The 564795-nt window shown below is 38.6% G+C and overlaps 7 protein-coding genes, 2 long non-coding RNA genes and 1 other non-coding gene across 19 annotated transcripts; 6 read left to right on the top strand and 4 right to left on the bottom strand.

The window, feature by feature from the left end:
* Positions 1 to 19652: 19652 nt before the first annotated feature.
* Positions 19653 to 50189, bottom strand: LOC118891258. Its single transcript, XR_005018923.1, has 3 exons — positions 48364 to 50189; positions 30892 to 30894; positions 19653 to 19681 (listed from the first exon to the last, which is right to left on the bottom strand). It is a non-coding gene; the product is annotated as an uncharacterized LOC118891258 (long non-coding RNA).
* On the top strand, positions 20241 to 77939 carry PYGL (glycogen phosphorylase L). The gene is made up of 21 exons (XM_036844998.1): positions 20241 to 20613; positions 25450 to 25551; positions 28420 to 28498; positions 33829 to 33932; positions 41900 to 42031; positions 45195 to 45306; positions 45640 to 45722; positions 50199 to 50342; positions 50847 to 50939; positions 51628 to 51774; positions 52112 to 52275; positions 52754 to 52868; positions 53444 to 53545; positions 53680 to 53827; positions 53930 to 53988; positions 54092 to 54233; positions 56117 to 56324; positions 58018 to 58152; positions 58574 to 58640; positions 61893 to 62065; positions 77052 to 77939. The coding sequence occupies exons 1-21, from the start codon at positions 20371 to 20373 to the stop codon at positions 77062 to 77064; spliced, it is 2565 nt and encodes an 854-aa protein (XP_036700893.1). The 5' UTR covers positions 20241 to 20370; the 3' UTR covers positions 77065 to 77939.
* LOC118891256 (bisphosphoglycerate mutase-like) lies at positions 31106 to 32837 on the bottom strand. The gene is given in 2 exon segments (XM_036844999.1): positions 31106 to 32018; positions 32021 to 32837. Coding segments are annotated over 2 exon segments (777 nt in total). The 5' UTR covers positions 32115 to 32837; the 3' UTR covers positions 31106 to 31335.
* Positions 54248 to 73189, bottom strand: ABHD12B (abhydrolase domain containing 12B). Of its 6 annotated transcripts, XR_005018921.1 has the most exons (7): positions 73150 to 73189; positions 71007 to 71086; positions 70556 to 70615; positions 64548 to 64643; positions 63361 to 63439; positions 62874 to 62992; positions 62072 to 62774 (listed from the first exon to the last, which is right to left on the bottom strand). XR_005018921.1 is itself a non-coding variant. In XM_036845000.1 (4 exons), the coding sequence occupies exons 1-4, from the start codon at positions 70645 to 70647 to the stop codon at positions 54466 to 54468; spliced, it is 348 nt and encodes a 115-aa protein (XP_036700895.1). In that variant the 5' UTR covers positions 70648 to 70987; the 3' UTR covers positions 54248 to 54465. The 6 variants fall into 6 exon arrangements, 3 of the variants coding, with proteins under 3 accessions (XP_036700895.1, XP_036700897.1, XP_036700896.1); XR_005018920.1 differs by having other exon boundaries at positions 63361 to 64643; XR_005018922.1 differs by lacking the exon at positions 64548 to 64643.
* An 11051-nt stretch (positions 77940 to 88990) lies between the features above and the next one.
* On the top strand, positions 88991 to 101360 carry LOC118891058. Its single transcript, XR_005018883.1, has 4 exons — positions 88991 to 89074; positions 90074 to 90182; positions 101057 to 101128; positions 101250 to 101360. It is a non-coding gene; the product is annotated as an uncharacterized LOC118891058 (long non-coding RNA).
* Positions 101361 to 131382: 30022 nt separating this feature from the next.
* On the top strand, positions 131383 to 237142 carry NIN (ninein). 4 transcript variants are annotated; one of them, XM_036842352.1, is made up of 35 exons: positions 131383 to 131527; positions 132050 to 132103; positions 140566 to 140769; positions 151125 to 151206; positions 160982 to 161071; positions 161657 to 161740; positions 163113 to 163282; positions 183249 to 183288; positions 184926 to 185116; positions 188943 to 189089; positions 189572 to 189739; positions 190235 to 190371; positions 190692 to 190832; positions 191084 to 191258; positions 193826 to 193936; positions 194312 to 194401; positions 197716 to 197854; positions 199721 to 199842; positions 200961 to 201466; positions 202388 to 204532; positions 205828 to 205953; positions 206062 to 206131; positions 208176 to 208391; positions 211165 to 211278; positions 214208 to 214330; positions 216714 to 216827; positions 217633 to 217779; positions 219044 to 219223; positions 220245 to 220394; positions 221354 to 221401; positions 222890 to 222991; positions 227344 to 227544; positions 231035 to 231148; positions 233242 to 233444; positions 234185 to 237142. In XM_036842352.1, the coding sequence occupies exons 3-35, from the start codon at positions 140587 to 140589 to the stop codon at positions 234210 to 234212; spliced, it is 6657 nt and encodes a 2218-aa protein (XP_036698247.1). In that variant the 5' UTR covers positions 131383 to 131527; positions 132050 to 132103; positions 140566 to 140586; the 3' UTR covers positions 234213 to 237142. The 4 variants fall into 4 exon arrangements, with proteins under 4 accessions (XP_036698247.1, XP_036698248.1, XP_036698250.1 ...); XM_036842353.1 differs by lacking the exons at positions 160982 to 161071; positions 161657 to 161740; positions 221354 to 221401; XM_036842355.1 differs by lacking the exons at positions 160982 to 161071; positions 161657 to 161740; positions 221354 to 221401 and having other exon boundaries at positions 233242 to 237142.
* Positions 237143 to 278029: 40887 nt separating this feature from the next.
* On the top strand, positions 278030 to 308139 carry SAV1 (salvador family WW domain containing protein 1). The gene is made up of 5 exons (XM_036841716.1): positions 278030 to 278904; positions 281688 to 282131; positions 297871 to 298141; positions 300820 to 300963; positions 306688 to 308139. Exons 1-5 carry the CDS (start codon positions 278811 to 278813, stop codon positions 306887 to 306889), a joined length of 1155 nt encoding a protein of 384 aa, XP_036697611.1. The 5' UTR covers positions 278030 to 278810; the 3' UTR covers positions 306890 to 308139.
* Positions 307413 to 395822, bottom strand: ATL1 (atlastin GTPase 1). Of its 2 annotated transcripts, XM_036841714.1 has the most exons (15): positions 395756 to 395822; positions 385470 to 385639; positions 346945 to 347192; positions 344803 to 344937; positions 344233 to 344337; positions 338850 to 338900; positions 336649 to 336705; positions 321910 to 322002; positions 320672 to 320810; positions 316890 to 317017; positions 315672 to 315728; positions 314793 to 314864; positions 312720 to 313151; positions 311477 to 311491; positions 308735 to 309590 (listed from the first exon to the last, which is right to left on the bottom strand). In XM_036841714.1, the coding sequence occupies exons 2-15, from the start codon at positions 385501 to 385503 to the stop codon at positions 309480 to 309482; spliced, it is 1677 nt and encodes a 558-aa protein (XP_036697609.1). In that variant the 5' UTR covers positions 385504 to 385639; positions 395756 to 395822; the 3' UTR covers positions 308735 to 309479. The 2 variants fall into 2 exon arrangements, with proteins under 2 accessions (XP_036697610.1, XP_036697609.1); XM_036841715.1 differs by lacking the exon at positions 311477 to 311491 and having other exon boundaries at positions 307413 to 309590.
* A 262-nt stretch (positions 395823 to 396084) lies between these two features.
* MAP4K5 (mitogen-activated protein kinase kinase kinase kinase 5) lies at positions 396085 to 540938 on the top strand. Its single transcript, XM_036841713.1, is given in 35 exon segments — positions 396085 to 396291; positions 396501 to 396717; positions 418987 to 419044; positions 455951 to 456041; positions 456529 to 456593; positions 459499 to 459554; positions 463453 to 463500; positions 463922 to 463964; positions 464741 to 464813; positions 468298 to 468429; positions 470354 to 470416; positions 472731 to 472812; positions 473973 to 474089; positions 486106 to 486184; positions 495367 to 495425; positions 496449 to 496516; positions 498765 to 498807; positions 499443 to 499596; positions 500526 to 500564; positions 500567 to 500622; positions 500791 to 500832; positions 501724 to 501777; positions 501779 to 501809; positions 509721 to 509800; positions 510101 to 510161; positions 513392 to 513394; positions 513478 to 513592; positions 513965 to 514023; positions 516424 to 516527; positions 518369 to 518546; positions 528651 to 528719; positions 531114 to 531206; positions 533755 to 533825; positions 536838 to 536893; positions 539302 to 540938. Coding segments are annotated over 34 exon segments (2538 nt in total). The 5' UTR covers positions 396085 to 396291; positions 396501 to 396609; the 3' UTR covers positions 539390 to 540938.
* On the top strand, positions 493436 to 493539 carry LOC118891390. Its single transcript, XR_005018973.1, has one exon. It is a non-coding gene; the product is annotated as a U6 spliceosomal RNA (small nuclear RNA).
* Positions 540939 to 564795: the final 23857 nt, after the last annotated feature.

The following is a 564795-nucleotide window of genomic DNA, read 5'->3' as shown; positions in this document are numbered from 1 at the left end:
CAACTAGAGAAAGCCCTCACACATAAACGAAGACCCAACACAGCCATAGAAAATAAATAAATAAAATAAAATAAAATAATTTAAAAAAAAAATGGTATTGTATTACTAAAATCAGCTATAAGATAACTCAGAAATAGATATTTCAATGAATGTTGAACACAGAATCACAAAGGAGGAAATGCAAATTATTCCAAAATGTTGAAAAGTATTATCTGAAATTTAGTTAACTATTTGGAAACTATATTTTTAATCATATCACATCTCAGATATTAAGATGTTAAACATGAAATATTTAAAACTTTAATAAACCAGAAGACAATGCAAATATTCATCTGATCTTTCTCAAGGAGGCTTAAGTCACTGTAGATTACTTTATGCAATAGGTTTATCAATTTTCTAAAACTCCTCTCCAACTTATATTTTACATTTTAAACCCTCCTTTGTTATTCCTGCCTATATACCATAGCCATCTGTTTTCTTCTTTAATTGACTGGGCCCATCTTTATCCTGTCTAAACCCACTTTCTAGTACTATAGATTTATTGAATGTATTGATTTATTGTTATGCTGCCATTTAGCAAACTACTTTTAAGGAAAGATTGAGTTATGAAATATGAACTACTCAACACTGTTTCTGGACTGTATTTTCAACCTAACAGTTAATGAGTTTCTAATGAGCAAGTCATATGAAGTAAATGAGGATCCTAATTGTTCCTTCTGTAAAGGCTGATTTCCACATGTGATCTGTGAGAAGACCACTCCACTCAATATATTTTCCTAATTGCCTGGTGATCAGTGTGGCTGTCAGGTGTGAAGAAATAAGTCTCCAGTCTTATCAGTTGGCAGGCTTAAAATGAAGAGCAGGTGAAGGTTAATTGCAGCTTCTCAAGAGGTTGGTTTCACGCTTAGCAATAAATGGGCTTTTTGCAGAATATGCAAACTTTATCTAGGTATAGTGATGCTCTCAGACCTGCTACGCCTGCAGAAAAAACAAATCACAAATCTCTATCAGAAAGAAATCAGTCAATCTTAGAAACTCCTGACGATCAGTCAAAACTCCATGCCACTATTAAATTCCCTGTCTTCAAGATTTCAACTAAGACCAAGAATTAAAACGTATTGTAGTTATGTATACTGTGTGTGTTAGTTGTCCATCATCCAAGTTGAGGGGACACTTTTCCTTGATGTTGAGAGAATCTGAGCATCTGCTCTCCATGGCTTGGGGAGAGAGAATCCCAGCAGATCAGGTGAAGCACTGAGAGCTAGTTCAAGGGCAATCAGGATGCCACATCAGGGACCCAAAGGGAACAAGAGAGAACAGGATACAGGGGCACATTCAGCAACATGGAGATTCAGATGCATTTCACACGTGCATTTTTTTTCCTAGAGGTCTCAAGTGTTAGGCTTCATCCTTAAGCCTCTTGTCGAGCCTTTGGCAATAACCATAGGAAACTCAATCACTGGGGCACATTCCTAGTAGAAACTTTCAAAGATACTATAAAGGACAACAAAGAAACATCGGTTCTTCCACCAAGTGGGTCTGACTCAATATGATATTTTTCATGGTCTGAATCATCGGGGATAGGCTAATAATAACATCATAATAATAATACCCTATTTTCTTATTTCTCGAATACAAGGGTTGTTTGTTGTCTTATTTTTGTTTTCCACACTTTAACATCTCTGCAATGAAGATACATCGCACACGTAGCAAAAGAAACTCACCACTGGTAAAGTGGTGATTCTCAACCTTCACCACGCATTGACATCATCTGAAGGACTTTAAAAATACTGATACCAGGCTACTAATTTAATTAGCTTGAGATGCAGCCTGGGAATGCGGGCTTTTTTAAGTTCCCCAGGTGATTCTAACATGCAGCCAGGGTTGAGAATGAAGGGGTAAGTGATGAGGGGGTGGCATGCACTCAGAGACAGTTTTTATTGCCTGTACATTTGGAAATTAATAAGATGTGGGGATGGGGAGAGCATCAGTTCATCAGTCTGTTACTTCTGTGGAGTATTGATAGCTGGTAAACTTAAATTCACATCATAATTTCCACTTAAAAGATCTTCTAAAAGATCCCACTACAAGGCATTCCCTGACGGTCCAGTGGTTAGGGCTCCACATTTCCGCTGCAGGGGGTCCGGATTTGATCCCCTGCTGGGAAACTAAGATCCCTCAAGTCACGTGGCACGGACAAAAAACAAAAAAACTCACTACAATGTAACATAGAAAAGAAAAAATATATTGTGTGTACACAAAATTAATCACATACTGGATAATGCAATTGAAGGCAATAAAAATAGCCAAAATTCTGAGACCAGATCACAGCTTTTCAATTGTTGGGACCAACAGATGTGTTAAAAACTATCATTCAGATGTCCAAATCTGTCAAAAGCTTCCAGCTACTTTCCAAAAAAGCTCTTTACTTTAGTTATGTGTAATTCAGTTAGCGATAATACAAACAAAATAGCCAAGAGGGAAATGCAAACAAGCAAACAAACAAAACCCCACAGAACGAACAGTATTCTTTGGTATGTGTTTAAATTATTCTGCAGCATCACAAAGATGCTAACAAGGTCCAGATCATCAGCAGGGGTAACCTGACCATTACATGTAGCTGCCAATGGCCATAATTGAGAGATAGGCATTTTAGACCCCAACTGTGATTGTCATTCTGAAGAGGAAAGTAGCATGTATTTGTGGGTATAAATATACACTGTGGTAAATTAGATTTTTTTTAAGGTTGTATACATTTTATGTTGTATTTGGTTTTGTCCAAAAGAATTATCAATAATATTGTCAGTGGTGCATCTTACAATCTATAACAAATTTTCTTACAACTGAGAAATACTCTAATAATATAGTAGCTATATATTGGATCTCATTGTTTTCCATGCAATGCCCAAAGGCTTTAAGTGAATCATCTTACTTAATCTTCATCTTACCTACATATTTTTTTTTTTTTTTTTTTTTTTTTAAATTTTATTTATTTACTTATTTATTTATGGCTGTGTTGGGTCTTCGTTTCTGTGTGAGGGCTTTCTCTAGTTGCGGCAAGTGGGGGCCACTCTTCATCGCGGTGCGCGGGCCTCTCACTATCGCGGCCTCTCTTGTTGCGGAGCAGAGGCTCCAGACGCGCAGGCTCAGTAGTTGTGGCTCACGGGCCTAGCTGCTCCGCGGCATGTGGGATCTTCCCAGACCAGGGCTCGAACCTGCGTCCCCTGCATTAGCAGGCAGACTCTCAACCACTGCGCCACCAGGGAAGCCCATTACCTACATATTTTTATTATAACCATTTTAGAAATGAGAAAATTGAAGCACAGAGGGGTTAAGTAACTTGCCCAAAGTCACACAGCAAGCGCGTGTCAGGATTTGAACCTAGATGGCCTAACTCCAGGGCTCGTGCTCTTAACCACTTGGTTATAGGGCACTGCGATTGCTGTACATAGGGTGTACCCCATACAATACCTTCAATAAGTAGTTAATGAGCACCTATTAAATGCTATAAACATTGTTATAACAACTAGAGATACTAGCGAATAAAATAGTCAAGGTCTCTACCTTAGAGCTGATAGTCTAACAGGGAAATGCAAATAAGTAAATAAAGCTCAAGGTAATTTTAGGTAGTAATAAATACTATATCAGAAACTGAACAGGCTGATGAGATAGAAGGTTTGGGGGTGGTCAGCAATGGCCTCCCTGAGGAGATGACATTTGGGCTGAAGAGGAGGGGGGGCAGGTTGGGGGGGGGCACTGGGAACAGCAGGGGTAAAGGTCTTGGGGCAAAAGTAAGCTTTGTGTGTCCAAGGAGCTAGAGTCAGTTCGGCTGACAGGCAGTGAGAGAAGGGAGGGGAGAGAGAGAGGAGAGCAGCGCCAGGTGTGTGTGTGCTTGAGGCCAGGTTGGGCCAGACCACTGAGGCTCTTGCAGGCCAGGTGCACCAGCTGGGAGTCTGGTTACAAAAAAACAAACTTGGCTCTGGCTGACCTAAAGACACAGAAAGAAGGTACTAGGATGGCAGGGAGCAGCTCAGAAAGATGGGATCCAGGGCAGCTCTAGGTATCAAGGGAGCAGGAACTGATGCGCAACGGCCTTCTCCAAGACCCACGAGACCGCATACTCCCGCAGTGCCTCATCTTTTAGTCTCTGCTCAAGATTTGATTCCAGAAAGACAGTGTCTGGTTTGGCTTTGGTCCAGTGTCTGCCTCTTAGCTGACGTCAGGACCTAGAACCCCAACGACTGCATCCGATCTATGTGCTGTTTCCAGAAATGTAGGGGACGCGTGCTGGCAGCCAAATGAACAAAGCAAAGGGACGGGTTCTATGTATGTCATGTTTTGAATGAATGAATGCTGCTTACGTCTGTGCCTTCAGTTTCTGGGATGCGGGGGGTGGTTTTGGGGTGTGTGTGTGTGTGTGTGTGTGTGTGTGTGTGTTTACAAAAGCAAATGTTTTAGAAACGGTAGGAAGAGAGGAGGCTCAATTTCAATCTCTGCAGAGAATGAACAGCGAAGGGGGGTGTTCTCTTCAGTATTGACTTTATATCTCAGGATACTAAACGCTCACAACTTACTGAGCTCAGAAAACAACAGATCTTCTATAATTCAGTCGAAACTGGGACCACAGCCAATTTTACCTAATAGAAATTTCCAAGCAATGAACACAGAAATCTCTGCCTCCAAGCTACTCAAAACTGAGCTGGGAATTTTTTCTCATGGCATAAAGAGACACACACAGTCGATTTTTAAAACTATTCTTTGGGTCCTGCTGATCTGAAAATCTGTCTCAACATGAGCTGTAAAGTCACAAAAACCAGTTTCCCAGCCCAGATCAACCACTTATTAGATATCAGCTTAGACACGTTAATTAACCTCCGTCAGCTTGTGATAAACTCGAGATAATAATGCCTACACCATAGGGTGATTGTAAGGATTGAGTTGGAAAATATGTTGCGTGCCTAATACAGCGCCTCTTTGGGATTCCTCTTGATTAAGCTCTTGTCGATCCTTGCCATGAGAATGCTCTGCATACAATTAAAAATACATTGCTAGTATGTTTACATTAGTGTGGATGTGGAGGGGGAAGAAAGTTGACGCAAGGTTTTGGCCTTGAATAAATTTAAAAGATTTACATTTTTGGGGAATATAGTTCACGCCAATGTTTCTTAGGACAAGTAATAATAATCATCGTTACTATTACTTTAGTGCTCACAATGTCCCAGGCACTATTCTAAGCACTTCATATTTATTTACTTATTTAATCTATACAACAACCCCATGAGGTTAGCATTATTACTATCGCACATTTTAAAAATGAGAAAACTAGAACAAATAAAGTTTGTGTAATGTGCCCAAGGTCACGTAGTTGGTGGGTGACAGAGCTGGGAGTTGAACCCCTACGTGTTGGTTCTGGGGCCTTCACTCCTAACCATTCTGCTTTACTTTCCAAATAGCAAAGAAGCATTAATCTACACATTACCTCACCCACGGGCAACTCCCTCCTTTGTATGCAAGTTGTTCCATTTGGGATTTGAAGTAACAAATTAAGCCTCCAGTTATAAAGTTATGTGTGTTGCGTGGATCTTCAAAGAAATCAAAGAATGGAATGGTGGTTGCCAGAGGCTGGGGGAGGTGGGAATGAGGAATTGCTAATCAACAGACATAAAGTTTCAGTTAAGCAAGATGAATAAGTTCTAGAGATCTGTTGTGCAATACTGTACTTATAGTTAACAATACTGTATTGTGCACTTAAAAATTTGCCAAGAGAGACTTCCCTGGTGGCGCAGTGGTTAAGAATCTGCCTGCCAATGCAGGGGACACAGGTTCGAGCCCTGGTCCGGGAAGATCCCACATGCCGCGGAGCAACTAAGCCCACATGCCACAACTACTGAAGCCCACTCCTAGAGCAACAAGAGAAGCCACCGCAATGAGAAGCCCACGCACTGGAACGAAGAGTAGCCCCTGCTCGCCGCAACTAGAAAAAGCCCACGCACAGCAACAAAGACCCCACGCAGCCATAAATAAATAAATAAAATTTTTAAAAAATAAATAAAAATAATAATTTGCCAAGAGCATAAATCTCATGTTGTGTTCTCATCCCAATAAAATAAAACAAAATAAAATAAAGTCATAAAATAAAAGGTTTATGCCCAGGACCTGGAGGAATTCTGATGGAAACCTGGTCTCCCTGAAACCTGGCCCTTGGCCTTGGCCTCCTCGGAGGATCACTAAGCTATTCTAAAGAGGCTCTCTTCTCTAGGCTTTATTTCCCATTTAGTGTCCTGGAGGATAGAGGACAAAGCCAACTCCAGGCAAAATTCCGAAGTAAACAAGGTGTCTCTTTGACACATTCTCTTTCCTTTCTGTGTCCATCACTTCTCACCAGGAATACAGTGTTCGAAGTACTGAAAACTTCCAACAGTGACAACTTACCCCATGCCTCAGGAGCCATATTCAGCTCAATCTCTTTTCCATTTCCCTCATTTATCAAACCTCCCAGTCTTCAATTGCCAGGTCATTGCTGTATCAGGGTAATAAACTCCAATATAGTTTCTTGCAACTTCCTACTAAGATATCCATCTAACCTTCTGAACATATAAAAGTTTCAACAGCATTAAAAATCCTATCAACCATCTGACAGTGCCTAAAAAGAATTTACACCAATGTCAGCATAAAGGGGGCTGACAATTGTGGCCAAAATGCAAAAGGAACTTATTGAAATACACAGGCTTTACCCTTTGGGACAGAGCAGCATGGTCACCTGGGAAGGAGAGAAGAAGAGGCTTGAGTCACCCCACTATCAGCACCCAGCTCAGGAATGCAGGTCCTGCACAAAATAACACCCAGGGGCCTATGCCCTGCTGCAGCCAAGAGTGGAACTACCTCTTTTTGTATCCATTCACGACTATACCTCTCAGCGCACACATGACAGCTGTATGCACACAGGATGCTCTGCCATGGAGGTGATGCTGGCACCTGAGGGCAGGGGCAGAAGATCTTCAGAGGCAAGCCATGCTCAGGGTGTTTTGCTAATATTCTTGAGGACAAAAATTATCTTCCTTAGTGAGACAGAACTAAAGACCAGGAGTTAGGAGCAGGATGACTAGAGAGAAAAGAAGTTTTTAAACTGCAGCCATTGCTGGCATTGAGGACACTGTAAACAACTGCTTGGGGTGAAAACTGCTTTTTTTCTTCTTTTTTCCCCCTTTTTGGTTAAAATGCTTTAAAGGGACCTCTGATTATACAACAGGAAAGCCCCCGCCCATCCCAGTAGGGATGACTGAGAGAATGCAGAGCTAAATAGCTCTGTGCAGTAATGTGAGTGTTTCATCTTTGTGCAGGTAAGGTTTGGGGAGACGGGTTTGTTTGTTTCATTTTAAGGGACTTCTTTTTTTCTCCTGGCGGCCCAAAGATTACACTTGGTGGTCCCAAAAGAAAGAGGAGATGGAAAAAGCCACTCTAATCGAAAAGGGTGGTCTCTAGGAACATGGAAGCAGAATAGGACCCAAGGAAAGAAACAGTCAGTAAGGAATTCCCTCTTTCACCATTTGTCTAATGGTCTCTGGCCTCGATGCTGTCTAAAATCTGATTTCAAGATATCTCCTGTGTTGTGAGATAATTCTCTTCTATTATCACCCTCCCTGCCGAGTCTTTAGAGAAGCCTAACTTATATAACCCGGTGCCAGTTTTAAGTGAGAAGTGCCTCAGTGCTTGAGAGTGAGTGATCTGGGGATTAGAGGGTAAACTAAAATGCCCAGGAATGACTGAATAAGCCAGCACCCAAGTAACACGTATAGTGTTCCTTCCAACACGTACTCTAAGTGCACTCAGTAAGGAGGACTCTAGAAATAAAAATTTCTTAATTTTATTACATATTTGTACTTATTTTTAAGTTTCCTTCTGTTTCCTGTATTAACTCTTTTTTGATTGTGTGTCAGTTCTGTCTGTTGAATCCATGCCTGTCAATCTGTTGGCTTTCCTTAAATGTTTCGCTGTATTTATGTTGAGGGTATGTTGAACTATACTGGTAGCGGCCTGGTGTTTTTGCTTTCATACCAGTGAGACGGTTCCCCTGCAGTAGAATTGTTCAGGGCAGAGGAGGCCGTGTATGCAAGAGGTGGCTCTTCCTCAGGAAAAGCATTCCCAACCCTCCTGTGGCTGCAAGGTACCTGGGACATTAATCCATTTCTCTTGCCCAGATCTCCACTCTTGGAGCATCGCGTTTGAGGAGACTCACTCCAGGAGTTATATTCCCAGCTCTGCCCTAAAGGTCACCATAAAAGTATAGGTAATGACTCACCTGGTAATTTAATTTCCGGGGGGTGGGGAGCGGTCACTGTATCAGGTGTCCGCCAAGACCAACCTCAGGTTCAGTGATTTGCTAGAAGGACTCAGAGGGCTGAGAGGTAGTTATACTCACGGGTACAGTTTATTGAAATGAAAGGATACAAAACGAAACCAGCAAAGGGAACAGACGCATGGGACAAAGCCTGGAGGAGACCAGGCAGAAGCTTTCCAGAGTCCTCTCCCAGTGGAGTCGCACAGGGGGCACCTAATTCCTCCCACGGCACCGTGTGGCAATACTTGCAAAGTGTGTCTGCCAGGGAAGCTCACTGGCCTCATCGTCGAGCTTTTTATTGGAGGCTGGCCACGTAGAGACTCTCTGCCAAACACGTGTCAAAATTTCAGACTCCCAGAAGGAAGCAGGTGTTCAGCATGAACATATTGTTTGCACAGTCTAGACACAGTGAATTGTCCTTATCATTAGGGAATGGTGGGAAAACTCCTGAAATCCAAGTTCCCAGATGCTAGACAAGGGCCAACCTTGCAAGCAGGGCTTGCTAAGAACAGGTGTCTCAGGGCTGCTATGTCAACTCTTTTCTGCACAGTATCCCAGAGGCCCCTCTCCCCAACCCCCATCGCCTCTGGTCTTGGACTTGTTCCGGATTCTGATGAGTAAGCTCAAGTCTTGGAAACCCTGTAAGAGATCTCAGGATCTCTGGTTTTATTCAGTTTTGCCATTAGTACATAAGAAGCTCTCAAAAACCTGTGTTACATAAATGAGTCCTGTAAAAAGAAAAAAATTGGATAATTTAAAACCTGAAAGAAAATACTCTGAAATATATTAACAAAGGAAAATGCTATTATATGAGAGTTTTATTTGTTGTATTTTTATATGCCTTCCAAATTTTCTAGAATAAACACATACTATTTCTATAATTAAAAAACAAGTAGAAATAAATGTTATTTTCCAACAAATCTGAGTGTTGGTCCTGTAGATGAGATGCAGAATCTGCAGGGATGGGCCCAGATCCACTGGATAACTTTGACCTCAGGGATATTTTTGGCCACAGGCATTCTGGGTGAGGCCCACATCACAAAGCATTTGTCCTTTGGGACCCAAACTTAATGTTGTTCTCTTCCATTCAGTCTTCATAAATAAACTCAGAAAATACAATGGTCAACACTTAAAGCAAATTTGTCAACTGATAAACTAAAAATAAAAAATCTGAAGATCCACTGATGTTTCTCAGCTTCCAGTGGCAAATGCTACAAACTATAGTGATGCAATCAACTTTTAGCGATCTCCACTGATGGAATGGAAACAATTTTTTAAAATTTTTAATTACTTTCCAAGCATATCTTCCTAAGGTTAATATTAAAACTTAGCTTGTAGGAGGAGGAATCCTAAACACATTCTAGGTAGCAGTGGGAAACGATCCTAAATGTTTTTTCAGTTTGGCATCAGCAATACAGCAGTTTACACTGTTACCACTTACTGTAACTTATGATAACCAGCAAGGATTCAACATTAAGTACCCAATTTGTCAGTACCCGGCTACTCTGAGTAATGCCAACTCTTTATTTCCCCCCTCGTAGTTGAACTTAGTTTCTTCATCACTTCAATCCCTTTACTGCAAGAGAACTGTACATCTATAGCTAAACTACATTTTCCACAACGGGAAGAAAAAAATGTCATTAAAACTATAGATCAGATCTAGCAATTATATTCCCAGCAGAAATGGGGGGCATGTGTGCAGTAAAAACATGTACCAATATCTTTATGGCAGCTTTGTTCATAATTAGCAAAAACTGGATACAACCCAAATGTCCATCAACAGTGGATAAATAAAATATGGGTAACTAAAAAAATGGATAAAGTTGTGCTACATTCATATAACGGAACACTATACAACAATGAAAAGCTATGAAGTTTGGCAGGAACACAAAACATACAGACATAATGTTGAGTAAAAGAAGTCAGGCAAAATAGAGATGCACTGTATAATTAATTTCATTTATGCAAAGTTTAAAACAGGCAAAAGTAATTTGCAATATTGGAAGTCAGGGTAGTGATTACCTTTAGAGAGGGAGACAGGGAAGGGGAACAACAGAGGCTTCCGAGCTGCTCATAATATTCTGTAGCTCAGCCTTGGTGGAGTTTGCACAAGTTATTCATTTGTAAAAATTCACTGTGATAAAAACTTAAGATTTATACACCTGTCTGTATATTTTACTGCTATAAAAATATTACTCAAGGGGACTTCCCTGGTGGTCCAGTGGTTAAGGCTCTGCGCTTCCAATGCAGGGGGCACGGGTTTGATCCCTGGTCAGGGAACTAAGATCCCACATGCTGCGTGGCGTGGCCACAAATAAATAAATAAATAGAAAAAATTGTAAAAAATAAAATAAATATTAACCAAAAAGGAGGGTTTTACAAAGAGCTTATACATCAAAAACAGACATAGTTATTACGGTTCTTTTAGTAAATGTTCAATAACTCTAAGAACCTGACCAACGGTATATATGTAATGCCTGTTTCTCCAGATTTTATGCGTCTTTGAGTCAGAGGAATCTCGTTAACTCCAACACAGATGTCTGGGTCTTGCTCCCATTTTCCATACCAAACCTCCACCCCCTGTGTACCAAGTCTTGTATTTCTGGGAGTCTCCAGAAGGTGTCTCCATGTGCTCTCAGTCCTGCTGGCAATTCCTCTGCCCATTGAGCCCAGTACTTCCTCCAGACCCTCTAAGCTGTGCAGGAGTGAAGCACAAGAGATTGATTCACCTGCTCAGGTGGGATGTTAAAACAGTGTTTCTTGGATCTGAGTATTTTTTATAAAGCTCAGTGAGAAAACTCTTTGTTTTTACTGACGGCCTTCTACGTGCTCGTGGAAATCATGCATCTAGATACTTAGACCAGGGTATCAAGAAACTGCTACAGCGCCCCAATCAGACTTACTGCTCCCCTCTGACAACTAAGGTTTCTTGCTGGCTCAAGCTCACCAGCAGATGCCTTCTACCCTTAGGGTGAATTCTTGCCCAGGAAACTCCTCAGCCTCCACCAGCCTCCCACAGCTGGACATGCCCTCACCCCAGCAACGGGAAGGGCATGACTTCTTTCCCCATGATTCCAACCTCCCCTGGGTGTATTGATTTCACTCAGGCCTGTCCCACCGGTTCACAGATGTGCTCAGACAGGCCTGAAAACCTGTGATAGACCCCAGATAAACCAGTGTAGCAATCCCTCTACTCTGCTACTTTAATACCTGCAAACTCAGATGCTTGACTCATATGGGAGCCCAAGCCACCTGTACACCCAACTCTGAGTGTGTTCTAAATCTAGCATAAGAATGTTAAGATCCCATTCTTTTTTTTTTTTTTTTAATGCTATTCTTGTCTGCTTACATTCTTTTTATTTATGTATGTATGTATGGCTGTGTTGGGTCTTCGTTTCTGTGCGAGGGCTTTCTCTAGCTGCGGCAGGTGGGGGCCACTCTTCATCGTGGTGCGCAGGCCTCTCACTATCGCGGCCTCTCGTTGCCGAGCACAGGCTCCAGACGCGCAGGCTCAGTAATTGTGGCGCACGGGCCGAGTTGCTCCGCGGCATGTGGGATCTTCCCAGACCAGGGCTCGAACCCGTGTCCCCTGCATTGGCAGGCAGATTCTCAACCACTGCGCCACCAGGGGAGCCCTCCATTCTTTTTTAAAAAGATTTCTTCAATGTTCTGTGTGAGAATAAATTATTTCTTTAGATGTCAATACATCTACATCTAAGATTTTGAAAGGGAGAAAGTGCCATCTATTTTATGCTCTGGCTAGAGGGATGAAAATAATCAATTTTGGTTCATCTTCTTCAGAATACAGGTGATTTTTGTTTGTTTTTCATTTATTTTATTCAAGTATAGTTGATTTACAATGTTGTGTTAATTTCTGCTGTACAGCAAAGTGATTCAGTTACACACACACACACACACATACATATATATATATATATATACACATTCTTTTTCATCAGAAAAAAGTAATTTTTTCAGAGTGTTTTGGTGCATAAATATCTGGAACAAAGAAAGAGAAATAAAGCAATAATTAAAATTGCAATCACATCCTTTGCTGAACCACTCGATGGCCTGAGATGTTGAGTTCAAATAGCAAATTCCTCCACCTGCTGGTATAAGCTTGGCTCTGCAGTTCTCACACCTAAATCTCAAAAATATAAAATGATGATTTGTCATGAAAATTATGGGTGGAGTGAAACTTCATGTTTTCATCTGAAACTGGAAATGTACTGTGATCCCATGACTAATATGCTACGATTCAAGGGGGTGGAGGAAGAAATAGCACTTCCAAGAAGAAAGAAAAACAGCTGTTGTAATTTGGCTTCAAGACGAATACAAGATGCTCTTTCCTTCCTGTGAACTGAGCACTTAAGTTCTGGGCTAACTGTTTTTTCCTTCAGCATATTCTGCCTTGTATTTTCATGTGAGTGTGGTGCCTTAACCTAGTTTAAAAGTTCTTAGTAAGGCAGAGACCATGGCCTGTATTTTTTGTACCATTAACAGTGAGCACAGTTCCTTGCATACAATGGATGCTCATTCAATGATTGATTTGTTGACTTTCCAAGTTGGTCCATTCTTCCAGTTCCTTCTTTCACCAGGAACATGACCAAAGGGGAGTCCTCTATAGTCATTGTTGTAAAATGACCACTCCCACAATATACTTAAGTATAAAGGGGAGAGGGGAGGCAGATAAAGAGAGGGAGTGAGTTCCCAGGAAACCAGGGACTGGGGAAACAGTGTGTCTGGCTACTCTGTCGTCAGTTTGGTTCACTGATGTATCCCAAGTGCCCAGCAAAAGGCTGGACACACAGTAGTTTCTTAACAAATATTTTTTAAATAAATCAATAAATTTAAACATTGAATTTGAAAAATAGAGATAGGCTATGCTATGTGAAACTATGCTGAATGAACTCTAGTCCAAACAACAAGAAATGCAAAAAGAAAAGCCCGACATTTGTGCATGAGATCAGCTTTTAATACATCATCCAGACTCCCAGGCTCCATCCTTGAAAAAATTAAATGAAAAGGAAGCTATTTTTTCTCTGTAATATGTTTTAAGCTGATAAATGTTACCCCTCAAATCCAAGTATCCTATTGGTTAGAGCTTTAAAGATGGATGATTAACAGCTCAGAGAAGTTAAAGTGTTTGCATCTGAGAACGTGGTGATTGTGATTCCTTCAGTTTACTCCTTAAGAGAACAAAATTCTAAAGAACAGTAATATTTGTATGGCAGCTATATGTTTTATAGGCAATCCCTGTAGTAAATCTATTACGCACAAAGAACAAGTCAAAATGTGGACCAACTATGGTCAGCACGACAAAGGCCCTGAGCCAAGGTGGCAGGGGAGCATGTTGCATCCTGATTATCTGCTGAAACCCTAGGCTTAGCACACTTCTCGCTTCCCTTCCTCTGTCAGGATTTGTTCATATCTCTTTGCAAAACTTTCCCAGAATTTATCTCCTATAAATGTTATTCATTCCCATAACAAGGTGAAAACTTTTTCTGAAACATGAGTCTTGTTGCATTAGTAATAATACCAGAGGGTAAAGCAGATACAAACAGTACGAAAACTCAGGTGTGTACGAAATACAGCTTTCTATTTTATACATAATTTGAATTTCTTTTGGAACACTCATTCCTCCAGGAAAGGGAAAAATGTGATCTCACTTAATTGCTTAATTGGCCCATTCACTCCAAGCACCAGTGGCAGGGGATTGGGTGTGGGAAGCCCAGGCCTTGACAAGTCTCCCCCTGGGTATTTTCTGAGTCAGCCTTCGGCATCTGGTCTTCACCCAAGGGCTGCCCCACGCCTCCCTGGGGATGGGGAGTCTCTGTGACCGTGTCTAAGCCCTGACTACTGAGGGCCTCCTCCCTGAGCTCCTGTTACTTCCCCTGGATCTTCCAAACAAGCAGGGCCACGCCCCAGGCTGCTCCCTGGGGTTTCTGCTGCCTCCCCAGGGAGGCAGTCTCCCTCCAGGCTCCTTGCTCCCAGATCAGTGACATCTCTACTCCCCTCACACCCACTGTGATATCTTCTCACTCCTGTGAGTCTTCTCAGACCCTTGGCTCTCATTCAGTGTGTCTCCCAAATGTTAACCTAGGCCAGCTACAAACCAGGAAGGCTACGTCCTTCCTCAGCAAGTAGGAGCACAAGCTAGAGTGGCTCCTCAAGGGAGATGGGGAAAAGTAAACCACCAGGAGAATAAGGGAAATGCTGACTAATATTTCAAAAAATAATCCCAACCCAAAAGTTGACATCTTAATATTGCTTTTAACATTTTCTAGCACTTCTCCACTCAGAACTTTTTGGAGTTTAACCATCTTGGGAAGTGAATAGGACAGAGAGCATTACCCTCACTTTGCAGAAGTTGAAATTGAGGCCCTAAGTGATTTGCCAGCATATTTCATAACAGGTGTGAAACATAACAGGGGGAAGTCAGGTTGTTAAACATGGCCAGCTTTTCAGGAACTCCCACTGGACCACACCTAACAAACCAAACCACTGTATTAAAAAGCAAATCAGATACGACAGGACCTGAAAGTGCCAGGAACACTCACTTGATCAAGACAAGCCAAATATATTCAGGGAACAAGTGAATGGTCACAGTCACAGCCAGTTATAGAGATGGCAATGCGGTCAGCATGCCGTCTGCAGATCCTAAGGGCACTCAATAGTTTAATAAATCCAGGTTCTCAGTCATCTTACTAAATATTTAAAACAGCAGAGCCTAGGTAGTAACCTTGGTTGACACATTCATACATTAAATATACTCAGTGAAATGTACTTAAATTCACTCATTGGGCACAAAGCGCAGCTCACCTTCCATGCTGCCCATCCCTGGGGTGCCAATGCCCATTTGTGGGGCCGCTTTGGACCTCTGGTATTTCCCTGGATTTCAGAACTGATTAGAAGTACGTCAAAAGGCCAGAGAACAGTATAAAACAAACTAAGGGGACAGGGTAAGTAGGTCAGCTAAGGTGCAGTGAGAGATCATGCTTACTTAACAGATCCCAAACCGGAAAACAATATGCAAATATTTGAAAACCTCTTCAGCCTCTTACCTGTTAAATGATCTTGAGCAAACTACTTAACTTCTCCAAGCCTCGGTTTCTTCATCTACAAAATGGGAAGAAAAATAGAACTTGCCCTACAGAGCTGGTAAGAGGATTAAATGAGGGAACGCACATTAAGAGCCTAGCCAGAGCCCTTGGAAAATGCTAGCTGCAGATTTGATGAATCTGAAAGTGGTGTGCCAACACGGTAAGCCCTAGTTTGGAATATAGTGGCTGTTAACCTATGTTTGTGGTCTGATATCTTTCTGGTGGTTACCAGAATGGGCCTCATAGACCTCCAACTGCAGGCAGCATAACTGACCAAGGGCCACGGACGTCCTTGCTGGGCTTGTGAAGAGGCCACGCCTCCCCAGGTTGCTCCCAGCAATGGCTAAGAGAGCATGGTGACTTCTCTGACATTGGCTTTGGTGCCAGAACTGCCAGTGGCCTTGGCTCCTTCCCCATTTTCTTTCCCACAGGCATTTGCCCTAACAAAATCCTTGCATGCTGAATCCTGTCTTGGCATCTGCTTCTCTGAAGACCCAGGCTGACACACTTTCCCAAGTTCTTTTCTGACAGTGGGCAACTTACACTTGTCTTGTGAGGTCTGCACAGTTTGTTCAGCTATTCGCAAGCTATTCCATTTCATCAGAGCAGCCATGAGGAAGCCGCAGCTGAGAAACAGGAATAACAGGGGTCATCGTGGCCAAGGCTGGTGTAAACAGAGGTGAGCAACGTAAGTCTGACACTTTTTCAGGGAACCACAGTTTTGAGTGTTTCTCGTCAGGGAGAGGCTGAAGGAAAGGTTTTTAAAGATCGTAATCCTCTTGGTCAAGTAACTTAATCTCTCTGGGCCTCAGTGTCCTAGACCAGTACAGAATGAGCAGATGTTAGATTTCAAAGGGACCTGGGAGACCATAAGCTCTGTGTTTCCCAAACTTCAGTTACATTTCTACACTTTTAGGCCAACCCACGTGCCACCCAAATGCTAATTTTTCTTTAAGTAAATTCACTTTAACTTAAAATTTAAAAAGTGAAGTTTATGTCAGAGTGTTAACTGGAGAAGTATCACTTACCATAAATGGAAGACAACGTTATTAAATTCTTGTTAGATGCTAAAACCTGAAGAAGGTGTAGAGCCTGGACCTGCTTTCTGTTAAAAATATAGATTAACAAGTGTTAAAGACCTGCTAACACCAAATACTTTCTAGAAAGACTGGAAGAGAAGTGAAAAGACTACCTGACAATGTGATTCATTGTCATGCAAGACTAGATCTATGACACACTCCTAAACCACCTAAGTCACTCCTTTCACATGGGCTTGGATAATCCCTCCCCTCATGCTGTAGTTTGGACATTCTACCATTCACAGTTTTTCCACTTTGAGGGATGTGCAACTCAGGGGTGCAGGTTTACTAACTGGCTACAGAATCAAGCCAATAGTGTGTTTACTAGTTCATCATTATCCTGGGTTTCCAACAAGAACTTAGTCCATCTAAGTAGATAGGGGGGCTAGGATCCACCTAGTTGGAACTTTCTTAAACAAAACTAAGAAGCAGCAAGTTTGCCTTTGGTGTCTTCCATCTCTTCTTTTGCACCCCCTAATTCCTCACTCCCCATCCAAGTACCCAGACAATTCTTTTGCCTTTTGCTGCTCAGGTCTCCCTGGGAGTAAGATCTACTCAGACCTAGCTTCCCCTCATCTCACTGCCCCACCCTATTTTCCATCTAACTGTTGAACTATTTCACACCAACCTGTGAATGACCCAAAACTGGCTTAATGGTGTGACCATCCTAGAGGTATTCAAAACTGCTTTTAGAAACGTATTTTTTATCATCTAATTTGTCAAGAGACCTGCCCTTTCAGCCTCCCCTCAAACTTTACCATAGAGGCCTGGTTATTTTAAGATCAACTTTTTTTTTTTTTTGCATTTATTTAATTTATTTTTTATATAATTTATTTTTTATTGAAGTATGGTTGATTTACAATATTAGTTTCAGGTGTACAACATAGTGATTCAACATTTTTATAGATTACACTCCATTTAAAGTTATTACAAAAGAATGGCTATGGTCCCTCTGCTGTACAATATATCCTTGTTGCTTTTTTTTTTTAATTTATTTATTTATTTTTGGCTGCGTTGGGTCTTTGTTGCTGTGCGCGGGCTTTCTCTAGTTGAGGTGAGTGGGAGCTACTCTTCATTGTGGTGCGCAGGCTTCTCATTGCAGTGGCTTCTCTTGTTGAGGAGCACAGGCTCTAGGCACTTGTGCTTCAGTAGCGGTGGCACACGGGCTTAGTTGCTCCGCGGAATGTGGGATCTTCCCGGACCAGGGCTCAGACCGGTGTCCCTGCACTGGCAGGCGGATTATTAACCACTGTGCCACCAGGGAAGTCCCTCGTTGCTTATTTATTTTATACCTAGCAGCTTGTATATCTTAATGCCCTCCCCCCCTCCTTCTCTCCACTGGTAACCACTAGTTTGTTCTATCTGTAAGATCAACCATTTTGATGCTGCTCTACTCTCACTTTTAATTCAGGGTATTTCTGGCCTCATCCAGATGGCCAGACCCTCATCCTTGTGTCTCCTAAATGCTTTCCCATGCAGGTCATCAGTACTACAGGCACTGCATATTGTAACTCAGTCCTGGCTCTGCCCCAAAGGCCTAGAGTCTAAAGCCCTGACATTGGGAGGACAAGGGGTCTGGATATTTTGCCAGACCTATGAGATCTGAAGTTTTATTTTTATGGTGAGAGCTGCATTTAGCCTGAGTCAAATAATCCCCCACACACACCACATCAACTCAAAATAATCAGCTTTGGTTTATTATTAACAGTAAAGTCCATTAATAAGTTGCACTAAGATTTTTTGGGGGAAATTCAATTCTGGCAATGGACTGTTTTTAAAATAATAGATTAATACCACATCTTATTGAAAAAGAAAAAGCCTCTGACATCCTAAAATACCATGTGTTTGCCTTTGACAATGTTTAAACACACACACACAGACACACACAGGCACACACACACACAAATAAATACCACCAACACTGGAGGTGAATGGTGCAAAGATCAGCCTGTACTGCAGAGTAACACAGACTGCTTTGTTTCCTGTAAACAAGGCAACCAGCCCAGTGAGTTATCCCTTCATTTTACAGGACACACCTTTCTCTTTTCTCCTCCCTCCACCCCGCCTTCGGTTAAACAAGAGGCCAAAGGTAAAAGCCCCTGCCACCTAATCAGCCTGAAGGTCCAACTCAGGACTTCTGATTCTCACTAACTTGTCAGTACAGATGAGCAGGATGCTTTGACAGGGCAAGCATGAGTCTAGGAGTCAAGAAGCCCGAATTCCTGACTCCTCAAAAACTAAATGAAAGCAAAGGGGGTGCCCTGGGTTTCTTTTCTGATCCAAGATCGGGGGATGTCAAGGACTGACAGGGACGTGGGACAACCGAAGTAAAAGAGTGCTGACCCTCCAGGATCCCTTCCGAAGCTTGTGGTAGAACCCATTCCAGGTGAGAAATAATAGCATAGCAAATAAACCTCTGTAAAACAAAAGTTTGCCAGCAACCTGCTGTTACCTGAAAACTGGGTTCGCCTCTTGGTGGTGTCGAGCCAAAAGACACAACCAAGCCAAAGATCGGGAGAAGGAAGAATTTATTACTTGCAGCAAGTAAGGAGAACACACGGAAACCTTCCCAAAGCAGACTCTCCCTGAACAGCAAAACTGGGAAGTTTTAAGCTAAGGGTACATGCATATTCATGAAAGGGCTTGAGCAGAGGAGAACTCAGCAAAGAATTGGGGCAAAGGTAGACAGAGGCCAAGCTTTAGTTGACTTAAGTCATGAGGGTCAACATCATCATTCCACCCTCCGCCTGGGTGGGGGGCCTTAGTTCCTGCAGACCTCAAAGATGGGTATCAGATTGCTATGTATATCCCTTGGGGAGTAACTAGGGCTCTGTTTTATCACTGAACTATTATTTCTTTTTTTTTTTTTTAATTTATTTATTTATTTATTTTTATTTTTGGCTGTGTTGGGTCTTCGTTTCCGTGCAAAGGTTTTCTCTAGCTGCGGCGAGCGGGGACCACTCTTCATCGCGGTGCGCGGGCCTCTCAGTGTCGCGGCCTCTCTTGTTGCGGAGCACAGGCTCCAGATGCGCAGGCTCAGTAGTTGTGGCTCACGGGCCCAGTTGCTCCGCAGCATGTGGGATCTTCCCAGACCAGGGCTCGAACCCGTGTCCCCAGCATTGGCAGGCAGATTCTCAACCACTGCGCCACCAGGGAAGCCCCTGAACTATTATTTCTTGACTGCTTTTCCTTTGTTCCTGCATTCCCTTACTTCACTTAAGATCATTAATTACTGAGACCTCTTCAAGGACAAGCACTGTGGCCAGGCTTAGACCACAACATGGCTTAGGCCAAAAATGCCTTCTCTTAGGTCAAGAAAGCCATGCAGGTGGTTCTCCCCTCTCCAGGGACCTTCCCCCCACCCCCCCGCCCCCTATCTGCTTACAACGCTTTCACACCAGACATCCTCCTTCTACCCAAGACTCTAGAGTGGGGAGGCAGGACAAATTCCCTCCTCTACTCACCCCCCAGCCCCACTCCCCAGATCCGGAAGGAGGCGTCAGTGTCCACGTGAGTCACCAAAGGGCCCACCTTCAACTGCCAAGAGGATTCAGCCCAGGTCCCTGGCCGCCAGCCCCCCACCTCCACCCCAACCGGGCCTATCGGGTGCGCAGAGGTCGCGACAGGCGCGCTCCCACCGCCGTACGCGCCCTGCCCGGCCCAGAGCCCCAGGAAGGAGCCGGGCCTTCCCTCCGCCTCCCGAGAGGGCGGGCTGCAACCCCGGGCGGCGCCGCACCGAGGGGCGGACCCCAGACTTTCTTCCGACTCAAAAGCGGCGAGAGGCGCAGGCCGACTCCGCCCCTGTCCTGCCGCCGGGCGTTTGGAGCCGCACGTCCTGCTCGCCGCCGCCATGGCCAAGCCCCTGACCGACCAGGAGAAGCGGCGGCAGATCAGCATCCGCGGCATCGTGGGCGTGGAGAACGTGGCCGAGCTGAAGAAGGGCTTCAACCGGCATCTGCACTTCACGCTGGTCAAGGACCGCAATGTGGCCACCCCCCGCGACTACTTCTTCGCGCTGGCGCACACGGTGCGCGACCACCTGGTGGGGCGCTGGATCCGCACGCAGCAGCACTACTACGAGACGTGCCCCAAGGTACGCGCCCGGGCGCGGGGAGGCGGGAGGGGGGCTCCTCGCCGCCCCTCGCCGGGTCGTGCCCTTCCGGGGCCGCGCGAGTCCAGCAGCCTGGCGCCGGGGCGGTGTCCGCGGCGGGGTGGGCGGAGCCCCCGGAGTGACCTCTCCTCACGCCGTTCTTGCCCCCCGCGAAGTCCGGGGTAGAGCGTCTGGGCGGCGGGTGGGCAGCCCAAGGGACAGATCCGGCCCTCCGCCAACACCCCGTTCACATCTCGTGGGCCTCACCGCGCTTCCTGCCCCTGGGGACCGCCTGGAGCCGACGCCCAGGCCTCCCTCGCCTGTCCACTTGCTTCACAAACTTTTTTGGAGCATCTCCTCTCGGCGTTTACTCTGAGATATCGGCCGGCTCCTCTCTGTATGCCAGGCACAGTTCTCGGCCCCAGGCAGTCGACCCAGAACAAAACGGATGAGAACCCTGCCTCGGGGAAGCTGAATGTTTAGGGAGAGAGACAAATGGCAAAGGTCCTCAAACGGTAATAAGAATTAAGGGGGGGGGGGTAGGTAGGGAAGAGTGGGAAGAAGGTGCTTCACAGCCCACAGAACTTTTGGAGGACTAGATGGGGGTTTCGTGGGAGACCCGGGCTTGTCGTAGGTACTGCCCGAGTGTGGTGAAGGGGGAGGGGTAAAGGTCCCACCCCATGGTCAGAGCTCTGAGCGCCCCCCGCCCCTCGCCCAACACGCAGTTCCTCGGAGTGGGGTGTGGAGCTTCTGGACTTCCTTGATTGCTGCGGACTGGAGGCCGAGGGCCAGGCCACCCGGGAACTGCTGAGCGCTGCTGTTCACAGACCACCGCTACCCGGTGCGCGGGGGCCGGAGCGGACGCCGCTGGGCGCACGGAGGAACACTATTTCCACCTGGCCAATCTGGGAAGGCGGGGTGGGGAGGACTGAGTAGGACTTGGCAGCCAGACGGATTGTGTTGTGTAGAGTGCGGGTGAGCGAGCAGCTCTGGCAGCAGCAGTGAGGATGGTTGTGAGTCCTGAGAGAGGAAACTGGAAACGCTGGTTGGAGGCATATTGGAAAGGGTGAATGATGGGAATACCCTGGAGGTAGTGGGAAATACACATAAACATTTATTAGGAATTGTTTTAAAAAGAATAGCCCATATTCCAAGTGCTTAAAGAACCCCTAAGCAAAACAGTCCTCAGAGTAAGGAATTGCAGCTGTAACAAAGCTTTCAAATGGAAAGTAACTTCCCCACCCCTGAGGCTTAGGTCTCTGCCCAAAGCTAGCAACTGCTAAACTATATCCTTAGAAAACAGTTTATGTATACATATATTTACCGTAATTTTTATCTGCTTAGAGGGGACTGCACCTTACATTAAAAATTATTATTTAAGTTTTTAAGCTGGAGAGTGAGATGATGAGCCATATTTGACAACCTGCCCCCCTCCCCTCCCCACACACTTCCAAAGCATTTAGTGCCATAGAACACAGTCGCCTTGTACGTTTCTCCTCCAGTGACTTATCTGGTACTTTATGGTTTTCTTGTTCTCTTGTTAGTTTCTGCACTGGGCAAGCATTTCTTACTTACGCAGGTATAAGCCAGGTATTCTGATAGTGATACAAGTGAACAAGATCCATTCCACACATGTTCATAAAGTGTCTACTCTGTGACAGTCATTCATATAACAGAAGGTCCCTGCCCTCAGCATAGAGTGGAGCCAGTAGGTGTGTCCAATCTTCTCTCCCACCTCCCCTGCTTTCTAGTAACTGCAGATGAATCCCAAATCTGGATCTCTAGTCTCAATTCCTTTTCTGGCTCCATCCCTACATTTGTAAGTGCTTGGTAAACATACCTAGATCTCCCCTTATTCCCTTAAACTCAGCATGTTAAAAACTCAAATCATCATCCCTCCCAATCCTGCCCTCCCTTCTGTGTTTCTAATGTTAATGGCATTGTCATCCTGACAGTCACCCAGACACAAAACTTTAGTTTCGCCTTTGATTTCCTCCTGTATTCCCCATTCAACAAGTTGCCAAATTCTGTTGATTTCTGCAGTTTGCCTTGAAAATACCCACTCTGCTCCGTTCTCACTTCTCTGCCTAACTGAGGCCCTGGCCTCTGGTCTTCGATGAAGTAGATTTCTAAGTGTTTACCTTGCTTCCCAGAAATGGTTAAACTGGCAGCATGCAGCTGAATATGGCTAGCAGACTTATTTTATTTGGTCGGTTAGACATCTTTAAGCAGTTTTATTTTCCGTACCTTCAGGCAGGACACTCCAGTTCTTGGCCCAGTACTCCTCATTGTTTTTTGTGACTGCCTTTACACACTTATTTTCTCTGCCTGGCTCCTGAAGGCATTTGAGTTTGCAATCCCAGCTCATTCTATGCATTATAGTCTGATTAAACCACTTAAAGAGATCCATCTTGCCCTCTGCTCAGATCTATATCACTGGCAGTATTGCCTGCCACAGTCCTTAAGCACTGAAGGCCCTTCTCAGCCCAGGTGAGCCTGTCCCTCCCGTCTTATCTCCCATTACCCTCCCTCCCATTACCTTGCTCTCCCACCAAACCAATTTGCCGTCCCCATCCATGCCCTGTTCTCCCCACTTCCGGGCCTCTGCCCACACTGCACCCTTCACCCGGGATGCCCTCCCCACCACGTGGAACTCTGCTCGACTCTTGCCTGCCCTGCAAGTCTCAGTTGTGTTGCCACCTATTCTATACACCTAGTAATTAATACTAGGAACAAATTAAAAGTATTTTTTAAATATTGCTTATTGTTATGTCTTCTTTATTTTATCTATACAAGCCTTTTGAAAATTTCTAATTTTTGTAAAATATACATAAGATATTAGTAATAGTAGTGCATGCATGTAATCTATAAGCTATATTGGAGATGCTCAAATATTTTACTACCAGAAGTATGTTTTAAATGTTTAGGGACCACTAACTAAGAGGATGAGGGAGATCAATTTTTTAAGGTCTTTTATACCCCCAAATATAAGGTGCAAGCCCCCCAAAAAAATTTATTTATGGGAAAATAGGAAATCACCTTAAATTTATGTCCTTGGAAAATCTGTCATGTAACAAGATGCTATCAACTACTTTATTTTAAGCAGCAACATTTTTTTAGGAAGACCTTGAAATGTCTTAAAAACTCTTAAGTCCATGCTAATTTAGAATCCTTAAAAGGGAGACAAAGAAATTTAACACAGATGTTGTCATTATTCCTGGGACTATGACCTCACAATTGCAAGTGTTGGATATATATACTGTATTTATAACCAAGCTTTTTATAGATCACTAAAAAGTAAAAAGCGATAGGTAGTGGTTATATTATAGAGATCATGAAAATGCACACAGGGAAGAATGAAAAAAAACTGCCCTGATGTTATGTAAATGGATATTTGTGGCTTGAGATGCTCTTTTTTCTGATGCATTGGTACAAGGGCGCCAGCCTTGGGGGTGAGTGACGCCTTGCACCTCTTTGGCCTGAGTCTGCCCCAGGAAAGATACCTTTTCCCAGCTCACAGAAAGGTACCTAACAAACTAATGAGGGCCCTAATGACAGCATTATAGATATTCAAACAACTTGGATAAAAATAATGATGATGTGCTCTGGAAAATAGTGTTTGATAACATGTTGACTATCCATGGGAAGACTTGGAATTCAATTGTTTCATAAAATGAAAGTAGGGAAAAGTGAGATTTCTGAATTGACATTTTCATATAATATTTTAAGTATATATGTGTAACTAATGAGTTAAATATAACAGGCATTTCTTCTTTTTTTATTTTTATAATAGGCATTTCTTATATTGAACTATATTCATTTTTTTTTTTTTTTTTTAGTACTTCCTGGTTGACCAAATCCTTTTCTTTGGGGTTATTCCTATTGAGAAATGGGGAAGTCCCTAAAATTTGAGGTGACTTTATATTGATATTGATGCATTTACAGATTTTTATTGTTTTGTTTTGTGTTTGGTGAAAAAGAAAAGAGGAACTGATACAGAGAGTAAGATATTTTATAAGAGGATGATGAAGTTACTGACCCTTTTTGTTTTCTTGACTACTAAACTGTGCTTGTATTTTAAAGGGTTTTAGGTAAGTCTGAGCTTTGCACCTTTCACTTTCAACTCTGATAGTACTGATATTTACTTGGCTTCTACTATGTCAAAGGCAAACAGTTTCTAAGCTGATAGAGAAATGTCCTATTTCACCAAGAACAAACACCAATAAACCTGAGGCAGTCTTTTGTTATACAGAAGGAACTATTGCCAGTTCATAGACTTTCTAGGATAATTTTAATTCTAAAATATTTAATTATAATATTACTTGCAGTAACAGTTAAGGAGGAATACTTTGTAGTCATTGGGTGTATCTTGAAGGAGTTAATCTCTGTGTTTCTTGGATGACTTGAGATGCTCACAGCCAACCCCACCTGACCCTCATCCTATAAACATTTTACAGATGAATGATGAGCTATGTCAGTCTGACTTCCGTTTACCCCAAACATATGTTTTTTCATGAGGCTCATGAACAGGAAGAAAAAACCCACAAAACATTGAATCTAATGAGTTGGATGAGTTTGCTTTTTTTCCTCTCCCTGGGGGTAAAAGATACACATTTTTTTAAGTATTACCAAAACCAGGATATGAAATGGTTTTTCCAAAGCCAGTTAGTTATCAGTAGTGCTTTTCTTTAGCCCTTCATGCATCTATAGGAGTCTCATTTGAACCTGAGTTAAAGTAGCCCTGCCTGTTTGTTTCTTATTGGTGACCTTGTCTTTTTACGTTGACAAGTAAGATTGGCCTCATAGCCGTTAACAAGACCTCTCTCTTCTTTGTTTCAGAGGGTTTATTACCTCTCTTTGGAATTTTACATGGGCCGAACATTACAGAACACCATGATCAACCTTGGCCTGCAGAATGCCTGTGACGAGGCCATTTACCAGGTACATTGTCTCTGTATTTCTCTCATTCTCTCCCTTTAAATTTCAAGTTCAACTCAGGAACCTTGGGGATATAGCCACCCCACCCCCACCCCCAAAATGGTGAAAAATTGCTTCTATAGACATGGCTATTACAAACGATTAGAAATCTAAACTATAGTACTCCTGATCTCTGGGTTAAGAGGAACAAAGCTAGAGAACTAGTTTTGCCTCATGAGAATTTTGTTCTGCAATCAGTTTTTGACAGCATTACGCAACAAATTACATTTTAGAAATTAGTATCTGAACAAGCCTTTAAGAAGTACTTGAGTCCCTGCTCTCAGAATCACAAACTTTACTTTGGGCTCCTATATACTTTTTTAAAGGGATCAAAGTTTGACTGTTATTTGTATATCAAGGCAATATGTGAAAGTAATAAACTTTTAAAATTCTATTGTCATCCTTTCTCTGTTGCTTAATGAGATGTAAAATACACTTCCTCTTTAAATGAGGAGCCTGAGGTCTTGAACCTAATGCGCTAATTTGTTTGAATGAACTGTTTCTCCTTTGACCTTCAAGTATCTTCATACCAAAAATAGTCCTTAACCTTTCTGATGTGGTTAATAGGAGGAACGTGTATTTGCAAAGATGCACTCTAAATAAGAGACTGTTCAAGTTGCTTTTGTCCTGGCATAGGGTTGTTCTCCTCTCATGTGGCCAGCTGCTTGTCACTAGGGCTGGTTTCCTTTGTGTGGGTTTAGTAGAGCATTTCGTGTGAAAGAACCATTGCATCTCCTCTCTGCTTCCCTTTTCTTTGCCTCCCCTGATATCAGCTGAAAAAAATATACCTCCTTTGCACCATAATCTAACCAGGTGGGATGAAGTGACCCACGTCTCCTTGCTCAAGGTTTACAGCCTACTCTAGACTCACATGTTTAGAATGTTAAAAATCCTGAGCACTAGCATTAGCAGTTGATGTCACAAGGACCCCAGTACTCTAGGCACCAGGGAGCAAATTTGAAAGCCCTTTGAACAATGAACAGAAGCAAATCCATTTTTGAACTCTTAGAAGATTTAGTTATCAGGACTTGTGTCAGAAAGCAACTTTTGATATAAGGGTAGGGATCTAAGTAGGTAACCCCACGGCAACTGGGGCATCCACTTCAAGCATAGTTACATCTTGTGCATATGTTTTCAAATGTGTAGATTATGTTTCCATGTAAAATTTCATGGATTGCCTCACTTTCAGATAAGAATGCAGTCATTTCACAACGGACCATTATTAGCCAGGCATGGGCTAGATTATTATCTAGTCAGCAGAGGACAGGTCATTTAATTTATCTGGCCATCAATTTCCTCATTGTAAGATGAACAGTCCAAAGTGACCTCCAGAGCTGCAGAATTTTGGTACGAGTCCACACTGCTGCTACTGACCTCTGGCTGTGCGGGTCCCAACACTCTGTGGCAGGGAGCTGACTGGCAACCAATTCCATCATCCCCAAGGTCACAGTTGCTCCTTGGCCTCCCACAGTCTCCCTCTCTTTTTTTTTTAATTGAATATAGTTAATTTACAATGTTGTACTAGTTTCAAGTGTACAGCAAAGTGACTCAGCTATATATTCTTTTTTAGCTTCTTCTCCATTATAGGTTATTACAAGATACTGAGTATAGTTCCCTATGCTATGCAGTAGGTCCTTGTTTTTGTTTTTGGTTTTTTTTAATAAATTTATTTATTTTATTTATTTATTTTTGGCTGCATTGGGTCTTCGTTGCTGCGCACGGGCTTTCTCTAACTGCGGCAAGTGGGGGCTACTCTTCGTTGCGGTGCACAGGCTTCTCATTGCGGTGGCTTCTCCTGTTGCAGAGCACGGGCTCTAGGCGCGCGGGCTTCAGTAGTTGTGGCACGCGGGCTCAGTAGTTGTGGCTCACGGGCTTAGTTGCTGTGTGGCATGTGAGATCTTCCCAGACCAGGGATCAAACCCGTGTCCCCTGCATTGGCAAGCAGATTCTTAACCACTGCGCCACCAGGGAAGCCCAGTAGGTCCTTGTTGTTTACCTGTTTTATATACAGTAATGTGTATGTGTTAATCCCAACTCCTAAGTTATCTCCCCCTCCCACTATCCCCCCCCAAGTCTGTTATCTACCCCAGAGAGAAGTAGAGGATTTTAGGCCCATCCAGCAGGACCACAGGGCTGACGTTTCCCTGACTGCTGTCTGGCCCCCGGTGTCATGGGCAGTGACTCACTAACTGGTTTTGGGTTAACAACCTTTGACCTTACTGAGTAAATATGTTGTGGTCATGAAAAGATGAACTTTAGTCCATCCCAGAAAATCTGACCTCATACCTTTTGGTAATTTTCAAAATTTAGTCCAGTTAGTATCAACTTGGTACTGGGACTATTTCTGAGGTTTTACCCTGACAACAAAAAATAATTTTCAGAAATAGTAATAGCCAACATTTATCAAGAAATATCTACCCAGGAATCATTGAGTGCTTTGTTTGTATAATCTCATTTAATTCACAGCCCTAAATGAAATAGATACTGTTATCCTCATTTTTAAACGAGAAATGAAAGGCATAGTGAGATTTACTGCCTTGCTCAGGGTCATATAGCTAAGAAGTAACAGAGTCGGTAATGGACATTTAGAGCCCATACTCTTCTCCAAGCTGCTGCTGTGCCATCTCGGACAGTTTGCATCTTCAGTCACCAGCATCTGCAGCGGGTATCTGATGCCAGTTCAAGCAGTGAGGGACCTGGCAGGATTGAGTTCACAGATGAACCTGAAGACCCAACCCAGAGCTTTAGGAAATGACTGTTCTCTCTGAAGTGGCCTGTTTGTATATCTAAAGTTTGTATCCACGTCCTGTGTTGTTTTTCTTTCATCACCAGCTTGGATTGGATATGGAGGAGTTAGAAGAAGTTGAAGAAGATGCTGGGCTTGGCAATGGTGGTCTTGGGAGGCTTGCTGGTAAGTGTGCTATTGTCTGGCCCTTGACGCCGTCTCAGATGCCATGCACAACCATGCTTAAAGAACCAGAAGACTGTCTAGAAGTGTACAGTGTGAGCTGGTTGTAGATGTGTTTGTTTCTGAGTCTGCACGGTGGTTTGACCAGTGCTAGACAAACAGTAGAGAAAGGATCTTTAACAAAAGAGACATTGCTTAAAAAGTTTGGAGACATTGCTTCAAACCCCAAAGCTAACCAGATCCTTCCTGTGCGCTTAAGGGTTTCCAGAGTGGCCCCTTCACTTCACTTTTATTTGTTCACAGCTGCTCAATTCACATACTTGTGTGGTAGCACCTAAGTTGTTTAGCCATTGTGTTATCGTCTTGTGCACTTAACAGTTTGCTTTTTGATTGACTAGTAGGCAGTGATACACTTGTTATACTATTGGTATGATTTAATTAATGAGTATTTTTTTTATATGGATGAAGTTTGAGTTCTTTGCTTTATCTGGGAAATGATTTTTCCACAAATATAGAGGAAAACATTAAAAATATAATACCAGTGCCATTAAATTAAAAATATGCATCCTTACCACCAAGCAATTCTACCTCCTGATATCCACCCTAAAGAAATACTCCAACATGTACACAAGGAGGCATGCGAAAAAAATTGCTACAGTATTGTTTGTAAAAGCAAAATTTTAGAAATAACCTAATGTCCATTGATAGAACAGGTAAAAAAGTAGAGGAACCCCATGTTACAGAATAATATGTGTCAACCTAAAAGTGAACTATTTATACTTCCCTGCATAGACCTCCAAGAGGTGGGGGGCCGGGGGCAGAGGGAACAAGTTGCATTAAAAGCCACACAGTGTTGGGCTTCCCTCGTGGCGCAGTGGTTGAGAGTCTGCCTGCCAATGCAGGGGACACAGGTTCGAGCCCTGGTCTGGGAAGATCCCACATGCCGCAGAGCAACTGGGCCCGTGGGCCACAACTACTGAGCCTGCGAGTCTGGAGCCTGTGCTCCGCAACAAGAGAGGCCGCGATAGTGAGAGGCCCGCGCACCGCGATGAAGAGTGTCCCCCGCTTGCCACAACTAGAGAAAGCCCTCGCATAGAAACGAAGTACCAACACAGCCAAAATAAATAAATAAATAATTTAAAAAAAACAACAACTGGTACTGTATTTAAAAAAAAAAAAAGCCACACAGTGTGATAACATTTATGTTTTTTAAAAATTAATATTTTATGTGAGAATGTATATATGTAAATCCATAGAAAAAGTCTGGAATTTGAAATACTGAACTGCTCCCTGTGACCTTCTCTAGAGAGGAGCACAGAATTGGGGGCGGCAGTCAAAGGGGCTGCTAGCCCTGTCGGTAACATTTTAATTGTTTTTACAAAGAGGATGTTACTATATTATTTACTTGTGAAATTTAAATTTAATAATAGAATGTACGACCACACATGTATCAGATTGTACTCTATGAAAAATAAATATCTACGTCTTCTCTTTTAGAAATGATTCCAAAATCTCTTAATTTTACACACAGTTTCAAATGACTAGAACTCCATTTACATGTGTTTCATATTGTTTATTCCTTACTACATTAGTGGCCATGTGTTTTTTTTGTTTGTTTTTTTTTTATCTGTAACAGCTTTTATAGTTGTAAATTGTTTACATGACTTTATCACTGAAATATATGTCACTTGCTCTGAAATAAGGCAGTAGCTTAAAGAAATGATCACTTACCTATCTCCAGCATCTAAAAACATCGTATATCATTAAGATTGATAAGCAGTCAATTCTGTCTGTGGCCTACCCTGAATACTATAGACTACGTACCATAATGTTTTGCCCTCAGCAGATAAAGAACAAATGTATGTGACAAGTGCGAATATACCATTTCCCCTGTTCAAGTGAATAAAATTACACCCACTATATTCTACCTTCCCCTGACCCGACCTTCAATTTTTAGAGAATTAGGCATGTCTATGTGTTGAAATAAGTACAACTCTTTGTGTTATAGGAAGATAAGAGCAGAGAATAATTCAGCAGCCTATACTTAATATTTATGAATCATATGGAAATTCTTGGGATGGTACCATTTTCAGTCACAGAACTTATTTTTAAATTAATTTTAAAGACCCCAAAATTAAAGTTTAAAAAGCAAAAATAAAACAAAAAGAGAACACGAACAGCTATAGCTGTCTATATGCTGCTAATTCTAGCAGCCAGAGAGGAATTCCACCAAATGTCATGAGGCAAAGGGCCTTGGTGTTTGTTGTTGGCCGTCTTGGAGGAATCCATCCGTGACTCTCCCATTTAATGGGCCTCTAGTCTTAACCTATCAAAGCATCCCTTTCCCTAGAGGAAAAGACTAGTAATAAATACTTAAGTATAGTGTGTTATCTAACACCCTTTATTATCATCCTAGAAAGTCTCAGTAAATATAAATGTGAACTACTTATTGGAGTAAGTAGTGCCTGTCAGTGGTCACTCTATACTGATTTATTGAATAAGGAATACCTTGAACTTGACTTCCACTTGTTGCTCCCCCATCTCGGAAACTTATGACATTGATTAAGCCCCACTGGTGACTAACTTAGTGCCTAATTCAAATGAGGCCGGCAGGGGCTAACGCATAAGGCTTATGACATTAGCACTCAGGCATCCTAAAGCCTTTATCTGGGCCAACATAAGTTACCTAGTTACTTATACAAACTCTACCCCACAGCCTAGATCTGGGAAAATCAGGAAAAATCAGCGGGGGAGAAAAAAAAAAAAAAGAGATCAGCACCCACAACACACCGCATACCAATCCTTCTGCAGCTATCCCTAGCTAGCACGTGGGAAAGATTTTATTTGTCAGCGCGTTTCACTTTTCCTTGATCCTCTACTTTCTTAATGGCTGCTTGGATAGCCTCTTGGTTGCCCAGGAACTGGTGAGGTCCAACGGCATGCAGGTTCTCGTCCAGTTCCAGGAGAATGGGGACTCCAGTAGGAAGAGTAATGTTGATAATGTCTTCATCTGAGATACCTTCCAGATGTTTCAGGAGTGCCCGGCTGCTATTTCCATGAGCAGATATCAGAATGGTTTTACCACTTAATACTTCAGGAGCAATCCTTTCATTCCAATAAGGAAGGAGTCTCCCCAGAACATCCTTTAAGCTCTCGGATCGTGGCAGCTGATCCAAAGGAATGTCGCACACTTTGTATCTCCGGTCGTTGTAGATCTCGTGGTAGTAAGGATGGGACTCCTCTATGGGCGGTGGGGTCACACTGTAGCTCCTTCTCCACAGCCTCACTTGTTCCTCGCCGTGATTCAAAGCCATTTGCTCCCTGTTGAGACCGATCAAGGCTCCATAGTGACGCTCATTGAGACGCCAGGAGCTTTCCACGGGAACCCATTCCTGCCCCAGCTCTTCCAGGATCAGCCAGGCTGTGTGGATGGATCGGTTCAGGATGGATGTGAACACGAGATCAAACTCAAAGTTTAGCGCTTTGAGTTGCTTCCCACAGTTCCGAGCTTCTTGCATTCCTCACTGTTAAGTTTCTGATCCACCCAGCTACAAAAACGGTTCTCTTTATTCCAAGCACCCTCTCCATGTCTTAACATAATCAGTTTGTACTTGGACATACTGATGGCTGAGCTTCTCTAGTGCTTTCCAATGGGCCAGTGTTCAGTGACAGCAATACATCTGCAGAAAGACCACCAGCAGCAGCTGCTCGTCGGAACCACCGAGCAGCCAGTGCCTCCCAAGACTCATCAGTGGCCATGTGTTTTAACGGTGCAATTAGTCATAGAAAACGCTGCCTTTGGCATACTTGGCCACCTTGAGAAGTTAATCATCGGGTAATTAGTAGGCTTTCCATGGAGCTATAGGAAGACCAGCAGAGCCAACAGCATGCTCATCTAACACTGACAAGGTAGCCTGCCTTCGTTTTATGTAAAGTCACAGGCCTATTTTTTGGCAGGGTTAACCCCACTCTGGGCCTGACAGGGAAGGGGTGAATGAGGCTGAGTAATTCTCATTAGATGACCTCATCTCTTACCAGACTGAAAAAACTGGGACCCCATTCTGGTGAGGCTCTCAGGATAATTTGATCAGGACCCAGGAAAAGACAAATCACCACAGCTCCGAGAGAGCAGGAACTGGGACAGAGCCAGGCCCCATGAGCACAGGGACCGGAACACCGTTGTGATGTTACAGTAACTTGAAGGTCTTGGCCATTGGCCTTTGTGGATCTGTTTTAGGACTCCACCATGAACCTAGCTCAGTCTCTTCCTGTTTGATCAACAATTTTCAATGTTCTTTTCAGTTTTAGATCCTACTATATTTTCTCATTCTCTGTACATTTCTCAGTTCAGATTCCTGAGAGGGGCAATATGCTTAGCGTAACCCCTAAAATTGCTCCTGACCACAAGATAGATCCTACCCAGCCTGTTGATTGGCTGCTCTAGATCAGGTGCTCTGTCATTAAAGCCGTTGGCTACAAGGAACAGAAAACCTAGCAAAAGCTAGTTCCGCCAACAGGGACATGTATTATCACAGAACGAGAACTTCAGAGGTTGGCCATTCCAAGATTAATTTATTCAGCAGCACAATTCTGTCAGGACTCTGGGTCTCTATGGTTCTTTTGACTTTACCTTCATGGAAAAAAGACGGCGGCGGTAAGGAAAATCTTTCACTGTACCCAGCAGACTTTCTAGCACCTCTCATTGGATTGAATGTCATTGTATGCTTATGCCAAAACCCAAACTGGTGAAGGACATAAAATTACTATGATTAGCTTAGAAGTTTAGACCAGTCAAGATTCAGTTCCTGGTCCAGCCTCCCTGAAGCATAAGACCACCTGATATGTGAACCACACTGGAATTCCATTAGCCAGAAAGAGAGTCTGCCCCAGATGTCCAGCTAGTCAGGCAGATGGGTCACATGTAAATTATACATGTCTTTTCAAGCAGAGGGGGATGGAGACAGCTTCCCCTAGAAAGGGCAGTGTGAAGAACAGACATAATAAAGGACATTTCTAACGTAGACCAGCTTCCTTACCTGTTCTCAGATGAAATGCCAACACAGTGGTTATTTCTGGATGGTGAGGTAATAAATGTCTGTTTTCTTCTTTATACATGTTTGTATTTTCTACCTCTTCTATAGTTTATTTTATAATTAGAAAAAAAGTGTTATTTTAAAAACTTAATACCCACTGTGCAGCAGTCTCTGTGCTTTAAGATACAAATATGGTTTCTCATAGAGAAATGTTTTGTGGCTGCCATGTTTTTTAGAGAAAGACAAAATTTTGCCTAACCTTGATGACCCTGCCTTTTGCCTGTGCTCTGTTTAATTTAGCCTGCTTCTTGGATTCCATGGCAACTCTGGGACTTGCAGCCTATGGCTATGGCATCCGATATGAATATGGAATCTTCAATCAGAAGATTCGAGAAGGATGGCAGGTATGTGAGACATATTTTTTAATTTTGTCATTAAAGTACTTTGTCTTCATGGTGTTCTGGATGGTTTATAATTTATGGACATTTTACATAGAGCTTTACTGCTTTCTGTGGCATCTGGTTGACATGAGTGAATACTGTCGGTCTTCCCACTTTGAGGTGTAAGCTCCCTAAGAGAGGAGAGCCTGCCGGTATCACCAATATCATTCACCACCAGATCCGTAGCATCTTGTACGGTGCCAGACTCACAAGGGTGCTCTGAAAATATTTATCACTGATTGCCTGAACGTGGACTACCTATAATGTGCCATGTCCTATCTCTGCAGCATATAAAATGGAGGAGCATATCTTTTGGCTCATGATCTTCCCCAGTAACTCTTTTTTTTCTTTTTTTTTTTTAATAAATTTATTTATTTATGGCTGCATTGGGTCTTTTATTATTATTATTATTAATTTATTTATTTATTTTTGGCTGCATTGGGTTTTCTTTGCTGTGCGTGGGCTTTCTCTAGTTGCGGCAAGCGGGGGCTGCTCTTCGTTGCGGTGCGTGGGCTTCTCATCACAGTGGCTTCTCTTGTTGCGGAGCACGGGCTCTAGGTGTGCAGGCTTCAGTAGTTGTGGCTCGTGGGCTCTAGAGCGCAGGCTTAGTAGTTGTGGCGCACGGGCTTAGGTGCTCTGTGGTATGTGGGATCTTCCCCAACCAGGGCTCGAACCCGTATCCCCTGCATTGGCAGACGTATTCTTAACCACTGTGCCACCAGGGAAGTCCCCCAATAACTCTTGATAGTAGGAAGCATGTCACCATTTTTGTAGGTGAGAAAACTGAGGGTCTTAAGAGGTGAAGTCACCTCAGATCACACAGCTGGCAAATAAGGCTGTATATCCCCAGATTTCCAGGTCCACATTCAGTATTCTTTTCTACACTCAGAGTCTTGCCCTCCTTAACATGCCTATCTTACAAGATGTGTAAGCTCAGTGTTCTAATTTTTTTATAAGACGAAAGCAGGCAATCCTGTTAACTATTATATCAAAAAACTCTGGCACATATTTAATATGTATAATTATAGTGCTCTGTAGAAAATTGCACAAATAGTAATGAATCCATACAAATGACTCTCATTTTATTTTTATATAACCAAACTAGATTCTTAAGTATTTGTTTCTCTTTATCTGTGGTAACTCTTTGAACTACAGTCAGCCCTGGCATGGACAGTTTTCCCTGATGCTAAGTGTGATTTAGGTTTTTTTCTCTCCCTATCTTTGTCTCATACACGCACATCATTGACAAAAAGATACTGGATTTTCAAGAAGCCTGAGCTCTCTGAGCCCTCCCAAGAGTCAGTCCAAGGTCAGCGTGATCAGCCATTGGGTTGGGGGACCTAGGCTGGAGCTAATCCCAGGGGAGAGGAAGGATGAGAAGCCGAGTGTCACCGCCATCCACTCTCCCCTCCCTCCGTGTTTGGACACTCTGGGCCAAAGAAGGAGGGCACTAAAAGATTTGACATGATAAGAGAATGCACCAAGGGAAGTCCCAGGAGGAGAATATTGGGAACATATTGAAAGACAAACTTCCAGATTTTGTTAAGAACCAGTGTATCTTTAGCTACTCCTAAATCAATTAGGAGGCAGCATTGGGTAGAAAAAAAATTGGGCCCTAATATGAGATCTAATTTCTAATTTGAGGCCTAAGTGCAACTCATTACCCTTATGAAGTTTGTTGCCTTGATTAGGTTACCTAGCTTCTCTGAGCCTCACTTTTCTTGTCTGCAAAATGGAGATGCCAGCTTCACAGAACTATGAAAATATGTAAAATGTCTGTTGCACAAATAGGCACTCAATGAAATGTTAATTTGGCCTAATAAAAGGAGGATAATTTTTTAAATTGTGGTATTATATAGTAAAATATTAATGCAACCATTAATATCATGTTTTTAATTAATTATAATGAAATGGGAAATTGTTTATGATAGTTGAAAAAAGGAGGTATAGGATCATTTGGATAGTATGACCTATCCAAAGGAAACCAAAAAGATAAAGTGCTAGAAAAAAAAAGATGTCAAAGCTTCAACAGTAATTAATTATCTCTGGGAGATAAGATTATGGGTGACTTTGACTATCTTCTGTTTGTTCTCCTACATGACTCATATTTCATAAGAAATGTGTATTTTATAATCATAAAAAGATATAAAAACAAAATAATTGGTTCCCTTCCACAGTGAAGTAATCTAGGGCTACATGGTGAGAAGCCTAGCTTGGCTGGCATTTCCAGTAGGACCAAGATTTTAACACAACCTGACCAAGGGATACATGGTATCCATTCTCAGTCTTTGTATCCTGTATGGTACTCATTATACCCCAGAATGTTTAAGGATTTTATTTCTTACTTTTCTGTGAAAGATTTTTTTTAACTCAGCAGATCAATCTCAAAAAATTGTCTTTCAAGTGCATTTTCCCCAAAGTCTTATGAAAGGTCACTCTTTATTAATCCCACCTATGACCTTTGCTACTTTTAAATGGCCTTATTTCAGGAAACCATCCCTTCTCTCCTGTGAGACCCAAGAAGTATATATTCTAGTGTTCTTAAAGGAAAAAGAGAGCCCAAGTGGCTTTTGCTAGTCTCCAAAGCTAGCTTTACTACATCATCACTTCTTTCATTACAACTGAAATTGAGTCAGAAGGACACCTAATTTTATCTACCATAGCCATTGTTCACTGGGATGGGATTTTAAAAAGCAAACATAAAAAAGAAACTGTTTCCATGAAAAAACAAAAAATATCTTCCAGGAAAGCAGAATGCCTTTTGGGGGCATGGTCACTGCCCTACTCCCATCAGCTACATCGTTGCTCTTACAATGGAGAAGGCTGATGAAAACTGCACAAGCTAGGAAGATTTTTTTTTTTTTAATTTTTTTTTTTTAACTTTGGGTTTATTTATTTATTTATTTTTATGGCTGTGTTGGGTCTTCGTTTCTGCGCGAGGGCTTTCTCTAGTTGTGGCAAGTGGGGGCCACTCTTCATCGCGGTGCGCGGGCCTCTCACTATCGCGGCCTCTCTTGTTGCGGAGCACAGGCTCCAGACACGCAGGCTCAGTAATTGTGGCTCACGGGCCCAGTTGCTCCGCGGCACGTGGGATCTTCCCAGACCAGGGCTCGAACCCGTATTCTCCGCATTGGCAGGCAGATTCTCAACCACTGCGCCACCAGGGAAGCATAGGAAGATTTTTAAAGGTTGATGGACCTTCAGTTTTTGAAGGCTCTCTTCAAGGAAGATTTGCAGTAATAAAGTGTTCATTGTGAACTCCACCCCGCCCCCCAAGGAAAATAATTTTATTGCTAAAATGCTTGACTTACCTCGAACTCTAACGGGGATCATTGAAACCTTCTCAGAATAGTCCTCTGAAAATGACTGGCCACTGGGAGGAAGAGGGGGAAAGACAGTTGCGACAGCTTCACGTTAAAGTTTAACAGTCACGCGCTAAAGTTCTGAGTGGAAAGACGCTGACAGTAGAAACCTCAGGGTTGAATCAAGCAGTCTGCTGGAACATTCTTTCTCTTAGAACCCTGCTATACCTAGCCATGCACAGTTCACATTACCCAGCAAGCTTCTCCTGGCCATTGTTGAATTCTTGGTGCTCCCCAGAAACATTTACCAATGACTGGTACCATCAGAAAGCAAAGTTTGTTGACAACTCCTGATGTTTGCTCACTGGTTCTTCATGTCCTGTGTATCCCACAGTTGAGGGGGAAAGCGTTTCTTCGAATTCAGTCACTCACAGAGGCCCTGAGCTGACCTCTGCTTCCATGCTGGCTGGAATAGAGTCCACCGAGTATTCTCTCCAGGAAGACCCCAGATCCAGCTGCCATGCATCCCCCCCCCACACACACACCACCACTGCCACCACCACCCAGGCGGGCACGCTGCTCCTCTCGCCACAGTCTCCTGCTTGCTTTGTCTCAGCTCCTTTTCATCTGGGATGTTCAGATCCACACAGCCCACTTGCATATAAATGAAAGCTCTCCTCCCGTCTGGCCCCTGCCCTTCATATGGCTCAGCAAGTTAGTGCACTCAGGGATCACTGGTTACATGGAAATCTAAATTTACAGACCAGTTTGTTAATTTGTTGGAAGAAAGCAAGACAGAAAGGAGGTTTATCACCATCCCGCAGCCTCTGTGGATTGAGTTGGGGTGGCTGGAGGTGGTTCTCTCTTTCTCCTCTGATCTGCTCAGAACAGCTTGCTTTTATGAAATATCTGTTTTTCAATTTACCTTAAAAACAAGCTTTGCATAACTGAGGGAATTGTTGACTGATTCCTTGCCAAAATCAGGAAGAGACTCAATAAAGAACAGCAAACTAGGAGTCCTATTCTCCTACAGAACTTGTTAACCCAGTGAAATTAAAACCAGCCATTATTTGGCAGGGAAAAACCAGACCAACATTGAGAGTGACTGGCTGACTAGTCCCTTGTCACTTAACAGCGTGTCCTCAAAAGAGCAAATGCGGCCTCTGATTTGCAAAGGAGGCCAGGAGGGGCCCGTGGTGGGAAGCCCAGAGCTCAGCCTCTCTTCTACGGGCATTTCACGCTGCTTGAGGGGAGAAGAGTCTGCTTCTGCTGCATTCTTCCACAGAAAATATGTTGTCAGCTCACCTGTGCACGTGATTTTCGAGAGGAATGCTGTTTCTGCTTCATCGTCCTCCTGGTTCATGTAAAAACTTAAGGTGTATTTTGCAACAGTCCTGAGTGCTGAAATGAGGCAAATAGGCCGTAAGGTTCTTTCCTGTTACAGGAAGCAGTGTGTGTTCACACTGACCAGTATTTGAAACCCAGAACCTGCCCTTGCTTAAGTGCAGCGTGAAGTGTTTTGTAAGTCAGGATGTTTGATCTTTGTGCATAACCTCATTTATTTTTCATAGAGTTTCTAGTTATTAACATGAGCTAGAGGACTCTAACTTAACCAATTTCTTATCAACTGATAAAATTCAATCCTTTCCTTGTTAAATTTTAATTGTATTTTTTGTCCTCTTTATGAATGGGATAGCCGAAGTCTCAATTCTGAATTACAGTTCCTGACTTTGTATCGCCGTGTAGCTCCCGGCTGCACCATGTACCCGCTGGCTATATGTTCAGATGCAAATTTTTAAATGCAAAATTTGAGACCCCTCCCCAGACTGCCTGAGACTCTGCATTTTAACAAGGTGCACTGTACTGATTAGCTCACATCTAGGTCCAGCCTTCCCTAGGCTTCATCCTGCATCTGCTACATCCTCCTGAAGCTCTCTAATTCCAGACCTTCTATCTAAAGATGTTGTTTCTGTGTGTCCCCTTTTCATTCATCATGACACTGGTAGTTCTTGTTAATGGGCAGCTTACTGGCTTTCCCAATATGATCAATGTTTGAATAAATGGATGTGTGTTTGCTTGTCTGGCTGTTGACATTAATGTTTTGTCTAATATTTCAAAAGATAGCTGTGTTTGTTTGCCTCTCTCCACACTGTGCCTGGGGCAGACACTGAACTCATACGTAGGTGATCATGAAGCATCCAGCATTGTGTCATAATTCATCATTAATATCCTTTTAAACTAAAGCTGAGTTTTCTAAGAGGGAAGGATGAGGAATCAGGTAGGTAAAATAACCATATTGGGGGTAATCTCATTGACAAGGGAGCTTTGTACTAAAAACCTTACCCCTCCCTTCTTGCCAGAACACGATTGCATTTTTTAAAATATAAGGACTATTTTAAAGGTATCACTCATAATACCTTTACTTTAAAAAATGCAACCCCCGCCCCACCATGTGTTTTTTGTTCTTGTTTTGGCGTTTTTATTTGTTTTTTATAGAAAACAAAATGCATTTGATGTCTAGGATACCCTAAATACAAATTAGATTTTAAAATTTTTATGAGAACTATTTTGTCATAAATTGACATAAATACATGGGAAAATGTTGAAATTGTCAATAAAATAAATTCCTTACATTTTAGTATATGTCATTTTCAAAATGAATTAGAAATAATAGTTCATGGGACTTCCCTGGTGGCGCAGTGGTTAAGACTCCGCGCTCCCAATGCAGGGGGCCCGGGTTCCAGCCCTGGTCAGGGAACTAGATCCCACATGTGTGCTGCAACTAAAGGTTTGCATGCTGCAACTAAGGCCCCCCCCCCGGCCGCAACGAAGGAGCACACATGCAGCAACTAAGACCTGGCACAACCAAATAACTAAATAAAATATAATAAATAAATAAATAATAGTTCATTATCAGATCAAAATTACATAAGGATTAAATTAAACAAAGACTACAAAATGTGTTCTGTGGATGGGAATGTAAATTGGTGCAGCCACTATGGAAATAAGTATGGACATTCCTTAAAAAACTAAAAATAGAACTACCATATGGTCCAGCAATTCCATTCCTGGGTATATATCTGGAAAAAATGAAAACGCTAATTCAAAAAGATACATGCACCCCAGTGTTCATAGCAGCACTGTTTACAATTGTCAAGGCATGGAAGCAACCCAAGTGCTCATCAACAGATGAATGGATAAAGAAGATGTGGTGTATATATATGCAATGGAATATTACTCAGCAATAAAAAATGAATTAAATATTGCCACTTGCAGCAACATGGATGGACCTAGATAATATTATGCTTAGTGAAATAAGTCACACAGAGAAAGACAAATACTATATGTTATCACTTATATGTGGAATCTAAAAAATAATACAAATGAATGCATATGCAGAACAGAAACAGACTCACAGATATAGAAAACAAATTTGTGGTTACCAAAGGGGAGAAGGAAGGGGGGGAGGGACAAATTAGGGATATGGTATTAACAAACTACTATGTATAAAATAGATAAGCAATAAGGATATACTGTATAACACAGGAAATTATACCTATTATCTTATAATAACCTATAATGGAATATAATTTGCAAAAATACTGAAACACTATGCTGTATACCTGAAACTAACACAATATTGTAAATCAACTATACTTCAAATTAAAAAATGAAAAAAAAGTAATAGTGTTCCGTACCTATACTGAAATAAGCTTTATTAAGGGAGCTTTCTATGAATAGTTTTTCTCAACCGATTCTGTGCTTTCAAGGCACAAAGCTCTTGACAGAAACCATAATGTAGGACCCATCAGGTCCAGGTATCCAAAAATAAACATCCCTGGGAAGCCTCTCTCTTTCCCTCAAGCTAGACAATTGGATTCACAGATGTTAAGACACAGGCTTTAGAACCCACAGACCTACCATCAAATCTTACCTGTATCGTTTACTATCCGTGCAACTTTGAGCAAGTTACAATTTCCTTAACAAAGGGAGAAGCCATAGCTCCCTCCTATAGTGTTGCTATGAGGATTAAATGCAATAATATGTATAAAACATTTAGAGTAATACTAGCCAGTATTGTTGTTGATTTAGGCTGTACGACAATAACAAAGATGAATTGAGATTGACAGAACCAACATCTTTCTTGCCAAAACAGTATTCTTGAGTTGATTCAGTCAAAAATATATATATATTTTTTTATAAATTTATTTATTTATTTATTTGGCTGCGTTGGGTCTTTGTTGCTGCACGCGGGCTTCCTCTAGTTGTGGCGAGCGGGGGCTGCTCTTCGTTGTGGTGCGCGGGCTTCTCATCGCGGTGGCTTCTCTGGTTGCACAGCACGGGCTCTAGGCACGCGGGCTTCCGTGTTTGCGGCTCACGGGCTCTAGAGCGCAGGCTCAGTAGTTGTGGCACGTGGGCTCAGTAGTTGTGGCGCACGGGCTTAGTTGCTCCGAGGCATGTGGGATCTTCCTGGACCAGGGACCGAACCTGTGTCCCCTGAATTGGCAGGCTGATTCTTAACCACTGCGCCACCAGGGAAGTCCCCAAAAATATTTTTAATTTGATATAATTGAAGGGCTAGGTCCACCGCTCCTGAAAAACAAATTCTAAGCCATGTCCTTTCTGCAGATAGAAGAGGCAGATGACTGGCTCAGGCATGGAAACCCCTGGGAGAAGGCCCGCCCCGAGTTCATGCTGCCTGTTCACTTCTACGGGAAAGTAGAGCACACAGAGGCCGGAGCCAAGTGGATCAACACGCAGGTATTCTGAGAGTCCTCGCGCTGAGCATTGTATAGAGGATGGCACAGAGTACGACGTGTATATGGTGTTGAGTATAGTGTGCTGTATATTGAATAATAGAGTATATTTTTATAAATAAATCTGTTACTTCTCTTAGTGGAACCCACTCATTTTGGAGACCAGGCAGCTGAGGCCAAGAGAGAAGTGACTTCCCCAAGGTCAAGTGACTTCCCAGGGTCATTTTGTCATCCGGTTTATAAGAGATTAATCAATTCTATAATCCCAGCATGCTTAGCTCTCCAGTTTTATATAAAGCTGTTGAAACCAAGATTGAATAAAGTTAAATGTCATTCCTCACCCCACTGCCATATGTACATTGACTTGTAAATTCTAAGGGGTAAATATTTTTTAACTGAAGTATTTATTCAAAGGATTACCAAAGTTCTTCTTCATTACAAGTCAAGAAAAACAATGCAAAATATTGCAAAATGCACTCTGTTACTGTGTGCCAAATCACTTCTAGAGAAATAATGCTGGTGTCAATCCAAGTGTACTTAATTCATGGCCGTGTATTTATCCTGCCACCAGATTAGAGTGTTACCCTGTTACTGAACAATTTACTTTTCAGCTCCTCTAGTGGTGGTTTGTGCTTTGCTGTCTTCATACGTCCTGATAAATAACCCCTAAGAACTACTGGATTGCATTGTCCAGTCACTGGAGGCTCCACTTGAGATATTTGTTTAGTAAATATAGTCTTACGCCAGAAAAGATGTCTCACTGGCCATTTTAAAAGCTTAAAGAAAATGGTAAAGACCAAGGAAATGCTGTTCTTATATAGCAAAATCAAGAACAAAATTCAGTATTGTAATGCTAAATTCAGTTGGTTTGTGGACGCAAGACCCATGTTATAGTGGCCTTTTAAGCTGATGCTTTATTCTGCTAATCCATGCAAGGCTATTCACGGTTCACAAAAGAAAGACTTTTTTTGAAGTTTTTCCTATCTGAACATGATTTATTCAGCATATGAAATAATGGATTAGGAGCTAAAATAGGTCATTATATATAATGATATAAGGAATAAACTAATACTGTAATTTCAAGATGTTTCCCTCTGTCCACCCCTTCCCTTTTATTTTGGTTAAACAATAGACCACAACTAAGTTGCAGTTGATTACAAATATGGTCAGAAGAACTGCAACAAACCAATTGTTAATATGCCTAAAGAATTCTCACATGTTTTGGGCATTAATCTAGCAAGTATTTGGTGTCTAAAACTTCCAGTGGCTTCTGATCTGTTTAAACGTACGCAGGTTATACTCCCAATCCTGGAAGCATTCTGTTTACTTCGTAGGTCCCACTGATGACCTTATGATGACCTGATGATATATTTACAAAGCACCTCTAGACATTTTCATAATATATCCAGAAATTCAATTAGGGAGAGTGTGTTTTTCTGTGCCCACAAAGGCAAGTTTATGGGGCAGATGTAATAAAGGGTGAGCTGACCCAATCTGTGCAGAATTTTATGGACTGACGCCACTGCCTGATCAGCCCCAGATTTGTAGCTAGTGAGGTCAGAGAGCTTGAGGTCAGACCTCATGTGTGCCTGCTGTGAAGGCTTCCAGTAAACTGAGTGATTTGTTTCATTTCTTGTGTCAGTTCAGGTCCTCTGGGAAGCAGACAGAAGGGAGAATTAGAAGTACAAGTGATCTATTGCAGAAATGCCTGTGAAAGATAAAGGGAAAGGGAACAGGAGGAGGGGGGATGTCTTTCAGATTGCAACGCAGGTGTGACACCTGTGAAGAGAGAGAGGGAAAGAAGGATTCTCAGGAAGAGCCTCAAACTGCAGCGCATCTCTGAACAAGTGCCCAGGCCGATGGGACATTGCTCATGAGGGGTCCTGGCTCTCATGCTCCCACCACGATGGGAGCGTCCCAAAGAAAGCACAGCCTTGTGTGAGCTCTGAGGTGGCAACTTCCCCCTGAGGTTCTCTAAAGGGACCTCCAAGCCACGTGCATCCCCAGCTCCCTCAATTATGCTTCGAGGGTCAGAAGGATGAGTCATGTTTGAACCCAGACTCAGAGTCCCACTCTGTAAATGACTTCTCCTGATTGACCACAACTTGCTCTTAGAACTCCAGAGATCTTTATTTCCTAGTAAAAGATATTCAAATAAATGTGATTTATTACTCTGTGGTTATGATGTTCATGAAAGCATGACTGAATGTATGTGACTGATTGATGTAGGCTAGAGTGTTTCATTCCCTCATAATTCAGCAGACCAAATTAAAGAGATCTGTGGTTAGGTTTCAACACTACCACTGACTATGACCTTGGGTAAGTCACTTCTCTCTCAGCTTCATTCCCCTCATATCCGAAACGCGTTAAGTTGCACTAGATGATCTCTAGCATCCTCCAATTAAATCAGTCTGTCATTCCCCTTCCTTAGAGCTTGATTCTGATGAGGCAGGGAATAGAAAATTGTCTTCTCCCACATAAATTTTAAATTCATGTGAAACATGGTTCATCTTCCTGTTCTTCTCTATTTCCATGACTCTCACAAATATTGAACTAAATTTTCCAAAGCTCACCTCTTAGACACGTCTCAGCTAATTATCAGCTTATTTGTTAGATCACTAAAATAACTCTTCTTCATGCAGCTTTGAAAAATCTAGCATAGCATTTTAAACATCATATGTAATATTTATCTTCATAAATTTCCTATTCTGCTAATTTTTACCATATTTGAAATCAGATCATTGAATAACCTACATGAAACTTATCTTGATTCCTGTTTTTTAATGGGTACAGATTCACATTTACCACTTTGCACATCATATTTTGCTATTCTTAGAGCAATGGCTTGATCTTGAAACATGAAAGATCTGTGTCCAGATCAGGGTAAGGGACACAAAGGGAAGTCAACGTGGAAATGATGTGGAGGACCATCTGGGACCATCTGTCTGGGTCGTTCCAGCCATCCAGATTGTTCCAAGTGGGAGGAGGACCGACATGGTCCCTAATACCACCTCCAGCTTTGGGACCCTTAACTTGGTTTAGGGATCATACAGTTTGAGTTTGTGATGGAGCCAGGAACCAAATTCCAGCTGCTGTCTCCCAGCTCTGTTCAACCTCCTCCATCCACGTGGGAAACAGTGAGTAGCTGCTTTGGTTTCTCCCCCCAGGTGGTCCTTGCTCTTCCATATGACACCCCGGTGCCTGGATATCTGAACAACACGGTCAACACCATGCGCCTCTGGTCCGCTCGCGCACCCAATGACTTTAACCTCAGAGACTGTGAGTACAGCGTGGGCTCCCTTTCCTCATGTGTGTCTTTCATCTTTCTGTCCAATAATTAGAGCCAAGTTGCTCTGAGTTTCTGATCTGAACTCTTTAGTGACTAAGCATTATATGGAGCAGGTATGGAGGACATGGTTAAAGCGATCCTTCAGTCTAACCCTCTCAGACTGTCATGTGAATCACAGCATGAAGGTTTGCTGAAATCTTTTTGGATTTTTAGGAATTTTAGGAATCCCACATGGTACCCAACAAGCATCAGGTGAGATCAAGGGGCTTCTGAAAACAGTGGCTGGCTCGTCTGTTTATTCATTTTTCTAACATTTCCCTCAGTTAACGTTGGAGACTACATTCAGGCTGTGCTGGACCGGAATCTGGCCGAGAACATCTCCCGGGTCCTCTATCCCAATGATAATGTGAGTGATCAAGCTTGCTTTCTCAGTGGAAACAGAAGCAGCTTACTTCAGAAGCACCTATTCAGTAGCCATAAAGCACACACTTAATATTGGGGTTTTTCCTTCAGTGAGGAATAATCACTATATCTCTTCCTGAATTGTGTAGATTTCCCCTCCCACCCATGTAAGGAAAATGAATTTGTACAATTCATGAAATCAGAATCGGTGTTTTGCCCTTGATTAGTGACCCCATCACTAAATTGGGAGGCTCTGTACATGTATTTCAAAACAAAACCTGGCTATAAAAGATGAGGTGCAGTACAGGTGAAGCACTCCTTCCTTTCCAAACAGAAATTTCATCCACAGCATCAGAAGTCCCTGGAGGTGTCTTGCCTGTCCTCTTCCCCTCACTCATGGGTCTCCTCTGCCCCTCTGCCCCAAGGCAAGGTGGGGTCATGGACCTCAGAATAGACCCAGGAGCAGACACTTGTTTCTTATGCCACTTATTTATCTCATTAAACTTTTTCTTATAGGTGATCATTCCAAAGTTTACATGAAAAATAACTTAGTTTAAAAAAAAAAACACTTGGAACTGGATCTCAGATGACTATTATGGATTCTTAGTGGGTTTAAATATACTTAGCTCTAACTTCTCCATGAGTAAAATAATTTTCTGGATGCTATAATAATTTTTTAAAAAAAATAATAACCTCAGAAGCAACCAAACTAGTACTCTGCTCCACAAAGATGTCACAAAACAAGGATCTTGGGGACTAGGACATAAATGATCCTAAGACCAGATGTCCCCTTAGTGTTAAACCCATCTCCAGGGAGGATTAAGTGGATTTGCTGCAGCATTTTTAGGAACTTAATGGTATATGTTATTTTTCCTTTGGGAGAAAGAATGTGACTTCAGTACCTTAAAAGAAATCTGTAACCCAAAAGCAAAAGACTGTTCTATTTCAAGGTCAATTAAAGTAAGAATCCTTCCAAGACTGGGGCCACAGTGCCTAGCCAAACCCAAGCCTGCAGGATTGTTTAACTAGAAGGGGCTTGAAATTCATCCTCCTATCTTCAGTAAGGACCAAACCTAACTTTACTTGGAAATAAGCATCCACAACAATTGATAACACATACTAGGTTAGCATGGGGCGCAAAGTTGACTAAATTCATTGGGCAAAAAGGTAGCTCTCAGGGTTATGCTTGTTTTTTGTTTTTTTTTTTTAAATTCTCTTCTTATTTTTATTTATTTATTTATTTATTTATTTTTGGGTGCGTTGGGTCTTCGTTTCTGTGCAAGGGCTTTCTCTAGTTGCGGCAAGCGGGGGCCACTCTTCATCGCGGCGTGCGGGCCTCTCACTGTCGCAGCCTCTCTTGTTGCGGAGCACAGGCTCCAGACGCGCAGGCTCAGTAGTTGTGGCTCACGGGCCCAGTTGCTCCACAGCATGTGGAATCTTCCCAGACCAGGGCTCGAACCCGTGTCCCCTGCATTGGCAGGCAGATTCTCAACCACTGCGCCACCAGGGAAGCCCTATGCTTGTTTTTAAGTAGAAGTTGATAAATCTTTTTCGTACTGTAACCACAAGAAGACTCATTCCCTCTCCCCAGCTTGGCCACAGCCCTATTAGTCTGTCTTCCAAGAGTCTTGCCCCCTGTCCTCACTCCGCAACTAATGAGATTTTTTTTTTTCCTTGCTTAAAATTCTTTAAGGCTTTTGCTTACCCCTAAGAGAAGTACAGAATCTTAGGTGTATCTTCATCGATACGGTCATCAGTTCTCTGACACATCCTCCGTGATCTTGCCCTAGCAATAGGTTCCAGCTGTAGAGGATTATTTGCCCTGTTCTTTCTCACCTCCATGCTTTGCCCAGGTTTCCTCTGCCTACAGGGAATACTCTGGCCCTCTGTGCTCACCTCAGATTCCTACTTACCTTTCAGGGCTCAGATACATAAATCACCTGAGTATTCAGGTTCCCAAAGTACTGTGTATACACTTAAATACAATTCCAAATTCTACCACCTATAAATTCCCACTGGTAATATCAATCCAGACAGTTTCCTATTAATGACTTTAAATTTTTATTTTGGTTTTTAAACTCTTATCAAAGTTGTACCTGCACATAGTTTAAAGAGAAAAGCAGCTCTCTGAGGCTTACTATAAAATCAGTCTCCTGTTTCCCACTTCCCCAAAGCAACTACATCCCCTTGCTTTGAACTGATTTTCTGGATACTTACCTCCATATTTCTAACAACATGCTGTTACTGCTGCTTCGTGATTTCCTCTTTTTACAATATTGACTCCCCGCTGCTGAAGATGAGAATTTAGCGCCCTTCCTCCCATAGACTTCCACCCCCACCACAAAAACACGTGTTCTATGCCCAGTCTCTCAACAGAATTACATGGTGATTTGCACTAGCTCTTCAGCTAGTGTTTACATTATTATGACGCTGTCAGTGCTACAGACAGCTGATCTGTGCACATACACGTCATCATCTCATGATTATTTTTCCTTTCCTTAAAAAGTTCTCCTTTCCTGGAGTTAATCATTGTTTTGTTTGTTTGCTTGGTTTTCTGAGTACTTTTCCCTAATTTATCCTACACTCTACCCCAGTCGTAGAAATTTCCTCTCAATATATTCAAACACCTTAGGTATTCTGTTGACTCAGTCTTTTTGAAGTCTCTTCTGGATCTCTTCTGGTTGGCTCCTCCACTGTCATCCTGGGATCTACTTTTCCCATTGTTCTGAGGACGTCTGTGCTCATATACTCTCTGGCGTCATTTGTTTCCAGGATCCCACGTCTTGGTTTGCTCCCTTGTTTTGGTAGTACACACGCTTGGGGCTTCCTAGGAAAGGGTGCAAGTGAGGTCAATTCTTTTGAGACCTTGCATGTTGGAAAATGTCTTTATTTTGCCCTCACATTGGTAGTTTGCCTGGATACTGAAGACTCAAAGTTTTTTTTTTTTAAATCTCCTAGTTTTTGGTGTTGCTGAAAAGTACAGTGCAATCGGATTCTTGATCTTTTGTTTGAATTCTGCTTTCTTCCCCTTTGAAAGCTTCTAGTCTTCCTCTCCCTCTTCCCCTCCCTCTGTCCCTCTCCAAACCCCCTCTCTCTGAGTGTACTAAAATGTACTAAAAGTTTTGGGGGGTGTGCTTTGGTGTAAGTCTGCTTTCACTTATCACGCCTGGGTACCCTTTCAGTCTGGGGACACAGGACTACAGCTCTCTGAGAAATGGTCTGGAATTGTTAAACATCCTCATCTGGTTCTTTAGTTTTCTTACCTTTTTTCTTTTATTTATCATCTCTTTGTCTTCTTGCTCTCATTTTGGACAATCACAACTCTCTCTTCCAATCTTTCTATTGGGTTTTTCACTTTGGCTGTCATGTTTTAATTTCCAAGTAATCTTTTCTTGCTCTAGATATTTTCTTGAAGCATCTTATTTCTTGAATACAATGTCTAATCTACCTGAGGATACTGATAGTGTTCTTCTAATCATTCTTTTCTCTAATCTCTGTTACCTCTAAGTTGGCTTTTATTATTTTAACATCTTTGAGAAGTTTTTCTTAGATGTCTAATGGTCCTTAGCTGCCCACTGAAACTTAAGAGAAAGGTACCGACAAGTTTTGGGGAGCTCTGTACACTTGTTTGGGATTTATCTATTTGGTTTCCCTCTCCTGTGACCTGCTGGGGCCACTTCCTGGTGGAGCTCCTCATGTCCATGTCTTTAGGTCCTCCCTCCTGGGCTGGTCGAATTCCCTAGAGAAGACGCTTGCAGCTTCTTTCCTGGTGGAATTAACACTGGCTGCCTGTGTTCTCAAATTCAGTTGGGAGATGAAGACTGAAAGCGTCAGCATTCAGTACATAAACTTTCACTGGGCCTCTTTCCCCATTTTTAGTATGGGATGGTACCCCAACCTCCGACTTCACCTGCTGCCCTTCAGTCCAGAGACCCCTGTTATACCGTCTCCAGAGAACAGACCTCCAGCTTCTGCCTGAGTTGGCAAAGGAGATTGTCCAGTTGAGGGAATTGGAGAGGAGGTCTGAGGCCAACTGCTTCTTAGGCTGTGCACTAACCTTTTACCCCCTCTTCACCCCTACTTCTGAAGGCACCCAATGCTGACAATTCCTGGGCCTTTTGGGGGCTTCAGTGTATATACTGGGTTGTTCCTTTGGCTTTTCTCCACTAGCAGGTCAGGATGCAGCTTTCCTGGGTCTTCTGGTTCAATTACCATTTATCCATCTGTTTTTCAGCTTCTGAAAAGTTGCTGCTGTTGTCTTCTCTCCATTCCCTCCATCCTTTATCAGTATGCCTTTTTTCAATCCCTTTACCATCATTTTAGTGGAGTTTCAGGAGGCTGATGCTTGGCATTCAACCTGCCAGCTTCCACCAGACATCCCATGGGCTTTAGCCTTGAAGTCCCCTGGTAGGGGATGCCACCCACATTCTGGCCACTCCTAGCAATGTGAGCCCTGTCACTCAGTCTCTCTGGCTTGAAGTTTTTTGAAGGGAAGGAGCTGAGACTGAAGCAGGAGTACTTTGCAGTGGCTGCTACCTTGCAAGATGTCATCCGACGTTTCAAAGCCTCTAAGCTCGGGTCCAGCGGTAGTGCCGCAACTGCCTTTGACGCCTTCCCAGATCAGGCGAGTATTCAGCCTGAACGCAGGCGGGAACAGCTGAGGGTATCAGGACTTCCATCAGATTTACTCCTCTGTCTCCGTGCTAAAAAAAAATCTGAGTGTCTATATACCAAACAGAAACAGACTCACAGACATAGAAAACAAGCTTGTGGTTACCAAAGTGGGTGGAGGGAGGCGAACGAGGAGTATGGGATTAACAGATACACACTGCTACACATAAAATAGATAAGCAACAAGGATTTACTGCGTAGCACAGGAAATTTACTTACCTATAATGGAAAATAACCTGAAAATATTTATATATAACTGAATCACTATGCTGTACACCTGAAACTAACACAATATTTTAAATCAACTATACTTCAATTAAAAAAAAAATCGAGTAGTAGTATACTTAGAGCCTTCCATAGAGGGTAGACGTTTTTTTTGGTGCACGCATGAGGCATGGATGAGGACAAGGACCTGGGCCATCGGTTACCTTCACATCGCTCTCTTTTCCCCTTGTAGGTTGCCATCCAGCTGAATGACACTCACCCTGCACTCGCCATCCCTGAGCTGATGAGGATTTTTGTGGATATTGAAAAATTGCCCTGGTCCAAGGTCTGGATAGTTTAGCTTCTTTTTCCTTTGATTGACCAGAATATCTGTGGTTAAGAGATTCTGCCAAAAGCTCCTTTTACAGTTTTTCAAAATAAGTTACTGTTGCTAACTTCCAACAGTTAAAGCTAAACTTTGCCCTGGTGCTGACATGTCTCAGTTCTTACTTCTTTACAGGGAGTAAGACTAAGAAATAAATAAACACATTACTCATGGGACACAGCTCAGTAGCTGTATGAAGGCTTATATTGTGTTTGCCATTTTTATGTCTAAAAGGATTCGAAATTAAACTCTCTAGCCTGAGAATACAGCTAACTGAAGGTGTCCCCATCGATTTGAAACATACTTTGTACTTTCTCAGAACATTACTGAAGTTTTATTCCTCAAGTTTTGTTTATTTAATAAATGAAAGACAAGTTAGGATACTAGAGAAGATTTATCAGCATGCTGTCCTAAACTTTATCAGACAATTTACTGCTTTCTTTTCCTCTCCCCCCCCCAAAAAAAAACATGTTCCCATTACCTGGAGCATTCAGGAACCTAGCGGAATTGTGTCTAACTGTACACATGCAGATAGAATTGTCCTGTTGCTGACGGGCAGGAGTTGAGGAAGTGTTCGGCCTGCAGGATGGGGCACACCTGCAAGCCGCCTTCCCTGCAGAGGCAAGCACTGAGCCCCCTCTCCCCCCAGGCGTGGGACATCACCCAGAAGACCTTTGCCTACACCAACCACACGGTGCTCCCGGAAGCCCTGGAGCGCTGGCCCGTGGAGCTGGTGGAGAAGCTGCTTCCTCGACATTTGCAAATCATTTACGAGATGAATCAAAAGCATTTAGATGTAAGTCACTTTGACAGATTCATAACCCTTTTGAGGAGGAGGTCTAGAGATGTTAAGGGTGGCTGCAGTCTTCCCTCCTACCAAACCTGAGGCCCAAACATCTTTCAGTCATTGATACACCACAAGCATTCAAGTCTGGGTGGGGCTCTGTTAATGACATCCTTTTGAAAATACTAACCTGGAGGGATGGCATCTCCCTAGGCGTCTTCACTCCTCTCCGTGGGAGTCAAGTTTTACCTTTGCTCCAACGAAGGTTTTGGTTGGGAAGTGAATGACGTTATCCCAGGCTTGCTGGAAACCTGAGTGACCAGTAAGGCCTTTCTCTTCCTTTGCCTAGAAAATTGCCGCCTTGTGTCCTAAAGATGTCGACCGCCTGAGAAGGATGTCTCTGATAGAAGAGGAAGGAGGCAAAAGGATCAACATGGCCCATCTCTGCATTGTGGGCTCCCACGCTGTGAACGGCGTGGCTAAAATTCACTCAGACATCGTGAAGAACCAAGTGTGAGCCTCCATCCCTGTCGTAGTGGGTCTCACATTGCTCAGAAATAGAACGGTGCTAGTGAAGGCAGGGTTGCGGTCGGAGATGAGGAAAGGCCCCGTTAAATATTTAAAAGTAATGTCTTCTATACAAAGAACCCTTCTCTAAAAGGAAAAGAAAAGGCCTTCCTCTCTGAACCATCCTAATTCTAGACTTACAAGGAAAAAAAAACTATTCTGCTCAAAAGTCTGAGATCTATGTCAGTGCCAGGAAATCATACGGAGATGATTAGATTGGATTTTTTCTTGTAATTATTTTGAATTGCAAATGGATTTCTATTTAGAATGATACCCATAGCTGCTGTCAGCCCCTCCTCTCTCCACTTTTATTTAACCTTTCTAAGCCTACACTCTGCTTCTGAGATCTAACTCTGAACTTCATGCAGCATGCAGGAACCTGCCGTTCCAGCCAAGTTCAGTGATGTGTCTCTTCCATCTCCAGATTCAAGGACTTCAGTGAGCTAGAACCAGACAAGTTTCAGAATAAAACCAATGGGATCACTCCAAGGCGCTGGCTGTTACTCTGCAACCCGGGCCTGGCAGAGTTAATAGCAGAGGTAACCGGGAAGTGCTGAGGGAAAGGGGGTTTCTGATTAGGATTCAAGAGGCAGAGAGTGCGCTTATAGCTTGCAAATCCAGTCTGCAGCAGGGCCTGCGTCATCCCTGAGCCAGCGGCCCGTGTGCAACCCCACAGGGCTCCGCACTGGTTTCATTCTCCGCTGTAGCCAGCTTGAAATTCTTAATTTCAAAAAAAGAGACCCCACGCATTATGTAGCTGGCCCTGGTGAACAGTACTCATGTGACACACAGATGGTACCCCTGTTTAATAAAAGATGACAAAGGTCCTCTAACAGGACCTTTGTTTGTCCTCTAATAGTAACTAGTACAACCTGGGTTATGTGTCACCCTTTTTAGGTAGATTTCCTGTTTTTAACACTTAATACCACTGAAGGTATAGCAAGTGTTCTTCCCACACGGGATTTTTAGCATCTCCTGTGAATGAAGCCATCCTGGGTGCTGTGGGGTGTGAGTGTTAGGGGAATGTGGGCCCTTGCCACAGACTGACAGAAACTGCTCATGCGGGCTTGACTGCCTTCCCTGATTAAAGTCACCTCTTCCTTTAAACTGAAAGAAAATCGGGGAGGACTACGTGAAGGACTTGAGCCAGCTGACGAAGCTGAACGGCTTCCTGGGCGACGACATCTTCCTCCGGGAGATTTCCAACGTGAAGCAGGTGAGGCTTCCCGGCGTGGATGCTTTTCCCGGCGGCACTTGCTTGGAGGGTTTATGCCCCACTGTTTAAAAACAGACCACCCACCCAATGCTTCTGAGTCCAAAGGGCTCTGGCCCCATGCACTGTCTCAACAGGAGAACAAGATGAAGTTTTCTCAGTTCCTGGAGACGGAGTACAAAGTGAAGATCAACCCATCCTCCATGTTTGATGTGCAGGTGAAGAGGATCCATGAGTACAAGCGGCAGCTCCTGAACTGCCTGCATGTGGTCACCATGTACAACCGTGAGTCAGCCCTGCAGCCCCCGACCAGCCCCCAGAGGTGGAGCTCTCACCACCCCGGCCATCCACCGTCCTCCATTCCATCCCCTTCTCCATCTTTTGCAGGCATTAAGAAAGACCCGAAGAAGCTTTTCGTGCCCAGAACAGTTATAATCGGTGGCAAAGTAAGTTGCTTCTCTTCCCTGGGGACTTGGGGGCTCTTGTCTCTTGCTGTTTCTCCACTTCATCATGCCTGCGTTCTGTCATGTGTCCACACCCTTCCCCAAGGCTGCCCCAGGATATCACATGGCCAAATTGATCATAAAGCTGATCACTTCAGTGGCAGAGGTGGTGAACAATGACCCCATGGTTGGAAGCAAGTTGAAACTCATCTTCCTGGAGAACTACAGAGTGTCTCTTGCTGAAAAAGGTAGTGCTGTCCTCACAAACCATGCGGGGCCAGGGCACATGCTAGGGATGGATTTACACGTTATAGAAAAAAGGAGCAGCTGACCTCGGGAGCCAGTGACTTAGGATAGAAGGTGTCACTCTTAGGCAGAATAAGACCCTAGGCTAAAAATGTTTAAGGGGACCCAGCTGACACTGAGATGACTGTCCCCAGACTCCACATCAGAGGTTACATCTGCAAGCACAGTTTCCTCTCAGCTGCTCAGAGCTGGGTGTTGGAGCAGGTGGCCCTGAGAAAGTACAGACCGTGCTCTACAAAAGAAAAAAAAGATCTTCAGTTCCCAGCCCCAGTTTTGCAATAGAACACCAGTGCCCCAATCCCCGGATATTCCTCTGGTCACTCCATGGAAAGAAGGGCTGTCATTTGTTCATGCGGCAGCAGGGAATGAGGGCAGATGTCAGGCTGCCAAAGCCCTAGGCTTAGATGTGCCTCAGACAGGCACTCAGAGCAGGCGTGGAGTTCCCATGTGGGGACAGCCAGACTGGCAAGAAGCCAACATCCCTTTCTTTTGTTATTTGCATCACAAAGCAGCACCCACATGCAAATGCCAACTGTGGGTTCGCCCTTTTCCCAAATTGAAAAGGGACCCTTCTCCTTTTGAGGTGTTTTTGGGTCCTCTGATGTTACAATTTAAGAACTGTCTGCATAAAGAAAAAAGAGCCAGATTTTTATGGGTGCAAATGAAGATACGTCTAATGCACAAATAAGCTCTCAAAGTAAAGCAGAGAATTGGTCCTGTGCTTTGTAGTGGAGGCACAGGAGGGATGCTGCAGGCAGCAGGAACTTCTGTGTGAATCAGACTGAAAGGTCTGCCCTGGGCACACCTCAGCTGCCTGTGGCTTATTTCCCTGCAGTGAAAGTGGAAGGAAGGTGGTAAGGAGTGGAAGGAATGGCACAATCCAGTTTCCTCAGATTGCAAAAGAGGGGTCAGGAAAGATTCTGAATTTTAAGGATCAAGAAAGAGAAGTTTAGATATATTTTATAAAGTTATAAAATAGAAGAAATAAAAATAAAACCATAACAAAAACTGAAAGGAAGAAGGGGGAGAAGAGAAATGTAAGGTTGATAAAAAATTAATCAGCCCATCCATCCAAGAAAGAAATGGAAAATTTTATTTGAGCCAAATTGAGGATTATAACCCAGGAACAGCAGATCAGAAAGTTCCAAGAACTGTTCCACCCATTAGAAGTCAAAGCAGTTATATAAGTTTTTTGAGACAGAGGGCTCTACATTAAATGCCGTATTATTGACAGTTTACACAATCCAGATCTTCAAGTACAAAGTGGTGGGTCATTGTGACCCCTTACAAGATCAAGAAGGAATGTTATCTTTTAAGGAGTTGTCTTGTTGGTGCTAGGAGAACGTTGCTCTTTATGGCTGAGTAGATATTTCTGCCGATAGGGAGGTTTGGTCCATGCGTAATGCAGATACACAATGCACAGGAGAGGGGAGAGAGGAGGCCAGAGGGCAGAGAAAATTTTTCATGTTTACATTTTTCTTGTCTTGCCATAAAATATGAATTTTATTTCACAGTAGTGTCGACTTTTATAGCAGAGAGTCAATAGATACTCTTTAAAGTTTATAGACCAAGGAAGAGTCGTGTAAGCATAGAGTTATTTAGCATTGTGGCCATAACCACCAAGAAGCACATCAGAAATGGGCAAAAGTGGTTGCCAGAGCCAAGGGGAAAGTGAGATCCACCCTACACCATTTGAATGTTTATCTTGATGTACATGTACTACTTTAATGATTAAAACAGGCCAGCTAGGTGAATGCTTAGATACCATACAAGCAGATCCAGAGAGACAGAATCACTAATTCTATCACTGATGCCTTGCTTGCAGTCATTCCAGCCACAGATCTGTCGGAGCAGATTTCTACTGCAGGCACCGAAGCCTCAGGGACAGGCAATATGAAGTTCATGCTGAATGGGGCCCTGACTATCGGGACCATGGATGGGGCCAACGTGGAAATGGCCGAGGAAGCCGGGGAAGAGAACCTGTTCATCTTTGGCATGAGAGTAGAGGACGTGGCTGCTTTGGACAAGAAAGGGTGAGAGAGCACTCCTGCTTGTTGAGCAGGTATCCCCCCAGGAGGGTACCTGCCCACCCAGGTGTCCCATTGAGGCAGGTCACATGAGAGTGACAGCAGAACATCTCCCATGAGTCAGGGGACCCTCTTGACCACAGATTAGTCTTGTTACACGCAGCAAGTGAAAGTGAAAGGAGCTTGGGCACAGGTACATGGGCTCGTTGCTATTTGTTATCAGCCATGGCAGAGCTGGCCTCATGAGCTATTCACTTCTCCACATCTGTGATTTTCACTTTGATCAAAAAACTGAACCAGTTTGTAGTTGAAGTTTTTGCCTATTATTATTATTTTTTTTTTAATTTATTTATTTTTATTTATTTATTTTTGGCTGTGTTGGGTCTTCGTTGCTGTGTGCGGGCTTTCTCTAGTTGCGGCGAGCGGGGGCTACTCTTCATTGCGGTGCGCAGGCTTCTCATTGCGGTGGCTTCTCTTGCTGTGGAGCACGGGCTCTAGGCACATGGGCCTCAGTAGTTGTGGCACTTGGGCTCAGTAGTTGTGGCTCACGGGCTCCAGAGCGCAGGCTCAGCAGCTGTGGCGCACGAGCCCAGCCGCTCTGCGGCATGTGGGATCCTCCCGGACCAGGGCTCGAACCCGCGTCCCCTGCATTGGCAGGCGGATTCCCAACCACTGCGCCACCAGGGAAGCCCTTTTGCCTATTATTTAAACCATCTAGTGTTCCTTTAAGATCTCAAAGAGACGGACTAAAATGTGGTAGATGATAGGCCTGGTTGTATAGAAGCACCCAGAATGCTTGTTCCACTTAATATCTGGATAGGTTTATTAACCTGGATTCAAATAAGAAGTAAAGAAAGATGCTGCTCAAAGGAACCACAGCAATCACAAAATCTGGAGGGTGTCAAATATACTTCCCAACCCTTGGAAGTAAATTTTTGTTCAGTAGCAACAAATTTGGGAATCTGTGGGCCCAAAAAGCAACTGTCGGGGACTTCCCTGGTGGTCCAGTGGTAAAGGATCCGCCTTACAATGCAGGGGACGCGGGTTCGATCCCTGGTCAGGGGACTAAGATCCCACATGCCGCGGGGCAACTAAGCCCGCGTGCCACAACTGCTGAGCCCGTGTGCTGCAAACTACAGAGCCCACGAGCTCTGGAACCCGTGCGCCACAACTATAGCACCCACGCGCCCTGGAGCCTGCACACCACAGCTAGAGAAGAGAAAACCCGCCGCCACACTAGAGAGAAGCCCACGCGCCACAACGAAAGATCCCGCATGCCTCAATGAAGATCCCGCGTGCCGCAACTAAGAGCTGACGCAGCCAAAAATAAATTAAAGAAAGAAAGAAATAATAAATAAATCTTTAAAAAAAAAGCAACTGTACAACGCTTGTTTAGAGCCATAAAGCCTGCTTTGAAATGAATCTTACTGTATTTTACCGGATTAGACTATTGCTCTGTGACTAGGATTTTTATTATCTACTGTCCTTAGTGTCTTTGGTTACAAGGAACTAATCAAATTTAGTTGGGAAAAAAAATTTCAGGATCTAGATAAATATTATTTATACCCCTGTTGAACTCTATAATGACTTTATAAATGCCAGTATTTCTGAATGCATTTTTCACAGCTAATGTAGCGTCCAGTGTGTCGTTAACAAACATTAACAGAACCTTTTCTTATCCCCCGCCCCGACCCTACAGGTATAAGGCAAAAGAATATTACGAGGCACTTCCAGAGCTAAAGCTGGCCATTGATCAAATTGACAAGGGCTTCTTTTCTCCCAAGCAGCCTGACCTCTTCAAAGACTTAGTCAACATGCTATTTTATCATGACAGGTGAGTTCCCACAAGAAGATGGTGCTGTTTGGGCCGTGGAAAGGGGATGAGAATATCTTAAACCAACTACAGCACATGTAGATTAGCATAGATCTGTGATCTGATAAGCTAACCTAGACTTGGAAAGAAAAATTAGATATTCTCCACTAACAATGCAAGGAGAAGACTTAAGAATAAGACCCACAAATTTGGTATTCTTTTTCTCCTTACATGGGTGTACCCAACTTCCAGATGCATCCATGTGATAACATTCTCACGTGTGGGAAGAAAGGTTGAGGGCTGGTTGAAACCCTTGTGAATAGAAATGTCAGATTGGTAAGCCAGCCATGCCTGACATTAAGCAAAAGAGAATTTTAAATGGAATCTTAGCACACATCTATTAATGAAGCTTTTTGTTTTTTCCTTCTAATCACAAAAAAAGGTTTAAAGTTTTTGCAGACTATGAAGCCTATGTCAAGTGTCAAGAAAAAGTCAGTCAGCTGTACATGGTGAGTACACGGCCGAGACTTACAAAGGAAACCAGTTTACAGTTCATTAAAATTTTGGTTTCTTTTTATTAAATCTAAATAACAGGGCCCCACCAACCAATCAAAAATGGGAAGTGAGGCAACTCTTTAGGTTTTTCAGATCAAAACTTGACTGTTCCCGAATTCAGGCAAAGGTTGGCATTTGACATTTCAGTTTCAGTTGTAGGTTTTTTAATATCCAAGTAAAAAGTCACAAATAATTCAATATTTATTGAGCACCCACCATGTAGCAGGCATATCCTAGAGACTAAGAGTATAAAGCGAAATTAAATACGTACTTTACCCACTCATTTATTCAACAGAGAGGCAGTGGGGCCTCCTCCATGGCAGGCACCATGCTGGGCACTGAGGCCCCAGCATGGACAAAGCCCTTCAAGGAGCCTATTTAGTGCCGGGGCCCTTAACCAGAAGTGCATCAGAATCACCAAGCAATTTTTTCAAAGTACAGATGCCCACCGCCCTCTAAGAGATTCTGACCCAGTAGTGGGTGGGATCACCATCAGCATTTGAAAAATCTGCTAAATTGATTCTAAGGCTGAGCCTTTGTTTATTGGGAAAGGACTGACCCCCCTAGTATTTGAAAATTGTAAAGTAAGTACCTCTCCTGGATTACCCATGGAGTGGTGCTATATGAATAGAATATAAATGTATAGAAAGAGGGGAGGTTTCACATTTGAATTTAAAAAAAAGAAAAAGAAAAAGGAATGAAACAAGAAAGACAAAGAAAGAGGGAGGGAGGAAGGAAAGAAAGAAAGAAAGAAAAGAAAAGAAAAGAAAAGGAAGGAAAGGGAGAGAGAGAGAAAAAGAAAAGAAAAGGGCTAGAGCCACATGAGTAACTCTTCATGTGCAAAGTCATACATCTTTACCAAAGAGCCCAGCCCTCTAGGTACATTTAGTAAATATACGGAAAGGCGATCATCTCTGATAGGAAAGACTTTCAGGGAACTGCAGAAACCGCAGAAGAACAGATACAGGAGGAGGCTGGCCCTGTGCTAAGACTCCAGCTTGGGCTTCTTGAGGTAGCCGTCCTTGCCCACACAGTCTCCATTCTGGCTCTCCAACTAGAAAGCCATTACAGAGCAGACCAGTGGGAACGCATAAACTCTCCACCTCCTGCCCTCTGGACACATCAGTAACTACTTCCGACAGAAACATACTGCACTAACATTTCTTCCTATTCCTTTCCCAAAGCCAGGTGACAAGGTAGTTCCTACAGTCATCCCAGATATCCCACTGGGGTTTTAAAACAGGATCACTCAAGGCCTGTGCTGCTTTACAGCATATCCAGCCCCCCAAAAGTGTATATAAACCAGAGTTTTACATACTTCCCAAGGAGAGGCGGTGCTAGATTTAAGCAGAGTGGCTCACTTCCTGCTCCCTGAACACTGGCGAGAGCAGCTACATACAGCCTCCAAGAACTCAAAGACAGAGGAAAGAACATGGCCACCTCTAGCTCCTTCCTCTTGATCTCAACCCATGCTCGTTATGTAGAAAAGCTGTATAGGGAAAGAAACAGAAGTGAAACAGAGCAGGACAGGAAAATATGAGTGAGGGCATGCACAAATGTGAATGCTGGTTTTGCACAATGGTCCCTTCTGTTAAAATGATGGCCCTGATCCAAAGGATGCCCACCTAGAAGGCCAGCGTTCTGTTCCATCTTCCTTGTTCATTAGTGCAAACTGCAGCTTTTACTCTTAACAATAATCGTATTGTTGAAGCGTAGAAAACATGGCCCACGTGGTTGGAAGGTCTAGTCATTACCCCTTTAAATAAAGAACGCGAAGACAGGAAGCTTTTATTCTCTTATTTTAGTAAGTTTCCAAAGTCTGAATAAACTAATTTCAGACTGTGTTTTAGTTTTTCTTTTAAATGCTTATAATTCATTGCTGTTGTTTTCAAATAATATTCTGGTCATTTCCATAGAACTCCTTCTTAGAGTTCTTTACAAAATCACGAGGCTATAAAATAAGTAGCTTCTCAGCTGCATAGCACAGGGAGATCAGCTCGGTGCTTTGCGACCCACCTAGAGGGATGGGATAAGGAGGGTGGGAGGGAGACCCACCAAGAGGGAGGGGATATGGGGATATACGTATGCATATAGCTGATTCACTTTGTTATACAGCAGAAACTGACACAACACTGTAAAGCAATTATACTCCAATAAAGATGTTAATAAAAAAATAAATAGCTTCTTATACTTTTTACATAAAATTATGAGAGATATATATTTAGATATATAGATGTATATTTTTTATTTAGGATAAAACCTTAATTGGCCCTGTTTTCAAACCCCAGTGGAGTATTTGGGATTCAGTGTAAACCTATTGGAGTATCTACCTTCTGAAAAAACAGGAAAAGAGGAGTCGGTGAATAACGTCTCCTGTGGGATTGTTTGCCTGCCTGGTAGCTAATGTTCTAGAGTAGTGTTTTTCGAGCTTTGGCTGTGAGCCACAGGGTAAATTTCTTTTTTTTTTTTTTATAATTTTAATTTACTTATTTATTTATTTTTATTTTTGGCTGTGTTGGGTCTTCGTTTCTGTGCAAGGGCTTTCTCTAGTTGCGGCAAGCGGGGGACACTCTTCATCGCGGTGCGCGGGCCTCTCACTATCGCGGCCTCTCTTGTTGCGGAGCACAGGCTCCAGACGCGCAGGCTCAGTAGTTGTGGCTCATGGGCCTAGTTGCTCCACGGCATGTGGGGTCTTCCCAGACCAGGGCTCGAACCCATGTCCCCTGCATTGGCAGGTAGACTCTCAACCACTGCGCCACCAGGGAAGCCCCCACAGGGTAAATTTCTTACGTGGCATCTAGCAGACAATGAATGTTAGTCCCTTCCTTTCCCCTGTAGTTTAAAGGGAGATGAGGTATCTTCATTCAAAATGAAGCATGGGAAATAAGGCTTACATGCCAAAACATTGTAACTATGGCAGAAATTACCAATTAGGGTTTCTGTAAGAGTGAAAAATACTTTTTCATTTTAGAGAAATATGATCTAAAATAGGAGAAAAGCACAGTCTGCCCTGTCCAGCTCCCAACTGTGAAACAAATGTATTTCTGATTCATTACAATTTACTCCTGTCATTTTCCCCATAAATTGTACTTGGATGTGCTTGGCCTGATGTTTGTCATACAGCTTGATGGGCACTCAGGCCCTGAGCCTTAGACGCACGTTAATTTAATTTAATTCAGTTAAACAAGTGTAATTCTTGTTTACAGAATCCAAAGGCCTGGAACATCACGGTACTCAGAAACATAGCCGCCTCAGGGAAATTCTCCAGTGACCGAACAATTAAGGAGTATGCCCGGGACATCTGGAACATGGAGCCTTCTGACCTGAAGATTTCCCTGTCCAGTGAACCCAGCAGTGGGGTGAACAAAGCCAATGGAAAGTAAGTTGTAAAGTGTCCTGAGAAAAAATAGCTTCTTACTGGACTTCAACATTTTCACAACATTCTTTGATTTTGTTTTGTTTTATTAAATAATAATCTAGTTAAGTATCTCTGGGAATTGGGAGGGAAAGTGTATGACTATATTAGGGCTAAAAATAAAGCGTTAATTTCCAAAGGCTACATGAGTGCCAAATCTTACTATTTTATGGCAGATTGAGTAGCATGCTAGGACTTTCCCCAATGCTATTCAGAAAGCTAGAAAACAGCTTGGAACTTTTTAATGCCATTTAAATTAACTAAACTCAAATACAAATTATTTAACTACATTGGAGCATCTTTCTTATACTGCTTGCTGTCTAGGTGCAAATCAAAGACCACCTTATCCACAGGTATCCCCAGAATGTTTGGTAACTGTACATTTTTAGATGGGATCAAATTTTTACCAAATTCTGATTCTCCACAGTGAAGTTTCGGCATGTTCCACAAAGTAGACTATGACAAGCTAAACGAAAACATTCCATAATGCCCAGCATCCATGCTTTCCCTTACTAAAATGGCAAGTGACTTGTAGAAATGTCAGTAACTTCAGCTCACCCAAGCAGCCTAGTACAGTTTTACATAAGAAATATACACCACAAATGGTGTTTGGACCAAGTCTTCGCTCTCCGCTGTACTCAGACCTCACGCCCACTGCTGGCTCAGGAAATCTCTGCAGGAAAAGGACCTAGATGAGCTCACATGCTTTCCCCACCTCATGGTCTAAGTAAGCCAGAGCAGCGCTCATTCCATTTAGCAAAGCAAATCTTACCTCACGGTTTTTAACAGTGTGGCGCTTTTACACAGGACGTTGTGTTGGACGCCAGGAGGAAAGATCACCACCTTCACCCTCTCTTTGTTTCTATATGCATTGTGTGCAATTTCATAGAGCTGCAAGGGGCAGAAAGACAAGGGCACAAAGGCTGATCATTGAAGCAGTTGTTTTCCTAGTCTGATTTTCCTAAAAGGGTATGGAAACAGCCAACTTAAGGAGTTAGTCCCATTAAGTCAGAGATATGGGCACCCTGCATATATATCCCTGAGTGGTTGCCTCTACAACCAAGGAACTGAAAGCTGCACAGCTCATGGAACAGTGACAGCAGTGTATTGTATACACCAGGCGGCACAGCAATTCAGGGGTGCAGAGAATCCCTTATAATGTCAGAGACCCTTCTTTAGGCCCTAATCAAAGTTTGGCTGGCTGAGAAAATGGTGAAATTAGTATAGTATGTTTCTGTCAGCCACTGAACTTAGTTTACCTTTTTTCCAAATTCCAAAGGCACCGTTTTGTCATCCTCACCGTGTATGATAAGAAGGGGAGAAGACAGGAATTTAACACTAGGAACAAGTGGAAGAAAAGCATTCAGTTCAAGAGATATACATTGAGATTTCTCCTCTTCTAAGTTAAGGCTTTAGCAAAACATGAGGTTTGCCCAAAATAAAGGAATGCTCTTTCCATCCCTCCCAGGAATAACAACTTCATATATAATAAGCTTGATATAGTGACTTTTTTTTCCTCCAGGCAAGATTCTTCTGTTTACTCATACAATTTACTTAGGTTATTTGATTTAATTTATTCCTATGTGATTTTTGAAAATAAGGAACAAAAAACACTGAATTTGTACAGAATTAGCAGAACCTCACCTTTTCCTTATTCTGTCTTATTTCATAATATCTGGAATGTTTCAATTAAACGAAAACAAAGTAACTCAAAACCAAAAAATAACAAGAACTACCACAGGACCAAGGAGGACCCTTTGTAGCAATTTGTTTACATTTCCCCATAAATGTACAGGATGGACGTGAGATCAATAGGTTTGATTAGCCTCCTGGTCAACTTCCTATTTGGTAATTCGAAAAGGCTATGATATGAAGAATGACTAATAAATAGTACTTCCCTGTCCCCTTCCAAATTCTGATACCATCCACCCCTGCCACAGTGACTCGCTGTTACTCCTGAGGATGTTAGATCCCTCAAGTGTGCTGAAATAGAAAAAATACTGATAACGACTGCCTATTTGTAGGCACTCTAGATTCTCCAACTGTGAGAGGCTAACTTGCCAGATTCTAGCCACTGGACTTGCTGTTGGGTTATTCGGCTGGATGGTGTATGGATTTTGGTTACATGGGGAATAAGACCTAGAACTCAGAGATTCCTCCAAGGAACGCTAGGTTAGACCCTACAGGACCTTTAAAGCGTCCTGAAACACCCTAAACCTACAACTCCCTTTATAACTTCAGAGAAAGTACTGAATTGGTAAAGTCATTCAATTAGACATAAGGATAATACCAAATACTAAAAATTTGTAGATACTGTAGATACCTTACCCCAAATCCTAGTGCCCATCTAAGAATTCTCATCTACTCATTCAGACTGGTCATCTCCCCATTCAATAAGTCACATGATAATTACCCACCAGAATCCTATTGATATAGTAATAATTACATCATTAAGTTACTTTTCATCACTGGGGAAGACTAGTTCATCTTTCCTCAGGGCATCCATAACCATGCTTTAAAATCCTGGAAGTTTCCGGTAAATCTATTTTTTAAAAAGGAAAAAAAATTGAAACATGGCCTATAGCTATGTCATTTGTTATAGTTTCCCACTATGAACTGTAGTAATATAGAGAGTAGTGACTTTCTAAATATAATAAACTTTTTTTTGAAAATATAACTTTTATGGTTTTAAAAGTAATTCATGTTATTGTAGGGAATTTGGAAAATAGAAGAAGGAAGAAAGAAGAAACAAATCACACATAATCCCACCATCCATAGACAATCACATTAAACATTTTGTGGTTTTTACTTATCTTTTTTTTAAAGTACAAGTAGCACCACTAACTTATTTCTTCCTACTCATAAAGGAGCAGTGATATGCATAATCTAAAAATTGCTTCTACAGTGAACTGCAGAATAATTAAGTGGTTTAGTTGGGGAAAAGAATATTCTGATTAGTTAGAAATTCTGATAAAGTATACAATACATAGATAATTGGTTTTAAAAGATTTGAACATTTTTTTTTAAACATCTTTATTGGAGTATAATTGCTTTACAATGGTGTGTTAGTTTCTGCTTTATAACAAAGTGAATCAGTTATACATATACATATGTTCCCATATCTCTTCCCTCTTGCGTCTCCCTCCCTCCCGCCCTTCCTATCCCACCCCTCTAGGTGGTCACAAAGCACCGAGCTGATCTCCCTGTGCTATGCGGCTGCTTCCCACTAGCTATCTATTTTACATTTGGTAGTGTATATATGTCCATGCCACTCTCTCACCCTGTCACATCTTACCCCTCCCCCTCCCCATATCCTCAAGTCCATTCTCTAGTAGGTCTGTGTCTTTTTTCCCGTCTTGCCACTAGGTTCTTCATGACCTTTTTTTTCTTTTTTCTTTTTTTTCCTTAGATTCCATATATATGTGTTAGCATACTGTATTTGTTTTTCTCTTTCTGACTTACTTCACTCTGTATGACAGACTCTAACTCCATCCACCTCACTACAAATACCTCCATTTCATTTCTTTTTATGGCTGAGTAATATTCCATTGTATACATGTGCCACATCTTCTTTATCCATTCATCCGATGATGGACACTTAGGTTGCTTCCATGTCCTGGCTATTGTAAATAGAGCTGCAATGAACATTTTGGTACATGACTCTTTTTGAATTATGGTTTTCTCAGGGTACTGAACATTATAAACTCTATTGAATATGATTTAAGATTGCAATGTTTTAAAAAGGCATTTTAGGTTTTAATAATGACCATAGGACTCCAAATATAACAATTATCATTCTAAACATACTGAATTTCCTCATTAATGGCAAATTCCAGTAAAAAGCATGCTAGCTAAATCAGCTCTTGCCGTATTTTGATTAAGTTGAAAGGTAAATTAGTTTATATCCCCTAAAAACCTCCATTTCAACTGAAAATGAGCAAAGGACATAAACCCTGAGCAATACTGCACCTTCCTCAAACTTTTAACCCTGCCTCTAAACTACTCCCAAGTCCATTCAGTTCTCTCCATTTCCACTAATCATCCAGCCTAACCCAGCCTTCATCTCTTGCTTGGATTACACCAACAATCCCAGGTGGCTTCCTATTCCACCCTCGCCCTGCTGTAACCCAGTTCCCGCAGGGAAACCAGAGTGATCATTTTAACGTGCATCTCTCATCACATCCCTCTTTTGCTTCACATCCTTCAAAGGCACGTGGATTAAATCCAAGCATCACCTTGGCCTTGGAGGCCTTACAGAATCTGGCTACAGTCTCTATCGCCTATCACTAAGCCCACTCCTCTCCACCCCCAGGCCCTGCTGTCTTCTGCTCCTGGAACACGTCAGCCTTGATCCCACTGCAGGGCCCTTGCCTTTCTCTTCCCTCACCCAAGACCTCCAGATTCTCCCATGACAACTGGCTCCTTGTCATGCAAGTCTCAGTTTAGATGATATTTCTTCAAAGAGGTCCTCCCCTAACTAGCCGTCAAACCTTGTCCCCCACCACCTCCAGTCATTCCTTTCACATCATTTTATTACTTTTACAGCACTTCCCACTATTCAAAATCCTCTTATTGCATACTTGTCTTCTATGTGCCTCTCCAGCAACTATACAAACTTCATAGGAGGTTAGACCACAACTTTCTTATTCCCTGCGGTATCCCCAGAACCTAGAAAAGTTCCTGGTACCTAACAGGCACTTGATAAATATTTGCTAAAGAAGGAGCGAATCGACTGTGCAAATATCCCTGATGTACACTTCAAGCTATTACCTGTCATTTTCATCTCAGTGTGACTGAATTTCATTCAGAGTTTATTCCTTGGAACAGATTTGCAAAGAGAAAAGACCAACAAAGTATTATGTGTATTCCTCTGCGGTGCTGAGCAGGGAGGGGGGTGCAATGTAGTAAATGGGACGTTGCCAAGGGAAGGGAGTGGGTACAGAATAGGTAGGCTGGGGCCATAAATGCAAACGTCTGCTTCGCAGTTTAAAAAGAAAAGAATTATGTTCAGTGTAGAAGCAATTTTTAGATTTCTGCCTGTCACTGCTCCTTTATGAGTGTGGAGAAATAAGAGTTAGTGGTCATTGCCCCAGCACTATAATACGTCATTTGTTGTAGTCTCCCACTATGAACTGTAGTAATAGAGAGAATAGTAACTTTCTAAATATAAGGACCTTTAAAAAAAATTTTTTTTTCCTGATTATAAAAAAGAAATTAATTCATGCCTGGTAGGGAATTTGGTAGGGAAATGGGTACAGAATATGCAGGTCGAGGTCAGTAAAGACAAACTTCTGCTTCACAGTTTTGACATGGGCCTGCTGCTTGCAGAAACCTACGTGGTTTCCCAGGGTCTGTCTGGCCTGCATTTTTTGCGTGGTCTCACAGCAAATGACTTGCGTTCGGGTACAGTCTGGAAATCCCAATACTGCTTCTCTTTCCCTTCCTTCCTTTGCCTTCCTCTTGCCCGTGCTAAGGGCAAGATTTCTTGTTTTCTCTTTTCTTTGTCTTCTGGTTCTGCTACCCCTGGAATCAGGACTCCTCTGAGGAGAATTCAGTAAGAGAAGCCCTTCAGCAATTCATCTCCAATTCCGAAGGCGTAAGGAGAAAGCGGGCCCTAGTCAATCTACTCCCCTTATCCCTCACTCCTCTCCAGCCAGAGGTGCCCCTCGAGACTCACAGGTCAGACCACCCCTCCAGCCCAGACCACAGCGAGGGGCTCCTAATTGGTCTCCCTGGCTCCTCTCTGTTCTGGAATTCCACCAGATAAATATTCTTAAAATACCAGTTACCTGAAATCTGCTGTCACAAAGCTTTGGGAGTGGAACATTGTCTATTTAAACAAACAGAAAACTCCTATCTTGTCTGTAAGCCCATCCACATCTGGCCACAGTCTTTCATCCCAAAAGCTGCGCACCTCCATCTGACTGCCTGGAGTTAGAAAATGCAGGATTGAGTCCCGTTTCCTCTCTATAGGGTATGTGGCAATTGGGCAAGACTTTAAGCCTCCATTTCGCTCAGTGGAGGCAATGGTGCCAAACTCAGAGGTGCTGTGAGGATTTAAAAGGATGACGAGTGTGGAAGATCTTATATAGAGGCCCTGGGTGACTCTCAGGTATTTTATAACACATAATCACCCCATTCTGGCCCCGTGCCTTGGCTCACATTCTCCCCTCCTGTCTGTGTTTTCTAACTGCTCTCCCTCGCCTTCAAGAAATGAACTTAGATCCTATCTCCCTGTAAGTCTTCATTGGTCTGCACACAAGACCCTTCTCTTCCCTGAATTCTCCCTACTCTGATATTATTGTTCTGGGTCCTCCCCTAACACCTAACTTAGTCTACTGTATTATAGAAAGAGTGGAAAAAAGGAACAAGCATTTGTTGAGTGCCCATATTTTTGCATGATTGTTTTACTTAATTCAACCTTCACAACAACCCTATGCAGTACCAACCTCATTACAGAAATAGGAAAAATACAACAAAGGGAAATAATTTACCAAAGTCATAATTGGTTAGTGGCAGAGGCCAAATTTGAACCCAAATCCAAATCTGTCTAGCTTCACAGCCCATGGTCTTTTTCCACTATGCTGAGTAATGAAATTGACTCCAAAGTGATACACGGAAATCCACGTCATGACTTCATATCCCCCATTAATTTCCTATCTCCCCAACTAGACAAGAAACTTCTTGAGGGTAAGGACCTATGCCTTTCACTACATCCGTGTCTCACACCACCTACACTTTTTTATTCAACAGTAATGTTCAGAGTTACGGCACTCCACTGATAATAAAAATAGCTAACGGCCATTGAGTGCTTACTCTGTGTCAGGCACTATCATACATGCTTTTCATATGTGAATCTACCACAACAATCTTGAATAGACTGTGATTACACCCATTTATAGATGAAGCATTAAAAACAGTTAGTCCAAGATTACACAGCTGTTAAGTGACACCCCTGGGGAAAAAAACCCAGAAAGTCTGACACCAGAGCCATGGTTCTTAAAATATTTTAAAAACGTTTCTATGAAGGTGTCAGAGACCTACCAAAGCAATGAGGTCTTACGTGGCCTAGATCAGTAAATGGTAGCATATGTATACAATGAAATACTATATAGCAATGAAAATGATCAAACTACAGCTATACATCATGATAAAATCCCACAAATATATGTTGGTTGAAAAAAAATGGAATACATTCTATATAATCCTACTAATGTATAAAGTTCAAAACAAAATTATACTGCTTAGAGATGCACACATGGGTGGTAACACTATAAAGAAAAGCATGAATATAATTACCATAAAATTCAGACTAAGGCTTACATCTAAGGTGAGATTTACTGGATTGAGATGTGACATACAGGAGGCTTCTGGGATGCCAGTGATGCTAATTTCTTGACTAAATGTTGGTTACATGGAGGTTCAGTTTATAACTATTAAATCATAGATTTCCCTATTACGTTATATTTCAAAATTAACAAAATTTCAAAAAAAGAAATAAATGGAAAGATTGTACCTGAATTGTAACATGCCTTCAAGTTAATTAATTTATTAGTAATTACTTAAGAGTAATATAATAGATGTTCAATTGTTATTTTTAAATGAATATTTAATTGTCTAGAACCAATTTAAATGTTTTATTTATTAAATCTTAAATTACTCGGCATTCAGTATTTTGGACTGTAGAGAGGATTCCTGCATTGACTTGGAGCTTAGATAGTACAGGCATTTTCAAGATTATGTGATTCTGTGAACTAGCTGTCCCAGGAAGTAATGAGCTGAAATAGTTAAGCAAGTTCCAGAAAGTTCTATGATGGTTTATTGTACAAAAGATTCCAAAAGTAGACACTTGGATTAAAGTACCCTTAAGGGACTTCCCTGGTGGTGCAGTGGTTAAGAATCCACCTGCCAATGCAGGGGACACGGGTTCGAGCCCTGGTCCGGGAAGATCCCACATGCCACGGAGCAACTAAGCCCATGCACCACAACTGAGCCTGTGCTCTAGAGCCCGTGAGCCACAACTACTGAGCCCACATGCCACAACTACTGAAGCCCATGCGCCTAGAGCCCATGCTCCACAAGAGAAGCCACTGCAATGAGAAGCCCACGCACCGCAATGAAGAGTAGCCCCCGCTTGCCGCAACTAGAGAAAGCCTGCACGCAACAAAGACCTAACACAGCCAAAAATTTTTTAATTAATTTAAAAAAATAAAGTACCCTTAAGATGCCTTCCAAGATTAATCAACAATTTACAAACTTGGGCCATATGTCCCCTCTAAGAATCTCACCCCCGCCCTCTCATTTGCTAACATATCTATGGAGGTATGACTATAAGCAATTGAGCATCAGACATGGAATGAAATTATAAAATTAGGATAATATATACAACAGATTAAAAAAAAACACATCTTGTCAGTCAATTCTTTATCTTCTTGGAAAGATCATCTTCTCTACCTGGGATGCTGTGTAAAACCATTCAGCAACTTCCTTGAATTCTCTAGAGACTTTCTTCTCCTAAAATAATGAAAGATGTGGTTGACATTCATAGGGCTGAAAATGATGTATGAGATGTTTGTTTTCACTTTAAAAGGAATAATAAATAAACGAACAAACCTAAGTCAAGTCTATCTATGAAAAGAATTATAAAAGATACGAGGTACAGTTTAGTTAATGGGGAAAAAAAAGCTTTGGCTCAATAAGCCACTCAATCTATTAGAAGGAAATAAAAGGACTACAAAATCCAAAAGCCGTGTGCCCCCCTTTAATAGCAACTGGCTAATAACCTATCACAAGTTAGAATAACTTAGAAATATATAAAACTAGTTAAGAAAAGGAAAATTGTTAATAAACGTGTGTGGTAACAGCCTACACTTTGACATCTTGTAAAGATCTATCAGAGACTCACCTTTAACATGGGATAATTGATACTTGCAACCCATATGTTGGTAAATGGAGCCTCCAGGATAATAGCGTCAACTGGAAATCCTTGAAAAGAAGAAAAAAGAAATAACTCCCTTATCATATTTCAATACTATCTTTCCTAAATAAGGGATCTTCAAGGTCTTGTACATGAACTACCTGCATCAAAATCAGTTGTGAATCTTATTAATAATGCAAATTCATGAACCCACACCAGAGTCCAGTCAGAAGTCAGTATCTAGGGGGTGGGGAGTGTGAGAATGTGCATTTTTAACTAGCACCCTCGCTAAAGAGATTTCATTTCTAGGTACATGATAATTGAAAACCACTACCTTCTTCTAAAACACAAGCAGATTTTCATGACTTGGGTAATTTCAGAAAGCAAAGTACTACAGGAAGGGAGAGTGTTCGGCAGAGGCTGACTAGGTTGTTTTGGCTGACACTCCCTCTGAAAACAAAAGATCTAAACGTTGGAGTTACCGTATATGGACTTTAAAATAACTTATTGAAAATAACAAATGGTAAAATAGTAAAATATTTATTAAAATTTTAATTTTAAAGAAAATTTCGTATTATATAACAGTGTATAATGTGTAAAATATATATAAATATGTTTAAATTAGAGCACAAAGAGAAAAATGTCTGGAAAACTCAGAAAAGAACACTGGGAACATATAAGACATGGGAACAGATCTAAAAAAAAAAAAAAAAATATATATATATATATATATATATATATATATATATATATATATATATAAAATTATAGTCTCAGAGAAAGAGAAGACAAAGAATGGAGCAGGCATAATATGTGAAGATATAATGACCAACAATTTTCCAAAATGGATGAATATCAGGCCACAGTTAAGCAGGATAAGTACCAAGAACACCTAGGAAAATCAGAGTAAAAATGCTGAAAAACAAAGAAAAAAAGAAATCTCAAATATAACCAAAAGAAAAAGTAAACATTATCTTTAAAGGAGCAACAATAAGACTGGCAGCTGACTTTCTAATGAAACAGTAAAAGCGAGAACAAAGTGGATGACATCTTAGAAAGGTTGAAATAAATTACTGCCACTCTAGAACTCTGTGCCCAGTAAAAATAGCCTTCAAAAGTGAAGATGAAATAAAGACATTTTCAGACCAAAACTGAGAGAAATCTTCACCAACAGACAGGTGGAAGAAAAATCCCAGATGGAAGCACAGCGATGCTGGAAATAATAAAGAGCAAAGAAAAGGGTAAATCTAAATACTGACTTTATAGTATGAGAATAATAATTTTTATGGAGTATGTAATAAGAGAAAATTAAAATACATGGTAGCAAGAGTTCATAAGTTGGGGACTTAATGTAATTAAAATGTTCTAAGGTAATTGCATTATCCAGGAAGTGAAGTATTCATTTATGTGGGAATTTAATTCAGGTAATTCAGCATTGTCAACATTGAAGGAGCCATGAGAGTTTAGAGGAGCAATGAAATGACATTTCTTTTATTTCCATAAGTAATTAAGATTGTGTATAGCAGGTGACACACTTTAAAATGTTTACGTAACTCACCCTGACCTGTATTGCCAAGTAAAGTTTAAGATATACTGCAAGTGATTACAAGCTTTTAACACGTATCAAAATCACCTCATCTTAGTCACAGAGATTCCAGTTCATGAAGACAGCTAGGATCCACCTAGCTGTCGCTTGTGTTTCTAACAAACACCCCCTGCAGATTCTGATGAAGGCAGTTCTCAGAACACTTTGAGAAACACTGATATAAATATTATGTAAGGAGGGCTGCAGAAAGCAAGTCCTGCCTATTATTTCATAATGTATTATTTTCCTCCCCTGTAATCCAGATTACTCCATAACAACATTTATTATCACTTCACAGTGAGGGCTCTTTTAAGGTAATTTTAACTCTTTCCTTAGTATTTACTTTTAATTTCATAACTCTGAAAAGCAGGTATTGTATATATTAAATAGAAAAAAGAGAGTTTATTAGACTATCAGGAACTGTCTAAAGTTGGGGTGCTTTAGGTATCTCTGTGTTCAGATTGTGCACAACAGTCTCTTCACTGTTTTTATTTTCCCACATCAAGCCAAGAAATTATACCATGTAAAATGAGCATTTTATCATACCTTTCTCTTCTAGAACTTTTGCAGCATTTGTTGCAACTCTGTAAAGCAATGAAAATTAGTACATACGCGAAGCAGTGACTTAACAGTCAAGTAAACAGTACAAAATGCAACATCCAGAATGAGCATCTGATGAAAGCTCTTGACCCTCAAATGTGCATAGACACAAAATTTTGCACAGGATTTCAAGGGGTTCCACTGGCCCTAAACAAGAATGCTTTCATTTAAAACTCTCAAGGAGAGTTCTGGAATGGGCTTCAGTGTCATAGATGGCCAGAGAGCTATACCCTCCCTTGTATTACAGACAGGCACGCTGAGGTGTAAGGTCACTAGCCACACGTGGAACCTGAGAGAAACCATCTCCTAGCTCAAGGGTCCTCCTGCTGCTCACTGCTGCCTATAATATGACACTAGCGCCCCAAGGACCCACCTAAGCACCCCTCTTCAGACCCCACTCACCCTGTTCCCAGAGAGTGGCCCCAGAGACACACAGGGGTGGTACCATTTCTCGCCTCAGTCCACTCATAGACACAAACAGCATCCGCAGTCAACCCATCCTCCGTGGGTTTACCCGTCGTGTCCCCGAACCCTGGCAGCAAGGAAAGGCAAACACAATATCACTGCCTCCAAAATGAGGGCCATCAAAAGACCCCTTCTTACTGAAAAATCTTTGTACACTGTTGTTAACACATACCTCTGTAGTCAACAGACAAGACATGAAAACCACCGTCACTCAGCACCTAGATGACAAAGGAGCTGTTATCACTTTAATTAGGAGATGTAAACAGAAAAGGTGGTCTCACCTCCTCAACACTTCCATAATCCTGGTTATGATGGTTTAATAGGTAAGGAAAAATGCGTTTCTGGAGTCTGGTGTTTGACTTCAAACTTGAGAAGATCAGGCTCAATGGGAAAGAAGGAAAGCAGCATGGCAGAATAGGATCACACAGCCTGGGTCACACCCTGGCTCTGTCACTTACCAGCTGTCTGACCTTGGGCAAGCCACTTAACATCTAACTGTGTAAATATATTCTGAGAAGTGAAAAATAATACCTTCAGGATTGTTGGAAGATTGCATGAGATGATGTATTAAAGTACCTTGGTACATAGTAAATGCCTTTTTTAGGAATTCCCTGGAGGATAAGAACTCCACACAGAGTTGTAGTAGAAGCAAGCAAATAACGGGAAGATATTTATATTAAGTATGAACAGATGAAGAGTTAATATTGATCAAAAATAAAGACATCACTTGATTACATGAAACCACTGCCAGCCCCAAATAGATAAATGAGAAAAGAATATAAAAACATAATTTTAAATGAAAAAATAATACAATGATAGACGAAGAGAAGGGAGATAAAAGGGGACAAAAATTTACTGTGCAGGCACTTTTAAATCTTTACTTAATTCTCACAACAGTTCTACAAGGTATGTATTCTCCACATTTTACAGAGAAAGAAACCGAGCCTTGGAGAGCTTAAGTAACTTGTTCACAGACACCCAAATGGCCAGCCGCAGAACCAAGATTCACACCTGGGCCTGCCTGTGTCCAAACATTGTGCTTCCCCTACTACTGCATAGATGTGAGAGACTGAACTTTAAATACAAGCTGAACTAATGATGAGGAAGTAAATGAAACTTTTAAACATCTATTTAAACTACATTCCCTCCAAACAAGTTATCCAAGACACAGGGCAGTTCAGCATCCAGGGAAACGGGAACATCCATGTGTTTGTGGTGCCATAAATTGAAGAGCCACTTGACAATGCAACTCAAGCAACAGATCCTACTCCTAAGAATTAATCTCCAGGAAAAAAAATTCCAAAAGAAGAATAAACTAACTGCTTAAAGTTTTCTGTAGCAATACTATTTTAAAAGAATTTAGAAGGAGAAAAAAAAAAAAACTTGTATTAAATAGCAGTGAAATATTTAAGTAAATAAACAATTGTCTATAAATATAATGGAGAATGATCACCCTTTAAATTGGTAATTATGATGACTATGGAAAAACACTGAAGAATATTTTTTAAACGGTATTAAGTAAAAGAGCACAACATACAGTTATATAGAGATACAATCAGTAACATGAAAAACTTTATAGAGATAAAAACTAGGTGGGAATGCAAATCAATGAAAATAGCTCTGCTGGGTGATTGAAGTGATGAATGAATGAGAAAGGGGGAGAGAGGGAGGGAGGAAGGACAATTTAATAACAAAGTTTTAATTTTTAAAAGAAATCGCCTATCCAAAGGAGAAAATGAAGAGCTAGGTAAGTTTGGTCAGGCTGGGAAATGATGACTGTGGTGTGTGTGGAATCCAGAACCTGCCTGGAGGAGGAAGCCTTATCATACCATCCCCACACATCCCACACGCCGCAAGGCTGATCTGGCTACTTTTCACACCTACACCTACAACTCTTCTTTTTTTTTTTTTTTTTTTAAATGATGGTGACAATATTTGTTTTTTCTAAATTTTTAAAAAAATTTATTTATTATTTATTTATGTCTGTGTTGGTCTTCGTTTCTGTGCGAGGGCTTTCTCTAGTTGCGGCAAGTGGGGGCCACTCTTCATCACGGTGCGTGGGCCTCTCATTATCGCGGCCTCTCTTGTTGCGGAGCACAGGCTCCAGACGCGCAGGCTCAGTAGTTGTGGCTCACGGGCCCAGTTGCTCTGCGGTATGTGGGATCTTCCCAGACCAGGGCTCAAACCCGTGTCCCCTGCATTGGCAGGCAGATTCTCAACCACTGCGCCACCAGGGAAGCCCCTACAACTCTTCTTCCTGTGCACACAGGAGACATACAATTCACCTTGGCCAACAGCAGGAGGGGAAAAAAGTACACGTTCCCACAGACCTCAGCACCACACCATCCCACTTAGGGAAGTACAAAGAGTGGAGCTCAGGGTGGAAAGCAAACCTAAAAATTAATAGACGTCATCACCCCAGGCAAAACTGCATCCAGCCCACCACTCCTCGGAGTGATGAGAGAGGGGAGTAGACGGGAGAGGATGGCCATGTCTGAATAGGGGAGGGAGGATGAAGAAGGTGCTGGGGTGCTGGGCCTGGCAGGATTCCGGGCCCCACTAATGCTGTGAAATCAGGAAAGGGCTCTGGAGTGGGAGCTGGCTTGTGGGAGGAGAGACCAGGTCTTGGGATCAATAACTAGACAAGCAGCTGAATCACCTAAGGGAGAGATTACTAACTACCCGAGGGGAGTATGGGAGGGCATAAACAGGAGCCCACCAGCCAGCTCTCAGTCAGATATGGCGAGGTGGAGAGCCTGCCATCTTCCTCATGCTGGGAGATGCAGGGGCTGCCCCCAAAAACTGGAGTCTGTAGCAGGCTGGTGAGGACACCAAGGTGTGGCCACCTTCCCTCGGCCCAACCTTTTATGGGGCTGAAGAAGGGCCTGAATGACTTAAGAGAAGACATTCTACATCTTTATCCCATACCACCAAAAAGGCTGTTTCTGGTAGAAGGAGTGGTTTTTGCACTTAATATATTTAGCAAATAAATTCAACTCCATCTGGTGATGAAAGGAACAAATTCATTAAAGTGTTTGGGACTCAGAGATGTTCACGTCTGTTTTGATCCCCCAAGGTCAAAGCTGGAAGAGAAGTCTACTCATGGGACTTTAGGCCCAGACTCCACAAACCCGCCCTCACCTCCAGGAGCTCTCAGGAGATAACCATGCTGAGGGCGGAGGAAGACCTTAGGGCTGTAGCCCAGAAAAGAATAAATGGAGGCATAAAATCGGTGCCTTGAGGCCCCTCAGACATACCTTTACTAGCTCAAGTCTTTGTAGAGGTTTAAAAAAAAAGAGCAAGAATTAGGAATTACAATGACAAATTCAACAAAAATCACTATCATGCTGCTGGCATCTGATCTCACGCCTTTTCTTTTTCAGGTTAGACAAATAACCAGGAGAGAGGCCAATGCCTCTTGGTGTCATAGCCCACGCGCCTGTGTCAGGGTGAATGACCCACAGCGCCCCTCTGCTGCCGCCTTCCCCCAAGTGAGCACCAGCTGCCCGGACCGCTAGCGCTTCTCAACGTAAGCATTTGATTGAACTGCTGACAATCCATCTGCTTTCACTGCTGCACAGCAAAACCTATTTCTAAGAATACTTCTAGAAGCTAAAGGAAAATAAGTTCCAGAAAGTGGCTTTTCAGAAAAAGGGATGATATAATCAAGTTCACTAAAGGAAGCTCTGCTTGCATCCTGTCCACTCTGCCATGAGGTGCAAGATGAAGTGAAGGAGAGAGACTCACAGCCCTGGAGGTACACGAAATACTTTCTTCCAAAAGAACCACAGTCTACTCTCTATTAACCACATAAAAGGGAGATAAAGATGATTCAAAAGGCAGAGGATTCTTTAAAAAACCATTTGAATTTGTTTTAGAGCCAAGTTTCTTCTTAAACCTTAGTGGGTCATGGAGCCCTTTGAACATGTAATTAAAGCTATGGACCAGCTGCCCCGAAAAATGTATCCACTCTTCAAATTTTGTGTACAGTTTTGGGTTGGGAGTTCGTGAACCCTCTGGGGCTTCTATGGATCCCAAGTATAGAACCACTGTTTTCATCAAGGTTCCCTGTGATCTGTCATTTGGCCTCCTTCCAGCTCAGTACTGCTGAGAGCAAGCTGAGACTTCCGGGCAGGAGACAGAGGAAGGTGCAGCTGACCCCAAGCCAGGAAATCTGGGATAACTGAGGGCAAGAGCGGATTCACTCAGAGGGCAGACGTGACTATGTGATTCACATGACCCTTTAAATAAAAATGCATTGTAACACCGTGCCCAAGTTTACACAATCAGAACAATGTTAAGCAATGTTGAAAAATGTTGATTTCACAGGAAATCTCTGTAAATGTGACTCTAAAACATACACCTCAAGAAAGCCCCTTGAGCAAAGGCAAGTCTTGAGAAAGCCATCGTCTGACACAAAAAGACAGTGAGTAAAAGAGACAGAGGCAAGGGAGCCGAGGGGCAGATTCCAGACCTTGTCACTGAGTTTGAAGTGTCCCCCCAGAGACAGAGCGAGGTCTGCGGGTCTCTGAGGCACATCGCCCCTCCCCCATGCTGAGACCCGCCGTCACAGCCAATACTCATCACCCACCATAATGACACAGGCCCACAGAGGGCCTGGCAGCGCACCAAAGGAGAGCCAGCCTTCTGGGAGGTACTCTTGGTTACCAAGCAAGGTTGGGACCACAGAGAGCTGGCTGAGGCATCAGTATTCCAGACTAGGATTAGTCAGGGGGCCCCCAGTACCCGTGATCAGAATTCCAGGTGATCTCTCCTAGGGAATCCATACTTTTGATGAATAGGATTCATGCCAAATAAATGAATCTCCACGTGGTTCCGTGAGAAGACCACGGATGTGGAAATTGCTCTTCCTTTTCTCCATACCTCATGCCTATTCCCTCTCCAGTCGTCCATGGACTTGATCCATCGTTTCCGACACTCTTAGGGAGTAAAGGAACCACTGCCTTCTTTGAAATCAGTATCCACATTTTGGAAGTTAGTTTCCCTTTCAGTTAAGGATCCACATTATTCTACATATAGAATATATAGATTTTTTTTTTTTAAAAGAGAAGCCTATTGCCAGAACACCCTCAAATTTCAACAAAGGGAAAAAAATATGTGGAGGGATGCTTACAGACCTAAAAACTGAGCTCTGCCTTACATTCCCCCACAGGGCTGAAATACTCTTTCACTCTGTAAAAAAAAAAAAATCCAAGCAAAGGCACTGACTTGTGTTCTGCACTGCCACGAAGATAAACAATAATTGCGTTGCCATCATGGAGGGCTGCTTCATAGCGGCTACGGCCCTTCCCTTAGCATCCTCCCAACCGGCAGCTAGAAACTGTGTGCCTGAAAAGCAAGGAAAGGTTTCCGCCAACATGGACAGAGAGAAGACGTCTCTATCCTCGCCAAAGTCCGAAACCCTCCTTGTGTCAATCAGATACATATTTATATTTACATGTTTATATACTATTAGAATATATAATGAATTATTATATGTAAATATTCAATATATTTACATACAAATATTTATCTGCGTAATATATGCACATGGTAAAAATTAAAATATAATGCCACAAACGTCTTATAATGAAAACCACTACTGCCTTACCCCACCTCTCCCATGCCCAGAGATAACCCCTTTTACCCATTTACTGTTTTAGTTCTTCTGACTCTTATACCAATCATGCTTCCAAGACTGCAGTTCTTAGGTGTGGTTTATTGAAATGCAATCCACTGGGTGGAAACAAGTAAAAGATAATAGATATTTGCCACCTGCTATTGGTTTGGCTGAAGAAACAAACTGGAAACAAAGGGAAACCAGTTTAGGTAGGAGAAAAGAACTTGAACATGAAATTAAGCTGTTCTACTCAAGAAACCCAGTGACATTGTGATTTTAAACACCTGAGTAAGCTCCAGTTCCTCCACCTTGTTAAACCAATGAATGAACCCTGATAACACAAACACTACCATATGACATGTCACCAGGAGACTTAGAGAACTGGCCATGTGATGATAAATCTTCAGTCCCTCAATCTTTTTTTTTTTTTTTTTTTTTGCCACACCACGTGCAGCATGTGGGATCTTAGTTCCCCAACCAGGGATCAAACCCATGCCCCCTGCAGTGGAAGTGCAGAGTCCTAACCACCAGACCACGAGGGAAGTCCCAGTCTCTCAATCATTTAGAGGCAAAAAGTCTGACATCAAACCCCAAGGCCTCTGTACTGCAAAGACGGGCATTGCTGCCAGCTAGATGAGCCGGCCATGAGGACAGTTGACTCACCAAACAAGGACTGATGGGGCAAGAGTAAAGAATAAAGATGTTTTCAAATTCCAACACTATTAGTGGAACTGTACCCTGCAGATTAGGAAGAAGTTATGTGAACCCATCCATATTGGTTCCTAAACATTCTGTGATCACATGTTTAAACTCAGGGAGATGAAATATAAAACAGGGCACTGGAAAACTGGCAACCAAGAACAAGCAGGTGAACCAAACAGAAGAAAATACTGAGATCAGCATAGCAAAACAGACGGTAGGATGCTCATGGCCTTGATGGACAAGTATTTATGGAGTGCCCTCTGCCAAGTGCTGTGCTGAGCAATGGAAACCCACCAACAAAGTCCCCCACCTATGAAGTTTTTGTCTCATAAGGAAGTCAAACATTAATCAGATAATCACACAAGCACTTACTCAATTACAGTGGGGATAAATGCAGTAAAGGACAAACACAGATTGCACTAACATATGCCGAAAATGGGCGGGTGGGGAAAGGCTTTCCTGAAAATTACCGTTTAAAATGAGACCCAAGAGATGGGTAAGCAGTTAGTTAGGCAAAAGGAGGGAACGGAGGGAGCAGAGAGAGAGAAAGAAATGTTGCAGACAGAGCATGGCTTCTATACACGGAGGCCAGTGGGTCTGGAGCAGGGTGGGAAGGGGGTGAGGAGTAAGGCAGGGAAGAAGACAGAGCCAAGGCACCTGGAAGACTCCACACTCCAACATAAGATTCCGGAAAAGCAAATGCAAGCAAGTCAAGCTTCAATATAAAGGGAAGATGTGTGGAACAGCTCCTTCCAAGGAACACCGACCTCTCCCCAGGCAAGTAACATAGCACTGCTCACCTCTGCCCTTGTGACATGAAAGCCACACCCACCAAGCACGCCAGGGTCCAATCAGTGCACTCACCAGATTCCCAGAATCACCCTAGGTTCAACTTTGATGTAGAAGTTCACTGTGAGGAATCTTTAACTCCGGTTTCTTTAAATCCACAAGAAATGGTGCTTGGACTGGAAAGTAGAATTCATTATCAACTCCCAGAATCAAATTCCATGTCTTTTAATCACAATCAAAAAAAAGTAATTAGCCTCATGATTGACATGTTTCTAAGTTGCAAGCTACTACACTCAATTCCAAGCAAAGTATTTTATTTTATAAACTAGGACTAGCCCGCAAAAGAGTTGTCCCCCCCCCAAAAAAAAACTAAAGCTAGACTTAAAAATACCACCAGTGTTATAGCCTCTAATGGAGTTTATTCAATCTTCATCCCCGTTTCAAGCGAAAAGCAAAGGAGATCGTTCACCTAAAAGTAAGAGGGTCTAGAAGAAGGTAATGAGTACTTTGCTACTTAAGTCATGAGTTACTTTTTGCACTAAGTAAAACCGAGTCATTAGCCATAAGCCATGAAATGTCCAAGATCAACATACACCTGGAGACATGCAGGTGAGAGCATCACCTGTGCTCTAGAAGAACTGTGTGTTGCACTGACTAACGCAGCACTTGGTAGAAAAAACAGGGGAAAATAGATTTCTCACATCAACCTCTCTCTCTCTCTCTCAAGGGATACAGGCAAGAAGAGGAAGAGAAAAGGCACAGAATACAGGAAGCAGTAAGGTATACAGATTAATAGCCAATTTGAAGACTGAGCTCCTGAATTGAAACCCTACCCACAGGGCCATATTTTTCTATCTATCCCAACAGTTTGCAAGGATTCATCCTAGACCCCAAAGCCAATATTAAATAGGTTTCAGACCATTTAAGTCTAGCCACAATTTTATAACTGACATATCTTTTTCATTATGCCATAACTGTAAGGGCAGTAAGTTCTCTATTTGGGAAAAAAATATAAAGGGAAATTCACAAAAGGTACATACTCAGAAAAGTTGAAAAAAATCAACATGTGCATCAGAGGAGGGAAAATATATTCTTTTAATGATTTACTTGTAAAGCTGTCACACAGAGTGGCAATTTTTCTTCTGAGTGTTGAACAGGAGTATGGGAAAAATCTGTAAGATACTGTGAAACAAACAAGGTATTCAAAATCAGTCCAAGTGTTGTCTTGGTTTGTTTCTCCTTTTAACCTCCAAATCAGATTTCACAGACTGACAGTGGGAATTACAGGCAGGTTGGCATTTAAGCAAAATCCTTTACAGAACTGTATGTAATTAGGGCAGATCCAGACCAGGCACTAAGGGAGAACCAGGAGAGGAAAGCAATAAGTCAGGGCCCCTACCAGCTGCTCAGAAAGCCCAGGTATGACAGGACAGGACGGGAGGGGACATGGATGTACTCGAGTCAGACTTGTCTCCCCAGTGTACCCCACAGAAGGCCAAGGCTGGACCCCGAAGTCATCAGGAAACAGGATTCAGACTGTTTTAACAGTTGCCCCAGTTTTCAATCACATCACAGTTCAGTGCTGTATGTGCTGGCTATTATTAGTATTAGTCTAAAGCAGTGAATGAATAATCATCAGATTCCCACCCCCCCTTCTGGCTGGGTCTTGGGAAGCAATGAGGCAATGAGACAAAACCCTCACATCTGAGGTGACATCCCCGGTGAGCGGGGCCATGAGGAGCAGCGTGGGGTGCAGGGGAGGACCTGGAGGCTGGACGCAGCAGGGCCTGGTCAGGGAATGGGACACGGGGGGCCATGCACATCTTGTTCATTCTATCGCCCCCCTGTGACACGAACCATCCAAACTGGGGGCCACCAGCAGACAAGTTATGGTTTGTCCACAAGGGCTCACTCAGGCTACCTCTGTCTCTAGCCACATCTCCCGTGAGGACTGAGTGTCTCCTACCTTTGAGAAACGAGGGACACAGGAGGTCAGTGTCACCACCTCCTGCTCCCAGTTTTTGTCTACATCGTCCATGACAAGAGTCCCTTTCCCTACTGTGAACGGTCAGTGTGAAGACCATCAGTGTAATCAAGTCGTGAGGCTGTAGGGGATGGAAAGCATTTCTGATGCACTGTCTCCCCTGCCCTGATTCCTCTGCTAGACCAGAGGCATCTTAGAAGACAACTGTTATTACCTATACTTTGCAGATGAGGAGGCTGAAAAGTTAAGGACCCTTCCCAAGGTCACACAGCCAATGAACGGCAGAGCCACGTGAACCCAGGTCTGTACAACCCGAGTTCCATGGTGATCTCCAGTGAGCTGTCACAGTCCTGGTCAGTTCTACTTGTCATCCTTGAAGCAAAAATGAGCCCCAGGAACAAGGCTGGGCTCTGGTAAAATTCAGCTCTTAGAGTTGTTTCAGGATCCTTTTCTCCCCTTCTGCACCCTTGCTCCTCTCAGGGTCCCTCCTTCCTCCCACTTTCTTCCTTCCTGCTCCCGTATCCTCAGAAGATAACCAAAGTCATCAAAGAAAGACCTCTAAAAAAATTCTCCCTCAAGTGTTAATAACTTAAAAATCAGGGCACTTCTACATGTTTGGAAAAGGCATGGAGGCAGAAGATAACGAATCTCTGATGAATTCCCAGCAATTCTGCTGGGAGTGGAAAAGATAAGCAGGCTAAGGGTGACGGACAACTCTTCAAATACATCAGCCACGGGCAACTGCCTACACATAAAATCAGCAAGAAAGAAACGAAAATGATTGCTTCATACTTTAAAATAGCCTCCATGAAGGCGGTCGGAAGCAGAGGATATGGCTGTTCTGATTTTAGAGATAAGAAATCAAAACCCGGAGAAGCCACTTTGAGCCACAGATCAAGCCCAGACAGATGAGCAGAACTGAATTCTTATGCTCCCTTCCAGTTGACTGGCTCTGGCTTTCTTTTTCCTGACTCTCTGAACTCCCACTATCCTGCCTGTTAGTCTCCTGCTAAGTTACCTTTTGCAGGTAGCAGGGTGCTTGGGAAACAGGGGCAAGAGACGGAAATATGTTTCTGTTTTTAAAGAATAATTCATACAGGACCCTTCTCTCAAATAGCTTAAGGCACTTCTGTGAGAATCGCTGCGGGAAGAGAACAGTGACCACATCCCTCACAGCATCAATAATGCACAGCGGCTCCTTTTAACTAGGGGGCTGTCAGTTTGACTTCCCCTAGATCAATAGGGGATCAAAAGTCACCAGTGGCTAATAGACCTTATTTGAGCGGAGGATGCAGTTTCAGCCCAATCCTCGCTCACGGCCAGCACATCAAACAGCCACCTTGATGCTTTGGTGTTCTTCGCCTGCCCTTTGATTAGCTGTGGTTGTAACTGCACCGCATCCCACAGGGGCTACAGAACCTAAGTGGATGATTCTTACTGGCAAAACCTGGTGGAACCAGCTGCTACAGGGCAAATCATTTCTCCTTCATGCTCAGAGGTACCAGCTTTGGGAAGCCCAACTCTGACCACGTTTGGCAAGACAAGGATTCCAAATATTAAGACATGCTACACATCCACCCTGCGCCCATTCATCCCGCCAACATGTATTGATCACCAACTCACCAAGCACCAAGTTACGTCTGTGTTCTCCTCCCTTCTTTCCTTCCAACCAAATCCTCTCTTTCCTTCACATCCACTCAAGTGTCCCTCCTTTTTCAAAGCTTCTCTAGACAGATCTTCTCATGGTGACTTTTCCTCTTTTCACCCCTCCCACTAATTATAATCGGGGCCTCAGTTTGACCCTTAATTGTTTTCTGATTGTTTTCCCACTATCAGTCCTGTCTCCCCAGTGACAAGAACCACGTGACAGATAATACTGCTTTTACATTCCACTCTGCCTAGCACAGGGCCGAGCTCCATAAATATTCATTGAATGAAAGGTTGAGAACAGAAAGAAGAGTGTATTTCTTTCATAAGGGAGAAGGAAGCAAGGCTTATTGGTAGCTTTGGGGGACAGGGGAAGGGATTCCTTCTCTGTTTTGAATTATTGATACAACTGAAAATTAATCAATGAGAGCTCCCCAAGAGCAGAGGTTTTGCCTGTTTTATTTATGGCTGTGTGCCCAGGGCCTAGATGAGTGCCTGATAGGGAGAGGGATGTCCAGTACTCTGGGGAGGATGGATAAGTTTATCAGCCTTCTCATGGGGATTTTCTAAGCACTATCTAGAAAAGTAAAAACTTGGGATGAAATAGGGAGAAATGAAGGGGAAAACAGCCCTTCGGCTTCCCCCAACTTCTTTCTTGAACATGGTTTCCATTTTTCTGATTTGAAGAAAATCAGTTGCAAGTGGAGACTGACTTTCCTGGGCCCATCCATCTTCAGAAGCAACTACATCTGCTGAGACTTTTGTAAAATAAATAAATAGATCCCCAAGGCATTAAAAAATAATCCCTGAAAACATCATGGTTAAATGTTCTCCCTGAGTCTCACAACATATCACGATAGATCCACAGCTACAGACTGTTCCAGGTGCACAGCAAGCCCTCCATGAATGTTTGCTGAACTAACCAGGCTCCAAGAAACGAAAAGGACTCGGGGTGCTGGATATCAGTCTGTGCCTCAGCACGGCCTAAATTAGATCAGTAATTTTCTGCTCAGATGAAGAAATGCCCAAGGATTTTATTCTTTCACGAAGCATCTCGAGAATTATTTTTAGTAACTACCAAGGCAAGTAAGGGGCCCCAAATCCCCATCTCCACTCCACTATCAACAAAGTGGGCTGTTCTCTAAAAACGTGGACTGCAGCTTTGATTCTCTACCAAATATATGTTAAATAATCCAGCCATCCGCTAAAAGGTGGTAAATGCTAGCTTTCCCAGAACAACCGTATCTGGGAGGTAAGGCCCGTGATGGTGAAAAGTGCGGCCAGTCAGGACATTCTGACCGGTGTTCAGATCCAACACAGAAAGGGGGCTCCGGCCTGCACCGCTGGGCCAGGAGAGGGCCACTCCCTGCTTCCTGCCCTCAGCCACAGCAGGAAGAGAAGAAAGGACATTGGTGTCTGTCTTCACCACTCAGACATTCCAAAGTGAAGTCTCCTGTGCCTGGATGTGATTTTTGGATATCTTGTAATCAACAAAAATTTAACAAAGCAAAACAAAGGAATAGAAAGAAGAAAGGTAAACAAAACTGCCAAAACCTTCCCACACCAACAAAACAAAACAAGACATGGCAGTCTTTTGGGTCCAAGGTCTCCAACCAATACCTGGCTTCAATGCAAACAAGACTGTTAGTACATTGCTTGTCGATTGAGGCAGTCTAAGATGACTGCTCAAGCCAAGGATTCATGGAAGGAAGAAAATGAAAAACTGTGCTGACCTACACATTTCACATTTAAAGGATATAAGAACTCGGCACAGGCAATGATGCCAAGTTATGGTTTCAATGTACCATTCATCTCTAGCATTATGGAGAGGAGTTCTTTACACGCCAGACGCTTCACACTCAGGGAGGTGGCCTTCCGACCCTTCTCCATCTACACAGATAGGCCCTTGATCTAACAGAATGCCTTCCAAGACTACAACACCGATTATTATTGTCACTATTATTATTTTTTTAAATCCGTCCTGCTGTTAGTAAAATGTCAAGGCAGATAAGAGATTGGCACAGGAACCTGAACCAGCTTTCTGGAATCTCTAGTTCAGAAGCCCCAAAGGGATATAGGTTCCTGAAAAATCAAACGCGCGAGTCTCGCTGGCGCGGGTAGGGTTTGGCGCTGAGGATACAGCCGTCCAAGAGCTCTGGGGGCCTCCGAAGCCCCGGGAGTCAGCGCTCGGCCACCAGCCCTGCGTCACCGCCCGGCGGTACCTTCCCTGCCGCATTCCGGGCAGCCGGAGCCGGCGGGGCGCTGCCGGGGCGCACAGGGCGCGGCGCGCACTCACCTCAGGTTCCACGCGACCATGTGCCACCACGCGCGCACGCAGCCCTGCTCGTCTGTCTCCATCCCGCGTCGCGTCTGGATCCGCCGCCGCCGCCGCCGCCGCCGCCGCCGCGGGAGCTGCAGCCGGTAGCCCGGAGCCGCGCCCCGGTCGCTCTCCTCCCCCGCGGGGTTGGCGACGCGGGGACCCTGCGGCGGGTGGGGCGGGGCGTAGCCGGGGGCGGGCTGCCCTAGCGCCCCCGGCGCCACACGCAATGATGTGTGATGGAAATAAGTGCCCTACTCTTCTAGCTGGCTACGCGCAAACTTATTTTCTGTTTTATTCTATATATGTGTGTGTGTGTGTGTGTGTGTGTGTGTGTGTGTGCGTGCGTGCGCCCCCTGCGTGGAGTAAAATACATTTATTGCTATGGTAGTAATAAAACAAAAGTCTGAGAGTCCCAGCTTTAGAAGATCCTCCTGAAGGACATATGCTTTCCTCCACTTTAACCCTTCTTTTTTCTTTCTCCCTTTTGTTTTTCCCTTTTTCCCTGAACCTTCCCTTCCCAACCCCCATCTTCTCCCTCTCTCTCCCTCTCTCCTCTCTCTCTCCCTCCCTCTCTCTTTCTCTCTCTCTCTCTCTCACACATACACAAACCTGTCATCATTACTGTAGTAAGAATTTCTTTAGCTCCCTTCCATTGATTACTACTTTATCTGTCCACAGGGTTATGAACTACACAATTACTCCATGTGTCCAAATGCACCACCTTTTTGGTGTTTTGTTTACCTAGCAGCAGGTAGCAGAAACCTCCACCTCCACCCCCCTTGTATCAGGAGTTCAGGCTTTGAAAGGTTTGGCAGGGATGTGCTTACATCGTGCACTGTCTCCTGGAGCAGAAACCGTCCTTCACCGGAGCTGTTCCAGGGAAGCCACGGGGCAAAGTGTGAGGGCAAAGGGGGACAAAGGGAACGAGGTTCCATTTGGAACCAATTTGATGCCAGCACCAAGACTTCATCTGGGAGGCAAGGTACAACCTCCCCAGAGGGAAAAAGTGGTCTCTCATGTGCCTGAGCTGTTGGGCCTTTGCCAGCTGAGCAGAGGTCCTAGCAAGGACTGCCAACCCACAGAAAGTGCATAGGGACCCATCGGCTTGGGGCAACTGGCCAGTCTGGAGGAAAGCACCGACACCGTTCAAGAAAGGGCGGTTCCCTTCGAGAACTAGGCCATTTCAGATAACTGGTCAGACAAGGGGGAACTTTGTGCACCTCTTCTTGTCATTTCTCTAGGAATGTCAACTTTTGGAGGCACATCAAGACAGAAGAGGAATCAGATTAGGAAGGACCAGAGGAATCTGAGCCTGCCTGATGAACCAGCTGCAGCTGGGTCACACCCTGCATGATGAGAAACGTTAAAGCCAACGTCAGATTCCACCCCCGGAGTCATCCATGAAATGGGTCTGGAATCTCATAGAACTTATTCAGGGGAGCTCCGGAGGATACGCTGGGCCATGCCCCATGGAGGTGGAGGGGTCAGAGATGGCAAGAACAGGGGGAGGAGAGAGCAGCAGCTGCGTTTGGTCCCAGCTTCTATTTCCATCTGTTTATTCAGGTTGAGAGGTCAGAGGCCCACGTGCTGGTTGAGCAAACAAAGTTGTAAGTCCCAAGTCTAAGGAAATGGTTGAAATGCTCAGCAAAATCTCTGAAGTTAGAAATAACTGTGGCCCAGTTTTTTTTTTTAAAGACTGTATAAATTAAAACTCTAGGAGAAATCTTTCCCCAGCATTAATAGTCCCTTTTCAAACGTCACATCCTGGAAATCAGAGAGCAGAGTCTCTGAAATGATTTGGCAAAATCTGAAAAACAAGTGATTCATTTATTTTTTAAGCACCTATTTCCTGAGTACATTTTGGGTGCCAGGTACATTTGGCGCTATAGGGATACAAAGCAGGATCCTGCGTGGTAGAGAGACTTACCTAAAGATAAATGATAACACAAAATAGGGATGGAAGAGTGCCCTCAGGACAGAAATCAAGTAAGATGGGGGGGGGGGTGCTGCCAGGGCCTGGACGTGGAGAAAGGGGGTGACTACAAAGGGACATTTTAGGGTGATGGAAATAGTCTATATCTCAAGGGTGTCGGTGATTACATGACTGTACGCGTTCACCAAAATTCACTGAATTGGAAACTTTCCAAAGGTGAATTTGACTAAACATAAATTATACCTTAACAAAGCTGACTTTTAGAAAAGTGACCTGTGGGGGAGGGGCTGGGGTCAAGATGGCGGACTAGGAGGACGCAGAGTTCGCGTCTCCTCACAACTAGGGCACCTACCAGGCACCGGTGGGGGACCACGGACACCGAAGGGGTCGGGAGGAACCCTCTGCGACCGGGTAGGACCTGGGACATGGGGGGAGTGAAGGGGGAGGAGAAGAGGAGGCGGGATGTGACTGGCGCCCCTGAGGGGCGGCTGGGGGAGGGGAAGGGATCCCACGCCCGAAGAGGGAAAGTGGGGGACCACTGAGAGGGCAGAGGATCAAAAGGGAGCGTGGCCAGGTTTCCCCTGCCTACTTGGGCCCCTGGAAACCTGCTGAGATCCCGGACCTGATCCTCTGCCCACCGAGGACCCTTCCAGCCACGCGGGTCCTGAGGGAGTGGGAGGGAGGGAAGGGGAGCAAAAGTAAAGGCCAGACCAACGGGACCAGCACCCCTGAGGGGCGGCTGGGGGACGGGAGGAGTTCCTACACCCAGCGGAACCCACCCACGGTTAGGGGTCCAGCAGGACGGGGGAGGCCCTCGTCCTCGTGTTGCCGTATGCTAACACGTATGTATGGAATTTTAAAAACTGGTACTGATGAACCTAGGGGCAGGGCAGGAATAAAGACGCAGATGTAGCGAACAGACTTGAGGGCACGGGGGGCAAGGGGAAGCTGGGATGAAGTGAGAGAGTAGCATTGACATATATACACTACCAAATGTAAAATAGATAGCTAGTGGGAAGCTGCTGCATAGCACAGGGAGATCAGCTCGGTGCTCTGTGACCACCTAGAAGGGTGGGATAGGGAGGGTGGGAGGGAGATGCAAGAGGGAGAGGATATGGGGATATATGTATACATAGAGCTGATTCACTTTGTTGTACAGCAGAAACTAACACAACATTGTAAAGCATTTATACTCCAATAAAGATGTGAAGAAAAAAAATAGAAAAGTGACCTAAAAAATGTACAGATAAACTGCATAAACAAACATGTCCTTTCTGATGTCATAGAAATGGAAAGACAAAGCTGTGGGTACAAATCCGTCAGAAACCAGTAGTTGAATGTTATTTGTGCTTCTAGCAGAAAAAGATCTCATTAGAGATAGATTAATTTTACCACCTCAAATTATTCTAGAGAAAATGAATGCGGGATAAGAACGACTGTCTCTCAGCTGCCATACAGCTGTTGGAGGTAAACCACTGGTGATAGAGCATTTGAGGGACGAAGAACTAGCAAACAACAGGTAACTGATTTTCCATTATTTGGAGAATGTTTTTTCTTGAAAAGAGTATTTATCCACCTTGAATTTTCTTCTTTTTTTATTGAGATATAATTGATATATAATATTATATTAGTTTCAGATGTACAACATGATTCAATATTTTTGTATATTTTGAAATGATCACCATATTAAATCTCATTAATATCCATCACCACACATAGTTACAATTTTTTTTCCTGTGATAACTCTTAAGATCTACTCTCTTAGCAATTTTAAAATATAAAATACAGCGTAATTAACTATAGTCAAGCTGTACATTACATCCCCAGGATTTATTTTTTTATAACTGGAAGTTTGTTTTGTATCTTTTGACCCCTTCATGCATTCATCCATCCCCATCCCCACCTCTGGCAGAAACAACCAATCTGTTCTCTGTATCTATGAGTTTAGGTTTTGTTTGTTTGTTTGTTTTTAGATTCCACATATAAGTGAGATCTTTATCTTTTGTCTTTCTCTGACATTTCACTTAGCATAATGCTCTCAATGTCCATCCATGTTGTCACAAAAGGCAAGATTTCCTTCGTTTTATGGCTGAATAATATTCCACTGTGTACATATACATATATGTATATCACATTTTCTTTATCCATTCATCCATTGATGGTCACAGCTTGTTTCCATGTCTTGGCTACTGTAAAGCTACAATGAACATTGAGGTGCATATATCTTTTTGAGTTAACATTTTTGTTTCCCTCAGATAAATACACAGAAGTGGAATTGCTGGATCATATGGTAGTTCCATTTTTAATTTTTGAGGAACCTCCATACTGTTTCTCATAGTGGCTGAACCAATTTACATTCCTAACATCAGTGCACAAGGATTCCCTTTTTTCCACATTTTCAGTAACACTTTATTTCTTGCCTTTTTGATAACAGCCATTCTAACAGCTATGAGGTGATATCTCATTGTGGCTTTAATTTGCATTTTCCTGATGATTAGTGTTGTTGAGCACCTTTTCATGTACTGCTAGCCATCTGTGTGTCTTCTTTGGAAAAATGTCTGTTCAGATCCTCTGTCCATAGCTTTATTGAGATATAATTCACATATCATAAAATTCACCCTTTGAAAGTGTACAATTCAGTGGTTTTAGTATATTCACAGAGTTGTGCATTTATCACCACTATTTAATTTTAGAACACTCTAATTCACCCCAAAAGGAAACCCCATACCCCTTGCTGGGTCATATGGTAATTTTATGTTTAATTTTTTAAGGAACTGCTAAATTGTTTTCCAACGTGGCTACATTGTACAATCCCGCTAGCATGAGCCCTACATAAACTACTGCCTTGCGTTTTCCCATTCTTGTCCTTTCCACCCTTTCTCAACTTTCCATACACAGATGTAGGATATTGAAAACAAAACAAAACAAAAACACAAAAAAACAGATGCTGTTGAGATTGAAATGAAACATTAAAGGGAAGTTTGAGGGTAGTCCCAGAAGACAGGAAGAGTCAGATAACTAACTTATTCAGATCATTTATTTTTCTATGTTGTTTAGGTTTTGTATTGTCTTAGCCTATATCAGATCTAATTTATAGTTACATATATAACTATATATAGTTATATAGTTAGATTATATTTACAAGAGTGGATGTTGGGTTATTCTCATGGTCTTGGATTTGAGGATGTTGATACGGGCTTCCTTTTAGCAAAGGAGGTGATTACTTTGAGAAGAGAGAGTGATGAGAGTTGGACTAGAAGTGCCTGAGTGCCTTCTTTCTTCCAAAGAACCCTGCACTTGCCAAGACATAGCCCAGAGGCTCTCTTGCTCCTTGGCAAGAGATGGAAGTTGGTTTTCCCATGTATCTGTGGAAGGAGTGAGCCAGGATTAAAAGCCTGGGGTGAAAACTCCCTCCTACATCTCTGGATGCTCCTTTTCAAATTCCTCCGGCCAGTCCTTAAAAGTTAGTTGTTCTGCAGGCTTCCTTCATAGCCCTGCTTCTCTTGTGTTATATCAGTGTGTCCAAAATCATGTTCAGTTATTTGGGGAGCTCTAGGCTACACACAGTAAAATAAGTTCCTTTGTCCAGGATCTCATGTCTCAAAATCGTTACTTGGCTAATGTTCTTTGAGGATCTCGAAGAAGGAGGTATAGAATGCAGCTTGTCACTAAATTCAGCTCCTCCCCACTCTCCTTCCAAACCTATTCCTCTTGCAGGATTCTCTCTCTTGAAGAACAGCATCAACACACACCAAGTTTCCCAAACCACACACTTGGGACTCACCGTTGATTCTTCTGCTTCCCTTAGGCCCAGAATTCCCTATAGATGATTTCTTGATGCGATACCTATTTATTTAACACATATTTACAGAGCACATTTTATAAGGTATCTGGCTTGGGAAGCTTACACTCTAATTGTAAGGACAGGGCAGGATCTACACAGATGAAAAGCTAAATACCAACATGAGATGTGTCACCAGATAATAAATGAATGTGTATTACAGATAATGTAATGCTGCAGGCTCAGGGAGAAACCTCTTTTTAGGCTGAAGAGGTCAAACAACGAGTTCAGGGAAGTACTGTTCTGTTGCTTAGAAACAGCTTTGGAGATGGGAGATTATTTTATTATTTTTTTCGAATACTATTCATTTATTTTATTTTTTAAAGTATATATTTTATTTTATTTTATTTTATTTATTTATTTGGTTGTGGCAGGCTCCATGGTGGCAGCTCGCCGGCTCCTTGGTTGTAGCATGTGGACTCTTGGTTGCGGCATGCATGTGAGATCTAGTTCCCTGACCAGAGATAGAGCCCCGGGCCCCCTGCATTGCAAGCGTGGAGTCTTAACCACTGCACCACCGGTGAAGTCCCAGGAGATCATTTTAAATGGCTATCCAAAAGGACCCATAGAATGTTCAAACTGGAAGATATAAAGCAGCCATTTGCCAATACTCTCATTTTTACATAGAGGAAATGAGACTCAGTGACACCAAATGATAGATGTTAGGCTGCATTCATTCAGTATTTATTGAGCACCCACTGCATGCAAAGGCACAGAACGTACTACACTTACTCAAAAGAGCAGGCAAGGTGAGGCTAATTCTCCAAGGGCACCTGGATCTTGTAGGAAACTAAACCTGTGTCAAAGTGTCCCAAGGGGCAGGGCTGTGATGGCAAAGTGGTGGGACCAATTGATAGTTGTAAACTGGGTTATTGGTCCTTCCACTAACCCTTCAAAATAAAAGAATTAAAATAGTTCATCACAGGTTAGTTATTTCTGCTTTGTGAGCAATCAGGGTGAAGGAATTTACCACCACCTACAGTGTCCTGCTGTCTCATTAGATATCCAGGTAGGAGATTCTGAAGCAGTCTTTACCCTGTCCACTCGAGGGAAGGTGACAGCGGAATTCTTGTGAAGTGGAAACACTGTGGTTGATTTCAGGACGATACAGACTGGGAGGTGCGGAGAGTCTCATCACCAAGGATTTTTTTTTTCTTCTACTTGCGTTATTTTTTAAATGACCCTCTAACAAATTCAGAGTAAGGGCACTTCATGGTCCACGTTCCAGCCTTAGGGAAAACAGTGACATGGGGCTTTTACTCCAGAGGAATTCATACAGGAAAAGCTAAAAGCTCAGGGAAGAATATGTAAAAACATCTTCTTGAAAATGAAGGCACACGCATGGAGAAAAAGTGTTGAAGACCGGAAAAAAGTCACAGCTGTAGAGAAATAAACAGGAACTGACTTTCCAGTCCCAGAAGACTAAATGTTTCCAATTCTGGGCTTTCTGGATGCCAGACATTAGTTTGAAATTATCTATGGCTCAGTTTGTAGAATCTCCAAAGACAGAAAGTAAGCCTCACTTCCTTAGTTCCCCTGTTCATGCCCTGAGTGTATGTGTGCTTTCAGCACAGCTTGAAATTAGCGTATTTTTTTCATCTTTGCCTTTAGTTTTTTAACAAGCAGGGAGAGACCCAAGGGGACCCGGACTTGCGTGCACCTTGGACTGCAAATCCGTGTCGGGTAGCCTGAGGCGGGTCTTCCTTATCCTCACCCGGGCTGGGCATGCGTGGAACAACCCGCCCCTAGAAAGGAGTTTTAAAATCATATTATGTAGTGTGAAATGAGATCATAGATATGAAAGCTCTTCTTTGAAGTTAAAAAAATTTTCAGCCCACAAATATTATTTATTAATGAATGTATTTGATAGTCTCTTTGTCCGGTTCCTAGCCATATTCAAATGCATTCATTTAAAAAGACAATCATCAGCATTATGGCTTACAGACTAACATAGAAATTTAATTACTAATAAATACTAATATACACACAAATGTACGCCCTGAGGAGGCCACACAGCCACTCTCTTCTACTTCTTCCACTTCAAGGAATTCAAAATTGATGTCAGCAGGAGATTCCCTCCCTTCCTTATAGTGCGTGAGACAAAGGAATGTAAGAGGTTGCAGGTGGGGCGTGCCCCTCCGTCTCCTGCCTGCGAAGCGTCAAAGGGGATCGGAACTCCCAAAGGGGCCCACCCAACCCAGCAGTCACAAATGACTTAGCAAACACCAGCTCATTAATCCAGACGTGAGTGTGAGTAGTATTGCGAGGTGGCCTGAGAAACAGTTTTTAAGCAGAAAGGCTATAGTGTTTAACAGGCAACCCTACAGTCTTGCACTATAGGAATTAGGAATCCTTGTGTCTGACGTTACTTGTCCAGTTTGGAACAAAATATCATGCACGCAGGCTACCTGTATCCCCAGCACCTAGCATAACACCTGACACAAAGCAGGGGCTCATAAGTAAATGAAGGAGTAATTGAATAATTGCAAAACTTGAATCTATCTGTACAGCAGCCAGTCCAGTGCCACACAATTCCGATCTTCCCATCGCATGTATTCTCAATAGGCCCCTCTGGCATCCTCTGATTCAAATCTATAAAATTCTGAACTGCATGATGATAGGAAGGAAGAATCCAAGACTGGAAGGTCTACTGTGGAAGCCGTCGCAGGGTCCACTGCCTTGTTCTCACCTTCCCCACCCGGAGCCAACTTCCCAGCTCAGTGTAGCCATCATGCCCTGCACTACCTTTGACCCATCTGAGGATTCGACGGGTATTCCTTCTCTTGTGCGATCCCACTCAACGAGCATTCATCAAATGCCAACTGCACGTATTACACCCTGCTAGGTACTGTGGGGGAGAGCAGAAATATAAGATCAGGCCCCTGATCTCAAGAACTAACATTATAGTTAGGAAGACTCTTCATTATTCTTCATTGATTCTATAGACATTTTGAGCATATGTGCTTAGTACCATTCTAAGTGCCTGGGATTCAGTGTTGACAAGACAAATATCTTCCTTGTTCCCATGATACTGACATTCTAGAGGGGGAAGACAAAAAAAAACAATCATACAAACAAATAAATACATGACAAAAATTCAGATAAGTGCTACCAAAATGAAATCAGGTCATAGAGAAACTATTTTATCTGAGATCTTAGTGACAAGACTTGAGAGCAGACTTCCAACCAGAGGAAATAGTAAGTTCAAAGTCACCCAGATGAGAACACAAACTTGAGTGTTCAAGACCCAGCCAGAAGCCCAGGGACAATGGGAAGAGATAGGAGACAAAGCGGGGTAGGCAGGGGCCAGCTCACGGAGGTTGTATCCTTTGCTACTCAAAGTGTGGTCCACGGACCAACAGCATTAGCATCACCTGGGAGTTTGTTTAAAATGACCCCCAGGGCTTCCCTGGTGGCGCAGTGGTTGAGAATCTGCCTGCCAACGCAGGGGACACGGGTTCCAGCCCTGGTCTGGGAGGATCCCACATGCCGCGGAGCAACTGGGCCCGTGAGCCACAACTGCTGAGCCTGCGCGTCTGGAGCCTGTGCCCCGCAACAGGGGGAGCTGCGGCAGTGAGAGGTCTGCGCACCACGATGAAGAGTGGCTCCCACACCACGATGAAGAGCGGCCCCCGCTTGCCGCAACTAGAGAAAGCCCTCGCACGAAACGAAGACCCAACACAGCCAAAAAAAAAAAAAGAAAAAAAATCCTTCCCTCTACTTTAAATTAAAAAAAAAATTTATAAAATGACCCCAAATCTCAATTTCCTTTCTTTTACAGCCAAAGGACTATCAGCTTTTAGATGGCATGTATCTGCCTGCAATAAAGACCACTTCTCCAAACCTCCCTTGCAGATAGTTGTGGCTATGTGACATAAAGGGAGTGATAGATATGACTTCTGGAAATGTCCCTAAAGGGCATGTTTTCTTCTTTCCTGCTCTCTGGATACAAATTTAAAGGCTACTTCTCCAGCAGCTATCTTGGACCATGAAATGTCTTTGAGGATGGAAGCTACACAAGGCCAAACAGCAAGCAGAGAGCCCATGTCCCTGCCCTGAAAAGGCCTTACCAGCCCTGAACTGACTATCTGTCAAACTCCTGAATATAAGAAAATAAGAAACTTCCATTTTCCTTAAGCCACTGGTTTTTTGGATTTTTCTGTTACTTCCAGCTGAACTCAATCCTAACTAATTCACACTCTTTATCATTATTTCTCTTATAGAACTGTACATTTCCCCCAACCTTTAAGTAAAATCAATAATCCAAGAAGATATACTACATTTATCCTGTAGCTTCAAAAAACTCCCACTAAGCCCTGACCCACCCCCGCTCCTCTACGGTCACACATACAGCAATCGAAGCACCATGGTCCCAGCTGGACGGTGGCAGGGAGGGTAGACACAGCAGAGGTCACTGGCAAAGGCAAGGGCACAAGGCCAAAGGTCAGCTTGAGCTCCAGGTCATCTGCTGCTTCCCTCCTGAGGACACTGAGGGAAATGGACCCCTCCAGGCTGAGCTGCTAAGCCTCAAGTCTTCGTGGCATTGGCCCGCCTACTCTGAAACGTCTAAAATTGTTAAACAATCAACAGATCTCTTGCTCTGTTGAAGCGACTTCAACCTAGACTGATAAAACACTTCACACCAGGTCTCTATACAGAGAAAAAGCCTAATATTTGAAAAGCTGGAGGACTGACCAACTGATTCTCTTCAATGGCAGTTCAGTAGGCAGCTCCATCCACAGCCCCCAGAGCCACCTCTGTTAAAGACACAATTAAAACAGTGTGCTTAAGTGCAAATGCAATCTCAAGACATTCCCTCCGGCACTCACATTCAATCAAAGATAGTTAACCCAGAGCTTCTTCTATATAGAAATTCTGGAGCCTCTGCTGCCGGAGTTCCCTGCTGCCTTTGCAAGACATTGCCTGGCACATTGTCTCTTATAGTTAAATGTCTACAGATGCACCAAAACCGGATATCACTGGAGATACAGGATAGATTTTGGCCAGAGCAACTTAAATGGCCCAGAAACATTGGACTTGTATCTCAGTTTGTATCCCATAGTTTCTGCCTTCCCCTCCAGGGAGGTAAAGCTGATCTTGACCTTAGTTCACAGGATCGGTGAGTGAAGGAATTACAAAACGATGAACATTCCACCAAGGGCTCTTTTTTCAGTAATCCTGGCTGCCCATTCAGACCATGCCTTTCACAACTTTCCTTTGGGAGTAGACATGGGGTTGGGTTTAAGAGAATATGTGTGTCCCAGGTGGGCACTGAATTTGACCAAACTTGTTTGACTGTTTTGAAGGAGGTAAAATCTGAGCCCACTCCCTCAGAGCTATTCCTGGATTGAACAGTGAACGATCAGTAAGATTCATAGATATGCACTCAGGAACCACAGAAGGCTGCTTTAGCAGGTGACTTTAGGAAGTGACACCAAGGCTGCCATTGCAGTATAGGAAGATTCCGGGATGAGCATTGGGAGCAAGTGGCCATCTCCTCCATGCAGGTTGAGGAGGAGACTATTGCAACCTTTCTGCAAAAGGTAGCAGCCTCTTAATCTATTCAGGATGGAAGGCATTTTCCAAATTCCACCCACGGCAACATGATATTCTTTATGGCCCTAGTTTCTATGAGGCAAGAAGCAACTCAGATACACGACATAAATGAACCAGAAGCAGGAAGAACTGGTGCTTAATACAAACCCACAGAGACAGCCTAGTCCACATCAAAATGGGGATCCAGTCCCTCCACTGAAGACAAAGGTACCAGGTGAGCACAGGGAGGTTGCACTTTGATGTGTGTTTGTTGGAGCCCTGTATCAGAAATTATCTCACATCGGAGGCTCTTTATGCAAACTTTCAATCATCCTGAATATAGGATTTCTATTGAACGCTATAAAATAAATCTAATGCACATCAATAAATAAATCATGTGGTTTCTCTGGAAGGGGGTATCCTTAGTAGGACTTATATCGCTAATATAATCATAACCACTCCCTCTAAGGATTAAATTTATCCCTTCAGCAAAGGCACAATGAATTAAAAAACAGAGACAGAGAGAGAGACTATATAATGATGTCTTCCAAAATGAAAGACTTGTTGGAAACTCACCTGGGTTATACAGCTCTCACTAACAAGCTAGAACATTGCTTTAATTCTGTACCGTTAATTGCCATGGGATCAAACCGACTGGTGGAGGGTTTCCACCATCTACTTGCACAACAGAAAATTGTGTTGTGATGTTTAGATAAGACACGCGGGGGCAGCAGTGAGCTGATGAGGAGACATAGCAATGGTGACACTTTTGAACCACAAAATTTGACTCTAGACATTGAGATGCTGCCAAGCTCTATTTAAAATCATTTAAACCAAACAGAAACACTTTTTTTTTTAACTTTAAAATTAAATATTAGAAGAATTTACTCTCCTGGCATATGTTTTCAGCTTCCCACTAGTGCTTAATATTTGTCCTTACTTCCCAAACGTTTTTGCTTTTTCAATTGACAATGATCTCTTTCAATCCATTTAGGAGTTTGATCATTTTAAAGCTGAGAAACTCCCTCCTGACCAGTCCAAGTTGAAGCCCGGGGGGCGGAGCAAGATATCCCAACGTCGGGGGGAACAGAAAGCAAGCCCTGGGTGGTGCGGAAGGCCACAAGGCCCGCCTGCGTGGAGAGCCCACCGTAGCCCGGCACTGACGTCGCAGAGCAAGCCGGTGGCAAGGGCTCCTTTTTAAGTAGGGGGATGCGGCGGCACTTCCTCTTCTTCTCCAAGGACAGGTTCGTTTCATCCCCACCTATCTGAAACCAGAAGAACAAGGATCAGTACCGGGTTCGCTTTCACTGCTGGAAGGAGATTTTGTAAACAAAGGTACCCCAGCCAATCCACCATCATACCCCAAAACGGGGTGGCAGTGAGACAGGCCTGTAAGCAAAGCCGGAGATTGCAGGCGTGTTTACTGAGGGCGGGCTGGTCCTCCCGAAGGCGGCGTTGGGGAATGGTGGGGGGAGGGGGAAGGGGGGAGGAGGGTCTGGGCTCTTACCCACGTGGCCCCAGAACAGCCTGGCCAGGAACCGCCAGGACAGCCCCTCTCGCTATGCCCGACAGGAGGCCTTTGGCAGGCTGTCAGGCCGGGTTTTATTTTTAGGCTCAGCCGGGGCTGCCCTCCTGCTCTGGGGCTTCCCCCTCGCACAGCTGTTGCTTCTGCTTTCCAAAGCCCAAGCCTACAGGTGTTGTGCTTCCCCTTGCCTTTGGCCGTCACAGGTTGGAAGAGTGATGGTAGCTTTAAAGGGGAGGGGGGGAAAAGGTTGCAGGGGGCCAAGATTCCTGCTCCCCAGCCCGGCCTTGCAGCAGTCAGCCCTCCGTCTTCCCCTGAGGATCTCCAATCCAGGCATTTCTAAACCAAACCATGGGGACTTCCCTGGTGGTCCCGTGGTAAAGAATCCACCTTGCAATGCAGGGGATGCTGGTCCCATCCCTGGTCAGGGAACTAAGATCCCACATGCCTGCAGGGCAACTAAGATCGCCGGCCGCAACTACTGAGCCCACATGCACTGGAGCCTGCTCGCCACAACTAGAGAAGAGAAAACCCGCAAGCCACAACTAGAGAGAAGCCCGCGCCACAATGAAAGATTCCCACATACCGCAACTAAGACCCAACGCAGCCAAAACTAAATAAAATAATAATAATAAAATAAATAATAAATAAACCTTAAACAAAAATAAATAAATAAACCAAAAAATCTCAGGCCCAGGCAAGGCGGCCTCATTTTCTTGAGCATCCTGAGATGCCAGGCCCTTCTCACTACTCTGAGTCTGGGGCATTTCACCTGGTTCTCACCTGCTGAGAAGCCAACAGGAAGAGCAGAACCCGGATTCAGACCCCAAAGCCTGCTTCCCCTCTGCTCCCACACCACAAGCCTTCTCAGATAAAAAGGGTTCCTTGTACGTGTTCTATTTTCAATAGTTTCTTTCTTCCACTATTAGAAGGGGGGGAAAAAAGCATGTTTATTGCAGTATTCCCATCCAGTATCTCTCTGGGCAAATCTAGACCTATTTTACGATTCTGCTTTTTTGAGCATGGTTGCAGCCCTGGAGACACGTGACTGCCTGTGTCCCTGTGTGTATGTTAAAATCTGCACGGAAGCAGAGGTTACCTATGGGGAGTAGGACTGGGGGATGAGGCTATTTTGCGTTCTTATTTTCTACCCTTCTGTACTGTCTAATCTTTTCCCAAGAAGTGAATTATTTTGTAATGCTCAAAAAGAAAAGAATGAGGACAGCTCTAACTGCAGTCAGGGCCGTTGCCATGTTGGCCAATGCCCTCAGGCAGGACTCCACCCAGTAGGGTTTTCTCTTCTGTTCTTAAAAATACGCTTAAATTCTTGCTCCTCCTGTTGAAGTCCCCTTTGTTAAGAGTGTTAAACGGCTCTGGTGTCCCTAGACACCCATTTCCTGAGAGCAGGCTGAGGGCTTCCTTCCTCCCCGCCCCCCCCCCCAGCATTCCGCACACCCCTCCCACCCATACGCTACTTTTTCCCTTTCTTTTTCAGAGACTCGATGCTATCAGGCCCCAGAATTGGCCAGGAAAGGTCTCAACACAGACAGGATCACTCAGAAAAACAGTAAGATAAGTCTGTGTGTTGTACAATACTTTGAAAAGCAAATTGTCAGGAGAGAGGAAGAGAGCCGGCTCTTCTTTAACTCTTTGTCCTTTGATTTGTACTTGCTCTTTAATGCATTCAGCCTCCAAACGCTTGCTGAACAGCTGCTCTGTGCCTGGCTCTAGACAGTTCCTGGGTTAGAAGGGAAGGAGCCACGGTCCCTGCAGGGAGGACCACGCATTCTCGAGCAGAACAAAGGCAAGTGGTGAGTTTTGGTGAGACGAGCAGGTGGGGGGCGCCATAGGGCCCAGGGCCCAGCACCGCCCAGCCCTGGTCGTGAAAGTTTCCAGGACCGGGAAATGCCCGAGCTGAGTGTTAAAGGACCAGCTGGAGAAGCAGAGAACAGGAGGGAGGATGTTCCCCGTGAAGGAAAAGTGAAATAATAACAAGGTCCCTCTGCTATTGAGCTTTTAGGTACACCGTGGCCCTGCTCTGAACCTTTCACATGTATATCACTTAGGTCTCATAACCCTGCGGGACAAGTACTCCTGTGGCTCCATTTTAAAGCTGAGGTCCCTGAGACACAGAAGGGTGGAGGGATTTTTCAAAAGCCATGAAGTGTGGGGCGGTGGAGCCAGGATTTGAACTGAGGCTCCAGAGCCCTCATCTCTAAACCTCAGTAACCTTGGGTAACTCAAGAAGTGAGGCGGAGGTCCTGCCCCTGCCTAAGTTCCACAACTGACCCCCCACCCCCGCCTAAACTCCGCCCCCATAACCAACGCTTTTCTTTTCTTTTCTTTTCTTTTTTCCTCTTTTAGATTGGGGTTCTGTTTTACCTTGTTGATTCATTGTTGTTGATTCTTCTATATTTTTATTTTTCCTAATAAATCTTTTACTTTTCTAATTTCATTTTATTCTTTATACTTTGTTAGTGATCTCTCCATTGGCTTTTTTCCTTCCCCCCCACCGATATTTTTTTTTCTGTTGTGGTTTTATTTTACCTTGTTGCAGTCGTTTCAATTATAGTTTTATTTTTCCTAATATATATTTTCTCTTTCTAATTTTATTTTGGTTTTCTTCTTTGATATTGTACTGCTCCTTTTTTTCTTTTTCTTCCTTTTTTTTTTTTTTTAACCGCGCCGCAAAGCTTGTGGGATCTTGGTTCCCAGGCCGGAGGTTGGGCCCAAGCTCCTGTGGTGGGAGCTCTGAGTCCAAACTGCTGGACTAACAGAGACCCTCAGACCCCAGGGTATATCAGTCAGAGTGAGGCCTCCTGGAGGTCCTCATCTCAGCACCAAGACCCAGCTCTATCCAACTGCCTGCAAACTCCAGTGCTGGACATCTCAGTCCAAACAGCCAGTAAGACAGGAATACAGCACCACCCATCAAAAAAAAAAATTGAAACGACAAAAAAAATTGTTACAGATGAAGGAGCAAGGTAAAAACCTACAAGACCAAATAAATGAAGATGAAATAGGCAAACTACCTGAAAAAAAATTCAGAGTAATGATAGTAGAGATGATCCAAAATCTCAGAAACAGCATGGAGAAAATACAGGAAACATTTAACAAGGATCTAGAACTAAAGAGCAAACAAACAGTGATGAACAACACAATTACTGAAATTAAAAATACTCTAGAAGGAATCAATAACGGAATAACTGAGGCAGAAAAATGAGCTGGAAGATAAAATGGTGGAAATAACTTCCAGGGAGCAGAATAAAGAAGAAAGAATGAAAAGAATTGAGGACAGTCTCAGTGACCTCTGGGACAACACTAAATGCACCAACATTCGAATTATAGGGGTCCCAGAAAAAGAAGAAAAAAGAAAGGGTCTGAGAATATATTTGAAGAGATTATAGTCAAAAACTTCCCTAACATGGGAAAGGAAATAGTCAGTCAAGTCCAGGAAGCACAGAGAGTCCCATACAGGATAAACCCAAAGAGACACAAGCCGACACACATATTAATCAAATTATCAAAAATTAAATACAAAGAAAAAATACTAAAAGCAACAAGGGAAAAGCAACAAATAACACACAAGGGAATCCCCATAAGGTTAACAGCTAATCTTTCAGTAGAAACTCTGCAAGCCAGAAGGGAATGTCAGGACATATTTAAAGTGATGAAAGGGAAAAACCTACAACCAAGATTACTCTACCCAGCAATGATCTCATTCAAATTCAATGGAGAAATTAAAACCTTTACAGATAAACAAAAGTTAAGAGAATTCAGCAACACCAAACCAGCTTTACAACAAATGCTAAAGGAACTTCTCTAAGCAGGAAACACAAGAGAAGGAAAAGACCTACAATAACAAACCCAAAACAATTAAGAAAATGGTAATAGGAACATACATACTGCTAATTACCATAAATGTAAATGGATTAAATGCTCCAACCAAAAGACACAGACTGGCTGAATGGATATAAAAACATGAGCCGTATGTGTGCAGTCTACAAGAGACCCACTTCAGACCCAGAGACACATACACACTGAAAGTGACGGGATGGAAAAAGATATCCCATGCAAATGGGAATCAAAAGAAAGCTGGAGTAGCAATTCTCATATCAGACAAAATAGACTTTAAAATAAAGACTATTACAAGAGACAAAGAAGGACACTACATAATGATCAAGGGATCAATCCAAAAAGAATATATAGCAATTGTAAATATTTATGCACCCAACATAGGAGCACCACAATACACAAGGCAAATGCTAACAGCCATAAAAGGGGAAATCGACAGTAACACAATAATAGTAGAGGACTTTAACACCCCACTTTCACCAATGGACAGATCATCCAAAATGAAAATAAATAGGGAAACACAACTTTAAATGACACATTAGACAAGATGGACTTCATTGATATTTATAGGACGTTCCATCCAAAAACAACAGAATACACTTTCTTCTCAAGTGCTCATGGAACATTCTCTAGGATAGACCATATCTTTGGTCACAAATCAAGCCTTGGTAAATTTAAGAAAATTGAAATAGTATCAAGTATCTTTTCCAACCACAGCACTGTGAAACTGGATATCAATTACAAGAAAAAAGATGTAAAAAATGCAAGCACATGGAAGCTAAACAATACACTGCTAAATAACCAAGAGATCAATGAAGAAATCAAAGAGGAAATCAGAAAATACCTAGAAACAAATGACAATGAAAACACGATGACCCAAAACCTATGGGATGCAGCAAAAGCAGTTCTAAGAGGGAAGTTTATAGCAATACAGTCCTACCTCAAGAAACAAGAAACATCTCAAATAAACAACCTAACTTTACACCTAAAGCAATTAGAGAAAGAAGGAGAAAAAAACCCCAAAGTTAGCAGAAGGAAAGAAATCGTAAAGATCAGATCAGAAATAAATGAAAAAGAAATGAAAGAAACAATAGCAAAGATCAATAAAACTAAAGGCTGGTTCTTTGAGAAGATAAACAAAATTGATAAACCATTAGCCAGACTCATCAAGAAAAAAAGGGAGAAGACTCAGATCAACAGAATTAGAAATGAAAAAGGAGAAGTAACAACTGACACTGCAGAAATACAAAGGATCATGAGAGATTACTACAAGCAACTGTATGCCAATAAAATGGACAACCTGGAAGAAATGGACAAATTCTTAGAAAAGCACAACCTTCCAAGACTGAACCAGGAAGAAATAGAAAATATAAACAGACCAATCACAAGCACTGAAATTGAAACTGTGATTAAAAATCTTCCAACAAACAAAAACCCAGGACCAGAAGGCTTCACAGGCAAATTCTATCAAACATTTAGAGAAGAGCTAACACCTATCCTTCTCAAACTCTTCCAAAATATAGCAGAGGGAGGAACACTCCCAAACTCATTCTATGAGGCCACCATCACCCTGATACCAAAAACAGACACAGATGTCACAAAAAAAGAAAACTACAGACCAATATCTTTGATGAACATAGATGCAAAAATCCTCAACAAAATACTAACAAACAGAATCCAACAGCACATTAAAATGATCATACACCATGATCAAGTGGGGTTTATCCCAGGAATGCAAGGATTCTTCAATATATGCAAATCAATCAATGTGATACACCATATTAACAAACTGAAGGAGAAAAACCATATGATCATCTCAATAGATGCAGAAAAAGCTTTCGACAAAATTCAACACCCATTTATGATAAAAACTCTCCAGAAAGTAAGCATAGAGGGAAGCTACCTCAACATAATAAAGTCCATATATGACAAACCCACAGCCAACATTGTTCTCAATGGAGAAAACTGAAACCATTACCTCTAAGATCAGGAACAAGACAAGGTTGCCCACTCTCACAACTATTATTCAACATAGTTTTGGAAGTTTTGGCCACAGCAATCAGAGAAGAAAAAGAAATTAAAGGAATCTAAATCAGAAAAGAAGAAGTAAAACTGTCACTGTTTGCAGATGACATGATACTATACATAGAGAATCCTAAAGACTCTACCAGAAAACTACTAGAGCTAATCAAGGAATCTGGTAGAGTAGTAGGATACAAAAATTAATGCACAGAAATCTCTTTCATTCCTATACACTCATGATGAAAAATCTGAAAGAGAAATTAAGGAAACACTCCCATTTACCACTGCAACGAAAAGAATAAAATACCTAGGAATAAACCTACCTAAGGAGACAAAGGACCTGTATGCAGAAAACCATGACACTGATGAAAGATATTAAAGATGATACAGACGGATGTAGATATATACTATGTTCTTGGATTGGAAGAATCAACATTGTGAAAATGACTATACTATCCAAAGCAATCTACAGATTCAATGCGATCCCTATCAAACTACCAAAGGCATTTTTCACAGAACTAGAACAAAAATTTGCACAATTTATATGGAAACACAAAAGACCCCGAATAGCCAAAGCAATCTTGAGAAAGAAAAATGGAGCGGGAGGAATCAGGCTCCCAGACTTCAGACTATACTACAAAGTTACAGTAATCAAGACAGTATGGTACTGGCACAAAAACAGAAATATAGATCAATGGAACAGGATAGAAAGCCCAGAGGTAAACCCACACACATATGGTCACCTTATTTTTGATAAAGGAGGCAAGAATATACAATGGAGAAAAGACAGCCTCTTCAATAAGTGGTGCTGGGAAAACCAGACAGCTACATGTAAAAGAATGAAATTAGAACACTTCCTAACACCATACACAAAAAGGAACTCAAAATTGATTAAAGACCTAAATGTAAGGCCAGACACTATAAAACTCTTAGAGGAAAACATAGGCAGAACACTGTATGACATAAATCACAGCAAGATCCTTTTTGACCCACCTCCTAGAGAAATGGAAATAAAAACAAAAATAAACAAATGGGACCAAATGAAACTTCAAAGCTTTTACACAGCAAAGGAAACCATAAACAAGATGAAAAGACAACCTTCAGAATGGGAGAAAATATTTGCAAACAAAGAAACTGACAAAGGATTAATCTCCAAAATATACAAGCAGCTCGTGCGGCTTAATATCAAAAAAACAAACAACCCAGTCCAAAAACGGGCAGAAGGCCTTAATAGACATTTCTCCAAAGATATAGATTGCCAACAAACACATGAAAAGATGCTCAACATCACTAATCATTAGAGAAATGCAAATCAAAACTACAATGATGTATCACCTCACACCAGTCAGAATGGCCATCATCAAAAAATCTACAAACAGTAAATGCTGGAGAGGGTGTGGAGAAAAGGGAACCCTCTTGCACTGTTGGTGGAAATGGAGAACTATGGGGAACAGTATGGAGGTTCCTTAAAAAACTAAAAATAGAACTACCATATGACCCAGCATTCCCACTACTGGGCATATACCCTGAGAAAACCATAATTCAAAAAGATAACATGTACCACAATGTTCATTGCAGCACTATTTACAATAGCCAGGACATGGAAGCAACCTAAGTGTCCATTGACAGATGAATGGATAAAGAAGATGTGGCAGATATATACAATGGAATATCATTCAGCCATTAAAAGGAATGAAATTGAGTTATTTGTAGTGAGGTGGGTGTACCTAGAGTCTGTCATACAGAGTGAAGTAAATCAGAAAGAGAAAAACAAATACCGTATGCTAACACATATATATGGAATCTAAAAAAAAATGGTTCTGATGAACCTAGGGGAAGGACACGAATAAAGACACAGACATAGAGAATGGACTTGAAGACCCAGGGAGGGGGAAGGGTAAACTGGGACGAAGTAAGAGAGACATATATACACTACCAAATGTAAAATAGATAGCTAGTGGGAAGCAGCTGCATAGCACAGGGAGATCAGCTCGGTGCTTTGCGACCGCCTAGAGGGGTGGGATAATGAGTGTGGGAGGGAGATGCAAGAGGGAGGGAATATGGGCATATACAAATGCATATAGCTGATTCACTTTGGTATACAGCAGAAACTAACACAACACTGTGAAGCAATTATACTCCAATAAAGATGTTAAGAAGAAATTAAAAAAGTGAAGTGAGGTGGGGCTGGAAGACAGAGTTGCAGGAGCTGTGTTGGCAAGATGGGCAGAAGTTTCACAATGCTAAGGATCAGATCAGATTTGGGTTCTAGATAGATCTGTGCTCCTGGGAGAAAGATTGAGGAGGCCAGGCTCTGTTCGCAGTGAGGTGGCTGTTGTATTAATCTGAAGGAGAAAGGAGAATGTCGAGGCTGGTGGAGGGGGCGGCCAAGCTGAGCTCTACTGAGGAGATGATGCCAGGTCCACGATGGAGTGTGGAGGGGGGAACCGTGATGCTGGGCACCCAGCTTAGGTGACTGGGTGGAGGCGGGCTCTTCTTGAGTATGTGACGCACATGGCAGGAAGAACAGGCTTGGAAGGGGAGGAGTCAGGTCGGGTGCCTGTGGGGTTCCATGTGGACAGAGTTGGGTCAGTGGCAGGAGGAATGGAAAAGAGGAGGCTAGAGCCAGACATCATTTTAAAACAGGTGTTCATCAACCAGGGTGGAACTCAGGGGTCTGTAACCTTTTATGGGAAAAACATTACATCTTTATTTTCACTTTTCTCCTACTAAAATTTATCATATTCTTCAATTATTAATGTGAGAAAATTGCTCTGGTAACATTAGCATAATCTATGGCTTTGTCCCCAATAGAAATCACAGATTTTTGTATCACATTTCAGTTATTACAGATTTCTCCGAGTATCATTAAATCTATGACTACTTTAAAATGATGGTAATTAGACCTGACACTGGAATGAGTAGTTAATACTATATTAGTGATATTACATGTATTATTATATCAAAGCTTTTTATGATTTTGGAATCTGTATTTCGAAAAAATGATGTCCTTTGCATTAAAATATTTTTTTCAGTTTATTTTCCATTATAAGTTATTATAAGATATTGAATATAATTACCTGTGCTATACAGTAAATCCTTGTTGCTTATCTATTTCATGCATAGTAGTTTGTATCTGTTAATTCTATACTCCTAATTTATCCCTCCTCTCTCCCTTTCCCCTTTGGTAATGATAAGTTTGTTTTCGATGTCTGTGTGTCCGTTTCAGTTTTGTATATAGATTCATTTGTATTGTTTTTTAGATTCCACATTTAAGTGATATCATATAATATGTGTCTTTGTCTGACGTACTTCACTAAGTATAATATTCTCTAGGTCCATGCATGTTGCTGCAAATGGCAAAATTTCACCCTTCTAAGGGTGGAATAATATTCCACTGTGTATATATACCATATTTTCTTAAGTCAGTTGTCTATTGATGGGCACTTGAGTTGTTTCTATGTATTGGCTATTGTAAATAGTGCTGCTATGAACATCGGGATGCAGGTATCTTTTTGAATTAGAGTTTTCATCTTTTGTGGATATGTACCCAGGAGTGGGATTGCTGGATCATATTTTTAGCTTCTTAAGGAACCTCCATACTATTTTCCATAGTGGTTGCACCAGTTTACATTCCACCAACAGTGCAGGAGGGTTCCCTTTTCTCCACACCCTCTCCAGCATTTATTGTTTGTAGATTTTTTGATGATAGCCATTCTGACCAGTGTGAGGTGATGCCTCATTGTACTTTTGATTTGCATTTCTCTAATAATTAGTGATGTTGAGTATCTTTTCATGTGCCTCTTAGCCATCTGTGTGTCTTCTTTGGAAAAATGTCTATTTAGGTCTTCTGCCCATTTATTGATTGGGTTGTTTGTGTTTTCAATATTGAGTTGTATGAGCTGTTTGTATATTTTGGATATTAACCCCTTGTCAGTCACATCATTTGTAAGTATTTCTCATAGGTTGTCTTTTCATTTTGTTTCTGGTTTCCTTTGCTGTGCAAAAGCAGTTAAGTGGGAATAGGTCCCATTTGTCTATTTTTGCTTTTATTTCTTCTGATAAAAGAAAAGTAAGAGAGACTGATCTAAGAAAATATTGCTGTGATTATGTCAGGGAATGTTTTGCCCATGTTCTCTTCTAGGAGTTTTATGGTGTCATGTCTTATATTTAGGTCTTTAAACCATTTTGAGTTTATTTTTGTATATGGTGTGAGGGAGTGTTCTAATTCCATTGAGTTACATGTAGTTGTCTAGCTTCCCCAAAACCACTTACTGAAGAAACTATCTTTTCTCCATTGTATATTCTCGCCTCCTTTGCCATAGATTAATTGACGGTAGATATATGGGTTTATTTCTGGGTTCTCTATTCTGTTCCACTAATCTATGTGTCTGTTTTTGTGCCAATACCACACTGTTTTGATTACTGTAACTTTGTACTATAGTCTGAAGTTTGGAAGGGTTATGCCTCCAGCTTCGTTTTTTTCCTCACTTTGCATTTTGGTTATCCATTAAAAAACATTACTCTGAGGAGCAATCCAAAGTCTTTACCATATTGCCAAGAGGTTTAATGATGAAAAAATTTTAGGAACACCTGACTTAAAGCTAAAATAAATAATGCTTGTTAATGATCAGAGAGGAGGAGTGAGGGGGAAGGAGGAAAACAAGGAGACTCCAAGAATACCTGGCTGAGTGACTGGGTGATTGATGGTGACACCTCCCACCACAAAGAACAAGGAGGGAGGAGACGTTTGGAGAGGATGATGATGAAAGTTTTCATTTGTGAAGATGCTGGGTATGAGAAGCCCATAGTACAAGCAGTTGGAGCTGTCAGGTGGAGAGTGGGAAATATGGCTACAGAGTTCAGGAGTAACCATGGGAACAGAAATCTCATTTCAGAGTCAATGGCATAGACTCATTACAAAATAAGCAAGCATATCCCTCTCAACTACTATGATTGAATAGCCAAAAGAAGAGAAAGAACTCAACATGAAAAAAAAAAAAAGAATAAACAAGCATATCCAGGCAGAATATGTGTGAGACGGTATCTAAGGGAACTGAGGAGGGAGAGGGGGTGGCAAAAGAGAGCAAGATCAAGTGGTCAGAATGGAGGGAGGAGAACTGACTTGGGGAGCCAGGGCAGAAAGGATGCAGGAGAGAGTGGTGTCAACATTGTCAGACGCAGCAAGAGGCCAAATCGGACTCAGACTATTCAGAGGCCACAGAGTCAGGCAGTGGTGACTCTACGGGACAGTTCCCCAAAGCTGCAAGGAACCAGATCTCAGAGAACTGAGGAATGAGGATGTAGGAGCCATATATATGGGCTTCTCTTTCAAGACATTTAGTTGGAGGCGGGGGAATAGGGGGAGGAGTTGGGAAGCCTCTGAGAAAGAGGTAGGCAGGGAGTGGTGTGGCCAGAATCAAGGGATGACATTTTTGAGCATGTCTGTGGTCTGACAGGGAAGACCCAGTGGAGAGGAAGATCTTGGCCATCCAAGGGTGGGGAGGTCAGTGGAGAGACAGAATCCTGAGGGGGGTGGGTGGGGTGGGGGAGGAGACCAGGGGCCACGAGGGCACAGGTGGATGGAAGGAGTAGGGCCATCTGTTCCTCTTCCATGAGAGGAGATATTGACTATAACAGAACGTACAGCTGAGTCTGGATGAGATGAGAAGAAACAAAGGCATTCCCTCATTCCTGTTTCCTCCAGACAGAAGTGGATCCGCGGCTTGTGGACCTGAAATGTGTAGAGTTTGTGGGGAGGGCCTGTTTACGAAAAAGAACACAAAATTCACCAAATCAAAAGTAGGGACAAAGTAAACATTTATTTAGAATGAGAAAAGAAATCACACATATTATACATTTTTTAAAAACAAATACCACAAACCCTATAAAATTCAGAAAACAATATGGTTTATAGTTATCAACTGGCACACTTCTGCAATACTTTTTTCCCCTATATATTTGGCTATAAACTCTGATCATCTCTATGACAATACTTGTGTAATATTTCCTAAAGAGAGAGTAGAAGGATAATTCAATATTTCTTCTAATGTGGTTGGTTGAATTTGTTTTTTTAATATTGACTGGTGGTATACATAAAGCTTGCATCTTCACACACAGACTTACCTGCTGTTTGTAGTACTGCTATAGGATTCTGCTCTGCAAATTCAGGAATTATAATTCTATCTAACCGAATTCCCATTAAAAAAGAAAAAATAAATCACCTGCATAATGTATGTTTTAGCTGACTCAGGCTACTATAACAAAATACCATAGACCTAGTGGCTTAAAGAATAGACGTTTATTTCTCACAGTTCTGGAGGCTGGGAATTCTGAGATCAGGGTACTAGCATAGTTGAGTTCTGGTGAGAGGCCTCTCCCTGGTTTGCAGATGACTGCCTACTTGCTGTGTTCTCACATGGCTGAGAGAAAGAAAGCAAGCTCCCTGGTATCTTCTTATAAGGTCACTAATTCCATCATGAGGACCCCATCCTCATGACCTCATCTAGATCTAACGACCTCCCAGAGGCCCCATCTCCAAATACAATCACATTGTGGGTTAGGGCTTCAACATATGAATTGACGGGGGACAAGTATTCAGTTCATAACAGTGCATTACTAATTAATTAATGCTGCATTATCTAGTATGTTCCTGACAGGGAAAAACTTCTGTTTTGACTATGTCCTGAGAACCAAATCCTCTACTTATTTTATATATAAGAGGATTACAAGAACTTTCCACAGACTAACTTCTGGCTTTGTACATTTCAAACCCTGTTTCCCCCTCTATCCCCACACCCCTGCTGCCAGCCTCTAATGGGACACATTCCTATCACCATGTCCTGCTCTGCACGGATGGCACAGTAGGTGGTAGGAATCCTGGGAGCTTCTTCTACACCAGGATGACCAGCAATAACTGAGATCAATATGGAAGCGACCAAACCACATAGATGTTCCCCACTAAACCCAAACTAATGTCTTCAACTTCCTCTCCACTGGATCCCCAAATGCCAACAGCTGCTTCCAGGCTACCTGACACAAGGGGAACATACGGAAACAGACAGCATCTTAACCAATTGCTATTAAAATATCTTACTTTTGCATACTTGACAAAAGCACCACATGAACACAGTGCTAGGGCTTCTCTCAGGGCTCAGGAAGTGACGGGCTTTCCCTTCATGGTGAACCTATTTCTGCCTCTAGTGCACAGGCTGTGAATGGGAGGGTAGGGGCAGTGGTGAGACAACTATATACAATAAAATCATTGACAATTATGTAGTGCTTACCAGGGGAAATGCTATGTGTGTATTAAGTCCTTTAATCCTCATAACAACCCTATGATGTTTGCACTATGAAATTCTTCATTTTACGGGCTGGGAAACTGAGTCACAGAGAGGTTAGGTAACTTGCCCAGGGTCACACATGTAGTGAGTGCCAGACCTCGGATTTGAACCCAGGCAGTCTGGCTCATGCTTGCACCTCGTGCACAGAGCAGCCTCTCCGCAGAGCACCTCCCAGCTTGCACAACCACTCCAGGACTCTGCAGTCCCACCTGTCACTTTCTGACATAGTATAATTTTACTGATTTGCTTATTTTCTGTCCCTTGCTACTAAAGTATAGACTCTATGAGGACAGAGTTGTTTATTTTGTTCACTGCTGCATCCCCAGCACCTAAAACACTGTTTGGCACACAGTAGCTCTGTAGTAAATATTTTGTGATCATCTTAAACTCTTTAATACTCCTCTAAACTCTTCAATAACTCCAAGAGGTGACTTGTAAAATGCAAAAGAAAACAAAAATAAGAGGAAACACAAACAAATGGGGAAATTTTGGCTCACATGAAATCCATGGGGAGAAAATGAACTTCATATATTATGAATAAGAAGTTGGCACCGTTCTAAGTGTAATTCATGTTATCCAGTCCTACATGTCTCAGATCGGGTAGATTATACAGGGAACCACCTAGGAATGATCAAAGAACTCCAGATGGTCTTGTGCACTCAGTTGAGGTTTGAAATCAAAATTTGTGTTAGCACCTGACTGCATAATTATGCATTATGTGATCTTCTCTTGTAATGCTCAAGGGCCAAAGAAAACAGGCAGATGGGTGGATGCAAGATTGAGGATTTGTTGATTGGCTGTGCCAGCACGTCAAAGGAGTAGGGGGGTTGTGTCTGATGAGGCGAGTACCCTTAAAGTGTCCTTAAATCCAAGAGGGCTGGGGGCTGTTATACAGGCAGATTGAAGGCCGATGCCTTGGTAAGACTGAAGATGGGTGGGATGAAGATGGAGGGGAAGGAAGGGTATAGGGTTGAGGTCAGAGTGGAATTTCAAAGTTCAAGATTTCAGAGGTGAAGTAGTTCTAGGTGATGACAAGGTCTTGTAACAGGATAGGAGATATTGATGGCAACTGAGTAGAGCTCTCAGATGAGTCATAGGACATGAGAAAATTTGATATTATGTGGGTTAGGCACTGATGCATACATTTATCATCTTGGGTGATGATTTGGAAACTGCAAAGCCAGCTTTAAATATCACATGATGTTTAAGTATCACATTCTCCAATAGTCACCTTTTGCTTGAAAATACTTTACTTATAATAACTCTAAAATAACAATCCTCCCCAAGTGAACAAACCAGGATTTTAGCATCATTTCAATTCAGTAGGTTCATAATGTTGGGGGCTGTGAGTTTTGCTTGCTGAAGGTTTGATTCTTTTTTTTCCTTAATATATATATATATATTTATTTGGCTGCGCTGGGTCTTAGTTGCAGCACGCAGAATCTCCTTTGCGGCATGAGGGCTCTTTAGCTGCAGCGGGTGGGATCTAGTTCCTTGACCTGGGATGGAACCCGGGCCCCCTGCATTGGGAGGGCGGAGTCTTAACCACTGCGCAATCAGGGAAGTCCCTGAAGGTTTGATTCTGTTCAAAGAATAACTTGCAGATAAACACAGACCAAAGGAGTGCCACTTTCTAGCTCCAGATTAAAGTCCGTTTTGAGATGATACTGAAGAATCCATATTTTATTTGGTGCTACACACATCATAAAAGATCTTGAGTCTCCAGAAATCCACATTCTAAGGCTACAAGACACTCAGTAAACACATAAATGTCATGTTAAACAATGGTAGGATGGATAAAAGCACTTATCTCCCAGACACCCAATCCATGAAGTGTTCCAATTACAAATATAACAGGCTGACCTTCAGAGAAACAAAATCTTTACTAAGTATTCTCTAATAGCTTTTAAAAAAGATAATAGAAGCTTGAAATTGAATGTAATGTCCAGTGAAGAGTACGATTTCAGCTTCTTTCACTGTCAGGTGCAGCTTGGGATAGGCAAAGAAATGTTCTGTTTTGTTTTGTTTTGTTTTTCAAAGTTTTTCATCCAGTACTAAGCCTGAAACATTAAAGAAAGATATCAGAAATCACAGATCAACCGTAGCCAGCAAGTAAATTGATTATATTCTTTTTTAAGGATATTCATAATAAAAGAATCAATCCACATGTTTAATTGAATTCACCTAAAATGGTAAGAAATCTTACTGAAGTTGTATGAAGTAGAGATTGTGCAAAAGGCATTCAACCTTGCAAACTTTCTAACCAGGGAGTAACTAAACAATTTCTCCTTTCCCCGCTTGGGAAGGTTGAGTGCCAGGCACCCGGGTAGTATGGGAAAGTTCTAACTGAAGGAATCCATGCTCTAGATTTTACATGTGAAGTCATTTTTAGACATTTTGTAGAGCTACGGAAACAGTTTTGCCCTTTCCATTTTTCCCCTACCAAGTTTTCCATATCTTCAAGACAGATGGAGCACATGTAACAAAACCAACCCGATGCAGAGGATACAATCTGGGATATTAAAAATAAAATCTTTTCCAAATCTTCACAAGCTCCTTTAAAAACACTTCCAACCAAGTGTTAAAGCAGCTAACAGAGGTGTCTAAAAATGAAAAAAAGAAGAGGTGCTCCAAAGGGTTCTTTTTTCAGAACCAGTCAGCATTAATATTTACTTCTCGGAAAGAACTCTTTACACAATCAGCAGATATGACCAAATTTAGTCATATGTGAATTGAAAATGATTATATCCCAGAGGTCTCTACATTGACAATCTTTAAATATAAAAATGTTGAATCAAATCCAGAAATAAGACAAATAGTCAAATGCAATTAATACACAAGATAATGTTAATATTATATTTTACTTTATTTATTTTTGGCTGTGTTGGGTCTTCATTGCTATGCGCAGGCTTTCTCTATTTTCTGCGAGCAGGGGCTACTCTTCGTTGCGATGCGCGGGCTTCTCATTGCAGTGGCTTCTCTTGTTGCGGAGCACGGGCTCTAGGTACATGGGCTTCAGTAGTTGTGGCACGCAGCCTCAGTAGTTGTGGCTCATGGGCTCAGTAGTTGTGGCTCACGGCCTCTAGAGCGCAGGCTCAGTAGTTGTGGCACATGGGCTTAGTTGCTCTGCGGCATCTGGGGTCTTCCTGGACTAGGGATCGAACCCGTGTCCCCTGCGTTGGTAGGCGAATTCTTAACCACTGAGCCACCAGGGAAGTCCCAATATTATATATTAACAGACTCCAAATAAACATTCAGCACCATTGCATTATTCAAAGAAATCAGTAAAGAAAATATGGTTAGGTAGATTTTGACATTGTATTCTTACCATTACTAACTCTAAGCCCTTTATTATAGAAACATTGTAGCTTATATTTTACATTTTCGTAATATTTAAATTTTATATTTTCGTAATATTTAAAAATAGGAACCTATCAATTGTGGCTCCTGGATTTTTAATTTTCTATGTAAAACTAATTTATTCTGAGCCATATGTAATTTCAGATTTTCTAGCAAGAGATTATCCCCACAAAATTGTGTTGAAATGTTACTATCCCATTGCCATCATCCAAAGAATGCATCAATATTCAATTAAATGTAAATAAAATTAATCTTTCTTCTTTTTTCCACCGGGACATATAAGTAAATTGTTTGAAGTGTATTACTGATGGAAATTAAATGTAAATTACTTCTTAATTTATGGAGCCTCAGTGAACTGGGAACTGATCTAGGTGCTGGGGATACAGCCATGAACGAGGCAAACAAGGCCAATTCAGGCTAATAGGGGAGACTGGCAACAGCCCTATAAACAAGCAAAGGCACAAACAAGACCATTTTGGATAGTGATGAGTTTTGTGAAGGAGAGGGAATCTGCCAATGGCATGGAGGGTGGCTGAGAGAGCATGAGGGCCAAGGGACAGGGCAGTCGGGAAATCAGAGAAGGCGATGTTTCGATCAAGACCAGAGCAGCCGAAGGAGCCAGCTGTGCAAAGAACAGGGGGGAAAGCATTGCAGGCAAAGCGAACAGCTAATGCAGGAAGGAGCTTGGTGTGTTTGTATATCAGAAATGCGGCCAGTGGGGGTGGACTGGGGCGCCGGGGGTGGTGGTGAGAGATGAGGTCCAGGTGTTAGGCAGGGCCAGATTATGGAGTCAAGATTTGGGGTTTATTCTGAGAGTGAAAAGAAGCCACAGTAATTGATTGCATTTTTAAAAAGATCACCCTGTCTCCTGTGAGGCAAATGGAAGGGCAGGGACCAGAATGGAGGCAGGGAGACCAGGTAGACTGCCAGGAGTCTGGGGGAGGCACAACTAGATGGCCCTTAGCAGGGTGCTGGCAGTGGCCACAGTGGGGATGGTGAGAAGTGCTCGAATTTGCAATACACTTTAGAGATACAACCTAAGGGACTTTCTGGTAGTGAATTTGCAACTCCTCAAACTAAGTTCTCTCTCTTTTTTTTTTTTTTTTAATAAATTTATTTATTTATTTATTTATTTATGGCTGTGTTGGGTCTTCGTTTCTGTGCGAGGGCTTTCTCTAGTTGCGACGAGCGGGGGCCACTCTTCATCGCGGTGCGCGGGCCTCTCACTATTGCGGCCTCTCTTGTTGCGGAGCACAGGCTCCAGACGCGCAGGCTCAGTAGTTGTGGCTCACGGGCCCAGTTGCTCCGCGGCATGTGGGATCTTCCCAGACCAGGGCTCGAACCCGTGTCCCCCGCATTGGCAGGCAGACTCTCAACCACTGCGCCACCAGGGAAGCCCAGTTCTCTCTCTTGAGCTACATTTCCAAAGCTTTTCTGATACAATTTTAGATCCCAGCCCCTTATCCTCACCTCCCTACTCCTCTGCACATCTATGCGCCCCTTTCAGACCTCAGAAAAATACCCCCTCAAACGTCTTAAATCACAGTTGGCCCCAATGGCTTATCCAGACACCCATTCCAGTGCGATGGGTACACCTCAGCTGCTGTTGTGCCTGCAGATCCCAGAAATGACTCTCCAGACAGCCTTTCCCAGGTCCTGTCACCTTACAATCCATGCCTTCCAAAGGACTCCTAGAGAAATCCCCAAACAGTCATTTCACATTTTTACGTGACTCTCCACATACACAAGACTTCGGCACCCTCTGGGGATCTGTCCTAGAATGTTACAGCAGCCCCAATCACATTCAGCGGGTGGTTTTGCAGACAAGCTCAATGCTAGGGTCTTTGCATGCCTCAGTTACCTTGCAGGGGACAGAGCTACCAGCAGCGCCTTCTTACAGTTGAGGAAACCAGGATGTAGATGTGTTTTGCAAATTGCAAAACAACACCCAGCTAGGATTTAAGTCAGGTGAGGCTCAGCTAGGCTCTTTACCTCGTGCTTCTCTAAGAACTGCTTCTCCCAAAACAACACCCCTCCCCACCCACTCTTGGTGAAGCATCATGGTTAGAACACTTTTAGGAGTGTTAGGAGCCAGATTGCTGGGACTAGAACCCTAGTGTCGTTACTTTTTAGTTGCATGACCTTGGATAAGACACTTAACTTCTCTGTGCCTGTTTCCTCCTCTGTAAAGGAGAGAGAATGATAATACCTACCTCATAAGGTGAGGATTAAGTGAGTTACTATATATAAAGTGCTCAGAATGACATCTGGTTTAGAACAAGTGCTACAGAAATATGAATTATCATTGTCATCATTCTTCTGTCCCCCACTGACACGTCACCTTCACTTCATATTTGTGCCACAAAACTTCAGCTCCATGATTATCAAGCTATTACCAAAAGACTCCTAGGTAGGTGTCTAGGTAAGGGGGTTGTTAGGGGAGTGCATAGTGAGGTCATTATAAAAAGAAACTTGACGGGCAAAGTGATGAGGCAAGTGTCAGGGAGGCTAAAGAGACACTTAATAAGTTGTGATTAATTTACTCTGAATAATGCATTGAAGTGAAGACATTTTTAAAGCATTATTCGGATTAAATGACTTCCCATTCTGAGGCTCATCTCACTAACCAGGAAGTGTGTGGAGCGGGCAGAGGGGAGCCTGCTCTTTACAGTCTTGAATCACCTGGGGTTAAGGGCCTGCATCGCAAGCTCTTGCTTCCACTTCATTGTTTTTAGTCGCTACAATGTTTAGGTTGTTTACCAGTCTAAGTAGACTGGGTTTATCTGTGGGAACAACAATAACAACACACTTCATCAGCTCAGTGATAAGGTTTATTTCTTGTTCATGCCACAAGTCTGTCACAGAAGGCCTACTTATTGTAGTCATTGAGGAACTAGGCTGGCAGAGGCTCCATCTCAACGTGCTTCCCTGATCATGGGGGCAGGGGAGAGAGAGCATGGCAAGCCACACACATGGCTTTTGAAGCTTCTGCCCAGAAATGCCCCATCATGCTGCTCATATTAACTCCACAAGGAGTTAACTGAAAGTGAACAGAAAACCCATCTAAAAGTAGCTGGAACAATAAAAAGGGGGGGGGGAGGGTATTTTCTCACCCAACAAGAAGTCTGGAGGTAGATCAAGGCCCAAGTCTGTAAATTCAGCAATACAAGGAGGGCTTCAGGGGCCCACTTTATTTCCATCTTTCTACTTTGCCATCCTTAGGGTGTCAGCAATATCCCCCATCAAGGTCACAAAATGGCTGCAGCAATACCAGCCATCACATGCATACCAACAACGTCTGGAGAAGAATAGTGATGTTTCCTCCCATTAGCCTCATATTATTGAGAAAATGTTTCCCAGAACCCCCAGCTTACCTTGGGTCTCATTGGCCAGAATTAAATCATATGGCCGTGTCTTAGCCAGTCACTGGCAAAAAGAATTTTTTGCACTTCCTGGTGTGAGAAAAGGCCTATTTTCCCTTTGCCCAAACAACTCTGACTTCTATAAGAAATATGCCACTGAACATAAGAAATCAGGAAAATGTAACCTAGTTTCACCAACTAGGGTAAGCTCCTTTATTCAGAGTGTAAATAAAGAGGGACCACGATGACCCCTCATGAAAAGCCTTCATTTGTGCTTACGTAATTATCCACAGTGGAATAACTATGGGCAAATAAAGCAAGCAAAACAGGCATTTAATAGGGAGGGATCATTTACCTAAGGGTCAGGGAAATAAGAAACTACTTTGGGTTGATATTACATCCGTCTCAAAAGAGTTGACCAAAAGAATTCCCCACTCCTTCTTTGTGATCTCCCACCATAGCCTAAACATACCTTCTTCATCATTTCACTCCCCACACGTTATTGCCTTTATCTGTGTACCTGTCTGTCTCCACCTGCAAGACTGTAAGCTCTTTGAAAGATATGGTCTGTTTCATCTATTTTTTTCCTGTGTGTGCTAAAAATAACAATGGGTAACATCAGTGGATTGCTCCCTGTGTACCAGAGCCGATTCTAAGTTCTAAATGAATTAATTCTTGTAATGTTCACAACTGTCTTGTGAGGTCTGTGCTGTTATTATCTATATTTTATAGATGAAGAGACGGAGGTTAAAAAGGTTAAGTCACTTGACCAAATGTACACAACTATTAAGTGAGAGTTGAATTTCAGGTGGAGGCAGCCTAGCTGGGTCATGCCTCACAGATGTGCTCTGCAAATGGGTCAACCTAATGTGCTTGAATATGCAATGTGAAGGTGAGAGAGAACAGGAGTGAAGAACAAGTGAAGTTATCTTTTATTGACATGTGGAATCTGAAATCAAGTACCATAGACCTAAATTCCCTAAGAGTAGAGATCATGTATGTTTCCCCTGCTCAGTATGGTATCTCTGACTCCTAGTAGTCCCGGCACACAGTAGGTCCTCAAGTATTCCTGGAAATGGGGGAGGGAAGAAGGGAGGGACTGAGCCAGGGAGGAAGAGAGGGAGGGAGGAAGAGAGATTGAATGAATAAACACAACTAATGTCCTCCTTCCTCTACATTTTCTACCTTCTCTTCCTCTTACTTCCATGGGTAACTTGGCTTCTGTTACCCTAACATCCTACCTAGGAGAGGAGGAAGTGTTGTTTCTAAGTATTGTGTTCTCAAAGAGAAGAGTTTAAGTGTAACATTGTTACAGAGTACTGAGGCCTCTCTGCTGCCCTAAAATTCATTTGGGTTTTGAAACAATGTATCTTGTATAGAGTAGATTTTTCCTCAAACTGAAACATTTTTAAAGAATTTGGACTTGTGCTTTTTTTCTAATTGTGTGCTGCTTGAAATGTCAATGCAAGGCAGGGATGCCAGTTTCCACGTGGACACATTGATTTATTTTTAAAAAGTCAATGCAAGTCCATAAGCAAATGAACAGCAGTAATTAAGGGCCAGGAAATAGCCACTCTCCGTTGATGGAACTAGTACTCCAGCAGTCCCTCCACCAGCAATGTGTCACATTAGGTAATAGGCTGTGAATGCTAAAGGCAGTGTTTTTCTTCTTTCAGCACCATTGTCATAGGACTCTGTTTTCATGGTGCATAGAATTTCACAGTCCATAGAAACAACCATACAAATGTAACATATCAGATCTAATCTTTAAATCATATATACTCCCCACTCTAGTTTTAATCATCAAAGTAAAATCATACTGGAACTGAAGCATGGCACTTTTGTCGCAAGTGAATTTTAAGTGTTCTTATTCCTAAAGGGTGTCCAAGTTTCTGTTGTTGATTTTCTTGTTTTGATTCTTATCCAGAGAGCTAATTTTTAAAAGTGTCTCTTTTGGTCTAACCTTGAACTGGAATTTCATGAGTCTCTGAATATCCCAAAACTTGTTTGTTCTTTATTCTCAGGTTACTTTCCGATTTCATTCAAATGTCTTTGAGTTATTAGGGATTTTTTCTGGTGTCTCCTTCAATTTCAACACATCCAAAAATGAGCTCATTGATTTCTTCCCCATCTGGCTTTTTCCTCTGTGTTCTGTCTCTTGGCTGATGGCACCGTCCTTCACTGTCTGATCCAACCCAACACTTTGGCCACTTTTGATCACTCTGATTTTCCCACCTACAGCCAGTTAGTTGGCAAGTCCATTCGTCTAATCTCTAGATCCATCCTTTCCTTTTCATTCTCACACCCACTGCCCTAAGTCAGCCCCTCATCATTGTCACGTGGAATATTGACCTCCAAAGTGGTTTCCATTGTTTATCTCTTATCCCTCCAACCCATCCTTTATATTTCCATTCAGTTCTTTCCTGAAAGAGAAGTGTATCATTTCTCCCCTGCTTGGAAATCTAAAATGGCTCACCCTTACCAATTTTTAAAAAGCCCAAACTCTTTAATGACATTGAAGGCTGTTCTTCAGTTACTCCCAGACTGCTTTGTCAGCCTCATCACCTTTCACTCCCCACCATTACCTTCATTATCCCTGCATGTGTATGTATTTTCCCCAGATTTACCATGACACTCCTCAATTCCATCTGCCTGGCAAAATCCAAATAACCCTTCAAGGCCTAGTTCAAATACCCCTCCTTTTATGGAAAGGTCCTTAATCACCAGGCAGAATTAATCTCTCCTTCCTGCTCTCATAGCATTTTGTTTATATCATTATGCCCTTTGCCTGAGGTCAGGTTCCCAGAAGAAGATCCTGAGAGGAGCATTTGTAAGGAAGGGTTTTTACTAAGGCGATGTTCCCAGAAGAGACTGGCAAGTGAATGAGGGAAGTAGGACAGGGAAGGAAAAGAGACAGAGCAAATGTAAGACAAGGCAAAGTCCTAGGAGTAGCTCAGCCTGATCTGGTAGGGAAAGCCTGGACATTAACTTAAGTCCTGCTCTAAGGCAAAGGGAGCTGGGCTTTTTTTATTCCCACATTGAGCAGTCACTGCTAGGAATTAAGCTCCCCAGCACTTGCTGCTCTCTAAATTTGTACATAGTACCCTGGGGTAGCCACTGAAGAAGAGCCATTGGTGCAGCCCAGTGGAAGCAAAAGCACATCAGCTGATGGAGGGGCACAGAAATGGTAACAGGGATCCCTGAACATCCGGGAGGAGGCAGACAATGTCAGCTCTGCTCCTTAGTATAGGCTGACTTGGTTCCGTCTAAGCATCCCCAGCCCCTGGATCCCTAACCGCTTGGGAGCAGAGACCCCTTCTTAGTCATCCTTACGTCCCCACAGCGTGGAAGGTATCACTTTGCACCTCGAAAGTGCTTAAATAACATTTGTTGGTTCAAATTGTATACTCCTCTCCTAGGTCTTGTGCAACATTTTGCTGCTACTAATCATACTGCTGAGATGGTTTTTTTCCCCTAGCTGGTTTTAGCTCAATAATAGAAGATATGGCTTCTGGGGTTTCAAAACCTAAGGTTCAACTTTTCACATTGCGCTTTTCTTCCTGGGGCAACAACTTGCTGAGCACATCTCTTCCTAAATTCCAAGACAGGCTGCTTGCTCTGCTCAGTCCAGGCTGCCAACTCAAGAAACATTTTTGAAAGATCACAGTCAGCCTCACTGCCAAGAGAAGAAGTTCTTGGCACAAAAAGGACCTGGTTCAATATGAGATGCCAGATGGTGATTTCAACTTCAGCTAAATTCCTGCTGAAAAAAAGTGTTTGAGCTGCAGATGAGAAAAGCTTCTATGACAAATTTCCAAGTGTTAGAAGCTTCAGAGGGAAATGGCAAGTGTTGATATACTCCCCTCCCAACCACATGCACACACACCATAGAACTACTACCTGCATCTGGTAGCTAAGATTCCTACAAAGATGCCTTTGCTTTTTAAGAAGACTTTCAGCCCTGATATGATTTTTACTAATATTAAAGTATATTATCCGAATCCATTAAAATAAAATACTATTTGTTTTTGTGCAGTGTTTTTTCAAAGTATGTGTCCCTTTAGCATCTGCTGTATTTTTTGGTATCTGGAGGCAATTCTTTCCTCTCCACCGATAACTCCATTATTAAGCCAATTAATAAACAGTGTGTCTCCCCTCCCTAAATACTTTCATGTTACAAGGGATGTACATGAAATATACATTGATGGTGCTCTGCCTGGATGCCCTTGGGTCCCTGACTTACTGGTGCAGGAAATAGAAAGCCCAGCTCCTCTGACTCAAGTCAGGGCAAACTCTGAGGTGCAATTTATGCTCCAGAGCTCCACTCAAGATCAGGCTGAGGCTGGGACTTGGCCTGAAATTTTTGCCCTCTGCCGGCTTCTTCTCTTCTGCTCTCCTTGTCTTGCTCTTCGCCCTCCCCCTCCTCCACCACCCTCCCCTACGGGTTTCTGCCGGAGCATTTCTTTAATAAAACTCATGCACACAAATCCTCATCTCAGGGTCTAGTTTTGTGGAACCAACCTAAAATTATGTACAATAGAAAAACTAAAGGCATTTTGTGCTAACAGAGAGAAGACAGTTTTTTCTGGAGCAAGGAATGTATGCATACCTCCTTTATCAATCAAGGTCTCAGAAGGAAATAGTGGATAAGCTCAAATTAGGTATTTGGAGAATAGTTAATAAAGGGACTACTTACAAAAGGGTAGGTCGGGTACAAAGAAACAAGGATAGTGCCTGCCTGGGAGCTGATAACAGGGGGTGCCATTACCAAGCCCAGGCCTGACTGGCAGAACTGATGACTGAGAGTTGTGTAGCAAAGGCTGTGCCACAGAAGCTGTGATCTTAAGGGATGCAGCCGGCCTACAGAGACCCTATAGGGGGCAGCTGGCTGAATAAATACCCCAATCTCATGCTCTTTCCACCTTCCAGTCTTTTGCCAGTGAACCTGTCAGCCGAACCTAACGGGATGCCAGGTGCAAAGGAGTCCCTTAACGCAATACATTTTGGTGGCCTCTTAGGGAATTGAGCAGTAGAGAAGGGTAGAGGGGGCATCTGGAAGGACAAACAAGGCCACCTACCTATTTTCACACACACACACACACATTTGGCCTGTTCTTGACTTTGCTTTGTGACCAGATTCACATAAATAGGCACTCATTTTTCTCTCTGCTGATTTCCCCCCTTCCCCTTTTATCTTATTTGTACTTCAGGGGATCCAGAAATAGGCTGCATGATGTTGGGGAAGAGACCTCAATAATAAAAAATCAGACAAAATGCTTTTTTTGTTAAAGTCTGAGCATGGCATCTGGGCATCTCAGCATAGCCCCCAAACCTCATCTCCAAGATGGCTTTTTTTTTTTTTGCAGATTGAAATATGACTCACAGAGCTCACTGCCGTAAGATTTATCATCACTTTGACTTCAGTATTTTGGTGCAAAGAGGTCTAGATTATATCCTTAGAGAACCATGCCCATTCTGTCCAAATTGAAAACAAAATGCAAATCAAAGATTTATGTCGCTTTTGGTAATGAAGGATCTAATTGCTTTCTCATCATTCCAGATGCAAAGATGCCCTCATTATTCAGTTTACCCCCAAATGTCCTCATTATTGGAAACGATGCTCTCTTCTTGTTGGTTTCATTTTCTGTTTTGAAATGGTCATTTCCCCTGCATTCACCTTTGGCTTGGTTCCGAATATAAAGCACTGCAAAATGTGCAGAGTGGAAGACAAAACGTCACCCAGTTATTTCAAGGCCTCTGAAATTAATCATGGAAAACAACACAGCTCCTTAGGATGCCAGCAGGAGCTGATGTGGGCGGGACAGAGGATAGAGGTTGAGCAACACCCCTCCTGCTCATCCCTAGAGGACAGGCACACGCAGCAGTGACTGCCTTCTGGGCCTCCAGCCCTCTCTCTCTGGGTCCCCTGCAGGTGCAGATACAGCTGAGCAGAAAACACGTAGGCTGTGGGACATGTATTAACAAATGGCCTGCAGGGTTGTCATGTCTAAGTATTAAAATAGGGTACACTGGGCTATTTTCTTCTGAAATTTTATCTTTTTAAATACTTTTGGGGGGTCCAAAGGTTTTAGAGGGTGGTGGCTTTTAAGAATATTTTAAAACTCTGTGTTTCATTCCAAGAAGGCTGTTTGCATCACCCAGGAACCTGCATGGGAGGCGAGTGCGGGGGTAGATGAGCCCAGCCCAGGGGACTGATATGTGATCTTGAGCAAAGCACCAAACCCTCCTGAAACCAGGCTCGTTGTCACAACAAGGAATTGGGTGGGATGAAGTAACAACCCTCTTCTTGTTCTAACATTACACTCCCTGAAACACGAGCCAGCAGCCATAGGCAGCTAGTCTGAGGGGAGATGAGCTGCAAAATACACACCCGATTTCAGACTTAGTACAACCACTCATGTAAATCATATCATTAATAATTTTTATATTGATTACATGTTGAAATGATAATATTTGGGGTATATTGAGTTAAATAAAATGTAAACGTTTTACTTGTTTGCTTTTACTTTTACAAATGTGACTACTAGAAATTTTTGAATTGCACGTGTAGCTCACTTTATATTTCTTTCAGACAGAACTGTTTATTTATTTATAGGACTATTTAAAAATATGTTTCTGGGTTCCTATTTTGCGTGTGCATCAAATTCTAGAAAACTTAAAGTAGTCTTGCTTGGGGAAAAAATGTTATGTCATTTTCCATTCAAAATTCTTTCTTTTTTTTTTTTTTAAAGGTGAAGATTTCGTGTCATGTTGGCTAAGTGTTTAAGAGAGTGCGAGGTGAAGGAATACCAATGCTTCTTAAACTAGAACTTTATTTTCTTCTACTTTGAAGTAAGCTGTATGTGTCAGTCTTTAGGCACTTAAGTCTTTAGAACAGTAGAACATTTCCAGATTCCAGACACATGAAAAAAGATATTTCCGAAAGTGAAGACCAGCCTCCCTGTGTTGCCATGCACACACGTGCGACATCTCTTCTCCATGTAAGGGCCAAGTGTTTGGAAAGCACCTCGAAGCTCAATCCGTGAGCTCCAAAAGGCTCATGTTCAATAACCACTTCCTGCTGTGCAATAACTGCTGGGTCAAATAAAGAACAGTGGACAGAGACAGGGCATCGGATATACCTTCAGACTGATGATCTGGGCAGAGGGAAGCTGCAGAGGCAGTTATGAGCACAGTGGAAGGAGGGTAGGTTGTCTGCAGACAGTGAGGATACATATATCTGCATGGATCAAGTAGGGTCTTGAATGTCAGGAAGGAGATCTAGGACCTGATATGAAAGGCAATGGGCTGAATGACTTGATAAAAGCCATGTTTTCAGGAAATCACACCTCTCTTCTCTGTCATGCTATATATGTGTGTGGCTCCCAATTGGAGGACCCGACTGGAATCCAATGTCACTTCACAGTGTCCCCTCACTCTCTCATGTGTGCATATTTTTGCTTCCCCAAAGTTCAGTAACACATTCCTCAAGGGCAAGGACCCAGGTTGATGTTTCTTTTGAACATCTCATGACTCCCAGGATAGTAATGGGCACAGAGTAGGTGTTTAATGCTTATGTTAAAAAAAAAAAAAAAAGTGCTGAATCCCTGTTTCTTCTTCATTCATATATTTCACGAGGGAAGACAGAGAATCCTAATTCCTAATAGAGGTCCTCCAGGGCAAAAGTGTAAATCTGTTTGCTTTCTGTCTCTTTCCCATCCCTCTTCTGTGTTTTTCTCATTTCCTGCTGGCATCTTCTTGGGTTCTTACCATAAACATTTTGTCACTGAAACTCCTAGTCTTTGACTTGCATGTCTGGAACCCAGATTTCCCCCTTCCTCCTTTCACCATTTCCTTAGGGCCTTGGGGAGAGTATGATGTCCTTTTCACTCAGACAGTCCTTGGGTTGGATTATTCCTGATAATCTGCTTTATCTACTTGGTCGACCCTGATACAGCTCTACAGCTCACATGAACACCGTTTGATTAGTTCAACAACAAACACCATTTGATTAGTTCAAATCACCAGAGAAATAAGAAAGACACGTATTAAAGAAGTGTAGAAGGAGCTGGGAGTTACTACATAGTGATAGAAGAACTTTTTTGACTATTCTGTGATTCAGAAATAATGTATACCCAACTATGTCTTTGAGGGAGAGTACACTGAGTTTGGTTAGAGCTCTAGCCTTTCTTCAACCAGAAAAAGATAACTCTGCAGATCCCAGGAAATTCACGAAGCCTGAATTTCCCTCTCTCTCCTCGCCCCCCACCTTTTTTAAAAAAATAAGTTTATTTATTTATTTATTTATTTATTTTTGTCTGTGTTGGGTCTTCATTGCTGTGTGTGGACTTTCTCTAGTTGCGGTGAGCGGGGGCTACTCTTCGTTGTGGTGCGCGGGCATCTCATTGCGGTGGCTTCTCTTGTTGGGGAGCACGGGCTCTAGGCACATGGGCTTCAGTAGTCGTGGCTTGCGGGCTCAGTAGTTGTGGAACACAGGCTTAGTTGCTCTGCGGCATGTGGGATCTTCCCGGACCAGGGATCGAACCCGTGTTCCCTGCATTGGCAGGCGGATTCTTAACCACTGCGCTACCAGGGAAACAAAGAATAACTTTCTTTTCCCTGGATTATTATTATTATTATTTTGTTGTTATTGTTAACTTTTTACAGCTTTTTACCAATCTAAGAAAGCCAGCCCAGTACTGAAAAATGTAGCAGAAAGCCATTCAAAAATTTCGGCTATAAACACCTTAAGGATACTGGGTCCCTGAACAAGGATTTTTTTTAAGTGAGAGCTGATATCAGAGGCAGATAAACTGCAACAGATAAGAAATGTGGCTTGTAAAGGGTCTGGGTATTTACATTTCTTTTCATTTTTTTCTTATATTGCATATAATGTAGTATTGGAGCTTGGCTACTATTTCTGCTGTTATCTTTATTTTTTGTTTAACAGAGAAAAGCTCAATTGATAGCTTCTAAGGTAAATTCCTGCTTTCTTCCAGTGGCTCAGTCTGGACTAAGACAAACCTTTCACCCTGTGCAACCTAAATTGCAGGCACATTGTGTCAAATTATCTGAGTTGGCAGGACTGTTTTTGCAAAGCTACACTGTGAAGTAGCCATGCTGAACACTTTCCCCTCTTTTGTAGGGAAGCTGGGAGTTATGTGTAATTTCCAGCATTAACTCCACCCCATTCACTCCCCTCATGAAACAGTATCTTGTGTTTTTGAAATTACACAATCCCCACCAATTCTGATCTTTCTCTATAGGGAACATCTCCTGGCCCCCAAGAATCACTGCTTGAAACTAATGACAGTCTCCTCCTTAAGGATTCTTGCAGGTTAAAAAGGGATGCTTGGAGAGAGAACTTGTAGGATGAGGCTCCCATGGCAGAGACTAGCTGAAACAAGAAAAAAATCTATAACATATATAAATCTAAATATATATATTCTTTTTCATATTCTTTTCCATTATGGTTTATCGCAGGATATTGAATATAGTTCCCTGTGCTATACAGTAGGATCTTGTTATTTATCCATCCTATATACACTAGTTTGCATCCGCTAATCCCAAACTCCCAATCCTTCCCTTCCCTACCCCCCTCCCCCTTGGCAACCACACGTCTGTTCGCTATGTCTGTGAGCCTGTTTCCGTTTCATATATATGTTCGTTTGTGTCGTATTTTAGATTCTACATATAAGTGATATCATATGGTATTTGTCTTTCTCTTTCTGACTTCACTGAGTATGATAATCTCTAGGTCCATCCATGCTGCTGCAAATGGCATTATTTCATTCTGAAAAAAAAAAAAAAAACTCCTCATTCTTCCCTTCTAAGACTGTTGACTGTTTTAGTCCCCAATGAACATATTCTCTTATTTATAAGATGACACCTATGTAAGGATTCTGGTAACAGGTTAGCTATTCCCATAACAAAGAGTGTGTATGTGTGTTGTGTAATTATTACTAGACTGAACAACCACGCATGAAGTACATGAGTGTGTGTGTGCATGCTTGCCCAAGATTGTTAAAAAGCGGGAGAGAGGAGCCTGAATCTCTCCTTTTTCTTATTCTCCAGGTGCACTGTGTTGAAGGAATAGCATTTGGGTTCTAAAAGAAGACTGACCAGCTTGGTGCTTCCCTGGTGGCTCAGTGGTTGAGAATCCACCTGCCAATGCAGGGGACACGGGTTCGAGCCCTGGTCTGGGAAGATCCCACATGCCGCAGAGCAACTAAGCCTGTGCGCCACAACTACTGAGCCTGTGCTCTAGAGCCCGTGAACCACAACTACTGAGCCCGCGTGCTGCAACTACTGAAGCCCGCGTGCCTAGAGCCCGTGCTCCACAACAAGAGAAGCCACCACAATGAGAAGCCCGCTTATCACAACAAAGAGTAGCCCCCGCTTGCCGCAATTAGAGAAAGCCCATGCTTAGAGAAAGCCAGTGCGCAGCAACAACGAAGACCCGACACAGCCAAAATTAAATAAATGTATTTAAAAAATAAATTAAATAAGACTGATCTGCTTAAAAAAAAAAAAAGAGCAAACAAAACCCCCCAAAACTTGGAGTTAACTGTAGATTCACACTGTTATAAGAAATAATACAGAGAGATCCCTTACAGACCTTTTACCCAATTTTTCCCAATGATAACATTTTGCATAATTGTAGTACAATATCACAACCAGGAAACTGATGTCAATACAATCCTAGGGCTTTATTCAAATGACACCAGTTTTATGCTCACTCATTTTTGTGACTATATTTTGTTCTATGCAGTTTTGTCACAGATGTCATCTGCTTTTGAATCCCAGCTCTGCCAACTAGCTGTGTGGTCCTGAAGAAGCTCCTTAACTTCTCTAAGGCCCTCATTTGCAAAATGGATATAATAAAGTCTGCCTCCCAAAGGTGGTGTGAGGATTAGGTAAGATTATTCCTGTCAAGTTTCCAGCACACTGGATTCTCAATAAATGCTAGTTTCCTTCCTGTCTATCCCTTGTTCTTTCAGTAGCAAGGGAGCGTTTTCCAGTTTCCTGCTGAAATAACCAGACTTGTGTAGAAATGTAGAGATGGGGGAGTGAGAAGCGGAGACTCTGGGGGAGCCCTGGAGTAGGGGTTGGGGGGAGGAGGCGGTAAACTCCGAGCAATCATTGGCCTGAGCGGTACCGACTCCAAGGAGTATCCGTCCCGCGTGGCTAGTGACGGAGGGTTGGATGCACCCACAGAAGCCTGGATGGGGGTGGGAGCCTAAGAAGACGTGGTGGGCAGGTGCGGAAGCCAGTCTAGACCTGGTAGGAGGGACGCACTCGCTCCATAGGGTTCAGAGTCAAGTCTGGACCTCTTCAGCCTCCTGGACCCCCTCTTCTAATGATCGCCAATGGGCGCTCGAGGGCTGAGAAATCTAAGACCGCCTGGGGGAAAAAGAGGCACCTGGATCCCCACCTTCAGTCCCACGGGCTGGAGGCGGGGACTTTTCCCCGACCCGGTGACGTTGCCGGCCGGGTGTCCTAGGCACAGAGGGGTTTATGCAGGTGCCTCTGGAAGGAAGGAGAGGCTATCCGGCAGGGGGTCGACCTCTGCTGACCCCCTCCATCTGCGCCCCGGCAACCCCCGGAGCTTCCAAGTTCAAATCTCCGAGGCGACCGCCCCAGGGTCACAGCCAAGCCGTGACCGCACTCCTCCGTGCTCCGGCCACCAGAGGCGCAGTCCCCGTGGAAGGGGTGGAGTGGGGGGGGGACTGACCCCGCAAGGGCCCGGGCGGCGCCCAGCGCTCCTCCCTCAGCGGCCCCAGCTGCGCGGGCCGCGGAGGAGGAGCCGCGCCCGGGCCGGCGTCGCCCTGGCTCCTCCTCCCCGCGCGGGCCTGGCCCTTCCTCCCCTGCGTCCAAAGCTTCGGGTGGGCCGCGGCCGAGCCGGGAGCCGAGCGCGCTGGGCGCGGCCGTCCCGCTGCCCCTGCCGCCGCCGCCTCCGAGCCCCGAGTGCGCCCGCGGCCATGGCCCCCGCGGCAGCGCCAGGCGCCTGAGCCCCGGGACTCGGTAAGCGCGGAGCCCGCTCCCGCGGACCCCCGCCCCGCGGCCTGGGGGTGCGCGGAGGCCTCTCGCTGCCCCCGCGCTGTGGGCGAGGCCCTGCGCGTCCTGGCGGCCCAGGCACCGGAACAGGCTGGGGCTTCCCCTGCCGGGCTGGGGCCGGGCGGTGGTTGTCCCCGCGGGCCGGGAGCAGGGAGCGGCAGCGAGGAAGCGGGTGGCCCGGCGGCCAGCTTGGGCCGGGGCGCTCCAGGCTGACCAGGCGGGGAGGGGATGGTGTGCGAGGCGGAGGAGGGGTCGGTCCGGGAGAGCGGGCTGAGCGGGCGGGGGCGGGCCGGCGGGCGGGGAGGATGCGCGCCGCAGCCCCCAGGAGCCGCGCTTTTGTGAGCGCTGGCCCCTTACAAATGGAAATGACGCTCGCGCGGGTCCCCATTCCCGTCCGTTTGAAGGACGCCCGCCCTGAACCCCGGCGCCGACTGCGAAGTATTGTCCCGCTTCTGGAGCCCTAACAAAGCGTCCTCCCCCGCTTTGCAGAGCACTGGAGGCAGGCGGCCGGCTGTTCGGGCGCAACGGAGAGGCCGACAGAAGGTAAGCGAGGACGGCGGGGGCCGAGAGAGCTGCTGCCTGGGGACACAATGGGGTGTCTGGGGTTTCCGGGGGTGGCGATGGGCGGGCGGGTCGGGGGCGCATCTGCATCACGCGTTGCCAGGGACCTGGGCGGCGCGCCCGCGCTCCGGCCGCACCTCGCCTCCCGGCTTTGCAGCGCAGCCGGGTCTGGGCACCTCCGCCACCCGCGTTGTCCCCGCCCGCACTGCCAGCTGAAGGCGGCTACTGTGTGCTGGTCCAGGAGAGGACTTGAGTCCCGGGGCGGGGTGGGGGGGGCAGAAAGGGTGGTGGTGCTGTTGCCTTCTGCCACCCAGGCACCCCTGTGACTGGGAAACTGAAGAGAAACCTACCTGGGGAAACCCGAGGTGTTAGCCTAGGCTGTCTGAGTAGCGGAGAGCTGTTTGGACCCATTGTAGAAGGTGTCAGGGATCAAGGCACAGAGAAAGACTTTACCCAGTGCGACTACTAAGAAAGGAACAAAATGACGCTAGGCTATTGCCTGAAACCCTTGACCGCCAGACCCACGGGATGGAAGTGTGGAGTGTCGCAGCAGAAGCTTCCAGGGTTCCAGGGGCTGGGCTTCTGCAGCTACCAAACCGGTCTCTGACAAAAGGACAAAGCTGATGGAAACAGTTTACTGCTGAAAGCTCTTTCTGTGCAGCTGAAAGAGATAGAGATAGGAAGAGGCGATTTCCCAGCCTCAGCCCTGACAAACCGGGGCTAAGTTGGTGCAAGTAAAATGGGAGCTGGAAAGATTGTCCTACCGTGCACCTTGTTTCTAGACAACTTAGCTCTTATGAGATCTTCTGCTTTCTTTACTTGACTGGGGCAGATCCCCTCCTGGTGTTGAGGAATTTCTGAGATGAGCTTGCCATAGAACTTAACTCCTGAATTTGTGAAATCGAAACGGATCGCATGGTTGTCTTTTGTGACTGAGGTGGTAGCATTTTTTAGGGTTAGAATCCTAATAAAGTCAACTGAGGCACATGGGCTAAGCTTCTGAGACCATGGAAGGTTCTCGATCCGGCTCCCTTAAATACATTAACATAAATTTATATCTGTTTACTTGTTTCCTGAGGATTGACAGTCTGCAAGGATATGTATTTTTTTCTGTGTCAGCTTAATTCTGAGTCTTCCCTAGTGGCTAACGTATTGGTAGCTGACCTGAAATATTGGCAGGTCTTGCTGTGGAGTTGAAGAGGGATGTGGAAATTCCCAGACTGTGTGTAACAGTGACATGACAGGCTGGCTGATAAAACAGTTTGCTGTGGTCTCCTCAGCTTTTGTCAGTGTCCTTAGAGAGGTGAAGTGAACTGCTGGGGAGTTTCTTTGCAGATTTGTTTATTTTCACCTGGTCTCTGGTGATTCCTTAGAGGAAAGCATTCTGAACTGCAGTATAAAGTGTAGGGCTTACGGATGTTCCAAATGGGTTGGACATCAGCAAAGATATTGCCAAGGCAGGAAAAGACTTTACAGGAGGCAACGGAAAGGCAGCCATCACAGGCACGGTCTTTGCAGTAAAATGTCAAGGATCAGTCATCTTAACAGACACTTACTCAGAATGGCATGGGTGTCTTTTTTCTTGTTCTTTTTTCATTTTAGATGTGTGGTGACCCTTAATATCAAAAGATGTTAACTGTCCCAGAGGGGGAGAATAGGGCTCCAGTGAATTTTGAACAGCCAATCTTAATAGACAACGTTCTTATCATAAGTCAAATGTTGTTCAAATAAATTGTTTTAAGCGTCACTGTAAATGACTTTCCACACTAACATTTCACCAATCTTGGTGCTTCCATCTTATGTTGATAATGAAAATACATTTTATCAGTCTTACATTGATGAAGGGTTGGCACATTTAGCCAGATCATTTTAGAGGGATTCAAACAGCCTAAAGCTTTTTCAGGAGGTTTATTTTTATAGGTGCCAATTCATTTGTAAGCCAATAAATTATGTGGTTTGAATTCTGGCTATTGAACTTACATCTGTTGGGCAGGGTCTTGTGGAGAGATTTACTGAAGCTTGCAAAAAGATATTTTTATCCTATTCACAAATAAAATAGAATTTTTAAAAGATTATGGGAATATGCAAGTGAGCAACTTTATTTGAAATCAGGACACTTTATTGCAATTTATATCAGCAATTAACCATTTATTCAAGCTTTTAGATGCAAAAATGACAAACTATTTATGATCTAATCCTCCCTTAAAAAGCAAAGTTGGGAAAATACTGTTTATAGATATGAGAAGAGAAGTGCTTCCTTTTTATACCCCAGGGAATGGTAGTCAGAGCTGCAGGCATTCTAAATTAATTTGAGTAAATATGGCTCAAGAAGTGAAAGTTGTTACAAGCTGTCTCTTTTAAGAAAGTAGCAAAAATGCAGCTCTGTTTTCTGCTTCCCTAATTTTACTTAGTAGCTGATTACAGGTTACTGAATCTACCATGTGCTAGCCTAATGATTTTATTCCTCCAGCCATCCTGAGTTAATGACTTGATTGGGTAATCCACCTAGCTATTAGGTTTAACAAAAGCTTGGGTTTGCTACATCATTCAGGATAGTAAAATACTAAAGCTTATTTATGTTTTAGAATAAATGCTAGTGGGATACCCTTAGTTAAATTAATTTTTTTTGTAGTTAGCAAAGGTTGTTATTTTCTTTCAAATTTAATATGATTTTTTTCCTGTGTGGTGGCATTTAAGCTTTTGTGTTATATTTTTACACTCTGATTTTATTCTTGCTGATACTCTTGTGCTTTTAGTATCCAGCTAGAAGTGAGGTGCTATCTGAGCAGAGAGGAGGCTATCTGACAGTAATCAGTTTGATGAGCAGCAGTTTTTGGCAGAAATATTCTATTATCAACACATAAATGGGGACAATTGCTTTTTCTATTAAGCTTTTGCTAAACTTGAATTTATTCTCGTCACTATTTCACTCTGTGCTGAAGTAGTCCAAAATGGTAAGTCTGGAAATCTTTGCAGCAAATTAAGGTGTTTGCAAAAAAGAGAAGAAAAAGGAACATTTTATTTTGACCATTGGCATTATGAGGCTCTGACTTGCCAAACAGTGAAAGCTAAAGGCGTGAATGAAAAGCTTTGCCAAAGCAGAGTTTGTCCATGTTCATCTCTTTAGTTATAAAGTAAATTAGTCACTTGGTGGTCACTGCCTGGACTGTGGCCCCTCAACAGCTATGTCTGAACACAGATCCAAAAGCATCTATTATGATACCCGGGGAAAGCTGCTGAGCCAAGAGGGACATCCAGACATTCCTTGTAGCTGTTCAGCTGCTAGACCATCTGGAGGGGAAATAAAAGGCCTGGGCTAGGGCTCTGGCATTGTGCTCATTTATTATTTGGTTTTTCCTTGCCAGACTTTGTCCCCTTTTCACTCCCTTTGGCCCAGAGCAGACGTCCCCTTTGGCTGGTCTGCCATTCTTACAAGCTCCTTTCTATACCTTGGATGCTGGAAAGTTCACAAGTTCATGGATCCACTTCATGTGGGCCTTATGTTGGGGACTTCATTATCCCAGCAGCACCTCCACCTTGCTCTTTTCCGATCCCAGTTGGCACTGTGATTTCATCAGCCAGGGCTGCCAAAGGGAGCACAGTGACACCAGTCTCTGATGGACTTCCCTGTCAGGGTCTGCACATTCTGGCAGCCTTGTTTTGAGTTATTTGGAAAGAAAATACTCTGAATAGTTCTTATTATGGGCGGTTGTTGGGTGGTAATTGTTATGATTAATGGCTCTTTGCATCTGCCTCTTATTTAACCATCCCTTGTTAGAACTCCAAAATATTGCCCACACGGGCCCTTTTATTCCAAAGGAGTCGTGAAGGCTTCTGGCAATTTGATTGGGAAGGTAGATGGTGACGAGGGGCCCAGGTTTGTGGCAGGCTTTATAAAACTGGAATTGTCCTTGGCAATTTGAAGGACGATTTATCATTCAAAACCCAACTTCCTTCATCTCTAAGGAAGATTCCTGTCACTGGTGAGTGTCAGCTAGGCTCTGACTCTGGAAAGCATTGAATTGCACAGATTAGACATACTTAAGTATTTGTTGGGGAAAGTATTTTAACAATTACCAGTTTCTGGACTATGCCCATTATTGAAGACACAGGACTCTTCATGATCATATTTATATAAAAATGCATTTCTTCTTTGCCCTAAATCCCAAAGCTACTTTAGAAAAAAGAGAATGCTTATTCTGTGTATCCTTAGTGTCTCATAGGCTATAATTAGTCAATAAATGAATCAAGGGATGTAGGGAGGAAGGAACCCCACCCCTTCTCCTTCCATTTTGGAGGAGTTTATGGACACCAAGTGTTCCATGGTCATTTCTAGTTCTTGTTACCGTTCAGCTGGTTAACACATAAAAGTGGAGATAAGTGATTTGTCAATGATACCATTCCAGTGGTCCCATTCACGTGTTCTGCGTGCATGTGTAGGACTGAGAGATAGTATAGAGTCAGACCAGTGTTCAAATCGCAGGTCCATGACCATTATTAGCGTTGTATCATTGGACAAGTAGCTTAACTTTGCCAAGCCCCAGTTTCTACATATTAAATGGGAATATGAGATCTACTTTAAAGAATTAGGAGGATTAAATGAAATCATTTATGCTAAGTACTCAGCATAGGCCAGCTCAGAAGTTTAAAAAAAAAGTGTCTTCTGAACTTCCAACTATATTTCAGCCTTTCTGCTTTTGTTTGACATTATATTTATCAATAATCTGCCTTTGAAGATTGAGGAAGCACTGAACATTACCTACTACTGTTACCATTTAGTAATATGATATTGCTTATATTTATAATATGTCCCTCGCCCATTCTTGCTTTCTGGGATATGGCATTCCACAGCTCCTGTTTTGCTTCTTGGAAGGCAGATCTATGACCTGTTGCTGTGTGTAAATTACCCCTCTTCAGTTTACCCCTCCTTTGCAAATCGCAGGTATTTTCTTGGTTGTTTTCTCAATTCCCCTCTTGTATCAACTTTCTCTGGGATTAGCTGCTCTTGCTTGCCATATTTAACCCTCAGAACAACCTTCCAGATGGGTATTATTATTCTCATTCTATGAACAAGGGGACTTGGGAAAGTATTTTAATACAGGTTCTCCTCCAAAGTCATATCCCATAACAACAACAACAAAAATGCAGCTGAAAATTGAATCCACTGGCTTAATTACTAAATCATAGAATCAAACTTCAGATGGCTGTACGTGGTGCAGTTTGGCAGTGGGTGCTCGCTTTCTACTTATGCTTGGATATGTCTAAGACTGAAAATGCGTTTGAAAAGGGGTTGGATGGGGAAAGTAGAGCTATGCTTGTGCAAGAAGTAGGTGTTTCAAAGTCTTCATATGCTTATTTCTGTAGCGTTCATTCAGGGTAAGTTTCCTTGTAAGGAATCTCCATATCCTAAGTCAGTCCATGATGTTTACTGAGTCCCTGGAGTGAAGAACAGACTGTACTATGCATTTGGAGGAAGCTATAAAAGAAATTGAAATTGTGAACCTTGCCCTTAAAGAAATTTCTGCCAAGTGGGGAGAAAAATAATTCTTGCACATGAAATTACTGATGAACGTTTGGGGAATAATATCAGCCAGTAAAAATGCCTTCTGTGCTAGAAGAGTACTGACAACTTGTCACCATATGTAACATCTTTTGGATGTTTCCATATGATCATTTGTTCTCCAGGGGTGGGGCTGTTTTCCCTGTTAAGTCAAAAGAATGTTTTACTAAGCACAGTTCTTGAGAAGCAGGGAGATGAAATAAAGAGATAAAAAAGGAAAATTGCTGTGAAATGAAAGAGGTTTGATTTAGTGAAAATCCAATGACCTCCCAAAGAGCAGGGCATGATAGCGTATCAGATTCAAAGCTGTGGATAAGATTGGGACTTCTCGGTACATTGTGAGACTTTTTTTTTTTTTTTATATTGAAGTACAAATGAACTTATTTACAGAACAGAAATAGACTCACAGACATAGAAAACAAACTTATGGTTACAGTTACCAATGGGCAGATAAATTAGGATGATGGGATTAACAGATACACATTACCATTGTGAGTTTTATGGTTCTCTTTCATTGGTTTAGATGGACAAAGCCCCACCCCTTAAAAATAATTTTTAAAAGGGGAAGTGTTAGAATTGTTTCACTTCTGAGGTTTTTTTTTTCTTCTTTTTTTTAAAATGTAAAATCAAGCAGAAGCAGAATAGTCTTGCTTTTATGACATTGGTCAGATTCCAGCCCAGGGGACTGTAGAACTCAGAGAGTGAGTCTGAGAGCTGTGGCAGCCCTGAAAATCCCAGAGCATCTTGGGGATTCTCAGCAGATCTTAGCTGATGATGAACTGGGTGAATGCTAAGTGAATCTCATTAGCTAAGCCTTGGCCCTGTCTAAATTCCTAACTTCTGAGGCTTTGCTTAACACCTTGGCTTTTCATTTCTGATGCTTTGATGTTTATTTAGCACTCTCAGGTTATTTTGTAAACATTTACATGGTGATTAGTTAACCCAACAGACCAACCCTGGGAAGGCAGCCAGAGCTAGCAGCACCGTAGTAGAAAAACTGATAATTAGAAGAAGAGACCTTTGAGACCAGGAGCCTGGACCAGAACATTACCTCTTTGCTTTAATGAGTGGCCCAGCTGTTTGGATCCATCTTCTGCCTTCATCTCGTTCTGCTGAAACCCTTGGGATAGTCATTGGCTCTGTTTTAGCTTGTCATGTTTTGAACAGTTGTCTCTGAAAAGAAAGCAACCTAGCCTAGAGCAGCACTGATGTGTTACAGAAGGCTCGCTTATTTTCAGGTCTGGCCGCGTTCAGCATCTTAATGTGTGTGGTTCCCGTGTTGTAATGATCTGCCCTATAACATCACCTCTAAGAGTTTTCTGACCCAGGACTTGGTTTAGTTAAAGGTGTGCTTTTAAAAGTAGAATGTTGGTTGCCAGGGACTAGGGGAGGGGAAGTGGGAGTTGCTGGGCAGTGGGTATAGAGTTTCAGTCATGCAAGATGGAAAAGTTCTAGAGATCTGCTGTACAGCAGTGCATGTGTAGTGAACAAATATGGTACTGCATACTTAAACTGTTGTTAATAGGCTGGATTCCATGTTATGTGTTTTTTATCACAATAAAAAATTATATTGGCAAGATAAATACTTTTTTTAAAAGGTGCTGCCTTTTATAGTCAAGGGGCTGGTTCTGCGAGCCTTGTTTGAGATGGCTGAGGTCACCCTCTCAAGGGTATATGTTCTGTTTGGCTTCCATTGCATCATTGTGAAGGTACCTTCACATGTGAAGGTTTCAGGCTTCCGTTGGAAAACCCAATACATTAAAAGTGAATTATTGTGCAAGCAAAATACCAGATTTCATTCTTCAAGTATTGAGGGACCTAGAATTTTATGATATATATTTTTAGCAAAAAAGATTCTGAGAGATATTGATGACTCTGTGTTTTCACAAATCCCATGAAATGTGGGAAAATGGAAAGTCTGGGGTTAGAGTGGATCAGAGAGATGGAAGACCTATTAACCAGGAGTACAGAGGGGAGACTGTCTAGGTAGTAGAGGGTCCTGAGATTCTGTGTGATTCACATGTGGTCTGTGGCTCCTTTGAACCTCATTGTCTGAAAGGCTGGAGTTGTGTTTTCCCCTTTCTCTAGGCAACTAAGCATTACCTAAAACTCCCTGGGGCTGAAGTATTCAGGGAGTACTCTTCCTGTCACACCTCATGTAATTGCACCGGTGAAGTTAATTGAGTTGTTTTTTGAGGAACTCGTGTAAGAAGTGTTTGGTCTCGTGTAAACAGGGAGTGGTTTTGTATCAGACGTATTCATCCAGTGCCTCTTTGCTGCTGCCCTCCAGTCTGACTACGATGGGGGGCAGTAGGCTGAAGGAAGAGAAAGGAAACCGTCTTGGCAAGTTGCAACATCTGGCAGGTCCTCTGGAGCCCGCTGAGTTGCGTGGAAGCTCCGGCCCTGCAGTCTGTTGTGGTTAACAATCACTTCATTTGGAAGGACTGGATGTCAGAAGGGGCTTTTCACCTTCTCTAAGTCCTGAGAGGTCTCTTAAGACCACTTTCAGTCTTGAGTTTGACAGACTGGCTGCCTGCCTGAGCGCCGGGCAGGAGAGCAGGGCGCCTTTCTGCCCATGGGACTCCCTCGTTCTGGTAACATTACCCCACCAGGACCCGACCCCGTGGATGTGCGCCCGGTGTGAGTGCGTGTGGGAGCTCCCCTGGCCTGGACCAGGTTCTGGAGGGACCTGTGGTCTCGCTGGGAGGTGTACAGTGTTACCTCCCCTGCTGCCCCTCACAGGGTCCCGATGGACCAGCATGAGGGGACCAGGACACACAGAGTGTTCTTCCCAAGGGGCTGGCAAGGGTGGGGACGGCTAGTGGAGGGGCGGCGGCAGGACTCCAGCGCTGCCACCACCCAGCCTCCTCTCTGTCCCGCACAGGTGAGCGCTGTGGGCGATGGGATGGATGAGGCGGAGCAGGACCAGCATGAGGCCCGACTCAAGGAGCTGTTCGACAGTTTTGACACGACGGGCACCGGGTCCCTGGGACAGGAGGAACTCACCGACCTTTGCCACATGTTGAGCTTGGAAGAGGTGGCCCCGGTGCTGCAAGAGACGCTGCTTCAGGACAACCTCCTGGGCAGGGTAAGGCCTGGGAAGAGGCTGGGGTGGGGCGGGGTGGGGCGGGGTGGGGGGGTGGGGTGGGAAGTGGGTGTGGTTTCTGCCCGGGCGCTGGGGGTGGGGCAAACCGCACGTGTTGCAACTTGTTTCTAACATCCTGGAGGTGTGTGATCTTAGCTGTTAACCTGATAAACAGAGAAAAGAAAAAGGAAAAAAAAAAAAAAAAGTAATGGGTGTGACTTAGCGGCGCAGTTTGCTCCGGTGATGAGGGCGTGCTTTAATTTGTGCTCTGGAATGAAGGTGTACGCTGAGCCTCTTAGATGAAAAGAGAAAAAGGTAACAAGAGGATGTTTTCCAGTGCTTTCCTTGTTCTTTGTGGATCATTTCATGGACTCCACACTCATCAAGAGAGGGGGCTGAGATTTCCATGGAAGTGAAGGAAAGGACAGTAAGAAAACTGCCATTGCCAGGAAGAGCAGCTTGCTGTTATGACTTTTGCTCCCCATAAAGCTATTTATCGTGAGGATTGTTCCTAGGGTAAAGTATTAATTAAACCTTTCACCCAGGAAATAAGACAGGAGGGTAAGTGCCGTTTCACTGAAAACCCAGCACGACTTGCTTCCAACAGGGGTGTGCGTGTGTGCTGATACTAGCTTTTACATACGAAAACAAATAGTCATGTTCTCCCCGTAGATCAAGTCACAGATGAGTAAGAGGTGAGAAGGGGTCCTTTTTTCCCTCTTGCTGTTAGTGGGAAGGATGTCTTGACCTGATAGTGTCTTCAGTTCTCATAATTAAAATTGAGAGCATCATTTGTGTGGCTTTGAGTTGAATCTTGCTGCTGGTTTTTTGCATGATGAGAAGGAAAAATGGGCAGTACTTTTTGAGCTCTGTTGCTGCCATTGCTGACACTTTGTAGACGTTCGTTTTTATCACGTGGTATAAATTGAGGAAGCAGCTGTGAAACTCAACTTTATTCCAGTGACCAAACTTCCTTTTCTTCATTTCATTTTCACTGTCTCTTAGCTGAAGCTTTGGACAGGTGACCTCAGATACAGTGCAGTGTATTGGCTCTCTGTGACGCGAGATGGACGGGAGTGGCGGTCATCCTGAAGTTAATGTACAGAGGATGATACATTAATACATTGGGGGCCTGGCACCGTGGAGGTGGCATTTAACAGGGCTCACACTTAAAGAAAGTGTGAGTTTTTGTAAAATGAGAACCATTTTTGGTAACTTTGGGGGGATTAGCTGCTTGTGAATACATGTGATCCCTAAAAAAATGCTAAAAATCTTGCTTTGAAAAGCAATAGAAATGGGAGCTTTGAGAATTAAACTACTTGCTCCTCATCATGTAAGGCACTCAAATGTTTTCTAGTTCTGCCTCAATCTCAGAGACGTCGGGGAGCCAACAGAGTAGCGTTTCTCGCTGTCATCCTTGGGGATCTCAGTCCTTTGGGTATCTGAGGAATAGTATCAGAGAGGGGATCTGTTTTCACACCTATTAAAGCCGGAGAAGACATAATACAACTTCAGGTTTCCTTGAGAGCCAGTGTAAATATGGAACTCTCTGCTGTAAACAGATTGCTCCCTGGCAGCAGATTGACAGCTTGCTCTCCAGATGCTGCGCATCTTTGCCCTCGTTTGGTAGACTAAAACAGGGGACCAGTTATCGATTGATTCGTTAATGACTTGACACTACCAGCCCGCCTTTACGTTTGCTCTTCGCCTGCGAATAATGAATACCTAAGTGGTCTATAGCCTGATATTTACTTAGTGAGCCAGTGATAAAAGTTAAATAGATGTATGCATATTGATTTCATGGGGAAGGTCCCTGGTGGTTGTCTTGAGAGCAGGGTTGGCATGAATTAATGCACTACTGTTAGATTTGCATTTTCTATGAAACTGAATTATTCTTCTCAGATGATCACATAAACTGGGCCATATGCTGTTAAGATACTCTATATGGTCTACAATTTTAAATTATAAGGAAAAAAAATTCCTTAGACTTCGCTGGAGAATTCTAAGTTCTACCATCTTGATATATTGAATAGGAATCATGAGTTGTAAAATTATAAAATTGTAAGCTGTTTCTAATACCAGCCGTCTCTCTTCTCTTTAGATGGTATTTATAGAAAAATATGTAAGAGTTAGCAGTTTGGTTTAATAAAAAAGGAGAAAGAAATAACAGCATGACAAACCTAAATATATTCATCTATTCGTTAATTCAAAAAATATGTATTGTGTATGTCCGGTATGTCAACATTCTAATGGTCTTATGGTATGAGTGCAACTTATGTTTATTGTAAACTAAAGTTTTCCATTAAATTGGCTTTTGGAACACATTAGTACCCATCAACCTCCTGGATGCTTGTGGTTTTAATTTTGTCTTTTATATCATAACAAGTATAATTTTTAAATAAAAGAAAACATCTAAGTTTTACCTCCTTTGGTATTAAGCTGAATTAATCTTTTTTCTTGAAAAAGAAATAAGGTAAAAAGCATTTTCTCCCTCACTAAGAATATGAATATTATCTGTTTATTTTTTATCTTAAGATCCATCTTTCATAACTTCTTGTCCTTTTTTTTTTTTTTTAAGCCTAATGTTTCTTATGATGGTTGTCAAGGAAAGTAACTTAAATCGACTTGCCATTTTCATGCATTTTACTAATGGGCCATTTACCCTCAAATTAATCTGTCTGATCTTGCTTTATAACTTGAAACCATATTCCCCTGAGCATGGTGGTTACCCTATAAATGTTTGAAATGCCCAAAGTTGTGGATCACTGATTTAAAGGAAAGAGGACATTGCTGGTAGGTGTTTCCTACTAGGTTATCAAAAGAACTCCATTCATATCTTTGTCATCAGTTAAGCACCTGTCAGGTGGGTCAGACCCCCCAAGACAAGGGATTCCTTGAAACACTGAGGAATTTATAGTCTGGTCAGGTAACATTCCTGGCAGGTGAATAGTACTGGGAGTAAATACTACAAACATTTAAGAAAGGGAACCGTGTTAGCTCACTTATTGAACCAAGTTTCCATCCAAGCAATTGATTCCAATTGTAGGTGCTTCCTGTTTATTATGCCTTTTAAAGGAAGTGTTTCCACATGCCTCTCTATTTCCTTTATTAGAAATCAGAACCTAAAGATGATAATTTACCTTGGTTTTGTTGAAGCCTTTAGTTAGGTCCAGCTTTAGAAATACATTTTCCTTTCCTTATTGAATATACTAACTTTGAGACAAAGCTGCCCCCCTATCCCCTGAGCTTCCCTGCTCTACTCTTTAATATGAATCTAGATGCTGACATATCTCATGTTCTTGACACTCTTTAGAATCAGAACAAGCCGCGAGGTAGCAGAACTTACCATTGGCTTCCAAAGAGTCCCATAGGTGTGTGGACTTTGGTCATCAAAGGCACTTTGGAATTTTTTGTATTAAAATTTGATAACTGTACAAATATATAATTCCACTCAGCTTTTGCAGTTTTCATTTTCAAGTGCTTGTGTTCTTTTATAAACATCATGATTAATTGTATATGGCGATTTGCTGGTTTGTTTCCACTTCATTCAGCTTTTTAAGATTTCTTTCACTTACATACATTTTAACTGTTTGAAAAGTGAATCAGAAGTACAGCAGTACTTTCTGGTGGTGATTATTTGTACTTGTTCTCTATGTGCAAAATTACCCTTGATCATCAAACAGTGCCTATTTATAACCACCCCGTGTTCATGCTCTTGTTTCATATTATTGATCTGGGCTTTTTGAATGAGTTGGAGGGAAAGGTGGGAACATTTCTCATTACATCTCTTAAATGTCTGAATCTTTGCCATCTCTCTTACTGTTTAACCTGAAACAGTGAGGAATATTTTCTAATTCCATTTTGGTCTTGTGAGTCTGTGGGGTTGATTTGAACTCCTAAGGGGCTATAGTTCACATTTATAGACAAAAAGACCTTCTGATTAAGAGGCTGCAAGACTTGCTTCTTTTCTTTGTTAACACTTTCTTGTCAACCTCACTGCAAAATTGACTTTGGTGTTGTATACTGTGAACCTCGCAAGGTATTTAGTTTGACAAAAAGCAAGGGCAGAGGGGAGGGCTGGCCTTCCAGCAGCCTGTTGGGAAGGCCTTCTACTCTCAACAAGAGGTAAGAGCAAGTGGTAAATGGCTGTTCTTCTCTACCTACTTTATTTCAGTAATGACTGTCACTCTCACCAGAGAAAGTATGATCAGGAATGCTCATTAGATTTCTGCAGTATTCCATTTATACTTTTATGAGTAGCTTCTTGTTTGGATGGAGGGGACTTAAAGTGCTTCAGTGTCCAGCACAGATTTTAGACTTCAGTGTTCATCTGTATGACAGAGAAACCTAGAACCCAGAACTTGGAAAAAGTCTGGTGACTTGTCTGGGGTCAGGCAACTCCTTTGAAGCAGCGTCAGGATGGGAACCCAGATTTCCCAGTCCCTGAGTTTGAATGCATGTCTCCACAGCCTCCTAAGACTCCACATATGAAAATATGAATCTCATTCTCCATCCCCTGCAACCCACCCCCATCCTCAAACTCCCTCCCCCACTACATGGATGCCGTATGCTATTGGAGCAGTCTTTGAATCAGACCTGGATTCAAGTACTGACTCCTGTCACTTTTTAGCCATGTATGTACATTATCTAAAATACTCTGAGCCTCAGTTTCTTCATCTCTATAATGGGAAAAATAATACCCTCCCTATAAGATTGGGATGAGGTTGACTTAGAGCGTGTGTATCAAAGGCCCATCTAGGAGCCAGGAACACAGTTAACCACTGCGTCCTGTGTCTCCCTGTACACTGCCCCCCTCCATCTCTTACACACTGAGAGTGGTTTTTTGATAATTGGTGACTCCCCAGGAATGATTTTCTGAGAAAGCTCATTAGAGTAGGGAACGGATTTGCTAGCAAGTCTCTTGTGTGGCGGTGGTTTGCATCTGTTTCTATCTGTAGGCAGGGCTCTTTGGATCCATCTTGGAGTACAACTTCACACAGTCACTTTAGGTTTTACAAACCCACCTCTTAAAATGGCCTTTGCCTCTCTCCACGTTGTCTGCAGTAAATGACTACTAAGCTGCAATAACCCAAATGCTGTATTTAGAAGAAAACATTTGTAACTGTATCTTTCATTATGAAACCATGTCTCTTTGTTCTTCTGTGTCATTTCTCTTTGCATAATGCTGTCAATGTTATTTTCCTCTACATTGACCTTCTGGTGAGTCCATATTTCTATACCCATTTTAGCTAACACTTGATGTTTTGAATGTCCTTTCTTTGATTTCCCTGTGTATTAATAGCTGCAAACCTCCTAAGTGTGATGAGAGTTACGTGGGCCTTTGTCTGGTCTAATAAGCTCACTTTGTTGAACGCTGGCTTGAGCCCTCTCATCTCAGGTCTGTTTGAAGTGCTGCCTGCACACATGGGGAAACCGTATGCATCTGATCTCCATGATTGCACGAGATGATTTTATGCAACGTTAAGTTCCTCATTCTACTTCCTGTTACAGGGTTTTTTGTGTGTGGTTTGAAATAGAATTTGTTTCTTACGCTGAGCTTAAATTAGTTTTTCAGAAAGGCAAATTATGTTTCTCAAAAAGCTATGAAATTCCTATGAAATTTGGAGAGGAAAAGCGATGAGGTAAATTTCTATTAAGCGGTGGTGACACATGACAAAAAATATCAGACTTAACTAGTCTTCCTGTTAATTTAGTTTAAATGTCATGTGTGTTTTTAGTCAGTCATGTAATTTTCCCATTGCTGCAAACTGCCCTTTGAGGCATACAAGGTATAGGAATGCTTGTAAAATGAATGGCGGCAATTATTATTCAAATGAGGGGGTACCAACCAAGGTATGCATGGCTCTCGAAAGCTGGTTACCATGTGAGATTTAATCGCACTGTATACTTCTGAAGATTTCTAAATTTTAACAGACTACAATAGTGAAGCTCCCTTGGAGGAGAAAAAATGGTACTTAAAAATTACAGGGACTGAACTGAGTGAGCCCACTGATGTGCATTTCTTCACAATAGAGGGCGTTTATTCACGTTTTGGTTCTGGGTTGTGCCCTGAGGGGCTTTTCTGCCCCATCTGTATTCATGAGCATTGATGGAAAATAGTGGTCACCTGCCTCTGTTAGAGAACTCTCTTGAAATGTGGAATTTACTGCTATTTAAAGCAGAGGGTCCGGGGTCTCTGCCCTCACAAGAAGGAAAATAAAGGTCAGTTTAAGACTTGAAGCTGCTCCAATTGTTTTTTGATCAGCTTGCCAGGTTTTTTGTTTTGGATTTTTAGATTCTTTTTGTGGGGGAAGAAGGGTGTTACCCAGATAAACGTTGCTGGATTATGAAGAACCCCTGAGTTAGTAATCATGTTTAGTTTTTTGTAGATTTTTTTCCTTCTAAAATGTGGCTGATTTAATACATCCTAAGTCCATTTTGGAAACCTTTAAAGCTCTGCCTGTGAATATCTTGGAGAAGTCGAATGTCACAAAACTGTCCCTCTTTTCCTCCCTGCTGGCCTACTAGGACATGCTCATTTATCAGAGACCCCTACCAGCCTTTTTTGTCTCTCTCAAAGCATTTGCCAGGTTCTGCCTTGTATTATAGTTCCTGATCAGCTTTCTTCTCTTCTTCCCCATTCCACCCTCCCACACTCTAGAATCTGGATAAACCCCTTGAGGGCAGAGGTTATATATTCTCTTGCTCTTGTGTCCTCTGAGGCCCCAGTGTCCTACTTTGTACCTGGTGACATTGTGTAAAGTTGAGGATTTGACCTGGAGCAGCAGAGGGATTTCCCTGAGAGGTCAGACCAGGAGTGAAGAGGGCCTGGGGCAGGCAGGGTGGCTGGACTTCGATGAGTCCATTCGGAAGGCCTCAGTTCTCCCGGTAACTCTATCACTTCAAGACAGGCGGCCTTGGGCAAGGCACATGCCTTCTCTGAGCCTCTCTCCCCTCAGTTCAAAGGAGGGATGCCTGCCTTGACCGGCTCTCATGGATGTTGTGAGATTCAACTGGCCAAATGTCCAGGAAAGAATGAGCCTACAATAATGCTCCCAGAACTCGCATTAATATAATTTTCTAATAACTGGATCTCTTACCCCATTTAGTGGCAAACTTTAAAAAAATAAAAAAGGGGTTAACCATTGGGGATTGAGAAAATTTTATTAAAGTTTTACCCTAACAAATAGTATAATAAACATCATGAGGTTATTCTTGATCATTTAAAATCTTCTTGGTCTATCAGTTATTCTTCTGTATTATAAGAACAATACCCTCAGGATTTATTTAGCAGCACGTAGATCCTTGCCTTAATACTAAATAACCCCAGCCTATTAGGTTTTGAGTGCGTATGTGTTTTTAAAAATTTAAACTTTTTTTAAGTGTAAAAAATTATACTTTACTTTTGTTCGAGGGGGGATAGTTAATGTCTTCTCTCAATCCCAGTATGTCAGTAGCTACTTCTTGTACTTACCTTGAAGTGTCCCTGTCTTTTAGTTGCTGTTTCTAATCTGTAGGGGGGTTGGGAAGCAGGAAAATGAAGCTGATAATAAATCATGTAGAGTGAGAAGAAATAGCTTCTGAGTCAGTTCCAGGGCATATTCTACAAGAAGAGCGAGTGGGCTTTATGACACCTTCCTCAGCTTTGGACACCACTTGTTCGCTTCCCGATTGTCTGCCATGCTCTAGATGACTGAGGCTGAGAGAGAAGCAACCTCTATGTCAGTGAGGTACATACTGTCTCAGAAGTGGGTGTGTTTGTATGAGGCCTAAGTGTCCCTTGAATCTGGTATAATAAAGTCTTAGAAGTGGGTTAGAATTAACTTCCAGGTTATAGACGTCTTTGTCATGTTTGGAGGGTGCGGGAAGTAAACTTGAGATACAGAAACCCCTGAGTGACCTGCACGGCTAATCCTCAGCGAGTTGAGCTATGTTAGGACTAAATTCCGAAGGGCTCTTTCCAATGACCTCTATCAAAACTGACAGGTTGAGGAGACCCAGCAGAGACCCACAGAGTCAGATATAAAGGATGTGAAAGTCTCAAGGCAACCACATCCCTTTTGAAACAGGAGCCCTCCTTCTGTTCAACTCATTAACTGTGGCAGTGAGGGACTCTGGTTTCATTCGGGTCATGTCCACTGATACCCTAAGGGAGAGGAGAATCTCGGAGTTGGGGTCCCTAAACACAGCAGACCGGATCCATTTCTCTGATGCTGGCCAGCTGCACAGGTCCGGGGGGGAGGCAGGCTCCTGGGCCTCCTGCTGTCACCCCCGCCCTACCACTTGGCTGGTTGGGTCACTCTCATGGCCAGTTGCTTTGCTTGAGATATGGCCCCGTTTCTCTGTGAAAGTGGTGAGAACAGTCACCTCCATTACTAGTCCTATTAGTAGTGTTAACTACCACTTGCTGACCACCTAGCAAGTCCCAGGAAGTTCTAGACACTTTACATAACTCTCATTTTATCTCCCTAAAGCCACTATGAGGGAGGCGGTAGTATAAATAACATAAAATACATGCAGTGCCCTTAGCAGTACCTGCCCGATTCCCTGTGACAGTTCCTGAGACTATGCGCTCCATGGCGGCTCTATCACCGGGGCCTAGGATAGGGCCTGGCCCATAGCAGTGGCCCAATAAATATCTGTTGAATGAATCATAAAGATGAGTTGTTAGCTATCCCATTTTTCAATTGGAACAAACTAAGACTTGGAGAGGTTTGGTAATTGAGCCAATTCACAGTGGCTGAGCCAGAGTCAGGACCTAGACCCAGCTGCCCCAGCTTAGAGCTTTCACTCCTCACCCTTCTCCTGCCCACCCTAAGAGGAAAGCATGATTCCGGTAGGAAATAGTAGATGCCAGGGTGGGAGATGCCCCTGAGTGGGAGAGGCTTGGGTATGTGCTGTTTGTGGGCTGGCTGGTTGGGAAGATGGCCTTGCCCCCGGTAACTGAAGCTGGATGCCACGGTGCCTGAAGCCCACCTCTGACTCTGGCAGAACCTAGTTCTCCTTCCTCCCCCAGGCTTTGCTGTGATTCGTCAGCTATGAAACCTAATTAGCACAGTTTATAATTCTGTAATCTTCTAGTCCTTCATTGATTGTACCACCCTGGCTCTTTAGCAGATGCCCTCCCTTCCTGAACAGACTTCCGCTCTGGCTCCATAAATATGCTGATGTTTAGTCTGTGTGATCGAAAGGAATACGATTTTAGAGAGCAGTTTCAAGTAATCAAAATGAATGTGGTAGAGAAATCACATATTCTTTGGGAGAGAGTGGTAAATTGCAAGCATATGCTATTTTATGACATATGAATCTCAGTGGATTCCTCTCCTTTGCACTGATTTGCATGAATAAGACATATGATTGGTTTCCTTCGTTGTTTAGATAACTAACAAGGTTTGCTGCTTTTCCACATTTAATTCAGAAGTGGTTTTTAATCTGTCACTATATTTAATCTCCCAGGCAACGTTTTGTAATGATGTCTAAAGAGACCCATAGCAGCACAAGTTATAAATTTATCAACTTTGTAGTTACATACAGGGTTCTGTATAAATAGGCACCACGTTATTAAACTATAATTATGATGAGAAGAAATACCATCTCTCCCTTCTGTCGCATGGTGAGATCATGTAAATTTAAGTTATAGAAGAATGTACTTGACCATAAAGAAAACTATTTTATCCCTTTAACCAAAGTAATATCCCAATTCTGAGTATTCACTTAAGTGAAACTCAGGTTCTTTCCTACTTCAGTCAAGGTAATTGTATGTTTAAGAATTTGGCAGAATGCTTCCCAAGGTTCTTTTATTCTTTGTGTTTGCTATTGATTTCTATTTGTTTATAGAATTACAGGGGCCTTGGGAGATAAATATATAACATATTCCTGCCTCAGGCAAGACTGTATTTCAAGTCATCTTCGAAAGGTAGTTTACTCTCTTCTAGAATATCTTAAGAGATCAAAGCATCTTTGGGACATTGTTACAGAGGATCATTTACTTGGAAAGTTTTTTCTAGTACCTAACCTAACATCTTTCTCTTCTGGTCTTGTTTAGAAAAATTAAAGGAGCTAAGAATTCAAAACCTATCTTTTTCTGAGTTTATAAAGAGGGTTTTGCTGTGTAGTTTTCCCCCTCAGGGTTGACTAAATATTGATATTAGTGTTGGTGACACTGGCGTGTAAAATGATCAGCCCATTTTCCCTTTAGTGCTTTAAAGAAATGAAGAAAAAAGGGAACAAAAACAGGTTATATGACTCACTTCAAGGCTGTCAGATGCTAACAAATGGTTCTGGAACCTTGTAGATGGGTTTGCTTCCTTAAGGCTGTGGAAACTATTTTGAATTTCTTTTGAATTGTTTATTTTTAGGTGCATTTTGACCAATTTAAAGAAGCATTAATACTTATCTTGTCTAGAACTCTATCAAATGAAGAACACTTTCAAGAACCAGGTAAGGACACTAACTTTTCCTCTCTTCCTTCTGCTTTAAAATTTGTCCAGGGAAGAATTTGGGGACCTTGAAGCATGTCTGTGAAAGCTTTGGGGCATCCGCTTCCCACAGATTGAGTGGTTATTTTTGGTCTTTTGACATGGTCATAAAAGCCTTGCAGCTGTTGCACACTAAGATGAGCCTTCTCTACCACAGCAGCGAATTGTGGAAGAAATCACTGGATTGTTCCTAGGAGATGTATCAGATGGTGTGGCCAAAACTCATTCTAGGAATGAGCAGAGTGGGGCTGAATGGTACTTCCTCCCTCCTCATTTCCTGTGAACGAGGAACAGTATGAACTGGGGGGGGAGTTTTGTCTGAAAGAAGAAGGTTGGCCAATGAAGAGATAATTTTATTCAGTCCCACTGAGTGGATAGCCCTCTGTTACAGACCTTATCACATTATATTGTAATTGTTTTTCTATCTCCTCTCGAGTGATAGTTCCTTATGGTCCACGTTTGTTCATTGTTGTATTTTTAGTGCCTAATAGGATGATTAGCACATAGGAAGTATCCAATGGATGTTATGAAATGAAAAAACTTAATATTATACTTCACTGATTTTTTTAAAGGCACCATAGATTATGACACATCATTATTTTATATACCTCTAAAAAGAAAAATTATTCTCAATTATAATGGTAAAATGCCATTGATTGTAAGACACATAATAATTTCAGAATATTCTAATCTAGGGGTGTGTGGGGGGAGGTTATGTCTTAGAATCAATGAAATATGGTAAATATTTAAGGGGAAGTCTAAAACAGTGTTGAAATTTATATTATAATACAGTCTGGTTTTATAAAAAAAATCAGTGGTTATTAGGGGCTAGGATTAGAGGTTGACTATAAAGGGGCACAAGGGAATTTTGGGGGTGATGAAACTGTTTTATATCTTGATTGTGGTGGTGGCTACAGATTTTACCAGTGTTTTAACCCATAGAGTTGCTCACTAAAAAAGAGAACACTAAAAATATAGTCCAGTTTTGAGACTGAGGAGAAATCATTGACATTTTGTCCCTATAAGGAGTCATTCAGTGTGACCTATTTAGAAGAAGCACAGGTGGGAACTCATGTCTTATCCTCACTGGTGATCTAGTTCTTCATTGTACCTTCTGAAATGCTCCAGATTTGTGTCATATGTATGAACTCTGCATTTAGCGGTGTTTTGGATTCCAGATTGAGTCTCCCCCTTTTTGCTAAGGTTATTGCCAACTCGGAGGCTTTCCAGAGCTCTCTGCAAGCCCCCAGTGAGCCTAGGAGGGAGGTTATTGCATTCTAGAGATTTTCCAGACAAAAAGTAGAATTTCTGTAGGTGACCACTGCTGGAACATGGACTTTTGTTCTTATGGGGTCTCACATTTTATTGGCAGTTTTGCTTTTTTAAAGTTGTCATCTTGGGAATTCCCTGGCAGTCCAGTGATTAGGACTTGGCGCTTTCACTGCTGGGGCCCAGGTTCAATCCCTGGTCAGGGAACTAAGATCCCGCTGCCAAAAATAAATAAATAAATAAAAATTTAAAATCAAGGTTGTCATCTTTTTTTTTTTTAATTTATTTATTTTTGGCTGTGTTGGGTCTTCGTTGCTGTGCGTGGGCTTTCTCTAGTTGCAGCGAGCAGGGGCTACTCTTTGCTGCGGTGCACAGGCTTCTCATTGCGGTGGCTTCTCTTGTTGTGGAGCACGGGACTCTAGGCACACGGGCTTCAGTAGTTGTGGCACACGGGTTCAGTAGTTGTGGCTCACGGGCTCTAGAGCACAGGCTCAGTAGTTGGGGCGCATGGGCTTAGTTGCTCCGTGGCATGTGGGATCTTCCCGGACCAGGGCTCGAACCCATATGTCCCCTGCATTGGCAGGCAGATTCTTAACCACTGCGCCACCAGGGAAGCCCCAAGGTTGTCATCTTGATAACAGTAGTGCAAGATCTAGGGACCCTGACTAGAGCTATGGTGACATTACCACATCTGTTTTATTTCATATGAGCATAGGTAACATAAGCTTAAGTTCCGTGTTCTTCTGTTTTCCCATCATATGGGTTTGGGATGGGCAGTGCTGCCACTAGACCACGTGGTCCTTTTGCTGCTCTTTCTTCAAAACCTCTCCTGTCCCCTGCCAGAAAAGTGTCATAATAAATGTACAGATTGATGTGACCACAAATGTGAAGGGTGCCCCATAGAGGGCTCTGAATAATGGGGAGGTAGACAATGGCTGGCTGAGCTTGGTAACAGCTCGGAAGTAAGGTTTATGAATTCAGCTCCAGGCGGTAGTTTCAGAGTGATGTATATGCCTCAATGCTGTCCAGGCTGAGGCCATCATTTGGACAAATCTTCCAGGGGGACACGCAGAGGGATTTTTATAGTTCACCGTGTGCTCCATCCTTTGGGTGGGCTGCAGCAAACCTTTGTTACAGAGCTGCCCCAAATCAGTGTAATGAAGCAGCAAAGTACTTATAGCATTTCATCCAGCATGTATGCGACTTCCTACCGTTTGTCCTGGCAGCATAAAATCTAGGATTGAGCCTGTGCCTTAAGAGTGTTTTATCTCATATGAGGCTGGGAGTCATTCCTTCTTTGTTCCTGAGAATCTCTGCTTTTTCTGTCTTTTGCCCATCGCTCCCTGGCCCTTCCAGTTGTTTTTGGGGATCATGCATTGCTTTCCACTCAGATGTTCTCCCACCCACTCGAATATGTGACTCCACCCCCATAGGCTGCCTGGCTTGGCTGGCGAGAGACAGAGAAAGAAGGATAAGGACTCAAGTGCTGTGTATCAAGAGGCCACTTGAGTTCGCCCCCTCCTTCCCCTTTATGAAAATAACTATCCCTTAAATCATAGACCATATGATTGTAGGGCTGGAGCAAATGCTGCCATTTTATCCATGAGCAAATTGAGGCTCAAAGAGGGATGTGGCTTAATTGAAGTCTCACAGATTGTAGCAGGGAAGGATGCTGACGCTGTATCACCAAGGGATGGGACTCCAGGAGGCCTTGGCTTAAGGATGTTTACCCTCAGATGGATGAGCTGGGGGCAACAGTCCTCAGTCAGTGCCGCCTGGCCAGAAAGATTCTGACAAGCGGCCAGAGGCAGAAGGAAGGAGCAAATAAGAGCAAGTTTCACCTGATCATTAGTGACAGGGATGCCTGTGTCCTCAGCATTATTTGGCTGTTCAGTACTTAATTCATCTTCTACTGTAAGGGGCCAGGGCTGTTGTATTTTTGTCTTGCCTTTTCAAATCAGTGGACCTCCTGGACTTTGAGAGAAAAGGTTACCCTTAAACTATGGAAGGTGACCGCAAAAATAGGAGGGCCATCATGCACAGCCTTAGACGTTGAGTGGGTCATGAATTGATATTTTATAACATCCAAGATTTTTATAAGTTAAAAATATCAGATGTTGCACCTGACTATAATATAGAAAATCCAGCTTGATTAGATAGAAAGACCCTTGAACCAGGAGTTACAAAATACTGGCCCTGCTCCTCTAATTAGGTGGCCTTATACGTCACAACCTCTGTGGTCTTCAGTTGCCGCATATGTGAAAGTAGTTGAACTGGAAAATACTTAAAATCCATTCAGCTCCAAGATTCAGTTGTATTGTCTCCTAATATCTAAATGACATCTACATTTATGAGAAAGCTAGCTTTGTGTTTCTATAAAATTTCACCCAACATAAATTGACACTATAAGGGTCTGCTTCCTAAGGACAAATGCCCAGTATAGTTCATGCTTTCATATTCTTCTAATAAAAGACAGTTATATATAAATAATACAAAAACAAAGCTATAATAGGATGTCAGAGGAGATGGAATTAAGTCATTATTTACATAGTCTTGGGTTGTGCCATTTATAACATCTCTGCGGTACAGTGTCTTTATTTTTAAAATTAGAGGGTACGAACTAGATGATTTTCAGCATCTTTTTAACGCTGATGTGTATGATTCTAAGACTCTTAGGAGAGAGTTTTTTCCCTAAAACAACAATAGTAACAACAATAATACACAATGAAAAGTACTGAAATTCAGATAAGGTCAGAAGAATGGGTTGGGGATGTAGAGAGTCCTTTGTGAATTCCAAACTGATTAACATCACCGATGGCATAGCTCCCTCATGTCTATGTGTACAATTTAATTTTGAAATTATTTTCCTAGAATAAGAGAAGGACACCTTAATTATTAGTTACTTATTCAGTTTGCTATGGCTTTGGATGATAGGATTTTTATAATGGAAATGCTGGCACAGGCTCTAAGCTACATGGCACCAACATGCTGTCTGGATCTGTTCTCCAGAGATTTTGTCCTTGTTTGATGCATCTTACAGTAGATTTGTGTTCTGTAGTAGATGTTAGCATAATGCAGGAAGCTCTTTCTTTTCCTCGTGCGGTTAATGTAAAATACCTTTCCTTTGTTTATTTGGTGAGGGAAAACTCAGGTTTGGAAAAACCAAATCATTAGAAAAAAAGGCACGGCAGATGATTGTTTTTTTCTTTCTCTTTTTCTTTTTTTTTTTTTTTTTTTTTTTTTTTTTTTTGGTAATAAACATTACTAGTTCCAGAAACTGCCCTATTTCTAGTTATTTTCCTTATATTTGGGGAAGCTATAAATAAAATAAGCAAATATCTCTTCATTCACTCAGCAAGGCAGGTCTCATGGCCAGACAGTGGGCTAGATCCTGGTTTGCAGTGATTGAAGATTTGTGTTTGCAGCTGTATTCAGAGTTGAACTGAACTCTGGCTGAGGACCCTGTTTTTAGGAGATATACACAGATGGCCCAACAGGCATGTTCTCATGTCCTCTCTCTGGTTGAGTAAGGGCTTAGTCCTCGGTTCCTTTGGTATGTATGAGACGCTAACAGTGAGCACCAGAAAATTTCTTCAAAAATTAAAAGTAAGGTAAAATCACTACCACTAACCACCACCACTATCAAAAGAGGGTGTGAGGACCCATTTCCTAAGGTCAGAGGGAATTGGAAACACTCACGCCCACTGGTGGTCATGTAAAATGATAAAACCTTCCTAGACTTATGTAAAACAATAAGTACCATAAAAATGCCTTTGGCCAATCAATGCCACTCTCAGATTTTATGCTATGGAAATAATTATGGATGTGCATGAAGATGTGTGTGTAAGGATAGTCATTTAAAATAGTAAAAAAAAAAAAACAATAAAAAAACTATATATCTCAAGAATAAATATTTGACAGTGTATTTTGGTTAGGCAAATTATGATGTATCTGTGTAATCAAAGACTAAGCAACTATTCAGCTGTCCTATAGAAGAATACTTATTGTTATGATCTTACAAGGAGTAAAAAGGCACTCTTTTAAAAATATGTGTATGTGCAAAAAAGATACTCCTGTTATTTAAAATTAAATAAATAGGGCTGGTGAGAATTTTGATAATGAAACAGTTTGCTTGGGAGTTGTGCTGATGTAAGTTTATTTCAATTCCAGTGTATGAGAAGGTTTCCAAACTGGGGACATGAAAATGGTAGTTTTCTACAGGGAGTCTTAGAGAATTGGTGTCTCCTCTCGTGTCAGCCCATTGATGAAGGGAAAGGAGATGACAAGGAAGAGAAAATTAGGGCATGAATGAGATGGAGGCAGCTTCAGTTTCTGAGATGACAGACTGGATGTCGTCACTGTGTGTTCGCCAGTAATCTTACCCATGGCGACAAATGAGGTCAGGGAATCTACTGCAGGACTGGGGGCTGTGAGCCTCTCCCTGACTCTGCTCTGCTGGCTTTGAGCCACCGCTGACCCCCAGGAGTCTGGGTGGGAGGACACTATCCAGGGCAGGAGCTACCTGACAGAATAGTGACCTTGCCCCATGGAACTCCTGTTGTTTTCCCTTCCTCCAGATGAGGAGACCAAGCCTCAGGATGTTAGGTACTCCTCACCTTCATAAGGACAGAGGGTCCAGGTCTGTTTGAATTCAGAGCCCACAGGCTCTTTCCATGAAGCACTGCTGCCCTGGAAAGCATTCAGTCCAGCTGGGTAGGTGATTCTAACATGCAAAATGCTTTTAGAAAAATATGACCATGATCGTTATTAAATCGGGAGCTATCAACTGTGTGGGTTGCACTAAATTCATAGAAAAAAACGTTCCATGAAACTTGTGCCAAGCAGTTACTTGAAAGAGATGAGTTTTGAGTTGAGCCTTGAACGATGGGGAGGATTCAGTTAGGTGATAAGTGAATCTCTGCCTTTATCACCCAAATGGCTCAAGATGCAGGCAGGCTTCTCCTGGGAAGAAGGTTGGGGGACAATCACATCATCATTATCAACTCGAAGAGTTTTTCTTATTGACAGACCTTCACCTGCTCTAGGGCTTAGATAGACCATCTGATCAGACCAGTCAGCCCTGGGGCTTGCCAGACCCCACCCATCCACCATCCTCAGCACCCTGGCGGGGTGCTAACCTTCCCCTCGACGCCTCCCTTCCAGGCAAGGCTAATCAGAGCCACCTTATTACCTTTGTGCCCAGAAGCCCCTGTGTTCCTGCAGGAAACGTCACTCAGACTGGTAAGAATTGATGTGAAGACTGCTCCTAAAATTCTTTCATTGCATCCGGGGAGGACCTGAAAGCTCCAGTTGACATCTGCATCTCGTGTGAAGATTCTGGAAGAGAGGCGTGATTGGGGAGTGGGGTGCTAGTGGCTGGGAAGCAGCTGCCTTGGCAAGGGCTGTGTGCACACAAAGTGTCGGGGTGAGGAGCCTGCCTGCCGACGGTCCCTGCAGAGGCGGGGCACACTGGGAGGCAGAAGGAATGGCCGACAGTGTCCGAAGGCTTTCCGGGTGTCTTTTTTTATGTTGTTCATTCTCTCTTGGCTTCTCTTCTCCCCTCGTTTCCTTAGGACATCTCCCTCCCCATCCCTTCTTCTTTCCACTTCTCCAACTCACCTCCACCCTCCTCTCCTCTCCTTCTTGGCCCCTCACTCCATTCTCCTCCTGCCTGTTGGTCCCCAATCCATCAGTTTCTCCTGCTTCCCCTCCCCCCATCCCCACATAGGCCTCCAGCTCTCTGCCTGTCTTTTGACCCTCACCCCCTTCCCTTGTTGCTATTGGTCTCAATCTCTCTTTCTGTCTCCTTCTCTGTTGGTCTCCCCTTTGATTCGTTTCTTCCCTTTTCTCTTATTTAGTATCAGGTGTGGGTTTGCACTCTGTGTAAGCCCTGTGCAACGGTGCGTTCAGAGTAGGCGAGGAGGTGGGAGGTGCAGTGGGGCTGGTGGTGCTCATTTGCTGCGTGACTGCCTCTTCCAGGGAAGCTTCGTGGGGGGCTTGTCCTGAGGTTTACACCTGCTTCATTTTTGACTCCTTATTTTCAGAGGGGTTTCAGGAATCCCGTGAGTTCAGCAGAAATGTAGTATAGAGGGCCTCGGATGATCCCCCTGTGCCCAGGTCCTTTGGAAGGGGGTGGGGTCTCTGGGAATGATTTCCCAGGTTAACGAAATGGGGCAGGAAGGGAAGTAGAAAGCAAGGGGGTCTACATGAGCAATTCCAAAACAAGAAGATCAGCACCATAAAGGCAGGGCTTTCTTCTTCATCCTGGAGGTATCCTCAGTTCAGACAGGGAAGTTTGAATCAAAAAGTGATAAAACGGATTTCTCTGGTAGTCCAGTGGGTAAGACTCCGTGCTCCCAAAAAGTGATAAAATATCCATCTTATCCCTCAACAAGTACAACAGAATGCTTTGCCCATGGCAGGTGTCTGATAAATATAAGTTAAATGAATCCACCTAATACTGGAGTGCATTTCTGAAACTCTCCTTTAACTTCCCATGTATGTGCTGAGGATGGCACCTCATCCCATGTCCCTAAGCCTTGTGTTTTTCAAGAAAAGCATTGATGGAATAAATAGTGTTTAGGTTTTTGGGTAACGATTTCAGCTTCCTCTTGGGTCCTCATTGCTTTGCCTTTGGTCATTGGAAGAACTGAGTGTTCCAAGTGGCCATCCACGTCACACAGGTGGCTGGGGCAGTTCTGGGAGAGAGTACAGAGCGTGAACTGCCCTGCTCAGTTAGAGGGGGGAAGGGAGGGAGAGGCGGAGGCACAGGTGGGTGGCTGGTTGTTTTCCCTGCCTGCAGCTGGCCTGTTCCGAGTGGTCATTCTCATTAACATTGAATTTCAATTTTTCTTTTATTATAAGTGCAAGACCTTCTGGTCACAAGTCATGCATGTGCACTGTGGTTCATCCTGATTCTGGAAAGTGAACATTATCACACCTCTGGAGTTTCTCTTCTTGGTGCATCTCATTGTGAGCTCTCCAGGGGCTCCAGGAGTCTAAGACTCCTCTGGGCAGGCTGGGCTTGTCTGCTTTCCTTCAAAGCTCATTTGTATTTTTATGTAGTGATGCCAAATAGGGAAAATGGAAAACAGGAAAGAAGGGGAAATGGCTCAGAAGCTTGACAATCCAGGTAGAATCATAAATATACATTCAAGGAAATAAAATACTGAAAGTACAAGCAGTCCTTTTTATTTTGTTTTTTTTTTTTCCACTGGCATTTCATGTCCCTCCTTGGAGCTCATGATTGGTGCAGTTACTTACACTTATGTTAAAGGAAGCTGTATGTAAATAATTTCATTTCTTAATAAATTAAATAACCCTATATTATCTGGCATAGATAAAATTGTTCCAGGATAAACCCCTGAAATACATACATTACATCTGGATGTGCTCATAAAGTAAAGAAACTTTGCCCCAGGGCTGTGGTTTGGCAAGTCTTTGTTGGGCATGGTAAAGGAGGGGTAAGGCATTCTTTAATCTGGGGGAGCAAGAGTGTCTTGAAATCCCCACTAAGCCCTCCTGTTTGGTGAACTGCTGCTGTGCACTTGTAAAGCCCTGCTTGAGATTCATAAGGAGAACGCTGGAGTTTTCAAAGGCTTAGCACAACAATGGCTGTTGACCGTGAATGTTCTCTCTGGATCTCCTTACTTTTAATGTCTTTCTTCCCCTTCTTATCTTGTAAATACAATGAGGCTGATGCTCTAAATAAAAGAAGGCTGTATGAGTGTGTTCAAGTCTAAAATATAGCTATTTGTAATCGGTGTGATTAGTGTAATTCTTTATTGTATGGAAGTTTTGTGAAATTTCTTATGAGGAAACTTTAATGCCCCATTTTTTCCTTTGTGCTAATATCTTTATTCAAAAAGATTCTACATTTTAATAGATTTCTCTAGAAATTGACTTTGTGATGTATGTACATTCTGTGAAAGATATTAACTTCGAGTTTTAAGAATTAATTTAAAGTCCCTGGCAGTGCAAAAATAAGTAAGTGTATAAATAAACCAAAACTCCACAGGACCCCTAATGTTTCACAGTCTGTTATCTTTCATTGCTTAGAAAAAGAGCTATTTCAAATCTACCACTGCTCCCTACACAGCATGAAATATTTAGTAGTAAATAACTAGGGAACTATTTCATCCACAGGTGGATTTTGGATTAAATCACAGTGGGTTGTGTTTTTTTGTTTGTTTGTTTGTTTTAAGACTGTGGCTTTGCCCCACTGCTTTTTTTTCCTCTGAAAAAGTGCAGCATGCATTCAGAGTTCCTTTGCCACTTCCTTCCCCAGACCATGACTTATGTTCTCATACTGGGAAAATCCCACGTTCCATTTTCTGACGTTATACATTTTCCCTTTAATCTTTTCCAAACCCCCATCATCACTAATGGTGTATCTTGTTGTCTGCCACTAAAATTTAAGAATATGTAATAAATTAAGGATGGTTCTACATTGCCTTTTATCTGACTAGCATCTGTGGGTGTCAGCTGCCAACAAGTAGCTCGGGTGTCTGGGCCGCTCCTGAATGCTCACAAGCTGACACACTGTCTTCTGATAAAAGGTACCTTCAAATATGCATGCGACTTTCAATATAACTTTTGTATGCTTGAACACTTCCTGTAAGAGAATCGCTTGACCTAATAAAATGACTTGGCTGGGACTTTGAAAAAGCTGGATATAAATATTGCTAGAAATTATAGAGCAAGCATAAATACTTCACTCTGAGCTTTGCTGAGCATTTTCAGGATGTTTCTGACCACAATTGTGAAACCTAAGCTTATCCCAGAGGAAGGGCATGGGAGAGGGGAGGACAGAGTTAGTCACGCAGGATCACCAGTCCTCCCAGGGAGACTACAACGTAATAGCTACCCCCTAACATGGTTTCAGTGGTGATAAAGGAAGGGTTTTGTTCTTTTAGTTCTTATCTAATCAATTACCCTTGTTTTGATGATCTGTGTACAGCCCTCATCTAAAAATCTACATGTCTGAGTTCAGACATACCTTGTTAAGACTGTCATGTCCAAACAGAACACATATTATGTTCTCCAGAGAGATAGTATGTCCATGTGGGTGATAAGAACTGAAATCAAAGCATTGCCAGTCTTATATTTTAATGGAATATTTTGTTCTCCTAATTCTGTTCAAGGTGCTAAAAAAAAGTGTGTCTCTAAGCTGACATTTCTAATGAGTGAAGTATTTTATTGCTCTAAAGCTACCATTGTAGAGAAAGGTTAGTATGTGGTGGTGGTGGTGTTGGTGATGGTGGTGATGGTGGTGGTGGTGATGGTGGTGATGGTGGTGATGGTGGTGGTGATGTTGGTGGTGGTGATGGTGGCAGTGGTGGTGATGATGGTGGTGGTGGTGGTGGTGATGGTGGTGGTGCTGGTGGTGGTGGTGGTGGTGATGGTGGTGGTGGTGGTGGTGGTGGTGCTGGTGATGGTGGTGCTGGTGGTGGTGGTGGTGGTTATGGTGGTGATGGTGGTGGTGGTGGTGGTGGTGATGGTGGTGGTGGTGGTGGTGGTGATGATGGTGATGGTGGTGGTGGTGGTGATGGTGGTGGTGATGATGGTGGTGGTGATGGTGGTGGTGGTGATGGTGGTGGTGGTGGTGATGATGGTGTTGGTGGTGGTGATGGTGGTGATGGTGGTGGTGGTGGTGGTGGTGGTGATGGTGGTGATGGTGGTGGTGATGGTGGTGGTGGTGGTGGTGATGATGGTGATGGTGGTGGTGATGGTGGTGATGCTGGTGGTGGTGGTGGTGATGGTGGTGGTGGTGGTGTTGGTGGTGATGATGGTGGTGGTGGTGGTGGTGAAGGCTGAACCTGAGACATGTTCTGCTGAATGCTGAAGTCCTTCAGGGTCAAGAGATGACCTTCCCCTTATGCACATTCCTTTTATTTTGTACAACACGAAGCTCATGAAGAGAAAAGAACATAATATATTATTTTCTTAATGCAGTTTTGCATTTGCTATTCTATTCCACAGCTTTTAATTTTATAATGAGATCTTGATGACAAGTTTCATATGAGCAGTGAGCTCTCATTAATTGATTAGGATCCACTGTGTCAGTTTCTTTGTTCTGTCTTCCTGCTTGTCTGATGGATCAGAAAGTGGGATGGTTAACAAAGGACTCATTAAGGTACTAGAGGGGTGTGTTCCAGACTAATTGGTGTGAATGCTAACTTTACAGTACTGATAAGGTGTTCTTTTTATCACCATTTTCCAATGTGTCTCTGGTAGTATGATCCCTCCCTCTCCTGTTCCCTCTGTCTGCAAAACAGAGCTTAATAAACAGAAGAACAAATATGACCGCTTGCTTTGCCCTGATCTTAATTCCCTACTTTTATACAAATCCCTCACTGCTGGCTCCTCATCTCTCCCACCGTATGCTGAGATATACTCGGGGTGCTATAAATCATTCGGAATTAGAAGCTGTGCTCTGCATCTGACCTACTGGCTCATATACGCCCACGTCCACTGCAACTGGCAAACGGTGGTGGTTTATTTTGGGGCTGGTATAAGAGGCTGTGTCCGAAGGCTGTGTGTCAGATAGGGGCTGAGATTGTCATGTAATGTGGCCTCAACTCTTGTCTCCTTGCCCAGACTGCACTCTCGAAGCTCAGCCCAAATATGTTAGAGGTGGGAAGCGTTACGGACGAAGGTCCTTACCTGAGTTTCAAGGATCCGTGGAGGAATTTGCGGAGGTGACAGTAATTGAGCCACTCGATGAAGAAGCAAGGCCTTCACACATCCCAGCCAGCGACCGCAGTGAGGTAAGAAATTGGACAGGCGTATCCTTCTGGATCACAGGTGTGGATACCCGTGGATAGCCACATCACCGTGGTGCAGAGACAGGAGAACTGAGGGGTTTATGGCTTTTCTCAGCCATTTTTTCAACTACTTGCTAATCTTATTACTTGCCTTTTGGATATATGTGACTACTTTTTCTATTGTTTATATGTTTCATCTGTTTCAACTTTTGGAGAGCTGACCTTTCTGTGCATGCTTTATGTTTATACATTTTTGAATTCAGTTATTTTTATACTATCTGAGGTCTGCCCCTTGTAGCTCTTCTTGGGAATATCTCTCTCCTCCACAGCACTGTTATTTTTAGTTATGTAAAAAAGCTAACCAACTCCTTCCCCCCAAACTATAAGACAGCCGCCGTGACAGGTAAGAAATGAAAGCCGTGTGTTTAGGCATTTCAGGAGCCAGCATCTTATCTTTTGTGGTGGGGTAAAGCAGCTTTGCAACTTCATCCTTGTCCCAGGGCTCAGCAGTTACCAGGGTTCTTAGTGGTTCTGTCCCACCTGGCATGTCCCACCTGGCATGTCCCAGCAGTCAGAGATTACCCTGCCTCCCTCATCTCCCTTCTTTCCATTTGACACGGTGCTATAATCTACCAATAAAGGAGAAGCAGTGACATTTTCTTGTTTCTTTCTTTGCAGCTCATTTACCAGCATACCATTTATAGAACATGATTGAAAGTGCCATGCTGAGCAAGCTCTAAATATTTCTTGTAAATCCCAGCTCAGACTGGGGATGCAGATATTTCAGATGCTCATATAAGCTGGGAAAGAGACAAAGTGCCTCAAGTTTCTTAAAGTAGTCTGTAGATCGTAGGTTGATGGGGGAGGATGAGTGTTTGTTGCTGTCTCAAGTCCATGTTCAGCTTGCTGAAATCTACAAGAAGCTTGCTCCAATAATGTCCCCAGCAGTCAGACATCTGGCATCTTCACAAACCCAAAGGTACCCACAAACCCCACAAACTCAAAGGTAACTGGAAAGAGCTCAGGTATTGAGCAAAAATGAAAACAACCGCAAGTACTGCAATTTAGAAGACACGTGACTGGTCTGCTGATCAGATCACCTTTTTTTAAAATCAAGTGATACCTATGCTCACAATAGAAGTGAAGGAGCACTGGTAGAAATGTGAGCGAGAAGAGAGGAAGAAAAGCAGCTAGAGGAGATGAGGGAGATAGAAACCACAAAAATGGTGTGAGTAGTGCGGGTGAGAAGTGACAGCTGAAAACAGAAAGACCATGAGAAGCAAGAAGGAAAACATCGCCTAGAACATCACAGCACTGGGGACCAGTGGGTCTGGGGCAGAGGCTACTTCCCATCTTGGTTCAGTCGGTTTTAGACCCTCTCTTGGGTCCCTTTGAGAATTTAGATAGGGCCCTTTCCCCAGTAAAACACATAGACTCACATGCACAAAAGTGTTATATGTACTATTTCAGGGAGGCAAGTAATTTGCGTACTTCAGTTATTGCAGTGTTCATAATATCTTGCTATCAGGAAGGGTATCATTTTATAACATTAAATCTGTTTCATAACCCTAAATAGTGTGGAATGTATCTGAGACATTTCTCTATGAAAAAATGGTTAAAATAGGTCTCAACACTTTACGGGGGAAGCTTTTCTTATATAGAAAACACCTTTAAGTCTAGTATCTCCTTTCTCCAACTGTTTTCAATACCTGAGGCACTGTTACTTGGTGCTAACAAATTAAATGGTTGCTTGTTTTTTTGAGAAGATAGTTTCTAGTTACCACCTGGGGATACTCAGAAATGTTCTTGGGCAGAGCTGAGTTTGTTGCTGGCAGGATATTTCTTATATCCTTATTTAATCTTATTTACTGATTTCCAGGGAGATTTACTGTTTAAAAAGTGAGGCTTTGGTTTTATGAGTAAATAAAATGAAGGGTTGAGGCCTGAGTCTGGGCAAAATCTTGCTGCTTTTGTCTTAGTGAAAGGGTATGTTGGGAGAATCATTTCACCCCCAATGAACTTCAGCTTCCCTAACTCCTCCAGAAACCTCTTAGGTGTGACCTTTTGACGGTATACATAGAAGCTTTAGTGTAACGACCCACCATCAATAGAGAGCAAATAGAGTGCTGTAGAGAGTCATTTATCTCTGTGTATGCTCTCCTCAAGGACTCTACTGACTTGACTTTGAGAGTCTGTTATACCCCAACCAGAAAGCCTATAGTAGAATCAGATAACACGTTTTTACCTCCTCCCTTTTTTTTTTTTTTTTTTTATTGTATTTAATTTATTTATTTTTGGCTGCATTGGGTCTTCATTGCTGTGGGCTCTCTCTAGTTGTGGTGAGGGGGGGCTACTCTTCACTGCGGTGCGCGGGCTTCTCATTGCAGTGGCTTCTCTTGTTCTGGAGCACGGGCTCTAGGCGCGTGGGCTTCAGTAGGTGTGGCAGGCGGGCTCAGTAGTTGTGGCGCACGGGCTTAGTTGTTCCGCGGCATGTGGGATCTTCCCGGACCAGGGCTTGAACCCGTGTCCCTTGCATTGCCAGGCGGATTCTTAACCACTGTGCCACCAGGGAAGCCCCTCCCTTTTTTTTTAATTGCTGAAAGTGGACTCAAACCAAAGTTCATCCAGCTACTTTCTTGCCTAAAAATGAAGTGTTTTGCGAGCTGAATGGAGCCTGTTAGTTTTCAAGTTGATTCATCACTTTACAAAGTTAATAGAATCATGTGTGATGTTTTTGATGTCCCTCTGGGCAGTAAGAAGGGCCAGCCTCAGCTTCATGCAGTAACCATGGCCATGGGTCACATGCGCTGCCCTCATGGGCTGTGGCATAGTTTCTTCAGCGTCGGTCTTGTTGCATCCTGTTGTGTCAAGATAGCGCTCCTGTTTCCTGGCCAGTTTTTGCAGTAGCCTCAGCAGTTGAGGGCCACTCAGTTGGCCAACACAGTTCACGCTCTGGGCAGCATGGCCTTGCTCTAGAAACCCTCCTCCCTTCTACAGAAGCTGTCTAGGGCTCAGCAGAGTGCCAGGTCATCTTCCCTATTCTAGAGTGGCCCTCAGGTGGGGAAGATGAGGAGAGCAAGATTCTCAATGAACTGTGGGATTGATTTATTCTTAACTTACAAGGGGTTCAGAACCTGTCAGGAGTTCTTTATTGTACTTCTGGCTTTTTTTCTCCCTTTTGGTTGCTTCAGCCCCATTTGTCTCCTGCCCGTGAGTGTTAAAAATGTCTTCCTTGGGTGTGTTTGTTATCAGGGACTCGTACCTCATCTCAGTGCGGCTGGGCAGTATTGAAGGTGGGAGGGGGCTGGGTCTCCCTTGACATGAATATTTCATGAGGAGTAGTGAGATGGGGAGCTGGAGACGAGCCTTCTAGGTTTGATTGTGGGTTTCTTTCGACTCCTGGGTCCTGGCTCAGGGGTTCCTAGCTTGCCCTTAGATTGCAGTTTCTCCTGTCCTCAGACAGGCCTCATTTTTCCTGAAGACCAAAGGACCTGAATCTGTTGTCAGAAGTTCTATGGAGGAGAAGTCTGGCTGTTGCTACCCAACAGGAGACTAATTTCAGCCCTAAGATGAATCAAGTAATTATCTCATTTATCTGAGGACTTGGGAGGGGTGCAATGCAATGGAATGGTGTCACAAGCCACCTATAAAAGCTGTCCTCAGGGTGGCTCGCTTCCTTCTAGGAACTCATCCTGTAGGGATATGTGAGCAGACAGTCATCTGAAGGGATAAAAGAGTAATCCCTTCCCTGCTTCCCTCTGGGGTTGTTCAAGAGTTGGGGAATTGCTAAGAGTGGACATTTCATTCCTAGGCTCCTGGACTAGTGGTTCACAGTGTTCTTTATGCATCCTTGTTTGGAAGGCCTTCTCCCACATGTACAACAAATTTTTATTTATTTATTTATTTATTTATTTATTTTTTATTTTGGGCTGTGTTGGGCCTTTGTTGCTGTGCACGGGCTTTGTCTAGTTGCGGCGAGCAGGGGCTACTCTTCATTGTGGTGCGTGGGCTCTAGGCTCGCGGGCTTCAGTAGTTGTGGCACGCGGGCTCAGTAGTTGTGGCTTGCGAGCTCTAGAGCGCAGGCTCAGTAGTTGTGGCACACGGGCTTAGTTGCTTCGCAGCATGTGGGATCTTCCCAGACCAGGGCTCGAACCTGTGTCCCTGCATTGGCAGGCAGATTCTTAGCCACTGTGCCACCAGGGAAGCCCATGTACAACAAATTTAAAGGTAATTCTCAGTAGTCATGATTCTCTGTAGTCTACTTATAACTCCACCTTTTCCCTCTCATCCAAGAAAACAGAAATGCAGGCAAGTAAGAGTGATGCTATTGTAGAGATTGCTTTCAAGCACCTAAATTTTTTAACGTAAGTTCCATGTGAAGATCCAGGCTTCTTTAGTTACAGCAATTTGGAACTCCCCCCATGACCATTCATGGTGCACCATTGTGATGCCTTGGGTGAGAACCCATGTTGTGACTGCGGGATCACAAGTGCTTCACACTTTGGCCTTATCCCCTGAATAGAATATATAAGTATTAACCTTGTTATGAGGTTGTGTTCGACTTTTGTTTCAGTCCACGTGTTAAAGCCCTAACATAAATTGTAAACATTTTAATCATCTCCACCCTCCCCTCCCCCCAGCTTTATTCAGGCAATTTGATTCTTTCCTGATGAAACAGAAAATATCTAACCTAACTATTAAGTGTGTCTCCCCAACCAAGTTTACTTTACAAGGCCATAAAGCCTTTGCACAGGGAAAGACCACTGTAATCTTGCTAAGTTTTCAGCAGTAAAATGTGTGTTTCAGAATTTCATTTAGAAACCCTGAAGCAAAATGTGCTAGTTCATAAGTGACAGGTGGGTTCCACTGTCCAGCTGAAATGTGCATTCACCTTCCAGTTTAGTGTGTTTACCTGGCAAATGGATCCCTTGGGAGTCTGACCTCTCATCTGGGGTGGTATTGAAAGGAAAGTGGTGATTTTTCTGTTTGTGGGATCATTTTCACTCAAGGCAATTCAGTTGGACATTCTATTCTGAATTAATCCAGACTAACAAAGGGCACATTCTTGAGTTTTTAGATTCTGAAGAGTATATATTCCCGCCCCCCATATATGCATATATGCAGTGGCTACTGAACTGACCTTGAATTTTATAAGGGTTTCTTCTAAGGGTAGCTGGAAGTTGGAGAGAAAAACAAAACTAATTCTTGGTTTTATTCTGCATTACTCAGATGTGGTAGGAAAGGTTGACAATGAATACAATTGGGGCAGGGCCACTTTGCTTTCTGCCCTTGTTCAAAACAGGGGACACCTTGTTAACTGTTTTCCTCCACAGGGAATAAATTGGGCCTAGTAAGATTCTTATCAAGAGCCAGAGGCTTTATTTAAACAATGATTTCTTCAACTGTAGACAATAGTAGTGTAAGCCAAAACCGTGCAGTTTAAGTGAGGACCTGAGAGAAAAGTTAAAGCCAATTGCTTCATTCAGCGGAGAATGGACAAGCAGATCAAGCCCTTGTGTCGGACTGTGAGGGTAGGAGGATGAGTGGTCGTTATTTAAAAACAAAAACAGAAACACGAAGAACCCCCAAACTGATTTTACTACCCTCCATAAAATCAATCTTCTTCCAGAAGTGTGAAACTGACTTGTGTCCCCCTTATGTTCATTTTCATATATGCATAACTTTGCGGTTGAACTTCATAAATTATTCATTTACATTGTATAGAGTAAATATTTAATTCTGGAGCAAACTTCTTAATGACTGAGAGAAGTTTTTCTAAGAGCTTTTGTAGTTGAAATGCACCTATTTTCCAATTACTCGCCCGTTACATTTTTTGTTCTAGTCTTTGACAAAGTAAGCAGTTTCATTACTGATGCCATTCGTTTCCATCAAATAATATGACATCATCAGGATAGGTTTTTTATTAATGGAATTCCAGTGTTTCCCTTTATATTTCTTGAGTATTATTAGATCATCTTCGGCTATTCTCAGAGATGAAACACTCATTCAAGATGCAACTATAAATCACTTGAAAGTGATATAAAGAAGCCCCTTCAAAGCTAATGAGATGTTTTCATTCTAACACAGATTCAGCTTTCAGACTTTCAGGCTTTGCTGTTCTGGTAAGTCCTCCTGACTTGATCCCAGAGGAAATTCCCTTGGAGTCTAGCCCTCATTCTCACCTCCTTGCAGGTCAACAATTTCTAATATTTATTTTCTAACTAGAAAATAAAATAGACAACACATCAAAAATTAACAAGTTAATTTTAATGATAATAGTAACATTTTCCAACTATACCATTAAGTATTTTTCAAATAGGAGAGCGGTATTCACTATCTGTTGAGAGCAACTCTGATAAGCAGGATACCACAAGCAGATGTATGAAAGAATCCCTTTCCTTTAAGGACTTTAAAATCCAGTGAAACAAAACCAGTCCCCAACCTTGGTAGAAGAGGCTTAAGGCTCGGATTCCTTTAAATTCAGCATTTCTTCACACTGGCAGTACTGAAGGCTGTTTGGCACTGTAGCAGGACTCACCTAAATGTGTGTGCATTTAAAAATCATACATTAATTCTTGTTATCCTCAACACTTACTTGTAGCTTTTAACTGCTTTTAAAGATAAAGGAACTGATTTGCATTCTAGTCATGACAGCCCTGCAACGGAGCCCTGGGTTCAGAATAGAGAGATTGGGAGCGGGGCTGTCAGGCCCCCTTTCATCGCCCCTTTGCCTTCCTTCAGATGCGGGAGAGGTGGAGATGAAGTCCTAAGAAGCGTGTCCCTGCAGGAACAGTAGCCAGCCTTGCTGGGTGCACTTAGCTTCCAGTACCTGCCCAGAGCACGGGCTTTATCAGTATTTAGGATTGTTAGTTAAATATGCGATAGATGCTGTGTTTTCAGAAGTCCTAACTAAGGTTTCCATCATAAGTATCTCCCAAACTGATCCTGTTTTTCTGCAGAGACTTCCTGTGCTTACTTAAGTGTGCTGCTCTTGTAAAATAGACACTACGGCTCAGTGTGCTGGGGGAGCTTTTTTGCTTTAATAAATTTCTTTTCTCTTCTCTTTGGGCTTGCAAGACTTTCCCTTTTCCAAAAAAAAAAAAAAAAAATCTGCTTAAGGCTGCTGAGATCAGTTCAGCAACCTCTGCTGGGAAAGAATAGCCCCGTGTGTGCCCCCCCCCCCCGTAATCGCTTTAATTAGCCGAACATTCTGAGGGGCACAGAGGTCTGCGCCGGAGCAGATGGCTGGTGGGTCTGCGGCTGGGCCCTTGTGGGCAGGGGCTGCACCAGACCCGCAGGCTGCAGATGCTGGCCCGGCCTCGGGGCTGGAAGCCCCGGGATCCAAGAGGCTCGGGCCATCTGTTCCGCCGTCCAGCGAAGCAGGTGTCCCTCCAAAGAAAGCATTCCTGAAAGCAGTGCAGCCCACAGGTGCAGGGAACCTTCGTCCAGCTGTAGGGCAGCCCGAGAGCTGACCACAGTGGCCAGCGTGACTGAGACGCACAGCCCACGGCGGGGGGCGGGGGGGACTCCCTTTGTCTGCCTACCTGGCGGTGCAGGGCACTTCTTTCTGCAGCAGCCATTTTAGGACCGGGCAACCTCTGACCGTCTCCCCTCTGTCCGCTCTCACGGGGCCTGTTGGCCAGCTCACATGGCATGGTGGGCCCTGCCAGATGTGGCCACCCAGGGGACACTGTCCACAGCGCGGAGGGCCCCGGGGGAGGCCCTGCTCCTACACTGAATCAAAAGTTGATTGCTTAAAAAAAAAAAAAAAAAAAAAGTTGATTGCTTCATCACAACTAACACACTCAAAGCTGGAGTTTCTAGAGTTTCTTCTGGGTTTGTTCTTAAAGCTGACACTGGTCTGTCTGCTGTTTCTTTCCTCTGCCCTTGTCCTAGTGTTGAACACCCAGGTAGTAGGAATAGTAATTATAGAATTTATTTGCTTAACAGACAGCACTTAATTTGCAGCAGGCACTGTTTCAAGTGCTTTCCAAATACTAGCACACCCTCGTAGGTAGGTATTATTCACTTACCCCTGAGGAAACTGAGGCACACAGGGATTAAGTAACTTGCCCAAGCTTGCACAGCCAGTAAGTGAAGAGTCCGGCTCTGGAGTCTAAACCCTCAGCCACTTCATTGTTCTGGCTGAAACAATAACAAGAGCTAACGTTTCCTAAGAGCCAGGCATATGCCTCCGTGTCCCTATCAGGTGGGTCACTCCCACTTTGCAGATGAAGTAAGGTATCGAGGGGTCACACAAAGTGGCAGGGCCAGACTTAACCCCGGCAGTCTCCCCCGGCTACCATTTTGCCTCCGGAGTCAGGAATTGCTGAATGATTTTTTAAAATGTATTAATATCCATTCTTTCTCCAGTGAGAGGCTACATAAGATTTCAAAGGAAGAAGTTGAAAATCCTTTTTTATGAATAGTACGGAGAACACATCCCAGCAATTGCCACCCCCTTCCTCTCCCACTTTTCCAGAGATGTTCGTGATTACCTCCCTTCCAGTACTCATGGCTGATCTGTGTCTAGAGGCCACCTGCCAGGCTTTCACTGTGCTGGGTAAACCGTCAGCAATTAAAAGACCTTGTTCCAGAGTGATGCCTCCTTTTATTGGTGGTGTTCCAGTAGCCGAATGATCAAATCCCCCCCAACCTTCTAACCTGCCTTCCCTTCCCTCTCCCCCTGCTTTTTAATTGGAACTACTGGCCGCAGGCAGTGAGAATGAAAATAAAAGAGCTGTGAGTGAATTGAATCTGCTCCCACCCACCTCCCACCCCACCGAAAAAGCAATTTAATAACAAACATTCAGCCACCCATGTGCTTACCTCTTCTTAAAGGAATAGGCCCTTGAGGGAGACGGGGGAAGAAGCATAGCAAAACATCTGGGTGGCAAACTCAATCTCCAGTTAAAGTGGTCTTGGAATGAAAAATGTAGCCCTTAGCATAAGCTTGCTTCTCCTTCTAGCAGGGCTGGTCTTAGCTGGATCTAGGCTTCTTACACAGGGCCATGGAGAAATGCTTGGGAACTCGTTACCCTTGGAGATGTTAAAATAAGTTATCCCTTACCTTGCCACTACTTGCCCTAAGAGTTCGTGTGAAATCACTTAAGCTGCTGTACCTGATGCCATTGGGTTAGGCTGTCTGAAGAATGCCTCTTTGGATGGCTGTGGTCACAGCCCCCAAGGCAGGTCTCAGACGACTGTCCTTGATCTTCCCACACTCTGCTAAGTTTAGGAGGCATTGGCACAGAGCAGCTTTCACCCTCCCGAAAGTGCCTGGACCTCCCACCAAGCGTGGTCTCTCCATCACAGGTCACAGTACAGGAGGACATGGCTGACTAGCAGAGTGGTACATACCAAGGGGACAGAAGTTTCCCTTTCTCCCCACCCCCAGGTCACAGGGAATTCATTTAGTGAGAATTCAGGGGCAGGCTGGCAAAAGAAATAGTGAAATTGTACCTATTTATATGGTATAAACAACATTTATAACAGTAAAGGAAATAAAATGGTTTCCCATATTCCCTCAACCAAGTATATATATATATATATTTATTGTCTCCGTTTCCTTCCAGTCTTTGTGTAATTGTATGAATGTTTTTTTCCAATGGTAATCATAGTGTTGATGACATTTTTGTTGCGGTCTTTCATTTAACATTTCATGTTTTTCATGCTCCTACATTGTTTTATAATTACACTTTTATCGACTACATTATGATGTATCATTATACTTTATGCCCCATTGTTGAATATTTAAATTGTTTTCAGTACTTTTACAAAAAGTGCTAAATGTACATATTTACATATATACTTTTTTTCTTTCTTTGATTTTATTGCCATCAGAAATCATATGAAACTGGATCAAACAGCATGAACATTTTCATGACTTTTGATACATAAAGCCATTTTCTTTACTAAAAGGGTAATATCCATTTACATTGTTACCAGTAACAAAAACAGGCCTATTTTAACTCATAACCTTGTTGGTAATAGGAGTTATATTCTTAAATACTTTGCTAATTTAATGGGAACAAAAAGATTCCTTGGTTTTAATTTATACTTCTTTGATTGCTGTTGAAATGAACCTTTCCCCATATCTGTTTAATTGTGTTGCCTCTTATGTGAATTGTCTGTTTGTATTCTTTGCATATCTGCTGGAGACTTGGCACTTTTCTTACAAATTTATATAAATAACTGGTACTCCCCAGGGTCACTCAAATTAATGCTTTAAGTTTGAACATGGTAATGAAAAAAACCTGCAAATATAAACTTAATATATACTACACAAACATGTGTCCAAGAAAAATAATATCAAATTTTATAGTGCTTATTAGGTGCCAGGCACAATTCTAAGCATTTTGCCCAGCTCTGTGAAATATGTACTACTTTATTCCCATTTTATAGATGGAGAAACTGAGGCAAAAGAGGTTAAGAAATTTATCCAAGCTTAACCCAGTAAGTAAGCCAGGATTCAGAGCCAGGCAGTCTGGCTTCCACCCTCAATCTCTTACTAGTTAGAGGTGAGAATCAGGGTAAGAGGGCAGCCGGGAAGAGTGGATCCGATAAGGCACCCAGTTGCATAGACTCATGAGATGTTGGAAACAGTATATTGGAGCCTCTTGCTCCTTTGAACTAATTAATTGCTCACTAGTTTCAAATGAATCAAGAAGTAAGTGAGCAAATATAAGAAATAAACTTTTCTGTAGCAAGATACATACCTTGTTGCTTTCTTACCAAGGATTTTTTGAAGGTATGTGTTTGCATTTTTCCAGCTGTGTATCCCAGCAGGGGCTTGTCCAGTGATACATATTTTCCTGCCATTTCTCATGTCAGCTTGTGCTGTTAAAAATCATCCCCTACTAGTAATTTGGTAGGTTTTATTTTGATGGTTCTTAGATGATAGAAACCTATTTTTTTTGTTTTTTTTTTTATTTTATTATTATTTTTTAATTGAAGTTTAGTTGACTTACAATGCTGCGCCGATCTCTGCTGTACAGCAAAGTGACTTAGTTATACACATACATTCTTTTTTTTAATATTCTTTTCCATTATGGTTTATCACAGGATATTAAATATAGTTCCCTGTGTTATACAGTAGGACCTTGTGGTTTATCCATCCTATATATAATAGTTTACATCTGCTAATCCCAAACTCCCAGTCCTTCCCTCCCCCTTTTTTATGGCTGAGTAGTATTCCATTGTGTATATGTACCACATCTTCTTTATCCATTCATCTGTCAATAGACATTTTGGTTGTTTTCATGTTTTGGCTGTTGTGAATAGTGCTGCTATGAACATAAGGGTGCATGTACCTTTTTGAATTATAGTTTTGTCTGGGTATATGCCCAGGAGTGGGATTGCTGGATCATATAGTAATTCTATTTTTAGTTTTCTGAGGAACCTCCACACAGTTTTCCATAGTGGCTGCACCAGCTTACATTCCCACCAATAGTGTAGGAGCGTTCTCTTTTCTCCACACTCTCTCTAGCATTCGTTATGTGTAGACTTTTTAATGATGGCCATTCTGACTGGTGTGAGGTGGTCATTGTAGTTTTGATTTCCATTTCTCTAATAATTAGTGATGGTGTGCATCTTTTCATGTGCCTACTGGCCATCTGCAGGTCTTCTTTGGAGAAATGTCTATTAAGGTCTTCGGCCCATTTTTCAGTTGGGTTGCTTTTCTGTTGTTGAGTTGTATGAGCTGTTTGTATATCTTGGAGATTAAGCCCTTCTCTGTTGCATCATTTGCAAATATTTTCTCTCATTTCATAGGTTGTCTTTTCGTTTTTGTTTTTGTTGTTGTTGTTGTTTTTATGGTTTCCTTTGCTGTGCAAAAGCCTGTAAGTTTGATTAGGTCCCATTTGTTTATTTTTGTTTTCATTTCTATTGCTCTGGGAGACTGACCTAAGAAAACATTGGTACAATTTATGTCAGAGAATATTTTGCCTATGCTCTCTTCTAAGAGTTTTATGGTGTCATGTTTTATGTTTAACTCTTTAAGCCACTTTGAGTTTATTTTTGTGGATGGTTTGAGGGTGTGTTCTAACTTCATTGATTTACATGTAGCTGTCCAACTTTCCCAGCACCACTATTTTATTTGTGTTAGGTAGACTGAATGGATTTCATTTTAGGGTGTTTCCAACTTATATACTGAATACTGAATTTTCACCATTTTGGGTGCCAAAGTAGTACGAGCATTTCAATCATTTGCTCTGTTGGGTGAGGAAATAAATGTGGAGGGACAGACAGGCAGGATGTTTTTTATTAGTGGAGCTTTATTGACTTAAAACTTTAAGAATAAAAACAGGAGGGGACCTTCAAGATGGTGGAGGAGTAAGACATGGAGATCACCTTCCTTCCCACAGACACATCAAAAATACATCTACATGTGGAACAATTCCTACAGAACACCTACTGAATGCTGGCAGAAGACCTCAGACTTCCCCAAAGGCAGGAAACTCCCCACATACCTGGCCACATGGCTGACAGGGTCTTGGTGCTCCGGCTGGGTGTCAGGCCAGAGCCTTGGAGGTGGGAGAGCCGAGTTCAGGACATTGGTCCACCAGAGACCTCCCGGCCCCATGTAATATCAAACAGCAAAAGCTCTCACAGAGATCTCCATCTCAACGCTAAGACCCAGCTCCACACAACAACCAGCAAGCTACAGTGCTGGACACCCTATGCCAAACAATAGCAAGACAGGAACACAGCCCCACTCATTAGCAGAGAGGCTGCCTAAAATCATAATAAATTCACAGACACCCCAAAACACACCACTGGAGGCGGTCCTGCCCACCAGAAATACAAGATCCAGTCTCATCCACCAGAACACAGGCATCAGTCCCCTCCACAAGAAAGCCTACACAACCCACTGAACCAACCTTACCCACTGGGGGCAGACACCAAAAACAACAGGAACTATGAACCTGCAGCCTGCGAAAAGGAGACCCCAAACACAGTAAGTTAAGCAAAATGAGAAGACAGAGAAATACACACTAGATGAAGGAGCAGGGTAAGAACTCACCAGACCAAACAAATGAAGAGGAAATAGGCAGCCTACCTTAAAAAGAATTCAGAGTAATGATAGTAAAGATGATCCAAAATCTTGGAAATAGAATGGACAAAATACAAGAAACGTTTAACAAGGACCTAGAAGAACTAAAGAGCAAACAAACAATGATGAACAACACAATAAATGAAATTTAAAATTCTCTAGGAGGAATCAATAGCAGAATAACTGAGGCAGAAGAATGGATAAGTGACCTAGAAGATAAAATAGTGGAAATAACTACTGCAGAGCAGAATAAAGAAAAAAGAATGAAAAGAATTGAGGACAGTCTCAGAGACCTCTGGGACAACCTTAAACGCACCAACATTCGAATTATAGGGGTCCCAGAAGAAGAAGAGAAAAAAAAAGGGACTGAGAAAGTATTTGAAGAGATTATAGTTGAAAACTTCCGTAATATAGGAAAGGAAATAGCCAATCAAGTCCAGGAAGCACAGAGAGTCCCATACAGGATAAATCCAAGGATAAACACGCCAAGACACATATTAATCAAACTATCAAAAATTAAATACAAAGGAAAAATATTAAAAGCAGCAAGGGTAAAGCAACAAATAACATAAAAGGGAATCCCCATAAGGTTAACAGCTGATCTTTCACAGAAACTCTGCAAGGCAGAAAGGAGTGGCAGGACATATTTAAAGTGATGAAAGGGAAAAATCTGCAACCAAGATTATTCTACCCAGCAAGGATCTCATTCAGATTCAACAGAGAAATTAAAACCTTTACAGACAAGCAAAAGCTAAGAGAACTCAGCACCACGAAACCAGCTTTACAACAAATGCTAAAGGAACTTCTCTAGGCAGGAAACACAAGAGAAGGAAAAGACCTACAATAACAAACCCAAAACAATTAAGAAAATGGTAATAGGAACATACATATCAATAACTACCTTAAATGTAAATGGATTAAATGCTCCAACCAAAAGACATAGACTGGCTGAATGGATACATAGACAAGACCCGTATATATGCTGTCTACAAGAAACCCACTTCAGACCTAGGGACACATACAGACTGAAAGTGAGGGGATGGAAAAAGATATCCCATGCAAATGGAAATCAAGAGAAAGGTGGTGTAGCAATTCTCATATCACAGAAAATAGACTTTAAAATAAAGATTATTACAGGAGACAAAGAAGGACACTACATAATGACCAAGGGATCAATCCAAGAAGAAGATATAACAATTGTAAATATTTATGCACCCAACATAGGAGCACCACAATTTATAAGGCAAATGCCAACAGCCATAAAAGGGGAAATCAACAGTAACACAATCATAGTAGGGCACTTTAACACCCCACCTTCACCAATGGACAGATCATCCAAATTGAAAATAAATAAGGAAACACAAGCTTTAAATGACACATTAAACGAGATGGACTTAATTGATATTTATAGGACATTCCATCCAAAAACAACAGAATACACTTTCTTCTCAAGTGCTCATGGGACATTCTCCAGGATAGACCATATCTTGGGTCACAAATCAAGCCTTGGTAAATTTAAGAAAATTGAAATCGTATGAAGTATCTTTTCCAACCACAGCACTATGAGACTAGCTACCGATTATGGGGGGAAAACTGTAAAAAATACAAACACATGGAAGCTAAACAATACGCTACTAAATAACCAAGAGATCACTGAAGAAATCAAAGAAGAAATAAAAAAATACCTAGAAACAAATGACAATGAAAACACGATGACCCAAAACCTATGGGATGCAGCAAAAGCAGTTCTAAGAGGGAAGTTTATAGCAATACAATTCTACCACAAGAAACAAGAAATGTCTCAAATAAACAACCTAACTTTAAACCTAAAGCAATTAGAGAAAGAAGAACCAAAAAACCCCCAAAGTTAGCAGAAGGAAAGAAATCATAAAGATCAGATCAGAAATAAATGAAAAAGAAACAAAAAAAATAGCAAAGATCAATAAAACTAAAAGCTAGTTCTTTAAGAAGATAAACAAAATTGATAAACCATTAGTCAGACTCATCAAGAAAAAAAGGGAGAAGACTCAAACCAATACAATTAGAAATGAAAAAGGAGAAGTAACACCTGACACTGCAGAAATACAAAGGGTCATGAGCGATTACTACAAGCAACTATATGCCAATAAAATGGACAACCTGGAAGAAATGGACAAATTCTTAGAAAAGCACAACCTTCCGAGACTGAACCAGGAAGAAATAGAAAATATAAACAGACCAATCACAAGCACTGAAATTGAAACTGTGATTAAAAATCTTCCAACAAACAAAAACCCAGGACCAGATGGCTTCACAGGCAAATTCTATCAAACATTTAGAGAAGAGCTAACACCTATCCTTCTCAAACTCTTCCAAAATATAGCAGAGGGAGGAACACTCCCAAACTCATTCTACGAGGCCACCATCATCCTGATACCAAAACCAGACACAGATGTCACAAAGAAAGAAAACTACAGGCCAATATCACTGATGAACATAGATGCAAAAATCCTCAACAAAATACTAGCAAACAGAATCCAACAGCACATTAAAAGGATCATACACCATGATCAAGTGGGGTTTATCCCAGGAATGCAAGGATTCTTCAGTATACGCAAATCAATCACTGTGATACACCATATTAACAAATTGAAGGAGAAAAACCATATATTCATCACAATAGATGCAGATAAAGCTTTCGACAAAATTCAACACTCATTTATGATAAAAACCCTCCAGAAAGTAGGCATAGACGGAACTTAACCTCAACATAATAATAAAGGCCGTATATGACAAACCCACAGCCAACATTGTTCTCAGTGGTGAAAAACTGAAACCATTTCCTCTAAGATCAGGAACAAGACAAGGTTGCCCACTCTCACCATTATTATTCAACATAGTTTTGGAAGTTTTAGCCCCAGCAGTCAGAGAAGAAAAAGAAATAAAAGGAATCCAAATCGGAAAAGAAGAAGTAAAACTGTCACTGTTTGCAGATGACATGATAGTATACATAGAGAATCCTAAAGATGCTACCAGAAAACTACTAGAGCTAATCAATGAGTCTGGTAGAGTTGCAGGATACAAAATTAATGCACAGAAATCTCTTGCATTCCTATACACTAGTGATGAAAAATCTGAAAGAGAAATTAAGGAAACACTCCCATTTACCATTGCAACAAACAGAATAAAATACCTAGGAATAAACCTACCTAAGGAGACAAAAGACCTGTATGCGCAAAACTATAAGACACTGATAAAGAAATTAAAGATGATACAAACAGATGGAGAGATATACTGTGTTCTTGGATTGGAAGAATCAATATTGTGAAAATGACTCTACTACCCAAAGCAATCTACAGATTCATTGCAATCCCTATCAAACTACCAATGGCATCTTTCACAGAACTAGAACAAAAAATTTCACAATTTGTATGGAAACACAAAAGACCATGAATAGCCAAAGCAATCTTGAGAAAGAAAAACGGAGCTGGAGGAATCAGGGTCCCGGACTTCAGACTATACTACAAAGCTACAGCAATCAAGACAGTATGGTACTGGCAAAAAAACCAGAAATATAGATCAGTGGAACAGGATAGAAAGCCCAGAGTTAAACCCACACACGTATGCTCACCTTATCTTTGATAAAGGAGGCAAGAATATACAATGGAGAAAAGACAGCCTCTTCGATAAGTGGTGCTGGGAAAACTGGACAGCTACATGTAAAAGAAGGAAATTAGAACACTCCCTAACACCATACACAAAAAATAAACTCAAAATGGATTAAAGACCTAAATGTAAGGCCAGACACTATCAAACTCTTAGAGGAAAACATAGACAGAACACTCTGTGACATAAATCACAGCAAGATCCTTTTTGACCCACCTCCTAGAGAAATTGAAATAAAAACAGAAATAAACAAATAGGACCTAATGAAACTTAAAAGCTTTTGCACAGCAAAGGAAACCATAAACAAGACGAAAAGACAACCCTCAGAATGGGAGAAAATATTTGCAAATGAAGCAACTGACAAAGGATTAATCTCCAAAATATACAAGCAGCTCATGCAGCTCAATATCAAAAAAACACACAACCTAATCCGAAAATGGGCAGAAGACCTAAACAGACATTTCTCCAAAGAAGATATACAGATTGCCAACAAACACATGAAAGGATGCTCAACATCACTAATCATTAGAGAAATGCAAATCAAAACTACAATGAGATATCACCTCACACCGTTCAGAATGGCTATCATCAAAAAATCTACAAACAATAAATGCTGGAGAGGGTGTGGATAAAAGGGAACCCTCTTGCCCTGTTGGTGGGAATGTAAATTGGTACAGCCACTATGGAGAACAGTATGGAGGTTCCTTAAGAAACTAAAAATAGAACTACCATATGACCCAGCAATCCCACTACTGGGCATATACCCTGAGAAAACCATAATTCAAAAAAGTCATGTACCACAATGTTCATTGCAGCTCTATTTACAATAGCCAGGATATGGAAGCAACCTAAGTGTCCATCGACAGATGAATGGATAAAGAAGATGTGGCACATATATACAATGGAATATTACTCACCCATAAAAAGAAATGAAATGGAGTTATTTGTAGTGAGGTGGAAGGACCTAGAGTTTGTCATACAGAGTGAAGTGAGTCAGAGAAAAGCAAATACTGTATGCTAACATGTATATATGGAATCTAAAAAATAAATGGTTCTGAAGAACCTAGGGGCAGGACAGGAATACAGACGCAGATGTAGAGAATGGAGTTGAGGACATGGGGAGGGGGAAGGGTAAGCTGGGACGAAGTGAGAGAGTAGCATTGACATATATACACTTCCAAATGTAAAACAGATAGCTAGTGGGAAGCAGCCACATAGCACAGGGAGATCAGCTCGGTGCTTTGTGACCACCTAGAGGGGTGGGATAGGGAGGATGGGAGGGAGGCTCAAGAGGGAGGAGATATGGGGATATATGTATACGTATAGCTGATTGACTTTGTTATACAGCAGAAACTAACACACCATTGTAAAGCAATTATACTCCAATAAAGATGTTAAAAAATAAAAATAAAAAAAGTAAAAACTATTGAATTCTGGCCAGAAACGATAGTAAGAAAATCTAGAGTGCTATTTCCTCCATTGCTCCCTCCCCACCCTCACACCTCATCCATCCATCAGGGTTGAGATATGTCTTTATGTGGAAATGTAGCCTGATAAACTTGTAATCACAAACAAGTAAAAAATCACACTGTGCCCCACTTCACCTTCCATAGATATACCATGTATATTAGTGACTTTCAGTTGTAATCTGAATGAGTTGTAGTGAGCTTATATATTTTGAATTATAGCCTTTTTAATGTCTCTCTGTGGCAAGAATAATTTATCTCAGCGCTGTCAGTTTGGGGTTTCAGCTTAGTGTGGCAAATTTTGGTGAACTCTTTGAATTGGTGGTATCTTCAGTATCTGAGTGAAATATGGAACTGTGAAATCCTGGTAGATAGTTGTCCTTCAGTTAACAGGAGAGCAACAAAATAGATGTGCCTAGGTTGCCTGAAAGAACTTTAACTCATATCAACTTGAACAAGCTACTGAAATATTTAACCTAAGAATTTTAGGTTGCACACTGTCTGCCATGAGGAATCTAGGCTCTGGAGATGGGAGTTAATTAGGCTTATTTTCCTGTTGAGTTCATTACAGGATCTAAGAAATCAGTTCACCTTGTACAGTTCAGCCACCATGGAGAGTAGGCTGGTTATTTGTTATCAAAGGCAGCTTCATTCATAAAGTTGGATCTTTGCTGAGACAGCAGCAGGTTTTAAAAGGGGGATACACCTTTTCTCAACAGAGTTTCCTGCCTGAGATGGTTGTAGAACCTACCAACAGGAGTGATTAGGAAGCTTACTGATGAGGCCGGAGACCACTGTGGACCTACTCGTTGCCAATGGTTGGAAGCAGACCTGTGCATGCTTGCCTGTGGAGCATGGGCTAGATTTTGGTTCTGACCTGTGCCCTGGGCTGGGTGCTTTTGTGCAGTACACAAACTACAACTGTATGCTGTGACTTGGAAAAGACCCAGTAGTAACACAGCACGATAAGGGGACAAAATGATCTAGTTCAGATCAATTTCACTGCTTTTAATGTAGTAATTTACTGGTAACGTACATTTTATTTAACTTGAGCTTTCTAGCCTACCTGCTTTGGGTTGCACCTCTATCTCCTCACTGTGCCAGAAACACACCAGGCTCACTCATTCTGGTCTCCACACGTCGGCAAATAGTAACTGCTCCTTTCTTTCCACCTGGCTGTCTCCAGCTTATCCCTCAGGTCTCAGTTAGACCTTGCTTCTTGCAGGAAGTCTACCCTGAGCTCACAAGGCTGAAGGATACCCCAGTTAGGTACCCCTTCTTGAACTCCCCCATAATAGCACTTACTACACTACAATATTGTACTCTCTGTTTTCTTGTCTGCATGTCTTTGTCAGCATATAAACTTCTTGAGCAAGAAATATGCTTCTCCTGTTCATCGTTGTATTCCAAAGATGTAGCGTAATACCTCACACCCATTAAACATTTATTGAAGAACAAATTCATAAATGCATGCGTACAAACTCCTGTTAGTTGATGGATTCTGAATATTTGCTTCAGCCTGATTTAATTGGTTGTGATAGGTTTTGCTGTTGAGTAAGTGATGTCACCTCACAAGTGTGAAAGGCAAATCCTTGGTGTGATGCTGCAGAAGGCTGTGGCGTGTTTCTTAGGAGTCTCCTCTTAATTGGCTTGTTGACTGAGGAGAGCCAACCTGGATGAATGCACTGAAGGGTCCCCAATCATGTGACTCACTCAGATGATGATTTCAGAGCCAGAGAGTGACCGGGTCTTGGAAGAACAGAATTAGTTCTAAAACACACTAATCTTCTCTTGCCTCCTCTAGCACTGGAAGACGCAGCGCAGCGAGGAGTACGAAGCAGAAGGTAGGAATTGAGTGTGCGTGGGGCCTGCCTGGGAAGGAGGGGCTGCCATTCACAGGGCGCTCTCCACACCCCCTTCCTGCATCCCTTGCCTTCTTACTAACAACCTTGCCTGCTGGAGGCCAACTAAGAACCTGAAGAACAACAGCAACAAAAAACTCATTCCCAGTTGATAGCTCATAGTTTTAAATCCTTGCATTTAGCATCATGCAAGATGTGGCAACTAAGAGGTAGAATTTCACTTATGGGTTAATTACTCTCTTACATAGACTTTCACATTAATCTATGAACAATCCAAAACTAAATAGTTACCTATTAAAATGTATCCCTTGACAGGGCTTCCCTGGTGGCGCAGCGGTTAAGAATCCGCCTGCCAGTGCAGGGGACACGGGTTCGAGCCCTGGTCCGGGAAGATCCCACATGGCGCGGAGCAACTAAGCCCGTGTGCCACGACTACTGAGCCTGCGCTCTAGAGCCCGTGCTCCGCAACAAGAGAAGCCACTGCAATGAGAAGCCTGCGCACCACAACCAAGAGTAGACCCCGCTCGCCGCAGCTAGAGAAAGCCCGCGCACACCAATGAAGATTCAACGCAGCCAAAAATAAATAAATTTATATTTAAAAAAATGTATCCCTTGACAAGTTTCAGATGTATTTAAGACGGATCAAAACACGTTGATCTTCTGGCCAGCAGATGGCACTGTGGTTCAGCTGACGGAACCTCAGCTCACTTCACAGCCTACCCTGGATTAACTGTACTTAAGTGTAATTACACGTTCTCTAGGTCTCCAACCTGTAAAGACACAGCGGTGATGGGCTTAATGTCTTTGATAAATAGTAGGGGTAGCACTAAATGCTCTTCTCAACTCTCTAAGGTTCTTCCAGGCACACACAATCTTGCCAGTAATTAGCTCATGTTTAAGTAATGACTTTACAGAATCTCTAATATGGAAGTACATTTTAACTAGAAGTGAACTTTTAATAGAGGATAAATAAATTTTTATTTTTAAATAAGTAGTTTGATCCTTAAATCTTCAGATAGAACTTATCCTTAATATACCAATAATTAATAACTTGCCCTGGCAAACATTTATTCTTTCAAGTTGGATTGCTTATAGGTCAGAATATTCGTATGTGTAAAGATTTGGAAACAGGCTAATCTTGACTTTTATAATCATTTTATGATATTTATCATGAAATTATTTCCTTCTCAGTAAAAGCAGAGCTTAGACTAGAAAGAAAGTGGAGATAATAAAGTCTGGTAGCTATAGCTGAGGTAGGGCATATAAAGCTCCTTAGAATGGCTCTCAACCAGCCTTCTCTTCCGATCACACCAAAGCCTAAGCCTGTGCATATTTTCCTTTGGAATAAAATAAGCCTAGAACCTTGGCATTACTGCACAGGAGATGGTATTTCTTACATAGGTATGACTGCCAGTGAACAAAAAAGTGTCTGTTGGCCCTAGCTGCAGCCTAAGAACCAATGGTTCCACTTCAGTTGAACTTCAGGATCAAATCAACTCAACATCAAATCAACATCTGTAGTCTCTTTCTTATAGCATTTATTTTTAAAAAGCACATTTTTCTTTGAGAATAGGCTCTCAGTTCCTTTAGGGACAACACACTGTATGCTTTTATTTTAGGCCAGTTAAGATTTTGGAACCCAGATGATTTGAATGCCTCACAAAGTGGGCCTTCCCCTCCCCAAGACTGGATAGAAGAGAAACTGCAGGAGGTTTGTGAAGATTTGGGGATCACCCGTGATGGTCACCTAAACCGAAAGAAGCTGATCTCCATCTGTGAGCAGTATGGTTTGCAGAATGTCGATGGTGAGGTAAGCCTTGCATCATATTTTTATTCAGGAATAGTAATCATGATAAATGCTAAACTGGCCACAGGCTAGGAATAGCCATATTTTGGTTTCCTGCAGCATGTTACAGAGACTCCATTCTCTTTTTTTTCCTGGAAAGTCAGCCATGAAGATCCTGTCTCTGAGGACCTCATGTTGTATTGTGGAAAAGAAAAACTGACAATAGCTGACACTTACTGAACCCATACTGTGTGCCCCTCACTGTGCTAAGCACATTACCCCACATTACTATCAGACACCAGTTCAGTGTAGCATGATGTCAGTCTATTTGTAGATGTGGCATTCACAGAGCAAAATGTGGGAAAGGTGTAGAGGAAGGACGAAGAGGGGAGTTCAGGAGATTTGAGTTGGGGGAATATTTTGAAGGCCAGGCTGATAAGTTTAGTTTTTTGGAGAGAAGATCCCAATATCATCCCTGGGTTCTTAAGCAGATTAAGTAATAATACATAGGAAAAACTTACTTGCTGAGGGTGGTCTGAACTTCTTTTATGGGGTATAGTGGTGTAAAGAGAGCCTTAGATTAGGAGACCAGCCAGGAGCCATCACAATAATCTGGTCATGAGGAAAGGGAAAAGGGTAGGTTGGTGGTTTTGAAAATGTACAACAGAAGAGTCCTGAAGGAGCCCCCAAAAGACTCTTGCTCGGTAAAATTCTGAACTTCACGTTTTCTAAAAAATTAAGAGGGGTGGCAGGACTGGGTGCATGAACAGCCATGAAACATAAGAATGTAATTAATTCCAAGATATGTCTTTCAAAGAGCTGAAAATAAGGATTGGAGGGATTTAGAGGTTAGGGCTACAGTTGTAGCTTTGGGAAACTTTGATTATAATGATATTTGAAACCATGTTATCTGCTTGCTCAGAGGATAAGTGGTATTATTTTCCTAAACCAGAAAGAGGTTTATTATCAAAAACTTCCAAGTAGTGTAGCTTGCAGAAAAGTTCTTTCCCCCCTTCTCCCTTGTGTATGTGACCATTGCATACCCTCTGACTAGATTTTAATGGCTCAGTCGTCATTTATTTTTCAGTGATGGCTGTTGAGTCATAAAATTAAATTCATCCTCCTAAATTATAAACCAGCGCAGTATGCAGAACCTTGGGTTGTTCTGCCAAGAAATATTGCGCAAACTTGGATTATTTATCTAAGAACAAATCTTGGAATAAACTTAGCCATTTGTGGGGAGTTGCATTTTTTTCTGTGGTGGAGATTCCAGAACCCAGGAAAAGCAGCAGCACATTAATTTTCTTCTGATGTGAGGATGAGTAAAGGATTGCTAATTGAATGTAGCTTTTACTTAGTGTTTTTCCTCCCCACCAAAATCATGAAACACTATAGTACTTTGTATTACTAGCTCTAGACCACAGCGGAGCTGAAAGTTCAAGATGATCTCATCAGCATACAACTTGGAATCCTAGAATTTTACAACTGAAAGCAATTTTAGATTTAGTCACCCCTCATTTTATAGATAAAGAAAGAGATCACTGCTGCCTGTTGCCATCATCATGAAGGGAAACTAGATTCACTGTCTTAAGGCTAAAACTAGTGCCCTGCTTTCCAGAAGCAAGGACGACTGTAGGGCAGGGATGGCAAACTATCACCCTAGCTGCCAAATATGACCCAAGGGCTATGTCGCCTACCCAATGTTTAAAAATTGAACTTTTTGCTATACTTTTTTAAATCAGGAGATTTTTCTAAAAATCAGAAGATTTGGCTCCATTTTGCTGGCAGTGAGAAGCAGCTAGCCCCTTTGGACAGGGCATGCACTCGTGTTCCATTCACTGGTTTAAAAGGCACTACTTTCTAATGTCTCAAGACCATCCTGCCTCATTTATTTCCATCACCTTCCTGGTCCCTCAGGGTATTTGTGATCCCTATTCTAGTGCATTATTTCCCAACTTACACATTGGGAAATCAACCATCCAAAGACCTGGCTGGTGATGGGGAGTAAGAATGTCCTCAGGGTTCTAGATTCAGCTCCTGCACAGACTGCAGGGGGTGCCCTAGTTGCCCACTGACTTGTATTCTTGTCAGCCCAGCCCTGCCCATCCACCCTCTTCTGAATCCACATCCCTTTATTCACTACTCCCCCATGTACAATAACTGCCGGGATTCACTTACTCCACCACTTCACGTGGATCAGGTGATGGGTGTTTAGGCAGTCAGGAAGCTGTGCATTGATTTGGCCAAGGTCACAGGGCCAACCCACGTGGAGCTAAGGTTAGAGCCAAAATATGCTGATTCACTTCAGTCAGCACACTTGGATTTTACTGTGACTTCTGGTTTGACAGTCCTGAAAGCCTGGTCCTCTAAGAAAGTGTTCTTTTGGTTGATAAGAACGAGACGGAGAAGCTAAGGGAGCTTGGCAACCTCAGAATTTTGCCCCAAATACCTTTCCATCTGTTTCATCATATGCTTCTCTGTTAGGAACTGTTGCTTCTTCCAAAGATTTCCACTCTTTAGAATGATTTTCTTGTTTCAGAGTCCTCTCCAAAGGAAGTGGTATAAAAACAAGAATAGAGACAGATGTTTCCTATTGGGTATGAATTGGAAAAAAAAAGCATTGGATAAAAGAAATGCCTCAGGCACTTAGATGAAGGATAAAGTCAACAAGTATGAGATGACAGGAGTCCTAGCAATAGTCCAGACTTACGAAATGAATATGGAAAATTTGAGGATTTGTTACAAAGAGGCCTTTGTTAGAATGGACCCAGGTGTAGGCTCAAATGCAACAAGAGTAAGTTTGTTGCTTGTTCTATTCCTTGCTACTCAGCAAACTGGGCATCACCTTGTTAGAAATGCAGAATCTTAGGCCCCACCCCCAGATTTAACTATATCAGAGTCTGCATTTTAACAGGATCCTCTGGTAATTTCTGTTTTGTACACTGGGGGCATGTCCTATAGAAAAATTTTAGCCCCCCAAATAAAGAGGAAGCTGAGTGTGAGGATGGAGGTCTTTGCCTTCCCTCCCTGTTTTGCGGTATCCATGATTCATGCTGCTTTTTCCCTTTTCCATTCCTCTGTTGAGCTAGGGAACAAACCAGCTCCTAGGCAAGCCTCTAGAAGGGACTGTATGTGATGAGGACTACTTGATTACTGTCGCAGGGTGCAAAGCAGTCAGGCAAAATTCCCTTCTCTTTACATCTCTTGGAACCCTTCTATTGCATACACATGAAATCCTTCCTATCCAATCCTCATTTCTCCCGTGCTAAAGCATTAAAAGAAATAAAGACCCCAAACACGCAGTGCTGTTCCAAGTAATGTTCTAAATCCCAAGTCATGGGTTTCAGACCCAAACTATTAGATCATTGCCATCTGTCCCAGACCCAATTCTGCCGTGCTAACGTACCAATTTCCAAAATTCAATATAAGCAAAATATCATGTGGAGTCACCATAATATAACGGCTTAATGAATGTCTAACTATCTTCTTTTGTTACAACACTGGGAAGCTATATCTTTATATTTTTAAGTAAGTCTTTAATTCGCAAGAATAACGTGTAGTAACATTAAAGATTACCCGTTCTAACAGTATGAGCAAAAGAGAAAACAGTTAAATGCTAAATTGCATAAAATTATGAAGATGTTGAAAATGAATTTTATTTAGTTTATGTGAGGGGGAAGGACATTACTAGAAAGGAAGAAATTCAGTCAAGTGAGAATAAAGGGACATGTTATATTTCTGGAGTCCTGGGATCAAGAGTGGTGCCAATTTCTGTTGGCTGGAAGTATACTTTGGGCCTTGTGGGGTTTTTTGAGTGAAATAGTTAAAATATATGGTTACCCTTTTCTAGATGCTTGAAGAAGTCTTCCATAATCTTGATCCTGATGGTACGATGAGTGTAGAAGATTTTTTCTACGGCTTGTTCAAAAATGGAAAATCCCTTACCCCATCAGCATCTACCCCATATAGACAATTGAAAAGGCACCTCTCCATGCAGGTAAGAAACAAATAGGAAGTGGTTTCTTTGTGAGTAGAAGTTAAAATCCATTTGAATAATTTCTAATGTATTCAACTGCTGTCTGAAGAAAAATACTGAGGAGAAAGAGAGGCAAAAGAAGAGTAGTAAAGAAAGACTGAACCATTGGGGAAGGAAAAGTTGGGTTTGAGAAATGACCATAAATTACAGTAGGAAGACCACTAATTATGCCCCTTCGTGTTAGCTGTAGGTCAGAAGAAACCTGGTGTTAAGTAGAGACACATTTCATCTATATGAAGGAACTCTCGGCCAGGTCAACTGTTGATAAGCTTTGCATTCTAGGCTGACTTAGGAAAGGGAGATCAAAGGGGCTGCGTGACTCTTTATCCTATAAATTAGAGAAACATGCCTTCTGCTCCTCGTGGTCAGGACTGACCAGTTTTGGTCTTGACCAACACCATGTTGCAATGCCTGAGCTTGCTCAAGTCTCTTTCTTCTTCCAGTCTTTCGATGAGAGTGGACGACGGACCACAACCCCGTCTGCGATGACAAGTACCATTGGCTTTCGGGTCTTCTCCTGCCTGGATGATGGGATGGGCTATGCATCAGTGGAGAGAATACTTGACACCTGGCATGAAGAGGGCATTGAGAACAGCCAGGAGATCCTGAAGGTGTGGCAGCTAAAATGAGAGAAAAATGACGAATTGGGGCAGGGTTGAAAAATTCCATTTTTTTGAAACTGTGATTTGATTCGATTTCTCCTTAATGATTCTTCTATTCACAAGATCTCAGACGTAAGAGGTAACTTTTCCTACCCACTTTCACCAGGATTATTGATAACTTCTTTCCATGTTTTTAACCCCTAAATTATTGATAAGAAATTTCTTAGCTGATCTCTGGTTGGTAAAGATTAGAGTTTTACCGTCGTGTTTATTTACAGTGCCAGATAGCATTTTTTAAAAACATGCAAATAATCACGTTATGTTTTTCTTAGAGAGAGCTTAGTTACGCTGTGGATTGAATATTGTTCCTAAGCAATCACTAAAGAAATGTAAGCATCCAACCTGTAGACTGTAAATTCAGTTCTGTGAGTTTGTATAACCTTCACATTTTCTGCTTTCCCAGGATAGAACTTGTGATTGTCTTGAACTTGTTCTGATTTCTAGGCCTTGGATTTCAGCCTTGATGGAAATGTTAATTTGACAGAACTGACGCTGGCTCTTGAAAATGAACTTTTGGTTACCAAGAACAGCATTCACCAGGCGGCTCTGGCCAGCTTTAAGGCTGAGATCCGGCATTTGCTGTGAGTTAAGCAGAAGGTTCACCTGCTCTATTCCCTTTCCTACTTGTTGAGCAAGTCATTCAGATGCCTGTGGTGTACATTCTTCCATCCTGTACGCAGATGTGGCTAATCTCCTATCATCTCACTTCTGTGAAAATGAGGTAGAGCTTAGATTTGCATGTAGTCTTTTGAAGAGGGCTGTGGTATGTCTGTGTGTTTTTGAAGGGTTTTGGTTGTCTTGGTTTTGTTTTTGTATCGAAGCAAGCCAGATGAGAGCTTTTTGGGGTCTACTTGTTGCTTAGAAACAGTTTCCCTCATACTTGGTTTCTTTCTGATTCTAGGGAGCAAGTTGATCAAGTGGTCAGAGAAAAAGAGAAGCTACGGTCAGATCTGGAAAAAGCTGAGAAGCTCAAGTCTCTAATGGCCTCAGAGGTGGACGATCACCACGCAGCCATAGAGCGGCGGAATGAGTACAACCTCAGGTACGACTGGCTGGGCCAGGACCCTCCTTTCCCACCACCCTGGCCTAGGGCAGTGGGGCTCAGCCTGCCTGCCCGCTTGGCCACACCTGGCGGGAGTGACTTAGGTGTGGCCAAGCCTCAAGGAAAGCAGGATTCACTAGACACTTTCTCAAGGAGCTTCCCATCTCTGTGACTCTGTGTTTCCATTTTTGGTGGATCCACATAGGGACCTCTGAGGGATTTGATAGCTTGTCAGTCTTTCCTCCTCACAGGAAACTGGATGAAGAGTACAAGGAACGAATAGCGGCCTTAAAGAATGAGCTTCGAAAGGAGAGAGAACAGATCCTACAACAGGTGGGCAAGCAGCGTTTGGAACTTGAGCAGGAAATTGAAAAGGCAAAAACAGAAGAGAATTACACCCGGGACCGCCTTGCCCTCTCTTTAAAGGTAATTATCCTGTTGGTTGTACAGTCTGTGTCCCTGCTGGGAATACACATGGGAAACCACAGCTCTGTAAGAGGACAGACAGGTCTACACGGGGCTCATAAGTCTGCCCAGCTGGGTCATGACCGGACATGGTAGAGCCCCCACTGAGCTAGATTTCAGGGATGTCTAGGCTTCTGGTTTGCCAACAGCGTATCTTGTTCTTACCCCCTGAAGTTGCACTGGGTCCTCAGGGCTGTTTGGCTCCTGGTTGATGGTCTCTTCCTTCCTTGCACTCCCCCTTCCTCATTCTTAGCAGATGACTTTATTTCCTGCCACACAGAGGCCATCAGCTTTGTTTCTTTGCTTCCAAATGTACCTTTTCCCTTATACATCCTCCTCTCCTTCCCTGTGCCTCAGTAGAGGAAGTGATCCTTCTCTTTATTGGACTCTAACACCAGATAATATGGTACAGTGTTATCTAGAGATAAAGGGTGGGCGGGGTAGGGGGGTCTGGCCTCAAGACTGCCTGGTTCCAATCTGGATACCACTACTTACAGAAAACCTTGATCAAGTTACTCAAACCTGTTTCCTAATGCACAAAAGAGGCACCATCGTAATACCTACCCCATAGCATTGATATGGAGATTAAATGAGTTGCTACATATACAGTATCTAGAAGGCAATAAGTACCTATGGAATATTCACTACTGTTGAAGTTATAAAAGGTTCCTGAAACTCCACACATCAAAAACTGAGCTAATTCTCACTCCCTAACCATCAGACTGCTTCCTCTCTGGAATTTTCTCCCTAATCTACATCACCACCTGTGCTGAAAGTCATAGAAGCTAAAGTCCTCGGTCATCCTTGATTATCAGTTTCTGAGTCCCGTTGATGCTCTGAAATGCTTCTCAGATTTATCCCATCTCTCCATTTCCACAGCCTCTGAATAGGTTCACAATTCATCATGATTTCTCAGCTGACCTATGGGCATCCTTTTTTCCATCTATCCAACCTCCATATTGTCACCGGAGTTACCTTACTTAAGAACACTTAAAATCATGCTGTTCCCTCTGTAAAAGTGCAATATGGCAGCACTGAAGGGCCCTGAAAGGGGGCTTGTCCTCATGCCTTTCTAACTTCAGATCCTGCCAGCAACCCCCAGGGCCATGCCCTCAACCCTGCTGCACCTGCCATCAGCTGTCCCAGTTCCTCAGTAAGCTTTTAGGCTCCTTCACTGCTTTCTCCAACACTGCAGGCCAAACTACTTTTTCATTCCCATGACACTTTTTTTTTTCTTGCCAGAAGATAGCATAGTTTCTATCACATCATAGATAATTGTATCCATATCTGCCTCCCCTGCCACGGTCCCGATTGTGTGTTCCCTGTGGTCAGCAACAGAAGCTGATTTGTCAGTTTCCAGAGCACCAACACAGGCCCAATACACAGAAACTGCTCCTGATTGTTTTAACATCTAAATTTAGACACACTTTGGAAGATTAGAGTTGTAGAACTGGCATTTTGGGGAAAGGTAGTATCCTTTAAAAACACTTCAAGCACATTCTTTTTCACTCCATGTTACTGTGTGAGGGTGTGAATAAGAATGTATTTAAAATATATTGGCTCTATATTCTTTTGGCAAAATATACTTTGAAAATAATGTTCTTCCAATTATCCTTTAGCATTGGAATAGAAAATATGTCAAATGGCACATCCATGTGGTTTTATTTTTTTGACAAATGTGGGTGGAAATCTTACAAGTGTTTTATATACAGAAAAACCCCACCTTTTGTGGACTTTGGTTGATATGTTATTTTACTATAATAATTAAAAATACAAATTATGAAAAACCTGTATGTATAGCTTTTACATCTTTAAACCAAAATAAAATTGTAAATTAAATATAATATATCTATATCATCATTAAATGAAAATTGTTAGAGCTATCCTACTTTTTATAGGTTTTCTGAGTTCTCTTTTGTTGTCAGATGAACAAGGTATTCTGCAACCAGTCTTTCATCTGACAGTTTATTGAGAATGTTTTTCACGTCATTAAATTTTCTACTGCAATGCTGTCGAATAGAAATACAATGCAAGCCATATATGTAATTTCAGATTTTCAAACAGGCACATTAAAAGGTAAAAAGAAACAGGTGAATTTAATTTAAAATCATTTTTATTTAATCTAATATCTCCAAAACAGTATCTTTTTGACTTGTAATTCATCTACAAAAATTATTACTGAGTTTTTTGCATTTTTGTTCTAACTCTTCAAAATCTGGTGAATATTTTATATTCACAGCACATCTCAGTGTGTACTATATACATTTCAAGTGCTCAATAGTTACCTGTGACTGCTGGTGGCCACTGTTGGGCAGCATGCTTCTGTAGGATCAAGAAAAAGAGGAGGCATGCTTTGAGGTTATAAGATAGATATCAGTTTTTTAATATTTATTTTCTGCTCTAATGTACTGAAACTTTCAAGATGAACACATTTTCTCAATCTAGAGCATTGATTTATGCATGCTATAAAATGGTACAACAGTTTATTTCTTAATCTGTGCCCACTTAATTTCCCCAAATTTCTTCAGGAAAATGGTCGTCTAGAAAACGAGCTTCTGGAAAATGCAGAGAAGTTGGCAGAGTATGAGAATCTGACAAACAAACTTCAGCGAAATTTGGAAAATGTTTTGGCAGAAAAGGTAAGTGTGTTTAAATTTGATTTCCTGATATGTAGCCCCAAAGTGTAGTTCCCTCAAAAGAGCAGAAGCTATGCCACCAAGAAAATTTCTATTATGGAATTATTTATGTGACTAAAGGAAGCTGTCATTTTTGCAGGGATTTAATTTACACGAGGGAAACACGGCGTGGCACTGAGAAACAATCTCTGCTTTGACTGAACACATCACTCTAGAATCTTCTCCCCATCATCTAATTGATGGTGTTTCTGCTTAAATGTCACATTCCTTTCATACTCCAGACACTGGGTGAACACCAGAAACTTGGGCCTTTGGTACATTATAGGTCAAAGAAGGACACTTGGAAAAAATGACAACTTTGCCCTTTTCATTTTCTAGTTTGGTGACCTTGATCCCAGCAGTGCTGAATTCTTTTTGCAAGAAGAAAGGCTGACACAGATGAGAAATGAATACGAGCAGCAGTGCAGGGTGAGTGACTGAAGAGAACTTAGAGGAGGGGTACCTGGGTTCAAATATCGCTTCACCGTTTACTAGCTGTGTGACCATGAGCACATCACTTAATCCGCGGGTGTTTCAATTCCTCACCTACAAGACAGCAAAAATAAGAGTACCCACCAGATGAGGTTGTTGTGGAGAGTCAATGAGTAAATATACGTAAAGTGCTTAGAACAGAGCCTGAGACACAGAAAGCACTTAACCTAAGTGCTAGTTGTTAATGTTATTGTTTAGTATCCTGAAATACGAGAGAATCACGCAAACTGCATTTGTCTGCTTTATCTGGGTCGGAAATTGCTAGTAATTAGAGGAAAATAAAGTTTTATTCTAAGAGAAGGAAAATGTGATCATGTTGATGTGATTATTCCGAAACTAGTCTTTCCTGAGCGATCAACGCAGGCTGATATAATTTGCTTTTGTTCTGTGGGGTTTTTTCCTGAATACAGTCCTTACTTTATTTACAAAATGCAAATGGAGCAGAAACCACTCAAGTCTTTAAGTAGTAAGTCATTACAAACTCCTACCAGAGGACACAAAAACATCCTTATAAATAATAGGAATCTTTGATTTTTTTAAAAAAGTAACTCTCCTAAGCTCAGGAATTTGGGGTTGTTTTTTCCTTAAGCCACAGACACTTGTTTATTTTAACAAGGTAAGCATAACTGAGTTCTAACTGCTTTAGATGAACATTGTACTTGGGCAAAAATGAAGAAAACAATCACCTCCTTATGAGGTTGCTCATAGCCTGCCTTCTCAGGAAATATACATGCACACTTTGAGAAAAGAAATGAAACATTTATGGCACCCTTATAAATAAGTTATGGCTCTTGACTCTAATCAAGTAGAGGTGTTTTCTCCTACGCTTTTAGTTATTTCATCAGTAAAATCTGTCAGCTCTACCTCCAAAAATTCCCCAAATTTGTCCACTTATTTTTTTAAACAGCTTTTCATAACCATACAATTCACCCATTTAAGGTATATAATTCAGTCTCTTTTAGTATATTCACAGAATTGTGCAACCATTACCATAATAAATTTTAGAACATTTTCATCACCCAAAAGGAAACTACCACTCCACCTAACTGTAATCTCTCACATGACCCCCAGCCCTATACAACTAATAATCTACTTGCTGTCTCTTTGGTTTTGCCTGTTCTTTACATTTCCTTTAAATGGAATTATACAATATGTCATCCTTTGTGACTGGCTTCCTTCATTTGGCATAACGTTTTCAAGGTTCATCCATACTGTAGCATGTATCAGTACTTCATTTCTTTCCATTGCCGAATAATATTCCATTATATAGCTATACCACATTTTATTTATCCATTCATTAGTTGATGGACATTGGGTTATCTCGAATATTGTGAATAATGCTGCTGTGAACACTTGTGTGCAAGTTTTGTTTTGTTTTGTTTTGTTTTTTTTAAACAGAAACAGACTCACAGACTTAGAGAACAAACTTATGGTTACCAGCAGGGAAGGGTGGGAAGGAGGGATAGACTGGGAGTTTGGGATTGACACGTACACACTGGTTTATTTATTTATTTATTTATTTTGGCTGCTTTGTTGCTGTGCGCGGGCTTTCTCTAGTTGTGGTGAGTGGGGGCTACTCTTCATTGCGGTGCGTGGGCTTCTCATTGAGGTGGCTTTTCTTGTTGTGGAGCACGGGCTCCAGGCACACGGGCTTCACTAGCTGCAGCACACGGGCTCAGTAGTTGCGGCACACAGGCCCTAGAGCGTGCAGGCTTCAGTAGTTGAGGTGCATGGGCTCAGTATTTGCGGCGTGTGGGCTCAGTAGTTGCGGCGTGAGGGCTCTAGGGTGCGCGGGCTTCAGTAGTTGTGGCATGTGGGCTCAGTAGTTGTGGCTCATGGGCTCTAGAGCGCAGGCTCAGTAGTTGTGCACGGGCTTAGTTTCTCCGTGGCATGTGGGATCTTCCCAGACCAGGGGTCGAACCCGTGTCCCCTGCATTGGCAGGCGAATTCTTAACCACTGTGCCACCAGGGAAGTCCTGTGTGCAAGTTTTTGTGTGGACATATGCTTTCATTTCTCTTGGGTATGTACCTAGGAGTGGAATTGGTGGGTCATATGATCACTGTATGTTTAACCTTTTGAGGAAGTGCCAAATTTTTTCCAAGATGTTTGCACCATTTTACATTCCCATCAGTATGAGAGTTGCAACTTCTCCACATCCTTGCCAACAGTTGTTATTATATGTCTTTTTTTTTAATATCTTTATTGGAGTATAATTGCTTTATAGTGTTGTATTAGTTTCTGCTGTACCACAAACAAAGTGAATCAGCTATACGTATATATATGCAATCCCACCACTGGGCATATACCCTGAGAAAACCATAATTCAAAAAGAGTCATGTACCACAATGTTGATTGCAGCTCTATTTACAATAACCAGGACATGGAAGCAACCTAAATGTCCATTGACAGATGAATGGATAAAGAAGATGTGGCACATATATACAGTGGAATATTACTCAGCCATAAAAAGGAATGAAATTGAGTTATTTGTAGTGAGGTGGATGGACCTAGAGTCTGTCATACAGAGTCAAGTAAGTCAGACAGAGAAAAACAAATATTGTATGCTAATGCACATACATGGAATCTAAAAAAACGGTACTGATGAACCTAGTGGCAGGGCAGGAAAAAAGACACAGATGTAGAAAACGGACTTGAGGACACGTGGGGGAGGGTAAGCTGGGACGAAGTGCGAGAGTAGCATTGACATATATACACTACCAAATGTAAAAAGGTGGCTAGTGGGAAGCTGCTGCATAGCACAGGGAGATCAGCTCGATGCTTTGTGAGGACCTAGAGGGGTGGGATGGGGGGGAGGCTCACGAGGGAGGGGATATGGGGATATATGTATGTCTTTTTTATTTTAGCCATCCTAGTGGGTATTAAGTGGTATCTCATTGTGAGTTTGATTTGCATTTCCCTGATGGCTAATAACATTGAGTATCTTTTCATTTGCTTATCTTCTTTGGAGAAATGTCTCTTCAGATCCTTTGCTGAATATTTAAATGTGTTATTTGTCTTTTTATTATTAAGTTGTAATAGTTCTTTATATATTCTACAATCAAGTCCCTTATCAGATATATAATTTACAAAAACTTTTTTCCCATTCTGTGGGTTGTGTTTTTACTTTCTTGTTGGTATCCTTTGAAGCACAAGTTTTTAATTTTGATGATATACAGTTTATTTATTTTTCCTTTTGTTGCTTGTGTTTTCGACATCACGTCTAAGACTTGTATTGGTTTTTAAACTCCAGCTATTACAAGACCAAGTAGATGAACTCCAGTCTGAGCTGGAAGAATATCGTGCACAAGGCAAAGTGTTCAGACTTCCCTTGAAGAACTCACCGTCAGAAGAACTTGATATGAACAGTGGTTGTGTCGAGCCTGACCAGGGTAAGCCATTCAGACACCATCTTTTCAGAGTCTCTGCCTTTGACTTTTGTTTTTAAAACCATGGTTGAATGTAGAATTGCAAAATGTTGGCAATCCCACCCCCCACCCAAAAAAAGACTTTGGCAGTGCTATTTTCTTGAGCTGTTTCACTTGTGGTCTTTTTTTTTCATTTGTCCTTGAAGTCTTTATGAGAATATTTCCATGTGATTTTTATATGCATCAACAAAGAAATGGAAAAATAAAACCACAAGGATATTTGCTTCGTTTAAAAAAAAAAAAAACTGGCCACAAGTCTGAGAATCCAGGCCTTGGGAGTGTTAGAATTCAGTCACTGAGTTATTGCTGAATCCTCCCTTTCTAAAAGAGTGCCTAACTGGTATGACAGTGTTTTGGAGAGTGAGCTAGCCAGAAACCACAAAATTTGATTTCCTTATGCTGGCTATGCTAAATGTCTGCAAAACAACAAATAAGATAAATAAACCTTGGTTGCCTGTGCCTTTGAGGAGGATTTTGAGTAGCAAGGTTGGAAGGCAGAGTCATTTGGGAACCCTCCTACATTCATTATCAGCTCTTTTCCTCCCTCCTGGCATCCTGCCCCTTTCCTCCAGTGTGTTGAATTTCCATTTCAGAAAGGGTTTATAATAAATTCTTCATCATAAATAGTTTTCCCCACTGCTCCTTGGAACAGGAGTACAGGTTCTTACAAGGGTTGTTTATTCTTCTCCTTACCTATTTATTCTAGAATAAATAAGGGATTGGGGAGGGGACAGGGACAGGCTTGAACACCTTTCCTCTGATTCTAAGTCTGTACTCTGTAGCCTTACTGTGGTATAAGAATGGAGCCCAACTGATATGATGTATCTCAGAAGTTTTTCTGGGCTTTTCCATAGATGACCAAGGGCTGGGAGTTCTCCTCATGGGTACATGAGGCTGTGTCATCTTGGGGTGGTTTACACCCCAGGTATCACTTCTCAGTTGGGGATATGCCATGATAGATGAAGAGGAAGCCCAAAGCAAGACTGTCAATTCCAGATGCTAGACTTATGCTCTTTCTTGCATCTGCGTGTGTATCTCTACATGAAAAGCTCTTTTGAGTCCCCTGCCTTAAGAGATTTCTAACATAGTATTAGATGTAATCATTTTGTCTTTGTACTAGCTCAGCCCTCAGCTTATGCTTCACATTTCAGTGTCCTTCTCAGTCATCATCATGGGCAGTTGCAGAGGTGAACTCATATGAATGAGTTGAGAATTTTCTATCGAATCTGCCTATATCCAGGTTCCTAACCCATGCCCTATTCTTTAAAAAATTTTAGCTGATAATTTAAGGTAAGGCCCTATCTGCACTACAGGAAATTAATATTACAATACTGAATCTTCTGTAATGTTGAGGGGTGGGTTGGATATCTTGACCCATGAAGTTAACACCTCAAAGCATAGCAAGTATGCTGGCCGTTCATTCTCCTGCCACATTGCCCCTCTACTAATTTGTCACTCAGTATTCATTGGATGGAAAGAAGGCTGGTTGGTTTGACCGAACTACCTCACTCTTCAGGATTTTCATTAGGAGGAGGTCACCTTTAAGCAACAATTTCCACATCTACTCCCACCTGCTATTCTACTGGATTCTATTAAGGTTTGCTACATTGCCTGTAAATGAAAGAATCTGTTCACCTTCATTTTTTCTTGTTTTCCCTAATACTTAAAAACAAGAGACTTCTCTTGCCTTCTGTTGTTTCCTAGTAGATCTCATCTGTAGTAATTTAAGCTAAAAATTATTCCTCAATTAAACTGGATATCCTTCCTTAGATGCCAGTTGTGTTATTGAAAGAACCTGCTGCAGGGTCAACAGATCCCATGTGTTTTCAGGGCTTGGTTCTGAAGAATGCAATCCATTGAATATGAGCATCGAGGCGGAGCTGGTCATCGAACAGATGAAAGAACAACATCACAGGGACTTGTGTTGCCTGAGACTGGAGCTTGAAGATAAAGTAAGACCTTCTTATCAATCCTGTTCTCTGATTTCTTTGAGCTCTGACAAGCTTTTGCATGTAGGACATTCTCAATTCTTTTTTCTCAAAGAGCAGCACTTTCTATACCTTTCCTCTTGTGTCCTGTTGGCTACCAGGAACGCACTACCTCAGCATGGTTTCACAGGCCAAGGGTGAGGCCTTTTCCTCATAGGAGAGAGTTTCTTAAAAATGTAGTATCTTCAATCCTAGCAAGCATGGAACTCGCAGACCATTACATTATTTCCAACTCATTGAAAAACATCTTAATAAAACCAAAAAGCCCTTTGATATAGCATTACTTCCTAAATTAGGTACAAATTCTGAATCTTGGCCTTCAAAACCCTTTACCGTGTTGCATTAGGTTATATTTCCAGTCTTCTCTTTTACCATTCCTTTGAGTTACCTTATCCTCCAAACTAGGTAGTTTGCTGCTCTTCATCACACTGTCCTCTTTTGCTCATGCTATTACGTGCTGTGTTATTATTTCTTTCTACCTCTTGAAAGTCTACTTAACCTTCAGAGTTTATATCAAATGCTACCTCTTACATTTCTGAAGTCTCCCAACCAAATGTGATTTTTCCCTCCTTTGAATCCCAGGTTACATTGTAACTATTTTTCCTATACCTTTTATATGTTTTATTCTGACTTGTAGTATACTTTTTTGTATTTGTCATGAGCATGTCTAGAGTGGTTTTTCCTTAATGACAGGGGCTATGTCTTACCCAACTTTGTGTCCCCATGCGGCCTGCAGGGTACCTGACAGGTGTTAAACAAATACTTAAATTTAATTAACTATGTTAAGGCCCTAAGTTTGCAGTTGGAGAGGATGCCCGTGGAGACAAATGGTATCTCTGTGAAGGTCTAGTCAGTTTTAATAGAGTTGTTCAGAAACTAATAAAATTCAACCAAGTTAAAAAGGTAATCAAACCATGCCTGACTTAAAAATATCTTATTTAATGTGTTTTTGAATTGTTACTTTAAAACAAAAAATGGGAAAACTGAGGAATGTCTTGTAGGAGAAAAGTAATTACTGCCCCATCACCTTTCCATGGCCTTGAGTTGAATAACATTATGGTGGTTTTACTTTCTGGCTTTAGGTGCATCATTATGAAAAGCAGCTAGATGAAACCAAGGTTGCCTGTAAAAAGGAGCAGGAGAACGTGAAGCAAAAGTATGAAAATGAAGTGCACATCTTGGAAGAACAAATAAGTGACCTTAAAAATGAAATTGCAGAACTTCAGGGCCAGACAGTGGTACTCAAGGAGGTACAACACACGGCTATCTGCAGACATGAGGAGGAGAAAAAACAACTGGAAATGAAATGGGATGAGGAAAAGGCTCACCTGCAGGAGGAGCTGAGGCTGGAGCATGAGATGGAGCTAAAGGCTAGGCTGGAGCAGGCAGAGGAAAGCTTTAATGGAGAGAGGGAAAAACTCATTCAAAATGGTGCCTGGACAGAAGAGAAGGTGAGAAGCTTGACTCAGGAACTAGAACAAGTTCACCAGGAGCAACTGAAAAGCCTGGTGGAGAAGCACACTCTTGAGAAAGAGGAATTGCAAAAAGAGCTCTTGGAAAAACACCAAAGGGAACTACATGAGGGAAGGTAAGAAAATGGGGGAAATGGAGGAACCTGGGGCACCATTCCTCGGGGGCACCAGAAATCCCAGTCAATTAAGGAGACTTTGAAAAATCAGAAGACAAAATAGCCCACTGACTGACTAGATTCTTCTTTAGTTTTTCAACTTGTTTTGCCATTGTTTAGATATAAGCCTACCTTGGGGTATTGAAACTTTTTTTTAGAAAGAGGAAAGTATTTTTTGTATCAGGCATGTACTTTTTAAGGTTCCAGATGAGGATAAGATTATCACAAATGTGATTTCTTCCTAGTTCAGTCTTGCTGTTTTCTGAGAAAGGCCATTTATAAGCTAGATTCTGGGCAAAGTTACATTTCCTTCCAGAGTTATGAAACACCATTTTGTGCTTACTTTCCTCACGTGAAATCTCAGGTACTTTTCAGGGCTTTGGTGCTTCATACTTTAACCTGGTGCTACTTTATTAAATAAAAAGCAAAACATAATGAATTTGTTAATATGTGTGGTTTATATGACTATTATCCACCAATGTCTACTTAATTAAAATGGAAGAATTTTATGTATTTCCCAAATTAGGGTTTAGGCTAATATGCATTTGAACATTTAATGTGAAATATCAGCCTAAGTTTTTGGCTAAAAATCCATAAACAAATACATCTGGGAGTATACCAAAGAATTTGGTTTCTAAATTTTCTTCTAAATGCAGAGAGAGGTAAGTAAATCTTTTAAATTAATTATGGCTGCCAGCATTGGCTCTCAGAAATGAGATCCCTTCTCAGTATAAATGAATCACATAGGAATAAGTGAAGACCATTTTTAGAAAATATTTAAATTGTTTGCTTGGCTGCTTCTTCTATGCACGGGAAAATGTTTTTTGTTTGCTTCTGGAGTTGATGGCAGTTTCAGTAATGCTGTATGTTGACCACATTTAGGGAAAAAATGGAAACTGAGTGTAATAGAAGAACCTCTCAGATAGAAGCCCAGTTTCAGGCTGACTGTCAGAAAGTCGCTGAGAGATGTGAAAATGCTCTGCGAAGTCTGGAGGGGCACTACCGCCGAGAGATGAAGGAGGTCCTGGAACAACAGCGCGAGGAGAGATCCCAGTGGGAGTTTGAGAAGGACGAGCTCACCCAGGAGTGTGCAGAAGCCCAGGAGCAGCTTAAAGAGACTCTCCAGAGAGAGAAAGCGACTTCTCTGGTCCTGACCCAGGAGAGAGAGATGCTGGAGAAAACATACAAAGAACATTTGAACGGCATGGTTGTTGAGAGAGAGCAGCTACTCAAAGACCTGGAAGATCTAAGAACTGTGTCGGAAAGTCAGCAAAGTCTGCTGTCCAGCCAGATACTTGAGCTGAAGAGCAGTCATGAAAGAGAACTGAAGGACCGTGAGCAGGTCCTGTGCCAGGCAGGCGCCTCGGAGCAGCTGGCCAGCCAGAGGCTTGAAAGGCTAGAAAGGGAACATGACCAGGAGAGGCAGGAAATGATGTCCAAGCTTCTGGCCGTGGAGAATGTCTACAAAGCGACCTGTGAGAAAGCAGATCGAGAGAGGGCTGAGATGAGCACAGAAATCTCCAGGCTTCAGGATAAAATTAAGGAAATGGAGCAGGTGGCATCTCCTCCCTCCAGGCTTCAGAATGGCTGCCAGGCAATGGGAAGGGAGGAGGTGGAAGGAAGTGGAGCCATGTCCCTGCTCCAGCAAGGAGAGCAGCTGTTGGAAGAGAATGGAGATGTCCTCTTAAGCCTGCAAAGAGCTCATGAACGAGCAGTGAAGGAAAATGTGAAAATGGCAACTGAAATTTCTAGGTTGCAACAGAGGCTGCAAAAATTAGAGCCAGAGTCAGTAATGTCTTCTTGTTTAGATGAGCCAACTACTGGGTTTTTTGGAAATTCCGTGGAACAAACAGAGCCATTTTTACTGCCAAACCGAATGAAACAAGTAGAAGGTGGAACCATGCAGCACGTCCTAAGTGATCTGCAAGGAGATGAGGTCCGGGATCTGGAAAGTACGGGGACAAGCTCTGGTCAGAGACAGGAGGTCAGAATAGAGGAGTCTGAAGCATCAATAGAGAGTTTTTCTGAGCTTGAAAATAGTGAGGAGACCAGGACTGAAACCTGGGACCTAAAGAATCAGATTGGCCAGCTTCAGGAACAACTAATGATCTTACGTGCAGACTGTGATCGAGCTTCTGAAAAGAAACAGGACTTACTTTTTGATGTTTCTGTGCTAAAAAAGAAATTAAAGATGCTTGAAAGAATCCCCGAGGCTTCCACCAAGTATAAATTGTTATATGAAGATGCTAGTAGAGAAAATGAGTGTCTTCAGGAAGAGCTGAGAGTCATGGAGACGCGCTACGATGAAGCACTAGAAAATAACAAAGAACTCACTTCAGAAATGTTCCGATTACAGGATGAGCTAAAGAAAGTTGAAGAAGTGACTGAAACATTCCTTAGCCTGGAAAAGAGTTACGACGAGGTCAAAAGAGAAAATGAGGAACTGCATGTTCTTGTTTTGAGACTTCAAGGCAAGATCGAGAAGCTGCAAGAAAGAGCAGTGCTGCAGTATGACTGCTTCTCCTTATGGGAAGCCCATTTAGATAACCTGGAAGTCGGACCTGATGAAAAGGTCCTTGAACTAAATCAGACACTGGAAGAGTGTGTACCAAAGGTTATGAGTGTACACCATATTATAGAAGAACATTGTCAAGAAAACCAGTACCTAGAGCAGGAGAATACACAGCTCTTAGAAAAAGTAAGAGCACATGAAATTGCCTGGCTACGTGGAACACTCCAGACACATCAAGAAAAGCCTGGAGTACAGAACCAAGTAATACTGGAGGAAAACACTGCTCTCCTCAGCCTTCAGGACAGACATTTTCAGCGCCAGGCCACAATCACAGAGTTAGAACGGGAGAAAAAGAAGCTGCAGGAGCTGACTAGAAAGTTGAGGGAAAGAGTCACTGCTTTAGTTAAGCAAAAAGATGTACCTTCTCAAGGAGAAAAGGAGGAAGAGCTGAAGGCAATGATGCATGACTTGCAAATCACGTGCAGTGAGATGCAGCAAAAAGTTGAGCTTCTGAGGTAATGTATGCACCTTCTACACTTCACGGAATCCCACAGAGCACCTCACCAAATCTAACTTCACTGCTTGCTGTGCCTAGAGAAACTAACCTGTTAGTCTTCAAGAAGAGAGCAGTGCTTTAGACTTCCTTCTGCTTCTGTGTCATATTAACAAGTAGAATAACCCTGCCTAGGAGGCACTCCTTCCTCTATAGGAAATAAATGTCATTCATTTAGGGTGTGAAAGTTCATGATGGAGAGTGTTAGTTGTTTAACCATGTGCATCATCAATGTATGTCAAGTCTTTAACTCTTTTGTAGCACTTCATTTGGATGGATAGTTTTGGTGGATTTTTTTTGGCTAAATGTTGGTTATTTTCCTCATTTTGATGAAACAAGTTATATGAGAATGAATGCCTTTCGTGTATCGTTAACTCACTTGGTAGATAAGAACTCTCTTCTTATACTAATATAGGAAAAGTGTTGTGTCTCATGGCTTATAGTTTTTCACTTATATCACTTGAAGTGCAGGCTGATATTCCGTAAACATTGGAAATTTATCTTAGAACATAATTTTTTGAGGAGCTATCAGGTTCTAATAAACGTGCTCGAAGAACAAAGACAAAAATGATACTAATTTGAACCACTGCTCACTCAACTTTATAAAATATGATTGCAGTAGCCTTCTAACAAATTTGGTTCAAAAAAAAAACTTGTAAAATATTACATCATGTCTGAAATATCTTAATGATATGAAAAAACAAAATAATTCTGGGTGTAGTTTTTCCTCGTTTTACCTCAGACCATATTTAGTTCTAAAAATCATAATGAGATGAAAGAAATCACAAAGTAAACATTAGTGTACATATTTTGACATGGCCCTTTCATTTATGTAGTGAATTTTCTTTCTCTAGGTACCCTGGGGTTTAAAACTGAAGCTCATACAGCTTAGTAATATGGCTTTTGTCTTTTACGAGCAGGCAGGACTTCAGACTGAAATAAATAATTTGCTCAAAGCATATGCTTGCCACTGAGAAAGTCAGCAACCAGGATGGGCATTGAGTCTCCTTTCTGTCTCCATGCTCAAGTGTTTTAGTCACACTTCCCTAATGTCTTTTAGTGAAATTCTTGCTTCCCAAAAGAAATGAGTCAATATGTCGTAGCTTGATTTCCAAGCACCAAGAGACTACTAATTTAGGCTTTTCTTTTTAACTGGCATGGAACACGTGTTTAATTGGAAGTTACTATAAAGTATTTTCCAAAGATGCCAGATGACTGCCTTGTTACAACTATTTTTTTAAAATCTCTGTACTTCAGATATGAATCTGAGAAGCTTCAAGAGGAAAATTCTATTTTGAGAAATGAAATTACTACTTTAAATGAAGAAGACAGCATTTCTAACCTGAAATTAGGGAAATTAAATGGATCTCAGGAAGAAATGGGGTAAGACATATATTTAAATGTTCTTAAGGCATTTTTGTGAGGACTAAAACTATTTTACTTCAACTGTTAAAGCCTAACTCTTAAGTTATATTTTCATTGTCCCTTTAGGCAAAAAATAGAAACCGTAAAACAGGAAAAAGCTGCAGTTCAGAAGATGGTTGAAAATTTAAAGAAACAGGTAAGGAGAGAATATTTCCCAATGTTTCCTGATTCTAAAATTTTCTTTTTTTAAATCTGAAATTTACAGCACGTGCTACTGGAAACGTAGCTAATAATGGTAAGGTTGTAAATCCTGAGTTTCAAAATGGAAACTCACCTCATGCTAATTCTAAATTAGGTTTCTATTTTTTGTGAATATAATAACGTATATATTATTTCTAGACTCTGGTGCTGAATACTAGCTTTATAATCAGTGGGAGTGGGGAGGTGATAACCTCTAAACCTGAACCTGTGAAATACTAGCTCTATGCTGCCTGTGGTTTTGTTTTGTTTTTAATTAGATTCAGTTGTGCTCTTTGTAGCAGATGGCTTTTTAAAAAAATATTTATTTATTTATTTTGGCTGCGCCAGGTCTTAGTTGCAGCACACGGGATCTTTGTTGCAGCATGCGGACTCCTTAGTTGCAGCATGCATGCAGTATCTAGTTCCCCGACCAGGGATCGAACCAGGGCCCCCTGCATTGGGAGTGCACAGTCTTATCCCCTGGACCACCAGGGAGGTCCCCACATGTGGTTTCAATTCATGTTAGTTCCTTCCTCTTTCCTCACCACAATTAAAAGCAGAAAGTTAAGAACAGCATTTTACAGATATAGAATACTAGTTAATCCGTGTATATTTTCACAGAATTATGATTTATTTAGATAGCTTGTGCCGTTCAATGCCCAATTTGTATAATCTCAACAATATGCAATTGTGTGGGGAAAAGCCATTTGAGAATCTATCTGAAACAGTCAAAAGACAAGGACATCCTGGGAAAAGACTATTTTCAGCGCTTGAAATAGACAAGGTGTTAACGTCCAAAATATATTCTGTACTCTTACAAACAAATTGCAAAATGCAGTAGAAAAGTGAATAATTTATATGATTGGTCAAGTCAGAAAAAAAGAAGAGAACATATAAAAAGATGGTTAGCTTCATTAGTAATTAGGGAAGGGCAAATTAAATGAGTTTCTTTTTTTCACCTGTCAGATTAGCAAAAATTAAAGATTGATCTTGTCTAGTATTAAAAAGGGAATGAGGAAATGAATATACTCATACATTGTTGATAGGACTATAAGTTGGTAGTCTGTGAGGAAGACATTGTGGGGATATCGATCAAAACAGTAATGTATACGCACACCTTCTAACCCAGCAGCCCTACTTCCAAAAATAAGATCCTAAATACAAAATGCTACCATGTGTAAATGAATTTTCCAAAAGATTTTGTTTCTTCATAATTAAAAGAAAGAATGATTATAAACCTATATGTTCATCAGTGTGGGAATGGATAAATGCAGTATGGAATGTCTTGATACATGGAATACCCTATAGCAGGGGTTCCCAACCCCGGGGCCGCAGACCACTACTGGTCCGCAGCCTGTTAGGAACCGGGCCACACAGCAGGAGGTGAGCGGCGGTAGAGAGTGAAGCTTCATCTGCTGCCCCCCATCGCTCCCCATCACTCGCGTTACCACCTGAACCATCCCCCTCCCCCACCCCTCCCCAGCCCAGGTCCATGGAAAAATTGTCTTCCATGAAACCGATCCCTGGTGCCAAAAAGGTTGGCGACCGCTGCCCTATAGACACTAAAAATATGGCATGTGGTGGTTTCTGAATGCATCGATTTGGAAAGATAAGAGTCTGTAATATATTATAAGTGGAAAAAGCAGACTATCCGAACATCTGAAATAATGCAAATTTTTGTTCTAAAGAAGGAAAAAAACTACACGTATATAGGTCTGTATATGCATAGAAAACAATCTGTAGGGATACGTACCCAGCTGTGAACAGTGGCTACCCCTGTGGGGTACTCTGTGGACAGAGTGTCTATCACTTCTTCATACTCTTCTGAACTGATTGACTTTGTAATAATGAGTATGTATTTTTTCTGCTATTAAATGTGTGTGTGTGTGTGTGTGTGTATGTATAACTTTACATAGAGAGGGTAAAACAACTAGTCTCTAAATATATTTTTAGCAGAAGTAGGATAACTAGTTTTTAAGACTTATTTCAATTTTAATTAGATTTCAGAATTAAAAACCAAAAACCAACAGTTGGATTTGGAAAATATGGAGCTTAGCCAAAAGAATTCTCAAAATCAGAAAGAACTGCAAGAAGTTAATCAACGTCTGGCAGAGATGCTAAGTCAGAAGGATAAAGAGCCAGGACACAGTACATGTGAGGAATGGGAACAAGAGAAGTCTAATCTAAAAGAAGAACTGGAACACTGTAAAGTGCAGGTATGGTCTACAGCCACTCTACAGCCTTTCTGGAGGAAATCCCAGTAAATAAAAGAAATGCTTGTATTTAATTTCTTATACATAAAGTCCTAATTATTAAAACAGTGTGGTGTTCGCACATGAATAGACAGATAAGTGGAAGAGAAAGTTTAAAATTAGACCCAAATACATATGGAAAATTAGTATATAACAAAGGTAGGTTCTCAAATCACTGGGGTAAAGATGGACTTTTTAATAAGTGGTGCCTAGATAACTGGGTAGACAATTGAAAATAAAATTAGATCCATATCTTATACCATACATAAGGGTAAATTCCAATTGGATTAGGAGTCTAAATATAAAAGGTAAAACATACAAGTACTAGTAGAAACCGGGCAAATTCATCTTTAGGCTTGGTGTAGAGAAAGGCTATGTAACGATGACTCATAAACTAGAGGCAAAAAATGACCTGATTAAATTTTTAAAAATTTTTTCATGACCAAGAAAATACCATAAACAAAGTCAAAAGACAGCTCACAAACTGGGAGAAAATATTTGCATCATATACCACCAAGAGTGGAGCTAATATCCCTACTATGTAAAGAACTCTTAAAAGTCAAATGGCTTAGGAGCAAAATCTGATAGCCAAATGGGAAAAAATACATGAACAAAAATTCACACACAAAAAAAAGAGATAAAAATGGCCCTCAAACCCTGAAAAAATGTTCAAAATTACTCAGAATTAGAGAAATGCAAATAACACTGATATCTCATTTCTCACCTATGAGATTGGCAACAATTTAAAAATATAACAACATATTCTGTTGGCAAGGGTTTGGGAAAACAGGCACTTTCATACATTGCTGGTGGAATATAAACTGATATTGTATTTCTGGAAGGAAATTTGGCAAATCTAACAAAATTACATACATACTTACCTTTTGTCCTAGCAATCTGACTTCTAGGAATTTACCCTAAAGATATTCCTCTAAAAATATGAAAATTCACCGCAAAGGGTTGGTTATTCATTGCAGCATTGTTTGTAACTGCAAAATATTGGAAACAACCTATATGCCCATACATCGGAGAGTTGTTGGATAAATGTGATGGGTATAGCCACACCATGCAGTAGTATTCTACAGCTATAAAAAAAAGAAAGAATGGACAAATGAGAAAGATCTCTTGGTGTGAAATGATTTCCAGGACATACTGTTAGGTGAAAAAAGAAGAGCTCAAAAGAGTATCTAAGATAGTATGTCTCCATCCATGTAAGAAAGAAGGGGATATTAGACAATACACATGTATTTGTGTAAAAGAAATACAGAAATTTATGTAAAAGAAATATGGGAATGATAAACCAGATAACTAAAGAGATGGTTACCTATAGAGGGCGAGTGGGGAAGGGATGGAAGAGAGGAATGGGAATGTGACAGAAGGAATGAGGAAGGGAGTGACACTTACGAGAACATTTTCCCATAGCTCTGACACTTAGAACCATAGTAATGTTTTACATACTCTTCGCATACCCCCTCAAATAAACACACAATTAAAACCAATCCAAAAAACAAAGATGGGGGGGTACTAAAATGGAACACAAACACTAACAAATGAACCTAACTGTATTGTAAATGGATAACATAGCTACAATGTGGAAGAAAATAAGTAATTTAGAAATTAGTATCTTGACTGTATATGGTAGGGTTAAGACAAAAAGAAGTGTACATAAAGGCAATAACAATCTAGTCAGTAAATGTGTTTCTCATGGGGGTGTATGTTAGTAATTCTGGAACTACTCTGTGTATACTAGAATTGAACAAACAAGTAAACGTATTGTAGATAATAAGAACTGCATTTCTCATTTTTGGAAAAGGAAGTTGCAAGTGGGGAAACTGAGAAGGCTAAAATGAACCCTCTGATATTGGATTGGAATTTGAGGTATTAGTATAAACTCGTATTTCTTAATGTATAGACAGATAGATAGATACAGAGATGTAGATGTGTGTATATGGATCAAGTACCCAGATCTTGGTTTCTAAACACTATTCTCGTATAAGAGGAGCCTGGGCTACTTGGAAAAATGATTGCTCCCAAGGCTGGGGCAGGGTCAATTCAAGATGAGCCTGGAACATCTCATGGTGTCAGAAAGAAAAAGGTGCCCCCCAAAAGATGGGGCATGTCAAAAGGACAGGGCACAACCTGAAGAAGCTCCTAATGGCCAAAGCTGGAATAATTTGATCAACAAAATAAAGCATAGCATAAAATAAGTATAATTATAAAATGCAAAATAAAATAAATATCTATAGGTCCATACTGTTATAAAAAAAATTGAATACATAAATAACGGGGGGAGAAATAACAGCTCTTCCTTGCAAGAGAATTCCAATTAATAAATGTAGGAAGAAAGAAGGAAATAGAAAGTCTTCATTAGGCAAACACCAGAGTCGTAATTGTTGTAGATAAAATCCACTGATAGACACTAAAATCAATAAGCAAAAGCTTAAGGAAAAACACTATTTGCATGGTCTCAAAGCATCTCCCCCCAGAGAAAGGTAGTAACTTTACAGTGAAGAAATCTTCAAAAACGAACTTAGAAATCATGTTCATGCCATTTTAGTGGAAAGTCTATTAAAAGATAGTTTTGGTTAGTTCCACTGAGTGTAAGGACAAATGATCTTAAACAGTGTGTCACTGAATTTATACTAGTGTTTCCTTAATGCTGCCTTTTGTGAACTTACTAAGTTTCCCCAGGCTAAATGAATATGTGTATTATATGCCTTTTTAAATTTTTTCTTAGTCTTCCACTTTAGTGTCTTCTCTGGAGGCAGAACTTTCTGAAGTTAAACTACAAATTCATGTTGTGGAACAGGAAAACCTCCTTCTCAAAGATGAACTGGAGAAAATGAAACAAGTAAGATCGTGTGTTGCTTAGGTGGGGACAGGGGGTATGGGAGGGCTCATAGAATAACATGCACCTGATGGTCTGACTTTTCTAGCCACCAAATGTCCTTTTTACTGAGTCCTGTTAACAAGCTTATTACTTAGTAAAGTTGAGGGCTTGCAGTACAAGTCTATTTATAAGGGCTCCTATTGCTAATTCTCTAAATGTTGTTCTAGTTATGTAACTTACGTGTTGTAGACTGACATTCTGTTACTATAAATGAACCATAACCACTTCAGTTTAAGAAATTTGTTGCTCTACCTTCTCCCGGCCAGGTGTTAAATAATATAAATTTGTCTAAAAAGATGGTGACTTTCTTACTCATAACTTTAATATCTGTTCACCCAGATTTGTGAGACACAGGTGAAGCTGGTCCCTCATCATCGCTTTTTCTCATAGTGAGTTTGAGGCATCTATCTTGGGCAGAAGAGTAGATTCTAGAACATTATCAGGGATTCAGTCTCACCTATGAATCTGGCTTTAAGAAGCACATTTCAAAGTTTCAAACAAAGACCTAATTTTAAGTATAAAAGAGGGTTCACCTTAATATATTCTGAACGTTGTCCAATTTTATTCTTTATTCTGAATTTTTCATTGAGCACATGAATCCCTCAGTTTGAGCAATTCTGATTTATACTAGGAGAATTTAGTTTTTCCATTTTATTTATTTGCTTCACCAAAGGATTACTTTAATATTATGATATCCTTAGATTATAAAATTATCTTAACACCTATTCAGCCTATGAGCATGAAGGTGTCCTTCTCTGAATGCTGAGTCTGTACCACTGAGTGTGTTTATGTTCATGTTGATTCCTAATTGACACCTGTAAGTCTTGATTTCCTAATAGGATTATAAGACTCTCAGGGAATTTGTATCTCTTACACTGCCTAATACAGTACTGGTACCCGATAGGTGCTTTATAAGAACCTTTTCAAGTCAGATGCTGCTATGCAAAGTTTATCTGTTCTGCAATAGCAGAAGCTGTCTGTCCATATAAACATTCCAGAAGTTAAAAGGCTCTTCTGTGGTATATAAGTATTCCAGAGCTGTTATTACTAAATTCATCCTAATTAACTTGGGCATACTTTTCTCCTTTATCATTTTCTGTCTGTTGTTCAACCTTTCAGATGATAATGGTGGATTCCAAATCCATAGCATGGGAAATGTATGCTTTGTGATTTTGCCAAGCTAGGGATCGGAAGAAAAGGAGCTGAGTTGGGAGTAAAATAGTATGATGAGGACATCATTTGGCACATTTTTATTGCTTTTTTTTTGAAGCATTGATATAAATAGTGAGATGGAAAAACAGTGAGCCCTTTTGATTTTGGTGGGCAGTTGTTCAAGGCACCTGGACTCTTGGATCACAAGAGTTAAGACAGTGTCAGCCCATTGTTGCTTCCATACAGCTTGGACCTAGAAAGCCTGTGCTGCTCTGTATGACATAATAATTTCTTGTTCACAAAACATTTTTATTTGTATTATCTGTTGCACTGAAAGGAAACACGAATAGCATCAGCAGTAGTCACATACCAGTCTGTAGACACCCAAAATGATACCAGGCTTTGTGAGGGTCTGGGGATGGGGTAGTGAGCAAAGGAAAAAAGGCCTTTGTTAACCAATGCCCAGGTTCTTTACACTTTCCTTCATCCTTCTGACTTGTTTAGATTTGTAAATTATGCTGGATTTGTTGCCAGTTGAAAACAAGATTCAATCCTTAAAGTCTATTTTGTCATACTATTCCTAAAGCTAAATGTAATAGAACTTCAGGTAAAAAGTTGAAAGATGGCCATAAAATCATAATGACAATAAATAATTGAAAATTGAAAGCCAAGTGAAGTAGAGGGAAATTGAAAACATATGAACTATGGGAAGGGTTAAGAAGTGTAAGAAACAATCAGTCTCCTTAAAGCAGTGGTTGTGGGGAGGTGGAAATTGCTCCCCCACCCCAAGACATTTAGCAATGTCTGGGGACATTTTGGGTTTTCACACCCAGTGTATGGGGAGGCAGGCTGTGCTACTGGAATCTAACAGGTAACACCAGAGATGCTGCTAACCATCCTACAGTGCGTAGGACAGTCTCCCACAGCAAGGAATTACCTGCCCCCAAATGTCAGTAGTGCTAAGGCTGATGATGAAAAGGAACAAAGAGTTTTCGGTTTGCCTTGATGCCATAAAGTGGCAGAGGAAGAAGCCAGTGTGTCCATACCAGCAACCTTTTTCTTAGCAAGTCAATTTAGGCATCTTCCAAAGGGAAGGGTATGCAGAACGAGCTGAAAAACACTGCTTGATTTATCTTTAAACTTGCCCTTGGGACTTCCCTGGTGGTCCAGCGGTGAAAGACTTCGTGCTCCCAATGCAGGGGGCCCGGGTTCGATCCCTGGTCAGGGAACTAGATCCTACATGCCGCAGCTAAGACTCAGCACAGCCAAATAAATAAATAAATATTTTTTAAAAAAACAAACAAAAAACTTCCCCTTTTGTTGGTTGATACATTGTACTTGGTTGATGCCAATTCCATAGTCTTGATTGAAAAAGATTTTTTTCTAGTTAAAAAGACATGGGGAAAATGTTTTGTGCTATATGTACACAAGTTAAATTGATGACAGAATGGCAGTATGTTATTTATTTTATCCTGAAGGTAAAACAGAAAGCTAGGACCATTACTTAATGTCTGGTTGATTTTGTCTAAGCAGACATTTCGGCAGTCAGTTGGAGAATAGAGAGAAGCCAGCAGGGAACGTTTTGTTAAAGTTAATTATAGTCCCCTAGAGTTTATATGTCCTCGGAAATATCTACAGATAGGGAAACAGCAGCAGCCATGAAAATGTCCTGTTTATAAATACATCTTTTTAAATACAACCATGAGACGTGATGGGTGGGCTTGTTTATCTCTTACAGCTGCACAGATGTCCCAATCTCTCTGACTTCCAGCAAAAAATTTCTAGTATTCTAAACCACAATGAAAAACTGCTGAAAGAAAAGGAAGCTCTAAGTGAAGAATTAAATAGCTGTGTTGATAAGGTAGTAAAAATAAGACTTTTTTACCATCATTGGACATTGTGTACCATAATGAGCATTTCTCTAATGCCAGTGGCACGTGGGGGGCTACATGTTAGCCTAAAAGTCTCCTAGAACAGTATTTTGTGACCTTAGAGCTCCTAAAGCCATGATTTTTTTTTCTTTTATTGAAGTATAGTTGATTTACAATATTGTGTTAGTTTCAGGTGCATAGCAGAGTGATTCAGTTATATGTGTATGTGTGTGTGTGTACTTCTTTTTTTCCATTATTTTCCATTATAGATTATTACAAGATATGGAATATAATTCACTGTGCTATACAGTAAATCCTTGTTTATTTTAGATATGGTACTGTATATCTGTTAATCCCATACTCCTAATTTATCCCTCCCTCCTCCTCCTCTTTTGGTAACCGTAAGTGTGTTTTCTATGTCTGTGAGTCTGTTTCTGTTTTGTAAATAGTTCATTTGTACCATTTGTTAGATTCCAGATATAAGGGATATCATGTAATATTTGGCTTTCTCTAACTGACTTCACTTAGTATGATAATCTCTAGGTCCATATTGTTTCATTCTTTTTTATGGCTGAGTAATATTCCACTGTGTGTATGTATCTTCTTTATCCATTCATCTGTCAGTGAACACTTAGGTTCCTTCCATGTCTTGGCGGTTGTAAATAGTGCCGCTATTAACATTGGGGTGCATATATCTTTTTTAATTAGAGTTTTTGTCTTTTCTGGATATATGCCCAGAAGTGGGATTGCAGGATCATACGGTAACTCTATTTTTAGTTTTTTAAGAAACCTCCGTACTGTTCTCCATAGTGTCTGCACCAATTTACATTCTCACCACAATGAAGGAGGGTTCCCTTTTCTCCACCCCCTCTCCAGCATTTATTATTTGTAGACTTTTTGATGATGGCCATTCTGACTGGTATGAGGTGATACCTCACTGTAGTTTTGACTTGCATTTCTCTAATTATTAACAATATTGAGCATCTTTTCATGTGCCTGTTGGCCATCTGTATGTCTTCTTTGAAGAAATGTCTGTTTAGGTTTTCTGCCCATTTTTTGATTTGGTTGTTTGGTGTTTTTGTTTTTTTGTTCTGTTTTGATATTTAGTTGTATGAGTTGTTTATATATTTTGAAAATTAATCCCTTGTTGGTCACATCCTTTCTGCATGTTTTCTCCCAGTCTTCAAGTTGTCCTTTTGTTTTGTTGATGGTTCCCTTGCTGTGCAAAAGTTTTTAAGTTTAATTAGGTCCCATTTGTTTATTTTTGCTTTTATTTCTTTTGCCTTGGGAGACTGACCTAAGAAAATATTGCTGCAATTTATGTCAGAGAATGTTTTGCCTATGTTCTCTTCTAGGAGTTTTATGGTGTCATGTCTTATATATACGTCTTTAAGCCATTTTGAGTTTATTTTTGTGTATGGTGTGAGGGAGTATTCTAACTTCATTGTTTTACATGTAGCTGTCCAGCTTTCCCAATGCTGCTTATTGAAAGAGACTCTCTTTTCTCCATTATATATTCTTGCCTCCTTTGTCCAAGATTAAATGACTGTAGGTGTGTGGGTTTATTTCTGGACTCTATTCTGTTCCATTGATCCGTATGTCTGTTTTTGTGCCATTACCATACTGTTTTCATTACTATAGCTTTGTAGTATTGTCTGAAGTCTGGAAGGGTTATGTCTCTAGCTTTGTTCATTTTTCTCAAGGTTGCTTTGGCAATTTTGGGTCTTTTGTGGTTCTATATAAATTTTAGGATTATTTGTTTCAGTTCTGTGAAAAATGTCATTTGATAGGGATCACATTAAATCTGTAGATTGCTGAAGCCATGATTTTAACAGGAGTCTAGATTAGTTTAATATATTATTAAGTACGGTAATATAAAGTTTGTCTTATTTTAATAAGTAACTATGCTACTTAATATATATTATTTAAATATATCACTATTCTACTTATATATAATATAAATAATATAAATATTATGTATTTAATAATCTGAAATCCATTACATAGACACTTTTTTTTCTACTGTATTTTCCCTAGCAAATCCAAAAACACTGCCTTTGTGCCACCTGCCTTTAATAGGCATTCCATATTTTCCTATTATGGCACACTCTTGGGATTTCTAATTGCCTTCCAGCCCACCATGTCTCACCCGAAAACATTAGGCAATGAGAAGGAAATTGAAATCCCCAAAGAGAAGAGACTCCTCAAAATTAAAGGTACAAAGGGAGTCAAGGAAATGTCTCTCTTTTACCTTGTCTTGATCCCCTATGTAGAGAGATGGTACTTGATCTCTTCAGTATAAGTGAAGGCATGTGAAATGAGGCTAGACATGTTTGTAGAAATGCTGTTACCTCTTTTCTTTTCCTGAATCAGTTGGCAAAATCAAGTCTTTTAGAGCACAGAATCGCTACTATGAAGCAAGAACAGAAGTCATGGGAACACCAGAGCGAAAGCTTAAAATCACAGCTAGTGGCTTCACAGGAAAAGGTATGTGGACAATTCTTATTTCATCTGCACAGTTAATATTTTCCTGTATCTCCCAGCAGAACTCCAAGTGGAAAGAATGTTCCAGGTGGATGTGGTCTAAGAGGGCTCAGAATGATTCAATTTAACTAATATTTGACACGTTACAGTGTAGTAAAATAATTTGAACAATGTTTCTCCCAAAGTTCATTATTATGAAATAATCATAAGATTATCTCATCATTATGAGATTACTTATTTATGAAAGCTTGAGAATAGTGTGTAAAAATGACTGCTTATTTCTAATTTAGAATTAGCATTTCTAAGGCAGGTTCATGCCCTATTATAGTTAAAGCTCTCTATTAACATTCTGTTTACCAATTTAAATTTTTTAAAATTGAAATATATATGAGCTGTTAGCATGGAGTAGGGTTCTACAAAGATATGTTTTTATTTTCATCTAAGAGGTCCTTTACAAACCAACATCACAGTCTAAAACATAATTTCTACAAAGTTCAGTAAAATCATCTGTCGTGATGCCAGTTGGTATTCCTTGGTTCTGTAAGATATCACTTGGTAATATACCAGATGACTATACCAGCAATACCTTGCTCTAGGCATAGTTCATTATTGTCCTAAATATAACTTAACACCCTGTAAAGATACATAATATCCTAGATTTGCACTGAACAACTGAAAAGACCTGGATATAGTAAGTAGAAGCAGAAGGGACCTTGGAGTTCTCTTGTCTTAGCTCATTCATACATGGACATGCTATAGGTGAGACCATGAGGATTTGTCACAGTGTATGACTGTTCTCATGATGCAGGTTCAGAATTTAGAAGACACCCTGCAGAATGTAAACCTGCAAATGTCCCGAATTAAATCTGATCTACAAGTGACTCAGCACGAAAAGGAGGCTTTAAAACAAGAAGTGATGTCTCTACACAAGCAACTTCAGAATGCTGGTGACAAGGTAATTTCTTTTCTTCTTTATTGAGATATAACTTTATACAGTAAAGTGCATAAATTTTAAGTCTATAACTTGATTGTTTTTACACACATATATGTATGTATACGTAAATATACAGTTATAGGTAAAATGTATATGTATGTTTGTCTTTGTGTAACCACCAACTAGCTCAAAATAAAGAACATTTCCAGCACCCAGGAGGCTCTCTTGTGTCCCCTTCAGTTGATAACCCCAAGGGAACCACTTCTCTACCTTCTGCCACCATAGGTTAGGGATGCTTGTTTCTGAACCTCACGTAAATGGAACCATAGTGACAAGGTAATTGTGCAAGTCAGAAGACCATGGCTGAGTTGTTTTGTAGTATTAAAACAAAAACTTTTTGATGTTGTAGAAAGTAAGTCTCATTCTAATGTATCACAATGCTGTTTCATCTGTGTGCAAATAAGTTAAGAACAATGTATGTATGTCAGTCTTGGGTAGATGTTAAGACTTTGTCCTACCATAAAAGTAGGTACTAAATTCAGCTACTTTATCTCTTGGTGATACTTTTATTTAAACTGTGGTTTTTTTTTAAAAAACATAATAGTTGCTTCCATTTTTAAAAAATTACTTCTGGGCTGAAAATTTTTTCAAAATGAGATTGTACCTTTTTTTTTTTTTTCCTTTTCATGTTTTGGCTTAAAAGGCAAAACATGAAAAAGAAAAAACCCTAACCCTAACCCTTTTTTTAACCTTTAAAAAAAATTTTTTTAAAGCATTTTTCAGGATCCAAAAAAATCACCGTGGTAGCTTAAAGCATATTCCTGAGTTCAGGCCTCAATTATATGGATGATATGTGCTTTGGATTCTAAAAAAGGATATGATGCATATGTGAAAATGAAAGTAGAGTTTAGCATGTGAAATCTTTCAAGTTAGCAGTGCATTTCAGAGTTCTCTGTGTTCTCTGTTAACCAAAAGAATAGTTATTTGGGTTCAAAGCATAACTTCATAAGAATAAGGTAATTTTTAAGGTCCCCAATCTCTATGCGCTTGGGTCCTATATGGAACTGGGACTTGCCCTACAATCATCTTTGCTATTAGATTTGACGGGACTATTTTGCCAAAGGCCATTTTAAACAGAGAGTTTCCAAACCTTTTTTTTTTAAATCAAAACTCAGGAATATTGTTTTACTTATATCTAGGTATACATGTGCTCACTCTCATTAGAAGATGCTCAAAAAAGAAATCAGCTTGTTTTTAAGGCTTAACTCTACAATTCTCTCTTAAGAACTGGGCCCCAGATATAGGCACCCATCCATCAGGATTCCATAACCAACAGCAAAGGCTGTCCTGGGACAAGTTGGATCACCTGATGAATGAGGAACAACAGCTGCTTTGGCAAGAGAATGAGAGACTCCAAACCCTGGTACAGAACACCAAAGCGGAACTCATACACTCCCGGGAGAAGGTAACTTGAAAAGTTGTACATGGTGGCATATGCTTGTAAATGAATGTTTGATACGACTGCAGTGATTCTAGGGTATGGATTTGAGTATTCTGGTGTGGCAGACTTATTTTAAGAATGTATAATTTATCATTTACTTGCAATATAATTTTATCATGCTATGTTTATGTAATATTTTTCATTTTGTATAAGCAGTTCTATATTAAAATCTGTGATTTTATGAATGGAAATTATGTTAACCATATATTCCTCATTCAAATAGGCTAGCCGCCAAGACTGGGAGTACAAAAGTGGCAAAACTAAACTCAATTCTTGTTGGTCTAACGTCTTGTAAGAGAAAAGGTGCCCCTTTTTGAAGACTCAGCATTTCAAGGCTAGAAAGGTCTTTAAAGATCATCTTTTTCATCACTAAGCTGATGTTTAAATTCTTTACGTCTGCTAAGTAGTTGACCAACTATGTTTAACCTATGCTTAAATACCTCTTTTGAGGAGGAACTCTCTTAGGAGTCACAGATATTCATTTAGAACACCTACCCTGTGCCAGAAACTCTGCTATCACGGAAGTTGCAGTGTTGAACAGACTAAACATGGTCGCTCTCCTCGTGGAACTTAGCTGATGTAAATGCATTGTTTCAGGTGTGAACAGTCCAATACAAAGTCAATGGGACTGTCACCCCCTTCACTCCTACAAGTTATGCTCATGTCAGAGCAAAGGTGCCTACAGACTGTGTTTTTTTGGCAGCCACATCACACTCTTGACTCCCAGTTGTTTGGCTGAGCCAGAAGTCCCTTCGTCCTTCTCTGATCCTCAGTGTTGCATCAGACTAAAAATAGATTTACCTAGAAAGGATCTTTTGAAATCCAAAAAAGTAAGCTTCAAGAATTGGCAGACTTGACTGGAAAAAGTTTTCTTAATACAACAAAACCCAAGAACTGAATACAAACTTTCCTTATGTTCGCTTTTTGTTTTTCCTGGCTGGGTGGTTATATTAGCATTTCTTCCTCTTCTACTGGTGCTTGTTAGGTCCGTCAACTGGAATCCAACCTTCTTCCTCCCAAGCTCCAAAAACATCTAAACTCATCAGGTACTGTGAAGCCCACAGAGCAGGAAAAGTTGAGCTTAAAGAGAGAGTGTGAACAGTTTCAAAAGGAACGATCTCCTACTAATAGGAAGGTGAGTTTTTGAGAGTTAATACCAAGTGGCTATGTTCTGACTACGATGGATCCCTAAGTGTATGTTTCTTCCCCTGCATGCTTCCAGGAAATGATTACAATGGCATATTTTGGTTCTTCCTTGTATCTATGCTTTTGTAATCTTGTCAAAACAGTATCATAGTTCTTTTTGACTGAGTGATCGCTAAAAAGGAGCAATTAAAGTTTTTATAAAGATGGTTAATTATCTTCATTAGTATCATAAGCTTCTATAAGTTAGTAAAACATATATAGCCTGAATATTAGGAACATCTTAATATGGTCTGTATTAGTTAACTATTGCTGTGTAATACATTAAAACAACAAACATTTATTGTCTCAGTTTCTGTGGGTCAGGGACTTGGAAGCAACTTAACTGAGTGGTTTTGGCTTAGGGTCTTTCCTGAGACTGCAGTCCAGATGTCAGCTGAGGCTGCATTTATCTGAAGGCTTCACTGGTACTAGCGAATCCGTTCCAGATTTACTCATACGACTGTTAGGAGGAGGCTGCTGTTCTTTGCTGGCTGATTGCCAGAGGCTCAGCTCCTCACCACCTGGGCCTTTTCTCAGGATGTGGCAATGAGTGATACGAGAGAGAGAGAGGTCCCAAAAGACCACGATGGAAGCTGTAGTATGTTTTACTGGCTAATCCCAGAAGTCACACACCATCATTTCTGCTCTATTCTATTGGTCACCCAGACTAATCCTGGTATAGTGGGGAGGGGACAAGGCAAGGGTTTGAATACCAGAAGATAGGGATCACTGGGGACCCTCTTGGAGGCTGGCTACTACGTGGTTAAACCTCTGTAGCATGACTCAGTTTGTTTTCTATTCTTGGTTCCGTGAAGTTAGAGTTCTAGGCCAGTGTTACTGTGGGAGTTCTTGTTGTTACTTGTTTTCCTTTCTTTTTCTAAACTAAACAACTCAGAGTTTTCACTACAGGCACACCTTGGAGATATTCTGGGTTCAGTTCCAGACCACCACAATAAAGTGAGTCACACGAATTTTTTGGTTTCCCAGTGCCTATACAATTGTTTCCACTATACTGTAGTCTATTAAGTGTGCAATAGCATTATGTCTAAAAAAACAATGTACATATTTTAATTTAAAAATATTTATTGCTAAAAAAATGCTAATAACCATCATCTTCAGCAAATAGTAGTAACATTGAAGATCACTAATCACAGATCACCATAACAAATGTAATAATAAAAAAGTTTGAAATATTGTGAGAATTATGAAAATGTGACACAGAGACACAAAGTGAGCAAATGCTATTGGAAAAATGGCACCAATAGACTTGCTCGACACAGGGTTACCACAGAGCTTCAGTTTGTAAAAAACTCCGTATCTGAGAAGCGCAGTAAAAGCGAAGTGCAATAAAACAAGGTATGCCTGTATTACCTTCCTCTTCTGAAAATTATGGTTTGTTTAAAAATCTGGAAAGAATGATGAACAGTCATTTCCTTTTGTTATAAATATTTCAAAAAAATTTTTTTAAGTTTGTGAAAGTTATGACCATTGGCAGTAAAGAGACTGGTTGTGCTCTAAAGCTGAAATGTCATTTAAGTTTAGGTACATTCAAGTAAACTTTTCAGAAAGACATTGGGTTTCATCTAGCTGCTCACCAAAGGAAAAGTCTAATGATTGATAGGTTTTAAAATAACAGTGAATTTAAATGTACTTGGAAAGATTACACTTAATTCCATTTAACAATTCTTGCTACCCTCCTCAGTTCTTTTTGATAGAAACAAAAATCAGCACTCTAGAATAGTGTCATATGTTTTCTACTTAGCAGTATTCTGAATCCCAGTGTCCTCTAGCTCATTAGATTCTCATAAGATTCTGTAATAAAGAGAATTCCAAAAAAGGATACTCATAAAATCTTCAAATTTCTTCTTTAAAATTGAGAAAGGAGTTAAATCAGGTTTATGTATTCTGTTTTAAACCTTTAAACTTTGCCGTAAGACATGTTTTTCCCTACTGCAGATCCATAGTAGAGGATCATGAAATCAATCTAGTTAAATACCAGCATTTTAAATTATTAAACTATACTAGAAAATATCAGAGTGCATGGCTCATGGTAAAGATAATTTCATGAAAGTTTTCTCTTAGTGATATATACTTATAACTGATTACGCATATATATATTTATACACACACACACACACATGTGGGTATGGGTGTTTGTACTGGGCTGCAAGAGAAAATGTGCTTCTTACAGTGAGTGGCATTGAAGTTTGAAAGCTACCTGCCTTAGGAATCTGTTCTATGTGAGGAGTGGTGATTAAAACTAGACTACCTAAATATATCAGTGCACTGAATTATATTGTTTGTTGTTTTCCCTTGATGAATGAACTCAGTTTTCTTCCAAGAGTTGAGATTTGTGACTAGCATAAATTCATCAAAATAAAGTAGAGCAACTCAACTGTTTTGTTTTTGTTTTTGTTTTTAAGGGAGTTTTTTGTTTTTTAACAGGTTAGTCAGATGAATTCCCTTGAACGAGAATTAGAAACAATTCATTTGGAAAATGAAGGCCTGAAAAAGAAACAAGTAAAACTGGATGAGCAGCTAATGGAGGTAAGTTTTTAAGCAAATGACCTTAGCTATGAAGAATATTTTAATCCATGAAAGAGCCATTTGTTGAGAGAGGCTAGCATAGCATTAAATTCCTATTATGAAAACAGTGAAAATCTAAGTACATTGCCAAGCTGGATTCTTTGGTCTGTCTTACCAAGTTTGATAGATATTTTTGCTAATTACACAGCCATAGGAATATATACTGCTTCACAGAGGAAGGAATAATGTTGGCTATCCTAAAATGCAAGGACCTGTACCTCAACAAATTCAAGTGGCAGGGACTCTGTTCAGTACTGACCAAGAGGCTCAGAGCTCTCTCGCCATTGCTGTGGTTTTAACAGTTTCCTGATACCTCCCACAGTGTAGTGTTTTATAGATGTGATTGCTCTGTAACAACCTGTTCAGTTGGGAAATGCATGCAGGGAATTTAAGAGCATTAGCATTTAGAGGTTTAATTTTCAAGTGTTGCTGTTGTTCATTACTATATTTGTAACTCAGCACTGCCTTGGGAGAGGTACATCTGATAAATATAAAAGTGGATTTGTAAAACCTGTCAGCTTGGACATTGAGTTTCCAGTCTAATAGATTGCTTTCTGAATACCAAGTACAATCATAGGATGTAAAACAACTTATGTAAAATCCTCCTTAATAAGTAAAAACTTCATTGAGATACTTTGCTTTGGGTAATGAAAATATTAATTAATCCAACATTTAATGATCTGTAAAATTATATAAGGTATAGAGGCATGGGTAGAAAATATCTTTTTGTGCTCTTAAAAAGTACTATGTATACAAATATTTTTAAGACAGAATTATAGGAAGGAAGAGAGATATGTAAATATTTTCTTTCATGAAGCTGGGATATATGCAAAGGTAAGTTTCAGTAGATGCTCGGTTTTTAGATATGAAATATGGGCAAACATAGCACATTGACATTTAAATGACCGCTAAGGTTTCTGTCAATTTTATGTTCTCTGATTTATCCACTAATAGGGAGATTATTAAAACTATAAAGAGTGAAATCCAAACCATTTTTTATTTCTCCGACAGCGTATAATAAACATGTTTAAAACCTTGGGCTGCGGGCTGTGTTTAGATGTAGATATGCTTTTCTGATGAAATAATTATATACTCTAATGAATTAGATATCTGAAGCTAAGCGTGACATATCTGGTACCTGATTGAAAAGTAACAGGGTATACTTAATCACTGTCAGATTCTCTCCAAATTCTCTGCCAACAGGCCAGTTCTTCTCCCACCGTTCTCTCTGGCCTGAGAAGCCCCCTTCTCTCCCAATCCTACTTTACATGATTAATCATCATAAGCAATTTCCCCTCATTACTTTTCTCCCTGATCTAGTAGTAAATATTTGCTAATGGATGAGGGAAATTGAGTGTTCTTGGCACTGGAGCTGGAAAAAGAAAAAGCATGAATTTTTAATTGGAACACTGAAAAGAACATCTCATACACTATTCTAATTAAAGTTTCATTAGAAATAAGACTGAGCTATGAATTCTGTACAGACATAGAAATTCGATTCTTCAGCAGCTTTATTAAATGTAATTCACACACTATACAATTCATCCATTTAAAGTGTCTAATTCAGTGGTTTGGGTATATTACATTATTTTAAAAATTGTGCTAGGTATATATGTATAGATAGATATAAATGGCTAAAATGACAAATTTTGTTAAGTGGCATTCGGTGGCATTAATTACTTTCACAATGTTCTACAACCATCACCACTACTTCCAAAACTTTTTCATCACCCCAAACAGGAACTCTAACCATTCACCAGTAACGCTCCACTCCACCTTCCCACCAGCCCTGTAAATTGGATTTTTATTTATGTTATGGTATCTATAGATTAGGCCAAATTTGAGGATGAACAGTGGTTTTCACACCATTTTTTGTGCCCACCTGACCTGAGGGATAGGTGCATGCCTCTCACTCTGGCATGGATTCTCATCGGGTTTGGGGGAGAGGCAGTAAGCAGGCAGGGAGATGTTCCTATATCAGAATCTTTGGGATCAAGGAATTTAGGGAAAGCTTTCTAGGTGATTCAATCTGATGTATGCACCCCCTTGGGGGAAGGGGTTTCTCCTCATCCCTATATGCCAGTTTGAAAGTCACTGATGTAATATAATACATAGCCCTACCCCAGGGTAATTAAAGATCCCAAATCACTAGACAAGAAAATGGAAGAATCTGCCTCCCACTCCAGGGTTTTTTTCAACTATATGAGGCAGTGTTCTATAAGCAATTCATTTTGATCACTCAAAAGCAGGGTTATAGACTATTAGCAATTCTTTTTTTTTTTTTTAAACACTTTTATTATTTATTTATTTATTTATTTATTGGCTGTGTTGGGTCTTCATTTCTGTGTGAGGGCTTTCTCTAGTTGTGGCAAGCGGGGGCCACTCTTCATCGCGGTGCGCGGGCCTCTCACTATCGCGGCCTCTCTTGTTGCGGAGCACAGGCTCCAGACGCGCAGGCTCAGTAGTTGTGGCTCACGGGCCCAGTTGCTTCGCGGCATGTGAGATCTTCCCAGACCAGGGCTCGAACCCATGTCCCCTGCATTGGCAGGCAGATTCTCAACCACTGTGCCACCAGGGAAGCCCAGCAATTCTTAAAGTCTGTTGTGTACCTCTTAGCCAACAGTTCAGACACTTGAACAACAAAAATGTTTTATAGTTTATATTCTGCATCTCCACATGGCAAGGTATTTAACATCAGGTCCATTCCATAGTGGACTTGAAATCTTCTGAATTATTATATTGGGATGGGTGGAGGTAAAGGTAGCAAGCTCGTAAACCAACCAAATTGCAATAGATGAGGAAGTGGCTGCAGAATTAGAGCTGTGAGACATTTTAATATCTGTAAAATTTATATACAGAGAAATGTAAATGTTGGTTCTCTGTAAGTTCCTACTGACTAGAGCACATGTGGTCAGGTATATAATATACCCAATTTGTACTGTTCTTTCTCTTTATAACTCATATTTTCTTCCTCTTTTTATAACTCCTTAATTCTCTTTTGTTTTTGTTTTATCTGTGGCTAACCTGTACCTAGAACTCTGTGGTTGGAACTAGCAGAGAAGGGTGCAGTTCTCTGCCTGAGATAGTGTGTGAAGGTAGAACATTCTTTCAATGAATTTCATGGCATGGAGACATCTCATTAAACTCCTTGTTCATGTAATCATTTCTACTACTATGACAGTTAATAAATACTTAAGAGCCAATATTCATTTTCATTTTGCTTTAATTTTGGAATATATCTGTTTACATTTACATCAGGATTTTCCTTAGTATTTAAAGACGTGTGTGAAGAAAATCATCCCACTGATATAAAATCAGGGGATCATAATTCTCCATATTCTTTATTCTTAAAAATAAAGTGGTGGGTTTTCTAAATCTATAACTAGAAATATTTCAAAATGGGTAACACCCCACCTCAGAAATTTAGATTTAAGGAAATGAATAGTGGCTCTGAAGTTTCATGATAACATTTAATTATAGATGTGTCTTAGAGGGCCTTTTCCCCTTCTCACATGCCTGGGGGTGCTTCTTCTTGAGTTTAGTACTTGGTCATATTTGTTGCATGTCTTCCATTGAGCTCTGTGTCTGCTGAATGTGTTGACAGATGTGAAGTGGCATGCTTCACTAGCCAAATGCAGTGCCTTCTCCTTTCCCTCGCCCCAACTTTGATTGGCATGAGATACACATACCATTTCCTCATTGTCTTCAATAAATACTTTCATTCCATGTACTTCAATTCCCAGATGTTCTGGGGTATCACCTTATGCCCCAGAATTTCCTGTCTGATAAACTAAGATAGGTTAAAATAATTTGAGATACAAGATGAGAGTCTTCAAAACAAATTGCTAACTTGGAAAAAATGTAGTCATTGAACATTCGCTCTTAAGAATCTTTATGAATGGTAAATGGCAAAACTCTAAAGTATAACCTCTTTCTCCCCTTTGCCTATTCCAACCCTATTTGTTTTTTTTTTTAAAGAGGGATAATTAAATGTTCTAGTGTAAGAAGAAAAAAGGAGAATTCAGACATATGTACATCATGTACCTCATGTCTTATAGTCACTTAAGAATGAGGAAGTACAGTTTAAGTCTAAAACTTTTAAGGCCTGATTATTCATTAAATGTATTATCTCCTAAGCAAAATGATTCTTTATTCTTACTCAGGATAATGTGCTGCTTGTTTTCAAGTTACCAGTGAGTCTGAGAGGCCATTAATGAATTCATAGACTTCATTACTCTCTGCTTGCCACTTTCAAGGGCAACTCTCTGATTGAAGGCACTGCAGCTGACCAGGGCTTTGCCCTTATCCTCTAGATGCAGCACCTGAGGTCCACTGTGATGCTTAGCCCATCCCCTCATGCTTGGGATCTGCAGCTGCTCCAGCAGCAAGCCTGTCCAATGGTTCCCAGGGAGCAATTTCTGCAGCTTCAATACCAGCTGCTACAGCCAGAAAGGATAAACCAGTGCCTGCAGGAGGAACTTGAAAACAGGACTTCTGAAATCAACACACCACAGGTATGAGGATCTTTTTCTAATAGTAAATTCAGATCACCTAATTTAATTTTACCTGCTTATTTGAAAGTTATACCAGTTCACATGTGGGGATGAAGAACCTAAATCTTTTGTCAGACAGTTACACCTTACCTGAATTACAAATCCACAGAACTGCAGTGATGTTTGGGTTTTGGTTTTTGCAGTGCTGCTTCTGAGCTCTCAGCTTCTAAGCTAGGTAATTAAGTGTTCTGGGTCTCCTTTGCACATTTGTAATCGATGATGAAGTCTCAGGATCACTTGAGCATATTGCACAATTGACCTAACATTCTTGTCTAATGCCAAAGATATTACAGAATTCAAGTGCAACTCTAGGATATGTATTACTAACAAAGCATCCTGGGTTTTCTTGTACCAGAGGAGTATAGCCTGCTGAGTTCCATGGAATTCACAAATGGGGACTTTTCGCAACTAATAAAGTAGAATATGTCATCAGTGGCTTTTTTAGTTGACATAGTTCACTTATTTTTTTAATGATCTAGTTTGAAAAACTCTATTTTTAAGAAAATAAAGATCTTCTTCCCCTTCCCTTTGAATTAGCATTATCCCAGCTCACTACCAGACACAATCTTACATTACCTAGGTTTTCAAATAGTTATTTCTCTTTAGTGCTTCACTCATGATTCTCCTCTTTCAGAAGTCTCTTGACTCTTTGGTCTTGCCCATTTATTCATAATTAGGAATAAAATTAAAACTACTCCTTAGTTTGTAGAATTCTAAATTAGTTTGTTCTAGTTTGGATGCTCTTCTTCTGTTTTCAAATACCTTGCTTTTCAGTTGACGTTTGACAAGGAATTTCCCACCTCTCTTTCTGTAATCCCCTCACCGTGGCTTTGCAAAGTCACATTAGCACCATAATTATACATTGGAGCAACTTGGTTTTCTTCTCCTACTAGTATATATCTATGCTTTTGCATGATGTACTTCTGTCATCTATTCTTTCTAACAAAGGCTTAAAATCCATGTTTTTGGAAGCTTCCTACATTCAATTTCCAAATACTAAAATTTAATTCCAGAATTAAAATTGTGATGGTGGGTGTTGGACAAATGCTTCAACTCTTCATTATAGAAATGAATTATAAAACTTGACCTCAGTTTTTAATGGACATTTTAAACCAAATGATTAGACTAAGATCCTCCTCATTGCTCTCTCATATAAACTATTTTCAAAACATGCTCTTCCCAACCCACCCACCAATGTTTAATCCTTTTACTTCAATTATTTGAGGATTATATAGACAAAATTTGTTAAGACTTTTGCACTTAAAAAAAAAAAAAAGAATTCCTCCAGATGGCAGGGTGGACTGCTTATTGTTCTCACTAGAATGCCATTGCAGGCTCTCCTGTTTCTGGTAACTAAGCTGACACTAATTTTAAGAATACAGAATGCTATTAGAATCTGCACGTTGTCTCTGTGTGTGGAGTGATGTGATTTCTTCTGCCTTGTGTTGCTTCGCTTGCATATGTAGTATTGATGTTTGCTTTTAAAAATTGTTTGCATTATAAATGTGTGAATTTAGACTCCCCCTAAAAACATAATCTTGACATCAGGGTGAAGTGTACCACTTGCCTTCTTTCTCTAGGCCTTGCTACCGGAGCAGCGAGCAGTGCATGCAGATTCCTACAGAAGGATTGGGCACCTGTGAACACTGGGCTGTTATTGATGGCATTTCTTACCATGGCAGATACTCAAATGCACACACCCACACGCACCACACAAACAGAGACATAAGCTGAGAAATGTTTTGGAATCAAGTGCTCTTTTAAGTTTATTATTATTATTATTATTGTTGTTGTTAAGCCTTTGCAGTATTATGTTTCCTATTTATGTAGAAATGACAGATTTTGTGAATCAAATTCACAAATTTCAGCTTGTTATACATAATTATTTATACGATTTAAAGAGTGTGGACTTGAGATTCTTGAAAGGATGTATTCTATATATTTTCTCATTCCATATGTTGTAACTATTTTTAACAAAAGGTACTACTTTTATATGTGAAATTTGAAGAAAATCAGGGTTATTTATACTGCTTTATATAAGATGTATAATACTTTTTTGACAGGAAAAAGGAAATTTTTGATGAAATAAAATAAATTTTAAATATATGACTGCTTTTGTTTTTCCTGTTTCCCCACTCTTTTGCCATGCCCCATGTTCTTTGAATTAATTATCTGGGGTTTTTTTTGGTTTGTTTAGCTTTTTTTTTTCTTTTAAGGCAAGTGGAAATCTGGCATTTTCCATTTATGTTTGAACTTTAAAAAGCCATTATAACTTTTAAAATATAGGATTTTAGATGTTCTTAAGACCTGGTTTCTTGAAATTTCTGCATTAGTCTTTTGCCTACTACAATTTTTCTCTTCAAATTAGTCTCATGGCGTAGTTGTTTCTTTTATGCTTGAATAAATGCTATTATTTAATATCCAAACAAATGTTGGCTTTCAACTCACATTTGGTCATTCTTTTTGTGCTTTTTAAAGGACACCTTTTGGGGAATATTTTTAAGGACAGGTTATGCCATCAGCCACTAATACCTGAGTCTTGCTTAAACATTTGAAGAACCTTTTAAAATCTGAAATTCTTTATGTGAAAATTTTGGTGGACTGGGAAGAAAGGGCCGTCAGTTGCACTCTAAATCTTGTTCCAGGTCCCTCTGCACTCCAAAACCCACACCACTCCTTAATCCATCACTGTTGTATGAGGAGAGAAGGCTTCTCCTTCTCTCCTCATACAACAGTGATGGATTAAGGAGTGGTGTGGGTTTTGAAAAAGCAGTCCTTTTTCTGCCCTATTGTTTTGTCTAGGAGTTTTTTATGGGGAGATTTTCAGTTTTAAATCTGTTCTAATGATAAACCCATCCTCCAATTCAGATATGTGCTTCACATTGACAAGTCAAATTAGGAAACCAGTAACCAGAGTAACTAGCAGGAAGAGGCTATTAGAAACACTAACAAACACCCTCACAGTAATCAGCCATTTCAAAGGAAAAACAGACACATATTGCAAGCTAATTGGAAATGTTAGGTGATCCTGAATAAACTCAGTTTTTGATTATTTTGTTGTTGAGAGGCCCACAGTATTGCAAAGACCCAAATCACAGATGAAAGGTTGAGAACCATCTTTTAATTTACTTTGGATACCTATTTTACTATAATAAGTACACACAGATCTTAAATTATGGGTTTTAAGAATTTTGCTTTATCTCAGGGGAAGATGGTAACACAGGTAAGATTCTTTTTTTGTCTTTGATTCTTTCTCTAATAGGGTTACTTTTCTAACATGTGCAACCCATGCAGTGTTCAGAGCTCCCATTTCATCAGAAATCCACCCTTCCTGTTCAAAGGCAAACATTTGCTGTCCTTTCTCTAGGCATTTTATGGGGAAAATTAACTATTAGTGCTTTTGTGTGGCATGATTTTCAAATGATAATACAATTTTTTTTCTTTCCTTCAGGGAAACCAGGAACACCTGGTAACTGTCATGGAGGAGCGAATGATGGAAGTTGAACAAAAATTGAAACTGGTGAAAAGGCTTCTTCAGGAGAAAGTGAATCAGCTCAAAGAACAAGTGAGCCTCCCAGGTCATCTCTACCCACCCACCTCACATTCAACTTTAACTGCAGTTTTACATTCCTCTATTGCTATTAACTTGTTAACTTTTGTTGTCTAATAAAAGCAAATTCTATTATAAATGTTTAGAAGAATTTAGGAGTCACTCTTTCCCATACCACTTCAAAAATATGAATTCTGTATTCTACATTGTTTTTTTCCAAAGTTCTTTTGAGTCATATGTTTGTCTACAATTTAAAAAATGTATATTTGCTAGCAGTGACTCTCATGGACCTAAAGCATTTCTAATGAGGTTCAATTCAAATTGAATTTTTATAGATGTTTTTTTCCCCCAGAGAGGAAATATTCCTATTTAAATAAAAAGAAATTTTATATTGGTAAAAAATTGGGGGATAATAAGTGTAACTTTAGCTTTCCTGTTTGCAACAGCTATGACAGCTTCAAAAACAACCTTATGGCTATAACCAGACCCCAAAAGGTTGTGTTTTGAATTAGAATCTGGACTCTTGAATTCAGGACCACTAAGTAGCCTGATCCTTTTTTCCTGCTGGTGGCAGGTGTGGCCTCAGTGCTTAGAAATTATTTGTGCATCCACTGAAGAGACATACAAGAAGGACTACTTTCTAGGAAAGTTTTATAACTTCTCTGGAATCTGAGATTGAGACTAACTGTGGCGGGAGTGGGAAGGTGGAAATTGCCCAACCTGGTTTTTCAGATATATATAATCCAAGAAGAATAATTCCAAGGGAAAGTCTTAATGCAGAGGTAGACAGGAACTTTCCTTAGCCCTATATCTTAATACACAGAATGGAGAGAAAGAGAAAGTCCTGTATTTACATTTATTGATTCAATCCTTTAATCATTTATTCAACACATAGTTACTACATGCCAGGTTCTGTTCTAAGCACTAGAAATAGAGCAATGAACAAAACAAAATCCTGCCTATATGGAGTGTAGTTCACTTACTACAGCTACTAGTGTAGTTCACAGTACTAAGCATTTGGCCAGATAGCAGTTTCAAAAATAAAGAAAATGGGTAACATGGGGTGTGGTCATCTACAAACACTGGCATTAACCGTTCATCCTGTCCTGGGAGAAGAAAAAGAAATGAGAGATAGGGAAGAGCAGACAGTAGAGGGTCTTAGTGCTAAGCCACAGAGTTTGAATTTCATTCTATAGTAGATAAGAGTCATCAAGGTGTTTTTTAATGGCAGGAAAGGAGGAAAGGTTGTATAAAAACAGTTCGATAGAAAGTATGTTAGTATTATGTTAAACTTGCCAGTCACTTAGGTTCTGGGCTTCAGTGTGATAGTCTTTATCATTGCCCTTTGAAATGCTATTATTTAAATTAATTAGCCACTCCTTAGTTTTCTTTATTCCCTTAAACCTTGATACTTGTAGATGCCCTGCCTGAAACTGGGTGTAAAATGAGGAGTTAAAGGTATAATGAGGGAAAGGAGATTATAAGATATTAACTAACAGGAGCAATAATAAAATTATCCTAAGGCTGCTGACAAGTTTTCCCACCCTAACCAAGACTATATATTCTAACCATAAAGATTAGAATATCTCTTCTAGACAAGGTTTTATACAGAGGAAGAGTTAAGGAAAAGTAACTGCCAAATCTTACCTCTTTATTTTAAAATTTGGCTCATGTATTATAACAATCAGTAGGTTGTATGTGGTTATGAATGGGAAACTCAGGCACCTATTGTTAATAACAGTTAAACACAGTTCACACCCTCAGAAATTTAAGTTATAAAAGTATTTTTATATTTTTAGAGAATGAATAAAGAAATAATACCTAATTTATTAGGTTGAAAAATACCTTCATTTTTGAGCCCTCAAATATCAATTTGTTCTTTTTATTAGTGACTTCTACAAACATATTATGCAAAGAAACAGCCTGGAATAAGTGGATTTGCTCTACTTGTATCCCTGGTGCCAGGTCTGATGTTAAAGCTGTATTGTAAAATGAAATAATATAATTGATAGAAGCCATTTGCCTTTATAAACAACTGTCCTATGTCAGACCTTAAATTTAAAAGAATTACAGAAATGGAGTCAAGATGTTTCTGGTTCTGTTTCTAGCTCTGCAAGAATACTAAAGCAGATGAGATGGTGAAGGATTTGTATGTGGAAAATGCCCAGTTGTTGAAAGCTCTGGAAATAACTGAACAGCGACAAAAAACAGCAGAGAAGAAAAATTACCTCCTAGAGGAGAAGATTGCCAGCCTCAGTAATATAGTCAGGAATCTGACACCAGCACCATTGACTTCTACACCTCCCTTAAGGTCATAGCCAAGCCAAAGGATAAACACTCATAGTTGTGCACTTTACTGAAATGGATGGAGCATTTCAGTATGTTCTCTCAATCGTTGTTTTTTGTGGGTTTTTGTTGGTTTTTTTTTTTAAACTTTAATCGCTTAAAGTTAAGCCTAACGTAAAACTTCCAGCAACAGAATTAAAAACTCCATTCACTGTAATTAGTTTTTCTAAATAGACTGTAATGGAAGTTGCAAACAAATACATATTTCACTGTTTGAATTATTCCCAAGCTTCGAATTTTTAAAAATATTCTAATAGCCACCAAGAAAGTGATATGAAAACAACTCAAGAATCTTAAAACCCCAGTCTTGAATGAGTTTTTGAAAATTACTATTATGTATAAATTTATATGTAAATTGCAGATATTTAAAAGTTGAGAAATTATTAGCTGGCTGTTTTGATCTTTATTTTATAACCAAATGTATGTCTTCTCATACATTTACATATGAAAAAGTCATTCCGTTTCTAATAGTTCTGGTTTTTTTGAATTAATTGTTAGACTTTGTTTGGTAAGAGAAGCTGGTCTTAATAACCACTGAGGTCAGAAATGCCAGAGTCCATAGAACTCTACCTTCTAACACCTATGACAGTATTACCACTCTTTATGTATTACAGATATAAAACTCATTTACTCAACTGCACTGTTAACTAATGTTAAAACTTTACCTTCTTTAAACAGTCTTTTTCTTTTTTTTTTCCTTCTTAGAAGTTTCATTTGGGAGCTTGTCTTCTAAGAAATGGATAAAGCCACATTCTTAAAGCATTTGAACTATAGGGTAAGCACTGAACAAACTGCTTTGGAGTAAACAGCTACTCCTAGAAGAGAGAGAAGCAAACCATGTGGGTTTTTCTCTCTCTAAAGTCTTGGATTTCATGAACTTATATTTGGGGTTGCCTCAAGAACTCAGGGAACAATACTTTAAGATGTCTTCCTGAAATACTGTAGGGCCTCTTTAAGAATTTGAAATGTATAAGCCATGTGACCTTATTTATTTGTCATATATTTAGAGCCATAGTGGGATTTTTATTTCTACATTTTTAGTGAATTTCATTTTCTGGAAAAAGGCCTTGATTTTAGAGTTTAAAACCTCTTCTAACATATGGAAGAGTTATTGTTTGCTTGTTTGTATAATATAGGTCAAAATTTCCATGCTTCCTATTTCTCTGCACCTCAAATCTGATCATAAGAATTTCTTATTGTGATAAGCATTCGCATGCCATCTGAGGTAAAGGAGTGCCAAATAGGATTTTTCCATTCAGTCTCAAGACTAGAACATTATAGAACAGTAAACATTTTGAATAACTTTTTTCCCCAGGTAAAATTTCTGCTTCTAGCCTACTTCAGCCAGGAGTTGGTTGGTAAAGAACTTACTATGTGTGGGACACAAACAGAGCTCATCACAGCCACCTATTTGTTTTTGTGGAAGAGTAATTAGATCAGAAAAATTCACTTTGATATATTCCAGGAAAGCCAAGCCCATCAATTTATAAGAGGTATCACAGCAAAATCAAACACTGCCTTATGGGCAGGAACAAAAGATGAAGCAAACTGCTTAAGAAGCCACGTCAGAAACTCAATATCAACAAAATAATTTGCATTAAGGAACTTTAGAGTTCCTTGGGCCTAACCGTATACTATTAGTCCTACCTGCCAACACAGGAGTCCTTGCTACAAGAGCCCTGACAAGGCAAGGTCATTTGTGGGACTGGGAGTTCACGCTTCAGAAGCAGACCTTTTCACTCTTGAACAGCTCTATTATCAGAAATATCTGATTTTCCCTTGGAAAAGAATTAATTTTAATCCTTCCCTATAATTATACTTCAAAACATTTGATATCTGCTGTCATGCCTCCCCTAATCATTTTTCTCCAGTGCAAACATTACTAGTAAACTCAACTACTTGTATGGCATTGACTTTAACACTTAAAACTGTGGATAGGCCTAGGTTAAGGTCATAATAAACTAAGCACCTGTGGTGTATTTATGTGATATGCTTTAAGTTATTCAAGGTTTTTGCCATCAGAACTGAACACCAAGCATATTTCTCAAATAGATGGCTTACCATATGATCACATATGTTGTATTTTTTATCTTTATTTTTTACATTATGAAAAGTATAGGTTAATTTGTTTCTTATAAATCTGTATGTGTATATAAAGTGTTGTACAATGAATGTAAATATGACTTCTGGAAAATTTTAGACTACATTTAGAATCCCTTTATCTAAAATCAAAATGCTGCTCAAATGAAAGTTAATTTAACTAACACCTCGGTGCTTACTTCTTGCTTCACTGCACTCATAAAATTGGAAAAAAGATCAATACAAGAAATATATAGTTACCTTAAATTATATATTTGTGCAGCAGATTATTTTTGTAGACTAGAGTGGGAATTTAACTGGCAATTTATAATATAGCTTACAGCTTTTAAAAGGCCTTTTAAAGAGATTAAATGTAAACTATTAAATGTTTAGATTTTGCTTTCAGACTTTATAATAGAACCCTTTACAGTCACCTTATATATCTTATAGGCATTTAACTCCTCATTTATTAAAAGTACTGGTTGTTAAATTCTCTTGATTTCTTAAGAACAGTTATTTAAATTAGTCTTAGGAGATAGGATCTTCATTTCAAGGAAAGAGAATCAAGTTTGCCTTTGTGATAATGTTACCCTTAGAAAAGGAAAGTGTGGATAATAAAACCTACATTGTTCTATTTTGCTTTCTTCTGCTTTTTAGAAGCCTGAGCTATTAATTCAAATTTGTGAAGGGAGAGAAGTAGAAGAGAGGGGTAGAACCAATCACAGTATTTATTTTTCTAAAACTTAATAAACCCAGATTTTTAAAAACTATTTTAAATGTGAATTCTTCCCAGAAGCTTCAAATGCATTGTTTATATATTTAACCTTAAACATAAGTAGATCACAGTCATAGGCTTTCAAGGTTTATGAGGAGTTCTTACAGGTCTAGTATTTCGATAATGTACCAATACCCAGGGCAGGTATTATGATGAGGAACTTTTGTTTTTTTAAGAATGAATAAGACTTTATGGTGGACTTTAACATGTGAAAATGAATTTTTTATTTTTGTGATTTTTTTTTCTGAGTAAAGGAAAAGAGAAATTTGTTGCTATTGTCAGCATCTTAAAGGTAGTCTGACTCAAGGCAAGGCTAAGTGCTTCGTGATAGTATTAAGCAAGTCTTGTTTTGAACGGATTACCTAATGACTCACTAGAATGATATAAATTATACAAGTATTGCCAAAACTAAGTCAAAACCTAATAACCAAAGCATTCCTTATTTAAAACTTATTCACTATATCATGTTCGGACCTATTCGAACATCTCAGCCCTGTAAAACAGTTTTGGTTTTATGACATATGGATAGTGGTTTAATAATAAATCCAAGTTAGCTTTTTGTTTCTCAGCTTTTTTTGAATGATATACATTAAATCTATTCTTATTGGAAGACATTATCACAGCATGATTGAAGGGAACATTGGTTTTATAAAGGAAAACCCGAGTTCATCAATAGCCATCACTAGGATTCTTTTCATATAAAGATTAATGCTTATGTGTTTATATCGACTTTGTATATTTCATCTTAGCCATTCTATCCTATAAAGATTTTACCATGAGCTTAAAATGTAAATAAATAATTTTGCGAATATGGCTCTTTTTTTCTATACACCTTGAACTTTTATAAACAGTTTCAGTATGTTTATCATTGGTTTTTAGAGTGAAAGCATCAAAACATTGCACTAAACATATTTTATAAATGCAAAATCTCTGGAGCATTCACTCCAGACCTACTAAACTAGAGTCTACATTAAAAAAAAAAAAATCCCCAAATTATTTGTATGTGATTTAGAGCACTGGGACTCCATTTCTGTCACAGAATTGATGACTTTCACACCAGCCAGTTTGAGATCCCTGTACCCTGTGGTGGTTCATAATTTACTTCTAAAATCCTGACAAACTCAGGTGAGGCCCTGCTTGGGATTTTGGGTGCTTCAGAGGTGGCTTTATTTCACTTTGCCATATTTATGGGTGACTCAGACTTTTTTAGTTGAGCTACTTGTAAATGATGAGATATATGCAACTATTGGTATAAAAGTTAACCTAAAAGCACATTAAGTTAATATGCTGAGTACTAAAATTTAGAATGGAAATATTGGCCAAACTAGACCTATCTCACAAGGCTTGTTTTATTTGCAAAGCTTTTATACCAATCTCACACTGCCTTTATGAGGCAATAACTAATATTAACCCCATTTTACAGATGAGAAAACTGAAACTTAGCAAAGTTATGACTTACTCAAGGCCACACAGCCAGCTAAGTAGGGGACTCAGGACTCACTAAGCAGGTTTGTCTGTATTAATATGTTGCAACAGGTATCCATTTCTCTTTCCGGCAAACAACATTTAATTGGTGCGATTGAATACTTACCTTGTGCACTGCACTCTAAAGAAAAATATAAAAAATTCTTGGTTTTCTGTTTACAGACTTGGGTAGAGTAGTAAGATTTATGCACGAGAAAAAATTAGAAAAAATTACATCGATAACAGAAGACAATCAAGTTTTATTGATGGACTCAGTGCTATAGGCACTAAGATATGGAATATTAGTGCCCTCAGGTATTTTAATACAGGAAATGGGGAAAGTTCTTAACCTAGCATTAAGTATAATTCTGCACTTATTTGAGATTAGTGTAACCTGTTTGTTTTGTAGTCTCTTTTATTCATTTTGCATTGAAAAAGTCTTATTTTTCTAATATATACCTGATATACATTTTCCCATAATAATGGTCAAATTTTGTCCAAAAGATCAGAATTTTGACCTAATGCAAAATGTCTATAATCTGTAAAGTTAAATTTAATATAGTTAATATGTTATAAGTCACAAAATTGTTTATTCTTTGTTTGGTTTTGCCTCATTTGCAATCAGGAAAAATGGCTAACTTTGACAAATGGACATGTTAAAAAAATTAAAACTTCAAAAAAGGAACTATAAACTGAATCAGTGAAATGCTATAAATTAAAGAGTAGGTAACAATGTAAAAACAGAGCTGGAAACCCTTAGGTTAAAATAATATTTAATTCTGAGAAATGATTTCATGACATGTGCTTTACTAGTTAAGGCAAAGTAAACAACTCTGAACAGTCCGTATGGCCCAGATGAGCATTTACCAGTCATTTTTCTTTCCTGTTTGAGTATCTGTCTTTAAGATCTTAAGCAATAAATAAGCATTAGAATATGGATGGTAGATTAGAAAACAGTATTGTATCAATGTTGATTTACTTAAGTCTATAAGTACTGTGTTTATGTAAGAGTATATTCTAAGGAAATACACACTGAAGTATTTAGGGATATGTAACTAATGTATGCAAATTATTCTCAAATGATTCATAACAAAATTACAGAAAGGTACAAACAAATCAATGAAGCAAAATGTTTTAAAAAATAGGTAATGGGTATGCAAGCATTATTTGCATTATTCTTGCAATCTTAAGTTTGAAATTATTTCTAAATAAAGCATTTAAAATGTTATAGATAGAAATTTACTAAGTGTGGTACTAGGCACTTAACTTTACCTTCCTTACCCTCATAGCAATTCTGAAGAGTAGACGGTATTTCAATGGTACAGAAGAGGAAACTGACCAGAAACCATTTATGGCAGCCTATCCGCATGCCTGTGGTCTATTATGAAAAGTTCAGCATAATCAAACATTTTTCCTATTTCCCTGGCATGTAGAAAATGGGGAAACGGGAAACTGAGGCAGTTGGCAGAAGAGGTAAATGCCAAAAGGAAGCATTAAGGGGGCACATAAGGAACAGGACGGGCTGTTAAACAAATGAATCCCACACACACACGCAAATGACAGTCATGAAGCAACACCTAAAGGTCCAGTGGGGGCTCAGGATATCTCTAGTATACACTGCCCCCTCCTCTATCTCTACACCTGATAGCACACAAGTATTTTTCTTGAGGTAAAAGAGACACTTTATCCATGTCTTTTACTCTGTTGCTACCTTAGGAAGAATTTGACAGAGAAACAGAAACCTGTTCTGAGTAGTCTACGTAAAAGGGGATTAACTATAAGGAATTATATTTGGTTCATGGAACCAAAGGGCAGGAAATACAGACTTCATGAGGCATTAAAACAAAGACCTTTGGTGCTCTTCCCTACTCTCCCCCTCCTTCTCTATCTCTACTTCTCATCACTTGGTCTCATGTTTTTCATTCTCTGCACCTGTTTGTTGAGGCTGGCGGGGTGGGGGGGGGTGGAGTTGTTGTTTGTTTTTCCTGCTTTATCTCACTTTCTTGTTTAAGTGCCAAATGGAGTCCAACAATTACTTCCAAGTCACAATTCCAAATTCTCAAGGAATCTGATTGACCACGCATAGTCTTTCCATAATCCAATCAACTATGGCCAGCAAGGGTCATGGTCTTGGGGTACAAGCTGCAGAGGCCACCACATCACAGAGAATACTGTCACAGATAAGGGGTTGGAGCAGTTAGTGAGGGAAATTTGGACTCAAGATGTGTAGACAGTAGATAAAAATGGCTTTAAAAGGTAGGATCTCAAAGAAAGATTTTCCTCTTTACTCACATTTTTATGGAAGTGTACTGTCTATTCAAAGAGAAACACCATTTTAAAATGCTGCCTGGTGACAAATGTCACTATTACTCCTGTTATCCTATCTTTTGTCCTTGTCCCCTGCCCATGCTCCTTTGTCCTGATTCCTACATATTCTCTAGATATCACATATAGAGCTTCATCAAGGTGTCCATCCAAGTCACAGTGGGTATAATAAATGCCACCCATCATATCCTACTTAAGTGGCATAATCCTGCAGTAACTTATTTCAAATACTGCCAGAGAAGGCAAAAGTTAGAGGTCTTTTGAAAAATATAATTAAAGGAGATTTAAATTTTGTATTAAGACCATGAATAAAAGAAATTCTATTGAACTTTTTCAAGATACCTTCCCTTACTCTTGAAGAATGGGGTAGGAGCCCCTCCTATGTGCTCGCATGAGCACCCTGCACATTCCCAGGTAAAGCAGATGTCACTGTGTGTAACTGCCTACTGACTTGTCTGATCTCCATTAGACTCATCTTTTAAGACAATGATTGCTGTCTTACCACCATGCTATTCCCAGTTCCCAACTCAATGCCAAAAACAAAACTGGTGGTCAATATTCATTATACAGATGGAAGAGTATGTACATTTCTATTTTGAGTTTGTCATCCTGAAGAAATTTTTCCAAGTGATTTAAGGAAAAATCATCTTTCAGTGTGATAAAAGTTAAGTGCTATATTCCAGCAGATGAAAGAGTATCCCTTTTGGGCCCATAAATCACAATCTAATAACTCTGACAATAAGTAGTACAAGCTCATGATATTTACTCAGATTAGTGGTTTGTAACAACTGCAACAAAGTAAACATGACATTTTCTAAAGAAAGAGAACAAAATTCTTGTGGCTCTCTTTTTGGTAGCGGTGCTTGGCTTACGTTATCTCATATAATATTGTGATGTTTAGTTTTTGCTATTCAATACATTCCAACATTATCATTTTTTCTGATGGAAGCAAAAACTTGAAAGTTGGTTTATGTTCTGATTTCAGGAAGTGGGGTGAGCCTCTGCCTCTAAGTTTGTGCCTAGATGTGATTCAGATGTCTTCCTACAACAAATTTTCACCCACCTGCTTAAATCTAATAATCCCCTGGTACAAGAAGACTAAGTCACTTCCCATCTGCTCCTTATTTCTATTTTCCTGCTCATTATACATGTAGTTAAGTTGAAGATAAGGCAAGGACCAGAGCCACTTCAGAACAATCCATTAAAATTTTCTCCCAAAATGATAAGTAACTTTGCATCTTCCTAAATTCAAAGATGATACATATTTTGAAAGAATATTCAGGCATTTAAAAAGAGCACTATAAAAAAGGTAAAGATTACCCAAAATCCTACCACCCAGTGGTAGCCGCTATCAATATTTTGGTGAACTCTCTTCCAGACATAATTTTATGCTTACAGACACACATACACACATTCACACTTACACAATTTTATATAAATGACAGCATACACATATATGTGTATACATATTTACAGACATGTACATATGGTTTCTTCCACAATGGTTTTCCTCCCCCTCCCTCTATGTAAAGAATGCCACATTATTTCCTTTAACAAGTATAAATCTGGCTTCAAGCTCCTCATTCTGATATCAGTGATTGGTCATAATTGAATGGTTCTTCTCCTCTTTAAGTTTGTACAGCAGTCCCATCTCCTGACCTTTAGGCTACTGCCCTCCTTTACCCCCATTTATTGAAGAGTTTAGCACCTGGGTCACTGTCTTCTCAACAAATATTCCTATCATTATCCTTGGTGACTTCAATTTGCACATAAATGACAAGAGCAGAGGAAGTAAAGAGTTTAGGCAGCAAATAAGTTGGGCTGTGAAAGGGAGGAGGGACAGTAGGTGGTAGAGGGAGATATGGCCTAGAGAAAAGACTGTTGTTTTTCAGATAGGAGATGCTTGAGTTTAAATGCTGTGAGAAGATGCCAGTGGAAAAGGAGGGAATAACAGAAACAATGGTCATGATAAAGTGAAAATCGGGGATGTGTCCAGGGTAGAGGTTTAGTTAGCAGCATGGAATCTAAGCTAGGTAAAGAGGGCAGTGAGGACAGGAGTTGGATATGGGTAAGTGGTTGATATACAGAGGGCCAACTGTAAAGGAGGTGAGCATCTATAGACTTTGGTATCTGAGCAGGGGTGAGGGAGTGTCCTAGAACAAATATCCCATGGAAACTGAGAGATGACTGTATGCTGAGAAGTGATGGAGCCAGTGTTTTGGAGTAAAGACATTTTGAAGTGAGGGTGCTAAAGTAGATGAGTTTGAAAGGTAAAAAGTGATGTATAAAAGACTTCTGAGGTGGTCTACATAATGGTGGTAAAGGGGGTAGAGGAAAAGATCAGGAGAAATGAGATCAAGGATCTGAAAGGCCAAGATTTGGGACTGCTTTCTTGTCAGATGCCTGTCCACATTATTTCACCAAATCTGCTTGCCAATGTCACCATGAATGGTAAAGTTACCCTACTCCAACCTGTACTCCACACAGCCTCAAAAAGTAGTCCTAAAATAAAATTGCATGTCACACTAATGTTTAAAATCTTTCAGTGGCTCCCCATGTCCTCAAGTTCAATCTCTGTTCTTTAATATGACTTAGGGCAGATCATCCAGACAGAAAATCAATAAGAAAACACAGGTCTTAAATGACACATTAGACCAGATGGACTTAATTGATATTTATAGAGCATTCCATCCAAAAGCATCAGAATACTATTTTTTTCAAGTGCATATGGAACATTCTCCAGGACTGATCACACACTGGGCCAAAAAGTGAGCCTCGGTAAATTTAAGAAAATTGAAATCATATCAAGCATCCTTTCTGATCACGATGCTATGAGATTAGAAATCAAGTACAAAGAAAAAACTGTAAAAAAAAAAAAAAAAACACACACACACACACAGAGGCTAAGCAATATACTACTAAATAACCAATGGATCACTGAAGAAATCAAAGAGTAAATTAAAAAAATACCTAGAGACATATGAAAACGAAAGCAAAACAATCCAAAACCTATGGGATGCAGCAAAAGCAGTTCTAAGAGGGAAGTTTATATCAATACAAGCTTACCTTAGGAAACAAGAAAAATCTCAAACTACCTAACCTTACACCTAAAGCAACTAGAGAAAGAAGAACAAACAAAACCCAAAATTAGTAGAAGGAAAGAAATAATAAAGATCAGACCAGAAATAAATGAAATAGAGATAAAGAAAACAATAGAAAAGATCAGTGAAACTAAAGGCTGGTTCTTTGAAAAGATGAACAAAATTGATAAACCTTTAGCCAAACTCATCAAGAAAAAAAAGGGAGAGGGCTCAAATCAATAAAATTAGAAATGAAAAAGAAGTTACAATGGACACCAAAGAAATACAAAGGATCATAAGAGACTATTACAAGCAACTATATGCCCAAAACTTGGACAACCAGGAAGAAATGGACAAATTCTTAGAAAGGTACAATCTCCCAGGACTGAACCAGGAAGAAATAGAAAATATAAACAGACCAATCTCAAGTACTAAAAATGAAACTGTGATTTAAAAAACCCCAACAAACAAAAGTCCAGGACCAGATGGCTTCACAGGTGAATTCTAGCAAACATTTAAAGAAGACTTAACACCTATCCTTCTGAAACTATTTCAAAAAATTGCAGAGGAAGGAATACTCCCAAACTCATTCTGTGAGGCCACCATCACCTGGATACCAAAACCAGACAGATACCACAAAAAAAAGAAAATCACTGGCCAATATCCCTGGTGAACATAGACACAAAAATCCTCAACAAAATACTACCAAACCAAATCCAACAAAACAATAAATGATCATACACCATGATCAAGTGGGGTTTATCCCAGGGATGCAAGGATTTTTCAGTATCCACAAATCAATAAATGTGATACACCACATTAACAAATTGAAGAATAAAAACCATATGATCATCTCAATAGATGCAGAAAAAGCTTTTGACAAAATTCAACACCCTTTTATGATAAAAACTCTCCAGGAGGTGGGCACAGAGGGAACATACCTCAGCATAGTAAAGGCCAAATATGACAAACCTACAGCTAACATCATACTCAATGGTTAAAAGCTGAAAGCATTTCCTCCAAGATCAGGAACAAGACAAGGATGTCCACTCTCGCCACTTTTATTCAACATAGTTTTGGAAGTCCTAGCCACGGCAATCAGAGAAGAAAAAGAAATAAAAGGAATCCAAATTGGAAAAGAAGAAGTAAAACTGTCACTGTTTGCAGATGACATGATACTATACATAGAAAATCCTAAAGATGCTACCAGAAAAGTACTAGAGCCCATCAATGAATTGGGTAAAGTTGCAGGATACAAAATTAATACACAGAAGTCAGCTGCATTTCTATACACTAGCAATGAAAGATTAGAAACAGAAATTAAAGAAACAATTCCATTTACCATCGCATCAAAAAAAATAAAATACCTAGCAATAAACCTACCTAAGGAGGCAAAAGATCTGTACTATAACTATAGAAAACTATAAGAGGCTGATGAAAGAAATCAAAGATGACACAAACAGTTGGAAAGATATACCATGTTCTTGGATTGGAAGGATAAATATTGTCAAAATGACTATACCGCCCAAGGCAATCTACAAGTTTAATGCAATCCTTATCAAACTGCCAATGGCATTTTGCACAGAACTAGAACGAAAAATTTTTAAATTTGTATGGAAACACAAAAGACCCCGAATAGCCAAAGAACTCTTGAGAAAGAAAAACGGAGCTGGAGGAATCAGGCTCCCTGACTTCAGACTACACTAAAAAGTTACAGTAATCAAAACACTATGGTACTGGCACAAAAATCGAAATATAGATCAATGGAACAGGATAGAAAGCCCAGATATAAACCCATGCACCTATGGTCAATTAACCTATGACAAAGGAGGCAAGAATATACAATGGAGAAAAGACAGTCTCTTCAATAAATGATGCTGGAAAAACTGGAGAGCTACATGTAAAACAATGAAATTAGAACATTCTCTAATACCATACACAAAAATAAACTCAAAATGGATTAAAGACCTAAATGTACGACCGGATACTACAAAACTCTTAGAGGAAAACATAGGCAGAACATTCTTTGGCATAAATCGCAGCAATATCTTTTTTGACCTGTCTCCTAGAGTAATGGAAATAAAAACAAAAATAAACAAATAGGACCTAGTTAAACTCAAAAGCTTTTGCACAGCAAAGGAAACCATAAACAAAACGAAAAGACACACCACAGAACAGGAGAAAATATTTGCAAACTATGTGACCGATGAGGGATTAATCTCCAAAATTCACAAACACCTCATGCAGCTCAATATCAAAAAACAAACAAACAACCCCATCAAAAAATGGGCAGAAGACCCAAACAGACATTTCTCCAAAGAAGACATACAAATGGCCAAGAGGCACATGAAAAGATGCTCAACATCACTAATTATTAGAGAAATGCACATCAAAATTACAATGAGGTGGCTTCCCTGGTGGCGCAGTGGTTGGGAGTCTGCCTGCCAATGCAGGGGACTACGGGTTCGAGCCCTGGTCTGGGAAGATCCCACATGCCGCGGAGCAACTAGGCCCGTGAGCCACAATTGCTGAGCCTGCGCGTCTGGAGCCTGTGCTACGCAGCAAGAGAGGCTGTGACAGTGAGAGGCCCGTGCACCACGATGAAGAGTGGCCCCCACTTGCCACAACTAGAGAAAGCCCTTGCACAGAAACGAAGACCCAACACAGCCATAAAAAAAAAAAAAATTACAATGAGATATCACTTCACACCAATCAGAATGGCCATCATTAAAAAGTCTACAAACAAAAAATGCTGGAGAGGGTGTGGAGAAAAATGGAACCCTCCTACACTGTTGGTGGGAATGTAAATTGGTACAGCCACCAGGGAGAACAGTATGGAGTTTCCTTAAAGAACTAAAAATAGAGTTATCATATGATCCAGCAATCCCACTCCTGGGCAGAGCCAGGATGTGAATCGAAGCAGACTGATCCTGGAGCCCTGGAGACTTAACTGAAAATAGAGGCACAGTCAGGTGACCCGGCACATGCCTTCCCCTCTGGTCCTCAGTTTTCCCATCATCCTTTTTTTTTTGGCCACACCTTGCGGCATGTGGAACTTCATTGACCAGGGATTGAACCCACATCCCCTGCAGTGGAAGCTCAGATTCTTAACCACTGGAACACCAGGGAAGCCCTCCCCGCTTCTGGGCCTATATTCGGACAAAGCCATGGTTTGAAAGGATACATGAACCCCAGTGTTCACTGAAGCACTGCTTACAATATCCAAGACACAAAAGCAACCTAAATGTACATTGACAGAAGAATGGATAAAGAAGATATGGTACAGGAAATTCCCTGGCAGTCCAGTGGTTAGGACTCCATGCTCTCACTGCCAAGGGCCCAGGTTCAATCCCTTAGTTCAATCAGGAAACTAAGATCCCACAAGCCGTGATCTGTGGCCAAAAAGAAGATGATGAAGAAGAAGAAGGAGAAGGAGAAGAAGATGTGGTACATATATACAATGGAATATTACTCAGACATTAAAAAGAATGAGATAATGCCATTTGCAGCAACATGGATGGACCTAGAGATTGTCATACTGAGTGAAGTAAGTCAGACAAAGACAAATGTCATATGATATTGTTTATATGTGGAATCTTAAAAAAAAATGATAAGAATGAAATTATTTACAAGACAGAAACAGACTCACAGATTTAGAAAACAAACTTATGTTTGCCAAAGGTAGGGGGAAAGGGAAAGGTAGAGGGGAGGATACATTGGGAGCTTGGGACTGACATATACAAACTACTATATTTAAAATAGATAACCAACAAGAACCTACTGTATAGCACAGGGAACTCTGCCTAATATACTGTAATAACCTAAATGGGAAACGAATTTGAAAAAGAATAGATATATGTATATGTATAACTGAATCACTTTGCTGTACACCTGAAACTAACACAACATTGTAAATCAACTATACTCCAATATAAAATTTTAAAAATTTTAAAGATAAAAGAAAAGACAGAGTGGCAGATAGGACTGAAAAAACAAGAGCATACAATATGTTGCCTAAAGGAGACCCACTTTAGGTCAAAGGACACACATAGATTGAAAGTGAGGGAATGGAAAAAGATATTTCATGCAAACAGAAATGACAAGAAAGCAGGTGTTGCAATACTCATATCAGACAAAATAGACTTTAAAACAAAGGCCATAAAGAAAGATAAAGAAGGACACTCTATAATGATAAAAGGATCAATACAAGAAGAGGATTTTACACTCATCAACATATATGCACCTAATACAGAAGCACCCAAACACATAAAATACTAACAGACGTAAAGGGAGAAATTGACAGGAATACAATAATAGTAGGAGACTTTAACACCCCACTCACATCAATGGACAGATCATCTAGACAGAAAATTGATAAGGCAACAGAGATCCTAAATGATAAAATAGAACAGTTAGACTTAATTGATATTTTCAGGACATCACATCCAAGAAAAGCAGAATACACATTCCTTTCAAGTGCACATAGAACATTTTCTAGGACTGACCACATACTAGGACAAAAAAACAAGCGTCAAATAATTTAAGAGTATAGAAGTTATCTCAAGCACCTCTTATGACTACAACAGCATGAAACTAGAAACCAGCCACAGAAAAAGAAATGAGAAAAAAATGATTACATGGAGACTGAACAACATGCTACTAAAAAACCAATAAGCCAACAATGAAATCAAACAGGAAATTTAAAAATACCTTGAGACAAATGACAGTGAAAACACAACCATACAAATCAATGAGATGCAGCAAAAGCTGTTCTTAGATGGAAGTTCATAGCAATACAGGCCTTCCTAAAAAAAAATACAAACAAGAAAAATTGCAAAAAACAATCTAGCCTACCACTTAAAAGAATTAGAAAAAGAAGGACAAACAAAACCTAAAGTCAGCAGAAGGAAGGAAATAATAAAGATCAGAGAGGAAATAAATAGAGATTTTTTAAAATAGAAAAAAAAAATCAATAAAACCAAGAGCTGGTTCTCTGAAAGGGTAAACAAAATTGACAAACTTCTGGCCACATTCACCAAGAAGAAAAGAAAGAGAACCCAAATAAAATAAGAAGTGAAAAAGGAGACATAACAAGCAGTACCACAGAAATACAAAAAACCATAAGGGAATACTATGAACAATTATATGCCAACAAATTCAAAAATCTAGAAGAAATGGACAAGTTTCTAGAAACATACAGCCCACCAAAACTGAATCAAGAAGAAATAGATAATTTGAAAAGACTGATCACTAGAAATGAAATAGAATCTGTAATGTAAAAAAACTCCCTACAAACAAAAGTCCAGGACCAGATGTCCTCACAGGCGAATTCTACCAAACATATGAAGAAGAACTTATACTGAGTCTTCTCAGACTCTTCCAAAAGACTGAAGAGGAGGGAACACTCCCAAAGACCTTCTATGAAGCCATCATCACCCCAATACCAAAATCAGATAAAGACACCACCAAAAAAGAAAATTACAGGACAGTATCTTTGATGAATACAGATGCAAAAATTCTCAACAAAATATTAGCAAACTGAATCCAACAACACATAAAATAGATCATACACTACGACCAAGTGGGATTCATTCCAAGTTCACAAGGATGGTTCAACATATGCGAATCAATCAATGTGATACACCACATTAACAAAAGAAAACACAAAAACCACATGATCATCTCAGTAGATGCAGAAAAACATTTGACAAAGTTCAATATCCATTCATGATAAAAACTCTTACCAAAGTGGGTATAGAGGAAACATATCTCAACATAATAAAAGTTACTTATGAGAAACCCACAGCCAATATAATTCTCAGTGGTGAACAGCTGAAAGCCTTCCACTAAAATCTGGAACAAGACAAGGATGCCCACTCTCACCTCTTCTATTCAACATAATATTGGAAGTCCTAGCCACAGCAATCAGACAAGAAAAAGAAATAAAAGGTATCCAAATTGGAAGTGAACATGTAAAATTGTCATTACATGCAGATGACATGATACTATATATGTAGAAAACCCTAAAGACTCCACACAAAAACTAGTAGAACAGATAAACGAATTCAGCAAGGAAACAGGATACAAGATTAACATACAGATATCGGTTGCATTTCTTTACACTAACAATGAAATACCAGAAAGGGAATGTGCAAAAATCGTACCTTTAAAAATCACACCCCAAAGAATAAAATACTTAGGAATAAACCTGATGAAGGAGGTGAAAGACTTAAACTCTGAGAACTATAAAAAATTAATAAAGGAAATTGAACACAATTCAAAGAAATGGAAAGATAGCCCATGCTCTTAGATTGGAAGTATTAATACTGTTAAAATGGCCATACTACCCAAAGCAATCTACAGATCTAATGCAATCCCTATCAAATTATCCATGACATTTTTCACAGAACTAGCACAAATAATCCTAAAATTTATAGGGAACCATAAAAGACCCACAATTGACAAACAATCCTGAAGAGAAAAGAACAAAGCAGGAGGGCTTCCCTGGTGGTGCAGAGGATAAGAATCTGCCTGCCAATGCAGGGGACACAGGTTCATTCCCTGGTCCAGGAAGATCCCACATGCCACGGAGCAACTAAGCCTGTGTGCCACAACTACTGAGCCTGCGCTCTAGAGCCCGCGAGCCACAACTATTGAAGCCTGCGCACCTAGAGCCCGTGCTCCGAAACAAGAGAAGCCACCGCAATGAGAAGCCCATGCATCACAACGAGGAGTAGCCCCCACTCACTGCAACTAGAGAAAGCCTGCGCACAGCAACAAAGACCCAGCACAGCCAAAAATAAATAAATAAAAATGTTAAAAATAAAAATAAAAAAAGAACAAAGCAAGAGGCATAACCCTCCCAGACTTCAGACAATACTATAAAGCTACAGTAATCAAAAGAGCATGGTATTGGGAATTCCCTGGTGGTCCAGTGGTTAGGACTCTGTGCTTCCACTGCAGGGGGCACAGGTTCGATCCCTGGTTGGGGAAGTAAGATCCTGCAAGACATGTGGCCACTTGGCATGGCCAAAACAAACAAACAAACAAAAAACAAGAAACAGAAAACAGCACTGTATTGGCACAAAAACACACATACGGATCAATGGAACAGAATAGAGAACCCAGAAATAAATCCACACATATGGTCAATTAATCTTCAACAAAGAAGACAAGAATATACTATGGGAAAGAGATAGTCTCTTCAGCAAGTGGTGTTTGGAAAGTTGGACAGCCACATGTAAATCAATGAAGTTAGAACACACCCTCTCACCATACAGAAAAATAAACTCAAAATGATTTAAAGGCTTAAACATAACACATGACACCATAAAACTCCTAGAAGAGATCATAGGCAAAATATTCTCTGACATAAATTGTACCAATGTTTTCTTAGGTCAGACCTCCCAAGGCAATAGAAATAAAAACAAAAATAAACAAATGGGACCTAATCAAAGTTACAAGCTTTTGCACAGCAAAGGAAACCATACACAAAAGGAAAAGACAGTCGACAGAATGAGAGAAAATATTTGCAAATGATGAGACCGACAAGGGATTAATTTCCAAAATATACAAACAACTCATACAACTCAACAGCAAAAAAAAACAAACAACCCAGTCGAAAAATGGGCAGAGGACCTAAATAGACATTTCTCCAAAGAAGACATACAAATGGCCAATAGGCACATGAAAAGATGCTCAACGTCACTAATTATTAGAGAAATGCAAATCAAAACTACAATAAGGTACTACCTCACTCCAGTCAGGATGGCCAGCATTAAAAAGTCTACAAATAACAAATGCTAGAGAAGGTGTGGAGAAAAGGCAACACTCCTACAATATTGGTGGGAATGTAATTTGGTGAGGCCAGTATGGAGGCTCCTCAGAAAACCAAAAATAGAATTAACATATGATCCAACAATCCCACTCCTGAACATATATCAAGACAAAACTATAATTTAAAAAAATACATGCACCCCAGTGTTCATAGCAGCACTATTCACAATAGCCAAGACATGGAAGCAACCTAAATGTCCATCGATAGGTGAATGGATAAAGAAGATATGGTATGTGTGTGTGTGTGTATATATATATATGTATGTATATATATATATATATATACACATAAAAATTATATATATATAAAATAGAATATATATGAAATATATATATTATATATATAAATTTATATTTATAAAATATATAAAATGGAATACTACTTAGCCATAAAAAAGGACAAAATAATGCGATTTGCAGCATTACTGGATGCAACTAGAGATCAACATACTAAGTGAAGTCATTAAGAGAAAGACAAATACCATATGATATCATTTATATGTGTCATCTAAAATATGATACAAATGAACCTGTCTATAAAACAGAAGCAGACACATGGACATAGAGAACAGACTTGTGGTTGCCCAGGGGGAGGGGGTTGGGAGAGGGATGGAGTAGGAGGTTGGGGTTAGCAGATGTAAGCTATTATGCATAGAATGGATAAACAAGGTCCTACTATATAGCACAGACAACTATATTCAATATCATATAATAAACCATAATGGAACAGAATATTTTAAAAAAGAATCTATATATATGTGTATAACTAAATCACTTTGTACAACAGAAATTAACACAACATTGTAAATTATACTTCAATTAAAAAAAAATAACAGAAGTATAAAACCAACCAGAAAACAAGTAACAAAATGGCAGTAAGTACATACCTCTCAATAATGACTTTAAATGTCAATGGACTAAATGCTCCAATCAAAAGACATAGGGTGACTGATTGGATAAAAAAATAAGTCCCACCTATATGCTGCTTAGAAGAGACTCACATCAGAGCTTGATGACACACACAGATTGAAAGTGAAAGAATAGAAAAAGAAATTTCATGCAAATGGAAACGACAAGAAAGCTGGGTAGCAATACTCATATCAAAGTAGCCTTTAAAATAAAGTCTATAACAAAAGACAAAGAAGGACATTATGTCCTGAGAAAGGGATCAATACAAGAGGGTATAACATTCATTAACATATATGCACCTAAAACAGGAGCACATTAATATATAAAGCAAATATTAACAGACATGAAGAGATAAGTTGACAATAATAATGCAACAATAGTAGGAGACCTTAACACCCCACTTACATCAATGGACAGATCTTCTAGATGGAAAAATCAGTAAATACTGGCATTAAATGACACATTAGATCAAATGTACTTAATAAATATACACAGGACATTCCACCCCAAAACAACAGAATACATATTCTTTTCAGGTGAAAAGGAATGTTCTCCAGGTCAAATCACATGCTAGGCTACAAAACAAGTCTCAACAAATTTAAAAGGATAGAAATTATACCAAGCATTTTTTTCTGACCACAACAGTTATAAAACTAGAAATCAATTGCAGAAAGAAAAATGGGAAAAGAAACATGTGAATGCTAAACAACATGCTACTAAAAAAAAAAAAAAAAAAAAAAAGGTCAATGAAGAAATCAAAGGAGAAAACAGAAAATACCTTTAGACAAATGAAAAGCGAAACACATTCCAAAATCTATGGAATGTGGCAAAAGCAATTCTAAGAAGGATGTTTGTAACAATACAGGCCTTCCTCAAGAAACCAGAAGAATCTCAAATAAACAACCTCACCTCCCACCTAAAGGAATTAGAAAAATAACAAAGACCAAAGTCACCAGAAGGAAGAAATAATGAAGATCAGAGATGAAATACAATAAAGAACAAAAAACAATTTAAAAGATCAATGAAACCAAGGGCTGATTTTTGAAAAGATAAAAACAATTGATCAACCTTTCGGCTCACCAAGAAAAAAAGATAAAGAACCCTAATAAACAAAATAAGAAATGAAAGAGGAGAAACAACAAAAAATACCACAGAGATACAAAAAATCATAAGAGAATACCATGAAGAGTTATGTGCCAACAAATTCTAACAACCTAGAAGAAATGAACAATTTCTGGAAACATGTAACTTTCCAACAGAGAATCAAGAAGAAATAGACAATTTGAACAGACCGATCACTAGTAGTAAAACTGAATTTGTAATTAAAAAAATAAAAATAAAAACCTCCCAGAAAACAAAAGTCCAAGTCTGGAGAGCTTCACAGGGAAATTCTACCAAACATAAAGTAGAACAAATACCTAGCCTTCTCAAACTATTCCAAAAAAATTGAAGAGAACAAAACACTCCCAAATTCATTCTATGAGGCCACCAGTACCCTGATACCAAAACCAGACAAAGACACCACACACACACACACACACACACACACACACACACAAAGAAAAAAAAAGAAAGAAAGAAAGAAAAGAAAAGAGAAGAAAAGAAAATGACAGGCCAGTATCTTTGATGAATATAGATGCAAAAAGCCTCAACAAAAAATTAGCAAACTGGGGCTTCCCTGGTGGCGCAGTGGTTGGGAATCTGCCTGTCAATGCAGGGGACACGGGTTTGAGCCCTGGTCTGGGAGGATCCCACATGCCGTGGAGCAACTGGGCCCGTGAGCCACAATTACTGAACCTGTGCGTCTGGAGCCTGCGCTCCACAACAAGAGAGGCCACGATAGTGAGAGGCCCGCGCACCGCGATGAAGAGTGGCCCCCGCTTGCCACAACTAGAGAAAGCCCTCGCAGAGAAACAAAGACCCAACGCAGCCATAAATAAATAAAAATAAATAAATAAATTTTTTTAAAAAATTAGCAAACTGAATCTAACAATATATGAAAAGGATCATACACCATGATAAAATTAGATTTATTCCAGGAGCTCCAGGATGGTTCAATATTTGCAAATCAATCCAAGTGATACACTACAGTAACGAAAGTAAGGACTAAAAAACAATCACATGATTACCTCAATAGATGCAGACAAAGTACTTGACAATATTCAACATCGATTCATTATAAAAACTCTCACCAAAGTGGGTATAGAGGAAACATATCTCAACATAATAAAGGTCATTTATGATAAATCCACAGCTCACATCATACTCAACAGTGAAAAGCTGAAAGCATTTCCTCTAAATTCAGAAACCGGAAAAGGATGCCAACTCTCACCATTTCTATTTAACAAAGTATTGGAAGTCCTAGCCACAGCAATCAGATAAGAGAAAATAGAGAAATAAAAGGCATCTAAATTGGAAGGGAAGACGTAAAACTGTCACTATTTGCAGATGATATACTTCCCACAGAAAACCTTAAAATCGCCATCAAAAAACTATTCCAACTAATAACTGAATTCAGCAAAGTTGCAGGATACAAGATTAATCTAGATACCTGTTATTTTTCTATACACAAATAATGAACTATCAGAAAGAGAAAGTTTAAAAATATCCCATTTAAAATTGCATCAAAAGAATAAACTTAACCAAGGAGGTAAAAGACCTATACTCTGAAAATTATAAAACACTCACAAAGGAAATTGAAGATGATACAAAGAAATGGAAAGATACCCTGTGCTCTTAGATTGGAAGAATTAATGTTGTTAAAATTGCCATACTACCCCAAGTCATCTATAGATATAATGCAATCCTTATCAAAATATAACATTTTCACAGAACTAGAAAAGTTATTTCGAACAAATAATCCTAGATTTATACGGTAGAACAAGAGACCCAGAATTGCTAAAACAATCTTAAGAAAAAAGAACATAGCTGGAGATATCACTCTCCCAGACCTCAGACTATACTGCAAAGCTACAGTAATCAAAATAGCATGGAAATAAGGAAACACAAGCTTTAAATGACACATTAAACAAGATGAACATAACTGATATTTATAGGACATTCCATCGAAAAACAATACACTTTATTCTCAAGTGCTCATGAAACATTCTCCAGGATAGATCATATCCTGGGTCACAAATCAAGCCTTGGTAAATTTAAGAAAATTGAAATTGTATGAAGTATCTTTTCCGACCACAACGCTATGAGACTAGATATCAATTACAGGAAAAAATCAGTACAAAATACAAACACATGGAGGCAAAACAATACACTACTAAATAACCAAGGGATCACTGAAGAAATCGAAGAGGAAATCAAAAAATACCTAGAAACAAATGACAATGAAAACACGATGACCCAAAACCTATGGGATGCAGCAAAAGCAGTTCTAAGAGGGAAGTTTAAAGCAATACAATCCTACCTCAAGAAACAAGAAACATCTCAAATAAACAACCTAACCTTACACCTAAAGCAATTAGAGAAAGAAGAACAAAAAAACCCCAAAGTTAGCGAAGGAAAGAAATCATAAAGATCAGATCAGAAATAAATGACACACAAATGAAGGAAAAAAGCACAAGGATCTATAAAACTAAAAGCTGTTTCTTTGAGAAGATAAACAAAATTGATAAACCATTAGCCAGACTCATCAAGAAAAAAAGGGAGAACACTCAAATCAATAGAATTAGAAGTACAAAAGGAGAAGTAACAACTGACACTGCAGACATACAAAGAATCAAGAGGGATTACTACAAGCAACTATATGCCAATAAAATGGACAACCCGGAAGAAAGGGACAAATTCTTATAAAAGCACAACTTTCTGAGACTGAACCAGGAAGAAATAGAAAATATAAATAGACCAATCACAAGCACTGAATTTGACACTGTGATTAAAAATCTTCCAACAAACAAAAGCCCAGGACCAGATGGCTTTACAGGTGAATTCTATCAAACATTTAGAGAAGAGCTAACACCTATTCTTCTCACTCTTCCAAAATATAGCAGAGGGAGGAACACTCCCAAACTCATTCTATGAGGCCACCATCACCCTGATACCAAAACCAGACAAAGATGTCACAAAGAAAGAAAACTACAGGCCAATATCACTGATGAACATAGATGCAAAAATGCTCAACAAAATACTAGCAAACAGAATCCAACAGCACATTAAAAGGATCATACACCATGATCAAGTGGGGTTTATCCCAGGAATGAAAGGATTCTTCAATATATGCAAATCAACCAATGTGATACACCATATTAACAAATTGAAGGAGAAAAACCATATGATCATCTCAATAGATGCAGAAAAATCTTTTGACAACATTCAACACCAATTTATGATAAAAACCCTCCAGAAAGTAGGCATAGAGGGAATTTACCTCAATATAATAAAGGCCATAGATGACAAACCCACAGCCAACATCATTCTCAATGGTGAAAAACTGAAACCATTTCTACTAAGATCAGGAACAAGACAAGGTTGTCCACTCTCACCACTATTATTCAACATAGTTTTGGAAGTTTTAGCCACAGCGATCAGAGAAGAAAAAGAAATAAAAGGAATCCAAATCGGAAAAGAAGAAGTAAAGCTGTCACTGTTTGCAGATGACATGATACTATACATAGAGAATCCTAAAGATGCCACCAGAAAACTACTAAAGCTAATCAATGAATTTGTTAAAGTTGTAGGATACAAAATTAATGCACAGAAATCTCTTGCATTCCTACACGGTAATGATGAAAAATCTGAAAGAGAAATTAAGGAAACACTCCCATTTACCACTGCAACAAAAAGAATAAAATACCTAGGAATAAACCTACCTAAGGAGACAAAAGACCTGTATGCAGAAAACTATAAGACACTGATGAAAGAAATTAAAGATGATACAAATAGATGGAGAGATATACCATGTTCTTGGATTGGAAGCATCAACATTGTGAAAATGACTATACTACCCAAAGCAATCTACAGATTCAATGCAATCCCTATCAAACTACCACTGGCATTTTTCACAGAACTAGGACAAAAAATTGCACAATTTGTATGGAAACACAAAAGACTCTGAATAGCCAAAGCAATCTTGAGAAAGAAAAACGGAGCTGCAGAAATCAGGAGCCCGGACTTCAGATTATACTACAAAGCTACAGTAATCAAGACAGTATGGTACTGGCACAAAAACAGAAATATAGATCAATGGAACAGGATAGAAAGCCCAGAGATAAACCCATGCACATATGGTCACCTTATTTTTGATAAAGGGGGCAAGAATATACAACGGAGAAAAGACAGCCTCTTCAACAAGTGGTGCTGGGAAAACTGGACAGCTACACATAAAAGAATGAAATTAGAACACTCCCTAACACCATACACAAAAATAAACTCAGAATGGATTAAAGACCTAAATGTAAGGCCAGACACTATCAAACTCTTAGAGGGAAACATAGGCAGAACACTGTATGACATAAATCACAGCAAGATCCTTTTTGACCCACCTCCTAGAGAAATTGAAATAAAAATAGAAATAAACAAATAGGACCTAATGAAACTTAAAAGCTTTTGCACAGCAAAGGAAACCATAAACAAGACGAAAAGACAACCCTCAGAATGGGAGAAAATATTTGCAAATGAAGCAACTGACAAAGGATTAATCTCCAAAATATACAAGCAGCTCATGCAGCTCAATATCAAAAAAACAAACAACCTAATCTGAAAATGGGCAGAAGACCTAAACAGACATTTCTCCAAAGAAGATACACAGATTGCCAACAAACGCATGAAAGGATGCTCAACATCACTAATCATTAGAGAAATGCAAAATCAAAACTACAATGAGGTATCACCTCACACCGTTCAGAATGGCCATCATCAAAAAATCTACAAACAATAAATGCTGGAGAGGGCGTGGAGAAAAGAGAACCCTCTTGCACTGTTGGTGGGAATGTAAATTGATAGAGCCACTATGGAGAACAGTATGGAGGTTCCTTAAAAAACTAAAAATAGAACTACCATACGACCTAGCAATCCCACTACTGGGCATATACCCTGAGAAAACCATAATTCAAAAAGAGTCATGTACCACAATGTTAATTGTAGCTCTATTTACAATAGCCCGGACATGGAAGCAACTTAAGTGTCCACTGACAGATGAATGGATAAAGAAGATGTGGCACATATACGCAATGGAATATTACTCACCCACAAAAAGAAACGAAATTGGGTTATTTGTAGTGAGGTGGATGGACCTAGAGTCTGTCATACAGAGGGAAGTAAGTCAGAAAGAGAAAAACAAATACCATATGCTAACACATAAATATGGAATCTAAAAAAAAGGTTCTGAAGAACCTAGGGGCAGGACAGGAATAAAGACGCAGATGTAGAGAATGGACTTGAGGACACGGGGAGGGCGAAGTGTAAGCTATGATGAAGTGAGAGAGTGGCATGGACATATATACACTATCAAATGTAAAATAGATAGCTAGTGGGAAGCAACTGCATAACACAGGGAAATCAGCTCGGTGCTTTGTGACCACCTAGAGGGGTGGGATAGGGAGTGTGGGAGGGAGATGCAAGAGGGAGGAGATATGGGGATGAATGTATATGTATAGCTGATTCACTTTGTTATACAGCAGAAACTAGCACAACATTGTAAAGCAAGTATACTCCAATAAAGATGTTAAAAAAAAAAAGAAAAAAAAATCAGAAAAATAAACAGCCCAATCCAAAAATGGGCAGAAGACAAAATAGACACTTCTCCAAAGAAGACATACAGATTGCCAACAAACACATGAAAGGATACTCAACATCACTAATCATTACAGAAATGCAAATCAAAACTACAATGAGGTATCACCTCACACCAGTCAGAATGGCCAGCATCAAAAAGTCTACCAACAATAAATGCTGGAGAGGGTGTGGAGAAAAGGGAACCCTCTTGCACTGTTGGTGGGAATGTAAATTGATACAGCCACTATGGAGAACAGTATGGAGGTTCCTTAAAAAACTAAAAATAGAACTACCATATGACCCAGCAATCCCACTACTGAGCATATACCCTGAAAACCATAATTCAAAAAGAGTCATGTACCACAATGTTCATTGCAGCTCTATTTACAATAGCCAGGACATGGAAGCAAGCTAAGTGTCCATCGACAGATGAATGGATAAAGAAGATGTGGCACATATATACAATGGAATACTACTCGGGCATAAAAAGAAATGAAATTGAGTTATTTGTAGTGAGGTGGATGGACCTAGAGTCTGTCATACAGAGGGAAGTAAGTCAGAAAGAGAAAAACAAATAGCATATGGTAACACATAAATATGGAATCTAAAAAAAAAAAAAAAAGGTTCTGAAGAACCTAGGGGCAGGACAGGAATAAAGACGCAGATGTAGAGAATGGACTTGAGGACACAGGGAGGGGGAAGGGTAAGCTGGGACGAAGTGAGAGATTGGCATGGACATATATACACTACCAAATGTAAAATAGATAGCCAGTGGGAAGCAGCTGCATGCACAGGGAGATCATCTCGGTGCTTTGTGACCACTTAAAGGGGTGGGATAGGGAGTGTGGGAGGGAGATGCAAGAGGGAGGGGATATGGGGTTATATGTATACATATAGATGATTTACTTTGTTATACAGCAGAAACTAACACAATATTATAAAACAATTATACTCCAATAAAGGTGTTAAAAATATAAGTAAATAAATAAAAAATTTTTTAAAAAACAAAACAACAAATCAGACCTAATTAAACTTAAAAGCTTTTGCATAGCAAAGGAAACCAACAAAACAAAAAGACAACCCACAGAATGGTAGAAAAAATTTGCAAACAATGTGACCAACAAGGGCTTAATATCCAAAATATATAAACAGCTCATACAACTCAATATCAAAAAAACAAACAACCCAATAAAAAAATGCACAGAAGGGCTTCCCTGGTGGCACAGTGGTTAAGAATCTGCCTGCCAATGCAGGGGAGACAGGTTTGAGCCCTGGTCCAAGAAGATCCCACATGCCGCGGAGCAACTAAGCCCATGAGCCACAACTACTGAGCCTGCGTTCTAGAGCCCGCAAGCCACAACTACTGAGCCCGTGTGCCTAGAGCCCATGCTCTGCAACAAGAGAAGCCACCACAATGAGAAGCTCATGCACCTCAACGAAGAGTAGCCCCCACTCGCTGCAACTAGAGAAAGCCCGCATGCAGCAACAAAGACCCAATGCAGCCAAAAATAAATAAATAAAATAAATACATTTTTTAAAGAAATTATTTTTAAAAAATGGGCAGAAGAACCAAATAAACATTTCTCCAAAGGAGACACACAGATAGCTAACAGGCACATGAAAACATACTCAACATGGCTAATTACCAGAGAAATGCAAAACTACAATGAGGTATCACGTCATAGCTGTCAGAATGGATATGGTCAAAAAGACCACAAATAACTCCCAGGTATATTTCCAGAAAAAAGGAAAACGCTTATTTGAAAAGATACATGCATGCTAGTGTTCACAGCAACAGTATTTACAATAGCCAAGATACGGAAGTAACCCAAGTATCCATCAACAGATGAATGGATAAAGACTTGGTGTGTATGTGTATGTGAGGGATTAAGAGATACAAACTAATATGTATAAAATAGATAAGCAACAAGGGTACATTGTACAGCACAGCAAATTATAGCCATTATTTTGAAATAACTTATAATGGAGTATAATCTATGAAAATACTGAATCATTATGCTGCATACCTGAAACTAATATAATACTGTAAATCAGCTATACTTTCAAAACACACACACACACACACACACACACAAAATGAGGTATCACCTTAAACCTGTCAGTATGGCTATGGTGAAATCAGCTCGGTGCTTTGTGACCACCTAGAGGGGTGGGATGTGGGGTGGGACCACAAATAAGGATGAGGATGTGGAGAAAAGTGTACTCTTTTTGGGTTTTTGTTTTTTTGTTTGTTTTTTTATACTGCAGGTTCTTATTAGTCATCAACTTTATACACATCAGTGTATACATGTCAATCCCAATCACCCAATTCAGCACACCACCATCCCCACCCCACCGCGGTTTTCCCCCGTTGGTGTCCATACGTTTGTTCTCTACATCTGTGTCTCAACTTCTGCCCTGCAAACCGGTTCATCTGTACCATTTTTCTAGGTTCCACATACATTCGTTAATATACGATATTTGTTTTTCTCTTTCTGACTTACTTCACTCTGTATGACAGTCTCTAGATCCATCCACGTCTCAACAAATGACTCAATTTCGTTCCTTTTTATGGCTGAGTAATATTCCATTGTATATATGTACCACATCTTCTTTATCCATTCGTCTGTCGATGGGCATTTAGGTTGCTTCCATGACCTGGCTATTGTAAATAGTGCTGCAATGAACATTGGGGTGCATGTGTCTTTTTGAATTATGGTTTTCTCTGGGTATATGCCCAGTAGTGGGATTGCTGGATCATATGGTAATTCTATTTTTAGTTTTTTAAGAAACTTCCATACTGTTCTCCATAGTGGCTGTATCAATTTACATTCCCACCAACAGTGCAAGAGGGTTCCCTTTTCTCTACACCCTCTCCAGCATTTGTTGTTTGTAGATTTTCTGATGATGGCCATTCTAACTGGTGTGAGGTGATACCTCATTGTAGTTTTGATTGCATTTCTCCAATAATTAGTGATGTTGAGCAGCTTTTCTTGTGCTTCTTGGCCATCTGTATGTCTTCTTTGGAGAAATGTCTACTTAGGTCTTCTGCCCATTTTTGGATTGGGTTGTTTGTTTCTTTAATATGTAGCTGCATGAGAAAAGTGTACTCTTGTACACAGTTGGTGGGAATGTAAATTGGTGCAGTGACTATGGAAAACAGTATAGAGGTTTCTCAAAAAACTAAAACTACCATATGATCCAGCAATTCTATTTCTGGGTATATATCCAAAGAAAACAGAAACACTAACTGGAAAAGACACATGCACCCCAATGTTCACAGCAGCATTATTTATAATAGCCAAGCTACAGAAGCAACATAAGTGTCGATCAATGGGATAAAATGTCCATAAATGGATAAGGATGTGGGAGATACACACACACACAAACACACCTACAATGGAACACTAATCAGCCATAAAAAAGAATGAATGAAATTTTGTCATTTGCAACAACATGGATGGAACTTCAGGGTATTATTCTCAGTGAAATAAGTCAGATAGAGAAAGCCAAATACTGTAATGTTATCACCTGTATGTGGAATCTAAAAAATAAAACAAAGGAACGAGTTTAACAAATGAGAAACATACAGTGAACAAACTAGTAGTTACCAGTGGGGCGAGAGAAGGGAGGAGGGGGCAAGATAGGGCATTAAGATGTATGAACTCCTATGTATAAAAATAAATAAGCTACAGGTATATGTTGTACAGCACACGGAATATATCCAATATTTTATATTAACTTTAAATGATATATTAACTTTAAATGGATTATACTCTATAAAAAACATTGAGTCACTATGTTGTAAAACTGAAACTAACATTGTAAATCAAGTATACTTCAATAAAAATTTTTAAAAAGGAAATGTGGTATATATATACAATGGAATATTATTCAGCCATAAAAAAGAAGGAAACCCTGCCATTTTTGACAACATGAATGAGCCTTGTGGGCCTTATACCTTGTGAAATAAGTTCAGACAGAGAAAGACAAATACTGTATGATCTTACTTATATGTAGAAAACAACTGAACTCATGAAAACAGAGAATCGATTGGAGGTTGACAAAGGTTGGGTAGGGATGGGATGTGTGGAAGAAATTGGTGAAAGTGGTCAAAGAGTACAAACTTCCAGTTATGAGATAAATACCTTCTGGGTATGCAATGTACAGCATGGCGACTATAGTTAACAGTACTGTATTGTATATATGAAAGTTGCTAAGAGTAGGTCTTAAAAGTTCTCACCACACACATACAAAAATTGTACCTATGTGAGGTAATGGATGTGGTAACCTTATTGTGGTAATCATTTTGCAATATATACATGTAAACCTATCATCACATTGTACACCTTAACTTACAATGTTATATTATATATCATTTATATATCTTGTTTATATCTCAATAAAGCTGAAAAAAAGAATGATAGGAAAACTATAGTTATTCAGATCTGGTATCTGGACGTTTTCTTGAAAATGAATGAAGCGAACCTATAATTTCAAGAACTGACTATTATTTATTGTCAGTGACCAAATTTAAGCTTTCAAGAGAAAGTTAGAATTTTGAAAAACCTGTATCTGCTGTCTGACTTTGATAGCTTCCCAATATTTAAAGATATTTTAGGCTAAATCAGTGGTGATATCTATGAATGTGATTTTAAGATATTGTAATGATACACATCAGCAGGTAGAAGACCTGCATAACTCAGTATCAGTAGTTTCCAAATGACCAATGCATGGTGTTATAAAATCATTGGTAGATAAAAGATACAAATTCCAAGACAGACCAACGGGTATTAATGTAACAGAGTACAAAAAGTTCATTGGTATCATTTCAGATTCCACACTACAACCTTCCTTTGAGAAACTACAATTTGTTGTATTCGGTTTAGTATCAATAAATAATATCTGTAATTAACTGGAAAAGAGATAAAAATATTCCTTCCTTTTCTAACTACTTACCTATGTGAGACCAGGTTTTCCTAATATTCTTCGAACAAAACAATACAGACATACAACAGATTGAATGCAGAAGCAGATGGGATAATTCAGCTATTCTCTATTAAGCTAAAGAGATTTATTTATAGCTCTTCTCAACAGATAATTTTGTTTTGGAAAATATGGTCAATTCACAAAAATATGTTATTTGTACTAACATGTAATGGGCTTATTATTATTGTCTTAAATAATACTTTAAAACTTTTCTCAGTGTGAAATTCTAACATAGGTAATATTGATAGATATAAGCCATATAAGCAAAATTTCTTTGAGGTTCTCAATAATTCTTAAGAGGGCAAAGTGGTCCTGAGACCAAAAAGTTTGAGAACCATTATTACATGTTATATACAGTTAGCCTACAGACAAATCTAATTTTGTCAACCTGATGTTATTTTATCCACTTTTCATCAAAGAATACATTTTTATGGTACCATAAACCATGATTTATCAATCTATATTCCACTCATTTTTCTGCAGCAAGAGAAAAAGACATATTACATAGAGAGTAACAAAATCTAAAATGACAGTGGATTTTTCAAGAATGTAAGTAAGAATATACTGGAATAACATCTATAAAATATTGAAAGAAAATAAAACTGCTAGCCTAGAATTCTTTACCCAATGAAAAAAACAAAAACAAACAAAAAATTATTAAAATAACAAAAAGTGAAACAAGGACTTTTTCAGACATAAACAAGCTGAAATATTACATCACCAGTAGACCTGCACTACAAAAAAGTGTTAAAGGAAAGTTTTACATTGATAGAAAATGATACCAAATGGAAATCTGGATCTAAACAAAGAAAAACAAAATGAAGAGCACTGGAAATTCCAACTACATGGGCAAATATATTATTTTTCTCTTGCTGCTGTAGCAAATTAGCACAACTTCAGTGGCTTACACAATACATATTTATCTCACAGTTCTGTAAATCAGGAGTCCAACACAGGTCTCATTGGGCCAAAAATCAAGATGTCGGCAGGGCTGCATTCCTTTCTGGAGCCTCTAGGAACGAATCCATTTCTTGATCTTTTCCAGTTTCTAGAGGTCACCTACATTTTCTGGTCATGAATCTCTTTTTCCCTCTTTAAAGCAAGCAATGTTGAATTTCTCTGACCCTTTTTCCATAGTAAGTCTCCCTCTGATTGTAACAGGGAAGGACAAATCTGACTCCATATTGGATCTGTTTCTTTTACATTAACTTTTGTATTCTGTTGTTTTTGCTACAAGTTAATCACTAAAGGAATGTTGCCTATAGCTGAAAATATATTACCTAATGGCTCACCTCCAGGAACCCTGCCTCCTGTGCCTGAGCTTAAGCTAAAATACCTTTATTTAGCTCATAGGAAACATCCTGACCAGGCCCACCTGTGAATAGCTGCAGGAAAGAAGAAATTAACACATTCTCTCCAGAGTCTCTCCAGAACAAGGAAATATTTACAACAACTTACGGCCTTTTTCATGGTACCTTCTCACCTCCTCCTCTTTGCTCTATACAAGAAACTAGCATCCAAACCCAGGCAAGATGGTTCTTTGGAACACTAGCCCACCATCTTCTCAGTCTGCTGGCTTTCTGAGTAAAGTGTTATTCCTTGCCCTAACAGCTCGCCTCTCAATTTACTGGCCTGTTGTGCAGGAGCAGTATGAGCTTGGTCTTGGTAACATGATTACAGCTGGGAAAAGTTCTTTGCTGTTAAGGACCTGTGATTAAATTGGACCCACCTGAACAATCCAGGATAGTCTTCCCATCTCAGTACCCTTAACATGATCATGTCTGCAGAGTCCCCTTTGCCATGTAAAGAAACATATTCACAATTTTGAGGATTAGGACATGGATATCTTTGGGGACTGTAAGTGTGCTTACCACAGATGTAGAAGACTTGAACACTATCAACAAATTTAAACTGACATTTATGGAACATCTCACCCAACAACAGCAGAATACACATTCTTTTCAAGTGCATATGGAACATTTACCAAAATAGACCATGTTCTGAGCCATAAAACAAATCTCAATACATTTAAGAGGATTCAAGTCATACAAAGTAAATTTTCTTTTTAAAGATTTTTACTAAGTATGATGAACTCCCAAAACTCAACAATAAATAGACCCAATAAAAACTGACAAAGGGACTTCCCTGGTGGCGCAGTGGTTAGGAATCCACCTGCCAATGCAAGGGACATGGGTTTGATTCCTGCTCCGGGAAGATCCCACATGCCACAGAGCAACTAAGCCCGTGTGCTGCAACTACTGAGCCTGCACTCCAGAGCCTGTGAGCCACAACTACTGAGCCCACGAACCCTAGAGCCCACATGCTGCAACTACTGAAGTCCATGCACCTAGAGCCTGTGCTCTGCAACAAGAGAAGCCACTGCAATGAGAAGCCTGCACACCACAACCAAGAGTAGCCCCCACTCACCGCAACTAGAGAAAGTCCACGTGCAGCAATGAAGACCCAAGGCAGCCCTGCCCCCCCAAAAAACTGACAAAGACTTGAACAGGCACCAAATAATATATAAGAATGGCAAATAAGCAGATGAAAAAAATCTTAACATCATTAGTTATTAGAGAAAGGCTAACTAAAACCACAATAAGATATCACTACATACCTACTAAAATGGCTAATGAAAAATGACTGAACAAAACAAGTGTGGGTAAGGATGTAGAGTAACTGAAATTCTCACACACACTCACTGATGGTGAGACTGTAAAATGGTACTTTGGAAAACAGTTCGGCAGTTTCTTAAAAAGGTAAATATATGTATACCTTGTCATTACTTTCCTGATATTTTACCATGAGAAATGAAAGCACATGTTCACGATAAGGCACGTACATGAGTGTTCATAGTAGCTTTATGATGGCCAAAAACTAAGGACAGCCCAAATGTCCATCAACAGATGAATGTATAAACAAACTGGTATGTCCATAGAATGAACTACTATTCCAATAAAAAGCAATGAGTTATTGTACAAACAACATGGATGAATGTCAAAATAATTATTTTGAGTAAAAGAAACCAGAGAATAAGAGTACATATGTATAATTTCATTTATATAAACTTCAATTACCTGCAAACTAATCTGTAGTGACATAAAGCAGACAAGATGAAAGGTTGTGGGAAGGAGTGGAAAGGGAGAATACAAAAGAGGACAGGGAAACTTTTGGGAGTGATGGCTATGTTCATTATCTTTATCACGGTGATGGTCTCTCAGGTTTTATACACATGTTAAAACTTATAAAATTGTATATTTTAAACACATGCATTTTATTTTATGTAAATTATACCTCAATAAAGCCATTGAGAAAAAAAAAAAACATGAAGGGTAAACCTGATAGAAACTTGTGTTAGAACGCAGATGAGAAAAAAATATGGAAGAATGTGTTAATCACAATCTATGCTCAGGTGTATATAGACCTGTGTAGTATATTTATATTTATTTCCTATAATTGTTTTTCCAATTGCTTGTATCATTTTGGTAACAAAATAGCACAGTGGGTCTGCTAAGCTTGCCCTTTTACTACGAGATAAGGGATTTCTGATACTTTTATACCTACTACTTTATGCTTGTCTTTTCTTTTTCTTTTTAACTCTAAAACGCATGATATGATACCCAGCCTAACTCAGAAGACTCAAAGTGGAACTTATTTCTTCAAAAATAAAAAACAATTCAGGTCAAATTTTTCTTCCATGCCTTCTTACTCTACTGAAATGCATTAACATTGTTAATATATACTTTTGTGGATCTATTGGGTTCAGGATACTTGTGTGAGATAAAAAGAGAGATAGAGGACATAACCTACACCCTAGCAAAGTTTACAGACTACTGATATGAAAAGGGACATGAATAGAAAAAAGCAGAGATCAAAGAGAGACACTCTCATACATTGCTGATGGGAAATTTGGCAATTAAAACCTTGAAACTATTTGCAAACTCTCTGCATTAGTTTCTTATTGCTGCTGTAACAAATTACTACAAATTTAGTGCCATTAAAAAACACAAATTAATTACTTACAGTTTTGGAGGTTAGAAGTTCAAAACCAGTCTCACTGGGCTAAAGTCCAGGTGTCGGCAGGGCTGGTTCCTTCTGGAGGCCCGGAGGGGAGAATTAGTTTCCTTGGCTTTTTCAGCTTCTGGAGGCTACTTGTACTCCTTAGCTCATGGCTCCTTCCTCGAATCACTCCAACCTCGTTTCCATCATCGAATCACCTACTTCTAATCTTATACGTGTTGCCAGAGCCGCTCCAGGCCTTTGCTCAAAACCCGCCAACCCCCACCTTAGCAGGAGTTAACATAAATCTTTAAGTCAAATGTTCCAGAAATAAGAAAGAAGGCTACAAACAAACAAACAAAAAAAACCCAGATGGAACCGGCTGAGACCAAGATGGCGACGAATGTGACCTCCAACAGACCCTGAATCTCGCATTATACAATCATTTTGCTACATTAACATATTAAATGACACACCTACCGGTGGCCATGACCAGGCATTAAGGACCAAAACAAGGATTAAAGGGGGTGGCACCACACTCCCTCGAAAAAGCACTGCCCCCTTCCCTGGTAGACTAACGTGTATGCCTCCCCATCGTTAGCCTCACGATCCTCCTCCCGCTGTCTCTACTCTTTAAAATTAAAACTCTCTTGCCAGGTGGGCGAGAAGTTGATCTGTGAACTTAGTTCCCGCTTCTCCATTCTTTGGCCACGAAATAAAGCTTGTGCTGCCTCGATCTCAGCTTTGGTTTCGCTATTGGCTGCTCGAACCCAAAAGGAAAAAGAACCCTCCCCCGCTGAGGCGGAGAGCCTCAGGTGGGCTAGGGCCCCAGCAGAGTCTGTATGACTTAATTCGGTAACACAGAACGCTTATGATTAAATTGGGCCCACCTGGAAAATATAAGCTGCTCTCCCCATCTTGAGATTCTTAACTTATTCACATCTGTGAAGTCCCTTTTATTATGTTAATGTATTCACAGGGTCCAGGGATTAGAGTGTGGACATCTTTGGGGTGCCATTATATAGCCTACTACACTCTTTGACCCAGATATTCTGCCTCTAAGAGTTTAATCCAAAGGAAATGTGCACAGGAATTCAATTATAGGAGTATTCACATGAGGGACCAATCACTGATTTGATCCTAGAAGAAGGAATTTTCTCCATATAACAAAAGCTACAGTGCTTGTATTTATCTGAACTGTTCTGGCCATGGATCCTCATATTACACTCAGTAGTGTCAGTACTACAAATATTAGTTACTAACATTACTATTAATAATATTAGTTATTAATATTAATATTACAATAAAGTTTAGTATTTAGATGGAAGCAGTTTTGTAAGAAATGATGTGTGTGTTTATGGGGTGAAAGAAATGGAGACAGTAAAGAAAGTAGGCTGAAATTTCTTTTTTTCCCCTATATTCTCAGTCATTGTAATCCCAAATCAAAAATACCATCAAAGTTGTCATTGGAAAGATTGATGATACTATAATTAAGAAAACTGTTTTGCAAGGGCTTAATTTCCAAAAAATACAAAGAGCTCATACATCTCAAAAACAAAAAAACACAAACAACCCAATTGAAAAATGGGCAGAAGACCTAAATAGATATTTCTCCAAAGAAGACATACAGATGGCCAACAGGCACATGAAAAGATGTTCAACATTGCTAATTATTAGAGAAATGCAAATCAAAACTACAATGAGGTACCACCCCACACCAGTCAGAATGGCCAGCATTAAAAATTCTGCAAATACAGGGGTGGGGGGAGGGATAAATTGGGAGATTGGGATTGACATATATACACTACTATATATAAAACAGATAACTAATAAGGACCTACTGTATAGCACAGGGAACTCTATGCAATACTCTGTATTGACCTATATGGGAAAAGAATCTAAAAAAGAGTGGTGAGGGATTTCCCTGGTGGTCCAGTGGTTAAGACTCTGAGCTTCCAATGCAGGGGGTGTGGGTTTGATCCCTGGTTGGGCAACTAAGGTCCCCCATGCTGCACAGTGTGGCCAAAAATAAAAATAAAATAATAAAAAAGAGTAGATATATGTTTATGTATAGCTGATTCACTTTGCTGTACACCTGAAACTAACACAACATTGTAAATTAACTATACTCCAATAAAAGTTTTTTTTAAAAGTCTACAAATAACAAATGCTGGAGAGGGTGTGGAGAAAAGGCAACCCTCCTACACTGTTGGTGGGAATGTAAGCTGGTGCAGCCACTATGGAAAACAGTATGGAGGTTCCACAAAAAAATAATAATAGAGTTGCCATATGATCTAGCAATCCCACTCCTGGGCATATATCTAGAGAAAACTATAATTCAAAAAGATACATGCACCCCAATGTTCATCATAGCACTATTTACAATAGCCAAGACATGGAAACAACCTAAATGTCCGTCGACAGATAAATGGATAAAGATGTGGTAAATATATGCAAAGGAATATTATTACTCAGCCATAATAAAGAATGAAATAATGCCATTTGCAGCAACATGGATGGACCTAGGGATTATCATACTAAGTGAAGTCAGTCAGTCAAAGACAAATATTACATGATATCAGTTATATGTAGAATCTAAAAAATAGTACAAATGAACTTATTTACAAAACAGAAACAGACTCACAGACATTAGAGAACAGACTTGTGGTTGCCAAGGCAGAGGGGGAGTGGGGGAGGGATAGATTGGGAGTTTGGGATTAGTAGATGCAAACTATTATATATAGAATGGATAAACAAAAAGTCCTACTGTATAGCACAGGAAACTATATTCAATATCCTGTGATAAACCATAATGGAAAAGAATATGAAAAAGAATGTATATATATGTATAACTGAATCACTTTGTTGTACAGTAGAAATTAACACAACATTGTAAATCAACTATAATTCAATAAAATAAATTTAAAAAAATTAAAAGCTCAAGAAAAAGAAAAGAAAAGAAAAGAAAGTTGTCTTGGCTGACAGATATGATCATTCAGGTCTTCTAACTAATCATGTATGAGATAATCAGGCCCTTGAATGCAAGTCCATACATGCTCTAAATTTGGAGGACACTATTGTGGAAATCCCGAACATTAATTTGTTTAGAGGCCTAATAGCACTGTGAATTTAACAATGAAGCACATCAGTGAAATACAATGTTTTCATGGTACTATTAAACGATTTGGAATAGAAGTTCCAAAAAAACTTCTCAATAGAAGTTCTAGAATTTAGAGGCCTCTGAGTAATACATGAATCATAAGTAAGCAATCTGTTATTTTTATGCCTTTTATTTATATTATCCTGGGACATTCCCTTCATCCTTTTTCAGTGGCTCATAGTTTGTTTTTTACCATATTCCATGTCTCTGACATGCTGCCTTCACATTCCTTAACTTTCTCATTTCCATCACTTCCACCTCTACTACACGTACTGGCTAACATGGCCAAACTTGCTGTCATTTAAAACTCTTGAAATTCCCCTCTGACTGCAACCTCCTGTTCATGCCCTCCAATTTGCTCACTCCACTGAATCTACCCTTTGTCTACAATGTTATTGTTAGTTCCTCAGTCCTGATCAGCATGAGGTAAACAGATCACTAGCCAAAGGCAGAGGATCTTGATATTTAGTGTCTTGTTCAGACCTGTCTTGACTAAATGCATGATTTGGGTTAAGTTTTTAAAGATATTAAGCTCTTAAGGAAAGAATTTTAAAGACATATTGACATGGGAAAACCCAAGGCAAAGTCTGCTTTCTTTAAAAATCTTGATTCCCACAATTGTTTAGGCTTTTCTATATTAAAGTGTTTTTAATAGTTATCACCAATCCATTTTCAACTACTCCTCCAATCCCAAATTTTAAATTTTGACTAATCTTGGTTTGTTGGATTTCATCCTCAAGCAAGTCTTTTCAGAAGGGTCACAATGCTGTATTCCCTCAAGTTTTTCATGTTTCATTGCCTTAGTTCCTTGAATGGTCAGCCTTTATCATCTTCTTAATTTGTTCCAAATTGTACAGATTTCTTAAGTTCCATCTTTTCCTAGGTACTTCCTCCTAGAATCCTCGTAAATTCCAATCTGGATTAATTAAGTTCCAGCTGTGCAGCTGTGATACTGAGACAAGTTCATTTCTCTCCTGAGTTAGAGTCACTATTTCTTTAATCTCCATTTTCCTATCTTTGCTTTGTTTGTTCTTTGTGGTGTGAGAATTATAACATCATTTTGTTAGAACTTATCTTCTGGTAACTTACTAGGATAGGATATTTTCCGAGTCCCTTCATGCCCCAAAATGTCTTTATTCTCCCCTAGCTTTTGATTGCCCTTTTGGGTGGATATGGAATTGTAAACTAAAACTGATTTTCCCACATTTATTAGAAGGCATTGTTCCATTGTCTTTTCGCAGTCCCTGATGATTAAAACTATGATGCTAGTCTGATTCTCATTCCTTTATAATTGACCTTTACTTTCACTGGAAGCTTTTAGGATCTTCTCTTTATCCTTGGTCTGAAATTTTACAATGTCACATTAAGACATGGATCTTTTTTCATTATTTTGTAGGGCACTTGGGAAACCCTTTCAACTGGGAAATTCCTTTCCTTCATCTTTGAAAAAATATCTTGTATTCGTTTTTGATGATGCCCTCTCCATTTTCTCTATTATCTCTTTCTGGAACTCACATTTTCAGGATACTGGGCCTCTTATATAGAACCTATTTCTCTTATCTTTTCCCTCACATTTCACACCTCTTTTTATTCTGTGTTCTGGGAGATTTGCTCAACCTATTCTCCTAACTTTCTTTTGAATATTTTACTTGGCAACCCCTATCTTTAATTTCTAAGAGCTCTGTATTGCTGATTGTTCCTTTTTTATTTTAATTTAAAAAAATTTATTTATTTTAGGCTGCGTTGGGTCTTTGTTGCTGCATTCAGGCTTTCTCTAGTTGCGGCATGTGGGAACTAATTCCCCGACGAGGGATCGGACCCGGGTCCCCTGCATTGGGAGCACGGAGTCTTACCCACTGGGCCACCAGGAAGTCCCTCTTTCCTAACTTTCTTAACTGAACCAGTTAATTGTGCGTCCTAAGTCTCTTCTAGACCTTTGGCTGTATGTGCTTTCACAAGTATTTTAGGCTGTGGCTTCCTCTGTCCTCCTTCCTCTGCTCTCTTCAACCTCTTTTCTACCTTGCCTCAATCCCATCACTCTCTAGTTGAAATTCATTGATGTCATGTCTACCAGTGGCCCATCTTGTGTTCTCATAATGAGTTCATTCCCCTTTTATTTTTTCATTGTCATTTAAGTGGGGTTCCAGGAGGGAGAGAAGATATATTTATGTGGCCAGTCTCCATATGGAACAGGACAGTTCCATTTTGTTTCCCTTAGAGCTTTGCATTCTGGCTCTAACTGCAAGAATTCTACTTAAACTGCTTTCTTGAAAATATTTCAAACAAGTGTATTTTTCATTCCCCCCTTCCCCATAAATATGTTTACCTTGCACCCTAAGCCTAAGCTTATTGCCCCAGAGAAAAATATCAGTGGGTCCTTCAAGAAAGCAGGCCACAAGATAGGGAAGAGGTGATATAGAAGAAGTTCCCACAAGACATGAAATGAAAGTAAAGAAATTTTGGCAGGGAGAAGAAAGACTTTGAGCACAGAAAGTAGGTCCCAGGCTTGAGTAAGAGATGGTAGCATTAAGAGTCTAGTGAAATCCGTACAGCTATTGAAGACAGAGGAATGCTTTATCCTGATTTCCATTTGAGACTCCTGAAAATCATCTTTGCAGGGGGCCTCTGCATCAGCCTGGAATGGCCACAGCGAAAAAGAAATAGTGGTGTGGCTTGTTAGATGGTGTTTCTGATTATCCCTTGGCTCCCATGTGGTGTAGAAGGGATGCAGGTGTTTCCCCAGTAGATATACATCAGTAGACCCCTCAGAATGAGAACCCTGGGTGAATTTTTACTGAGTTCTCAAAAAAAAAAAAACTTACTAAAAGCCAAGTAAATATTCATCATTGCGAAGAATAGTTAAAAACAAAGTTGGAAGTGACTGAAGACACGGCCAATGTTGGAAGAAAGATAAAGGTTTCTAGGGTTAGAGAGGCAGAGAGACAGAAAGGCCTATAAAGACAGGCAACTGAAGTCAAAGGCTAGCGTTGCCAAGCATAAAAGATTCATTTTGGCTACCTATCACAGTTTTAGAGGACCTCTAAATCCAGGCAGTAATAGTATATAGGAACCAGACCTAAGGTTAGTAACACTGAATCTCCTAGCTTGATTCCTTTTGATCAGACTTGTGATACTAATTTTCTACATTATTTGGGGGTGGGGGATGATTCATCAGACACTAGAAGAGTTTGGGAACCCAACTTAGTTGTTAATACTAAGTATATATTTTCAGAGCTGTATAGACATCACAAATCCTTCTCCTTCATAGGAAACAATTAAAGCTTCTGCTTAAAAGGGTACTCAGGAATTTACCTTACCAGATTTTAAGAGTAAAACTTTGGAGGCTTGAAGAGCCAGCCCTATATTCTAGCATAATCATTACTTCTTCCTGAGACAGATTGTTTATCTTGTTATATGACCAGGAAGAGTGGGTTGGAGAGTAGAAGATCCTCTTTTTTTTTTTTTTCTTAAGAGGCTCCATATATAGGGCTTATTTCCACTTCCACTTGGTTCTTTCTTGGACAATCCTCCATTAGATAGTTCACCCTTTTAAATTTCACATGCTTCTAGCAAGAGAAAGTAAAAATAGGATAACAACTTTGGCTCTCTTTTTTTTTTTTTAATGTTTATTTATTTATTTATTTATTTTCTTATTAGTCATCCATTTTATACACATCAGTGTATACATGTCAATCCCAATCTCCCAATTCATCACACCACCACTCCCATCCCCCATTTGGCTCTCTTTGAAAGTAGCAACTTGGCATAAAATTTTATTTTTATGCTAATGATGACTTTATATGATGCTGATATTTTAACACTTGCTTTAACAGTTTTTTAAATTTAATTTACTTTTAATTAAAAATTAATTAATTAAAATATTTTCTTTATTGCTACGGTTTTATCTAAAAACTGTTATTTAATCTTTTAAATAACAGTTTTTAGATAAAACCGTAGCAATAATGATAAATATTTTTAAAGAAATCACATATATCCCTATCATACTACTAGGATAATTGTTTTTATTTTTGTATATTTCCTTCTGCCTATGTGGCACAAAACTGTAGGCCTGAAAGACACTTTGGAAAACAATTAGTTCAAATTCTTAATTTTCATGTGAGAAAACTAAGATTTTTCTCCACAGAGAATGCAACTGCAAGGGGAAAAAAATATCGCTATTATGTAATATAATATTAGCCTTCTCAAAAGCTATGTCTGGAGAATTATAGCTGCAAAATCTAGATTCCTTAATAAAAACTACCAGAAATCCAGGAATTTCTAGAAAGTAGATGTGAATTCAAAGTGTCTGGATTTAAGGATTTGAATTCAAAGTTCACATAATGCTACTGCTGATGCTGTCTGCAGACTGTTGATTTTGGAATGCACCCTCCTTGATAAAAAGGCAAATTACATCTCTTAAAAAGAGCACCTAGTTGAGGCTTTCTCTCAATTCAAAGAATTGAAATAACACTGAAAAGGGGAGTTCTTTGTTTGGAACATGAATGGCTTTCAAAATAACTGTTAGAAACTGGACTTGCATTAGCGGGACTCTTCATGTGCTGGAGCAGGAAAAGGTCCAAAATGGGAATAGAAAACTCCAGTTCTGAGATGTGTTTGCTACTGACAAGGAATAAAATCTGAAGCAAAACATTTAACTTTTCTAGCTTGATTTCCACATTAATAAAGTGAGGTTAGCCTAGCTGATCTAAGATTCTTTTCTAACTATAAAATCCTGTATTTTTCCTTACATAAATGTGCAAGGCATCCTGTATTTCAGTCTCTAGGAAAACCACAAGTGTGAAGAGTTGGCTATATTAACAAGGTCTTAATATGCTTTTGTTCTCTTATCCTTCTGAAGTAAGCCCTAGGCAGAAACCTGGCACTTCTTTGGCACCCCCTTCCCTCCCTTCATCTCTCGCCATCATACCCTATCTGTAACAAAACCCCATTGTCTCGCCATTTATGTTTCATCACTCCTCCCCATCCACACGACCAACACTTTAGTACTGGTCCTTATATCTGAACAACAGGAACAAGTAACTGCTTTTCTGATGTTCCTCTCAGAGTACAATCTGCTATTCTGGTGAGATTCTATTCTATTCGTTTTTTTTTAATTGAGATACAGTTGATATACAATATTATATGTTATAGGTGTACAACACAGTGATTCACAATTTTTAAAGGCTATACTCCATTAATAGTTATTATCAAATATTGGCTATATTCCTTGTGTTGTACAATATATCCTTGTAGCTTATTTATTTTATACATAATATTTCTGTTTTATTGTTAAGATTTACATACCCACAGGAGTGATCCTTGATTTCTCTCTCTCACATTCCGTATTCAATCTGTTAGCAAATCCTGTTGGCTCTGTCTTTAAAATATATCCAAAGTCTGACCACTTCTCATCATCTCCACTGCTGTTAGCCTGGTCCAAGCCAGCAATAGCTTTTGACTGATCTCCCTACTTTTACCCTTGCTCCCATTCAGTCTATTTTCAACACAGCATCCAAAGCCATTCTATTTAAAAACATTAAGTTAGATCATGTCACTCCTCTGCTCAAAGTGAAATTCCTTACCTACAAGGCCCTAGGTGCCATTGTTACCTCTCTAACTTCATTTCCCACTACTACTCTGCTCCAGCTACATAGACCTTCTTACATTACTTCAAACTGCCAGGAACATGGTAACTTGCAGTGACTTTGCACTTGCTGTTCTTTCTGCCTGGAATAATTTTCCTCCAGATAGCTGCATTGCCAATTTCCTTTGTCACTTAACTCCAGTGGCTCCTTCTCATGAGCTAGTCACACTAAAATCACAAACCCTCTTTTTCCTGTTTAATTTTCACCTCAGCACTTATCACTATGTAGCACAGTACATTTTATTTATTTTTCTTCTTTATTGTCTCTCTTCCCTATGAGAGTAGGGATTCTTTGCCTATTGCTATATCCCAAGCACCTAGAACAGTGCCTAGCAGAGTGGGTGATCAATAAATATTTGTTGGTTATTGAATGAATTGTGAGAGATTTGTACCAAGGGACCATAACAGTATGCAAAGATGGAGACAGGCACTAGACACAATGTCTTATTTGTTTGTTCATGGCAAAACAAAATTTGAACAGCTTCCTAACCTTGTATAAGTAGAAAATTCCTTGCCTTTTGTTAACTGTTTACATCTCTTGTAGGATGTTTCCTATCTCAGGGAAAGCACTTTCCATTGTCAAAGCCTCAATTTGGTCATTTGGGGTTGGATCCCATCTTATTTTCCAAATGTTATCCTGTACATTTTGCCCCTCTGCTAAGTTATATAGAAGAAAGTAGGGTCTATTTTTGATTCAAAAATCCCAGGTCTTAACCTTTAGTGCTCAAAATTCTCAAAAAATCTAATACTGGAATATTTAAGAAAGAAATGTTCACATATTGAGCTATAAGGAAGTCATTCTGGATTACACGAGTTAACTTTATGTTAGCTAAAATAGCCTGTGGCCTATCAAACACACATTGTACATGTGCTTTAATTATTAAAAAAAAGAGCTCACTTATCAAAACTAAAGAATGTCAGTGTTAAAAACAAAAATTAAATGCCTCCCTTACTGGGCCACCAATGCTGTTACTGCTTCAATGATAAGACGCCCTTCCCAGGTGCTAAGGCCATACTGACTCGCTGTATTCCAAACTGATACATTTTTTGGAAACCTTGAAGGAACGCATCCCTGACTTGTTGAATGTTCTTTGTTCCCACTAGACAGAAACCTACGCCGAAAACTATGCTTCCCCCAGCACTTCCTTAGAGTTATCTGAGAAGCTGTCTTCTGGGCTTATACTTCCCAGTTTGGCTCAAATAAAACTCTTTTCTATGCCTATTGTAGATTATTTATTGATTTTTTCCATTGAGAACTCCAAGAAGAAATATGTGGTTAGTTCGTATAATAATGATAGTGGTGATTAAATAAATTATGCTAATAATCAAATTTATCTTACATCAGAGATCGTAGAAACTCCATTTTGGCCTCTTCCTCCGTTTTTTCCTTTATCAGAAAGATGCACACTCCCCGGCACTTGGGAGACTACAGATTCATACTGTTTAATTAGTATTGGCCAGACTAATGTTTTCAACAAAAAGAGGGATCTAGATTTTTTTTTTGGTGCGGCACTAGCCTAAGCGTGGTGTTCCTTAAACTCTATTGGTGTTCTGTGCTATCACGGACTTGAATTTACCAGCCCAAAAAACTCCAAGAGGGACGTCCTCTTTCGTGGCCGGGGACGGGAACGCATCTTGGGGGCGTCACCGGCTCCCTCGAGGTCCTGAGAGAAAAATCTGCGGGTACAGGAAGCTCCTTTGCAGGAGCGTGCCACGGCCTCCCGCGCTCACTCTGGCGGGTTTCGTCCTTCGTGTCCGCGGGACCTGCTTCTCGCCGAGGGCTAGTGAGGGAAGCCGCAAACCCTCCTGTAGACACCGGGGCCAGCCCGTTAGCTAGGAGCTCAGCAGGCGTCCGGCAGCCCGAGCCGCGCCCCGGAGCTGGGGTGGGGGAGGGGCGCCGGCGCTCGTGCTGCGTCGAGTTTCCCAGAATTCCCAGCGGCCGCGGGGAAAGTTTACGGGACGTAGGCGGCGGCGGCGGCGGCGGCGGCAGCCGTAGCGGTTATTAGGCGGCCTGCAGCGGACCATGGCCCTGCGCGGGCGTCTCTGGCCTCTCTTCTCTGAGTTCTCGGGCAGCGTCGCGGAGCGGGCAGACTTCCGGGAAGGAGCTGACAAGAGATTGAGCGGTGGCCGGCGCGCTTAGCGCCCCGAACATGCGGCAGTCCCTGTGGGCGACCCCGGGCTGCGGAGAGGCGGCGGCGGCGGCGGCGGCGGCGGCGGCGGCGGCGGCGGCGGCTCGGGAGGGAAGGAGGCGGCGGCGCCGGCGGAGGTGGCGGCGGGGACGCCCGGCGCCCGGCGCGGAGCCCTAGGGCGGCTGCTTGGTGTGGCCTGGGGCCTCGTGGACAAGGATGCTGTCCCGAAAAAAAACCAAAAACGAAGTGTCCAAGCCGGCCGAGGTGCAGGGGAAGTACGTGAAGAAGGAGACGTCGCCTCTGCTGCGGAGTGAGTGTCGGGCGCCGCGCCCACACCTGGCTGGGGCAGCCACGGGCTGCCACGGGCTGCGGGGACCCGGGCGGGGTGCCGGACGCCGCTCCCCGCGGCTTCTCATTCCTTTTTGGTCTCTGTGGAATATTGGTTTTTGTTTTGTTTTTTGTTTTTGTTTTTTAATTTTATTATGCCTGGTGTTCGTTGTTTGAAAGCTGATAAAGAGTAAGAAACTTAGATTAGTCCACCTCCGCCCCTCTCCCCCCAAATAACCACAGACTTCCCGGTCCCCTTGTGGCAGTGTCGTTGGTTTTGATTACTGGAAGAAAGAGGTTCTTTAGGAAACACTTAAATTGCTGATCCCCTGATTTTATAGGAATTAAAGTGATTACACTGAGGCACACGTTTTTCTCTTCTCGTTACGTCGAGATTTGCCTTGTGTTTGTAAACATTGAGGGTGTCACTCGCCCGTGCTGGAAGCTGTGCGAACACTTGGGTAGAATTCCTTAGCCCGTCAGCTGTTGGGTGCAGACGTAAGGAGGTGAAAGCTGACCGTCGTTATTGTAGCCACTACCCAAAGCCTCATCCATAGTAGATCTCAGGGTGGAGGAGCCAAAATTATGTTTGGCTGTGTTCGTGAGAATTGCTTCAAATAAAGCACCCTAGAGACCAAAAAAGAAAGTACTCAAAATAAATTCTATCATATTTCAGGGTACATTACGAAAAAGTTTTTTTTGTTTTTTATTTGGTTTTAAAAAAAAATTTAATAGAATGCATTTTTCTCCGCCCCCGCCCCCCACACTGGCGCTTTTCTTATTTTCAATTTAAGTATTTGACTCTGATTTTCCGGCGGAATCTTTTGAATTTTTAATTCTTGCTTGTGTGTTCAGAACATCTGTGAGCTTAGGAGCTAATTTTTTGGTGCTCATACTGCTGGGCCCTTTGTGTAAGTTTACTTCTTGGAAGCTGGTGACTTTGTGACTTAAGCATTACCTCATATTGTAATTGGGAAAGCTTTTCATAGAGGTTCCTAGTAATATTTGCCCAAGATCACACAGAAAGGTGTGGAGAGCGTGTTTTTTCCCTTATAACCACATCATCAACTTTCCAGATTTATCCTTGTATTTGCAGTGCTTTCTTACAGGACAGAAGAGATCAGATGGGTACATCAGTAACCTGAAACTTGATTTTTAAGCCATTTTTAACATTTTGATTTTTGGTTACACATCCTCTTAGGATTTTGGCTAAAATAGCTTGCAGTTTGCTGCAAATAAAGTTTATTGAACATTACTTGAAATCATGAAATACATTTGCCACACCTTTAAGCAAATAACTTTTGATATAGTACTTTCTTAGTTTCATCAAATGTTGAGCCTTGTTTATTTGGATACTTATTTTTGTCTAGTTAGCTTTTGTTGCATATTAATATGAGTGCTCTCCGATACTGTTTACTTAATGAACTAATAAAACGGTCTCCAAATCCAGTTTTCTTCTTGCTATAAAGGTATTTGCTTTCTAACCAGGAATACCTAAGCTATTTAAGTTCTGTGTTAAGAAGTACTGTATCCTTAAAGCCATTGTTCTGTTATCTTCTGTTTTGAGTTATAATTGTTCTTAAAGGAGCCATAGTTTTAGACTTGGCGTTTTTTTTGAACTGATTCAACATTTGTGTGTCTCTTTGAAATGAGATTCTTTTTTTTTTTTTTTTAAAGATTTTTGGCCGCACCCTGCGGCATGTGGGACCTTAGTTCCCCGACCAGGGATGGAACCCACGCCCCCTGCATTGGACGGCGGAGTCTTAACCACTGGACCACCAGGGTAGTCCCAGAAATGAGATCTTTTCATTTTTTAATTTTCATAGCTAAATTTTTAGTTTTTCCATGTTTTGATTGCTGTACTACTGCTACATAATTTCAAGAGTAGGAAGGCCAGGTTAATAATATTAAAATCTTTTTAGAGGAGTTCACCTTTACATGTTTGGGAATAGCATTATGTTCTGTTTTATTTTTTAAATTGTGTTTGTTTGAAGAAGGGCTTGGGGAATTTTGAAAATGAAGTAAAATCAGCAAAACAAACTGTAATGTTAAGTTATGCTGGTAACTTTGTATCCATTTGTTAGATTGTTTACACGTTTATTCATGAGTGTTTCATTAATGTGTATTTCATAGTTAAGCTTATTGACATTTAATCATATTATGTATGGTAGTATGCACAATACGTCCGATTCTGGCAGAGCTTACATATAACATGTTTATACAAATTATAAATTCATTTGAGTGGGAAGACGTCAATCAGCCTCAATTTAAAAATACCCAGGGACCTCCCTGGTAGCGCAGTGGTTAAGAATCCACCTGCCAATGCAGGGGACACGGGTTCGAGCCCTGGTCCGGGAAGATCCCACGTGCCTCAGAGCAACTAAGCCTGTGCGTCACAACTACTGAGCCTGTGCTCTAGAGCCCGCGTGCCACAGCTACTGAAGCCCACGCGCCTAGAGCCCGTGTTCTGCAATGAGAAGCCACTGCAGTGAGAAGCCCGCACACCGCAACCAAGAGTAGCCCCCGCTTGCCGCAACTAGAGAAAGCCTGCACGCAGCAATGAAGACCCCAACGCAGCCATAAATAAATAAGCAAACAAACCCAAATACTTTCCTAGAATTTTAAATTGTGTTTTCTTAAGTCCAAATTTTAAATTGTGTTTTCTTAAGTCCATTGAAATTTTTCATTTTGGGGTGATAGATGTAAATGAACAACTTTTGGAAAGTGTATTACTTACTGGTCATTTTACTCTTTGTTCTATTATAGATCTCATGCCTTCATTTATCCGGCATGGTCCAACAATTCCAAGACGAACTGATATCTGTCTTCCAGATTCAAGCTCTAATGCCTTTGCAGCTTCTGGAGATGGAATAGTTTCAAGAAACCATAGTTTCCTTAGAACTCCAATTCAAAGAACACCTCATGAAATAATGAGAAGAGAAAGCAACAGATTATCTGCACCTTCTTACCTTGCCAGGAGTCTAGCAGATGTCCCTAGAGAATATGGCTCTTCTCAGTCATTTTTAACAGAAGTTAATTTTGCTGTTGAAAATGGAGACTCTGGTTCCCGATATTATTATTCAGATAATTATTTTGATGGTCAGAGGAGGCACCCACTTGGAGATCGAGCACACGAAGACTATAGATATTATGAATACAACCATGATATCTTCCAAAGAATGCCACAGAATCAGGGGAGGCATGCTTCAGGTAACTTAAAATTAGTTTGTATTTAGGTTTATTAACACTTCATTAAAAAGATGTTCTTTTTCTAGATTTTCTTGGGAAGCTAACAGATACTTCTAGAGAACTACTACTCCATTTTGCTAGTCTTGCTAAGCCTGCTTGCAAATAATTATTAACCTACATTGAGGGAAAGAATTTTGTGTCCATTAACTCACCTAATTAACTTGTTTTATAAAAACTTGATACGTATCTGAAGGCTATCTAGACTGTTAACAGTATGAACCTTGAAAACTTAGAGATTTTAATGTCTGTAGTTGGATTGAATCTATGTTTAGATTTGGTAGAATGGGACGGTTAGGGATTCAGAGAAACTGGACTTAAACCTGGGAAAGGAAAGGCAAATAAGAATTGGGCATGGTAGGTGATACCACGGGCAACTGCATCATTACTTAGCTAGCACTTGCACTGTTTCTTTTTTAACAGAACTGTTTTTGTAGTTAAAGAATTATTTCCCTAGGTTAAAAAGACTTATTGTCAAATGATTGTGTGTTAAGTGTGTCTTTTTGTTGTTGTGCTTTTTGCAATGGGCAAAAATATTTGCCATATAATTTTCAGAAGTCTGCTCTCTATATTTCCTGACTTTGGGATAATTTTCCTGACAGGGAGCAGAAGAGATAGGAGAAATGCACAGTTCTACTTTATTCCTAAAGTACTAGATTACACTAGGTAAACTGAAGCAAGCTGAAAATTAAACTTTTTAATCTGATTGGTTTTTTTCCTAGTAACTTGTAGGCTTTAAATTTTGGCAGGATAAAAATAAAAAATACATAAGACATTTACTTTTTTAGCCCATGAAACTTCAAATAAAGTGACTTAAAAACAGTTTGGTGTATGAGCGTTTTGAGTGTAGAAAACATTTCATTCACTTAGTATTAATCATTTATGATTTATGTGTCTATCATTTTCCCTTTTGGTATCTGACTTCTGGTACCTTATTTGGGAGAACAAAACCAATATATGAAAATGATGACAGAACAGTTAGTTGTTATACTATGTGGTACCGACTGAGTGCATTAGGGAGCCAGAAGAGAGAGAGATCAGGGTAGGCTAGAATACTTAGAGAATGGTTCATGGAAGAGGTGGGACCTGAACTATTTTTCTTTGTGCTTGGACTGTAGATTGACACGGGATATAGGAAGGACATTTTAGGTGAAATAATCAGTGAAAACAGCAGACATGTAAATCCAAGTAACTGTGTAATTCTGTCTAGTTTGAAGAAATAAGTTGTAAGATGGAGTGGAGATTAGTGATGCAACAACAGGCTGTAGGATTTAAACTTGAGTCAAGCAGAAGCCATTGCAGATTTCAAAAGGACAAGATTTTCATTTTATGAAAGCAGTGTTCAAAGATTAGTTTACTAGCTGTACTCAGGATAGATTGCTAGAGAAAAGAGAACCTCAGGTACCAGTGGTAATGCAAATCTATGATGCTTTTGGAGGAAAAATGAGACTTAATTATGGTTTTGGGAGAAGGTAAATCACTGAAGTTTTGAAAATTGAAGAATATTATGGAACAGTTGGCAAGAGCAGCTTATTTTGTGAAAGCTGACATTCAAGTCTCACTGGGATATTGAAGAGGAGAGGTTTTCTAGGCATATAGAAATACTGTAATGAAAATAGGTGAGTGCCGTTTTTGTTTTTAAAGAAATTCGAGGTTAAAGGATTAGACACTTGCATACTTCAGTGTTTATTTTGGCTATTTCTGATATCGTGTAGTTTTAAACCTCAGAAATGATTTGTTATCCAATCAAAATAGTAAGTTTTAAAAATAAATTCATTCTAATATATTTTTTAGAGTAATACCTGCTTATTATAGGAAATTTGCAAAATGCAGAAAAGTAAAGGTAAAGCACTCATTATGCCAGAGATTCTTTGTATTTAGTTATTTCCTTCATCTTTTTCCATGACATTTTTTTTTAACATTATCGTGATTACACTCTGTACAGTTTCATATCCTTGCTTTTTTACTTTAATGAGTTTCTTAATGTTAAACACTATTTATATGTAGTTTCAAAGCTCCATAGTTTTCCATTAGGTGTATGTCTTACGGTTAATATTTTAAATGTTAATGAGGATTTGACCTAGGCTGGGGACATTTGGAAAGGGGCGAAGTGAGACACATCTGCATTGATGGGCCTTGGCCACTAATGGTTATTGAGGGATAAGGGAAAGAGAAGAGTCAGATAGGATTAGCAAAGCACCTGACTGTATAAGAGGTGCTCTAAAAATGAATGGTTGAATAAGTGAATGGATCCACAGATTTCAAGTCTGGAGTCTTAAGACATTTTTGGTAGCCAAGGGGTAGCGGGAATAATAGCTTATAACAATCTGTTTTTCATTAATACAGATTGCTGTTCTTCGTACTTAACATTTCCCATGTATATTTATGTTGCAAACATCACTGATAGCTCATGACACTTTTATGCCTGAAGTATGAAGAATTAATGATACCAAGTTAAAAATCTTATTTTAAAATTCTGATTCACAAAATATCTTTGAGGAAATACTGTAAAAACTAAATTTCTACTGATCCTCTCTTAGGACCCTTTTTATGCAATTTGATATAGTTTTTGTAATTTTTATGACAGACTTTAAAACAGCTTTCCCCAATCATATTTTAGAAATAAAATACAAGTTAATTGGATACTTTTTCAAATTAAAGAATGTCATTTAAAAAAAGATCTGCACTTATTACGACAGTGATACATGCTTGAGAAATTTCACTTAACATTAATTTATATCAGGGCAATAAGATTAATGTTTTACCTTTCAGAAAAAAACGGAACTTCTTTGCAGGGGTCTCTTAAGTGGCAGGGAAGGATTAACAACCAATTATTAACCAAACAGAAAAGCCTAACAGCTGTCTCTTCCAGAAGAAAAAAAATCTGAATATGAGACAATAGCTGGAAGTTTCTTGAATTCATCTTGAAAAGACTTGTAACTTCTTATATTTTCCAGATTTATGCTGGAGAGAGTTCAGGGAATTTGAATGAATGGAAAGGAGAAAGTAAGTTTGTGGGAGAGTAAGGATGTGCTATAGACAGATTTATTTTCACAAGGTTTAAATTTTGATTGCTGTTACTAATGTAATAAGCATAAAAAAGGTGTGAAAGAAAATAGTTTTGTAGTGACTTGACAGTAGTAATTCCTGCCAATTAGTTATTACTTAGACTTTTAGGAAACGCCTTATCTCAGGGGTTAATTTCATCGTACTGTATTTAGCAGAAGTACAAAAAAACAAGTTGTATAATATCTTAAAGGGTTTTAGGGCCTAGCACAGTTCTACATTTAGCTGTGAAATTTGACCTTTAACATTTTGGCCTACAGGCAGTTACTGTATGTGCCAGAGGAAGGAATTCTGCTGTTAACAGGAAGTCTTTAGTTGGAATACTAAAGGCAGATTGAATTCCTTTGTTCTGCGCCTAAATAATTTAGTTCTATGCAATTTTAAGTAACAAACTTTTAACTTTTATTGTTAAAGACAGCTAAAGAAATCAAGTAATAAAGATCAAATTAAAAAGTTCCAGGCTTTACCAAAAAAAAAAATACTAGAGTTGTGTTTACTCCAGGAAATGCATAAGTATTAGTTAACCAGAATCTTCTTTTGAGGAAGTGTTAATAATCCTTAGGAGCACAACTTTATTTGTAGTTATTTTGGAGAGGAGGAAAAAAGGCAGTTGGCTTAGTTTAATCCTTATATCTTTTTATCAGCGTCTTGATTATAACATGGGCTGTAATGTTTAGTATTACCCTGGAGCTTGTAACCTTCATTAGAGTTCCATATTCTATTTTATTCTCTGTAGCCACTTCAACATTAGGAAACTAGAATTTTTGAGCTTGTCTCTAAGGGCAGATCTCGTAGAAATCTGCCAATTTTGTATGACAGTAAGTTCTTTGGAGGCATATCTAATGTGAAAGCTTGGTGGAGAGACAAAGTAATACTTTATCTGTGTCTTTGGGAAATCATGTATGTAGCTTATTAATGTTCTAGTTTATTTTATGTAAGTGAAAGGTGCTTGTGCTATTAATTCCTGCAAATGGAAGTTATTTTGAAGATTATGAATGCCACTCATTCTTTTCTGGGACTAATAATTGAAATTATGGAAAACTATTTTTTTCCTTGTAGCTCAGAAACAAGTTCAGAATTATAGATTGCATTTTCTTTTATTAGTGGCAGTCATATTTTCTTTGAAGAATTACAGTTGATCTTTTGGGGTAGGATTACGTGGTTGGTAATAAATTTGTCATTTGACCTTATATCATCTGTGTGGCCTTCGGTAAAATAACTTACTTGAACCTTTGTTTCCCCATCTGTAAATTGGTAATGATACCACTACCTCATAGCGCTGACTGAGTATGAAATAGTACACATGGAAAGGGCCAGGGACAGAGTAGACATTCATTTGTTAGTGCTCATGTTTTTTGTAAGGTATCATATGCTCTTGTATGCTTTTTCCAGATTTGGCATGTTTGGTTATTGAAGTTTCAGCTTTCTAACTGAACTTAAGAGTGGAGGTCTTGTGTGTTAGAGCTTGATATAGCTTTTTTTTTTTTTTAAGTCTGCTAGACTTATTTTATTACTGATAATATTTTATGTTTTAGATTGGTGGTTTCCAGTCTTTTTGTACAATACATTCATCTCTCAATAGTTTTATAGAATTATCCAAATAATAGTTTGAAAAGAATTTAGTGCACATGGCAACTTCAGAAAGTGGGGGGGTGGTTTGTCGTTGAAACTAAATAAACTGTTTATAGACAGCTCTAAAAAGGTTAGGAATCATGGTTTCACATGGCATTGGTAAAGCTGATGAACCTATTTGGGACTTTGTGGACTTCATGGCTCCCTTATCAATAACTTGTCAAGGTTTAGTTCCTGGACACAGAGGTTTTACAGAGAGGTCTTTGTGTTTCCTCTAAATGTGAATTTCAAGTTTATCATGGTTTAAAATCTGCTGTTTGGTACCTACTATTGTTTACATGTAACAGTACATGTGTTTCTAGATTTAGGCAAGTTCAGTATATGGAAATTTGGATTTTCTAAGCAGATGAATGAAATTGTCACAAACTCTCTAAGCCTGTACAGTTTTAAATTACTGTAATAGCTTTTTGTTTTTAATGCTGCATTTAGAAATCTGTGTGTTTCCAGGGGGACCTCTGTCGGGCCAAAATGTTATAGGTCTTATCAATAACTCAATTTGAATACATTGAATTGACTATAATTCTTTTTAAAAATTGCTATCCTTGCTTGTGGCTAGTACTACAACATTTTTAGTGATGGAAGTATGAGAAAGTATAAAGCCACTGCATGCTTGAACAGCATGATTTTAGTTATTTGCTATGTATGTCTTTAGTACATTGGCTTATTTCTTTTCTCTTTAAATATTTTCTCTTTAAGTACTGAAGTTGCTTAAGCTACACTTACTAAATAAACGTTCATTTGCAGGTGACAGAAGCCAAAGTCAGTTTCACCGAAAGGCTTGTTAGCTTTGTTTTGTTTTATAGTCACCATATGTTTTAGAAATGTATGCCTTTCTTCCCAAAGGGTACTGAGCAAGAGTGATTTTGTTTTCTTTCTTGCATTTTCCGTTCTGCCAGAGTGCTTCATAGGTGGCGTTGTGTACGTTCTATTGCATCAGTTCCAGACACACATAATGACTGATTTCTCTTTTTGGGATATTAAAATTGATCATGGGATCAGATGTCATACCAATTCATCATCATGATGTTGTCCATCAGCTTTTCACCTATTGATTTGGAAGCCATTAATCATTATTGGCTAGATCCAATATTTCGTTAGCTGTTGCAAATAGTGACAAGTATTCCTCAAAACTGTCGTTTCTTTATTAGTTGGAATTCTGTCATGAAGAGCTCTATAATGAAGAACTTTCCTTTATCAATTATTTGGTTTCGTTTATCAATATTTTGGCTATTCATATAAGACAGGATAAATGCTAGATCTTTTCCTTTACTTACTATTTTGCAGAATAATCAGTTGATACCCTAACCACCTCCAGAGGTAAACAATGAGGTTTATTTTTTTAGTGTCTTTATGAACTCAAGGATTTTTAAAAAATTAAATACCAAGCTTTATTTGGATTTCACCAGCTTTTTCCTTAATACTCATTTTCTGTTACAGGATCCAGTGCAGAGTACCACATTGCATTTAGTTGTCATATTTCCTTAGTGTTCTTTGGTGTATGACAATTTCTTAGTCTTTTCTTGTTCTTCATGACCTTGACAGTTTTGAGGAATACTTGTCAGATATTTTGTAGACTGTTCCTCAGTTTGGATTTTGTCTGATGTTTTTCTCATGATTAGACTGGGCTTATTGGTTTATGAAAAGAATACCACGGAGGTGAAGTGTCTTCATTATATATAAAGGAGATACATGATCTCTATATGACATTATTGGTGATGTTAACCTTTAGCACTTGGTTAAGATTTGCCAGGTTTCTCCACTGTAACAAACACTGCATGTTTGTTCTTCCAGTTTTTATCTTCATCTGTATTTCTTTCCTAAGCACACCTATTTTCTCTATTGTCTTTACGTCTGTTTTGGGGGTTCTTGCTTTGCTTCTTTGTGGTCTTCCTTCAGAGAGTTGATTGCTTCATTCTTTTTTCTCTTTTAATTTATGGCAGTGGCAGAATATTTAATTTCATTTTGCTCTCTGCTTTGGGACTTTTTTTTTTTAATAAATTTATTTATTTATTTATTTATTTTTGTCTGCATTGGGTCTTTGTTGCTGCGTGCGGGTTTTCTCTAGTTGCGGCGAGCGGGGGCTATTCTTTGTTGTGGTGTGCGGGCTTCTCATTGTGGTGGCTTCTCTTGTTGCAGAGCACGGGCTCTAGGCGCGCGGGATCCAGTAGTTGTGGCTCACGGGCTCTAGAGCGCAGGCTCAGTAGTTGTGGCGCACGGGCTTAGTTGCTCCGCGGCATGTGGGATCTTCCCAGACCAGGGCTCGAACCCGTGTCCCCTGCGTAGGCAGGTGGATTCTTAACCACTGCGCCACCAGGGAAGTCCATGGGACAAAATTTTTTTGAATGTTCTTTTTTAATCAACTTTGTACCTTTTTGCCTCTTTAATTTTTCTTATAGAATTGATGTTGGGCTGTCCTAATTATACATTATTGAATAATTAGGGATTTTCCTCTGCCAGTTATTTGAAATTGGCTCCTGTGGTTGCGAGGGGTGTAGGGGGTTGCGTAGGGAAAAGGAAAAATTACCAGGGTAGTGTGTTGAGCTACTTGGTTTTGCGCAGTGCTCTGTTCTTATTTCCACTTCTTTCTTTACTGTTCTTCTAGCCCAGCTGCTTTTGGCAGTTTTTGTATGTATATTAGATTTAGGGATTATACCTCTCTAATTTTTTTTTGAAGTCTAGTTGGTTTACAATATTGTGTTAGTTTCAGGTGTACAGCATAGTAATTCATTTTTTGCAGATTGTATTCCACTATAGGTTATTACAAGATATTGGGTATAATTCCCTGTGCTATACAGTAAATCCTTGTTGCTTATCTATTTTATATGTACTAATTTGTATCCGTTAATCCCGTACTCTTGATTTGTCCCTCCCTTCCCCTTTTGGTAACCATAAGTTTGTTTTCTATGTCTGTGAGTCTGTTTCTGTTTTGTGTATAGATTCATTTGTATTATTTTTTAGATTCTACAAATAAATGATATCATATAGTATTTGTCTTTGACTTATTTCACTAAGCATAATATTCTCTAGGGCCATCCATGTGTTGCTGCAAATGGCAATATTTCATTCTTTTTTAGAGCTGAGTAATATTCCATTGTGTGTGTATGTGTGTGTGTATATATGTGTGTGTATACATATATATATGTATGTATACACACACATATATACACCATATCTTCTTAAGCCAATCTGTTGATGGGCACTTAGGTTACTTCCATGTCAACTATTGTAAATAGTGCTGCTGTGAACATTGGGGTGCATGTATCTTTTCGAGTTAGAGTTTTCCTCTTTTCCAGATATATGCCCAGGAGTGGAATTGCTGGATCATATGCAACTCTATTTTTAGTTTTTTAAGGAATCTTCATACTGTTTTCCATAGTGGCTGCACCAATTTACATGCTCACCAACAGTGTAGGAGGGTTCCCTTTTCTCCACACCCTCTCTGGCATTTATTACTTGTGGACTCTTTGATGATGGCCATTCTGATCAGTGTGAGGTGATGCCTCATTGTAGTTTTGATTTGCATTTCTCTAATAATTAGCAGTATTGAGCATCTTTTCATGTGCCATCTGTATGTCTTCTTTGGAGAAATGTCTATTTAGGTCTTCTGCTCGCTTTTTGATTGGGTTATTTGTTTTTTTAACATTGAGTTATGTGAGCTGTTTGTATATTTTGGATAGTAACCCCTTGTTGGTTGCATTGTTTGCAAATATTTTCTCCCATTCCATCGGTTGTCTTTTCATTTTGTTTATGGTTTCCTTTGCTGTGCAAAAGCTTGTAAGTTTGATTCGGTCCCATTTATTTGTTTTTGCTTTTTTTTTTGCCTTGGGGACTGATCTAAGAAAATATTGCTACGATTTATGTCAAAGAATGTTTTGCCTATGTCATCTTCTAGGAGTTTTATGGTGTTATGTCTTAAATTTAGGTCTTTAAGCCATTTTGAGTTTATTTTTCTATATGGTATGAAGGAATGTTTTAATTTCATTGTTTTACATGTAGTTGTCCAGCTTTCCCAATGCTGCTTGTTGAAAGAGACTGTCTTTTCTCCATTGTATATTCTTGCCTCCTTTGTCATAGATTAATTGACTGTAGGCGAGTAAGTTTATTTCTGGGCTTTCTATTCCGTTCTGTTTATCTATGTGTCTCTTTTTGCATCAGTACCATGCTGGGTTTTTTTTGGTTTTTTTTTTTTATAAATTTATTTATTTTTGGGTGTGTTGGGTCTTCGTTTCTGTGCGAGGGCTTACTCTAGCTGCGGCAAGCGGGGGCCACTCCTTATCGCGGTGTGCGGGCCTCTCACTGTCACGGCCTCTCCTGCTGCGGAGTACAGGCTCCAGACGCGCAGGCTCAGTAGCCGTGGCTCACGGGCCCAGTTGCTCTGCAACATGTGGGATCCTCCCAGACCAGGGCTCGAACCTGTGTCCCCTGCATTGGCAGGCAGACTCTCAACCACTGAGCCACCAGGGAAGCCCACCATGCTGTTTTGATTACTGTAGCTTTGAAGTATAGTCTGAAGCCTGGGAGACTGATACCTCCAGCTTTGTGCTTTTTCTCAATATTGCTTTGGCAACTCTGGGTCTTTTGTGGTTCCATATAAATTGTAAAATTATTTGTTCTCATTCTGTGAAAAATGTCATGGGTGTTTTGATAGGGGTTGCATTAAATCTATAGACTGCTTAGGGTAGTATGGCCATTTTAACAATATTAATTCTTCCAGTTTAAGAGCATGGAATATCTTTCCATTTCTTTGAATCCTCTTCAGTTTCCTTTATCAGTGTTTTGTAGTTTTCAGCATATAGGTCTTTCATCTCCTTGGTTAAGTTTATTCCTAGGTTTTTTTGTTTCTGTGTTTGTTTTTTTTGGATGAGGTTTTAAATGGAATTGTTTTTATCTTTACTTTCTCTTTCTGATATTTCATTATTAATGTATAGAAACGCAACAGATTTCTGTATATTAATCTTGTATCCTGCTGCCTTGCTGAGATCATTTATTTGTTCTAATAATTTCTGTGCAGAGAATTTAGGGTTCTCAATATAGAATATTTTATCTGTGAATAGTGACAGTTTTACTTTTACCCTTCCAATTTGGATACCTTTTATTTCTTTTTCTTGTCTGATTGCTGTGGCTAGGACTTCCAATATTGTATTAAGTAGAAGCAGGGAGAGTGGGCATCCTTGTCTTGTTCCTGAATTTAGTGGAAAGGCTTTCAATTCTTCACTGTTGAGTATTATGTTGGCCATGGGTTTGTCATAAATGGCTTTTATTGTGTTGAGACATGTTCTCTGTATACCCACTTTGGTGAGTTTTTATCATAAATTGTTGTGGAATTTTGTCAATAGTTCTTTCTGCATCTATTGAGATGATGATATGGTTTTTATTCTTCAACTTGTTAACGTGGTGTGTCACATTGATTAATTTGCAGATATTGAACCATCCTTGCATCCCTGGGATAAATCTCACTTGGTCATGATGTATGATCCTTTTAATGTATTGTTGAATTTGATTTTTATATTTTGTTGAGGATTTTTGCATCTATGTTTATCAGTGATATTGGCTTGTAATTTTTTTGTGGTGTCTTTGGTTTTGGTATCAGGGTGATGCTGGTATTGTAGAATGATTTCATGATCATTCCTTCCTGTTCAGTTTTTGGAATAGTTTGAGAAGGATAGGTGTTAACTCTTCTGTAAATGTTTGGTAGAGTTCTCTTGTGCAACTGTCTGGTCCTGGTCTTTTGTTTTTTGGGAGTATTTTTTTATCAATGATTCAGTTTCATTACTAGTAATTGGTCGGTTTGTATCTTCTATTGAATATTTCTTCCTGGTTCCATCTTGGGAGATCGTGCATTTCTAGGAATTTGTACATTTCTTCTAGGCTGTCCATTTTATTGATGTGTAATTATCCATATTAATCTTTTACGATCCTTTGTATTTCTGTGATATTTGTTGTAACTTTTCCCTTTTTTTCCTGATTTTATTGATGTTAGCCCTCTCTTTTTTTCTTGATGAATCTGGCTAAAGATTTATCAATTTTTCTTATCTTTTCAAAGAACCAGCTCTTAGTTTCATTGATCTTTCCTATTGCTTTTTTAGTCTCTATTTCATTTATCTCTTCTCTGTCCTTTATGATTTCTTTCCTCTTAGTAACTTTGGGTTTTGTTCTTTTTTTCTAGTTCCTTTAGGCATAAGGTTAGATTGTTTATGTGAGATTTTTCTTGTTTCTTGAGGTAGTTTTGTATTGCTATAAACTTCCTTCCCTTCCTCTTTCGTTCTCTTCTCTTGTGATTTGATGACTAACTTTAGTGTTGTGTTTGGATTCCTTTTTCTTTTTTGTGTGTGTATTTATTGTAGATTTCCGGTTTGTGGTTACTGTGAGGTTTTGATATAGCAGTCTGTATATAAACAAGATTGTTTTAAGTTGCTGGTCTTTTAATTTCAAATGTATTTCCAATATCCTGCATTTGTGTTCTCCTTTTCTCACAATTGCTGGTTTTGATATATTTGTATGTGAATGATTTTCTAGCTTTACTGTATGTTTGCCTTTACCTGTGAGCTTTTCCATGTTTGCTTGTCTGTTCTTCAGTTTTTCTAGGTCTTTGTTAAACATTGTTCTTCTGCGGGTTTCATCTTGTTCCATCATCTGGGACCTAATCCTCTGCCGTCTCCTTTTGTCTAACTTTCTGTGATTGCTGTTTCCTTTCTGCAGGCTGCAGGATGGTAGTTCTTGCTTCTGCTGTCTGCCTTCTGATGGATGAGGCTGTCTAAGAGGCTTGTGCAGGCTTCCTGGTGGGCGGGGCTGGTTCCTGCCCAGTGGTGGGTGGAGCTGGGTCTTGTCCCTCTGGTGGGCAGGGCTGTGCTCCGGGAGACTTTTCAGCCACTTGTCTGCTGATGGGTGGGGCTGTGTTCCTGCCCTGTTGGTTGTTTGGCCTGAGGCAACCCCAGCACTGGAGCCTACAGGCTGTAGGGTAGGGCTAATGGCAACCTCCGGGAGGGCTCACACCAATGCATACTCCCCAGATCTGCTGCTGCCAGTGTCTTTGTCCCTGCCATGAACCACAGGCACCCCCCACCTCCGCGGGAGATCCTCCAGTACTAGGCAGGTAGGTCTGGCCCTGTCTCATATGGGGTCACTGCTTTTTTCCCCTGGGTCCTGGTGAGCACAAGACTTTTTGTTTGCTCTCCAAGAGTAGAGCTTCTGTTTCCCCCAGTCCTGTGGAAGTCCTGTGATCAAACCCCACTGGCCTTCAAAGCCAGATTCTCTGGGGACTCCTCTTCCTGTTGCCAGACCACCAGGCTGGGAAGGCTGACATGGGGCTCAGAACTTTCACTTCTGTGGGATAACTTCTGTGGTTTAATTGTTTTCCAGTTTTTGGGTTGCCCAGCCAGTGGGTATGGGATTTGATTTTATCGTGATTGCGCCCCTCATACTGTCTTGTTGTGGCTTTTTCTTTGTCTTTGGTTGTAGGGTATCTTTTTTGGTAGGTTCCAGCGTTTTTTTGTCAATGGTTGTTCAGCAGTTAATTGTTATTTTGGTGTTTTTGTAAGAAGGGGGTGAGCTCACATCCTTCTACTCTGCCATCTTGAGCTAATCTCTTCTGTTATAAACTTCCATCTCAGAACTGCTTTTGCTGCAGTGTGTAGATAGTGGATTCTTGTGTTTTCATTTTCATTTGTCTCCAGGTATTTTTAAAATTTCTTCTTTATTTCTTCAGGGATTCGTTGGGTTGTTTATTAGCATAGTTTAGCCTCCACTTGTTTGTGTTTTTTGCTATTTTTTCATTGTAGTTGATTTTTAGTCTCAAAGGGTTGTGGTTGGAAAAGATGCTTGACATGATTTCAGTTGGCTTAAAGTTACTGAGATTTGTTTTGTGGCCTAGCGTGTGCTCTATATCCTGGAGAATGTTCCCTGTGCAGTTGAAAAAAGAATGTGTATTCTCCTTTTGTGTGGAATGTCCTATATATATTAAGTCCATCTGGTCTAATGTGTTGTTTAAGACCAGTGTTTCCTTATTGATATTCTGTTTGGGTGATCTGTTCATTGATGTTAAGTGGGATGTTAAAGTCCCCTAGTATTGTTGTGTTTCTGTGAATTTCTCTCTTTACATCTTTTAATATTTGCTTTATGTATTTAGGTCCTCCTATGTTGGGTGTATACATATATATAGAATTGTTATGTCTTTTTCTTAGATTGCTCCCTTAATCATATGAATGTTCTTCATTGTCCCCTGTTACAATCTTTGTTTTAAAGTCTGTTTGGTATAAATATTGCTATCCCTGTTTTCTTTTCATTTCCATTTGCATGGAATACCTTCTTCCATCCTGTCATTATCAGTCTTTGTGTGTGTTTGGATCTGAAGTGAGTCTCTTGTAGGCAGCATATATATGGGTCTTTTTTTTTTTTTTTTGTATCCATTCAGCTACTCTATGTCTTTTGGTTGGAGTGTTTAGTCCATTTACATTTATAGATGTGTACTTACTGACATTTCTTAATTGTTTGGGGGGTTGTTTGTAGTTCCTTTTGTTCTCTTCTTATGTCATTTGATGACTATTTTTAGTGTTATATTTGGGTTCTTTTTCTTTTTTGTGTATTTATTATAGATTTTTGGTTTGTGGTTACCATGAGGTTTATATATAGCCATATATATGTGTGTGTATATATATGGTTAAGTTGGTGGTCTCTTAAGTTCAAATGCATTTTAACAACCCTGCATTTTTACCCCCCCCCCCACATTTACCGGTTTTGTCATGTTTTATTTCTTTTTGGTTTGTGTATCCCTTAACTTCTTATTGTGGATATAGATGATTTTATTACTTTTGTCTTTCAACCTTCCTAATAGCTTTATACTTGGTTTTCTGTTGGGCAGAGCCATGTCCCAGGGTCCCTGGCTATAGGGCCCTGTGGGATCCTGGAGCTGGTATTGGCCCTCAGATGGGTGGGGCTGGTTCCGGATACAGCTGTCGGCATGGTCCTGGCAGTCCCAGAGCTTGTGTTGGACCACTGGTTGGTGGGACTGGATCCCAGGTTGGCTGCCTAAATTGGCTTAAGGTGTCCCAGATCTGGTTTTGGCCTGCTGGTGGATGGTGCCAGGGCCCAGGGGGTCCTGGGGCTGGTGCCATCCTACTAGTGGGTGGGTTGGGTCCTGACAAGCCAGGCTGCAGGGCTGTGGTGGTCCTAGGGCTGATGTCTGCCCACTGGCAGGTGGGGCCGGGGCTCAGGGGATCCAGGGGCTGGTGCCTACTGACCAGTTGGTGAAACCAGGTTCTGGGGCTAGTGCCACCTCACTGGTGAGCGGAGCTAGGTCCTGGGGTCTCTGACTACAGGGCCCTGGGGGTCCTAGAGTTGTTTGTCAGCTTGCTGGTGGGTGGGTTCAGGTCCCAGGGGGTTCTGAAGCCAGTGCCTGCCCACTGGTGGGTGAGGCTGGTCCTGGGGCTAGTGCCAGCCCACTCGTGGTTGGAGCCAGGTTCTGAGGTATCTGGCTGCAGGGTCCTGGGGATTCCAGGACTAGTGCTGGTGCACTGGTGTGTGGGTCTTGGTCCTAGGCCCTCTGGTGAACAGGGGCATATCCTGGAGTGGCTGTGGTCACAGGGGGTTTTAAGGCAGATGGCCTGCTGGTGAGTGGGGCTTTGTCCCAGCTGGGTTAATTGCTTGGCTTGACCTGTTGTGTCCCAATACTGGTGCCCATAGGCTGGTGGGCAAGGCCAGGTTCTGGTGCTAATAAGTTAGAGGGAGAATTCCAAAATAGTGCTTGCCAGCACCAGTGTCTTTGTGGTAGAAGAAGCTCCCAAAATGTCTGCCACAAGTGTCTGTGTCCCCAGGGTCAGCTCCAGTTTCCTCCTGCCTCTCTGGGAGGCTCTCCAAGATTAGCAGGTGGGTCTGACCCAAGCTTCTTTAAAATTACTGCTTCTGCTCTGGGTCCCAGAGTGTGTGAGGTTTTGTGTGCACCCTTTAAGAGTGGAGTCTTTATTTCTCACAGCCGTCCAGCTCTCCTGAAAGTGAGCCCTGCTGGCCTACAAAGACAAAGGTTCTGGGGACTTGTCTTCCTGGACAAGGTCCTTCCTGGTGTAGGACCCCTGGGCTGGGGAGCCCAGTGTGGGGCTTGGGCCCCCTTGCTCCTTGGGGAGAATCTCTACAGTTGTAATTATCCTCCTGTTTGTGGGTCGCCCACGTGGGGGTAAGGTTCTTGACTATACTGCGTTTCCACCTTTCTTATGGTTCCTTCTTTGTATTTTTAGTTGTAGAAGATCTTTTCTGCTGGTTTCTAGTCTTTCTCATCAATAGTTGCTCTGTAAATAGTTGTAATTTTGGTGTGCCCAAGGGAAGAAGCAAGCTCAGGGTCTTCGTACTCCACCATCTTGACCACACCCATTTCATTTCTTTTGTCAGTGTTTTGTAATTGTCACCGTACAGATCTCACAATTTTTTTTGTTAAAGTGATATGTAAATATTTAATTTTTGGGAGCTAAGTGGTATAATTTATTTTTAATTGTTGTTAGTATAGAGCTACTTAATTGATTTTTGTATGTTGACCTTATACTGTGTTATCTTGGTAAACTTACTTAATAGTTCTATGGTACAGCCAGGTTACTTTTAAGAAATTACAAACTGGGAATAGTTTTACAAGTTCATTTTTGCTGTTTTAGATGAAATGTCAAATCTTAAATCTTGAATGAGGTGAATTTTTCTTTTCCTCACTTTTTCTTTAGCAGTATACATGTAATATTTACTTATTAGCTTTGTTAGTAGTTAAATATTTGTATGGCCTGGTGATGGAAGCATCAACCAAAAAAGCCTGATTTCAAAGAGGGAGGCTAGTTTCTCTCTTCTTTTGTAATTAAATAATAGTAACACTGGCTAGTTTTATGAAAAATTTTATTTGCAACAGTAAAATCGTGATTTTTTTTAACAGGAAGAATACGATTGGGATAGTTAATTTTTTAAGTGTTTTTCATATGGCATATTTTTTAGCTATGAATAATTGTTCTATTTCTTCTCTTTTTCTCTTTCTTCTCAGGTATTGGGAGAGTTGCTGCTACATCTTTAGGAAATTTAACTAACCATGGTTCTGAAGATTTACCCCTTCCTCCTGGCTGGTCTGTGGACTGGACAATGAGAGGGAGGAAATATTACATAGATCACAACACAAATACAACTCATTGGAGCCATCCTCTTGAGCGAGAAGGACTTCCTCCAGGATGGGAGCGAGTTGAGTCATCAGAATTTGGAACCTATTATGTAGATCACACAAATAAAAAGGCGCAATATAGGCATCCCTGTGCTCCGAGGTAGACTATCAACTTTATCTTAACTCTTGGTTTTGGGATTGTCTAATGTTAGATTTTGAACTCATATTTTCATCAAAGAGAAAGATGTCCTGAAGTTTGATTTAAAAACTTTATTTTTCACAGCTTATGAGATTTTTTCCTCTGGACTTATATTTAGTAATGAATGACTTTAATAATTAAAAAACAACTTTTTAAACAAACCTCAAAAACAGGATCAATATTCTTATGATCAGATTCTGCTTTAATATGCCAGAATGCTTTTGTTAAAGATACCCAGAAATTAAAGTAAATAAATAGAATATCTGCCTCTTTACATTTAAATTTCTATAAAAAATACACATCTACCTTCTAATGTGTCAGAATATATTTTGAATTATAATGTTTTGCTGATTTTATTCAATTTAGAGATATTTTATGTTTTTTAACTGTTGCCACACAAGAAAGTGAAAATTATCTATTTTATTTATTTTTGGCTGCATTGGGTCTTTGTTGCTGTGCGTGGGCTTCCTCTATTTGCAGTGAGTGGGGGCTACTCTTCATTGCACTGTGCAGGCTTCTCATTGTGGTGGCTTCTCTTGTTGTGGAGCACAGGCTTTAGGCGCGCGGGCTCAGTGGTTGTGGCGCACAGGTTTAGTTGCTCCATGGCATGTGGGATCTTCCCGGACCAGGGCTCGAACCTGTGTCCCCTGCATTGGCAGGCGGACTCTTAACCACTGCACCACCAGTGAAGTCCCTACATTTTAATATTATCACCCAGAAAACTAAGCTTTGTCACTATTGTGCTGTTTTAATCATTTTACATACTTGGATTTTTAATTCAAGTTTGAAAAACAGTTTTTTTCCAGTGATTCCATTTAGTGGCACTCAGTGTTTATTGAAAAAGTGAGGTTGTCATCCCTTCAAAAGAACCAAGTCAGCCTCTCTGCCTGTGTTGGGCTCTGGCCCCTTTGCCTGCTCTCCTTACCATCTCAGGCAAGCTGCTGCTCTCCCTGGCTTCAATTTGCAGGCCGGTGACATAGGGGTAATTTGTAGCCTCCCTCCCACCTGATCACAACCCTTACCCAAGGGCAGGGATGAGTTCCACGTATTCCTGCTGTGTCCCCGGCACCAAACACAGAGACACACACAGGTAGATGTTTTGTTGAATGAATAAATGATAGAAATGCAAAAAAAAAAACCCTAAAAACTCCCAACAAAACGTGGTTACAGTTTGCTGTCACTGGATCTCAGAGGCTTTCTGGTCCATAGAACCAGATTTGAGAGTATATTGAGCTTAGTTTTCTGTTTATCATCATTAATTTTATATTGAATATTATTATAGAATTTTATAGTTTACAAAGCATTTTCACAATTAGTTAATTTGCTTCTCTCAGCAACTCTGTAGACTTTAAGCAGGAGAGAATAAACACCTTCCTTAAGCTCAGATAGGTAGTATTAGCAGCTATTTGGTTGTCTGTATTATGCTAATCCTTATACAGAACTCTTGACATATATTAGGTCATTTAATCCTTAGAAGAGTCATTTTTGGTATGAATTTATTCTGGTTTTACAAATAAAAAGGCTAAGGTTCAGAGAAGTGAAGCAGTTTCGCTTACATTCGTGCAACTTGTAATTGGCCAAACTGAGGTTAACCCGCACTCCCCCCAGGGTGTATCTGACTTCGAAGCCTCAGTTCTTTCCCACCTCCCAATTGTGCTATCAAGGAATATTTGACTTTGCACCTACTTATGAAAGAAGAGTTGAAGATAAAATTCAGTGCCATTTGCACATTGATCTTTAAATTGTTAACTACAGTCTAATCCAACAGTTACTTTAGTCCTGGTTTAGTATTGGAATGATCTTTCCTGATACACACATAAACCTTTATGTTTGGAGGCAGGCTCTTCCAGTTTTATCTCCAAGTCTGGAATAGGCCATTATGGTCTCCCAGAATTCAGTCTTTAACCTTCAAGTGGGTCAGTGCTTTCCTTAGCATCTTCCCATTAAGAGCCCTTACCCCACCTTGCTGTTCTTTCCTTCCCCCCCAACTTATAGGCTGTTAGAACTAATTAAAAGCACGGTCTTTTTTTTTTTTTTTTTTTAAGTCTCTGACTTAAAACAGGTTCTAATCAACGCTAACTCCCATATGCTCTCTTAAGGTGGTAAAAGTGGAAAGGAAATAGTATAGTTATGTGGATATTTCAAGCACAGTACTCACTCCTACTGTAGTACCTGTTCCAAACCCCCTTTTCAGCCTAAAGGAGAAAGAAAATATCCATTCTTATTTTGAGAAAAATTATCAACTTTTCCAGTATAAATTTATAGCTAATTACTAGTTATTACTAAAATTTGATTCTAGTTTTAAGCCTCTGTATAAAGATTATAACAGCTCTGACTTTTTTAATAGCCTTCTTTAAAGTTGCCCTTGAAAAGAATAAATATCAGCCAGATGAAATCTCTTAAAAATATGTAAAGATTTAGCTTAGTTTTATATCCATCACTAATGACCTACAAGTTTCCAAGAGAAGGTGCATTTTACTTCCCCTATAGTATGGTTTAAAAAAAAGCCAGATCCTTATGTTTTTTAGGTGGTAGAAGTTTGGGCAAGAGGCATATTGAAAAACACTTAAATATTATTCTTATATTTCATGTTTTATTTAGGGCCTTTATCCTAATGAACATTGATTGTTTCTTCTTAGTGTACCTCGGTATGATCAACCTCCTCCTGTCACATACCAGCCACAGCAAACTGAAAGAAATCAGTCCCTTCTGGTACCTGCAAATCCTTATCATACTGCAGAAATTCCTGATTGGCTTCAGGTTTATGCTCGAGCCCCTGTGAAGTAAGTGAATTTACGGCACAGATTTTTGTTGAGTGGTGAGTAGAAGCCTGAATGGAGTCTCAGGGCTGCTTAAAACACACAGCACCATTTTTTTTTTAATATTATTTAAAAGCCCATTATTATTTAAAGAAGGGATATCACAGCTTATGAAGTTGAAAAGTCATTGATTAGAAATAGAAGTTTTACAAATATTTATTGAATCTTCATTTTCTATTGTGTGCAGACCTAGGCTATTACAGGGATGCAGTAAAAAGCTTACATTCTCATAGGGGTAGAATAACTTGTAAATAAGTGATGCAATACCTTGTGATAAAAGGAAGGAACCAGCTAAGTCCTAGGTACATAGGTGAATCAAAGCAGGACACAAGGGTGTTGAGGAAATAGTATGTGTGGTGGCTCAAGTTCTGGGAGGAGATGACCTGTGTTCACTGATACTTTAGCTTTGTTACCCTGGGGAGGGTGCTTAACTTAGTTTTGTTTTCTGTAAATTGGAGATAGTAATAGTACCTTCTCTTAAGGTTATTGAGTATTCAATAAAATAATGCATCTAAAATATGTATCACAGTGTCATGCACATTGAGAGAGCTTAGTAAATGGTTACTGTTATTATTGTGGGTAAAGGTACAGAATAGTGGTTAAGATCAGTCAGGAAGGAAACTGGAAGGAAAGCGTGATTTCTGTCTCCATCACCTACTTACCGAATGACCTTGGGCAAGTTATTGAACTTAGTTCTAAGTGTTTTTCCTCTACTGAAATACAGGGGATAATAATCTTATCTACTTTACTTGGTGTGGTGAGGCTTAAAAGTGATCATGCTTTTTTTTTTTTTTTAATATTTATTTATTTTTGGCTGCACCGGGTCTTAGTTGTGGCATGCAGACTCTTAGTTGCAGCATGCATGCGGGATCTAGTTCCCTGACCAGGGATTGAACCTGGGCCCCCTGCATTGGGAGCATGGAGTCCCAGCCACTGGACCACCAGGGAAGTCCCTGATCATGCATTTTAAATCAAATGGCACAGTGGCTGACTTGAGTAAGCCCTTAACAATGGTTTCTTATTATTATGAGTGAGCAGGGAAAGCTGCACCAAAAAGGAAAATACATGCACTAGTTTTTAAAGATGGCTATGAGTTTGCTGGCTCATTGAGGATATTTATTGGGTGCCATGGTAGGCACTGTTCTTGGAATATAATCATGAATAAATGAAATATTTGCCTCAAAGAGCTTCTCTCTTCTGGGAAAACAGAAGTAGGTATTCAGATCAATAATCCAGTGTGGTAAGGATCAGTGACAGTGGTATATACGAAGTGCTATGATTTCAGAAAAGGGGATGTCTGAAAGTAAATAGTTATTGATAATCCAGTGCTTCCTGTACCATACTGTGCTAAACTTTTACATATAATCTTCCCAAAACCTATTTTACAGCTGAAAAAAACTCTGTCTTTGCTAAGGTCACACAAATATTAAGTGGTAGATTTCAAACCTTTCTCTCTAACTTCAAAGTTCATACTCTTAACTTTCGTCATTACTACTTCTTATTTAATAATAATTATCATTTACTAAGTATCTGTTAAATTCCTGGTACTTTGCTAGGTATTTTACACATAATAATTGCATGTACAGTACTGTTAACAATTATATAAGGTGACATTTTGCAGCCTTACTCTTAATATTCCATTCGTATTTCAAAAACCAAAACTATCAGCATAAGATAGCCCAAAGAAGAGTTTTTAGAAAGCTTAAGATGATTGTACAATGAACTCAGAATAAAATAATTAAATCTCATAACGTTACTGGTCATTTACTATGAACTATTTGTTAATTCTTGGCCAACATAACATTCCCTTACATTCCCTCTGATCTTTTCAGACTGTAAATTCATGGCTGTTGATCTGTGTGGCCTGATGCAGAGAGACAAGATGATATTATAAGGGTTGTAGTCTAAAATCATCAGTTTTTTTTTTTTCTAAGTCAAATTTAAGCCTTGTCAGTGTAATTTTTAAAAAGGTTTTAATTATAGATATTATTCTACAGAGTATAAACAGTGCTTGTCAGAAGTTTGGTTTTAGTTTATTTGAAATTACGTACACATTCATCCATAAAATTAAGCATGGTTTGGTGTCTTAGCTAACCTACAGAAACCTCTTTATCTGATAATATCCATATACTGTAGGAATAGGATGAGGAATGATAGCAGATGGACTTTTCTTCCCTTTTTCCCTCTTCTTTCACTCTTGATACCACTTGATCTACTGCTGTCTGTGGCCTTTGTTCATATGCTGATCCTAAGTCATATGTAATATGTGCATGTATTTATATTTCCTTAAGTCTGGAAGAATATGTGCCTAACTGTTTAACCTTTGTTATTTCTGGGAGTTGATAAGATTGAGTAGGGTTATTCTTTCTTCTTTATATTATTTCTACTCTATAGCCGTTGTTAGAAAGAAATAACATAAAAAGCTTTCCTTCTTGGGGGAAAAAGATGGTACTTAAATGGAATTCTTTGCTTCTGATGAAAAGAAATGACTCCTAAAGATTACAGTCCCTTTCAACTCTGGCTCTGTGAGCTAACTATTAGAACTTTAGGAAACTAGCAACTTAAGTTTTTTTCAAATAGATCAGAACTCCTCCCAGAATGGGCCAGTGAGAAAAGAGAGCAAGTACTTCTTTACTGCTTAAAACAAGAGGTCTAGGTCTACCTTTTAGTTGATACTAAATTTTTGTCTCTAAAGAGGATTGGAAATGGTTAACATTGTTCTATCAACAGAAGGTGAGTTGTTATCCATGAATTAGGTAATGGAGAATCAATTACTTATCCAAAAAATTAGCTTATTTCTTCCTTTTGTTTAACAAACAATTGACATTATCTAGCTTTCTAAAATGCTTTATTTCTATCTCTAGCAGTAACTTACCAAAATAATTTTTGCATATACTTCCAGAACTGACTTAGAACAGATAATGTTCTAAATTTTTATTTATTAATTTTAGTAAAGGTATGTTTCTAAGTTTGCTCTCAAAAGTCTGTAATGTATCATGTACCTGTAAGCAAGCTGAACTATAGGATAAAATTAAAAGATTTAATCTTTAACGGGAAAAAGACCATCAGGAACATGTTTACTTTCCATTATTCCTCATGCCCGCCCCACCCCTCAACACCAGTCCCCAACAGCATTGTGGCACAGACTCTATTTTATCCCTGTGTCTGTGATCCTGCAGTATCACTGCTGACTCACTTCTGGGTGTAGGAGGAAAGGAAGAGTGGGCATACTGTTACATAAGACAGGCACAGGGAGCTTGGGCTACATTACAATACCCGGGGCTGGAATAGCAGTACTTTTGGCTCCTGAAGGCAGCATCCACTGGAGTGTGAACAAGGTTTTTTGGTAGCATTACAGCAATTGCTGTTTGCCTATATGGGTTATTTGTAAGTACTGTTTGAATAGAATACTGCTGTAGGAAAAATATAGCAAGAGAGATGCTATGAGAAAAGGATACTGGAGTAAACAGCCTATTTTCTGAACGATTTACCTGTATATTTAGAGTATAGTGGCTAAAAAGTTAAACTGAAGCAGATTATTTGGCTCCTTAAGAAGAAAAGAATGGGAATTACATACTTTTCTTAAGAAAAGTAAATGGCGGGCATAGGCAGAAGGGAAGTCACTATATAGAAACAGCAGGGGCAAGGATTTGGAATGGAAATTGACACATTGCATACTTTTCTCATCTGTGGTCTTCCTTAGAGTACTTTTTCTTCTTCCCAAAGTATTTTCACTAAATATTCTGATTTTCTTGCTTCTACACAAAATCCTATTCTTGATGCTAAATGCTGTGATTGGGAAGTCAGAAAATTGTCTGAAGCTTTTTTCTTTTTCCTTTTAAAAAAAAACTTAAATGCTTATACAGAATGATATTCATGTGTTACAAACAAGTTTGATATTTACCAATATTACCATATTCTTCTCCCTTCTTTTCCTTGCTAGAATGTACCCAGATGATACATGAGCTTTAGTGTTCTTATAGTTCACCTGGCATAAATTTAAGTATCTTGAATCAGTAGACATTGCTGAAATGCCCCTTAGCAATGGAATTCAGACTTGGGAAGATTAAGGTTTTTTGTTAGGAGTTATGAATTTGTTTCAAATAAGTAAAATCTTAAGGTACATGAATGGCAGAGGTTCTAGGAAACACCTTGCAATTGTTTCTTCATGGAGGCTCATTGAGTATTTCTTGTAGTATTTCTCCAATATATGTTGGCAAATAGTTGGAGTTTCCCACTAAAGAGAATATAAAGCTTTCTGCCAAGTATATCTTTTAGTAAATTTGCAGTGCTCAGTAAGTAAATTAGTAAATTTGGGATCCAACAAAATACGTTTACCTTGTGATTTTTGTGTACTGTGCTGTGCTTTTGGTATTCCTGGTACACATAACCAGGTTGTACAGAAATGTATGTCAACATACCAAGCACAGTATGTAGCTCATACTGGCTGCTCTGTATTTGTTTACTGTTTCCCTTTTTTAAAAAATATTACGTGATCCCCTTGGAATAAGATGGTAAATGAATTACCAAACAAAGGAAATGGGTAGGAAATGTTATAAATGATTATTAAGAATAAATTTACTAGAATTTACAATTAAAGTTCTTCCTATTATGTCTGTTGTGCAATGTGATTTGAGAAGTGTAACTTTAATATTATATAGGTATATGCCTTGCTCCATAAAAACTTGTTCAAGTTTTTTCTCTAGTCTTAGTAGGTATTATCATTCAAAACTATTACTGTGATGTGCCTTGGTCCATACAGTTCTCTGCCTTTCTGATCTTTTAATCACTAAACAATTTTGCAAGAGATATGTATATAGCCTCTTTAGGTTTCATCTATAAAATGAGAAGATTGGAGTAGAGTGCTGTCTTCAGGTCTCTTTCAATTCAAAGTGTAAATTACTGCTTTAGTAGTTTGTTGCATACTTCATCTCAGTATGTGATCTACTTACCACTGAAGAAGGACTAAAAACCTTCTGAACTGTATATAAATATAAACTTATGTGAGTCCGGCCCCATATTGTGCAGTCTTCTACAGTCTGTTTATTCTGTCATTTTGAAAACAGCTTATTCTTTCCTTTCTGCTTGAGTTTTTCTGTATTTTTTGTTGTTTGTTTGTAATATTGTATACTCAACCTCAGGATTATTCAGCCCACAAATGATGGTTCCTTTTCATTCCTCTACCTGTTTAGTTCCTTGTTTGCTGTAGTAAACAGTATGCCTCAAAAAGCTTTATCAACACTAATGACACAGATGATCTTGCCTATTTTTCCATATTATTCATTGCAGGAACAATGTGGTCTAAAGTATTCTTACCTTCCTGACAATTAACTTTGGATGAACTTATGAATAGCATGGAATATGTTCTTCAGAAATTACAGAACCACAGTGGTTTGAAATCTTTGTTCATTATTATCTAGCATTAATATTAGAATAACTGATACATAAGATGAACGGAAATGGGTATTTTTTAACTTAGATTGAAATGAAGTAATATTAGTAGTTTTCTCCTCTCCCTAAAAAATAGTGTATTTAACTAGCAGTTAATAACTCGGTTATTTTAAATTGAAGTTTATGGTTTATTTAGTTATAATAAAATTGAAATTTATAAAAATAGAACAGTTTATTGTTATAAATACATATTTATGAATATGTTGTGAACATACGTCTGATTGTGTTTTAAAACAGATATGACCACATTCTGAAGTGGGAACTCTTCCAGCTGGCTGACCTGGATACATACCAGGGAATGCTGAAGCTGCTTTTCATGAAAGAACTGGAACAGATTGTTAAAATGTATGAAGCCTACAGACAGGCTCTTCTCACGGAGTTGGAAAATCGCAAGCAGAGACAGCAGTGGTATGCCCAGCAACATGGCAAGAATTTTTAAGTTAATTTTTTAAAAATAAAATTTAAGTTTTATAAGGGCTTTAAAATACTTTCACAGATTAAAAAAAACCTGCAAACAAGTACTTTGGTTAATAAAGGCAGCTTACTTTTTTGGAAATTATAAAATTCTAATTTTACATGTATTTTGTTATTAAAAATATTCTTTTATTGAGAAAAAAATGAGTTTATCATTTTAAGAGCCAACATGGCAAACACTTCTAAATGCTGTATATTTGGAAACTGCTTTGAATATTCTCGATGGAGACAAATGCAACAAGAAATGTCATTTAACCAGATATTAAATAGGAAATGATCAGTTGTTAAACTCTCACAGTAGCAGTACCTTTCTTCAAAAAACAGAGAATGAGAGAGATAACCTATGCAGTATTTAAAAAAATACGTTTACTGCTTTAGTGTGGAATATTGTCTGGAATTGGATGGTTTAAATATTACCATTGTATAGAGCAAAACATAAAATGGGATTTGGGACCTTTATTGTGATAAATTTTTATATGTAATGTATGGAGTCACCCCCCCCCCCGCACACGAATGTAAAGACCCCTTTTAAAACATGTTGAGAAAGTATTTTTTGGTATGAAAGGGTGAAGGGTCTATAATGTTTCAGGAATAAATTTAGGTATAAGGCCTTAGCCTGTGTGGGAAAAGTGTGTACAGCACTCAAGAGTTGCTAACATTACAGTACTTCCTTACTTTGGACTAGGGCTTTTATGGCATTTAGTAACATGGTGCTGATGAGACAGTGGAGGCTTTTCAACAGCATAGCACGTTGCCATCCCAACAGACTGGGTTGAACTGCCAAAAATGACAATCAGGGACTCATTAAGAAATCTTGGTCATTAAATTGATGCTACATATCTTTTATCTTCTAAGAGTTTGTCACAGAACTTTAAAACCCAGTATTTCTCTCCCAGTTTTTTTTCCTTTGGTTTAATAGTTATTAAGACATTGTTCATAATTAGCACAGTACGTTTGATTGCAGGCAAATTTATGGCATGTCTAGCCAAAAATCTCTAGAATTCTGTGAATTTCAAAACTTGTTGAAATAGCTCTTCAGTTATATTTACATGTGTTGTAAATATGTAAATAAATTTTTAGTTTACGTAATCTTCCAAAATATAAAGCACTCCCAGATAGATATCAGTGAATCTGAATTATTGATAAAATGTTGAAAATGTTAAATGTTTGATTTTATATAACAAGCTTATTAAATATATTTTTGTGGAAACTAAATGTGTTGCGTTTGAGTCCATGTTTTATGCATAGCACTTATGTATATTCGATTTTTCCATTCAGAGGCCCATAGGCAAAGGAAGCAGTATAATGAAAGGGGTATTCCACAATGAAAATAGACTAGTGGAATGTTATCAGTGGGAAAAGTTATTTTGCAGGGCATGTGATCAGACTTTCCTAAGATGTGAGCTTAAATATCTTATGAACTCTCACACACTCTTCTATTTTAATCATTCTTTACTCCTTACTAAATATTACCATTTCATTTAATTAAAGCTTAGCCATTTCTAAGAAAGTTAGAAATTACTCTGTTTTAGAGCTCCCAGATCAGAGGCATTACTTTTTTTTTCATTACCACACTTTTTTTTCCTCTAGAAAGTAAGCTCAATGAAATTCCACTACAGATTTTAGTAATTAGAAAAACAATATAGAATCACTGGTTTAAAAGAACTGGAAGATACCTAAAAGGGCTTAGTGTACGTTCCTTAAAATGGAAACCTAAATTTGTTATGGTGTCAACATTAAAGAAAATGCATTTTGAATTTAAAAAAAGAGATAGAAATCTTCATCATTCTATATCATCACCTCCCAAACATTTCCAAATTCAGTTGTTTTTAATATTGGGAACCAGAGTAAACTTTAATAATAGTTCACATGTTAAAAGAATAAACCTATGATGAATACATTTCTTTGTGTACCAAATGAAAAAATATACAATGCAGTGAAACTCAAATACATATACAAAGTGATTTTTTGTGCATTTTTGATCAAGAGGTTTATATTCTATATTAAATCATGATAGAAAAGCAATATATAGTTTTTGATAAAGCAACTGAAAAGCTCTCTTATATGTCTTTTATAATAAGAGCTAATGGTATATGTAAGATGGTATAGATTGAATCAAGCCTATTGAGTTATGATGCTATGTTTTAACAAATGACTATGTGAAATAATTTAAAAATTCTTCTGTAGAAATTAAATGAGCATATCCAAATGTGGAGTAATATTACTACATGGTTTAACTATAACCCGGTAGTAGAATTTAGTAAATTCAAGCAGAACACGTGTACTGTTATCATAAATAGACAAATTCTTTAAATTATAACAGCATATTTGAAGACAAAATCAGGAAACTGTACATGTTAACAAAATAAAACCATGCATACATACATCTGCTTATTAAACACTGAAATAAAGGAACTAAACCATTTTGCAATCTTCAGAGGTGCTTGGTATTTTACCCTGTTCTGATGGAAGCACTTTGAATGTTTGTATGGAGATGTAAAACAATATTTAACTGACAGCTTGGTCATGCACACCTGTATTTTTGAAATTTTGGATTAAATTTTCTTCTTTTCTGATTGTTCAGTAGATTCTGACTTTGGTGCAGGAAAAGCTTGATGATACAGATGTCTGTGGGTTGCTGCTGCACTATAAAGCTTGTATAAAGCCTAGAAATAAAAGAATCAAGATTATAAAACATTGTATTAAATACACAGATATAAATTTTTTCCTTTTTAGTGTAATTAGTTTATGGTACGATATCAAATTTAGCATGCTAAATTTGGAATCCTTGTATCATTAATCTGTATGAGATATACATTAATAGCTAATATCTTAGAACGCAAAAGTATTTTCAGCTGTCCAATGTGTGGGTCGATCTTCATGGTAAATGTCCTATTCTCAGACTGCATTTTCTTTTACCTTTCACACCTTTTGGAGCAGAGCTTCCTAACCACTGTGCCCCAGGGGTGTGTTGAAAACTCATACTGTGAATATTATTAGTTTTAGGGGAATTATAGGAGCTCATAACTTCTGACTGCCAATAGCTACTTTATTATACATAGGTAGACCACTTGCTATTGGAGCTTCCTGACAGGTTTTTCAAAAAGGGACCACTTTTATTCTCCATGATTTCCTGATATGGTCATGCAAATAAGCATGTGTGTTACCCTCTCTCCTGCCACACTGGGCTCTCTCAAACATGCTCTCTTGCCTTGTTTCCATTAATTAGTTCATATCTTACAAAATGTTATCCAGAAACGTTACCTCAGAAAGTCTTTCTTCACTAAAACTACCTCTGTCATTGTCTGTTTAAGTGTGTTTGAATCATAGGAATTTTTATTGCTTTATGTAAGTGTCCATAAATATTTTTATGTTCTTTTCTTTCCCCTCAGCTAGTGTCTAAGATTCATTACCTCCTCTGACTTTCTCATAATGAACACTCAGTTAAGACCAGTTTATCTGATGTAATTCTGAAGTCTGTAAAAAGTCTGAATATTTTTAAAAGTTGGATAAAAGCTTGATATCCTTAAATAGTAATCAATTCCCAGGAAATTCCATTCATTTTTATCTTTTTGAGTCTGCATGGCTACTTTCTTTTGATTTTCTTAAGTCTGAATTGTACCATCATCAATTCTATGAATGCATATTGGTGCAACCTTAGTTCTATTGTATTATGATTCTAACACATTCAATTTAATCCATGTTCTCTTAAAAGCTTAGATTTTTTTCTTAAGGCTTGATTTACAAAGTTGAAATTTGTTTTACCTTTTTAGTGAATTCATTTTACTGAATCTTACATAAAATAATTCCTTATTGACTTGTAAATATTAAATGTATCCTTGGTATTTGATTGGAGGACGTAATCTAGTTATATATGACAGCAGAAACTGAGGAAAGAATTATGTGCTGTCTCTGTAGTTGTTGAAGATCAGTTTTGCTTCCTGAAGATAATGACCTAAATGATTCCACAGAGATAATTTTTCTTATGTAACAAGTGATTTCTTCTTAGAAGCTTAGATTTTTTCCTCCAATATAGAGTTTTGTACATGTGCAGTGGGAGAAATGAACACTAATTTACAGGAAATTTACACTGCATACTGGTCTGGAACCTGCTTAAAGTGGTATAGGTAACTCACTCAGAAGCCAAAGTTAAAAACAACTTCTAAAGATTGGAGCTCCATTTACTCTCCAGTAGTTAAGTTTCCTGAAGATTCATAACTGTACTTGTTTCACTCTGCAGTAGAGCAAAATGCCCAATGTTGGAGCTTAAGAATTTTGAAATTTTCTACACATTCAGGAAACAAAACAAAAAATATTCATGATAATTCTTACGTTTCATATGCAGATAAAATCATGTCCAGAATAAGTTAAATATTTTAAAACCATTGCCAAAATTCACAATTAAAATTGTAAATGCTAGAAGAACATAGGAGCTGTAGTCACCAAAGATTTTTTAATCTACATTGAGATATCCTTTAATGGCTACTTGGTTTATAAAATATCATAATGTTTATAAATACATGCTCTTAATTTAAGAAAAAATTTAACTTACCTCATTTGTACTTCCCTGTGGCAAAGGCAGTTTAAAAGGGAGAAAAGAAAAGTATATATCCTGCTTCATTAATAGCATTATGATAATCAACTTTGTTTACAGTAGTAATTTGTGAGCATTTAAGAACAAATAACCCTGCAGATTTTTTCAGTTTAGATTACATATTTAATGTGAATCTTTTGAAGAACCCAATTCTATATTCATCACAGGTTTCAGCATCATATTCTAGGTGGGCTTTGGGATTTACCTCAAATAGCTTCTCTTCATCTTTTGAGGTTGAAGGGCTATTTGAGGCAGTGGCTCAGAGGATCCAATTTTAATTCATTCTTTTCCCGTAGTGTTACCATTTATTTATCTCAACTAGATTCTTCAAAGACACACGGAAAATCCATCAGTTACAATTCTCTTTTAAAGAGTATGTATAATTACACTCTTAATGCTGGGAGAACTGTACCTATTACTTGCTACCTGGAGACCATAAATACAAGTCTTAACTCCAAACTTCTAGGAAGAATCTCAACTTTAGCTTCACTAAATTCCCCTAAATTTAACTGAAGACACTTCCAGAATGACAGTGAGTTGATTATTATTCTAGGTGTGTTTATAATTGTCTCCCCTATCCATACTCAATTATTTGAACAGTGGACCATGGTGACCCTGGGTTGGTTAATTGGACCATAAAGGACAACTGACCCATAAGCAGCTGATCCAGAGGTTGACCTGGACTCATGCCAGGGCCTGGTACAAATGTAAAGTTCAAATAGAGACAATGTGAAGTGATCAGATACTGTGTTGAGGGGTTTTACTGAAAGAGACAGTGATATGACTTCAGATGGTGGTTTATATATGCTCCTAACAAAGCCAGTGCTAGTCAAATGATAGGTTGTAAGTATGAAGTAATCAACACATAATCGAATCACAATCAGCTAAATAAAAACTTGATTGTGTTTTCTCACTTAACAGCTTTAACTTTTAGGATAAGAAAAAGTGAAAACACTACCTAATCCACGTATTTTTGAAAAATATTGAAATGTTGACTGGAAAACAGTTGGGTAGGACTTTACATGTTATATTATAGTTAGCTGTTTGCATCTGGCCATCTTGACAGATTCTAAAGTTCTTGAAGACCGGGGCCCAAGTCTCCTGTTCACCTGTATATTTACAACATCTAACATAGTGTCTGGAACATAGATAGCATTCAAATGTGTGCTGCATTTAGTTGAAGAGAATTAAGTGTTCCTACCTGGTCCCACAAGGCTGCAGCCACTTGGTCTATTACAGCACCCAGCTCTCGGTATTCTCCAGAGTACCGGATGTATGCCCAGGTGCACAGAGTGATAAGGGTCAGTCCCATTATCATATTGCATAGGCTAGCTATGATGTCCAAACCAATGAATCCAGTCACACCAGCAATCACATATGTGATAAAGATGACAACAAACAGTGTGGCTGGGGTACGAGCTGCATGGAAGATATTTTTGCTATCATTGTGCTTGATGTACTGGATGTAAAGGTCATCTATTTCACTCTCCAACTGTTGCAGGTAACGCCGGCTAAATTCCTCCCCACCCATCTTCTTCACCCCTCGGAATAGCTTCACAGATTCTTCCTTAAGTTCCAGATGTCTCGTCTGCAGGTCATTAGGGGCCAGAAATGGTTTGTCACCACCACAGATCTGTATCGGATAGAGAAGTATTCATGCAGTGCAGAGTACAACTAGCAGCTGTATCACAATTTTGCACTTAGCTAGTTGAATTTGTTAGAACACATTACTAATCAGAAGGAGCCTGCATTATGTTTTGTCAACCCACATCTTTCCATACTCCATTTCTATCAGGCGGGGTTATAAGTGGGACTTGTACTTTATAGGTGACTTATATAAAGCCTTTCTTAATTTTTATTCTCTTTTCGACATGGGAAGGAATATCCATGACTTAATCCAATTTCCTCAAGATGAGGAGGTGAACTGCAAACTCAGTTCATTCATAGAATGAATCCAAATTTAAGAAAATTACTTACAGTCAAGTTCCTGTAGGAAATTTATTCTAACTACACTGAGCTAATTTTGACCAAATGAAGTTTAATTTAAAACAATGAGCAATGCTATAAAGCCCTAAAGTAAAATTGTGAAAAACGTTTCCTTCAGCAGTTTCACTGAGTTTTGTTTGGAGCCCATTCGGTATTTTCTTCAAGAGACTAAATGGAAGCGTATTAAATGTTCTTGGACCAAATTTTCAACTTTTTTTTCAAAAGTTACATGGGAAATCTCAGTTACCCATACCATTCACTTCAGTTATTTGTGATTTAACTATATAAAGGAGACTCATTCCACTTCCCCTTTAATTATGTTGTAAACACCATTCCATATACTGTATTTCCCTTGATTCTAAGACTCTATCAATTTTGGATGCAATTTTGATTTTATAACATTTTCAGTGGAAAGAAAACTCATCACATTAGTAGATACACACCATAATCATTAGATGCCCCCTAATTCGGAAAGTTAAAAAGAGGAAATATAGTACTTAGAAATATTGGTCCTTGCAGTTTATTTTTTTCTAACAGGTTTTTATATTTAAGATAGAAGTTGGACTGTGGAATGTAGGGAGGTATAGTGGAGAGGGTAGCATATGTTATTTTAGCCACTAGATCTTATAAATAGTGGGAAAATCTGTACCCCTCCACCCCCGCAAAATGTGTGTGTTATAAAGAGATAATTCATTTAAAATACATTTAAATTGTGCAAACATCATGTTCTCTTCTTGATTGGTTTTAAAAATATTTTAGGAATACCATAAAAAGAAATGTGATACACATAGTTTGAGAAAGAATAAGTAAAAGCCACTTCTGCATGTGTATACAGTGTAACTTGGAAGAAAAAAGAATGAGCTCATGGAAGAAATACTGATTTTATTTGAAACATCATTTAAGGGACTTCCCTGGTGGCGCAGTGGTTAAGAATCTGCCTGCCAATGCAGGGGATGCAGGGGACATGGGTTCGAGCCCTGGTCTGGGAAGATCCCACATGCTGTGGAGCAACTAAGCCCGTGCGCCACAACTACTGAGCCTGTGCTCTAGAGCCCGCGAGCCACAACTACTGAGCCTACGTGCCACAACTACTGAAGCCCGCGCACCTAGAGCCCCTGCTCCGCAACAGGAGAAGCCACCGCAGTGAGAAACCGCACACCAGAACGAAGAACAGCCCCCACTCGACGCAATTAGAGAAAGCTCGCACACAGCAACGAAGACCCAGTGCAGCCAAAAATCAATCAATCAATTAATTAAAACATCATTTAAAATACTATTTAATTCTTACCTCTTCCATTTTTTTATTGTATGTATCCTTGGCAGTTGCCACGGCTGCTAAATTGTTAGCTTCTGCTGTGGCCTTTGGACAAAGTACAAAATATGATGTAAAATGGAATTCATATTTTAGTAAACTTCCACAGGCAGTTTTCATATATGAGCATCATGTGCAAGAAATATGCAAGAACCCAAGGTCATCACATAATTTGAAAAGTGTTGAAATATTTCTACTACATCTTTTAAAATTAGTAAAATTAAAATTTCAAAATGCATAAAATATAGTTTACTCAATAAACCATAGTTCTAAAATGAATTTTCATTTAGAAGATTATTCCTCTTTATAAATATTTTTAAGCCTTTCACCAAATATGGGGGGGGTCTATAAATCCAAACACATGGGAAATAATATATAGTACATTTTATATATACTAATATATATAAAAATATGTCAACTTTAAGGATTACTGATAGAACAATGTATCACTGATAACAAAAAGAAACCATCAAGAACTTAAGAAATTTAGGAAATAAGTATGGAAAAAGTGAGTTTTTCCTTTCCTAAGTATAGAGGCCACTTGTTTAAAACCTGCTTTTCTACTTCTTGTTACATGTGTGAATCTAAACCACAGTCTGAGTCTTCTCTAAACACATTTAGTACAAAGACAATGCAGACTCTTGTATATCAGCATAAGTGAGGCTGCTATATGTGTATGTGAAAATGTTTAGATGAACACACAAATGGGTAGTTACTAGAAAAATAATCTTCCAATAAGTCATTCCATCTACTATTTTTATTTGGTGATTTCCAACAGCCAGATTGGAGCATATCGTTAGCTTAGCTTTAGTGACAGTATGTTTTAGAATGTCAAGCCTCCTAATGGATAAATACCTGTAACATGGATTTGGGATGTGGTAATTCTTCACCTTGATAGATCTTTATATAAGCCTAAAAAAAAAAAAAGAGAGAAAAAGAAAAAAAGAAAAAGACTCATGTTCAAGTAATTGCATTCAATATTTCTCTAAGCCTGTTAAATTGTATTCTAAGGTCGAAGGTCTTGACGGTTCAAAAAAATAAATAAGGTCTTGATAGTTTCAGGAACTGTTATCTCTTTCTCATACTTTAATTCCCTCTTTCTTAATTCTTGTTCCCTTTTCCTGAAAGGTCCTTTTCACACATCTCCACTTGCCAATCCCACCCTTCTTAAAGGCTTAACTCGCTACCACCTCCTTTAAAACTTTCTGAGATCCCTCTGCTAGGAGTAACATTTCTTTTTCAGTTACTGACAGGAATTTGTACCTGCTGCTGCCACAAGCTTTATGGAACAGATCTGTTCAAGGGCCCTGAGTCTCCTACTAAATTCTAAGCTCCTCCACAGTGTTTTATGCACAGCAAGAATTCAAATTTTAGATAAATAACACGTCATTTATTGCTGAGAGTGGTGAAGGTAAATAATCACACAGGAGATATACAACCACATTTTAAATGACAAAACGTGGATTTTAAAAATTGATATTTTAGTCTTTGGAGCATCAATCCAAAAATTATATTGGTAACTGAAATCCACTATATATGTGTGCTGGTTACAAAAAAAAGTGTTGTATTTGGGGCTCCCTGAGGTAAATAGGTAAATGCAAATTAAAATAGTTCCACTTCAAATTGGCCCTTGGTGCAGAGAGCAGGAAGTGTGGAAGAATTTTCTCCAGTAGGAAGGCCAAGTATAGCCCGTTAGGGAAAATCTTCAGAATGAAGGTGAAATTCAGTACAGGTCATGACTGAAGACTAAGTGGTATGAACCCTGGGAAACACCTCCTCCCCCAAAAAGAGATAGACTTTTCCAACTCCTGGATACATTTATGTTTCAAAATATATTTCCCTCAAGATGAAAGGCGATAGTAAAGTTACCTCAAGGAGTTTTCTCAAAAAATAATTTCAGAAAGCAAGCTCCTCTTGGGAGTCTAATCTTTTTAAAAATCATTTCTATATAGTCCTCATGCCTTTGCCCCTATATTACAAAGTCTATAATTTTTTGTTGTTTAAAACAGGAACTGCATTCCCAAACATGTCAAATCTAAGTACTCACAAATTCTCTAGAAATGAGAGTGATACCTTGAAGTACTCCACCAGACCTCGGCAGGTGATTTTGTTCCCATTGATCTCTTTAACGTCTAGGCTCTCAGGACTAAGTAGCCAAGGAATTAGTATTTTCAAGTTTTTGATGAATTCTTCATCTATTTCTACAAGTAAAAGCAAATTCATCATTATTTAAAAAATCCTGTCCAGTCCTCCATGCCATAAAATAAAACATCCTTTGATTTCCTCTGTTTCTTCCCCAGTGATAAAGCTATTACACACTTTCCCATCATCTAAATTACTCCCGAAACCCACTTTTCTCAGGGTGAACGATACTCCTCGCCCAGTCTCCTATGGCTGATCTTTCTTATCTTCACTCCAATTACTTATTTATCTTGTCTTCCACCTATAAAATAGCTTTCTTGATATTAAATGCTATACAAATGTTTTACACCCCATTCACATAACCAGTTCATGTATTCTGATGCCTTTAAGTCCTGTTCATGGTTCATGGTTTTATATATATAGGGTCATAAAGGGGGAAAGGGTGGATATTTACTGCTTTATAAGATGCATTCCCTCCAGAAAATGTATCCAAAAGTTGTTCTGTATTTAGTGTGTCCACCTTAGGACAAGTGTATAGAAGTGGGTAAGGTGTGGTAACTACGACTCAAGTTCAAAAAGATAGTGATGCCGCTGCTGCCTCTAGTAGTGAAACGCAGCAACACAAAATAACATCGAAAAAGGCAATGGAGGCCTCGTAGCTAGTGGATCAGAGGTAGTCTGAGTTATTTGGTACGACTGATTGCCCATAACCCATTTTATAGCATTAGGTTCAAACTTAACATTACGGATTTAGCAAAGTAATACGGAAAACAGATCTTCAGAGAAGACTTTTGAACACAGCAATAATTTTTTTAAATCATTATTTCAAAACATATAGAAAAATACATAAAAAGCAAGATATGTCCAGAGACTTGGTATCTAAGAAAATGCAGTAACTGCCTATAATTTTTTAAAATCTGAATTTCAGCAGAGTCACTTCAGCAAAGTCAGGCTTTGGGACTGGTGATTTCTGAGGTCTTAAGGATAAAGATTCAAACCTTATGATTGTGTTTGCATGTTCCCTGCTTGTTATTATGACCCCAGCATACACTGAAATACTAGTTCACATAAGAATTTATGGTTCTCTTCTCTTGCTTACTGCTTTTATGACATGTATGAGCATGACACTGGAAATTCTTCCAACTTTTTTGCTTCATGTTTTGTACAGCTTTGAAATTCGTGTCCGTATTTCATGAGGACTTGGACAGGAGTTTATTCAAATTTATTTTTCTGTTTGCACTGTACCAATTTTTACTGATAATTGTGCTTTGTATTAGTATAGGTTTATTCAAATGTATTTATTATTGTGGTTTGCTTTTAGTTACCAATTTTCACTGAAATACTGGTATTTGTATTATGTTACTATGTTCCTTTGTTGTGTTTTGTTGCCTACTATGTATTCGTATTCACTGATGCTAACAGTTTCCTTTTTTGCTATATGATTTTATGCTTTTTTCAACATTAGTAGAATATTACTATATATCTAGAATATATGAATTCTTCCTGAATTTCTGTATAAAACAAAAAGATTTCTCCTTATAAAACCACTTTAAAATCACCTTCAAAACATGTACTTAAATTCCACTCCCCCCAAAAATTTCCTTATAAAATTGTTAATGGAGTAAGATACAACCTGTGTATCTAATGCACCAGCAACTGTGTGAATTATCATCAAAGTAACCAGTGTAGCACCATACATTTGGATTAAAAATGTGTTCTGAAGATAGCATTAGCCATAGTCTATTTCTACAAGTGTGTTGAAAGAGTATGTGAGAAACTATCATCAAAGAATTTTTGCACAATTGTTTATTCAAAGACATTTCTTCCCCAGAGGCAACCACTCAGATGCCAGCCCTCTGGAGAACAGCATGGCCAGCAGACAAGACATCCTGGATAGAAGTAACACAACATTGTAAGATTCAGGATGGAAAAATAATGTAGATAGCAGACTTTCAAAACTGCCCAAAGAAACAATGAGGCAAAGTAGAACATTTGGGCACACAGAGGGATTTAGCAGCAGTTCTATAAAGCCTCAATTAAAATGGAAATTTGATGGGCAACTGAAGCTGCCTTTCATTTCTCTTTCTCTCGGGCTAGCCACTTTGGTAAACTCGCAACGTATGGGTAACTGTAAACCAACTGTATGAGTCAATATATGTTTAGACATGTGAGTAAAATTAGATGGAGAACAAATCTATTAAAAAGTACAATTTATATCTGCATGATTGTCTTAAACTCTCTCCCTGAGTTCTTTCATTGCAAACTGTATCCATTAATTTAAGAACTGTAGCTGTGTACTACAGGAATGAAACAAGGCAAAGTACTTTTCTGTCCCAGTAAAGGACTGTTGTTGAAGGCCTGCCCCTGCTCTGCCTGTTTATGGCTCTCCAACCCCAGAGAAGAAAGAAAGGCCTTGTGGGAGCCCTCTCTTTATGTAACATATTCAAAACACATTGAAGCCATTAGGTAATTGCACAGTATCAAGAGGTCTGTGTGCTCACTAGTGGGTTGGAATTCATAAGTGACAGTGAAATTGTAGGATCCTGGAATCCATGCATTAATATGTGCCTACAGCTGTCTGTTCTGTTGTATAAAGAAGAGACAATTTAAAACATGTATAAAAACAATGCTGATGATTGAGAAATTGGGGGTTCTATTTATGATATTAGCTGCCATAGTGAAATATAAGGTATCTGAGAATAAACGCCATGGATACATGGGGAAAAATATAGGTTTGCTTTTCAAACTTGCCAGTTCCATAAAACTGGACACAATGTTAAGTTGTCCTTTTTAAAAGTAATTTCAAAGCCCTTTGAGAACAACTGTGGTGCAAAGCTTGTTATGTCACTGTCTCATCACCCCTGGCACAATGCAGAAAGGCCACAGTAAATTAAGCAAATGTCTGAACTCAGTGGTGTACTCAATGCTAAGCTTACAAGTAAAAAAGTCAGAAATGTCTTTGTACCACCTTGTATCAACTGCAAAGCAAATATCTAAAGACCTGGTGATTATTAGGCAAGATTAGCTTCTGCTTCTGCAGACCCCTGCCTCCACCTCCCACTGCCCCCCCCCTTTTTTTTTTTAACAATTTGAGTTGCTTTGGAATCTTTAAACATTAGTCATGCCTCTGTTTAAGAGATAATTACATGCTGTTAGTTTGAAAAACACTCTGGTGCTTTTGGTTTTTTAAGAAACCGGTCCTCATCCAGAAGAGGATTTCATTATTACTGAAGTTTTTAATGATTTATAATTAAATTCTTTAGCAGCAGTTTTAAAGAGCTTCACTTCAGTACTATGCAATATTTCTTTCTATCTCTAATTATATAACTTAATACAAACATTCCAATAATATAGGCATCTATTTTCCTTTTTCATGTAAATAAGGAAAATTAAAAAGAAAGATATTAAGGAGCATTTCTCAATACAGAGGTGAGCAGGAACCTATGAGAAAGGGCGAGGGTTACTCCCTCCCAGGTGAATGCAGGATTTAGCCTATTTTCTCAGTGTATGTATTCAGTACCCATAGAATCCCACAGTTCACCAAGGAGGTACTCTAGCATGAGCCCGGGATTCCCAATCCTCCTGAAAATTTCTAATCATTAGCCTCACATCAGTGGATAAACTAAACTAGCAGCCATAAGCCCAACGGATAAAATGACATTTTTGTAATCAGACTAAGTGACATAAACAAATACATTAAAAGACAGACAAACCTTTCAGTTTTCCATCAAAGTTTGGATTGGTAGCTACTTTTAAGCCAGGATGAGGTAGCAGAAAACAGGAAATTTTGGTGAAACAGGAATGGATGTGTTTTCGAACATTCTGTAGTTCTTCATGCTGGTTCCCCGAGACCTGTAGTAAATCATTCTGAAGTTTAAACTACTTTCAACACAAACTGAACTACAAAAGAATTCTGTGGCATTTATATTTGCTGTGTCTGTCTGGTCACAATGATAAAAAATGACAGGACAGGGCTGATACTAAATAAGGAAAAGTTTGGGGTGAATTTGCCACATGGCCATATCTAAGTATAGCATACATATGGCATTATTATTACAATTAATAATCGTCTACTCTTACGCTAACTTAGATGGGCCTTCCCATTTTTTAGTATAAATTAGTGGGGTTTCACTCTAGCTAGTTCCTACAAATTCAAATTTTAATTCAAAGTACTCACAAGAGACATGAGTAGATCATAAGATATTCCTACCTTCTTTTCAGGAGGTACTCAAGACAGCCTCTTGTCACCTGGTAGGTATACATTTAAATTCTAGAAAGGCATCTGGATAGTTGGATGTTTACTTAAAAGCTAAACTGCCCCCTTTTTTCACATGTATTTGACATTTAACAGTACAAACTACCCTAAAAGTAACCATAATTTAAAAAGGTAAGCTTAGAGATCCTGATTATCGAGGAAGATTTTTTAATCTCCATTTTTTTTTTCTGATTACTCAGTAGGCATTTTGGGAGATATCTGTTCAGTGTAAATAATTCATTCAGTATTGAACTATCATGACACAGCAAGTGGAAAGCCTCCTAATATCACCTTCTGTGAACTACTAGCAAAATGTCCTGAGATTGACTTTGGGGATTTCAAAAATTAAATATTTCTGTTAAATTGACTTTAAACCTCTATTAAAACACTAATCCAGATATTTGTATGTCAGTCTTGAACTGATTTAATTCTTCAAATTAAAAGTTTTATCTTTAGGAATAAATCATGGTTTTATAGATATTTACAAAAGAACTCTTTTTCTGTATCATAATTATTGATCTTGTTTACAGTTGTAACTCTGACATTATTTTAAGTTATCAGTCTTAGTTTGTTCATAGAGATACTATGAAGGTCAAATGAGATTGTGGCTACTGAGTATCTATTCAGCAAATCATTCAACAAAAATAATTTAGGTTACTATTGGCGAAACTTCATGCACCTAAATAGTTAACAAACCTTGAGGCGTTTTTCCAAGAATTTGGAGCCACCGTCAGCTCCATATGAAAATTCGTATGGGAAACTCCAGTCTCGAACAAGAAATATCAGACTCTAAGAAACAATAAGAAAAGATTGATAAAGGAACTCTAAATTTCCTCCCTCTGTTTTTTATTGAAATATATTAGATATTATTGTCATTTGAATAGTGTTCTTCTCCACATAATGGAATTAATAAGCAAACATAAAACCTAAGAAAGTTGTTTCTGAGCAATCTCCCCGCTCTGAGATCATCCTCCCTGTTTCCACTGAATATGAACAGAAAGCTGCTCCCAGACTGATTATTAAAGTTACATAGTGCCATTCAGCCAGTTTGGGGCATGTCTGTCAGTTTTCAGGAAGCTTTTTAGGAAGATTCAAGTTTTATTTGAGGAAACTTTTCTCCTTTCATCTGTCTAAATATTTTTCCTCTATTACATTTGTTCCACTCTCTTCTGCAGGGGCTCTCATTATGCATATCTGGTAGGCAGAGGGGTGAGAATCCAGGTTTTGCGGGGCCCTGAAGGTTATACAATCTGGGGGGGGAGGGCTCAATAGGAAAAAGGTACAAAAATGGGCTTGAAAGTTAATATTTATTTAGAGTAAGATACCTTTGTAATCCTTTTTTTCCCCCAGTTTTCAGCTGCAAATGCTTTGATCACTTCTTCATATGATAGTTTTGAAATATTTTCTGTTGGAAAGCTAATTCAGTCTTTCCTCTAACAAGGCCAAAACTTTTTATTATAAAAATGTTTTTATTATTAATAGTTTAGAAATATTTCAGCTTCACAATTTGTTATTTGTAATGTCATATACATTTTTAGTTTCTTTATCTGTCAAATAGAAATAATAATGGAACATGCCTCACAGGAATACTAAATGAGATAGTATATATAAGGCATTTCGAACAGCGCCTGGCACCTAATGCTATGTTAGCTATTTGATTTTGATTTCAATGCCCACATAATATTTTCACACACGGATAGGCCATAGTTTACTTTGCCATTCTCCTAGATGTCTTCCAGTTTCTCTACTATTCTAAGAAATACATTGAAAAAAAAAAGAAATACATTGATAAACATTCTTGAAGCTGAATATTTGTTCACATCCAGAAGGATTTTATCAGGAACTGTTTCCCAAATTAGAGTAATCATTAGAATCATTCGAGAGGCTTTTAAAAGTACAGAATTCTTGGATCCCACCCCATACCTACTGAAACCAAAGTAAGAGTAGCTTTCATTTATTGAGTGCCTATTATAAGCCAACCACAATACCAGAATTATATACATGGTATTTCATGCACTCCTGCAACAGCCCCAAGAGAGGTTATAATTTATTATTCACCTTAAAAGAGATATATAAAGATCACCTCCACCCTCACCTGACATTAAGTAATATGCCCAAAGCCACACAGCCAGAGTGGAAGAGTTGGCATTTAAACTGGGCATTTATTCAAAATCCCTGCTGCACTGCCTCAAAGTTAAGTATAAAACATATAGTTTACAATCTGAGGCATTAAAGCACTCTTTTATAAGTTAGATTAAGTTATACTTCAAATTTTAGTTTCTGAAAAAATGTAGGAAGTTGAGAAAAAGTAAGAATATTTAATGAAATTAGCTATCTTTGAATATTCTAAGAGTTTACATCTTTGGGTTTCTAATTGAAGCTTTTAGTCTTCCCCATTAAATTTTATTGATATCTCTTTTAAGCTATAGGTTCCTTTTCCATCCCTTTTTTCCCTTCACAGTTTATCTGCTGAAGAACCTAGGAATTTGACATGTAGAGATTCCCACAACCTGGACCTTGCTGACTGCATATTCACGGGGCATTAACATGCTCTTTTGTCCTCTGGATTTCCTGCAAATTGGCAGCTGGATGCAGAGGCTTGATCTGACTCCAGTTTTATTTTTTTGGCAAGACTATAGGAAGCAGAGTGTTCTTTTATTAGGAGGTACATAGTATATGATTATTTCTCCTTTGGTGAAGTTATGTCATCTTTGCTTAACTGAAGCTCATTCTTCAGTAGATTTCTCATTAAGGGCTCATGGAAACAACATTCTTTGTGTTCTTACATGCTGATAACAGTTTGTGCCCTTTATAAGTGAAAGTCAGTTTTGCTGGATATAAAATCCTTGGCTCACATTTTCTTACCTTAAACAGGGACATTTCTTAGTTTGAATTATGGATATTTCTTGTTTCACTACAGTGGAAGCCCGTCCCCCCACTTCTCTCTCTCTCTCTCTCTCTCTCTCTCTCTCGTGTGTGTGTGTGTGGGGGGGTGTGGGTATGGGTGTGTGTGTGGGTGTGTTCTGTGGATTCTTGTGGGGAGAGGAGAGGTTCTTGTGGAGAGGAGACTTTTAAAACACCTATATACACTATCTTTAAATAGTTCACTATCTTTAGATAGATGTCCATTCTTGTCAACATTTTGTCAAAATATGGTAATTTGCATTTAGAACACTTCTACCTAAAACATGCATTTTGAAAACAGAGGTTAGCTAAGAAGCAACTTTTGCGAAATAGAGGCTCATGAACCAGGATAAATGAAACCAACTATGTGGATTTGGCAATTTTCGCATTTTTCTTGGGAGCATTTAGTCTCATTTCTTGGTCTTTTTCACTGGGCATCTTCCCAAGTCAACATAATGAGGACCATGTGTAGAACAGGATCAAAGATGAAGTCTTATTTTCTTAATAAGCAATCTATATTCTATCTCCCTATAGTGTCAAATTCCAAGCTCCCTGCCTAATGGTCCCATCCAGTGACTTGCTGGTGTAAACTGGCTCTCCAGCAGCAGCAACATGCCTTGATTTGTAGCATTTGACAATTTCTGTTGTGCAAACATGCCTACCATGGCTGATGTTAAGCTACTAACAGTTTAATACTTGGCTTATATAATTCCTGAATATTTACTAGTTAGCTCTCAAAGTGGTATGAGCCAGCTACAGTACCACCACTGGCCCCATCCCCTCCCAAAATAATTTGTATGCTTTACATTTATCCTGTATGGAATGCTATGAATCTCAGTTCTTATTTCAAAAGCCATCCATTTTTCCACACTGCTGAATTTTGATTTGTTCATACATATAGGTAGAGATAAAAACTCAAGAATACAAATTACCCTAATTTGCTCAGATAAGAATATCTGAAGTCATACTTTTTAAAATAAATTAAATCCAGTCAGGCAACTGGGGCAAACGATGGACCTACACCATGCGTATCCTACAAATGATCATATTTTTTAAATCATGAAAAACATCGTAACCTTTGTTTATTTCCCTTTGGAGACCATATCCTTTAGGAAATTATTCAAAAGGAGTGCTATAGCACTACTATTAGTAGTAATGAAAATGGGAAAAAAACCCAAATGCTTAACAATTAATTGGGAATGGCTATACAAATTATGGCATATTCATATATTACATAGCTATTAATATTATAAAATGTGGAATATATCAATACATGTGTTGATTATGTCAGTATAAAAAAGCCTACATAAAACAATGTTATTTGAATTATAATGCTAAATTTATGTGCACATCCATTATAAATATGTGAAAATACTCCCAAACTCCCAGGAAAAAACTCTTGTAGAGCCATGTAGCCAGTAAATACCTGAACCGGTTGTAACCTGTTTAATCAATCAATTTCAGTTTTAATTTCAGTTTCGGGTAATAAGTAAATACTAGAGCTTGTTTTAAACCCATCTAATTAACTAACAACTCACTTCAATCAACAGCCCACTGAAAGCCAACCAGTGACAGCTTCATACTTTAAAACTCAGTCAAGTAGCAGAAGACTTGCTCCAGAAAACTGACTGAGGCTGGTGTCAACCCATTTCTCACCTCTATAACCAACACGAAACATACTTCTGTGTAAGACAAAAAAATCATTCAAAAACTGATGTCAACCCATTCTTGTTTCTTTAAACCATGCAAATCCAAAACAAACAAGCCCCTAAATCCTACATATAATCGTTAGTTTGTTCTGCTCAATGAGACTGTGCCTCACAAGCATAACTCTTTCACTTAACTCACCAATAAATTCAGCTTTAGTTTTTGCATCAGATTTTGAGTGATGGTCTCATCCTCTGGCGATTCCGGAAGCCCCACTGAGACAGTTTTAAGTGCCCTCACTTGGCAGCTTTCCCTATGACCCTCAGACTAACATGTGCATTCTCCTTGTCCTTGGTTCCCAAATTTCATTTGTCCTTCGAATTTACTTGCAGGTGAATTTATCTCAACAACGATCTGATCTGAGTTCTGATTTGTTTCACTGAGCTCTTGTTGCTGATTAATTTGTTACCCTAGGATTTTTGTTATAAAGACTCAGTGGGTCTTTATATGGGTCATTCGTTCTAAGTCTTTGTTTAACCTTTAGTTTTGGAAGTGTACTCATTTTATAAATAATTATACTTAATTTCTGTATAAGGTTATTAGAACTTTTGGTTTAGAGGTATACTATTTAGGAAATGTTTTTGCCATTAATCTGTTTATGGTTTTGCTGCTTGCTTTACCTTCTTTTGTTTGAAAATTTGTACAAAGTCTTGTCTCATGTATTTTATCTTGAATTGTCTTTTGTCACTGAATGTACAAGGAAGTGCTCTATAAAGGACAGATAGAGGCAAAGGCCTAAAAAGTCCCCAGATTAATCAGGATGCCCCAAAGACTAATGGCTGGAGGTCGGTTAAACTAGCAACAAATTTATGCAAAAGTAATTAGTCAAATTTTGCCTTGGGTCCTCTAACAAAGTTTTCAAGAGGACACTCTCGCTCTTGTCAATTTGTGAGTCTCTTTGTTTAGTCCATAATGCAGGATCAATGATTGTCAGATTATTGATTGTACAGCACTGTTCTAACCTCTCATTGCTTGAGGAACCAGATGCTTTTCATAAACACACAATTTGACCAGCTTGTTTGTTACAGACGTGTATATATCAAAGCTGCAATCTCCTCCTGGAAGAATTTCTGCTTCCTATTTGCATTGCATTATAATCCTAATATTTGCACTTACAATAATAAATGATCTTTAAAAAATTTAGAATAACATTGTGTTGAGCTCTGGACATGTCAAAATAAATAATTAATACAGTTTAGAGGTGCTCTATAAAAATCAAGAGAAAATATCAAACACTCATCAGTTAGCTTCTTTGATTAGTAAACTGAGGCCTCAAAACAAACTGCTGACTCCCAAATAATGTTTGATTCAACTCTATCTTTCTGAAATTACCCTCCCGTATCTCTCTCTACTCAGTTTTGTCACCAATCACTTCACCCCTTCAATTCCTTCTGCTCCTTCCCCTGACCTCCTAAACCATTTCCTAAGGAATTTTTGCAGGAAAAAAAAGTAGTCACATTGCCCCAAACTACTTAAAATTGCTAGACCGGAAGGCTGTTGTAAAGAAGCTGAATTTAAACCCTGGTCTAGAGTTCAGTTTTAACGAATTTCTTTTAGCCCAGGAAGACAGAAATTTGCTGCAGAAATTCAGGATTTTGTTACTTACTGTCCTGAACTATCAGTTATTTTCCAACTAGTTCACTTAATTGTTAGTCCCTCAGGTGGGAAAAAAATGGCTAAAAGCAGTAGGATAAGAAAGCCCAGAAGGACATTTAAATAACTCAGGTCATTACAAAAAAAATTAAAAATTTTTAATAGCCTTTCAAGGGCAAGAAAAATAGAAAAAACACCAAACAAGGCCATTTCAGAAGACTTTCTCTTCAAGATGAATTGGACATAGATTCAAAATTGTGAACAATATAAGAATGAATCAATAGGAAACTTTAAAAATAGGGTTCAGGAGATTTTCAAACAATACTCTGGGTACCTAAATAGTCAAAGTAAAGGGAACCTTGTCTTCTCTTTTTAAAATGTGCTCAGACATAAAATACAGGAATCAGAAAAAAACTTGAATGAGAAATTATCAACTTAGAAATTTCCAATTTATGGGTGGCTTTTCAGAAGGGCTTGGATAGTTAACAAGGTAGAAATAAAAAAATCTGTGGCCCTCCAGATAAAAACGACCAAAATATCCTCTGTTCTCTAAGACTCAGGGAGCTTATCCATAAGGACAGCTATAGATACTGCAAGCAGAAAATCCACTGGAAGAAACAAAGCTTCATATTAGCTAAAGATACCTACAGTGTGTATGATTCAAAAAGAAACTGAAGAATCTCTTTGAGTAAAAGTCTCTAAGGATATAGACAGAAAAATTAGAGAAGACTCTATAAGAGTCCAGATTAACCCCTTTCAGATTATCGTAAATCTTTCTTTTTTATATACATAAAAAGATTAGGTCATGGCAGGTATTAAATCAGCAACACGGTCAACATCAAAGACTCATTGCCTTTTATGGCCTATTCCTTGTTTCTGTAGCCAAGGCTTATCCTCCTTGCCTCAGAGCAGTTGCAGCCTTGTTAATTACTTGAAGCATCTACAAACTGTACTAGGACCACCTTTAAATCTGATGGTACAACATACAATCACTATTGCTAACTGAAAACACCTCACTTTTTTCTGTTCGTCTTAACTAATGCAATGTGGTGTTTTGTTTTTTTTTTGGTATTACCATCCATTGATTTAATACTTTCAATTAAGAAACTCTACTAACTTTATCCATTGGAAAATAATTTCATGATGGTGTTTCTGCAGTTCAAGAAGGGCCATGGCACCTAGTATAAATATTTTGGACACTCTCACACCAATTTATGACTTACTCTTTCTTAAAAATGTAAAGAGGTAATACTAGGCTGGATACATAATAGCACACCAAACTTGAATCCAGGTATTCCAATTTTGAGTCCAATGAGTTTACTTGTATAAAAACTATATACAATCCTAAATATGCATATAACACCATAATTAGCAAATATTAATTGGACATCTGCTGTATGAAAAGTAGGTGCTCTAGACTAAAAAATGTAAACTACAAAGCTCCTGTTCTTAAGATATTTATAATTTAGTTAGTGGGATGGGATGTGCACATTCAAATATAAGACCACAAGCTATAGCTCAATAAGTGCCTAGGATTAGGAGGAGGAAGAGAGACATTAAGGTGTGGTGGTGAAGTGCAAGGGCTTTGAGCCTGTGGCCTAGGTTGAAGGCCAGCTCTGCAACTTAAGGATACATGTGACCAAGGACAAGTTTCTTAACTACTTTAAGCTGCGGTGTTTCCTCATCAGTTAAAAAACAGAAAGAAAAGAATAAAAAGGAGTAACAACATTACTTATTTTATACAACTATAATGAACATTCATTTGAATCATGTAAGAAACATATTTAGCACAGTGCCTGGCACAAAAATAAGTGCTCAATAAATTATTATTATGTAGGCCTTCCAGACATTTCATGTACCTACATGTGGCCATTGGGAGAATCCTGGTCTACACTGCTGACCTAATTCTGTGTAACCAGATGAATATTTTATTCTAATTTCATGTTATTCCCAGATCACCTAAATTGCTCTCCAAACAGAACGTGGGATAAGGCAACTTTCCCAGACAGAGAGAAGGCTTTTCCTTTTCCTCAGCCCCACCAATGTGTCTTTTCCTTTCATTTACAGCCCAAGGAGCCAAACGACAGCTTCTCATTTTCTCAGTGAAATCATGGATTTCTCTGGTATGACTTGGCAGTTGCAGTCATCATAGATATGACCAAGGATGTTTTGTTTCAAAGTCGCTGAAATCACTATCAAAGAATTTTATTCTGTAGAGGAACACTCTTAAATCATGGGGAAAAGGGTCCTTAAATATAATTAAGTAAACTAGTGTAAAATAATTCCTAATTTGCCATATGTAGGCCTCATTTGAATGGGAAATTGTGAGAAACAGGTTTATCCTAATATAATAGTACATTATTATATGCTTCCTCTACTATTATTTTCTAGCAATCTTCAGTTTAACCTTAAAACTGGCATGGACTGATCTCCTCTCTAATAATTACAAATCTACTGAAAAGAACATGAAGAATTGAGTTTCACTCTTATCTCACAAAGAGAATTCAGATCTTTTTTTCCCACTTTTTTTGAGATATAATTGACATATAATGCACTGTGTACATTTAAGGTCTGCAACGTGATGATTCGAGATACCTATATACTGTGAAATGATTAACACAGTCAGGTTAGCAAACACCTCCATCACCTCACATAGTTACCATCTGTGTGTGTGTGTGTATCTGGAGAGTCAAATCTATTTCTAAGGTTTAGGATACTGGTGGGCCTTTAAGTGTATAAAAACGGTTAATAAAAATGCTATGGGAGAAAACTGGGATGAATTAATCCAGGAGATGGAGTACTTAATACTGGGGAGATGAAAGAGAAGAGAATAAATGTAATTAGTCCTAAAACATATGCTCAAGAATCTTTCATTCTTGAGCACAGGCTTCTAAGAGAAGGGAATTCAAGTTTGTGTGCAAGAAAATTTTTTTAGGGTTTATTCTTCTTTCTATTACAGGCAAGTCTTAATTTACTAACTACCTGTGCATAGAACTGTACATAGAAATGGTATCCTATCTCTCTGCTACCAGAACCTCCCCTACCATAGATGTCCTCTGCTGGCGTGTACCCAGTTGCTAATTCAGTCCCCAAATATCATGTACTTAAGAATGACCTGGCGAGGGGCTTCCCTGGTGGCGCAGTGGTTAAGAATCCACCTGCCAATGCAGGGGACATGGGTTCGAGCCCTGGTCCGGGAAGATCCCACATGCCGTGGAGCAACTAAGCCCGTGTGCCACAACTACTGAGCCTGCGCTCTAGAGCCTGTGAGCCACAACTACTGAGCCCACGTGTCACAACTACTGAAGCCCACGTGCCTAGAGCCCGTGCTCCGCAACAAGAGAAGCCACAGCAATGAGAAGCCCGCGCACCGCAACAAAGGGTAGCCCCCGCTCGCCGTAACTAGAGAATGCCCGTGCACGACAACAAAGACACAACACAGCCAAAAATAAAAATAAAATAAATAAATTAAAAAAAAAAAAAAAAGAATGACCTGGCGAGTGCTGATTCCCTGGTCCCAACACAAGGATTTGATTCAACAGAACTGGGATATAGCTCAGAAATCTAACTAATAAGCTCACCAGGTAATTCTAATTTAGGTGCTTATAAAATCTTGCTCTGTGTCTATCACCAAGGCTGCAGATCTCATTAAAAGCCATCTCTTCTGTGTTAGCACACAACCTAAATACTGACAGCAGTCTTACCAACCTATCTCAGGGCTCCATGCCTCAGAGAGGTCCAGGAATTATTGGATATATTCAAGGCTCTGGCTTAAAGGGACCAGGATTGAGGAATAGGACCAGGATTGAGGAATATTGTGGCTAGTATTTAAACTTACTAGAAATTAAATAGGCTTTTGTAGACTGGCTTATAAAGATACCCACCATACAGAAATGCCACTGGGAAATGTATTGATATCTAAAAATTGGTTCAAGTGAAGCTTGAGAATATACTTTAGTAAATTGGGGGATGTAGCCTATATAATTAGAGGACATGAAATGGTTAAAGAGTAAACTCCTGGGCTGCTATAGCCAAAAGGCACATTTAATGACATGAACGCTTCTTAGAGTTCACTTTCCAGCTTACTGGGGAATCCTTTTCAGCTCAGGCCCAACAGCAAACTTACTGTTATCACCACATTATAGAACAAGTGGAAATCCTCTCCACTACCTCAGCCCAGCAGAGTTGAGAGAACATGAATGCCCAGCACACAAAGAGAAAGCTGTAGAGCCACGAAGTGGAAAATGAGCCTTTCCCAGGGTAAGAAGTAACTAATGGCTGACCATTTAGCACAGAGCATTAGAGGAAGACAGTCTTGCTTGGTACTGAAAAACAGTCTGTAAATGAAACAGTTCATTTAAAGTGCACTTCAAATAAGGTCTAACAATCTGAAAAACTCCTAATAAGGATTTTGTAATAAGTAATAAGGATTTTGACACAAGGATGTAATCATCTCACTGTAGAGCTATGTGGGGCCTTATGACCAAGGAAGAAAAATTCATAGACCCAAATAGAGACATATCTCCTACCACACCTGAGGAGATATTTTCACCAGGTCCTTAGAGCAAATTGGAAATTATTACCTAAAGTCCTTGTCAAATATGTATGGGTATTACACGTTTAAATTAATGGAAATGTATTCATTCTCAACCAAACCTCTTGACGTCCTAAGGTAGAGAAGCTAAAGAACCTAGTTATTTTTAAAGAATAGTTGTATTAATGAGGTAGCTCCTGCTGGATCATTATACTTAAGATTCAAGTGCTCATAGTGAGCAAACCAAGTGAGAAAATAAGTAACGTCACTCAGAGAATGCTATATTATGCCTTAATTTGGATTATACTTCTTGAGTGTAGTTTACAGCTGGCTTTTTATAGGCTTGCAAGGAAGACTTATTACAATTTGAGGAATTTTACAAATCAGGTTTGTAAACAAGCTATAGCATGTTGGTAGCTTGAAACTGGCCACAGTAGAAGTATTTACACCACAGAAATCAGCAAATGCTACAAATCAGACCCACCTCCCCCACTTCCCTAGCCAGTTGTAAACATTAACTAGCACACCATTGGCTAAACTTAACACTTCAAAATTGCTTTTAAACTGAATTCACTTAGCTTTTAGTTCTCTTTTTTTAAATATAGTTTTAAAATACAATTAGCACAGATATTTTGTTTGCTTGGTATAAATTGGCTTTTGGTTTAAGAATCCAATTAATCTGTTAATTCAGCTATTCATTTCATTGGCTAATTGCCCTCACTTTTGCTGCCTGAGACAGATCTTGTTTATTATTTATAATTTCACTCTGTTTCAGAGTTAAGAATTCTTCTATTTTAAATTTGTTAAATTTAGTTTTAGTAAAAATTATTATTTTAAAAATATTATTGCCCCTCACTTCATTTTCTCAGGCAGTATTTAAAATTTCTCCACAATTTTATCCAAATAAATAAAACTATCTTCTCAGATAGAGGAAGAGGGTAGAAAGTGACCTGCTTAAAAAACTGCTGAAATTAATTAAACTTTTATTTAAAAGTTATTTTATTTTGGAATTTTTTCTATGTTTTTTCTAATTTAAATGTGAATTATTTTGCTGATAGCTTAAATGTTCTGAGATTTGAGTATATTTGCATTTTATCTTTTAATTTCATAATGTGTAGTATTTTTGTCTTGAATTTGGTTGCTTTAATTTTAAATATTATTTTTAAAAATAAATTTATTTATTTATTTTTGGCTGTGTTGGGTCTTCGTTGCTGCACGTGGGCTTTCTCTAGTTGCGGCGAGCGGGGGCTACCCTCTGTTGCAGTGTGCGGGCGTCTCGTTGCGGTGGCTTCTCTTGTGGAGCACGGGCTCTAGAGCACAGGCTCAGTAGTTGCGGCGCACGGGCTTAGTTGCTCCGCAGCATGTGGGATCCTCCCTGACCAAGGATCGAACCCGTGTCCCCTGCATTGGCAGGTGGATTCTTAACCACTGCGTCACCAGGGAAGTCCCTTAAATATTATTAAAGTAGCTTTGGAAGCTACTTTTGCTACTTAATGAGTTTCTCATTTCAATTTCAGATACTTAGATTTATAAGTCCAAACCTGTTCAGGAGTCACTGTTGACTCAGTCAAAACTTTTTCTTTTCATTGACATTTGTTAACGCCAACAGTTTACCAACAAGTAGTGATCTCTTAAAGTTTTTTCTATTGTTTGTTTTCAGTTTGTTGTTTTTTGTTAGTTAGTTTAGTTTAGTTTTGTTTTACCAAAGGTCTGTTTGCCTGCCTATCTATCCATCTATCTATCTATCAACAGAGCACTGGTTGGTCTCTTTTGGTTTTAGTTTATCTAGCAAAGTATAAGAAGCAGTGACATCTGCTGGTAAGACTGAAAACTCCTTTCCAGAATTTACTATGGAGTTACCCAATCTATGTCAATGAGTCCTGAGGTAGCAAGTTCAGAAAAGAGAAAAGTCAAAGCAAATAGCCTAATCACTATACAACACTTCAGCTATCAACATGACGAATGATTTCTAAAAAAGACAACAGAGTCTAACGGGTATTGTAAACCACACAGAAGATTGTAAGCAGGGACTTATTTCATTTTATATCAGCTCCTCTCCCAATCTGCTTTGCCAGATCTGAGAGGACAGATTCATACTCCTTCAGTCACAGCACACCAACATCTCTCCATGCAAAGGTCCCTTTTTTGTTTTACTTTATCATATTTTTTCCCAGATTCCCACTCCCATTCCTCAACTGTCTGCTCTCAACTACACTTACTCTAACATATATTATTTTGTGTATGTAGAAGTTTTTAAATCACAGATAGTGTCATACTATAGAACTCAAACTTTTTCCCGACTTAATTCAGTATTAATTTTAACACTTTACTCATGCCACTCTATACTTTGGGTTCATTGCCTTTGGATGTTGCAAAATATTTCAGAGTATGCTTTTCACCTTATTTTACGTATCTGTTCTTCTAGTGATGGACACCTAAGTTGCCTACAACTTCCTGCTACTACAACTCTATCAGTGCTACAGTGAGTATCCTTATATATTTGCCCTGCTCCACAGAATGGTTGTTCCAATCTGCACTTTAACCAACAGGGCTTGAGTGTTCCCATTTACCCAAATCCTAGCTATCATTTCATATTTATCCCCATGTTCTACTTTTTTGCCTATCTAATGAGTATAAAGTGGTATCTCATTGTTTTAATCTTTAACTGATTATCAATAAGACTTAATATCCCTTAGAAAATGTGTTAGCCATTCAGGTTTCCTTTCTGTTAATTGTCTATACATCCATTGCCTAATTTTTTTTATTAAGTTCAGTTTATCATTTGTGAATGGCTTGGGATTTTTTAAGACCTTCTTTTAGAGCAGTAAAACTGAGAGGAAGGTACAAAGATTTGCCATATATATACCACCTGCCCCGACACATGCATAGCCTCTCCCACTATCAACATCACTCGCCAGAATGGTATATATTTTTTTAAGCAAGAATGAACCTACACTGACATCATAATCGCTCCAAGTCCATAGTTTATCTTAGGGTTCACTCTTAGTGTTGTACATTCTATGGGTTAGGACAAATGTATAATGACATACATCCATCATTATAATATCTTACAGAGTATTTTCACTGCCCCCCAAATCCTCTGTGCTCTGCCTGTTCATTTCTCTGCCCCTCATGCTGCACCTTTGGCCCACCCCGAAACCATTGATCTCTTTATTGTCTCTGTGGTTTTGCCTCTTCCAGAATATCATATAGTTGGAATCATACAGTGTGGAGCCTTCTCAGATTGATTTCTTTTGTTTAGTAATGTGCATTTAAGATTTCTCCATGGCTTTTTGTGGCTGATAGCTCATTTCTTTTCTTTCGTGTTGAATAACATTCCATCGTCTGGATGTACCACAGTTTACATATCTATTCACTTACTGAAGGACATCTTGGTTGCTTACAAGTTTTGGCAATTACTTATAAAGCTGCTACAAACATCTGTGTGCAGATTTTATGTGGACATAAGTTTTCAACTCCTTTGGGTAAATACCAAAAAGCACGATCATTGGATTGTATGGTAAGAGTAGGTTTAGTTTTTTAAGAAGTTACCAAACTATCTTTGAAAGTGGCTGTACCATTTTGCATTCCCACCAGAAATTTATGAGAGTTCCTGTTGCTCTACATCCTCATTCGTGAAGCATGTGGTGTTGTCAGTGCTCTGAAATTTGGCCATTCTAATAGGTGTGTAGTCGTTCCTTTGCCTGTTTTTGATGGGCATCCCAGTCTTATTTGCAAAACCTCCTTGCACATTCTATATATTAATCCCTTATTGATTTTTGACATTGTCATTATCTTCTACCAATCCAGTTACTTTGCTTATAGAGTCTCCTGATAAATAGAAATACTTTATTCTGATATAGTAATATCCATCAATTTTTCACTACATTTTTTTTTAGTGGGGGGGGGTCTTAGTGAATAACTTTCTTCACCCCAGTTCAGAAGGATATTCTCCAATATTTTATTCTATTAACTTTATAGTTTTAAATTTCATATTTAGTTCTTTAATACAATTGGAGCTCTCTTCCACATATGGTGTTCAGTAGAAATTCAACTTTTTCTTCAAAAAGTGAATTAGCTTTCCCAAACCCCAGCTATTAATCCATCCATTTCCCACTGGTTTATGACATGACCTCTACTGAATACTAGGTTTCCATATATAGAGGGATATTTCTGAACTCTGTTTAGTTTCATCTGGTTTTCTCGTATCTGTGCAGAATCACACCATTTTCATTGCTATGGTTTTCCAGTATGTATTCAATCCCCCAATTTGGATTTTCTTTTTAAAAACTGACAAATCAAAAGAGAACTTAATTTTTCCATGTAAGTTATAGAAAAATGTGTTGAATTTCTCAAAAAATCCTGTTGTAGTTTTAATTGGAATTGCACTGAGTTTATTGATTAATTTGGGGAAAATTAAATTCTCTACAACATTAAATCATCCTGTCTGGAATCATATTATATCTCTCTGGTTTATATAAATTTTCCTTTATGATCTTTAATGAAACTTTGAAAATATTTTCTCCATAAAGGTCTTTATATTTTGGATTTTGGTAGTTAACTATCAAAGCTTTTTTTCTTTTTTCTTTTTTGCTATTGTGAATGGAGAAAGAAACATGACCTTCTCAATTAATATACCTGGTTATAATCTTCAGGAAACTCTAATAAGAATTTATCACCATTTTATACCCACTCACCTGAAATGGCTTCAGGAATGTTTCCTCCATTGCCAGCCTGCCATACTCAGTGAAAAGCTACAAGGAAAATCACACACACACACACACACACACACACACACACACACACACACAGAAAACTTCAGTATCTGCAAAGTTCTACTTCTTGGTTTTCTTCCACTAATTTTTTTCTCTAGCTGTAACATAATACTATATTATTAAGATTAAAATAATCATTTTAAGTAACTAAGTATTAGATAAAGCAGAGCTACAGTAATTATATATTTTAAAATTAAGGACATAAAGTACATTTTAAAAATGAAGTTTCCATTTTAAAGGTAACACCTTTTATATCTAAAATGTAGGACAACTTTTTTTGTGGGGAAGATGGGGGACAAAGAAACATGTTAAATGACCTTTCAAAGCAAAACTTGCATAGATTAGACCAGAGAGCTATAAACTAAGTAGGATAATTTACTGTTGTTGCCAGAGGAAATTTAATGTCCCGATGGTCTTGATCATTACAAAGACATACAGGCATTTGGTTTAAGAAGTGAAGAATCAAATACACCACCTTCTTTTATTTTTTTATTGCTCCCAATTGAGAGGTACCATATCAATTTGTGTTGCCAGAAATGTAAAGTTTGGGAGAACGTAGACTTGAGGGGGTGATTGTGACTGGGCCTCTGGTGAGAGTTCCGTCCAGATTGGCCAGGTGGATTTCCCCATATGTACACAGGAAATGCCGCTTCATCACACAAGAGTACCAAGCCACAGAGGCTTCTCACAGCTGGGGAAGGATGCCGGCACAGAGGATTCCCCTCCTTTGCCCCTTTAGAATAGCCCCCAAAGTACCACACTGCCTCTCCTGTGAAAACTATGGGAATCTAGAAAGCAAATGGTAATAACTAGGCATCTGATTAGAGTGATTAAATGAAAGTCTAGAATATGTCTAAAAGGCAGCAGGTCCAGGGATTAGAATCATTACTCATTCTCATTAGAATCATTTACTAACATAATTTGAATTCACAATCTTTTTTGAGGAAGGATGAGGTGTTGTCATTTACAGGAAAATTTTTAAATGATCTCAAAAAAGATCACTTAATATCAAAGTCCAAAATCAGTCCTTTTTTAGAAATCCTAAACTGGTATTGAACAGTGCCATGTCATTAACTTGCAAAGCAACTGGCTAGGTTATGACACATGCCTAAAGAAGCAATTGCACTCATTCTAAGATACGTCTAACAATTATTGGGCATATTGCCTATTTGTCATAAATGGTCAGTGTGATGTACTAGAAACATATTTGGGAGTAATGCTAGATGTGAACTCCAAATGATATTTCCACTCTCACAGATCACCCTGCATTATCATCCTTTGTTATTTGTTAAACTGCACAAGGTTCTTTTTGGCAAGATAAAATAATACATTGAAAGCAAAATTTTCTATAAAATATGCAGAGGAAAACTATCAGAGAAACAATAGGTTTTTCTATGTAGCCAAGAATAACATGAATTGAAAAGGAGTAGACAGCGTGACAGAGATGTGAACTATCTTTAGGAAACATCTGATCTTCTACTTATTTGAGATTTAAATGCTGCTTGGAGAGTGGAAGAAGCAACGAGTCCAACCAGATGATCAAATTTCTATTCCCACTCTGCCACTAACTAGCCACATGAATTTAGGCAAGTCATTTTTTTTTTCAGAGAAAAATTTCTCATCCATAAAATATTAAGGATAAATTAGGTGTCACTGAGATCTTTTTCAGATATAAAATAGAATTCTATGAGTAATCATCAGGTAGTCCCCCATAGTTCTTAGTTATAAAGTGGTCCACAGGAAAAAAAATCTGGCATACAACTGATATCATACTAACAATTATTAAATCCCTAACCATAAGACTTCAACTTCACATTTTGGGTCACTTTTAAACCAAAGGTTCTTTCTCCACTCTAATTTGCCATATATTTTTCCATATACAGGGTTGACAGCAAATAGCTTTACTGATACAAAGGACTTTGAAAACTGAATTAGAAAGAATATAATCATACAGGGCTAGAACTAGAAACCTGGAAATGGGACAACCTCCATTTGGTTACATTTTTAAATCTTTCTGACTGTTATGTTTTCCAAGTACAAGAAGACCTCCAAAAATCCTAAAGTTCTGCTGTACATGCCCAAAAGATTACCAGATATACAAAAGAGACTGTAAATATTGTTACCTGAAGGTGCTGAAGATCATCCTCCTGCACATTTTGAGATAAGTTATATACCTTGATTAAGAAATAAAGTCAAAATAAGAAAATAATTAGCAGCATACTAAGCACTTATTTTGTTATTCTCTATTTTTTGAAATATCAATTTCACAAAATCAAACTCTCTCACATATATTTATAAGACCTTGAGAGACAATAAATAATGTACAATGATCATAAAACTTTTCCAGAAATACAGTAGCTACCTGATTTGGAGACAGAATATTAAAATTATTTTATGAACTTAATTCAACAATTAGTAATAAAATAATCATTCTTACAAGCATATCAAAATAATAATAATCTAGATCTTAATAACCCATATATAAAATTTTGTCTTGAAAAATTATGTTGGCTTCTTTACAATCAATTATTTAAGTCTATAGAAAGTTCCATCACATGAAAGTTAAGTTCTGAATATCATGCTTACATCCTCAAACATATGCATTATTGCTTCACGAACAGATCACAGCATTAAGGTGAAATTCTTTTTTTCTAAGTAGGAGGATAAATATCAGTAACTTCAAAGAAAAGTTAATGATGTTTATATGTTTATATACTGATACAAACAGTATACTCTGTGTACTTATTTAAATAATAGACCACTTCTCAGATAATAATAAAAAATAGTCATACTAAGGACTTAGATTTTTCAGCAAAAATATTTAATGTCTCCAGGAAAAATATAAATAGTAAATAATAAATATTTAAAAGGCAAAATCAATCTGGTTTAAATTGACTTGTGTAAATTGCACATACTGTTGACTATGAAGAAGTTAGATATTAAGTTGGTATTTTAAAGGCTAATTAAATTAAGAAGTATATTTTTAAAAGTTAGTCAGTCTTACACCTACATTAATGAATAGATCATCCAGACAGAGAATCAATAAGGAAACACTGGACTTAAACAATACATTAGATCAGATTGACTTAATAGATACATAAAGATCATTCCATCAAAAAGCAGCAGAATACACATACTTCACAAGTGAACATGGAACATTCTCTAGGACAGATTATATGTTAGGTCACAAAACAAATATTAATAAATTCAAAGAAGAATGAAATCATATCAAGCAGCTTCTCCAACCACAATGGTATGAGACTAGAAATCAATCACAAGGGGAAAAAATGGGGGAAAAAACCACAAAAATGCTGAGATTAAACAATGTGCTACTGAATAACCAGTGGATCATCAAAGAAATCAAAGAAGAAATTTTTTAAAAACCTAAAGATAAATGAGAGCAGAAATACAACATACCAAAATCTATGAGATGTGGCAAAAATGCTTTTGAGAAGGAAGTTCATAACAATATAGGCCTACCTCAAAAAAACAAGAAAAATCCTGAATAAACAATCTAACTTTACACCTAAAGAGACTAGAAAAAAGAACAAACAAAGCCCAAAGTTAGTAGAAGGAAGGAAATAATAAAGATCAGAGCAGAAATAAATAAAATAGAGACTAAAAAAAAAAATAGAAAACATCAGTGAAACTAAAAGCGAGTTGAAAAAATAAAATCAATAAGTCATTAGTTAGACTAACCAAGAGAAAAAGAGAGAGGGTTCAAATAAATAAAATCAGAAATGAAAGAGGAGAAATTACTATTGATACCACAGAAATACAAAAGATCATAAGAGACCACTATGAACAGTTATATGCCAACAAATTGGACAATCTAGAAGAAATGGATAAATTTCTAGAAACATGCAATCTTCCGAGACTGAATCATGAAGAAAAAAAAGTCTTAATAAACTGATTACTAATAAGGGATTGAAACAGGAGTCAAAAATCTCCCAACATACAAAAGCCCAGGACCAGATGGCTTCATTGGCAAATTCTATAAAACATTCAAAGAAGATTTAATACCTAGCTTTCTAAAAATATTCCAAAAAATTGAAGAGGAGGAAAATCTTCCAAACACATCTTACGAAGCCAGCGTTATCCTGATACCAAAACCAGAGAAGGATACCACAAAAAAGGAAACTACAGGCCAATATCCCTGATGAATATAGGTACAAAAATCCTCAACAAAATATCAGCAAACTGAATCCAACAATACATTAAAAGGGTCATACACCATAATTATGTGGGATTTATTCCAGGGATATAATGATGATTTAACATCCACAAATCATTCAACACAACACATCACATTGAGAAAATGAAGGTTAAAAATCATACGATCATCTCAATAGATGCAGAAAAAGCATCTGACAAAATTCTTCCATTTACGATAAAAACTCTCAACAAAGTGGATATAGAGGAAATGTACCTCAACACAACAAAGGTTATATATGACAAACCCAGAGCTAACATCATACTCAAGGCAAAAGGCTGAAAGCTTTTTCTCTAAGATCAGGAATGAAACAAGGATGCCCACTCTTGCCATTTTTATTCAACATTGTGTTTGAAGTCCTAGCTACAGCAATTATGCAAGAAAAATAAATGGCATCTACAATGGAAAAGAAGTAAAACTGTCACTGTTTGCTATTTCATGATACTATATATAGAAAGCCCTAAAGACTCTAACAACAACAAAAAAAACTGTTGTAAAGTTTTTTTATCCCAGTAAAGTCATGGGATACAAAATCAATACATAGAAACCCATGGCATTTCTATATACTAATAATAAACTATCCGAAAAAGAAATTAAGAAAACAATTCCATTTACAATTGCATCAATAAGAATAAAATACCTAGGAGTAGAGTTAACCAAGGAGATGAAAAACCTGTACACTGAAAACTATACACCACTGATAAAAAGTTAAAGAAGACACCAAAAAATGGAAAGATATTCAGTACTCATGGATTTAATATTGTTAAAATGTCCATACTACCCAAAGCAATCTATAGATTCAATGAAATCCCTATTAAAATGCCAAATGCATACTTTACAGAACTAGAACAAATAATTCTAAAAATTTTATGGAATCAAAGAAGCCCTTGAATAGTCAAAACAATCTTGAGAAAGAAGAACAAGGCTGGAGGTATCACACTCCCTGATTTTAAACTTTACTACAAAGCTATAGTAATCAAAATAGCATGGTACTGGCACAAAAAAGACACATAAATAAATGGAATGGAATTGAAAACCCAGAAATAAACCTATACATATATGGACAAGTAATCTATGATAAAGGAGCAAAGAACATACAAAAAGGAGAAAGGACAGTCTCTTCAATAAATGGTGCTGGTAAAACTGGACAGCCACAAGCAAAAGAATGAAACAAGACCACTATCTTACACCATACACAAAAATTAACTCAAAGTGGATTAAAGACTTGAATGTAAGACCTGAAACCATAAAATTCCTAGAAGAAAACATAGGTGGTAACCTCACTGGCATCTGTCTTAGTGATGCTTTTGTGGATCTGATTTGAAAGGCAAGGGAAACAAAAGCTAAAATAAACAAATGGGACTGTATCAAACCGAAAAGCTTTTGCAGTGAAGGAAACCATCATTAAAACGTAAAGGCAACCTACTGAATGGGAGAAGATATTTGCAAATCATATGTCCAATCAGGGGCTAATATCCAAAATATGTAAAGAACTCATACAACTCAGCATCAAAAAAACAAACAACCCAATTAAAAAATGGGCAGAGGATCTGAATAGACATTTTTCAAAAGAAGACATACAGATAGGCAACAGGCACAAGAAAAGATGTTCAACATCATTAATTATCAGGGAAATGCAAAACAAACCACAATGAGATACCACCTCCCACCTGTTAGAATGGCTATTATTGAAAAGATAAGAAATAATACATGTTGGAGAGGATGTGGAGAAAAGGAAACCCTCGTACACTGTTGGTGGGATTGTTAATTTGTGCAGCCACTAGGGAAAACAGTATGGAGATTCTTCAAAAAGTTAAGAACAGAACTACCATATGACCCAGCAATTCCACATCTGGGTATTTACCTGAAGAGCATGAAAACAATATTCAAAAGGATATATGCACCCCTATGTTCAATGCATCATTATTTACAACAGCCAAGATATGGAAACACCTTTAGCATCCAACAATGGATCAATGGATAATGAAGATGTAACACGCACACACACACACACACACACACACACACACAAAACACACACTGGAATACTACTTGGCCATAGACAAGAAGGAAATCCAGACTTTGTGACAACATGGATGGACCTTGATGGTATTATGCTAAGTGAAATAGGTCACATGGATAAAGACAAATACCATGTGATTTTACTCATAAGTGGAATCTAAAAACAAAAACAAAATGAACAAATAAAATAAAATAAAAATGAACTCATAGAGATCAGATTAGTGGTTACCTGGGGAGAAGGGGGGGTGAGGGCTGGGCAAAATGGATGAAGGGGGTAACTGTATAGTGATGGGTAGTATCTAGACTTGTGGTGGTGATCACTGTATACAGATGTTGAACTATAATGCTATACACCTGAAACTTATATAATAATTTTTTTAAAAAGCTAGGCAATCATAGGTTATAATCATGACTTATTTTAAAGTCCTTTACAAAAAAATTCAGTCTTCCTTCTATCCATCCTTTCATTGTACTAACTACACATAATGTCCCGGTTGCCGGTTCACTAGCTCCATTCTCCCCACATACTTATAATTTCAGCTTTGACTTACTCATCCTAACCACTTTGCCTTTCCTACCTTTTAAAACTATTTTACCTTTCTTTGATGGTCTGCTTCTTGGTTACTGTCTCTTCTCGCTCTTTCCAGTGAATAGAAAATCTAAAAATTGTCTTAAAATTTTTATGCTATGTGTTCTGTGATCATAGTAAAACCCTCAAGGACTTTCAGGACAACTTATAAAGCACACAATAACTTCAAAAACAATACTTAAAAAGAGAGAGAAAAAGGAAAGAAAGACATTTACTTTCCTAAATGCACATTAAGATACTACAAAAAGTCATGAACATATATAAATGTTTTTACATTTAGAAATGTTTCTACTGGCTATGTAAAACAAAATTTGCATTTATAAATCCTACTTCATTAACTGTAACTAATAATAGGTAGTCTCAGTGCATCTACATACATTTTAAGATTTAATATTATTGACTTTACTGTAGGCTTGAAATAGAAAAAATTATCAATAAGATAATATAACATTTTCTGACTAAAGCAGGCAATTTGAAAACTGATCAGAAATTAGATTACAGTAATAAAACAATTCCACTCTTAAGGAAATCATAAGAACTGGTATGCTAATTGAGTCAAATAATATTATATAATTTACCATTTCTGTTGTTTGTCTCACTACCACATGTAGATAGAAATACATACATTCATAATTTTTATTTAAAGAAACATCCATCAAAATGGATTTATTTTATTCCATACCTGTATTGAGCTGATCATTGTGCTAAGGGCAAATACTGTGGCCGAATCTCTCAAAGTTGACTGACTATCAAAGGTTCCCTGAGTATCCATCAATAGCACTGCAACCTATAGGCAAGTAGAGTACATTATTGATATTTTATAGAACATGCAGGGTATTAGGGTTACTACAAAGTTAACACCATAAGAACTAAAGCAAACCATTAGCAATGAATACTTAATAGGTAATTTTTCACATGTGCCATGAATGCCACAGAAAATAAAAATATTAATTAGCTGCTGACTACTGTAATGATTAATTTTCACTGGTAATCCAACATAACAGAAATAGCACTGAAACAAAATATAGATGTTAGCTAGCTGATCTGCTGTTCTATTGTCCCTATGATTTTGCCTACTGTGATCAGTAGAAAGGGAAACTGGGAACATGAAATAGGACGCTACCCACTTCCCTTTTAAACTTCATGTCAAATGGTCAAAATTAGTTTTCAAAAGAGCATTTTGGAGGACCCTGAAAAGTGGTAACTGTTGGCAAGTGAAAACTCAATTTTCTTTAAGAAGTTCACACCATACCTTTTTACCGTCAGGTTTATTGATAAGGAAGACTTCACTCCATATCTGGATTCCCGTGGTCTCTCGTTCAGATCCACCTCTCCACGAGAAGCCAGTCAATGGTTCATTGTAATCTCCAACCCAATCAACTGATTCCTATAAATTAAGAAAGTCTATGATATTGAACTAGATATGTAGTACAGGTTCTTCCACTCATCCATACCAGTTTGTATCCCTCTCCAACTCTAGACAAAAGGAAACAACGTATGCACATCTATTATATTGATACACTTACTTTATTTACTCATCCAAAAAATAATTATGAAGGAGCAACCATCTGTCACATTTTATGCTACATCCTGGGGATACAAAGATATCATTCCAGAAAAGAGGAAGCTCACAGCCTAACAGGGGGACAGACGTGCTAACAAACCATTATGAGGCACTATATGCATGCCAAAATGGGCGTGTATATTAGATATAAATGGAAGCACAGGAAAAGAAACAACTAACTCTTGGTCAGTTAAGACTTCATAGGAGAAGTGATATTAGAGCTAAGACTTGAAGGACGTTTAGGAATTTTCCAGGTGAGCAAACTCAGGGAGGGCATTCCAGAAACAAAGAAATAAAGGTATAAGAGAGCGTATTATGTCAGGATATATACAATAATAATATACACAAATGTTTTGCTGTTGGGGGAGGAGGGAGCGAACAGCAGGAGGAGAAGCACCTAGTAGAAAAAAAAACAAATCTGTTACACTTTAATCTGAGCAAATGTTATTTAACATAAGCAACATGACAAGTGTTATTGAGTATTTCATTCTAATGTTTATCGCACAGTTAAAATTATGAATATGCCTAAAGCTATATAATCCCAAAGAATGGAAAGTATACTAATTTTGTTCACTCAATTTTCCCACCTACGTTAAGTAGTGTACTAATGTTGGTATGATAGAAATAGAAAGTGGTAAGAATTTTGTTTGCTTTCAAAGCCTGGAAGTATTTTGGTTGTTCTGTTCTTGATTTGTTTGGACTGAGGCTAGAGATAGAAGATGTTAAAGTTAACATTACCAAGTTGTTCAAAAATACCCTACCTATAAAAGATCAATCTAAAATGGATAATTATGATATAAATGCATAATATAAAGTTTCTTTGGGTAGTATGTCTATTCTGCCTCAACATCCATATTGGCATCCGAATTACTAAGGGTAAAAGTGTAGAAAAAAAATACTGGTATGTTCTCTACTCCTAACCTTCTGTTCCCCAACTCTAATCTCCTATTTATTCTTCTGCTTTTGGTTGATCCTAGGCCCCTTAAAGTCTCCTTTCTATGCCACACTATTGTCTCAAATGTTATGACACTGTTGGTTGCCTTTGGGGGTGGGTTAAGGGTGAGACTGAGCGGGAAAAGATAACAGAACTTTGTGGGATAACAGCAAGATACACTTGATAGGTTTTGGGGCTACCCAGGTATTTACATTTTCCAAAAAAAGCAAATGTACACTTCAGATTGGTGCATGTAACTATATGTAAATTTTACAACAAAAGAAAAAAACTAAATAAATACTGAAATATATAATAATGATGTATATTGAAATATTTATAGGGAAGCATACTGAAGTCAACAATTTACTTTGAAATGAACCAAAAAATAAGATGGAGCAATGGATTGAAACAGGGAAGAATAGCTGGAGACACATGTGATAAAGCAAGAATATTAATGTTAATGGTAGAATCTAGGTAGTGCATATCCAGGTGTCTACTGTAAAATTCTTTTAAGTCTGCTGCATGCATGAAAAATGTCATAGTAAATGTTGGGGGGGAAATGATTATAATAAAAATTATGACAAAAGTTATTTGACATTTTAAACACTATTTAAGATGTAAAGTTTATAACCATATCACTGTACTTGTCTATTTTCAAAAGAGCTTAAAAAATGTTACGTTCTAAGGGAAATGTAGCAAAGTGGCTTCAGACAAAAGTGGCCTATATAGTTTGGTGCCAAAAGCACCAAAGTTGGAATGGTTACACGATAGCATTTTTAAACTAGTTCATCTTTAGGGAACATAATAATGGAAATATTGTACACTACTACTAAATAAAAACACAAAGTCATGAAAGCACAGAAATCAGAAAACTTTTCAAAGCACCTCTTCCCTACCTGCTTATACATGTATCTCAACATGAAGTCCATCAGGAATGATTTTCCTTTTCTAAATGCTCCAGCAACAGATACAGCAACGACCTCCTTGTCCCTGATAGCCTCTGAGAGAAGGATCTGATTTAGTGCAGTTTCATCTAATTCAAAGGAATGGTCATCTCTGACAATGAGGACTTGGACTGGTCCTGCCTTTTTCACTGGCTCTTCCTCTTCAGAGCTCCATTCACACCCCTTTTCTGAAAAGCCGCCTATTGAATAAAATAAGAATTTATTCAGCAAATGATCTCAAAACACAGGAAATGGATATGTACGTCTCAACATTCAAACATCTGAAACAGGAGCACAGTGGAATTAGAAATGTTCATTTCATTGACATATATTTATGTCATTTACACCATATCTCTGAAAGACTTACATCTGGTCTTTCTGATCAAGTGGCCAAATCAAACAGAATTTTATTTTTAAGAAAGCTCTAAATCAGTACAGAGATCTCTGTTTGCTGAGTAAGAAAAAAAAAAATCAAAGCAAAGGACTCTACTTTTGGAGAAGAATAAAATAGCCTTAGTTTACACTTAATCCCTTAGAAATAAGTTTAGTTATTCACATGAAAGATCCTTGCAACACTTTTTAAAGCTGAACATGCATATGAGGAAATACACAGAGGGACTCAGAATCACATATTCTTGAAACTGGAATAAATCTCTAAAGCACCCAGTTCAGCTCCCTCCAATGCATGCAACCCATCTACAAAATCTTAGACTCTTAATTGTCTAAAATTATATTTTCTAGCAATGGAAGTTACAGATAATTAAATTGGGTAGGGCCAGATTACAGAAGACCTTCAAATCTATGGAAAAGAGGTCTGGATATAATTCAATAAAAAAAAATAAGAAGCTTTTCAAAAGTTACTTTGTGTGGAGATCTTATAAAAAAGGTTTGTGACTCTGGGAAATTACTAAATCTCTCAGTTTCTCTACCTGTAAAACAGAAACTATTAATAGTACCTATTTAATAGGGTTGTTGGAAAGATTAAGGGAGTTACTATATGTGAAGTGTTGAGAACAGTGCTTGGCACACAGCAAGCTCATAAAGGTTAGCTATTATCATCATCATCACCATCACTACCTTGGGATTATAAACTGAACTAAGTATTCCCGGAAGAAGTTTCTGCCTATTTTCTATAAATTTATGTGTTTGTGTATGTGTGTGCATGGATGTGTGTGTTCACATGTGCGTGTTTTCAGAGTTTTCTATTTAATTGTCAGAAATACTGTTTCTGACAGAGGTCCTCTTTTAGAAATCATCCCTAATATACAAGAATTTTAGAACCCTAGACCTTGGCATTTGCAGTATATTACAAAACAACTTCAATGTGTCAAGTGACACATTCTTATATCCATAACCTTTTTAATGTAACTTTGTAATGTCTTCCCACTTTGACTCCGGGGTCAGCCATGTAATTTGTTTTAGCAGACATGACACAGCAGAGACTTGAAAAAGCACTTGTGTGTTTCCATTTTGCTCTTTTGTCTCTGCCATTCATCATGAGAATATTCCCAGACTAGTCTGCTGCAGGATGAGAGACACTTGGAGCAGAGGCAAACTGTCCAGGTCCAGCCAAGGCCCATAGCAAGCCAACCCCCAGCCACATGAGGGAGCCCAGCCAAGATCAACAGATTTGCCTAACAACCATTTCAACATGTGACCAATAAATACTATTGTTCTATGCCCCTGAGGTTTTGTGACTATTTATTATGCAACATAACAGGCAATAAATAACTGATACACCCTACAACCCCTTCCTCTAGAAAGGCAGTATAGTGTAGTGGTTAAAAACACAGGCTCTGGAACCAGACTGCTGAGATTCCAATCAAGACTTCCCCATTTCTTAGCTGAGTAACCTTAGATAAGTTGTTTAATCTCTTTGTGTCTACCTCATAAAGTTGTTATGAATTAATATATGCATGTAACACACTTAGAACACAGGCTGGTATATGTATTCGTATATGCTATTAGCATTATTACATATTTACAGAACTAAAGCCAAATATGTAACTGACTTTGCCCAAGGAAAATAAATGCAATTTCTATATCAGGCAATCTACCATGGATGCTTTCTTGTGTTATTTATTTATTGCTTTCAATATTGTAGCAAGGTATTTATTATTACCTGTATTTTTGACACATGAGGAAGAACTAACTGGATTAAGTAACTTTCCCAAGATCACACCCACTAGAGTTCACATAGTAACTGTCCATTTGGGTTTAGATCCCAGGTAATTAAACTTTCATCTCAGAACTTTCCACTATAATATTCTGCCTCTTTAGTGGAAATCAAATAACTTTTGGACAACACATAAATGGGCTCATTTGCCTTCTATCAAAAGAACAGAAAGTCAAAACATACATCAATTAATTCCTCAGATCAGATATATGACCTAGCCTCAAATCAACCCTTAATAATATTAATTTTGAAATAAACTGGGCTCTTAAATAACCTTTCATCCAAAATTTTGAAAACATATTTAACTAGACATTCTTCATTATGTCTATTTGATAAGAAGTCTCACAACTAGAGAAAAACAAGGCAGTTATATCTCTCAGCATAATTTTAAATGTTTTCAGATCATATTGATGTATGTATACACATACATCACGTTGATAACTACATATATTGCTGTTCATCTGTAAGATAATGCTACTGAAATATTACAAATCTAACACATAATTTTAGTTTTTCATTAGTGGAGATAGACATACACCATTACTTTCTGAGCAACAGTATGAAGCATCTGGAAACAACAAAACCACTGCGTTAGCCATGAATCAGAGTTGTTCTCTCTGCAAAGTTAAGAAAAATTGATTTTACATCCAACAGACAATAGCTTCTATATTGTCATATCACAGATGCTGGAGTCAAGAGAGTCTTTGTTTAAATCCCAGCTTCACAACTTACACACATAAGAAGTTGTGGAATTTATTTCACCTCACAATGACTCACCATCTTCCATCTGAAAAATGAGATTAAGAATGGTACCTACGGGACTTCCCTGGTGGTGCAGTGGTTGAGAATCTGCCTGCCAATGCAGGGGACATGGGTTAGATCCCCTGGTCCAGGAAGATCTCACATGCCGTGGAGCAACTAAGCCTCTGTGCCACAACTACTGAGCCTGTGCTCTGAAGCCTGCAAGCCACACCTACTGAAGCCCGCACACCTAGAGCTCGTGCTTCGCAACAAGAGAAGCCACTGCAATGAGAAGCCCGTGCACTTCAACGAAGAGTAGCTCCCGCTCACTGCAACTAGAGAAAGCCTGTGCACAGCAACGAAGACCCAATGCAGCCATAAATAAATAAATAAATAAAAGAATGGTACCTACATCTGAGGCTTTGTGATGATTAAATGAAGTAATATTCATTAACTGAAGACCAAAGAGCTTGATAAATATTACGTACCTAATAATGGTGACCACCTAATATTGCTATTATTTATTACCTATTCATATTTTATTCCAGCATTACTTACCCATCTTATTTCAGCCTCAGTAAAAGGTTCTTTCTGAGGACAACAACACACATTCTTTGATGAACCTCCTTACCTATGGTGTAGTTTTAATCTGCATATACAACTGATGTGAATCAGGAAGGCTGCCTAGACATAATATTTTGGATAGAAAAACATCTTCAGAGCTGAAAACTAGATCACAACTTTCTACAGACTGAAATAATTCTCTAAGATTGCTTGTAGCTAACTACATACATGCAAGAGGTACTCTGAATGGAATTTATGGGTTGTAATTTTTTTCAAATATTCAACTTCACAACGTGCTCAGCAATTTTTTCTAAGTGGCTGTAGCAAATTCTCACTCCCCACCCACTCCCAGCAGTTTATTAGACAGTCTATTGACTCACATTCTTTCCAACACTTGGTTTTGTCTGACTTTTAAATTTTTGTCAATTGGATAGGTATAAAATGAGTAAGTGGTATCTCACTATAGTCTTGATGTACATTTCTCTACACGCTAATGAAGTGAGCACATGCCTTTTGTTCATTTTTTTCTATTAGATTGTCTTTTTCTTAATGATTTATAGTGGTTCTCTATATATTTTGAATGCTAGACCTTTGTTAGTTATGTGTATAGCAAAAATCCTTTGGTTTAGAGCTTGTCATTTCACTTTCCTTAAGCTGTTACTGATGAACAGCAATTATTAATTTTGACATAATAGGTTTTATTAATTATTTTATCATTAGCACTTTGTATGTCATGTTTAAGAAATTATTCTTTACAAAAGCATGAAAGACATTCATATATATTGTTCTAGTTTTTAAGTTTTGCTTTTGATATTTAGGTCCTTAATCAACCAGGAGCTGCTAACTGTATAAGAGGTGAGATAGAATTCCAACTTGATTTTTTCAATATGAGTAACAAAATTTTCAGATTTCTATTTAACAAAGCCACTTTTTCCCTCTAGTGGTCTGCCACATCATAGTTAAGAGTTACACACACACACACACACACACACGGACCCAGAAAGAGACAGGGAGACAAAGAAAGAGAGACTTTGTTTCTGACCTCTCAACTTTTTTTCTTTTTTTTTAACATCTTTATTGGAGTATAACAGCTTTACAATGGTGTGTTAGTTACTGCTTTATAACAAAGTGCATCAGCTATACATATACATATATACCCATACTTCCTCCCTCTTGTGTCTCGCTCCCATCATCCCTATTCTACCCCTCTAGGTGGTCACAAAGCACCAAGCTGATCTCCCTGTGCTATGCAGCTGCTTCCCACTAGCTATCTACTTTACATTTGGTAGTGTATATATGTCCATGTCACTCTCTCACTTCGTCCCAGCTTACCCTTCCCCCTCTCCATGGACTCAAGTCCATTCTCTACGTCTGTGTCTTTATTCCTATCCTGCCCCTAGGTTCTTCAGAAGCATTTTTTTTTTTTTAGATTCCATATTTATGTGTTAGCATATGGTATTTGCTTTTCTCTTTCTGACTTACTTCACTCTGTATGACAGACTCTAGGTCCATCCACCTCACTACAAATAACTCAATTTCGTTTCTTTTTATGGGTGAGTAATATTCCATTGTATATATGTGCCACATCTTCTTTATCCATTCATCTGTCGATGGACGCTTAAGTTGCTTCCACATCCTGGCTATTGTAAATAGAGCTGCAATGAACATTGTGGTACATGACTCTTTTTGAATTATGGTTTTCTCAGGGTATATGCCCAGTAGTGGGATTACTGGGTCATATGGTAGTTCTATTTTTACTTTTTTAAGGAACCTCCATACTGTTCTCCATAGTGGCTGTATCAATTTACATTCCCACCAACAGTGTAGGAGGGTTCCCTTTTCTCCACACCCTCTCCAGCATTTATTGTTTGTAGATTTTTTGATGATGGCCATTCTGACTGGTGTGAGGTGATACCTAATTGTAGTTTTGATCTGCATTTCTCTAATGATTAGTGATGTTGAGCATCCTTTCATGTGTTTGTTGGCAATCTGTATATCTTCTTGGAGAAATGTCTATTTAGGTCTTCCACCCATTTTTGGATTGGGTTGTTTTTTTTTTGATATTGAGCTGCATGAGCTGCTTGTAAATTTTGGAGATTAATCCTTTGTCAGTTGCTTCATTTGCAAATATTTTCTCCTATTCTGAGGGTTGTCTTTCTGTCTTGTCTATGGTTTCCTTTGCTGTGCAAAAGCTTTTAAGTTTCATTAGGTCCCATTTGTTTATTTTTGTTTTTATTTCCCTTACTCTAGGAGGTGGGTCAAAAAGGATCTTGCTGTGATTTATGTCATAGAGTGTTCTGCCTATGTTTTCCTCTAAGAGTTTTATAGTGTCTGGCCTTACATTTAGGTCTTTAATCCATTTTGAGTTTACTTTTGTGTATGGTGTTAGGGAGTGTTCTAATTTCATTCTTTTACATGTAGCTGTCCAGTTTTCCCAGCACCACTTATTGAACAGGCTGTCTTTTCTCCATTGTATATTCTTGCCTCCTTTATCAAAAATAAGGTGACCATATGTGCATGGGTTTATCTCTGGACTTTCTATCCTGTTCCATTGATCTATATTTCTGTTTTTGTGCCATTACCATACTGTCTTGATTACTGCAGCTTTGTAGTATAGTCTGAAGCCCAGGAGCCTGATTCCTCCAGTTCCATTTTTCTTTCTCAAGATTGCTTTGGCTATTTGGGGTCTTTTGTGTTTCCATACAAATTGTGAAATTTTTTGTTCTAGTTCTGTGAAAAATGCCATTGGTAATTTGATAGGGATTGCATTGAATCTGTAGATTGCTTTGGGTAGTATAGTCATTTTCACAATGTTGATTCTTCCAATCCAAGCACACAGTATATCTCTCCGTCTCTTTGTATCATCATTAATTTCTTTCATCAGTGTCTTATAGTTTTCTGCATACAGGTCTTTTGTCTCCTTAGGTAGGTTTATTCCTAGGTATTTTATTCAGTTTGTTGCAATGGTAAATGGGAGTGTTCCCTTAATTTCTCTTTCAGAGTTTTCATCACTAGTGTATAGGAATGTAAGAGATTTCTGTGCATTAATTTTGTATCCTGCAACTCCACCAGACTCATTGATTAGCTCTAGTAGTTTTCTGGTAGAGTCTTTAGGATTCTCTATGTATAGTATCATGTCATCTGCAAACAGTGACAGCTTTACTTCTTCTTTTCCAATTTGGATTCCTTTTATTTCTTTTTCTTCTCTGATTGCTGTGGCTAAAACTTCCAAAACTATGTTGAATAATAGTGGTGAGAGTGGGCAGCCTTGTCTTGTTCCTGATCTTAGTGGAAACGGTTTCAGTTTTTCACCATTGAGAATGATGTTGGCTATGGGTTTGTCACATATGGTCTTTATTATGTTGAGGAAAGTTCCCTCTATGCCTACTTTCTGGAGGGTTTTTATCATAAATGGGTGTTGAATTTTGTCGAAAGCTTTTTCTGCAACTATTGAGATCATCATATGGTTTTTCTCCTTCAATTTGTTAATATGTTGTATCACATTGATTGATTTGCATATATTGAAGAATCCTTGCATTCCTGGGATAAACCCCACGTGATCATGGTGTATGATCATTTTAATGTGTTGTTCGACTCTTTTTGCTAGTATTTTGTTGAGGATTTTTGCATCTATGTTCATCAGTGATATTGGCCTGTAGTTTTCTTTTTTTGTGACATCTTTGTCTGGTTTTGGTATCAGGGTAATGGTGGCCTTGTAGAATGAGTTTGGGAGTGTTCTTCCCTCTGCTATATTTTGGAAGAGTTTGAGAAGGAGAGGTGTTAGTTCTTCTCTAAATGCTTGATAGAATTTGCCTGTGAAGCCATCTGGTCCTGGTCTTTTGTTTGTTGCAAGACTTTTAATCACAGTTTCAATTTCAGTGCTTGTGATTGGTCTGTTTATATTTTCTATTTCTTCCTGTTTCAGTCTCGGAAGGTTGTGCTTTTCTAAGAATTTGTCCATTTTTCTTCCACGTTGTCCATTTTATTGGCATATAGTTACTTGTAGTAATCTCTCATGATCCTTTGTATTTCTGCAGTGTCAGTTGTTACTTCTCCTTTTTCATTTCTAATTCTATTGATTTGAGTCTTCTCCCTTTTTTTCTTGATGAGTCTGGCTAATGGTTAATCAATTTTGCTTATCTTCTCAAAGAACCATCTTTTAATTTAATTGATCTTTGCTATAATTTCCTTCATTTCTTTTTCATTTATTTCTGATCTGATCTTATGATTTCTTTCCTTCTGCTAACTTTGGGGGTTTTTTGTTCTTTCTCAATTGCTTTAGGTGTAAGGTTAGTTTGTTTATTTCAGGTATTTCTTGTTTCTTGAGGTAGCATTGTCTTGCTATAAACTTCCCTCTTAGAACTTCTTTTGCTGCATCCCATATGTTTGGGTCATCGTGTTTTCACTGTCATTTGTTTCCTGGTATTTTTTGATTTCCTCTTTGATTTCTTCAGTGATCTCTTGGTTATTTAGTAGTGTATTGTTTAGCTTGCATGTGTTTGTATTTTTTACAGATTCTTTCCTGTAATTGATATCTAGTCTCCGAGCGTTATGGTTGGAAAAGGTACTTGACATGATTTCAATTTTCTTAAATTTACCAAGGCTTGATTTGTGACCCAAGATATGATCTATCCTGGAGAATGTTCCATGAGCACTTGAGAAGAAAGTGTATTCTGTTGTTTTGGGATCGTCCTATAAATATCAATTAAGTCCATCTTGTTTAATGTACCATTTAAAGCTTGTGTTTCCTTACTTATTTTCATTTTGGATGATCTGTGCACTAGGGAAAGAGGGGTGTTAAAGTCCCCCACTATGATTGTGTTACTGTCAATTTCCCCTTTTATGGCTGTTAGCATTTGCCTTATGTACTGAGGTGGCTCCTATGTTGGGTGCATAAATATTTACAATTGTTATATCTTCTTCTTGGATTGATCCCTTGATCATTATGTAGTGTCCTTCTTTGTCTCTTGTAATATTCTTTATTTTAAAGTCTGTTTTTTCTGATATGAGAATTGCTACTCCAGCTTTCTTTTGATTCCCATTTGCATGGGATATCTTTTTCCATCCCCTCACTTTCAGACTGTATGTGTTCCTAGGTCTGAAGTGGGTCTCTTGTAGACAGCATATATACAGGTCTTGTTTTTGTATCCATTCAGCCAGTCTATGTCTTTTGGTTGGAGCATTTAATCCATTTACATTTAAGGTAGTTATTGATATGTATGTTCCTATTACCATTTTCTTAATTGTTTTGGGTTTGTTATTGTAGGTCTTTTCCTTCTCTTGTGTTTCCTGCCTAGAGAAGTTCCTTTAGCATTTGTTATAAAGCTGGTTTGGTGGTGCTGAATTCTCTTAGCTTTTGCTTGCCTGTAAAGGTTTTAATTTCTCCGTCGAATCTGAATGAGATCCTTGCTGGGTAGAGTAATCTTGGTTGTAGATTTTTCCCTTTCATCACTTTAAATATGTCCTGCCACTCCCTTCCGGCTTGCAGAGTTTCTGCTGAAAGATCAGCTGTTAACCATATGGGGATTCCCTTGTATGTTATTTGTTGTTTTTCCCTTGCTGCTTTTAATATTTTTTCTTTGTATTTAATTTTTGATAGTTTGATTTATATGTGTCTTGGCATGTTTCTCCTTGGATTTATCCTGTATGGGACTCTCTGTGCTTCCTGGACTTGATTGACTATTTCCTTTCCCATATTAGGGAAGTTTTCAACTATAATCTCTTCAAATATTTTCTCAGTCCCTTTCTTTTTCTCTTCTTCTTCTGGGACCCCTATAATTCGAATGTTGGTGCATTTAATGTGGTCCCAGAGATCTCTGAGACTGTCCTCAATTCTTTTGATTCTTTTTTCTTTATTCTGCTCTGTGGTAGTTATTTCCATTATTTTATCTTCCAGGTCACTTATCCGTTCTTCTGTCTCAGTTATTCTGCTATTGATTCCTTCCAGAGAATTTTTAATTTCATTTATTGTGTTGCTCATCATTGTTGGTTTTCTCTTTAGTTCTTCTAGGTCATTGTTAAATGTTTCTTGTCTTTTCTCCATTCTATTTCCAAGATTTTGGATCATCTTTACTATCATTACTCTGAATTCTTTTTCAGGTAGGCTGCCTATTTCCTCTTCATTTGTTTGATCTGGTTGGTTTTTACCTTGCTCCTTCATCTGCTGCGTATTTCTCTGTGTTCTCATTTTGCTTAACTTACTGTGTTTGGGGTCTCCTTTTTGCAGGCTGCAGGTTCATAGTTCCCGTTGTTTTTGGTGTCTGCCCCCAGTGGCTAAGATTGGTTCAGTGGGTTGTGTAGGCCTCTGTCTGTGTTTTGGTGGATGAGGCTGGATCTTGTCTTTCTGGTGGGCAGGACCACATCTGGTGGTGTGTTTTGGGGTGTCTGTGACCTTATTATGATTTTAGGCAGCCTCTCTGCTAATGGGTGGAGTTGTGTTCCTGTCTTGCTAATTGTTTGGCATAGGGTGTCCAGCACTGTAGCTTGCTGGTCGTTGAGTGGAGCTGGGTCTTAGCGTTGAGATGGAGATCTCTGGGAGAGCTTTCTCCATTTGATACTTCGTGGAGCCGGGAGGTCTCTGGTGGACCAATGTCCTGAACTCAGCTCTCCCACCTCAGAGGCACAGGCCTGACACCTGGCCAGAGCACGAAGACCCTGTCAGCCACAGGGCTCAGAAAAAAAGGGAGAAAAAAAGAAAGAAAAAAAGTAAAATAAAATAAAATAAAGTTATTAAAATAAAAAAATTATTAAAAATAAAAAAATTAAAAAGTCATAATGAAAAGAAAGAAGAGAGCAACCAAACCAAAAAACAAATCCACCAATGATAACAAGTGCTAAAAACTATACTAAAAAAAACCCCTCCAAAAACGGACAGACAGAACCCTAGGACAAATGGTAAAAGCAAAGCTATACAGACAAAATCACATAAAGAAGCATACACATACACACTCACAAAAGGAGAAAAAGGAAAAAATATATATATACATATATCTATATATATTTTTTAAAAAAGAGAGCAACCAAATCAATAAAGAAATCTAGCAATGATAATAAACTCTAATTACTAAACTAAGATAAACATAAAACCAGAAACAAATTAGATGCAGAAAGCAAACACCAAGTCTACAGTTGCTCCCAAAGTCTACCGCCTCAATTTTGGGATGATTCTTTGTTTATTCAGGTATTCCACAGATGCAGGGTATATCAAGTTGACTGTGGAGATTTAATCCACTGCTCCTGAGGCTGCTGGGAGAGATTTCCCTTTCTCTTCTTTGTTCACACAGCTCCTGGGGTTCAGCTTTGCATTTGGCCCCACCTCCACATGTTGGTCACCTGAGGGCGTCTGTTCCTGACCCAGACAGGATGGGGTTAAAGGAGCAGCTAATTAGGGGGCTCTGGCTCACTCACGCTGGGGGGAGAGAGGGGTAAGGAATGCGGGGCAAGCCTGTGGTGGCAGAGGCCAGCGTGATGTTGCACCAGCCTGAGGCATGCCGTGTGTTCTCCCGGGGAAGTTGTCCCTGGATCACGGGACTCTGGCAGTGGCGGGCTGCACAGGCTCCCGGGAGGGGAGGTGTGGATAGTGACCTGTGCTTGCACACAGGCTTCTTGGTGGCTGCAGAAGCAGCCTTAGCATTTCATGCCTGTCTCTGGTGTCCGTGCTGATAGCTGCGGTTTGCTCCCGTCTCCGGAGCTCATTTAGGCGGTGCTCTGAATCCCCTCTCCTCGTGCACCCCAAAACAATGGTCTCTTGCCTCTTAGGCAGGTCCAGACTTTTCCTGGACTCCCTCCCAGCTAGCTGTGGCACACTAGCCTCCTTCAGTCTGTGTTCACACAGCCAACCCCCGTCCTCTCCCTGGGATCTGACCTCCAAAGCCCAAGCCTCAGCTCCCATCCCCCACCCGCCCCAGCAGGTGAGCAGACAAGCCTCTCAGGCTGGTGAGTGCTGGTCGGCAGTGATCCTCTATGCGGGAGTCTCTCTGCTTTGCCCTTTGCACCCCTGTTGCTGTGCTCTCCTCCGTGGCTCCGAAGCTTCCCCCCCGCCACCCCCCCCCCCCGTCTCCACCAGTGAAGGGGTTTCCTAGTGTGTGGAAACTTTTCCTCTCTCACAGCTCCCTCCCACAGGTGCAGGTCCTGTCCCTATTCTTTTGTCTCTGTTTTTTCTTTTCCCTATCCAGGTACGTTGGGAGTTTCTTGCCTTTTGGGAAGTCTGAGGTCTTCTGCCAGCGTTCAGTAGGTGTTCTGTAGTTGTTCCACGTGTAGATGTATTTGTGACGTATTTGTGGGGAGGAAGATCTCCACGTCTTACTCCTCTGCCATCTTGAAGGTCTCTCTGACCTCTCAATTTTGATCCATTCACCAATTTGTCTATACCAGCACCAACAGTACACTATCTTAATCAAAAGCTTTATAAAAATTCATTATATATAGTAGGTCCAGCCTCTCTTATTCTTCTAATTATTATTGGTCTTGGCTATTTTGACCCTTCCATATAAATATTAGAATCAATATGTTAGTTAAATTTTCTGAAGTTACATTAAATTTATAGATCAATTTGGAAGGAATCAGTACTGTTATGGTATTGTCTTCAAATCCATAAACATGAGATAGCTCTCCATTTATATTTGGTCTTTTATCCCCTTGAATAAAATTTTTATAATTTGGAGTGGTGGGGGAGAGGAGATTTGTTACATTTATTGCCAGAAACATTAGTTTTTGTTGCTAACTATAACTGGTGTCATTGTTGCTTTTTTTTAAAAAGAATTATTTATTTATTTACTTATTGGCTGCGTTGGGTCTTCGTTGCTGCGTGTGGGCTTTCTCTAGTTGCAGCGAGCGGGAGCTACTCTGTTGCGGTGCACGGGATTCTCATTGCGGTGGCTTCTGTTGTTGTAGAGCATGGGCTCTAGGCGTGCAGGCTTCAGTAGTTGTGGCTGGCAGACTCTAGAGCACAGGCTCAGTAGTTGTGGCACACGGGCTTAGTTGCTCCACAGCATGTGGGATCTTCCCGGACCAGGGCTCAAACCTGTGTCCCCTGCATTGGCAGGTGGATTCTTAACCACTGCACCACCAGGGAAGCCTCCATTGTTGCTTTTTGAATTATGCTTTATAGTTGTTGCTTGAGTAACGAAATGTAACTGACTATAATACATTAGTCTCATGTTGCAACTTTTGCTAAACTATTGTTTCCTATAAATTTTGTGTAGATACTTTTGGTTTCTTTAATGTAGAAATAGAAATAATTTTTACAAATAATGAGTTTTATTTCCCCCTTTTTAATCCTTATGTATTTCTTTTCTTTTTCTTGTATTATTGGACGTTGAATACAATGTTGAATAAAAGAGGTAGTAGTGGGCACAACTTCCTGATTTTAATGCAAGTGCAATATTTGAGGTTGTATTTGTTATAGTTTGGTTGATAGATACACTTTATCTTATCAGGCTAAGGGAGTTCTACTTCTAGTTTACTATTGATTTTTTAAAATCATAAATGGAAAATAAATTTTATCAAATGTCTTTTCTGTATCTATTGAGATGATCATATGGTTTTTCATCTCTAGCCTGTTAATGTAGTGAGTGATATATCTTTTCACTTTTGTATGATCCTAATATTTTCAAGGTGCAGTAGCTTAGTTATACACTATTGGATGCAGTTTGCTAAAATTTGTTTAGGACTTGCACAACTATATTCATAAATGAGTTGAGTCTATGACTTTCCTTTCTCATTTTGTCTTTGGCTGGTTTTATTATCAAAGTTACATTAGCTTTATAAAATGAATTCGCAAGTTTTTCCTTTTCTGTCTTCAGAAAGAGTTTATAGTAAAACATTAAACAGTTTTTTGAAATTTTGATGGAGCTTGCCTGTAAAACCATCTGGGTCCAATATTTTCTTTGTGAGATAATTTTTAACTGCTACCTCAATTTTATTAATACTTATGATGCTATAATTATATTAGTAGTAATAAAGTTTTGTATTTCTTCTTGAGAAGCTTTTGGTACATTATATCTTTCTAGGAATTTTTCTCCATCCTCTAAAATTTCAGACAATATGTCAGTAAAGATATAGATTTGAACAGTATCATTAGTCAACCTGACCAATCTGACATCAATAATTATAGAACCAGGCATTCTTTTTAAGTTCATATGGGACATTTACCAAATAGACCAGGTACCAGTTCATAAATCAGATCTCAGCAAACTTCAGAGTATTAAAATAATACAAAATATGTTCTCTGACAATAGAGAAATTAAACTAGAAATCAATAACAAGAAGATATTTAGAAAATTCCTAAATATTTGGAAATTAAGCAGTAAATTTCTAAATAACTTATGAATAAAAGAAGAAATCATAACAAATTAGAAAATGTTGTAAACTAAATGATCTAATGAATGTTCTGATCCATTCATCAATCTGTCTATCTACAGCAGCAATACTACACTATCTTAATCAAAATAGCTTCATGAAAAGTCACTATATATAGTGGGCAAGCCCCTCTTTTTTTTTTTTTTTAATTTTTTTAGGATGAGATTTGTTTTTTTTTTAAATTAATTTATTTATTTTATTTATGGCTGTGTTGGGTCTTCGTTTCTGTGCAAGGGCTTTCTCCAGCTGTGGCGAGTGGGGGCCACTCTTCATCGCGGTGTGCGGGCCTCTCACTGTCGCGGCCTCTCTTGTCGTGGAGCACAGGCTCCAGACGCGCAGGCTCAGTAGTTATGGCTCACGGGCCCAGTTGCTCCGTGGCATGTGGGATCCTCCCAGACCAGGGCTCGAACCCGTGTCCCCTGCATTGGCAGGCAGATTCTCAACCACTGCGCCACCAGGGAAGCCCCATATTTTAAAATTATTATTGGTTGTGGCTATTTTGATTCTTTCCATATAAATATTAGAATCAATATGTTAGAGTATAGTATCTTACTTATATAGAAATAGAGAAATATGACATGTTGGAAACTTGCTTAGAGGAAATTAACACCTTGGAATGCATTTAGTAGAAAAGATGTTTGAAAACTCATAATCTGATATCCATCTCAAGAAGTGAGAAGAAGAATGGCAGACTAAATGCAAAGAAAAGGTAGGAAATAAAGATAATGTCAGAAATCAATAAACTAGAAATACAGATTAACAAGATTAATTTAGTAATCTAAAACTAAGCAAAGAAGATAAAAGAGAAAAAAACATAAATTATCAATATCAGGTATGAAAAAGAGGTATCACTACAGATCCTACAGATATTTAAAAGATAATATGAGGATATTACAAATAATTTTATGCTAACAAATTTGTTAACTTTAATGAACGGACAAATTCAAAGAAAAACATTTATTTTAAAAATCACACAAGAATAAATAGAAAATATGAATAATCTTACATCTGGAAAATAAGTTAAATTCATACTTTAAAACCTTCATGCAAAAACAAAACAAAAAATAAAACTCCAGGCTCAGCTGGCTTCCATGGTGAATTCTTCCAAACATTTAGAGAAAACAACAGGCATCTTACACAAACTCTACCAGAGAACAGAAAATGAGGGACCATTCTCAACTTGTTTTGTGATTTCAGAATAACTATCATACCAAAAAGTGACAAGAACATTAAAAAAAAAGAATATTATAAGCCAGTGTCTCATGAAGATAAACTCAAATATTTCAAAAAAAATAGCAATTCAACTCCAGAGACAATAAAAAATATAATACATCACAACTATACAGTATTTATTTTTATAGGAATTCAAGGTTAGTTTAACATTCAAAAGGCAAGCAATATAATTGGCTACATTAAGTGAAAGAGAAAACCATATCCTCTCAATAGATTCATAAAAGCAGGTATGAAAATGCAACACTTATTTCTAATTAAAAAAAAACTCTTAACAAATTAGGAATAGAAGGAAAATTCCTTAAACTGATCAATGGTATTGACAAGTACAGTTAATATTACACTTTTTAAAAAATTTTTTATTTTTTATATAGTCATCCTAGTGAGTGTGAAGTGGTATCTCATTTTTGTTTTTGGGGCCACACTGCATGGTATGCAGGATGTTAGTTCCCCAACCACCAGGGAGTGAACCTGCACCCCCTTCAGTGGAAGCGTGTAGTCTTAACCACTAGACCACCAGGGAAGTCCCAGATTACACTTATTTTTGAAATACTGAAAGTTTTCCCTGAAATTGGGGATCTGACATGGATCACTAGTTCTAATCAGTATTATATTGGAAGTCTTAGCCAGTGCAATAGGGAAGATAATAAACCAAAAATAAAAGGTTTGGAGAACAAGAAATCACATAGCATTAACCACAGATGACATGATTATGTATGTAGAAAATCCAAAAGAATATACAGATAATTATTAATAAATTTAGCAAAGTTTCCAGATATAAAGTTGACTTTTTATTATATTTTATTTTTATATACTTGCAACAAATAATTACAAAATGAAAGTTAGAAAAACACTCACAAATATATAGTCAATTGACTTGTTCTTGGTCAGTTGACTTTTTGCAACAGTTTAATTGGGATATAATCACATACCATATAATTCACCCACTTAAAGTCAAAAATCCATTTGATGGTTTTTAATATATTCAGAGTTGTGCAAACCATCACCCTGATTAATTTTATAACACTGTGGTCACCCCCAAAAATACCCACACCCTTTAGCAGTCATCCCCATTCTCCCTTACCCACCTCCAGTCCTAGGCAACCATTAGTCTGTCAAAGATTTGCCTATTCTGGACATTTCAAATAAATGGAATCATACAATATGTGATTTTTTGTGACTGTTTTCTTTTACTTAGCATAATGTTTTCAAGGTTTATCCATGTTGTAGTATGTATCAGTACTTCATTTTTTGTGGCCAAATAATATTACATTGTTTGGATATACCACACTTTGTTTATCCATTCATTAGTCGATGGGCATTTAGGTTGTTTCCACTTTTTGGCTAAAATGAATAATGCTGTTATAGACTTAATGTACAAGTTTTTGTGTGGACATATGTTTTCATTTCTCTAGGACGTTCAATTGATTTGTGACAAAGATGCTAAGGCAACTCAATGGAGAAAGAATAGTCTTCACAACAAATGGTGCTAGAACAACTGGATATCTAAAAGCAAAAAAGTAAATTTCAATATATCACACCCATACAAAATATTAACTCAAAATGGATCATAAATCTAAAGGTAAAACCAAAACTATTAAATTTTTGGAAGAAAATAAAAGAAAAGCTTTATGACCTTGGATTAGGCAATGATTTCTTACACATGATGCCAAAAGCATGACCCATTGTTTTAGTCTCTTCAGGCTGCTATAAGAAACTACCACAGACTGGGTAGCTTATAAACAACAGAACTTTATTTTTCACAGTTCTAGAGGCTGGAAGTTTTGAGATTAGGGTGCCAGCATGGTCAGGAAAGTAGCTTTTTCCAAGTTGCAGACTTCTCATTGTATCCTCACATGGTGGCAGAGACTAGGGAGCTCTGTGGGAGTTTCTTTCATAAGAGCATTAATCGTATTCATGAGGTTCCACCCTCATTTCCTAATCACCTCCCAAATGTCCTACTTCCTAATACCATTACACTGGGCTTCAGGATTTCGACATATGAATTTTGGGGAGATACAAATATCCAGACCATAACACCCATAAAAGAAAAAATTATAAACTGGACTTCTTCAATTAAGAATGTCTGCTCTTTGCAGAGGGCGATTGCCCCACCCACTCAGGCCCCGGGAGCCTGCTGAGCTCCCAGGCGGATCCCCTGTCTTCTAAAGCCCCCTCCAGCTCTGGTGTGTCGTTGGGCATAAGAAGTAGGCCGGGGGGATCAAGAGAGGCAGGCGGGAGGGGCCCTCTGGTGGGGGAGTGGGAGAGGAGCGGAGGGCGATGGGCCCGCCCACTTGCGCCCCAGAAGCCTGCTGAGCTCCCAGGCCAATCCCCCGCCCTCCAAGGGCCCTCCAGGCTGCATGGGTCCTTGGGGGCATAGGAAGGAGGCCAGGATCAGGAGAGGCAGGGGGGAGGGGCCCTCCCAGACCCAAGACTGGAGGAGCAGGAGAGGAGAGGAGGGCGTTTGCCCCACTCACTCGAGCCCAGAAAGCCTACTGGGCTCCCACGTGAGGTCCCCTGCCCACTGAGAAGAGGGGTGGGGGGCATGCCTGGGCCCCTTCTGTTCTTTGAGCCTAAGTTCCACCTCCCACAGCCCCCAGGGCCCTTTTTGCCACCCCACGTGGCTTGCGGGAGGAAGCTCCTGTGGTGGGAGCTCGGAGTCTGAACGACTGGACTAACAGAGGACCTCAGACCCCAGGGAATATTCATCAGAGTGAGGTCTCACAGAGTTCCTCATCTCAGCACCAAGACCCAGCTCTATCCAATAGCCTACAAACTCCAGTGTGGATAGCCTCAGGCCAAACAACCAGTAAAACAGGAACACAATCCCACTCATTAAAAAAAAAATAATGAGACGGCAAAAAAAATATGTCACAGATGAAGGAGCAAGATAAAAACCTACAAGACCAAATAAATGAAGAGGAAATAGACAATCTACCTGAAAAAGAATTCAGAGTAATGGTAGTAAAGATGATCCAGAATCTCGGAAATAGACTGGAAGCACGGATTGAGAAAATACAAGAAATATTTAACAAAGATCTAGCAGGACTAAAGAACAAACAAACAGAGATGAACAACACAATAACTGAAATGAAAAATACACTAGAAGGAATCAATAACAGAATAATGGAGGCAGAAGAACGAATAAGTGAGATGGAAGACAAAATGGTGGAAATAACTGCCAAGGAGCAAAATAAAGAAAAAAGAATGAAAAGAATTGAAAACAATCTCAGAGATCTCTGGGACAACACTAAACGCACCAACATTCGAATTATAGGTGTCCCAGAAGAAGAAGAGAAAAAGAAAGGGACTGAGAAAATATTTGAAGAGATTATAGTGGAAAACTTCCCTAAAATGGGAAAGGAAACAGTCACCCAAGTCCAGGAAGCACAGAGAGTCCCATACAGGATAAACCCTAGGAAAAACACACCAAGACACATATTAATCAAACTAACAACAATTAAATTCAAAGAAAAAATATTAAAAGCAGCAGGGAAAAACAAAAAATAACATACAAAGGAACCTCCATAAGGTTATCAGCTGATTTTTCAGTGGAAACTCTGCAGGCCAGAAGGGAGTGGCAGGATATACTTAAAGTGATGAAAGAGAAAAACCTACAACCAAGATTACTCTACCCAGCAAGTATCTCATTCAGATTCGATGGAGAAGTCAAAAGCTTTTCAGACAAACAAAAGCTAAGAGAATTCAGCACCACTAAAGCAGCTTCACAACAAATGCTAAAGAAACTTCTCTAAGCAGGAAACACACGAGAACAAAAAGACACACAAAAACAAACCCAAAACAATTAAGAAAATGGTAATAGGAACATACATATCGATAATAACCTTGAATGTGAATGGATTAAATGCCCCAACCAAAAGACACAGACTGGCTGAATGGATACAAAAACAAGACATATATATATATATGCTGTCTACAAGAGACCTACTTCAGACTAGGGACACATACAGACTGAAAGTGAAGGGACGGAAAAAGATATTCCATGCAAATGGAAATCAAAAGAAAGCTGGAGTAGCAATACTCGTATCAGATAAAATAGACTTTAAAATAAAGACTGTTACAAGAGGTACGGAGAGACACTACATAATAATCAAAGGATCAATCCAAGAAGAAAATATAACAATTGTAAATATTTATGCATCCAACACAGGAGCACTACAATACATAAAGCAAATGCTAACAACCATGAAAGGAGAAATCGACAGTAACACAATAATAGTAGGGGACTTTAACACCCCACTTACACCAATGGATAGATCATCCAGACAGAAAATAAATAATGAAACACAAGCTTTAAATGACACAATAGACCAGATAGATCTAATTGATATTTATAGAACATTTCACCCAAAAGTGGCAGAATACACTTTCTTCTCAAGTGCACACGGAACATTCTCCAAGGTAGATCACATCTTGGATCACAAATCAAGCCTCGGGAAATTTAAGAAAATTGAAATCATATCAAACATCTTTCCTGACCACAACGCTGTGAGATTGGAAATGAATTACAGGAAAAAACTGTAAAAAACACAAATACATGGAGGCTAAACAGTGCGCTACTAAATAACCAAGAGATCACTGAAGAAATCAAAGAAGAAGTAAAAAAAATACATAGAAACAAATGACAACGAAAACACCATGACCCAAAACCTATGGATTGCAGCAAAAGCAGTTCTAAGAGGGAAGTTTACAGCAATTCAATCTCACCTCAAGAAACAAGAAAAATCTCAAATAAACAATCTAACCCTACACTTAAAACAACCAGAGAAAGAAGAACAAAGAAAACCCAAAGTCAGTAGAAGGAAAGAAATCATAAAGATCAGAGCAGAAATAAATGAAATAGAAACGAAGAAAACAATAGCAAAGATCAATAAAACTAAAAGTTGGTTCTTTGAGAAGATAAACAAAATTGATAAACCCTTAGCCAGACTCATGGAGAAAAAAAGAGGATGCAAATCAATGAAATCAGAAATGAAAAAGGAGAAATCACAAATGACACTGCAGAAATACAAAGGATTATAAGAGACTACTACAAACAACTATATGGCAATAAAATGGACAACCACGAAGAAACAGACAAATTCTTAGAAAGGTACAATTTTCCAAGACTGAACCAGGAAGAATTAGGAAATATAAACAGACCTATCACAAGTAACGAAATTGCCGTAATTAAAAATCTTCCAACAAACAAAAGTCCAGGACCAGATGGCTTCACAGGCGAATTCTATCGAACATTTAGAGGAGAGCTAACACCAATCTTTCTCAAACTCTTCCAAAATATAGCAGATGGACAAACACTCACAAATTCATTCTACGAAGCCACTATCACCCTGATACCAAAATCAGAAAAAGATATCACAAAAAAAGAAAATTATTGACCAATATCACTGGTGAACATAGATGCAAAAATCCTGAACAGAATACTAGCAAACAGAGTCCAACAGCACATTAAAAGGATCATACACCATGATCAAGTGGGATTTATCCCAAGGATGCAAGGAATCTTCAATATACGCAAATCAATCAATGTGATACACCATGTTAACAAACTAAGGAATAAAAACCATATGATCATCTCAATAGATGCAGAAAAAGCTTTTGACAAAATTCAACACCCATTTATGATAAAAACTCTCCAGAAAATGGGCATAGAGGGAAATTACCTCAACATAATAAAGGCCATACATGACAAACCAACAGCAAGCATCATACTCAATATTGAAAAACTGAAAGCATTTCCACTAGGATCAGGAACAACACAAGGATGTCCACTCTCACCACTATTATTCAACATAGTTTTGGAAGTCCTAGCCACAGCAATCAGAGAAGAAAAAGAAATAAAAGGAATACAAACTGGAAAAGAAGGAGTAAAGCTGTCACTGTTTGCAGATGACATGATACTATACATAGAGAATCCTAAAGATGCTACCAGAAAACTACTAGAGCTAATCAATGAATATGGTAAAGTAGTAGGATACAACATTAATGCACAGAAATCTCTTGCATTCCTATACACTGATGATGAAAAATCTGAAAGAGAAATCAAGGAAACACTCCCATTTACCACTGCAACAAAAAGAATAATATACCTAGGAATAAACCTGCCTAAGGAGGTGAAAGACTTGTACTCAGAAAACTATATAACACTGATGAAAGAAATCAAAGATGACATAAACAGATGGAGAAGTACACCATGTTTTTGGATTGGAAGAATCAATATTGTGAAAATGACTATACTGCCCAAAGCAATCTACAGATTCAATGCAATCCCTATCAAACTACCAATGGTATTCTTCACAGAATTAGAACAAAACATCTTACAATTCGTATGGAAACACAAAAGACCCCAAATAGCCAAAGCAATCTTGAGAAAGAAAAACGGAGTTGGAGGAATCAGGCTCCCTGACTTCAAACTATACTACAAAGCTACAGTAATCAGGACAGTATGGTACTGGCACAAAAGCAGAAATATAGATCAATGGTACAGGATAGAATGCCCAGAGATAAACCCACACACATATGGGCACCTAATTTACGACAAAGGAGGCAAGAACAAACAATGGAGAAAAGACAGCCACTTCAACAAGTGGTGCTGGGAAAACTGGACAGCTACATGTAAAAAAATGAAATTAGAACACTCCCTAACACCATACACAAAAATAAACTCCAAATGGATTAAAGACTTAAATGTAAGACCAGACACTATAAAACTTCTAGAGGAAAAACACTCTTTGACATAAACCACAGCAAGATCTTTTTTGATCCACCTCCTAGAGTAACAGAAATAAAAACAAAAATAAACAAATGGGACCTAATTAAACTTAAAAGCTTTTGCACAGCAAAGGAAACCATAAACAAGACAAAAAGAAAAGCCTCAGAATGGGAGAAAATATTTGCAAATGAAACAACAGACAAAGGATTAATCTCCAAAATATACAAACAGCTCATGGAGCTCAATATCAAAAAAACAAACAATCCAGTTAAAAAATGGGCGGAAGACCTGAACAGACATTTCACCAAGGAATACATACAGATGGCCAAGAGGCACATGAAAAGATGCTCATCATCACTATTAGAGAATGCAAATCAAAAGTACGATGAGGTATCACCTCATGCTGGTCAGAATGGCCTTTATGAAAAAATCTAGAAACAATAAATGCTGGAAAGGGTGTGGTGAAAAGGGAACATTCCTACACTGTTGGTGGGAATGTAAATTGATACAACCACTATGGAAAACAGTATGGAGGTTCCTCAAAAAACTAAAAATAGAACTACCATATGACCCAGCAATCCCACTACTGGGCATATACCCTGAGAAAACCATAATTCAAAAAGAGACATGCACCACAATGTTCACTGCAGCACTATTTACAATAGCCAGGACATGGAACCAACCTAAATGTCTATCGACAGATGAATGGATAAAGAAGATGTGGCACATATATACAATGGAATATTACTCAGCCATAAAAAGAAATGAAATTGAGTTATTTGTAGTGAGGTGGATGGACCTAGAGTCTGTCATACAGAGTGAAGTAAGTTAGAAAGAGAAAAACAAATACCGTATGCTCATGCATATATATGGAATCCAAAAAAAAAAAAATGGTACTGATGAACCTAGTTGCAGGGCAGGAATAAAGACGTAGGCATAGAGAATGGACTTGATGACATGGGGTGGGATGGTGAAGCTGGGGCGAAGTGAGAGTTGCATCGACATATATACACTACCGGATATAAAATAGCTGGCTGGTGGGAAGCAGCAACATAGCACAGGGAGATCAGCTTGGTGCTTTGCGATGACCTAGAGGGGTGGGATAGGGAGGATGGGAGGGAGGCTCAAGAGGGAGGGGATATGGGGACACATATATGCATATGGCTGATTCGCTTTGTTGTGCAGCAGAGACTAACATGGTGTTGTGAAGCAATTATACTCCAATAAAGATCTATTAAAAGAAATATATATATATATATATATATATATATACTTGATTTACAGTTTTGTGTTGATTTCTGCTGTACAGCAAAGTGATTCAGTTATACATATATACCCATTCTTTTTTAAAATATTCTTTTCTATCATGGTTTATCACAGGGTACTGAATATAGTTCTCTGTTCTATACCATAGGACCTTGTCATGAAAATTTTTGATAAGTATGTCGGCTAAAAAAATATTCACAACCAAAAAAAAAAAAAAAAGAAGGCCCGCTCTTCAAAAAATATTGTTAAGAAAATGAAAGGACAAGCCATAGACTTGGAGAAAATACTTGCATATCATATATCTAATAAAGAACTTATATAAGGAATTCATAAAGAACTCTCAAAACTCAATAATAATGAAATAAATTACCCAATTAAAAATGGGAAAAAGACTTGAACTGACAATTAAGGAAAATATATGGATGGAAATTTTACTGTATGTATATTATACCTTAATTTTTTAAACAATAAAAACACCAGTTACACGTCATTATAAAACCTGATACATCTAATAATAAATTTAAATGATGTGCTGGTAGATATTTAACAACCAGCTCTTAGAGGTAGGTGGGTGTGGAAAAGTCCTGATTTGTAGCATTTGCCAATTTCTGTGATATAAATACTACCACTATGACCCCTTTCAATCACGGAGTGTGCTGCTGGGTAAAGATGCACCTGATCATCTCTCATGAGCTAGTATGAGCTGGCTCCAATGTACCACTGAAATCTAATGACAGATATTTAAGACTTGTACAGAAATATACAAAACATTATTGACAGAAGTATATATTGATACATGTTCTCAGATTAGAAGGCTCTCTGTTATAAATGTCAATGCTCTCCTGGATTCTTAATTTGGTTATAATACCAATCAAATTCTCAGCAATATTTCTAGTTGATTAACAAGTTTATTTCTTTCTTGTACAAATCCTTTTTATGAAGATTAACTAGCTCATATGGAAAGGCTAAGAGCCAAGAAAACAAAGACCACCTTAAAGAAGAACAAAGTTGGGGGATTTACACTAACAGACACCGATAGATATTTTAAATCTACAATAATTAAGGCAGGGTGATATTCTCACAAGGATAGACAAGTAGACGAATAGAGAAGACTAGAGATTTCAGAAACAGACCCACATAGACACAAGCATCTGACTTACAACAATGTGCAATTGCAATAAATGAAGAAAGGATGATCTTCAATAAAGGATGCTAATTAAATTGGATATTCATATAGGGAAAAAAAAATGAACCTTCATCCCTAGCTCTCACCATAAATAAAAATCAATTCCAAATAAATCTTAGATCCAAATGTGAAATAGGAAAAGTGGACAGAGGATACGAACAAGCAACTGACAAAAACCACAATATCAAATGGTTCCACACACAGGAAAAGATCTTCATTCTCATGCAAATAAAAATGAAAAAATATATTGATACATTTTTTACATATCAGATTTACAAAGATCAAAGATAATTCCTTTCATTAGTTGGAATGTGAATCTGTATCCTCAGACACTGCAGGTAGGAATTTAAATGGATTCAGCACCTTCAGGCAGCAATTTGGCAAATAATTATGAAAAATACAAATATACATACTCCTTGACCAAGCAATGCTATTTCAAAGAATTCATCCTGCAGACAGACTCATACACATGCAAAAAACCAGAAGCAGTGTTAATGCCCATCAACAAGGGACTGATTAATGAACTATGGTTCATTCACCTACGAAATATAAGGTAGTTACAAAGAATAAGGAAGCTCATTTGAAATAACTGCCAATATATATTATGAAAAAATAATACAAGGTATAAAACAGTATGTATTGTATAGTATAGTATCACTGGGGAAAAAAGTGTGTAGGAGAGTGTGTTTGGCATATGTGAGGAACAGCAAGGAGTATGGTATGGATGGAGCAGGTTGGGAAGATTATGAAGGGCTGGATCATGCAAAGCAAGACAAGCCAAATCTGAAAGGATTTTGGACAGAGTGGATATTGAGGGTGAGGGAAAGAGAAAAGGCATCAGTGGATGTTTGTATATGATTATCCTGTCCAACTCTACCTTTATATGGTAGGTGTGGATGAGATACATAACTCTGAACTTTTAGTTTAGATGTTCAAGGTCTTTGAGGAGCTACCAACAGGCTAAACGAAGAGGAAGGAGATTATATATTAAGTGTGACGTAAGTATGCTGTAAAATAAAACAAATATCTGAGTTGTGACTTTAAAACAATGAGATAGTTTACAGGAAAAAGTCTCATGACAATGTAAGCCAATTACCATATTAAATATTCCTTTTTGGTAAGGAGACTTTTAAAAATACAGAAATATTTTGTTATTAATAGAATGAAAAATGGAATCGAATTAATCTGTGGAATATTCATAAATATATAATCATTAGTTTGTATTTCATCTAAAGTTAAGAAAGGCTTCCTATCTAAAACCTATTGCTACCATCAATCTATACATATATTTATGGTAATCAATATTTACATATAAAACTATTTAGATAAGCTAAACCCAGATGTCTATCAACTGATAAACGGATCAACAAATGTGGTATACCCATACAATGAAATATTATTCAGCAATAAAAAATGCAGAACCAATACATGTTAAAACATGGATGAACCTTGAAAACGCAATGTTAAATGAAAGAAGCCAGTCACAAAGGACCACATACTGTATGATTCCATTTATATGAAATGTCCAGAAGAGGCAAATCTATAGAGACAGAAAGTGGATTAGTGGTTGCCTAGGACTGGGGAGTGGAAGGGGATTAGGGGGTGATGGCTAACAGGTACAAATTTTCTTTTGGGGGCTAATGAAATGTTCCAAAATTGTGGTGATGAGTGCACAGCCCTGAATACACTAAAAGCCATTGAATTATACACCTTTAAGTGGGTGAATTGTATGGTATATGAATTATATCTCAATAAAGCTGTTTAAAAAACTATTTAGAAAAACTTCAGTTTCTGTAAAAAACGTCAAAATTGAAAACACAGACTGAAAATATCTGGAGAGCAGAGATTGTCTTACTCATGTTTCCATTTCTTAAAAACTTGTAACAGAAGCTTACACAGTAGGCACTCAATAAATATTTATATGAATTTAACAGAAAATAACTGAAAAGTATTAGAATATACAGGATAATCAAGAACAAATATTTTGAGCTTGATTCATTATTCATAACTATATTTTATCTAAGCAATAAATATTACTCTTGCTCTAAAGGAATCCAAAAGTCCATTGGAATGCATGCCAAATCTCTTTAGCACCAGATTTCTACCTTCTTAAATATGTTTTGCTTAAACTAAACTTAGTTTCAATTCCTGGAGCACTATGTAAATCTTTAAAAAGCAGGAAACAGGTCAGAAGCAAATCAGATTGGGATTAGCATTTTACTATGGATAATACAAATGTATAGCTTACAAGGAGAGAACCAAAAAATATATATCGTTTCGCCTTTTTACAGATTAAATCTTATATTCAGTAAAGGGATTTTAGGGACTTTTCCATTCTATGTGGTGTTTTAAATCACTGGAAGCTGGCCACTCAGCTACCGAATTAAGATATGTTGAAAGGGAATCTTCAAAAACTTATACATGGAGAATAATCATTTTAATATACTGGAAATGCTGTGGGTGTGTATTTCTAATTTTAATTGTAAACTCTGTAAAAATAAAATCTATACTTCATGTCTCCAGCAAAAATTAAACCTCACAAGATGACTAACTCTGAGTATGTTGAAGCCTTTATAGAGAAAAAGACATAGCACCTAGGAAACCGTCTCTTGGCAACTGAAATTAAAAGGAAATATTATTTCTTCTTAAACTATTATGTCTCTTTCTAACAGTAGAATTTGAAGAATGACAGAGAAAACATTTGAATGAGCACCTGAGAATGACTTCCAAAAACACAGCAAAAGGGAGTATATACAGAAAGGGACAAATAGAGTTGAGGAAACAAAAACAAAAGATTAACTCATAAAACAAATTTTAAGAATGTTTCAGCAAGAGTAGAGATAGAAATTACAATGAGATGATTACACATAACAGACCACAAAACACTACCATGCAGACTCTCAGATTGTTCTGCTGTTAACACCCTTGAGGAGGAGGGTTAAAAGGAATAATGCAGGTCCTGCAACTTCAGAGCCTTGGAAGAAACAAGTAAATCATTTGGCAGGCTGTTTATTTATACTGAATCCAAAAGCATTGCATAAATGGTTAAATGATGCCTTTAGAAGAACAATGTCATCATGATTAGGGCACTGTGTGTGTATATATATAAAATATATATACACATATATTTCATATGTTCATGTATATACATGAAAAGACTTCAATAGAAAGATAAATAACTGATAAAAAGAAGAAATACTAATGGTTAATAGACACAGGGGGAAAAGTTAGGTCTTCTCAGTAATTAAAGAAATAATGCTAATTAAAAGGAGATAAACTTCTTAGCTTTTATAACTTGCAAAGTTTAAAAAATATATACACTCAGAGTTGGAAACATTAAAAAACACTAAAAAAATATATATACCCTTTAATGAAACAATTCAATTTCTAGGAATTTATCCTAAGGAAATTATCAGGATTGTGCATATGTATTTACCTACATAAAGGTTCATTACAGCATTATTTATATAACAAAAAATTGGAAACAATCTAAATCCCTAACTCTAGGGTACTGTAAATAAATTATGTCACAGCTATACTATGCAAAATATGGAGCCATTTGAAAGCATGTTATAGAAAAATACCTAATCACGAGAAAATATGTTCACATATTTTAAGAAAAAAAAGCAGATGGGAGTGTAATCCCCATTAAGGAAAACAAATCCTCATGCAGTTATAGTATTTGTTTTCTAAGGAACTGTCTCATCCTTTAATCACCTCTGAGTCAGCTATTTTGAAAATGAGTGGCTACTCTTTCTGCTGAATATTGTCTGTGTCATGCTCAGGTCTATCTCCACCATTCTAAGCTCTTCTTTTTTTTTTATTTAGCCACTGTTTCTTCTTTTTTTTTAATTATTATTTTATCTTTATTTATTTTGGCTGCATTGGGTCTTTGTTGCTGTGTGCGGGCTTTCTCTGGTTGTGGTGGCAGGGGGGCTACTCTTCGTTTTGGTGTGCAGGCTTCTCATTTCGGTGGCTTCCCTTGTTGTGGAGCACAGGCCCTAGAGCGCGCAGGCTTCAGTAGTTGCCGTGCGTGGGCTCAGTAATTGTGGCTCGTGGGCTCCAGAGTGCAGGCTCAGTAGCTGTGGTACATGGGCTTAGTTGCTCCGCGGCATGTGGCATCTTCCTGGACCAGGGGTCAAACCCGTGTCCCCTGCATTGGCAGGCAGATTCGTAACCACTGTGCCACCAGGGAAGTCCCTCTAAGCTCTTCTTTACATTGCAGAGACTGGAAGTGTGGAAACTACAGTACTACAATTCTTACAATCCCTTCTTAGCAGGGTTCTGGTTTAGACTTTGCCCATGAAAGACACTCATGACATTCGGAGGCAAGAGTGAAGATGAAACCTTTACTGCCTTCTAACAGAGTGGACAGATATGTGAGCAGATATGAGCACCTATGAGGCTTGCAGCACATGCCAAAAGGGACAGAACTGCAACAATTCACAGACAGTAGCCAACATTTTGAAGGTACTTTCAAGAAGTATGTGCCTGGACCTTTGGAGTGGGAAGAAAGTGTAAGAATATTTGGTCCCATGTGAATGCTTACCAAGGGGCATTTACTGTAGAGGAAGCTCTCAAAAATCAGATGGACAAGGTGACTGACTCATTTTGTGAACGTCAGTCAGCCTCCTACTCCAGCCACTCCTGCTCAGTACGCCCATAGACTAAAACAGCAAATGACGTATGAAGCATCTATATTAGTATCAGACAAAATAGACTTTGGGGCAAAAAGCAATACTCAGGAGAAAGAGGTTCACTACATAAAAATAAAAGGCTCAGTTCATCAGGAAGATGTAACAAGTCCACATTTGTGTGCACCTAACAACTTAGCTCAAGGTCCATATACAAAGCTTACGGGAATATTAAGGGAAAATTGGCAAATCAACTGTCATGTTTTAAAACATCTCTCAGAATTTTAAAGTATCTATCAGATATCAGTATCTGGTAGATCAAGCAGTCCAGAAATCAGTTAGAGTTTGAAAGATATGAACAATACATTTAATAAGCTTGAGCTAACAAACATATATAGCACACTGCATCAAAAATTAGTAAACAAAAAGTGCTTTTCAAACCTACATGGAATATGTATAAAAATTAAACACGTAGTAGGACATAAAACAAGTTTCAACAAAGTTCACACCAGGTATTCTATAACCCTGAACTGCCCAATATTGCAGCCACTAGCCACATGTGGCTGTTTAAATTAATTAAAATTAAATAAAATTAAGTGTTTGGTCCTCATTCTCACTGGCCATACTTCAAATACTCAAAAGATACATGGCTAGAGGCTACCATATTGGACAGTATAGATACAGAACATTTCTATCAGCATAGTAAATGGTGCTACTGTACAACATATTCTCTGACTAGAATAAAATTAAGTATGAAATCAATATCAACAAAAATATAATTTAGAAATCCATACTCTCTGTATATTCACAGGTAAAGAAAGAAATCATTGTGGACATTTAAAATACTTCAAACTGATTGAGATTGAATCTACTGCATATCAACATATAGGATACAGCAAAATTGATATTTAGAGAAAACCTATAGCCCTAAATGCATATATTAGAAAAAGAAGGCAAGCTCAAAATAAATGAGCTCAGTATCCAACTTTTTTTTTAAGTTAAAAAGAGAATATAGAATGAAACCAAAGAAAGTACAAGAAGGAAATGATAGAGATGCACAGAAATTAGGTAAATATAAAAGAAAAAAAGGAGAGATTAACAATAAAAGATATAATAAGGAAGATACAGATAAAATTAAGCAGAGAAAATAATAGAAAATTAAGAACAATCTCATGCCAAGTTGACAAAATGGACCGATTCCAAGAAAAATATAAATTACTAAATCTGACTCAAGAAGAAATAGAAAGCTTTAATTGTTCTATAACTAATACAGAAGTTGAATCAATAGTTCAAAATCTTACTAAAAGAAGACAGGAGGTCCAGATGGTTTAATAGATTAGTTTTCCCACACTGGATCATTCTAATCTCACATAAACACTTCTAGAGAATCAAAAAGAAAAGAAAAAAAATTTCCCCCCACTCATTTTATAAAGTTAATATAACCTTGATACCAAAGTCAGAAAAGGAAAGTATAAAAAAAGAAAATTAGTTGTAAACATGCTTGGAAATATCTTTAAAAGATTAGCAAATCCAGCAATGTATTTAAAAAGGTAATACAGTAGGTCTAGCCTGGGTTTATTCCAGGAATGCACGATCACTTCAACAAAGAAGATCTTTTAATATAATTAAACACATTAAAAAATTAAAGAATAAAAGCCATATGATTATTTCAATAATTACAGAAAAAGCAGTCATTATAATTCAATATGCAGTGACGAGTTTTTAAAAAAATATTACTTAGGAATAAAGGAGAACATTCTTAATCTGATTAAGACAGGAAAAAGACATAATAGACAAAGATTAAAAGGAATGAACAAAGCAATAACTACTGCAGATGATAGGTTTCTTTATGTAGAAAACCCTAAAAAATCAAAAGGCAGTTTAGCTGAATTAATAAGACAGTTTAATAAGGTTCCTAGATATAAGATAAATATGTAAAAGCCGATTACATTTTATATACTATTAATAGCCAAATATATATATATATATATATATATATATATATATATACACAGTTGATATTTGAACAACACAGGTTTGAATTGCGCAGGTCCACTTACACGTGGATTTTTTTCAATAAATACACAGTTGGCCCTCCATACTGGCAGGTTCTGCATCAGTGGATTCAACCAACTGTGAATCATACACTATGTTTACAATTCGTGGTTGGCTGACTCTGCCTAAGCAGAACCCACAAATACAAAGGGCAGACTATAGGACTTGAGCATCTGTGGGTTTTGGCATCTGCAGAAGGTCCTGGAACCAATCCCCCACAGATACTGAGGGATGATTGTAATAGGGGAAAAAAATCATAACAACAAAAAATGTAAGGAACATAAGAGCAAAACTAACAAATGAAAAGCAGGCCATTCAAGGAGAGTTTTTAAACTACTGCAAGACATCAAGAAACAAAAGCTAAATAAATGAAGGAATATGCCACGTACATGGATAGGAATATTTAATATAGTAAAAATCTTGATTCTATCAAATTAATCTACAAATTGGATGCAATTTTAATTTTAAAAATCCCAACTGGGCTTTCCAAAGAACTTGAAAGCCAAAAGCCAAGAATAAAGAACAAGAAAAAGCTATAAGGCATATAGAAAATAAAGAGCAAAATGACAGAAGTAAATCCCTCCTTATCAGTAAGTTACATTAATGTAAATGGATTCAGCTCTCCAATCAAAAGACAGAGACTGGTATAATGAATAAAAAAAAATATGATCCAGCTACATGTTGTCTATAAGAGATTCACTTTGGATCCAAAGACACAAATAGGTTGAAAGTGAAAGGATGGAAAAAGAAATTCCAACTCTAATGGTAAGCAAAGGAGAACAGGAGTGGTTATATTAATATGCGGACAAAATAGACTTTAACTCAAAAAGTTGAAACAAAGAGGGACATTATATATTAATAAAGGTTCAATGCAGCAAGAAGATATAACAATTATAAACATTTATACATTTAATAACAGGCCATCAAAATATGTGAAGTGTTAAGTTGGAGACTTCAATACCCCACACTCATAATGGATAGAACAATCAAACAGAAGATAGGCAAGGAAATAGAGAATTTGAACAACACAGTAAATCAACTAGGTCTAACAGACTTATATAGAACATTCTACCCAACAACAGACTACACATTCTTCTCAAGTATATATAGGACATTCTCTAGGATAGATCATATGCTAGACCACAAGATTATATGCTAGACCACAAATTAAGTCTCAGTGGATTTTTAAAAGATAGATATCATATAAAAAATATCTTCTCTAACCCATAGTGGAATTAAGTTAGAGATGAGTAACAGAAGTAAAACTGGAAAATTCACAAATCTGTGGAAATTAAGCAGCACACTCATAAACATCCAATGAATCAAAGAAGAAATAAACAAGAGAAATTAGGAAATGAAATGCAAATAAAAACTACAATGAGATACCACCTCACACCTATCAGGATGGCTACTATTCATAAAAACAGAAAAGAACAAGTGCTGGTGAGGATGTAGAGGAATTACAACCCTTGTGCACTATTAATGGGAAAGTAAAATGGTACAGCCACTGTGGAATACAGTATGAAAGTTCCTCAAAAAATTAAAACTATAACTACATGATTCAGCAGTTCTACTTCTAGGTATATACCCAAAGAACTGAAAGCAGGTCTCAAAGAGATGTATTTGAACACCCATGTTCATAATAGCGTTATTTACAGATGCCAAAATGTAGAAGCAACGTAAGTGTTTATTGACAGATGGATGGATAAGCAAAATGTGGTATATACAGTCAATGAAATGTTACTCAGTTTTAAAAAGGAAGAAAATTCTGACATATGCTACAACATGGATGAAACTTAAGGACACTATGCTAAGTGAAATAAGCCAGTCATAAAAAGACAAATACTTGATTCCACTTATATGAGATACTTAGAGTAGTCAATATCACAGAGGCAGAAAGCAGAATGATGGTTGCCAGGGGCTGGGGGAGGAGGGAATGGGGAGTTAGTGTTTAATGGGTACAGATGCTTTGCAAGATGAAAAGAATTCTGGAGATGGATGGCAGTGGTGGTTGTACAACAACATGATGTACTTAGCACTACTGAGCTGCACACTTAAATATGGTTAAGATGGTAAATTTTATGTTATGTGTATTTTACCACAATTTTAAAAAAATGAAAAAAAAGAGACATGCAAAATTTTAAAACCAAATATTATAGGAGAAAATTTTATAACTTTGAGGTAGAGGAAGATTTCTTAAAACACAAAGAGCACAAACCATAAAGGAAAATATTAAATTGACTATTTTTAAATATAAAATTTCTGTTTACTAAAATATACCATCAAGAGAGCAAAGTCACATCACAAAGTAGCAAAGGACAAATAACCTGAAAAAAGATCAGCAAAGGGCAAACAGGCAGAGTAGGAAATAGTAATGGTTATTAAATGTATGAAAATATACTCACACCTCATTGGTAACCAGTAAAACACAGATTTAAACCATAGTGAGATATCATTTCACATCTATTATAATACCAAGTGTGGGTATTATAAGTAAACAAAATACTTTGTGGAAAAATGTATATGCTAGATTCCATTTATTTTAGGTTCTTAAAAATGTAAAACTAAATAATATATAATTTAGTGATATATGTTACATATATACACATATACATATATATTATATATATAACATATATAATATATATGTTATATATATAATATATATATATATATAAAATGATCAGGAAATGAGAAACACCAAATTTATGAAAGTATTTATAAGGAGACGTTGCCATAAAGGAGGGGCACCCAAGCAGTGTCAAAATATTGATAAAGTTCTATTTTTTCAGCTGGGGAGGGGGGATATAGGTGCTCATTATTATACTTTTTAAAACTGAACATCTATGTTTTATTTTTCTTTTGTATATATAGACATTTTTATAGAATAATTTTTATGTAAAAGAGCCTCCAAATTTTAAAATATGCAACTATTTTTTATGACTAAAGTTTCTCACAGTAAATCATTTTCCTGATGATCACAGGTTATACTTACAGTCTAGTCACTGGTTTCTAAAGATAATAAAGGCTACAGAGTTTGAAATGGAGGAAAGATATAACCCAAGAGCCATCAAGACAAGGTAAACAGATATAAAGTATAAAATATATATATATGAAAAAATATGTAGGGAAGGCAAATTAAATTAGAATAATGTGGAGGGAAGAGTCTGTAGGGGAAGTACATGTATGACCCAATAGAAATTTTATTTTGTTTCAGGAGGAACAGATATATAGAAAATGAGGCAAGTACAAGGGGACACAGGGTCTCATTTCAAGGAAAACAGAATACAGCCAATTGGAAAAGAAAGATCAGGAGATTACTATAATCAAGGTTGTTTTTAACCTTTCCTCAAAAAACAAAAACAGAAACCTAAAAATTAATTTTCAACAAATGCCTTTTCAATAAATAGACATTTCCTACACTTACTGAGAAGCTAAGAGTTTTTTTTAAAGGGGCAGGAAAAGCTGACACTTTAGTGCAAATATTCTTCTTCTAAAGCAATATTGCACCAACAGTTTCTGTTATATTGCAGAAAACTCAAATTTCCAGGTGGTATCCCAAGTTTTTAAGCAACTGTGATTAACAGAAACAAATAAATAAAAACGGGTACACTTCTGTTTTGTTTCTGGGAGTACTTAAACTCTAAGCCCAACATTGAAATACTGCTTTCTGGGCTACTGCTTCTGATATTCATCTGTCTCCTTTGTCTTCCATACTAGCATATTCTTTGCCTTCTTTTCTAGTCCAAAGCGATCAAGTTTATAGAGCATTGATTTCTTATACCAGCTTAAGCCTAGACAGGCTTGTTGTGGCACCTATTGGATTCTATTTTAATTCCTTGTCCTCATCACATGGACCAGGTAAACAAACAACCCTTAATTTAAATCCTAGGTCTATAACATAAATTATCAAACCTCTGGGAAGTTATACTCTGTGAGTCTCAGATTCCTTATATATTAAAATAAGGATAATAATGCCTACCTTTTAAGAATTGACTTTTAAATGCTTAAATTTATTCAAACTTCTAGTTCAGTGTAGATTCAGGTACAGGTGGTGGGATTCTCAGTTTTGGAAGCACAGATTTGCTTCCCAGTTGTATGTATGGGTATGATCCTCAAACACCACCCAACTCTGGGTGTCAGCAGAGATGCTTTTCTGTTTTCTAGCTTCCATGGCCCCTGTAGGACCTAACAGCTCTCTGACCACTCAGATAAAAATAATACCTGTTATTGGTCCTATAGGGCCCTCATCTGAACTTTAGGTCCCCCGTACAAATTTTGCAAGTATCTCTCTTGCCCTTTTCTTGGAAATCCTATATTTTCCAATTCTGGATAGTTTAGCTTTCCCCTCTGCCCTTTGATTTCTAACTCGTCTGAAAAGTATGTGTTTAGCTAGATGATAAGGTCAGTTTACTGTCTTCCTTTCTAAGCTATCACCTGAGTTTTTTTCTCATCAGAGACCTCTGCCTTCTATGAGGGCCTGTTTTCTCTATTAACCTCACACCATGCCCCATTAAACATAAAAACATTCCATAGCATTATGTTATAGAAAATAAATTAGAAGACAACTCTAGGTTCTAATCTCAGTCCCTTAACTTACTAAATACTATGTGACTTTCACCAAGTTATTTAACCTACCTGAGACTCAGTTTTTTCATCTGCAAACAGGGAATATGTCTTGACAGCTTAGGAGGCTAAAGATCACATGCAATAATGCAGATGAATGTGTCTTTAAAACTATAGTTCTGGGGCTTCCCAGGTGGCACAGTGGTTGAGAATCTGCCTGCCAATGCAGGGGACACGGGTTCGAGCCCTGGTCTGGGAAGATCCCACATGCCACGGAGCAACTGGGCCCGTGAGCCACAACCACTGAGCCTGCGCATCTGGAGCCTGTGCTCCGCAAGAAATGAGGCCGCGATAGTGAGAGGCCTGCGCACCGCGATGGGGAGTGGCCCCCGCTCGCCGCAACTAGAGAAAGCCCTCGCACAGAAACGAAGACCCAACACAGTCAAAAATAAGTAAATAAATAAATAAATTTATTAAAAAAAAAAAAAACTATAGTTCTCAACAGTGTGGAAAGTATTATCCATTCAACAAAATACTGGCGATGGCAAAAAAAATCAAGTCAAACTGCCAGAGTTGGAGTCTTAGCTCTATTATTTACCTTTTAATATGTAAAATGAGGATTATAATACCTACTTCATATGATATTAGCTCAGTGATGTTAGTTATTATTGTTATTATTAAATGCCTATTACATGTTAGGCATTGTACTAGATGCTGGTAATAAAATGGAATCAAGACAGACATGGCTAACATCTTTGCCAAAAACTTCTACTATGTCCTACTCCATATGCTACATTTTCTAAGTCATTTATGTCATATACACTTTACAGCAAAGAAAAATCTGAGTAGTAAAGCATTTCCATAGAGCATCAAGATAAGACCCCACAATTCCACTATTTCTTTTCTGTGAAATTTCCAGTGAACACATAGTAACTGTGGTATTTCTTTTCTTAATTCATCACTTGACTCAAAACTCTTTTCATGACTTCTGGGTAAACTGCCTAGAATACGTTTCTATCAAATGTAAATAAGACAGTGTTTCTGAAGGTAACATCCAAAGATGATCTGCTTCTCAATCACCTAAAATGCTAATAAAAGGCAGATTCCTAGACCTTATTTCAGACGTATTGATTCAAAAGCTCTGGCTGGAAGATGTGGGAATCTGCATTTCTAATAAGTTCCCAGTGTGATTTTTATGCAAATCCCATTTGAGAACCACATTCTCAAGAAAGAAAAAACCTCCACTACATAAGAAATTTATAACCAAAGGCAATACTGAAAAATAATGATCCAAAGCTTCGTGAAGGAGAAAAATTTTAATCGTCAGAATAAATTTTCACATGCCTGTCTCTTAACAGGGTTGAGTCAACAGTGCACAGACACACCTTAACTGTGACTGTTCAAGAAACTCCTATTCTGGAGGCCAAGGGAAAGGATGGAACGGGGACACTCTGAAAAACTTTACCGATATTTCAGAAGACGCAAACAAAACGGTGTTATTGCAGTAGTCACGCCTACTAAAATTGGGATTTGGTGACAACAGAAAATGGAACCGATTTCTCTTAAACTCAGACAACTAAAGACAGACCTCCCTGCTCCAACTCCCCACATCTACCATAAACCTTGGATAATCTCTCAAATGTAGACTTTGTCTACTTGGGAGTTAAGCTGGTCCTGTGACCAATCAGAGGCAAGGAAAAATATGATCTTTTGATAAAAGATAATCAATTTTCATAAAAGATAACCAAAATGACTAATGAAAATTTAAATTTATACCTCTCAATCTGATGGACAGTTATAGAAGAGATCTCACTGAGACACGGAAGAGAGTCAATCAAGGAGCTCTGAACTCCTAGTGCCTGTAAACTTTCCAAATAACAATTCAAAGCTAATGAACAAACTACTTCTCTGCCCACTAAGCCACACTGGTCTGAGATCTGCTCTGGTGCAGATAATAAAATGCCCTAAGATGGCAGTGGGTTCACTGTGACTGGAAGAAGTCGGGAGCCCAAAGAGGAAAAAGACGCCCAACCTGCCCACACTAACCGTCCGTCCGCACCCAGTATGGAGCAGCAGCGCGGGCGGGGCTGCGATTTCTCCCGCATCACTGCGCTCTCTCTTCTCCGCCTGCGTGAGCGCCGCCCTCCCACTCGCGGCGTGAACCCACTGGGCCTAGCCTTTCCTTCCCCCTCCCCTCGGCCTGATGCTGAATCATGAGCCCTATATCTCCAAAAGGTAAAATCTAAGAACAATGCCACCCTTAGGGCCGGCCTGAATGGGGTACCAGGTCGGGGTGGGGCGGAAGGCTGGAAACCACAACTTTGCTCCCCTTCTTCCCAAATTCCCCACCCAACCCCCAGATGAAAATGAGTACCGCAGCCTTAGGGGATTCCCAAGCGGCACCCCTTCTCAGGCGTCGCTCGGGTTGGCAACGGTCAGACCTGGGCCCGGCGCGCTCCGCCTCATTGTTCCAACGCTGCCTACCAGCCCGCCCGCCCTCCCGCCCGAAGTCCGAGCCCTGCAAGGCCGGGGAGCTCGCAGCTCGTGGGGAAGGGGTGGGCGATCTCCGCCCCTCTCCTGTAACCACCGCCCCCTGCCCACCACCCTCGCCCTTCCTGCCAACCTCCTTTCGCTAAAGCGGAACCAGCGAGTCCCCCGGAGGCGACCGGGTGGGTGCTGTCCAAATGCTGGGAGGAGGAGGACTGGGGTGGGGAGGGTGGGGAGAAGCGAGAGTCTCCGGCCTGCGCTCGGCTGCAGCCTTCGCCCCACCGCCCCACAGCGAGATGCCGGTTCCACGGGTCCCGCTCGGCCACGGTTCCTCCCGCCCGACAGGGAGCCGCTCGGCGGTGGCCATCTCCCAGCCCTGGATGCTGGTGCCGAGCAGCCCTTGGCCCTCCTCGTCTCCAGAAGCAGAAGGCGGAGGGCCCGTCCCCGTGCAGGCTGCAGAAGTCACCATATGCTACTCACCCCAACTGTTTCTGTCCCTGCGGTTCTTGGCCATGGTGGTCCGGGGACTGGTGGCGGTGGGGCGCTGTCACGGCGCTCGCTCTTCCCCCGGCCGCAGGTTGCTGGCGGTGGGAGGCTCTGTGCCTGCGCTGGGCGCAGTTCACTCAGACTCTGAGGATGTTGCTGTGGCGCTGGTGGGAAGGAGTGGGGAGGAGAAGGGAGGAGAAAGGGATGAACCAAGCTCAGCATCACAAGCCCAAGTTCACACAAATACCAGCGTCACACCCTCCCTACCTCAGCCCACCCCCAGAGCCTGAAGACGGTGACAATGTACTGCAACATTTTCGATGGAAAAAACATACAAATAAACAGCACCCCCTTACACACTCAAAGAATTTAACAGCATTATACAGTCAGAAATAACACAAGCCAATATACTGCATGACTCTGTATGTTCAAATACCTGTTTCCTAGACCAGTTACATATTAGGAGAAACATGCTGGCAACATTTATATAGCCAAAGAAATTTTAAAAATCTGCATTTATCTACCAGGTACCATTCCCCCCCTAATTTAAAAGCAAGGTCACATTAGTAAAGAGGGTATCATGCATTCTTGTACCTGTATACTGAACAGGCCTGTCTTTTAAAATTAGGATATCAAATTTAGATTAAGATCAAGATAAATGAAAGCTGGAGATTCACCATAATCTGTAACTAACTCCATTCTAGAGGGCAAAATTTCCCACTAGATGTGCAGAGATATCATCTGGCATTATACTGACAAATATTCTAAGTAAAGTCATACTACATAGTCTGGAAGAGCCTTGGCCGTAACAAAGGTTGCAGGCAATTTTGAAAGCAAAAGGCAGTAAATACTTTAAAAAAACATTCTCAATCTCTCCCTTTTCACTGGTTTCTTCCTCTTTCCCTATAAACTTAATTTTCAGTGTCCTAGAAACACTGTCCCTTCATGCTACCTGACCCTCAAGATACCATCATCCCATTCCTCACCTCCTCACACAGTTTTCACCTGCATTTGGTTGGTGCCCATACTCTACACAGATCAGTTCTGCCTAGGAGATTATTGCTAGCTTCTTAATTACCAGATCCTTGGTCTCTGTTTACTCCTCATCATAAGCAACTCTTCACTCTGTGTGCCCTCAATGTAATTTACTATGATGGCTTCAGACAGGACCTCCATCCATGCTGTTGATTCCCAAATCTACTCTTCTAGTCTGAAGCTCTCTTGAGGAGAGATAATCATCATTCCAGAGCTGAATTTATAACTGCCTGAGGTCATCTTCACTTTGTTTTCCTACTGACACTTCAAAATCAATATGTCAAAAACCAAACTCTCTCACTCACCACTGCCAAATCTTATGCATTTCATATTTCAGTTAATGGTTCTATGACCTCAGAACACTGTAAACAAAGTTTACATTACGGTTTTAAAGGAGACTGTGTTCAACAGAGTTGCATTCCCTAAACACTAATGAGACAACATAGGAAGATAGAAATTAACTCACCCCATACCTACAAACCAAATTCATTAAATAAAAAGAAGCGTGTTCTGCTTTTCTTGTATTTCTTTACTATAATTCTCAGCTCACATTCTAGCCTGACAATCCCTTTCAGGTGAATCCCATTAAAAAAGAGTACAGTAGATTCCACCCCAAAAATGTTATATATGTAATTCAGTATCTATTCCTAATTGAAAAAGAAACTTATCTTTAAAAAACCCTTTTTCTGTTGTAATTTGTGAGATAATACTTGAGACTGTGTGAATGTCTTGGCCAAGAACTTTTCATCCAATGGTTTTTAGCATCCACTGACATCCTTGCCTGAACTGACTTTACATTAGTGATTTTAAAATAATTATACCATTTCTTTTACATTCTACATTTAGTAGTTGGCATTTCTTCTGCCACCTTTGTTTGTTGAGTACCACTATCCACTTCATGGATTCATAAAATCTAAAAAAACTTCACTGTATCATTTACCATCATTATTCTTTCTAATGCTCAAATTGCCCTAAACTTGACCAATGGTAGCCCCTTCAAGTTAACACCTGTGTCCTTTTAACATGTCCTATTTGTCTTTGATCATTTTCCTTGTTTTCTGGCACAAGAAAATGTTTCAAGTTTCCCTTGTATTTTCCCTGCCTCAGAACTAGGATTAACTGGTCCTCCAAGAAACTCTGGCTGCTTTTAACGAGAAAAGGAATTTAGAAACCAAGATCTGAATGCTAGCTGTGCTCACTGCTAGCTGGAATTTCACTGTTTCTAGACTCTTTCAGTGGACATTGTTAGAACACATTTATTTTTTAAAACCATAAGTTTAATCTACTCTAAAGAAATACCTCCAACAGTATGAAAATACATACATACAGAGTAATTTATTGCAGCATTTTTGTTATTGCAATATGTTGGAAATAACCTAAATGCCCATATATAGGAGAGTGGTTAAATACACTATAATACATGTGCACAATGGAATACTATGTAGCTATAAAAAAGAATACAGAAGATCTTTATGAACTGATAAATACTGATTTCCAGAATACACTGTTAAATGGAAAAAAAAAAAAACCCCAAAGCACAAATATTTTACCCATCCTGTAAGAAAGAAAAGCATATAAAAAATGTATGTGCTCCTCTGTGCAAAAGAAATACAGGATAAACCAGAAACCAACGAGATAAGTTATCTACAGGAGATGAGTGAGAATAGGATGGAAGCAATGGAAGAATGGGAATAGGGTAGCAAGGATTAGGAGGACTGATGCTTCTCTAAGCGTAACCTTTTCATAAAGCCCTGATTGTTAGAACCATGGCAATGTTTCACATTCTCCAAAATAAATAACTAAAATCAATCATGGTGGGATGAAGTGGGAGATTGGGATTGACATATATACATTAATATGTATAAAATAGATAACTAATAAGAACCTGCTGTATAAAAAATAAATTAATTAAATTTTAAAAAATAAATCAATCAGGATATGGGGCTAGGGGTGGAAGGAACTCAAAATGGAATTACAAACAGTAAAAAAAAAAAGAAAAGTGAACCTAACTATATTACAGGGGAATAACATAACTACACTGAAGTGCCTTCTAAACCTGAGGAGCTTTAGAAAATAGTATTTTGATTGTATGCTGTAAGACTAAAGACAAAAACTGTATACAAGTATTGCTCTTTAGTTCATATTTTTTTTTCTCCCAGGACATACGTGGGTTAGCAATTCTGAAATTATTTATGTTTGCAGTATAATTGCAGTAATTTGCAGTATAAATATATCATGTGTAATCAGAGCCAGATTTCTTGCTTTTGGAGATGAAGTTATAATGAGGAGAGGGGAAGGACAGAATGAACCCTGTGGTGTTGACCTGGAATCTGAGGTATCAGTATGATACAGTAAAAACACAAATAGCAGAATTTAAAAAAAATGGGCAGAGGCTCTAAATAGACATTTCTCCATAGAAGATATACAAATGGCCAAGAAGCACATGAAAAGATTATTTAATGTTTTTAGTCACTAGGGAAATGCAAATCAAAATTTGAAAAACTACAATGAGACATCACCTCAGACTGTAACCAAAAAGAAAGACAATAAAAAGTGTTGGTGAGGATGTGGAGAAACTGGCACTGCTGGTGGGAATATAGCCACTTTGGAAAACAGTCTGGCTGCTTCTCAAAAAGTTAGATATAGAGTTACCATTTGGCCCAGCAATTCCACTCATAGATATATACCCAAAAGAAATGAAAAACACATGTTCATGCAAAAACTTGTATAGGAATGTTCATAACAGCATTGTTTGTAGTAGCCAAAAGGTGGAAACAACCTAAATACCAATAACTATCAATGGATAAACAAAATGTGGTATACCCATAAAATGGAATATTATTTAGCCATAAAAAGGAATGAAGTACTGATAAATACTATACCATGAATGAACCTTGAAAACATTATGCTAACTGAATGACGCCAATCACAAAGACCACGTATTGTATGATTCCGTTTATATAAAATGCCCCAAATTGACAAATCTATAGAGACAGATAGTAGATTAAAGGTTGCCTAAGGCTAGAGAGGGTGGGTGGGAGGTTGGGGAGAAACTGGGGAGCAATTGCTACTGAATACGAAGCTTCTTTTGGGGGTAATAAAAATGTTTTAAAATTGATTGTAAAATCAATTCTGTTCAACTCTGTGAATATACTAAAAATCACTTAGTTATATAAATTGGTGAATTATATGGTATGTGAGTTATATCTCAATAAGGCTGTGTTTTAAAAGTCAAAGTCAAGTTTATTTTAAATCAGAAAAAAAGAAGAAAAGGTATTTGTACTTTAGTACTCTAGATCCTCTCTTCTCCTGACTCCTCTGGGATATTACTCCAAAAATTATTCCCTCCCTCCTATATCCTCAATTATTTTTTCTTCTACTGGTTCCTTCACCATGCTCATTTTCCCCCAAAAAACTCTCAATCAGGAGTTTTTCAGTAATCGATGATCCAACTTGCTCCTTCCCTCTATAACTAGCCATCTTGGAAAAGTATATCAGTTAGAATGCTTTTGGCTGTAACTCAAAATGGCTTAAATAAAAGGACATTTACTGTCACATAATTTTTTTGAAGACAGGTTGGTTCTATGGTGGTTCATTCATCAGTGCAACATCATCATGGATTAGTTAGGATAAAGAATTGGCTGCTGTAAAAAAAAAACTACAGTGGCTTAAGACACTTATTTCTCTCTCATGAAATAATCTGAGTGTAAGCCACCCAGGGCTAATATGGTGGCCTCTTCATACTTTCTTCCACCCTTAACTTGGGACTTCCATCATGTAATCCAAGATGGCTGCTTGGACATTCACATCCTCATTCCAGCCACGGAGAAGGGAAGAAAAGGAAGAAGTGGATATATCCAATCTGAGGGTACAACCCAGAAGTTGCACACATCACCTCACCTCAAATACCATTGACCATACATGTCCCATGCAGTTGATAAATATACCATGTATTTAACTAAAATTTTGGGAATCTAATACCACAGAAGGAAGGGAAATGGATATTGGAGAATATAAGCAGACTATTTCACTAGGACCAAGATTGCATTCTACCATACTGTGTGTGGGCTTATTTTCTAATGCAGGCTCCTGCCATAGTTCCAAAACGGCATCTGCCATTCCAATCATCAGAGGCAGACAGCCATGCCTAGAGACAGAAAAAGGCATGTCTATGTCTTGTGTACCTTGTTAAAAAGCACTCCAGCAGACTTTTCCTCATGTATCATTGTCCACAATGGTCTAAGCCTAAACCATCCCCTTAACAAGAGGAATGAGGCTAGGCCAATCGACATTTACCCCCTGAGATTGGGGAAGGTCTCAGTCTCCTTTAATGGACATAGCCACTCAGAAAAGGTCCACAAAACTCTGGTTCTGATAATACAGAAAGAGGATCGTTTCTGAGCAGAATGCCCAAGGTCATAACCATAACTTCCATTTCCCCCTTACCCTCCACTAGTAGCTCAGCTGGTAGGGCGATCCAAACTTTACTCCCATAGGATCCAAGTCCTTAGTGGTCTTATATTTACTGGATTGCTGCAGTTTCCCATTGTTCAGTAATTTTGGACATATGAAAACCAAGAGGTACCCTAGTGCATACCTGGGGTTCCAGACATAGTCCTTATTCTCTTTGTCGAGCAACAACCAATTTCCCCTTGGTAATTAAGACCAATCACTCCAACCAGTACAATGACCCCCTCTCTAACTGTTGGCTCAGTGGTCTGAACACCTCATATAGCCCAGGTGGTAGTGTCAGCTTCCTATTTAATGGAACTGTGACTGGGTTATCTGGGGAAAGTATCTGTCCCTTGCACACCAGGGCCTTCAGATCCACCAAGCCCGATGTTTTAGTCAAAGCTGTACAGACAAAAATTCTTCAAGTGAATTACTAGGAATAATAAAAGGGTCACTCCTACCTCCACCCCCTGGTTCCTCGGCCCATGCATTCTGAATATGGGGTAGATGGCAATATATAGTGGCTACTGAGTTAAAACCTCACAGGGGTTATCTCTCAGCCAACAGATCCTTCAGCAGGACTTTCCTCCATTGTATCATACTAGATGCTTCTAAGTGATGGGTTTGAGGTTAAGATCAGTGAATTTCATGGGCATGACTCCATTGCCACACTTCCTCATAGTAAAATGAGCTTCTTGCTCAAATTTAATGTTGTTTGTGATACATAGTGATGAAATAAGGCATTCTGTAAGTCCATAATTGTGGTACTAGTAGAAGCTTTCCAAGCAGGGATGGTAAACCTGTATCTGGACTATGTATCTATTCCCATGAGGACAAACTGCTCTTCCCTCCATAATCAAAGGGACCTGGTTTAATTAAACTGCCACCAGGTAACTGACTGGTCTGTCTAAGGAATAGTACCTTACTAGGGTCACTGCAATGGCCTCTGCTGTAAGGAAGTTAAATACACCATAGAGGCAGTAACCGTATTACCCTTGGCAAGTGGAAGCCCGTGCCACTGAATCCGTGTTTAGCCTCCATTCCTATTGCCACATGGCCCCACTGAACTAGTACTAGGGTGACTAGGTAGAGGCTGACTGACATCCATAGGACAGATCATCTTGTATACCTGATTACTGGGACGGATGCCCTCTTGTGGGCAGTCAAATGGTTCACAGACATTTTCACATCCCGGGTTAATTTTGAGACTCCATCCATAATACATCTCCCACTGACTTCCTTATTTCTGATCATCTTCTTTCCAAGTTATTGCCAGCCTATTAATTACTGTGCATAAATCAGTATAGATCCATACCTCAGGCTATCTTTCATTCCTAACACAGAGGACAACCAGATGTTTTATTCAAAATTATGCCCTCTGGGAAAATTTCTCTTCATCTCTATTTTTCAGGTCCACTTCACTATGAAGTAGGGCCATAATTCAGTGGGTGCTAGTGTATCATCCAGACCATTAATAAACCAGGCCCAACTTTTCCTTCCTCTGCTAAATGACCATGAGCCCAAAGATAGGTTCAAAAAAAGGTGGCAAAGAAGTAGGGGCAGGTACAATGAAAGTTAGTCCATGTACTTTACTTGTGCCTTCCAGATCAGCTCAGGCCACCCCAGTATATACCTTTCCATTTGACAATGGAATTCTGCTGCCCATGTTCAATTTATGAGTCATCAGATAAAACCCAGTTCCTAAAGAGCAGTTCGCAGCACAAAATCACTTAGAATCCTGTGGTCAGGTGTTTAGTATCTGCCGAGCCCTGGTAGCAAGCCAAGAGTTGCTTTTCAACTGAGCTGAATACAGGAACCCTGATATCAATTCTCATATAAACTTTAAAACCACGCTGGGGATCAAAGTTACATATCAGATGATCAATTCAAGCTGGATAAAAAAAGGATGTGCACTGCCTTCCTCAACTCTTCTTTTTAAAACTCCCATTATAATGACCTGATACTGATTCTGAATGAGACACATGTTCTACTGCTCTCCAGAACAAAACAGAATTCTCCTACACTTTGAAAACACAGTTTTGGCCTCAACAGACAACTGATCTTCATTAGTAACAGAAAGAATAGTTTAACTATTTCAAAATCCAAATGATAATTATGGCAAATGTCTTCCAATATTTAATTGATTTATATTTAACAAACCTATAAAGCTCAATCACATAAAATTACATTTTGCAACTAGTTTACGTTGGAAGATTCATCAGGAAATTATATTGTTTAAGCCTATATGTTCCATACTAAAATTATTGTCCTCATGCTCTGTTTTGTCACACTTGAGGGTTTTAATTAGCCATTCTGTCTTGGTTACTAAATTGTGAAACTTACCTAGGTAGAAGTTAAAAAAATTTTATGTCCTTCATTTTGTTTTCTGTTTTTTTGGCTGCACTGTGCTGTATGCAGGAACTTAGTTCCCTGACCAGGGATCTAACCCATGCCCCCTGCAGTGGAAGCGCAGTGTCTTAACCACTGGACTGCCAAGGAAGTCCCTGTGTCCCCCAATTTTAAAAAATTAAGCCTTGGCTAAAATTGAAACAAGAGGCCACAGATTATAATTAGCATTTCACTAAAGAACTTTGAAAGAAGGGAAAAACACTATAAAGCATAGAGCAAACCATAAAAGGTTGTTAGGCAGATAACAGGAAAACATGGAATATATTAACATGTCATATTATGAAGACACAAAGAATATATGACAGTTATATCAAGCCATACTTATTCTTACTCAATACCTTGGCATTATGAAATTTGGTAGTTTGTAAGAAACTCTTCTGTGCTCAGTTGAAAACTTTTTATTGTTATGTTACCTTCAGCCTTGAAACCATGTGCTTAATTGTTTAGGACGTAAAATTAAATTTATGCACTGTATGTTTATTCTATGGAAATTGAATGTGAATTTCTTTACTAACCATGAAATATTTAACAGACAAGCTATGACTTCACTGATCTTGATAAAATTAACTCAACCAGTATTTAAAAATTCTAAAGATTCTCTTGGAGTTAGTATAAAGCAGATGTTTTTTGCTTGCAACAACTGTGGTACAAGTAAAAGAACGATTATGGCAGGCACTTCTTAACCACCACATAAAATCTTGACTTTTTCCATGCTAGCCACCTCTGGGTTGATGATCAAAGCATGTGGATCTGCCATTACTGGCAGCATAAAGTATCTGCACTCCAGGGTCTTGTTGAAGCCTATGACCTCAAACTTTTTATTGCCTAATTCAAATCAAACATTGTGTTTCAAGAATAACACGCTTAAAGGAGTGTCAGAAAGACATTTATCCTTGTTTCAAACTGGGAATTCAGAGTTTCCATTTTAGGAAGGCCCATGAGGTAAGTTTTCCTAAACTCTTTGTATCAGGAAAAGATGTAACTCTCTCTCAATTAATTGGTTTACTGTGGTCTCAAAAACACTATGAAACCCTCTGCTTTGGCCAATTTGCTGTATTGTTCTGGTATCTTATTTTTCCTTTCTTTAACATCATACCTATTTCCTCATTTTTATCTTGTGTTATAGTATGCATTTTCTGTATGCTGCCTCAAATTCTCTGAGGAATAATGTAGGTATAAATAAGTAACGATAAATAAATTTCAGACTAGAAAAAGGATCAATGCTTATAGGGTCAAAGGGGGAAAAAAAGAAATCTATGACAGTAAATAAGTACTAGGATACCAATAGAACATTTGAAAAGATTTTGAGTCATTGAAGCCAAAAGTATTTGCCCACCAAAACAAGTGCCAAGAAGCTTTGAAAGAAGGAACTGTTCTTCAACAATTTTTTCAATGCAGCAAACACATAGGCTTTGTCCATAGAGCATGTAAGTCTGAGCTTACTTATGTTCCCTAAATAAGTGCCCTTTGTGCACGGAGCACAAGAAAATACATATATTCCCTGTCCTGTTAAGGTGTGAATTTAATTTCTACATTATGCAATTGATTACAATGATCAACAACAAGGAGTACATTGCCCAAGAATGGAATTGAATTGGATGTTCAAAGCCACAAGCCAACATCTGCAACTTGCTCTTTTGTGATTTTTTCAGTCACTAAATGCAATGGCCAAGTGTTAGCTGGCTTTTTTGTTCAAAACCTTCACAGGGCTCTAGAAATAACTTTGCCAGTATACAAACTGGCAACTTTATTTCTACCTTCAGACCAAGACTGGAACTGAAACTACAAAACAGCTTGTTAAATATCAGCCAAATTACTTCCCTAAACTCCTGTTTCATATTCTGTGCATTGTGAAGTATTTTTAAACCTTTTATATTTTGAGAACCCTCTTTATAATCCTGTAAAATGCTTTATAAACACTTCCTTGGGTGTCAGATGCAAAACCTTATCCTCTTCATGCTGCAGATAAGGAAACGGAGACATTGCCAAATACGATCTCTTTCTTATCCCAGGTCACATACTGAGGAAGTGGTAGAGCCAGAACCAGGTTGTGGTCCCTGACTTTGTTTCAGATTCTGCAAAACTCCTGACCCAAGGAGCGATACCCGCGTTCAGACAGCGCGTGTGCCCAACAGGGATAAAGGCCATCGAGACTACCTAGGAATTCAGACTTTCAGAAATGTCTTGGGAAAACTCAGTAGAAGACAGGTTGCGCAGGTGTGCAGTGAAGCCTCAAACTCATACCACTGAGAATAATTTGCAAAACAGGACGGTGCAGTAGGGTGTGCCGCGACTTAGTTAATCTGGCACTCCACTCCCCCACCTCCTTCCCTGGTGCCCCACTGCCAGGTGACTTCTCACCTGGCCCAGTGCCCTCAACGTACCTTTTCTGAACTGGGAGGGCTGCGTTCCCTTCGCCCTCGTGCTCACCCTTCTCCCTCTAGCCGTCACCTTCTAAGATTACCTGACAAAGCGGGGGGCGGTTTAGCGGAGGCGCTTCGGCCCACGAATGCCCGGGGGCTTCCCTAAGCCCCGAGGGTGGGAAGCAGAGCCTGGGCCCGGAAAGGACGCGCCGGCCCGGGGGGCGCGGCGGCGCGGCCGGGAGAGTGTCGTGTCCCGAGCAGGCCTCAGGGCGGCACTCTGGCCCTGCGGCCGGCGTGCTCGGGCCGGCAGCTGGGCGCCGACCTACGCTGGCCGGGAACGTGTCTCCCGGTGACGCAGCCCCGGGTGGAGAACGTGGTGCGGCGGCAGCGACGGTACGCCCCTCCGCCGTCCGCGAGAGAACGTGCGGTGCAGCGGGAGGCGGCGACGGCGCCGGACCTGGAGCGGCCGGCGGGCGCCGGGAAGCAGGACGCTGGCGCCGGCGAGGAAGTAGGTCCCGGGCGCGGCGCTCAACAAAGAGTGGAGCCGCCCCCCTCAGGTACCCAGCCGGCCCCGGGCCCCGGCGGGCGGGCAGACCCGGCTTGGCAGTTCGCGGGCGGCCGGGGAAGGGGGAAGGGCCGAGGCCGGAACGCGGCGGCTAGGCGCCGGGGAGAGCCTTTCAGGCCCGCTGGTTCGCTGGCCCCGGCCGGGCGGAAGGGACGGGGCTGGGCCGCTCGGGGTTGTAGCCTCTGCTCGTTTCTCGTGCAGGCGGAGCTGCGGGCAGAGGCTCCATGTTAGGAAGCGGCGCCGCTCGTCCTCGTTAGCGGGAATCGGGGCGCCGCGGGCAGAGCCGGCGGGAGCCGGGCCCTGTGCGAATATGGAGGCCCCTCTGCGGCCTGGCGCGGACATCCTGAGGCGGAACCCGCAGCAGGACTACGAGCTCGTTCAGAGGGTCGGCAGCGGCACCTACGGGGACGTCTATAAGGTGAGGCAGGCCGGGCTCTCTCCCTGCGGACCCCTGGCCCCCGGGTATAGGGCCACTTTCTGGGGAAGTATGAGGAGGGGGGAGGATGCTTTTATTGTTATATCTTGGAGATGCCGCGGCCGGGTTCCGTGTACTCGATTCAGGGCACCTTCTATTCACTGCTTGCTCTAATCGCTCCAACAAGCAGAACTAAACACACCTTTGCAAACTACCGTAGTACTTTTTTGTGGTATAAAGGCTTTTTAACGCTTATTTATGGTATCCAAGGGAGTTCGAATCCGCTTATGGAGTTGCACTTGAGGATATTCTTGTCTTAGCATGGAAGAATGCTTCCTGGAAGACCGTAGACAAAGTATGTTGACATTCCGACATTTGCATAAAAAACTTTTTGATGGATAATCTTGGTTTAAAAAGTCCTATGAAACCCTGTCTCTCAATTTTATCTGTAAGCAGGCTAATACTGGGTCAGAGTGACTTGTGCACAAACATTACCCTATGAAGAACGATTCTTTTCCCGGCAGAAGTTTCATTATTTGTATCTGGTTGATGATTCTTTTTCTACTTTAGCAGTTCCTCTCTTTGGGATTTATAACATACCGTGACCAAGAGTGGTTAAGAGCTGCTGTATTTTTATTATGCTCGTTTGTTTTATTTGAGACAAATGATGAGGATGAGTTACTCTTAATTTGAGATTTAAAAAAACATCATAGAGAAGCAAACCCAGTTCCCTAAATCCACTGAGTTCTTGAAGGATGAAGAGGAAAGATTGTTTTAGATTGCCTTATGCTTTTTGTTCTCTGTTCCAAAAAGGGATCAAGGGGCATTTCTTTTGATTTGGAACAGCTTTGTTTATTGGATTTAATCATGTTAAGTATCCCATTATTCCAAACAGCACTCCTGCATATACCTGAAATGGCCTTGTGTCATACGGGTAATTAACCAGTAGAAGCCTTTAGGGTATGTTGTTTTTTACAGGTAATATGGTAATATGGAAGAAAAAACATCCCTTTTTCCTAACCTTTCTGTTTTTGTTTAATATCCTCCCTATTAATAGTAACAATTTGAGGTTGTGTTATGACAGTTCTAGCACTGTTTGATTCTATTGAGATGAAATGTAATGGGTAGGCTTTTTATTCTTTAAACAAGCATTTGAATCTTCTGTACTAGGTACTGTTCTGTATGGGATGTTGAATTGGGAGGAAGGTTCCAGCTTTTGCCTTGTGAATAATTTTAATTCAAAGTAGATAATTATAATAGAATCCTCTTCTTTATGTAGAATTAGGGGTCGTTAACTCTTAATTGTTATTCATGGATTAGCCATTTTGTGGAATGCTTTTTAAAAAATTGAAATTCCTTTTTGCCTTCTCAGTCCCACTTTTTAGTCACCTCCATCTTATGATTCACTATGTATTACACTAGTTCATGTTAGTCATACAATTGGTAATCATCAATTCAGTTCATGTTCATAATACAATAATCAATTCCAATTCTTGTATATTTTCTCTCCTCCCTACTACAAGAAAATTTAAAATGGTTTCCCCACAAAAATCCCAAGGCCTTCACCTTTTTTCTTTATAAATACAACAACTAAAGCAACTATCTGGAGCAGGATTTTATCCTTGCCAGGGAAAGCAAAGGGTTATATTAAAGGGACAGCTAATGCTTGCCTTTTACCCTGGTGCCTCCCTGCCCTATCTCTCTCTTCAACAGCTCCTAAACAGAGGATCAAGACAATATTTATCATACACCACTTTCAAACACCCTCCCCCCAAATGATCCCCTTCCCTCACATTCATGCTCCCTCACTTTATGTGTATACTCATTCCGCACCAAGCCAGCCTCTAATTCCTAAATATCCTCAAAACCCTGGTTCCTTGTCTTTGTTTTCCTTTGTTCTAATTACCTGGCATCACCTCCCACCCCCATTTCCAACTGTTATAGCCTACCTTACTCAAAGCCTCCAGGAGGCCCCAGCCCCTCCGCCTTATCTCTCCAACCTCATTTATTACTCTTCACCCTGCTTCACTCTCTTCTAGCAACACTGGCCTGCTTGCTCTTCCTTAAACATAAGGAAGAGCAAGCAGGCCAGTGTTGCCATCTTCCTACCTTTGGGCCTTTGTTCTGGCTATTGCTTCTGCTCAGAATGTTTTTCCTCAGACAGCCACATGGCTTGCTCCCTTCCCTCCTTGCTTTTATATCCTCTCAGTCTTTTTTCCCTACTTCTTTTTTCTTTGCACTTATCACCATCTAATGTCATTTTTTAAAAATTTTATTGGTGTACAATTGCTTTACAATGTTTTGTTAGTTTCTGCTGTACAATGAAGTGAATCAGCTCTATGTATACATATATCCCCTCCCTCTTGGACCTCCCTCCCCCCCCACCCATCCCACCCATCTAGGTCATCACAGAGCACCAAGCTGAGCTCCCTGTGCTATATGGCAGGTTCCCACTAGCTGTCTGTTTTACACATGGTAGTGTATGTATGTCAAACCTAATCTCCCAATTCATCCCACCTTTTTACTTATTTTTTCTTGTTTATTATCTATCTCAATCCACTAACCTACTCTCTGAGGGCAGGAATTTTATCTCTTTTATTCACTGCTCTATCTCTAATAGTTCCTAGAATTATGCCTGGCACAGAGTAAGTACTTTCTGAACATTTGAGGAATGAATGAATGAATGAATGAATGGCTATCAGTCTTTCTGTCCCCTAATTCTCTGGGCATATACTTTATACTTTATACTTACTGGGCATATACAACACTAAGTTAGCATTTAATACTCTATATATTCCTGTAATGCCTATTATGATATCCTGTATATGTATTTTTATTACAAATTTCAATTACTTGAGTCCTCCAGGAAAAATATTTCTGGAAAACTATTTCATAGCATATCCATTTTCAGCATTCGAAGTCCTATAGAATTTTATCAGTTTATATTTACTCCTTAATATGCCTAAAAACATGTAACATTCAAACTGTAGTGCTGAAGTTTTTAACTCAGAGCACTTAGAGTAATTTTGTTATTTATCACTGTGTCTAGGATGAGCTGAAAATCCTAGGAAGTTTTAGAAGAATTTCAATCTGTGATGTAAACTAGCAAAATAATTACAGTGAAGAATAATGCAGGTAAATTAGTTGCTGTTCTAGTCAGATATTATCCCTACTTCTTTTTTTATCTTATGGAGCTGGAGCTTTAAAAGTACCACAGCTTTGAGATTTTTTGTGAATTATTTTTATGTTTTTCAAAAACACAGATCCCCTTTGAAGCGCCTGTCTTTCCTGAGACTCCTCAGGAGGGGAGAGCTCAATCTTAAACTGGCTATTCCCTGGTTGAAAGAAGAATACTATAAAGCTTCTTTTAGATAAATAGGGTAAATCATTGAGGGTGAAAGCAGGAAATAGTGGAGGGGAAAGAAACACAAAAGAGAAAAGAAATGTGGTGGAAGATGAAGGATTAAATTTCAACTGAGCAAATTTTATTTATAATTATCATTAATTTTTAAATCTTCTAACAGGAAGAGGAAGCTTGGAGATTTAGTGCCTCTCCTACCTTCTGTCCATAGTGATCTGGACTATTGTAGTATCATGATACAGTTCACAATTAACAGTACAAGCCATTTGGGTGGTCTTTATCCAAATATTTAGATCAAAATTGTCCGCAATCTAGATTCCAGAGAAGTTTTAGTAATCTTTTTTTTATTTTTTGTGGGTTATAAATTTAGAGTGGGCAATGTCATGTATTTTTTTCTAACCTGTATTGCTTTTTCCGATTGATTATAAAAGTGTGACATGTTTAGCTCCAGGAGGACAGGAACAGATGTCTCCTGCTTTTCACTGTACAGTAGCAGACAGATAGATGCTCAATAAATATTTATTGAATGATATTAGTTGTAGAAAATTACCAGAGATGAATACTGTTAATAATTTAATATAGTTTATTTCAGGCTTTTTTCCTAAATGTTTTTAAACCAGTATGTTTAAACATGGCTTTTATAAAATTGGGATCATGATGTGTATCTCTTTTTTCTACTTGATTGGAATGGCCATCATTTTCCCGGTCTTTAAATAGTCTTCAAAAATACCATTTTTAAAGGATCCATTGAACAAACTCTCATTTAGTTAATCGTTATGAGTTTCATATTTGTTTTCAATTTTTAATTTTTGCAATTTTAAATGTTATAATTTGTGTAGAAATCTGTGTCACACAGTCGTATCACTTCTGTGGGTTCTCTGGGTGCTGGATGAACTGGGTCCACTGTAATGAATCCCCTTTTTATATATGCCCTCCCTCTCTCTTCCCCAAGCCAGAAGTCACAATTCTGGAACGGCTTTTGATACTTTAAAGCTTACCCCAGGATCCCATTGTATAGAGACAAAGCTTGTTACATCACAGCACTTCTGTAAACGTTCATTTATTCAAGAAATACTTATTGAGTGCCAACTGTATGGTAGGGTATGGGGATGCAAACACGAGAAAGAGAAAGTACACTGTCAACATATAGGAACATATAATGTAGTCAGGAAAACAGACATGTAAACAGTCATAATTTGGTAAGTGCCAGAATAGAAGTGAAGTGGAAGATATGCCCAACTTTGTTTTTTGTGGGGACTGGGGAAGGGAGGAAAGGAGAGAGAACTATGATGTGAACCAGGGAAGATTAAAAGCGAAGGGGACATTGACTGGATTTTAAAAGAGTGCAGGGTGATTTCCAGGTGGACAAGACAGGAAAGAAATTTTAGGCTGTGGGGATAGGGTGTGCAAATACCTGGTGGCTTGAGAAACCATAGTGAGTCTTGAGGGATCTGCATCTGCTTTCCAAGTTTGGTGTGACCAAATCTGGCTGGGATTCCATAGATGGCAAACAAAAGCTATTTTCTGGCAGAAAAGGACCAGATAATGGACCTTGTATGTCATAGCAAAGAATTTGGACTTCTTCCTGTAAACTGAAGAAAGACTTTAGGAGGGAATCTCTCATGGTGTAGAGGCTGGAGTAGACAAAGTTTCTGGAAGTATAGGGATGAAAGGAAGTGATAGATTTAGATGATCAAATTTACCTGGTGATGAGTGAGGGACAAACAGGTAGTCAGTGGCATTTAGAATTTCTGCCTTGGGTGACTGCATTTATTGGTGCCATCAACAGAATTAGGAACTACCAAATTTGTGGGGTCTGGATCTTGTGTTTGGTTTTGGATGTATGACAGTGTATAGGTGGTTATGTCCAGTGTATGGTAGGAAATTCACCTCTGGCCTTAAGAGAGCTGGACTGGGGATACAGGTTTGGGAGTCATTGTCACTTTATGGGGTGGTACCTGTGTACTATAGGTGAGGTCACCCAGGAGAGTACATTTGTAGGAGAGCTGAGTAAAGGCAGTAGTCTTAGAGTAGTGGCAGAAGAAAATAATGTATTGAAGGTGTCTGAGAAGAAACAAAATGTTATGACGAAGTTCTTTCCATAGAAATCAAGTTTCAAGAACTCTTCTCTATCATCACCTGTGTTCATTCTTGTTTCCTCCCACTCTAGTAAGGCAAATGTTTTCATCTTCCAAAAAATATAAATCTGAGGTTTTGTGTCATTCCCTTTTATTCTCCTTGTCCATAGAATAAAGTCTTAGAATGATATGGCTTTTAAGGCCCTGCCTGTCCTGAGACTAACCATACTGAATTTCCTTCGGTTCTTTATATGCACTCTACTCTTGTCCTTCAGGTTTCTGCAGGTACTATCTCCTTTAACTAGAACAGTCTTCCTCTTGTCTTTCATCTGTCTTCTCTTTGCATTTCTCTTTATAAACATTGCATTTTCAGTGAGGCCTTTTCTGTCCTTTAGATAAGGTCATATCTGTCTGCTGTTTGACTTCTTACATAATACTTACCATTTGTCACTCATCATTGTTGCTGTCAGTCTTCCTTCTCTGCTCAAACTGCAAGACCAGGGACTTGTGTTTACCACTGAATCAGCTAGCCTAGCATAGTGCCTGGCATATAATAAGTGCTCAATAAAAATGTTTTGAAGGAGTGAGCAACATAGTGGTCATTTAAGTAAGGAGTTGAAAGGGTTCATTAAGAGCAGAAGAGTTGAGGTGTGAATGGTCAGTAAGGAAATAGGAGAAATGTAGACCACTTTTTAAAGCAGCTTAGCTATGAAGGGAAAAAGAAATGAGACACACAGATGTTTTTTCCACTGTTTCTGTTTTTTTTTCTTCCATTGAGTCTGATTATATTTTTTCAGTTGTTATTCCTTAAAATTGTTTTATCACTCAATTGACCAGGAGTATTGCTGAGTTTAGAGAAGGAATTTCACAGAGAAGGCAATCAAGACAGAATTTGGGAGAAATTGAAAATTTAGGAAGATTAAATGTAAAAATTTAGGGTGGAATTGTTGGGGACCAAGGTAGGGGATAAATTTAAAACCTCCTTCCCTCCTTTTCTTTTTCCTCCCTCTTTCCCTCTCTCCTTCTCTGAAATAGAGCCTCCATTGATTTGCAGCCCCAGTTTTTCCCCTATGGGTATGGTTAGGATGAGGCACATTGATGAATGGGGAACTGGAATGCAGCCGGGGAATGACAGGGTAGAAAGGAGTATTTAAGATTCAACCAGTATTTATAGAGAGCCTCTGATGTGCCAGACACTGTTCTGGGGTCTTGGAATACACCAGTGAACGATGTAGACAAAGATTCTTGCCCTCAAACAATAAACATAATAAATAAGTTGTATGATATGTTAGAAGGTGATTAAAGATGTGGAAAGAAGAAAACACTGAACAAGTTAAGGGGTTCAGGATTGCCAGGGTGGGATGGGGAAGGCAGGTTGAGGAATTATATTGGGATGGACAGGGTAGGCCACATTGAGAAGGTTAGATTTGCGCAGAGACTAAGGAGTTGGCCAAGTGGATATCTGGGTAACCAGAGGAAGTCTTAACTATCTCTCTCTCTTACTGAATCACCTGAACCTATCTCTACAGCTAAATTGTAAGCTTAGGGTTAGAAATTAGAACTGAGACACAGTCATTGCCACCATTGCATCTCATTGGCTTGTGCAGGGGTATAAGTCATTGTGATTTAAATTAAGTTCAGCAGTTGTATGTAAGTTACCCATTTCTATGTAATTTTTTAAAAATTTTATTTATTTATTTACGGCTGTGTCAGGTCTTTGTTGTGGCATGTGGGATCTTCGTTGCTGCACACGGGATATTTTTGTTGCAGCACGTGGGTTTCTCTCTGGTTGTGGCATCCGGGTTTTCTCTCTCTAGTTGTGGCGCATGGACTCCAGAGTGCATGGGCTCTGTGGTTTGCAGCACACAGGCTCTCTAGTTGAGGTGCGTGGGCTCAATAGTTGTGGCACGTGGGCTTAGTTGCCCCGCGGCATGTGGGATCTTAGTTCCCTCACCAGGAATCGAACCCATGTCCCCTGCATTGTAAGGCAGATTCTTTACCACTGGACCACCAGGGAAGTCCCTCTATGTCATTTTTTAATAGCATGATTTTGCAAACAAAGGATATGTAGCTGCTTCTACTATATCTTTCCCCACTCGTGTTCTCTAATCTTTAAATGCTAATAAAATAGACATGCCTAATGGCCCCAAATGTGAAGGTGATAGAGGATGGATGTATATTCTGCTTGTACTTTCTCTGACATTTGATATCAAAACATCACCCACTTCTTCTTCTTCTTTGTTTTTTTTTGGATTCTAACACAGTTTGTGTGAACATACTATCCTTTCTGTGTCCTGGTAATCTGACATAAGAGACTGTTGGGTTGTCATGTTAGGGTGAGAGAGAGTGAATAACTTGCAAAAATAGGTTAACAGCGGGAAATAAGAATCTTATTTAAAATTATGCTTTTTATTAAGCTAGTCGATATCTTATTAAAAGTTATTTAATTAGATATTATGTTAAATATTGTGAAAGGTTACTATGAAAATAAAACATGTTTTATTAGGATGAAGTGTTCTGTTATGGATGTTTACCGTTTTGCAAATCATCTGGTTAAACTCTTATTTTGTATTTATTTTTCTTACTGCTTAGAAGTAGGCTTATGTTATGACTGCCTGGAAAAAGACCATGGTTCTGATGGTGGATGTGAAGCTCTGGATCATGGTTAGAGGCAAATAATTTAAAAACGCCTTTCTACTTTCATAGAAATGTTGTGAAAACTATAAAGGTCTTAAATACTTTCAACGTTGTGAAAATAGACATAAAGCAGTGCCATCACTGGTGCAGGTATATAAATTCTAGTTCCAAAATTGACTTTTAGATACAACCTCTGCCTTAGGCTTATAATGTATCTAGTATTCTTTTTATTTTCATAGGTTCAGTATTTTCACTTTAACCATCATTTCCACTGTTCTTGATGAAGACAATGGGATAGAATGCAGATGGACTTAGATTTCTTATTCTAGTTTTCCTTTCAGAATTTATAAAAGTTTCACTCTTAGCTTAAAATTGTGGTTTCAGACCAAATACACAGGAAGAGAAACATGTGATACTTATTAACTTATAAACAAGTGATACTTGTGTTTTCAGAGCTTTGTTTTCAATTTGAGAACTTAGTCCTAGATCAGATAAATTGGAGCAGGCACTTTCTCTTGGCTGCATTGGACTATTTTGAGTATTTGTACATGTTTGAATGTTAGTAGAAGGCTATTGCTTTTCAATTATGTGAAGGACTATTTAAGTTAGAGAGTGTAGATAACTCTTTGAAAAAGGCAAGATGAATTTATGTCTAGTGTAACTCTATGTCTGTTAAATGTCATAATCTCCCACTGAGATTTTGAGAAGATGATGTGGGAAGCCAGGCTGATAGACCAGTCTATCCTCGGAGGTGTTTGGGCCCATGAATCATATAGGCCCCCACCTTCTAACATTTTTATAAAAATGAAATTGGATTAAAATGAATGAGTGACTAATGTTTGTTTAGCTCTTTCATAATCAGTATATTACTTGTTTCTCACAATAATCCTATGAGGTAGGTGGTACAGATGCATTATCATCTCTAGTTTACCCAAGAAGAAGTTGTATGATATTTGCTTGTATCATAAGTTGTATGTTGTATGTATATTATGTTGTATCATAAGTTGTATGATATTTGCTCTAGATCTTACAGATAGTAGGTGGCACTGTGAGGACATGAATCCAGATCTTCTGACTCTATGATCTCTGTTCTTTCCACTATACCAAACTGCCTCGGGACTACATCTTTAAATTCGTTGCTGTATACATAGCCCTTTAACACATTGTCTAGCACATAATAAGCTCTAAGCAAATTATGGGCAGATGGTCAAATGAGACTTGGCAGCCTTACCCCTCTGCTGAGAGGTGAGGGATTTTTTGGATTGATTTGAATATGCATATAAGCTTCAGGTCTTAGCACCAACTCTCAGAAGTACTATTTCCTGGTTACCCACCTGGTCGTTACTCTTACCCTTAAAACTTCCAAATTGGAGCCCAGGCTTGACTTGCTTTTACTGTGGAGATGAACTTATCAGTAGCTCATAGCCACCCTACAATGTTAATAAGTAAAAAGAGAAAGTGTTTTTTTTCTTGGTTGTTAGACACCCTTCCTGATGTGCCTTCTCTTGTGCTCATTTTGTTGGAACTTTAGACTTATTGTTACTGAAGATAACTGAGTCCCATAGACTAGATTTGGTAATGCTATTCTAAGTTAAAATAAACAAAATGCTAATTCTTTCAGGCAGTAGAATAGCCTACCTTCTGTAGCATTAGCTGGTTACTTCTGTTTGCCTATGTCTAATTTGTCACAGCCTGAGAAGGATGTCTTGTGAACCAGTGTGTTACCCCTCACATACATGCACCCTCTTTTCTAGGTGCCCTGTGCCTTTTTGTCCTTCTTTTTTAAACCTACCTCTTATCAATATCAGGAAGGATCCAATGTGGGCATGACAGTATATTTTAATAGACATAAGTTGCAATAAATTATTAACAACTTTTGCATTTTAAGCTTTTTAGTTCCTAATTGTAATAGTGGAGATGCTTGGGTCCCCTATAATGTTTTTTTTCCAGGAATAATTTCCTTTTCTTTCTGTAGATCCATGGGTAGGACTTGCCTTCCTATTTGCCTCTCTCGTCCTCGCCTCAGAATTGATAACCTTCTTTCCTACCTTCTTTTCAAAAAATACATTTTAAGTAATATGTATTTATTTTCGAAAACTTGGATGTAGGAGTAAATGAAAAATTACATGTACCTCTTTTACCGAAAGATGAACATTTTTGTATATCTTTCAAGACTTTTAAAAAGTCATATTAAGGACACATACATAGATCATAATATATATTGTATAAGCATATATTTAAGCATACTATATGTAGTATATTATATAGCATATATATTTGATAAGGTGCTTTTTTCATTTAACAGTATGTCACAAACAACTTTTCATGTGAGTAGATATACACATTTAATATTTGTATATTATTTCCTTGTATCATTGTACAGTGTTTAATTCATTATTGTTGAACAAGCAGATTATCTCCAGTATTTCCTTATTATAAGCATGCTGTGATCCGTATCCTTGAACAAATTCTTTTCACATATCTAATTATTTCTTTAAGTAAATTTCTAGAATTAAATTTTCTTTTTTTCCTTGTGTTGAGATCTTTATCCACGTTGTTAATTTCACACTGCATGAAAATGTGGCTGCACATGGGGCAAGAGATGCCAATCCTGGGGGAGTCCTTCTGGCTAAAGTTTTAGTGAATTTGACCTATTATTCCCCGCAATAGTTGGCACCCACCAGCAGTGATTGAGAGTTTACATATTTCCTACCTCTTTTTTTTATTATTAATAATGTAATGTAATGTATTTCTGTTACCTTATTTTACACTTACGTTTTCATGTTTGTTTTTTCCCTACCTCTTTTAATCTTAACTCAAGCCCTTTTCTCCCTTTGCTTTGCCATGAAGGCCTCCAGATAATTACAATTTAAGTAATCCTCTAGAAGGAATGCTCCCTTTAATAAAATCAATCTGTATTAGGAGAGGATTAGAAAAATTCTTTTCAAAGACAAGTAAGTATCCTAACATACTAAGTCTTTAGTGTGTCCTGAGATATAAGTCATCTGGACAGATTTGGGGTCACCCTAACAGGCAGGCCTTAGACTCTGAATATGTCTGCCTGGTAGTGGGGCAAACCCTGCAGTACAGCCTCCTTCTGTGGGAGAGGGAGCACCTGTCTAGATCTGGAAGGCAGCTTGGAAATAACTTGCCTCACAAAAATTAAGGAATTTGGGAGCTGGCAGGGACCTCTTACACAGTACATGTGTCCCCTACCCTATCCTTGACAAAGGGTCATTTAACTTATTTAAATAATGATATACTAGAAGCAGTTGGTTCCTTTTTAAGTGCTATAGAAAACTTTCCTGTTTGGATCTAAAATCTGTCCCATTGAAACTCAAACAAGGCAGATAAATCTTTAATTCTTTGCTGTCACCCCACCAGTACTACCCTCATACCTGAAGTACCTGATGCATAAGGGATGCTGAGTAAATGAAAAAATAATGAATGACTAATCTTTATATTAAATTTTCATGTGGAGGATATGCTATGTGTGGCTCCCCCCTTATTATATTTTGTTGACATAAATTTGATAATCTTATTGGAAGTGGTTTCCTTGAAATTTACATAATTTATATAGTATATAATATGTGTTTATGACCTCCCTTTTTCCCAAAAAGATTTATAATAGAAGTAAAATGAAGCACTTTACTCTTACCACAGGATAAAGTACTGCATTGTGTTTTGAATATAACACTTTCAACATTTATTTTTAAATTTTAAAAATATCATAACTTTATAGAAATTTGAAGAAAGAAAAGTCACTTATAACATGACTTTTGTAATGAATCTAATATTTTAACTACTATCATTTTTGTTGGACATCAGACTTTGAGCACATAGTCAAAACACATAGTAATCAGAATGGTGGTACAGAGTCTGGAATCTGTATGTAGCATGTTGAAGAAGTTAGCATGTTTCATCCATAGATAGAAGGGAGCTTTTATGTTTCTGTCTGAGCAGAGTTAAAATTAGAACTAGGCCCCCTAACTGCCATAGGAATGGCAATACATACTTACTGAATAAATCAATACATACTTACTGAATAAATCAATGAATTTAGATATCTGAAATTTGTCATAGGAGGAATAGACTCAATCAACTTTATCTCATAGACCAAAACTGGGACCATTGAGGAGAAATTATAGGAGAGTAGATTTTGCTTATCATAAAAAGTCTTTATACAACTAAATTTATCCTACAAAATGAATGTATGAGATTGATCAAATGACCTCCATAAACTAAGAAGAAGAAAATTGCTTTTTTAGAAAAAAGATTGAGTTAGATCATTTCCAAAATTTCCTCCAAACTGAGATTCTAATAGAACAGTATCTCTAGAGTAGTTGTAGTTTTAGTTTTGTCTGTTTCCTTCCTCCCTTCCTCCCTTCCTTCCTCCCTCCCTTCCTTCTTTCCCTCCTTCTTATCTACCTACCTACCTACCTATTTTTAAAATTTTTATTGAGGTGTAGTTGACTTAGAGTATTATATTAGTTTCAGATTACAACAGAGTGATTTGATATTTTTATACATTACAAAATGATGACAGCAGTAAGTCTAGTTACCATCTGTCAGTATACAAATTTATTACACACTGTTATTGACTCTATTCCCTATGCTGTATATTACATCACTGTGACTTATTTATTTTGTGACTGGAAGTTTGTACCTCTTACTCTCCCTCACTTATTTTACTCATCCTTCATCCCCCTCCCCTCTGGCAACCACCGGTTTGTTCTTTGATCTGTTTCTGTTTTGTTTTGTTTATTTTGTTCTTTAGATTCCACATACAAGTGAAATCATACAGTGTTTGTCTGACTTATTTCACTTAGCATAATACCCACGAGGTTATCCACATTGTCACAAATGGCAAGATTTCATTTTTTATGGCTAAGTAATATTCCTTTATGTGTGTGTGTGTGTGTGTGTGTGTGTGTGTGTGTATCTCCACTTGGGTTGCTTTCATATCTTGGCTATGGTAAATAAATCTGCAGTGAATAGTGGCACACACGTATCTTTTTGAATCTGTATTTTTGTTATCTTCACATACATGCCCAGAAGTGATATTGCTGGATCATATGGCAGTTCTATTTTTGAATTTTTGAGGAACCTTCATAATGTTTTCCATAGTGGCTGCACCAATTTACATCCCACCAAGAGTGCATGAGGGTTCCCTTTTCTCCACATCCTTGCCAACACTTTTTATTTGTTTGTTTGTCTTTTTGGTGATAACCATTCTGATAGCTGTGACATTGTGGTTTTGATTAACATTTCTCTGATTAGTGGTATTGAGCATTTTTTCATATGTATGTTGGCTCTCTGTATGTCTTCTTTTGAAAAGTGTCACTTCAAGTCCTCTGCCCATTTTTTAATCTGGTTTTTTGGGGTTTTTTTGATGTTGAGTTGTATGAGCCGTTTATGTATTTTGAATATTAACCCCTTATGGGATATTATGTTTGCACATATCTTCTCCCATTCAATAGGCAACATTTTTGTTTGTTGGTAGTTTCCTTTGCTGTGCAAAAGCTTCTTAGTTTGATGTAGTCCAGTTTTTTTATTTTCGTTTTTCCCTTACTTGAGGAGACGTTCAAAAAAATATTGCTAAGACCAATGTCAAATAGTGTACTGCCTGTGTTTTCCTCAGTTTTATTGTTTCAGGTCTTACATTTAAGTCTTTAATCCATTTTGAGTTTAAGGTATATGTATATGGTGTGAGAAAGTAGTCTAGTTTGATTCTTTTGCGTGTAGCTCTCCAGTTTTCCAAGCACCATATTTTGAAGAGGCTGTCTTTTCCCCATTATATATTCTTACCTCCTTTGCCATAGATTAATTGACTGTATAAGTGTGGATATTTCTGGGCTCTCTATTCTGTTCCATTGACCTATGTGCCAGTACCATACCATTTTGATTACTGTAGCTTTATAGTATAAATAAATCAGGGAGTGTGATACCTCCAGCTTTGTTCTACTTTTTCAAGATTGTTTTGGTTATCTGGAATGTTTTGTGTTTCCATATAAATTTCAGAATTATTTGTTCTAGTTCTGTGAAAAATGCCGTTGGTATTTTGACAGGGATTGCATTGAATCTGTAGATTGCCACCGGTAGTATGGTCATTTTAATAATATTAATTATTCTAATTCATGAACATGACATATCTTTCCCTTTGTTCGTGTTGTCTGCAGTTTCTTTCATCAGTGTCTTACAGTTTTCCTAGTACAAGTCTTTTACCACCTTGGTTAGATTTATTCCTAAGTATTTTATTCTTCTTGATGCAATTGTAAATGGGATTGTTTTCTTAATTTCTCTTTCTGATAGTTAATTACTAGTGTATAGAGACACAATAGGTTTCAAAACAATCTTGAAAAAGAAAAACAAAACTAAAGGTATCATGCTCCCTGATTTCAAACTATACTATAAAGCTACAATAATATATTAATTTTTATCTTGCAGTTTTACTAAATTCATTTATTAGTTTTAATAGTTTTTTTGTGGTATCTTAAAGATTTTCTCTCTATATAATATAATGTCATCTACAAACACTGACAGTTTTACTTATTCCAGTTTGGATTCCTTTTATTTATTTTTCTTCTCTAATTGCTGTGGTTAGGACTTCCAAAACTGTGTTGAATATAAGTGGTGAGAGTGGACATCCTTGTCTTGTTCTTGCTCTTACAGGAAATGCTTTCAGCTTTCCACTGTTAAGTATGATGTTGACTGTAGATTTGTCATATATGGTTTTTATTGTGTTGAGGTATGTTCCCTTTATACCCACCCACTTTGTTGAGAGTCTTTATTATAAATGAATGTTGAACTTTGTCAAACGCTTTTTGTGCATCTCTCAAGATGATGATATGATTTTTATTCTTCAGTTTGTTAATGTGGTGTATCACATTGATTGATTTGCAGCTTTTGAACCATCCTTACATCCCTGGGATAAATATCACTTGATCATAATGTATAATCCTTTTAATGTATTGTTAAATTCAATTTGCTCATATTTTGTTGAGGATTTTTGCATCTATGTTCAGTGATATTGTTGTTTAATTTTCTTTTTTTGTAGTGTCTTTGGTTTTGGTATCAGGGTGATGCTGACCTCCTAGAATCAGTTTGGAAGTTTTCCTTCTTCTTCCATTTTTTGGAGTAATTTGAGAAGGATAAGTGTTAACTCTTCTTTAAATGTTTGGTAGAATTACTTTTTAAGATGTCTGGTCCTGGAATTTTGTTTGTTGGAAAAAAAATTTTTTTACTGATGTAATTTCATTACTGGTAATTGATCTGTTCATATTTTCTGTTTCTTCCTGATTCAGTCCTGAGAGTTTGTATGTTTCTAGGAATTTGTCCATTTCTTCTGGGTTGTCCATTTTATTGGCATATAATTGTTTGTAATATTCTCTTATGATCCTTTGATATATGTGATGTCAGCTGTAAGTTCTCTTTCATTTCTGATTTTATTCAGGTCTTCTTTCTTTTTTTCTTGATGAGTCTGGCTAAAGATTTATCAATTTTCTTCATCTTTTCAAAGAACCAGCTCTTAGTTTTATTGATCTTTCCCATTTTTAAAAATTTTCTATTTCGTTTATTTCTGCTCTCATTTTTATTATTTCTTTTCTACTGACTTTTGGTTTTGTTTGTTCTTCTATTTCTAGTTCCTTTAGGTGTATGGTTAGATGTTTATTTGAGATTTTTCTCGTTTCCCGAGGTACACTTGTATTTCTATAAACTTTCCTTTTAGAACTGCTTTTGCTGCATCCCATAGATTTTGGATGGTTGTGTTTCCATTTTCATTTGTCTCCAGTTATTTTTTGATTTCCTCTTTGGTTTCTTCAGTGACCCAGTCATTGGTTAGTAGCATATTGTTTAGCCTCCACGTGTTTGTATTTTTTTGCAGTTTTTTTTTTTTCTTGTAGTTGATTTCTAGCCTCATATCATTGTGGTTGGAAAAGATGCTTGCTATGATTACCTTCTTCTTAAGTTTATTGAAATTTGTTTTGTGGTCTGGCATGTGATCTGTTGTGGAGAGTTTTTTTTCCCTATCCCTTAAATGTGGGTAATATTCTAGGATTCTGCTCTTGAATCTCTTTTCTTCTAACTCTACATACTCCTCCTAGGTTATGTCATCTACTGGCCTGGATTCAATAATATTGATGATGCCCAATCTGTCTCCAGTCCATGTTAGCTCTTGAGCTTCAGGAGCTATTAAGTGGCTTACCGGATATCTCCATATCTCCAGTTAGTTTTCCATAGGAACCTAAATTTTAAATATGTTCATATCTGAGCCCCTTATCTATGTTCCTTCACTGTCCTTCCCCTCCACCCATAAAATGTGTCCATCTTCCTGTGTCTGTCATCTTAGTGAATGGAATCACAGTGTGTATTCACTTGTACAATCTAGAAACTAGGGGTTATCCTAGACTTGCTATTCCTTTGCATTCACATTAGTTTGCTAATTCCTAATGGAGACAAGCTGGACTAGAGCATAGCAGAGAAGATAGAGGAAAGTTAATGGATTTGCTTTATATTTTTAAGCCATCACTATTTGCTGAGATATCAGATGTGAAGAATGTGAAGGAAAGAAATGAAGAATGACCTTGGGTTTTGTACTTGAGCAACTGGCTGGCTGCAGTAAATTTTATTTAGATTGGGAAGATGTGAGGATGAATGGGTTTATGGAGCAGAGAAAACTGAGTGTTATGTGTTAGGCATGTTAGGGTTGACATGCCTGTCAGGTTTCCATGGATTTAGGAGTCTGGAGCTGGGTGAGGAGAGATTTATCCTGGAGATGGTTGTTAAAGCCATAGGACTACATAGGACAGTGTTAGGTAAAGAAAAGGTGAAATTCTGTGTTAGGATAGGTAACAGAGGAGTGAGTAAACAGAGGCTTAGGCATTATTGAAGGCTTTAAGAGAGAGGTATAAAATGTTCTTTTTGAAGAGTAGAAAATCAAACCTAATGGAGAAGTTGTAGTTTGTAGTTTGAGGTTTGTGTTATGATTTGAAAATAACACCAGTTAGTCTGATTTTATACATTTTTCCCCAGTATCATTTAGCTATTCAATATCAGTATGGAATTGGTGGATAATCAAGTTTAATCAGATTAGGATTTTGCTACACTAGTATGACAGAGGATAAGAGGAGAAGGAAGTTAAGGTTGTTTGTAAGGGAGTGATTATAAATAGAGTGGTGCACCATGGAACCCTGACAGTTAAGGGAAGATACGAGGAATTGAGAGATGTAATTGGTAGTCATATGGGAATGCACTGGATTGATGAGGTGGAAAGATCACTGGAATGGGAAGACTAGAGTAAATGAGCTGAAAGGGTAGGAAGTCATGATCAGGAATTACGATGTTTGAAGTCAAGATTCAGATAGGAGGCTAAGGATTGAAAAGTCAGAGAGTAGATCTGGATGTTGAAGTCTCTAAGAATGGTACCAAGAAAAGGGGTGGAGAGGAAGACTGTGAGCCAGGAACCATAAAGTCCTGAGTGAACAAGAAGGGGTGACCAAGAAGTTAGTAGATGATGGCTACAGTAGGATAGTGGGTGATACAATCTTTCCTGAGCTTCAAAGGAATGTTGTCTCTCACCATCGTCTCTTTACACTCTTATGTTTCCCTTAATACAAGATAATTTTACTACTTTGAAATGACCATGTTTTCTCCTATCTTTACACCTTTGCCGGAATTCTGTTATAATCCCTTACCCCACCCCACTCTTCCCAAGAAAGTCTCTCATAATATCCATGTTTAGATTTACTTTTTCCTGGAAGCTTTCTGCAACCAGCTTTGACTTGGCTCAGAACCCTCCTGTGTTGTCTTGTATCACCTTTGAGAGATTTGTCACACTTTGTTGTATTTACTATTCACTTCTCTGTCTCACCAACTGATAAAAAGCTTCCTAAAGACAGCACTGTTTTGTTTCGTTATATCCCCAGTATCAATATCAGTGCCTGGCACATATTTGTTAAATAATAATATTTGGTATTCAGTGTTCAGTAATATTTGTTGATTGAATGAACCTGTCAAAAACAATGTTCCATAAAGAATCAGATATAGAGGTTTTACAACCTATGACATAATTGACTGCTTACTTCTTTTGTGGGCAAACCAGCTACTTGGCTTTCTTCAAACTTTACAGATGCTGTGTTACTACTTTTGTATCGTAGTTCATATTCTTAAGTCTGGGATGCATACTTTTGACTCTGAGAAGTAGTCACTAGCCACAAGAGATAGCTTGTTAAATATTGAGATATCTGGATTCTCTATTGTTATATTAAAGAATATTTTTGGAGGAAAGGTGTATATTTGAAATTGATGCCCCCAGTTGGCTTCATGGAAAAGTTTTGTGACCCTAAGAAATGCTGGAAGGAAGTTACCTGGGGATAGGATGAGGGGCCTAATGTGAAGAACAGTGAAGTGGAATACAAGAGCTGATCTCATTTATCTTCATGGTGACCGTCTTGGTTGCTATAACTTTTAGATGACTGTCAATACTTGCCAGTTACATTTTTTACCCCTGTTAAAAGAAATTATCTTCCAGCTTCCTCACCACTGAGAGGTACTGTGCCTTAAATCATATCTTTCTATTTTTTGTTGATAACTCAAGACTTTTCTTTTAATTATTTTTTAGTCACATTAAAAATTTTACAGCATGTTGGAAAGTTCATGGCTTATAAAACTGGCAACTGCATAATATTGTTGAAATAGAAATGGATAAGTTAGGAAGATAAACATCTTTAATTGTTTTTTCTTGGTGCAAGTGGAAATTTAAATTTTTACTATGAATTAAAAATCCAGACAGGAGAGTTTGAGTAAAAATACGTCTCCGGTAGTAAATTGACTTGGAAATATTAAGAGATAAGGGAAACACCTTGGCAATGAGAATAGAAACTTAATTTAAGTGGAAAGGCTCTTTTATGGGTTTTATAGTGACATTGATCCCATTTATTATTTATCTTTTTCCACCTAATAATTTTAATTCCTGATTAATAAAGAATTAAATAAGAGATATACTATAGTAAAATATTTTATTGGACTTCTAGGTGTTCGGTATACCCTTAAGTCTAAATATTAGTGTATAGCAATAACCTACTAAAATAAATAGGAATCAGAAATATATTTAGATCTTTTTGTAGAGGTGCTGTGGTATTTCTGTTAGTTCCTTTTATAAACACAGTGTAGGATCTTTAAATTCTTGTGTGTTAAAGTTAAAAAAAATACTTGAGAATATCACACTTAATTTGTTGAAAGGAAATGTTGGGTTTCAAAAACTAGTATTGCGTATGACTCCACTGGATTATAGTGTGAAATTGTATAGTTAAATTTCTGAAAGATCTCTTTAGTAAATTGAATCTGTGAAGTCTCTGTTTAGATCTTTTTTTCTGAAAGCCTCTTTGCCTTTCATTATAAAAGAGCCTGGTACTGCTTTCTGTTTTAAAAATCCAGCTGGAAAATTACAGAGTATGAACATTTGCCCATCGGTTCTTCATTTGGAGAGAACAGAAATATGTCTTCAAAATGGAGACTGACACTTAAGTGTTTACTCTGTCAGTGGGAGTTATAGCTTATATTCTTTTTTTTAAATTTCTGTAACGGCATATAGTATATTTTGGCTTATGCATGGTGTAGCTGAATTTTAAAATACCATATTTATTTTATGTGGTTCTGTGATTGTTCAAATCTTCCAGTGATCTGTTCCTTCCCGAGTCCCTCAGAATCTCTGAAAAAAGGTGTCCTTGGTTCTTATGTCATTTTGGTTCTGTTAAATTGAAATACAACATATTTGTGTTGATTCTAATCATAAAAATTGACTTAATATGTCTGAAAGTATCAATATACTTAAAATTTAATTTTATGTATATTCTTTTAAAAATAATTAATAGATTTAATTTTAGTATAGTTTTATATTTACAGATTAGTTGAGCAGATACATAGAGTTACATTCATCCACACCTCACCCACCACCCACCTATGCAGTTTCCCCTTTTATTAACATCTTGCATTAAGTGTGGTATATTTATTACGATTATTGAACCAAGTATTACAAGTATTGATATATTATTATAGTTCATAGTTTACGTGAAGGTTCACTCTTTGTGTTGTACAGTTTTATGGATTTTGACAGATACCTAATGACGTGTATCCATTACAGTTTCATATGAGAATAGTTTCACCATCCTAAAAATTCCCTGTACTTCACCTGTTCATCTCTCTTCACCCAGACCCCTGGCAACCATTGTTGTTTTTACTCTTTCTATGGTTTTGCCTTTCCCAGAATGTCATATAGTTGGACTCATATAGTATGTAGCTTTTTCTGACCGGTTTCTTTCACTTAGCAGTATGCATTTACGGTTCTTCCATATCTTTTCATGGCTTGATGGCTCATTTCTTTTTATCACTGAATAATACTCCACTGTATGGATATAAAATGCTGAAAGATCTTAGGAATGGGGAAAAGACCTGAGGCGATTCTTTTGTCACAGGCAAGGAAGAGGAGAGGGTAGGAATGGTGTGAGGCTTCTGGCTGACCTTTTCCCATTTCTCTAAATGCGTTTGCAGTTGGGGGAAGGGTAACCATGGATGGGGGGAGTTAAATTGTTTGTTTTCTCTTCCTGAGACTCCTCCTTACCCTATTTACCGCAATAGATGGGGAAAATATGAACTTCTCATCAGAAAATATTTGAGACTGCTGCTGTAGAAAAAATCCTTTTTTCTTCTACCTTTCTGTTTGTGACTTTCCCTCTGCATCCGTCTCCCCCATTCTATTATTTTTCTCACCCTCTATATGTCATTTCTAAAAATATCCCTTCTGAGGCTCTCTTCCCTACATTCTTTGTCATTCTTTTCTGTTTTATCATATGTTCCTTATTTATGCCAAGTGTGAAAATTCATATTCAAATCTAATATACTAAAATGAAAAATGTTGTAGATTATTAAATAGCATTTCCACATAGAGTGTGCCACACTGGGTGTAATGAAAATGAGCACTCATATTAACGTTGACAATATTATGGCACAGTGCTTTTAGACTATTTTGGCAGTATGTGTTGATGGCCTTAAATGTTCATATTTATACCCTTGACCTAGTAATCTCATACCTTAGAATCCATTTGAAAGAAATAGTCTTAAATAATGAAAAGACTATGTATAACATCCTTAATATCTAACAGTAAGGGAAAATGGTTATATGAACTATTATATAGACATTTAAAATTATGTAGAGCACTGAGAAAGTACATAATTTTAAAAAAATAAAATAAAAATCTGTACCTATAGTACAACTTGGCAGACGTAGATTTAACATCTAAGGTTGGTGAGAGTATGAATCCCCATAATTTTTTTCAGAGCAATATGGCAATATGTCCATTTTAAATCCACATACTTTTTAACTTAACAATTATGTTTATAGGTTGCCTTACTGATAAACTTTGATATGTGCTAAAATATTTGCAGTGATAATCATTGAAGCATTAATTATACTAAGTCTATCCATGATATTTTCTTAAGTGGTAAGTAGTTTCTCTTCTAGGAATTTATTTGAAGGAAATAATCAAGGCTGTGGATAGATATAAAGCTATGATATATATATATATATATATATCTCTATAATTCCAAAATAATATTAAAATCCTAATAACAGATAAATTAATTCCTAATAGCAGATAAGTTAAATAAATTATATATACCATCAGTGGAAAATCAGGCAGCACTGCACATCATGTTGTCGAAGACTGTGATGGCACATCTTCTATAACACGTACACACTTGAGCACACATACACAGGGCAAAAAAGGAAATACGTACACTAAGCGTTAACTTTTTTTCTCTAGGTAGTAAGATACAGATGATTTGGTTTTTTATTTTCCTTTAATGACCTATGACTGTATTTATAAAATATATAAAAACCATGAGTATTTTTTTAATTAAGTAAATATAAGGAAAGACTTAGAGGAAGGACACCAAAATTTTAAACAGTAGTTGTTTTTTAGTGGTGGGATTAAAGAGAATTTTGTGTGTGTGTGTGTGTGTATTTTTTCTATATTTTCTTTATTGGGAAAATGAGTATACTCATTTCACTGGAAATAAAGATTTTGTTTTTCAGTTTTGTTAAAAGCCTGATTGATAAGCAACTAATTAACATAGTACCAAGTAACTTTTATATAGTTGACAGACTTTTTTAAAGTTTTACTTTCATTTTTATTTTAGGCCAGAAATATACATACGGGAGAGCTGGCTGCAGTAAAAATTATCAAATTGGAGCCTGGTATGTATTAAAACTCTCAAGACAATTTTTGAACACTTTTCTTGTGCAGTTCATAAATATTTCACTTAAAAGCATTTTCCATATTTCCTTCCTTGTTTCCCTTCTTCCAAAAGAGTCTTATGTTGTCATAAAAAGGGTATCTCCTATATGGTTACATTAAATTCCACTGGAGGTTGTTGGTTAAAGACGAATTTGATGCAGTAGTTTTGTTGTTAAAGTCTGAAATATGCACATTCAAAAATTGAAAGACACATTGACAAACAAAAAGTAATGTTAAAGTAATGTTAAATTAATTTTCTTTTAAGATGATAGTGAAATATTTGGACTTCAATTTTAGCTTTTATGAGAATTTGATTAGTAAAGTATTCATTGATTTGGGGGAATATTTGGTGAAATTCAGGATAATTATATTTTATATGTCAGCCATTCCCTGTCTGGTTGATAGGTTTAATAATTCTGGTCTTAGCCTAATTCTTGTATTTTTACACTTCTATCTGTCCGAAGACTGTTTGTTTTAAAACATACTGAGTAACTTGCTTTGAAAGTAAAACAACTGTATAAAACCTGAAACTATTTACTTATTTTGATATCCTAAAAGTTTCTAATGAGAGCAGTAGTAGCTTTCTTTTTTCTCCAGTTTCTTTTTTTTTTCTCTTTCTTTCCCCTTTCTTTCATTCTTTTTACTGTGGTAATGTACACATAACATAAAATTTGCCATCCAAACAATTTTAAAGTGTACAGTTCAGTGGTATAAAATACATTCATAATGTTGTGCTACCATCACCACCATCCATGCCAGAATTCTTCTATTTTTATTTTTTTGGAGGACCACCATACTGTTTTCCACAGTGGCTATACAATTTGTATTCCCATCCATACTACACAAGTGTTCCAGTTTCTCCACATCCTTTACAACACTTGTTATTTTTCTGCTTTATTTGTTATAGCAGCCACCCTAATGGATGTGAGGGGGTATCTCATTGTAGGGTTTTTTTTGCATTTCCCTAATGATTAGTGATGTTGAACATCGTTTCATGTGCATATTGGCCATTTGTATATCTGCTTTGCAGAAATATCTATTCAGATCCTTTGCCCATTTTTTTTTTCACATCTTTATTGGAGTATAAATGCTTTACAATGTTGTGTTAGTTTCTGCTGTACAACAAAGTGAATCAGCTATATGTATACATATATCCCCACATCCCCTCACTCTTGAGCCTTCCTCCCACCCTCCATATCCCATCCCTCTAGGTCGTCACAAAGCACCAAGCTGATCTCCCTGTGCTAGGCAGCAGCTTCCCGCTAGCCATCCATTTTACATTTGGTAGTGTATATACATCAATGCTACTCTCTCACTTCATCCCAGCTTCCCCTTCCCCCCCGTGCCCTCAAGTCTGTTCTCTACGTCTGCATCTTTATTCCTGCCCTGCCACTAGGTTCATCAGTACTGCTTTTTAAACTTCTATACATATACGTTAGCATACGGTATTTGTTTTTCTCTTTCTGACTTACTTCACTCTGTATGACAGATTCTAGGTCCATCCACCTCACAACAAATAACTCAACTTGGTTCCTTTTTATGGCTGAGTAATATTCCACTTTATATATGAGTCACATCTTCTTTATCCAGTCATCTATTGATGGACATTTAGATTGCTTCCATATCCTGGCTATTGTAAATAGTGCTGAAATGAACATTGTGGTACATGTATCTTTTTGAATTATGGTTTTCTTAGGGTATATGCCCAGTAGTGGGATTGCTGGGTCATATGGTAGATCTATTTTTACTTTTTTAAGGAACCTCCATACTGTTCTCCATAGTGGCTGTATCAATTTACATTCCCACCAACAGTGCAAGTGGCTTCCCTTTTCTCCACACCCTCTCCGGCATTTATTGTTTGTACATTTTTTGATGATGGCCATTCTGACTGGTGTAGGTGATACCTCATTGTAGTTTTGATTTGCATTTCTCTAAGGATTAGTGATGTTGAGCATCCTTTCATGTGTTTGTTGGCAATCTGTATATCTTCTTTGGAGAAATGTCTATTTAGGTCTTCTGCCCATTTTTGGACTGGGTTGTTTGTTTTTGTGACATTGAGCTGCATGAGCTGCTTGTATATCTTGGAGGTTAATCCTTTGTCAGTTGCTTCATTTGCAAATATTTTCTCCCATTCTGAGGGTTGTCTTTTCATCTTGTTTATGGTTTCCTTTGCTGTGCAAAAGCTTTTAAGTTTCATTAGGTCATTTGTTTATTTTTGTTTTTATTTCCCTTACTCTAGGAGGTGGGTCAGAAAGGATCTTGCTGTGATTTATGTCATAGAGTGTTCTGCCTATGTTTTCCTCTAAGAGTTTGATAGTGTCTGGCCTTAGATTTAGGTCTTTAATCCATTTTGAGTTTCTTTTTGTGTATGGTGTTAGGAAGTATTCTGATTTCATTCTTTTACATGTAGCTGTCCAGTTTTCCCAGCACCACTTATTAAAGAGGCTGTCTTTGCTCCATTGTATATTCTTGCCTTCTTTGTCAAAGATAAGGTGACCATATGTGCGTGGGTTTATCTCTGGGCTTTCTGTCTTGTTCCATTGATCTATATTTCTGTTTTTGTGCCAGTACCATACTGTCTTGATTACTGTAGCTTTGTAGTATAGTCTGAAGTCTGGGAGCCTGATTCCTCCAGCTTTGTTTTTCTTTTTCAAGATTGCTTTGGCTATTCAGGGTCTTTTTGTGTTTCCATACAAATTGTAAAATTTCTTGTTCTAATTCTGTGAGAAATGCCATTGGTAATTTGATAGGAATTGCACTGAATCTATAGATTGCTTTGGGTAGTATAGTCCTTCACAATATTGATTCTTCCAATCCAGGGGCATGGTATATCTCTCCATCTGTTTATGTTATCTTTGATTTCTTTCATCAGTGTTTTATAATTTTATGAGTACAGGTCTTTGTCTCCTTAGGTAGGTTTATTCCTAGGTATTTTATTCTTTTTGTTGTGATTGTAATGGGATTGTTTTCTTAATTTCTCTTTCTGATCTTTCGTTGTTAGTGTATAGGAATGCAAGAGATTTCTGTGCATTAATTTTGTATCCTGCAACCTTACCAAATTCATTGATTAGTTCTAGTAGTTTTCTGGTGGCATCTTTAGGATTTTCTATGTATAGTGTCATGTCATCTGCAAACAGTGACAGTTTTACTTCTTCTTTTCCAATTTGTATTCCTTTTATTTCTTTTTCTTGTCTAATTGCTGTGGCTATGACTTCCAATACTGTGTTGAATAATAGTGGCGAGAGTGGACATCCTTGTCTTGTTCCTGATCTTAGAGGAAATGCTTTCAGTTTTTCACCATTGAGAATTATGTTTGCTGTGGGTTTGTTGTATATGGCTTTTATTATGTCGAGGTAGGTTCCCTCTATGCCCACTTTCTGGAGAGTTTTTATCATAAATGGGTGTTGAATTTTGTCAAAAGCTTTTTCTGCATCTATTGAGATGATCATATGGTTTTTCTCCTTCAATTTATTAATATGGTGTATCACATTGATTGATTTGAGTATATTCAAGAATCCTTGCATTCCTGGGATAAACCCCATTTGATCATGGTGTATGATCCTTTTAATGTGTTGTTGGATTCTGTTTGCTAGTATTTTGTTGAGGATTTTTGCATCTAAGTTCATCAGTGATATTGGTCTATAATTTTCTTTTTTTGTGATATCTTTGTCTGGTTTTGGTATCAGGGTGATGGTTGCCTCTTAGAATGAGTTTGGGAGTGTTCCTCCCTCTGCATTTTTTTGGAAGAGTTTGAAAAGGATAGGTGTTAGCTCTTCTCTAAATGTTTGATAGAATTTGCCTGTGAAGCCATGTGGTCCTGGACTTTTATTTGTTGAAAGATTTTTAACTGCAGTTTCAATTTCATTACCTGTGATTGGTCTGGTTATATTTTCTAATTCTTCCTGGTTCAATCTTGGAAGGTTGTACTTTTCCAAGAATTTGTCCATTTCTTTCAGATTGTCCATTTTTTTGGCATATAATTGCTTGTAGTAGTCTCTTACGATCTTTTTACTTCTGCGGTGTCAGTTGTAATCTCTCCTTTTTCATTTCTAATTCTATTGATTTAAGTATTCTCCCTTTTCTTCTTGATGAGTCTGGCTAATGGTTTATCAATTTTGTTTATCTTCTCAAAGAACCAGATTTAGTTTCATTGGTGTTTGCTATTGTTTTCTTTGTTTCTATTTCATTTATTTCTGCTCTGATCTTTATGATTTCTTTCCTTCTACTCATTTTGGATTTTCTTTGTTCTTTTTCTGGTTGCTTTAAGTGTAAGGTTAGATTGTTTATTTGAGATTTTTCTTGTTTCTTGACTTGAGCTTGAATTGCTATGAACTTCCCTCTTCGAACTGCCTTTGCTGCATCCGATAGGTTTTGGATTGTCATTTTTTCGTTGTCATTTGTTTCTAGGTATTTTTTGATTTCCTCTTTGACTTCTTCAGTGATCCCTTGGTTATTTAGCAGCGCACTGTTTAGTGTCCATGTATTTGTGTTTTTTACTGTTTTTTTCCTGTAATTGATTTCTAATCTCATAGCATTGTGGTCGGAAAAGATGCTTGATACAACTTCAGTTTTCTTAAACTTTCCAAGGTTTGATTTGTGACCCAAAATGTGATCTGTTCTGGAGAACCTTCGATGTGCACTTGAAAGAAAGTGTATTCTTTCGCTTTTGGGTAGAACATCCTAAAAATATCAATTAAGTCTCTCTGGTCTGTTTTGTCATTTAAAGCTTGTGTTTCCATATTTATTTTCTGTCTGGATGATCTGTCTATTGGTGTAAGTTTGGTGTTCAAGTCCCCCACTATTATTGTGTTACCATTGATTTCTCCTTTTTATGGCTGTTAGCATTTGCCTTATGTATTGAGGTGCTCCTGTGTTGGGTACATAAATATTTATAATTGTTATGTTTTCTTCTTGGATTGATCCCTTGATCATTATGTAGAAAGATGGTTTGCAAATATTTTCTCTCATTCTGTGGGTTGCCTTTTTACTGTGTTGATAGTGTCTCTAGGTGCACAAAATGTATAAATTTTTTTGAAGTCCAGTTTGCCTGTTTTTCTTATGTTGCCTGTGCCTTGATCATTATGTGCCTTTGGTGTCATACCCAAGAAATCATTGCCAAATCTGATAACGTGAAGCTTTTGCCCATGTTTTCTTCGAAGAGTTTTATAGTCTTAGGTCTTTGATCCATTTTGAGTTAATTTTTTGTATACAGTGTTAGGTAAGGGTCCAACGTCATTCTTTTGCTTATGGATAGCCATTTTTCCCTAATATCATTTGTTGAAAACACTGTCCTTTCTCCGTTGAATGGTCTTTTTTTTGTTTGTTTGTTCATTCTTGTTGGCTGCGTTGGATCTTTGTTGCTATGCACAGGCTTTCTCTAGTTGCAGCAAGATGCAGCTACACTTCATTGCAGTGTGCAGGCTTTTCATTATGGTGGCTTCTCTTGTTGTGGAGCACAGGCTCTAGGGCGCACAGGCCTCAGTAGTCATGGCATGTGGGCTCTAGAGTGCAGGCTCAGTAGTTGTGACACATGGGCTTAGTTCCTCTGCGGCATATGGATCTTCCCGTACCAGGGATCGAACCTATGTCCCCTGCATTGGCAGGAGGATTCTTAACCACTGCGCCACCAGGGAAGTCTCCTGTTGAATGGTCTTATTAGCACTCTTGTCAAAAATCATTTGAACCGTATATGCGAAGGTTTATTTTTGGGCTCTTTATTCTATTTCATTGGTCTATATGTCTGTAGAGTACCTGTATCACACTGTTTAGATTTTAGTAGCTTTGTAGTAAGTTTTGAAATCAGGAAGTATGTGTCATTAGTTCTGTACTTCTTTTTCAATATTGTTTTGGCTCTTCAACATCCCCTGTGATTCCATATAAATTTTAGGATGGGTTTTTCTGTTTCTGCAAAAACTGTCATTGGAGTGAGGAGTAGTAATTTTTGACCAGGTGAGTGAATATTTGATCTGTTCATTTGCTACTTCATAAAGTTAGACATGTAGAGTAATTGTGTCACCATAATTATGCCAATTTCTTAATTTGCGTAGTTAAAATGGTTTTACATTTCAAATACAATATTTTGATCATTATGTGTATGATTCATTAGGGAGAGATTACTGAGGTAGCATATACTGCAACACTTTAAAAATAAGCTTTCAGATACAGCACAGTATCTTTTTTTTCCTGGATAATAGAAATCATTATAATAATACCCTTTTAGAGTCTTCTAGTTAAGTTCCACCTAGTAAGTGTAGGATGGTCTCCAAAATGTCACTAACGCACATAGAAGAGAGTATAATATAACAGAACTGTGTAAGCATTTGCCTCTCCTTGAGTTATTTGAACAAATAAATATTCAAGTTATGTTCAAAGAACAGTTATAGTCCAGATAATGAATGGGCTGTTTTTGCAGAGGAAACAAAGAGAAAAACAAATACCGTATGCTAACACATATATATGGAATCTAAAAAAAAAAAATGGTTCTGATGAACCTAGGGGCAGGACAGGAATAAAGACAGATGTAGAGAATGGACTTAAGGACACGGGGAGGGGGAAGGGTAAGCTGGGATGAAGTGAGAGAGTAACATTGACATATATACACTACCAAATGTAAAATACTTAACTAGTGGGAAGCAGCTGCATAACACAGGGAGATCAGCTCGGTGCTTTGCGACCACCTAGAGCGGTGGGATAAGGAGGGTGGGAGGGAGATGTAAGAGGGAGGGGATATACATATGCATATAGCTTATTCACTTTGTTATACAGCAGAAACTAACACAACATTGTGAAGCAATTATACTCCAATAGTTAAAAAAAAAAAAAGATGTTTATCCCTTGTCTGCCTTCAGCAAGTACACTGGGCTCATCATAGCACAGTTTCACTTATTCTACTTAAGGGCATGGCCTACTTTTGATTATGATTCATGTAATGAATTAATGAATATATTTTTAAAATCCTACAATTCTGACTTCTCAAGAAACCATAAAAAAGAAAGTGTACCATTATATGATGTTATTATTTAACAGATAAGGGTTAATTGCTGGGACTGTAAATTAAGACTCTTTGAAAGGTTGTAATTTCTCACTGCTTGGCTTTTTAAAGTTGCTGCCTTTATGTTAGAGTTCACTCATATACAAAGGTTGACTAATGTTTAAATTCTTCCACCCCAAAAGAATCACATAGAAGTCCAGTAAATGCTTGATGATGTGATTTTAATGCCTGGCCATTTTAGTATTGTTAATTGTTTATAGTTATGCTTTGTTCAGTTCTATAAGGTTATTTGTTTTTTTTAATTGATTTTTTAAATTTAAAATTTTTTTATTTTGTAATACAATTTTTAAAGGTTATACTACATTTACAGTTACTGCAAAATAGTGGCCATATTCCCCATGTTGTATAATACAGTCATGTTTGTAGCCTGTCTTACACCCAGTAAGTTTGTGCCTCCCACTCATCCACCCCTATATTGCTCTTCCCCCTGCTTAACTGGTAACCACTGGTTTGTTCTCTGTATCTGTGAGTCTGCTCCTTTTTTGTTATATTCACTAGTTTGTTGTATATTTTAGATTCCGCATATAAGTGATATCATACAGTATTGGGTTTTCTCTGTCTGACTTATTTCACTTAGCATAGTGCCCTCCAAGTCCATCCATGTTGCTGCAAATGGCAAAATTTCATTCTTTTTTATGGTTGAGTAGTATTCTAGTGTGTGTATGTGTGTGTATACACCCCCACTTCTTCTTTATCCATTCAGCTGTTGGTGGACACTTAGGTTGCTTTCATATCTTGCTTACTATGAATGTTCATGTATGAAAGATACATGCACATTGGGTTGCATGTATCTTTTCAAATTAGTGTTTTTGTTTTTTCAGATATATACCCAGGAGTGGAATTGCTGGGTTATATGGTAGTTCTATTTTTAGTTTTTTGAGAAACCTCCCTACTGATTTCCACAGTGGCTGCACCAATTTACATTCCCACCAACAGTGTGCGTGGTTCCCTTTTCTCCACATTCTCGCCTAACATTTGTTAATTTGCATTCTTTTTGATGATAGCCATTCTGAGAGGTGTGAGGTGATATCTCATGGTTTTGATTTGCATCTCCCTGATGATTATTGATATTGAGCATCTTTTCATGGGCCTGTTGGCCGTCTGCATATCCTCTTTAGAAAAAATGTCTATGCAGTTCTTCTGCCCATTTTTTGATTGGGTTGTTTGCTTTTTTGATATTGAGTTGTATGAGTTGTTTTTAAATGTTGGATATTAATCCCTTGTCAGTCATATCATTTGCAAATATTTTCTTCCATCTGATAGGTTGTATTTTCATTTTGTCAGTGGTTTCCTTTGCTGTGCAAAAGCTTTTAAATTTAATTAGGGAAAAAATGGATGACAGAGTGATAAGTTAAAAGCTTTTAACAAAGAGTTAGAAAATATAAAGAACAGCCAAACAGATGAAGAATACAATAACTGAAGGAAAAATAAACTAGAAGGAGTAAACAGTAGAAAAATACACTAGAAGGAATAAACAGTAGAATAAATGATGCAGAGGAATGGATCAGTGAGCTGAAAGAATAGTGGAAATCACTGCTGCTGAAAGAAAAAGGAATGAAAAGAAATGACCATTTAGGAGACCTCTCAGACAACATCAAGTACATTAATATTCACATTATAGGAGTCTCAAAATATTTGAAGGCATTCTAGTTGAAAGCTTCCCTAACCCAGGAAAGGAAATTGTCCCCCAACTCCAGGAAGCAGAGAGTCCCATACAGGAATAACCCAAAGAGGAACACACCAGGACACATTGTAATTAAAATGGCAGAAATTAAAGATAAAGAGGGAATATTAAAAGCGGCAAGGGAAAAGCAGCAAATAACATGCAAGGGAACTCCCATAAGGCTATCAGCTGATGTTTCAGCAGAAACTCCTCAGCCAGAAAGTAGTAGCATGATGTATTTAAAGTGATGAAAGGGAAAAAACTACAACCAAGAATACTGTATCCAGCAAGGCTCTCATTCACATTTGATGGAGAAATCAAAAGCTTTACAGACAAGCAAAAGCTAAAAGAGTTCAGCACCACCAAACCAACTTTCCATTAAATGTTAAAGGAACTTGTCTACGTAAAAAAGAAAAGGCTGCAACTAGAAACAGAAAACTACAAAATGAAAAAGCTCACCGATAAAGGCAAACACATAGTAAAGATAGGAAATCATCCATACACAAAGCTAGTAGAGAGGTTAAAAGACAAAAGTAATAAAACCATCTACATACACAATAAACAGTTAAGGGATTCACAAACAATTAGATGTAAAATATGATATTAAAGATGGTAATCATGAGGGGAGGAGAGTATAAATGCAGGGTTTTTAAAATGCATTTGAAATTAAGAGATTGGCAACTTAAAACAATCTTGTATATATATAGACTGCTATACAAAAACTACATGGTAACCACAAACCAAAAATCTTCAATAGATATACATACAAAAAAGAAAAAGGAATCCAAACACTAAAGATAGTCATCAAATCACGAGAGAAGAGAAGAAAAGAAGAAAGGAAAAAAAGACCTACAAGAACAAATCCAAAACAATTAACAAAGTGGCACTAAGAACATATATATTGATAATTACCTTAAATAAACAGACTAAATTCTCCAACCAAAAGACATAGACTGGCTGAATGGATACAAAAACAAGACCCATATATATGCTGCCTACAAGAGACTCACTTCAGATCTAGAGACACATAAAGACTGAAAGTGAGGGGATGGAATAAGTTATTCCATGTAAATGGAAATCGAATGAAAGCCAGAGTAGCAATACTTATGTCATACAAAATAGACTTTAAAATGAAGACTGTTACAAGAGACAAAGGAGGACACTACATAATGATCAAGGGATCAGTCCAAGAAGATATAACAATTGTAAATATATATGCACTCAACATAGGAGAACTTAAATATATAAGGCAGATATTAGCAGACATAAAAGGAGAAATCAACAGTGACACAATAATTGCAGGGGACTTTAACCCCCCACTTACATCAATGGACAGATCATCCAGATAGAAAATCAATAAGGAAACACAGGCCTTCCATGACACATTAGACCAAATGGTCTTAATTGATACATAGAGAGCATTTCATCCGAAAGCAGCAGAATACACATTCTAGTGCACATGGAACATCCTCCAGGATAGAACACATGCTAGGCCACAAAACAAGCCTCAGTAAATTTAAGAAAATTGAAATCATATCAAGCATCTTTTCCAACCACAACACTATGAGACTAGAAATCAACTATAAGAAAAAAACTGCAGAAAACACAAACACGTGGGGGCTAAACAATATGCTACTAAACAACCAATGGAACACTGAAGAAACCAAAGAGGAAATTAAAAAAGTACCTAGAGACACATAAAAATGAAAACAGGATGATCCAAAACCCATGGGATGCAGCAAAAGCAGTTCTAAGAGGGAAGTTTCTTATTGATTTTTAGATGCTGTTTACACTTTGAAAATAATAACTTTTCATGTGTTTTAAAAGTTTTCTTCAGTTTGTCTTCTATCTTTGTACTCTGCTTATGGTACTTTTCTGTATGGAAGGTTTTTTTTTCCCTCCTAGGTAAATTTGGTTGTTCTCTTTCTCTATTCCTCTCTTCCTCATACTTAAGCTTTTTGTACTAGTCAACTCTAAAGATATTTAACTGCAGTTTCTTCAAGTTTTTTCCCCCTTCCAACATTTAAATATTTGCTCCATCAGGGACAGTTTTGTTTTAAGATGTGATGGAGATCTTTGGTCTGCTCTTTTTCAAATGGCTAGATAGTTTTCCAGAGCTGTTTATTCACAGGTTTGAAATGCCTCACTTGTCATGAACTGAATTTCCATGTAAGTATGAGTTTTGTTTTCTGTTTCAGTGATTCTTTTCTGCCTCCCATTCGTACTTCAGGATTATCCTGTTTTTACTACTCTGACTTTTCATTGCATTTTGTAATCTTCATTGCTTTTATTTTTCAGTTATTTCCTTTCTGTTTTAATAATTTTCTCCCAGGAGAACTTTAAAATCATTTTTATCAAAGTAAACAAAAAGCTTGTGAGAATAATTTAGACTTAGCATTTGACAATAGTAAGGATTTTTTCTTATTCAGGTCTTCAGGAAAATATTATAGCTTTTGCCACAGGCCTTCATATTTATGGTGATTCTTGCTACTGTGAATAGCATTTTTCCTCCTCTTATACTTTCTAGTTGGTTACTGTTGATACTTATGTATCATTGATTTTATTAGATTTATTTTCTCTGTGACAGTCTTACAGAATTCGTATTTTTTCTGATAGACTTGTTATTTTTAGTGTTCTTTGATGCTCTTTTGGCGTTGAATATAACTTTGTCAAACATTGCTATTGCCAACCCTCCTTTCTTTTTGTTTATGTTTGGGTAGCATATAACAAATGGATAATGCTGTTATATTTGGGCCTATCATTTTACTTTAATCCTTTCTAGATCATTGGTTTTTAGGGTTTGTCTTGTAAGTAATCGTATTGAAATTTTATTTTATAACCCAGTTTGAATCTTTCTCCTTTTAATAGATAGGTCAGTCACTTTATTATTGTTTAGTGAGATGATTAATCATCTGTTACTGTGGTTTTTTAAATGTTTTTCAAAGGTTTTAAACAAAAAATGGCTAGAGGTTTCCTTTATTTTTATTGCTGATAATTTGAAAGATACACAGTACATAGTTTTGTCAGAGGATGGCTTCTAAGACTTTGAATAATATACTTAAATTTGTGTTTTTAACTTACCAACTTAAGAAATGAAATAGGCATTGACTTCCTAGGCTGAAAGATGTTGAACTTTATACTCCTGCCTCTTCATCTCCCAGTTTTCAGACGTTTGTTAGTTTATTTGGAGGTTTTAGTCTGAGAATTTTTTGATTATACTGGGGCATGAGTGTGCATTTAATCTGTGTCTTTTTTTTTTAATTATAAGATACCAATTATTTAGACTTAGTTTTATATTTAAACAGAGTCACTCCCGACTGTTTGTCCTTTCATTCCAAGTCCTTGTCATTTTGACTGACTTATTTTGTATCAGTTGTTGATAAGTTGGATCATATCATCACATTGATTTTCCTGTGAATATCAGGAATAATATAATTTTGATCCACAAGTTAATTGTTCTTCTCAAACTTGCTCTTCCCTCAGTCTTCCCCATTTTGCTAAGCAGTTAGCCAAGCCAAAAATGTAGGCATTGTCCTTGATTTCTCTTTCATTTGCACTTCAGAGTCAGTCTGTCAGCAAGTTCCTTCAACTTAACCTCCAAAACATATCCTGAATCCATCTACTTTTCCTTATTGCCATCTTTACTCTCTCGTCTCCCTGTTTCTTCTCCCAGACCTCCCATCTGCCACCATCTAGTTTCCACAAAGCCACCGGAATGATCTTTTTAAAACACAAATCAGATCGTAGTGCTCTCCTGCTTAAAACCTTTGTGGAGCTTCCAAATTCCACTTAGAATAATATTCAAATTTTCAGCCTTGCTTATAAAACCCTATGTGATTGGCCCTACTTCTCTGAACTCATTATGTATCTTTTTCCCTTCTCTACTCCTCTCTTCTTTTTTCTTCTTATTTATCCAGTCCAAGATCAAACTGGCTCTTGCATTCTGCCTAAAGTACCGTTTTTCACAATCTTTGCCCAGAAGACCTCCTGGTCATTCGGATTTCAGCTTAAATGTTATATATATCCTTGTAAAGACCCATTTCTGACTACCTAATTTAAAGTAGTCACCTAGACCCTTGTTATTTTAGTTCTCTGCCTAGGACATGTGACTGCCTGACACTTTTCTTATTTATTTGTATTTGTTTGTTTAATGTCTGTCTCTCCTAGAATGTAAGAACCATGAGAATAGTGTTATGTCTTTACTGCTATATTTCATCACCTGAAACAGTTTAGGCACATAGTGGGCATTCAATAAATATCTTTGTACAAAGGAACATTATAAATGTCTTTCTGTTGCCTTTGAATGAGAATGACCAGTTGACTAGATAGATATAGAATTAGTAGTACATCATACATTCTTCTATCCTCAAAAAATCTGTAGACGTTTTCTCCTTTGAATATTGTTAGAGAAAACCGTAAGGACTGCCTGACATTTTTCCTCTTGTAGGTGACTTGCTGCTTCTGCCCTATTGTCTGTGGCACTAATACTGCATATCTTCTCTAATCTGTGATGTTCAGAAAATAAGGTCTTAATATTTATTATATCTTTAGATTTCAATTCACCCTAAACAGTAATTGTGATTTTAGTAAATTTAGTAAATAACTAAAATTAGTCACCTGAGAAATAAGTTTTTCTTATGCTTTAAATATATATACTTTTTTTTAGTAAATAGTTTCATTTATTTTCATAATCTATGTTTTAGAATTTGAGAAATTGGTCTTCTCTTTGTGACAGTGATTTTATTCATTTGGATTGTTTCATTACATTTTATTTGTGGATTTGTTTTGTTTTGTGCCTTAAAAAATGTTTTCTATATTGATAGTAGGTTTTTTTCTTTTTTAGCATTTTCAGAAAAGCCAGAGCAGATGGTGGTTTTCACATTTTTGAAACAGAGTTAGGGGAGTTTTTATGTCAAAAATATGATGGTATAGTAATGAATTTTGTCAACATTCAGTTCAGATACCTCAAATAATTCTGGAGACAGCTATATTTCAGAAATGAATTCTTGACTGTACTCAGCAGCTTTTTAAAAAATTGCGCTAAAGCCAGTATAATGCAAAAGTGCTTCCTTGTATTTAACAGATGAGCTGGTTTAGAATTTTATTGAGACATGAGAAGATAATCATTTGTCAGTATGACTTAGAATATTACAATATTACAGATTTACTGACTTGTTCCTGGTAATTTAATTTTATAATATTATATTTAAAATTTCACTGAGACAGATTGCTTTTGAGACTCTTCTAATATTTATAAAATTCCTAAAGTGAACCTAGGGTTAGGAGCAAAAATAGATTAGCACAGAGAACTGTTTTTTTAATTAACCACAAAAATAATTGATAAAGAAAATGAGTGGGTATTCTTCCCTATATTTGTTGCCCTTTGTATATATATACAAACAAATGATTATTTTCAAGAGTGATTTAACCATTTCTCTATCTCATTTTTATAGTATATACTTATTAAATATAGGTACCATTTTATAAATGGTGACATTTAAATAAAGTTTGACTTACTAGTGAGTAGTATTGAAAATAAACAATACCAATGATACCATTTTGAGTTTTGTTATCTCTTTGGTCAGGCATCAGGACTGCCCTATAAAAGTAGGCAGATATTATGATGATGCGTGTCACCATGTTTTCCTGTCTGTGTCTGAATTTCAGCCTACCCTCTAACTCATTTTACAGATGCTTGATTTGCTCAACAAGTCTGTAGCTAGTGCCCGCTGACAGCCAGAACAAGATCAAGCTTTCCTGGGAAAGCTGATCATCAGAACCCTAATTTGCCTTCCCATCTCTTCTCTCCTCCCATTATCCCCTTATTATGGTGGAACTACATGACAGTACTTTTAAATTTTGCAAATTATCATTTGTTTAAAACTGTGAGCCTTGCATACAGGGATGGAACTTAATAAAATCATTGCCCAGGGTGATTAATGCAATACTTTTTTTGTTTGCTTGTTTGTTTTTTAAAGTGCTAAATTGGAAATATTCATGAAATAGTCCAATATTCATGAAATAGTCCAATAGTCCAAATATTCATGAAATATTTTATTTTTAAATAAAATAACAAGTTAAATGTAATTTACTAGATTAGTCAGTTTTCAGAGTAAGTGGGAATCTTTAAAAATCTTTCATTAGGTGTTTAAAAATTTTTTCAGTTTTACTTTATGATATCTCATCTTATTTCCTAGAAGTATAAACGGAGAAAGTACAGTAAATTTTTTTAAAGTCAGAAAGTATGTAAAGATTTAAACAGCAATTAATTTGCCTTGTTAATGTTCTTGAAACAATTCCCAAAGTAGGAGGTTTAGCCAAATAGGACAAATGTCAGCTATTCTGATTAAGTGGTATGTTCTTGCTTTTCAGTATTTACTTCTATTTTAATGTGTTCGTTTTTTTCTTTTTAACAAATTTATTTATTTTTGGCTGTGTTGGGTCTTTGTTGCTGCGCACGGGCTTTCTCTAGTTGCGGCGAGTGGGAGCTACTCTTTGTTGCAGTGCGTGGGCTTCTCACTGTGGTGGCTTCTCTTGTTGTGGAGCACGGGCTCTAGGTGTGTGGGCTTCAGTAGTTGTGCCACGCAGGCTCAGTAGTTGTGACTCACGGGCTCTAGAGTGCAGGCTCGGTAGTTGTGGTGCACGAGCTTAGTTGCTCCGCAGCATGTGGGATCTTCCTGGGCTGGGGCTCGAACCTGTGTCCCTGCATTGGCAGGTGGATTCTCAACCACTGCGCCACCAGGGAAGTCCCTGTATGTTCTTTAATACTTCTATTTTAAAATGTTCTTTTATTGGTTTTAAATAATAGATGCAGAAAACTAATAAAGGCTAAGTAGACATTTTCTGCCGTTTAATAGGTAAAAATCACTTGTAATGCTAGAGTACTCTGTTTCCCTTAGATTCCAGTTTCCTTCTGAACACAAGATAAAATATAAGTGAAGAGACTTTTTGTTACAATATATAGAAAAGGTGAATTTCAATATCGGATTCTAATTTAGAATCAATAAATAGATATTTAATCAAATTTAAAACTGAGAGGGATTTTCTGTCTAGGTGAATTTTCAGAATCTAAGATAGGCATTCCAGAGAAAATGTTTTGTTAGAAATGACTTTTATTTATATTTTACATTCATTTTGCTCAATGGAAAACATTCATGAATATTTCCTTATTAGCAACCAAAACAGTCAAATTGACAAGATTGCCACCACTATATTTTTCATGGACATTTGAAAATTAACTGACAGAATATTTAGAATTGGATTAATTGATTTTCTGAAGATAATACTGCCAATTTATTACTGTACAGTAAAATCAGTTTTCACTTCAGAATCTATTTTTAACACTGATTTTATTTCATAAACTTCACAAATGTATTTAGTACTTAGTGCAGAAATCTTTTGCCAGTGCTTGACATTGTAAATATATATATTTTTATAAATAGAAATCCATTTTTAATTTATTTATTTTATCTCTGGCTGCATTGGGTCTTCGTTGCTGCACGCAGGCTTTCTCTAGTTGTGTGGAGCCGGGGCTACTCTTTGTTGTGGTGCATAGGCTTCTCATTGCGGTAGCTTCTTTTGTTGCAGAGCACGGGCTCTAGGCACGCGGGCTCAGTAGTTGTGGCTCACGGGCTCTAGAGAGCAGGCTCAGTAGTTGTGGCGCACGGGCTTAGTTGCTCCATGGCATGTGGGATCTTCCCACACCAGGGCTCAAACCCGTGTCCCATGCATTAGCAGGCGGATTCTTAACCACTGTGCCACCAGGGAAGCCCAACATTGTAAATACTAATTAAAAGATCTACTTCTTGCATTGTAGTTTTGCTATATATATTTATATATATATGTATTTTTTGGAGTATAATTGCTTTACGATGTTGTGTTAGTTTCTGCTGTACAACAAAGTGAATCAGCTATATGCATACTTATATCCCCTCCCTCTTGGACCTCCCTGCCATCCACTGCCCCCATCCCACCCATCTGGGTCATCACAGAGCACCAAGCTGAGCTCCCTGTGCTATACCACAGATTTCCATTAGCTATCTATTTTACACATGGTAGTGTATTTATGTCAAACCTAATCTCCCAGTTCATCTCACCCTCCCCTTCCCCTGCTGTGTCTACACGTCCAGTTCTCTACATCTGCATCTCTATTCCTGCCCTGGAAATAGGTTCATCTGTACTATTTTTCTAGATTCCACATATATGCGTTGATATATGATATTTGTTTTTCTCTTTCTGACTTACTTCACTCTATGACAGACTCGAGGTCCATCCACATCTCTACAGATGACCCAATTTTGTTCCTTTTTATGGCTGAGTAATATTCCATTGTATATATGTAACACATCTTCTTTATCTATTCATCTGTTGATGGGCATTTAGGTTATTTCCATGACTTGGCTATTTTAAATAGTGCTGCAGTGAACATTGGGGTACATGTGTCTTTTTGAATAATGGTTTTCTCAGGGTATATGCCCAGTAGTGGGATTGCTGGGGCTATATATATTTTTAAAGAGTATTTTTTTAAACTTAAATATTCAACCATAATGAAATGGTTAAATAAATTAATCTATATTTACATAATTTGAAATTATTTTATATTACAGTAAAAAACATAAACTTTACCATCTTAACCACTTTTAAGCACATGGCTCAGTAGTGTTAAGTATATTTAGATTGTTGTGAAAGAGATCTCCAGAAATTTTTCATCTGGCAGAGCTGAAACTTCATATCCATTAAACAACTGTTCCTCTTTGCACCCTCCCCCCAGTGCCTGGTAACCACAATGTACTTTTCATGTTTTTAAATTTGACTGTTTAAATACCTCATATGAGTGGCTCATATAGTATTTGCCCTTTTCTGAGTGGCTTGTTTCACTTAGCGTAATGTCCTCAAGGTTCATCCATGTTGTAGCATGTTACAGGATTTCCTTCCTTTTTTAAGGCTACATGGTATTCCATTGTATGTGTATACCACATTTGATTTCTCCATTTCTCTGTTGATGAACATTTGAGTTGCTTCTTGACTATTGTGAATAGTGCTGTTAGGAATATATATATTCATAGTGCCCACTTAATGGGCATGCAAATATTTCTTTGAGATCCTCTTTCAGTTCTTTTGAATATATACCAAAAAATAGGATTACCGGATTGTATGGTAGTTCTATTTTTGATTTTTTGAGGAACTGCCAGACTGTTTTCCGTAGTGGTTACACCATTTTATAATACCACCAACAGTGTATCAGGGTTCCAACTTCTCCACATCCCTACTAACACTTGTTCTCTTTTTTTTTGATAGTAGCTTTCCTAATGGGTGTATCTCGTTGTGGTTTTGACTTGCATTTCTCTGATGATCAGTAATGTTGAGCATCTTTTTAATGTATTTGTTAACCATTTGTATACCCTCTTTGGAGAAATGTCTTTTTACGTCCTTTGCTTAGTTTTTAATCAGGTTACTTGTTGTTGAGTTGTAGTAATTCTTTACATATTTTGGATATTAACCCATTATCAGATACATGGTTTGCAAATATTTTCTCCCATTTCATAGGTTGCTTTTTCACTCTGTTGATTGTGTCCTTCAATGAACAAAAATTTTTAAGTTCGATGTAGTCCCATTTGTCTATTTTTGCTTTTGTTGCCTGTGCTTTTGGTGTCATATCCAATAAATCATTGCCAAATCCAGTGTCATGAAGCTTTCCGTCTATGTTTTCTTCTAGGTGTTTTATAATTTTGAGTCTTGCATTTAGACCTTTAATCCATTTTGAGTTAAATTTTGTATATAGTGTAAGATGAAGATCTAATTTCATTCTCTTGTGTGAGGATATTCAGTTTTCCCAACACTTTTTGTTGAAATGACTGTCTTTTCTTCATTGAATGGTCTCGACACCCTTGTTGAAAATCATATATATGTGGGTTTATTTCTGGGCTCTCTGTTTTGTTCCATTGGTCTGTATGTCTGCATGCCAGTAGCACACCGTTTTGATTACTGTAGCTTTGTATTATGTTTTGAAATCAGGAGGTGTGAGTCCCCCAACTTTATTCCTCTTTTTAAAATGGTTTTAGCTGTTTGGGTTCCCTTGAAATTCCATATGAATTTTAGGATGATTCTTTTCTATTTCTAAAAAAAATGCCATTGGGATTTTGATAGAGATTGTGTTGAGTCTGTAGATTACTTTGGATAGTATGGACATGTTAACAATATTAAGTCTCTTAATCTGTGAACCTGGGCTATCTTTCTGTTATTTGTGTATTTTTAAATTTCTTTCAGCAATGTTCTGTAGTTTTCAGTGTAAAAGTCTTTTACCTCTTCAGTTGAGTTCATTCCTAAGTATTTTTTTTATCCTATTGTAAATGGAATTGTTTTCTTAATGTCCTTTCTGATTATTCATTGTTAGTGTATAGAAATGCAACTGATTTTTTTGCACTGATTTTGTATTTTACAGTTGACCCTTGAACAGTTCAGGGGTTAGGGGCACCAACACCCTGTGCAATCAAAAATCCAAGTATAACTTTCAACTCCCCCAAAAGCTAACTACTAATGGCCTACTGTTGACCAGAAGCCTTACTAATAACATAAACAGTTGATTAACACATATTTGTATGTTACGTGTATTATATACTGTATTCTTACAATAAAGTAAGCTAGAGAAAAGAAAATGTTATTAAGAAAATCATAAGGTGCTGTACACCTGAAACTATCACAACATTGTTAATCAACTATACTCCAATATAAAATAAAAAGTTAAAAAATTAAAAATAAAATGCACATTCCAAGAAAAAAGAGAAAATCATAAGGAAGAGAAAATATATTTATAGTATTGTACCATATTTATCTATACTGTAAGTTTACATCATGTGTTACAGATGAATTGTCATCAATAATGACATCAATATTTTTTTTCTTGTGAAAAGTTTTTATTTTATTTTATTTTATTTTTAACATCTTTATTGGAGTATAATTGCTTTACAGTGGTGTGTTAGTTTCTGCTTTATAACAAAGTGAATCAGTTATACATATACATATGTTCCCATATCTCTTCCCTCTTGCATCTCCCTCCCTCCCACCCTCCCTATCCCACCCCTCTAGGTGACCACAAAGCACCAAGCTGATCTCCCTGTGCTATGTGGCTGCTTCCCAGTAGCCATCTATTTTACGTTTGTTAGTGTATATATGTCCATGCCACTCTCTCACTTTGTCACAGCTTACCCTTCCCCCTCCCCATATCCTCAAGTCCATTCTCTAGTAGGTCTGTGTCTTTATTCCTATCTTACCACTAAGTTCATGACCTTTTTTTTTTTTTCCCCCTTAGTTTCCATATATATGTGTTAGCATACTGTATTTGTTTTTCTCTTTCTGATTTACTTCACTCTGTATGACAGACTCTAACTCCCAATATTCTCTTTTGTGGTACAAAACACTGCAGATGTTTTATGTATTTCTAACCCTAGACATAAAAAATGAAAAGATAATGTGAGAAAGAGTTTTATCTTTATTTACAGGTATAACGATTCATGCATTGATAGTGAAGAAACAGCAATAAGATTGCTTTATGGTAGCCTAGTGTAATCAGTACAGTTGCTTCATAGTAGCCTAGCCTATACACTGATGAGTGAATCATAAAATTTTTATAGCAGACAGTATTAAAGTTATGTAATACAGTCTTGAAAACATTGTTACATTTTTTTTAAAAAACCATTTACCCGTGATAGTAAGCTGATATGTACTTTGTCCATTTATGAGGGAGAGAGGCACAGGGTACAGTAGTGTAATTCTTTGAAAGCAAAGTTATAAAATAGTAAGAAAACTAACACATTGTTAATTTTATGTTAAGTATCACTCACTTATGCCTATGTAAGTAGACCCACATAGTTCAAAAACCTGTGTTGTTCGGGGGTCAACTGTACAGTTTTGCTGAATTTGTTTATTAGTTATAACAGGTTTTTTGGTGGAATCTTTAGAGTTTTCTACATAATAAGATATGTCATCTGCAAACATAATTTTACTTATTCTTTTCCAATTTGGATGCCTTTTAAATGATTTTTACTTCTGATGAAGTAATATTTGAAGAAAGAAATGGATATAGTGAGGGAGCAGGTCAAATGGATACCTAAGAGAACAGCATTCCAGGCACTGAGAACAGCAAGGATAAAAGCTTTAAAGCAAGAGTGTGTCTGGCATGCTTGAAAATGAAAAGCCCAGTGTTTCTAAACTGAACCAGAAGGGTGGCAGAAGATAAGATCAGAGAGGAAGTAGAAGGCCAGATCAGATATGGCCTTTTCAGCCATCGAAAGGACCTTGGATTTTATTCTGAGCAAGACAGCAAACCTTTGAAAGTTGTGAGCAACATAGTGTAGTATCTTACCTTAGTATCAGAAGGACTGCTCTGGTTGCTGTTTTAAAAACAGATTCAGCATAGTGTACGGAGTGGGAGGGAGAAAATAGGGGAGGTTGATATCAAGGTCTAAAGCAGGAATATCATGACCATAATTCATGCTAGGGTTCAAGTGGCTTAGACCAAGGTGGCAGCAAAGGTGTTGAGAAAATGAAGAGTCTGGATATACTGTCATCCCTTGGTATCCATGGGGACCTGGTTCCAGGACCCCCTTAATTTTATGTAATAGTTAATAATAATTAAAAAGTACTTTTTCGCTGTCCTAAGGAGTTTGTTTTGTATTCCTCATAATATAAGCAACAACATATAGCTTTACTCAGTTCTCCATTTTCAGAATTGACATGTTAAAAGCTATAGTATAAAATAATTGATTAGATTTCTCTTTTTAATTGCTCAATAGCCAGTTACCTTATCTAAATTTACTATTGCTGAAGAAAAAAACCAAAACACAAAGTGATGAATTTAAACTTTTCTAATCTTCTGAAATACACCAGTGCAGTAGAAGTGATAATAACAACAGACACTTACGTGGTACTTATATATATCTTAGAAATATTAACTTAATTCTCAAAGTAATTCTCTGTGATTTTATTATATCCTCATTTGTAGATGAGGAAACGGAGACACAAAGCAGTTGAGTGTTTTGGAATTAAGTAAGGAATAATGAAATGCTAAAACCTGGAGAAATGGCCAAGGTATTGAGGCAGGCTTAAATCTTGAGGAAACTGTTTACAACCAAATAAAATTGTGATTTGCCTTTTAGATCCTTCACATCAGGCATAAAGGATAGGAGACAAAGTCCAAGACCCATCCTAGGTGAAAGGTCACTATCCTACAGAAAGCTGGACCACCCCCAAAGGCCTTTTACGTGGGAAAACTAGGAATAAATTAGCCCATCCCCCAACCAGGGACTACAAAAAGTAATGCTTGTCTTGAATTGCAGTCACGCTATTTGTTTGGCTTTAAAAACATTGGTTTTTTAGTAATAAATATCTCCTAGGGCAGCACATCCAGCCACCTAGCAGAAGCTAATGTAATCTCTCACCTTTAACTCACGCTTCAAAGAATTCACATAGATAAAATTCTAAGAAATAAGAGCTCGGAGTCAAAAATTGCAGAAGACACAAGGTGCCTTGAGTAAGAGTAAGCAGAAACAACAGACTCATGAAGACATCAGATTTTGGAATTACATACTCTATATATGACAAAATTAGATAAATAAAAGAGTGATTTGAAGCTATGAGTGAAAGGTAATAAACAAAAGAAAGAAGCAGATTTGAAATATCTATGCAGATTGGCCTTCTAGGTATGAAAAATAATTATAGATTTAAAATTCAGTAGATATAGCAAGTTAAATGTTGTTAACTTGGGCAAAGGCAATATTTGAAACATTTATGTTGAAAAATTTTCCAGAACTGATAGCAAATACCAGGTATTTAAGAATTCCAGCCAGAATTAATAAAAAGAAATGTGCATGTGCATATGTCATAGTGAAACAGCAGAATACTCAAGACAGAAGAACCTTGAAATCAAGAGAAGGATGACATTACATAGAAGGACTATTAAGACTAACAGTGATTTAAAAAGCCATGAAGGAAGAAGGCAGTGGATAGCTTCAAAGAGCTGAAAGAGAAGGACTATCAATGAAAATATTTTTCAGTAATGAAGGCAAAGTAAAGGCATTTTCAGACAGAAACCAATGTGTTTGGCACAAGTAGACCCTCACTAAGGAAATTCTAAAAGATAAACATTAAGCAGAAGGAATATGATCCCAATTGGTAAGTCTAAGATGCAAAAAGGAAGGAAGAGCAAAGAAAATGATATATTGGGTTGGCCAAAAAAAGTGCCTTTGGTTTTTAAGTTTAAAAAAAAAAAGCCACATTTTTCATTTTCACCAAGAACTTTATTGAACAACGTATTCACCCTTTTGTTCCACTACCTTCTGCCACTTTTCAGGCAACTTCATAATTCCATCTTCCCGAAACTTTTATCTTTTTGAGTAAAGAACTGTTGCAGGTGCCTTTTACAGTCTTCCAGAGAGCTGACATTTTTTCCAGAGAATTTTGTGAAGACCGAAATAAATGGAAATACAAAGGTGCAATGTCTGGTGAATATGGTGGATGAATCAGAACTTCCCAGCCAAGCTGTAACAGTTTTTGCCTGGTCATCAAAAGACATGCGGTCTTGCGTTATCCTGATGGAAGATTATGTGTTTTCTGCTGACTAATTCTGGACGCTTTTCGTCACGAGCTGCTTTCAGTTGGTCTAATGGGGAGCAGTACTTGTTGGAATTAATCATTTGGTTTTCCGGAAGGAGCTCATAATAGAGGACTCCCTTCCAATCCCACCATATACACAACATCACCTTCTTTGGATGAAGACCAGCCATTAGTGTGGTTGGTGGTGGTTCATTTTGCTTGCCCCACGATCTCTTCCGTTCCACATTGTTGTACAGTATCCACTTTTCATCGCCCATCACAATCTGTTTTAAAAATGGAACGTTTTATTTATGTTTCAGTAGAGAATCTCATGTGGAAATATAGTCAAGAAGGTTTTTTTTTGCTTAGCTTATGTAGGACCCAAACATAAAAGAGATTAACATAACCAAGCTGGTGCAAATGATTTGCAACAATTGATTTGGATATTTTGAGTATGTCAGCTATCTCCCATGTGGTATAACATTCATTGCTCTCAGTTAATGTCTTGATTTGATCGCTGTCAACCTCAGTTGGTCTACCCAACGGTGGAGCATTCTCCAGCTCTCCAATCCACAAACCAATTTTTTTTTTTAACATCTTTATTGGACTATAATTGCTTTACAATGGTGTGTTAGCTTCTGCTTTATAACAGAGTGAATCAGCTATACATATACATATACCCCCATATCTCCTCCCTCTTGCGTCTCCCTTCCACCCTCCCTATCCCACCCCTCTAGCTGGTCACAAAGCACCGAGCTGATCTCCCAGTGCTCTGCTACTGCTTCCCACTAGCTATCTGTTTTACATTTGGTAGTATATATGTCCATGCCACTCTCTCACTTTGTCCCAGCATACCCTTCCCCTTCCCCGTGTCTTCAAGTCCATTCTCTACGTCTGCCTCTTTATTCCTGTCCTGCCCCTAGGTTCTTCAGAACCATTTTTCTTGTTTGTTTGTTTTTAGATTCCATATATATGAGTTAGTGTACGGTATTTCTTTTTCTCTTTCTGACTTACTTCACTCTGCATGGCAGACTCTAGGTCCATCCACATCACGACAAATAACTCAATTTTGTTTCTTCTTATGGCTGAGTAATATTCCATTGCCTATATGTGCCACATCTTCTTTATCCATTCATCTGTCGATGGACACATAGGTTGCTTCCATGTTCTGGCTATTGTAAATAGAGCTGCAATGAACATTGTGGTACATGACTCTTTTTGAATTATGGTTTTCTCAGGATATACGCCCAGTAGTGGGATTGCTGGGTCGTATGGTAGTTCAATTTTTAGTTTTTTAAGGAATCTCCATACTGTTCTCCATAGTGGCTCTATGAATTTACATTCCCACCAACAGTGCAAGCGGGTTCCCTTTTCTCCACACCCTCTCCAGCATTTATTGTTTGTACATTTTTTGATGATGGCCATTCTGACTTGTGTGAGGTGATATCTCATTGTAGTTTTGATTTGCATTTCTCTAAGGATCAGTGATGTTGAGCATCCTTTCATGTGTTTGTTGGCAATCTGTATATCTTCTTTGGAGAAATGTCTATTTAGATCTTCTGCCCATTTTTGGACTGGGTTGTTTGTTTTTGTGACATTGAGCTGCATGAGCTGCTTGTATATCTTGGAGGTTAATCCTTTGTCAGTTGCTTCATTTGCAGATATTTTCTCCCATTCTGAGGGTTGTCTTTTCGTCTTGTTTATGGTTTCCTTTGCTGTGCAAAAGCTTTTAAATTGCATTAGGTCATTTGTTTATTTTTGTTTTTATTTCCCTTACTCTAGGAGGTGGGTCAAAAAGGATCTTGCTGTGATTTATGTCATAGAGTGTTCTGCCTATGTTTTCCTCTAAGAGTTTTATAGTGTCTGGCCTTAGATTTAGGTCTTTAATCCATTTTGAGTTTCTTTTTGTGTATGGTCTTAAGGAGGGTTCTAATTTCATTCTTTTACATGTACCTGTACAGTTTTCCCAGCACCACTTATTGAACAGGCTGTCTTTTCTCCATTGTATATTTTTGCCTCCTTTATCAAAAATAAGGTGACCATATGTGCATGGGTTTATCTCTGGACTTTCTGTCCTGTTCCATTGATCTATATTTCTGTTTTTGTGCCAGTACCGTACTGTCTTGATCACTGTAGCTTTGTAGTGTAGTCTGAAGTCTGGGAGCCTGATTCCTCCAGCTCTGTTTTTCTTTCTCAAGATTGCTTTGGCTATTCATGGTCTTTTGTGTTTCCATACAAATTGTGAAATTTTTTGTTCTAGTTCTGTGAAAAATGCCATTGATAGTTTGATAGGGATTGCATTGAATCTGTAGATTGCTTTGGGTAGTATAGTCATTTTCACAATGTTGATTCTTCCAATCCAGCACATGGTATATCTCTCCATCTGTTTATATCATCTTTAATTTCTTTCATCAGTGTCTTATAGTTTTCTGCATACAGGTCCTTTGTCTCCTAGGTAGGTTTATTCCTGCTTATTTTATTCTTTTTGTTGCAGTGGTAAATGGATGTGTTTCATTAACTTCTCCTTCAGATTTTTCATCATTAGTGTATAGGAATGCAAGAGATTTCTGTGCATTAATTTTGTATCCTGCTACTTTACCAAATTCATTGAATAGCTCTAGTAGTTTTCTGGTAGAATCTTCAGGATTCTCTATGTATAGTGTCATCTCATCTGCAAACAGTGACAGCTTTACTTCTTCTTTTCCGATTTGGATTCCTTTTATTTCTTTTTCTGCTCTGATTGCTGTGGCTAAAACTTCCAAAACTATGTTGAATGATAGTGGTGAGAGTGGGCAGCCTTGTTTTGTTCCTGATCTTAGTGGAAATGGTTTCAGTTTTTCACCATTGATAACGATGTTGGCTGTGGGTTTGTCATATATGGCCTTTATTATGTTGAGGTAAGTTCCCTCTGTGCCTACTTTCTGGAGGATTTTTATCATAAATGGGTGTTGAATTTTGTCGAAAGCTTTTTCTGCATCTATTGAGATGATCGTATGGTTTTTATCCTTCAGTTTGTTAATATGGTGTATCACATTGATTTATTTGCGTATATTGAAGAATCCTTGCATTCCTGGGATAAACCCCACTTGATCATGGTGTATGATCCTTTTAACAGCTGTTAAACCTTATGGGGATTCCCTTGTATGTTATTTGTTGTTTTTCTCTTGCTGCTTTTAATATTTTTTCTTTGTATTTAATTTTTGATAGTTTGATTAATATGTGTCTTGGCGTGTTACTCCTTGGGTTTATCCTGTATGGGACTCTCTGTGCTTCCTGGACTTGATTAACTATTTCCTTCCCCATATTAGGGAATTTTTCAATTGTAATGTCTTCAAATATTTTCTCAGTCCCTTTCTTTTTCTCTTCTGGGACCCCTTCTGGGATTCGAATGTTGGTGCATTTAATGTTGTCCCAGAGGTCTCTCAGACTGTCCTCAATTCTTTTCATCCTTTTTTCTTTATTCTTCTCTGCAGTAGTTATTTCCACTGTTTTATCTTCCAGGTCACTTATCCGTTCTTCTGCCTCAGTTATTCTTCTATTGATTCCTTCTAAGAATTTTTAATTTCATTTATTGTGTTATTCATCATTGTTGGTTTGCTCTTTAGTTCTTCTAGGTCCTCGTTAAACGTTTCTTGTATTTTCTCCATTCTATTTCTAAGATTTTGGATTATCTTTACTATCATTACTCTGAATTCTTTTTCAGGTAGACTGCGTATTTCCTCTTCATTTGTTTGGTCTCGTGGGTTTTTACCTTGCTCCTTCATCTGCTGTGTGTTTCTCTGTCTTCTCATTTTGCTTAACTTACTGTGTTTGGGGTCTCCTTTTCGCAGGCTGCAGGTTCGTAGTTCCTGTTGTTTTTGCTGTCTGTCCCAGTGGCTAAGGTTGGTTCAGTGGGTTGTGTAGGCTTCCTGGTGGAGGGGACTAGTGCCTGTGTTCTGGTGGATGAGGTTGGATCTTGTCTTTCTGGTGGGCAGGTCCACATCTGGTGGTGTGTTTTGGGGTGTCTGTGAATTTATTATGATTTTAGGCAGCCTCTCTGCTAATGGGTGGGGTTGTGTTCCTGTCTTGCTAGTTGTTTGGCATAGGGTGTCCAGCACTGTAGCTTGCTGATCGTTGAGTGGAGCTGGGTCTTAGTGTTGAGATGAAGATCTCTGGAAGAGGTTTCGCCTTTTGATATTACGTGGAGCTGGGAGGTCTCTGGTGGACTAGTGTCCTGAACTCGACTCTCCCACCTCTGTGGCACAGGCCTGACACCCGGCCGTAGCACCAAGACACTGTCAGCCACACGGCAAAAGAGAAAAAGGAAATATATATATATATCATTGCTCACAAAGTCCACCGCCTCACTTTTGGGATGATTCTTTGTCTATTCAGGTATTCCACAGATGCAGGGTACATCAAGTTGATTGTGGAGATTTAATCCGCTGCTCCTGAGGCTGCTGGGAGAGATTTCCTTTTCTCTTCTTTGTTCGCACAGCTCCCAGGGTTCAGCTTTGGATTTGGCCCCGCCTCTGAGTGTAGGTTGCCTGAGGGCGTCTTCTTCACTCAGACAGGACAGGTTAAAGTAGCAGCTCATTAGGGGGCTCTGGCTCACTCAGGCCACGGGGAGGGAGGGATACAGAATGCGGGGCGAGCCTGCGGCGGCAGAGGCCAGTGTGACATTACACCAGCCTGAGGCGCACTGTGTGTTCTCCCGGGGAAGTTGTCCCTGCATCATAGAACCCTGGCAGTGGTGGGCTGCACAGGCTCCCGGGAGGGGAGGTGTGGATAGTGACCTGTTCTTGCACACTGGCTTTTTGGTGGCTGCAGCATCAGCCTTAGCATCTCATGCCCGTCTCTGGTGTCCATGCTGATAGCTGCGGCTCACGCCCGTCTCTGGAGCTCATTTAGGTGGTGCTCTGAATCCCCTCTCCTCGTGCACCCTGAAACAATGGTCTCTTTTTTTTTTTTTAATTTTATTTATTTATGGCTGTGTTGGGTCTTCGTTTCTGTGCGAGGGCTTTCTCTAGTTGCAGCAAGTGGGGACCACTCTTCATCGCGGTGCGCGGGCCTCTCACTATCGCGGCCTCTCGTGTTGTGGAGCACACGCTCTGGACGCGCAGGCTCAGTAGTTGTGGCGCACGGGCCTAGTTGCTCCGTGGCATGTGGGATCCTCCCAGACCAGGGCTCGAACCCATGTCCCCTGCATTGGCAGGCAGATTCTCAACCACTGCGCCACCAGGGAAGCCCAACAATGGTCTCTTGCCTCTTAGGCAGGTCCAGACTTTTTCCCGGACTCCCTCCCCGGCTAGCTGTGGTGCACTAGCCCGCTTCAGGCTGTGTTCACGCAGCCAGCCCCAGTCCTCTCCCTGGGGTCTAACCTCTGAATCCCGAGCCTCAGTTCCCTGCCCCTGCCCACCCCGGCGGGTGAGCAGCCAAGCCTCTCAGGCTGGTGAGTGCTGGTCGGCACCGATCCTCTGTGTGGGAATCTCTCCGCTTTGCCCTCTGCACCCCTGTTGCTGCGATCTCCTCCGTGGCTCCGAAGCTTCCCCCCCGCCACCCCCCGTCTCCGCCAATGAAGGGGCTTCCTGGTGTGTGGAAACTTTTCCTCTTTCACAGCTCCCTCCCAGGGGTGCAGGTCCCATCCCTATTGTTTTGTCTCTGTTTTTTCTTTTTTCTTGTGCCCTACCCAGATACGTGAGGAGTTTCTTGCCTTTTGGGAGGTCTGAGGTCTTCTGCCAGCGTTCAGTAGGTGTTCTGTAGGAGTTGTTCCACATGTAGATGTATTTTTGATGTATTTGTGGGGAGGAAAGTGATCTCCACGTCTTTACTCCTCTGCCGTCTTGAAGGTCTCCCCCACAAACCACTTTTGACACGTTCATTCACTCACAGCACTTTCTCCATATACTGCACAAACCTTTTTTTTGTGTTTTGGTTGTGTTTTTACCTTTCTTGAAATAATGAAGCATGATATGCCGAAAATGTTGCTTTTTTTCTTCCAACTTCAATATTAAAATGGCTACACAAAAATTCACCAATTTTGATGTCTTTTTGTAAATGCACGCTGATATGACAGCTGTCACATACAGTCTAACAAAATTGTTCTGAATGAAGTTAGAGACAACTAAGTGCTACTAGAGCCATCTTATCGAAGAAACCGAATGAACCTTTTGGCCAGCCCAATATATGGGTAAATCTTCAAAAAGGAAGATATACCTATATAAAATAATAATGAAAATGAAGATGATGTTTTGTGAGGTTCTAGAAAAGAAGTAAAATTCTGACCAACAATAGGAGGTGAGTTGGGAAGGGGTAATAGAGTTAATGCATTCTAAGGTTATTGTATTATTTGAGAGGAGAATAAAGATATGAATTATGCGTAACCTTTACCAAGGAAAGTATGTGCGTTAAAATTTCTAGCGTAACTTCTGAAGAATAGAGATGGAGGGTGTCAATTCCAAACTGGTTGTGGGGAAAAAAAAAAGACAAAAACAAACCAAACAACAACAAAAAACTCAATCTAAAAGAAGGTAAGACAGGACAAAAAGAAGTATAGAATATGGAACCAGTAGAAATCACAAAATAAGAGGTAGATAGTTATCCATATATTTCAGTAATTACTAGAAAAAGAAAAAAAATTTAAATGACCTAGTTGACAGAAAAAGATGTTCAGACTAGAGTACTATCTTTTGTTAAAGTGCTGTTAATGGTGTTTTTGTTTTTTAAATCAAACCAACACAGAATGGTTTGAAGTGGAAAATAAGTTCTCCTGGCTGCAAGTCTTTTTTCCCTCTCACAGAAGTAACTACTATTTTTTTCCATTTCCTTCCAGACATTTTCTATATGTTGTTCTCCAGACTTCTTTTTTTGTCCTCTCACTTTACAAGTGTTTGAACATTTTTCCATGTTACCATATATTGCTGTTATTTGTTCTTGTTAATAGCTGCAGAGTATTTTGTTGTACAGAGGTAACATTCATTTAATCCCTTATTGATACACATTTAGGTTATTTCCACATTTTTTTGCTGTTGGAATCAGTGTTGCAGTGAACATCTTTGTATGTATTGTTGGGTATATAAAGTTTGATTAATAGTGCTAAATGGCTTCCAAAAAGCATGATCAGTTTTTCATTTTCACAAGCAGATTTGAAAATACATTTCTCAATACTGTCTCCAAAATATATATCACTGGGAATTGTAAAACTTCTGCAAAACTGATGGGATTAAAAAATAGCTTTGATTTGCGTTTCTTTAATTTGAGAATAAGCATCCTTTATGTGTTTATTGGCATTTATATTTCCTTTACTATGAAATACCCATCCATCCTCTTTTCTTAGCCTGCTTTTGAAGGTGTGTATGAGAGTGGGGTTATTTGTGAAATACTTTTTGAAAGTTGATTTTGAAATTCCAAGATTCTTCTTTTTTCTTTTTATAAATTTATTTATTTATTTATTTTTATTTTTGGCTGTGTTGGGTCTTTGTTTCTGTGCAAGGGCTTTCTCCAGTTGCGGCGAGCGGGGGCCACTCTTCATCGCGGTGCGCGGGCCTCTCACCGTCGCGGCCTCTCCCGTTGAGGAGCACAGGCTCCAGACACGCTGGCTCAGTAGTTGTGGCTCACAGGCCCAGCCGCTCCGCGGCACGTGGGATCCTCCCGGACCGGGGCACGAACCCGTGTCCCCTGCATTGGCAGGCGGATTCCTAACCACTGCATCACCAGGGAAGCCCCCAAGATTCTTCTTTATCTCAGGATAATTTTTTATTATTTTTATGGAGTGCTTAGAAATGTCTGATGGAGAATACTAGTACTAGAAATTAGTTGGTGCAGTCCAAAGGATTCCTTTCAAAGACTTATAACCAAGTTCAGAGATCCGGAATATGACATTGGTTATCAGTTGTTATGTTTGGTTCTTCTTGGGCTAACATCCATAAAATGGATGTCCAGAAAGTCTACTCTACCTTTGACTATATTCCATAGAAATCAGCAGTTCTTTCTGGATTTAATCTCTTCCTTGCTCTGATTTTGTTTATTTTTTAGTCCATGCTGTGTTGGCATTCTAATCATAGGCCACATTTCAGTAAGGTAGTTGTTCCTCTTTTGCTGGAAAGGAAGACATAGTAGTAAGTACTTTGCCAGGGTCCTGGGAGTTATTCAGCCTGCTCCCAGATACTCGCTTTCCAGTTGCCAGGATCCTTTTTTTTTTTTTTTTTTTTTTTTTTTGCAGTTGGAAAGTCAGCTGGGGTTACGATGCAGCAACTCCAGAGATCACTTTCTGATTTTGGTTTTAGGCCTCATAATGATGCCGTTTCCCTTTATGTCTTGGGCCAGGCGTTCCAGAAATTAGGATTGTCCTTTTCTTGCTGCAAACTGCCCTGTTGTTCGAAGCACTAAGTGACTGAGTCTTCCACACTATGGCTCATTCTTTAAGCCCTTTAAATTGACCTAGGTCAGCAGCTGTTTATGTAGTTACAGATATTGGTTTCATTAATTAACCTCAGTGTTAAATTCATGATCTGCTACCATGTTGTCTCAGGGAGGGATGTGATGAATCGTCTGGCTGCCTTTCATTTTGCCACCATCAGAGTTTTAATACCTAGGACCCTTTTTGTTGTTGTTGTTAAAATCTGAGAGGCATATTGCTTTTAGTCATTTCCCAAGTACTATTTTTTAGGACCCATTTGATTACCAAAACCCTTAAGAGGATATTGAATCCAAGTGTAATCCAAAGGACCCTTATTATACACGAGGGGTGCAACCAGCTTACTTCAGTTCGTTCCCAGAGTGGGAACACTTAAGCCCTTTATGTCAACTTGCCAATAGTATCAAAAGGCCCTACAGTTCCAGTCTCTTACCTTCCACGACTTCTACTCTTTCCTTATTATGTTTTTATAAATGTCTTAAGTGTGGCATTATTAGTGTCTAACTTAACGCTATCTTGATGGACTGATTGTAGCAGAAGCGACTGGTAGCTAAGTAAACACTGGCATTGGCTAATTGTATCCAGAGCTAAGAAGTTGAAAGCAAAGACCAGACTCCAGAGTGACCCCAGATACTAAGGCCGTATCTTATAGAGTAGAATGTTTTGGGGAATGGGCTTCCTACTTCAGTTAAAAATTGTAGTTGAGGGTTGCCGTGTGCTGCTAGACAGGAGATGGCTTAGGAACAATGTACAGCGGTAGAGTTTGTCCACCTTTAAAACTTGGTCTTCAGAATCTTGTAGTGCTTGTTACCCTTATTATTAGCAAATCTGTCTCTGAGTTTTAGCCTTGAAACACTGTGATGAAGGCTGGGATCACTGAATGTGCCAAACAAACCCTAATACAGTGGTTTTTTCAAAAAAATTTAAAACATAAATCCCTGTGTCAATACCATCTAGAGGGACTTCCCTGGCGGTCCAGTGGTTAGGACTCTGCACTCCCAACGCAGGGGGCCCAGGTAAGATCGCTGGTCAGGGAACTAGATCCCGCATGCTGCAACTAAGGATCCCGAATGTGGTGACAAAGATCCTGCATGCCGCAACTAAGACCCGGCACAGCCAAATGTAATAAATAAACAAGCAAACAAACCATATAGAACTCTATAACTAATACTGCACTTTTCAGTTCTTTTTTACAGCTACCTCTCAGAGCTCAAGCCAGTCTTAAAAACACTGAAAATCTGGAGTGGTTCCACTGTACCATCTCAAACACAAGAGCTACTGTCTCTCTTTCTTCTCTATGGATCACCTTTCTGGCTGAAGGGGGCCACTTGTTTTTTTCCTAGGACTGTCAGGTTGAGTTCCCTAACACACAGCTGCCCTTATCAGAGAAGAAGGGCAGAAACACCCACACATTCTGTCTCTGGTGGATTTTTCCCTTCCTATATAAGGACATATCCATCAGCCAGGGTTTTAGTAGGACATTTCTAGGAACCTTAGCCACAGTCACTCATGGCTCTTATTCTAATATTCTACTTTTAATGTGATTCTCCTGTAACTAACAACTGACTCAGTTTCCATGCTTCAGGTTTTCAAGACACCAAATGTGATTGGCTCATCCCATTTTTTAACGTCACTGGTCCCACCTCAGTGCGTTCAGCAAGTAGAAAACCACAAGGCACACACAGTAGGTCCTGCTGCATGGAGGTGGATTCTCTTAGGAGGGCTGTGGTCAGGCTGGCAGTGGTTAGTCCTTTAGAAAAAAGTGCCATTAGCACAAGTAGGAAAGTCCAAAGAGAAAATTGGTGTCTGAGAGAAGATGTGGCACCCTCAGGCGTATTAAATTCAAGGTGCTAGCAAGGCATTCAGGTGAAAATAACAGGTACGTAGTCAAAACAGCAGATATGGGGCTCTGTTCCTCAGCTACTCTAGTTGACTCCTGGGGTATGAAGAATGAAACTTCTCTTTTTTGAGAAAATAGCTTCTCAAAACCCATTTATGCATGAACAACAGAGCTGGAACCTACAGGCCTGAGGCCTCTGAACTTAGTGGATTTTATGCTGTATCTCAGTGAAAGGTAACAGTGATCTGGTATCACCCAATCAGAAGAATGAAATGAATCCAAATTTCAAGTAATTTTGATGAGGCTGATGTAAGCCATCAAAGAATAGCTATATCTGTGATAAATAACTATTTAGCTTACTTGCCTTTCAGGATGAACTTCAAAATATTATCTTTATGTAAAACTGCTTCATGGTACAATTTCGGTTCATAGAAGATTCTGCCCAGTTTGCATTAAAGCTTAAGACAATACTGTGAAATAGATATTTGAATAACATACTCAGAACTGAAGTTTATTCACTAAGGTGCATATATTAAAGAAGGCACAGTCCCCAAACATCTGAGTTATTAATGACCTGTTCTTGTGAATTCTAGCTTCTAGCTACAGTCATAAAAAGCTGTCGCTCAGTCTCAGCAAGACCCTGTCTTTCCTGGCAGAAACCTCACACAGCTACTACTGGGAGCACAGTTGTGGTGTGGAACTCAGCTGATTTTCCTGAAGAATTAGTGTCTGTTACTCGTAGTTTTAATTCAGCCATATTATTGACTTTTACAGGTCAGTTTAAGAATTTAGACATCATTAAGAAGTTAGGCACCATTTGTGAAGTTACTCCTGTGAGAAAATATATTCTAAATCCTAGACTTAACTAAAGAATTGTTCAGCACAGCTCAGATATAAGACTTCTGTGCACATTTAAAAGTGATTAGGTAAGGAATTCCCTGGCAGTCCAATGGTTAGGACTATGCGCTTCCATTGTAGGGGGCACAGGTTGTTTTTTTGTTTTGTTTTTTATTTATTTATTTATTTATTTATTTATTTTTGGCTGCGTTGGGTCTTCGTTGCTGCAGGCTTTTTACTGTAATCTTCAGGAGTTATCCCGTACTTCTGCCTCGGTTGATAATGGGGAACATGAAATTATCTATTTTGGATTATCTTCATTGATCCCCTTTTACTGGCAGATTATTTTTTAAATAATTAATTAATTTAATTAATTTATTTTTGACTGCATTGGGTCTTCGTTGCTGTGCGCAGGCTTTCTCTAGTTGCGGCGAGTGGGGGCTACTCTTCATTGCGGTGCACGGGCTTCTCATTGTGGTGGCTTCTCTTGTGAGCGCAGGCTCTAGACGTGTGGGCTCAGTAGTTGTGGCATGAGGTCTCAGTAGTTGTGGCTCGCGGGCTCTAGAGCACAGGCTCAGTAGTTGTGGCGCACGGGCTTAGTTGCTCCGTGGCATGTGGGATCTTCCCAGACCAGGGCTCGAACCTGTGTCCCCTGCATTGGCAGGTGGATTCTTAACCACTGCGCCACCAGGGAAGTCCCTATTGGCAGATTATTAAGAAATTATTTTCTTCCTCACTTTTTAAGAACTCTGTTTGGTGCTTGCTGAAATAAATTTCTAATGGTAAAATGTTGCCACTGTGCACTTACGTTTAAGGTATATGTAACCATTCATGTGATACAGGTTTTGCCATTTTTACAAATAAAAGCTAAATTTTCTTTAAAGATTTTTACTCAGATTTTTGTTAGAAAATTGTACCCTTATTTGATTTACCTAGTTCTTTAAAATTGTTAACACTAAATTATTTAACTGAATTATCAATTAATGTTAACATGAAAGGACTGTTGAAAAGAGTGACAATGATTATAAATAAATTTGGTGTGTCATACCTAAATTAAATATATGTATAAACCACATCAGTAATGACTGGTTTTTTTAAAAGGTATTTTATGGCATAGAAAAATATTTAAAGCTTTGTTTTGGCTCTGAATTGAAAGTTGTAATATAAGGGGAAAATAACTCTGATTTGCGTGAGAATTTTATTTGTTTATTTATCTAAGGCCTAATTTCTAAGTTTTTCCTTCTTGGCCTTGTATGTTATTCTAAGATGACTTTAAGTTAGAGCTGGAGCTTATCTGGACACCACTGGTTTTAAACCTGATGTTGATTTACAAAAGACCATTACAAAACACTATCTAATAAAAAATATCTTATGGTGATGTCCTAACAAGGAACACTTTTGTTTGTATCTTTCTTGCCTCCAACATATAGTAATATCGCTATTGCATTTATTGTGTCAAATATTGTATTAAATGCACTACATACTCTTTCTCACAGCGTTCCCAACTGAGGGACTTGCATAAACAGAAGCTTAGGGGCATGAGAATCTATTACAAAAATGGCCAGCAACTGGTATTACCAAAATATAGGGAATGTTTCTGGAAAGTGGTAGATAGGGAAGCCAAACAGGTGGAATGAATTCAGATGATACTTTAATGGATTCAGCTGTGATTCAGAAGAGTTAGATTGCCCAAGGTTACATTGCCAGTGAATGGCTGAATCGGGACTTGAATCCAGGTATGTCTAACCCAGACCTCAAGCTTTTCTTCATTATATTGCATTTACATAATACAAATGCAATCATTTTATCAACTTCTAAACTCCTTTTACTGGAGTAAAACACTGTTTCTATGCAAAATGAAGTTTGGTGGTGACAGTGTCATTCTAGGCAGTATTCCCATATTAACCATAAAATTCCCATAAATAACCAATATTTTATTTTAATATAACTTTTTCTAGTTAAACAACCCAAATAGGTTTTTGGTAGACAAATTGGAAAATACAACTCAAAAAAGAAGAAAGCAAAGTTACTTTGAATTTTACTACCCAGACATAAACATTTTGTATGTTTTTGAGACATTTTTTTCTATATACATATGTACTTATATAATATATATATGATATCCCTTTTTCACTTAATATATCATGAACATGTTTTTATATCAAAACATGTTTTAACTGTGTTGTAATATCTTATGACTGTACCATAAGTTACTTTACCATGCTTTCATTATTAAGTAACACTGTAGAGAATCTCATCTCTGCATATCTCAAGAAAATAAATTTTGAAGTGAAATTATGAGTTCTAGGATTTTATACATTTTTAAGGCTTCTGGCTTTATAGAAAGAATGTACCAGTGTACATTCCCATTAAAGTATTAAGAATGTCTAATTCCTCATCTCTGATACTTATTGTAAAGTTTTCCTTCTTCCTATAGATAGAGACACAAAATGTAACATGGTGACCAAGTTATTATCATTTTGTTTTTCAGGAGATGATTTTTCTTTGATTCAGCAAGAGATATTTATGGTTAAAGAATGTAAGCATTGCAACATTGTTGCCTACTTTGGGAGCTATCTCAGGTAAAAAACACAAAAGCATCTACTCTGTATTTCATATTTCTTTGGTCCCACACCCCCTCCCTTTCATGTAAGTGCTGTTTTGTATATAAATTTTAAAAATTATTTGTCTGAAGTTTTAAAATTTCTCAGGTCTTCTTACTGTCTACTCTTTTACATTAATAATGACAGCTTCATTTATGCATTTATACCTTATCTGGCAACCTTAATGAAATACTATGAATGATTACAAGTAAGTGTTTTAGCTTATAAAACTGATCACATTCTAAAACACTTAAGGTGGGAACAAAGCTGAAATTAATATGCTTTTCTGTATTCTGAAGAAAGACTGCAAGGGCAATTTCCTGTTGCAATCTATCCTAAACCTGCAATGTGTCCTAAACCTGCAATGTATCCTAAACCTTTGTGTGCTGAAGAGTGACAGCCTTTCAAAGTATGTCAGTCGCTGAGAATTACTAACTAATATAATTTTCTTTCTCTTTCATGTTAGTCGGGAAAAACTGTGGATTTGTATGGAATACTGTGGTGGCGGATCACTTCAAGATATTTACCATGGTACTGTTAATTTGACTCCACATTTTAAAACTTTGACTTTAATGACTGTTATTTGACATTTCTTGTTAACAAGGGATACTAACAGATAGATTTACTGTTCTTCTGTCCTGCTCCTGGAGTATTAAGTAAAAGAAACCTAAATTTTATATTTTGTTGGTTATTCAGTTAAATTGCTGGAGACTGAACTGAGAAATTGGAGAGTACTTGAACAATCCAGATTTTACTTTTCAGACGTAGTCTCTAGGAAGTCTTATGTAGTCTCTAGGGAGGTATTTTATCTACAAACAAAACTGCCTAAACTTCCTTGTAAATTAGAATTGAAATGCAAAGGGTGACTCTCACATAAAGCAAATTACATGTCTATCTTAGTAATAACTTAAGCTGCTAACTAGGAAAACAATTTAGTTGTTGCTATAATATTTTTGTGTTAAAAATATATAATTTTAAGAATTTGGAGTATTTTATTTAGCATTATGTTAATTTAGACAACTTTCTGAATTGAATTTTCCCTTATAATACTATATTAGAATGACTATTCTCTTTTATTTTACCCCTGTTGTTGATTTTTAAAAATTATTGGTAGAAAACAGCTCTGTGCCACTTGGTTTAAAATTCTTTTCTATGGGACTTCCCTGGTGGTCCAGTGAGTAAGACTCCGTGCTCCCAATGCAGGGGCCCCAGGTTCGATCCCTGGTTGTGGAACTAGATCCCGCATGCATGCCGAGACTAAGAAGTCCACATGCCGCAACTAAAACAAACAAACAAAAGATCCCGCATGCTGCAACTAAAGATCCCACGTGCTACAACTGAGACCTGGTGCAGCCTAAATAAATACTAAAAAATAAAATTCTTTTCTATGATTTTATGAAGAATTATGATCTTTTATATGAAGAATTTTTATCTAATATCAATATTTATAATTTTTATCCACACTTTCACAGAATGAGAACTCAAGGATATGGATTAATAAAACTATGCAGTGGGCATTTTTTTTTTTTACTACTTACCCTTTTAAATTGAAAGAATTGTTTTGAGACATTAATTTTATTTCTTTATGAAATTTCTGCTTTCCATTATTAAACCTGCTATTTATTGAATTAAACTGAATCTAAAAAGTATTCATCCCTGTAAATAATATACTAGATAGCATAATAATCAAGAACAACTACACTTATAATACCTGTTAATAAAGTGGTTTCCCTTCTTTTACTCCTATTTCATCAAGTTACTGTGAATCAAAATTCTATGTTCCTGAGTAGGTGTAGAGAACCAGTGATTAAAATATGTAGTAAAATATTTTCTTAAGTAAAGATTACATGTAAGTATATCTGATTTTGATTTCACTGGCAGCAAATACCACCCCGGATTTCAAATATTCTTTCATGATACTGGAAGGCGTATTTCCAAAGCCCCTAGTTGGGTACTTGCAGAAGTATTTTATATTTCATAGGGAGAGATTTGGTTGTCAGAAGTGACCTAATTGCTTTTTGGATACTTAGGTAAGGTATTGGATCAAGCTCCTTGTTTCGATAGATATAGTAAAGAATTATGCTAAGGAAATAATATCTTGACTTTAAAAAAAAGTATATGATGCTTTTTAGTATATTTCAACAATCGATCCCTTTATGGTCCTCTAACTTGTGTATGTAACTGTAATTAATTATATATGTTTTTCTTATTTGGGGGCTTTATTGTTTAAAAAATTGTTCAGGATTGAGATCATGTCCATTGCTTTGTATAGAACATCCTGTGATGTCTAGTACTGTGCTTTGCATATTATGGGTGCTTAATATTTTCACTGTCCAAAGTTGTTACAGAACAAATCTTCCTCTTTTTTTTTTTAACATCTTTATTGGACTATAATTGCTTTACAATGTTGTGTTTCTGCTGTATAACAAAGTGAATCAGCTATATGTATACATATATCCCCATATCTCCTCCCTCTTGTGTCTCCCTCCCACCCTCCCTATCCCACCCCTCTAGGTGGTCACAAAGCACTGAGCTGACCTCCCTGTGCTGTGGGGCTGCTTCCCACTACCTATCTGTTTTACATTTGGTAGTGTATATATGTCCATGCCACTCTCTCACTTCGTCCCAGCTTACCCTTCCCCCTCCCCGTGTCCTCAAGTCCATTCTGTACATCTGTATCTTTATTCTTGTCCTGCCCCTAGGTTCTTCAGAACCTTTTTTTTTTTTTTTAGATTCCATATATATGTGTTGGCATACAGTATTTGTTTTTCTCTTTCTGACGTACTTCACTCTGTATGACAGACTCTAGGTCCATCCACCTCACTACAAATAACTCAATTTCATTTCCTTTTATGGCTGAGTAATATTCCATTACATATATGTGCCACATCTTCTTTATCCATTCATCTGTCGATGGACACTTAGGTTGCTTCCATGTCCTGGCTATTGTAAATAGAGCTGCAGTGAACACTGTGGTACTTGACTCTTTGAATTATGGTTTTCTCAGGGTATATGCCCAGTAGTGGGATTGCTGGGTCAAATGGTAGTTCTATTTTTATTTTTTTAAGGAACCTCCATACTGTTCTCCATAGTGGCTGTATCAATTTACATTCCCACCAGCAGTGCCAGAGGGTTCCCTTTTCTCCACACCCTCTCCAGCATTTATTGTTTGTAGATTTTTTGTTGATGGCCATTCTGACTGGTGTGAGGTGATAACCTCATTGTACTTTTAAATCTTCCATTTTTAAAGTACATTTAAAAATTTTCAACTTTACTATTTTTTTGTTTCCTGATTATAAGAATAATATATGCTCATGAGGAGAAGTCACCCAATGATTTATACAGAAGAAATTTTATAATTGTTAGTCATTTTTAAAATGTTTTTAATCTGTTGAATTCAAATGTATAACGATGTGGTCTCTTTTTTTCTTTCTAGTTACAGGACCATTATCAGAATTGCAAATAGCCTATGTATGCAGAGAAACTTTACAGGTACTATGTTTGCTTAGTAGATAGAAATGCAGTTCTAGTGTCACAATTGAAAACGATAAAATGGTGATCTGCCCAAAAGAAAAAGAGTAAACCAAATTTTTCTGTTAACCTCTCGTAATTCTGTAAGCCTAGTTATTTCTTTTGTGAATGAGTCCCAGAAATTCATTGAAGTTGATGTTGGTATACACAATGGTGATGTTTGGTGTTCTACTTTGTAGTGCTTAGCCCTCAATTGCTGCAAAGCTGAGGAAAGCCATAGGTGTGAATTGTTTTTCATGAATGAATCACCAGACCTCAATTATAACAACTTGTCTAAGCTTTCCCTTCAAGTTTTATGACAGTAAAAGGAATCCTTTTGCAAAAGACATGAGTTCTTTTACCATTTCTCCCAAAATGAGAGTAGAGTTGCATAACAATAACCCAGAATGTTATCTGGAAATCTTTGTTCTGTGTAATATTAATAAGTGCTATCGTTATCAGAATCCCTTTTAGAAGCTTCTAAACATTGTATTAAGTCAAGATTTCTTTACTTCCTTATTTCACATCCTGTGAGCGCTTTTAGTATGTTAAAGGTAGGTTATGAATCTTCAATAGGTATATAGAGTATGCAGCATTTCTTCCAATTTATTTTGTTAGTTCCTTGAAAGATTACTCATTGAAAAAATTAGCAGTTAATATTTTTGTTCATATACTTTAAGGCATTTAATTTAGGAAACAAGATTAAGTAGTAGGGACTGTGTTTTTTATTTTGGCAATTCACAACTGATACTTGTTAATTGATGCTTCTATCTCTACATTTCCTAGATTGTGTAATTTGTTTAGAAGTGAAATTGATGTTCTATATGTTATTCTTCCATATTTTAGAAATTGGGAATTTGACCTGATTTAAGAGAAAGCTTTAGTCATTTCCAAAAGAGTTGGTTTCCACATGCTTTAAAATTTTATTGTTAGATATATGAAAGTAAACATATATATAAATAATTTATATTTCTGTAATATTTACATAACAAAGAAATCTGCTTTTTTGGTATCCATATAAAATAGAAACCTAATCATGCACTCAGAGCAGAAGATTGTTGACAGATTAGTGTTCTTTATGTTTTAATTTCCAAAGGTCACTGCCTCTTTAAGTAATGGACAGAGTACTGAAAGGAGGTAGAAAACAAAACAAAAACTTGTGTTTGCAGTCTGGCCCTGGTATATGACCATGATCTCATCTATGGTTGTAGTTCCCCAAGTATAAAATGAGGCTGTAGAAGGGATGACCTCCAAGATATTAGTTCCAATTTTAAAATTCTCTTATGCTGACAAAGTTCCACATCTAGTGTCTGTCAACCGGTGAATGGATAAAGAGGCATGGTTTATAAATACAGTGGAGTATTATTCAGCCATAAAAAAAGAAATCCTGTCATTTGTTACAGCACAGATGAACCTGGAGGACATTATGCTAAGTGAAATAAGCCAGGCACAGAAAGATGAATACTTGTATGTAGAATCTAAAAAAGTTGAACTCACAGAACAAAATCCTCAACTTCCACCTTAAGAAACTAGAAAAAGGTGATCAAATTAAAGCCAAAGTAAGCAGAGGAAGGAAATAATAAAGATCACGGTGGAAATCAGTGAAATAGAAAGCAGAATAATATGAGAAAGATCAATGAAACCAAAATCTCATTCTTTAAGAAAATCAATAAAATTGATAAATCAGATTATCAGGAAAAATAAAAAGAGAAGATGCAAAGTACCAATATTTGGAATGAATGGGGGGACGTTATGACAGAATCTACAAATATTAAAAGGATGACAAGGATATTTAGTAGCCAAGGAATATTATGAACAACTTTATTCCAAAAAAGCCTGCAGTTTAGATGAAATGGAAATGGACAGTGTCCTTGAAAGGCACAAACTGTCATAGCTCAATTAGAAATCATCTGGATAGTCCTCTATCTATTCCCACAAAGAACAGTCCAAGCCAGATGATGTCATGGATAAACTCTATCAAACATTTAAGGAAGAAATAATGCCAATTCAACACAAACTCTTCTAGAAAATTGAAGAGTAGAGAATACTTCCCAGATCATCTTATGGGTCAGCATTGCTCTGAAACCAAAATCAGACTTTACAAAAGAACAAAACTGTGAACTAATATCCTTCATGAACGTTTAATAGATACAAAAATTAAAAAGGAAAGTAAAAGGTTAGCAAAGGTAATCCAACAATATATAAAAAGGTAATACATCATAAACAAGTGAGGTTTATCCTAGAACGCAGTGTTGATTTAACATTCAAAAATCATTTCAAGTAATTGATTATATTAGCAGACAAAAAGAGAAGCAAAACCATGTGATCATCTAAATAGACACACAAAAAAGCATTTAGCTAAATCCAACATTTATTTCTGATAAAAATTCTTAGCATACTGAGAAAAGAAAGGAACTAATTCCGCCTGCTAAAGAGCACCTAAGACAAACCTATGACTAAATCATGTTTAATGGTAAAAGACTAGATGCTTTCCCACAAAGGTCAATGTGGAACAGAATAGAAAGACCAGAAGTAATTCCATGCATATATGGCTACTGATTTTTGACAAAGGTGAAAAGACAATTCAAAGGAGAAAGGATAGTTTTTTCAATAAATGGTTCTGGAATAATTGAACATATATAAATATAAATATAAATATAAAACCTCAACCTAGAACTTCTAGAAGAAAACATAGAAAATTTTGCAGTCTTGAGTTAATAAAAGCCTTTTCGGACATAACACAAAAAGCATGATCCATAAAAGAAAAACTTGGCAAATTTGACTTTGTCAAAATTTAAAACTTCTGCTTTTCAAGACACACTGTTAAGAGAATAAAAAGACAAGCTACAGGCCAGAGGAAGATATTTGCAAAGTATCAATCTGATTAAGGACTTATATCCAGAGTATATAAAGAACTCTCAAAACTCAATAATAGGAAAACAACCACCAAATAAACAAATGGACAAAAGATTTAAACAGATGCTTCACCAAAGAAGCTGTATAGATGGCAAATAAGGACATGGAAAAGATGCTCAATATCATTAGTTATTAGAAAAGTGTGAATTAAAACTACAATGAGATACCACTACATACCAATTAGAATGGCTAAAATTAAAAAGACTAACCTTCGGAAGGTTGGTGAGAATGTGGATTAACTGGAACTCTCATACACTGCTAGTTTCAATGTAAAACGGTACAGCTGCTTTGGAAGACAGTTTGGCAGTTGCCTAAAAGTTTAAACTTGTACCACCATCTGATCCAGCCATTATACTCCTAGGTATTTACCCAAGAGGGAAAAATCATACAAATACTTGACATAAATCTTCAAAGCAGGTTTATATATAATAGCCAAAAGCTGGAAACAACCCAGCAACCCAAATGTCTATCAACAAGTGAATAAATAAACAAATTCTGTAATATCTGTACAGTGGAATGCTACTCAGTAATACAAAAGAATGAAATATTGATAACACATTAACAAGGAATGTCAGATTAATTATTGTGAATGAAAGAAGCCAGATGAAAAAGAATATACTGTATGATTCCATTTACGTAAAACTCTAGAAAATTTTGAAAGTATTTATAGCAACAAAGTATATCAGTGTTTATGTGTGGGAGGAACTTTTGGGAGTGATGAATATGTTCATTATCTTGATTGTGGTGACGGGTGTTATAGAAAAATATTTCTGATTTTTATCAGAAAATGAATTCAGAGGTCTTAAAATACAATAAACATTGATTAATAAGAAGAAACACATCTAGGTGTTTTCCCCTCAAATAAAGGACATTCTAGTTTTTCTTATTCAATAAGATCTTTAAGTAGAAATTTAGATGTGAAGTTTGTAGTTTTGCTAATGCATAATTTTTTTTTAAACTTCAGGGTCTTGCATATTTGCATACTAAAGGCAAAATGCATAGAGATATCAAGGTAAGTTTTTTAAACTCAATTTAAACTCTGTGTTTATGACTCAAAGGCATAGAGAACAGACCTGTGGTTGCCTAGGGGGAGGGTGGTGGGGGAGGGGAGGACTGGGAGTTTGGGATTAGCAGATGCAAACTATTATATATAGGATGAATAAACAAGGTTCTACTGTATAGCACAGGGAACTATATTCAGCATCCTAAGATAAACCATAATGGAAAAGAAGATTAAAAAAAAAAAGAATGTCTCTATGTGTATAACTGAGTCACTCTGTTGTACAGCAGGGATTAGCACAACACTGTAAATCAACTACACCTCAATAAAAGAATAATAATAATAAAAAATAAATTCAATATGTTTAAATTGATAATTTTATTGAAAGGAATTTTATGATGCTAATTTAATGGTATTTGTATTTTTGTTTTAGGGTGCAAATATTTTATTGACAGATCATGGTGATGTAAAATTAGGTATGTTATTTCAAATTCCTAAAATTTTTTTTCAAAAAATTTTAGTATAATTTTAAATGAGAATAACATTATACAAATTTAATATTCACATGAAGAGCCACAATAATGTTCATCTTTTGCCCCAGTAATTTTACTTTATTCAGTTTAAGGAAGTTAATCCTAAAGATAAAAAATCCATATTTGCTGAAGTATTAATCATAACATTATTTATAATAGGGAAAAAATGGAAAAATAGGTCTAGCAGTAGCAAAACTGTTAAACTGTGATAAATCAACTTATGGAACATTATTCAGTCATCAAAATTAATAGTTTAAGAAGAATAAGAGTAAAATCCCCTAATGTGTTAAATGACAAAAATGAACTATATGAGTCTTTAGTTTCTTACAACCATGTTTAACAGCAATAAAAGAAGTTTATACATAGAAAAAGAGACTTTTAAGAATAGCACCAAAATTCTAACCTGGTTGTGTTAGAATAAAAGCAATCCAGGTGGATTTTTTTTTTTTCCAACTTAACTCAAGGTACCTGTAATGGAAATTTTTTTATTATCTGTGTTCTTAATAAAGTATGTTTTCATTCTAATAAAGTACCAATAAGTTACTTTCTTTTAATGATTATGTTTTGAACTAAGCAAGAAGAGATTTAGGTGTTCAGTATATATACATTTCTTTAGTATTACTATGTGAATTATTAATAATGGCATCCCTGAGTGTGAAATATAGAAATGGTGGTGGTTTTATTGAAAACCAAAATTTTCTGTTCTTTTTCCCCACCAGCTGACTTTGGTGTGGCTGCAAAAATAACAGCTACCATTGCCAAGAGAAAATCTTTCATTGGCACCCCTTATTGGTAAGATATTATTATAATTGAATTTTGTGCATTTTTATTTCTTCAAGGTTAGTGATCAGCATTGTTGCTTAGTAATACAATTCATACTTGACTGGAGTCTGGAGACTTGCATGTTCCTTGACACTATCATAGGTCTGATTGGATTAGGGAATTTTGGTACTCATTTCCATTGTCCAGCTTTCCCTGTGTTAAAGTGCTAATAATTCCTACTGTCCCTCAGATGCTGTGTTGAGAGGACTCATAGGTAGGAGATTTTCAAAAGAAAATTGCATTATAATCTTTTGCATTTTATTACCCTTTCTTTGGTATTGCTTCTATTTTAATCTAGGACTTCACTTTCTTGTTAAAAGTCATGCATCCTACACTACCATTAGTCCTCACCAGCCACCCTACTTCTAATGCATCCTACCAATTACTAACAAAATAATCTTTCTAAAACACTGCTTTCATTAATGAAGTTAGATAATTGAAATATAATAAAAAGCCTAGTAATAAACCTTAATGTGTAAAATAATTTAATCAGTATTATAAAAAGTGACATTTAAAGTTTATGTGAAAGATTGGATTCTTTAATATACAGTGCTTGGATAATTTATTATTTGGAAAGAATTTTAAAGTAGCTCCATACTTCATACCTAATGCCAAAATAAATTGTAGGTGGAACCTCAAAGAGTTATTGATCAGGGATGATATTTATACTAGATTTGATGTGTTCAGTCTTTTTATCTCATTAGCAAGTTTTTATATAAAGGTTTTTTTTGGGGGGGGGCTGCGTTGGGTCTTTGTTGCTGCGCACGGGCTTTCTCTAGTTGTGGCGAGCAGGGGCTACTCTTCGTTGGGGTGAGTGGGCTTCTCATTGCTGTGGCTTCTCTTGTTGCGGAGCACAGGCTCTAGGCGCACGCGCTTCAGTAGTTGTAGCACGTGGGCTCAGTAGTTGTGGCTCGTGGGCTCTAGAGCGCAGGCTCAGTAGTTGTGGTGCACATGCTCAGTTGCTTCATGGCATGTGGGATCCTCCCAGACCAGGGCTCGCACCCATGTCCCCTGCATTGGCAGGTGGACTCTTAACCACTGCGCCATCAGGGAAGCCCTATATAAAGTTTTAAAACTCACATTGCTAATACTTTTTCTTTAAAAATAAAATTCACAAGTTATACAATAAAAATCCTCACTTCGATTTTCAAAAGTTGTGTATGGAAATAGTTAAATATAAAGATGAAACCAAAAGAACTGTCAGTGACTGACTGCTTCAAGAGTTGAGTAAGCCTTTCTTGGCATAAAAGTATAAAACATTGCTAGATTTGTTTGATAGATTTAACTACATGAAAGTTTAAAGCTTCTGTATGTCTACCAGCTTAAACAAAAGTAAAAGGCAAGTAACAAATCAAGAAATAAAATATGACAGATTAGGTTTTAATATCGTTAATATATAAGTTCTTAACAATTCAATAAAAAGAATGTTTCTGCTAATTAGAAGCAGTTATTAAAATATATGAAATCTCATAAAATATGAAAATTGTTTCCCCCAATGATGACCAAAACTGTACATTAAATAAACAATGATAATCTTTTCTATCAAATTAAAAAATATTTGGAATCATGGGTAATACCTATGACTATCACTAAATATTTGACAGTGAAAGTGGAAGTTAGTAGAACAGTTTTGAAGGATAATTTGGCAGTAATGTTTTTCAAAAACCTTAAGCAATGTTTATGTTCTTTAGTCTCAATTCTGCTTGTAGTAATTTATCAGAGAGGCGTAAATTGATATATGAAAAGCTTTATCACATTACTTTAATAATGAAAAATTGAGAGAAAGTATGTATATGTAACAGGAATTATAAGGAAATTATGTACAGTCATTCAAGTCAATGGGATAAGTTGCTGATATTAAAAATCATGTTGTAAAAGATGAATGGTTGGTGGATAGGCTCACGACTGTTGACAACAGTCCTGGTCAATTTGGCGCTCAGTTAGCCACCACTGATTCTAGTGGGCACAGGAGATGAAATCTATATGTTTTCTCTGGATTCCAGCTCAACTTCCTTACTCTGTGAAACTTGCCTGTAATAATCCTGTTCCATGGTGATCATTTTCTTCTCTTTAATCCTATACCCATTATTATGTATGTAGTACTTGCATGTAGCATGTACATCTACATGTTGCATTTTTGGTATAGGTGTTTTATATCCTTAACCATACTTAAGTTGAGAGACATTGTGTTATATAAGTTTGTGTAACCTAAGTGCACATAAAAACAACTTCTACCTTGTGGATATTCAACATAAATAAAAAATAATTTAAAAATTATAAACATTCAAAAAATAAAAGAGTATGTCCCCTGAGCAATATCATCTATGCTTTATAACTTCACATGCTATCATTATACTCCATTGACTCCCAAATAGATAACTCCAACTCAGCTACTCAATTGACCTTCAGTCTTATATATACTCAACAGTTGTTTGGTAATAGCACTACTTCAGTATCCACAAGCATTTTATACTCAAATCAATCTCTTCAGTCAGCCCCTTTCATTCTATTCCCCCTGCCACTGCCTTTGAAAAGTCCTTTATTTTTCCCTTGTGTTTTTCAGGTAGTCTTCTAACTCATCTACCTGATTCTGGTTTCACCTCCTCTCACACTATCCTTCATGTTGCCATGAGTTTTATGTCATAATTAAATCTTTCATTTTTATAGTAAAGTCTAAACTTCCTTATATAATCAGTAGACCATTCATTATCTAGCCTCTGTCTCTGAGGTTTATTTTCTGAATACGTTCTAGACCCTCTCAAACTGTGATGAATGACCTTGTTTTATTTTTTTTTCATTTTCTGTCCATCACAGACTAATACATTTATAAAATAAATTAAAAATAAATTACTATAAAAATGATCATTTATCTGGATGAGAATACCTACTCTCAGTTTCTGCACTTATCACAGACTGATAACAAGCTGTTTATGGCCCCATACCTGTCTGTAGATCATACATTGAGTAGCACTGTCCTATCACCTTTCCAGGTGTTCCGTGCTCTCCTATCCCCCTGCATTTGTACTTGTTTCCTCTGACTAAAATGTCCAGGTTCCTCAAGCCCCCTTAGCTCCCTGCTAATTCATTCTATAAATCTCTCCTCCTTTGGGAGCTTTTCTCTGACCTTCACAGAGATTAAGGTGTTCTTTTTCTTTTCCCATGTTATAAAACAAGATTCACAAAACAGAAACTAAAGTAAGACAACACAGCTTTTCCTCAGAGCAACAGTATTCAGAGGAGAAGATTCAAAATTTTTAAATAATAAGTTTTAAAAGAGTGTGTGTATCTGTGTATATATGTGGTCTTATATTAAGTCTTTTCTAGATAAGTTTCTTCTTTCCTAGTAAATGCCTCTCAGCCTCTTTCCCTCCAAGAAGTCTAGTGAATATAACAAAGAACAGATTTCATACCATTTTTTAAAAATAAAAATGTTATATTAATTGATTCCTTCTAGGATGGCCCCAGAAGTTGCAGCAGTAGAAAAGAATGGTGGCTACAACCAACTCTGTGATATCTGGGCAGTAGGAATAACAGCAATTGAACTTGGAGAACTTCAGCCACCTATGTTTGATCTTCATCCCATGAGGTGTTCTCAGTATTTACAATTATGCAGTTACTAGTAAGGTCTTCAGGGAGAGTGAAATACTCATAACTTGGGTATTCCAGGCTCATTTTAAAGTATGTTGAAATAGTGAAAGTGTTCTGAGGGACTTAGGGATAATCTTACTTAAAACCTGATCTCTCTTGTATTGCTACTTCTAAGACAACATAGAGTGAATCATCTATACTGTCTGAAGCGTGTAACAAATTTCCTTTAAAAATCATACTAGGATATAGCAGTTATCATTAAAAAAGTCTTTTTAAGTCTTTGTTTATTCTTCTATTAATTAAAAATGGGTTTTTTTGTCCTAAGTGGATCTATAAACAGATGATAGAATGCAAATGAGGTTTTTTTTCTATTCTCATTTGATTTTGTTTCTTTTTACTTTGTCTAGGGATAAGGAGCAGGTAGATGCTTAGTATAATCATTTATATTTTAGAGTATATTATCTCAGAAAAAAATATTTGAGAGACTGTGAAGGGGTTTTTAATATTTGAAGGAAAAAATAAATTGGGCTAAAATTTAAACTTTTTTTTTTTAATTTAAACTTTTAATGTAAATAGTATAAAGTTAAAAAGAAAATCAACAAAATAAGGAGAGTGTTCTCCTAACATATGATAGACAGCAGATTACTATATATTACGTAGGTAGCTCATTCAAAGACTCTAAGAGCAAAAGATAAATTGTTTATGAGCAAGTACCAGATACTAAAGAAACATGGAAGACTATTTAACCTCACAAGTACCTAAAGATATATAAGTTCAAAGGTATCTGCTTTTAGCTGAAATGCTCTTAAGTACAGACCTTTAGGAAAATAATTTAGATGTTATTTGTTATGGGCAATAAAAATGTTGCACTGATTCCACTATTGGGAAAGTTATACTTAGGAAATAATTCAAGAAAAGAAAAAGCTAAGAATTATTCACTTAGGGATTACAGGGGAAAATCTAAATGTCCATTCGTTGGTGAATTGTTAAGCAAATTATTTAGCAGTTAAGGGCAGCTAATGTATATATATATATAAACCAAAGCAACATGGAAAATTGATTATTAGTGAAAAAAGCAGAACATAATATTACCTATTATAATAATTTAGTAATTGGTTAATATTTAGATAAAGACCGAAAAGAAAAGCAGAACATTTTAAATAATGTCTTAAGGTGGGAGGAATCAGGCTTTTTTTCTTTTAAGGTTTTCCTTTATATATGAATCATTTAATTTTAAAAAAGAGAAAATATCTTTGGTATTTAAAAAAAAAGACTAAGGAGTTTACTTGGAAATATGGGGTTTTGTAGGAAATACTGAAATAAAACTTCCTTCTTAAATCCTCCATCCGTCTAGCCCCATAGTCCGTTAAAAAAATTGGTCAAAGGTAAATTCATCGAGAAGGAAAGTCCTCTTGTAGGTTGATTTCTGTATCATTCATAACAAGAGAATGTGGAAAATTATTGTCCAAAAGGGGAAACAGACTAGGAAGTGGGTATAATTTGCCTGTTCACCCAAAATAATTGTAGAGGCTAATCTTTGGTTAAACATACAACCTAATGTTAGAGTAGCATATCATCTCTGTGTGTTACAGAATGATACACAATTATATAGACTTGTGCTTAAGATATAACACTAGTTATATATGTCATGGTATGGTAATAAAAACCTTCTCAAACATTTGGTCGCTTTGCCATGTGAATAAGAGCTTGTTGGAAACTTAAAGATCATCTCTGTAACCAGGAGAAATTTTTCATAGGGTATCCAAAATATAAAATATTAATTTCCGTATTCCATATCAGTTGTCATGAGTACCTACATGCGTAGTAATCTTGCATAAATTCATTACAGAATATGATTCTGATTATTAAATGTAATAATAAAGGTGTTTTGTATTGCTCTTTAACTGAAATTTTTATTCCAGGGCCCTCTTCTTAATGTCAAAAAGTAATTTTCAGCCTCCGAAACTAAAGGACAAAACAAAATGGTGAGTTATAGAATATATATAGATTTATAGCATTTTATGGCTGAAAGGGACAGAGGTTCAATTCCCTTATTTTAAAAGTGGTGAAACTGAAACCCAGAGGCATTAAACAGTTTCCCTGAAGTTACACATATAATTTACTTGCAGAGCTATTGCAAGGATCTAGGTTTATTTTCTGGTCAGTGTTCCTTTATAATGTACTTCTCTCATAAAACTCTGAGCATTTATTAGTTTTTGGCAGCTTGAATAGGAGGTGTGCTGAGGAAATGATTTGAAATGAATATATATATTAAGATTTTGGAGATTCATATTTTGCCCTTTATTCCTTTACTTCCATTAATTACATGTTGACTTCCATGAGAAGTAATAGGAGAAGGTTTCCCAGATACAGTGACATTTAAGATCAATCCCTACTGGCTTTTCTCTACTTCTTTCCCTGACATTCAAAAGGTTATTACTTATTTGCATCCTAATCTTTTGTTTCTCGTACAAAGTAAAGCAGTTTGCCTATTACAGTCCGTAAGGACATCTTCAATTAGATGGGAAAAATTGAAAATTGTTTTTCTAGTAATGTCTTTCCATACATTTAATAAAAGAAACTGTGGAAATAAAAGTTTCCAAATTCTTAAATTCAGTAATTCTTCATCTAGATTACATGCATCTCTTGGGAGATCTTGGGAAATCCATGAGCCCCCAGAATCCTTTATGTGTATTCATTTTTTCTGGGGAGACAGTCCGTATCTTATTTCAGATTCTAAGAGGCCTGTCCCCAAAACAAGTTCTAAACCACTTTTTTTGTTTTAATTAATTAATTAATTAATTTATGGCTGTGTTGGGTCTTCGTTTCTGTGCGAGGGCTTCCTCTAGTTGTGGCAAGTGGGGGCCACTCTTCATCGCGGTGCGCGGGCCTCTCACTATCGCAGCCTCTCTTGTTGTGGAGCACAGGCTCCAGACGCGCAGGCTCAGTAGTTGTGGCTCACGGGCCCAGTTGCTCCGCGGCATGTGGGATCTTCCCAGACCAGGGCTCGAACCCGTGTCCCCTGCATTGGCAGGCAGATTCTCAACCACTGCGCCACCAGGGAAGCCCTAAACCACTTTTTTATGTTTATTAGCCTGTCTGTATGTACATAGTATTATTTAGGAGCCAGGCTATTCTGGGGATAATGCCAGGAATGAAAGGCAAATCACACTGTAGAAGTAAAGGAGTTTATATCCTTCTGCTAGCTGTATTCCTTTGTATTGACGTGGGTTTCTTCCTATTCCTTGTTAGCCTAAGTTCCTAAACAACTGGAACTGGAGAACTTTATGGCAGGAATGACTGAATATTCATTCAGGAATAAATGACTGTTAGCTAAAACAGCTGCGTTCATAGTCAAATTCCAGAACAGTCATTACCATTGGAGTACCTTTGCCAGTCTCAGGTACCTTCTCACTCCATTATATGTGTGCCACAAGCTACCAAATGTAATGTAGTGATTTGATTTCTCTGAAGAGAACTGCTGTGTCGTTGCTGTCATTGGTAATGATTAAGGTTATTCTCTTTGGTTCTTGCCCAGTCCCTCCTCCAATGGAATCTCGGCAGTACCTCTCTTTGCCTTTAGTTCATAATCAAAATATGATTCCCTTAATTAATTAATTAATTTTTTGGCTGCTCAGCTTGCGGGATCTTCGTTTCCCGACCAGGGATCAAACCCGGGCCCACAGCAGTGAAAGCGCCGAGTCCTAACCACTGGACCTCCAGGGAATTCCCAGATTCCTTTAATTTATATCTTCTTCCTTTCCCATTTCATCAATACAGGTAGCAGGAAAACTCATCTGTTTACAGAGATCACTCCCTCTTCTTTGACCATGTTCCTGAGAAATTCAGTGACTTTTTAAGGGTTTAAACAGTCTCTTAACATTACTCACCCTACCTCATGCCACCCAACAACTTGGATGTAACAAAACATTTACATACTGTATAAATTAGGCAATGAGAAAAGGTCATTTTGACTCCTAAGTGGTACCTAGAACACAAGGTTATAAACCTTATAGATGACACACCTACCCATTTCTAGTTTTTAGTGTATGTTTTAGAGATTATATATTAGTGTTCTGTTGACTTATTGCATTTTACTTAAGAGATGAAGCTGGTATATTCTCCAAGGAATATACTGTGCTTTGGGTTTAGTTTTTTGGCTTATATAGAGCTAAGAGGCCAAAGAAAAAAAATCATGTGTTTCAGTCTTTCTAACTGCTTGTAAGTTAATTTTATTTAGTAACACCAAAGAACTAATATTAGTGAAATATTTTTGTATGTGTCTCTTTTTATTTGAAGGTCATCAACATTCCATAATTTTGTCAAAATAGCACTAACCAAAAACCCCAAAAAAAGACCAACCGCTGAAAGACTTCTGACTGTAAGTCATTGAATTTATAGGAGTATTTTCTGTAGTCATGCAGTAATTAGACGTATCACTAGAACAATAGTATTTAGATTTTTAATATAAAAATGTTAGTGATCTCTTACAGCAGGGGTCAGCAAACATTCTGTAATGAGCCAAATAGTATATATTTTAGGCTTTGTGGGCCATACAGTCTCTGCTGCATCTCCTCAGTTTTGCCGTGGTAACACAAAAGCAGCCATAGACAGTATACGTGAAGGGTATGGCTTTAACACCCAATAAAACTTTATTTACAGAAGGAGGCAGTGCACCAGATTTTGCCCATGGACGGTAGTTTGCCAACCCCTGCCTTGGAGAAAACTCTTAAAAATGTTGCTTTCATCTAAAATTAATTGCTTTAGCCGCATAGCACAGGGAGAACAGCTCGGTGCTTTGTGTCCATGTAGAGGGGTGGGATAGGGAGGGTGGGAGGGAGACGCAAGAGGGAGGAGATGTGGGAATATATGTATATGTATAGCAGATTGACTTTGTTGTACAGCAGAATCTAACACACCATTGTAAACAGTTATACTCTAATAAAGATGTTTAAAAAATAAATAAATAAAATTAATTGCTTTTCTTGGCTTCTTATGTAAATTTGTAGAATGCTCTTATGTGTGCATGTCTTTATAAAATACTTTTATATTAGAAAAAGTTGATTATAACAATCTAAGAAAACTTTATTTAAATGTTATAAAATTTAATTATGTATCTTTCTATATTAACATAATTTTATTGAATTAAATTTATGCAAACATAGATGCTTTTTTTCTTATTGTGATATGGACTGTACCTCAGTATTCATTTGCATATTATTATAATGACATGCATAATAAATGTCATTGTTATAGCCAAGGTTGTAATTTGACAACCTAACATGGCTTGGTTAACTTTAAATAGAGAAATTATTCATGTTATAAATTTACCTCACAGTGGTTCTTTAGCTTTATAATATATAATTATGAATTCTCTGATTAATAGTTTTACTGATACATTCCCTAATTTATTTGCATTAGTAGGCTTCCATATGCTTGTCTCTGATAGTTACTGAATGGAAAATAACAAATAGCCATTTCTATGAGCCATAGATATAAAAGCATACTCATGAAGTTTTGTTTTGTTTTGTTTTTACTTAGCATACATTTGTAGGACAGCCAGGTCTCTCTAGGGCCCTAGCAGTTGAACTGTTGGACAAAGTGAATAATCCAGACAACCATGCACATTACACCGAAGGAGATGATGATGACTTTGAGGTAAGGAATGCTTGCAGTCTAATATTTGAAAATAAATGTTTAATGTAGCCTTAGACTTTGTTTTTTAATTCACTCTTTTAAGTTAGTTAAAACAGATTTAGTAACAAAGATTAATTAGCAATGTAAACTACACTTGTCCTCATAATTACCAATTGATACTTTTCTTAATCCTAGTTTTGGGAAGGAACTAGGATTACTGTTCTTCTTAGCACTATAACATTTTGTTTTCTTAGTTGGTTTGCTTAAAGTTATTAAGAGGTATCTACAATTAGAATCACATCTGTGCCTTTTTCCTCCCGAAATCCACAAGTGTTTTCTCCCTAGACCTCAGCTTCTGTAGTGAGAGTTTGATCTTTTCCAAGACAATACAGGTTTTAGGAGCATTGCTTTGCACTAAGAGAACAAAAGTTTAACCAGAGCACATGTACATATTATTTTTCACAAAAGAGACTCCCTAGAAATCCATGTGGTCATTTTTTTTAGTTTCTCTGTTACACAGATCATAAACAGAATACAAATCATTTTTTTAAATTAAGCTGAGGTTCCCATAGAAAAAGCTATATTTTCTAATACTTATTCAAAACTATTATTTCTTATGTAATTACATATAGAGCTATTCATAACTATGCTTGTCTTCTCTGAAAATATGTAGAATTATTTTGAATATATTTAACAACACAACTTGTAAATCAGGAATGAGGGACTTCTGCCCATTGTCGGGTACCTGTTTATGCCTCTCTATATATAGCACAAATGTATTTTTTCACTGGTATCTCTTTCTCTCTTTTATGATTCCTTTTTATTTCTGTCTCTTCATTTCTCTTTATGCCTTTATTTCCCTTTATACCTCTATCTTCAGTTCTGGTGAGACTATAGGACTAAATTTTATGTGTTACCATTTATTGAAGGAAATTTTCTACCTCAGGTACTTAAGTTTTAAATTATATTGTATAAGTATCATGATAACTACGAAACACTCATTGGGTAGTCTTCGTGTACCAAGTATTAGGCTAAATAATTTCCATGTTAACTCATCTAATACTCAAAACAGTCCTTGGCAATATGTACTATTACTATCCCCATTTTACAAATAAGAAATGAAGGAGAAAGAATAGAAGTAATTTCATTTGCCCGAGATCATATGCCTAGCAAGTAGTGGAACCAAGATTTGGATCCAGGCAAACTGACTTTAGAACCTACTCTTAGTTAATATACCATCATTTCTATATATGTACTTAATACAAATAGTCATTAAACAGTCTTTGCAAACTAATCATTGTCTAGTATATAACATAGTCTTGTCATGTCATAAGGTACCCAGTGAATATTTTATTGACTGTTAAGTGAACTTTAATTGAAAATATTAAATAAACCAGCCATACATAGATTTTTTTTTTTACTTAAGCCATCATTTGCAGACTTGTAATAATTAATAATAAGATTTTAATCTCTTAAAAGCTCAAAATTGTTCAAATTGTTATAGTTTAAATGAAGCATTAGATATTACTTGATTCCTCAATTAGTGTTTCACTGGTTATGTAAATAACTAAACTCCTCTTTCATTCCCCACACAATTTTGCCAGGCTTCCTAAATCCACTCTTACCTTTGGAATTCTCTATTTCTGTTTAATGATATCGCCATAGTTTTTAGTCCTTGAAATGCAAAACCTTGTTCCAGGCAGTTGGAGACACAATAGTGCATGAGATTGACATGATCCCAATCTTCAAAGAACTTACAGAATGGTCTCAAAGGAAATTTAGAAATACCAACAAATAATTTACAAGTGTGATAACTGTTACAAAATGGGAAATACAGGGTGCTATGCAGGCATATTTTAGGGACAGGAAAGGACTCACTGTAGAAGCAATATGTAAGATGAAAGCCTGAAGGATAAATAGTAATTAAAAGACCAGTCAGAAGTGTTTTGAGCAAAAGGAATAATAGCATGTTTGAAAACCCTAGTGATAAGAGAGAGTGTGGTATACTTGAGGAACTAAAGAAAAGTTAGTCTGTTAGAGCAGAAAACAAGGAAGGAATCTGGTGGGAGACGAGGTCACAAAGCTAGACATTTCAAATGAAAAAAATTGGGGGCTTTAAGGGCAGTAGAAACCATTAAAGGGTAAGGGAGTGATGTAATCAGATGTGCATTTTTTTTTTCTTTAAAGATCTCTGACTTCAGAGTGGTGTTTTCATTCCTAAAGTCCTGTTAAGAGACTGTTGAAGTTATCCAGGATAGAGATACTGATGTTTTGTAATAGAATGGTAGGGAAAGGATGGGAAAAACTGAACTAATTAAAGAATTATATGAGAGAGTTGGTGATTGGATGTAGAAATGAGGGAGGGGCATGATAAAAGGGTTACTCCCAGATTTTGACTTGAACAGCTGGGTGGATATAAAAGTGCCACTTGTTGAGATAGAAATACTAAAGATCAGATTTGGGAAGAAAGGTGAGTTCAGTTTTGTATATGGTAATTTTAATGTTGTACCAGATTTCCAAATGGAGAAGTCTCATTAGGAGTTAGATATGTGGTTATAGCTTGGGGAGAAAAGTTTGGACTAGAGATATAAATTTGAGAGTTATTAGATATAATGGTTGTAGTTGATACCGTAAAGAGTAAATGTGATCATCCAAGGGAAGCATGTAGAATGAGAAGAAGGCCTAGGACAGCTTTTGGGGGAAATTTCTCCCCCAAATTAAAAAATCTGGTATGCTAAGAGGAATGGCAAAGGATTAATAAAGAACATTAAAAGACAGTAGGAAAGTTTCAACAAGAATACTGCCTAGAAGTACATTAAAGAAATCTTTGGATTTAGGTGTTGGTGTTTGATTACTTTAAAGGGATAATTTAGGGACTTCCCTGGTGGTCCAGTGGTTAAGATTCCACCTTCCAATACAGGGGACGTGGGTTCAATCCCTGGTCAGGGAACTAAGATCCCACATGCCGCAAGGCATCTAAGCCCGCATGCCACAACTGCTGAGCCTGTGCACTTTAGAGCCCATATGCCACAACGAGAGAACCCGTGTGCTCTGGAGCCTGGGCGCCACAACTAGATAGAAGCCCGAGTGCTGCAATGAAAGAATGCGCATGCCACAATGAAGATCCGGCGTGCCGCAACTACGACCCAACGCAGCCAAATAAATAAATAAATATTTTTTTAAAAGGATAATATAAGAATACTAGAGGTGAAGCTAGGTTGGAGTGGTTTGAAAAATAAATTTATTTATGAAATTTAGTTGTGAAAGATAAATTTATTTTTGAAATTTAGTTGTCAAAGAAGGGGATAAGATAGAGCAGTAGTTGGAGGAAAATGAGTTGACAGTGGATTTGTCTGTCTTCTGTCTCTATTTTTTGGCTATTGATTTTTTTTTTTATATGGGGCAAAAAAGTTTAAGCAGGATGCTTATGAAAAGGATCCAATAGTTAGAGATAGAGGAGTCAAGAAGCAAGGTGAATAGGCAAAGTCCTTGAAAAGGAAGGAGAAGGTGAGATCTAGATTATAATGAGGGACTTGATCTTAAAGAAACACTTCTTGAAAGGCTTTCTTGGGAAATGTGGCATAGATGGTGCCTTGAAGACCTTGAACTTACCTCCTCCAATGGCCACACCAAATTTCAACTATCTATGAGAATGACCTGAAGACTAGCATAAAAGACTTTCCACAACTGAAGATATAAATAAGGAACCACAATGAGATGGGTAGGAGAGGTGGAGACATGGTATAGTCAAGACCCACCTCCCTGGTTAGGCGACCCACAGACAGGAGGATAATTACAATTGCAGATGTTCTCCCCAAGGAGCAAAGCATCTGAGCCCTGTATTGGGCTCCCCAGCTTAGGGGTCCTGCACTGGGAAGATGGGCCCCCAAAACATCTGGCTTTGAAGGACATCCTGGGCTTGCATACAAGAGAGCCAAGAGGGCTGTAGGAAACAGAGACTCTGCTCTTATGGGGCGTATGCAAAGTCTCACATAGTCCAAATCCTAGCACAGAGCCAGTAATTTGAAAGGAACCCACCTGCTGATCTTGCAGAACCTCTTGGAGCAGCAGGAGACAACTGGTAGTCCCCCTAAAGATATAGATGCTGGCGATAGCTGTATTGGGGAGTTTTTTCTACCACTAGGACATCAATGCTGACAAGCACCATTTTGGAGTCCTCCCGCTACCCTATTAGTGCTGGGGGCTTATCTGCCCACCAGTGTGCTGGCACCAACCCCAAGCTTCCCTGGTCCCCATAGCTAGCTACCTTTGAACCTGGCCCTGCCCACCAGTAGACCAACACCAGCCCTGGAACCCTGCACCAGTAAGGTCCTAGCAGCCAACTGGGCCAGAGGCCATGCCTACCCACCAGCACACCCACAGTGGTCAGCCTTGCCACAACAGAAGGACCCACACAGCCCACATAGGGGGCGTGCCTAGAGCATATAACTCTGCTGCCCAGAGGGGTGTGCTGCTGGGTCCCATAGGATGTCTCTTACATAACGCCACTCCTCCCAAATTCAGGAAACATAGCTGATCTACCTAATACTTACAAATAAACACAGAGAACTAGGCAAACAGAGGCAGAGGACTATGTTCCAAAGAAAGGAACAAGACAAAACCTCACAAGAAAAATTAAACAAAGAGAAGATACACAGTCTACTGATAAAGAGTTTCAGGTAATAATCGTAAAGATGCTCAATGAAAGCAGGAGAGGGATGGAAGAACACAGCAAGAATTTTAATAAAGAGTTAGAAAATATAAAGGAGAATCAAACAGAGCTGAAGAATACAATAACTGAAATTAAAAACACACTAGAAAGAAATTATAATAGTTTGGTTATATAGAGGAACGGATCAGTGAACTGGAAGACTGAGTAGTGGAAATCACCTAAGCTGAAGAGGAAAAAGAAAAGAATTTTTTTTAATGAGGGTGGTTTAAGAGACCCGTGAGACAATATCAAGTGTACTAACATTCACATTCTAGGGATCCCAGAAGAAGAAAAGAGGGAAAGAAGCAGAGAACTTATTTGAAGAAATAATAGCTGCAAACTTTCCTAACCTGGAAAAAGAGAAACCAAGGTTCATACCAAGACGTATTATAATAAAAATGTCAAAAATTGAAGATAGAGAATCTTAAAAGCATCAAGAGAAAAGCAACTAGATATGTACAAGGGAACTTCCATAAGATTCTCAGCTGACTTTTCAGCAGAAACTCTGCAGGTCAGAAGGGAGTGACACATTAAATTCAAAGTGATAAAGGAAAAAACCTACAACAAAGAATACTCTGCTTGGCAAGGCTATCATTCAGTTTTGAAGGAGAGATAAAGAGTTTTACAGACAAGCAAAAACTAAGAGTTCAACACCACTAAACCAGCTTTCAAAAAATTTTCAAGGGACTTCTCTAAGTGAAAAACAAAAGACCACTATTAGAAATATCAAAATTACGAATGGAAAATCTCACTGGCAAGGCAAACATATAGTAAAGGTAGTAGACCAGTCATTCATAAAGCTAGTATGAAAGTTAAAAAATAAAAATAGTAAAATCATCTATATCCACAGTAAATAGTTAAGGTATTCACAAAACAAAAAAGATGTAAAACATGATGTCAAAAGCATTAAATGTGAGGCAGAGGTAGGGGGTAAAAATTCAGGGTTGTTAGAATGTGTTTGAACTTAAGAGATTACCAGGTTAAAATAATTTTGTGTGTGTGTGTGTTGTTGTTGTTGTTATCTGTGAACCTCATGGTAACCCCAAGCCAAAAACCTATAATAAATACACCCTAAAGAAAAAGGAATCCAAACATACCGCTAGTAATTAAATCACAAGGTAAGAGAGCAAAAGAAAGGAACAAAAAAGAACTACAAAAACAACCAGAAAACAGTTAACAAGATGGCAACACCTGCATACCTATCAATAATTACTTTAAGTGTAAATGGACTAAATGCTCCATTCAAAAGATATTGAGGGCTTCCCTGGTGGTGCAGTGGTTAAGAATCCACCTGCCAATGCAGGGGACATGGGTTTGAGCCCTGGTTAAGGAAGATGCCACATGCCACGGAGCAAGTAAGCCTGTGCACCACAGCTACTGAGCCTGCGCTCTAGAGCCTGCAAGCCACAACTACTGAGCCCACGTGCCACAACTACTGAAGCCCACACACCTAGAGCCCATGCTGTGCAACAAGAGAAGCCACTGCAATGAGAAGCCCGTGCACTGCAACGAAGAGTAGCCCCCACTTGCCGCAACTAGAGAAAGCCCGCGTGCAGCCGAAAATAAAAATAAATAAAATTTTTTTAAATAAATTTTTTAAAAAAGACATAGAATGGATGAATGGACCCAAAAATAAGACCCCTATATATACTGCCTACAAGAGACTCACTTCAGATCTAAAGACACACACAGACGGAGTAAAGGGATGGGAAAAGGTATTCCACACAAATGGAAATCTGTAGAAAGCTGGGGTAGCAATGCTTATATTAGACTTTAAAACAAAGACTGTAGCAAGAGGCAAAGAAGGACATTACACAGTGATCAAGAGATCAGTCCAAGAAGATGTAACAATTGTAAATTTATATGCACCCAATAGGAGCACCTCAATATATAAAGCAAATGTTAATAAATGTAAAGGGAGAAATTGACAGTAACACAATAGTAGTAGGGGAATTTAATACACCACTTACATCAATGGACAGAAGATCCAGAAAGAAGGAAACACTGGCTTTAAATGACACATTAGATCAGATGAACTTAATAGATAAAATAGAACATTCTATCCAAAAGCAGCAAAGTATATATGCTTTCAAGTGCTACCTTCTCCGGGATAGGTCACATGGTAAGCCACAAAACAAGGCTCAATAAATTTAAGATTGAAATCATACCAAGCATTTTTTCTGACCATAACAGTGTAAAACCAGAAATCAACTACAAGAAACAAACTACAAAAAACACAAACATGTGGAGGCTAAATAATATGCTATTAACCAACCAATGGGTCACTGAAGAAACCAAAGAGGAAATCAAAAAATAACTGGAGACAAATGAAAATAGAAACACAACCATCCAAAACCTATGGCATTCAGCAAAAGCAGTTCTAAAGGGGAAGTTTTTAGGGATAGATGTCTACCTCAGGAAACGAGAAAAATCTCAAACATCTGACCATACACCTAAAGGAACTAGAAAAAGAAGAACAAACAAAACCAGAAGTTAGTAGAGGGAAAGAAATAATAAAGATCAGAGCAGATATAACTGAAATAGAAACTTAAAAAAAAATGGAAAAGAACAATGAAACTAAGAGCTGGTCCTTTGAAAAGATAAACAAATTGATAAACCTTTAGCCAGACTCATCAAGAAGAAAAGAGAGAGGATCCAAATAAAATCATAAATGAAAAGAAGTTACTACTGACACAACAGATAATTGAGAGAATCATAAGGAAATACTGCAAACAATTATACACCAATAAAATGGACAACTTAGAAGAAATGGATAAATTTCTAGAGACGTACAAACTCCCAAGACTGAGTCAGGAAGAAATAGAAAATAAGAAGAGATGGATTACATTAAGGAAATAGGATCAGTCATACAATAAACTTCCAACAAACAAAAGTCCAGTACCAGACAGTTTCACAGGTGAATTCTGCCAAACTTTTAGAGAAGAGTTAATAACTATCCTTCTCAAACTATTCCAAAAAATTGCAGAGGAAGGAATGCTTGTGAACTCTTTCTACAAGGCCAGAATCACCCTGATACTAGAATCAGACAAGGACACCACAAAAAAAAAAAAAAAGGAAGAAGAGAAAGTTACAGGCCAATATCACTGATGAACATAGATGTAAAAATCCTCAACAAAATATGAGCAAACCGAATTCAACAATACGTTAAAAGAATAATACACTATGATCAAGTGGGATTTATCCCAGGGATACAAGAATCGTTCAGTATCCACAAATCAATCCATGTGAGACACCACGTTAACAAACTGAAGAACAAAAATCATGATCATCTCAGTAGATGCAGAAAAAAGTTTTGACAAAGTTCAACATCCATTTATGTTAAAAACTCTCATCAAAGTGTGTATAAAGGGAGCATACCCAACATAATAAAGACCCTATATGACAAAACTACAGCCAACATCATGCTCAACAGTGGAAAGCTAAAAGTATCTCCTCTAAGATCAAAAACAAGACAAGGATGCTCACTCTTGCCACTTTTATTCAGTATAGTATTGGAAGTCCTAGCCACAGCAGTCAGACAAGAAACATAAGGAAAAGGAGTCCAGATTAGAAAAGAAGAAGTAAAACTGTCACTGTTTGCATATAACATGATAGTATATATAGAAAATCCTAAAGATGCAGTAAAAAAGAAAACAACAACTATTAGAACTAATAAACGAATTCAGTAAAGTTGCAGGATACAAAATTAATATACAGAAATCTGTTGCATTTCCATACACTAAAAAAGAGCTATCAGAGAAATTAAGAAAACAATCCCATTTACAATTGCATCAGAAAGAATAGGGACTTTCCTGGCAGTCCAGTGGTTAAGACTCTGTACTCCCAATGGAGGGGCCATGGGTTTGACCCCTGGTTGGGGAACTAAGATCCCACATGCCCCATGGCACAGCCAAAAAAAAAAAAACAACAACAAAAAAGCAAATGGAAAAATATACAGTGCTCATGGATTGGAAGAATTAATATTGCTAAAATGACCATATTGCCCAAGGCAGTCTGCAGATTCAGTGCAATCCCTATCAAAATACCAATGGCATTCTTCACAGAACTGGAACAAACAATTCTACAATTTGTATGGAAGTACGAAAGACCCCAAATAGCCAAAGCAACTTGAGGAAGAAAAATGGAGCTAGAGGAAGCAGACTCCCTGATTTCAAACTATATCACAAAGCTACAGTAATCAAAATAGTGTGGTACTGGCACTACCACAGACATATAGATCAATGAAACAAAATAGAGAGCCCAGAAATAAACCCACATTTGTATGGGCAATTAATCTATGACAAAGGAGGCAAGAATATACAGTGGTATATTCCCAATAAATGGTATTGGGAAAACTGGACAGCTACATGCAAAAGTATCAAGCCAGACTACTTTCTCATATCATATACAAAAAGAACTCAAAATGGATTAAACACTTAAATGTAAGACCTGAAACCATAAAAACTCCTAGAAAAAGAACATATGTTGTATGGCCTTTGACATCAGTCTTAGAATTATTTTTTTGTATATGTCTCCTCAGGCAAGGGAAACAAAAGCAAAAATAAACAAATGGGACTACATCAAACTAAAAAGTTTTTGCACAGCAAAGAAAACTCAACGAAAAGGTCTTCTACTTAATGGGAGAAGATATTGCAAATGATATATCCTGATAAGGGGTTAATATCCAAAATATACCAAGAACTCATACAACTGAATATCAAAAAAAAAACCTGAATAAAAAATGGGCAGAGGACCTGAATAGACATTTTTTCCAAAGAAGACACACAGATGGCCAGTAGACACATGAAAAATGCTCAACATCACTAATCATAAGGGAAATGCAAATCAAAACTGCAATGAGCTATCACCTCACACTTGTCAGAATGGCTAGCATTAAGAAGACAGCAAATAACAATGTTGACAAGGATGTGGAAAAAAAAGGGAATCCTTGTGTTATTGCTGGTGGGATTGTAAATTGGTGCATCCACTATGGAAAACAGTATGGAGGTTCCTCAAAAAATTAAAAACAGAGCTGCCATATTATCTAGCAATTTCATTTCTAGGTATTTACCTGGAGAAAACAAAAACACTAATTTGAAAAGATACATGTACCAACATTACTCACAATAGCCAACATATGGAAGCAACCTAATGGATAAAGAGGATATGGTGTATATATTCAGTGGAATATCACTTAGCCATTAAAAATGAAATCTTCTCATTTTTGACAACATGAATGGATCTAGAAGCTATTATGCTAATGAAATAAGTCAGACGGATACCACATGATCTTATTTATATGTGGAATCTAAAAAGCAAAACAAAATAAAATGAAAACAGACTCAGATACAGAGAAGAAACAGGTGTTTACCAGAAGGGAGGCTTGTGGGTGTGGGCAAAATAGGTGAAGGGTATTAAGAGGTACAGACCTCCAGTAATATAATAATTAAGTCACAGGGTTATTATACACAGCATAAGGAATATGGTCAATAATATTAATTTTGTATGGGGACAGATGGTTACTGCACTTATAGTGGTGATCACCTCTTAATGTATACAAATGTCAAATAATTCTGTAGTACATCGGAAGCTAACATAATATTGTGCGTTAAATATATTTCAGATTAACAAAAAAAAGAAATACTTCTTTCCTTGCATTAAAGAGGAAGATAGTTTGAGAGTATAGCTAGAAGTTATTTTCTATTTGACTTCTGTTTTCTTTGTGAGCTAGGTGGCAATGTCGTCTCCTGAAAGTGTGAAGGAGGTGGGTTTGAAAAAGTGTGGTGAAGCTATGAAATAGTAATTGAGGAGAATGGATGGGTTAAATGACTAGAGAAGTGTTTGTGGGCAAAGCTTAAGGCTCAGATGAGATTAATTTTCAATGTGTAATTTTCCTCCAGCAGTGATTGGTACTTCAGATATTAACCAAAGGTAGTTTAAGTCATCCAGGGTTGTCATTTTGGTATGCCAGTGTACAGACAGATGGCAGGGGTTGGGGAGGGGAGGCAAATCAAATTTAGGATATATACAAGAGATTGCTTGAAATTATGGACCACCAGCTCTAAACTGGATAGGAAGAAAAGTGGAGATAGGAGAAATGCATGTGGAGAGTGAGAAAGTAATGGATTGATAGACTTGAGAGTTCAGTGTGAGCATTTAAAAATTATTGGAGTAAATGAGAGAGTAAGCTCAAAGGATGAGCAGTTTGGAGTATTATGTGAATTCATATATCAGAGCGGATGACAGAGTCCAAGATATGATCTTAGTAGTGTAGAGTGCATTGAAGTATGGTAGAAGTTCTTCAGAGATGAGGTCAGAAAACTTAAATCCAGAGCAATGGTCTTTTGAAGTCCTTTGGTATGATGGTGGGTCTTAAAGTAGAGAAAAAGACATCTGAGCCACTGTCCGAGTCATCAGTGAATGAGAATGAGTCATCAGAAATTTGGTAGATAGAGGTTGAGCTGAAGGCATTGTTTCAAAAGATCAGGAGCTTGTACAAAAGGGTGGAAGTGGTAAGCTTTCTCCCTTGGTTTACTACAGTACTCTTACTCAGTCTCCCTCCATACAGTATTTCTTCCCTCCATACCCTCTTACATACTTAATCAGGTTACTCTTAAAGCTGACTCTTGTGACGGCACTCCCTTTCTGTAGAATCTCCAAAAAATTCTTTTGCCAAGAAATTTTGCCCAGACATTCAGAGCCTTTCATGATGTGGCTCATCCTCAAGTCTGTCTTTCCAGCTTTGTCATCTCTTCACTTAATGTTCACTGCAGTCACATAATAACCAACTCCAATTCCCCTAAACACTCCACAATTTCCTTTTTTTCTTGTATCACTTTGTTCACATTCTTTGTGCTGTCTAAAATGCTTTTCCCACCTTGCTGCACACTCAGTGCCTACTTGTCCTTCAAGGCCTCACATAAGATTACAGCTCTGTCATGAAGAATTTCTTTACCCCTTCAGGTGGAAGTCATTTCTTCTTCCCCGGGGCATTAATAATAATCTTAATGAATGCCACTTATCCTTTTCTAATATTATAAGTGTTTGTGTGTCTTATCTTCCTAGACTATAAGCTCTTTTGAAGGTAACATTTCCATCTGATTTTCTTTGCATCTCTTCAGTATTTTATACAGTATAAACATGGACTAAATGAATACACTTTTAAAGTATCTTAGTGTTCATTTTTTAAAATATTTATCCTACAATTTATTAGTAAGTAGTCATGCTTGTCAAAAAAATAATAATTTAATTAAAAAGAGAAAGTTTGACCTTCTAACTTTGTCACTGAATTTTTTTAACGTATATGTATTATGTTTATATTCACAGCCCCATGCAATCATTCGTCATACCATTAGATCTACGAACAGGAATGCCAGAGCTGAACGGACAGCTTCAGAAATAAATTGTATGTGTTTGGTATACATTTACAATTGGTGGTTTTGGAGGGTTGAGCTGGGTGTTCTTGTGGAATTTTTTGGAATAATAAAATCTCACTAACTGTGGCTACATACTTTAACATAACAGGATACCTCTAAAGTAAAGGCTGCTTTTCTGGCTTGTAATGGAATTCTCTTGGTTTTATAATTAAATAGTTTTTATTTTCTAATTATAAAGTCAATATATGTCTATTGCAGAAAATTTGAAAGAGGAAAAAAGTAGAAAATTAACATTGCCCATAATCATATCACCCAACACCAGCCCACAGATAATGTTTTGCTGAATTTCCTTCACGTTTTTTCACATATAGTTTTACATGACTGAATTTATACTATACATAAAATTTTGCTTAACATAGTCAGAAGTATTTTCTATGTATTAGCCTAGGCTTTGTAACCATTATGTTTAACGGTTTTATCCTCTTTTATTGAGTTGATGTATTGTAACTCCTATTGTTGGACCTTTGGGTTGGTTTCAGTTTTTTAAGTCAAGGTAACAATAAGGTGAATATTTTCTAAAATGCATATTTAAAGGGGGAAATTGATTTTTATTCAATAAATCATTGACGAAAATTTTATATTAACAATATTTGTCATTTTAGCCACATTAATTTGGAAGAACAGATTTGCAAAGAATTTTTAGGTATAAGTGTATTGACTTAAATGCATAATTGTTTCAAAAGAGGTCTAAAGTAGTTTAGATTAAAATAAGCCATAAATAAAAATTATAAACCATAATGGAGGAAGATAATTTATTATATATTTAGGCTAATTAGAATTATTGCAGATGAGCATTTTGTTTTTTTGAAACCAGACATTTCTAGCTTTCTGGATACAGCTTTGGAAATCTAGGTCATTGGAGAGTTAGAATGTCCTTCCCATATCAGTTGTTTCAGTCAGATCTTTTCATAGTTACACCAATAGTTCAAGATTTTCTGTGTTTGTTAGTCCCAGATTGCTGATATGTTCTTATGCTGTCTTCTTATATAATCCCCAGTGAACTCTCTGGGCTTCCAATACCAGACAGAAAAGTAGCAAAGTTATATTCCATTAAAAGCTATTGTGTTTATTTTATGCAGCTGTATGGTATTCAATTAATGTAGTCTAAGTGTATCTTTTCTTGTATAGCTTTTGTCTTTTGTGTCATATTTAGTAAGGTCTTCCTGATTTTAAGGTTATAAAAGGATTTTCCTATTGTTTCTTCTTGCATTTTTACAGTTTCATGTTTTTAATATTTAAATGTTTGATATAAGGTATTAACTTATTTGGTAGAAGGTATGAAATACGAATTCAACTTCAGTTTCATTCTAAATATCTACCTGTTTGCCTCAATGCTATTTATTAAAAACTTGATATTTTCACTAATAGATTTGATATGCCATCTTTATTATGTACTAAATTGCCACATATATTTTAGGGCTTTTTCTGGAAATTCTATTCTGTTGCATTAATATACCTAGTCCTGTGCTGGTCACATACTTGTGATTATTATGTCTTTATAATACCTGTTAAAATGTGATAGAAATAATCCTCCTCCTACTGTCCCTCACCCCCTCCACACAAACACCATATTGCTATCCTTTTTTATTATGATATTTGGCTATTGTATTTTCCCTACATAAATGTAAGAATCAGCTTACCAAGTTAAAAAAATATCAGTGTTTTTACTGAGATCTCATAAATTTGTACACTAACTTTGGGAGAGTTGACATCTTTATGATATTCTGTCTTCTTAATCAAAACAGGCTTCCTCAGAGAGCTCAAGACTTAGTTCTTTTATAAGTGTCCGGAGTACTAATATCTTCATGGAGTGAGCCCTATGTGCTTCATGTACCAGACAGAAGACAGTAGAATTGAAGTTCATTTTATTGGTCGATTTATCTTTAAATTCTCCCAAGTCTTCTTTCGTGTCCATCAGGAGTGTTTTATAGTTTTGTTTTTGTTTGTTTGTTTGTTTGATAGATTTCATACACACCTAGTTAGTTCTATTCTTAGTTTTTTGTTTCAGTTTTTTAAATTGATCTGATAACTCACATACAGTAAACTGCTTAAGTGTACTGCACAATGAATTTTTAAATTTGTATACACTCATGAAACTACCACCCAGGTCAAGATATAGAACATTATCAGAATCTCTGAAGGCTTCCTCATGCTCCTTCACAATCAATACCCTTCCATCTTCCTGTATCCCCCTGCCCTCCCACTGCCCAGGCTAATCACTATTCTGATCTCTGTCACTGTAGATTGGTTTTTACCTGATCTTGATCTTCAGATAAATAGGATCAACCAATATGCACCTTTTTTGCCTGATTTCTTTTGCTCAACATTATATCTGTGAGAGTCATTCATGTCATGTGTAGCAATAATAGTTTATTGTTTTCATTGTAATGTAATATTTCATTGTATGATTATACCGCAATTTATCCATTCTTTACTTGACAGGCATTTGATTTGTTTACAGTTTGGGGCTATTATGATTACTATAATCATCCTTACTATGTGTTTTTAGTGGACATAACTAATTATTATGATCCTGGACTGACCTAAGACCACCAGGGACAAATGTATAGTCCAACAAAGTCAGGTTTATTGACTCCTTGCAGTGAGGGAGAACATGTACCAGAGGAACCATGGAACATCTCATTAAACAGGAAAAGAAGAGTTAGAGGGTTTTTGGAAAAAGTGGAGTTCAAGTGAAATTTAGCTGAAACCTTAAAGCAAAGTAGGGATGTGTATGAAAGAGTCTATACTGTAAAAATAGACTCAGAGGCCTGTTTCCTTGGAAACTTGGAACGTTGTATTCAGTAACCCCTTTATTTGAAGCTCTGTATGTAGGTTGGAAATTAAGGCTGCTTCTCTCTGTCACTGACTTAAATCTTACAGGCAAGAATGGAATGGTTCATTTTAATGAATATGATTTCATACAGCAAAGTTTCTGACAGTCTGTGATTTTAGAGAATGATGTTTCTCAGTAAGATAGCATTGGTAATTCAGAGGTGGGGGGGTCATCATGTGATACTTTACATATGCAGCATATCCTTGGGAGAAACATTGTTTCTTCTTGACTTTGCATTTGGATTTGTGTCTGTCCTCCCAGTCTGATGAATGGCAAGGGAGATTACTTTCTCATTCTGATCCAGATGTGGGTGTGTTACCTAAATCCCCTATTTTTTTTTTAAAAAAAAGTTTTCATCTGAAAAGTCACTTTTTGGTTGAGTCCAGTTGATGCCAAAAGCTCAGCCTCTGTGCACTGATACCAAATCGAATCTTGGAGACAGAGTTTGGGGTGAAGTAGAAAAGAATAGCTTTATTGCTTTGCCAGGCAAAGGGCGACATAGAGGGCTCCTGCCCCTAAAAACTGTGTGTCCCGACCTGGGAGGATTTGATGAGGAGTTTTATAACAACCGTTCAAGGGTGGGTTTGCTGATAAGATTAGAGTGTGTGCAGGGCCTCCATTCTTCTAATCTGGCCTCAGGTAATCTTAATGAGCTTCTCTGGTTCTTTTAATGTAGCCTCAGGTGGTCTTTCTCTGGTATGAAGAATGCTGACCTCTTAAAAGAGCTTAAAGGCATTGTTATGTGTATCCCTTGAGGTAGAACCAGGACCCTGCCCCAAGGCTGCACTGTTGTTCCCTGGCTGCCCCTCCCTTGTCTTTGCATCCCTGCCCGGACTAGCACCAGTTCGAATCTGCCCTCTGGAATTCAAGGAAGGTCATGGAGGCTGGAGTCAAGAGACAGGGGACAGAAAGGTTTCCGTGCCCAGGAGCCCCATAGGGTCCTGCTTGGTTTCACAGTTACCTAGGAAGCCAACTAATTACAAAGAATTGGCACCAAAGGGATATGAGAGGTATCAACAAAGAAAATGACTGCCCAACTGTCAGTTTAAGTGTATGATTTTAGCTGACTCACAAGTAAATTTTAGCCAGGTATTTGGACTCATACCAAGGACTCTCTAAGGTTACACAGAGCAGTATTAAGAATAAAGACTCGGGCTTCCCTGGTGGCGCAGTGGTTGAGAGTCTGCCTGCCAATGCAGGGGACACGGGTTCGAGCCCTGGTCTGGGAAGATCCCACATGCCACGGAATGACTAGGCCCGTGAGCCACAATTACTGAGCCTGCGGGTCTGGAGCCTGTGCTCCGCAACAAGAGAGGCTGCGATAGTGAGAGGCCTGCGCACTGCAATGAAGAGTGGCCCCCGCTTGCCGCAACTAGAGAAAGCCCTCGCACAGAAACGAAGACCCAACACAGCCAAAAATAAATAAATAAATAAAAATTAAAAAAAAAAAAAAGAATAAAGACTCTACAGGTATCATGATTAATAGGTAACAAGTCTGTCAACAATCCAAAAGTTTCAGCTGGCAAAGGAAGAAAAAATGTAGCTCAAGAGCTATAGTATGCACATTAAAGTATGATAATCAGTGTCTTCGGTCATCTTTTTCCGTGGGTCTTGGGCAAATGATTCATTTCACGTTGTCATCAGCTAGATTCAACAGACTTGTGTAGAAACTGATTTTTGCAGTCATCTACTTCTGAAGATTTTTTTTCATCTCCAGTTTGAGATGTCCTACTAAGACAATCTTGCATTGATTTAAATTGGCCCATGTCTCTATAATTAAGAGACAGGAATACAAGGATCATCACCCTGTTTTACTGTTGTGTTAGTTGTTAACAGTACCTGGCAAGATTCTATTTATTGAGGTTAGAGAGAAGTTTTCCAGAAGGCAGTTTCTGAGTTCTAAACCATGAAAAAGTTATTCAGAGGAAACACTTCTTGGACATGTTTGAGTATAAAACTGTGTGTACTGTACAAGTCTCAGCTATATTAGTCTGTAATAATGTAGAAACTGGAGTTGGGGGCAGTATTCCCAGATGTATAAGATGCTCAGTTTTGGGTTCATTGGGAGAGAGTTAATGGGCTCCTAGGGAATTGACCTCATTTTCTTTCAAGCCAAACAAAGAAGCAAAACCTACTTTAGGCTAAGGAGATCTAAGAATTTCTGAAAGTTTACCCAACTTAAGCTTGAAAATTCCATTTGTCCTTTTTATTTCATGTGAAGACTGGGGATGATAAAGGTGATAGAGATTTTGAGATGTATTGTCTCACAAATCTCCTTAGTAACAGTTCTAGAGAAGTGAGTGTTTACTAGGTAAGTAATTAGAGCTCTCCCAGGTAGGAAACACAAACTCAAGCAGCATTTTTTGGCCATTGTTAAAGTTGAGCCTTTTTAAACAACCTTTGATCCATCCTAGAAATAGACATACAATAACCAAAACAAAAGCATTTGTTGTCAGGAAAACTATTTATGAAAAATTATCTGAAGTATAGCATACCCGTATGTTCTTCTACATTGGTATTTTTTAAGCTGCAGGTTGCAACACAATCCATGACATCAATTCAGATTTTTTTTTAAAGGCACAGAATAGCAAGTATTTAAGTGCATCAGTTGGATTCTTAATAGGTACTATACCTTGAAACTTTTGTGGATTTTTTTGTTTGTTGCTTTGTTAGCAATTTGACTGTGATGTGCCTAGGTGCATTTTTCTTTTTGTTTGTTCTATTTGGTGTTTATTGAGTTTCTTAGATCTATGAATTGATATTTTTCTTCAAATTGGGGACACTGTTTCTTCAGTTTTTCTGTCCCAGATTCTCTCTTCTCCTTCTGGGACTCCAGTTACATGTTAGACCACTTGATGTTGTTTCATAGGTCACTGAGGCTCTGTTCTCCCTGACCCCCGTAAACACACATAAGGTGTTTTTGTTCTCTATACTTAAGTTTAGTTTCTATTGCCCTAATTTTAAGTTCACTGACCTTTTTTTCTGTAGTGTTCAGTCTGCTGTTTAAGCCCATCAGTGAATTTATTTCAGATACTGTATTTTCTGGATCTAGACTTTCATTGAGATAGATAGATACATAGATAGATAGATAGATAGATAGGAAGAAAAATGGATGGATGGTTACATACGTATATAATATACATACATGTATAGTTTCTATCTCTCTACTGATAATTTCCATCTGTTTACTTATTGTGTCCATCTTTTCTCTTAAATCCTTGAATATATTTATAATAGATGTTTTAAAGTCCTTGTGTGCTAATTTCAACATCTGTGTCATCTCTGAGTCTATATCTATTTTTTTAAACTGGTTATGATTTTTATTTTTCTTCTACTTCTTTAGTCATTTTTTTATTGTATCTTGGATGTTGTGATACAACATTGAGTGTCTGGATTTTGATCTCTTTAGAGTGTTTAAAGCATAAATTAACTGGTAGGTCATTGCATGACCTGCATGGGTGAGTGGGGATCTTAACACCATCTTTCAAGGATTACAACCCTGTGATGTCTGTTAATCCATTGCCTCAAATAATTGCTTCATATAGCTTGTATGCACACACGTATTTGGGTTATATGTTGTAGTTGTTTATAGCAAAAGGGTAAGTCTAATTCCTGTTACTTATTATACCTATAATTATTATGCCTATAATAAGTAACATCTTGTGGAGATAAATGAGGATGTATAATAGAAGACCTCCCCATCTTTGTATTTTTATAAGCCAAAGACACACCCAAAGGTACTGCCAGGATTTTCTTTAAAGCAAAACAAAACAACTTGGAGTCCATTCTTGCACACAGAACAATGATACTGGAGACTCTAGCATTCTTTGCCATAAAGTGTGGCTGTAGTAATTTTAGACTTGTCATAAGGAATTTGATTTTTTTTAAGGAATACTTTTCTTACATGTTAAAGTAAAACATCTTAAATGTTTATGCTGATATAAAAGAAATGAAATTGAAATTTTTATTTTCAATCACTGATACTGGTATGGATGGATGCAGTTGATATTTTACTATATGTTTAATTGAAATTTATGAGCTCATTTTTCTCTGGTAATTTTTTAAGCCTTGAAATTTGCTGATTATGTAATTATTGAAAATATTTTCTTTCTTTCCTTTCCATATTTATGCCTTTTATAATTTATCTCTAGACCTGCTTGCCAGTATTTCTAGTTGTGACCAAAAAAAAAAAAAAAAAAAACTTTAACTCATCTCTGTCTCAAATGAGTGAAGTGGTTCTTCGTGAATTATAGTAATGGCTCTTGAATTAAGATGTTTTTAAATTATCTTAAGAAGTAAGTCATTAATGAACAACTTCTTTTATTTTAGATTATTTTTGAAAAGTAGATACTATATTTTATGGAATGTCTTTGAAAATTTTATGGTGCTCGCTTCGGCAGCACGTATACTAAAATTGGAACAATAGAAAGATTAGCATGACCCCTGCGCAAGGATGACATGCAAATTCGTGAAGCAGTCCATATTTTAAAATTTAGTTTGACAATAACAAACACCTAATTAACGTTTCTAACTATAATACAATCCCTCCTGACGCACTGTGGGTATTGCATACACTAGCAACCAGTTTATTAAAACATTAATTGCTGTTGGATTTGTTTTGGGATTCACGCATAATCCATTTAGTACATAGCAGAACTAACTCATTTTGAAGGAATTATAAATGAAATCCTCCACAAGTCTATCATTTAATTCACATTGTAGTCAAGGAAGGGGAAGGTTTGCCTTCAGAAAATTCTGTGGCTCTCCTGGGATCTTTGATGTGGCCCGCCCTCCCTCTCCCTCCCACCCTTCCTTCCTCCCTCCCTCCCTCCCTCCCTTCCCTCCCTCCCTCCCTTCCCTCCCTTCCCTCCCTTCCCTCCCTCCCTCTGGGAAGGTACCCAAAATGTGTTCATGCAGTGTACAGACAAAAACTGCAAAACTCAATCAATCAAACTTAAATTCCTGGCTGCATTGGAATTTGGCACCCCCATTTTGGAAAAGTGAAAGCATTTCCTAGAGCTGAATACTTGTCTACCTTAAGATAGCAATTCTACTGCCAGATACACACAGAAACATGCCCACATGTTCACCCACGAGACACTTATTAGAATGTTGGTTGCAGCACTGTTTCTAATAGCCCCTAACTGGAAACTACCTGAATACCCACCACCAGTAGAATGGGTAAATAAATTATGGCATATTCCCATAAAGGAAGAGTGTACGGTATAGCAATGAGAAAGAACAATCTACAAAGCTCAGAAACAAGCAGAACTAATGCATGGTGCTAGAAGTCAGGAAAGCAGCTATCCTTGGAGTGGGGAGTAAATGGGAGTGTTTGGGGTCTGGTAATGTTGTCTCTGGCTTCTGGTTATGTAAGTGCTCAGTTTGTGAAAATTCATTGATTATGACAGGTGCACTTTTATGTGTGTTATATTTTAATAAAATTTGCGAAACAAAAACAAGAAGGAAAATTTTATGACAATGTTTTTATTTAGTGTAATGAATTATATAAGTACTCTGTATTGCTTTACAAATTTTGGTTTTAGGAATAAAGACAACTAGATACTTTTTGAAAGTGCTTTTTTTTAGTGTATTTTGTTTACCAAGATTGTATTTAGGAAACTTGTATCTCTGTGATGCAAGTGTATATTTTAATTTTTTTGGTCTTTTAGTCACATTATATCTTAGAATTTTAAAATTCTGTGTACTTTATGAGTAGATAATAAGCCATCCTTTTCTCTGATTTATAGACTATTTCATATAAAAGAAGTTACTCTTTGACTATTAGGAATAATTCTAAAATTGGTCTCATTAGGCCAAATAAAATACACATTTAGGAAAATATAATATTAGATTCCTGAATGCCATCGTAATATTTAATTTGACAAATATTTGTTCTTTTCAGATAATTATAGGTGATTTGGCAGGGCGGGGGGTTCATCCTACCATAAAGTTGTAGTTTAAATTAGTCTCAAGACAGAGTCTATAGCCTAGATAGAAACATCCTTAAATGTTTGCTTAGTCACCTACTTTTAATTAATTTTTTAAAATCTTTTATATACAAAATTGCTGTTTAATTTCCTGATTCTGACCAACAATTAAGTAGAATTGTTAGGAAGATACCAAATTGTTACTTTCTTTTGGCGAGCATAAAGGAAGGGGTCCTCTGTAGTAAAAAATTAAGAGTTTTTGTCTTTTCCTCTTTCTTCTCTTCTCCTCTCTCCCTTCCCCCCTCCCCAGTACACATGCTTCTCATCACATTTCCAGGATTGATCCTTTAAGATAGAATTTGTGAATATATGTTATATTTTACAGTTGACAAATTACAATTTGAGCCTCCTCTGAGAAAAGAAACAGAAGCACGGGATGAAATGGTAGGAATAATGACTTTTAAAGTATTTTACACATTAAAATTTGAGAAAAGTTATAGTCAGGTGTCCTTTGACTGAAGAACAAAGTAATACACTCTTCAGAGCATTGATTTTAATAACGTATTTCACACATTAAAGTTTGAAAACGCTTCTAGTTAGGTGTATTTTGACTAGGGTACAGTGTGTAATATACCATTTTAACCATTCATTTGACACTTCTGAGTCTTTTGAAGAATTCACATGAATTTATTAAGTATATGGAATTTGATCCTCAGCTTTAAGCTCTCAGGATCTTTTTACTTACTGATTCTGTTAGATTTGTAGTACGATTTTGCATTGCCTTACTGTTTTTAATATTTATTTGTTAATATAGCTTCATTTTTTTTTTTTTTAACCATTGCTCTTATTTTGAGATTACTATTTGGTTAACCCTTCCCTTAACTAAAAAGAAAGAAACAATAGATAGAGCAAGATATTATTAGAGTCAACCTAGATGTTATCCTAACATCTACTTTATTTTTAACTAATAGTAAAAGTATAGTTTTTAGAGTAATTGTCTTCTGTTAATGGATCTCTTCATTCTTAACATCTGCAAGTGGTGCTCTTCCTACTGTATGTGTTGCTGGACAATAAATTATCAATTTCCATGCTAGTCAGAAAAAGTATGGCACCAGTAAATTAAAGATGATTGAATAATACAGTGTTTAGTTCTCCACGCTAATGGAGTAGTGATGCACATAATTCAAAGTTAACATTTTTCTGTTTTGCTTTGAATATACTAGTATATTGGTAAAGAGGGCTTGTCACATTTTAAGCTATAAGTATGTTTATAGATTCTGTTAGTTTAAGTCATCTAATAATGAGTTATTGACATAAATGTGTCAAATGACAGCAAGTGTAGCTAGAGATTAAACCGTTGAAAGCCAAGATGATTAATAATCATGACAATGAGTATGTTCTTGAATCACATAAATAAATGATACCTGTTTATAAGGTAACATCTTAAACTCTTTTTTACCTTCACAGGGAGTGTCTTCAGACCCAAACTTTCTGTTACGGTGGAATCCTTTTGTTGATGGTGCAAATACTGGCAAGTAGTTGTTTTTCTAGCTTAACTTTATTTTACTTAATTATATAAGAACAGTATTTGATGGGGAGTGCTTTATTCTAATAAGCTTTAATTTTTTTTCTTATAAAAGTGTACTATGCCATTTTGTCAGTGAAAAGCTTCTGACTTTTTTTAATTGCCCAAAGGCATAAATGTGTTGATCATTAAGGCTTTGTAGTTTTGTTCTTTAAATCAAAATACAGTACGTGTGGTGTTAATATACTGAAAGATGAGCTACATGATCTCATGGGAAAAAATACGATAGTAGGAATCAGAAAGCCCCAATTCCATCTCTGCAATGTGGTTACTTCATATTCTAGACCTGTCTTCCTCAACGATTAGTGACAGGGCTGACCTAGATGAGTTGTTCCAAACCTATTAGTGCATTGCAGTGGCCTAGAGAGCTCTTTGGAAATACAGATTCCTGGGACCCCACATTAGGCCTGTGGATCTGGGGTTAGCAGAGTATGGCCTGTAAGCCTATAAACCAGATCTGGCCCAGTGCCTATTTTTGTACATCCCTACGAACTAGAATGATATTTACATTTTTTAATGGTTGAAAAAAGAAGAATGTAATTTTGTTACACGTGCAAATTATATGAAATTTAAATTTCGGTGTTCATAAATGAAGTTAGTTGGAACACAGCAATGATCACTTCAGTTTATATATTATCATGGCTGGCTTTCACACAGTAAAAGAGTTAAGTTAGTTGTGACCACTATATGATTCCTAAAGCATGCAAAATTACTGTCTAGCCCTTTTATAGAAAAGTTTTGCTAACCCCTGATAGAATACAGTCTTTGGGAGTGGAATCGTAAGAATCCTGAAAGCTTCGCAATTGATTGCAGTGACTATGGATAAATTGTGTGGAACCAGTGGGGCTAGATGAGTGATTCTCAAGTTTTGAGTGTGCCTGGAGGATCACCTGGAAATCTTGGTAAAATGCAGATTCTGATTAAGTAGGTCTGGAGGATGCATTTATAAAAGTTTCCATGGGAATTCCCGTGCAGTCCAGGGGTTAGGACTCTGCGCTTTCACTGCTGAGGGCCCTGGTTCAATCCCTGGTCGGAGAACTAAGATCCTGCAAGCTGTGTTGTGCAGCCAGAAAAAAAAAAAAAAGAAAAGTTTCCAGGTGATACCAATGTTGCTCATCTGTGGACCCCACTTGGAGTAACAGAGGGTTTGATGATACAGCCATTTGAATCTATGATTCACTGTGGATTCCAACTCTAAAATTCCAAATCTCTTTTTCACTACTAAGTTTAATTTCATTTTTATTACATATTAAATGTTGCAAAGCATAACGATAAAGTAAAAAACACTTCGTATTCACTTTATAAAAACTCTATTTTATAGTCATACTAATACAGTTTGACAGAGTGAGATCTTAGGTCTTCCTATAGCTTTTAAAAATACTCTGGGGTTGGGCTTCCCTGGTGGCGCAGTGGTTGAGAATCTGCCTGCTAATGCAGGGGACACGGGTTCGAGCCCTGGTCTGGGAAGATCCCACATGCCACGGAGCAGCTGGGCCCGTGAGCCACAACTACTGAGCCTGCGCGTCTGGAGCCTGTGCCCCGCAACGGGAGGGGCCGCGATAGTGAAAGGCCCGCGCACCGCGATGAAGAGCGGTCCCCGCACCGCGATGAAGAGTGGCCCCCACTTGCCGTTAACTACAGAAAGCCCTCGCACGAACCGAAGACCCAACACAGCCAAAAATAAAATAAATAAATAAATAAAGTAGCTAAAAAAAAAAAAAAAAAAAAAAAAAAAATACTCTGGGGCTTCCCTGGTGGCGCAGTGGTTGAGAATCTACCTGCCAATGCAGGGGACGCGGGTTCGAGCCCTGGTCTGGGAAGATCCCACATGCCACGGAGCGGCTAGGCCCATGAGCCACAACTACTGAGCCTGCGCGTCTGGAGCCTGGGCTCCGCAACAAGAGAGGCCGTGATTATGAGAGGCCCGCGCACCGCGATGAAGAGTGGCCCCCGCTTGCCACAACTAGAGAAAGCCCTCGCACAGAAACGAAGACCCAACACAGCCATAAATAAATAAACAAACAAACAAACAAAAAGTAAAAAAAAAAACACATGTTAAAAATACTCTGTACCATGATCTAATTGTCTTTTATATCCCCTGAATAGAAGCAGATTTTAATGCACATCTAATGCTCTCTCTGTGTTTTATGTTATGGTCATTTATCACCATCTAAATTGCATTTTTCTCTTTGTATTAGATCAACCTCAAAACGTGCAATACCACCTCCCCTACCTCCTAAGGTGAGCTACTTAAAGATTTTCAACAATATATCCTTGTTTAAATAATAATATAAATTTTTAAAATAACTTTATTGAATGTATTCAAATTCTCTTAAATATATTTAGGGTAAAGTTTCCTCAAGAGCATATTATGAAGATGTAAAAATATATTAAAGAAGATTTCATGAGAAATATAATATTTTTATAGCTATTAGAAAAAGGCAAAGATAGGTTATTTACTCATTTGAGGGCAATACTTGACCACATGGAGAGGAGAGGAGTTCATCATTTACAGTCCTCATTTATTACTACAGTTGGACAGTGCACTAGAGTCATACTTTATTAAGTCACTTTCCTTGCTTGTTTGTAGTTATTAAATATTTTGTGGATTATGTATATGATTTTATTGGTTATAAAAACATCAGTTTGGGGTTAGGGCTGCTTAAAAGTCACATGGCAAGTTCATAGCTGTGTTGGGATAGTAACTCAGCTCTTGCTTACCTTGCTTACTTGGCCCAGTGAATTGAACTATACAGGAGAAAGAAAAAAAAGGCATATTCTCCTCCCCCTAAAGTCTTTGATGCATAATAATAACAAAGTGTTAATGTTTTATATCCAAATTTATTAAAGTACTTTCGTTTCTTATTATCAACTAGCCAAGGATAAACAGTTACCCTGAAGACAACCTCCCAGATGAAGAAAAATCATCAACTGTAAAACGCTGTCCTGATTCAGAGAACAGAGCTCCCCAAGTTCTCAGAAGACAGAGTAGCCCAAGTTGTGGTCCTGTAGCTGAGACTTCCTCTATTGGTATGGCTAGCAGTATCAGCAGGCCTGGAGTGCATACAGCTAGATACTGTGATCTCGGTAAATAAATCAAAGTGAAGGCTGAAAAGAAAGCCGTTTTGTTCATATTTTAAAGAATGTCTTTTTTCTTTAGTCAGTCTTATTACTGTTTGAAGCTTTGTGAAGGTTCTTTAAAGTTCCACATGGGTGGACTATAAATAGATTCAATCCAATTCAACCCTAATTTGATCCCTTACTAAATATTATAGGATCTAGAAAGATGAATGGATGACCCTGCCCTCAGGAAGTTCAGGGTCTATAGCAGAAGTTATACCCATGTGCACATAATATCAGACAAGACATTTTGTTTAAGTGTCTCCTACAGTAAGTAACTATACGTAACAATGCAAGAGATCTCTGAGGGAGATAAGGATAGGGAACAGAGGAGGTAGGCCCTTGCAGAGCATTAAAGGGCTTGGTGAGCCTTTAATAGGTGGAACCAATACTGACAGGCATTCTTAGAGAACAAGAAAGAATAAACAAATGCACTGAAGCAGGAAAATCTAGAATGTGTTGGAAGTACAGTCTAGTATGGGTAAGAAGTGTGAGCTTTTGAAGGGTATATACTGGGAGATAGGCCTTAAAAAGGTAGGTTGAACTTAAATTATGACAGGCCTTGAATATCAGCATTAGTAGGTCAGATTTCATTTTTCTCACAATATGGAAAGACATTTGTTGTTTTCATGGATTAAGACCACTGCTATAGATGCAGTGCTGCCTCTACATAAGCTAGAGAAAGGCACCAGAGATGCTTTAACTCATCTGACAATAGGGAATATTTCCCTATAAAGGAACACCCAAATGGAAAACAAGTACTGGGGGGAAGGGGAAATGATTTTTCAAGGAAAGTACTTATTGTATGGTCATTCAGCTTTTAACATGATTCTCTTTAGGAAATGGTGATGGTATTTCAAAGCTGATGAGTGAAAACACAGAGGATCAGCGCAAGCACCACAGTTACCACGAAAAAATGACAAGCGAGATTTCCCTGTAGGTATAACAGGCGTTTGGTAATTAGTTGTAAATAATACTGTATTTATCATATAAAGGGCATAGTCTATTTAATTCAGGAATTTGAATAACTGGATTTCTAAATGTATAAAGTTTTTCTTAAGGCTTCAAGAGGTCTTACAGTATTAAAAATCACTTTTCCCACAGAAACCAGTAATCAATGGCCTCCCACCCACCCCAAAAGTGCTGGTAAGGAATATTTTTATGTGAACCACTTGCCAATTTTTCTCTCTTTAGAAGCAACAGAAGATTGTTTATTTGCTATCAAGTATCTTGAGCCATTGAAAGGAAGGATTCATAAAATACAAAGGCATTAAATGCATTTGGATATACCATGGATCAAATCATGTACCCTAATTTGAGTGAGTTAGTTAGAATTGGGTAAATTTCGCTTTTATAAGTACGGACAGTTGGGTCTCTGATTAGCCTACAAAGGCCAATTTAATTTTAATGTGATGGTATTACTAGTACTGTGTCCTCTTCATTACGTTGGTTAAATATCTTTCTACCCCCTGAAGCCATTTTTACATTGAACTATACACAGTGAAAAGGAACAGGGAAGCTCCTGTTAACTCTTGTTCTCTGGCCCTTCAGTAGAACCTACCTAAGGTAGTTCAGCCAGTCATATGAATGGGTGCCTTATAAATTGTACCTTTTTATACAGTAAAAGTTTAGTGTAAATATCAGTCGTTCGCCTTTCATCACTATTATGGAGGTATACTGCAATTATAATCACTGTGATGTTACTCAATAAAATCATTAATTGTTTCCCATTATTAAATGTTAGTCCTAAAGATAAGTAGTGATGTAAAATTCCTAGAATGTATCATTGACATATGTAGACGTTTGATAAATTTGATATTTTTGCTGTAAAGTAGTGGATTACACAAGAAAGGAGTGTAAAACTCTCTTCATAGAAAGCGTTAAATTATACCAAAATATGAATTTTGTTTTGTAATGAGACCACAAGTATATGCAAATAAGAGTCAGTTTAGCATTTCATAATAATCTTAGCTATTTTCTAAGAATGTATAAAATTATCTAATCAAATAAGTCAACATTTCTTTCTTTATAAATAAGATGGGAGCATGTTTTTCCAAAGTTTTTGATGGCTGTCCTTTGAAAATTAATTGTGGCAACATCCTGGATACATCCTGATACAAAAGGTAACATTTCTGAATTTTTATATATATCTCCAACAAAATATTCATTATCAGAAAAGATCCTTATGATCAGTGAACTGAGGGCTTTTTACTTTAAAGTTCAACTTAGAGGCTAAGGAGTGTAGGTATTATACTATTTAGTGTAACAACCTAAATAGGTAAATAGTTTTAGTTTAAGGCATCAGAATTCAAGAGGAACAGTTCCTGGTTAAAGGAGACTAAAGAGACATCACAACTGACTGCAACCATAATTCGGCATTTTCATTTATGTAAAAGGACAATACTGAGACAATTGATAATCGCTTTCAGTAAAATCAAGATATTAGATAATAGTATTGTTTCAGTGTTAATATCCTGATTTTGATCATTGTTGTGTGGTTGTATAAGACCTTTTTTTTTTTTTTTTTAAAGAAATGCACACAAATATTTAGGAATAAAGGGGTATCATGCTTATAAACTTAAACAGTTCAGACAATGAAAACAATATGTGTGTACAGAGAAAGAAGGATAAAAGCAAAAGTAGTAAATTTAACTTTATTGTGTGTGTGTGATCATGTGGTGTCTTTATTTTTTTTTTTGAATTTTATTTTATTTTTTATACAGCAGTTTCTTATTAGTTATCTATTTTATACATATTAGTATATACATGTCAGTCCCAATCTCCCAATTGATCCCACCACCACCACCACCACCCCCACCTGCCACTTTACCCCGTTGGTGTCCATACATTTGTTCTCTACATCTCTGTTTCTATTTCTGCCCTGCAAACCGGTTCATCTGTACCATTTTTCTAGGTTCCACGTGTCTGCGTTAATATATGATATTTGTTTTTCTCTTTCTGACTTACTTCACTCTGTGTGACAGTCTCTAGATCCATCCACGTCTCTACAAATGACCCAATTTTGTTCCTTTTTATGGCTAATATTCCATTGTATATATGTACCATATCTTCCTTATCCATTCGTTTCTGTCGATGGGCATTTAGGTTGCTTCCATGACCTGGCTATTGTAAATAGTGTTACAGTGAACAACATGTTGGGGTGCATGTGTCTTTTTTGAATTATGGTTTTCAGGGTATACGCCCAGTGGTGGGATGCTGTTGGGTCATATGGTAGTTCTATTTTTAGTTTTTTAAGGAACCTCCATACTGTTCTCCATAGTGGCTATATCAATTTACATTACCACCAACAGTGCAAGCAGGTTCCCTTTTCTCCACACCCTCTCCAGCATTTGTTGTTTGTAGATTTTTTGATGATGGCCATTCTGACTGGTGTGAGGTGATACCACACTGTAGTTTTCATTTGCATTTCTCTAATAATTAGTGATTTGAGCAGCTATTCATGTGCTTCTTGGCCATCTGTATGTCTTTTTTGGAGGAAATGTCTGTTTAGGTCTTCTGCCTGTTTTTTTGATTGGGTTGTTTGTTTTTTTTAATATTGAGCTGCATGAGCTGTTTACGTATTTTGGAGATTAATCCTTTGCTCCGTTGATTCATTTGCAAATATTTTCTCCCATTCAGAGAGTTGTCTTTTCGTCTTGTTTGTAGTTTCCTTTGCTTTGCAAAAGCTTTTAAGTTTCATTAGGTCCCATTTGTTTTATTTTTGTTTTTATTTCCATTACTAGAGGAGGTGGATCAAAAAAGATCTTGCTGTGATTTATATCAAAGAGTGTTCTTCCTGTGTTTCCTCTTAAGAGTTTTATAGTGTCTGGTCTTACATTTAGGTCTTTAATCCATTTTGAGTTTATTTTTGTATGGTGTTAAGAGAGTGTTCTAATTTCATTCTTCTACATGTAGCTGTCCAGTTTTCCCAGCACCACTTATTGACAAGACTGTCTTTTCTCCACTTTATATCCTGCCTTCTTTGTCATACATTAGTTGACCATAGGTGTGTGGATTTATCTCTGGGCTTTCTATCCTGTTCCATTGATCTATATATCTGTTTTTGTGCCAGTACCATACTGTCTTGATTACTGTAGCTTTGTAGTGTAGTCGAAAGTCAGGGTGTCTGATTCCTCCTGCTCCGTTTTTTTCCCTCAAGACTGCTTGGCTATTCAGGGTCTTTTGTGTCTCCATACAATTTTAAGATTTTTTTGTTCTAGTTCTGTAAAAAATGCCATTGGTAATTTGATAGGGATTGCATTGAATCTGTAGATTGCTTTGGATAGTATAGTCATTTTCACAATATTGATTCTTCCAATCCAAGAACATGGTATATCTTTCCATCTGTTTGTATCATCTTTAATTTCTTTCATCAGTGTCTTATAGTTTTCTGCATACAGGGCTTTTGCCTCCCTAGGTAGGTTTATTCCTACGTATTTTATTCTTTTTGTTGCAGTGGTAAATGGGAGTGTTTCCTTAATTTCTCTTTCAGATTTTTCGTCATTAGTGTATAGGAATGCAAGAGGTTTCTGTGCGCTAATTTTGTATCCTGCAACTTTACCAAATTCACTGATTAGCTCTAGTAGTTTTCTGGTGGCATCTTTAGGATTCTCTATGTATAGTATCATGTCATCTGCAACAGTGACACTTTTACTTCTTCTTTTCCCATTTGTATTCCTTTTGTTTCTGTTTCTTCTCTAATTGCCATGGCTATGACTTCCAAAACTATGTTGAATAATAGTGGTGAGAGTGGACATCCTTGTCTTGTTCCTGATCTTAGAGGAAATGCTTTCAGTTTTTCACCATTGAGAATGATGTTTGCTGTGGGTTGGTCGTATATGGCCTTTATTATGTTGAGGTAGGTTCCCTCTATGCCCACTTTCTGGAGAGTTTTTATCATAAATGGGTGTTGAATTTTGTCGAAGCTTTTTCTGAATCTGTTCACATGATCATATGGATTTTATTCTTCAATTTGTTAATATGGTGTATCACATTGATTGATTTGCGTATATTGAAGAATCCTTGCATCCCTGGGATAAATTCCACTTCAATCATGGTGTATGATCCTTTAATGTGTTTCTGGATTCTGTTTGCTAGTATTTTGTTGAGGATCTTTGCATCTATATTCATCAGTGCTATTGGTCTGTAATTTTCTTTTTTTGTAGTATCTTTGTCTGGTTTTGGTATCAGGGTGATGGTGGCCTCATAGAATGAGTTTGGGAGTGTTCCTCCTCTGCAATTTTTTGGACGCGTTTGAGAAAGATGGATGTTAGCTTTTCTCTAAATGTTTGATAGAATTCACCTGTGAAGCCATCTGGTCCTGGGACTTTTGTTTGTTGGAAGATTTTTAATCACACTTTCAATTCATTACTTGTGATTGGTCTGTTCATATTTTCTGTTTCTTCCTGGTTCAGTCTTGGAAGGTTACCACCTTTCTAAAATTTGTCCAATTTCTTCCAAGTTGTCCATTTTATTGGCATAGAGTTGCTTGTAGTAGTCTGTTAGGATGCTTTGTATTTCTGCGGTGTCTGTTGTAACTTCTCCTTTTTCATTTCTAATTTTATTGATTTGAGTCCTCTTTCTTTCTTGATGAGTCTGGCTAATGGTTTATCAATTTTGTTTATCTTCTCAAAGAACCAGCTTTTAGTTTTATTGATCTTTGCTGTTGTTTTCTTTGTTTCTATTTCATTTATTTCTGCTCTGTTCTTTATGATTTCTTTCGTTGAACTAACTTCGGGTTTTGTTTGTTCTTCTTTCTCTAGTTCCTTTAGGTGTAAGGTTGGATTGTTTATTTGAGATTTTTCTTGTGTCTTGAGGTAAGCTTGCATTGCTATAAACTTCCCTCTTAGAACTGCTTTTGCTGCATCCCATCGGTTTTGGATCGTTGTGTTTTCATTGTCGTTTGTCTCTAGGTATTTTTTGATTTCCTTTTTGATTTCTTCAGTGATCTCTGGTTATTTAGTAACGTGCTGTTTAGCCTCCATGTGTTCGTGTTTTTTACGTTTTTTGCCCTGTAATTGATTTCTAATCTCATAGCATTGTGGTCAGAAAAGGTGCTTGATATGATTTCAGTTTTCTTAAATTTACTGAGCCTTGATTTGTGACTCAAGATGTGATCTTTCCGGAGAATGTTCCATGCGTACTTGAGAAGAAAATGTAATCTGCTGTTTTTGGATGGAATGTCCTATGAATATCAATTAAATCTATCTGGTCTATTGTGTCATTTAAAGTTTGTGTTTCCTTATTAACTTTCTGTTTGGATGATCTGTCCATTGGTGTAAGTGAGGTGTTAAAGTCCCCCACTATTATTGTGTTACTGTCGATTTCCTCTTTTAGAGCTGTTAGCAGTTGCCTTATGTATTGAGGTGCTCCTGTGTTGGGTGCATATATATTTGTAATTGTTATATCTTCTTCTGTTTTTTAAATTATTATTTACTTTTGACTGCATTGGGTCTTTGTTGCTGTGCGAGGGCTTTCTGTAGTTGCGGCGAGCGGGGGCTACTCTTCATTGCAGTGCGCGGGCTTCTCATTGCAGTGGCTTTTCTTGTTGCGGAGCATGGGCTCTAGGCGCGTGGGCTCAGTAGTTGTGGCGCACGGGCTTAGCTGCTCCACGGCATGTGGGATCTTCCCGGACCAGGGATCGAACCCATTTCCCCTGCCAGTGCAGGCAGATTCTTAAGCACTGCGCCACCAGGGAAGCCCTATATCTTCTTCTTGGATTGATCCCTTGATCATTATGTAGTGTCCTTCCTTGTCTCTTGTAACATTCTTTATTTTAAAGTCTATTTTATCTTATATGAGTATTGCTACTCCAGCTCTCTTTTGGTTTCCATTTGCGTGGAATATCTTTTTCCATCCCCTCACTATCAGTCTGTATGTGTCCCTAGGTCTGAAGTGGGTCTCTTGTAGACAGCATATATATGGGTCTTGTTTTTGTATCCATTCAGAGAGCCTGTGTCTTTTGGTTGGAGCATTTATTCCATTCACGTTTAAGGTAATTATCGACATGTATGTTCCTGTGACCATTTTCTTAATTGTTATGGGTTTGTTTTTGTAGGTCCTTTTCTTCTCTTGTGTTTCCCACTTAGAGAAGTTCCTTTAGCATTTGTTTTAGAGCTTGTTTGATGGTGCTGAATTCTCTTAGCTTTTGCTTGTCTGTAAAGCTTTTGATTTCTCCCTCGAATCTGAATGAGATCCTTGCTGGGTAGAGTAATATTGGTTGTACGTTCTTCCCTTTCATCACTTTAAATATATCATGCCACTCCCTTCTGGCTTGTAGAGTTCCTGCTGAGAAGTCAGCTGTTAACCTTATGGGAGTTCCCTTCTATGTTATTTGTCATTTTTCCCTTGTTGCTTTCAGTAATTTTTCTTTGTCTTTAATTTTTCTCAGTTTGATTACTATGTGTCTCAGCGTGTTTCTCCTTGGGTTTATCCTGCCTGGGACTCTCTGCACTTCCTGGACTTGAGTGGCTATTTCCTTTCCCACATTAGGGAAGTTTTTGACTATAATCTCTTCAAATATTTTCTCAGGTCCTTTCTCTCTCTCTTCTCCTTTTGGGACCCCTATAATGCGAATGTTGTTGCGTTTAATGTTGTCCCAGAGGTCTCTTAGGCTGTCTTCATTTCTTTTCATTCTTTTTTCTTTATTCTGTTCCGCGGCAGTGAATTACACCATTCTGTCTTCCAGGTCAGTTATGCGTTCTTCTGCCTCAGTTATTCTGCTGTTGATTCCTTCTAGTGTATTTTTCATTTCAGTTATTGTATTGTTCATCTCTGTTTGTTTGTTCCTTAATTTTTCTAGGTGTTTGTTCTTTAATTCTTCTAGGTCTTTGTTAAACATTTCTTGCATCTTCTCGATCTTTGCCTCCATTCTTTTTCTGAGGTCCTGGATCATCTTCACTATCATTAGTCTGAATTCTTTTTCTGGAAGGTTGCCCATCTCCACTTCATTTAGTTGTTTCTCTGGGGTTTTATCTTGTTCCTTCATCTGGTATGTAGCCCTCTGCCTTTTCATCTTGTCTATCTTTCTGTGAATGTGGTTTTTGTTCCACAGGCTGCAGGATTGTAGTTCTTCTTGCTTCTGCTGTCTGCCCTCTCAGTAAATGTTAACATTTGTGTAATCTGCATGAGGCATATTTAAGAATTGTTGTATTATTATAACTTTTCTGAAAGTCTGAAATGATGGCAAAATAAAATTTATTTTTAAAAATTTAGGCTGTGTAATTTTAAAGTGAGGAAGCATAATACATGGAGGCAAGAATTTGGAATCAAAGAGATCTGGGTTTGAATTCCCACTCTGACATTACTGTGTGACTTGGAAAAGATACTTAACACCTCTGGTTCTCAATGTGGTCATTTATAATACATATCCTCATAATACTCAACTTGTTGCAAGGAAGGAAGGAGCCTACCTGGTTTCCTGGAAATTAGCAGAGGTTAGGCAGTAGAGGATATTTGGGAAATGTTTGTTTCTACCTCAGTACAGTCATAAAGACAGGTAGTGTAATTATCTGTTTTAAATGCCGCTATTAGAAAATACAACAGAGAAAAAGAAATTTTAACAGTAAGGAAACAGGATTTTTTGATATTTGTACCTTTTTATTTTGCTATAAGTTTATACTTACAGAAAAGTTAGAGAAATATATATTGTAGTACAAGAACCCCTATATACTCAGAATCATCAGTTGTTTCTTTTTTTTGTTTTACACCCTCACCATCAGATTATTTATTTATTTATTTACTTTATTTTATTTTAGTATAGTTGATTTACAATGTTGTGTTAGTTTCAGGTATACAGCAAAGTGATTCAGTTACTCATATACATATATCCCTTCTTTTTTAGATTCTTTTCTCATATAGGTTATCACAGAATATTGCATAGCATTCCCTGTGCTCTACAGTAGGTTCTTGTTGGTTATCTGTCTTATATACAGTAGTGTGTGTATGTTCATCCTTTTGCCACATTGGTTTTACTCTTTTCTGTCTGTATGTGCATTTTTTTCTGAATCACTTGAGAGTGAGTTGTGGACATCATGCTCCTCTTCCCCTTATACTTCAGTTTGTATTTTCTAGGAACAGGAATCATTTCTTACATAATCACAGTACAATTATAAAGATTGGGGAGTTTATCACTGATATAATCCTGTCTTTTAATCCACAGTCCATATTTAAATTTTATTAATTATCCCAGTAATGTCTTTTATCATCTTCGCCCTCCTTTTTTTCCCCAGTCCAACATCCAGTTCAAGTTCACATGTTGGATTTAGCTACCATGCCTTTAGTCTGCTTTAGTGTGGAACAGTTTCTCAACCTTTTTTTCTCTCTTGATCTTGCCATTTTGAGGCTGCTTATTTTTTAGAATGTCCCTTAATTTGAGTTTGTCTGATGAGTCCTCATGCTTAGATCACGTTATGCATTTTGGGCAGGAATATCAGAGAAATGTTTTGTGCTCTTCTCAGTCCATCATATCAGGAGGCACATGGTATCAGCTTGTCCAAATACTAGTGATATTAACATTGACCAGTTGGTTAAGGTGGTGTTCACTAGCCTTCTCTTCTGTCAAGTTCCTATTTTTCCCTTTCTAAGTAATCGCTTAATTATTTAGTTTCCCAAAGTAATTAATAAGTAATTAGTGTGAAGACTCATTGAGACTTTATAAATATCCTCTTGCTCATTAGACTTTCACTGACTAGTTTTAGCATCTGTTGACAATCCATTGACATCTATTGACAATTTCCCTTCTTTCTCATTTATTTACTTAGGTTTGAATAAATGACATGTGATGAAAATTATGTTTTAAAAAAGGATTTTATAGTAAGATAAAGCAGAGTTAGTAACAGAATATATCTACTGTTAAAAAATAAAGAGTTGGGGAAAGAGGTAAAGAAGGTAGCATGGGTTTTAGAAAATAATTTTTCTTTGGATTGGTGGGTGGCTATCTAACTCTTAATACCATTAAAATATAGGGCCATTATTTTAGTGAATGATTTCAGAAAATGATAGTAAATTCTGGTGATTTATCTCAACTATTTTAGATCAGTACATTATTTTTGGAACTGAAGATGGTATTTATACATTGAATCTCAATGAACTACATGAGGCAACGATGGAACAGGTAATTTAGGAGTTTTAACTCAAAAAATTAGTTTGAGTCAATTGAATAAAGTAAATATCTTAATTTTAAAGCAATTTATGTGGGCCTCAGTTTTAATTTTTATGATTTAAATATTTAAAGGGGTGAAATTGTACTCTTCACATGTTCATGTTGAAAGATTTTTTTCCCACAAGGTTTTGGTAATTTACTGAAAGGTAGAAAATACTTATTTTTCTACTCTTTCAGACTGTTGCAATTTGGAGGTTAAGGGGTAAGGGAATGAAAATTGGAGAGTTTTAATTACCTTTTTTTTCTTAATAGTTATTTCCACGGAAATGTACTTGGCTCTATGTCATCAATAATACTTTAATGTCATTGTCAGGTATGTATATGATGAAAATGATATGAAAAATAAACCATGGACAAGCAGAGAAATGTAATTTTAATACACATTATTTTAAAATGTTATTCAGGGTAATTATAATCTAGTATAGTTAACTTTGAGACTTGCAGGTATTTTTTACCAATGTAGAATTGGAAGAAACTTTGAGAAGGGACCTTGTTGTCAGAGCAGTACTTCCCACACCTGCCCAGGAACTACATAGTTGGGGAACATGACAGTGATTGTTCCCTGAGGCCATCCCCTTCTCCACAGTCTCTGTTACTGTCACCATCCCTGCCTTCCACTGAGAATCAACAGTTGAAGGGAAAGAATCAGAGGATCCAGATGCTTCCTTTCTTTGTAATCTTGAGCCAATCACTGTCTCTTGTCTCTCAGCCTCAGTTTTCTTTTTTTTTTCATAAATTATATCTTTATTTTTTAATTTATTTTTTATTGAAGTATAGTTGATTTACAGTGTCATGTTAATTTCTGCTGTACAACAAAGTGATTCAGTTATACATATATATACATTCTTTTTCATATTCTTTTCCATTATGGTTTATCACAGGATATTGAATATAGTTTCCTGTGCTATACAGTGGGACCTTGTTGTTTAAACATTCTGTATATAGTAGTTTGCATCTGCTAATCCCAAACTCCCAGTCCATCCCTCCCCCACGCCCCCTTCCCCCTGGCAACCATAAGTCTTCTCTATGTCTGTGAGTCTGTTGCTGTTTCATAGATAGGTTCCTTTGTGTCATATTCTGGATTCCACATATAAGTGATATCATATGGTATTTGTTTTTCTCTTTCTGACTTACTTCACTTTAAGTGTGATAATCTCTAAGTCCATCCATGTTGCTGTGCTCAGTTTTCTTAATTGTAACATAAGGATGATGGTAACAATAACAGCCTCACAAGATTGCTGTGAGGATCAAGTGAGATATCCAAAGTACTTAGAAAACTGTGAAGACTTACAACAGATGCTTGCTGGTAGAATTCATGTTATTCTGGACCACATATTTATTAACCAACTTGGACCAATGCTTTCAAGTCTTATAAATAATCAAATGGGTTCCAGAGCAACCTATTCTAATTTTGTTGTTTGTATTTTTCTTTTTTCATTGTTGTTGGGCGGGGGGTGGTGTTCAGGCTTTTTCCCCTAATTGTTACCTGCCAAAACCTATTTTCTTACATTTTAGATTTAAGTGGCTACCTGAAGGCTTGCTGCTCGCTTTCATTCTGATAGTAGAGTACAGTTGGCCCTCTGTATCTGCATGCACAGATTCAACCAACTGTAGATAGAATTTTTTTTTAATTCCAGGAAGTTCCAAAAAGACAAAACTTGAATTTGCCAGGCATTGGGTCACTATTTACATACATTTACATTGTATTAGGTATCATACATAATCTAGAGATGATTTAAAGTATGTGGAAGAATGGGCATAGGTTATATGCAAGTGCTACACCATTTTATATAAGGGACTTTTTATAAGGGACCTCAGATTTTGGTATCCGCAGGGGGTCCTGGAACAATACTCTGTGGTGGGACCACTATACAAGATAGTTAATTATTTCTCTCTGTTCCTTAATCCTAATGCTATCAGCTATTAAAATAGCATTTATCCCTTTCTCCACTTTGAAAAATTATTTTAACATTTCTTAAATTTTTTTCAGTTTTTTTGTTTGATACTCTTTCATGCTCTGTATCTCAATAGATATGTGATGATTACATCCTAGCTCTTATTTACTGTACTGTCAGGCTTTTCATTATTAAGTCTACCTTTCAGCTACTTATGCGTTAAAGCATCAGTGCTGACATAGTTTTAACTCACTGACAGATCATTATGAATTGTGGTCTAATTTAAGAAGTGCCATTTTCATAATTTTAAGTATGTGTGTGTGAGTGTGTATAACTTAAACTCATCTACTAACCATCGCCTAGTAGAGATTCTTCAGGAATTTGTATATTTGAGCTGATGACAGTGTTTACAAAGAGCATATTATATGATTGTCTATAAATGTCTTTTAAAAAATTGGGGTCCTCAAAATATTTAATCTCTTTGATTTTGATTATGTTTCCCCCAGTTTTCTTACTTTTGTTTAATAAAATATTAATATATCATATTACTATTATGAAAATAAACTTAAACCCAGATCTGTTTGAATTAACAATTCTGAGTTGTATTCATATAGAGTCACTTTCCTCTAACTCTCTTACTGCTTTTATCCCTATTTATACCTGTCTTTGGGAATAAGCTTAAAAGCCACACAGAGTACATCTTGTATATTTATAAAATAACTACAGAAAGACAGGGAAAAATTAGCCTATAAATTGGTTCTTTCCAAACTGTAGTTAAAATGACCTGTGGAACTGAATGAAGATAGGTAGCAGTGCTCAATAGGAGAAAACGTTCTGTTTAAGGGTCTGCATTTCTTTGCATGTGTACACAAACATGTACATGTGTTAGCTGCTTAGGTAGCTAGTTATATATAAAGGGGTACTGGAGAAAGGAAGGGTGGTATAGTGTTAGGCAGAATGTTTGCATTTTGAGAAAATACAGAAAATTTTGTTGAGGGTAAAGCCATTTTTTTTTCATGTTTTTTAGTAGTAAAATGATAAATACTATTTTGGGTTGTTACAGTACCATGTCATGTATATAAGGAGTCAGAAAATGTTTACCATATATCCCCCTTTTTAATACAGCTGTGGTTTTGATTATATGGAAATTGTAGCTCTATTACCCCATATAAATTATAGGATATAATTGTAGCCCTACTATATCCTATGGCATATAATATTAGTTTGCTTTATTTTTCTTAGTATTTCAATGTTATCTTCAAGACTTCATTCACAATCAGTTTTTAATCCAAGGTAATGTGGTAGATTATTGATAAATAGGACTATCTCAGAAAGATAATGTGGTATAGTTATATAATTTTCCATGTTGTACTGAAATAATCACATGTACATCATTGTAACTCAGTCTATTGTACAGTGTTTAACAATTTCTTTTTCTATGTTGGCTTCATTAAGGTTTACATATATTCTGCCCAGATCACCTATTAGTCAGAATATATCTAATTTATGTACTGGGAAACAAAATTATCTACTTTCTTAAAACTCATTTTACTTACTATCTTTCAAAATAGTATTAACTAGGTTTTTTTGTTTGTGTTTTTCTCTGTTTTTCTTGGCTTTTTGAACATGGCTGGACTCGTCATTTTAGAAGGTAATTTTCTTTTCTTTTGCTTGAAAATAGTATTTCTCTGCTTTAAATAATTCTAATAAAAATAACATGTTTCTCTTTTATAGGAAAAACCTTTCAACTCTACTCTCATAATCTTATAGCTTTGTTTGAACAAGCCAAAAAACCAGGACTAGCTGCCCATATTCAAACTCATAGGTTTCCAGACCGCATACTACCAAGGTACAGAATATTTTGATTCTACTGGGAGTGAGGGGAATTAGTGTATATTTTTAAAACAGCCAGTCTTCCTTGCCCACTAAAAAACTTTTTGTCTTAATTTAGAAAGGTAGTTTACACTAAAGTAAATGTCATCTAGAATTCAAAAGATAAGTGTTTTGTAACTTGACTGTCCATGTCAATCATCCATAGAAGTTTCATAATATAGATTCCCAGGTCTTGCCTCAGTTCTATAAAATCAGATAGTTTGGGGTCAGAGTTTAAGACAGTGGTTTTTAGAGCTCCTTGACTGGTTCTGATGGAACTGATTCACCCATCACTCACTGTTTGGGAACCACTGCAGTAGAGTACATTTATGTTGTCTTATGTTTTCAGAAAGTTCGCTTTAACAACAAAGATTCCTGATACAAAAGGCTGCCACAAATGTTGCATAGGTGAGTAAATGCTGTTTCTCAAACTGGATGATTAGAACTTTTAACATCTTTAAAATTATCTGTAGAGTCTTACAGTATTAAATGAAGGAAGGTAGGCTTTATATTTGTTCTAAATAAGGAGTTAAGGGGCCATTGAAGCTCAGGAATGTATAGTCAGACATAAAAATGCTTGAAGATAATTCCTCTGATGCTTTCTGAGAGCATAATGTTCCTCAAATTTTTTAACCATAGTCCCTAAGGCTCTATCTCTGCTAATATCCTAGCTTTCATTTAACACTTACCATTTATTTAACAGTTATTGCTTAGTGTTTTATGAAGATTATTATTTCAGGAGTTTGGCCAACTATGAAGTTAGAAGGAACAGTCCACACAAGACCACTCACTTCTGATACCAACTACGGGTTTGGGGAGTTCCCCAAACCACCTTCATGTTCAATAATTCACTAGAAGGACTCACAGAATTCACTGAAAATGGTTATACTCTGGTTATGGTTTATTACAGGGAAAGGATATAGATTCAAATCAGCCAAGGGAAGAAGTGCATAGGGCAGAATCCAGGAAAAATACCAGATGTAGAGCTTCTGTTGTCCTTTCTCTATGGAATAATAGACAGCGTATGGACAGTGTTACTTTTCTGACAGTGATGTGTAACAATACACACAGAGCATTACCAACTAGGGAAGCTTACTCAGCAACCTCAGTGTCCAGAGTTTTTATTAAGGCTCTATCACATGGGCATGCTTGATTGCCCACATGGCTGATCTCAGTATCCATCCCCTCTGGAGGTCAAGTGATATTGCCTGACCCAAAGCCCCTACCCTAAATTACATGGCTCGTCTTTCTGGCATTACTGTCCCCCACCCTGAGACTATCCAGTGTCGCCAACCTCCACTCTAAATCATATTGTTGGAGTATACAGTGACCAAGGCCCCAGGCAAACAAAGACACTCCTGTCAGGCATGACATTCCTGAGGCTTAGACATTAACTCCCAAAAGAGAGGACAAAGGCCAGACCTCTTTTGGGGCAAGGTTAAATTCTGTGCTATATAATTATCCTCTCTCGCTTAACCCTTAAACAGCTTATGATACTTATGTCACTAGTAGCAGAACCTGGGATCAGACCTGGTCTGTGGCTTCAAATTCTGGGCTCCTAACTTTCTGTTTATTCTTTTTGTTTAATCAGTGAGCCTAAACATTGATCTTCATGCTGCATTAGGTCCACAGCATACTCTCTAGTTATAAGCAAATTTCATGAGCATTTTTCTAGGGAGATGCAGGTCCATTTCTGTTATCAGATTCCCAGTATCTCTGACTCAGGAAAGGTCTCGATGCTTACAATCTGAGGTATAACTCATAAATATCTTAAGATAGAGCTTACTGCAAATAACTACTCTTATAATCAAATACATTACTGTTCATGGGAATCAAATTGGGGAGAAGGAAAGACCAATGTGAATTTCTGTAGGTTAGAGTCAAGGAAGTTACATCTTTATTAAGCTGTAAAATAATTAGTTATTTTCATCTTGTCTTAAGTAGACAGCTGTAAACTATTATACCAAAATTGGAATCATAGGAATTCCCTGGTGGCACAGTGGTTAAGGATCTGCCTGCCAGTGCAGGGGACACGGGTTCGAGCCCTGGTCTGGGAAGATTCCACATGCCACAGAGTAACTAAGCCCGTGCGCCACAACTACTGAGCCTGCGCTCTAGAGCCTGTGAATCACGACTACTGAGCCCGCACACCATAACTACTGAAGCCCGCGTGCCTAAAGCCCTTGCTCCACAAGAGAAACCACCACAATAAGACCATGCACCGCAACAAAGAGTAGCCCCCACTCGCCGCAACTAGAGAAAAGCCCGTGCGCGGCAATGAAGACCCAATAAATAGATAAATAAATAAATTTTGTTTAAATGGAATGATAGATTTCAGTTGCCTTCTAGACCTTCTTATTCACTAGACCTAGAATTCACTCTTTTGGTCCATTTACTTAAGCAGCTCTTTAGATGTAAAATAGTTTAGGTGTTTTGGTGCTTAAAATACTGTTTTTATGTTTAAGAACCTAGTATATTAAAGATGTTTAGAAGTAAATGTATGCAATTAAAATTGAGATAAGAGAGTGAAAAGGAAAAGGTATAACAAAGCCAAAGGAAAAAGATATCATCTTTCTTTACTTTCTGCACTCTTATCATCCTAGTTCAAATGATTATTCTTCCATTCATATTTTGGTACCAGTGGCAGGCCACATTTAATTGGTTTTTCCTATGTATCAGCACTGCCTAAAGAAAGCTGGGTTAGCTTTTAGGTGAGTATAGCTTAGTAATTGCTTTTAGCTAAACTTTGTTTTTATATAAAAATATTCAGTGTTTTGGGTGTGTCTGTTTTGTTTTGTTTCTTTCCAGTCAGAAACCCTTACACAGGACATAAATACCTCTGTGGAGCTTTACAGTCTGGAATTGTTTTACTTCAGTGGTATGAGCCAATGCAGAAATTCATGTTAATAAAGGTATATATTACTTTGCTTACATTTTTTTAATTTAGAAAACACTAATGTATAACTGAGCCTGAAATTTTAAGACCCCAATGCTACCATCTAGGGTTAGCATGTTTATAGTTTTTATAGCTGTTTATTTGGTTTAGGGATTTTTGTGTTCTTAAGATTTTATCTTTAACTTATGTTAATAAACTTCCAGAAATATCACAGCCATAAAGAAGAATATGGCCAAGTCTCTAAAACATATTTTTATGGAAAACTGATTCTTATCATAATATTTAAAGGTAGTCCTTTTTTTAATTGAAGTATTATGATATTGTGTTAGTTTCAGGTATACAGCAAAGTATTCAGTTATTTCTTATTTTCCATTATAGGTTATTAAAAGATATTAAATATAGTTCCCTGTGTTATACAGTAAATCCTTGTTCCTTATCTATTTTATGTATAGTAGTTTGTTAATCCCATACTTCTTATTTATCCCTCCCCCACTCCCTTTCCTCTTTGTTTTCTATGTCTGTGAGTTTGTTTCTGTTTCGTATATATATTCATTTGTATTATTTTTTAGATTCCACATATAAATGATATCATATAGTATTTGTCTTTGTCTGACTTACTTCACTAAGCATAATATTCTCTAGGTCCATCCATGTTTCTGCAAATGGCAATATTTCATTCCTTTTATGGCTAAATAATATTCCTGTGTGTGTGTGTGTGTGTGTGTATCAATCACATTTTCTTACGCCAGTCATCTGTTGATGGGCACTTGGATTGTTTCTGGTCTTGGCTGTTGTAAATAGTGCCGCTGTGAACGGCATGGGCTGCATGTATCTTTTCAAATTAGAGTTTCATCTTTTCCAAAAATATGCCCGGGAGTGAGATTGCTGGATCATATGTTAGCTCTATTTTTAGTTTTTTAAGGAACCTCCGTACTGTTCTCCATAGTGGCTGCACCAATTTATATCCCCACGAACAGTGTAGGAGGGTTCCCTTTTCTCCACATCCTTTCTAGCATTTATTATTTATAGACTTTTTAGTGATGGCCATTTTGACTGTTGCAAGGTGGTACCTCATTGTAGTTTTGATTTGCGTTTCTCTAATAATTAGCGATGTTGAACAACTTTTCATGTGCATGTTAGCCATTTGTATGTCTTCTTTGGGAAAATGTCTATTTAGGTGTTCTGCCCATTTTTTGATTGGGTTGTTGTTTTGATACTGAGTTATATGAGCTGTTTGTATATTTTGGAAATTAACCCCTTGTCAGTTGCATCATTTTCAAATATTTTGTCCCATTCTGGATGTTTTCTTTGTTTTTTTTATGGTTTCCTTTGCTGTGCAAAAAGCTTTTAAGTTTGATTACATCCCATTTGTTTATTTTTGCTTATTTTTATTTTTTTGCCTTGGGAGACTGATCTAAGAAAATAGTGCTACGATTTTTGTCAAAGAATGTTTTGCCTATGTTCTCTTCTAAGAGTTTTATGGTGCTATATCTTATATTTAAATCTTTAAGCCATTTTGAGTTTATTATTGTATATGGTTTGAGGGAGGGTTCTAACTTCATTGATTTACATGAGGCTGTCCAGCTTTCCTAACACTGCATGTTGAAGAGACTGTCTTTTCTCCATTGTATATTCTTTTCTCCTTTGTTGTAGATTAATTGATCATAGGTGTTGTGGGATTACTTCTAGGCTCTCTATTCTGTTCCACTGATCTATATGTCTGTTTTTGTGCTGATAAGAGGTAGTCGTTTTTCAGAATTAGATCAATCAAGAAAATGAAAGCCTTTCTGTTGAATTTATTCAACAATATGAATGAGGAGATTGTTTCTAAATTATACATCTGTTTATTTTTTGCAGCACTTTGATTTTCCTTTGCCAAGTCCTTTGAATGTGTTTGAAATGCTGGTAATACCAGAACAGGAATACCCTATGGTCTGTGTAGCTATTAGCAAGGGCACCGAATTAAATCAGGTAGTTCAGTTTGAGACAATCAATTTGAACTCTGCATCTTCATGGTTTACAGAAATTGGTGGAGGTAAGTGTTTTTTACTTTATGTTAAAATATTGATGCTTTTGCCTACAAAAGAAGCAGAATAGGTTCAACCTGTGTGGGCTCTTTCAAATAAAGATTCAGAACATAGTTTCCCAAGTAAGCCCAGAGGATCATGTACATATAGTTTATGATCTCTATTTGCCTGAGGCAATTTGATACAAAGTATTTTACCAAGGAAAATTTTAATGACTGCTGACATTTAAAAGTCTTAGTTGTTATCCGTTAATCTTTAGACTTACTAAATAATTAAGTTTTCTAAGATACTTTTCAAATTTTATCAGCTTCTCAAGCAAAGAAATAACTTTTTTTTTCTATCACTTTTTTCCCCCCACACTTCTTAAAATCACTGAGTTCTGGTACTTTTCATACTTGAATAGAAGCCTCTCATGTGTGGCCTCCAAGCTTTACCATTTAAAGATACAGGAAAATATCTCTTGCATTTTCTGAGAATGGTTTGTTAGCCTAGGATTTTATCAAACATGTCTCAATGAAAACTCTGAAAAGGTTGAGAAGTTTATTTTCAAACTTTAAAATTGGAACAAATCAATCAAGAATTCATGTCAAGGGAATTCCCTGGTACTGCAGTGGTTAAGAATCCACCTTCCAGGGCTTCCGTGGTGGCACAATGGTTGAGAATCTGCCTGCCAATGCAGGGGACACGGGTTCGAGCCCTGGTCTGGGAAGATCCCACATGCCGCGGAGCAACTTGGCCCGTGAGCCACAACTACTGAGCCTGCGCGTCTGGCGCCTGTGCTCCGCAACAAGAGAGGCCGCAATAGTGAGAGGCCCGCACACCACCGCAATGAAGAGTGGCCCCCGCTTGCCGCAACTAGAGAAAGCCCTCGCACAGAAACGAAGACCCAACACAGCCAAAAATAAATAAATAAATAAGTAAATACTAGTCATGCTTTAAAAAAGAATCCACCTTCCAATGCAGGGGACAAGGGTTCGATCCCTAGTCAGAGAACTAGATCCCACATGCATGCCACAACTAAGAGTTCACGTGCCACAACTAAGGAGCCCATGAGCCACAACTAAGGAGCCCGTGAGCCGCAACTAAGGAGCCTGCCTGCCACAACTAAGACCCAGTGCAACCAAACTAAATAAATAAACTTTAAAAATTTTAAAAATAAAATATTAAAGAATTCATGTTAAAAAATAAGTAAAATGAAGAAGGTTTTCATTTTGCCAGTTTACTGTTTTTGTTGTGCTAGTGTATTATCACCCAGATTTATCAAGCCATTTTTACATATGAAGTCAAGTAAGCTTTAGTTATAACTTATTTCATTTCTGACCACTGTTACGTTCTTTATCACCTCGAGAAGTCTGTTACAAGTATTATAAGTTTGAAGGTTCTTATTAAGTATCTTTGGCTTTTGATCATTTATAGGCTAAATTATAAGAACACTTTTATAAAACCCAGCTACTTAAGTTAATGTAGAACTGCACTAATGTCACTTTCAGAATCACTATGAACTAGTGGTGTTCTAGTAAATGTTTAACAATAGACTCTTGGGGTGCAGAGAAGCCTGGTTGGTAGCAGTTGCCTATTTCTGTGGTATAAATGCTCCCACCACAGCCAATTTCAGACTACCAACTTCATGTCATCTGGCTTGCAAAATTTCTGAAAATTTATCAGTCCAGTACAAGCCAGTTCCAGCATGCCCTGGTCTAATATCACTGTCTTTATAGACCAAATTATAATTTCCAGTAGAATAAAATAGGAATGTATTCTTTTACCCTCCCACCCCACCTGCACCCACCTTTCTTTCTAATAATGTTTTTGGCTGAGGTAGATGCATATCTTCCTGGTATACCTAACAGAAAGGTGGAAATGACATTTATTATCATAAAATATAAACAACCCAAATAGAAGCGTGTTCCTATCATGTAATTATTGCTAAAAAGAAGAGTTATGGGTCAGTTTATTTAAAAACCAAGATCATGTTTGGCAGACAGCCCCAACTTGTTTTTACTGGTTAGTATACAATAATAGTGTAGAGAAAGTCATTTCATATGATTATCTAATGTGAGTTTTCAAACTACTATCTTCTGTATGATGTATTAGGAGGTTACATTGCTTAAGGCTGGGCATTCAGTGAGTCATCTTGTGAATTTGCAGGGGTGAGGGTTGAGAGGTTTTTGCTGTTGTTTGTTTTGTTTTTTAATGCCAGAGGCAAACTGTTCTACCCACTTTTAACATTGTCTAGGCTAAAATTAAGGCAGACCCAAAATTACTTCCTAAGGAGAGCCAGGACTCTGAGGGTAAACATTCAAATCACCCTAAAGCAGAAACTGTCTTTATTAGGCTTTTCCATTTTCATAAATGATTGCTAATCTATCTCCCAGGTATGTTGATTGTTGAGGCCATGCCTTGAATTGGCAACAGCTGTAACAGTTAAAATGAACTCCTATTCCAGGACTCTTTTAGTCGTAGTTTGATGTATTATTGCAGTATCCTTTTCTCCAAGGATGGTGCTTATCACTTATCAGCACTCAATAAATGTTGAATAAATGCACGAACATAGCTTTACTGAGAAAAGCTATTTTTTGGAATGTTGCCAAAGGACAACAGTTTACCAATTCTGTACATCTGGATTCTTCACTACATATGGACTTTGGAAGGTCCACAAAAACCCAAAATAATAATTTTGTGTTTATGCTCAGATGTGCAGTTTTTAAGGGAGAGGAGTTATGGGTGTCCCAAAGAGACGTAGTTAAGAATGACTGCTCTGAGATTACAATGGCAAAGGATGAGTGGGAAGTAAATAAATAGAGACAGCAAAGGTGGACAACATTTTTTGATAGTTTGAGTGGGAAGAACAAGACAAAAATGTTAGCTGAAATGAAAAGAGGAATTATTGAAGTGCGGCTTGCAGGATCTTAGTTCCCCAACCAAGGATCGAACCCTGGCCCCTGGCAGTGAGAACGCTGAGTCCTAACCACTGGTCCACCCTGAAATTCCCAAGTGTGTCATGAACGCAAGACAAAGTATATTCATAAGAAGCTTAAAGAGGAGAAGCAAGAAGAACTACAATCCTGCAGCCTGTGGAGCAAAAACCACATTCACAGAAAGAGAGACAAGATGAAAAGGCAGAGGGCTATGTACCAGATGAAGGAACAAGATAAAACCCCAGAAAAACAACTAAATGAAGTGGAGATGGGCAACCTTCCAGAAAAAGAATTCAGACTAATGATAGTGAAGATGATCCAGGACCTCGGAAAAAGAATGGAGGCAAAGATCGAGAAGATGAAAGAAATGTTTAACAAAGACCTAGAAGAATTAGAGAACACACAAACAGAGATGAACAATACAATAACTGCAATGAAAACTACACTAGAAGGAATCAATAGCAGAATAACTGAGGCAGAAGAACGGATAAATGACCTGGAAGACAGAATGGTGGACTTCACTGCTGCAGAACAGAATAAAGAGAAAAGAATGAAAAGAAATGAAGACAGCCTAAGAGACCTCTGGGACAACATTAAATGCAACAACATTCGCATTATAGGGGTCCCAGAAGGAGGAGAGAGAGAGAAAGGACCTGAGAAAATATTTGAAGAGATTATAGTCGAAAACTTCCCTAACGTGGGAAAGGAAATAGCCACCCAAGTCCAGGAAGCACAGAGCGTCCCATACAGGATAAACCCAAGGAGAAACACGCCGAGACACATAGTAATCAAATTGGCAAAAAATAAAAGCAAAGAAAAACTATTGAAAGCAGCAAGGGAAAAATGACAAATAACATACAAGGGAACCTCCCATAAGGTTAACAGCTGATTTCTCAGCAGAAACTACAAGCCAGAAGGGAGTAGCATGATATACTTAAAGTGATGAAAGCGAAGAACCTACAACCAATATTACTCTACCCGGCAAGGATCTCATTTAGATTTGATGGAGAAATCAAAAGCTTTACAGACAAGCAAAAGCTAAGAATTCAGCACCACCACACCAGCTCTACAACAAATGCTAAAGGAACTTCTCTAAGTGGGAAACACAAGAGAAGAAAAGGACCTACAAAAACAAACCCAAAACAATTAAGAAAATGGTCATAGGAACACACATATCGACAGTTACCTTAAACGTGAATGGATTAAATGCTCCAACCAAAAGACACAGGCTTGCTGAATGGATACAAAAACAAGACCCGTATATATATATATGCTGTCTACAAGAGACCCACTTCAGACCTAGGGACACATACAGACTGAAAGTGAGGGGATGGAAAAAGATATTCCATGCAAATGGAAATCAAAAGAAAGCTGGAGTAGCAATACTCATATCAGATAAAATAGACTTTAAAAAATGTTACAAGAGACAAGGAAGGACACTACATAATGATCAAGGGATCAATCCAAGAAGAAGATATAACAATTATAAATATATATGCACCCAACGTAGGAGCACCTCAATACATAAGGCAACTGCTAACAGCTCTAAAAGAGGAAATCGACAGTAACACAATAATAGTGGGGGACTGTAACACCTCACACCAATAGACAGATCATCCAAAATGAAAATAAGTAAGGAAAGAGAAGCTTTAAATGACACAATAGACCAGATAGATTTAATTGATATTTATAGGACATTCCATCCAAAAACAGCAGATTACACTTTCTTCTCAGGTGCACACGGAACATTCTCCAGGATAGATCACATCTTGGGTGACAAATGAAGCCTCAGTAAATTTAAGAAAACAAATCATACCAAGCATCTTTTCTGACCACAACACTATGAGGTTAGAAATCAGTTACAGGGAAAAAAATGTAAAAAACACGAACACATGGAGGCTAAACAATATGTTACTAAATAACCAAGAGATCACTGAAGAAATCAAAGAGGAAATCAAAAAATACCTAGAGACAAATGACAATGAAAACACAACGATCCAAAACCTATGGGAGGGAGGCAGCAAAAGCAGTTCTAAGAGGGACGTTTATAGCTATACAAGCCTACCTCAAGAAACAAGAAAAACCTCAAATAAACAATCTAACCTTACACCTAAAGGAACTAGAGAAAGAAGAACAAACAAAACCCAAAGTTAGCCAAAGGAAAGAAATCATAAAGATCAGAGCAGAATAAATGAAAGAGAAACAAAGAAAACAGTAGCAAAGATCAATAAAACTAAAAGATGGTTCTTTGAGAAGATAAACAAAATTTATAAACCATTAGCCAGACTCATCAAAAAAAAAGAGGGAGAGAACTCAAATCAGTAAAATTAGAAATGAAAAAGGAGAAGTTAAAACAGACACTGCAGAAATACAAAGTATCCCAAGAGACTACTACAAGCAACTCTATGCCAATGAAATGGACAACCTGGAAGAAATGGACAAATTCTTACAAAGGTATAACCTTCCACGACTGAACCAGGAAGAAATAGAAAATATGAACAGACCAATCACAAGTAATGAAATTGAAAGTGTGATTAAAAATCTTCCAACAAACAAAAGTCCAGGACCAGATGGCTTCACAGGTGAATTCTATCAAACATTTAGAGAAGAACTAACACCCATCCTTCTCAAACTCTTCCAAAAAATTGCAGAGGAAGGAACACTCCCAAACTCATTCTATGAGGCCACCATCACCCTGATACCAAAACCAGACAAAGATACTACAAAAAAAGAAAACTACAGACCAATAGCACTGATGAATATAGATGCAAAGATCCTCAACAAAATACTAGCAAACAGAATCCAGAAACACATTAAAAGGATCATACACCATGATGAAGTGGGATTTATCCCAAGGATGCAAGGATTCTTCAATATACGCAAATCAATCAATGTGATACACCATATTAACAAATTGAAGAATAAAAACCATATGACCATCTCAATAGATGCAGAAAAAGCTTTTGACAAAATTAAACACCCACTTATGATAAAAACTCCCCAGAAAGTGGGCATAGAGGGAACCTACCTCAACATAACAAAGGCCATATACGACCAACCCACAGCAAACATCATTCTCAATGGTGAAAAACTGAAAGCATTTCCTCTAAGATCAGGAGCAAGACAAGGATGTCCACTCTCACCACTATTATTCAACATAGTTTTGGAAGTCCTAGCCACGGCAATCAGAGAAGAAAAAGAAATAAAAGGAATACAAATTGGAAAAGAAGAAGTATAACTGTCACTGTTTGCAGATGACATGATACTATACATAGAGAATCCTAAAAATGCCACCAGAAAACTACTAGAGCTAATCAATGAATTTGGTTAAGTTGCAGGATACAAAATTAATGCACAGAAATCTCTTGCATTCCTATACCCTAATGATGAAAAATCTGAAAGAGAAATTAAGGAAACACTCCCATTTACCATTGCGACAAAAAGAATAAAATACCTAGGAATAAACCTACCTAGGGAGACAAAAGACCTGTATGCAGAAAACTATAAGACACTGATGAAAGAAATTAAAGATGATACCAACAGCTGGAGAGATATACCATGTTCTTGGATTGGCAGAATCAATATTGTGAAAATGACTATACTACCCAAAGCAATCTACAGATTCAATGCAATCCGTATCAAATTACCAATGGCATTTTTTTACGGATCTAGAACAAAAAACTTACAATTTGTATGGAGACACAAAGGACCCCGAATAGCCAAAGCAGTCTTGAGGGAAAAAAACGGAGCTGGAGGAATCAGACTCCCTGACTTCAGACTATACTACACAGCTACAGTAATCAAGACAATATGGTACTGGCATAAAAACAGAAACATAGATCAATGGAACAGGATAGAAAGCCCAGAGATAAACCCACGCACCTGTGGTCAACTAATCTGTGACAGAGGAGGCAAGGATATACAATGGAGAAAAGACAGTCTCCTCAATAAGTGGTGCTGGGAAAACTGGACAGCTACATGTAAAAGAGTGAAATTAGAACACTCCCTAACACCATACACAAAAATAAACTCAAAATGGATTCGAGACCTAAATGTGAGACCGGACACTATAAAACTCTTAGAGGAAAACATAGGAAGAACATTCTTTGACATAAATCACAGCAAGATCTTTTTTGATCCACCTCCTCTAGTAATGGAAATAAAAACAAAAATAAACAAATGGGACCTAATGAAACTTCAAAGCTTTTGCACAGCAAAGGAAACCATAAAGAAGACGAAAAGACAACCCTCAGAATGGGAGAAAATATTTGCAAAGAAATCAACAGACAAAGGATTAATCTCCAAAATATATAAACAGCTTATGCAGTTCAATATTAAAGAAACAAACAACCCAATCCAAAACTGGGCAGAAGACCTAAATAGACATTTCTCCAAAGAAGACATACAGATGGGCAAGAAGCACATGAAAAGCTGCTCAACATGACTAATTATTAGAGAAATGCAAATCAAAACTACAATGAGGTATCGCCTCACACCAGTGAGAATGGGCATCATCAGAAAGTCTACAAACAACAAATGCTGGAGAGGGTGTAGAGAAAAGAGAACCCTCTTGCACTGTTGGTGGGAATGTAAATTGATACAGCCACTATGGAGAACAGTATGGAGGTTCCTTAAAGAACTAAAAACAGAATTACCATATGATCCAGCAGTCCCACTACTGGGCATATACCCAGAGAAAACCACAATTCAAAAAGACACATGCACCCCAATGTTCATTGCAGCACTATTTACAGTAGCCAGGTCATGGAAGCAACCTAAATGCCCATCGACAGACGAATGGATAAAGAAGTTGTGGTACATATATACAATGGAATATTACTCAGCCATAAAAAGGAATGAAATAGTCATTTGTTGAGACGTGGATGGATCTAGAGACTGTCATACAGAGTGAAGTAAGTCAGAAAGAGAAAAACAATTATTGTATATTAACGCATGTATGTGGAACCTAGAAAAATGGTACAGATGAACCGGTTTGCAGGGCAGAAGTTGAGACACAGATGTAGAGAACAAACATATGGACATCAAGGGTGGAAAGCCGTGGGAGGGTGGGGGTGGTGCTGTGCTGAATTGGGCGATTGGGATTGACATGTATGCACTGGTGTGTATAAAATTGATGACTAATAGGAACCTGCTGTATAAAAAAATAAATAAGATTAAATTAAAAAAAATTTTTTTAAAAGCTGGACTTCCCTGGTGGTGCAGTCGTTGGGAGTCTGGCTGCCAGTGCAGGGGACACGGGTTCGAGCCCTGGTCTGGGAAGATCCCACATGCCGCGGAGCGGCTGGGCCCGTGAGCCACAACTACTGAGCCTGCACGTCTGGAGGTTGTGCTCCGCAGCGGGAGAGGTCGCGACAGTGAGAGGCCCACGCACTGCGATGAGGAGTGGCCCCCGCTTGCCACTACTGGAGAAAGCCCTTGCGCAGAAACAAAGACCCAACACAGCAGCAGCAAGCAGCAAGCACGAAGCAAGAAAAAAGAAGAAAAAGAAAAAATAAATAAATATTAAATAAGAAATAAATAAAGTAAAAATATAAAAAGAAATATAAAATAAATAAATAAATAGAAAAGAAATAATTAGAAAATAAATAAAGAAGAATAGATAAAAAAAAAAAAAAAAAAAGTAAATAAAAATATTAAAAAAATAAAAAAAATATTAAATAAATAATAAATATAGAAAATAAATATCAAATAAAATAAATAATAAATAAATAATATAACATAATAAAAATAAATAAATAAATAAATAAATATAAAAATAAATATAAAATAAATAAATAAATAAATATAAAAATAAAAAAATAAAAAAAAAAAAAAAAATAAAAATAAATATAAAAATAAATAAATATAAAAATAAATATAAAAATAAATAAATAAATATAAAAATAAATATAAAAATAAATAAATAAATAAATATAAAAATAAATAAATAAATATAAAAATAAATAAATAAATAAATAAATAAATAAAAATAAAAAAATATAAATAAAAAATAAATAAATAAATAAAAATAAATAACTAAATAAAAAATAAATAAATATAAAAATAAATAAAAAATAAATAAAAATAAATAAATAAATAAAATAATAAATAAATAAATATAAATAAATAAATAAATAAAAATAAATAATAAATAAATAAAAAATAAAAAACTTCAAGAGGATTGTCATATACACAGTACTGTATATAAAATAGATAACTAATAAGAATCTACTGTATAGCACAGGGAACTCTACTCAGTACTCTGTAATGACCTATATGGGAATAGAATCTAAAAAAGAGTGGATATATGTATATGTATAACTGATTCACTTTGCTGTAGAGCAGAAACTAACACAACATTTTAAATGAACTATACTCCAATAAAAATTAGTTTAAAAAAAGCAAAAAACAAACAAAAAGAATGACTGCTCTAAATTATCTAAAATCTTTTCTTAGCTTCATCTAGACCATTCACGCAGTCTGTGTGGCTAAAATAAATTGTTTTACCAAGAATGTTTTGCAAAAATGTCATCACTTCTATTCGCGGATGTTAAGAGAAGTAGCCCTGTGAATATCAGCAAAGTGATGAAAGTTGCTTCCTGCAAAGATGTTGTTGACAGTATTGTTCATTATGCTACCCTGGTGTCCTGTTAATACAGGAACTCCTTCCTACGTGCGTGCACGCACACACACACACCATCCCGCCCCACCCCCCATACCAGGAAAATTTCTCTCTAATAGTTTCGTTAATCCTTTTGCTTTTTCTGAATTACTGACTTATTTTTATCTCAGGGACACTGTGATGCACCTAACTGATCTTGTTTTCATCTTCCCATTGGCTACTGTAAAATGCAAAGCAAAATCTAGTCACTGTATAGTATGCCTCTTACTTTCTTCCCCACATTTACCGTTTGCTTCGTTTTATTTTTGTAACTCATCTTTCTAGAGCTAGCTGAGGTATTAACTAAATGTAATATTGAGCCTTTCTCAGCTCAGTTAGCCTTGCTTAGGACTTCGTTCTTTTAAATTGACTTACATACAGTTTTTGACAAGAGAACTACAAAATATAATTTCTGTGTTTATTTCAAAGACTAGTTTAAAATCACAGAAAAAAATCAGAATTTGTGTTTCTTTTCTAAGTTCTAGTTTTTAAAGCATGTTATATAACTGTAACCTTGTTTTTTCCCCCCCAAGGCAGCCAACAGTTAGATTCCATTCATGTAACACAGTTGGAGAGAGATACTGTTTTAGTGTGTTTAGACAGTAAGTATTATTTTAAAGTTTATTCTAAGTATAGTACTTGATATAACATACCTTTTCATGGAATTGATTCTAATAGAATCAGTAAAGTAGATTTGCAGTTTTCCACCTTAAGTGGCATTGTTTTATTGATGAAAAACCGAAATTGGCTACAGATATAGTAACTAATTGATCTGTTTGTCAAACTATCCTCTGTGACCTTTTTCTTTATTCTGTTTGGCCTACTTGGAAACATTATACAGTCAGCCCTCTGTATCTGTAGGTTCCACATCCTCTATTCAGCCAACCATGGATTGAAAATATTTAGAAAAAAAAATTCCAGAAAGCTCAAAAAAGCAACCCTGAATTTGCAAGTGCCTGGCAACTATTTATATAGCTTTTGTGTTGTATTAGGTATTATAAGTAATCTAGGACCTACTGTATAGCACAGGGAACTATACTCAATATTATGTAATAACCTATAAGGGAAAAGAATCTGAAAAAGACTATATCTACATATATATACACACACATATGTATAACTGAATCGCTGTGCTATACACCTGAAACTTACACGATACTGTAAATCAACTATATTTCAGTAAAAATATTTTTAAAAATTAAAGTCTATGGGAGGTTGTGTATAGGTTATATGCAAACACTAGGCCATTTCATATAAGGCACTTGAGCATCCATGGACTTTGGTCTCTGTGAGGGGTACTGGAACCAATTCCCTGTGGATACCGAGGGACAACTGTATTAGACAGTTTTCCATAACCTTGGGGTAAAATTCTGTATTAAATTACTCTGTATAAAATTCTGTATAATTCATTGTAATTAATGAAAAAATAGAAGGTTATACTAATTTGGTCACTTCTAGTCATATAACATGAACTTTTAGAATCATGTCAATGTGATATTCTAATGCACAAATAGATTTGACACCTTTACCTGCTAGTTGTGATTCTTTTGATGCAGCGAGAGATGTTATCGATAGATGTGTGTTGTACTGTATATGCAGTGGAAGAGACAGAAAAACTTTAACAACAGGTGTTTTCAATTTTGCAAACAAAGCACTCTAATTCTTAAAATCCCCCTTACTTTAATGCAATGAATCCTGCAAGTGAAATTCACCCAGACTTGGAATTATATTTGAAATTTGGCAATATTTGCTGTGGTTTGATTCATTCCAATATTTTAAAATTACCAAACGTGCCCATAGATGTTTAGGGTTATTTTTTAAATTGTTCCACTACGGAATTTACCTGTATTTTTGTCTTAATTTCTATTCTCTAAAGTGTTCCCTAGTGGATTTGCCTTATAGAATCATAAAGATCATCTAATATTATAGATAAGTAAACCAAACCCCAGAGTGTTTCATTTGCCCATTATCCCTTAAGTACTTTTGATTCTTTGAATACTGATAAGATTGGCATGTTGTTTGGTTACTCTTAAGTGAATTTGATAAATTCTTTTTTACCCAAACAAGTAGAAAGCTCAGTACTGATTAATGAAATAAACAAATGATCAGAATTTAATTGTAGTAGTGTTGAACCTTTAACATTAAACGCCTAAATACCTTCTGAGTCATCCAAGTAAAATAAATTGTACTTAGTTTTCATTTTGTTGATTTATGGATTTTTTAAAAAAATTTTTTAAACCTTTGATTAACTAGGACTTCCATTTCGCAGCTATTCATGGTAAATGGAAAGTTGACTTTCTTCAGTTGTTCTTTTTTTCTTAGGGGAGCAGTGTAACACTTTGAAAATTGTTTGTCAACTCTATGGTATAAATCAGTTTTACTAAGCAGCAATGGAGATAGGTGTGTAATCACAAATAATGGTAGATGAGAAAGTAATGCAGAGAGAAGATATCTTCCAAGTCAGAGCTAAGATGGTTAAATTAAAAAACAAATGGACAAAAGGGAAATAGAAATATTCACATACACTGTCTATCCCAGAGTTTACTTATAAAGAAATTCTGACTTTTGAGAGTACTATTTTTTCCTCCCTTGTACTTCTGTAGAATATTAGTTACATACTAAAGTTAAGAATTACTGCAGATATTATTTATCATATGTTATGTAATTTGTAAGGGAAAAAACCCAACTCTTATTGCTGAATATTTAGGCACCAAGGTAACCACTATTAAAGAAACACTTCACTTTTTAAAAAATGAGAACATAAGTGTTCAGTATGAACTATGAAAAAAAAATACTGGTGGGATTGCCATTTACGGAGGCCTCACTCTTATAGAACATATCAGTGACAATTTTTCACTGGGCATACTTGAATCAAGAGAAATAATTGAACTTTATTAAGAATATTGTTATATATCCATGTAAAATCCACTTATCAAGTTACATTTATTTTAGCAAATCTGCATTTCCAGTCTTGACTTGTTTTTTCTTTTTTTAAGAATTTGTAAAAATTGTAAATCTACAAGGAAAACTAAAATCAAGTAAGAAACTGGCCTCTGAGCTAAGTTTTGATTTTCGCATTGAATCTGTAGGTAAGTCTCCTTTTTTAATAATGCATTTAGAGTACTTGGTTTTTTGTTCATTCTATACTTAGGGTTATCTAGACCAGCACTGTCTCAAAGATGTTTCTTTGATATAGAAATGTTCCCTGTGTTCTTAAATACAGTAGTCATTACCACACTTGTTAAGTACTTGAAACATGGCTAGTGCTACATTTTAATTTTAATTTTTTAAATTTTAATTAATTTAAATTTTGATGTAAATAGCCACACAGGGCTAGTTACTATAATATTAGACAGTGCAGGTCTGGACCATAATAAATCTTTTATTGTCGTTTCTTGAATATTTAAAACATGAAATCATTTCTTCTATTCATTGTTCCCTTTGCTGCATCAAGTGAATTATACTTCTTCCAATTCTTTCCAAATCATGAAGGTATTTGTGTGATGTGATTAACGATGTTAGATATGCTAGAATTCTTTGCCGTGTAAGATTCTGGTTGGTGTGTGTTGATGGTTTTTGCTTTTAGGTCTATTTAAATATAAATAACTAGTTTCCCACAGAATCTGGAAAATACTATGCCATTTGAATTTGCTTCCTTGTCAATGAGTGTTTTACTCTGTAATATCATTGGTTTTATGATAAAAATTATTATTGTTTGCATCCTCACTGATTATATGTCAGTAAGTATTTTCCTCAAGGGTGATAGAACTTATGAAAAAATACCATGGGTGGAAACATTTTGAACAATTCATGATATGGTTCTACTTTAAGTCAAAAACAGTTAAAACAAAATTGGTGATTTTTATTTGAGCCGTAAAAAATATATGTATTTTATAATTAAATGTATATACTTTTTAAAATGTGTTTGTCACTGTTTAGAAAGTTTTCTGTTGATTTTTTTAAAATTTAATGGTTTCTCAAGTGGAGTTTTGCCCTATTGCAAAGTACATTCATCCCTCTGGGTAAACATCTTACATAGAAATAATTTGCTTATGATTGGAAATTTTATTCAAGCAGAAAACCTAAACTTTCTGTAGGTGCCATGACAAAAGGAATTTTGGAAATATTTTCTTCTTTTACTCCTTTTTATGCTGGCTATTGCATGCCAGTTTCTAAGATTTAATCTTTTCAATAGAGATTCCAATATACAGATCTTTAGGTCCTCTTAATTTTAACTGAAACACACTAGTACCTCAACTTTTTCATATATGCCAAATGTTTTAGGTTATTTTCGTTATACAAAAGTTTGTTCCTCCTAGGCTACCCTCTCTTCTTTCCAGTGAACTTTGGAATAATTTCAAGGATCCTCCTGGGTAAAAAGAGTCCCTTCAAGTCACCTTTTAAAAACAAAGCCAGTACTACCTGTTTTTTTATTTCATGGCTAGTGAAACTTGTATGATTTGTTATTGTAAAATACTTTTATGTTTATTGAGCTAAATTATGTTTCCAGAACACTCTTACATTAACTTTTTACAGAGTCAATATTCTAGTAAGAAATATAATAAATTTCAATCACTTTCTCCCATCTTTACTGGTATAGGGCATATGGCTAACTCTCCAACAATCAAATTGGTTTTCTCCTTCTCTCACTGTGCTTTAATGACTCTAGCCTCTGGCCAGGAAGGACCCAGAGGCCCTGCTGCCTCCCCCCACCCCAAAATTGGGGGCCCTGCCACTCTGTTTCTAAACCACTAAGTGACCCCATATGTGTGCTTCAGTGGGCCCAGCACAGGCAGGAGACAGAAATGGACAAGGCACAGCGATAACAGGTTTTCCTCCAAGACCCTCAGGCCACCCCAGGGGATCGTGGGAGATGGGTGGAGAGCAAGAGGGGATATGGCATGTCATTAGGTGGCCACACTTTGGGGTCACGGTCGTTCCTGAATCCAAAGCCATCAAGAAGTTGGGCAAGCTTGGCTCAAATCTGTGACCACCCTTGTGAACAGTGGGACCTGCAAGGCCAGGGCAAAGGCCCGGTGGGCTCTGGAGGCCTGATGGGGTTGGGCAGCAGCAGTGAGTACTATAGCTGAGAGCCCCTAGCCCCTCCAAATAAGAATTGGTTCACAGATCAAAAATATTCAGAGTGTGGTTAAATTTTAGATTACAGGACAGGTTTATTTTTAAAAATTAATTTTATAATAGGGAATATGTGAACAGAAATAAAAGATGCTTCCTGAATAGCTACTTCTAAATATATCACATTATTTAAATAATCATGTTTTTTAATCCAAAAAACCAGTTATGTTTTTATTATTTTACTTACGTAAGACAAAAGATAGTATATGAAAGAAAAATTAATATGCGGATGTCCAGCTCATCAAAAGTTAGCCCATTTTTAAATAAATGCCTGTTATAACGTATCTTTGAAAACTTCCATGACCCTGCCTCAATAAATTATTTGAGCTTTGACACGACTTAGCCACAAAAATGTTGGGAACTAATGGTCTAGACAGTGGCATTTTGCACCAAGCACTTGAATAGCCTTACATTATCATTTATTAAAGACAGTTAAGGAAAATGTATAATGCACTACTACTATGTGCCTTATTTTAGTCCCATTCTCCCTTATCTTTTTAGTATGCCTTCAAGACAGTGTGTTGGCTTTCTGGAAACATGGAATGCAGGGTAAAAGCTTCAAATCAGATGAGGTAAGATTTCTCAAATTACCTCCAGTGATTCCCATTAAAGATTTTAAATGTTGAAACATTCGTTTTATGTATTTTCTTTCTGAAGCCATGTTGCTATGTTTAATGCTTTTAATGCCGGTAGAACAAAACTGCCAGTATTTTCCCTTCAGATAATGTTCAGTTTTGTATTTATTGTATTCTCAGTGGCCACAAGGAATTGTCAAACATGAGTTTACACAATTTCAGTCCTCTTATTTGTAATTTATAAATATGGTTGCTAAACTTACTAAACTTTTCTAAAGGTAATAAGCCTTTTCCATAGTCTATAAATGTGCAGCTTCTTTTTTTTTTATAAATTTATTTTATTTATTTTTATTTTTGGCTACGTTGGGTCTTCGTTGCTGCACGCAGGCTTGTCTCTGGTTGCGGCGAATGGGGGCTATTCTTCGTTGTGGTGCGCAGGCTTCTCGTTGTGGTGGCTTCTCTTGTTGGGACCACGGGCTTTAGGCGCTCGGACTTCAGTAGTTGTGGCGCACGGGCTTAGTTGCTCCACGGCATGTGGGATCTTCCTGAACCAGGGCTCGAACCCGTGTCCCCTGCATTGGCAGGCGGATTCTTAACCACTGTACCACCAGGGAAGCCCCTGCAGCTTCTTTTTTAATGTTATATTTAAAATTCTAAATTAATATGTATTGGATCACAGGACTAAGGAAAATCTAAGAAAATTAATTCGTTTACTAAATATTTATTGAGTATTAAATACATTTAGGACACTATTCTTATTATAGCACTGAAGACATAATGAAGCATAATTATAAATAACATCAAACCCTTATGATGTCTATCTTCCAGGCACTTTACAAATACTAGCTTACTGAAGGCTAATAATATAGTGGGGTTTAGGTACAATTCAAAGTAAAGTTATGTACTATTCATATTCCCGATTTTACAGGTACAGAGTGGTTAAGTAACTTACCCAGAGTTACAGAACTAGTTAAGTGACAGAGCCTGGATGTGAAGGGTCTCCAAAAATCACTTCTACTGAGATAATCGGGATACATTTCATGTAAGAGGTGGGACTTGGACTCCCACCTTGAGAGGTGAATCCTAACAGTTAAGAGAATACTAACAGAGACATTTCCCATTTGTGTGAGTACCTGTGTAATTCTTGCACACCAGGGCCTCACAAATTTATGGGCTTATTTTGAAGCTTAAAATCTTCTATTTGAATTACCTTTACACTGTTATTTAGATATAACTATTTCCACCTTTTATATGAATGCAGAAGTAGAATGCTTCCAAGTAAAAATGATGTAAATCAGTGGAATTAGAATGCTTCCAAGAGAAAATGACATAAATCAGCTGTCTTTGAAAGCGTCCGTTTAGTTACTGACCCATGTCACTAAATGTCACCAGGCCCCTGCATTTAATGAAGCCTACAGTCTTACTTACTGCCATAACATTAATTGTCCTTAGATGCTGTTTTCACTGTGTCACTCCTGTGGTTAGAAATCTGTAGAAGTTACTTGTTGTTTACCATATCAAGTGTGAATTCTACCTCCTATTTTAAGTCATCTTGCTTACCTTTTTCTTTCTGGTTTTATTCTAATCGTTCAATTTGAGCCTAGCTATAATGTTCATAATGTAATATTCAGCCATTCTAGTCCACAATGATTGGAACATTTCTGAACTTAATACTCTGAAAATCAGCTGCATTTAGTATAGCACCAGATTTATTTTCTGATTCAAGTTTATTAATTCCATCTTCCCAGCTAGACTGCAAACTCATTGATAGCAGAGTATTTTTATACTTATTTTATATCCACACTGTCATAGTTTGGGTTCCTCCAAAAGCTGACCCTAAAACAAGGTCTCAGGTCCTTGTTTATTTGGGAGTAGATCCCAGAAAACAAGTGACAGAGTAAGGAATGTAAGATGGAGAGGGACAAAAAGCCGACAAAGAGCACATTAATAAACTGGTTCTCAATATGGGCAATGAGGGCTTAATCCCATAGGGACTACTGAGGAACAGTGTGGAGCACACCTCAGAATTGGCTCATCAGAAGGTGGGGAGGCGGGTGCATTTATACACCAACTGCTGTCCCTGGTAGTTAAGGGTTTCCCCCAGAGGTGTCAACTCCCCACACTTTGGAATAGTACCTGTGCACGACTGAGTACCTTCTTTCTTTAGTTTTGGAGAAGACAGAGCAGAGGAATACCCCCAGTACACAGATGTAAGACACTGGTGCACGGGAGTGTCTACTGCAGCTCTGCTGAAATCAGGTGGGCTAAGGGGTGCCACCTCAAGCATCTGCCCTATGACATAAAGGAAGGAGTAGGGGCTGTGCAGTCCAGCAAACCTGTACTCAGATCTTGGGTCTACTAGTTATATGACCTAAAAGTAAGTTACTTAACCTCACTGAGTCTTAGTTTTCTCTTTAATAATATGGGAATGATAATACATATCATAAAAAGTTCTAAGGAAAGTGCTTGACCCATACAGATATTCCATAAATGTTGATTTGTTTCTAGTAATAAGCAGTCAAAAAAAAAAAACTTACTAAAATCTATTTAATTTGAGGAATTGAGTCTATCAAAAATTATCAGGGCTTCCCTGGTGGCGCAGTGGTTGAGAATCTGCCTGCTAATGCAGGGGACACGGGTTCGAGCCCTGGTCTGGGAAGATCCCACATGCCACGGAGCAGCTGGGCCCGTGAGCCACAACTACTGAGCCTGCGCGTCTGGAGCCTGTGCCCCGCAACGGGAGGGGCCGCGATAGTGAAAGGCCCACGCACCGCGATGAAGAGCGGTCCCCGCACCGCGATGAAGAGTGGCCCCCGCTTGCCGCAACTAGAGAAAGCCCTCGCACGAACCGAAAACCCAACACAGCCAGAAATAAATAATAAATAAATAAATAAAGTAGCTATAAAAAAAAAATTATCATTCTTTTTAATACTTGCTCTATCTAAATGATCTTTAAATTATAATTTAAATAATATGGTGACTAATAATATGGGCTATTTTCTTTCATAGGTTACCCAGGAGATTTCAGATGAAACAAGAGTTTTCCGCTTATTAGGATCAGACAGGTTAATAGTTTGGTTGTTTTATTACCAAAGGAGTTCAACGATTGTATTTTTAATTATACTGTCAACCTCTGACTGTGTTTCAAACAGAACTTCTTTTTCAATATACTTATTTATATTGTTTCAATATGTTTATTTATATTGTTCAATAGAAGTAACATTGGCTTATAACATTTATATAAATTTCATGTATACAACATTATATTTCTAGTTCTGTATACCCTACAGTGTGCTCACCACCAAAAGTTTAGTTTCCTTTCAACACCACGCAATTAACCCCCTTTACCTATTTCGCTCTCCCTCCGCCCCTACCTCTTCCCCCTGGTAGCCACTCTGTATCTACGTGTTTGTTTTTGTTTGGTTTGTTCATTTATTTATTTTTATGTATGTTAAACAAAACTCTTAGAGGCTTCAGAATCTTAGAGAAATTTCCCTGTATCTTTATTGAGAGAGAGAGAGAAATACTTTAATTAGTCAATTAAGCAAGCTTTTGTTAGTGTGAGGATCATGATTCTAGAAACAGTTATACTCAGCCAAGACAAAATGTGTTAAATAGGTGTTTATGTCCCTAGTACCATGACATATTTCAGGCTCCTTTGTTTTCATCATTTCTTCCTGGCATGTTAACTTCTATTAACTGTTACTGTATATATCCAATAGAATGTGTACCTCCTGACGTTTACTTTTATATCACAAGATATTTGACTGAGTCTCTGAGGTCATTCTAAATTAGAAGGAATTATGTGGTCTCTGTGATCAAAATGAAAGATAAGTTCCAAAACTATGCCGTCTCATGAAAAAAGAATTATAGCTTTTGTTCTTCAAAGTCTATGTTATCTACCTCTACAATGAATAAAATACCTATCCCTTCCTATTTTCCAAAAGTTGTTACTGCAGCAAAACTGGCTATAGTGGTATACATTAGTCCTGAGGCAAGGATTGAGAACCTCTGATCTTCAAGTTCAGTCTAGTCACAAAACCATTGCTTAGATATTACACACTTAAGGAAGGTGGGGAGAATTGGAGTTATGACTCCATAAAAATTTTTTAAAGAGAAAAAGGATTTTTGGAAAATGGCAACTACCCATTGCCATTGAAAAGGCAAGCCCAGAGAGCATGGCAACCTAGTAACTAGTCCTGCAAAAAAGAGAATTGGAGGACCACCTGGTAAATGACTGTCGAATGGGAGGCCCTTTGCTTCTCCAAGAAGGGCTGACAAAGGAATTGTAGATCATTCAGTGATCCTGGCACAAATAGCACTCTGGTGAGACATAGTATGAGAGATTTTTGCTTGATAGAGGGTAGGCATCAGAAACCATTTCTCTTAGTTACTTGTTTCCTTCCAACTCCTTCCCCCAGAATTTTCAGAATTTTCTCTTTCATCTACCCCTTCTTTGTTCGTATTGTTTCTCCATTCTGTCACTATTGCCCTAAAAAACTACTTTTTTCAGACCATTGCCTTGTTCTGGTTATCTTCTTACTTGGGCATCTCCTTGATTTTAAGACATATATCTTAACCAAGGCTTTTGTTTTGTCTTAATTTTTAAAGTGATTTGTTAAATTGTATTGTTTAAATATAGGTATTAATGTCTAGGAGGAAAGAAAACTATGTCAGAATATTAATAATGGTAAACTTTGGGCAGTTGAATTATAGGTAATTTTATTTTCCCTTTCTACTTTTCTTTAATGCATACTTTAAGTATATATTACTTTTTTGTTGTTTTCATTTCAAGAGTAATAATATGCTAGTTGTAGGAAATTCATACACTAGAAAAATATAAATTATTTATGCAACTCCCCCCCCCCATTTCCCCTTCTAGACTTTTTTCTCTGCATGGGCATATTGTTTTTTATTTTGTTCTCAAACCTGTCTTCCCACAGTGTAGATCCTATGATATAACACTTGATTGGTTTTTCTTCCTATTGGTCCTTTCATTGAACTCTTACCCTGCCTTTGTTCCAGGGACAAGGGAGATGGCCCAATTTCATACTTTTTAAAACTATTTATTTGCAAATACCTTGAAGAACAGTGTGAGTGGGTGCCTCTTAAAATCCTGTTTATTCTCTCAGCCCTTCCTCCATCCCCTTCTTGTTCATGTATGTTCTAAAGCTTTATTATACCTTTTTTGGGCATATATGAGTAAGCAAATTTGTTTTTAGTTGGAATAAGATGAGACTATCCTGAAATGTTTTTAATATTTTATATTCATAAATTCATCAATTCTTATTCAGTTTTGTTTTTAAGCTGTAAAATGTAAAGCTGAATTTGACTGTGCATCTATTAATGTGATCTCTGTGTAATCTTATGTGAATGTGAACAATGATATTCTTTCCTGGTTTGATGTTAATATTTGAAGATGAAATCTCTGTTTCTACTCTTTAACAAGACTTTTGTTTTGATTTAATTGCAGGGTTGTTGTTTTGGAAAGTAGGCCAACAGAAAATCCTACTGCACACAGCAATCTTTACATCTTGGCTGGACATGAAAATAGTTACTAAGCAACAGAAACTGGTCTCAAATGACAGGAAAATGAATACACGCCATTGAAAGCAAAAATATCTTAAGGAAATTCAGTACCAACTACACTATGATTTGCTTTAATTGTTATGGGTTATATCTCAAATGATCTGTACTTTAAGGTAGAATTCAGTATTTTCTGTAGCTGGAAACAGCTATTCTATCTCTTGCCACTATGTGGTGGTTTTATCAAGTTTGCTTAATAAAAGCTATGAGACAGATAGTCCTCTAGTTCCAGGAAACACAGTCTTTTTAAAAAAAATAATGTTTGTAACAAGGATGCCATGGTATTTTTAGATAACAGCTCATGTGATTATCTTCAGAGAGGTAAATTTAGTGACAGTTTTCTCATTTTATACCATGTTTTATTCCTTCTTAATGAACATAATTTGATAAAGAAATTATCAGGTAAGCCTTTCACTTTTACATTGGCCATTCTGTATGTTTTTGTAAAATAGAATATTTAATCCTTATTTATTAATCTCTTGCTGGAGTGGTGTAATGTATCTAACTTTTAGTAAAGGAAGGTTGCAGAGCAGCTTAAATTTTTTTATAATATATAAAAATTTTGTTTACCTTTTAAGACTAGTACTTTGAGGGTTTGAAGGCTGTGTTTGGAGGTTCAGTACATACATGCAATATTATTTAACACAAGTATTTTGTAATATAATATCATCCAGAATTGCCTTAAAAGAGAGTTTTGTGTTTTCAACTACATATAATTGTAGGGGTTCATACAGAAGATAATGATGATGGTTGAAATATTGTTAGAAGAAGTGTGTATTTCTAGATGTGACTACCGTGTGTATGTATTCTTGACAAGCAGTATAATATACCTGTGATTTTTTTTTTTTACATTAGGGATAATGCATAAGAAATTAATCTTCATATATATTATCATCCCTAATGTAGGGGGGAAAAGTGTTTAACTGCCCGTGATATGTATTTTACTTATACTATACCAGAGGGGAAACTGTAAAGCAACTACATGTGTATTCTTGGGTTTTTCACATATATAGATCCTCATTTTGAGTAGGTTTTAAAAAAAAATCTTTAAATGAAATTTAATTCCTGATGGGGTAGTATAAATAAGTATTATAAAAATCAGTATTCTAAAGATAAGTAAGGATTGGGCCATTTTTGAGTTTTCTTCCTTTCTGCTATTGTTAGTATTCAAAATGAAAGCATCACACTGGTACCTATTGTCTTAATGCATTTAACAGTTATTGTTGAGATGATGAACAAGGGGGTGGCAAGAGCAGACTACAGATTCATTTTCAGCAGTTCCTTGAGAGGAAGACAGTGTAACTATCTCATTCGGTCTTTAGCAGTCCTGTATAGTAGGTATTATCATCATCTTCTTTTTTTAGATGAGGAGATAAGGGGTTAGCAAGGTTAAGAGACTTAACCCAATTCACACAGCAAGTTAGTGGTTGAGCCAGACTATGAGTCTTGTGACTCTGTTCTTTTCACTATGCAATATGCAAACAATAAAATATTATGCAAATGAAATATATAAAGTATTGTCCTTTAAAAATGCTATGATTTCAGTAAGTGTGTTGCTGTTTATTTTGGGCATGTTAAATGGGGCCTCTGGACTGAAGGACACTGGATACAATAGATGGCAGGGGACCATACTCAAAACAGGAAATATTTACATTCTGGATACAAAGACCAATATCCTCCTCCTCCTCTCTGAATCCTGGCAGCCAGATCTTCCCATCCTAACAATACTGGAAGAGTCCTCTCTGTGCCATCTGGTCAGTGCAAGTGGAAAGACCTAAAGAGATCCTGACATCAGAAGTGTCCTGGCTAAACTGCCCAGCTGGATAAATCTACAGTGAAAATCGTAATGAGCCCACCACCCTTTGCATGCATCCAGAGCTTACAGTTAGTCTTTTAGTCCTATGCTATTAAAAATGATTAAACAGGGACTTCCCTGGTGGTCCAGTGGGTAATACTCCGTGCTCCCAATGCAGGGGGCCCGGGTTCGATCCCTGGTCGGGGAACTAGATCCCACATGCATGCCGCAACTAAGAAGCCTGCATGCCGCACGAAGAGCCCGCATGCCACAACTAAGACCCAGTGCAGCCAAAGTAAATAAATATTTTAAAACAATAATAAAAATAATTAAACAACCAGGAATTATGAAACATCTGAGGAAAGCCTCTTACAGGGAAGAGAGAAAACAATAGGGGAAAAAGCACCTAATGGAAACAGACTATGCAGAATGAAGAAAATGTCAAAAGAAAAAGTATCTTTGCAAAGATGTTGCAACTATGAATCAGTAGGATACTAAAAAAGGAGCTTTCAAAAAAACAGAGCTATTAGAAAAAATATAGCATAGCTGAATAATTCAATAGATGATTTAGAATATAAAGTTGAAGAAATTTCTCAGAAAATAAAAAGAAATGAAAATATTGGAGAAAAAAATTAAGAAAATTAACAGGCCAGGAGGCCCAATATCCAATCTCCCAGAGTTCCAAAAAGAATAGAGAAAATAGGGAATCAGAGTATTTCAAGAAATATTCTCAGTACTAAAGAACTTCAGATTTTAGATTGAAAGAACACAGTGGATGAAAAAAATCTATTATGAAATTTCAGCCATGTCAGGGTCAAAGAGAAGATCTGTTATGTTTCTGAAGAAAAGGGGCAGGTCAAATACCAAGAAATAAGAATCGGAATAACTTCAGATTTCAACAGAAGCAGTGCCTTCAAAATTCTGAAAGAAATTTCCAACCTAAAATTCTGGATTCAAATAAACTATTAATTGAACCTAAGGTTATAATGAAGACATTTTTATTTGTACAAGGTCTCACAAACTTTACCTTTCATAGTCTTTCTCAAGAACCTACTAGAGGATGTGCTTCATAAAAATAAGGTCATAAACCAAGCAATATGAAGACATAGGTGCAAAGACTGGGATTCAGCATAGGAGAGAGATGAAGGAACTCCCCAGATGATGATGATGAGATATCCAAGGATGACACCACACCAGACATACAGAACATAGTGAAGCATATCAGAAGTTCCCAGAGAGGCTTTTTCAGAAAGACTAAATAATAAATTACCTGATGCATCTCCCAGACCCCAAAAAATCAGAGTGAGGGACTTGTGATACTGAAATGAAGAAGGAGGAAAGGTCAATGTAAAGGTGTATTATTGAGGTCATTGCTGTGTAGACAATGGCAGCTTGATCCACCAGGTCTTCTGTGAAGCTCTGTGATAGTTCCCACAATTGTCTCCTGAAAGACAAGTGGCTGGACCATTTATCTTGACACGCTCCTCACTAGGTGAGTTGCTGCCGGGACATTACCTCCTGAAGTACCAAGTTGCAGCTTGTACTTGGGCCACGTGGGCTCCTTCAGTGTCACAGAATACCGTGAGGCAGAAAGCTGGAAGAGTAGGAGATAAACCTGAGCTCTGCCTCTGTGGCTGAAATCAGAAATGGGTGGAGGGATTCAATCAGTGATGATATTATTTCCTTTTTTTTTTTTTTTTAAAGATTTTTTTGATGTGGACCATTTTTAAAGTCTTTTTTGGATTTGTTACAGCATTGCTTAGTTTCATGTTTTGGCTTTTTGGCCACAAGGCCTATGGGATCTTAGCTCCCTGACCAGGGATCGAGCCCTCACTCCCTTGCATTGGAAGGTGAAGTCTCAACCACTGGACCGCCAGGGAAGTCCCAATCAGTGATGATATTATTTCTAAGCAAAAACTTACCTAAGGTTGAACCAGATAGCTTCACAGGCAAATTCTATCAAACATTTAGAGAAGCGCTAACACCTATCCTTCTCAAACTCTTCCAAAATATAGCAGAGGGAGGAACACTCCCCAACTCATTCTACGATGCCACCATCACCCTGATACCAAAACCAAAGACGTCACAAAGAAAGAAAACTACAGGCCAACATCACTGATGATCATAGATGCAAAAATCCTCAATAAAATACTAGCAAACAGAATCCAACAGCACATTAAAAGGATCATACACCATGATCAAGTGGGGTTTATCCCAGGAATGCAAGGATTCTTCAATATATGCAAATCAGTCAATGTGATACACCGTATTAACAAATTGAAGGAGAAAAACCATATGATCATCTCAATAGATGCAGCAAAAGCTTTTGCCAAAATTCAACACCCATTTATGATAAAAACCCTCCAGAAAGTAGGCATAGAGGGAACTGACCTCAACATAACAAAGGCCATATATGACAAACCCACAGCCAACATCGTTCTCAATGGTGAAAAACTGAAACCATTTCCTCTAAGATCAGGAACAAGACAAGGTTGTCCACTCTCACCACTGTTATTCAACATAGTTTTGGAAGTTTTAGCCCCAGCAATCAGAGAAGAAAAAGAAATAAAAGGAATCCAAATCGGAAAAGAAGAAGTAAAGCTGTCACTGTTTGCAGATGACATGATACTATACATAGAGAATCCTAAAGATGCTACCAGAAAACTACTAGAGCTAATCAATGAGTCTGGTAGAGTTGCAGGATACAAAATTAATGCACAGAGATCTCTTACATTCTTATACACTAGTGATGAAAAATCTGAAAGAGAAATTAAGGGAACACTCCCATTTACCATTGCAACAAACAGAATAAAATACCTAGGAATAAAGCTACCTAAGGAGACAAAAGACCTGTATGCAGAAAACTATAAGACACTGATGAAAGAAATTAAAGATGATACAAACAGATGGAGAGATATACCGTGTGCTTGGATTGGAAGAATCAACATTGTGAAAATGACTATACTACCCAAAGCAATCTACAGATTCAATGCAATCCCTATCAAATTACCAATGGCATTTTTCACAGAACTAGAACAAAAAATTTCACAATTTGTATGGAAACACAAAAGACCCTGAATAGCCAAAGCAATCTTGAGAAAGGAAAATGGAGCTGGAGGAATCAGGCTCCCGGACTTCAGACTATACTACAAAGCTGCAGTAATCAAGACAGTATGGTACTGGCACAAAAACAGAAATATAGATCAATGGAACAGGATAGAAAGTCCAGAGATAAACCCATGCACATATGGTCACCTTATTTTTGATAAAGGAGGCAAGAATATACAACGGAGAAAAAACAGCCTCTTCAGTAAGTGGTGCTGGGAAAACTGGACAGCTACATGTAAAAGAATGAAATTAGAACACTCCCGAACACCATACACAAAAAGAAACTCAAAATTGATTAAAGACCTAAATGTAAGGCCAGACACTATAAAACTCTTAGAGGAAAAAAAAGGCAGAACACTCTATGACATAAATCACAGCAAGATCCTTTTTGACCCACCTCCTAGAGAAATGGAAATAAAAACAAAAATAAACAAATGAGACTTAATGAAACTTAAAAGCTTTCGTACAGCAAAAGAAACCATAAACAAGACAAAAAGGCAACCCTCAGAATGGGAGTAAATATTTGCAAATGAAGCAACTGACAAAGGATTAATCTCCAAAATTTACAAGCAGCTCATGCAGCTCGATATCAAAAAAACAAACAATCCAAAAATGGGCAGAAGACCTAAATAGACATTTCTCCAAAGAAGATAAACAGATTGCCAACAAACACATGAGAGGATGCTCAACATCACTAATCATTAGAGAAATGCAGATCAAAACTACAATGAGGTATCACCTCACACCAGTCAGAATGGCCATCATCAAAGAATCTACAAACAATAAATGCTGGAGAGGGTGTGGTGAAAAAGGAACCCTCCTACACTGTTCATGGGAATGTAAATTGATAACAGCCACTATGGAGAACAGTATGGAGGTTCCTTAAAAAAGTAAAAATAGAACTACTATACGACCCAGCAATCCCACTGCTGGGCGTTTACCCTGAGGAAACCATAATTCAAAAAGAGTCATTTACCACAATGTTCATTGCAGCTCTATTTACAATAGCCGGGACATGAAAGCAACCTAAGTGTCCATCGACAGATGAATGGATAAAGAAGATGTGGCACATATATACAGTGGAATATTACTCAGCCATAAAAAGAAATGAAATTTGAGTTATTTGTAGTGAGGTGGATGGACCTAGAGCCTGTCATACAGAGTGAAGTAAGTCAGAAAGAGAAAAACAAATACCGTATGCTAACACATATATATAGAATCTAAAAAAAAATTGCTTCTGAAGAACCTAGGGACAGGACAGGAATAAAGACGCAGACATAGAGAATGCACTTGAGGACACCGGGAGGGGGAAGGGTAAGCTGAGACGAAGTGAGAGAGTGGCATGGACATATGTACACTACCAAATGCAAAATAGATAGCTAGTGGGAAACAGCTGCATAGCACAGGGAGATCAGCTTGGTACTTTGTGACCATCTAGAGGAGTGGGATAGGGAGGATGGGAGGGAGACACAAGAGGGAGGAGATATGGGGATATATGTATATGTATAGCTGATTCACTTTGTCATAAAGCAGAAACTAACACACCATTGGAAAGCAATTATACTCCAATAAAGATGTTAAAAAAACAAAACAAAACTTAAGGTTGAAATCAAACAAAAAACTGCCAGTTATTAACTCCAGGAAAGCAAAATGTTATAAGAAAGAATAGGTAAACTATGACCAGTGGTTGAATGCCATAAAAATGTTAACAGTAAATAATAGTCTAATCAAAATTACAGCATAATTATATTCAGAGAGGATATGGTGGTGTGGAGGTGAGGTAGAAAAAATACCTAAATCTTCATCTCTACAGTGGGAAATCAATGAATAATATCTAAAAATTAGAAATCAAGAAGTAGCTTAGGGCTTCCCTGGTGGCGCAGTGGTTGAGAATCTGCCTGCCAATGCAGGGGACGCGGGTTCGAGCCCTGGTCTGGGAAGATCCCACATGCCGCGGAGCAACTAGGTCTGTGAGCCACAATTACTGAGCCTGCGCGTCTGGAGCTTGTGCTCTGCAACAAGAGAGGCCGCGATAGTGAGAGGCCCGCGCACCGCGATGAAGAGTGGCCCCCGCTTGCCGCAACTAGAGAAAGCCCTTGCACAGAAACGAAGACCCAACACAGCCATTAATTAATTAATTAATTAATTAAAAAAACCATTCTGTAAAAAAAAAGGTAGCTTATTTAGTGACATGGAAATAAAATAATCTGCTAAAAGAAGGAAAATGGTTTTTGAAGAAAGAGATGGGGGAAGGGCATGCTTTTTTTGATGACAAACCTTATAGGACTATTTGGTTATTTATGTGTGTGCCTACTTTTTTTTTTTTTAATGTAAAAGAAGATTTTAATTACAAGCATGTTTCTGTTACATGACAGAAACAATATGAACAAACATACAAGTTCAGCTTTTTATACTGTACCTTACACATAGTAGGCATTCAATAAATGTTGATTATAGCTAAGGTATGCATAGTGTGGAAGAAGGCAGAGTAATTGGGGGGGGATTGGGGGGAACTGGTTAAGTAAATGCAGAAGGTCTTGTGAGAGCATTTTTTATCAAGCTCCTTTTTTTTTTTTTTTTTTTAATTTTTTGGCTAAGCCTACTTCCCAGCCTTCTCTCCTAGTACTCCCTGGAACACCAGCACGTAAAGGCCATGATCATTCCACCTTCATTGCTTGACTCATAATGGCTCTCCCATCCTGAAATTCTGATTTTTCACCAAAAATTTAAATCCTTTACTTCACTCAAGGTACTCAGTTTACTTCACTCAAGCTGTAACTTTTACATGACACCTCTGACTGTTTATTTTCTATTTTCTGTTTTCCAGAATTTCTACAGCACATGTAGATTATACATCTCAATGTAATTACTCAGTTGCCGCCTACCAGCCAAACCATTTAGCCCTTACCACTTACCTTAGATAAATTACTCAACCTGTCTAGGCCTCCATCTCCTTATCTGTTGATTGCAAATAATGGCCACTTCATATGGTTGTTAGGAGGGTTAAGTGAGATTGTGAGCATTAAAGTTTCTTGCTTATGGTGAGAAAAAAAAACAGTCGGCTCCTTTATTTTTAACCAAAAAGTTCATTAAAGGCATAAAGAGTGCATTTTCATTCTTTAGTTGTTCCTTTCGGTATGTCACACATTGGTAGACTTATCGTGGGGCTTTTTAAATTCTGCTTTTTTCAAGTTCCTTACATGCCTTTTCATTAGAAAAATAACTGATATCTTGTATCATAGGTCCAAGAAACTCTTCCATATCAAACCTAGCAGCAAGGATCATTTTAGGTTTTACTGAGAATTTCAGATTGTTCCTAATGGATCTTAGGAGAAGAATAAGAAACATTTGTTAAAAATCTACTATATTGACATCAGGAATGAATCAAATATTCTCACTCACCACTTGTTATTCATTGTACTAGAGGTCCTAGTCAGTTCAATAAACAAAGAAAACTAAGAAAAAAATAAAAGATTAAAAGATTAGAAAGGAATAAAAATGCCATTATTTACAAATAAACTGTTAGAAATCGTAAGTGAATTTGGAAAAGCAGATGGATGCACTGTCAACATAGAAAACAATTACATATACATATACCTGCAATAAACAGAAAATGAAATTTTAAAAGGATACCACTTATAGTATAGAAAACTATTCAACATCTAAGAAAATGAGATGCAAGATCTCTATACTTAAAACTATCACTGAGGACTCCAGGGGCATGCATGGAGGAAAGGCCACGTGAGGACACAGCAAGAAGGCAGCCATCTACAAGCCGAGGAGAGAGGCCTCAAGAGAAACCAGCCCTGCTGACACCTTGATCTCAGACCTCTAGCCTACAGAACTGTGAGACAATAAATTTCTGTCCTTTAAAAAAATAAAAGATAAAACTCTATCAGTGAAAAAAATTAAAGACCTAAATAAATGGCATATTATGCCATGTTAATGAATTAGATTTGATATTGTAAAAATGTTAGATTTAAAGATTCTCTGTAATCCAAGCAGATATTTTATGAAAATTGACAAGTTGATTATAAAATTACATAAAATGCAAAGGGCTAGGGATACCAAGGCAATCTTGAAAAAGAAACCTGGGAATCTTAGGTACCAGATTGCAAGAGTTATGATAAAGCTGCTGTAGCAGTTAAGTGTGACACTGGCATGAAGATAGACAATGAAATACAATTGAGAGTACAGAAACAGACCCATGCTTAGTCACCTTCTGTATAACAGATACACTGCAGTGTAATAAAAAAAAAGGATAGCCTTTTCAATAAATTCTTTTGAAAATTTATTGAAAACAATAATGGAAAATCAAATGAATCTTGACTGCAACTTCACTCAATAAACAAAAATGAATACCAAATAGATTGTAAATAAATAAATCTAAATAAATGAAATATATAAAACTATAATGCTTTTTAAAATAAAACATAATATCTTCATGAACTTGGGGTAAAAAAAGATTTCCTAAACAAAACATTAATACTTTGACTATAAAAGAAAGAGTTGGTAATATTGACCTAATTAAAATTAAGTTGCTCTGTTCATCTAAGGACACCTTTACAAGAGTGGAAATATAAGCCACAAAATGGAAAAGAAGCTTGCGTTACATATATCCGCAAAAGACCTACTCAGAAGATATAAAGAACTAAGGCAGACAACCCAATGAAAAAATAGGCAAAGGATTTTGAATAAGCACTCCGCAAAAGGTAACATCCATGTAGTCAATAAATATGTGTGAATGTATTCACTTCCTTGGTTATCAGAGAAATGAAAATTAAAACAAAAATGCCGTACTTTACACACCCACTAAAATGACTAAAATGAAAAAAAAGATAGAACCAAATGTCTAAGATTGTGGAGAAACAGGGGTGCTTGCTCATTGCTAGTGGGAATGATGCACACTTTGGAAAAGTTTGGCAGTTTCTTAAAAATGTTAAACAGATTCACCATATGACCCAGCAATTCCACTCCTATGTATCTGCCCAAGAGAAAACATGTCCACACAAAGACTTGTATGTAAATCTCCATAGCAGCATTATTCATAATGGCCAAAGGTAGAAGCAACCCAAATATCTACCAATTGGTAAATGAATAAAATGAGTCATATCTATGCAATGGAATGCTATTCAGCAATGAAAATAAAGTGCTGATACATGCTACAATGTGGATGAACCTCAAAAACATGTTAAGTGTGAAAGAAACCAGTCACAAAAGATCACATATTGTAGATTCCATTTATATGAACTGTTCAGAAAAGGTGGAATCTATAGACAGAAAGTAGACTAGTGGTTGCATGGGGCAGAGGTTAAGAATGAAGAGTGACTGTAAATGGGCATGAGGTTTCTTTTTGAGATAATGGAAATATTTTAAAATTAGATTGTGATGATAGTTGCATAACTCTGTAAACTTACTAAAAATCATTTATTTACAGACCTAAAATGACTGAATTTTATGGTATGTAAAATGTACCCCAATAAAACCAAACAGAGAAAGAGAACATCCAAGGGGTCAGTAAACACTTTGAAAGGTATTAACTTCATTAGTTACCAGGGAAAAACAAATTAAATAATAATGCTGCTACAAAATGAATCCACAATACAGTGCTATTGCACATTCCCCCAGAATGACTAAAATGAAACAGGAGGAAAGTATGAAGCATTGATGAGGGTATGGAGCAACTGGAACTCTTTTTTTTTTTTTTTTAATTAATTTATTTATTTATTTATTTATGGCTGTGTTGGGTCTTCGTTTCTGCGCAAGGGCTTTCTCCAGTTGCGGCGAGCGGGGACCACTCTTCATCGCGGTGCGCGGGCCTCTCACTGTCGCGGCCTCTCTTGTTGCGGAGCACAGGCTCCAGACGCGCAGGCTCAGCAATTGTGGCTCACGGGCCTAGTCGCTCCGCGGCATGTGGGATCTTCCCAGACCAGGGCTCGAACCCGTGTCCCCTGCATTGGCAGGCAGATTCTCAACCACTGCACCACCAGGGAAGCCCTGGAACTCTTATATACTGTTCGTTGGAGTGTAAATTGGTACAATACCTTTGAAAAACTGAAGGTGAACATACACATACCTTATAATCCAGCATTTCCAGTTCTAGGTCTGCACCTAAAAAACGTGTTCACCAAAAGACACATAAGATTGTTCACAGCAGCATTATTCATAGTCACCAAAACTTGGAAACAACCCAAATGTCCATCGAGAGTAGAAAGAATAAATAAGTTGTGGTATATTCACAGCTCAAAATACTACAGTACCATCAAAAAGAATGAACTCCTACCAACAACAACATGGATTTCAATCCTCAAGAAATTTAAGTTCTTTGTAAGAATTCAGACATTAAAAGTATACTGTATAATTTCACTTAAATGAAGTTCAAGAACAGGCAAACTATAGTGTTAGAAATCAGGATGATGGTTACCTTTGAGGAAGAGTGAGGGAATAAAGATTGAGATGGGGCATGAGGGGATGCTTTAGAGGTGCTGGAAATGTTATATATTTTCACTTCTCAGCAAGCTGTACACATGATTGATGCATTTTTTTTCTGTATGTACTTATATTGATACTTCAATAAAAACATTTATTAGAATCTGTGCCAAGACCTGTACTGGGGAGAAATATTATCTAATTTTCACATTAATCCTATGAGATAGTAGGGTTCCTATTTATAAATGAGAAAACCAGAGGTTAGTCATTGTCATGGATTGGGTTCTCTAGAAACAAACATCAAGATGGAATTAGAAGTGCAGGAGATTTATTTAGGGAAATAACCTGTGTGGAGAACAAAAGGAAGGATGAACAGGGTAAGCAGGAAGACTGTCAGTGCAGAGCTGGCACATGTGCAATGAGAAAGGGAGGAAGGAGGACTGCATAGAGCCTCAGACTGCAGTGCAGCTCTGAGAACACCTTGGCCAGTCAATGGGGAGCTCCAGAGCAAAGATTGTCCACTAGAGGAATCCCGAGTTGGAAAGGAATGGCTCAGCTTTCAAACCCATACAGAAGAACTCATTCGTTAGCTGGGAGCAGCCCAGGGAGAGCTTAGCCAATGCTGAGGTGAATTCTGAAGGTTAACTAATTTCTTGCAGCAGGTTCTCTCTTGAAGGGAGATCTGACCGACGCATATCTACAGCTGCCACACTCACATATTAAGTTGTTTGGAAAGTTGGGATGAATCTGTCTGAACCCAGACAGTCCCTTTATGACTACTTAAATGGAGACCTATCAAGTGTAGCTCAAATATCTAAGAAAACCGTTAAACAAGTCCGTATTTCTAAAGGAAACATAATATTTGGAAACATAAAGAAGAGAGTAAAGGGCATTCCAGGCAGAGGAAATTGTATCTGAAATAAACATAGTTGAGAGTTAAGCTCCTGTATCAGGGTTCTTTGGCTGTTCTTTGGTTGTTATGGATTAAAGAAAAAGCTGAAAACTGGGTTCAGAGAAGACCTAAGGACAGGAGACAGTGGATAGTCCCTTTGGGCCCTCAGAAGGAATCCACTCCAAAAGACTTCTGCACTGTGTCCTTTCACACAAGAGCCAGGTTCCTAGGGAACAGAATCTGCTTGGCCTGGGTTTGGTTATTCCTTGGTCATGGAGGGTGCAGTACCTTGAACAATAGTCCCGCTGAGACAGAAACCCAAAGCACAAGAAGGAATGGATATTGGGCTTTTGTCAAGAAGGAGAAATGGATGCTGGGCTGATAAAAGAAACAGATGTCCTGTATAGTTATAAACCATCACTTGATGAAGCTTAAAAAAACAAACCCATTCACCAAGTGTGAGTGAAATGGTTCACTAAATCATTATGATCTTCAACCACAAGTTCTTCCCTCAGTAATTTTGGTAAGTGTAAGATTTAACACTTTCTAGATATGACATTTAATTTTGGGTATATGACTTCATCCTGGTCATGCTTCTCAAATCTAAATCTTCCTGGATTAGTTACTTCAGTGTGATTATCTTGTGATAACTAGAGGACACTAGAGAATCCTGTGATCTGGATTGAGCACCTGCCTGGGCATCTCAGCCATTTATTTGACCTTTAAATGCTCCATATAAAGCACTGACTCTGTATCAAGCTTTCAAATATATATTTCTCAGTTTATGGTTTCTGAAAACCCACAGTGGATACCAATGTCCACTTAAATTCCTTAAAGCCCAGTTCCAAAGTCTCCTCAAGGATCCCACAACCTCTTGTGCATCCTTGATTAAAGCTCCTGTTGCTAAATGATAGGTATTTCTATTCTCTCTTAAGGGTAAGAGCAATGACACATTTGCATCCCCAGCACCTAACAGTTCCTGACACATCATCGGTGAACAGTAAACGCTCGTTGAATCAAACTACAATAGGATGAACATTGTGAATCAGTAATGGAGTGGCTCGTTCAGTGGTGTAACTTGTTCATGGGTGTAACTCTAAGAAAAACTTTTGTTGCCTCTTAGAGTCTAGCTCGTGCAAAACGCAGATACATTACAAGAACCTGCCAGTTTTCTGAAAGTTAGGAAAGTCGCGTGAGTAAATCATTTTAGAATATTGAGCCTAGGTATACAGGCTCAGGGTCTAGGCAACCAATTATTTAAAACCATTGAGCCTAGGTACCTAGGCTCAGAATCTAGGGTCAGTCAGGGTCTAGGAAACAAAACAGAAAACCACAGTAGGTATTTTACTAGAGGAGAATCAAAAGAATATAGGGTACTGTTACACAGATGTTGGAGGACTGAAAGAGCAAAAATAGGACATTAAGACAACTCAGAACTGCAGGAAGCAGTTGCCAGCAATAGGGTTGGAGGAACAGAAGGGTAGAGTATGGGATCGCCAGAACCCGGGGGCTCAGAGAAGACCCACCGTGTTAGAGCTCCGGCCCCAGGCAGGGTCTGCTGCCTGGCTGCCACAGCTCATCAGGCACTCAGAGGAAAGGTCCCGTGAAGCTGGGGCTCAGACCTTGAGGAGAGGGGCTGCCGCTGGTTCCTCTGAAGGTGTGTGATGAGGCCGGTTCTGGAAGGGCTAAAAAGCTGGAGTTAAGGAATTGCAAGAAACAAGCAGGAAGCTTTTTTCTCTTCCTCTGCTATCCATTGTCCTAACGTCTCCAGTTGGTCCACCCTAATTGGAATGGATTCTGGAAGATACAGTTTGCAGACTTCTAGCCCCAGTATAACAGAACAGAATATAAAAGGGTTAATTTGGAGCTGAAAGACATTAAATAGGCAAATAATATACTTAGGGGCATTGTTTGACCTAGATTGTTATGTAGGGATCACTTTAAATATGATCCTCAAAAGAGGGACTAATGTGCCATCTAAATGCAAATGGCAAGAATGTCACTTATTACATCTGTGTCACATTCCCTTAGCAATTTCTTTTTTTTTTAATTATTTATTTTTATTTATTTATTTTTTGGTTGCATTGGGTCTTTGTTGCTGCGCGCGGGCTTTCTCTAGTTACGGCAAGCAGGGGCTACTCTTCGTTGCGGTGTGCAGGTTTCTCATTGCAGCAGCTTCTCTTGTTGCGGAACACGGGCTCTAGATGCATGGGCTTCAGTAGTTGTGGCACGTGGGCTCAGTAGTTGTGGCACATGGCCTTAGTTGCTCCGTGGCATGTGGGACCTTCCAGGACCAGGGATCGAACTTGTGTTCCCCGCATTGGCAGGAGGATTCTTAACTACTGCGCCACCAGGGAAGTCCCAGCAACTTATTTTCTTATATCAGTAAAGTTGGAATTTTAAAGACACTAAATATAGGTATAATTGCTTTACATCCATTTCACTGAGGCCCTTTATCTAACCAGCTTTTTAGTAAGACTTAATAAGGGAAGACTCGTGTGATATTTATTGGCAACTAATATCTAAATAAATTCTCTGCAGATTACTTTTTCTTTATATTTCCACATAATTCTCTGTACTTCTATACCACTAAGTTTTAGCAGAGCAAGTTAGAAATTTTCAGTATGTGGTAAAGCAACAATAAATTAATAGTCTTGAAATATATCTTACAATTGATGAAATATATCTTACAACTGATGAAATATTATCTAATCCACTCTGATTAGCCAAAATACAGTTACTCAGTCTACTTTTTCACTGTGGTTCCCATAAATTCGAATGATAAGCTTAAACTGCTCTCAGCCTTTGAAAATGCACATGGATTTTAATTTCTAGCATATGGCATATCCTTTGAGAAAGCCTTCCAACATTCAGTTTAATTCAGCATATTCATATCAATCCCCTACTAAGGGTATGGCAGTGAACCACAGACTTGGAGAGAGGTGAACATGAGTAAAACAAAGTCAGTCAGTGCTCAGTGAGCACAAAGTCTAATTTGAGATGGACATAGACAAAATAGCTCTAAAATTGGGCAGACTGGCAGTGTAGTGGAGATTGTTTCCAGCTGGAAGATGTGGTAGGAAGTTTTGTACAATGTGGCATTAGACCTGGGTCTTAAAGTTGGTTTCACTTTCCTTCCTGAGACGAGTTGAAGAATGCTTTGCCAATGTCATCTCAACAGTCTTAATATTTATCGAACATACTATGGTTCCCATTATATTAAAAGTTAAATCTTGTCTTCCCAACTTGAAACAGTGTGTGTGTGTGTGTGCGTGTGTGTGTTAGATTAACACATATGTACTCCCCTTTATCAAACTGTCTCTACTTGATCTTAAGATAGCAGTGATGGGAACGAAACCACAGAAACCTTGCAGAAAAAAAATTTATTTTTTGGCTGTGCTGCACCGCATGCGGGATCTTAGTTCCCCAACCAGGGATCAAACCTGTGCCCCCTGCAGTGGAAGTGCGGAGTCCTAGTCACTGGACCGCCAGGGAATTCCCCAGAAATTTTTTTTTAAATTGTTGGCATTTCCATACATAACTCTTCAAAATGCAGATAACTTAATATAATACCACACTCTGTACTTGCTTCTATTGACTTGCCACACTGTATTCTAATTATATTTCTAATTAATTCTAATTATAATATATTCTAATTAATTCCCTCTGGAATTAATCCCTGAGAACAAGGACTGTATGTTAACTTTGTATCTACAGTATGTTACAGGAAACAGTTACTCAATAACTTTCTATTTCTATGACTGTCTATTTCCCAAGAGAGAATTTCAAGATACTTCAGTAATCCACAAAATCTTAACTTTTCTGCCACTTATTCTGTAATGTTTTTACTGAGTCTCAGCTTATCACAGCCCTTCTGGTACAGGAAACAGCACCCCTATCTCCATCACTTTGCTGTCCTTTGGTGTCCTTTTCTTCCCCAAGAATCTTTTTACACTCCTTCAAGGGACCAGGGCATTCCTGCTTCCTCCTGTCTGCTCCAAATCAAAAACCTGCTCTCAAGAGCCTCCATTGATGGCAGCATGATACAACAGAGCTAGATGGTGGTTCAGTACCTCACCCTCCTTTTAGCAGAGAGAGGCCCAGAGAGGGTAATCAATTGCTCAGAATTGTACAGTTAGTTATAAGGAGATGGAATTTGAACTTAGACCTCTTAATGGCCAAAAGAGTGCTCTTTCTAACATATAATGTAGGCTTGTATTAATATGCCATTTATAGCCTAAACTAGCACTCCTTTTTCAGATATTTGCCTTCTTTCAAGATCAGAACTTAAGCTAAAATAATAACGTGGAACTCTATGTTCAATAGGATATTGGTGGGGGGGTGTCATAGAGCTCTTTTGAGGTTCCTAAAATTGTATCATACAGCTGCCTACAAAACAGCCTTATGTCACACAGGAAGTAACTCACAGCTTACATTTTATTGAGAGAAACAAGGATAACATCATTGGCATCTGCAATGTGCCAGAAACTGTGTTACAAACTTTACATGTGGGATTTCATTTCATCTTTAAAACAAGTCAATGAGGTAGCTATTATCACCCTATTCATATTTATAAATGTATATACTCATAAAATTTTTATAATATAAAAAGTTATATATTTAGAAATAGGGTAGAAAAGTACAGTAGGTATTTCTCATGCTTTGTGACTGTCTTTGAAAACCCTTCCTACATCAGAGTAATTTCCCACATTGTGAATCTGAACTCCCCAAGGCAGAAGCCCAAACTCTCTTGCTCAGCACCTTGGCAGCTAGAGTGCAGGCTCTCCCAGGCAGGCGTACTCACACAAGTCTCAGTCGAAAAAAGAGCAGCATGAGGAAGGAGGTGCTGTGTTGACTCCATTTTTTCTGGCTTGGATGGTGACGAGGAGTCCGGTCTTCAGTGGCAGGAATGGTGGAGAGTCTTGGGTGTAGTGTCCACTCATCTACAGCACCAGTGGCAGCAGCACTGAGGTAGCTGAGACAATCCCACATAGTGGTTTTGGTATTGTTTCTGGATGCGTAGGCTCCAGATCTGACTCTGACTCTCCCAGAGATTCTCCAAACTATTTAATATCCCTTAATAAATCCTTGAACTAGCTAGTTTAAGGAACTAGCGGCTTCTGTGGTTGGCAAGTAAGATCCCAGTCCCCAAATCAAAACCGCAATGGGATATCACCTCAGTCCCATTAGGATGACTACTATGAAAGAAAGAGAGGGGAGGAAGGGGAGGGAGAGGAAGGGAGGGCAGGGAAGGAAAAAAATTGTTGGCAAGGATGTGGGAAAATAGGAACCCTGTGCACTGTTGGTAGGAATGTAAAATGGTATAGTTGCTGTGAAAAACAGTATGGTGGTTCTTCAAAAAATTAAAAATATAATTACCATATGACCCAGCAATCCCACTTCTGGGTATATACCAGAATGATTGAAAGCAGGGTCCTGAAGAGATATCTGTGCACCCATGTTCATAGTAGCGTTATTCACAGTAACTAAAATGTGAAAGGTACATAGAGTAGTCAGAATCACAGAGACAGAATGTAGAAGGGTGGTGGCCAGAGGCTGTGGGTGGAAAGAAGGGGAAATTATTCTTTAATGGGTACAGAGTGTCCATTTGCAAGATGAAGAGGGTTCTGAGATATATGGTGATGATGGTTGCACAACATGTGAAAGCACTTAGTACCACTGAACTGTCCACTTAAAACTGGTTAAGATGGTGTGTTGTGTGAATTTTACTACAATTTTTTTTAAAAGGTTGACAGTACCAAGTGCGCGCATGGATCTGGAGCAACTGGAACTCTCACATATTTCTGATGGGAATGCCAAATGGTACAGCCATTTTGAAAAACCATATGGCAGTACCTCAGAAATTTAAACATACATTTACCATACAATCCAACCGTTCCAATTCTCAGTATTCACCCAAAAGAAATGAACACATATGCCCACAGAAAAATTTATTCACAAACAGGTGTCAGCGATGGAGGAAAGGGTAACGTGAGGGATACTTGTAGTGATAGAACTGTTCTGTAGCTTGACTTTATCAGTGTGAATACCCAGTTGTGATACTGTACTATAGTTTTACAAAATGTTATCATTGGAGGAAACAGGGGAAAAAAGTTTATGAGATCTCTATGTGAATCTAGAATTATCTCAAATTAGAAAGGTTAATTTTTTTTTAAACTCTTTTTAAAAAATTAATTAATTAATTAATTATTTATTTTTGGCTGCTTTGGGTCTTCATTGCTGTGCGTGGGCTTTCCCTAGTTGTGGCGAGCGGGGGCTACTCTTTGTTGTGGTGCGCAGGCTTCTCATTGCAGTGGCTTCTCTTGTTGTGGAGCACCGGCTCTAGGTGCGTGGGCTTCAGTAGTTGTGGCACACAGGCTCAGTAGTTGTGGCTCGTGGGCTCTGGAGCGCAGGCTCAGTAGTTGTGGCACACGGGCTTAGTTGCTCTGCGACATGTGTGATCTTCCCGGACCATGGCTCGAACCCGTGTCCCCTGCATTGGCAGGCGGATTTTTAACCACTGAGCCACCAGGGAAGTCCCTAGAAAGGTTAATTCTTTAAAAAAACAAACAAAAAAATCCCAGACCAATACACGAAGTAATTTTCCTGGTTTCACACAACCAAAAAAGCATAGAACCCAGAGATGAACGCAGGTCTGGTTCGTCCTCCATCACATGCTGTCTCCTTTCTTAGAGATCATCCCATGGGCAGCATGATGTGGTGGGAAGAGTGTGCTATGCCAGTGGGAAGTGCTGGCTTCCTGAGTAGAAACCCCTGGGAGTGTTTCTTAGTTCTCTGAGTGACAAGAAAGAAGATGTTTTTCCTTGATTGATAGGTGTTAAGTGAATCTATAAATTTACATATGTTGTCAGTAAAGTATTGAATACATTTTAGTGTAAATGAAATTCCCACCTGAAAAGAAAACAGTATACAGAGATCATTAGTATCATAACAATAATAACAATTAAAGCTAACATGATTAGAGCACTCATTTATGTTCACAACTTTAAGAGGTAGCTGATTTCTAGGTTGCCGATGAAACAGATGAAGCCTAAGGAAGTTGAGTAACTTGTCTCACAGATGGTTCATAGCAGAGCTGGATTTGATCCCAGGCAGTCTGGCTCCAGAGTTCATCCTCTTAATGGGAACCTCAGGTGAGATGATGATATTGTAGAAAAAGAAATACGTTGCTGGTGAAGGATTTCTTATCATTTAGCGGGAATATTGTTTAAATTCATATTTTTCACAAGGACCTACATGTGGATTCAGTTTAGATGCTTCACAATAATATCTCACTACTAATATTTGACAATGAGCCATTCTTATGAAAGCTATTTACAAGAACAGGATTTCCCCATGTGGTGGTAACTATGATCTCCATTTAATCCTTGGCATGCATGCAGCTTGAAGATGACTTTATGAAACTATTTAGATCTTCTGGATCAATAGACACCTAAAAATTCAATGGGAAATGTATCTAGGGTGCCAGAGATTTCTGTTTGCACAAAGAGTTATTTAGACACCAATGAAGAAGCATCATAAAGTTTCTCTGAAGAAGGGAAGTTGAGAAGACTTTGAGTATTAAGTCCATTCAAGAAACATATGCATTTCTAAAACAATCTGTATGGAATCTCACTTTAAGTAAAGAATATTTTTAAAATGCAAATAATTTCTACTTCCTGCCCTCCTCCTCCACCTTGTCACACACGTGAATATTTGTTTTGATACTGGGTTTTCTTAAGGCAGATTTACACTTCTTTAACCATGTAATTAGAGCTATTTAATTTAAAGCCACAGTGTGGTACAACAGATGGAAAGAATACAACTCAGAATTGAGACACAGGTTCTAGCCCTGTTTGTTGCCTAGAACAAATCTATTTTTTTTAACATCTTTATTGGAGTATAATTGCTTTACAATGGTGTGTTAGTTTCTGCTTTATAACAAAGTGAATCAGCTGTATGTATACATATATCCCCATATCCCCTCCCTCTTGCATCTCCCTCCCACCCTCCCTATCCCACCCCTCTAGGTGGTCACAAAGCACTGAGCTGATCTCCCTGTGCTATGCGGCTGCTTCCCACTAGCTATCTAGTTTACATTTGGTAGTGTATATATGTCCATGCTGACAAAGGATTAATCTCCAAAATTTGGTTTTTTGACTCCTAAAAAGTCATTTAGATTTTTGGTAGCTGTTTCCTCAAATGCCAAATGTGCCCTCTCTCCTTCACAGAACCTGGTGAAGTGTTTTGAGAAGCAAAAAGTACAATGTGAATTCCAGTCCTCCAAGGTCTCCTATCTCGCTTCCTCCAGGGAAGACACTCGCTGGGAGGGGAGGCAGGAGAGCAGGCTGTGCATGATGATACAGTGCTTGGTCTCCGGAAAGTCTCTTCTCAGCCTCCAGAGCCCAGCGTGGTGTCTGACCCAGGTCAGCACCCAGCAGAAGTCTGCTTTCCAAACAGCTATTTCTGTGCCATGGCTTTAAGCTGAAGTTCACAAAGTAATTTATGTTCTTTCTTATTTATTGTCTCATAAATTTTTTTTGACATTTACCTTTTCCCTAGAATATAATGATTCAAATATCATACAAGCCCAGAAATGTACATAGATCGTCTGCGATTAAGTGTGGTTAGCAATCATCTGTCCAGAATGGCAGAGATGTACACCATGAGATCTGGAGACTTGTCTCCTGAAGAAGGATCACCGTATACATTGTCTCACACACTGGTGGCCCAGGGCCAACCACATAAACCCTCCGGGGTTTCGTGTTAATCTTGCTGAGCTCTCACAGTATTTGGGTTCGTTGGCAAAAGTACCGGGTGGTTGTTTTAAAATCAGAAGATGCAAAAAAAGTGTTGACGTTGTTAAAGGTAGACTCAGAAACAAAGGAAGCTTTTAGAAGAAGAGGTGCTTTAAAAGAATGGCTTATCATATATAAAATGCAATGAGTACCTAAAGGGAAAAATACACACAAAATAACTAAGGTTATGGTGATTAGGGATGAAAACACTTTATTCTCTTGTTGGTTGGGCCCACATAGAAAGTCAAGGATGATAGGCTTTTATTTAAACTGACTTTCCAGTATTTACACTGATTCACCTTTACTATCTCCAGATAAGGGAGAAAGTTATTTACACAGCTGGTTTTGTGACGTTTAAGCAGTGGCTGGTCAGGAAGAACCTGGCTGACACTTGGCTTCTCTTTAGGTTGTTCACAAGGTGTTCTTAGTTGTTGTAACTCCATTCGCCACTAGAGCATGGGCTTTGGAAAAAGGTGGAGTCGGGTTTGAAACCTGCTGTCAGCCCTGGAGAGCTGGGTGGCCTTGACTACGTGGACCAGCCTCTCAGAGCCTCAGCTTCTTCTTTAGTAAGATGGGGTAGTTAATAATGCCGACCAGTTAACAAATCCAACCACATAAGATTGTTATAAAGATTAGAGATAATATAGATATTGAGCCTGAAACGTAAGTACCCCTAAAGGGTAGTCATGAACTCTTTTCTGTAAGTGCTCTGGAAATAATTTCTAAATCCACTTAAAGCAGAGAAAGTAAATTCAAGTATTTCCTCAAGTGGCTGTATAGCGTCATTTTAAGATCACAGTGACTAAGCTCACTTTTCCTTACAGGAAGCATAATTGGGGGTGGCGGGGAAGCTTGAACCATTGCCCTGGTTTCAGCACTCAGATGAGGCCTCAGGATTCTGCCCAACCTCACGGAAGTTTGCTCTTCAGAGTTGGGAGCTGCACACAGAGGAATTTGCTGAGCCACCGTGATAAGGAAGCGTAATGACAAGACTTGCCTTCCTGGCAACTTAAAAAAAGGAGGGTACTATATTGCATGTAATATGTACTTTGGGTCAACTCCCAATGTCCTATGCATTAACTCAAGAATCCTGACAACCACTTCTACTGTGTTAGGTAGTACTAGCAAACGGGTTAGGAGCAAAGGGTCTGTAGTCAGACTGCCTTCATTCCTGTCCCCACTTCACAACTCGCTAGTTTTGTGTCCTTAGACACGTGACTTATCCATTCTAAAACTCACTTTCCTCATCTGAAACCCAGGATAATATTGATGCCCATCTCCTAGGGTTGTTGTAAGGCTCATACATAAAATATTCTTAGCTTAACGCCTGCCACGAAGTAAGCACTAGTTAAATAATTATTGCTGTTGTTGGTTGGCCAATAGTCACTATCTTGCACAAAATCAAACACCAGTAAGAAGGTAGAAATGCTGGTCTTCTGATGCCAAATCCCAGGCTCTTTCTCTTACCACGTGTTACTCTACTGAATGTTTATTGCTTGCTTAAATGATTAAAATACCACAGTGCTGTTTGTGTTATCCAGGGGCACTGAAGTATTCTCTCTAATTATGCAGAGGTGCAAATCAAAGATCGCTCCAAGTAGAAAATCATAATGTTGTTTCACTGTTCTTTGCGCTTGCTTGAGAAAAAGAACCCACATATCAGACCATTTCTCACCCTCCCAGGAACTCTGCTTCCTGGGAGTTACAATTCTTTGATATCAAAACCAGTTCCAGTCGTGCCAGCTGAAAGGGCTGACTGCAGTTTGACAGTGTAGAGGCCATAGCATTCTCTCTGTTTGGGGCCAAGTGGTGACGTCAACTGTTTGTCTCCCTTTCAAAGTTGTTCTCTTGTATTTTGCTCCAACTTCCTCCAAATACAACGACTGGTACAGCTGGAGGTGCCACCAGCTCTCTGGCTCATTGCTTAGTTAGTCTTAAATGACTGTGCGCTTGCTCCCTGCTTCCCTATTGGGCTTGGCACAGCTCCAGGCTGCTTGGGTACTGAAGCCTGTGAAGTCCATGAAGTTGGTTTTCCAGACTAACTTTAACCTGGAATGAACTTCAGACAAGGTAGCTCTGGAGAAATTCATATTTACTTTCCTACCTCATTTACAAATAATTTTTCAAATTGTCAAAGAGAAACATTCACCAACATAGACCATACCCTGGGCCATAAAACAAACCTCAACACGTTTGAAAGAAATTAAATCACACAAAGGGATTTCTCTGAAAGCAATGGAATTAAACTAGAAATTGATAACAGAAAGATATCTGGAAAATCTGTTTAAAAAAAAGTTGGAAATTAAAACAGCACAGTTCAGAATAGCCCATGGTTCAAATAGGAAGTCATGAAGGAAATTATAAAATATTCTGAGCGGAATGAAAATGAAAATACAACATATCAAGATGTCTGGGATGCATTTAAAGTCATGCTTAGAGGAAATTTTATGGCATTAAAGGTTTATATTAGCAAAGAAGAAAGATCTAAAATTAATGATCTCTGTGACTTCCCTGGTGGTCCAGTGGTTAAGACGCCACGCTCCCAATGCAGGGGGCCCGGGTTCGATCCGTGGTCAGGGAACTAGACCCCGCCTGCCACAACTAAGAGTCTGCATACCGCAACTAAAAGATCCCACGTGCCACAACTAAAGATCTCGCATGTCGCGCAAAGATCCCACACACGGCTATGAAGATCCCGCGTGCCACAACTAAGACCTGGCACAGCCAAATAAATAAATATTTTTAAAAAAATAATAATAAAATAAAATTAATGGTTTAAGCTTTCATTCTAAAAAACCAGAAAAAGCAGCTAAAAGCAAAGCAAGGCGAAGGAAGAAAATAATAAAGAGATGAATCAGTGAAATTGAAAAACCACAGAGGAAATCAATTAAGTCAAAAGCTGTTTCTTTTAAAAAATCAACAAAATTGGTAAGCCTTAGTCAAACTGATCAGGAAAAAGAAGGAAACCCCCCCAAATTACTAACATCAAAAATGACAGAGAGTACACTACTATACAAAGGATAATAATATAATACTATTATATATGAACAACTTTATGCCCATAAGTTCAAATATCTAGATGAAATAGATAAATTTCTTGAAAGACACAAACTACCAAATCTCAAGAAGAAATACATACCCTGAATAGTCCTATATTTTATATAATAAAGAAGTAGAATTTGTAATTAAAAATATTTCAACAATGAAAATTCCAGATGGCTCTACTGGCAGATTTTACCAAACATTTAAGGAATAAATAATACCAATTTAATATAAACTTCTCCAGAAGATAAAGGAGAAGGAAACACTTGCCAACTCATTTTATGAGATCAGCATTACCTTGATACCCAAACCAGACAAAGACATGAAAATTAAACTATTAATATCTCTCAAACAATGTAAAAATCCTTAATAAAATATTATTAATAAACTCCAGCAGTGTATCAAAATGATAGAACACCATAACCAAGCTGGTTTTATCCCAGGAATGTAAGGTTGGTTCAACATTTTAAAATCAATCACAGTAATTCACTATATCAACAGACTAAACAAGAAAAGTCATTATTTCAATAGATGCAGAAAAGTATTTGACAAAATTCACCATCCATTCATTATTAAAAACAAAACAAAAAAACACCTTTCAGCAAATTGCAATTAAAAAGAACTTCTCTGGACTTCCCTGGTGGTCCAGTGGTAAAGAACCTGCCTTCCAATGCAGGGGACACGGGTTCGATCCCTGGTTGGGGAAGTAAGATCCCACATGCTGCGGGGCAACTAAGCCCGCGCACCACAACTACTGAGCTCTCACGCCTCAACGAGAGAGCCCGCGTGCCGCAAACTACAGAGCCCACATGCTCAGGAGCCTGCACACCACAACTACAGAGCCCACGCACCCTGAAGCCTGCGTGCCACAACTAGAGAGAGAAAACCTGCACGCCACAACTAGAGAGAAGGCTGCGTGCCACAACGAAGAGCCTGCGCCACAACGAAAGATCCTGCACGCCTCAAGGAAGACCCCGCATGCCACAACTAAGACCCAACACAGTCAAAACATAAATTAAATAAATAAATAAATATTAAAAAAAGAACATTCTCAATCTAATAAACAGCTTCTGTGTTAGTTCTATATTGCTGTGTAGCAGCCCCAAAGCATAAATGTCGAACAGTGATTATCTCACAGTTTCTGGAGGCTGGGAATCTAGGTATGACTTAGCTAGGTGCCTCTGAATCAAGGTCTCTCACAAAAGTGAACTTATGTTGTCAGCTGGGGCTACAATCTCATCTGGAGACTCACTGGAGCAGGAGCAGGTGTGGTGGTAGGGAGATCCACTTCCAAGCTCACTCACAAGATTGTTGGCA

Source organism: Balaenoptera musculus, chromosome 2, assembly GCF_009873245.2.
Source record: "Balaenoptera musculus isolate JJ_BM4_2016_0621 chromosome 2, mBalMus1.pri.v3, whole genome shotgun sequence".
NCBI lineage: Eukaryota > Metazoa > Chordata > Mammalia > Artiodactyla > Balaenopteridae > Balaenoptera > Balaenoptera musculus.
Note: the sequence above shows the minus strand (reverse complement) of the source record. Positions and strands in the feature narration are given on the sequence as shown.

What these genes read in the sequence shown, in the direction of transcription:
- PYGL (XM_036844998.1), top strand. Translation starts at nt 20,371, where the DNA reads ATGGCCAAGCCCCTGACCGACCAGGAGAAGCGGCGGCAGATCAGCATC. An exon ending in AGATTTCCAACGTGAAGCAG is followed by an intron (nt 53,546 to 53,679) that starts GTGAGGCTTCCC and finishes CTGTCTCAACAG; the next exon opens with GAGAACAAGATGAAGTTTTC. An exon ending in AGTGTCTCTTGCTGAAAAAG is followed by an intron (nt 54,234 to 56,116) that starts GTAGTGCTGTCC and finishes CCTTGCTTGCAG; the next exon opens with TCATTCCAGCCACAGATCTG.
- ABHD12B (XM_036845000.1), bottom strand. Translation starts at nt 70,647, where the DNA reads ATGAATGTCAACCACATCTTTCATTATTTTAGGAGAAGAAAGTCTCTA. An exon ending in GGTTTTACACAGCATCCCAG is followed by an intron (nt 63,440 to 70,555) that starts GTAGAGAAGATG and finishes ACTTGTTCCTAG; the next exon opens with TGTTAAATTCCTGTCTTCTC. An exon ending in ACACTGTTAAAAACCGTGAG is followed by an intron (nt 54,524 to 62,873) that starts GTAAGATTTGCT and finishes TTTCTTTTGTAG; the next exon opens with AGCACGGTCTGTACTTTCTC.
- NIN (XM_036842352.1), top strand. Translation starts at nt 140,587, where the DNA reads ATGGATGAGGCGGAGCAGGACCAGCATGAGGCCCGACTCAAGGAGCTG. An exon ending in CGAGGAGTACGAAGCAGAAG is followed by an intron (nt 183,289 to 184,925) that starts GTAGGAATTGAG and finishes CTTTTATTTTAG; the next exon opens with GCCAGTTAAGATTTTGGAAC. An exon ending in AATACGAGCAGCAGTGCAGG is followed by an intron (nt 194,402 to 197,715) that starts GTGAGTGACTGA and finishes TTTAAACTCCAG; the next exon opens with CTATTACAAGACCAAGTAGA.
- SAV1 (XM_036841716.1), top strand. Translation starts at nt 278,811, where the DNA reads ATGCTGTCCCGAAAAAAAACCAAAAACGAAGTGTCCAAGCCGGCCGAG. An exon ending in AGGCATCCCTGTGCTCCGAG is followed by an intron (nt 298,142 to 300,819) that starts GTAGACTATCAA and finishes GTTTCTTCTTAG; the next exon opens with TGTACCTCGGTATGATCAAC. An exon ending in TATGCTCGAGCCCCTGTGAA is followed by an intron (nt 300,964 to 306,687) that starts GTAAGTGAATTT and finishes GTTTTAAAACAG; the next exon opens with ATATGACCACATTCTGAAGT.
- ATL1 (XM_036841714.1), bottom strand. Translation starts at nt 385,503, where the DNA reads ATGGCCAAGAACCGCAGGGACAGAAACAGTTGGG. An exon ending in TCTTGGAAAAACGCCTCAAG is followed by an intron (nt 320,811 to 321,909) that starts GTTTGTTAACTA and finishes GATTTACTACAG; the next exon opens with GTCTCGGGGAACCAGCATGA. An exon ending in CTTTGATGGAAAACTGAAAG is followed by an intron (nt 317,018 to 320,671) that starts GTTTGTCTGTCT and finishes TTTTACTTGTAG; the next exon opens with AAATAGATGAAGAATTCATC.